The sequence below is a fragment of the Pogona vitticeps genome, chromosome 4, assembly GCF_051106095.1.
Source record: "Pogona vitticeps strain Pit_001003342236 chromosome 4, PviZW2.1, whole genome shotgun sequence".
Taxonomy (NCBI): Eukaryota; Metazoa; Chordata; class Lepidosauria; order Squamata; family Agamidae; genus Pogona; species Pogona vitticeps.
The window spans coordinates 52,674,156-53,174,617 of NC_135786.1; the positions used below are offsets into that span (position 1 = coordinate 52,674,156).

Sequence of the window (500,462 nt, forward strand, 5' to 3'; positions counted from 1 at the left end):
AATAACTGTAACAGATTACTTTCTGAAAACTTTCAGTGTGCCGTCTCCCATACATACACCTGGTGTTCACAAGAGGAGGAATGATATCACAGGGAGCACTGGGAACTTTCCTCCCACTGTAAATAGCAGTTATGCAGGTGATTTGGGGCTCTAATTCTGATTGGGACTCTGGATGGGAAAAAGAATTAAACCCCTCTCCCTGCACATCATGGTCCTGCTGCAGGCCAGGTCCTCTGTTGCATCAGGTATTGGTGAAAGTAAAAGCATCAGTGCTAGGGGAAATGTGTGGAAATCACAATACAGTATCCGGTTTGGTCCTCATTCTTAGGGGACTACAGTGCTACTTATGCATGTGATAGAAAGCTCCTATCTCTTCAACTTCTTTTTTCATGTATGTTTCAATTTTTCAGGTGGTTGTTGGTCACATTTACTAATAACTCTGTAAGTTTACAGCAAGTATAATTAGTGCCTGCATGAGACACCTCCTTAACATCAGTATGTACTGCTGGACCATTTAGCATTTTAATTTCTATGCTGCTTCTGCTTCTCTTTAGTTTGAAGTGGACTACCATGATGGCAGGATTATGATCTGAATTTGTCACCTCCAGTATAAGTTTTCACTATACTAACACCATTCCTGTACATATCATTAATTAATAAGGAAGTAATCTATTTGGTTCCTAGCCATGGTGTTAACGCTGCCTTGTGGAGATTTCTAGGTACATATACAGGCTTCTTGGTAGTAATTTGAATATGACATTGATGAGTACAAGTTCTTTGCAATGTTGTACCATTCATTCTCCACACTCTTGTCTCTGTGCTTTTCAACAAAGGCTCTGTGGGCACCTTCCTCTATCCTGGCATTAAAATCTCCCTTTAGGAAATTTCTACATTGCTTTTTCATATTTCATTACAGTTTTGTGGTTTTCATAGAATTGTGCTTAATCAGAAGTTGAGCATATACCTATATGGTGTTGACATCTATGAGATTTCCCTTTATTTAGATAAAAATTACCTGTTTTGAATATAGAACAAAATTTCTAACATCTCATCACTATCATTAAACATAATTAGCATCAATATAGATCACTGGTCCAGATGAAAAAAAACCTCACTTAGTCCAATGTTTTGAATGTTCATCCTTTGTATTTCCTTTACTCTATTGTAGATTTTACTTGCCATAATATTCTGCACATTGTAAGGTCTCCGATCTACGTAAGTTTCAGCCTGGAGATATTTAGCACCCTCTGGCCATTTCATGCCTGTCAGAAAGACTTTTTATGTTTCTGTCTTGGTATAACAAGTATATTTGGAAGATAAATGTGATGGCTTCCACTACTTCCTAAAGCTACAGCCAGTTGCAAGAGTGACCATTCATGCCCTCAGCATTTTTTATCTTTGACCTTCTGTTGGCACAGACATTACTGCTGCCCAACATCATGTGAGATATAGAGATAATTTAGCTCCTCAAAGATCCACAGGCCTGGTCAAGTTCCTCTCCCCAAAGAGGTTGGCTTTTCCAGGATTCAGGTTAATTTGTTTAATAGTTAATTTGCCACTTAATAAAGGTAACATGGGGTTAATTTCATATGCCAAGCTCCCTCGTTATCTTTCCTCTACTGTTGATTAAGCTGGGGAGTCCCAGCCATTGCTAAAATGTTTCTTGTTAGTCTCTAAAAGGCCCTACAGAGACCTCTTTTTTTAGTTCCACCTGGTGTGATTTCCTGGGCACCTAAAATGCCCAGCAATTAAATGGCAAGAGTCCTGTGGGTGGAGTGAAGGACTTGATGTTCTGATAACAATTGAATGAAGACTATTGCATGGATCACAATAATGGATCAGTGCTAAGGCCTCTAGGTATAATTTGACATCCCATAATTTGACTGTATGACAGTCACTTAAGTACTGAAAAGGCAAGGATATATTAAATAAAAAGGTATCTGGCTGCAGAGCCACAAGTTGGGCCTTTGATTCCCCACTGTGGCTCCCTGACAGGGGCTGGACTCAATGATCCACAAGGTCCCTTCCAGCTCTGCAGCTGTAAGATGATGATAATGATGATGATGACTGCTGTTAGTAAAAGGAGAGCAAGTCCCCATAAGAAGTTAGGTACGTAATGTCAGACAACTTCCTGGCTCCCCCTTAAGGCAGGTAAGGGGCAGATATCGGGGGGGGGGGAGAGAACAAGGCAGAGGAAACTCTTTCCCCATCATATTTACTGAATGGTGCTGAGTTATGACTGGAGGCCAAGATCTGGCTTCAGGCGATTGCCTAAATCATTTAGGAGTTGACAAGGTAGGGAGGGGAAAGAATGTTCTTGTAATTCTTCAGTCCGAGGTACATTAAGGAGCCATAAGCCATGTCGAGAGCTTGAATTACATTAGAGAGATTATCCTGTTACAGTTCATAATCCTGGATAATATACCATCCTGCAGCACACCTGCCAATGATAAATCTTGCCCTGTAATGGGGCAGTCATGACCCTCCTGGTCCTCAGGACCCTCCTGGCACAGTAATACTGGGCAGACAGAGTCAGCACAGAAAGAATGTAGGAATAACAGCCTGGCACTCCTTTTTACACAGAAGCAAAATTCATACTCTCCCAGCTCTTAAATATTTTCAACACAGTGCAATTTATAATGCTTGCTCATGAGAATGTCTTCAGTTCTCGGTGGCTGTAATGAAAATTATGTTACCTCCCAAAATGATGGCAAAAAGACACAATTCTCTTGGACCAGCCTTTTCCTACCTGCTTCCTCCCGGATGTATTAGACACATCCCCACAGGGCAGCAAGTTCATGGGGATGATGGGAGTTGTATACCAACACATGTATAATGTACCCTTTCGGGTGATCACTAATTTCCTTCTTTCTCTCTGGATCACTCCTCTTTAAATATCCTCACTCTTTCACTTATTCACCCTCCCTCCATGTTAGATTGCTTCAGCTATGAGAAACAAAATCCTAAAGTGTCCTAGTTCCAAATGACCCTTCTTGGTGCTTTGAAGGGAGGAAGGATCTCAGTTCTGCATGATTGATTCAGAAGGCTCAAGGCAGCCAAATTAAACTCATGGTCCAACAGAAGAAAAGGGGGAGAAGGTTATTTGCTTGCTATACATATTACCAGTCCCCCCCTTTTTTATAGCTTCGTGTCCTGAAAGTAAAAGAAGCAACAGTGCAGTGTGCCATATTTCCAAAAGAGGTATGAGAAAGCCTCTCCTCCATCTCCCCAGTCATATTGCTGTCCCATTTCCTCCCTCTTCTTCACATGATGCTAAAATGAAAGCCAAGGTGATTTGAGATTGCAACTGTAGACATACTTTCATGGAGGTAAGAACATGGGGCTTACTTCTGCATAAACAGGTACAGCATTTAGTTTGAAGTTGCTCAAGAAAACTCACTGCAAGGCTTTGGGGTTGGTAAAAAGCCTTTTGCCTCATTTTTCCTCCTTGTTCTTCCAGTCCCTCAGAAATGTGCGCACACGCGCACGCACAGAGATGCAGTTTCAGATCCACCTATTTATTTTCACAACATAGCATCAGATAGGTAGTTAAGCTGGAAGCTCAATGTGCTCAATATTCTTTCTAGGATTTTTCTTTGCCTCCTCTACCCAGTATAGAATCTTTTCACAGAAGAAGTCAAGTATAGGCAGCTCACTGTTTTTTGACTCACCACACCCCAGTCTAGTCTCCAACCTGATCCTGCACAGTGTACACTTAATTTTGGAATCTGTCAAAATCTCCCCCCCCCCAACACAACTAAAAGTACCCAGTTTGAGCTATGGAGCTAGTATCTGAAATTAAAGCCTGGTGCTGGAGGAGGCTCTTGAGAGTCCCCTGGACTGCAAGGAGGACAAACCTATCAAATCTTAAGGAAATCAACTCTGAGTGCTCACTGGAAGGACAGATCCTGAAGCTGAGGCTCCAGTACTTTGGCCATCTCATGAGAAGAGAAGACTCCCTGGAAAAGACCTTGATGTTAGGAAAGTGTGATGGCAAGAGGAGAAGGGGACGACAGAGGATGAGATGGCTGGACAGTGTCATTGAAGCAACCAACATGAATTTGACACAACTACGGGAAGCAGTGGAGGATAGGAGGGCCTGGCGTGGTCTGGTCCATGGGGTCACGAAGAGTCGGACACGACTAAACGACTAAACGACGACGTAGTTTTCTTAGTTGTGACACAGTTGCTTGGAGAGTAGTGTTTGGGACACTATCTGGGTCAGACTACCTTTCACAATGTCCCACAGTAAAATGGAATCATCAGAACTACAGGTTGATATTGAAAAACATGTATTTGGTACAATTAAAAAACAAAAGAAGTGAAATTAATAACCCCTTTTTAAAGGCTATGTTAAACGTGTGGTACAAGTATAAAAAGAATTTATGTCCATCTAACTCCATTAGGATTAGTGACCAAAATGGAGAATTTTCCTGCCAATATGAAAGTTTATTTAGGATTATTTAAAGAAAAAAGTGACTGGTTGGATAAAATGAGATCGAAAGATCAAATGAAACAAATCCTTCAACATAAGAATATATCATAGTTGAATTATGTGCAATTAGGAAGATGGACTAAAGATTGGGTAAAGAAGTACAACAAAGGTAGAGAATATTGAAGTATGAACAATTTCTATTATCATATGAAGATATTCAGATGACTGAATCAGTGAAGGGTGTAGTGAGAAAAATTTACACATTCCTGCTAGATCTAGAAGAGACTGAAAATGAGGGATTGAAGTTAGTGTGGGAACAAGACTTAGAAAAAAGAATAAATGGTGAAGAATGGATGAAGAGGTGGAAAATGAGTGTTTTACGATTTATATCATGAGAATAAAAGAAACATTTTTTAAATTGGGCTTAAGATGGTAGTTGACACCTATAAAATTGAATAAAATTAACGCTAGTTATTTGAATATCTGTTGGAAATGTGAGAAAGAAATTGGTACAGTACATACTTTCATATGTGGTGGGAATGTGAAAAAGTACAAAGATTCTGGGAACCAATCTTTAAATAATTAAATGACATAAGTGAAGAAATATAGAATTTAATCCTGAGATAGCTCTGTTATCAATATTTGAGAATGTGGAATACTATATGATAACTAGAGAGTTGATTACCAATTTATTAACAGCAGCTAGATTAATAATAGCTAGGAATTGGAAATCAAAATTGGAATTTGAAATGGAAGAATGGTATAATAAAATATGGAACATTGCTATAAATGATAAGTTAACTTGTAATTTAAACGTTAGGAGAGATAAAAAACAATAAATTTTATGATATATGAGGCAGATTTCTTGAATATGTGCTAACAAGAGAAAAAGCTCCAAATCAGGAATCAATGCAGTTCTGGAGAAGAGGACAATAAAGGAAGAAGAAGAAGAAAGATAAAGGAAGAAGAGATTATTGCAAGAGGTCTCGTTTATGGTGGTGGGGAACACAGTAAATTTGTATTTTGATTTATGTATTTTATGTTTATGTTGTAGTTCATATAATAATAATAATAATAATAATAATAATAATAATAATAATAATAATAATAATAATAATAATAATAATAATAATAATAATAATAATAATAATAATAATAATAATAATTTGAAAAAAATCAAAAGTCCTACAGTATTTTGCTACAAGACATAGAGCATCAAAGAGTATCTACCTCCATTCAGGTGAAGTACATAATAATACAATCAGACAAACCTTTCTAGCAAAAGAGATCAATAAAACTAATAACAAAGCAAATAATTAATCATACAGCCAGTGTGGTATGAAGAACAGAGAATAATACTACGACTCAGTGGGCCAATGTTCAAATCCTCAATTGGTCATGGAAACTCAGGTTGGCAGAAAACAACCAATAACTAACAAGGTAAATAGTTAGCCATTATTGTGAAATTAAAAAATACAATAATAGCCAAATTAATTAACTAAAAAAAATACACCTTCCACTCTGATGCCTGTGGTGGCCATCTCACACTGCCTAATGGACCAGCTTTGCACATGCCCTAAAAATAATGGAAGTCCTAAATGTTAACCCTTTAAAACTGAAAGACTCATCAATTAGTATAGGTCTACAGGAGAATGGGGAGGCAGCAATGCATGGGCAATTCAGGTTTAAGAAAGGAGATTTTATTTTACTAGAAACTTGGTCTTAATAGTACACTATTGGTATTATCATTACCAGTAATAATGATAATATTGTGCTTTTTCAGCAATCTGTTGCAACTAGCAAGAGCTTAGCATTTTATTGCCCTGGGCACAGAACAAAAATAGTTGTTGCACAGAAGAGCTTGCTGTTAAGATAAAAGACAAGATAGGACAACAAACGGATACAGATACAGATAGGGAACAAGGAAACAAAAAAAGTAATAACTGGCTTTGAACTGTCTCTTTGGCTTTCTGCTGCACATCTGCAGCTCACTTAACAATGCCCATTGACTCCTGCCCTCAAGAGTCTGTTATTGCTAAGTGGCTCGTGTGAATTAGAAGCTCACAGCCAAGGTGAAGCAGAGCCAGTGATGGCTTGCCACAGCCTGTCTGACCCTACAGCAGCCTGCTCTGTTTCCACCAATTGCTCAGTATAAAGAAAGTGCCTTTATATATTGTGTCAAGGATTTGCGGTTTCCCCCAATGGCCATGGCTGATACTTGACAGAATCTCCTCTCTTGGCTGGCCCTTGTAGGTTTTGTTTAAGTGTTTCTAGATAAAGCCCTTTTATCACTTTTAAGAGCACTGTTGCCCTGGTTTCCTACCCTGGCCTGAAGGCCATTCTTTCCTTCCTTCTCATCTTCGACCTCAGGTTCAAGAGTGCCAGACCTCCCTGGTTTCAAGGGGGCTGTGGCAGCAAGCGCTCCTGTGAGTGTGGGAAAGGCCAAGGAAGAAGCAGTTTCTACACTGGGTCTCACCAGAAAATGGTAAATCACAAGCAGCAGAAAGGTGGTGATTTAAAAGACAGATAACTCATCAATAGCCCTCTGCTTTGCTGTCTGTCTGCGATGGATAAAAAAATTATAATCATTCTAATAATGTTGCTGTGATATTTTGAATCCTGTCATTATTCCAATAAGCTAAATGTATCCAGCTTGAAATGCACAAGAGCATTAGGTTTCTTCTAGTATTTGGTTTTGTAAATAACAAAACAAAATCCTCTCTTGTATAAATAATCTGGGGAATAGAAAAACATCTGGTGATAAGGAAAATGCAAAAGGGGCACTGAGCATCTTCTGCAAATTCTTCCCCATTTTTTTTTAAACCGAGAACATTGAATTCTGTCACTAGGAAACTGTTGGCAGGTAAAGTGGAAACAGAAGTACCATTCCGTCCAGACTGTGAGGCAGAATTCCAGGGCCCCTCTCAGCAGAAATGAGCAAAAAAAGGAAGTCGTGCACAGCAGGACTGGCACACCACATTTTAAAATCTGTCAGAAAGTGAAATGAGACATACTATCAGTAAAAGATGCCTCCTCACTTTAAGACCATGATGTCCAGCATCTGAAATTACCTAACTTTGCCACTGAGTGGAAAGGCACAGGGAATCCTTTTCAGGTGTCCTGGCTGCAGCCTGCAAATTCTTCCCGTCCTGACTTCTCTCTGGCTGTCTACCTTTCCCACTCGTTCCTTCTTTCTCATCCTACTTTGGCCTTCCCTCTCCTCCTCCCTTTCTTTCTTCCTTCCTTTCTTTCTCCCCTTGCGGCTTGCCAACTGCCAGCGGATGACATCTCCTTTCATGTTTGGGGCTGAGCAGAGGCTCTGAATGTTCGTTTGATTCCGTTAAGATAATAGCTGGTTCACTGTCAGATGCAGACTGATCAGTTAAAACCTTAATCACTGCCTGTCTACTCACATGGCACTTATTTTTTTAAGAGATTAATCCCCTAAGCACCGCGCCAGCATACATTCAGGGTAGGAAAGGGGGGAAAAGTGTGGTTTGTATTATTATTTGATGCTGTTTCTTTTCCTCTTTTCTTTCTTTCTTCTTTTTTTAAAACTTAGCTTTCCCCCTTTCCTTTAAAACTGTTTTCCTTTTTAATCCAAATGTTGTGAAGTGTTTGACCTTTCCACTTTAGAACACCTCTCCCTTCTTATGTGTGCATCATGAGGAGAATGGTCTGGGTCCCAAGTGAAGAAAAAGGCACCAGTTACAACCGGACTGACAACTGGAAAAGAGAAAGATATTGATTGATTGATTGCATTTCTATGCCGCCTTTCTCCTAGCAGCAGAGATGGAGATTTAAGAAGAAAATCTGAGCATACCACCGCAACTTGCATGTTTTTTCCTTGTCTCTTGATACTTACTGTATCTTGCTTTTAGAACTGAGGGCTCACTTTGGGCTATGGAGAAATGACCATGATCATGAGAGATTTCCGGAAGTCCAGTGTATTTATTATTCTTAGAAGTTTGTCAACCACCCTGAGCATATATTTTAGTGGAAAGGCAGGGTATAAATGTAACAAACAAACACATGTGGGTGGTTTTTCGAGCAGAATGGTGGGGTGCCTCAACCCAAAATTTTAGAGGGATGTTGCCTTTCCAAGCTAAGAGGTGTCTATGATTAAACTACAGGCCTGATTACACCGATGGAATAAACCGGGAGCTAATATAGACTTATATAAATCAAATTAACCTCACATGGTTTTTTTTTCTTCTGGAATGTGCATCCTCATCATTAACAATGGCTGCAGCAACATCAAGGGCAAGCAGCAAGAAGGGTCAGTCAAGCTGTCACCACTTTTGCCTCAAAAAGTGGAGTAGGAGTAGACTAAATGGACAGTTTGGCCATTTAGTTGCATCCTTACTTGTATGTAGTAATTAGAGTGAATGTGAACCTGTAAAAAGCTTTCAGAGAGCAAAAGTGATAAGAGGAGGAGAAATTACTGGAGATGTTTGACCTTTAACCATCCCTCTCCACATCCCCACTCCTTGCTTTCTGGCTCCATAGAAATGGTTCTAGGGGACAGAACTACATTTTGAATCCCATCACTATCACCAACATGCAATGTGCTGTTTGTCCTGGGACAGCAGCCATTTGTCACTATTTTCCAAAATCTCCTCCCCTGTCCTCCTGGGAGTAAGTGGCATCATAAAAGGGCATGCTTTTCTACCCACATCAACTTTCTCTCTCTCAAATTAATAGCCTCCCAAGAGGATCATATTGTACATTTTAAAAAGCAGGTTTGCAAAAACTCCATCCAATTACCCAGATTTTATACTGAAAACAACTGGGCTGTAGACAGACAGACAAAGAAACATACATACTTCCCATTAGCTTTCTGGAAATGGGTGCTCAGATGGGAATGACACTACTGAATTCCCTGCCAACTGGAAAAATTTGGCTTCTGGCAAGATAACCTGGCATGATGCTGTTTCAGAAGGAAATTAGATTTATTTGTGAAATAATTTATATTCCACCCTTAAGTATTAAAATAGCTATCAATAAAAATATAGCACAATAAAATAATAAAACAATGTTGATTCAAACAGCAAATAAAATCAATTTCCGCTAATAAAATAAATAAAATTGATCTTGGCCTCCAAAAAAGGAGTGGAGCAGTCTTGACCAGATGTTGAAATTCTGGGGTGCCCAGCCATTTCCAACCAGCTGCAGGGTGCATGGACTCATTGTGAGCATGTCTCTGTCACTGCAAATTATGTTGCAGACCCAATTGCATGCATCTGCTGGCTTTCTTCCCAGATCCTCACTTTGGCTCCCAATATTTTGGTGTGGTTATTTACAGGGAGGGGAGTCTGTTCCCACCACCACCATGCCATTGAAGCGAGAGGGAGAGTGAAGCACCAGTGTCTTAAGCCATCTCTTTCCATAAACTCCAGTGGCAACAACTCAGAAGCTTTGCAAGAAACCACCCCTTTCAACCTTCGCTTGGCCCATCTCCATGACATAAGAGATGCTATCGCATGATCTTACAAGGATCTGCCCCCAGCACTCAGGTTTTGATCCTGAAATCTCAAGGGATGGGGTGCTGTTGATCTGGCTAGTCTAGAAAATACCCAGGACCCAAGCCATTTAGGGTTTTAAAGATAAACATCAGCACTTAGAAATACATCTGGAAAGAGATTGGTAGCCAGTATTATGCCTCAGTAATACCAAAATCAGATTGATTATATTCTCTGCAGCCAAAGATGGAGAAGCTCTGCACAGTCAGCAAAAACAAGACCTGGAGCTGATTGTGGCTCTGATAATCAGTTTCTTATAGCAAAACTCGAGGCTTAAAGTGAAAAAAGTAGGAAAAACCACTGGGCTAGTCAGGTATAATCTAAACCAAATCCATTATGATTACGCAGTGGAAGTGAAGAACAGATTTAACGAACTAGATTTGGTGGACAGAGTGCCTGAAGAACTACGGATGAAGGCTCGTAACATTGTACAGGAGGCAGCAACAAAAGCCATCCCAAAGAAAAGGAAATGCAAGAAATAAAAGTGGCTGTCCAATGAGGCCTTACAAATAGCAGAGAAGAGAAGGGAAACCAAATACAAGGGAGATAGGGAAAGTTACAGGGATTGGTTCAAGAAAAATGGAGATATTAAAGGAACATTTTGTGCAAAGATGATATGATAAAGGACAAAAACGGTAGGGACCTCACAGAAGCAGAAGACATCAAGAAGAGGTGGCAAGAATACATGGATGATTTATACCAGAAAGATCTGGATGTCCCGGACAACCCAGATAGTGTGGTTGCTGACTTGAGCCAGACATCCTGGAGAGTGAAATCAAGTGGGCCTTAGAAGGCATGGCTAACAACAAGGCCAGTGGAGGTGATGGCATTCCAGTTGAATTACTATTTAAAATCTTAAAAGATGGTGCTGTTGTGCTACACTCAATATGACAGCAAATTTGGAAAACTCAGCAGTGGCCAGAGGATTGGAAAAGATCAGTCTACATCTCAATCACAAAGAAGGTCAATGCCAAAGAATGCTCCAACTACCGTACAATTGCACTCATTTCACACGCTAGCAAGGTTATGCTCAAAATCCTAGAAGGTAGGCTTCAGCAGTATGTGAATCAAGAACTCTGAGAAGTACAAGTTGGATTTCGAAGAGGCAGAGGAACTGTCAACAACCTCAGATATGCAGATGATACCACTCTGATGGCAGAAAGTGAGGAGGAATTAAAGAACCCCTTAATGAGGGTGAAAGAGGAGAGCGCAAAAATGGTCTGAAGCTCAATATCAAGAAAACGAAGATCATGGCCACTGGTCCCATCTCCTCCTGGCAATTGAAGGGGAAGATATGGAGGCAGTGACAGATTTTACTTTCTTGGGCTTCATGATTACTGCAGGTGGTGACAGCAGCCACGAAATTAAAAGACATCTGCCTCTTGGGAGGAAAGCGATGACAAACCTAGACAGTATCTTAAAAAGCAGAGATATCACCTTGCCGACAAAAGTCCGACTAGTCAAAGCTATGGTATTTCCAGTAGTGATGTATGGAAGTGAGAGCTGGACCATAAAGAAGGCTGACCACCGAAGAATTGATACTTTTGAATAGTGGTGTTGGAGGAGACTCTTGAGAGTCCCCTGGACTGCAAGGAGATCAAACCTATCCATTCTGAAGGAAATCACCCTGAGTGCTTACTGGAAGGACAGATCCTGAAGCTGAGGCTTCAATATTTTGGCCAACTCATGAAAAGAGAAATCTCTCTGGAAAAGACTCTGATGCTGGGAAAGAGTGAATGCTAGAGCAAAAGGGGATGACAGAGGACGAGATGGTTGGACAGTGTCATCAAAGCTACCAACATGGATTTGACCCAACTCCAGGAGGCAGTGGAAGACAGGAGGGCCTGGCATGCTCTGGTCTATGGCGTCACAAAGAGTCGGGCACAACTTAACGACTAAACAACAATTATGCCTCAGCTCTGGCAAGATGAGGCTTCTGTAATCAGTACCAGCAACAGTGTTCTGAACTAATTAATTTGTTTGCAAAATCCATACAGTTAGCCTGTTATATATCACACTAATTCAGTTGGATTTACACTTCTCAGTTTTCCACAATATCAAGACTTTTATAGATATTTATAATTGTAAGAATTGTGCATCAAGTTCATGACTACAGTCACCACCCCTGCCTTCAAAATATCAATGGTTCATGTTCAGCGGATTTAACCTGTTTAGATTACTATGTTAAACATCATACATTCAAACCTAAACTCCTTATTAAGCCAAGGATTTTAGGTTGAATGCACTTGTGTAAACTAACATTACAAAAGAAGAAGTGCCTAATATGAGGCAGAATTCCTTTGAATATTCCTTGGGTACTTTTTCTTATTTTACTTTTTATTTCAGGAGAGCAGATAAATTCCTGGAAAACACCTAAAGGAGTATTAGAGATAAAATTGGGAAGATGTGTTTTTAATGTAATTCAGGTGTGCCGATTTTTAATTAAAACAAACATGTTTCCTAAGCTTTAGCTAGAATTGTTAAACTACCTAATTAGTCAAAATGAGCTTTTACGGTCTTATTTGTAAATTTTATGATAATCACATAATGTTCAACAGATCTCAGATTTTCATTTCAATGAAGGCAAGCCTAAATATCTACTTCTGCTTCATTGACTATGCAAAAGCCTTTCACTGTGTGGACCACAGCAAACTATGGCAAGTCCTTAAAGAAATGGGAGTGCCTGACCACCTGGTCTATCTCCTGAGAAACCTATATGTGGGACAGGAAGCAACAGTTAGAACTGGATATGGAACAACTGATTGGTTCAAAATTGGGAAAGGAGTACGACAAGGCTGTATATTGTCCCCCGGCTTATTTAACTTATATGCAGAATACATCATGCGGAAGGCTGGACTGGAGGAATCCCAAACCGGAATTAAGATTGCCGGAAGAAATATCAACAACCTCCAATATGCAGATGATACCACTCTGATGGCAGAAAGTGAGGAGGAATTAAAGAACCTTGTAATGAGGGTGAAAGAGGAGAGTGCAAAAAACGGCCTGAAACTCAACATCAAAAAAACTAAGATCATGGCCACTGGTCCCATCACCTCCTGGGAAATTGAAGGGGAAGATACGGAGGCAGTGACAGATTTTACTTTCTTGGGCTTGATCACTACAGATGGAGACAGCAGCCACGAAATTAAAAGATGCCTGCTTCTTGGGAGGAAAGCGATGGCAAAACTAGACAGCATCTTAAAGAGCAGAGACATCACCTTGCCAACAAAAGTCCGAATAGTCAAAGCTATGGTTTTTCCTGTCGTGACGTATGGAAGTGAGAGCTGGACCATAAAGAAAGCAGACTGCCGAAGAATTCATGCCTTTGAATTGTGGTGCTGGAGGAGGCTCTTGAGAGTCCCCTGGACTGCAAGGAGAACAAACCTATCAATTCTAAAGGAAATCAATCCTGAGTGCTCACTGGAAGGACAGATCCTGAAGCTGAGGCTCCAATACTTTGGCCATCTCATGAGAAGAGAGGACACCCTGGAAAAGACCTTAATGTTGGGAAAGTGTGAAGGCAAGAGGAGAAGGGGACGACAGAGGATGAGATGGCTGGACAGTTTCACCGAAGCAACCAACATGAATTTGACCCAACTACGGGAGGCAGTGGAGGATAGGAGGGCCTTGCGTGCTCCGGTTCATGGGGTCACGAAGAGTCGGACACGACTAAACGATGACGACACTGCCCAATTGATCTACATTACCAACAAGGTGGTAGAATCTCCTCATGTCACATAATCTGTCACTGTTTAACGTCTGACAACATATTAATCCAGCAACACTAATGTCTCTTCAAAACATCCTGTGAAGTAAAGGAACACTGGTTGTCACATTGAAAGAAAGAAGGAACAACTAAGAGACGAAGCAATTGATTCAGTTTGACACATAGTGTTGGCCTAATAGATGATGCAGTTGTTGTGTTTGTTTGTATCTATAGTATGTTAATTCACAATTTGAGACACCTATCTGCAAGGATCATCACATAACTTTAGACACAGATACTTAATTATACAGAACAACCTTTGGAAATGCACAACCCCAGTGCGTTAGAAGAACCTGAATGGAACCTGGATATGTTTAGCCTATATAGTTAAATTGTAAACTTATGGAACAGTACATAAGCAGCACACTGATTTTTCTTCTTCTTTTAAATACTTAGACTCCCCATTAACAAAACTTAAAATTTAACTACAAAATGTTACTTATTAGCAAAAACAGTCACTGCATTATCATTCATTATGTAAATGTAACTTCAGAATGCTCTCATTGCCAAAGAAAAAAGATAACTCAAAAAGATAACAGAGTTACCTGTAAATTATTACTTCCAACCTCTATGGTACATAGTAAGATAGCTTAGAGCACATCAGGCCATTTGTTGATTTAAGGCTGTTCCAGGTGGAGCATTAGTTCTGTTTCAAGTATTGAGAGATGTTATGATGTTTTGGGAATTTTTCCTGCCACTTTTTCGACCTTAGACTTGTCTTGCTTAGTACAGTACACTTTTCAATGACTTGTCACTCCTTTTCATCCCCCTTGAAAGTATTATTTATTTTTAGTATAGTTTTGTCCTGGAGTTCAGAAGGTAGTGCTATGGCACTTCTCAGTTGCACGTGATGTCTGTAATGAAAGCCTCCCAACAGAAAGCTTTCAAATACAATTTTAGCGATGGGTCCTGCAGAGAAATAGACATCTTAAAGATTTCTTAAAGCAAAGTGACTTTCTTAAAGAAAAGGGAAGCTGATTTCAAAAGAAATGTTTGGATGCAAATCTCATGTTCTTTTAGCATTAAGCAACAGACAGAAGGAATGGAACAAGTACTCTGGAAGAGCTCTACGTCCCATATTATCTATGCCAATTGGAAGTGGCTCTCTGAAGTGTCAGGAAGAAGTGTTTTGCATCACCTGTTACCTGATTCTTTTGAACATGGGACCATCTGCATCCCAGTCATGTGCTGTATTACAGAACCTCCCTTCAATGCATGTTGGATCACACAGTCACTGAGAGGGGAGGAAAGAGTTTGGCAATCTTTCTTTGTTTGAGTTGTTTGATGGTTCAGGATTATAATAGTGGCACTTCTGGAACAAATACATAGTATGCACAATGCTTGATTTTCCCTTTTATTTAAAATAAGATGGGTATCAAAATCCATTTAATTTGTTTGCTTGTTTATTTAATCAGTTTCTAAGATACCTGTCAGTAAAAGAGCACCCCAAAATACAGTAATTGGGTTTAGGTCTGTTTGGTTTGAATAGACAGTCTGTGACTAGCTAATGGCCTCATCTGGGTGTGTGTGTTATACATTGTACTCTTAGGCAGGGCCATTTCCAAGCTGTTTAGCTGCCTGGGGAAAGAGGCAAGATGGCGCCTCTTGTTCCTCATTCTACATACAGAAACAACCCTGACTGGTAGCTAAATTTTACATCAACATAGATAACAGTCCAATGTGGGGTGAACACTCTATGCTGAGGATAGGGGCAAATGTCACAATTAATCTGTGCACCACTTTTGCTAGTTAATGTGCAAATGAAGGGCTTCCTATGGCTGAAGACATTCCGTTATGCTTAGTATCAACCTCAAGTCCAAAAGATTTGGCAATATAGTTCATATTTTTCCTCCACGTAGAGCAAAGCAGCTGAGCAGGAGGTTGGAATGAACAAATGGGCCTGGCCTTTGCCATTCTTCCACTTTAACTTGTTCTTAAGCCAGACAAAATTTACATGTGGGAATTACAGCTACCAGAATCCTCCAAACAGGTGTAAATTTTCAAAGTCTTCTGTCGATCCTTCCAAACATACTTCTTTAAAAAAGAAAGAAAAGAAACACAACATAACATGCATGTTTTGGCAGTGACTATCAAATGAAGATGCTTTATCTGGCATCTGTAACACTGCAAACATATTTATCTGGGCCACATCGTACATAGATTGTTCTCAGCAGCAGGTCTGTACAATGCTTGCCATCAGGAGAATCTAAATTTTATTTTTCAAAATAAAATTTGCTGTTGTTCAGATAATTCAGAGCTGAACCCTGTATTTGTTCAGCCCCAATCTAACCAGCAAGTCCTACACCCAAATGGACACATAAAGAGGAAGATTTTTTCCCACCATGTCTTGTAGAAGCTTTGCTGAAAAACACAATGAGAACAGTTAGCTTCCCAATGGAAAATATATAGCATCTCACTCTGTGCTTGTAGCAAGGGGATAAATTTTAAGAAGACCCTTTTCCTCTAAGGGGATAAATCCTTCAGGATGAATCATTCAGGAGAACCAGGGAACAACCAGAAACCTATTGACCCTTTCCTCAACCAGCAGAAATCCTGAAGTGAACAAGTGGTCATCTGAAGGTCAAAGGCCAGTGTGGGGCCAGGGAGAGCCACCCCCCCCCAAGACCCATCTGCCCATGTACAGATAACAGCCACCCTAAAAGGTGCAGTATTGATCGAGCTGCGGGCCTTGAATGCATCTTCCCCCAGACAGTAGCAATTATCATAATCAAGCAGTTGACTCCAATTACGCCTTCCTCTCATTAAAGCCAAGGGGATGGCCACAGCCACCACAGCAAAGGGAAAGTTCGCAGCCATGTCGCCTTTGCATATCTTAATCTAAAATGACAGGGTGTGACATAGAGGGCAGGTGACCCTGCCAGCCTTCAGCTGTTGTGTGGCAACAATTTCCAACACCAAATTGCTCCCAGAAAGCCCTTGATTGGAAGTTCAAGACAGTCAGCGAGAGGGAGGGAGGGAAAAGGCATTTAGGAGATTCAAGCGTTCTTGGCTCACTTATTCAATATGAACAATTTAAATTCAAGACCCTACTCTTTGTACCTCATTAAATGAATCTTGTACCTTGTATTTTCTGTTTCTAATATTTCATGTAGGGAGAGATGTATGCAGTTATTTTCTAGCAAAGTGAAAATGACAGAATAAAAACCTTGATTCCATTAATATCTATGGGAGTAATTCCTACCCTCCCTGTGTCACCCAAGAATTCACTTTAAACTAATGCTGCTATACATGGGGTAGATTGGGTTCTGCACCCTCCCAAATTCAAATCGAAATGACAAACCTGCCCCAGGAGGGCTGGATATATCAAAGGAACAAACTAATGTGTGGATTGCAGGACAGTTTCAGACCATATGCAGAGTTCCTTGTGGCCAAAGTGGCTAATGAGTTGTTACTCAGAAGACATGAAGAACAGATAAAGAGAAAGACTGACATGGAAATTGGGGTTCTGGACAAGTTCATGGATACTGACCGTTGTTTTGTTTGATAACAGAGTACCCTTTATATTTGAGGTCAATGATCTTTACATTTCAAAAGAGCAAAATTGTTGGAACCAGATAAGAGCTTAGGTTTTGGATACATTTTGGAAAACAAAAAGTAATTCAGTTTACAGGGAGGGTACTATTTACTCTATTTCCAGATTATGTATACGTATGCACATCTCCATATTAGCTGTTACAAATACAGTAGTTACATTCTCATATAGTTCAGTGAATGTATATGAGAATGTAACTATTTGTAACAGCTAATATGTAGATGTACATGTGTATACATAATCTGGAAATAGAGTAACTACTATGCATTAAATAGAAGTACAATACCCCTCTCCTCTTATGTGACTCTTTTCTAAAATCATTTGGAACTAGACTGCTTTCAAATGGCTGATGCCTTCAAAGAACGCAGAATCCTCTAACAGCCCTTCAGACTGAGATTGCTGTCTGCAAAGTGAGTCACACAGCCATCCAAGGATACCTGAAACATGTACCAGTATGCCTAATTAATTACCTCTAAGGGGAGATTGGGCAGGACTTAGTTTATAACAAGACTTAATTTGTAGCAGATTCATCTCGAGATTGCCAGCAAACCACTGTGATTGGGATAGGGAAAGACCATGTATAGAGTACCTACCCATCCTCCTTCATCATATTGGAGCAGTGGAGGCAAGAAGGACAGTTTTTCTAATAGGAAGTGATAGCACCTTTTCTTTAAAGAGTTGCATAAATTGTAGAGATCTGGCAAACTGAAGGAAAGAAAGGACAACTGGAGAAATGAGGGACATTTGTAATTTTTAAAACACTACCCCACATGGCAACATTTTCCATCTCTGGACAACTGGACAGGATAGTTAATGGGAGAAGGAGTTTACTGAACCAGCAAAAGGCATTTGTAGCAGTGGAGGAATGGAAGAAGGCATCATGTCCAGGACACACTTTCCATGAGCAAGGAACAGAGGCAAACAAGACTGACAACAGCATGGCATCATCACTACAAGCGGATCTTGGGCTGATTCATATGCAGTGGAGGGGAAGGCTTACCAGCCCATTAATGAAATGAAATGAATGAATGAAGTTATTTTGTGAATTATCTGGCCAATGGTGGGTCTTCAGCAGTGCAGCATGGAGCCAGATTGCCTCTGGAGCACCTGGCTATCTAAGGTTATCCTGAAATCTATCAGGGTGTTAGAACAGTGCTCATTTCTGGAGCACCTGGCTAGTTGCAAGACCCAGCAGTCTGGCAGGTACAAGTCTAGCCTCAGGACACCTGGCCAGACAGCTGCTGGCAGTGCAAGGTGGAGCTAGAGCATCTGGGGAAGATGGGGAGATCCCTGCTGTTCTGGTGTAGCTTCTCTGTCACAGCAAGGATTCAGACAAGAGGCAGGCAGGCATGCATGTTTGTTTTATTGTCACCCTGATCTGATATTTGAGACAAGAGGCTTGCCACGCCTCACAGCAGGGACAGACCTTAATGGGCCTTACTCCTAATAAAATGTGAAAGGAATTTTGTTTTCATCCCGGTGGGGGAGACGAGAAATTTTATACTTGCCAGTATGTAGACTTGCACATGCACACACAGATTCTTCAGCTTTTCTCCAATTGCTGAACAAATCAGAACGCTTGGAGAGATCAAATGCAGGTTTCTTTTCATACATGGCATGAACAATGGCCCTTCCCTTTTCCATGCAAAACTTTACATGTTTTATTCATTCTCCTGCCCAAGTAGAGTGATGTGCATGCCCAGGAAAACTCAGAAGGAAGCCCTGTTGAGTAAACTACAGTGCATAAGATTCTAGCATGAATCTTCCACTAGCTCTTGTTCTTTTCCCCTTCTTCTAAAGGTACTCACTGCGTTACTCAGTACCTTCAGGCAGCTTGCTCTGGTTGCAAAAGTATGTTATTAATATGTTGCAGCACACTTATAAATATACAGTAATACTCTGTAGTTCCCTCTCGTGGCCAATCCTGATATTGAACCTTGAGCACAAAAACTAAACCAATAAACAGAAATATTTTGTTTGCCATTTGGGGTTGATAAAAGAATGATATAAAACTTGAAAACCCAATGAAAAGGTCCTAAATGCCCTTTTAAAGTAATTTTTGAAATTAATTAGAAAATGTTACTCATAATACTAAAAAAGTAACCTTATATCTACTAATAGTTACTTTTGATATATAGCTTCGTTGCACCTTAATTACCAAAAAACTAGCCAGTTACATGTAACAATATTGCACCCTGGTTGCCTAGCAGTGGTTAAACCACTACTGTATACTGCAGCCGAAACTGTACTCACGACCTGGGGTTCAATCACAGGTAGCCGGCTCAAGGTTGACTCAGCCTTCTATCCTTCTGAGGTTGGTAAAATGAGTACCCAGCTCGCTGGGAGGGGGGGGGCAATGTGTAGCCTGCATAATTAACTTGTAAACGGCCCAGAGAGTGCTTGAAGCACTATGGGGTGGTATAGAAGCAGCACGCTTTGCTTACTTTGCTTTGCTTAAATAAGTACATAGGTTGCACATTACAAGGGATTACATGAATTTTAACTAGTTACTTTGGAGCTCTGTCCTTTATCTTCCCAAGCTCCTGTTAGAACTGAGTTCTGTAGTTTCTACCACAGCCTCGACTCTTCTGAACATCAGTGGCTTTAATGAAATGGGTATTGAAACTGAAGTGTGCACATGTGGCTTTAAAGAAAGATGAAGTCAGTAAATGTCACTCACTCGGCCATGCAGGCATGAATTAGCAGGCAGGCTATATGTTCTAATTAAATTGGGAACAGCAAATATATATTTCAGATTGTCCTGCTTAATTTGGGACAGTTGTCAGGTAAGCTAATTGTGGCCATTCCAGGTGCATCAGGAGATAGTGCTGCATTTTACTCATTCCAACCTAGAAATTTCCTACTCTCTGGTCTTGCTCACTTAAAAAGAAAAAAGAAGTAAAAGCTGAAGCACAGAAGAATGTGGAGGGGTTGAAAGCCCTTGGAGGGCAGGTAGAGCCATCTGTATAAGGGCTCTACCTCCTCCAAGCACTGGAGGGAAAGGGGAGGGCATGGAAGATCAGTTTACATAAGTGCTTTACCATATGAACAAATAATTTAGTGGTATTAATAGAGGTTAAAGTTTCCCAGGAATCCAAAACAGGCCCCTCAGGCACAGGTGGGTTGTTTCATTCACAGGGAGGGAGGGAGCAACCTGACACCAGCCAGAGGAGATGACAGGAGGCAGAAACCCAGCCAGAATTTACACTGTGCAAATAGGGTGTGGTGGGTCTGCCTGCATCCCAGCTGATTTATTAGGAGGCTTCCAAACAAAGGGTTCGGTGGGGAATGTGGTGCCCAGGGTGCCTCTTCCTCTGCATCTATCGCCAGCAGAATTTATTTATTTATGCAAGGAGGAAGACTAAGTGGGGCAAATATATATACAAATGTGGCATCTCAAACTGACTCTCCATCCCAGACATATGTGGCACACACATCTCCACTGCGCTGAGATAGAACAATTTGACTTTACCTCCAAAGGATAGCTAGGCACTCACAATCTACAAATAAACACATAACAGAACATGTTGTTGCATACACAGGCCATGCACAAAACATACTGGTACACTCTGTATCAACGTGTTCAACAAAACAGATGTATGTGTCCAGCTATGTTTTGGAGGTAAAGTCAAGCAGCCCACCGAGCACTCTCATATGCCCAATAAAAAAAAAAAAAACCCGAAAAAACCCTATTGCTCAGAAAGTTCTCTTGTACCTCCAAGCGTTATGGGGGCAATTTATCCATGTTTTGAGGGACCTCCTTCATTCCTGGGATCCCCTCACTCTCCAATTGTTTTTTTAATGGCTACTAGGGGGAGTGAAGAGACTTTTCAGTTAACCCCCTTCTTTTTATGTGAAACCATTTTTCACTGAACAAATACAATAATAAAATAAGCAGATGGACTAGAAACCCTCTAGAGCAGTGGTTCTTAACCTTTTTGAAAGAAACGCCCCCTTGAGCCATTGAGGAAGTTATCATCGCCCCCCTCCCCGCGGTGATGATATCTTATTTATTTATTTATTTATTTATTTATTTATTTATTTATTTATTTATTTATTTATTTATTTATTTATTTATTTAATTTTTTAAAGATACTTAAATCCAATGACCCGTGAAAACACAATTAAATTCCAAGAAAATGAAATGCCCCCCAAAAAGTAACATTTAATGATTTAGTTGCAAGTGAATTTTAAGACGCAAAAAGAAATATAAAAAGGGCATAAAAACAAATGCAGGAACTAAAAATTTCAAGACAAAAAGTCTGAAACGAAATTAAAATTGGAAGAAAATATATATTCATGCACACTGTAAAAAGGCTGCAGCCATCTTCATAGGTTTGACTTGCTCCAGCGCCCCCCTACCGCCCCCCTTCTGCTCCAGCGCCCCCACGCCGCCCCTTTTCATTCTACTGCCCCCCTGAAAAATGAAATCGCCCCCTGGGGGGCATTATCACCCACGTGAAGAACCACTGCTCTAGAGCAGGATTTTAGACAGTGCTGAAGACTGGGAACAGGGGACAATAAGTTCAATAATGGCATCTACTAGTGCAGCACTGAATTTAGGCTGCAGGTATGAATGCATATCAAGGACTCATACATGTATCTCTTAATACAAAATTGGCTGAATTGTGCAGACTCTGCCTGCACAATAGGAATGATGTCAGCAGCAGCAAATTGCCACTGTTCAAAGGCTTAAAGCTGATTAAAACTGCTAGTGAAAGTTCAGGTTTGATTTTATCTACAGTACACTTATTTCTCTTTCTAACAGTTGATGTTAGTCATACAGTTCTTCTCCAACACCACATTTTGAATTATTATTTTCCTATCAGCTTTCTTCATTGTATAGGTTTCACATCTATATATAGGAATTAGGAATGCCATAATATGGATGATATTGGCTTTAGTCAAGCGCACATCCTTACACTTCAGAAGCTTTTCTAGCTCCATCATAGCTGCCGTTCCAAGTCTCAGTTTTTCTTTCTTTCTTTCTTTCTTTCTTTCTTTCTTTCTTTCTTTCTTTCTTTCTTTCTTTCTTTCTTTCTTTCTTTCTTTCTTAAATTTGTATACTGCTCCCCATTAGTGCCAAGCACTACTCTAGGTGGTTTACAACAGGAGTCTCCAAACCTTGGTCTGTGGACTGGTCCCAGTCCATGGCCTTGACAGGACTGGGCCACAGAGACAAATCTTCTCCCCCCCCCACAAGCACAGACGCATGCACAGCCCCTCCCATGGATGCATGGCCCCTCCACACACACACACACACACACACACACACACACACAGATGCCCCATCCCCCACATACTAAACCGGTCCGTGGATGCAAAACAGTTGGGGACCACTGGTTTACAATAACAAACAAATCAAGAGAAAACTAAAACTATTTTAAACCAGTATAGCAGTTAACCAAAATTAACCAGATGGTGCTGAAGCAACAGAACAAAAATGTGGTGGACAAAAGGCAGTCAGCTAGGGTTGGTGTGGAAAGCCTCCCTGAAAATCTATGCCTTCAGTTGCCTCCTGAATGTCAATGGGCAGGGGACCAGGCAAAGTTCCTCTGGAAGCTGGTTTCACAAGGTTGGGGCCACTATGAAGAAGGCCCTACTTCTAGTAAGATGACTTATGAGCCTGCCTCAGGGTGGCCACCCAAAGGAGCCTCACCTGTGATGATCTAGTGGGTCGGGCAGATGACATCTAAATCTCCATTCAGATTTATAATAAAAGCAAGGTATTAAAAAAGCTGAATCTGAATCTTTTCCTTTTGTGGTCACTATTAACATTCAGCTGTAATCCTCTTTAATCTGCATTGCTAGTCATTTCAAATTGTTGCTTTTTTCTGCCAGTACCATCTGCACCTCATAAATTACTACTGTTTCTTTGAACAATTTCTTCCTCAATTGGAATCCAATCCCATTTTAAAATTTATTTGGTACATAGCTGAAACGGATAGGAATATAACATATACCTCTGTAGGGGCAGGGAGCACCCCAAGCGAGCAACTTCCCAACCCCCAAGCCATGTAGAATCACATCTTAAAACAGAATTAAGTGGATAAAATGAAGACCACAGTTCTATTTGATGCAACAGAAGAGTGTTGGCACAGAGTGGATCCCATCATTGGGTGACTGGCATCCGATGACCATCTCCCAGCTTTCCTGCTGGGTACCATGGGCTGACAGCTAATGCCTGGGGAGTCTCCCAAATGTAAAACCACCAGTGCAACTCACAACGAATTGCTGCAGCCCTCTGGAGCTGGGCCTGCCATTGTTAGTCTCCTCTTGAAGATCCTGTGAAAGAATCCCCAACCACACCACAAATAGAGGCCCAGCATCTCCTACCCTCACCAGCTTAGATCTTTTCCTCTGCACAAATCTGCCAGTCTCGTGAGATGCTTCCAGTGAAATGAAGAAAATGGCAGGCACTATCTCAAAGCTGCAATGCCACAGACAGAACCTGTTAAGATCACGATCTATACAGTCAAAGAGTTTATAATTCTAAAAATTGATTCCCCCCCCCCTGAAATTCTTTGGTCTGTCCCAAATACAGCTGAGGCACATTTGTAATGTGATTTGTGGTGCCTGCTTCTTCTCCAACTCTCACTCCTTATATGGTAGAGGTTGTAAAATCTTGACATTAGTTTGCTTGCATGGGAAATTAATGCAATGGTTCGAAAGTAAATGTAGTCTTTAATGTCTTCTTTCTTTGAGTTTCGAATACATATTAAACATCTCCAGTCTGTGGGCCACTGTTTGGTTTTAGTATTTGATGACATATTTTTGTTTGGATTCTGACAGCTTTAGTCTCTTGAGGATGAACTAGTACTATTGGTATTCCATCTACTCCTGATGATTTATTTCTTCCAAGTGTGTTGAGAACAGCTTTTATTTCACTTCCTAAAGTTCCAAATTCTTCCTCAAAGGATTCTTCTTTGAAGAAATCTGTCACCCTTGCATCTCTTTTGTGTAATTCTTTATTTGTTTGCAAGTAAAGTCAATTTCAAAGTTATATCTGCAGAAGGCAAATGATATAATTCACAGTAGTTTCTTGAAACTAATTAATAAGACCAGACTTGGATTTTTGGGCATGTACAAGCCCAGTGGGTTAATGCATGCCTGATAACCAAGTGGGGACTTCTCAACTGTGAGTGAGAAGTTGCTGCAAGTTGAACCATTTGTCTTCTACAGGTGTAACTACACAATAGGATTGTGGCCAGTATGTTGTTTTATTTATTTTCTCCTACACAGTTAATATATTTCCTTTTATAATCTTTCAGCAATCTTGGCTTAAATTTCTCTTTGGTGTCTTGGATCTTACAGAAGAGATATGATGTTGCTGCTGTTTTCTTTTTGGTGGTTCTCTCCTATGTATTTGCAATGATAAGCATAATACCCTTTGTCCCCACATGGAAGTTGCTGGAAATACGCATTTAGATTTTGACCCTGCTTCTGTCACGTTTTATTTTTGTTTCTCATCTGCTATTAACAGCTTTAAGAGTCCCATTACTCATCCATGTAGGCTTTTCTTTTCTTATTACTAGAAGACATTTCTTTACTGTGCTTCTTCATCTTTACTCTAACCTTTGATATTAACAGTTCAGTGTCAGTGCCACAGTCCACACCTGGTCTTGAATTTCCAGAAAGAATAGAGCTTCTCTGTCTTGTGTTTCCAATTACATACTCAATTTTGATATTAACAATCCAGCTGATGTACTTATGTACAATTTTCTGTTCAATTGCCTGAAGCATGCATTTACAATAAGCAAATTGTTGGCTTCACTGAAATCTGGGTTGGGGGGCGGTCAGACTCTCTGCATGTTATATCTGTTGCTGAAACTCTGCTCCAGATGTCCCCAGTTTCTGAAATGCACAGGGAATGCTACTAGGATGGAGTTAACAGAACAGCATATACTTTGGACCCCCTACTTAGTCATATTTTAGGTGAACATTTTTATTTGTTTAAGATTTATATGGCACACAATTAGTTATTTGTGTTAACAAGCTTTCGGTTGATGATTGGCTCATGTTTTGTGTCTTATTTTGTGTTTTATTCTTCTGCTGCTTTTATTATAATGGACTGTTTCAACTTCTGTTGTAAGTTTCAGAGAGTTATGTTTGTGGAATATAAATGTTTTCAATAAATCAAAGTTAGTGTGGTTAAAAAAAATGATTACCTTTCATCAGTCAAAATATATTGGCAAACAAATTTCCCAAACAGTGACAATCTGGTTTTATTTATTTTTAAATGGTGGTGAAGCTTACGCTGTAAAATCTGGACTTGAGCCCTGTATCTAGCGGTTGCCTGATTAGTAATATCCAAAATCAAAGACAGAGTGTCTTTGATTGCCTAAAATAAGGAACGCCCATTATGTTTCACAGAAGTACAAAGTAAGGAATATCAATTCAGTTGTGATCAGGCTGTGACGTTTAGTCATATGAGGCAGCACTGGTTGAAATAAAACACATATGTGTAATGATTGCACAAGATTGTAACTTAAACTAGAATGCAACCCAAGCTTCATTTGTTTGCAAGTGAAGTCAAAAGATGGAGCTCAAAGGAAAGATTCGCCTTGGCAATGAATGTGGCATTCTTATTTTACTTCGCACAGATTGGTCTCTAGACAAGGACTGTGCTTCACTGCTGGAATCAAAGATTCTTCTAATACCCTCTCTGATACATTTAAACATCAGTTTGTCTGGGGCATGAACTCTACACGCTACAGTTCCTACAAAACACTTCGCTCTTCTCCCTTGTTTTAATCTCCCCCCCCCCGCTTCCTTTATCTGCTTGCCTTTTCTCTTTCTTTGCCATTGCCTCGGCTTCCTCACCCACTCCTCTCCTCCAAAAAAACAAACAAACAAAAAACGCAAACTCATCCTAGAAGTAATGGTGTGTTTTTGAGTCCAGGTATGAAACAATTCTTCTGCCGTGGCTTGCGATGTGGCAGATAATATAAGGAGAATGTAAATCCTCTCAGCAAGTGCAGCGGCCATAAAAGGCTAAAATGGATTCCTGTGGATTAGAAATAAAACACAGAAAGGGCCCTGTTCTCTCGCTTTCCCCACCCTTTTACTTCCCCTCCTTTAAAAAAAAAACCTGTTGGAAATGCAAAGGGCTTTTCAAAAAAAAAAAATCACAGACTTAAAAGAAAAATAAAATACATTCCAGGAAAAGGACTGCTGCTACGAAAACTAAAACCAGAAAATGTTTAAAGATGTTTTAATGACTTAAACACAGAGCCGGGATTGTGTCTAAAAGTTTCCACGTTTGCAAAAGAAAAAGAAAGAAAAGAAAGGGGGGAAAAAAAGAAAGGGGAAAAAGCAAATTCAGTATTAAATATCCCCCTGCCACCAGTACTACCGCTGTATTTTCCCCTTCTAACCATCTTATTTAAGTTTTGTATTATTAACACAGCAGACATGGCTTTAGTAACAATTTATATTTATGTTCCCATTTTAAAAAGAAGTCCAGCTGCAGTTCCTTCTACAATTGACCAAGGGTCCAAGGAACTGTTAACAAGCAGCTGACAGGTTTTTACACTAGGAATTAGCCCTCATTTAGAAAGGGATTAGCTGGGATCTCCCCTCTAATTGCAGAACAAGCCCAGCTCATGCAATCACCGAGATCCTGCTTCGCTCCCTTTGGGTGACTGTACAAAGAGACGGAAAAGCTTCCATCCTGCCAGAAAGAGGTCTGGTTCTCGTCCAGTGTTCACAGGCCCTGAGGTGAGTGAAGCTGCATCAGTCCTTAGCTCACTCTCTGTGACTCACCATCTGTCCCTCTCTCTCTTTCCCCCCCCCACCCCGTGCAATTTTCCCAGCTGGTAGTTTGTGTTGCACAGTTACTCTGCTGCTGTCTTTACTTCAAAGTATGGATTGAAGCTTTTTATGGCAGAGAAGAGACATGACACAGTCAGCGGGTCAGAGAGGAAATTAGGGGAAGACAGGGCAGGACAACTGTCTACACAACACATGGCCTCTGGGACGTTCACAACAAGGTGTGCAGAGGTAAAAGCTTTATTCCAGAGGAATTATACACTACTATGTATCTTAGACAAGGTTGCTATTTAAAACCATGACTAATGTATACAAAATATGTATATATTCATTTTAACATGGAAAAGTCTGTAACAAAAATACAAAACTATTAGATTAGGTATCCTTCAGTCTTGAGAAACTATGGTAATGTGCTCTGTATGGAAGACTTGGAACAGCGTCTAGTGTGGTTGAGAAGGCCAATTCGAGAGTGACAATCCCTTCCACACTGAAGGCCAATACAATCTGTCCCCTGTCCAGCTCCCTGATTTTGCTGGTTTTGGGACTGCCTCTTTGCCTCAGCCTGCTGGACAAGTGTCTCTTCAAATTGGGAGAGGCCATGATGCACTGCCTACCTCCAGGCTGAATGCTCAGATGTCAATGTTTCCCATCTGTTGAGGTCCATTCCTAATGCCTTCAGATCCCACTTGCAGATATCCTTGTATTGCAGCTGTGGTCTCCCTCTGGGGCAATTTCCCTGCACTAATTCTCCATACAGGAAATCTTTCGGAATCTGACCATCAGCCATTCTCACGACATGCCCAAGCCAATGTAGATGTCATTGTTTCAGTAATGTATACATGCTAAAAATTCCAGCTCACTCTAGGACTACTCTATTTGGAACTTTGTCCTGACAAATGATACAAAAAATGTGTCAGAGAAACGCATATGGAACATGTTCAGCTTCCTCTCTTGCTGTGCAGAAAGGGTCCAGGACCACTGCAGTACAGGAGTGTGCTCAGGACACAGGCTCTATAGACCTGGAACTTGATATATGCCATCAGAATCTTATTAAGCCATAGTCTCTTTGTGAATCTAGAGAACATGGTAGCTGCTTTTCTAAAACTATACTGTGTCTGAAAATGACATCACAAATCTGAACTATTGTTTTCCAGAAATAGGTAGCTACGAGAAAAATTGCATACTCTAATGTAAAGTAACAGTTTTGGAATCTGATTTCCAAGTTTCTCACACCACCCCTTCAGGTCATAATCACTAAATTCAATGGGACATTGACAAGTATAAGATTTCACTCCCAAAATTGCTTAATGATAGTCATATAAAAGGCAGTTTCACTGTGATTCTATGACAATGACCCCAAAGCAAAGAAAAAGCACACAATGAAGACATATTTGTTGTTACATCCCATCAAGTCACTTTTGGCTTATGATAGTTTAATAATGTTTTCAATAAACCCACTCCACAATGAGTTTCTATAGCGAAGCACAGGGGTCTCCAAACTACTGCTTGTGGGCCACATCTGGCCCATTTGCCTTTTTATCCAGCCCAGTGTGCAGTTGGTCAGGCGTGCAGGCGTGGTCAGTGGGGTGTGTGCATGTGTGGGTGTACATGTGGGAGTGTGGGTGTGCAGGAGTACGGGAGGGCAGGTGAGAGTGTGGGACCACATATGCACATGCATGCGTGCATCTTCCTTTGGCCCTAAAAATTTTGGAGCATTTATGATGTGGCCCTCCCACTAAAAAGTTTGGAGACCCCTGTCGAAGCAAGCAGTTGAATCCATGTCTCCTGACTAAGTCTTAATCAGGCAGTCTATTCATTACAGTACACATGATACAGTCAGCTTTTATGGCCAACAACGTTTAGGCAAAAGGCACAAAAATGAACATGAATAAATGAATGATGTATGAACACAAATGATTTTTAAAAGATTTTAATGTTTTAAAAATTGTTTTACATCTTGCTTTTAATATTGACAAATGTTTAGTTGTTTTTAAATATAGTTTTAAAACAGTTTTTTAAATGGTATCATTGTATAGTTTTAATTGTTGTGAGCTGCCTTGGGTCATCTATGGGGAGAAAGACAGGACAAAAATAGTGATATTTATTTATGTGTATTATTTATATCACCTCTTCCTGGCCCAGGATGGAGAGGAAACAAGGACATGCTAGCCTCATTTCAATACTGCTTGTATTATGCTTTGTAATGCTGTAATTCTTATAAGATGGAGTTCCTTGCATCTCTGTAAATTAGGCTGTATTCCTATACCCATTTACCTAAGAATTAGGTACCTTTGGATTTATTGGGACTATATGCCTTTACCAGTAGAAGTGAATAGGACTGTAATGTCATTACCATTGTGTTCAATGGGACTTGTTCTCAGCTATATGATTCAGCCTTAATGGCATTTTCTTGATATTTATTTCAAGCAATGTACCCTATGAATGAGAGATCTCCAACATGTCCTCTCCTCAACAGTCCTGCTCATATCCTGCTAACTCAAGCCTGTGGCATCCTTTAGGGAGTCTCATATTTGGTCGTCGTCTTCTCAACATTATTGTCTTTTTCAGAAAATCTTGTCTTCTCATGATGTGTCTAAAGTAGGACAGCCTCAGCTTCATTATTTTTGCCTCCAGAGATTTGATCTAGGACTCACTTGTTAATCTTTCTGGCAATCCAGGGTATCCATAAAGCTCTCCTTCAATACCAAACAATTTTCAAACAAATCAACATTTTCCTGTCAGCTTTCTTCACCATCCAGTTTTCACTTCCGTAGATGGTGGTCAGGAATACGAGAGTGGGGATAATCTTGATCTTAGTCTCCATTGTCACATCCGTACATTTGGTGATATTTTTCGATTCCTTTGTTGCTGCCCATCCAAGTATCTGTCTTCTGATTTCTTGGCTGCAGTCCTCATTTTGATTAACTAAACCGAGGTATGCAAAATCTTTCACTATTGCAATTTCTTCATTGTCCAAGAATGCGTGATTCTTCTATAGTCATGATTTTGGTCTTCTTAATGTTCAACTTCAGTCTTGCTTTGGCACTTCTGTCTTTCACTTTCTATGCAATAATATTTAATATTCCTTGACATTATTTCAAACCCAAATTTCAGTCCCAAAGCATGTGGCTAACTTCCTCAGACCATAAGAACACATGGACTATTCTCTTTGGAACTGCCTTTTTCCAGTTTCATTATTCTAGATTAACTTTTCAAACTTTTCAACCATGAATATAAAGGTAAAGAGAGACGTTTCTCCTACATATTTCTCCAAGTTAATAAACTGCCCAATAACCTAATTGGGTATGTATATGGAAGGGAGTTAGTGAAGACCTTTAATCCCAGCTTTTAATAAATAGAAGACATTCTAGTCATAATAAAATGTGTTTTACACTCAAAAGGGGAGTCAGGGGTGGCAGTTGGCTGGGTATTGCTGGCTTCTGAGCCCAAACAATGAGGTTAAGCAACATAACTGTAATGCATTAGTAAATTGACAATGAAATTGCAGTTACTTCACTAGCTCTTTATTAAATAAACACAGCCTGAAATGGACCTGTCTGCCCTGGAGGTATTTGTATAGGGTTCATATTACTAACTCAACACTGCTGCTAACACACACTCTTTAGCACAGCATACCCTGGCATGCAAATGCATTCCAGAACAGACCCTGCAAGGTGGAGCAGACCTCACTTTCCCCCCTTGTCACTTTTTCCTTTACATTTCAACCTCAAATTTTACAGCCGTTGGCTGCAACTTCAACATCTTCTCTCCCCCCCCCCAATTTCAGCTTCTCCAGAGACTAATAGAGAGGAGACTATGCCGAGTCACATATGCCAACAGCACCTTCCAAGACCACACCACTAGTCAAACAACATATACCCATGCTACTCTATTCACAACAAAAGGAAAATGCCTTCCTTCCCCACAACCTCTTTTCTTGGCTTTTGAACAATGGTAGCCAAGCCATGCCATTGCCAGGCTTGACCTTGCCACACAAGAAGATTTTACAGAGCATGGCCGTGTTGTCCTCCTTTACAGAAGATTGTCCTCAATTAGAAGGGCTGTCCAGAACAAGTTTGATTTAAAGGAAATCAAAAGCCTTGTGGTTGCCTTTTCAGTTCATATCTGGAGAGCCAGTGCAGCCATAGGCCTACAGGTTGCCTAGTTAGTCTTCCCTAGTTGTCTGAAATACACAGCTATTCTGTTTAAATTACAGAAACATTTTCTGTTTATGCATCTATAGAATACACAGTTTTATGCAAGTTGGGATCCTCTATTTTACTAATGCAGACCTCCTGCTGCTGCTGCTTCTGTTTACACAAGCAAAGGCACCCAACTGCCATTCATGTTCCTTTTTATTGATCACAGAGAACTATCAGAGTCCACACATTTTAAGGGAGGAGTAAGGACTAAAGTGAAATAATTAGTCACCCAGTACTATCTACCAACAATCATCTGTTCCCATAACTGTTTTTATTTTGTTTCTACTTGTTTTTGTTTTGTTCCTAATATATTTTTTGTATATTTCTGTATTTTTTAAATGTTAGTGATCTTGAATGATCAGCCTGGAGGCAGGCGGTGCAGCATGGCCTCTCCCAATTTGAAGAGACACTTGTCCAGCAGGCTGAGGCAAAGAGGAAGTCCCAAAACCAGCAAAATCAGGGAGTTGGACAGGGGACAGATTGTATTTGTCTTTAGTGTGGAAGGGATTGTCACTCTTGAATTGGTCTTCTCAGCCACACTAGATGCTGTTCCAAGTCCTCCATACAGAGCATGTTACCATAGTCTCTCGAGACTGAAGGATGCCTAATCTAATCTAAGTGATCTTGATCTATTTATGCATGTATTTATTTGCTGGCAAGCTGAGGTACAAATGCATGTTTTTAAAAACCTGATACACAAATACCAACTTCTAAGCTTAGCCGTGAAAACAAGCCACCACTTCATTAAAAATCAGCCACTTCATTCTGAAGACAGCCAACAAATGGCACACCTGGGCTTGGGTAGCTGTTAAAGACAGGAGTTCCCAAATTGTGAGTGCTCAAAGTTTCCTGCCATTGTGAAAAATTTCAGAGGGTTAACTTTTTCCTCAACCATCACCTGTTTTGTTGCTAATGGCATATTTGCTTGGGACAGAAATGCAGAAGCATTATTCTGTCAGCAGGTACTTGGAGAGACATGTCTCAGCATGAGGATGGACGTGTACATTTGCTTTATTGACTTAGAGAAAACCATCAGCAAAGTCTAACAGTTTAATGTGGTTGCTGGTAACAAAGATCTTGATTCAGAATATATTAATATAATTGGCAATCTATACTAGCAACAAAAACTTGCAGTGGCAAAGAGCAGATGAATGGACATAGAGATATTAAGAATATGGCAAATATGTATATTCTTGCCACTTCTTTCACTTTGTATTCTGAGATCTCTTCAGAGAATCACTTGCTGATTCAAATTATGCATAATTGTGAATGGGAAAATAATCAAGGAAATGTAGTACAGAGATAATACACTATCAGAAGATGTCAGTTTAGTTTCCAAAGAGTACTTTGTAAAGTCAATGAAGTAAGAGCTTCTGTAGAAGTACCTGGTTCGTTGCAGATGGTTTTGATCTTTTTTTTTCTTTTGCCATCCTGGCAACAAAAGGCTTGAACCCACATAATGTGCCTTTCCTTTGCTTCCCTACTTTTTTTGCTCTTGCTGAAACAAATGTTGTGTTCAAGGATTTGTTCTGATGTGATGATGTTTAGTGCTATAGTGTTTCTAGTGGAGACTTCATTTCTGTGTTGGAGCCTTCACATTGGACTTGTATAACTAGCATACAGTTTTAGCATTTTATGAAAGGAAAGAACAAAGTTCCAGCAAGATTTCAAATACCTGATGAATAAAAGTGGTTTCAAGAGGCACAGCCTTTTAAAAATCAGTGAGGACATGAATCCTACTAAGTCCCATGACCAACTGCAAGAAATTAGAAGCAAGGGGGTAAACTTTTGCCCCTTCTGGACAAGCAATGAACATGGTCTCAAATAGAATGTTAAGAAAACGAAGATTCTGTAGAAAGTAAGCAACTCTGACAATGTTGTTGAACATCCAACATGAAACTATAGGCTGTGTTCACAAATGTAAGTATCTTGAAATTTAAAAGCTGAACATGAAGGGCATAGTCATGCAATAAGAATCAGAATAGTGATGGCCTGGAGCAGCTTTCTTGAGGTAAAGAATGCAATACAAAATAAAAACTTAAAACTATTGTTGAGAATGTGTATTATATTTTGCTACTGTAATGTGACACAGTGGTTAACCTGGAGCACTACAGTCTCACAGAAGAGCCTCATGGCACCGTGGTTAAACAGCAGTATACTGCAGCCAAGACTCTGCTCATGGAGCTTAGTTTGAACATGACAGGCTCAGGTAGCCAGTTTGAGGTTGACTCAGTCTTCCATCCTTCCATGGCTGGTCGGGGGGGGGGGGGGGCGGAAGGCAATGTGTAACCTGCATAATTAAAGTGTAAAACCACCCAGAAAGTGTTTTAAGTACTATAGGGCCGTATACAAGCAGCACACTTGCTTTGCTTTGCTTTATTCTTGATTCTACTGTATGAAATGGAATTTAACACAGGCAGGTGTTGGTTGATTGAAAGAAAAGAAAAGAAAAGAAAAGAAAAGAAAAGAAAAGAAAAGAAAAGAAAAGGGGTTTTGACAATGATTTTCAAAAATTCATGTAGTTGTTTCTTTTTCTCGAAAGCTTAAAATATAGTCAAGGTGGAAAAGTAAACTAAAATTGCAAAAAAATCACTTTGTTTCAGGACTAGTAAGCTTTTTAGTTTAAGGACATGAATTTAAATACTAATTAAATTTAAATATATGTAACAAAATCCTCTTTTATCATAAATGTAATTCAACTATTTAAAAAAATTGTCAACAATTAACTTAACATGTAGCAATTTTCCCTAATTTGCCGATATACTTCCGAATAATACAATTAGGATTAGAAGGAAGTTTGGCAAATAATCTGAGAAAGCACAGATAAATTCAACACATTTGTCAGTCACATCCACTATTTTGTTTAGTTATAGCAAAGGTATTTTATACATGTAATTGTAAAAAAAGTAAATAAACCCCAGTTTCCATGCAGCAAGGCCAGGCAAGATGAAATATATCCAGTTATTAAAAGTGGGACAACAGTAGTATCTGTGCAAAATTTCGTTTTTCTAGCTGTTACCATTTGGGAGATGTTTCAGGATAAACAAACTTTCTGCTATAGTGGAGCATCACAAGAGCCCATTTTGTGAAACAGTAGAAAAAACAACCATATAGCAGGAATGATTTAAAATCCTGTTCAGATGACATTTAGAATGAGAAGAACATTAATCTGACACAACATGTCAGTTCTGATATTCTTTAGTAGCTATCCACAGGAATAAGGGAGAAGGACTGTGTCCCCATTAAGAAAAACTTGCAAGTATATCCTTAAGCCAAGAGTGGGCTAAAGGTAGATGGCAATTTACTGCAATATCTAGGGGAGAATTGCAGTTCACCAGCAAGGATTTTTGACTCCCATTGTTTCAACAACAAAACCAAAATCTTTATCCCTTCTGAATTAATGATTGTGCACCATCAATTCCAACTTAACAATGATTCTTCTCAGGATTTTCCAGGTATAAAGTACTAAAAAATTATTTATTATTCTCTTCTTCTAAGGGAGCACTCTGGAGTTGTGTAACCACACAGCGTGCCTCTTCTCCTCTGAGGCACACTGGGGAACAAAACTCCAGACCCCGGGTTCCCGATGCTCCAGCTCAGTGAGCTAAAAGGCTGAGAAAAAACTGGATGAAATCTCTGTGAGAGAAGATTTGTGTGTAAGCTCTGGATATGGGGATGACCAACAATTCTTACACTTAACATGTGCCAGGTATCACCTTGTCCCTTTGTTTTTCTGGTTTCCATGAAGTGTAATAATGTGTAGTGTTCTACATCATTTTCCTAAGACATGATTTTGTACCACCTGGATCCAGTTAGAACTGGGAGTTCTAGCAAAAATACAAGAATAGATCCCACACAAGCCCGAAATCTGCCCACACTTGTCTTAAGCCAGTATAAGCACTGGGAGACTAGCTTATGACAGGACTTTTAAAAGTGCAGTTACGATTACATAAACTTGCAAGCTGATGTTTTCTGTTTTTCTGCCATCTCCCATTTCTTTGGCATTTGTTTGACATCTGATAGAAAAGACTGTGGGCAATTCAGGGATTAAACTCCACCCATTGTCTCATTTTCGTGTTTCCCCAGTGGTCTCATAAGGGAAGCTGTGGGTGTAAAAGTTACAGTATGTCACAGTACAACTTGTTGATTCACTTCCCTCTCCACGTACCTTTTATTTATAACATGCTGTTTATAATTGAGATCTTTCCATAGCTATGCCCATGCTATACATTATTATGCTTTATTGAAATCAGAAAAACAAAAGCCCTACATACTACCTCTTTCAGTGTGTGTACACACAGTGTGTGGTGATATATACATTTCCTCATCCATGATCATCATCATCACACATTGTACGTTTAAGATAGCATAGCCATCCAGCCTCTTCATTTTATTTTTATTTCATTTTAGCTTTTTGAAAAGTAAAATCGAAGCACAAAAAAAACATATTGTGGTTTCTTAGCTGTCAGCAGATGAGAAAAACAATGTGTGTGTTTTTTCTTTTAGGCCAGTTGTCGTAAAAGCAGGTGGTAGGAACAGCTCTGCCAGCACTCTTCTCCCCTTCCCCTCCCCATCTTAGAGGGTCAAACAACTTTTGTGCTTTGCTCCTTCAAGGATGAACCACAGTATCCTGGTTCCACTCCAGATCTATTCTAAGCACCATGTAAGATCCAAACCTTGAGGCAGGTTCCTGGAAGGAACCAAACAGGAGAGGAATATATCCAAGGCAAGAGATGAAGCCATTCGTTTCATCCATTCTTGAGAATGATATCCATTTACAATGCAATCCTATACAGTTTAACTCAGAAAGAAGCCCCTATTTGTTCAATGGGGCATTTCTCCCAGGTATTAGAGTGCAATCCTATGCAGTTTTACCCAGAAGGAAAGCCCTATAGATTTCACTGGGCTTCCTTTCAGATACATATGTGTAAAATTGCAGTCATTAGGTGGTAGCTCAAAAGTATTCTAAAGAGATTATGTAGCAATATGAAAATTTTCCCTGCAGAAAATTTGAAAAGGGTAGGGAAAATAATACAGTAATAGGCATGAGAAGTCTCATGTACTGTACTTTGAACTGTTTCTCTGCCATGGAGAAATATAACCAAAGTGCCTATAGACTTAAAGCCTGGTTTCCCTTTCAGACATGGCACTAAAGGTACATTTGCTGAAAGTCCCTTTCCATCCTCTCTGTATATCCATCCCCTCCACCCCGGTTTGCAAATTGAAAAGCCATCCAACCTGCCTCAACTCAACTCAGTCAGAGCCATAGACACTCTCTCTCTCTCTCTCTCTCTCTCTCTCTCTCTCTCTCTCTCTCTCTCTCTCTCTCTCTCTCTCTCTCTCTCACACACACACACACACACACACACACACACACACACACACACACACACACACACACACACACACACACACACACACACCATTTCTGCTAGTATAACAGGTTCCTGAGGGACAATGAAGGAAAATCTGAGCTGCTTTTATATATTTTTTTCACTATTATTAATATTTTTTTCAGACAGACGCAAGGCAGACATTGCTTGCTACTGATCCCACTTGCCTGCTCTAATTGTTGTGCTGTGGTTGCTTGGCCCCTATGAGGTGATGGAAAACATTTTCATCAGCATCAGGTGCCGCTGTCGAGGCCAGCCGTACTCTAGTTACACTATCAGCAAATGCTATAAACACAGAGGCACATTCCAAATATTTATTCCACATGAAATATCCCATCTGCTATTGAAAGAAAGTGGTGGGGGAGGGAGAAGGGAGGGAGGCAAAGACTAAGGAGAAAGAGAAAGAGAGAGAGAGATTTGTCCAGGGTAACTACATTAAAGATAAACTTGATATGAGACTAGGATCTGGAGAAAACAAGCACGTTGTGAGAGAATATGAAGCATGTGTACTTTCTGTGAAAGCTGCCCTAAACACCTTTCTTTCTAGAGGTGTACACTCTCCCCATTGCTCTCACCCTCCTTAAATTCTAACTAAAATACTTTAAAGTAGTTGCAGTTTCATCATCCTAAAAAATAATATTGGTTATTACAGTTTTATTGTAGTAATGAAACAATAAAAATATTGAAAATGGGACTTTCTTATCTAACACTATAGGAAGCCTGCGTGAATTGAAGGGGGACAAAAGGCTGATAAGAAGGAAGCATTCCTAAAACTACATTTTGTTTTAGGAATGCTAAAGTAGGTCTTTAGCATTCTTAAAACAAAGTAGGAAACAAACAAACAAATAAAACAAACAAACTGTAAAAACCTACAAAGTTAAAGTAGGTTTTTACAGTATGACTGAAGTGGAACCATCTCACAAAATGGGCTTGATTGCTGCTTTGACTAAGGATATGAAAGGATGTCTTCAGAATAGGTGGGGCCCATGTGTTATTTTTAGCTCAGCGTAAATATCAGAGCAGATGGATTTTTATCCACCCACCCCACCCCCTCTACATGGTGAAGCTCCAATTCAAATGTGTAGCCATTTTCAAGCCAAAAGTTAATGTTGTGGGCCGCCCAGAGTAGACGATGTCTAGATGGGCGGCATATAAATGCAATAAATAAATAAATAAATAAAATAAAAGCTGGAGTAAACTTAATTATGCTTAATATTCAAAGGACATTAATTTACACTGGCTCCATCTTTAAGAGAGAAAGCATAGAAGGCTATCGCTCGAATCTGTCAAAACTAAGTTAACTCATTTTAATCACGGGAGAGTGTCTTCCTTAAGACGCTCTTACTCTCTCCTTCCTTCAATAGACAGTGTGAGGACATGCAAGTCTTTCTAACTTCAAGGAATACCTTCAAGTGTCCCTCAGCTCCATGCTACTGCAAAAGCAACTATGCAAGCTGTCAGCATCAACGTATTTCTTGATTGCCATAAAATGACTAATTATCCAACAGGAAGTCATAAGTGAGTCTTAAATTAGTGAAAAACATACTAAATAAAAATTAACAATTGACATATGTCCAAGAGATAGAACCACAGCAGGTCACTTTGATAGCGTGTATAAAACAAGTAAAGCAAAGTGACAGGTTGTGGGATATAGTCTGACTTCAGGAACGTTTTTAACAAAGTATCCCATTATATTCTGATTAGAATAATATAATATATTCTGATGGGCTGGATAGAACACCTGTCAGGTGGATACACAGTTGGTTATAGAATCATACTCAGCGTGTGCTTATTTACAGCTCTTTCTCAAACTGGAAAAAGGTAACAGTCCTTGGCCTTCAACATTTTTATTAATGATTTGGGTAAGGGTGTATGCAGGGAATGCTTTTCAAATTTGCAGATGGCACAAAATTGGATGGAATGGCTAATCCCCTGAAAGATATAAAATTCAAAAAAGATCTTGATGGGCTTGAGAACTAAGCTGAAAACAATATGATGAAATTTAACAGGAATAAGTGCAAAGTTCTATAGCTAGGGAACAAAACAAAGACACACAGTGACGGGATGGTGGATGCTTGACTCAGCAATAGTACAAGTGAGAAAGATCTTGGAATTTTTGTAGATCACAAGCTGAATATGAGCCAACAGTCCAATGTGGCTGCAAAAAGGCAAATGCTACTTGATGCTTCTGGTGCTGGAGGAGACTCTTGAGAGTCTCCTGGACTGCAAGGAGATCAAACCTATCCATTATGAAAGAAATCAACCCTGAGTGCTCACTGGAAGGACAGATACTGAAGCTGAGGCTTCAATACTTTGGCCATTTCATGAGAAGAGAAATCTCCCTGGAAAAGACCCTGATGTTCAGAAAGAGTGAAGGCAAGAGGAGAAGGGGATGACAGAGGACAGGATGGTTGGACAGTGTCATCGAAGCTACCAACATGAATTTGACCAAACTCCGGGAGGCAGTGGAAGACAGGAGGGCCTGGCGTGCTCTGGTCTATGGGGTCATGAAGAGTCGGACACAACTTAACGACTAAACAATAACAACTTGATGCTGTATTAACATAGGTATAGTCTCCAAATCCCCATAAGTATTAATTCCCCTCTATTCAACACTGCTTAGGCTTAATCTTGAGTACAGTACTCAGTGCTGGAACTATACAAAAGGAAGTCGACAAAGTGGAACAGATTCAGAGGAGGGCAACGAGGATGATCAGAGGAGAGTAGTGAGGGTGATCAAGGGATTTGGAAACCAAGCCCTAGGAGGAAAGACTGAAAGAACTGGGCATGTTTAGCCTTGAGAAAAGAAGACTCAGAGGATACTGTATGATAGCACTTTTCGAATACTTGAAAGGCATGTTACAGAGGAGGGGCAGGGTCTGTTCTCAAGTATCTCAGAGTGCAGGACTCTGTTACAGGAAGTTAGATTTCTGTTGAATATCAGGAAAAACTTCCTAGCTGTTAGATCAGTACAAGAATAGTACAATTACCTCAAGAGGTGGTGAGTGCTCCAATGCTGGAAATATTGAAGGTAAAATTAGGCAACCATCTGTCAGATATACTTTGACTTGGATTCCTGCATAGAGCAGGGGTTGGACTTGATGGCCTTATAGGCCCCTTCTAATTCCATGATTCTGTCATGAACAGAACCTGGAGATATTCATCACAGACGCCAATCACCAGAATCATCTAATCAGCATGAGTTGGCATTCCAGAGGAGGAATTATGGGAGATTTGATCCAAAGCACAATTCTTCCAAGCACTGGGGGATAATTTTCTCTTTTTAAACAGGGGCCGCTTAGCTAGACCCTCCAACCCAGAATAACTGATAGGCTGCTTCCAGTGAGGATTAAGATACTCCCACCTCCACTTGGGAACATTATTAACTCTCTTATCAAGTCCTTCCTCACAGAAGGGGAAGAATAAAAGGCAACTTCTCCTTTTTTTTGTCCAAAGGCCAGAAACACAAATCTTGATAGAACTTTCCAGGTACTCAACAGTAATTCCAAGAATTTTTTTTTAAGCATTTTAACACATTTGGAAGGTATCAGTTCAGGAAAGCTAACATTCTGACACATTTTACTGATAACTCATATACAGCCAGCTCTGAACATTGTTCACCAGCATTTACAACACATTAATAGAATGAAATTTAGTGTGTAGAATTTTGATTTCACGGTGAGGCTAGAATTGAAGTAGAAGTGCCTAGTCTGAAATGAAATCAGAGCACTTGCTTTACAAACAAACCTCACTCTGGATATAAGTCATGAGATTTTCTTTCCTTTTCCCCTTCTGTTGCCTTCAGCTCAGGAATACTGAGTTCAGACCAGAAAGGCTTTAACAAATCCTGTCACCAGCAGTATAATTAGGCAAATTTAGATATAATTGTCTTGTGGGGTATAGAGGTGCTCATTAAAGAGCAGTCTGTGTTACTTTGCTCTCAGTTGTGATAAGCCCGCCCTGTTGTGTTTTAAAATCTTCCTCTTTATTCTGCTAAACATAGCTTCGTATTTTTTTCAGACTAAAAGTTCCAGAATCCTCTAACCCAGACCTGGGCAAAGTGCAGCCTGAGGGCCACATACGGCCCGCAAGCCACTCCTGTCCGGCCCGCGGACAGTTTTGAACATCAAAACCTTTTATAGCTTTTTGTCTAAAGTTGATCAGTTGCTTATCTTTGACATAACACAAAAAACCTCTTTAGTATTTGTGAAGATTAACAAGTTTAAAATAAAAACAATCATAACATCACTGTTTCATTTTATTTTTAAGTAAAGTTGGTTTGGCCACTGAACACAGTTCAGATTTTTCATGTGGCCCCCCATAGAAATTAATTGCCCACTCCTGCTCTAACCAGACAGGCCACTTTAATTGCCTGTGAAAGGGGGAAATGCAGCACCAGCAACGGGCAAACATGGTAGAGTTACACCTGGAAAAAAAATTATGTTTGGACACTACATAACATTCCAAGATCAAAGAAAAATATTCAAGTCAAGTTCACATTGTAGTGCCAGTATTATTATTGTAAATCCTGATTAATTAGAATGGATACAAGCAGTATGACTCTACTGTGCAACTGTGTTTATATTCTGGCACAGAAGAAGGAATAAAAGGTGTAAAAAAGGTGAGGAGTGAAAGAAGACAGGGAGAAGTTTTGGCTTTTTTAGGTGGAAAGTCCTTCATCCTTGGCCCCAATGTTCTTTCCAGTAGCTTTTTTATTAAGCAGATTCTGAAGTTACTTAGCCATTTCCCCTTCTACCATTTGTCCAGTCAAAACCCCGTTCCCCCCACCAGTTTTACTAACCACAAAGGAAACAACATGGGGTCCCCATGTCTTTTGCTTTGTAGAAAGAAACGGCAGCTTAGGGAGAAATGGTGCAACAGAGAAATGGCTCCTTTCACTCTGCCCCTGATCTCTTCTTTGCTGCTGCTCCTGACCACCAGAGAGAACTGTGGGCAGAATGCCTTCTGGTGGGTCTCCTCATGTAATGATGGGTCTTGGTGGGCTAATACATAGCTTGGAAACATTACTTTTCTGGACTAGAAATTTTCAGCCAGCATAAGTAGTGGACATTCTGACAGGGCATTCCTTGAGATGTGATCCCAAAACATAAGTTTTCCAAGATCTGGATTAACAAGGGTCTTTTAGGAGGAAACATACACAAGCAGAAACAAATACATTCATTCTTCCTGTTCACTCTCCTCATCCTACAGCAGAGAATCATTCTTTGTAGCTTACTTTAGGGTGCAATTACACAGCAGGGGAAATGAGATCCGTTCTGAAGGAAGATTTCCCCAGGTTGCTTCAGCCAACCATGCAGGAGTCAGAAGAGAGGTGAAAGACACTGGAATTCAGTCTTGTTTGCAGCTTTTTAAGGTATCTCTTTTCTGGTTCTTCAGATCTAGAGGAGGCACAGTTACAGCAGAGCTAGTATAACAAGCTGCAAACAAGGTGGATTGATAACACCCTCCTGTCTCAGATGATTTTTTGCTCTCTCTTTTTTTCTTTTGGTTGTCTAGCCACCCTCATGTTAGGGCTCCAAGCCTTTTAAGGGGAAAAATGGAACAGGAAAGGAAGAAGAAAACAAGCAGATCCAGAGGAGGAGATTCAAGAAGAGGCAGCTAATTTCCCTGCTACCCTGCTTCTCACACTGGTGTTGTAGCCTAGTGGAATGGCTTCAAACAGAACGGCTACAACCCCCTCCACGCTGGCTCAGGTGGTCACACCATCTGAATTAATGCAAATGCATGTGATTCCAAAAAAAAAAAAGAAAAGAAAAAGAAAAGCCAAAACTCCAGTGGTGGAGAGGGGAAAAATCAGATTTTGTTTTTGAAGAAAAAGTCCAGGCTGATGCACATAGACCTGGTACATGATGTAATTAATGGAAAATAATGAAATTCTGATGGACCATCCTGAGCATTTCCTGCATTTATGGTCAAGGTAATTAGCCCTTTAGAGTTTTCTGAGTTTTGACCTCTAGATGTAAGTTACACTCATACAGATGAAAATATAGGATTATAGTTAAACATATACAGTATATATATATAATTTTATATCTTTAAAGATGGATTGCATTATATAAGAAATGTCAATCCATAAATGTGACTCTATCTTAGGAAGCAGAATTCATGTTTTAACAGTGCTTAGGACATAAGATTTGATGAAATGAATGTCAGTCCACAAGAGTGCATGCCAAATAAAACTTGTTACATTTTAAGCTGCCAAAAGACTTCTTTGGAGTTTTTGCAACTATCTCTCCTGGAAACATCTCATTTGAAATAATTTAGCTCAGCAGATAAAGTTATGGCTAGAGATGGGGGTATTCGTATTCAAATATGAATATCCCTGCACAGGTGGAAATAACGAGGGTCTGCTGGCCCATTGGGGCCAGACTGACCACTCATGATTTCGCTGCTGCTGCCAGCTCCACGGAGGCTTTCTATCGCGCTATTCTCCACAATGGAATAGCAACTCTCCAACCTAGCAGAGAGGCTTGTCATCCCGTCTCCTGCCAGGACTGGGCAATCGATCGTGGGCAACGGTACGATAGGAAGGTCCAAAAAGCTCGTGTCAGCAATGAAATCATCAGTGGACAGACCAGCCCCATTCATATACGAATACCCCCATCTCTAGTTATGGCACATGGTCAGTCCTTGCCTTACTTGTGATGCTGGTTGCACAATGTAATCAAAACATTCATAGTCTGAACCTCAGTCATCTGTCCAATGTTAGTTATTCAGTGTTATTGTACATGTCCTTGCTTTCTGTAGCTCCAAGAAAGTACAACCATAAAAATGGTGCTTCTGTGTACTCAGAATTCTTCCAGGCCATTCAGATGAGCCAGACTATGTTTGTTTTTCACACTCTGGAGATTTCACAGATGAAAGCTAAGATTCTACTATTCTTGTCATCTATACAGAGGGAAGGGGCAAAGAGGGTATTTTGATAGAGATAATTATAACAGTAGATTTTATGCAGGGATGGGAAAAGTTATTCTTTTTGGATTATAACTCCCAGCATGCTAGTTCTGTGCTGGCTAATTTTATGATAACCTTATCTACTAATTCCCTTCAATGAAGAATAAGAGTTTATAATGGCAATATTTATACATATTGCAGTAAGCTCCATACAGACGTAAATGTCCTATATGTCTTTTGAACAGATGCAAAATCTTCCTAATATAAGTAAGCTAAGGAATAACTGCTACTTCCTACTTCTAGAAGAAACGGGTTGCACAGAGTGTTGAGTGGCTGGCATGCTTGTGGCAATCACAAAAAAGCCACCTCACTTATACCTCCCATTGCCCAGAAAAGTGTGTGTCCAGAATAAACATGCAGAGCAGGAAGAATAATTTATTAAAGTGAGCAAGTACATGCAGTGGAAGAAGCAAAAAAGAATAATGAAGAGAAAATAACTACTTGGCAGGAGTACTACAGGAGAAAACATGAACTTTACAATTCTTTATCCCTTTTGGACAAAAGATCCAGTTTTGATCTCACCCTTTCATGTAGAACCTACTTTTCATTTGTTCCCTCTCTGAGCTAATAGACTATATTCCTCTCTTAACAGATGTATAATAGCTGAAGTCAGTGCACCTACCCATGGGGCACATGCTCCTCCCACCCAAGATTCCACTCCTAAAATTTGTCTGCCAGATAGGAGAATCATTTAATAGAATCTGTGATGGACAGAGGGGAGGATGGGTGGGATGTGTGAATTCCCAGAGGTCCACTAGAAGAACTATGGTTACAGGTAAGTAACCTCTTTTTCTTCTTCGTGGCCTCTGTGAATGCACGCAAATGGATGACTAGCAAGCTTCACTTACCAGATGGTGGGACATCATGGTAGGAAAGATTCCAAAACAGCTCTGTCAATAGTGCCTAACAAAAGTCAATGGAGTAGACCATGTTGCAGCACAACAGATGTTAGGTAATGGAATGTGCAGACAGATGATCAGGAGGTTGCTTGCCTGACAGTTCATATGCCAAAGAAATGGTTTGTACAATCCATCTAGCAACTGATTGAGAAGAGGCTGGACCTCCCTTATGAGGACCATGAAAACATAGGAAAAGTCTGTTGGTTTTCCTGAAAACCTTGGTTATGTCAGTGTAAATGGCAAGAGAATGTCTTACGTCAAGCATGTGGAGGATGTGCTCTAAAGGAATTGAAGGTGATGAAATTCTAATACAATTTTAAGTAAAAAAAGAGACATCAAAATACAAAGTCACTTTATCTGGGTGGAATTGGATAAAAGGTGGCTCAGAACGAAGAGAGGCAAGCTCACTGGCTCTTTTAGCAGATGTTACAGCTACTAAAAAGGATGTCTTCAAAAAAAGTAATTGAAGATTTGAAGAGGCCATTGGTTCGAATGGTGGGCGAATGAGAGCATTCAGGACAGTTTGTAGCGGCCATTGTGGTATAATATGTTGGCGTGGTGGACAAATGTTATTGAATACCTAGAGGAATTTTTTAACTGTAGGGTGAGATAGAAGTTTTGCTGATTTCGAATTATCTGGCTGATGAGCAATGATGGCTGAAATGTAGACCTTTAAAGTGGAATAATAAAGTTCAAATTCAAAGATACGTAATAAGAAGGTAAGTAGTATTTTCAACGAAACAGGGATTGCAGCTAAGTTATTTGATTCAGTGTAATTAAGAAAGGCTTTCCATTTATTAGCATACAGGAGTTGAGTTGAAGGCTTTCGAGCTTGATCCAGACTCGCTTCAAGGTGAGAGTATCCTCCACGCTGTCAAGCTCAGCGATGGGAGATCTGGATGGTAGACCATCCTGTCACTCTGTGTCAACAGGTCAGGAACCAGAGGGAGTTGAAAATGAGTCCGTCGACATCGATCTGAGGTGAGTGAAACACAGCTGCCTGGGCCACCAGGGAGCTAGGGGGATCATGTTTGAAGTGCCAAATTCAAATGATTATTTGTTGAATGAGTGGTATCGGTGGGAATAGATAAAGTAATCCCTTGTTCCAATTCATCATTAACACGTCCCTGATGGAGTTCTTGTCTGCTCCGGCTCAACAACAGTAGACCTTGCACTTGTTATTCGCACTTGAAGCAAAGACATTGAAGGTTGGTGTTCCCCATAGGTGGCAAAGTTGATCGAAGATGGTACCGTTGAGAGACCACTTGTGAGTTCTCAATGTCATACGGCTGAGGTGATCTGCTATGTAATTCTCGTCCATGGAAATGTGCACTGCTATGGGAAGGATATGATGGCAACACCATTCCCATAGGTCGATGGCTAGGTATAGGAGGGATAGAGAATGTGTGCCTCCCTATTTGTTTACATAATAAAGCGCAGTTGTAATGTCCATTGCCAGTTGCACAACCCGAGCCTCGATGATTGGGAGGAAAGCATGGAAAGCTCTGATTATCGCTAAGAGCGATTGTTCTTGTTTCGTCCATAGTCCATGAATTTTGTGATGGAGGCAATGAGCTCCCCACACAGACGGGCTGGCATCGGTGGTGACTTGCACCATCAGCTGGAGAAACAGAAGGGTCATCCGACCAGGAGGTTCGGCATTGATGTCCACCAGGTGAGTTTCCTGGCTAGCTCTGGTGTCACTGTTAACCTCATGGATGGGTGGTCTAACATTGGGTTGAATAGTGCTAGATATCATGACTGGAACAATCTCATTTTGAGTCTCACATGCTGGATCACCGATGTTGTAGAAGCCATGAGCCTGAGGAGGTGTTGGACTTGATGGGCTGGTATGGATGCTCAAGATCAAAAGGGTCGAATTGCTTTCTTTAGCTTCGTAATTTGTTCTGAAAGTCCTGGCTTGGAGTCAAAGCGAGCTCCAATGTAAGTGACTGTCTGTGAGGTGGCGAGATTTTGTATAATGCACCTTGAGTCCAAGGCTTTGAAGTGTGTCGAGCTTGATGGCTGTAGCTCTCATGGCGTTGTGGTACAATGTCGCAACTACTGGCTGGTCGGCTATGTAGGGATAGATTTTATACCCTGCAGATGAAGATATGCTGTGACTAGTGGCATGCACTTCGTAAAAGTCCTTGGTGCCATAGAAAGGCCAAATGGTAGGGAGCCAAATTGGTATACTACATCGTTGAATTGGAATCTGAGAAATCTTAGATGAAATGGATGGATTGAAATATGGAAATAGGCATCCTGCAAATCGATGACAACAAACCAGTCTCCTTGTGAAAGTAGAGGGATAATAATGTCGAGGGTTAATATTCTAAATTTTCGGGGTTAAATAAACTTGTTGAGGTGTCTAAGGTCAAGGATGGGACAGAGTCCTCCATCTTTCTTGGGCACAGTAAAGTATTTTGAATAGAAACCATTGTACAGATCAGATGATGGTACTTTGATAATAGCATGTTTTTCAAGAAGGGATGAGACTTCTTCTTGAAGAGTCAATGAATATGGGGGTAGATCTGATTATTCTTATAGGTGGGAGGGAATCAGACTCAATGAACAAGCCAAATTTAATAATAGAAAGGACCCATTGGTCATTAGTAATATTTTGCCAAAAACGGAAAAATGGTTTCAAACTGGCTTGGTAATGAAAAGAGTTTAATGGTATATGAAGTTTAAGGGTACTGCTGATATTGCTTACTATTCTTCTGAGGTTTGTGAAATGGTTGGCCTTGGTTCCGAAAGGATGATGTCGATGAAGGAGGACCTTCGTAAGACTTGTCTGCTGGTTGTGGCCTGAGTTGTCGATATGGATGAAATCTTTGGTAAGGTTGCTGTTGGAATGGTTGTGAACAGAACTGTTTCTGCCTGTATTGTTGTCTTTGCTATCGAGGGGGCTGTTGATAAGTGTATGATCTTGCAGTTTTTTGAATTTTATGTACGTTTTTCATGGTTTCATCAGTTTTCTGGTTAAAGTGGCCCGTGCCGTCAAAAGGAAGGTCTTCAATCCTTGACTTTGCATCATCTGATAGTCTGGTGGATCTAAGCCAGATGTGTCTGCATAGTGCAGTCGAGGATGCCAATGTTTTTGATGCTGCATCCACCACATGTCTAGCCATAATTCTTTGTTATTTTGCTACTGTGGTGGCTTTGGTATGGGCATTGATCACTTCTGTCTTAATTGATTCTGGTGCTGTTTCAAGGATTGGGAGAATCTTATTCCAAAGCTGGCATTGGTAAGCCCCCAACGCAGCTTGATAGTTGGCTACTCTGAGCAGGAAGGACTGGAGAGAGTAAATCCTGCTGCCCAGAATGTCAGTTTTTCGTCCCTCCTTATTTGTTGGGGACACAGACAATTTATTCCCTGCCCTGTACTGGTTGGATTCAATGATTATAGAATTTGGAGCAGTTTTGTCAAAAATTCAGTATCTGGACCATGAGTCTTATAAAGATTTTCCATTCATCTTGAGATTTGTATTGTGGATGGTGGTTTGTCCCATACTCCTTTAATTAATTTTAACATTGATTTGATGAAAGTTAAGGTGTTCTCTTTTGGCTGGTGTCATCGAAGATGAAATTGGTCTCGGGTGATGGAGGCTCTTCGATGTGGAGTTGTAGAGTCTTGGCCATCCTGGATATGAACTGAAGGACTTCAGATGGGGATGGGGGGGTGATTATCGTGGACATCTGAAGGAGGGGTAGGGAGTTTGGGGGGCGATTCCTGTGATGAATCTGAATCTATATCTTCAGCAGAGGATGAGGAGGATGTTGGGGACGGGTCTTTGGTGCTTGGTATTGGAGGAAGAATGGATGATATTTGGGCTCGATGAGAGGATTGGTATGGTAATGTTTTCGATTCTGTAGGTGAGTGAGGACTTGAATATGTTGTCATAGACTGGATTAGCTGTTGATATTTAGAAGAATGGCTAGATTTCTTGGAGTGTTCAGTATGGGATGTAGAACTGGAACGCTTCAGAGTTGATTTAGACGATGCAGAAGGAGCTGTCACTGATTTTTGAGACCAATGTTGGTGTTGCAATGATGAAGGCAGTGATGGCATGTATTCATGTTGATATGGAAAGGCATACCAAACACGTTTCGGCTCGTCATAGTAAGGGCGATCATAGTCCGCCTGCATCAGATAGGGATCACCATATTGGAATCTTTCGTCAATGTGATGGTGATGGTATGACGGATACATCTGGTAATGGAAAAAATCTCCATATGGAGGCATATGCTGCGGAGGTGAAATATGTTTCCGCTTCTCCCGATGCTTTTGTGCAGAGTGGTGTGACGATTCTGAACCAAATAGCTGAATCTCGACTGCCTCCCTGATGCGGGGCTAGAATGGGCTGAGGCCTGGCTGGATGGTGTCTCAGCCATTGAAAGGTCAACTTGAGGAGATAGACTCCCTTTCGAGATCGGAGCCTGAGTCACTGTTGGTTGTGACTCCTCTCTCGCCAAAGTGGAGCCATGAGCCTCTCTCGATGATTCCTCTAATATTGGCAAAGGTAGAGTCGCCCGAGAAAGCTCAATATGAATTGGTTTGGCTCACTTCGTCTTTTTCGTGACCAATTTTTCCTTCTTTTCCTTAGCCAGATCATGGGCTCGAGATGACGTTTTTGGCATCGATGCCAACTTTTGCTTGGCTGCTGATTTGGTTTTCTCAGCAGTCTCCTTAGGCTGTGGAGATGGAGTTGCTGGGTCAGGAGCTGGCCGAGTTTGAATATGCTGCTCTACCAACAAGTCTGGGGACCTCGTCGTCTCCACAGAAGCTACAGGAGGATTCAGAGCTGTCTGCCAAAGGTAGCCTTTGGAGCCTGAGTTTCAGCACCAGTTTAGTCAGTTTTTTACAAACAATGCACAAGTGAGTGAGGTGTTGTTCACCCAAGCAAAATAAGCAACATTCATGGCCATCAGAGAGTGGTGTAGAACAGCTAACACAACACTTAAATGGGGCTGGTGAGGCCATAAAGAGAGGGAAACCAGAGGGAAATGTGGTTGGAGAAGGGGGGGGCGGAAAGCCAAAAGGCGGGAAAGGCAAAATGGAACAAATTTACAGGGGAACATCGATTAGTTGATTGAAAATAAGATATCAATTTAGTTGTAAATCAGAAGAGGAAGTATTGAATAATCACTAGAAATTAGCTCAGAAATCACTCTATTCTTCCGTAAGTCCAATCAGCTCAGCGGAAAAAAGGAACTAGGGGGAATCTTGGATGGGAGGAGCATGTGCCCCACGGGGGAACGTCCCACTAATTTGTTACTTTTAGCTCTAGAATCTTTCGAGACGTTCAGCACAGGAACAGAACAAACCCATTTGTGTGCCATCACAGAGGCCACAAAGAAGAACCAATCCTTCACCTATATGCCTTGTGCCAAATTACTAATTCAGCAAATTGCTACAGTCAGTGCTCTGAATCTTGTACTGTATACAGCTGGCATATAGAGGAGATCCTGGGTTGAAATGTATCATATTTAGAGCTTGGAAAAGTTTTTAGACTACAGCTCCCAGAATACCCCTAAATGTGCAACCTGGCTAAAACAGAACTTTTCATAGCTCTGTACAAACACTGAACTTAGTGTTATGTACATGTCTACTATGTACATAACACTATGTACATGGGAAAGGAAGAGAAAGAAGTATTACAGTATGCACTTTGTGCATCAGCGTCTTCCTTCAAAGTAAGAGGTTCTTCTTCATTGTCCAAAGCAGATCCATAGGGATCTAGAATGGAGAGCTGCCATGCTGCTGGCCAGAGTATACTCTGTATGGAAAAGCCTGTTGGAGGCACTCCCCACAGTGGCAGAAATATAATCTAAAATGGACACTTTACTGCAAAGAATTGAATCTCAAAAATCTCTCCCCTTTCACCTGAAGCAGGCCTACCACTTTAGTTGAAGACTTTCTACACTGTAGTACAAGATCCAGGATCCTTAAGGGCGTCATAAGTCCATCAGACTATTCAAGAAGCCTATTCATGTTTAGGATGAACGAGTAGTTAAGTGTTCAGGTCTTAGATAAATTGACCTACGTTGGCCATTATTTTCAGTAATCTGAACCTTTTTTTATTTCTTCTTGTACATTCCCCTTTCAGGTGTCACCCTTACAAAGCACACATTTAATCTGCAATGTGTATTTATTTTAATTGTGTGGATTTTCCTTTTTACCATCACCCCAGGTTATCTTGGCTTTGCTTTAATAATGTCTTAGGTTGGCAAAAACTGAAACAGAAAGCCAGGGGTGTGAGAAAATAAGCACAATATGGGAAAGAAGAGGATTTAAAAAAAGTTTGACAGCAAAAAATTACAAAATAACAAGCTTTTATGGACAAAATCTCACCTGATGCTGACTGGTGTTTTAAAAAGTCTTGTACTCTGAAAACTTCACCATTCTACAATTATATGGGTAACATTTCAGGGTTTGGGATTTGTTTTTTGTTGGGTTTCTTATTTGCACCATGAAAATACCAAATTAAAACAAAATTTTAAAAATAGATGCAATAGAACATTTATTATAAAGTAAATCTTATAAAAATTCAATTGCAAAGTAGTTAACATATTTGAATTTTTTTAAAATAGGGAAGAATCCCAAGAAAGAAAGTATTTGATGGCTAATAATCTCATTTCAATATAATAGGACCTTTCTTTTGCAAAGAGCAAGACAGGTTAAAAGATATAATTATGACTTTGCAAACTCTCCCAAGTGCTGGAAGATCATCTGACAGTTCTGATCCCAGGCTCAGCTCTCAAAGGGGAAAAAGTCTTTGTCTAGTTACAGAGTTAAAGAGACAGGATCCCCATTCCACTCTCTGCCTACATTGCAATTTAACTGTCAAAAAAATCCAAGCTGCAAAATTGTCTTATTCCAACATAGCATAAGAAAAAGAGAGAGAGAGGGAGAGGAAAAGAAAGAGAGGGGGGGGGGAGAGAATTGAAACTGACCTGTCAAATGCACCCTGTTTAAAAATGTATAATATATTTTAATTTTTTTTCAGGAGGTACTTAAAGGTTAAAGATGTGCCAGAGAAATAGGACAATTTCTTCCCCTCTTATGAAAGCATTTTAAAACAATTAAAAAAGAGAGAAAGTCATTTCAGAATTAGGGATCATCAATGTACAATCCCCCAAAGATCAAAAAGAAGTACATTAGAATCACATTAATTCCACTCTTTTAAATATATATATAATAAAAACCCCTTTTCAATGGAAGAAGAACTCTAAGGACACTGAGTAATGTTTTCGTTGTCAGAATTTACAACAAGGTGGAGCTGAGTGTCAGGAAGAGAACAATCCTCAGAAGCAAAGAATGGGATGGAGATGAGAGCTCTGACAACTCTACTATGGCATGTGAGGCGGTTTCAAACTCGTTGTTTTCCCCAGCCTTTTTTTCCTTTCTTTCAAAAAAAGAAAATATTTCAAATCGTACAAGAGAAGAAAGAGAATGATACATTCGCTGCCAAGCCAGTATATTAAAAAAAAGAAGGCTATCACATTCTTTTTTGATATTTTGGAGCTCTCAAGCCTGCATGAGAAAGACAGGTGGATGGGGTGGAACCAAAAATCACCTCAGGAATCCTGAAGACAAAGAGAGCGAACATACAACAACAACAACAACAACAACAACAACAACAACAACAACAACAACAACAACAACAACAACAACAACAACGAGAGTGCCCTCTGAAAGCTGATCAGTGGTAAAACCAAAGAACACTGAAAAGATAGTGCCAAGAATAACAATACACCTGTCCATCCTAATGTTAAGAGAATTCCCAGGCCTAGCAAAATCTCTCCTTCTCAGCACCTGACTCAGGAATAGAAGGCTGTGGATTTCCCAGGATAGGGATGATTTTATGAAAGTGCTAGTATTTAATTTGTTGTTATATACAGTATCTTCCACTCAAAATAGGTAGCATAAAGACATGATCCATAGGGTCCCTTCCAGCTCTGCAGTTCAAAGGTTGTTGTTATATAAAGAAATGGCCCAATCAGATCAGTCAATCCATCAAGCCAAATGCTCCTGGAGCTCCTTACTTTTAGTTGATACCCTTTTTTCGTCCTTCTGTGGGCTACATGTCATGTGTATTCAAGGACCACCCTGGGACAAATTCAGGCAACCTGTGTCAATCTTTCTGCCTTGTCTCATGGCATGCCATGGCATCAGTGTTTATAATGGCCAATTCATGTGGCTGGATTGATTCACCACCACACACACACATTGATTCTATAGAGAAGGGGCACCATGAGAATTGTACCCCAAGTCTTATCTTATTTGGGCAATGCCTTAAGTTATTAAAATTCTCAACTCCACTAATACAGAAATGCAAAGACTGTGACTGGAATAAATGCAAATTGACCACATATGCATGATGTTCTTTGGCATGTATAACTTATTCCAGTTGCATGGGGGTAGACAGGAAGGATACTCCATTTCTGTTGCAGAATGTTTTCCTCATACATTCTGGCAAGATTCTTCATCTAACACTAATTTTTCTACACTGCCCTGTACCTGATCCTGTCATTTGGGGAAGAAAGGTGTGCCAAATTTTATTTTTCTTAAAAAGAAATTAAATGCAAAGTTTATCTAGAATTGTTCTGAAAAGATGGTTCATTTCTTAATTTGTATTAGAACATTGCACAGTTTTTAAAAATTATGTATGTGCAGTATATACAATACAAACAAAATTCAAACACATTAAAATAATAAACATTTAGACTGTTTTTTACCAAATGTAAACTACTTTGATATAATTATCTTGGCCATTTACTAGATCTTCTTTTGAACATGTAGTAGGACATAAATTGCATGCACATAAATGCTGCACTGATTGAATTTCACCACAGTCATAGAAATATTTATTGATGAATATTATAGACAAATCGTGATTCTCTGTATCAGTTGAACTGATATTTTCTGGACTGACCGCCTCTAAGGTCTAGATTTATGATCCAGAAAAAAAAGTTTAGATCTGAAAATACTGGGTTTCATGTTCCCTACTTGTCTGCCCTCCCCAGTAATCAACATTTGGTGACCAAATAGGATGCTCTGGATTAAAAAAACAAAAACAAACCAGAGGCTTTTTGCCTGAAAGCCATACACTCCAGATATGCTGTTACTTCTGTCCATTTCTTCTGCAAATTTGTTAATTTACCCTTACAACAGCTGAAAGTGTCTATCTTTGAAAAACTGTAAACTGAGCTCAGCAAGAAGCAGAGAAAGTGAATTGGTGGAGGGATGGTGGAAACCAGAAGCCAGTGCAGCTGGCTTCTTTTTCAAGGCAGAGTCCAGGAAAAGACCATGGCCTAGTGTTGGGATAGCACATGTTTGATTAGCAGAGGCTTTCTGGTGGGCTAAGAGTCTCTCCGAGATATCAGAAGGGCCTGCACCTTTGCAGGATCAGGCCTCTTCCAGAGGTAAAAGCTGGTCACATAGCATCCCAGGGAGAAGATGAAACACAAGCTAGCAGGGGAAGTTGAGGTCAATTCTAGAAAGGCCACCTGAGCAGAGGAAATAACTGAAGAGAGACAACAGTTAACAGAAGGACAGATGACTGCACAGAGCCAGGGAGACTTACAGTGTCCAAGGGCAAGAGGCAAGAACAAAGGAACAACGCTGGTCATAGAACACTGCTAAGTGTGTCAAGCCCAAAGCCACTTCAGGATGTTATGCAAGAGCTAAATGGATCAGAGGACAGGGGAATTGTGTTGCGTCAGCAGGTTCCCCTTCTTCTGATGGACAGCAATATGAAGGTGCATTAGACCTGTGCACATGGAGTTGAGGCCTTCAGAAATGCTGAATTAGAATTCCCTTCTCTGTCAGCCCCCATGGCCATTAGCCAAGTGACTCGTGTGCCTATTACCTGATGCTGACTGTTGATGGGCAACTTCCAAGTCCTACTGTCCCTTTTCCTAGTCCTTTATTGCTGAACTATACTTAGAAAAGGCAGGCCTTTAAACAGCAGATGCCTTGAAACAGAGGACTGTCACTTTGTGCTGTAAAATATGATACATTCCCACTTATTGCTTGGGCCCAAAGAGATCTATGGGTTTTCATGGGAGAATGCAGTGACTTAAGGAATTATGGGCTCCAGCCTGTATCCTCAAGACCTGCAGGTCTCAGATCTCAGTGACCTCAACACCATGGGTTGAATCCAGAAATCATCAGAACATGCTCACTGAAATCAATGGAACTTAAAATTCATCATGACTAACTAAAGCTGCAATTACTTCAATGGGTCTACTGAAAGTATGACTAATTGTGGATCCAGCCCTATTCCTTTGATGAGCTTACAAGTAACTGACCTTTGGAAAAAAATTTAAAAAGTAACTTTATGTTAATAATAGTGGTTTTGCATAGCTAAACATACTTATGGTGGGCATACACTGATTAATCTTCAGTGGATAGTTATACTTTGTTTTATTATTCCAATCAAGCAATGTATAAATTTATTACTGCTCATTAGTGGTTCAAATAAAACCTTGGCCTTATATTTGGCAATGGCACATGGCAAACAGTTTAGTGTAAAACTCTGACACGTGGGACTGCGTTATTGAGGACAATGTTCCTCAGAGAGTCAAGAGAAGGGGAAGGTGGATTTGCAATGTTTTGGGGAAAGTATTGGAACACATTTCTCACGGTGTCTCCAAATCTGAAAACATAAACACATCCACAGACTTCCTTGTCCACAGACATTAAGCTGCATATCTAAGATTGTTTCAGAGCCAAAAGTAATCTGTAAGAACCTTTCCTGCAGCACAGGGCTTGGAAAGGTTACCCTTTTGCCATTCTGGCCAAGGAATTTCGGGAACTGTAGTTTTAAGAAATGAACATTTCCAAACTCTGCAACCACACAAGGCTAACTGAATTAGTCTGCATCAGCTAATGCAATATTGAACAGGTCTGCCTGGTTTCAGTAAAAATGGGATCTAATGCAGGATCTGTGTGCATATTTAACACCCAAACCAAACACACAAGAGCCCAGGGGTAAGGACATGAGAATACAATCTATGGCTATTTATAATGAAATAAGAAGCCAATCAAAATATGTGGATACAACTGAAAAAATTCCACAGCCTCACATTGTTTGTGGTTCTCTCTGGGACCTCTAGCCTTCTGGTTTTGCACATGCACATCACATATCACATTTCACCTAAATCAATCATGAACAGAGTCAGACAGGACAAACATTGGGCAGTGTTAAACATGCAAGAGTTTCAGCGTGGTTCACTATTGCCACATATGTCTACCATTGGCAATGTATCATCTATTATACTGAAGGAGATGTATGAAATGACCCTGAAAAGCTAACTGATGAAATACTCAATATTCAGCTGAGAGACACTTTGTAAATTGAAGGAAAATGGCTTCTTACATTTAGAAGGAAGGAAGGAAGGAAGGAAGGAAGGAAGGAAGGAAGGAAGGAAGGAAGAGTACACAGGTAATACTTCACAATACTCTAGGAACAGCCAGTGTAATGCAATGGAGAGTGTCAGGCTAGGACTTGGAGCCTGCTCAGTCAAGGAAATTAATTTTGGGGTAACAATAGTAAAACCACTCCTTAAATATTTCACATGCCTTGGAAACCCTATTAGGATCTCTACAAATCAAAATCACTTGATGGCACATAACACAGTACAGTATACAGGAGCACAAAACCTTTGCAATTCCTGATGCTCATTACACGGTTCCAGAGACAAAAAATGCCCTTCAGATATGAGGAAATAAAATTCTGGGTCAACTTGTGAGGGAACCATTATGAGCTATCTTGAACATAGCCTAGCGTGAGCAACCGGTTTGAAATCCTAGCCTAGGCAAAGGTGAATGCGTTCTTAATTCAATGTCGGCACTCTAGTTAACCTTTTTGAGACAAAGGCAGACTTCTGGGCTACAGATATAGAGCACTTGCCCCATAAAACCTAAACAATAGTTTACAGAACCATCCTACGACATTTTGCTGACTGAGGCAGAGCAGCAAATGGCAGTTCCCACAGACACACACACACTCAGGCAAGGCACAGAGTACCTAGCACCTATTTAGAAAGGGACAACTCTGTGCAACATCCAACTGGAGTCCTCCCCTGTCCCATTCTTTCAAATGGGTCCTAGTTCATAGAGTGCTGGTTCAAGTTCACAGCAGTGCATCACGAGTGCAGAATCAGAAAATGGAAGCTACTTTGCTTAAACTAAGGGCATGGTCCTACTGCTGGGAAGATTATGTGGACTTTAGCTTGGATCCAAAACTTTTGGGATGGTGTATGCATCCTCACTGCCACACCACTGCCTCGTCCTCCCCTTCTCTGATACTGCCACCTTGTCCTCCCCTCTGCTGTGGCCCCACCACTGCCACCTCAGCCTCCCCAGGTGGTGCAGCACCTGCTCAGTTCCAGTGAGCCTGCCTCACGACCACCAAGAAGCCAGCTGAGAGCAGCCACAGCAGCAAAGCCAGGTGGCTGCCTCTGAGACAGCGATGCACCGCCAAGCTGACTGCCAGGCAGCAAAGCCCTGTGCTGAGTCCCAAGAGTGAGTGGGGAGAGCCGGACGACCAAACATGCAGGTGGGAGATGAAGGGGACAAGTGAGCAATTGGGAGGTTGGGGGGAGCAGGTGAGTAAGTGGGGTGAGTAAGTGGGGGGTTGAGCAGTTGGGCAGCAGTGGGGCAAGTGCACAATCAGGCAAATGAAGGGGCAAACTAGTGATTGTGCAACAGCAGGGCAATCGGGGGGTGGGGGAGCAAGCAAGCAGGGGGTGAGCAAGGCAAGTGGACTGCTATGCTTTTATGTATTTATTTATTTTATTCCTGCTACCTGGTATGCGCTGTACCAGACAATAATATTTTTTTAAAAAAAGCAGTTGGGGTGTCCACATTTGCAGAATCAGCTCCAATGAAAAACTGTCTCCCCTGGTATAGTATTCCGCACATGAACATACTTTGTATGTATGCTAAAATTTAAATATTTTTTTAAAAAGCAGAACCTGGTACAACAGCGGGTTTTATTGTCAGTGGAATTGAGCTCTAACACAGAATAATTCAAGGAATATAGATGTGGCATCAAGGCTGATGCAGGGATATGAGCGTTGGGTCGCGAAGAGCAAAGTGTGCTACGAATACAGTAGACACTGAGCAGAGCTGTGAAAAGTTCCTGTGCTGGATTGAGTTGTAATCCAAAATGTAACTTTTCACAGCTCAGGCACTCGCGCTTTGCCGGTGTGCCTTTCCTATATGATTCATGTCTGTGAGGGAATGTCCAGTCTCTACAAGGTGGGGGTTGAGGACCTAGTGTGACGAAGCAAGTTTACTGGAGGATGTGTAAGTGGTAAGTGCGCTCGCTCGGGTGAGTACATCGTGCTGGCACATGTCAGGAAAAGGACAGGAGGGCCCAGACAGGGTCAGGGGCTAAGGTGCACTCAGAGGCCAGGCAGCTCAGCTGCTCCAAAGCGAAGGAGATCAGGTTTCAAGAAAGACATGGGGGAGAAGCCAGGGCTGCAGGGGGACAGGAGGTGGGCTCTGCTGGGCTGTTTGCATTTCCCTGGCAGGCAACAGAAAGTCAGGTTTAAATGAATATCCTTCCATTTAGGAGTTTGTTTATTGTTCTTAACTCAGCAGCTCAGACAGGCAGCCCTGCCAGACTCACAGCCACATGGACTTCCCAGGGAGGGGATCAGAGGCAAGGCAGCTTTCCAAGATGGGGGCACAAAGGGATTTCTGTTATGACTGTACCTGGGGAGGGGGTAACGCTTCCACAAAACTCTTCCCAGAGAGGTGGAAGAAAAGCAGTCAGGCACCCCAGAAGGGAAAAAAGCAAAAATGCTACCTTTATGTCCCCTGTATTAAATATATATATATATGTATGAGAAAGTGTAAATTATGAGAAAGGATAAATCTACTCACTCTGAAGTGTTCTCTTCACACATTTTTGATTAAACCCTGATCAAATTCCCTCATGGTTATTCTGCTCCTCTGTGCGCGAGGGTGGAGGGTGGGGGTGGGATTTCATCCGAAACTCGGAAGTAGACAGGCTTTGAACCTGACTGCCACTGCGCAGTGCCAGTGGAGCTCTGCGCACCCACGTACCTTAGAGGAAGCATTGCTTGTGGGCATCCATACATTACTGGACTGCAACTCCCATCAATGCTAGCCAACACCACCAATAGTTGGGACTTCATGGGAGTTATAATCCAACAGCATCTGGACAGATAAATGTTATTCATCCCTTACATACAACAATAATAAATACAATGACCCTTATTTCTTATTTTCAGCTCTGCTCCTAAATCCATTTATTAGGGATTTACAAAGCAATCCTGTACATGACTCCTAGAAGGAAACCTCACTGAGTTACACTGCCAGGTAGGAAAGCATAGATTTGGCATTTCAGTTTCATACTAAACGCACTGGGTTTTATTTCTGCATATAAATATGCTTAGGGTTGCATGTTATCTCAGTAATCCTTACAACAAGCCTCTAAAGTAGATTAGTATTACTATCCCCATATTGCTGTCAGAAGGTCAAAGTTGAGAAATGAAAGCATTCCTAAGGCCACCAATAAGATCAGAAGCATTCGTAGCTCAAGTTTAGAGAGTTTAGTCTCTTGGCCACACAATCAAACCTATTGCAATATACGTGACTCACTTGTTCCCCAGAGATGCGAGATGGTGTTTTTGATTTGTTTTTTGAATACACAAGGCAGCATAACCAGTAGATAGAATATTCTGGGAGTTATCATCCAAAAAAGTAAATGTTCCCATCTCTGCTGCTGCTCCACTACTATAAACTTTGATTGCACATTCCTGTTTTTCTGATTTCCTTGGATTGGGAGGGGGGGGAAGTTCAATAAAACATCTGATTTGCTGCATGAGAGGACTGTGCGTGGATTTTCTCCCTCAGATTAAGCAGCCACCATTTGAAGGCACTGTAGTCAATCCAGGAAAAAACCCTCCTAGCATATGTAAAGGGGGTGGGCTGTGTGTGTGTAGAAAGAGGAAAAGAAAGAGAAATCAAGAAAGCACTGCACATAAGGACTTTTTTTAAAAAAATACAAATCCCAGAATCCCCTTACCAAGCATGGCTAATGCTGGCTGGGGGTTTGGGGAGTCGTAGTCGACCCAAGGAACATTTCCACAGCTCTGGAGTTGGTGCCTGTGTGCCTGTTTATGTTCTCATCATAGCTATACATATGCACTCTTGCTGTCATGAAAACAGGGTCAAGAAAGGTCACTCCTTCCTGTGACATAAATCAAGCTGTGGGAGAGAACTGTCGGGGAGAACAGACCTCTGGAGGTCTCACTCAGTGGGTAGGCAAAGAAGGGTGGGATGTCAGGGGGAAGCAGGGCTTATAACGAGATAGAAATAGCCTCGTGAAGGCAAAAAAGAAAAAAAAAAGACAGAGAAAATAACTTTAAATGAAACCAGCCAGATCGCTGAAGCCAAAACAGGAGACAGGAAACGCTAGCTTTTCAGATTATTTATTCTAAACTCTAACCTATGGGCTACACGCTGGCTCCCTTACCCGGCAAAGAACTGCTCCACACCCTTCAAACTCAGCCTGCTACAGAGAAACTTGCCTTCCATTGATTAGAGCACAACAGTTCTCACTTCTGTTAGCAATTTGTTTCCGGGAACAAACCTCCTTTGCTGGGTGTGGACCAGCAGGAAGAGAAGAGCCTCCTTGATTCCTGCAGGCAGGGCGCTCCCATTTGGTGACCTGGCTCATAACACAATGGAGCTGCTCACCCCTCCTCTCACCACCTTGACTTCCCTTGTTCTCTCCCTTTCTCACTCTCTTTCCTTCATCCGTTGCCCACCCCACTCCTTCGCTGGTTATCCATCCCTTCTCTCCATTTTTCCCTTCTCCTTTTTCCTTTTCTTAACCATTGTTTGTTAGAGAAGATGTTTGTTTCCTTTCACATGACCATACAATACATGTCAGGATAAAAGTGGCCCAGAATTGGGTTCTTTTTTAAGATGAAGAAGGAAGTACGTAACAAAAGATTAAAATTGGTTTTGCAAATGCACATTGTTTGGTGCTGTGCATTCTCAGTTCTAGTGTACAGCATGACTTATGGAAGATAGAAACATTTAGAATGGTTTGTATCACGTGTGTCTTATGTGCCATGAATTTGGAGCCAACTTCAAGCAACCCTAATGGGGCTTTCAAAGTACTGTAAGTGAAATATACAAAAAGTGGTTTTACCAGTTCCACTGTCCCAGTGAGTTTCAATGGCAGAACAGGGATTTGAACTCAGTTCTCTTGAATCCTAGTACATTGATCCACATACCGTGTTTCCATGAAAATAAGACAGGGTCTTATGTTAATTTTTGCTCCAAAAATGCACTAGGGCTTATTTTCAGGGGATTTTTTTCATGTACAACATTTATTCAAATACAGTCACGTCATCTTCTGGTTGTTGCAAAATGGTGGAGGGCAGGGTTTCACTTAAATAGGGCTTATTTTGGGGGTAAGGCTTATATTACGGGCATCCTGAAAAATCATACTAGGGATTATTTTCAGGTTAGGTCTTATTTGCAGGGAAACAGGGTATTGCACCACAGTGGGTGTAGGACAGTAAACATCTATTGGATCAAAAAAGCAATCAATGAAGAAGTACTAAATTAAATTAATAAAGAGCAAGAAATTATAAACCACAAAATGTAGAAAACTCAAAACCTTTGGTCACAGGGCAAGTAATAAAACACATAGATTGTTACAGCTAATCATTGAACGTAAAACTACTTAGGGAGAAAAGTTCAGGAATGATGGGTTCACCTAATGGGTGAAGAATATTGGGTGTGGCAGTACAAGATCACTGTTTAGAACTGCTGCCTCCTAATTTAGAATAGCCATGAAGACAGGAAAGACTTCTGTCCACCATCACCCCCTGCTCCTAAATCTCTGTGGCTATGATTTCAGGCACTCTTCCGTGGAACTAAATTCCCAAATCCATAGTGGGGTAATTCCCTTTATTAGGCCAAAACACTAAAAGATGATTGTGGACTTCTCTCATGTGGTTTGGGCTCCACAGGCAAAGGCTGCTCATGTGGGCTAGAAACTGAAAGAGAAATCAAATGTACAAAGATTCAGTATTGATTTTAAATCACATTACAGATCATTTTAAGGAAATGCCGATGTAAACCTCAGGCTGTGTGAATCCATCCTTACTCTCCACTTAAAATGGCAACTGGAATGTAAACCAACTGAATTTGCAATCCCTCCCTCATACAACACAGGGAATTGGGTCTCAGGACATGCCTTTTAAACACAGTTCTGAGATTTTAGGGCTCTGTTGGGTAAACATCTCCCCCTCTTCGGTTAGAAGACTCTTTCTTTCTTCCCTCCCTCCCAATCTCCTAATATTTTCCATATGAAGAAACCTTCCTGAAGTTACACACTGCCCTGTTGGTGAGTCTTAGGCGGGTTAGAGACGAACCTGGGAGCCTTTAATCCCCTCTTTCTCTTTCATCCTCAGCCACAGCTGGACACCCCATTGATGTGGAACAGACCAAACACCAGGCTTCTCACTAAGCTGCTGCTGTTGCTGCTGCTGCCGCCGCCGGCCAATGTGGGGCCTCTCTCGATTTACAATGCAGCCAAGAGCACTACCCACATCTCCAGACATGTTCACTTAGCACAACCTACTCCATAGCACCCGCGGACATATATCAAGCCTCTCCTGCAGCCATCTGTAGCTGCAGCCCATCAGTATGCACTGCCAGTTCTCTCTGCTCAATTGAGGCCAGTGGGGTCTAAATATTTTCACCCTCTAAATGATCCCTTGGGGTAACAAAGAGTGGTCACTTAGATGTCCTCAAAAAGCAGAACCCAAGTGTTTTGAATTTTGAAATCAGAAACTAGTTTTAGAATTTAAACAGGAGGACAACAGCATTTCTCACTCAAACAGGGAAGACATGGACTAAGTGATGCTTGCTGTGTCCACCATATATGTGAACTTCAAGACCTCTCCACTCTTTCTTATGGCTTATTATGCTTGAAATGTCCATGCACTAGAACCAGTGGTTCTTAACCTTTGTTATTCAGGTGTTTTTGAACTGCAACTCCCAGAAACCTCAGCCAGCAGAGCTGATGGTGACGGCTTCTGGGAATTGCAGTCCAAAAACATCTGAGCAACAAAGGTTAAGAACCAATGCACTAGACAACCCTTCATACGAGGGACACTTTCAAAAGGAGGAGGAGGAGGGCTGTCCCTCTTCAGCAACGAAAACATGGGGCTGCCCTACTATGCAGGAACCTCTTCTCCTGCATCTTTGTCCTTAAGATTGCCTTTCTTGACTTCCTTTCCTTTGCCTGGTTCCCAAGGAGAGAGCAATGCATGCCTTGCTCATTCCCTTTGGCCCCAAATCAACTCTTGAATCATTCATCAACATCAACTACTAAAGGAGGCTTTTAAAATGTATGTCTGTGTTTTAATTATTTTTAATCCAGTTGTGTTTTAACAGTTTATTTAACTGTACTAATGTCATCATTCTTGATATTTTTTGAGCTCATCTTGTTGTGAGCCACTTTGAGTGTCAGTCTGGAAAGAAAAGCAGGATATAAAGCAAATAAATAAACATCCAGCTAGTAAATGCCTTGCAGAGAAGGAAAAAAATGAAAGAAAAAAGAGAGCACTAGAATGAGGACCTATCCAAGATATTTTGCTGAGATTCTAGGGTTCCTGTGGATAAACCCTTCCCACTTTTTGGGTAGAAGCAACCCCCTCTCTAAAAAAAGCAAACCAAAACAAAACTTCATAAAGGTGCATAGCACCACAAGTTGGCTGTTTATTTTGGCCCAGGAAGCAAAAATCACTCAGGAATCTTTCCTCATTGGTAGTAAAAATACAGCAATCAAAATTAAATCAATGGTTGCCCTTTCATTGCACCCAAGTTACCTGATGCCACAAACTCACCTTCCCCAAGGATAGGGCCTGCCCTGACACAAAACAGGACCTGAGATAGCAAACATTGTTGATTACAATTCCCTGTTGCCCGCTACAATGCTGGCTGGGGTATTCTGGGAGTTGTAGGCCAAAAAAGAAACTTTTCTGATCTCTGAGTATGATACTGAGTACGTATATGCCAGAAGCTGATCAGGTGCCTTGGTCCAGCCAAAGCCCTTGTTCAGTTTAGTGTCACTGAACGATACTCTCCTAGAAGCATCCCAGTTTTTGAAAAGAGGGTTTCCCCTTTCCCTTTGGGTTTTTTCCCCTAAAATAGAATAACTCCATGGTAGGGATGTTGCCTTATGTGTGTGGAGTTTCAGACAATTTGTCCAACTAGCTCAGTATAGTGGTACCTCGACTTAAGAACGTCCCTAGTTGCAAACGATTCAAGTTACGAATGGCTCTGTTTGCAAACGTAGCTTCGACCTGCGAACAGAGCCTCGACTGAAAAAAAGGGGGGGAAAACACCTTTCCTGTCCTTTTTTTGACCTAAGTTCACCTTAGGTCAAAAGAAGAAAAAAATAAAAAAATTTCACCCCCTAGTGGTAGAGTACGGATTAACCAGCTTTGCATTAGTTCCTATGGGAACTAAGGCCCCTACCTATGAATAGTGCCTCAACCTACGAACGGAAAAAATAGCAATTACGGATTAAATGGTTTTTAATGCATTCCAATGGGAAAGTTTGACTCGACTTGCAACCTTTTTGACGTATGAACTTAATTCCAATACGGATTAAGTTTGTAAGTCAAGGTACCACTGTATATCCCACTCCCCGGGGAATCAGGCCTTTCACACCAGCTGACCTATTTTTCATGTGAGATTTCCTCTGATCCAGCCTAGTTCCTCTTTAATTGTGTAGCTTCTCTATATTGCTTGGAAACACATACACACACACACACACTTAAAACAAAGCAGAGGGAAATACATTGTGGCACCTTAAAGACCAACTGCTATATTTTAATGTAAGCTTTCATGGAACATGCCCACTTCATCAGACATATGAGTTAGAATGCAAAGACTAAAACATTCATGCAAGGCCCAAAAATAAAGGGGAAAGGGGTGTCTCACTAGGTTCTTTCCTTGGAAAACTGTTCTGACCAGATTCTTAGTTCATTCTTCCTGTCCAAAACTGCATTATCTTCATGGAAGGTTTTAGGTGTACATGTCAACTTTTAATATTTTCTAGTCTTTGGTTGGGCTATGGGAGAGGAACGAGGCACTGGGAAATCAGTTTTGAACCATCTGTGTTCTGAATATGCCCACTCATACAAGGTGGGGGCTTCTTCTACTTCCCATAAATCAGCAAGATTAATTTACGGGGGCAAAACAGTTCAGTTGGCAGGTGCGAGTCTGGGTTCTCAATAAAAAGAAGAAAATTAAAATAATGGGAGAGATTGTTAGAAGAGTGGGAGTAGAGTACCATCTAGAGGTCATTGCCTGTATTGCAGCCTTCTTGCTCTTATGGAAAAATGCCGTTAACATTCCCACCTCGCACATGCAAAGTACAAATCCCACCACCTCCTATACAACCTTTGTGATTCTGAGTAATTCTTGTTAATGAACATAAAGGATTGTTCTCAGAATTCAAAACAAACAACTTGTGGCATAACAAAAAAAAAGCCAGAGAAGTAGAAGAGGGTCTCACTGCCCACAGCACCCAGGCTGTATAATGCCATCCCCTCAGAGGCCTGAGGGGCTACTGACGTTAGCCTCATTTCAGAGATTACTTTCCCAGATTTTTGAAACTCAACAATCCACACTTGTGGGGTTTTTTTGGGGGGGTGAGTGGATGTGGGTCCTATATATATATAGGTAATTATTTTAATTCTGAAGGAAATTAACCTTTCTGAAGGAAATCAACCCTGAGTTCTCACTGGAAGGACAGATCCTGAAACCAAGGCTCCAATCCTTTGGCCATCTCATGAGAAGAGAAGACTCCCTGGAAAAGACCCTGATGTTGAGAAAGTGTGAAGGCAAGAGGAAAAGCTGACGACAGAGGACGAGATGGAGGGACAGTGTCATCGAAGCTACCAACATGAGGCAGTGGAAGACAGGAGGGCCTGGCGTGCTCTGGTCCATGGGGTCATGAAGAGTCAGACATGACTTAATGACTAAACAACAACAACAAAATTTATTTTAAGCAGTTTGTTTTGAATCTGTTTTTATTGCCCTCAAATTATCAGTACAAGGTAGGATGGAATTACCTCGGTTTGCAAAATGGATCAGTTCTACACGATGTTATGTAGTACAGAAGTTTTGCAAACCGAAACGGCAATTGCGCTAAGAAAGGGACAGTGCTATAGGTACAATGCGCCCTGGGAAAACCCCTTCGTAGTGCAAAAAAGGAAAGAAAACAACGTAAACCAGGGCTTTATTTCTTATGGATTTGGGTTCATAAACTGAAAATTACGTGAACTGAGGCGTTTGCAAACCGAAGTACTACTGTATTTGAATAAATAAAATAAAAGACAGATTAAGATTGAATTGTCATCAACACTTACCATATCTCCTTGGGACTTTGTAAAACGTAACTGCCAATTACGTTTTTTCCTGATCTTTGTATGCCCTCTAGAGGCTGGAAAAACATTATCACTGGCTTCAGGAGGACAACGTTTATCCTTTTTGTTTTCCCAAACCGACCTCTTTGTTCCCAGTGCAATCTCCCTCCTCACACCAGCTCCAAGAAATGCTCCTGATAAATCTCAGATAATGGAGTGGAAGCGATTCTCTGGATTACAACTCCCAGTGATAGAACATAATTATTATTAATACCAGACTAATGAAAGCAGTAGTTCTCCTATTGCCAACTTTGTTGTCTCTGTGTTAGAAGTAATGCAATATGTAGTGGATCTTTCAAAGCAGGACAAATTTTGACACCACCACCTGGAGGAGGAAATGAGGAGGTGACTCCCACCTCCATTTCATGCTGTTTTCAATCATCTTATGTTGTTCTGTTTCTCTCTTATGGTATCTGTAGAGGCTTGTCCTTACTCAAGTATCATAAAACTTATGTTGTAGAAAAACCTGAATGGACTTTTCAGCAAAGGAGCTGAGTTCTTGATTTTCAAAAATAGCTTCTGAAGCAGACATACAGTTTTCTTTTCCTAAACCATATAATCTGGTAAACGTCTACTCAAAGGCATATCTACTGATTTCCCTAAAGTTACTCAAACTTTAAGATTGCAACATAAGATACTTTTTGATAGGAAGTGAGGCTTCTTCAAAAGAGGCAGATGTCAATTTTCAGATTCAGTGGTTTTTTGCTTTGATTTCCTCCGTCCCTCTCCGAGTGGCTTCTTCCCGACTCTCTTTTTCCCGTTTTGTTTCCAAATGGAAGACTATCATCCGGTGGTGATCCAAGCCAGACAAGCCATGCAGCACATCACAATGGCTTTCCTAAATGTGAAAACGAGAATTGGCAAGTGGGATGCATATGGAGCACAGGACCATCAAATCCACAGGAATGGGAAGCTTATGTTTTAGAACTAGACCAGGATTCACTAAAATACTAAGAGCAGGGAACGTGTACAGTACTGACTATTAACAATTATGCTGAAACAGCAAAGTAAAGGATCTGGATGTTTTCATCCCATTTACAAGGCCATATATGTTCCGTTCACTGACCTTCTGGATCTCCTCATGTGCTGTCTTTTTTTGGTTGGTTAAACAATATCAATATTAAATGCAGAGATTACACTGAAAACTAGACCTTCTGGAAGAATCTGAAACCCTTCCAAGACAGTGGTTGGCTAATGCACTCCTAAGAAAGAGGAAGCCTTAAACAAATAGTTATTAAAGGCATGGAAACAAGCCTCCTCACTGCTTCTCTTCCCCCATTCTCCTCCACTTTCTCTCTCAGACTCTCCCTTAGAATCTGCCACTGCTGGAGGCTGCTATCTCCTAGCTAACAAGTGAGCATGCCAAAAAGAATACATGCCCTACCACTATGCCAGAAAGGTGAATGGCAGCTCTTAAATGGGAAAAATGGATTGTAATCTGTACCATGCCTTCAGCAATCCATATGCCATATCTACGTATATGTCAATGTCGGCAGGCCCTAATTTAGACCAGGCCAGGAGTGACCATCATTATAAGCCAGAATTAGTGTACATCTAAGTCACATTTAAAGCTTCAGCAGGGATGAACAAGCTTTGGAGGTCAATTTTGCACAACACCTGGCCCTCTAGATGCTGATAAGCTTCCAGCCCCATAATTCCTCACCACTGGATAAACTGGCAAAGCTGATGAGATTTATGGGTAATGGCACATGGAGGAGCACATACTCTGCTCTTTCAGAATTGCATTGATGAGAGTGTTCTATTTGGTAAGCCTCCATATCACTGTATGTAGTGTGGAAAGTGTTACGTGCCACAGCTGTTTGATGTATTTAAGGCACAGGGACCATTTTATAATTTCTAATAGTTTTTTGTTGTTGTTTATTTTGTATTTCATACTTGAATTATTTTATTTCAGCATTTTCTGACATGTTGACTTGACTGCTCCTTTGAAGTGACTCTTTTTGTGTTTTTAGCTGAAGAAAACTCTTGTGAATTGACTTTTTTATAGTGTTAGAAACTGAAAACTAAAACAAAGTAACATAAACTGATTCTCCTGGATGCTGTTCATTTTAATTATTTTTTCTTTTCTTGTTCTTTTTCTGTTTGTATGAATTTTAGACCCATATTTGTGAATTACCATATTGTTGAATTCATTTTGCTATTTGGGGCTTTCGAGGGGTTTCAGGTTTTGACTTGTAAATCACCCAGAGTAGTACTTTCACTAATGGTGTATCAATCAATCAATCAATCAAATAAACAAAGTGCTGTTATGCAATCTAGGGTTACATAGAACAAACACAACATATGGACATTACAGGATACTGGGGTGATCCATCTGGTCCCTCCAAGTACTGTAGCAATATCCTTAAAAAATATGGGAGATGGAACCAGTTAGAGGATATCACAGTTGAGAAATCAGCATAAACTGTAGACTACTGCCATGAAGTGTGAGGGCATTAAAACTTTCCATTGAGCACACCCACACATAACAGCAATGAGAGGCAACAGCCAAGATGTAGTGATAGGAAGGCAAAAAATATTTGCAGATCCAAGCAGACAGGAGGAATTGCTAAACTAAGCAAACCGAGGGCAAGGAACAGAGGCTGTGGGAAGAAGAGGAACTGAAAGTACCGTCTGCTCACCAAGGGTGGGTGTCAAGATCAGGTGGCGGGCAAAAATACCCACAGGAAGTGGCTGTTGGCATGGCCTGGGCAAATGGAGTGATATGGAATATTATATCCTGGGTAGTGAAAATTATTTGTGCTTTTTCTGAAAGAGCTGGATTGCTGAAATGAATCTACCTAGTCAAATCTACCCATTTTGCAGACTGCCTGAGCTAGCTGGGTTCATTTAGTCCCCTTCCCCAAATGATGCTCCACCCAACTCCCCAAAAAGCACCTATATAACAATGAAGTGCCAGATTGTTGCTACTCACTTTTCCTAGGGCAGCAAAACTAAAGAAAGTACTCTAGCACCAATCTGGTTTTTACCTATGTAGGGGTAGCCATGCATATCTGCATTGCAACAAAAAATAGCATGGAGTCTTTTGACACCCTAAAAGCTATCAAATGAGGTGATGAAGTGCACAAATTTATCATAACAGTCCCCATAGCCAAAGGAGAATTCAAAAATTGCAGACCACTGTCATGAACCACTGTATCAGAAAACCAAGTCTAATAGATTCAACTTCTCCTGGTGCTAGTCTTTTTACATACTTTATGGTTTAGTCATTAAGTCATGTCCGACTCTTCCCAGAGCATGCCAAGCCTTCCTGTCTTCCACTGCCTCCCGGAGTTGGGTCAAATTCATGTTGGTAGCTTCTATGACACTGTCCAACCATCTTGTCCTCTGTCGTCCCCTTCGCCTCTTGTGCTCACACTTTCCCAACATCAAGGTCTTTTCCAAGGAGTCTTCTCTTCTCATGAGATGGCCAAAGTATTGAAGCCTTGGTTTCTGGATCTGTCCTTCCAGCGAGCACAGAAGGTTGATTTCCTTCAGAATTGATAGGTTTGTTCTCTTTGCAGTGCAGGGGGCTCTCAAGAGTCTCCTCCAGCACCACAATTCAAAAGCATCAATTCTTTGGCGGTCTGCCTTCTTTATGGTCCAGCTCTCACTTCCATACATCGCTACTGGAAAAGTCATAGCTTGACTATGCAGACCTTTGTCAGCAAGGTGATGTCTCTGCTTTTTAAGATGCTGTCTAGGTTTGTCATCGCTTTCCTCCCAAGAAGCAGGTGTCTTTTAATTTCATGACTGCTGTCACCATCTGAAGTGATCATGGAACCCAAGAAGGTAAAATCTGTCACTGCCTCCATATCTTCCCCTTCTGTTTGCCAGGAGCTGATGGGACCAGTGGCCATGATCTTAGTTTTTTGGATGTTGAACTTCAGACTATTTTTTGTGCTCTCTTCTTTCACCCTCATTAAGAGGTTCCTTAATTCCTCCTCACTTTCTGCCATCAGAGTGGTATCATCTGCATATCGGAGGTTGTTGATATTTCTTCTGGCAATCTTAATTCCAGTTTGGGATTCATCCAGTCCTGCTTTTCACATGATGAAATTTGCATATAAGTTAAATAAGCAGAGAGACAATATACAGCCTTCTCGTACTCCTTTCCCAATTTTGAACTAATCAGTTGTTCTATATCCAGTTCTGACTGTTGCTTCCTGTCCCACATATAGATTTCTCAGGAAGTAGATAAGGTGGTCAGGCACTCCCATTTCTTTAAGGACTTGCCATAGTTTGCTGTGGTCCACATAAAGACTTTTGCGTAGTCAATGAAGTAGAAGTTTTTTTTGGGGGGAACTTTCTGGCTTTCTCCATAATCCAGCACATGTTAGTAATTTGGTCTCTAGTTCCTCTGCCCCTTCAAAATCCAGCTTGTATTTCTGGGAGTTCTCGGTCCACATACTGCTGAAGCCTATCTTGTAGGATTTTGAGCATAATCTTGCTAGCATGTGAAATGAGTGCAATTGTACGGTAGTTGGAGTATTCTTTGGCACTGCCCTTCTTTGGGATTGGGATGTAGACTGATCTTTTCCAATCCTCTGGCCACTGCTGAGTTTTCCAAACTTGCTGGCATATTGAGTGTAGCATCTTAACAGCACCATCTCTTAAGATTTTAAATAGTTCAACTGGAATGCCATCACCTCCTCTGGCCTTGATGTTAGACATGCTTTCTAAGGCCCGCTTGACTTGCTCTCCAGGATATCTGGTCAAGGTCAGCAACCACACTATCTGGGTTGTCTGGGATATCCAAATCTTTCTGGTATAATTCCTCTGTGTATTCTTGCCACCTCTTCTTGATGTCTTCTGCTTCTGTAAGATCCCTACCATTTTTGTCCTTTATCATGTCCACCTTTGCACAAAAGGTTCCTTTAATATCTCCAATTTTCTTGAACAGATCTCTGGTTTTTCCCTTTCTATTATTTTCCCTGCAGGACAGCAGCTACGCTCAGAGAGGAAGCCTTAGGGTGGTGGGATATGACATCATCCTCCCTGCTAATTAGTGTCAGCACTTCATCTCCACAAGCCCGACTACACTGCTGCTACAGCAAATGTATTATCATGGCATAAGCTTTGATAGACTACATTCCACTTCACTGGATGCATGAAGTGTTATACTTAATTGCAGGTATATATAGTTTGGATGGTTATTGCAGGTATATATTGCTGAGGATGGAGTGCACATTTGAACTCTGAAATCAGACAGAAGTTAAATGTGTAATAGGCAGTGAAGGTTAAACAGGGACCTAAATAAATGGAATGCAATCAATCTGATTGGCTGTGAAAGGTAGGGTATCGTGCCAGCCTCCCGTATTGTATGATGTAGCTCCATATGAGGATCTCTTGTTTGAAACATTCTCTGCCTTTTGTTTCTTCTCTAATCCTTTGATTTTTGTACCATCTACCTAGCCTGATGAAGAGTTCAAGAGAACTTGAAAACTTGTGCATTCTTCAGTGGTGTTTTGCAGCACATATTGGCGACTTCATGCTTCATGAGTCGTCAACTTTTGATGACTCACAAAGCGGGATGACTTGCCAAAATGGTGAGTTGTCCCCATCTCTAGTTGCCATATGAAAGATGAAGAGTTCTTGTTTTTTAGGGTGAGAAGTCACAAGAAAGGAGATTTCAACAAAACATTAGAAAGAACTAACAGTGAGAACCATTCAGCAATGGGAAGTGATTGCCTCAGAGGCTGGCGGACTGTGCTTACTGGTGATTTTAAAACAGAGGTTGGATGGCCAACTGTCAAGAATGCTTTAAGATATGGAATTTTATTTTTATTGTTTTGCCTTGGGAGGAAGCTGGACTCGATAACCATTTGGTTACCTTCCAGCTTTACAATTCTATGATTACCAGCACATGAGAGGCTATTGGCTGGCGTATTGCTTAATCCAGAATAGGGAGCAGTGGCAGTTCCTCTTCTTCATTCCTTGTAAGACAAAAAACCTACCCTTGTGCAAGATCTTCTGTTCATCTTCAGCTGGGAGCTTTTCTCCCTTGATCTGCGAAAGAGAGAGATGGAGAGATTTGTGCGTCTCATCTTCTTGGTCTCTTTGTCAGGTATGAAATAACTAGAATCCTTCTGTGTTGGCTGTGAGGAAATTATTAACTCTGGGAACAAATTATTGTCTGACACACAGTATGAGTGGTTCAAATAAGGCCACGACTAATATGTCTGCATGATACTAAAGATAGGACACAGCTGACTCTGCTAAACAAAAATATCTGGATTAATTTTTTAACACTAAAACTGTCCTTTCTTTGCTAAGCACCTCTCGCTTGCCTCTCCAGTCTCCTTATGGCACTTTCTAGTCTGCATCAACTATAATAATCTCCTTGAGATATTATGTGTGAAAAATTAGTACAGGGTGCTGAACTTAATAACCTTAATGGTCCCCTCCAACCAGATAGATGTAAAATTCTGCAGTTCTGTATTCACTGAAGGATAAAAGACTGTGAAAACTCAAATCCTAAAAGTGGAGATGATGCACTGATATTTTGGGGGGTTCTGTACAGCTCTTGCTGTTCTTATGAATTTGATTATGTGTTGTATTATCTAGAGCACTGGCTCCCAACTTTGGGTAACCCAGGCGTTCTCAGACTGCAATTCCCAGAAGCCCCAGCCAATACAGCTAGTGGTGAAGACTTCTGGGTATTGCAGTTCAAAAACACCTGGGTTACCCAAGGTTGGGAACCACTGATCTAGAGAGCCTCTTGGTGCAGTGGTTAAACTGCAGTACTGCAACAAAACTCTGCTCATTATCCAGGTAGTCAGCTTAGGCTTCCATCCTTCCGATGTCAGTAAGCTAAGTACTCAGCTTGCTGGAAACAGGGGGATATATAGCCTGCATAATTAAATTGTAAACCACACAGAGAGTGCTTTAAGCACTATAGGGTGGAATATAAACAACACACTTTCCCCCCACTACTCCACTATCTCAACAATTCCACTCCCTCCCTCAAATTTTAATACTATTGGCCACCAGGTATTTCATAACCTAACTAAACCAAACAGATTGAGGTATAAAAAAGACTGACTAAAACAAAGGAAAGGTTTTAAGCATACATTCTATTTTTAAAGATGGAGAATGGTCTATTTATTTGTTTAAATTATTAAACTGTACTATGTCACAAATAAGCAGTGCAAAAAAAAAAAAAAAGAAGCCGGCTAGAGGAAAATGTTTTTGGAGCCTGTCACTTGTTTAATTTTCTATTTGTTAAAGAGGTGCAAAGGAGTGTACTAGGCAGCGGTGTGGGGGGGCTAAGTTCTAAGTGTAATGGTATTTTTTTGGGGTGAAACTCCTGTCCGAGGGCAAAAATACTCTTTTGGGTAAAACACCCAGAACCCTTCCACTGAAAAGTCTGCATGTACATGAAAGCTCGTGCTATAAGGAAGTGTTAAAGCAGCACTGATGGAAATGCAGCACAAAAAACAAGGACAGTTTAAATAGAAATACAATAATTTTCTCCATAGTGGGAAGGCTATGGTCAGCTCATCTGTGTCCTTGCTCAGTCTCCTGTAGAAGTATTGACTGTTGATAGGACAATTCAAGGCCTCCTTTTGGTTCTTCATCTTTAAACTAGGCCAGAACAAGACAGCTCTTCAAAGAGAGGACTGTCCTCTGTAAAGGAGGACACTTGGTGACTGTAGTCATGGGGGCCACACAGGGCTGTAGATCTCAGTGGTGTAGATCGAAATATCATAATTTGATCACTTCTCAATACAAAGATGGGGTGCTACACCATAACCACTCTCTCCTTTCCAGAAGCGTATACGACTGAGGATGTTACCATAGTGTATGGTGTCGAAGGGGAGCCCATCTCCATCAACTGCACCTACAGCCCAAAAGAAAACCAGTGGCGAGAAAAGAGCTGGTGCAAGCACGTCAGTGAGATGGAGTGCCAGCACGTTGTCAGTGCCCGGCGCTTTTGGATGCCATTCCTCAAAAGAAGGAATGGCACTACTGCCATTGCCGACAACATCAATAAGGGGATCCTCACAGTGACCATCAACCCACTCAGAAAGGAAGATGCTGGTTTGTATCAATGCAAGACAGACTTCTTGGGGATTGTGAATACCCTTCAGAAAGTGAGGGTGAATGTTCTGACAGGTAGGTTTCTTCTAGCTGGAAACCATTTCCCAAAATTGTCTTTGAAGGTTTCTGAGATATTGCTATGGTCTTGCTTAAGATTTTAACTCCACTCTTTATGGTGGAGCCATTGCCATGAACAACTTTGATGAAATTAAGAGGCTAAGGAGGAGCATTTTCTCCTTCTAGTGTATCAGGGATGGGCTATTTTGATCCTCCATATATATATATATATTTGCCTATACATGCCATCAGCCCTTTTTCAGTGATGAACAATTATTGAAGCTGCAGTTCAAAAAGTATTAGAGGCCCACAGTTGTTCCTGTCTGTGATATATAGGCCCAACTTTTTCCATGAAAACAAACATTTCTAGGCCATAGGTTGGTGCATTTAAAGTTGAAATTCTATGTACACGTCCCTCTACAAACACTAGGCCTTTTTTTCTACATCAGCAAATATAGGTCTGCACAATTAGTCCTAGACCTACAAATATCCTTCATCTGTGCATTAGAAACTGTGACAATACCCTGTTCTTTATCATTGCCTTAATTTGATAATTTTTACAAGCTAAATTGCTATGCTTCTGTCACTAGGGATTCTGGAAACTGAAGCATCAGAAATGCCCAGAGCTGTACACAGCATCTCCAGGTAAGCCTATCCATTTATTTTTAGTTAGTACTCTGTCCCATTATAAAAGCCTGGGGTATAAGGGATGTATTTGGATATTGTTACCTTGCCTCACTGTGACAGTCAGATTTAAGGCATCTAAAAGTGCACTGGTTTTCTTGCTTGGTGGTCTTTCTATGTCTCCATCCCTGTGCTTATTAACTTTTTTCCTCTGCTCTCTTCAAATCTTACCTAGAAGCAGGACTTTACCCCTATCTTCAAAATCTTTGGAGGCCCTGGAGAGAGAAGACACATATGGATCTGGCAAAGGAAATTAATTTTCCCAGCACTGCCCTCAAATTTCTCTCTGGGTTAGGGAAGGATGAGAGAATCTGCCATATATTGCCTAAAGGTAGTACTGCATGCTACAGATAGATTTTAATTAGCCAAAATGAACAAATCAATTTAAAATAGAAAATAACCATCAGATGCATGCTCCTAGGATTCTCTATCTGTCTAAGTATTCTAGTCTTGGAGCTGTGATAGAGAACGTGTAAGGGGCATGCTTTCTCTTTTAGTATTACAGACAAAAATAACTAAAATATTGCAATGATGTTGTAATGATGCTGAGTAGTGTAGTGCAGGGGTCCTTAACCCCTGGGACACGGAGACAGATCTCCCCCCTGCACACACTCCCCCCATGGATGCCCACACACACACACAGCCCACCCATCCGCATGCATGGGTGCCCTTCCCCACCCGCCTATGTGCACGAGCACACTCCACCTTCCCATGAGCACACCCCACCCACTTGCGCATGCATGCAAGCGCACTCCGCCCATCCACTCATGTGCATGAGCACACCCTGCCCACCTACAAGCACCCCACCCACCCACAAGCTCCCCACTGCCCACCTGTGCATGTGCATGAACACACCTTGCCCACCTGTGAACATGACCCACCCATCCATGAGCATGGGGCTGCCCTGCCACTGCCCCCTGTGTATGGACCCCACATCCCCAACCGGTCCACAGTTCAGAAAAGGTTGGGGACCACTGATGCAGTGGACAGACTATTGGACTAGGTCTCAAGACACTTGGGTTCAAATCCCCACTTGGCCGTGGAAACACACTTGGAGATAGCAATGGTAAACCTCTCCTTGAGCATTTTACATGTCTTGGAAATTTTATTGGATCACTGTAACTCAAAATTGATTCAATGATACATAGTTGTAGGCATCCTTCAGTCTTGAGAGACTATGATAACGTCTTCTGAATAGAGGTTTTGGAACAGCGTCTAGTGTGGCTGAGAAGGCCGATTCGAGAGTGACAATCCCTTCCACACTGAAGACAAATACAGTCCGTCCCCTGTCCAGCTCCCTGATTTTGCTGTTTTTGGGACTGCCTCTTTGCCTCAGCCTGCTGGACAAGGGTCTCTTCAAAATGGGAGAGGCCGTGATGCACCGCCTGCCTCCAGGCTGAACGCTCAGATGTCAAGGTTTCCCATCTGTTGAGGTCCATTCCTAAGGCCTTCAGATCCCACTTGCAGATGTCCTTGTATCGCAACCTCTGGGGTGATTTTTCTGCACTAATTCTCCATACAGGAGATCTTTTGGAATCCGACCATCAGCCATTCTCACGACATGCCCAAGCCAATGTAGACGTTGCTGTTTCAGTCCCAGAATGACCCACAATCTGATGGATCTGGGAATTCTGAGCCCAGTGATAAACTTCTGAACCCTAAGACTAGACCAGGCCAGGCCAGCAATGTCTTGTAGCACTAAGAGTGTCAGAAACATCCCAAGCAAAGGCAAGAACATCCCCCGACACACACACAAGCACCCACACCCCAAATGGAAACAAGCCACAATGTGCTTGCGCCAGTCTTGTCCAAGGTGTAGACTGACAAAAAGAGAGATGGACCAAGCAGACAGACAGCAGAGAACTGGAAGTCATATGTACTCTCAATCTTTGAATTTATTTGTCAGTTATTTAATACATTCAGAATTCCTTTCTGTGTCCTATTGGTGCTCAAGGCAATATATAAATCAAGTGGGACAAGAACAGGATATAAAACATCATCAAATTACAAGAGCAAAGAATGATAACCCTTCAGCACCATAAAATTAATATGAAGAACAGGATGTAGTAGTAGAATTAGAGATGCATGCATCTCATTTGAAACAAAGTAATGAGGGGGCCAAGCTAACCTGCCCATAATCTGAACGCTGCTATGGAACAGCCTCTGGATGTTCCTGGATGTTGTCTAATCCTTTCCTCAGTCCTTGAACAACAGAAAAGAATTCTAGAGCTGAATTCTAGAGCCTGTGGTATCTTGCGTTCCTTTGGAGACATTCTGATTCCACACATCCTCCCTACTTCTTAACATCTCACTAGGGAAACACAGGCTTAACCCGACACAGAAATTACCAGTTCTTATTACAGCTCCCATATTTGCTATCAAGTTACATAGGGTGGGGACAAATACAAAAGCTGCAATATATTTTTTAATCAATTGTTTTAAGTGTAACCCACTAGAGCTTTTCAGCGGACATCTCAGGGTCAATGCGACTGTCATTTACTATATTTTAGGCAGTTATTATTCGCTATATTTGGGTCAAGGTTTGGATCATCCTACCATCTTTATAAGCCAGTGGCATGATTCACAACAGGCTGTGCTGAATCCCTATGAAACAAGGCAGTGGAACCGATTTAAAGCAAAACCAAAGTGAAATGTGTCCAAAAGAAGATAGATGGCAAAGATGATGAGGGGCCTAGAGGCTAGGTCCTGGGATGGATGACTGAAGGAGCTGGGTATATTTAGCCTAGAGAAGAGACATGTAAGAGGCAATATTACAGAGGCAATATTCAAGCATTTAAAGGACTTTCTTGTAGTGGAACAGATTTGTTTGATATTGCTGGCACGGATAAGACCCAGATCACTGGGTTCAAACTGCAAAAAATGGGAGGTTTTTTTTTACTAAAGATTAGGAAGAGTTTCTTGACCACAGGAGCTGTTTAGCAGGAGTGCAGAGATATGTCAGTTAGTGGGGAATGGTCATATGTCGAGCTAATAATTGATAAGCTTTAAAATCTAAATGCATTGCCAGAATGAACATGAAAAATCTCATCTCTGATTTTATTCCTCCCTTCCTCTTTGCTACTGCTTTGAATTTTGGAGAGAAAGATAGAGCTGCAAGAACTACAGAAGCCCCCACTGCTCATCTATCAAACGAAAAACCCTTCTCTTGTTTCTCTTTCTCCCTCCCTTACAATCTTGACTCCTTACCATTACCTTTTCTATTAAAAAAATAGCAACTGTGGGCAATTCTGACTTACAAAGATCCTTTTCAAGACTTTTTCTGGTAGAGAGTACACGGAAGTGATTTACCATTTTACCTTCTCCTGGAGGTTTCCTGGGACTGTACAGCTTGCCCAAGGCCACACAAGCTGGTTCCCCTTGCAGGAGGCACAGTGGGGGACTGAAGTCCTAGTCAATACTGAAACCACAGCTTCACTTTTTCTATAGTTTCCTTTAACACTTTTCCTCAGGCTGGCCAATGCAGACCTTGGAGTAGGAGGAAAAACAGAAAAGTAAAGAAAAATCCTAGCTAGATGTTGAAGTGTAAGCATCTAAAGTAAAACTAAAGTTCCAGGATGAAAAGTGCAAATTTAAAAAAAAAAAATCTGAAGTAATAACGTCAGTATTTACCTCAGGGGATATGGAGTAAATTATCTCTCTTTCTGTCTCTATAGACAAAGGACTGGCAACCCCTGAAAAGCAGCAAGGAGTCTCCAGTGTCTTTTTGCTTCTGTGGTGGCTGGAAACAGAAGCACATAAAAACATGGCAATCTCTATATGAGACAAACCACAAATCAGCTTTATCCTATATTTATTAGATCCTCTAGTTTCAATATTTAACAAGGATGACTAGGATTATTCTGTCCTACTCCCCCAAGATTTGCAGTGTCCAGACCTAGTCCTGGTAGTATTCTCCTTTAAAAGGTTGCATTTTAAATTTTAATTCTATTTTAGCTATTTTGTTTTCATGACTAGAAGGTCAAGCTGGACGACAGGGATTGGCCAAAGGTCATCCAGTGACCCAGTCAGCCATGGCCCTTTGGGGACATGAACCTGGTGCTTCCAAGCCTCATTCCAATACCCTGCCTTAACTCATGCCTATCTTCCACACTAGTTTTCACAGAGGCATTCCCATATCAAACCTTGAGTTTTCAATATGCATCCACATTTTAGTCACTTAATTTGAACTTGGATATAGTTTTAATAACCTGGAACATTTGGGGGAGTGTACATTTCAGACAATACATGTTGGTACAGTAGAGGAGAAAGTCCTCTCTGTTTTGGTCTTTATATCAGATTGATTTTGGGTGTCTCTACAAGTTTTTCTCCACTGGTGGGGTTGCATACATCCCATCTCTGTGTGCCCCACTCTCTCTGCCTCCACCTCCCTAAACCTGGTGCAGCCAAACTGGAGTGCAAAGGGCAGGTGTCTATCTGCTTTTAGCTGGTGATTGGCTGCTTTTTCACCCCTTCCACTGCAACACCCACGTTGCCTCTGATTCTTTATCCACCTCTGCTACCTGCTCTTTCTAGCTGTACTTAACCCATCCTCCTTTCCTTTCTCCCAAATGCTGGCTTTGCACAAACTTGCCACTTCAGGATACTGGAAATAGGGTTGCTTGAGGTCAATATGCCATTTGGACATGAGGATCACATCACTCCTCCCTGTCAACCAACCCTATTTAGACCACATCAGCATTCACCAAAAGCGCCAGTCTGGACATGCCTTGAGACTCAGGAGAACAGCCATAGCCTTGAGTTTGCAAAACCAGAGTGCAACTATTAATGACAACACTCTTTGGAGGTCATTAACTCACTGGGTGACCATCAGCTGGAACCGATTTTGACACATGACCATGAAAATTGATTGTACTATGTTAATGCCATTCTTTGCACACTACCTCAGAAAGTGATAAATACTCCGTCATTACAGATGTTTAAAAGAAAAACTAGATGGCCACACACTAAGGCTGTGATCACACTAGAGAAACACCCTCCTGTTTTCTCATGTCTTTTGCTTCCTTAGAATCGCCTGTTGAAGTCACACAACATAAATCTCATGATAGTACTTCGAATGTTTTTAACCATTCCACATTTTTTAGTTAAATTAGATGTAGTACATTTGTCTACAGCCCTGCTGCAGGCATATCCCTTCCTCTTTTTGTGTGTTTCTCTGCCCCACTTCTCCCTCTTTTAAAAAAATTGTGCAGGTACATCAGTGTGTCAACAAAATGACCTTGCAGGCCATGTGCTGATCTGGGGCATTTTTTCCTGTTTCCACGCTGCATTACCCTCAGTGACAGTGAACCCGCGGCCCTTTTGACAGAAGCATACCAATGTGCCGACATTCCATTACATTATTTAAAAAGAAAATCCTTTTTAAAAGAAAATTATTTTGATAGAAACGCTGAGCGAAAGCCGGTGGTGGTGGTGGTGGGACTGCACACCAGATGTAGAGGAAATGAATTGGTTCTATATAGTGCACATTCTATGGAATGTTGTTGTACTACACAATGAAATGCAGAATAAAAATAGTAGTAGCCTCACAGAGGAGGCTGAATTTGATGCTGAGATAGCACAGAGGGGAAACAAAAGAATTGGTAATGGCCTGTGTGTTGTCTGGACCTTTAAAAAGGGGTAGAAACCAACAAGGAGTAACTCGGAAATATTTTGCTGGTGTGACCGCAGCCTAAGATTCCTTCCAATACTGATTTTTTTTAATTCTCAGCATACTGTACACAAATGAGGGGAGGGGAGGAAGCTGATCCACATTCCTTGTCTGAGCTTTCCTGTTCAAAGTGCATTTTCAAAGCAATTTGGCAGAAACTTACTCCAGACCCTTGAGTCTGATGGCATAATGTCTCTCTGGCCAATAGAGGGTGGAGCATTTTTCAGACTCTCAAACAGGAAGATTTTCCATTCTCTATTAAGATTTCATGTGGAATGCAAACTCTTGGCAGTGAAGACCATTTTGCCCTTGCCAAAAGGAATGTTAAACAAATACAGTTTTAATAGGAGAAACATTTTCAAAACACAGTGAACTGTGAAGGGAAGGGAAAACACCTCATTAATCCAAAATCTTAACGCCAAAAGTGAAATCCTTAGCTTTCCTTCTCCAAATAATTCAGAGACCCTCAGCCCTATATTCCTGTTCTACAGGGAGCTTGACAGGGATGGGGACTCACGTCACGTGACTTGCTATCAAGTTGGACTTAAATTGCACCAGTGACTCAAGTCAGGAATTGACTCAGTTTTTTTTTAAATGACCCAGACTCAACTCGCAACTCAGAATCCAGCTCACCTTTTTTTTGGGGGGGGGGGGGTGGACTTGTGTTTTTAATAGGGACTTGGGCTTGAGACTTGGGACTTGGTACTAAAGACAGACTTGGACTTGGGAACTGGTACCAAGAGCCTCGTGGCGCAGTGGTTAAACCGCTGTACTGCAGCCAAAACTGGGCTCATGACCTGGGGTTCAATCCCAGGTAGCCGGCTCAAGATTGACTCAGCCTTCTATCCTTCGGTAAAATGAGTACCCAGCTCGCTGGGGGGGAGGGGCAATGTGTAGCCTGCATAATTAACTTGCAAACCGCCCAGAGAGTGCTTGAAGCACAATATATAAGCAGTACGCTTAGCTTTTTTTGTTTGTTTGTTTTGCAAAGACTCAGACTTGGGACTCAGGCCCAAAGACTTGCTAACATCCCTGGAGTTTGTGGTTTCCAAACAGTGTCCCATATTCAATCATACTCAGATCAGCTTAGCTTCCGCAAAGTTGATACATCTCCACTTTCAGACACTTTTGATTAAAAAGCAAAACAAATAGCCAGTTTGGGGGATCAATACAGCCAAAAGATATGCAAAGTAGGATCGAGGAGTATCCTCAGCTGTATAATTGCTCATACTGGAGGTTAGTATGAACACATCAAAGGCATGGCAGCCCCTAACTCAACACCTCAAGTGATCCACAGCAGCTTCATCTTGCCAAGTTTTTTGTCCCTTTTTAAAAAGGTGGAGTAAGGCAAATGCCAACTGATACACTTGTACAGCTTCAAATTTAGAAATAAATACTAAAATGTCAATAGAAATATAATGAATGCAACATAGTGGAGAAGATTTAGAGCAAGTAAACTACATACAAGTTCAGTCTGAAATTGCCCATCAACTGTTAGCCCCTGCTCTGTTTTCTTCTTATTTTTTAATCATAACTTGGGGAGGCCAAGAATGGCTCCTCAGACATTCTTGGACTCCATTTAACTCTGGCCAGCCTAGTCAGTTGTGAAGCACGCTGGGAGCTACTGTCCAAAGACGCCTAGAGAGCTGCACTTCACTCATCCATTCGTTAAACCTCACTTAGGCTTGGACATGAATTTCAAATAGAGGATTATAAAATAAGACACAAGCCCTCTTCTCCTAGGAGGAATCATGCAAAATCAACATTCCACAGCAAGGTACTTCAACTCATTGAGCTAAAGACACTGTAAAAAGAGCAGCAGCCATGTTAAGCAAACTGATGATCGTCATTAGGGGCTTAGCTAAAAGTTCTGTCTCCACTCCAATGGACTGTAATAAATATTTTCCTATCAAATCACTGACTCCATGGCATTGCATTTTTGCTTTCTTAAAGGAGCCTGTCAAATCCTGAAATCAAGGTTCATTTCCTTGTTGCTGGATTCCTGGTTTTCAAATTCCTAGTTGCTGTAGCCATCTTTCTTATTGCCTGGGTCAAGAAGAACAATATAACAAGGGATGGGAACAGAGGACAAACCGAACATCAGCTCTTCCCTCTCACAGGTGATGTCATTACATTATGTTATAGGAATACTGTATTAGAATGGGAGAAGAACCCTGCAGGACCATCAGAGCAAATGCCTATCTTAGCTTTCCTCAACAGGTACATTGTAGACGATTTGAGCATCAACTTCCTTGATCTCTTACCACGGGCCGTGTTAGTAGGGACAAATGAGAATGTTAGTTCAAAAACCTGGTGGACATCAGGTTGGGAAAGCTGGCCTAGCAACCCATTTTTCAAAGAGACCATCCTGATACTTAGGAGGAGTCTACGAGCAGGACAGGATTGGAGGGGTGCTCCCTAGCAGCTGCAGTTCAAAAGACATATGGATACAGTACTGGAGATTGTGAATACACCTTTGACTATTAGCTGTCAGAATTTGTCTGATCAGCTTTTATAGCTGTCCAAGTTAGCAATCTTCACTACATTTTATGCTAGCAAATGAAGAGTTTGGAAAGGTTACCTTCTGAGCTACAACTACCAGAATCTTCCAGTCACTGTGCCCAGTGTCCATGCCCACTCTTCCAACACATTTAATGCCCTTGATTTATGTTTTTCTGAGCAGCCACCTAGTCTATCTGTATGACTGGGCTGGTCCTAAACCTGTACATACATAATACTGCCCAGAACTTCTAAGACATCACAAAAGTCTTATTGAGAAGTTGATCACTCTGAAAACAGTAAAGGATCTCAAGGCTCAAGTAGACCACTGGTTCTTAACCTTTGTTACTCAGATGTTTTTGGACTGCAACTCCCAGAAACCTTCACCATCAGCTGTGCTGGCTGGGGTTTCTGGGAGTTGCAGTTCAAAAACATTTGAGTAACAAAGGTTAAGAACCACTGAAGTAGACAATGTATTACGTAAATATACAAAGCATGTAGCTCAGTCTCTTTCTCACTTTTTTTACTTACAAGTAGACATACAGTATCCTAATTCAGCACCACCAAAGACTTTTTCCTCCCATTTTTAACCTATTTAGAGGGGAGGGGAATAAATTTAAGGTATTTCTACCTTTGAGGAAAAATTTAAACCTCTCCTAGGGTCATGGCACATATTTAATATATTATGCAGCCCAGCCTTCATACAGAATGACTAACACTCCTTGAATTGTCTCTTCACACATATTAAGACTGCTTCTGAGACAGCAGTGATGGCAGATGCATTCACAATTCAAATTTATGGCTCTCCCTGATAAATCCTAGTAACCAGATTTCTGTAAAAGTGCTGGGGAATTACATTTCAGAACCACACAGTCTGTAATAATGAGGCTCAATTGTGATTTCCAGATAAGACTCCTGTCATTGTTTTCACAAATATTTTAACAGCAAATTGGGACTTTAAAGTTATGCAATCAGTTTGCAAATCACATTTTTTCAAATGGTATACATGCTGGAAGTGTTATATTTTATTCCTGGAATTTTAGAATACATTGTTATGATTTTTTCAACAACTTTGCCATATTCATAAAGTAAAAACCTGTTTTAAAAGCCCCCACCGCCCACTAGAATGGGTATCTTGTTCAACCTGGAAACCCCCCTAATGTGGCAGTGGTGGTCATGGGTTTTGTTTCCTTGTTTCATATCATTTTATGACATTCACTTCTATTCTTGTTTCCAACATAACAGGAGATGGTTGGCATAACTGAATATAATAGAAGAAAGGAGGAAAAAAACAAAGATTTACAAGAGAGGGGCACAGAAGTGACTCCAACAGATGAGAGGAGAAGGACTGGCTTGCTTTATCCTGCACTCTGCAAAGACTGCTGTGGGTTTATTTGCAAAACCAAATTTTGCCAGCAAATCAGACAAACAGAACTTTGCTTCTTTGTCCCTTAAATTTCTGGTATGTGCCATTACTAACTAAGTTTCTAATATCCATCCTGAGCCTGAGTCTGAAACTGGTTGCGTAGTCATGGCACCACCTCTCAAGGGGTCAAAGCTCCAGTAGTCTCCTGCAGCCAGGGTTAGGGAGGGGGGGCCTCCCTATTGGCTCTATCAAGTAACCCCCTCCATCCCTTCCCATCAGGTAACTCATGTCTCTTCAGACTGGCCCATTCTTCAAAACCACTCTCATTTTGTCTCTCATAGGGCTGTATATTGCCCCAGTCTTTGTCTCTGAGTGAAAGTAAGGGCAAGGTGTCAACTAAAATCCAGAAACGGAGCCATCCTGCAAACTAATATGAACTGCAGACCTCATGGCCGAACAGTCAGCCTATGTTTTGGACTATACTGATTCTTCTCCCATTCCCAGCACTTGGTACCACCCAGCATGATGAAGAACTTTGGAAAACCTGAACATTTGCACTTTTGTTTTTATTGTTGTCTCAATGTTCTCAGCTATGCTTTTGGTTGCAGGCAGGCTCTTGACTGGACCTTTAAAAGAAAAGCAAGCTATTTGTCTTTTCTTTTTTTTAAATGGTGCGGTGAATATTCACTGGCCTAATACATACTTAAACTTTTTTCCCCATTTCCTTGGTTTCTCCATGGAGTCGAGAAGGTGATTCATTTGCCAAAGGCTGCAGATCAAGGATTGCTTGGGGTCCTTTATGCCATTTGGATGCAAGGATTGCACCTGTTTAGCCTGATCCTTTAACACCATGTAGACAAGCCCAAAGTTAACTAGATCTGCCGTCAAGCATTAAGAGTGCTGTAAAGTCATTACAAATGAGAAAGGTCTATTTTCTAGTTGTACAATCAGAGGGCTACCCAGCTTCTATTCTTTGTTGTGGTTTATACTTCCTCCATTCTTCACAGTATCATTACTAACTTTTGACTCTTACTCATCAAAAGCTCTGGTGAGAAAGTATGTTTATTTCCTCTGGAGATAAAAGTTGATTTCTTCTTGCTACACACTTAACATTTTGGCTGTATGTTTTCTCTTGATATGCAAAATAACACGAGGAAAGATATCTGGGAACTCTGTGTTGTAGACCACTATGCATTGTTAAAACTTGATTATGATTTGCACTCAGCACAGCTAAAGGTGTCTTTTTGATACCTGAATGACAAGCCACTTCAACCATCCAAATTAACATATTGGCAATCTCATTCATATTAATAAACATGGATGGTGAAAATCTAGTTTGGTAAAAAGTTACTTTTTGGACTATAATTCGAAGTACACCGCAGTTAGTATGGGCAGTGGTCATAGAAATAGACTCCAAAAGGTAACCTTTTCAGTTTTCAGGCATTTATAATGCCCACCAATAAAAATGCTTCAAAAACCATTGTTGCTGACCTCAAAAAGCCGGTCAAGTGATAGAAGAAAATGTCAACAATCAACATAACTTCCAACACCTCAAATTCTTACAATGAGGGGAGAAAGACCAATCCTACTCTGAGTTTTTAGGTGCATCACCAAGGAATTTGGGGCATATCATCAGTTTACCCACTTTTAACATGATGGCTGCTATGCCATGGAAAGGAATATCTCTGTGTCAGTGACAGGCATAAGGTAAATCAGGATCTATAGATAGATATCTGCGTGATCTGCAGCTAACTGGGCAGGATTTTTGACTCCTCACTGTTTCATAAATGGCAACAATAAAGAACTAAATTATACTACTGACGTATATATATGAAACTACAAGTGTATTTTTGATGGACATACAGTATGCTCTGTACTTGAAACAGATTATTGCATTCAGATTTCTGTAGTTCCAAATGTGTGTGTTTTATATACTTAACTCTGGCTACCATTGGTGTTATAATTAAAACAAAATAGATCCCAGAAGTGTGAGAATCACCTGAACTTATCCTAAACTCTATCCCTACAACTCTTATGCCCAAACATCATCCATGCACATACTGTATATACAATACACAAGAGTACACACAGCCACTGTGCAGTCAGATCATATTCAGTGGGAAGAACTGGCCTTATCAGCTCAATACAGTATTTTGTCAACTCTAGTGGGCAATTTGTCAACATTAATATGTGCTGATCCACAGCAGTAAGTGAGAGACAATGACAAAGGGAATTTGCTTCCTTCCTGTAAAAGGACAACTGATCCATGTATTATTTTCCTGTCTAAACTATGCACAGCTACAAGATGGAGAGGTTCTCACATCTGCTGCTAACGATGTTCATAACAACAGGTAGGAAAAAAGAGTTGTTCCCTCTCATGGTTATTAGTATAGAACATGTAGCATGGTGATGATTTAAATGAGATTAGCCCACAAACGTGCAGCAGGTTTTTTTTCTTTTTCTTTTCTTTTTCTCTCTCCTGGGGAGAAAAGAGCAAGGTTCCTTGGCCAGAATCCTGTTGGGAAAAAGGTGCACTCAAGCAATTCAAGCAAAAATCCAAGCACTCAAGCAATTCTCCCCTACCCTCAGACTCACTTCAGTTGCAAACTCTCCTTTGCATGCTTGATTTCTCAACCAGGACACAACTAGTCATACAAAAGACAGTCATTGAAGGGGAGAAACCATTTCTGCAATTGCCCTTCCACTTCATTTTTCTTCAATTGAATCCTGACCCTTATTATTTACAGAGCAATCCTATACATTCTTACAAGAAAGCAATAATAGAGCATGACCCAGAATTCAGAGCTTCCTGCCATTAGACTGACTGAGGTAGCTGCTCCAGACAACAATTCTGTAGTAGGCAGAAAACTGTTGAGTATTTATTGTTGTTGCATTTTTACTGTCAGGCAGATGGATAGAAGTATGGGATATTTTATTCCATTCCATTTCATTTTAGTTCTATGCCATCCTTCTCCCTGTAGATGGTCACAAAGAGGGCTTTGTTGTTGTTATGGGCCATAAAGTCATCTTTGAATTATGGTGACCCTATGAATAACAGATCTCCATGTTGTCATATCCCCAACAACCCTGCTCAACTCATGTAAACTCAAGCTTGTGGTTTCCTTTAGGGAGTCAAACCATCTTGTATTTGATCTTCTTCTCCTGATGACTTCAACCTTTCCCATATTGACTTTTTCAGAGAAACTTGTCTTCTCATGATGTGCCCAAAGTAGGACAGCCTCAGTTTCATCATTTTTGCCTCCAGAGAGAATTCAGGCTTGATCTGATCTAGGGCCCACTTATTCATCTTTTTGGCACCACAGTGGGTACACACTGAAGCTGAAATCCATGTAATTTTCCTTGACTAGAAAGCAACAAATGGTGCATCTTCACATCCACTGATTTTAGTCAAACCAGTTTGTATATCATGGCTTTCCTCCAAGAATCCTGAGAATTTTAGTTTCTTGAGGCTGCTAGTTATCTGTTTGAAATTATCTTTCTCTCTACCAAGCAGAACAACAGTTGCCAGAGCTCCAGGGAAATTACTATTAAAATACCTTTCATCTGTGGTAGTGATGTGTCCATAGTATTTTGCTAAGAAAATAATCAGCCTGCGGGCAATACTGACAGACTAGTGCAAGAATGTCCAACCTTTTCGGCTCTGAAGGCTTTATGAAGGGCTGCGATATGGGGAAGCGGGGATCAGGAATATAAACACCAGCCCATATCTCAGTCTGTAAGGACTGCAAGGCTTAAACCTCTCTTCCCCACCTGTTAGATCTAGGGGTGGCTGGTATCGCTTGGTAAACCAAACCTCTCACACCCCACCTGCCAGCAATCTCAGCATCTAGGTCAGGCAAGTGCACCCATGTTCACATACAGTCAGTTTAGATGAACCATAGTATAACATAATGCTTTAGTTCACCTTATGCAGTTATATTTATATTTTTATGAATCAGAATAGCTTTAAAAGTACAAATTAATAACCCTCAAACTTTCTGGGATTTTCTGCTTGCTATACTCCACTATGTAGCAAACATCTGAGGGTCAGTCTATGATTCTGGGTCAGGTCAGCAATTTCACATTATCACTATTAAGATTACTATTATTGTATTTGCGAAGGCTTTCGCGGCCAGGATCTAATGGTTGTTGTGGGTTTTTCGGGCTCTTTGGCCAAGTTCTGAAGGATGTTCTTCCTGACGTTTCGCCAGTCTCTGTGGCCGGCATCTTCATAATTCAATATTATACATAATTTACTGGTGTATTTTCCTAGGTCTTTTTGTGCCATGCAACACTTTTCCATCTCCAGCATCTCCTATAGTGCCTCATAAAACCTTCCTACCTCCAGTATCTATGATTTCATCCTTTGAAAGGCCTCGTGAGGCAGAGATGAGACTGCTACCACTGACAAAAATTCAAGGAGAGTCCCTCAGTGTAAAAGGAGTTTGTTCCCCTCCATATATACAAGCAAAAAAAATCTGGTGCAAAGGAGATCTCCTGAGAGAATGTAACCCTGGGGAGCCTTTCAGTCTCTCAAGACCAGGATGGCGGTATCTTGCTACTGATTCTGACCAAAGGATTGCACTAAGGGAATCAGAAAATGGCTGTCTTGACTTTTTCATATCAGTTCTTCAGACAGAGGATTCAGGGATTTACTGGATTGGGATTCTGGAGGACCTGCATATTATTCCTTTACGAAAAATCGAAGTGATAGTCCAAAGTCAGCCTAGCCCTGATGCTGTCCAGCCTCCAGTAGGAAAGAAAGAAGTTCAAAAAGGTAAGTGCTTACAGATAGTTGGGTGGATGCCTTACACATACAATGGGGAGTTCTTGGAGGAATTCAGGGTGAATCTACACATAGTGAAAAAGTAATGCCTTCCTGTCTTCCTGGGGATGCACTACTTTAGCCTGCAGGTAGCTACACATTTAGAGAAAGAAAAATGAGAATATGCATGCTAGAAATAAATGTCTAGCACAGACTTTCCCATTATATTGCCATATTTAAAAATTGTCCAAGTATTTTTAATCTCCTTTGTATTCAAGGATTGAATTGTTGTTGCCTTCCCAACAACAGTGTCAAGCTACATGAAGTCCCAGGACAGCTTGGTTTATCCTTCTACATAGACAGAAGCTCATGCCCTCAATGTGAGCTTTCCAAAAACAGTTTCAAAAGTGCCACCAAGGAACTCATATTGCTGGAACAGGGAGGTCCTTTTCATAAAAGGAGAGTAAAGAACATTCCAAGAATCTGCTTTGAGACCAATGTTGTTCACGTAATCCATAATGTAAGAGAACAAAGTAATGAAGTTCATTAGATCCAAAAACATTTGTAAAGAATGACAAAGCCAAGAATCTTATTCTACTTTATTATATAATTTGATTTTCAGGACTGCAAAATGATGATACTGAGTCAACAACCAGGAAAGATGGTCAAAGGTACTGACTTATTTGTGTCTGAAGAAATAGATGATACATCTGAAATGCTCACACTGAAATTAATTTGTTAGTCATAAGACACTGCAACACTTTTCATGTTTCAGGCTAGTACACTTAACTCCCTGGAAACTGCAACCTTGCACTTCTAATCAAAGATCATCAGGATTAGAGATTTGAGTTCATTGCAGGAGCTGCTTGATCCACCAACACTCACCTTGATACAAATTAAATAAGCAAAAGCGCATCTTTAGAGTCTGATTTTCACTCGCAGAAGACTTAACAATTTCAATGTCATTCAATTTCAATGTCAGTCCCTGAGAGGACTAACGTTTTAATAGGGTGGTGTGCCTGATACATTGTTTGTTGCACTGTTAGCCTTTCCCAAGCAAATTGCATGCTTCCAGCACCCTCTCAAATCAAGATAAAGCTTAATTATGTACTGGAGGTATAAAAGGTATCCTGCTAAATTTATCAGACACCTGTTTGTGCAAGGCAAAGTTTAATTAATGTATTGTGGATTGTTTCAGAATTTATCAACTTATCTTGGTTCTGGGTTCCATTGTGGTTGGCATAACAATTATTGCCATCTTCACATTAGTAGTCACATTGCTCGCCAAGAGGAAAATAAGAGGTACGTTTCAGTATCTTCTGTTTTATTTTTAATTCAGCACTTAATACTTTATTTGAATAACACTTGAAGAAGCATTGGTGGATAGGAGCATATTGGTTTGGTTTATTTTTAAAAAATGACAGCAGCAGGACTGAACTCCAAAGTGAAATTAAGTAGTCTATGAGGTTTCAATAAGCTCAGTGAAGGGGTGTACATGTAGAAAGTAGAGGGAGAGAATAAGAAATAGGTTGTTGTGGGTTTTTTGGGAATAAGAAATACTTTCTTTTAACTGAACCTCCTCCTCCTTCATGAAATATTTCAGGTAAAACGTTTAGTATATGTATTAATGATCTCCCTCTACTTCCAATGCATCTTCTCTGTTATATCTCCTCCCTCTCATCCTTTAAGAGGTTGCTCAAATCAGTGTTTTTAAAGAGGCTTTTAATGGCATCTCAGTTGTGCTGTCTTACTATTGCTTGACTCTCTTGGTGGGTTTATTTCATGTCATTTAATGATTTTTGTCTTTATTATTTTATCTCTTTTTTGTTTATGTTTGTTATATATTGTATTTGCCTTATTAGTTTTGTTAACTGCCCAGAGTAGTGCCTTGCACTAATTGGGCAGAATAAAAGTTAAACAAACAATTACCCTTAAGTAACTCTTTGTAAAGGGACGTGGTGGCGCTGCAGGTTAAACCGCAGAAGCCTCTGTGCTGCAAGGTCAGAAGACCAGCAGTCGTATGATCAAATCCACGCAATGGAGCGAGCTCCTGTCGTTTGTCCCAGCTCCTGCCAACCTAGCAGTTAGAAAGCATGTAAATATGCCAGTAGATAAATAGGTACCACCTCAGTGGGAAGGTAATGGCGTTCCGTGTCTAGTCGCGCTGGCCATGTGACCACGGAAACTGTCTTCGGACAAACAATCTATGACTTGGAAACGGGGATGAGCACTGTGCCCTAGAGTCAGACACAACTGGACTAAATGTCAAGGGGAACCTTTACCTTTACCTAACTCTTTGTAAGAGTTGTAACTATTTGTAATGAACCAGAAAGGAGACCAACACACTGAGATGGGTTTCATTTCTTTATCTTCTTAGTGAGCAACACATGAGCACACTGGATGCAGATACACATTCTGATACAATTCTTAATGTGAAACATCTAATATCTCACATTCATGGCACAGCGGATATAGGGATGCCTGTCTTGCAAAACATGCAGTTGCACTTATCCATCCTGTCTCAGGCCACCATTACTGTTCCACATTTTATTGCATGTGACTATCTCAGGGTCAGGTCCATGTATTTTATATTTATAGCCACCTCTTACTTAAAAAAGAAGACGATAGCTTTCAGAATACCATCTGAACATCTTCAAGGTCCTAAGAAAACCAGTATAGTGGCCCAAATCCTATTACTTAGCATAGTTAATTGCACTAGAGTAGATCCACTGAATAAACGATTTTGAGAGTCACCTGCTCTGTAAGTTCAGTTGATCCAAATAGGCCTACTCTAGTTGTGACTTGCATTAGCATAATAAGTTTCAGTTAGGTAGACCCATTTGAATCAATGGAACCTGTGGAGGAGTAGACTTACCAAATCCCCAGTGATCCAGTGGGTCTACTCTAGTGCTGTTTAGTGTGCTAAACAACATGATCTGGCAGTTAAATACATGCCCATTTTGTGTCATTCAATCTAAGCAATCAATAAAGGAAAAATTTATTATTTTATGTACAGGCAAATGCAATTTGGTCAATGGTTCTATGAAGAGCTGCAACTAATCACAGATGCCTAACAAACAAATCCATAAGATACACTGCATGTGATCAACACAAATACATTTTGGGGGATACATTTGGTTTTTAGGTGTTCAACATAAAACAGAATATGTGAGATGGCATAGACAGATACATTGACATACTAAAAGAAAACTCTCTTTTTCATAGCAGCACATGACCCGAATGTTGATGATAACCCAAAACAGACAATAATAACATTACAGGTAAAATCTCCTTTCAAAAATTTGGAGAAATCAGGACTTAGTTACGTGAGTATTATCAATTTGCACAGACACATACATATTTAACTAAGCATTGCTTTCTTAGGTCATCTCTGTCAACATAGATTCTGTATCTGGTTCTGCCTCTGGCAAGGGAAGTAGAATTCTATTTTTATCCCCCAGTTGTCTTTAATGTTTTCTTATATGAACAATGTCCCATTGCCCTGCATTAAGTTGCAGACTGGCATCATTTTTACCACTAAAGCTTAAAGTGGTAATGTAGAACACGTGATTCATTCTGAGTAGACAGGAACTCAACATGGACTACAGGAAGTGCACAACCACTAATGATATCACTAGGTTTTGGGTGTGTGTGAAATGGGACTTAATTTAAGAAATGATTATTTAAACAAAGAAACGAGCAACTAAAATACCACCCTTCTCTTATCTTTATTTTCAGATACATGAAATATATCCTGACAAAAATCTTTCAGGCAAGGAAGTGAATGCACTATATGCCATACCGAAGAAGCCCAAATCAAAAGGAGAAGAAGATGCTACATATGTCAACAGCAAGTTTCCACTGGGATCAAGTATTATCAGACATCCCAATGAACCTGCTGTGCTTTCATCTCTAGGATCTGTGGAGTATGCAAACATAGCATTTGGATCCCAACATATCAGGGACTAAAAAAACAGTCTTAGTTAGCTTCACTTTTACAAATTGTACATTTCAGGTTCTGAAATATGAGAGGTAAGAGGGCAGTTTGTTTTAAAATTGAAAGGCATGCTCCAAATTTCACTTCTGAGCAGTGTTGGCCTGGTTATTATTTTAACAGCTTACAGGTAATATATAGATCTAGAGGTCTACTATTTGGAACCAGGGCATGGGCCAAATCATACAGTCCAGTGATACACATAGCCCTTTAAAAGCCAAACCAGCCCTTATTATAAGAGTGAAACAACCATCTCAGGCTGGTAGGGGTGTGTGTGTGTTGGGGGGCAGCACTGGCAGTTCACCAGGCATTCCCATCCATTAGAGCAGGTGTCACCAACCCCCAGTCCGTGGCCCAGGACTGGGCCACAGAGACAGATCTCCTCCCCCCCCAGACACCCCCATACATGCATGGACACATGCACACCCCTCCACATGCACACACGGATGCCCCTATGCCCCCATGCACATTTCATCCTGTCCCCCACCCCATGCTAACCCGGTCCGTGGTGCCAAAAAGGTTGGGGACCACTGCATTAGAGGAAAGGTCTGCCTATGCCCATCATCTGTTGTGAAGTATAAGTCAACTGCCAATCCAAGTAGTTTCTGTCCATGTGATGGCACATCAGCCTGACCTTTGCTCATGAAAGCAAAATATCCCAGAACAGCCACAGTGAGAATAATCATGGCTCTGTAATCACAGGGGGAATATTTGAAGCAAGCTACCCATTCTTGTGTCCAAATAGAGACCACGGTGTAGTAAACATGCTGAAGGACATTTGCTTTCTTTTCTTTTTTATAACACCCAAGTCCATTTCTCATTAGTCATATTAATGCTTTAAACATTATAATCATCTTGGAAATCTGTTGCTTAGAATTAATTGTATAATTGCATTTTATATGCTATTTTAACGTGTTTTAACTTATGTTAGCCGCCCCGAATAGACGTTGTCTAGAGGGTTGGGGTAAAAATTGAATAAATAAAATGAAATAAAAATAAACATATTTAAATGTAAATGTAATTCAAGCATAGTACATAATGTGTACAAGGATGAAGTGCTCTTAAGATTTGTTAAAAATAATGCCAGAGAATTGCTGGATGGAAACTGGCTTCCTTGGATAAGAGTCTGGGAAGGAACACAAGATATTGTACTTTTACTGTTGCATTACTATTACATTTATGTTGTACATAATTAAGGCAAAACATAACATGCAGGCATTAAAAATTGAAATCTCCCAGTGAGGATGGTGGTGGGGAGAAGAGTAGGCGGGTCCAAATTTAACAGCAAAAACGGTTTTCAGGTAGAGATTGCTGGATCTTTCTGTCTACTGTCCATCCTCGCCACATACACAGCATATTTCCTTGCACATTTTTCTTAATGGAGCTCCAACACCCAGGATGTCTATGGACCCTTAAAAACCACTTGGCAAGAGCTGTGAGGAGGCCTGCAGCAGGCATAGCGAAGCATCTACTGTACCACCCAAATATTTCTATTCACAGTTAAGATCAGATCTTACCACCCTTTGGAAGTGACTGGGTCAAAAGTGCCTCCTACTGCATCTTGCTTAGGTCTTAATTCTAAGAAATATCTGTAGAGCAAGCTTACAGAAAGCAATTTAGTCTTTATTTGAAATGCATGTAGTAGTGCTTGATGATAATGGAATTAAATGAGGACATATATAAATGTCATAAGGCTCTCAGGCACTCTTTTCTACTCCAGAATATGTGTTCATTCTTGAATTCATGACTCATTGTTTCCTAGACTGGTGTCTACTTAAAAAGGGGAAGTGTTTAGATGATTCCATTTCTGACTTGAGAAATTCAGAGAAACTGTGGGGCTTTTTCTACAAAGTATTCTGAAACAGCCCTTGATTCAACAGAGCTTGATTTTAAGAGGAATGATACCCAATGTACACTTCAGTTCTCACATGCATTTAAATTAGTATAGTGCAAAAGAGAGAGCAGCTGTTTAGCAACACAAAATTATACCATGCACAAAATTATACCATGTACCAACTCTGCAAGATAAATGGTCAAACTAGGTTTTACATATTGTTAAATGCACACATATGTCAAAAGAAATTTTGGTTGAAGAGAGGTAGCTGTTCATACAAGACATTGAACTAAAGGCATCTTTAGTCCATAGAGTGGCAAAAATTCTCCCTCTTCCCTCGGTTGAAGATGGCACTTCCTTAACACTAGAATGCAGCAAAGATGCAAAATGCACCATATTGGCACAGAGCTTGTGGTTAATGGCTGAGAAAGCTGTTTATCTCCTGCTCTCATACACCCTACCAATGGCAGGTCTAATGTGACTAAATTAGAACTAACTCTTCATCTATAAAACCAAACCAGAAACAGTTGTTTATCGAGTACATGTGAAAGAAATGCATAATGTCTTTATACTCCCTCTACTGGGCAGTAAAAATCATTTTATTTTAATGAGCAATCCTTCAAATGTTTCACAAGAACAGCTGTGCCGGTCAGCTGCAGTAAAAACAAGCAAATTACTCCAGCCACACCAAAGGCTAGTAGTCTAATTGCCAAGGACATTTGTGGGCTTCACATAAAAAACAACCAGTGGCTGAAATCCAGTTGCTTACTGTAGTAAGTTGCAACTAGAATAGGCCCACTGATGTTCCACTGATTCAGTGAGCCTATTTTAGTTCTGATTTGCTATGCTAAGCAACAGGATTCTGGCCAATGTACACCAATTTTCATTTAAGAACAAGATCACAGATTCCTTTGCAATCTCACATCAGTTAAGCAGCATCAGGGTATGATGCCAATCAGTCTACTGAAATAGATAGGATAGGATGGGAATTCAACGGAGTAACATAGTTCTGAAATCCAGCTTCACTTCTAGCAATCCCAATTTTAGAACTATGAGATTGCTAATTCTGCATCTCTTCTAGTTATTAACAGTATTTATAATGCATTCCTTCAAAGATATGGGAAACTGGTTGCAGAGACCAAAAATGAAGCAAAGGTGGGTGTCTTGAATATTTGGATCAGAGAGGTATAGATAGGCAGGAGGCTAAAGCAGATAACATTCAGAAATCATAGTTAGTTAAAAACAAATACGTACTGTGATTTTTGATATTTGTACAGAAGCTGGGGTTTCCCCATAGTATTCCTGATATGTAAAGTGCACACCTTTGGCCAGTTCTTCTTGCACAATAATGAAAATGGACAACAAATTGATGTTGTGATCCAGCTAATTTCCTGCCATTTTCTAGCTGCAGTAATATTCTAGATGATTTTCCTAGCTGCAATATTGTAACACAGGGGCATGCAGAAATTCTTTTAACAGGTCTTATCGTTACCATAAGTTTTTGGTGTTAATTTTGTTTGCTGTTTTTAGTGTGGCATTTGATTTTTTAAAAAATATTAGTATATGTGCTGTTTTAGCTTTTAGATATAATCTTTTAATAATGTAAGCTGCCTTGGGGTCTTTTTTAAGGAGAAAGGATATAGTACAAATGAAAGAAAGAAAGAAAGAAAGAAAGAAAGAAAGAAAGAAAGAAAGAAAGAAAGAAAGAAAGAAAGAAAGAAAGAAAGAAAGAAAGAAAGAAAGAAAGGAGGAAAGAAAGAAAGAAAGAAAGAAAGAAAGAAAGAAAGAAAGAAAGAAAGAAAGAAAGAAAGAAAGAAAGAAAGAAAGAAAGAAAGAAAGAAAGCTCATTTTTAGAAAATTCATTGTTCTGTATTTGCTTCAAGGACTATGGCACAGTGCATTTTGTAGAAAGGTAGTTTTACTTGCAGCCTTCATAACGCAGATTGTCATTCTTATTCTCCAGCTATTCTTGGCACAAGAATTACACCGTAACTACAGTATCAGGCCCAGTTAAAATCATCCTTGCATGTGGCTTTGTTTTGAACTAAAAACAACTTGCTTTTGTGAGGAGAGACCAGATGTGAACTCTGGATAAAGTGATTCTAAGCCAGACTACACTTTTTAAAAGGAGAGAAAATGTGACCCAGTGCCTTCTTTCATGAATCTTAAAAGCAGTTTGGTTGCCAGATGCCTGTTTCAAGGAATTATACTTAGCCTGTGCAAGAAGTTAATCACCCGGTAATAATCCATCCTACACGTACATTCAAAGAATCATTCAGGCAGCAGTGTTGATGGGGAGAAAGGAACGTATCCTAACCCTTTTTTTTCTGTCAGTTTTCTATTTTCCCATAGCTCAAATCTGGTAGAAGGGGTAAGTTTCGTCATAAATAGCCTTTACTCCCCACGATGACCAAAAATGTTGAGGAAAGGAAGTCAGTTTAGGGGTGGAAGACCAGTAGAGACTGAAGGCCTAAAGTTGCCTTCTCTGCTCATTTAACTAGGGGAAAGCTACACTAAATAGAGTAGCAGTTACTTCTGAATAAACATACAGAATTACACTGTAATACAGGGTGCCTAGGCTTTACTGAGAGCAATATAAGAATAACAGAAGGACTTTCCTGTCTCTGTCCTCCACTCAGCTTTGCAATACCGAGGGTGATGAAGAGTCCTACAGAGCTCAAAAACTCACCAACATATAACATTTTAGCAGTTTTCAAAGAGATAACCATTGTTCTTTAAGACAGAATGTTAACAAAGCAATATGGAATTTACTGATTTGGTGCAAACCAACGTTTTCAGTTTACAGTGGGGTCTTGACTTAAGAACGGCTTGAGTTAAGAACATTTTGACTTAAGAACCACTCTCATAGGAAAATATTGACTTGACTTACATACTTAGATTTGAGTTAAGAACTGAAAAAAACCACGTGGGAGGCAGGGAAAGTGCAAAATTTGAACTTTCATTTAACTGTTGGCCAGTGAAAAGGGTGCCTGTCTGCTTCCTCACTCCTCCCAGCATTTAGAGAGTGGATTGGGAGACAGTCTTCAGACTGCCTGGTACTGCCTGGACTGTATTTTCCCTGCCTTCCCTGAACCTTTCTTGACCTAAGAAAAAAAAAGAAACAAAATATCCCCCTCTAGTGGTCGAAGGCAGAATAGCAGCTTCCCATTAGTTTCTATGGACGGAAAAGAGCAGATACGGATCAAATGGTTTTCAATGCATTCCTGTGGGAAATGCAGATTTGACTTGAGAACTTTTTGACTTGAGAACCGCCTTCCAATACGGATTAAGTTCTCAAGTCAAGACCCCACTGTATAGCCTCTGCTCTCTCTGTAGACAAAAAGCCTACTGAAAACCCTTATACAGTACAGTAAATTTGGTCCATTGCCTTGAGCAAGGCCCAGGAGCTGCTTGTGTTGGGTTAGAACAGGAAAAGAGGGGGAAACTTGCTGTGTTTCATGAGAAACCCTGGGAAATTGAAATGCATATGGTTGCATTAGGTTAAACTCAGTTAAAACTAGTTTGGTAATCATATCAAGTGGCAGGCTTAAATTCACTACTCCTTAATCCCAGACCATCCCTTTTATTCTGGAGACAGAAACAGTCAAGAGTGTATTTAGAACAGTTCTTTACTACTGCCATTGCTCCACAATTCAACTCAAATATGGAAAACATATTCCAGAACCATGGGAAGAATTGTCATCTCATATTGAAGCTAATGTAATGTATAAGGGAACAAAAGGAACATTTCAAAAATATTTGTGTGTCGAAAATTGGCATTCTTTTTGCTTATAATATTGTGTATGTGCCATGATCACTGTTTGGTGCTATAGAAATAACAGTAATTGCTAACAGCACATGTGATTTTGATTCAAAAATTAGCTATGAATTGCTTCTATTATTTACAAATAGTCAAGTAAAACATTATTCTACAATATTATTGTAATTAACTTGAAAGTGACTGAAATGTCTTACAAAAAGGCCACAAAGTAGTTTCCACTCAATGACTTCAACTTTCATCTTTCACTTATTTAAACTATTTTTTCAAAAATGTATTTTTTCTGACATAGCAATTATTTTTAACTAAATGGCTTGAAGTTGCTGTAGTTTAAATTTATACTCAAGCATGAAGTTCAGTGGATGCTGCTTAACTCCTTACCCATTCTAACTTATCTCACACAAAAGGTTCAAGAAGAGGAAGCTATGTACATTCCTTTGCCAAGATACATAGGATGGGGTTGAAGGGAGTGGAATTATGGATACAATAAAGAACAGTAGCTTATTCTTTTCTCTCAGACTTATAGAACTCTGGTGAGAAACATGATCAGATTAGCATTGTTTACTGGCAACAATGTAGAAAACCTCATTAAAAACAGAAGCATTAGTACAGTACTTTAGGAAAAAGGAGCAGGGCTGTTGAATACAAGATATTTTGGAGATTGCTCATAGAGCTGCCAGAGGGTCTTTATCTTCCAGGTGAATACCGCTTTCTGATGCAAGTTCTGTAACAACATAACTGCTTGTACACAAAAAAGTAGAAGTGGCTCTACAAGGAATAGAAGCAAAGGTGATACCAACATACACTGGAAGAAGACTAGGACTCAGAAGGGCAGCAATGAAGGAATTGGAAAAGATAATCAAGTTTAAGGATCTGTCATTTGGACCAAAGAGCAAGATCATCCACACTCTAATCACCATGCATGGCTATGAAAGCTGGACAGTCAAGAAAGATAAAAGAAAAAAAATGGTTTGTTTGAAATATGGTGCTCAAGGAGAGATACCGTGGACTTCCATAAAGACGAACAAGCGGATCCTAGAGCAAGTCATAGGATCGCCGCAAGTCGGAGGCAACTTGACAGCATGTAATAACAACATCTTGTTTCTTAGTAGTTACAAAATTATGCCAGCAAACTTAAGGTACTCCAAGTAACAGTATTCACCAGTTTACAAATGAAGCTTCAGCCCATAAGATCCTGTTTTCTTAGGCACATGCCTCTCTAGATGTTTCACTCCACACCACTGACTTAGTCATCTAGTCCTTCTTCAGTCTCGCTCCTATTAAGAAGTGTGTGGGTGGTTTCCTCCCATTTTTTTCTTGCTGTGTTATTGGCCTGCATGTCTTCCTGCCATGTAAATCACTACTTCTTTCACATTTCATATAGTGTACCTTCTCCATATTCGGCAGACACTGTACACCCTTCTCTCAGAAAGCATGTGTCACCAACAACAATTAAGGGAAGCAATGAGGAGCCTCAATTCTCCATTGTGATTGAACTTCTTTCCCCATAATACTGCACCAGTGACCAGCCTGGCTAGAGCTGATGGAATCTAAAAACAGTGGGAGAGCCACAGATTCCCCAACTCCGTATCAGTGTGTACCATGAAGTGAGTCAAACATACCTGTTGGCTCCAGCAATGGTATCCCAAGGAAGCTGCTAAACCCCCCCCCCCAATATTCTGTTTGCTTATATTTTAACAAATGAAAAGTATAACTTATAAAAATGAAGCCCTAAAATATATAAACAAGTCTAATCCTAACCTGTGGCAATCCAAGACACATCTAATCTGAACCATGGCAACCGTTCTTCCAGCAAACATTTTTGTTAAATCATATAGGTTGATAAAGACAAGCAAAATAGATGAGAATTCAAAAGACAAAGGCCACATTTAATTGCTCAGTCTTGAAAGGTCTCCTTAGTCGTGTCCATCTCATAAAGAACACGGTTGTCTTCTTGAATCCTGTATACTAGTAAAATATTCAAATTTTCATCTGGAGTATTATTTATTTGGACATCACTCGCTTTAGTGCAAGCTGGAGAGACTTCTTTAAGATGGTGTTGTTGACGTTCAGAGCACAAGATAAGTGCTGCTGATGGGCCAATGTAATCTGAAGATGAAAAGATAATGTAATCTACCTAGTGTTTGCCAGTGCAAATACATAACCTTTCACTACAGTTACTCAAACTGATGCAGCCACTATTCCTCACTCCATTCCTCTAGAAAATGTACAGCAAAAATGAGCAACGTCTGACTACAACTTCCATCAGCAGTAGCTAGCACAACCAATGGTAGGGATGAATCACGTTGCAGCCTGGAAACATTTAAATGGCCAGAAGTTGTCAATCCCTGGCTTACAGTAGGCACACAAGCTTCAAAATATTTATTTAGACTTGTATTTGTAGAACTAGATTACACTTTTCTCTCTAGCTGACATTATTCGATCACTTTTAGCTATATTGTTTCTAAGATTAGGTCATTAGAACTGCTAAAATGTTATGGCAAGTATGCTAACAGACAATCTTTTCCTCACCTTTACAAATTCATACTAATTAACTATGCACAAAAACACAGGCACTGCTGCAAGGTTCATCACCCACAATCTTGTTACTTATGCCTGCCAGTGTAACATAACTGCCATAAAATTGGGACGGTAGGCTTTCTGTTCATTAGCCCCTATATGGGGTGCCTCTCAAAACTGCCCTAGTGCTTTGCTGTTCTCATGGAGCTTAGAGGTCTCCACCCACGTCCATGCTTTATGGGCCCATCAGCAAAGAGAGCCTTGGCAAGGAATAGGTGAGGATCCTGAAACTCCCTTGAGGACTTGGGATTTTTTGACCAAAACCACTAAAATTCTATCAGGGAGGGATTCCTGCTGAATTCTGGTAATAAAAAAAATCCCTTGCCTGTTAGTATACAGCAAATTGGAAAGTAGGAAGTCTGGATGCCCACTCTATCATACACCTACCACCACAACCATATAAGCAAAATATGATCAGAAATTTCACAGTGAGAGCCATATGATAAATTGTTTTTTTAACTGAAAAGGCAAAAGTATCTTCCAATCGCCAGCAAGCCCACCTCCAAGACTGCTGTTTTCCCACTTCCACTACTAATAGTCTGAATGCATTTACACACATGTATGGCTGCTGCCCTCACCTCCTATGCAGCCCTTAAGATTAATGATTTGTGCTCTCCTAAAGCCAATGAAGGAAGCATCACTGTATTTACTAAAAGCAGAACAATTTGACTAAGGCGATAAAATGCACCAACAAAAGTATGCAACAAAGTAAACTGCTATTTTCTGTATCTTCAGAGCTCCCAACTGTAATAACTTACATTATTTTGGTATTTGGTCAGCACAGTCAGAACCAGTTTTGCATACTGCATTGATTTGGCAAATTCTTGAGACATCTGGCAAAGATTTATGACCAAAACATTGAAGAACTCAGTGGACAACTCTACCTGGGGTGGAAAAAAAAGAAGAAGGTGTGGAGTTTTGTATTACTGAACCAGAACTGCCCCATATGGTAATAAGTCAAATGAGCACCATGTCAGCAAAACGTTGCCCAGCCAGAGATGCTATTAGACAATAAAGAACTTTATATGCCTTAACTATTTTGCACTCGAAATTGAGATTCTAGTCAAGACATGTTTCACAAGGCACATAACTACGCTGTCCAGAAAAGCCATGAAACTGCCGTCACTAGAGCACTGGCAACACACCAGTTTGGGATTACAAGCATTGCTCCCCACAACCATCCAACAGACACTGAGGAAGACCTTTCCAAATATCAGTGAAGACTTAACTGTGTGCAGGTACCTGTCTTTCCAGCAAAGAATGCACAATTGTGAGGAGATCTTCAGACCATGGCACTTCTATAATATGGCTGCAAAGGAAATCAGGAGATGGAGTAGAAGAACAGAAGATCAACATTACAGATCAACTTTGCTTCAATTACTGAAATTACTCCTTGGACAATGAAGACATTAACAGCTATAAATGGTTAATAACACCAACCATGCCCACGTGTAGCAATAAGCCAAAATCCTGGGTTAATAAACTAGAATATGCACAGTTTATGGGGCTAATTTAATCTCAATGTGTTTACGACTGAAAGCCAAATATTCCTTGCTGCAGCATCGATATTCAGTTTCTTGTTGCATGAAAAGAAGTTTACCTGAATATGAGCTGCATGTACTCAGGTTCCAAACACTCCTCAATTAGTTTGCACACCAATTTTATCTGCTCACGGCCTGCAAAAGGAAAGATAGAAGACTTTAGGTGTGCACATTACATAGTTCAAGGACTTTGCTGCTGGAAAGGCAGTGATTTAGATAGGTTGGAGAACTTCTTACTTAATCATTTCTTTAACTAAACCTCAGTCTGAGGATACACAATTACTAGCCCTTTGTTACCGCTAATTTGTTTCTTTAAAAGATTGTTATAGTGCCAGCCAGTCTAATGGTGCCTGCTAAGTGTGTGTGTGTGTTTCTGATGATTTGGAAGATATTTTGATGATTTGGAGGAATATGTTTTATTCAAACGATCAGAGGCATTCTGTATAATGTTACACATTGTTGAGTATTAGTTGTGGCAAAACGTTTTAGGGTTGAAACAATGAAGTCAAATACAACAAAACTATGCTAGGCCTCAAACAACAGCTTTGTCACAAACACATTGTATGGTCTGGGACAAGTATTTATGAGAATGACAGGGAAAAGTATCAGAGACTGCCATAATCTTGTTTAGCTCAGAGCTAGAAACAAAGTTGGGAGGCATGGATTTGTTTATAAAACATATGAAGGCATACAAAATATTGCAGCACATCCTTATCTCTATTGATCTGCCTATTCTAGGCCAGCTGAACCCCTATATTCAGCACACAACAAATGAACTGTGGTAGAAGAACATTGATGCTGGCAATGAGAATGCAAGGTAATGTGTAAGTAATCCAGTAGTTTCTGCCGAAGGAGGGATGGCTAGTGTGAAACTTAGCCTTGGAAAAGAAAGGATAAGAAGATACGTAGGTGAAGGACTCATAACATATCTCATTTTGTTTTGAGAAAATGCTGATAATAAAACATGTTGATGCAACCCAAGAAGCCAAAGTCCTAGACAAGCAAAGGGAGGTCGACTTTTAGGAAATCCAGCTGCTTTACAGGTTGCTGGCAGGAGCAGCGGGGTATCGTTACATCACCCGCCAGGAGGAGGATGCTGGGGATGCTGGTGGAGAAGCAAGAAAGTCTTTTCCTCACTACTAAAGCCAGGCCAGGAGAGATGTGGCTGTGGTCCCAAAGATGCTGCAATTGTCAGCAACCCTTGAAGCAGCTGCATCGCTGTAGCCTTTTTGTCTTCCTGTGATTTTGCTTGCAGGAAAAAAAAGGAAGAGCTGCTGGTGGCGGTGGCAATCATGCCCTGGGAAGAAGAGGGAACAGTCACTGTCCCCTGCTGCTCCCTCTTCTTTGAATGGGCAACCCACATTGCCTGGATCATAATATCATTGCTAGAGCTCTCCATCTCTGCATAAATGCTGCTCTTGGTGTGAGATCATATATGCTGGCCAGCCTGTAAGGCTTATCCTGTGTCCTAAGACATCCTGCCTACCTTGAAGGCAAAGAACTTTCTGCCCCTCACTGTGGCAGTGTCAGCCCAGGCTGTTCTCTACAGGGGGAAGGAAAGTAAAGGGCCTGGCGAAGGCTGGTTTGGTACACTCACAAGAGACATATACAGGGCTACAGTACTTTATATCCATCTGTTCTGGCAATGGTGCAAGGCCAGCAGGTAGCAGTGCAAGAAAAAAAGGGGGCAAAGAGAAAGACAAAATCTAGCATATTAATTCTGATCTAGCCACTCAAAGGAAATACAAGAGGAACACACACACTCATCCATAGATGCACATAAAATTCAAATAAATAAACGAGTTATCAAACTACATAATTATCAAGGAACTTTGTAACTAGATTAGACAGAAGGAGCCAGAAGGGGCTAGAAATATATAAGTTGCTTCCTTCATTAGTTTATGCCTTTTCAAGCATACCATTTAATATTTATTTATTTAAATCAGACATTTCTTTTCAAATTATTATTCCTGTGCATTATCTTCAGTTTCAATTATCATTGATGTATTTATTGTGAATTTACAATTCTATTCTATTCATACTATATATTTTTGATGTTTCTGTGTTGAATATTTTCTGTTAATTATCTGTTCAGTTCTAATCCTCTGTTGGTAATCCTTACCATTAGTTCTTCTCCTGACACAACAGGTTGAAGAAATGCTAATTCTGACCCATGGTCATCATCTATTTTTATTTATTTATTTATTTATTTATTTATTTATTTATTTATTTATTTATTTATTTATTTATTTATTTATTTATTTATTTATTTATATTATTATTATTATTATTATTATTATTATTATTATTATTATTATTATTATTATTATTATTATTATTATTATTATTATTAAAATCCCATTGCATTCCTCCTGTTCAGGACACTAGCCAGGCAGTTCTCCCCTGCCTGAGTATAGTATAATCATTAGCAAGTTTCATATGCAACTCCCTTTCCTTTTTCTCCAAATTTCCCATTTCTGTTTTCCAACTGGCTTCCTTTTTAAAGGCTTTTCTTACAATTTACAAAGCATATTCACCCTCCATCAGAATGGTTTGTGTTGTTTGAGTTTTGTTGCTGCTGTGCCCTTTCTGGTTTTCTGAGGATTCTGTACTTCTTGATACCTCGGAGCTCATCAAAGTGTGCTGACACATCCCCATTTCCTCCCTCTGTGGCCCCATTTGGCTGCAGCCCTGTCAACAGTCAATCACCTGAGTATGTTGTTAGTAACAATTGAAAACAAGTTAAGCTTGACCCAACATACTATTGCTTGTTATCATTGGGAGACCTGATAAGCTCACCTTTCTCTGGAGCCTGCACAATTGAAGAAATCAAGGTGCAACAGATTGGACGAGAATACTTGGAAGAGAACATCATCAGGGCAGTTGTGAGAGGCCAGGAGGCTGGCTCAGTCAGCGAGAGAACCTTACAGTCAGCAAGAGAAACAGCATGAGAAAGACAGGACAGCCTCATACATTGTCAACAAACAAATTTTCATACCAAGACAGGACCAAGGACATAAATATACAACCTCAGGAATACCAAGGCAGTTGTAGTTTGCTCTAAATTAAGATTATGAGAAAGGCTGAAAGGAAAATCAGAGGTCTGCCAGATACTTTGCATTGATACTGGAAGCAATATTAAAATGGAATTACCAGACGGTGCCCCAAATCCTATTATGTAAATATGTGTGTGCAAATTGAGTTTGCGCTTGTGGGAGTTGCACGAGCACCGGGGGCACACGTTTTATCTCTCAAGTACGTCCGCTGCCACACTCCACTATTGCAGAGTGCAATTCCTTGTTGCCAGGTGTAACATTTGCACTAGCATAACATAATGTTACACTGGTATGAAAAGAATGCTGGCCAATGATAGGTATGCCATCATCTTTAGCTCACACTCAGTAACACTAATAATGAAAGGAATTTGAAATATTCAAAGCACTGGGCCTGGAATAATTAAATCAACAGCTCTTAAAGTATTCTGGAGTACCAGCATATCAGGGTGGTTTATGGACTGACACAAATTAAACAATCCATATGTAATTATATTAATGTTTTGTGCTATTGCAGTTTATTGCCAAATCAATAAATGTATTTACTTACTTGTTAGGTAACTGCTCTTCCTCTAACATAGACTTTGGCAGAGTAAAGATTTAGTTACACATTTAACGGGCTTTACCATCATCTGAGAAAACTATCATGCTAAGGATTGTTCCCATCCATCATTGGCTACTGGGCCTTGTTTGTATGTTTTTAATCCTGACCTTTGATGTGTTTAAAACCATTTCCATAAAGTTTCATCATTTGCTCCTGACTCCCAGCATTTCTTTTCTACACAATTTCTTTCCTGGATCATATATCTTTTCCCCCCATCCCAACTTAATTTATCTTAAGCTCTTGTAGTAATTGGTAACTTTATTTATCTAGATAAGAACACCAATGTTTAGATTAAAGCTAATATGAATATTTATAACAAGTCTTCAGAGAGTGGGGACATGCAATGGGAATGCAATGACCTTTAATATCAAACTAGGCATTATACAGGAGACAGAGAAGTAGCTATAAAAACTGCAATCAGGAATCAAGGAAGAACAATCACAAATGATTTCTTTGCCTCAGATGTTTTCTCATTCAAAATCCTCCTCAGATGTTTTTCATTCTCCAGTGGAGAAAATATTTTCTCCCCTAACACAGAAGTGAGGACAATTTTGAGTACAGCTGTATTTGGAGAAAAAAGATCAACAGCCTCTTCTTCCTACCACCTTATCCCTTCATTAACAAGCCTAGCCTTCCACAGTTGCTCTTCTTTTTTCTCTTCCTTTTTTTCAGCTGAGAGACTATAAAAGATGCCTTTTCCATATAACATCTAGTTTGGCACTCAGTCAAAATATCCAAGTAATTTCTTACTGGTGTATCTTAGCACGGTATAAGCAAAATTGACAGCCCTTACTAAACCAGGTCAAACCCATGAACAAGGACTTCTTTTTAGTAAAGGCAGAGTTTGCAAGTAACATATTACAGGTAACTTTTACCTATACTGTGCTATCATTTGAGAAAACAAAGAAAAAACGTAATGACTGGTAACATTTGTAAAAAGATTATTATAATCTTTTAATAATAATAATAATAAGAATAAGAATAAGAATAAGAATAAGAAGAAGAAGAAGAAGAAGAAGAAGAAGAAGAAGAAGAAGGACAACGACAACGACAACGACAACAACAACAACAACAACAACCACCTCCAGAAAGTTGTTTCTGAGAGGGGCATTGTTCTGGGGAACTTTTGATCATTTTAGCATTTTTTTTAAAAAATGTGCTTAAAAATAACATGCAAATGAAAAGTAATATAACAATACAGTGGTGCCCCGCATGATGACGATAATCCATTCCATAGAAATCACTGTTTAGCGAAAACATCTTGCAAAAACAGTTCCCCCACTGGAATGCATTGAAACCCGTTTAATGTGTTCCAATGGGGAAAATTGTTGTCATTTTGCAAAGATTGCATTTCCCATAGGGAAGCCATTTTGCAAAGTGCCGATCAGCTGTTAAAATGGCTGCCCTGCGAAGCATCGGTCCAGAAAACACCCGTTTTGCGAAGCGCCGATCAGTGGCAAAATCGAAGTCTTGCGAAAATCGGTTTGTGAAGCAGGGACCCAAACATCGTCCAGCGAAAATCACCCATTGGAATCACTGTTTTGCGAATTGCTAGTGATCACAAAAGCTCATCGTCATGCGGATTCGTCGTTTTGCAAGGTCGTCATCTAGCAAGGTACCACTGTAATATTTTTCTTCTTATGTAGAATGTACTGATCTGCATTTTTAAAACCAATCTTCCATGTTCTGTAGAAAGGGTAGTGGGCCTAGAAACACATCTCTCAAAAAGCTAGAAAAAAACCTCTGCCATCCATAAGACAGCATTACATGAATCAGTGAAGCACTAAACTTTCTGATAGAGGAGAAAAAATTGTCCTCGTCTAGTTCAGATTCATCATACATACCCGAGGTAGAAAAAGCTTTGCAGCAAATATTGCTGCATTACTGTACCCAAGATCAGGTGAAAGTGCCATCAACCATGTGCAGAAGTGCAGAAGTTCATTGTCTGGGCACTCTGAGAGCTGCAGTAATGAGCACAAGCCCTCTAACTGTAGGAAAAGAAAGAGGACACAAACATTAACAAGAAGAATCTGTTTTGCAAATATCCCTAATACCTAGGCCAGCAACAAATAAGATACCACTGAAACCAACTAACAAAACCTGGATCCCAAGATCTGTGAATACACTCCTACTTTCCTTCAACAGAATATGCTTACAGTTTTTCCCCAAGCAGCACAGTGTTAGTCTTTTGCAGCAAAAACAACAAATAGTCCTAGCAAAGCTAAAGCTACCCTTATTTGACAAAAGCTTTCATGAAATGCAGTCTACTTCAACAGATGCACAGAAACATACTGGCCACAATTCTGTTACATAGTTACACCAGCTGAAGGGAAACGGTGTAACTCACAGTAGCAAATGATCACTTGTATTCTTGATTGCACGAAAAGTCACTCAGTTGGTGTGCAATGAAGAATCAAAGCAGTGACTTGTTAACTAGAGCCAGCTACGAGTTATACTATTTCCTGTTGACTGGTGTAATGACACAACAGGATTTTGGCCAATATAATAAATTTGTTAGTCCTTAAGCTTCAGAGTGATATAGTTATTTTGTAGGAGAATGAATAAAATGACACGCTGAATCCGTCCACAATTGCACAGTGATAGGATGATGCTATGAGCATAATACCACTGAGGAGTATGGATGACTTTAATATATTGTGAAATTCCTTCATTTTAAAACTAACTGTAGGAAACCACAATACACAGGATTTACGATGTTGAGCTGTTCATCGCCTATAAATATATATATTTAAACATTCTTTTCATCCTGCTAACCTGTCTTGGAGTACAATCATTGAGGATCTGCAGCTCAGGAGGGGCAATCCCATCAGAATGCTAAAAGTAAAAAGAGAAACACAGAACTTTAAAACTATAAGAACAGAGGATGTGATCACAAAACAATGACAACTGAGGGTTCTGTGGGAGTACTACGTTACTGTTAATGCTGCAAACTATTTGGCAGAGGGGGGAGTCTTGTAGGATGGGAAACAAACATGCCTACCTGTAAAAATCATCTCAACTCCATGGACATTTCTTCTGTAGGTGTGTGAACAAAGCTACAAGGCATCTGTCACAAGTAGAAATGCAATAACGAATACTTACGTCTAACTGCATCTCCAACTGTTCTTTAAGTTTTGGTACGTGTGCCTAAAATACAGAGATAAACATAAGTTGAATCACTTTGAAACCTAAGACCTATATTCTTTAAACTGCTCTAAAATAAACAATCTAAAGTAAAATAGTTAATAAAGTAGAAGTCAAATATCAAGCCTTTTAGACAGATGCTGTTATGAACTCTCATGTTTCCAGAACAAGAAGCAGGAAGAGAGAGAGAGCAATCATAAAAACTTGCGATTCCCATATTACATCTGTATGATTACATCAGATGCCTTAGAGCACACGAATTTTGTCTTAAATTCAGACTGGCCATCATAATGTGCAGGTAAGAAAGGCATGACAGCTGAGCAACTGTCAAGGCTTGTGAGGCACTCAGTCACATGAAGAGTCTAAGATAGTTTGGGTTGCTCTTTTTCTTCTTCCTGTTATGTTCTTCCTTTCTCATGGGAAGCTCCTTCCAACAACTTGCCTTAGCCAAAAATAAAAAATAAAAAAAAATTAATTGTGGGGAAGGGATGGCTATTTATGTGACTGAAGTAAAGCTTTACCTTTTTTTCAGAAGACAACAACCCCTTGTGATTTAATTGCCTGAACATTTAAGCATGTGAGGAGCCCCAAATAATATGGCATAGAGAAATGAGTTAATACAAGCATGCAGATTTGCTGTCACATTTGCTTACATTATGTCTGTTTTCATTTTGCAGTCTTTAGTTTGGGCTTCCTAATTGCGTTTATGATGGAAAAGAAACTTATCAAACCACTTGTAAATAATTATTGAAGAGTTAAAAATAAACAGATATGTCAACCAATAATGTTACTTATTCATCAAACGCCGAAAATATAAACAGTTGATGTCTTTTTCACTTTTTTCCCTACTCTAACTGTGCCACCTTCTCTTTCTCTCACACAGACGTTTTGCCAACAAATAAAACAGAACCAACTTTATCTGACATCCCAACATTAACTCTAGTTACCTTGCTTTTTTATTGTAAATCTGAGAGTGGGAAAAATAAATGCTATAGAAATAAACAATCCTTTCACCACAGGTAACTCCTTATAAAAGTTATGAATTCCTCTGGGCATGACACAGCTGTAGGCTAGGTTATCAGAATGCCTGTCATCTTCCCAGATTTCAACATTTTTGAATACTTGGACAGAAAGATCTGTTGCTCACTTGCCTAAAATCATTAACTATTTTTCAAACCTTGTTACCTACTTTGTAAGTTAAACTAAGTCAAAAAGATGCCTTGACTCCACAATCTATACTTCTTACCACTTCCACCAAAGCCTAAAGAGCCCATTCTGCAGATGCAGAACATGCTCCAGCACTTCGCTGGATTAGTTTATGGCCAAGAAGCTACTATTACTTAGTGAGCAGTAACAAAGGAGAAAGAAAGAGCTCTTCCATTACATCTACATGGTTAATTTCAAAGCTGTAAGATGATCCAAGATTTTTTTTTCATACCTTGATATGATCAGGAACTTCCGCTGCAATATCTTTTTCAGGACTCAGATTGGTACCTCTCTTTTCTGTTACAGTTTCCTCCAGGGACGTCTGATAGACATTGTTGCTTAGGCTCTCAACATATTCATTCCCAGAAACCTCCATCATGAGCTCATTTCCTGTGGCAGCCCAGTTAAATCCCTCTAGCGCAGCATGTCCCTCAAGATGTTGCACATCCAATTCTGCATCTATTCGGGACCTCTTTCTCGCTCTCTCTCCTTCTTCAGGACCCAGATGTTCCTGAGTAACCTTCTTGCTTTTTCTAACCTGAGATCCAGAGACAGGAGTATCTCCAGATGGCACTAAGCAGGGATCTGATGGTTTAATATACCAACTTAGTTTTCTTTCTGAATTAGCATTGCTGCAACGAGGGGCCATAACCTTCTGGCACAGATCTTTCAGCTCCTGCTGACATGCATCTGATAGTAGGACTGGTGTCACGGAGGTTTTCTCTTGCAGCCCCACTTCTAGGAAATCTCTCAGTCTTTGCACCCAAGGATCTGGGCAGGGATCCTGTCTAGAGACCTGAACCAGACGGCTGAGGCAGCCTTTTGGCACAACAGATTGTAGTGTGAGCAGCAGGGAAAAGAGGTTTCTTTGGCACAACACTGGAAGCAGAAGTAGTAATGGTTTTCTGAAATGGCAAAATGGAAGAGAAGCAGGCATAATCTTACTAGAGCCCCACCAAGGTGATGTCAACATCCCAACAAACACAGGTGATGAAACTCATTGTACAATCACAGCTCAGGAACTGCACACCACGGGAGACACAGGAATACTTCCCAAACCTAATACTTGCATTGAGCAGCCCCTCTCCAAAATGTGGTAACTTTCTGCCACCATTGGATATTGTTCCACCATATATCATTTGCTTGGAAATGTCATTTTTTGGACTACAGTCCCAGAACTCTCCAGTCAACACTGCCACTGGCCAACTTAGTTGAGAGAGTTTGTGTGGGAGTTCAAAAAACAAAACAAAACAGAAGTTCTGCTTATCTGGACATCTTGGAAACTGAATATAGGGTCTTCTGTGTGGCAGTATTTACCACAGTAGATAGACTTTACTCTAGTACTGAGCTATGACATATAACACAAGAAAAGGCAAATAAGAACCTGATTTGGCAATGTTGTTTCCACCTCCAGTTCTGCATCTCCTGTAATATGTGATTTTATATTCAAAGGCCATCTGTAGGGCTGTTCTATATGAAGGGCGAAGAGGGATACAGGTTCTAATAAACCTAGCTATAATTTTGTCTGAAAGGCCACACCACAGAATTTATAATTGTTTGTGGTTCAGATTGTCACTGAGTCTCAAATTCAGCTTTGAAGTTAGGCTACTGAGAATAATTAATCCGAGAATGAAAATTCAGTATTATTTATTGATTTCTATACCGTTTCATTAGTGCAAGCATTAAACTGAGCAGTTTACAATTTTAAAATAACCCCGAAATGCCAATAATAAAAGTTATTATTTTAACATATTATTGACTATTAACACTGAAAAAAGAATACTTGTTGTCTTATATCTGCTGACAGATTTCTATCTCGCCAGGAGTTTCCCTTCTCCTCCTCCACAGTACCTGCACTTTGAGGAGATTTTGGTTATGTATCAGCAGCAGCAGGGGGAGGAGAAATTGGATCCACTAATGAAGACACAATTGGATACGACCATATTTTGACTACAAAAGCCAAATTTACATTCAGTTCCACCACTTTCCATAACCGAAATTGCCTACTTAGTCTAACCTCTGTAGGAAAAGACTACATACAGTGTTTTCCTGAAAACAGGGTCTTATATTAACGTTTGCACCAAAAATCGCATTAAGGCTTATTTTTTCAGGGGATTTTTTTTTCATGTACAGCGATCTACATTTATTCATATACAGTTATGTCATCTTTTTTTGGTTGCTGCACTATGGTGGAGGACAGGGCTTTACTTAACTGGGGCTAATTTCTGGGGTAGGGGTTATATTATGAGCATCCTGAAAAATCATACTAGGTCTTATTTTCAGGTTAGGTCTTATTTTCAGGGAAATGATATCACACAATAATCTTTCCTGTGGCTGAACAGCACCTACAGCCCACTACAATGTCATTGAAGCATATTGTACATTGACATTCAAATTGCTTGAAAACAATTCTTGCATCTGAAAATGATGCTGTCCCAAACTGATTAATATGACAAATCTAAGCAACTTACAAGATGAGGGTCTTCTTGGGTCCTTCCAGCACAGGTTCTTGAGAACACAAATTCTGTGTAAAGATCTGCCAGTTGAAGCCCTGCCTTGCTTCCTCCCCAGATTGAGAGCGCTGGAGTGCTCGGAAGGCAGACAAGGCCCCCCAATGCCCAGACATCAATGTACAGAGTAGAAGACGAGACTGTTTATCAAGTCGCTGTGACCAAGGAGCAGTGAGGCTTTCCATGTTGCAAGCACTACTGATCAAATTCAAAGGCACAAAAGAATAATGGAAGTATAAGTCAAATGTAGAGGCGGGCTGTATTACAAAGATCATTTAATTTAGGTTTTGCTCCAGAAAGTCAGCCCAGTTACCATTTTTTGCCTGTCTTTTAATTTCTATACACCACCCAGGAAATGTCAAGTGCTCTATCAGCGATAAAAAGAATAAAATTCTCACCATCAAAATAAGTTATAAGTAGCAGGTGGAAATGAGAAGTGCTACAACAGAGCAACAAAGCGGCAAATACTTCTGTTTTGCCATATTCTTGATTTTATCTCTGCTTGGGACAAATTGTAGTGGAAAATATCCCATCAGCCCTTTAATTGTAGCTCCTACACACAAGAGTTGTGCTGGCACAGCAATGCAGAAAAACTCTACATATCCTCAAAAGCGTTTTGTGTTTTATATATTCTAGAGTTAAGTGCAGTGACTGCAAAGTAGTTCAATGAATTCCTAGTTACTACGGTACATGGCCTTTTCCTACATCTTTAGGAATTTGTCAAATGTTTAGTAAATTCTGCTTTCTCAAGACAGGACAAGCTGAAGCCCCTTTTGCCATTAACTATCACCCTGCAGCTGCCAATTTGTCAGCCAATCTGTTTTTTCAACTGAAGGTAGGGAATGTCTTATTATTGATCTTCATGAATTCCTCTGTAAACCTTTTCAATGGTTGAAATACTTGGTATAAATTAACAGATGATATCTTGGAAGTGTGATAATTTCCTTAATCTTTCCAACAATCATGGGAGCTTACTCACGGGAGCCTGCAGAGTAATTAATTGTGTATGTCTGTGTGAGAGAGTGTGTGTGCTGTCAAGTCTATTCTGACTTATGGAGACTCTTTTCAGGGTTTTCCAGGAAGATAATATTCAGAAGTGCTTTAGCATTTCCTTCTTCTGGGGGGGGAGGAGTGCAGCTTGCCCAAGGCCACACTGGCTGGCTCTTCTGGGATGTAGTGGGGAACTAAACTCCCAACCTCTGGCTCTGCAGCAAGGTACTTAAATCCAGCCAGCTAGTCATTAATTAACCCCCTAAAATTGTTGTTTCAGCATGATGTCTTAAGATAGCAAGAACCATTGTCCTGAAATTATCATTACGTATTTCCTTTTCTTGTCCAGTCTGAGAGACAATAATAATGAAAAACCAGATTAGTCATCTAGCATGATATGTATACACTTTAGCTTCTGTTGTCACGAAGAACCACATAATAGAGGAGTCTCCTTCAGTCAGCATCAAGCAGATACAGGATTTTATCCCAGCAGCATTGAATGGAAAGGTAAAACCAGCATTAGTGCATTAATATGAGAGGGTATGTACAGACTCCTGGAAGTAAGGCCAATTGACACACCCAGAAATTCTAGGTAAACACACATAGGATTGTACTGTATAGTTTCAGTCTTGCACATTTACCTGGACCAAGTCCTGTTGAATTTAGAGGGACTTCATGATAGATACATATAGATGGAATTTCAATTCCCCATTATGAATCCAAGTAGAAGGGCCAGCTTCTGTGACCTTGAGCAAGTTACACACTCTCAGGACACCCTCAGAAGAGAATGACAAACCACTTCTGTGTACTGTATTCTCTATCTAGCAAACCCTGGAAAGGGTTGGCATAAGACAGAATTAACTTGACAGCATGCAATTATTATTATTCAAAAATACCAGCACAATCAAAATTATAAAAACACTGACTAGTATTATATAACAGATACAGGTTTTAATGAAAAACCTAATTATGTTAAATATTGGCACAGTATGTATGCTGTTCCCTTTATTTCCATTTTTTTGTAGCCCTGATGGTGTTATTTCTGAGATCTGCAACTCCTTATAATACTGTGTGAAATTTCTCGATATTGTTCCCAAAGCCCCAATGACCACAGGGACCACTGAAGTATTTATTATTATTAGTAGCAGCAGCAGCATGTTCTCACAAATCAGCAAAGGTGGCATTTGTCTGACAAAACTGTAGAAGTTACCTTATCGTATCAAGGCGTATGTAGATGATGAAAAAGCTAGAACGGCAATGAACTAATCAAAACCAAGACTTGCTTTTTAAAGGAATTACAACTATTGCCATAGTAAGACAACATAAACTCTTAGGACAGCTTTACTCGGATTTTGCGTTCCTTGTTTTGTTTGTTTTTTTTTTTTTTTTGTGGGAAAGCAAAACACGGGCAGTTTAATCTATCTACAGTATTTCAGTGCCAGCCTTCGTGGATCGAATTTAGTTTTCGATATTATTTAGAAGGGCAGAAAACCTAAAAGCAACCCAAGCCTCGGTCCACAAAATGAACCACCGCTGTCGTTAATCTATCTGGACGAGCGAAGTCCTTTGCGGAAACAGGTCCCTCACTCATCACTCACCTCTTCCTCCGTAGCTCTTCTGCAGCCAGCCCCGGCCTCCCCTCGCCCATCCTCGCCGTCCTCTTTCCCGCGCTCGGGAACTTCCAATCAGGCAAAGGGGAGGGCGGCGCTAGCAAGCCCCGCCTGTAACAATAGAGATAGACAGGGACGGAACCGCTCACCCGGCCGGACGTGGAGGTCGTGTTTTTCGCTTCTTCCTGGGTTTTCTCCTTTCCCCGAAGTCGGCCCGTAGAAAGGAAGGAAATGCTCTCACCCTTCAAAGAAGGGCGGCAGCAAAAAAAAAAAAAAAAAAAAAAAAGAACCACTTGGCCTGCTTCTTACTCAGGATTCACTCTATAAGCAAAAACAGAATGTGTTTGTTGGTTTTTTTCATGGCACATGTCAGAGAAGCAAGCCCACTGCAACACCCGAGACTGTAACTCCAAACCCTGAGGAAATGCGGGCCGCGAATGTCATCTCTTTCCTCACGCAATGCAATGCAATGGCGGGGGAGAGATTGCAGGAAGGGGGGAAGGGTTTCATAGACATCGCATTATATGGCAGATCCCGGGGATAGTTTAAGACTCCCTTCCGGTTTTCGGGTAACTTTTGCAAGAAGAGTAAATCCAGAGATGCCCGCAGAAACCGATGAAGAAAGAGGGTTTGGCCGAGCTTGGATGGGTCAATAGCGCGTCTGCTGACCCTGGAGAAGACTTTTCTAACCCGGGTCTTGTTCCAGCGGGTTCAAAGCCACTTTTGCTTTAAAGCACGAGGCTTACCATGCAGCGAAACACTGATGTAATCTTGGAAGGGACGGCTTAATTAAACTAACTATCCATCAGCCTTGGGGGAGCAGGTTGTATGCGAGATAACGCTGCTTCTTCGTTTCCTACCAGAAGCTGGGCATGAGCAAGGCTTATTGTAAGTTTGGATGCGACTGCAGCCTTGAACGACCATGTAGTCATGCGTGCAAACAGGCCCCTGAGATTTTTTTCCCAGTCCAGACGCTCTCTTTTTCTGTCCGTTTCCCCCTGTTAATTTTTACCTTTAGTACCTCATATGTACTTTTCGTTTCTCACTACGTGTCCAAAATATCCTAGCTTTCTGCATTGTATGTTTTATGACCTGGCCCTTGATTCCTTTAACTTAAAATTAACTTTATTGGTCATCCTCTCAAACCAGGAAATTTACTATCCTGTAAACACAAAAAAATCAACATCTCAGATGCTCATAACAAGCAGACAGAAATCCACAATTCCATGCCTTGCAGTAGGAACAGGAACATAACCTTTAATTAAAATCTTTTTATCTCCTATTTCTCCATAAAAGCCGCCAAAGTGGCTTGCATCATACCATGTACTCTTCAGAGCCAATTTTGTGTTCTTGTTACATATTACATTATTCAACACAAAGAAATTGCTCCAGGCCATCACTATTGTGACTTTTATTGAATGGCTAGGATTCCACAGTTGAAACACATTTCCAAATACATTGGACACTCGACTTACAGACTTTTCGAGTTACAGACTTCCCTGGCCGCAAAATTTAGGTTCGACTTGCAGCCAGAGAATCTACCTACAGACCATAAAAAAATCAAAATGGAACAAAAACGGCCGGTTATGGATTAATTGGTTTTTAATGCATTGTACATCAATGGAGACTGAACCTACAGACTTTTCAACCTGCAGCCACCGTTCCAATATGGATTAATTCCATAATTAGAGGGTCCACTGTAGATAATAGCTGCAATTTCTGAAAACAGTTGTTTCATTTGCTGAAAAGCCCTTTTCTACTATTGATACTGCAGGAATCCTGATAATTTCATAGGTGGATCAAAATTACTATGCCCAAATTTCCTTATAAAGATACAGCATCTACAGGGGTACTTAATCCATTTTGGAACAGCGTTCATATGTCGAAAAGTTTGTAAGTTGAAGTACCATTTTCCATTGAAATGCCTGGGAACGGAATTAATCCATTCCAGCATTTCAAAAAATTACCAAAATAAAAATAAACAGAGCTAGTCCCACACAGTACAGTATCTCTAAATATGAATTGTGTTCTGTAGCTTCGTTCTTTGTACATTTTGTGTTGAATAGGGGTTGAACTAGATTAGTTTCAGGGTCCCTTTCAATGCAGATTTTATGGAAGAACCCAAGCTTTGAATTTCAGAGTTGCCCACTCTTACACATGAACCCAATGAACTGTACAGAGTTCCTTATTACAAGGATCAAAGTGCAGAGTAGCTATTCATTGCAGCCTGTTTACAATAACAAATAAGCTATACCTAGTCACTCTCTAGTAGGTGTGCCTCCACTTTGTACTTGAATTCAGTGGGACTTACATCTGTGAGCACACAAAGAATTGTGTTGCACTGCAGAAAACTGACTATACCAGGTGACCTTGTTTGTTCCTTTAACAATGAATTATTTTTTACACTTTGGGGTTAATAGCTTTCAGTCTACAGACTAAGAATTACAGGCTTCCTCTCTGCATCACAACATAAGCTGTGCCAGAGCTGGAAAATGTGTGCCTGAACAATGCCAAACTCCATTCCCCATCAGCCTTTTTCATCCTGGCCAGTGGCAAAGTGACAGTTCACAAAGAGCTGAAGGTTTCCCTGTTCTGATCTAGAGCCAGAGATAGTTTTGAGGTAGGAGAGCACACTGGTTTGATGAAGGAAATTTAGTTGATCACAAAACATCCATAGAAACTACCATCAAGTCCTCCAGTAGAAAGATGAGATATAGAAGTTCTATTTTTAATGTATTCTTGTAAGGCTGTTTTTAGTATTCTAGTGAAGGCTCAAGTTATTTTCATAAAATAATGGGAGTTGGAAGGGGCCTAAAAAGCCATCAAATACAGTCTCATTCAATGCAGGAACCCAAATCAAAGGACTTCAGGTAGATGGTTGTCCAATTTTCTCTTGAATGTCTCCAGCACTGGAGCACTCCTTACCTCCCAAGGTAATTGGTTCCACTGCCATACTGGTACTGCTCTTAAAGTTTAGGATTTCTTTCCCAATATTCAACCAAATCCGGGCTCCTGTAACTTCAGAGAATTGTGTCCTGCCCTTCTCTGGATGACAATCTTTCAAGTATTTGTTAGCATCCTTCTTAAAGTATGGTATCCAGAACTAGACACAGTACCCAAGAAGAGGCATAACCAGTGCTGAATAGAAGGGGATTAATATTTCATGGGAGTGAGAGACTATACTTCTGTTCATGCAGCCTAAAATAGCATTTGCCTTTTCTGAAGCCACATCATACAGCTGGCTCATATTCAGCTTGTGATTTACAATTCCAATATCTTCATTGCTCATGCTATTTTCCTGCCATGATGTACCAACACAAAGCCATACTTATTCAGATGTTTACTTCAGTGTCGCTAACGAATTTACATGCTGAAGAATGTTGTAGAGACTGCACTACTCCTGTGTTGCTTTCTCTGTTGGACAGTGACAGCTCTCTGCCTAGCACTATTATTCCCCTTCTGCCTGCTATATCCATTCACAGGGCACGCTTCAGTGCTAAGATGACCTTCACCTCTCAGTTAAAGCAAAGAAATTATTTCTGATTGTCTTTGTGTCCATGTTTCTATTTGAATCTACTGCTGTTATCTCTCAGTACAAGAAAGAAAAGGCAATTTTGCATAACTACATTTTTAAAGCTCATTTTATTTCATATTCTCCACATTCTTCTAGAATTAAAAATACAATATAGGGGCTTACCGATCCTTGATTCTAAGGATTTAATTATGAGATCTAAGCCTATGACACTAATTGATCACTGGATCAATAAAAATTCAAGGTTTAGCTTATACCATATCCCCACAGCCTCCTATACAGACACAAAAAAACAGGACTGCTATACAATTGTAAGATGCAGGTTATGCTAGCTCTAGAAGAGAGCACTGTTTAGGCAAACTTGCCTTCCTGAGGAAAATGTGCAGCAGGATGAATATATCCAATCACTTGGCCTCTCCAGAATACACAGAGATTGTCTGAGCCCCAGAAAATCCAGAGACCTTTCTAGAAGAGAGACAACTGGGAGATTTCATGCTGAGAATTTCAAGATATGATTTAATTATAAGGGCATGGAGGGAAGAAATGTGAATATGTAGGTAAGCAAAAGATAGAAAGATTGCAGTGCAATTTGTGAGACATAAAATATCACATGGTGACAACGCTGAAAGCACTATCTTTCCCTTTGGATCAGGAGGCTTCCCCCACTCCCTCAAAACAGAATGAACCCTGCATTATCTACTCTCAGTTAATTGATTCCAGTCAAAATACTGTAAGACCTGCCAAACATGTAAGGCCCACTAAGTTGATCAAGAGTCAGGAAGTCTCTCATCATACACTTTTCCTCCTAGACACAGTTTCATACAACTGTTCTCTGAACCAGAAAAACACAGCCTTCAGTGAAGGTCTATTCATCTAGTCCGAAGAATCACTCGAATCCCAGAGAAAATCTGACAGATCAAGATCTGAATCTCTGTGTAACAGCGCAAAGGTAAGGGCCCACTGCACAAGGTACATGTCGTCGTCATCATCATCATCTGAGCTTTCAGATGGAGACAGGGTGAAGACCTGCAGATGGGGACACAGAGAAAAATAAGAGCTGAAATCACACCATTAATCAGTAAGCAAATAGCTCTGTTGCAAGAATAGGTTTTATCAGACATAAGCAAGGTTATATACCCAATATGGATAATCAGAAGAGTCTGCTGTTTGTTATCTACAATATTTGGAAAAATACAGCTTTATAAATAGGTATGACTAATGCTAGCCTAACCACAGTCAGAAAGGCAATATTACATATTAATGAATGTGCATTTTGACACTGCATTCTAATACCAGGAGTGGACATTTGTGTGAAAGAACTATAAAGAACACCAACACCAAAAAACAAATTATTGATCTGAGGCCTGTTGCTCATAGGCTCCCTGTTCTTAATTCCACTTCGTGTACATCTGCTGTGAGACAGTATTCTGCATTTGCACTCCAATTAGCAGAGCCTCCAAATTACACACCATAAACCTGAAGCCTGCCAAGAGCCAAAGATACACTGACGAGGATTTTGAAGGTTTGTAATATAAAACAATGTTGAAGTGCTTTGGAGGTTGTTCATGACTTTGTGTACCTTGGCTCAACGATCTCTGACACCCTCTCCCTAGATGTCGAGCTGGAGAAATGCACTGGCAAAGCAGCTGCCATGTTCTCTAGAGTCTAGACTCACAAATTTATTTATTTATTTAATTTCTATCCCGCCTATCTGGTCATACTAGACCACTCTAGGCGTGGTATGGCTTAATAAGAAGCTGACAGCATATACCAAGATCCAGGTCTATAGAGCCTGTGATACAAGGATATCTGCAAGAAGGATCTGAAGGCCTTAGGAATGGACCTAAACAGATGGGAAAGCTTGACATCTGAGCATTCAGCCTAGAGGCAGGCGATGCAACATGGCCTCTCCCATTTTGAAGAGACCCTTGTCCAGCAGGCCGAGGCAAAGAGGGAGTCCTGAAACCAGCAAAATCAGGGGGCTGGAGAGGGGACAGATTGTATCTGTCATCAGTGTGCAAAGAATTGTCACTCTTGAACTGGCCTTCTCAGCCACACTAGACACTGTTCCAAGTCCTCCATACAGAGCACATTACCATAGTCTCTCGAGACTGAAGGATGCCTAATAAAACAGGAGCATTCTCAAGCTCTGAATCTGCCCATCTGTTCTTGGACTGCAATTCCCAGAAACCTTCACCACCAGCTATGCTGGCTGAGGTTTCTTGGAGTTGCAGTCCAATAACACCTAGTTTACCCAAGGTTGAGAACCACTACCCTACAGGTTTCTTGGGATCCTGGTGTATATGGGTTTCAGAGTGCAGAATGTCTTGGGGCAGCCCATGGAAGTTCATTTTAATATACAGTGACCAGCTTCCATGGCTCATTTTTATCTTAAGTGTATTAAGGAAGTAATACTTACAACAGGTTGCCGCCTCCGCCGGTCAGATCTCTGTCGTGGCCTTGCAGCAGGGAGATGGCCTGCAGGAAGCTCATGGAGGTAGATGCATTCTGATTTGAAGGGGCAATGACCATTGCCTCTCACAAAGAATTTGCATCTTATTTTGCTACAGAGAAAATAATGATTGGAACACAATGTAAGCAAAATACATAAGTTGCTCGCGCAAGAATATCATGCAAGACTGTCAATGTAATCCTTAGCACTAATTCTTCCAACAATAGGACTTTTCAATTAGAGGAATAAAGGGAGGAACATTCAAATTTTATGACATAATGGTAGCTAGGCCAAATTGCACCGTGCACATGGAAACAATCTAAAGGAAGCAGAAAGCCAACAATGGTTGCAAATGTGAATAAAGCCTATGGACTGCCCGGGGTGTGTGTAGCCCTCCAAATGTTTTTCAACTGCAACAGCATTCACACTTAACCACACCATATTCGTGAGGGCTGATCGGATATGCAATTCAACATGTAGAAACCACATGGTCCCCACCCCTTCTGAAAATTAATACTGTTAGGCAGAACAAAATTTGCTTTGCCACAATGCCAAGACACTGTGACAAAACAAGTTCAACTGTGAACGGACTGTCACAATGACGTCCTCATTCAACAAGCACTAATGGGAATCTGCAGCTAATCCTTAAGCAAGTCTAGACAAACATCCTTCAAGTCTTAAAGTATTTAACCACACAGGACACACTCCACTTCAAGAAGCTTACAGCTGGCTCCATCTTCCTCCAGCTTTTGCACTGGCAAATATAAGATTGTAATCTTTACCTTTCCCAACCTAATGGATAACACCCTAGCTGGGGGTAATGGGGGCTGTAGTTCAAATCATCTACAAAGCAGGAGGTTGGAGAAGCTTTATCCCAATATTTTAGCAGCACTAGTAATGGATAATTTTTGCTGAGAAGGCAGCCACTTACCTGGTCCGTGCCTTGAAAGATTCAATCAGTTTTTCCTTCTCTTCTGACTCAAAAACCCAGTACTTATTGGGAATAAAGTATGTTGAAGTGACTCTGCACTCTGGGCAGCCCCTGTACAATGAACATACATTCATAATTCATTGAACTCTTCAGTCCAGTAGGTCCCTTCTCATTACCAACAGCCTCTGGAAATCAAATCAAGGCCAGATGCCTCCACACATTTCCATCTTGAAATGAGATAAATTTGTGATAAGGACATAACCAGAGACTCAAAACTGTTTCACACATACTAATTTACAAGAATTTCAACAGACTCTTTGCTTTCCCCACACAACTGCATGGAGTGATTTATGAATGTCATGTTTTTGTCCTAAGGAAAGTGATGCTAACCTGTCACTTAAATCTGTCAGACAACTGATTCAGACACCAAGCATGACCCTGCAGAGTTTTTGGTCCATCTACAGAAAGAGCTCAGTCAACATGTATGTCACTTCATGTACAGTACATTATTTTCACTTACTCAGTCTACCTCATACAGTTGCAGTACACAAAGACCCTTTATAGTACATTTTATATTTGTTCAGCTTGCCAGATTTATTTTATTTCAGAGAATACTACTTTCAAGGCAGACGTTTCAGTTACAATTTATGAACTACTGTATCTTCTATGATCTTATGCAAAAGGGTGAGTTCTAAATAGGTGGAGAACTCAATCTACAGGTGCTTCTTTTTCCAGAAGCTTTTCCATGCCCACTTCACATTAATGTATAGCTTCCAAAACAATGTGGCTTTTGTGTATGAGTTAAGAGTACTGCAATGGGGAAAATCAAGTTTTTAAGTGCCAGGAAGCCATGAAGCTCAATAGATAACCTAGGTCAATGACACTCTTTCACCACTTGAAGTGAAGAGCCATGAATGGAGCCCTTTGATCATTGGAAGAAAGAATATAAATGCAATTACATAGAGTATATAAAAAGAATCATAATCCCATTGAAAATATCACCTCATAGGTGTAGCTGACTACCACTCTCCCAACAGAATGGAAAAGACCTGACCCAATCAGTTCCCCATAATGTTGTGGCGTTCACAACCACAGAATGTGGAAGTAAGTTGCTCACAAGTGATTGCAGGGATGTGAGTGTGCTACTATTTTATTCTCTCTCACCAACAGCTTCGTCTGGGTCACAAAGACTACACAGGAGGAAGCCAACACAAAAAATTTTAGATATTCTTGATGGCAACCTGCCAGATAGGTTAGTTTACGCAAGCATAGAATGCTTACTTTATCACCGCACTGTGAAAGTCCCGACTCTTCCGCCACTTCCGAATACAGCCAACACAATAAGCATGAGTACAGTTAGGAAGAATGCCAAAGAGACGTTCCTCAGGTAAGGTCTTCTGAGAAACTTTGTCCATGCAGATGCCACATACCACATCCTCACTCTGTGCCACTGCAGCTGCAACAGCTGCTGCAGATGATCCAGAACCACCATCTGCCTGCAAAAGATCATCACAGCTGGTTAGTATGTTGTAAAACTGCCCTGACTACTTCAGCCTCTGAAGACTAGTTCATTCACCTATGGTCTGTGCTTGCTCCATTTATTAATGAATACCTCCAAACTTGGCTTTCTTTCTGTTCACCATTCAGTAGTTTATATCTGTTAAGGCTGAGTTTGATTATGCAGCCTATGTATTAAGAGACTCAAACCGAGGAATACAAATTATAGAAATACAAGTAATATCCTGTTATCCTTCCTAGTCTCAAATGCAGTTTCCATTCTCTTTCACTACTCCCATGTGCCTTTCAAAATACACGTCTCTGTCCTGTCCAAACTTTGCTAAAGTAAACCAGAAAAAAGGAGAGCCAGATGCTACAAACATGCGAACTGCATTAAACTACTCTGATAACTTATTTACACTTTTGGGCAAAGGTATGGTTAAAGTGCTCAGAGATTTAGCACCAAATATTTAGCACTAGTTTTCAGGAGAGTTTGCAGGTCAAACATTTAAAAAGCCACTTTACAAATCTATTCCAGAAACTGAAATACAAAGCACTAGTTCCTAAACTAAAATCCCAAACCGGAATTAAGATTGCCGGATGAAATATCAACAACCTCCGATATGCAGATGATACCACTCTGATGGCAGAAAGTGAGGAGGAATTAAAGAACTTTTTAATGAGGGTGAAAGAGGAGACAGCAAAAAATGGTCTGAAGCTCAACATAAAAAAAAAAAAACAAGATCATGGCCACTGGTCCCATCACTTCCTGGCAAATAGAAGGGGAAGATATGGAAGCAGTGACAGATTTTACCTTCTTAGGATCCATGATCACTGCAGATGGCAACAGCAGCCATGAAATTAAAAGACACTTTCCTCCCTTCTTGGGAGGAAAGTGATGACAAACCTAGACAGCATCTTAAAAACCAGAGACATCACCTTGCCAACAAAGGTCTACATAGTCAAAGCTATGGTTTTTCCTGTTGTGGTGTATAGAAGTGAGAACTGGACCATAAAGAAAGCTGATCGCCGAAGAAGTGATGCTTTTGAATTGTGGTGCTGGAAGAGACTCTTGAGAGTCCCCTGGACTGCAAAGAGAACAAACCTATCAATTCTGAAGGAAATCAACTCTGTGTGCTCACTGGAAGGACAGATCCTGGAGCTGAGGCTCCAATGCTTTGGCCATCTCATGAGAAGACAAGACTCTCTGGAAAAGACCCTGATGTTGGGAAAGTGTGAAGGCAAGAGGAGAAGGGGACGACAGAGGCCGAGATGGACAGTGTCATCAAAGCTACCAACATGAATTTGACCCAACTCTGGGAGGCAGTGGAAGACAGGAGGGCCTGGCGTGCTCTGGTCCATGGGGTCATGAAGAGTTGGACACGACTTAACAAGTAAACAACAAGAAGCTCCTAAACAGAATCTATTTTAGAAGCTACAATTACTTTTCTAAAAGCTGAATCTTAAAACAATGATCTAAAGCAGGAGAAAAATAAACAAGAATCATTTGAACAATAATTCAGCTTATTTAACTTTCAGTTTCTTTCTGCATATTAGTTCAGTTCCTTTTTTTGCCTCCTGGCTATTATTTATCCATTCCTCTGGTCCTTTCAATTTCTTTTCCTTCTCCTGTCCTCTGCTCCTTCATATTTATTCCTTCTCCTCCCTGCTTCAGCCTTCTACCCTCCTCAATGATCTCTTCCTTCTCCCATTCCACAGCTTCCTCCTCCAAGACTGGATGATCCAGTTTGTACTGAGAATGCAAGTACACCCTGTCAGTTTGTTTTACAAACAGCTGTGGGTGATAGTAAAACAGAAGTAGGGCACAGTACACTGCATTATTAAGGGAAAAGAACATATGCGCATAGCGGTGTGGGGGGCACATACAGCATTTCTCTGAAAGATTTACTAACATCTTCATATTCACCTAGCTCCACCATACACAAATTGCACTGTTCACTTAAAACAGTCTGTTCTATCCCACATTTCACACTGTGGGTATATTTCACTATTTTAAAGCACAGTTCAGGGGAGTTAACACCAGGTCAGTGCAACACTAATGGAACAGTCTACAAATTCCACTTTGCAACCATAATCTTGTTGCAAAAACTGATGGATGGCCTCCTTGCATTCTGTATTTCCAACAGGATTCTGAGCCGAATCTCATGAGGCCAGTAACACCAGCATTTAGAATAAAAGCAATATCTTAAGATAATACTTGTGGCATTCCAGATGTTTGTCCTACAATTCCCATCAGTGCTACTCAGCATAGCCAATGATGAAGGACTATGGGAGTTGCAGTCCAAAAAACAAACACCACTTGGACAGCCACAGTTGCCCATTACTGTTCTAAGGCAACAGGTTCATTAAAGTATTTTATATAATCACTTCAATTCTTCAGACACTACACCTACCTTCGGTTCCTCTGGGACCAGAGAAGCTGGAGCACACTCTTTGATAGATACTTCTTCTGGCATCAAAGACATGGTGTTAGGTTTCTCTTCCTGAGATCTAGAATCTAATCAACAGGGGCACAGTTAGTCAAGAGTTTATTTTGATACCAGTCCGACCAGTAATGCATTATGTTTACAGGAGTGTCTAAAAATGTTAAATGCTGTTCCAAAAACCCATATCAAAATCAGAGACCTTGCTCCCACACTAATCATTAAAACGAAGTAACACACAATAGAGCAGGCAGGAAAGAAAGTTTGAGCAATGGAAGAAAAGCCAGAATGAAGAGCTGTCAAAACATGCTAGTGAAGTCTCTGGCCCTTTTTATTCTAAGCAGAGTTTCTGCTACTGACAGGGAGAGGGAATGTGTCCAGATGGCAACCCAATTCTGCAAGTTGACATAAAGAGGATTGCTCTTTGCTCTTTCCCCAGTGCTTTCCTCCATGCCAGCAGAGGTCTTTTCATTCTAATTGTATAGAATCCACTTGTCCAGTTTCAGTAATGAGAAAGTGCAGCCCAACCACCCATGTGGAGGGCCTGTACCCATCCCTGATTTACATGGGATGTAAATCACACACTGCAGAAGTGTGTGAGAGGGGAAAAAACAGCCTGCAGGTGAACTGAAGCTAATGGAAGTCCAAAACATGCTACTTCTAATGCAGTGGTACACATTTTTGTCCTCCAGCTATTTTAGACTACAGTTCCCACAACCCCTTGCCACCCATTATTTAGAGTGATGCTTCCATGAGCTACAGGTAAAACAACTGAAGAGCCAGGTGTATCACTCTTCCCATCAGTCTGAATTCCCAGTGCTCTGAAATTTACTGCCTTGTCTTTTGGAACTATAAGCAAGGCTCCTTGAATTATCTCTACATTAACCCTGCCAGAAGCTTACCAGAAGTGGCCTCCCTGGGGACAAATTCTTTACTAAGAGCCCAATTAGGGGGATGCCACTGAGTGACAGGTTTTTCCACATCTTCATCTTCTTCATCAAATGATACACTCATATTTCCGAAGTTTGTCTGTAGCTGGGCCATGCTCGAGAAAGCTGGTTCAGAGTCACGTCGAGCTCCTCCCCAGCTCCTTATTGATGCTTCTGGCAAGATGGCTGGCTCTGAGCCCCGGCGGTTCAGAGACAATGCGCTTCCCTGCAATCCATGATATGCCAACTCTGAGTTACATCTGCTCAAGGTTGGTGCTTCTGAGATATGCTGGTAGCTGAGAGATTGAAGAGTGACAACATTTAATTCAGGACATGCCATAGCAATAAAGTGTACTTTGCCATCCAGGAAAAAAAGGCTATTCTCACTGCTTGAGATGTCAGACAAGGAAGGATTGTTTGAGAAGCGACTCTTGAAATGCAAGAACAGATCCTTCTAGACATAAGAGATGCACATTCAAAAGCAGTTAAGAACGACCACTAGAACTGTACAGGAAGGATGCAGGTTATACCCAACGCCAAGAGAGGCCTGGTGGGGAAAAAAAACAAATCAGTGGCCCCTCGCCTTTGGAACAACTTACCTTTTGAAATCTGCCTGGCTCCCTCGCCGAGAGCCTTCAAGACTAACTTGAAGACATGGCTATACAGGCAGCCTTCCCTACAGCCATTACCTAGCCCATCTCCCCCTTTTTTTCTTTTTCTTTTCTCTCCTTTTCCCTTCCCATCTTGGATTAATCTGGATTTTATCTTAGTTTATTTTTATATTATATGCAAACCGCCCAGAGTAGAAACGTTCTAGATGGGCGGTTTTTAAATCTAATAAATAAAATTAGTGCTTATTTGAAGTTCACCTTGCTCTGGAAGAAGAGGGTGGAGAGTTTATCTTTGCCATTCCTCCTTCTACTTCCTGAACTGCAGCTTTCAAGGATTAGGGGACCCTCCAAAGCAACAGGAGATTAATGCAAACCTTCTACAGAAATATCACCTATCAACTCCTCTGCCAGCCTCTGTTGGATCCAAGCTTTCATATTTTGGTAAATGGCTTGAACTAGTTCAGTTCCTCTAGCCTGAACTAGCAAACAGCTACTGGGAAGGACATAGTGCTGGGATCAAAAACACTGGAAGCCCACCTGCTGGATGAAGGGACTTAGTATTTTTTTAGAAGTACCATTAACAACAGGCGGTCTTTACAGAAGACTAAAACTATATTTGTGGATTACGACATTTGGCTATAACATCCACACTGGAAGAGAAGTATAATGTAGTGCCTCTCAGTTAGTTGTGATTTTGAAAAAGATCTAGCTCCCTCCCAAAATAAATGCGGGAAGCACAGAAGTGATGAATGTTACTTCTAACACCAGAAGCTGCCTGGCCCTGCTATACACAGCTCACACTTCTATTTTGTTCTGTAGAAATACCACACTTAGTCCCTCTACTTGTTATACAGCAGGTACTACAACACAAGACCGTCAACCTGGCTAATAAACTTAGACATATTTACTACAGATATGGATTCCATTGCTGTCTGGAACACTCAATAGTGGCCTAGTTGACCAGCTCAATTATTTACCTAGATTATAACCTTCTAAGAGAAGCATGAATGTGATCACCATCTCACCAGGGTAATTAGTATCTGGTCAGGTTATACTACTTTGCAACACTGGGTTTTATCAGATTAATGGATATCACTGAGAGATCCTCAAAGGGTTAAGTCCGTTTTTACCAAAATGTCTTTGTTGCATGCAGCCAAAAAGAGACAGTTGGATGCAAGACAGGGCCAGTGTTGAGGGAATATAGGTTTTACCATTTTCCTTCCCATTTTACATTTTTGTATAACCCACAGTTTATTAGATTTTTCCAGAAACCCAACTATTCTTGAAGAACTTTAAGAATGGGACAGCTAGCATGAAAAACCTCTGAAACAATATATCCCTGTGAGCAGCAGATATTTTGGGGCAGCAGCAAAGGGTTGATATTTAAGAGTCTTTACCTGCAACGGTCTCCATAGCCACAGAATCCATTCTGGAAATACCTGCAGATCTGGGTCACCTTTCTGTCATGGGAGAATCGACAGTTCTGACCCCATCTGCAGGCTCCACGGGCAAAATTCCTGAAAACAAAGTAAAAGTTGAATGTAAGCAGTAGCCAAAACACCATTACCCACAGTGGTTGCTGGATGGGAAAGTAAAATCAGCATGAGAAATAGAACATGAAAACAGAAATCTGGGACTTGGATGACAAAAAAAAAAGTATATGAGAACTGCCAGTTATCAATATCTGGGTGATGCAGAGTGACCACTATCCTAGTACTATGGGAGAGACCACAGTCATTATTCACCTGATGACAATGGGCACTATGTATCTTTACTAGGCCTATGCAAGGAGCAAATTTACTTTCCCTGATACATGGCATATTTACTCATAAATAGGGAATGCAAGCCAAGCTCTTTCAGACACTTGCCCCAGCCCATACTGTACAGCACTTTCTACTTTTGGTTAGCTCAAAGCCTAGAGTCAAATTCAAGTGGTATCAACAGCATGGGAGGCAGACCCTTTCATCCCCTTTGGGTCATACGAATCCCATCCAGGCCAAATTTCCAAATTATTGTATTTTATTAAAGAACTGATTAATAAGTGAAACAGAAGGATGACATGATCTAAGCAAGAGTTCTGAGGACCTCAAAAGTTTGCAACACTCTTTGGGAAATTAAGATATTCCTGTTGAAAGTATTGTCTATCTGCGGATTTTAATTTGTTTGAACAGACTAAACTAACTACCTTTGTCTTGCACTTAAGCACTGTTTCTCCCCGGTCAATTCAAGAGCCAGAAAACATCCTTAGATCTCATCTGGAGACAAAAATAATTAAGGGAAATGTCTGGTTTTAAACATTGTTGATTCAGGAGATAGGCTCCCATTTACTTCAACAAAAACAGGCACTCATGTTACTAACCCTTTGCACACAATCGAGAAAGCAGTCTTCTCACCTCTTGGAAATTGGAAAAGAAGCCAGGAAGGTGTTAATTAAAATGAGATGGCAATATTTGTGGCCTTACCAGAGGAAAGTTGTTTCTGTGCCACTTTCTAAAAATAGCAGAAAATACAAGCTTCAGTCTCTCTATCAGAAGAATGGTTAAATAGGTTGCATTTTTAAAGCAATCTGGCACCAGGACTGGCAGGCTTTTATTAATTAATTTAAAAAACACCCCATCTTTTTTTCTTAAAAAGAGCCTAAGGCAACTTACATAATTAAAAAGACAATATTCAAATCTAAAAACAATAAGTATACAAATACTAAAAAAGATCAAGCAAGCACTACACTTAAAATGATCAACAAAAGCAACACCAAAAACATGTTCAAAGCATTGAGGGATTTTAGTTGTTTAGTCGTTAAGTTGTGTCAGAATCTTTGTGATTCCATGGACCAGAGCACTCCAGGCCCTCCTGTCCTCCACTGCCTCCCGGACAATCCATTAAAAAACATTCATATTAATCAGATATCAGGCAAGCATCATCATGAGAATGTCTACTGTGCTAGACTTCCACTAAAACTTACAAAGTGCTTCAGTCTTTGAATTTTAGAGTCTACTGTCAGCTTCAAAAACTAAAGATATAAGCAGTATTCAGGAAGTTAGCTTATTGTCATTCTCAAAAAAATAGTTCAGTGTTTTAGGAGGGATAGAAAGCAGCAACTAGCCACAAACTATGCCGTACTATGTCACTAAGTTAAATGTTCTACTTAAAAGTCTGTGACAGCCACATAAAAAGACCACGGGGATATTAGAGTGAGGAATAGAAGGCACACAGGGACATTCTCAACATATCTGAAGCAAGCCCAAACAAGAAGAGGATCAGCAACATTCTTCCTCCAAAAATATCATATACTGTAATGCCCTCAGAGGATAAAGAAATAAATAAGGGTAAAGTAAAACAATTAGGTAGCTATGGTCTGGACTACCAGAACCCAAATGTTTGGAGAAAAACCTGAAATAATGTGCAGCTAAATGATAAAAGTCCAAAACCAAGACAAATTTAATACATGCCGCTTTAATACTTCTGGTGTGCACATGCAGGAAAAAGAAACAGAAAATTGTTCTAACAAGCTAATGGCTTTGCAAGAGAGAATCTTACAGCTATCTCAAACCTCCACCTTTTGGCATCATCTTTGTGAATACAGCTTGCTGAAATTCATCTGTCAGCCAGTATTTTTCTACAGAGTTTTACACATTTGGAAACAGTATTCTTTCCTTGTTGTACAAGAGTCAGCTAGATCCCTATAACAAGCCCAATCTTTCTTCTTTGCCATGATAATCTATGGCATGGCTACATTAATACTTCTGGTTGTTGCCTTGATTGCTCTCTGTCCTTCTTTGGCATCTAGTGAAACCGAGAAGGCCAGGAAAATACTTAAAACAATTTTAACCTCATGGTTTGGCTTTCCTTTGACTTTATGAACACTTTCACTGACGACAGGTGGGTTGCAGCGTAGCTTTATGCTACAGAAGATGATGAAGCAAATGTAGTGGGACGGGCAAGAGATGCAAAACTAAGTAGGGCGAGAGCCCTTTTCAGGTTTCAGTTTTACTCCAGCAAACTCTGTTATTCCACAACAATGCAAAGCCAACGGAAATAGAAAGTACAACTGCCCAGTTTCTGCATTTCAGGTTCTTCATAAATTTTAGCTTCCTCTCTTTATCTAAATAGCTTGTGCTTGTATTTACTTATTTAGCTAATTTCATTCCTATCCTGCCTTCTCTCCTCTCAGCTCAACTGGGCATAGACTCCTCCTCCTCCTCTTTCTTTCAGCATCAGCCTCACCACAATTTTGTGAGGTTTGCCAGCATGTCACTTACCCTAATAAAGATCAGGACCCTAGATCTCCCAAATCCATGTCCAATACTCTTGCCACTGTATCTCACTGTTAAAGTACACACTGGAGAAAACCCATATGAGGCAAAAGCCCTCAAGTTTGTTAAGGTGCCTCACTTGTTTTAACTGCAACACATTAACAGGGCCACCATTCTGAATACAATCATCACGAATATTCTGTAGGGTACTTCTCACCTTCCTGCGTTGCCTCAGGCATCAACGCTGGAAAGGGGGGGGGGGGCTTACTTGCACAGTTGGCAGTTTTCCCCTTCAACCCAAAGCACAGCCGAGACGCTCTCCCTCGACCGGGTTTCCTTTAAAAGTGAGCGCGACGCATCCCCGCGTTCCCTTCCCCACAACACACCCATCCAGTCACGTACACAAGGAGCGCGGAGGGAGACCGCCAAAGTCTTTTGGGTTTAGGGAAGCAAAGGCGTGACCTTTGTGGGCACTTCTTTTTTCTCTCTCCACCCCCCCCCCCAGCTAGGCCACCATTAACCACACACGCCACGCCCTGAAGCTGCTGTAATTACAAGCGAGGATACGTGAGGCGGCGACAACGCGTGTGCACTTTTTCAGCTTTCCCACAACTTCTTGCGCTCTCCCTTTAGACGAGGTTGAATTGCTGTCTCTGGAAGCCGCAACGCATGAGGTCTCCCTAAGTTTCAGGGAAGCGTCCCACAGGGCCGAATGGAAGAACAACAGCAACTCCTCCTCTGAGCGGGATGTGATGTCAGCAGAAGCGAGGTCACAAAAGTTTGCCCCCCGCTTAGGAAGGAACCGCAGGGGCAAAACAATGTTGCTGCTGCTGAATCACTTTCCCAGATTTCCCGCTCTTCTTCCACCCAGTTCCTAAACCACCACCACCCCAACAACCCCCCCCCCGCAAGCCAGCCCACAAGGCGAAAATCTCGGTTCGCAAGTTGCGCGGCCGTCAGCGAGCACATGGGTCTGATGTAACCTCTTTTAGGTGTTCTCGAGCGAGTGAAAGACACTTTTTGGGCGATTCAGACGACCCCACCCCACCTCCGCTGCAACGACATCATACCTGCACGGGATTCTGCTGGATCCGGGCGCTTTAGTGGCCTGGCGTGCAGCCGCGGCGCCGCCTCCTACCGACCACCGGGGCTCCATCTCGCGCCCAGCGAGACGCGAAAGAATTCTCAAAATGTACTTGGTCTTCCCTCCCTCCAGAAATATTTATAATAGAGGGAGGGGCTTAGGAGAAAGGAGCTGATTGGAGAACGGAAGACGGTGACGCCCGGCGTCTTATGAGGCTGCCGAATGAGCGTGCTCGAATTTTAACAGGGCTGCCCCAGGGAGGCTATCTTCCCATTTTCAGGCAACTCGGGAAGAGGGAACGCTCGTCCGCCGGACAGAGCGGGAGTGGGGGGTGGCAATCACTTGCCCCCGTTTCCGGCAGCTTCGACTCCTCCTCTCGCGTTTTGTTAGGAAAGCTTAGTTATGTCTCTTTGTTGTTCAGCCTTTCTTCCAATGAGGTCAAGGGGGCTTAGATTAAACTTTTTAGAAGCTCCTTTATGCTTTTAAGAACCTTACCGGGTAAGTCGGGCAAAAAGTGATTGGCTTGGAAAAAGTTGGAAAAAAATTGAAAATCCATTGTCCCAAAACTTGGGGAGAAAAAACTAAAAATTCAGATATGTGTAATCTCTTTTATTTGGCCAGTTGAAAGGTCGCAAACTTACCTTTCAAACTTTCATATTATTCCCACCCCTTCATTGGGTTAGGCAGTATTAAAACAAAACAGGGTGGAAAAAACCCAGGTGGTTTTTTTTTTGCCAGATGTTGTTTGCAGCCAAGAGGCCTATCATTAAACCCATTTCCAAGATAAGAGATTTCAGACTCCATGAGTGGCTTGTAGTTGTTCCTGTGTCAGATTACACCACCTTGTAGTGCTTCCTGGGGTGTAGAAAAAAAATGCTGGATATCTGTGGGACCCATTCAAGGACTTCTGGAAAGCAGAAACACAATATTTGGCTACCATTTTTGAAAATATAAAACCCAGCAACTACTCAAAACTCTTCATCCTGATGCAAAAGGCATGGATTACTTGATAGTAGCAACAAATTTAGGGAGAAGCAACAATTGAAAGTTGCATCTTGGAAAATAAAAGGGAGCAATTAATTCTAAAGTACACACTTCAGGATGAGCTATGACACTTGGACAATCAACTTCAACAAGGTATTTCCCACTCATTGTAATTTTAAATCCAGCCACCTTGGTCAATGAAAGGAATTCAGTGCAAATCCTTTTGTTTGTCTCTTCCAGGTTCTCAGTAAACAAATATCAACATAATGTTATTTGCTATACAGAAAAGACAGTGAGTACAGTATATAAATGATGTTGCTTATTGGCAGGGCAGAAGACCCAGATTAAATTAATAATCCTTCATCAAAGGGATTCAGCTGGTGTTGGCAGGTCAGAGTGCCCCCAAAAGGTTGAAAATAAGCAAAAAGCACAGCATCCTACCACTTAAAAGTTTTCTTTCCATTTCCAAGATTGTTAAAAAAGGAGAGGGTAAATGGAGGAGGAAAGAAGTGAAGATTACTGTGGAAGTCCTAGTATACTGTCCTGGATCCATAATGAAGGACAGAGTAATTGTAAAACAAATTCCTCAAAGAGAAGTTACAGCTGAAGCTATATCCGCAAAGCAAGTAAATTCAGAGTACAGACCAAATGCCCCCAGACGTCCTCATTTATAAGATGGGTATATGTTTCCAGAACATGTGCATCTTGACACATCCTTTTTGTAGCTTAACTTCCACCCCACGTAAACACAGTTTCACTAGCTTCTCAATTCTTTATTTAATGTGTCAGTCATGGTGTGAAGTAGCTGAAATGAAGCACAGATTTTAATAGTATCAACATCTACAAATAAATACTGTATTTTAAAATAGCCGTGTGATTCAATCACAGAGACAAAGTCTAAGGTTGGGCAAACTTATTGGATCACTAAAAATTACCAATAAGATGTGCATTTGAGTTCTTCAGAACTTTTAATCAGGCAAATATAGCATAAAACTTTGGGTTGAGAAAAATATTTTTGAAATCTGGTCATTCCTGTTCACTTTAAATTTGTGTTTTAAATCATCTATGCCTCATGAGAAGTTCAAGAGGACCCAAAACCTCATTTGTAACATCTACAAAACAGCAAATTTGCTGCATAGTTACATAATTGTTATTTATCTAATTCATCCATATGCGAGGGAAATAAATCTTGTGTCTAACAGACTTTGTCCCAGATCTTGTAATTCAGAAAAGTTAATTCTTGAATACATTAGACTTAAAGGTACTGCAAGACTTTATTTTCCTGGGGGTTTTGTTGCTGTTGTGCTGAAACACAGTAACGGTTGTTATTGTTTCCCATATTTGCCAGGGAGTGGAGGGGGAAACTTTGGGGATTGGCACTGCCAAGTCTTTTGTTTATTTGACCTTTGCCTAGGAATGTGACAGTGCTTCTCCCTCTCTCAAGTTGGCATGAGTTCATGCTGTACAGGAAACTGAGGGGAGACTTCTTTTTTTCAGCAGCCCCTTTGTTGAAAACATATTTGCCCTTTTGATGTGAGCTTCCCCAGAAACTGGAATGACATTATGGTAACTAGTATAGTCAGCATACCTTTGGACCTACTGGGGCCACATGCTATATCATTGGTATCAAGCTTCATGCACATAAGTAGAGGAGGGATCCTTTCATGGTAAGTTTCTTGTAGCATAAGGGTAACTGGGTCTTACCACTTTTAAACCCTCCTTTTAATTGCAGTGTCCAGATAAAGCAAAGCAAAAAGCGTGCTGCATATATACCGCCCCATAGCGCTTCAAGCACTCTCTGGGCTGTTTACAAGTTAATTATGCTGGCTATACATTGCCCACCCCCCAGTGAGCTGGGTACTCATTTTACCGACCTCGGAAGGATAGAAGGCTGAGTCAACCTTGACCCGGCTACCTGGGATTGAACCCCGGGCCGTGAACACAGTTTTGGCTGCAGTACAGCGGTTTAACCACTGTGCCATATAAATGAAGTGATATATAATGGCATCATTTGGGATGGTAATATTGTGCATGTTTGGGCCTCCTTGCCCAAATGGCCACAGATTGAAAACATGCAATATACATTCCAATTCTCAAGAAAGGAGATGCCAAGGAATGCGGTAACTATAGAACCATTGCTCTAATTTCCCATGTGAGCAAAGTGATGCTCAAAGTGTTGCAAAAAAGGCTTTTACTTTATATGGATTGAGGAATGCCTGATTTTTAAGCTGAATTCCAAAAAGGAAGAAACACTTAAGATCATATTATGACTATCAACTGAGTACTGGAGAGCACCAAAGAATTTCAAAAGATCAGTCTGTGCTTCATAAACTATAGCAAGGTCTTGACTGTGTGGATCGTACTCAGAGGCTGATGATTAATGGCCCCTTCTCAAACTGGGAAAAGGTAACCAGTGGGGTACCCCAAGGCTCAGTCCTGGGCCCTGTGCTGTTCAAAATTTTTATTAATGATCTAGATCAGGGGTGCAGGGAATGCTAATCAAATTTGCAGATGAAACAAAATAGGGTGGAATCACAAATACCCTGGAAGACAGAAACAAAATTCAAAATGATCTGGATAAGCTTGAGCACTGGACTGAACAGAATGAAATTTAACAGAGATAAATACAAAGTACTGCATCTAGCAAAAAGAAACCAAATACGAAGTTACAACATGGGGTATACCTGACTCAGCAATGCTACAAAGCGAGAAGGATCTTTTCTAGATCACAAGCTAGAAATGAGCCAACAATGTGATGTGGCTACAAAAAAGGCAAATGCTATTTTAGGCTGCAATAACAAAATTATATATAGTCTCCAAATCCCATAAAGTACTCATTCTCCTCTATTCAGCACTGGTTAGGCCTTATCTTGAGTTCTGTGTCCAGTTGTGGACACTGCACTTCAAGGAGGATGCCAGCGAATTGGAACAAGGAGGACAACAAGGATGATTAGGGGGCTGGAAACCAAGCCTTATGAGGAAAAACTGAAAGAATTTGGCATGTTTAGCCTTGAGAAAAGAAGACAAAGGGATGACATGATAGCACTTTTCAAATACAGTACTTGAAAGGCTGTCATTCAGAGGAGGGGGCAGGATCTGTTCTCAATAATCACAGAATGCGGGGCATGCAACAATGGGCTCAAGTTACAAGAAGCCGAATTTCGGTTGATTATCAGGAAAAAAAACTTCCTAACTATTAGAGCAGTATGGCAATGGAATCAATTTGAAAGCTGGTGAGTGTTTCAACACTGGAGGCATTCAAGAGACACTTAGACAACAACCTGGCAGATCGGCATTGATTTTTATTTGTGCACTGAGTAGGGGAGTTGGGCTTGATGGCCTTCCAACTTGATTATTCTGTGATCATGAGAAACTATAGAAATGAGCCAACAGTGTTCTGAAATAAATGGGTGTGGCACAGAACTTGATTGTCCTGATGTGTAACCTGTATTGTGGACAGGAAGCTACCATTAGGACAGAATACAGAGACAGAATGGCTTTCTATAGGACCTAGGTAAATGTGTCAGACAAGGGTGCATTTTATCCCCTTCTCTATTCAATCTGTATGAACATATCATATGGAAAGCCAGACTGGATTCAGATGGAGGAGGGAAAATAGGTAGAAGAAATATCAATAGTTTAAGATATGCAAATGTCAACATACTATTTAATGTGTTTGCAAGTAAATATCATGGATTCTCAAAGGGAAATACATTGCTTAATGACATATGCAATCATCAGTCATTTAGGCATCTGTCCGTGGAGCCAGAAGTTAGGTGTTCAATTCCCCACTGTGCCTCCTTGGCAGGGGCTGGGCACTGATCCAGAGGATCCCTCCCAGCTCTGCAGTTGTAAGATAAGAGAAGATTTCAACCTGTTTTGATTTCAGGTGTCTCCAGACAAAGAGTTCCTAGTACTAACAAACAAAATATCTTGTACAACTATTTCATATTTGCCTCCTCACTAGATTTTCAGGTAGAAATAAGGAAGTTAGAAGAAGCAGTAGAAAGACACAGGTGAATTCTAAGAAAATGACATTGTTTGGACTGACTGTAAAATTCCCTAAATGGGATGCATAGTGAACTGCATAGTGAAAGCTTAGTGTGTGGAAGAGACAATACATGTCTTTCTTTCTCATGACTTCCACATGATTTTCCTTTGAAAATCATTACTGTTTAATTGCAAACACATTAAATAGTATTTATTTGTTAAACACCTATATACGTTGCTTTTTGAGGCAAACTCTATATAAGGTGCATCAGACGAAGTGGCCTCTAGTCCAGAAATGCTTGTGAATTTGTTAATTTTTATATAGTCATTGGATTCTGTGTTGCTTTTGCTACAAACAAGTAACATCTTATCTCTCCTAGATGTTAACATGTTTGTTGCTGCTCTTTGATGAAATGTTTGATGAAAATTGGAGTTTTGTCAAACTATATGAAAAGCATAAGATGGTCCATCAACTTGTGCCCTTATATCTAACCACATCTATGCTTAAGCCAGGAAAACACATATCTGTCAATAGTGAGGCCACAATCATACTGTTGGGTAAAATAGTTCACGCCAAGCCAGTTTATTGAAGTGAGACACAGCAGATTAAATATCTTTATATGCATGAAGATCCACTTTCCCTTTTTCAAAGCCTCCTGATTGGACCAAACCTGGGATTAAAAAACAACGCCGGACAAAAACTTGCAGTGTCCCTCTGGGGGTCATACTGAACCACCATACAGTGCAATCTTCTGCATGCTTTCTTGGGACTACATCTTACATTCCATGGGGCTTACTCCCTAATGAGTTTGTTCAGGATTATAGTCTTGAGTGTGCCAAACAATGTGTCAATGTTGGGCAGTTGTTCTCAAGTCTTCTGTAGGCATCCTACCAACACCACACTTCTCTAGCATTTTGGCTGCAAAGAGGACTCAGTTCCTGAAGTTTAATTGAACAGCTGGCTTCAGCTTTGAATTGCTGCAGATTGTGCAGTGTATGTGACCCACTTAACTAACTGATCACAAGTAGACGTTAGGGGCACTTATATCAGAGATTACCTAGTTCCTCCTATGTTTATAAATTGGCCACTGCTTGTGAATAGCTTGCTTGGGTAGCTCAATGGGAATATTACAAGTGTGCTGTGACTTTTGTACTGGTTTTAAAGCTGGAAATTGCATAAGGCCTTGCCATTTTGACTGGAAAGAAAGATTGGCCTATTTGTAGCAGCTATCACTAAACTGTGTTTATTTTCTACAATGTTCGGAGTTTAAAATATCTTCAAAAAGATATTCTACAAAATCATTGAACATTTTCTACGCAGGATCATAACCATTCATAAATAATACACTCAAAAAATCAAATTAGGTTAAGCTGCACTGTTTTTAAAATCAATTTTTCATAAAGACAAACTCCTATTCAACATGTATAAAAAGCACCAACATATTTATTCAAAGATGTGGGGTTTGCATCTGATCCTGGACTGCATCTATTGTGGTTTGGAGTTGTAAGTACAACAGAGGTATGAACAAATCAAAACTGAATGCATGAGGAAGAAACAATCATGGTTATTAGGTTTTGTTGCCTGGAAGAAGGATATATGTCAGTAATAGTGTCAGTTTCTCCCATGCCACAGAGGCTTATCTACCCATACAGACTGAACTCTGCAACACAATATGAGATCGGAACCAACCATATCTCTCGATAGCATCTGCACATAATGAAACAAACAAATGGATCCTTGTTTACACTTGTGACTTTCCATTTGTATAAAAGGCAACAGGTTACCACATTCTAGGTTAAGTCTGATTTTGTATTTTTCAAAGAGACTGTTTTTGTGTCCCAGCATGCTTCTGGATAACCTAAGCACTTTTGCCTGAGGCACTGTTCAATTGTACTTCATTTGTAAAATCCTCCTTTATTATCAAGATGGAAAGAAAATGTAGACAGAGGCCTGTAAAATACTTTCACTAAGAAATATCTTTGCCCTTAATTTTCAATATCTGAATATTGTAATACTTCTATAATTGATTTTCAATGGTAGTTAATCCTGTTTCCATGAATTTTATAAATGATTGGCAAAAAGGAGACTCATAAATAACATAAAATGCATGAAAGAAGTGCTACATTGTTATAGTTTCTTAAATATTTCCAATTTATTTAAAGTCATCAGTTACTATTTATATTGTGAAAAACACTTGGAGTTTGAACTTATAGCAAAAATATACATTTCAATTCGAGGATCACTACAACGCCTCATCCACTCCCCAAAAGATAATATGCACACCCCTGAAGTGCTGAAAACGTATGTCCAGCATCTCTTGAGGGATAACAAAGAGACCTCCAAAATGTATTAGATTAAGATGAAGGCCAAAGGCAGGTGCTCTAACATTTTATTTTCAGTGATTAATGGATCTCTGGCTCCTGCTACATGAATACTCCAAATTGCTTTACTAAGACACATTCTACCTGCCTTACGTGATTCTAGCAAGGTAGAGGTGAAACATCCCAGTTATTCAAACATGGAAACAGAGGCACAACAATGTCAAGTACAAAATAGTTATCCAGTGCAGAACTGGAAGACAACTGCAAGGATTAACCCTTTTGCTTCCCCTAGCAGGGGAGAAAAACATTCCAGCTAATTTCATGTTGTAGCTATCATGTTTAGGTAGTGAATGGAGCTATCCTCCAATCAAAAACAACAAAGATTCCATGATGGACCTGGGAATGCAGGAAAAAAAAACAATATGTAATAGAATTTGTTGCTAAAGCACCAGTGGTCCTATGGCAGGAACTGTTAATAAAACACATTTTTCAGATTTTCTACCAGTAGTAACCCCAGGGATTAGACAGGTGCTAGATTCCAAGAACAGCAGGTCTTTATTTTGTATTGAAGACATAAGAACTAAAATGATTCTGATGAGAGCACACCAACAGCACTGTTTGCTAGACTTTTAGCCCATTATTTAGCCCAGGGGTCCCCAAACACCTTCAGCCCACCTTGCTGTTTTATCCAGCCCATTCCCTTCAGCTTGTGTGGGGGGGGCGTGAGTGTGCGTGCAAGGGTGTGCGGGGGGCAGGGGACGTGCATGCATTTGTGTATGCGGTCAAGTGTACATGCACGCACATTCCTGTGCGTTCAGCCCTCAAAAATGTTGAAAATATCCGGTGTTGCCCTCACAGTCAAAAGTTTGGAGACCCCTGATTTAGCCTACAGGAAAATTATGAGTCAAGTCATGCACTGCTGCTACTGCGATTTTGTTCTGTGGGAAGGAGATCCCATGTTGCTTGCTGAGGTTACAAATGGGCCCCAGTCCACAATTATGCAATAAAATAGCACTATTCTTCAATCTTGTATCAAATGACTAGGCATTGTTTAAGTGATGCAGAAAACCAAGTTGGAGATAATGTCGGCACCTGGGTGTAATTCCATCCCCACTTAACTTGCATATGCATAGCTGTATATAGACAACCTTGTAAATAAGTCTATAGAAATTATTAGCCTTAATTTTGATTTATTCAGCAAATCTGCTAAGAGCTTAAGAACCTGCATTTCTGGAGTAGTCATGGAGGAGTGGAAATTCCCTCTCTAGAGCTAGTATGGGAGTGCATGCTGCGTCTTCTGGCAGGCCAACGTAAAAATAGCTTCCCCTCTACTGAGGAAGCACAGAAAGCAAGCAGGGGGATGAAAAATGGAGCAGTCTTGTTGTCTCTACTACCATTTCACTATATATGCCGCATGGATCTTCTTGTCATTTGTGGCTATCAGACAAGTTGCAAAATAGAAGGGATATATATGGGGATTGTGCTCTTAGAAATGGCAGCAAATTAGTCAGGTTATGATCAAACATCCAATCAAAATATCAATATTAATAATGCTTTAATTTTTTGCAAACTTAGTTTTCCCTTTATTAAGGAGATTTACATTATGAGTTATAACAACTTAATAGAGCTGGACTGGGGGGGTTCAGAGAGTTGTAGCTTCCCTTCTCAGCCAATACATGCACAGATGGCATATTGCAACCTCAGAGAGAAAAACTAGTGCCATAATTATTTCCCTTATTTTCATATGGCCAAGGAAATTCTAAATTAAAATGTGTGGTGAAATATGCAATACAAAAAGAATGTGAAGCTACCCCATATTGGGACATACTATTTGTCTAGTCAACCCAGCATCATCATCTCTATCTGGCAATAGTAATCTTGTTTCTCAGACAGAAGCTTTCAAAACGCCTTCTATATGATCTGTTTAACAGGAGATACCAGACATTGAACTTCCTGCTTAGAATATTAGTTGTACTTTGAAAAGGAAAAACTGTAAAAATATAGTTTCTAATGTCATGAGGTAAGATACTGAAAGCTTCTTAATGTTCTTTAACATCAAGATCGAGCCTGGAAGCTAGACTGTCAATGTTGGCATTTGGTGGATCCCAGAGAACAAGCAGAAAAAAATACATATTTCAATCTGAAATGGTAGGACAATCTATGAACTAAAGTAATGTTTGCATCATCTGAAAGTGTACCTCTGCACACTTGTGAGGATATTATATTCTATCTGCTATTTCATGGTTCTTTTGACAGTAATTTCTGACTCCCACTCCCCACAAGTTTATAATCTCTTTGATACAAACTGACACAAGCAAGTTTGCCTAAGGCTTCATAACGAGAGAATGGTACTAGAATTAAAATCTCAATGCCAAGGTATTTAGGCCACTCTCCAACATCATGCCAATTTAATTTGATATTATTGCTGAGAAAATATATATAGAAGCCAAAGGTGAAAGCAACCTAACTGTACATTAACTATGGCTAAACAAAATGGTCTCACATGAGCCATGGATTCCTGTGAAAATAACCTTCCTTTGGCTAGAAAATCATTTATTCCAACTACAACCAATGTGGCAAAAAGTGCCTGTTGAGATCCCCATGGACTGTAAGGAAGGTAAGAGGAGCTGATTATCTCTTAGAGTTTCCTCCAAGCAGTTGGAAAATATAAAATAAATTGTTATGGAGATCTTGGGAAGAAATGTTGGAGGGGAGAGAATGAAATGCTATTTCTTTCTATAGTGGTTGCTTGTGACACTTTTATTACAAAGGCAGGGATAACCATGGGCAAATGCAGCACATTGTCCCATAAGCGCTTTTGGAAAGGCACAGATACAATTCACATATCAGGAGCCATCTTCAGATCTCCTAGGCAGTTCTGGGAAGACCAGGATAAAGAGGAGCAGAGTGATCATCACTGTCTTCACTAATACCCTCAAATCACCTTGATCTCACAGTGGTCTGAGGGTTGCCCTTTGAGGAAGAGGACCTGCACTATATTCTCCTAGACAAGAAGATTTATGATTATTCTTTTCTCTACTCTAAGGAGTGTCAAGTCTACTTTGAATCAGATAAAGGAACCAGTTTGATTTTTGGCAGCTACCATCCAAGAACAAAATCTCATCCTCATCCTCTTTAGGCCCAACTCTATTATTTGGCAAGTCCTGGAGCACACTACAAGGAACAGAAGAAGCCCACGTCTCTTCGTTTCGTTAGCAAGTGTTATACCTGTCTATAAAATAGAACAAACTGCAGTGTAGAATGACCCAAAGAGAAGGGAGAGAAAATAACATGGAGTATAGAAGATATGGCCTTTCGTGCAAAAGGCATATGTGTTCTTGTGCACTAAGAAGAATACCAAAGGCCATTCCTCTCAAGGAGTCTCCAAAAGGAGTGTTCGTACCCTTCATCAAACACTTTGAGGTCTCTTTGGGAAGTTTAGACACAGACATACATGCCCTTTTTGTTGTTGATTTTTTGTAATATCTTGCAACTTACGGCTTAGGGCCAAGCTAGAATTCAGAGTGCAATATAAAAACAATATTCAACAGATATATGATATAAGTGCTGTTCCTGTACCTGCTAGACAAGCTACTGCTTGCTTTAATTGTCCAATGGTACAATCCAATTCACAGTTCAAGCATATTTTGCAAGGTGTGTGTAAACACATCAGCTGCTCTGGAACAATGTCTCAGCTGTACTATAACGACAGATATTTAGCTTATGATGTCGTTGTGTGTAGTGTATGTTAACGGAAGCCCTGACCTACCATTCTATGGTAAATGCCAAGTCTTTTGCTGTACACCCAATTAACAGAATGCAGCAATCATACAGGAAAGCACTTCCAGTGGAAGGAACTGAAGACACAGGCGATTTCTTCGCTGTATAAAGTGTTTGCTGGATTCCATGGCTTTCACCTATTTAATAAATATAGGCTCCTCAGTACATATCCTTATAGATTTCCTGCAAGAGAGGGTGCAGAGAAGTCTCTGCTTCTGTCTTTTTGATCTTCTGCACCAACTGTGCATGCTCAGTAACTAACTGTCGCAAGTCAGCCATTTTCTGCAGCAGCTTAGGGAAGAGGTATTGAGTGTCTGGATGATTGGTCTGCAGATGGAACTCCAGGGCCTGGAGGATATTGTCTTGAATTGCCTCAACTTGTTTAACATTCATCAAACCAGGGCGGTCTAAAGGGGGAAAAAAAGAAATCAAATTACTTGCCAAACATCTGCCTTGACAGCATAATTCTTATGAGGAAGAATATTTCTGCCCTTTCAATGGGCTGCTGTTTATCTTTTAAGTTACTTAGATTCACTAATACTCATATGAATTGCCGAAGTATTAAGATAAACTGCAGAAAGTCATCTCAGTCCTTTTCACATACGATTTCACATTTATGGAACTTGATTTTTTGATCAGGCCCTCCCTATTGTTTCTCAGACAGGTCATAAAAATTATTTTGAAGGCACAGTACAGAAGGGAGCCACATGTGCCTCCTACACCCATTTTACAGCCCCCAATTCCAAAAATGTTTTAAAAACATTTAGGGGGAAAAATTGCTCTTGCACAGAAATTCCTGTTATAATGGACATCGGGGTAATTTTATCATGTTTTAAGTGGAACCAGCACACAAGGGATTCCCATATAGCAAATAATAATAATAATAATAATAATAATAATAATAATGATGATGATGATGATGATGATGATGATGATGATGATGATGATGATGATGATGATAATAATAATAATAATAATAATAATAATAATAATAATAATAATAATAATAATAATAATAATAATAATTTTAAAAGTTTGGCCACTATAAGGCACAAGTTAAACCCCCATTATTTTAGTTAAACCTGTTTTTCTGTTAACAAAAGACTCAATGGCCAGAATCCTTACAGTGCCGGTGTATGGTTTGCATAACTTGCTGTGGCTAATTGTGACTAATAGATGAGGTGCCAGGTAATATGCCTGGTCATTCACCTGACCACACAACTGAGATGTGCTCCAGCAGCTGGCCAATTAATCACATTTAATACAGTACATTATGTGAAACTTACATGGACATCAATAGTATTCTGACCATGGAAGCAATCTTTACATTGCATAGCTACTGCATAAAAAATTAAATTGATAAATATGCAAATCAACCTCTTTGGCCACACCTTCCTGTTAGCCCCTTCTCCTTGCGAGTGTAGCCCTCGGTCTGCTGGCGTATATATAAGAAACAGCCCCCAGCCCACTGAAACCTCACAGCATATTGCCCATTTATTTTTTCTCAGTGGTTCTTGCATGAAGTCTGAACTAGCAAAAATGGAATAAATTAGTATGAAAAGACAGACAAAACATTTCAAGAGCAAGGAGGTTGGTTTGATGTCACTATCAATATAGCAAGTGTGTGGTTCTTGTCTTTCTGTAGATTCTAATCAAACCAGTTCTACAGGTTTTTGCCACACTTAAGAACATAAGAAGAGCCCTGTTGCATCATGCCAAGGGCCCACCTAGTCCAGCTTCCTGTATCTCTCAGTGGCCCCACCAGATGCCTCTGAGAGCACACAAGACAACTAGATACCTGTCTCCTGATACCCCTCTCCTGCATCTGACATTTTGAGGTACCAACCTTTTAAGCCTGGAGATTATACATCCCCATCATAGCTTTTAATCTGTGATTGACTTTTCTTCCAGAAATCTGTCCAATCCCCTTTTAAAGGCCTCTAGGCTAGATGCCATCACCATATCCTGTGGCAAGGCAGTCCACAGACTAACAACATGCTGGGTAAAGAATTTTTTTGTTTGTTCTCCCTCTCCCCACACTCAATTGGAGTGGATGTCTCTGGTTCTGGTATTGACCAGAGAGGGAAAATAGCTTCCCTCTATCCACTTTATCCATCCCCTGTTTAATTTTATATGTCTCAATCATTCCCCCCCGGCACCTTTTCTCTAGACTAAAGAGCCCCAAATGCTGTAGCCTCTCTTTGTAAGGGAGGTACCCCAGCCCAGTAACCATTTTAATCACTCTCTTCTGCACCTTTTCCAGTTCCACTATGTCGTTTTTGAAATCCGGCAACCAGAACTGTACACAATTCTCCAGGTGCAGCCTTACCATCATTTTGTACAATGGCATTATAATGCTAGCAGTTTTATTTTAAATCCTCTTTTTAATGATGCCTAGCATGGAATTGGCCTTCTTCACTGCCGCCACACATTGGGTTGACACTTCAACTGCAGGGAGAAGCCTTCTTTGTCAAAAGGTTGAAAGACATAGTAATAAATGTGTGGTTACTGCTGCATGACATCACTCTGTGCTCTCTTGTTCTCTCACACATGTGTGTATACATGAAAGTGTATGCAGCTTTTTAAAAAAAAAAGATAGCACAAGGCTAACCATTTCCCTCCTATTTAAAAATATTTTAAAGGCTACTTACTGAGCAGAGTTGATTCTACCTTTGTAACACAGAGAGCACTGACATTTATCATAGAAATAATAGAAGAGTGAAGTTGGAAGAGGCCTACAATGCCATTATGTCCAATCCCCTGATCAATACAGGAATACACTCAAAGCATTTACACACCTACCCACATCCAAAATCATACTTTTACCAGAGCAACTGAAGAAGGCAGAAACCAAAACATTTTGCTTAACCATTTCTATTTGAAAATCACATGTATAGAAGTGTGATTTCTCAAACATATCCAGAAAAACCTTTACTGAACTGCTATTTATATTTCATTATGTTTGTTCAGTTAACTAGCTGCAGAAGATAAACTGGGGCTAAAAAGAAGGAGAAGAAATTATTTCGTATAATAATATGTTACTTTTGTATGTACCACAGTGATCAAACTCAAGGTTATGGGAAAAACAAGAGGATCCAAAACCAAGTACCTCAGGCCTAGAGCTTGGAAAAGCCTCAGTTTCATATTATAACATCCAGGATCCTTCATCTTGCAAGGCCAACTCGTGCAGTGTTATGATCCAATAGCAGCCAATTTGATGCCCATGGAAAGCCCAGAAGCAAGACAAAGGGTGATTTTACTAACTCTCCTCAAACTATTCTATTCTTTTCCATAACAGTATTCCCACTATTTCAACAAATGTGGGGATGGGATAACATGTTTGACAAAATACCATCATACTTTGAAAAAGAAAAAGCCCTGTAGATGCAGAAGAAATACCCAGGAGGCAAAGAATGGATGGTACCATGAGTCTTCAGATGTTTTTGATTACCACTTGCAAAATCCCTTAACCTTGCTCATGTTTCCTGGAGCTCCTGGGAAGTCCACAACAGCTGGAGTACCAAAGATTCCTGTCTAGTACCATTGCATCAAATGGCCAGAGACAGATCTAAATAGTTTCTGGCAAGTACAGAGGACTAAGACCTAAAAAGCTGAGAACAGTGAAAGGCTGGAAGAGAGGTAAGGTGCACAGGAAACAAAAAAGATGAAGTGACAAAAGATTTTTTCAAAAAAAAATTTAAAAGGAGAAAGTAGCAACTATACTGAATGAGAAAGGAACAAGAATAATTTTCAGTTAATAGGGCAGTTAGTCCTATTGAAGGAGGAAAAAATCTAAATTATCCTTGGGGAAATGCGGGCAATGAAGGTATGCTTTAGTGTTGGGTTGACAACCCAGGGACGAATGGAAGATAAAAGGATGTAAAGCATAATCATAGGAATATTTCCTTTAGAGATAACCGCATTGGGCCCTCTAGTGCAGTGGTTCTTAACCTTTGTTACTCGGATGCTTTTGAACTGCAACTCCCAGTCAGGACAGCTGGTGGTGAAGACTTCTGGGAGTTGCAGTCCAAAACTCCTGAGTAACCCAAGGTTAAGAACCAGTGCTCTAGTGCTTCTAGGTGCATGCATGGACTGCAAATAAAACAAGTTAGATGATTTAGACTCCCAGCCTCAGACCATAATTAATTACCCATAATGAGGCAATGCATTCTATATTACTATGGTCCAGCCCCCATCCGCAAAGTTTTAGAATGGCTATAATGTTGTCAGCAATTCTCCTTCCCACCACCTCCAAGACTCCCCAGTCTCACCTCCACATAAGATGATGGCAGCTACAAAAAGAGACAAGTCACTGTCATCCAGCTCCAAGGCATTGAATTTCACAGCAAACTCAAATTTGGGCTCCATGATTTCACTGAATGGCTTGCGCAAGCTGCGCAGGAACTCACGTGTCACAAAGCCATTCCCGTTGGCCACCAAGAGTCCATCCTTGTTCATGATGGAGGCAAGCATGGCAAAGATGGCCTCATGCACCCCATATTTCAGTAGAGTCACTTGGTCATTAAGATAAAGACTAATGAAGCTAGGGATGCTCTTGGCAAATTCTGTGAGTTCCCGTACTGTTTCCACTGTTGTGCACTGGCAGCGATAAAAAACATGAACACCTATTTCCTTGTATGATGGTATCCCATTGACCAGCTGTTTCCACACCAGACCCTTTTCTGCTTGCCACAGGGTATCCATGTCATGAATCACAAAAGGCTACAAAGAACAAGCATATGTTAAAATTCTGTAGTGCTGAATCCAGCTATAGGCTATACAAATAAAAAAATATATAATATATAACAAGAGCTTTTAGAAACAATGCAGCACTGTTTCTTCACTATCTAATTCTAAATGTCTTTATCCATGCTATCTAACCATAAAAAAATACAAAACAAAGTATAGTAAGCTCAAACATGTTATCATTTATGCAGTGGAAGTGTTTTCACATAGAAGGCTGTGAGTTCTTAGGTCTGCACATCTGATAATCCTATCTTAATATGGGGAATCTGTCATCATAAATGTTTGTTTCTACTTTAAGCAGCAAATACAGCACAGAGTTAACTCTGCTAGACCAAACCATACTACCTGACACCTCTTTGAACCTTTCTCAAATCTCCATTTATATATATAAATATATATATATTCAGAATTATGTTGTGGATATTAAATGGTATTGTGTGTGTTTTCTTCAAGTATATTTTTTCTTTTATAATCTTTTAATGTGCCTAATTACCTTATATTTATACAATATATAATGATTTTTAAAAATTGTGGATAACTTTGCTTTATAGTATTTTGTGTGTTGTCAGTGTAAAATGTTTTTGTTACAGTGCAATGTGTTTGATCATGCACAACTAACCCTTTCAATGTTTTTAACTGTATACAAAATGTTGCTTTGTAATAATTTTTTTAAAATTAAAAAGTCCTATAATTCAACATGAATGTTATAGTTACTAGATGAAGCTGCCATTTGGGCTTGGCCCCAACGAAGCAGCAAGAGTACTGGATGTACTGCCATTGAAATACAGTGGTGCCTCGCTTAACGGGCGCGCCGTTTAGCGATGAAGCCGCATAGCGATGAAGATTTTGCGATCGCAATAGCGATCGCATTGCGATGTTTTTAATGGGTTTTTCCGCTTTGCGATGATCGGTTCCCTGTTTCACTTACCGATCATCGCAAAGCGATGGTTTTTTAACAGCTGATCGGCGGTTCCAAAATGGCCGCTGGGTCAAAAAAGGGCCGCCCGCTGTGTTTTCTCACGGATTCCTCGCTTAAGAGGCAGCGAAAATGGCCGCCGTATGGAGGATCTTCGCTTTAAGGTCAGTTTGAAGCCCATAGGAACGCATTAAACACGTTTTAATGTGTTTCTATGGGCTTTTTAAAATCGCATAGCGACAAAATCGCTTAGCAGTGGTTTTTGCTGCACGGATTAACGTTGCTATGTGAGGCACCACTGTATTGTGGAACCTAAGGTTAAAATGTATTGCAAATGAATAACAATAATGGCAAGATTAAAAATGACAGGACAGATATTGCTGCTGGAGCCTCTAATGTCTATAAGAGTTAAAGAAAGAGTAAGAACAGAAAAATCTGCTTCTAAAAGGGTAAAAATGAGGCTGGTAGCTACATAATAGAAAGTGAAAAGTATGTGTAGGATGCATCTCTCTAAATGTGGAGAACCAACTAGATATGCAAAAACCCAGAGAAAAACATGGTATCAACTTTAATTCAACTGCTCAGGCCCAAAATTGTAACATTGAGAAGTACAGGTATGGGAAAAATGTAAAAAAGATGTGAGGAAGTTGTGAAATATTCTTAGAAGTAATGTTTGAAAATATTTTTGTTGCATAACCAATTCATACAGCTATCAAACTTTTTGATCCAAGTCTGAAAAATAATGATAGCAATGATATAACATTACTACTTCATTTAACTTGATTACTAACTAAGCATTGCTCTTGGGGCTTGATGTTTGCAATGTACTTTCAAATCTTGCCAGATACAGAACACCTTGAGTTAACTGATGCAGAAGTGGAATCTAGATGTCTACCAAGCATATATAACACAATGGTGAGGCACAACAGAGCCTCAGATTGCTTTTAATTTCTCATTTCCCTCATATTTCTTCATATTTCTTGATTTTCTGCCTATCACAGAAACTACTGGGAATATTTTCAAAATAGTTGCAAACACAGACACAAAATCAATCCCCATCAGAATCTGAGCTGCTGTATTATAAAATAATTATAAATTACTTCATATTTCCAGGACATCACTAAGGGCAGAACCATGTATAATATTTTGCAATAGTCTAAATAAGTTACTACAGCATGGGTGAAAATTTCCTGAAGAAATCAGAGCCGGCACATTAGCCTAAACTGGTAGAAAATGCTGCAGGCCACTGAGGTCACTTGGGCCCCTATTAAAAAACCGAGCATCAAAGAGGAACCTAAGCTATATGTACAATATTTCCAAAATTTAACTCATACATCCCATCCCACAGGTGAACAAAACTGTTCTCTGAACTCTTTCACTCCTTCTGTCAAAATGAGCGTTTGAAGCCAGTGCAATTAGCACATGGGACATTTTTGTTTGAATGAAAAAGGAGTATTTGTATTTGAGAAATACTTCCTCGTGGAAGACAATGGAGTTTTAAGAAGTTTATTTGTTTTTTGTGGGGGGGAGGAGTTTGACATTCTAAACTTAACCCAATTCAAAAATTGATCCTAGTTACAAATTAGTGCAAGTGATCTGAGTTCAGCAATACCTGACTTCACAATTTTTCAAAGATTTCTGGTGAAATAATCCCACCCTTAGATCATACCAGTTTTGTTATGACTGAGACCAACTTATTGACTGAAATTCTTCTAAGTAGGTGGATTTGTTTAGGCAGCTTCTGCACAGCACTAAATCTCCTTGACTGCAAATAACTTACTTGGCTTCATGTCTAGGCCTCAGGGACTGAGATACTCACTGGAGTGCTGCTGGCTTTCCCAGTCAGGATGCCCCGTGCTTTCTTTTTGGTCATGTTGAAATTCTTCAGATAGGCATTGTAGATGTGCTTGGAAAAAACTTTTAAGTCAGCCACCTGTTGGTTCTGGCAGCTGATCTCAGTTGCAGTCAATCCTGCCACTAGCTTCCTTTTTTCAGCTTCTGGCATGCGTCCAAAACGAATGGCTGGAGAAGTACAACAAAGCAGTGACAGTTAGAGGCTGTAGACTAGAGAAGCTGGGAATGGTTCCATTTGCACTTGCCGCAATATCTCTTCCTGGTTATGGATTTATTGAACATTTTTTTCCATGGGATACAATTACAAATGTAAAAAGGAAAATAGGAATTAAAAAAAAGTATTTATATCCAACTTATCCACATGAATGCTGGCTGGATAGCTCAGTAGTTTAGGTATCTGGCAGTGTAGCTAGATGTTGGAAGTTCAATTCCCTGCCTCCAGCGATAAAAGTCAACATGTGTAGCCGTGAGCATGCCTCACAACTCTAGGGTGACCCCAGAAAAAGGGAACAGTAAACCACTTTTGTGTGTACAGTGGTGCCCCGTATAGCGAGGTTAATCCGTTCCGGATTAACCTTCGCTATACGAAAACATCGCTGTGCGGGCAAGGAAAGCCTATTGGAACGCATTAAACTTAGTTTAATGCGTTCCAATAAGCGTCCAAACTTACCCCTCCAGCTATGTTTTCGCGTCCGGCGGCCATTTTGGAGCCGCCGATCAGCTGATCGGCGGCTCCAAAATGGCCGCCGGATGACCCGAAATGGCCCCCTATCAGTGTTTTCACGCTGTAAGCAAGGGGAGGGCGCGAAAACACTGATAGGGGGCCATTTCGGGTCATCCGGCGGCCATTTTGGAGCCGCCGATCAGCTGTTCGGCGGCTCCAAAATGGCCGCCGGACGCTCCAATCGTCGCAAACAAGTCCAAGAAAGTGGAGGGGGAAAGAAAGGGGAAGGGGGAAAACAGAAATCATCTAAGCGCTTCGATTCCTCCTTTCCCCCTCCACTTTCTTGCGTGGAAACTGGAAAGGGGAAAGCACTTTCTTCACAATAAAGAGAAGGGGAAAAGCAGGAATTATCAAAGCACTTTGATCCCTGCCTTCCCCTTCCACTTTCTTGCAAAGAAAGACATTTTGGTTTAGAAAAGGGGGGGCGTTGGTCTTATACACAGAAAAATAGAGTCGAGTACATAATTTCTCTTATACAAATATAGATCAGCTACAGGACTCTGGCCTATAAACAGAAAATGCTGGTGCAAACCATTAAAAAATTGAGGAGGTGCATCAAAACGTTTTAAACAAAATAAGATGTTCTTGTTAGACTGGAAAAAACTAGGAATCTTTATCCCATACCAAGTCAGACTAAATATTTTCCCTACAGTAAACATACAGTTCTATTTATTCCTTGTCCTTTGCTCTATCTAGAGCAGGGGTCTCAAACTCAGTTTACCTGGGGGCCGCTGGAGGCAGAGTCTGGGTGAGGCTGGGCCGCATCAGATTTTCTGCCAAGTGGAGCAAGAGCCCGAGGAAGCCGCCCAGGAGTTTCCTTAGCCCGGGTGAGGCTCCGAGGAGGAGGAGGAGAAGGAAGCACCACTGGGTGCTGAGGCGGCCATTGGCCAAGCTGGTGCTGGGGGTGCCGAGAGAGAAAGAGAGCCAGAGAGCCACTTCCCTGGAAGAGGTGGTGGCAGCGGCGACTGCTGTTGGTGGCACTGTTGGAGGCGCTCTCCACTCTCAGGCATCACTTGGCAGTGGCTCAGGCACTCAGGGAAAAGGTCTGGCTCTCCCCCAAGACAGCGCCTCTTGCATCCTCCATCTGGAACTGCAGCCTGCCAGCTAGCGGGCCAGCTGGTAGGCTGCATTTCCAGTTGGAGGGTGCAAGGGGTGCTGTCTTGGGAGAGAACCGGCGAGTGAGGCTAGGCTTTTTTTGATTCTTGACAGCAGGGGATGTATGGGCGCTCTGGGGGGGCAGGCAAGGCGGGGGCTGCAAACTATCATTCGGCAGGCTGCAAATAGCCCCCGGGCCGCATGTTTGAGACCCCTGATCTAGAGTTATAGGAGGGTGACCTCACCATTATGTGACATGCCTAGAGAGAGGCATTTCTGAAAGCGGCAGTACTGGCATTTGTTTCTGTTCTTTTTCTGAATCTTGCAGTTCCGCTCACACTTCTCATACTCCAGTTTCATACGGATTGTTCGACGAAAGAAGCCCTGTTAGTGAATGGCACAGAAGTCAGGCAAATGTTGGAATGAAACAGGAAAAAGATTTATTCTGACAATAACAGTTCTTTTAGGTTGCCACAGTTACTGCCAACTTGAATATCAGGACAGTATAACATTTTCAGAAAGAAGCAGTGAGGCCTGAAAACAGACTGTAAGCAAAACTACCACACAGGATAAATATACACAAATAGAGAGGAATGCTACAAGGAGTCAAGAATCGTGAACGGGTTTGTCCTTTATAAGAAACGTGAGAAACAGATTTGTAATATCCTGAGTCACCAGCAGAGGGATGTATGAATAAACAAAGCCTCACCCTTTCAAAATTCTTGCTCTCTCCTCTTTACAGCATAGTGTATTTTAAGTATTTTTGTGACCTTGCAAAGTTAAATGCTGAGTATCCATAATTCATCAGCACCTGCATGTGGAGAATGGTTTTTTATGATTACTAAGCTGGCCAAGCAATCAGGAGCAGAATATTTTCAGTTCTTCAAAAATCCTCAGGTTTATGAATGCAAGATATTGTGCTTTGGTATCCACAATTCAAAACACCAGGAAATGACCTGATACTGCTGCACAATATTGTGTCCACAGAAAAAAGGATGCCCAGCTTTATACAGCAAATGGCAGCCTGAATGTCGACAACAACAATGGAAGCAGGCAGTAATGTCTACAGGATACCCTTTTTGGCTCACATTCATTCACAAAGTGACACTAAGCAAGGGAAAATTCCAGGAGCTGACTTCCTTTTCCATTAGCTAACCACTTCTCACTCAAACACAAAGCAATTGTCAGGGCTGTTTTTCAAAAAGTATGAATGGTAGTAAACACGAGAGGGTATCTGGTAGACCAGTGGTCTCCAACCTTGGGCCTCCAGATGTTCTTGGACTTCAACTCCCAGAAATCCTGGCCAGCAGAGGTAGTGGTGAAGGCTTCTGGGTGTTGCAGTCCAAGAACATCTGGAGGCCCAAGGTTGGGGACCACTGCGGTAGACCATCTTGACTGCTGCCATTGGTGTTGTCAACATTTAGAATGCCCTTTGCTATATTAAGCCTGGCATCCTTTTTCCTGCTGGCAATGCAAGCATGATATTGTGCCACAATATCAGGCCATTTCCTAGCATTTTGAATTATGGGTACAGAAGCACAATATCCCACATTGACAAACTGGAGGGTTTTTTTTTTGTTTTGTTTTTTTTAAAGAACTGAATTTCCAGGCTTCTTAAAATGGAAGTTTAAGTATGCACACGCTACAGAAAAATTCCAACAGAAACTTTCCTCCTGTACCACCCAGTGCTAGAGGATCCTAGAAGAGGAGCATGATTGTTGGGAGAAGACAGAAGCAAGCAGCTGGGATGTGGCAAAGTATGTTGAAGGGCTGTTTTGGATTTAATGAAATGGTGAAGCAAAGGTGTAACTGCAACACATACAATGGAGAAACATATATGCCATTTAAGCTCTTAGGTAAACTAATTTTGCCATGCCTGCTCCACAGAACGTATATTATAATAGCTATGTTCAAATTTCCAAATCCTTTCCTTGGGATAGGAAGAAAAGTGATATTGGACCAAAAGCTCTACAAACATATTGTTTGCATGTTTTCCAAAAATAAAAATAAAAATAAATAAAGAAAGAAAGAGCTGGGAATTAGCAAAGATTGGCACTGGGAACCAAGGTCAAAATCATCCACTCTATGTGGAGGAAAGTCGGTGAAGAAAGACAAACAAAAATCAACTCATCTGAAATGTGCTGCTGGAGGAAAGCCTTACAAATACCACAGTCAGCCAGAAAGGCAGAAAAGTGGGTGCTCAATCAAGTCAAACCAGAACTCTCACTGCAGCAAAATGAGTAAATGGGGGCTGTTCTACCATGCACATATAATGAAAATACAGAACTGACTAGAAAAGACAATGTCACTGGAAAAAGGGGGAGGAGCAGTAGGAAGAGAGAAAGGTCTAACTTTAGGCAGATTGTCATAATAATAGCCACAGATATTAGTGTTCAAGACCTGAGCAGAACTTGAGCAGAAAATACAATATTTCTAGGAAGGAAAGTAGGAAGAGAGAACAATCTAGCATGAGATGATGTTGGTTTGCAAGATCTGAACAGAGCTGTTAATGATAGGACATCTTGGAGGTCATTAACTCATATAGTCACCACACTTCAGAAGTAATTTGATGGCATATAACATCTTTGGATGTTTTTTCTTAATGACTAGATAATTGTATAATGGCGATGAGTAGAATGGCTGAAACTGTGACAAGATAAAGGCACCAAAGCTCTGTTAATATCAAGTAAGACCATCCGCAGCCACAAAGCAAAAAAATAAAAAATAAAAATAAAAAAAAATTTAAAAAAAGTAATTTCACAGCTTAAACAAGTGAACTTCTGAACATTTGTTATATTTTACAATGTTTTTACAGACACGGGATCTCTTTGCCAGCACGAATTCCTGTTTGACCAAAATGGAGTTTAAAAGTTTCCTCTTGAGAGACAGATAATTAGGTCCTGACTGACAGGGTCAAAAGTTCAGATTGGCCCAGATCTGGAGCTGATTTCCTCTTTGTAGACTTTTGTCAGAAGCCTGTTCTCAGAAATCTTGATGTTTACTGGAAGCACTCAGGGTTGGGACAAACAAAACTGTTGTGTGATTTTGTAATGCACAAATGCTTTTAATATGCCTTACAAAACTGTATGCTAATTTCCTGGGGATACATGGCAAAATGTCTCTTTCTGGAGGAATGTCACCTCATTACTTTCTTTGAAGAAAACCTGTTACAACTCTTCAAAGAAAACCTGTCTTTTCACTGTTTTTGTGACCTTTCATTGCCTTCCAAACATCTCCCTTCCAGGCCCATTAAGCTGCTACATTACTTTGTAATGCTCTTGCTGCTAAGCCTGTTCCATGCATGCTGAGTCTTATAACAAAGTGGCTGTTTTTACCTTTTGAAAGGCCTTTTTAAAGGATCAGTATTTCAGCCTTTGCAGCCTGGAATCTTTCCAAATTACAAAAGAGTAGGTGGGACAAACCATTCTCTTTCAGCAAAAGCAAGATTGGTCTTTTCAATTTTTATGAGCTATTTTAAATTGGGGATGTTTAGGGTTGCTTGTTTCTGCATGGGGGAGAGAACAGTTTTTTTGAAAACCCTGCTACATCTGCCAAATTGGTGCTGATCCAAACTCAAATTCCAAAGTTACAATTTTTTGTTCAGGCTGCACCCATTTTCAGAATTGCCTTATAGAATGTTGATATGCTCTGTTGCACTATAACATAGCTGCAATTCCATGCAGCTATAAATCACAGGTGCCCTGTGGAATATGTCAGGCAAAGAGAGCATCTAAAAGCATACTCGGTATTCTCAGAGAGACCAGAAATTCACGGAGAATAGTGAAAAGATTACAGAAGATGTGCAGCTGGAGAATACTTTAAGCTGTGCAAAACTCTGGCACATGTTTATGTGACAAATTCCAGAGGATTAGCTATGTAGGTTTGTGCAGCTCAGGAATCTCACTATTTGCCTATTTAAGGGAGTAGCACTATCTCATCTTTTTGGAGCACATGCCTAGATAATATCACTTATTTGTACAGTGGTACTTATGTTCTGCACTACTAAAATAAACATATTTATTAGCCCCTGTTCTGGTTGTGACAGAAACACACTTATCCTATGAAGGATGGCTTCTGGTTAGCCTCTGCTGTTTACTCACTGAAGCCCAGCAGTCTCCCTCCTGAAACTTCAGGTTGTACACAGCCTTTTATGTTGCATGCAACCCATACCTTGCAACCTTCACAGGCATGTACTCCATAGTGAAATCCTGATGCTTTGTCACCACAGACTCTGCACTCTACATTTAGACTTCCTGAGGTTGCTTCTTCACAGCCCATCTGGAGTTGGTCTGACAGAGAAGGAGAACTCTGGGAAAGATCTAATAGGAAAACAAAACAGAAACCCATTACAATGTTATTCTGCAACTACTTACAGCCAGACACATAGTAACTCTACATCTTACTTCAGTTTCACATTCTTCAGACATCACTCAATAGCTGGTGCTTGCCACTGCTCTGTTTTAGAAGCAGTGCCAGCTGCAATTTTTTTAAACTACAGGAACTGCCTATCAGCATTATCCCTGAGAGTACTTCTGGTTTCTACCCACAATTCATCCAGTTCACAGTTCGTTGAGTTTAGTAATGCAAAGCTGTTTCTTTATATGGACCTTAAGTTCACCAGAAACATTATTTAAATTATATTTTGGCACTATGATTCTTTTAATGTTCAATACTCTCTGTGTAGCTGAATTCAAACATTTAACATACAATTATGCAAATACAAAAATGATATTCAAAACAGAATTTTTCGATGTTGAAACCAAACTAATGTCTCCTCTCAAGCTTTTATCATTCCTTTCATCCTACTGGCAGACTAAATCCGTTTTTTTTTTTCTTCAACAGAATCCTTAAATATTTAGCAACATTGGCTGTCAATGCATTAGCTGACAATTTTTTTACAATACTCAATTCGCATGCAAGTGTCTCTATAGATTGCTCTTAACACTACATAGTTCTGCTGTATAAACTGCCAAAAACAGCAACAGACAGGAAAGGCAACAGATAATCTAGTTATGAATTCCTGTTCAGGCTGAGCAAATAATTTTGTCCTCTTATCAAAGCTTTAAAATGGATGACAATCATTGGGAAAGAAAAAAATTATCTAAGTGGAGGTGTTCTGAAATGCTGCAAAGACTAACAAGCATAGAGCTGCTACAGTCGTTTGAAGCCAGCATCCAACTGCTTGTCCCAGCTAAAGTAAACCCTCTGAATTTTCAAACCAAGAGCAGTCCAAAAGATGATCTTCAAACTTACTCAATACCACAAACAGTTTCAGTGAAAAACTATTTTTATTGTTTCAAATTTCTAACATTCTTGAATAGGCAGAATGAAACCTCTATTATATAAATAAGCTAAATCCAATAGGTAAAGGTAAAGGTTCCCCTTGACATTTAGTCCAGTCGTGTCCAACTCTAGGGCGTGGTGCTCATCCCCATCTCCAAGCCGTAGAGCCAGTGTTTGTTCGTAGACAGTTTCTGTGGTCACATGGCCAGTGTGACTAGACACAGAGTGCTGTTACCTTCCCATTGAGGTGGTACCTATTTATCTACTTGCATTTACATGCTTTCGAACTGCTAGGTTGGCAGGAGCTGGGACAAGCAACAGGAGCTCACTCCGTCGTGTGGATTCGATCTTACGACTGCTGGTCTTCTGACCTTGCAGCACAGAGGCTTCTGCGCCACCACATCCCACAATATCCAATAGATATCGGTTAAAAATTAGTACACTTTTATTAAATGTAGCGAAGTACTTGAACAGTGGTATTGTAAGAGGAGTAGGAGAACGACTACAGCCAAGTAATGATGTCATGAAATTGAATATTATGTCAAGGATATACGGTTTTCACAATGAAAAACTTAAGAAAAATGAATGAGTGGATGGAAAAAAATGGAAATTCTATTTTTCTACATATCTAGATTGAGACATCAGAAGAATATTCACAAGGAAGTATTAATGAGAATTTAAAACTTGGGATTTATTTTATTTTATTATTCGACTTTTACCCCGCCCCCCTAGACAAAGTCTACTCGGGGCGGATTTGACATAGATTGATTTGTAATGCCCCGCAATGAAAGGCAGGTAACTTGAAAAAGCCTATTCTCACCTACCACCACCACCCTTATTTAAATGGCTCCATACATCCTCTGTGGATATAGGGGCAATACTACCACACGTCTCACCTGTTTTAGGCTGGGGTAGCTTTTTTTCAAAGTTTTTTTTTTCCTTGTAGGGGAAAGACTCACCTTTCTCCTACATGAAGTTAAAAGGTGCCTGTTAGAGAGGGAACCTTTTTGGTGGTGACGTTGTAGTTGCTGAGTATCTTCAGAGGTTCTTTTGGTGCAAGGCTGAGAGCATTTTATTCTTCCAAACCTATTAATTAATTCACAATTTGGCTGTCTCATTAATATGTGTTTTGGTCATAATAATTTTTACTATTCTATGTTTATTTAATATCTCTGTTTGCTGAGCCACATAAAGAATTTCTGCTAAGGAGTGGCTGTACATGCAATTAATAAAGAAAGGTAGTTTAAGATTCACCCTGTGCAATTGAATCTGAAGCAGAGAGTACCGTTGGGAGTACAAAAAAGTTGTTCTGCAAAAGAAAAGTAAGATGCTACATTCTGAGCCATCAGAATAACTACGGGAAGAAGAAGAATTGAAGGGAAAGAGAGATTAAAAGGTAGAGGTCGAATAGCAGACAGAAGAGAAAAAAGTGCTGTGGAAGCCAAGCCAGAGCTAAGTAGGGCAGAATTAGTAACTGGCAGTAAGGATGAAAATAAAAGAAGAAGAGCTATCTAGATAACAAACTTGATTGTGAGGAATCACTATTAAAGCATACATATACTGTATTAGATTTGCCACTTCCGTGAATAAGGTGATTGCCATTCTCTTGAGGACAAATCACTTGGAAATCTATTCTACAAACAAAAACCAATTTCTTCTTAAATTGAGTTCGATGCGTGACTCTACTTCTCCAACCTACCTGTGTAACTGATAGAAGGTGCAGAATTTTCTGGTCCTTCATTTGAGTTTGCACCACCTCCTATAGTTGTCATTGTCTCTTCCTCTTCCTCCTCCTCTTCCCTGACCTCAGGTACTTCCTCCTTTGGCTGTTCCATAACTGATCACCACCCTTCAGTGCCAAGACTGCAGTCCCTGTCATAGCTCTGGCATCATCCACGTCTGTCTGGATATGGGCCCCTACCTGGCTGCTTCTTTTAGCCTTCAAAGAAAAGAAGGAAAATGTTGAAGGGCATCGGCAATGAAAACTGGTTGTGGCTAATTAGACCAATGCACGGACTAGAATCTACATAGGTGCTGAAAGGGCAACTCCAGACTTTGCTCTCAATGCAAACAGGACAAACCTTTAATTAAAGTGTATGTGTGCTTGCCCATGATATTGTGGCAGAAGCAGGTATCAAATTCAAAGAAAGAGAAGGAACATGGGCTATCTTGGGTGGTATAATATGACTTACAAGAAGCTATGAAAGACACAGATGTTTTGCCCCTGATTGGTATATGATTTCTTTAATCCGGGTAAGCAAGCTCTGATTTTGTTATCTTGAAAAACCTTTCTTCATATAAATTGGAAAGTCCCTGACCAGAGGAAGAAAGGCTATCATCCACAGCTAATTTTAAGACACTTTTTCTATCTATCTCATGAAAATGGTGAGCATTTGCCAAAATATTTCCTATTCAATCTATTTTTCACAGTATTTATTATATACATGTACATGTGAACAGTTCCTCACTGTGGGAACTGATTGAAAAATATAGCTGCCAGCCATATCCCTACATTCCCAGTTCATTTATTATATTTGTCCATGTCAGTGTTTATCTAGGAACAGACTGTAAGGGTACATACATGAAAGGTACTGTGTGATCTGGCCCTCAAAGAGCTCCAGTCCCTTTTATTGTACTGTGGGGATCTTATACAATGAAGCTGCTGAGGCTGCAATCTGAAGCTAAAGACTGGTGCATATTTCTTAACCCTTTCCCCTCAGTTCATTTCTATGCTGAAAGTCCTCCTTACCCCTTCCTGCAAAGCAGCTGGGTAATGATGTTGAGCAGTAAAACAACCAGAAAGGAACAATTTAAGATGCTTTGTGAACTCTACACCCCTAAGCCACCTTCCATTTCAAACTGCAACTACTGGGATCAAGAAGTAACAAAACACAATATATCCCTACAAAATAAAGTGCCTGGATTCTACAAAACATAAGTAAACACTAATGTTTACTGCATGAAAAAATTGTAGTATAAAAAGGTCTTAACATCCAAACAATGTGAAATTTACTTAACCTTAAGAGTATCAGCTTTGCCAACTTAGTCCATAGATGCACTAAAAATGTGGAATCACTTTTATTTGTAGGCAGGAGATTACCTCAGAAAAGGTCTGGTACACACTAGCATCATTTAAAAAGTCATTTTGCTTCCAAAGCAACTTCAAATCAAAGTGCCTGCAATGTCATCAAAATGCAAGCCTATGATCAACGGTATGTCTCATCTGTTGCAAACTTGAGGACTGGGTTTTCTTTATAGAATCAATCCATCTTATTTTGGCTTTCCTCTTTTCTGTCTACCTTCAGTTCTTCCTAGCATTATTATATTTTCCAGAGAGTCTTGTCTTCTCTGAGTTCAGACCTGATTTAATCTAGGGCTCACTTTTCTTTCTGGTGGTCCAGGGTATCTGCAAAGCTCCAGCACTGTATTTCATATCAATTGATCTTTTTCTGGTCAGCTTTCTTCACTATCCTCCTTTCACATTCATACATAATAATCATGAACTTGGCCTTGGTTTCCAGTGACACATGCTTACACTTGATGTTATTCTCTAGTTTCTTCATAGCTGCCTTTCCAAATCTCAGTTTCCTGGCATCTCAGCTGCAGTCTCCATTTGGTTTGATAGTACAGTTGTTGTCCCCCACATGCCCATATCTGTGGGTGATCCAGTCCAGAATCAATCATGGATACCTGAAACTATGGATACAATGTATCCCATTAAAGAGAATGAGTGAGAGCAAGAGGAGAGGGAAGGGCAAGAAGAGGAGCTAATTGTGCATGCACATTGCAGGCTGTTGCAACTGAAGCAACAGATACTGATTTCTGCAGATATGGGGGGCCTACTCTACATAACATCTTTAACAATTTGAATCTCTTCCTTGTCAATATTAAATTATATAGTTATTTTATAATCATGATTTTGGTCTTAATGTTCAACTACAGGCCTCATTTCTTATTTCACCCACTACAGGAATCATTTCAAATCACTGCTGTTGTATGCCAGTAACATAGCACTATTTGCAGATCTTAACTTATTGATATAGTATTTGTTGTACCAATGTTCACTCCACCTTCATCTGAAGCTTTTCCAACTTTCCATATGAAATGTTTTGTGTATAGACTGAACAGACAGATTAAATGCACCCTTGTCTGACACCTTTGCCTATGTTTCTCCATATTTTTGCACTGATCATTATAATAGATCTCTTTGTCTTTATAGTAGTCACTGAAAATGTGCATTTAGGATTCTGAGCCTATTTCCAGCACCCTTTACTTTTCCTTCTTGTCTGTCTCTAATAATCTTAAGTGTTTAAGTGTTTCTTAAATCTGGGTTTTTATTTTCTTTTTACTACAGCAATAATTTTTTTTGCATTCTTTCTTTATAATATCTCTGGTTTCAATTCACAGTTCTTTCGGTTTATGATCTGAGTTTAGTAATGCAAATCTATTTCTTCTGGTTCATGGTTCACAGTTCATAGTTCAATTCAGAGTTCTTCTAGTTCATGTTTCATTACTGAGTTTAGTAATGCAAATCTATTCTTTATGCGGAGTTAAATTAATCAGAAATGTTATTTAAAATATATTTTGCCACTAGAATTCTTTTAGTCTTCTTTTTCAGGTTCATTTTAATTTTTAATATTAAGAGTGGTGGTTGGTACGAAAATCTATTCCTGGTCTTTTTTTGGCAGAGAAAACACAGCATCTTCATCTACTACTTCCAATAGTCTGTTTAATATCTATAATGGTTATCTGATAATGCCCATATGTACTCTCATCTGTTTGCCTGAAGTATGAACTTTCAATATACAGGTTGCTCACTTCCCAGAATTCTATGAGTTGTTCTCTTGCTTCATATTCACCAATAATATTTAGTTCTTCTTTTCCTATTTCCAGAGTAAAACATCTTGTAATTGTCTGGCTGAAAATATCATATTCCTGTCCCTTTTAGTTTTGTCACATTGAGTACTGCAATGTTTAGATGCTCCATTTCTTGCTTTACAGTTTTCAATTCACCTTCCACTTTCCAATTCTGTTTGTCATGCAGCACAGACTTTCTTTTCACCTGTGTGCACATCAGCCAATAGGTGTCCTTTCAACTTCGATTCAGTTACTTCAATAGTGATGGCACTATTTGTACTTGTCCTTTGCTCTTCCCTAGTAGCTCACTTAGTTTCTTCTGACTGGGAGTTTCCTCTTCTAGCATTATCTCTTATTCCATTTTGGATTGTCTCATCATAGGATTTTCAAACCAAGAAATATGCAGAAAAGGTTTACCATTGCTTTTGTCTTTGCAGTGCTAACAAGAATTAGCTTGAGTGCCACTTCCATTCTTTGTGAAATATCCTCTGGCAGTGTTACCTTCCATTGCTGTTGCCCAGTAACTGCCCTCCAGACTATTTCACTACCTGTATCACCATTGGAGCTATCTATTATCTTCTGTTGATGTGACCCTTAATCCTACATAGGATGGATGCATCACAGTCTGATGTCTCAGCTTTGACCATTCTGCGTTTGGTGACCCTGCTAGGAGTCCAGAATAGCAGTGGAGTCTAGTCTTCTGACAGCATTGCTCTCAGTGTCCATGAGACATTCAAAGTTCCTCACCACATTAAAATAAGCATTCAAGAGAGGGCTGTAAGAGGATGTTATTATGTTATGTGCCGTCAAGTCAGAACTGACTTAGCAACTATAAAAGGCTTTACAAGGTAAATGAAATATTTAAGGAGTGGTTTTACCAGTTCCACACCCCCAGTGAGTTTCCTGGCTGAGCAGGGATTTGAAACCAGGGCTCCTGAATTCTAATCCATCACTCTATCCATTATACCACACTGGATAAGAGGATAGGCCTCCCAAAAAAACACCTGTGTTACTGCCACCCATACACTCTTCATTTTCTTCATAAGAGTTAATGAAACCAATACAAAATGCATAAATACAGTGGTGCCCCGCAGGACGATGATAATCCGTCCCATTGAAAACGCTGTTTAGCGAAATCGTTGTCGTGCAAAATCCGTTTCCCCATTGGAATGCATTGAAACCCATTTAATGCATTCCAATGGGGAAAATACCTCGTCGTCCAGCAAAGATCGCCCATAGGGAAGCCATTTTGCAAGCGCCGATCAGCTGTAAAAATGGCTGTCTTGCAAAGCATGGGTCTGGAAAACACAGGACAGCCATTTTGCGAAGCCGACGATTAGCTGTAAAAACCGTCATCTTGCAAAGCACGGACCAAATCATCATCAAGCGAAAATCCCCCATTGGAATGACTGTTTTGAGAATCGCTACAGCGATCGGAAAAAGTCATCGTTATGCGGATTCATCATTTAGCAGGGTCATTGTCTTGCGAGGTACCACTGTATGGAGTACATTATGACTCAAACATACCTGACAGAAAACAAAGAGTAGTTGTTAAACTCAAATCTTATGGAGGTTTGGCAAGAAGTAGCTACTAGGACTGATGATTTGCTGGAACAACAAACTCTCCAAACGCAGCTGAGATCACACCACTTTCTATTTTAGTCTGAGACACCAAGAATTTTTAGTGTTCTGTGTTTATTTTTATTTAAGATGTTATAACCACTCCTCTTTTTTGCTGCCAAAGCTCATTCATTTTTTGTTACATTTTACAATCATGAGCAGTTGTTGGGGCTTATCTGACTCCAGGATGAACAGCAAGCAGATCTAGTGTGCATCCTGTTACTGTCTTCATTTGTGCTACTATATGATTAGCAAATCTTACCTTCCCTTTTCCTACTTCTGCATCCTTCATTCTCTGTGCAGAGCATAGAGAGTCAATTGTTATTATACACAAAAGCAAGCACAAACTAAACTAGGAAATTAAAAGTAGTATGCCTTTGAATTGTGGTGCTGGAGGAGACTCTTGAGAGTCCCCTGGACTGCAAGGAGAACAAACCTATCCATTTTGAAGGAAATCAACCCTGAGTGCTCACTGGAAGGACAGATCCTGAAGCTTAGGCTCCAATACTTTGGCCATCTCATGAGAAGAGAAGACTCTCTGGTGTTGGGAAAATGTGAAGGCAAGAGGAGAAGGGGACGATAGAGGATGAGATGGTTGGACAGTCACCGAAGCTACCAACACAAATTTGACCAAACTCCGGGAAGCAGTGGAAGACAGGAGGGCCTGGTGCGCTCTGGTCCATGAGGTCACAAAGAGTCGGACATGACTTAACGACTAAACAACAAATGCTTTTTAAAAATTGCAAGGCAACACAAAAATTATCTTTACATAAAATTAAAATGAAAACAGTTTTGTATGCTACTTTATGGCCCAATATATCTTTCATATGTAAATCTGATTACACCACTTGTTACCCTCTGCTTTGGACAGGAAATAAAAGCCAGCCTACATTAGGGATTGCCAATCGCTGTCATTATTTACAGAACAATGCTTGCTGGGAAGAGAACTGAATGTCAACAGGGTTCGTAATAGTCATTGCCCCGTGTGAAATACCGCAATATCAACAACTTTTGACCAGGAAACAAACAGTCTCTTTGTTTTGGGGTCATGTAAAAATGTATAGATATTTGCCATGTAATCCCAGTCTTATGTTTGAGAAAGTGAACTTGTCCATGAAAACTCACATTAAAATATAGCTGTCCGTCATTAAGGTGCCACAATATTTTTGTCTTCTTTATCTTTTATTTAGGAAAAATAGCTGGAAGATATAGCAGATACAACACACTTATTGCAGTGTTTTACATGTAATAGTGGCCTAAGAAACTGGTGAACATTGAGTCCATTGAGATAGGTTTTTAACACACATACACATATATATTATTTCAGTTCTCTATCTCTAGATTCTTGTCCTGTAATTTTTCATCTCCAGAATGGCAACCATAGTTTTCAACTGAATTGCAGAAATATAGAGGTTTCTCACTTAATAACACAAAGCACAGAAACTTGCATCATTTATTAGGAACTCTGCTGCTTGTACACATCCCATTTACTATCATGCCTGACTAGAGAACAATACTTAATGCCTTTTTATTTTGGAAATGTTAACTCAAACTACAAGTGCCTTAGTACCTGGAACCAGCCAAAATAAACATGTGTCCAAATTATCTCTATAAAAGAAACTGAAATTCCTATAAAAACTTGTCAGATGGGATTAGAGGGTTTTAAAAATTCCATTTATTGTTCATAAAGGGGGAGGGATGCTGTAAATTGACCCTGTAGAAGAAATTTCAGTAGTGGCCATTCCACTCTGGAACTCTCTTCCTGTGGAGGTGCGACTGGCCCCCACCCTCTTGAGCTTTTGCAAACAAATTAAAATCTGCCTTCCCCCCCCCCCGACCTTCCCAAAGACCACCCTTTTGTAAAATTATGCTGGCCCATTGTGTGCCATCCTGTGTCCTAGATTGGTGATTTTATGGGGCGGAGGATAGGGTTTTGTTTGTTTTATTTTAATATATTTTATTTAGCTGTATGTTTTATAATATTTTGTAAGCCACCCAGAGTAGTGACATGCCCCCTAAAGGGGTGTGGAATGAATGAATGAATGAATGAATGAATGAATGAATGAATGAATGAATGAATGAATGAATGAACAAATTTCCATTTCTTCCTTCTTCCCTCCCCTAGTGCTTCTGTATTTATGTGAAATCAGAGGATATTTCTTGTGTAAGGAATTAGGGTAAAAGAGAGAAACAAAAATGAGGTACACCATTGATGGATAAACACAGGCTCTTTTGGCAGTAGCCTTTGGCTTTAAGGCTGGGCGTTGCCTATCATTTCCATGTAGCCACTTCAGAGTTACTTGCAGATGGGCACCTGAACCCAAAGAGATTTTGAAATCTAACACTGAGACTGGTAAAAGAAAGCAAACAGATATAGGTAAAACTTTCTGTTTGGATGCCTTGTAAGACTTGGAAAAAATGGAATACTATTGCTTTTGACATGTGAACGTTCAATTATTTTTATTTGGTTGCATCATGGTATTACATTTTTCCAAAAATTCATAATTATAAATAGCAAATAGTTAATGGAAAAATTCTAGAACATTATCAACTAAGGAAACTGCTAAATGGTAGCAGCAAACAACCCAGTGATTCCAAAAAGCCTGAATGAGAATAATATTTGGGAACTTTGAACAGAACTCAAAGTATTCTAGTAATTCTACATAAACATGTATACACATGGACATATAGTTTTAGTTCTCTCATTTCTCAGAGCTGTAGCTTTAGAGTTCAGAGATGAGATTATGTCCCCAAGTATCAACTCAAGCTCAAATCACCATCATTTTCATTTTAGTGAAGTGGTGTGAAAGGAAGAAAAACACTATAGTGTGATTTTGAATAAGGGAAAAGAACTTCCCTTTAGTGTGTCATAACTGAGAACCCATTCACACTTTCTGCTTGAACCTTTTTCAGACCACGGACCGGTTGGGGGTGTGTGGGCTCTGTGCGCGGGGAGGGCACCCCCGCGCTCTCGGGTGGGCGTGCCACACTTTTAGGCGCGACACCCCTACCCATGAGCATGACATACCCCTCTGCAGGCACAACACGCTCCCTGCATGTGTGGGGGTGGCACGGAGATCCATGTCCGTGGCCCAGTTCAAGGAAGCCCACAGACCAGCAACGGGCCGCGGACGGGGGTTGAGGACCCCTCCGCTATAGAATATACTACCCTGACATTTAGCTGTAGTTAGCAGTATATCATATAAAAATCAGAAGGAAAACATTAATCAGAAGTGTGATTGAATATTATCTTTAGATATCTCAGGTCAGGGTGCACATTCTTGGTATAGTTGTCATTGTATTGTAACAAATCAAATACTTTATTGAGACCAGTGAAAAATTCACATTCATATAAATCTTTTTCTTGCAACACCTCTACATTCCTATGATGGTGGTGGAGGGAAGTTTCCTGTGAAATTAGTATTTGCTTAAAAGCCTCACCCATTTTAGTGGATGAAAGAAAGACCAGCTTTTACCCTAAGTAAAGCAAGCACAGCAAGTAGAAAACCAGCTGTTAACAGTAGTAAGTAATCAAAACAAAGTGAAGGAAGCAGAGAGCAGCACAAACACAAAGGAACATTGTGCCATAAGGCAGTTTCCTGACTGGCTCCAAGGACAAAACATGAAACAGGTTTTTCAATTGACAATAAAATGAGTGGGGAAAGGAAGTTTTCTGCTACTGTCAGGTAACACACTAAAAGCAATAGCTAAAATGCTATGGGGACACTCATTTAGATTTCCAGCAGACTGCGCTCACACCAACATCATGATTAGAGAATAAAATTTAATGTAAAAGCACTACTTGTTAAAACATCCTTCTCTTCATTCTGTCCAGAATCTTAGCCTCCTGCCTGCCTTTCCTCTGCTCCATGTCTTTGGAGATAGGAAACTGAACCAGTGAGAAACAGTGTTGAAAGAACAGAGGAGGCCTGTCCACCTGTGCCAATAGTGAGAAGTAAATAAAAATAAACTGCAGATGTGCTCATGTTAAATGAATTTTTTCCCTGGTGTGTTTTGTCTGATTTCAACATCTGTACGAAGCCAAGCTAAGGAACTCTTACATATGTTGTTTTGAGTTATCTTCTGATCACTATTATCTATTACATGAATCTAATTCAGCATTTGTTGTGCATGCTCAGCTGTTGTACTGAATGAGCACGGTATATGATCTTTAATAACAAGATGAGATCTAGGAAGTGACAGTGAGCATCTGGCACAAATTCTTACATCCCCCTTCCTCTCTCTCCCCATTTCTAGATAAGCAAAGAACGTGAAATTATGAAATGTAAGCTTTTGTACCACATACTCCAGTGCTGGATTCCCAGCTTCCAAGAATCCTAGTCAGTATGGCTGATCATTTAAGAACTGACAACTTTCAGAACTAGAATCCAACAACATCTGGAAGCCACAGGTTATCTATTCCTGTTGTGCACAACCCTGGCCCCCTCCACACTATACACTGTCTGCTGCTAATTCTAAACTGACTGTTTTCCAGGCATCAGATTGCAGCACTCATGTCCTGACATACTTCCTCCTGCCTCTCCTGCACTAATAGGTCCACATTTGCTTCTGAGAATAAGCTTCTTGGAAAGAAAGTTCAGCAAAGAAAGAGAAAAGAAGCCAAGAATCTCCAAAACTTAAGGTGCAGGGGAAGGAGGCTATTGATGACCAAATGAAGATAAGTGCTTTTCTAAAATAAGTGCAACTGATTTTCTGATCAGGGATTTAAAGAACCTTCTAGTAACAGGTTTGTGTAACAACTGACAACAGAGTTGCAGCCAAAATTGGTCTACAACGAAACAAGAGAGAGGTATGACCATATTTGAGGGAAACCTGAGGATTGCATGCCTCTCTCTCTCTCTCCTAAGATTCTACCTCCCCAAATTAAGACCAAGTCTAATGAGGAAAAATGTGTGTAATAATGTCAGCTTTTTGCTGATACAGAAAAAAAATAGAAATGGTGAGGAGAGGGGGGAGAGGTACTATGGAAAAGGTACTTTGTGACTGCAACCCTGTACAGGAACAGTCCTGTAAGGCAGGGGTCCCCTGCCTTACCACGGTGCTGGTCCGTGGGCTTCCTTGAACTGGGCTGTGGACACGGATCTCTGGCACCCTGCATGCACAGTGGACATGTTGCACTTGCAGGTCGGCGTGTCGCGCTCATGGGTGGGCGTGTCACGCTCAGGGTTTTCTAGGTAAACAGTACTCAGGTTTAGCATTCTCTTCTCCTGGGAGACTGTGCACAGCTTGCCAAAGACTACATAGTGCTGTCAAGCTAATGATGATTTATCTAGGGTTTCTTTTAGAAACAAAATACAGTGGTGCCTCGACTTATGAACATCCTGATATACAACCATTTTGAGTTATGACCAACTCAGTTTGCTTCAAGTTACAATCAAAAAAGGGCAAGGAAAAAAGGCGGGGAATTCAAATTGCTAACCGTTGGTGGCGAAGAGGCTGCTTCTTTGTAGCTCTTTCGCCCCAGCAGTTAGAGAGTGTGCAACTGGAGGAGGCTTTGGACTGCCTGGTAAGGTAAAGTGATGCTTTCTGCTTTTAAAAAACTGTTCTGGGTGGGTTTTGCAGTGTGATTTTGGCCTGGGGGGGCTATGTTTCTGTGCTGTGATGCAATCTTTGTTCATTTTGGGATGTTTTTCACATTTCTGATGGGTTTTGCAGGGTTTGTTTGCTTTTTGCTTTGCTTTTTTGCATTTCTGATGAGTTTTGCAGGGTTTGTTTGCTTTTTGCTTCGCTTTTTTGCATTTCTGAAGGGTCTTGCGGCGTTTGTTTGCTTTTTGCTTTGCTTTTTTGCATTTCTGAAGAGTCTTGCAGTATCTGTTTGCTTTTCTTTTCTTCCCCCCCCCCTTCAGCCGGAATGGATTAATCACGTTTCAATGCATTCCTATGGAAATGGTGCTTCAACTTACGACCATTTCGAGTTACAACCAGAGTTCTGGAACCAATTAGGTTCAAGGCACCACTGTACTCAGAATTGGTTTGGTATTACTTTCTTCTGGGGATGCTCTAGAACAGTGGTTCTTAACCTTGGGTTACTCAGGTGTTTTTGAACTACAGCTCCCAGAAACCCCAGCCAGCACAGCTGGTGGTGAAGGCTTCTAGGAGTTGCAGTCCAAAAACACCTGAGTAACCCAAGGTTAAGAACCACTTCTCTAGAAGGCACTCTGAGCTATCAAGCCAGCTGGCAGATGTGTGTCTGTGCTGTGCTGTCAAATTGGAAGCAACTTCTAGTGACCATAAAAGGCTATTTAAGCTGTGGTTTTACCAGCTCCACACACTAGTGAGCTTCCATGGCTAAGTAGAAAACAAACCTCGGACTTCAGAATCCTAGTCCATCACTCTATACACTACACCAGGGGTCCCCAAACCCTGGTCTGCAGCCTGGTACCAGTCCGTGGGCTTTGCAGGACCAAGATGTGGAGACAGATCTTCTGTCCACACTGCACACATGTATGGTGGGAGTGGAGCATTTGCATGCATACATGCATGGGTGAGCAGGCGCGTTTGTGGACGGGCGTGGTGCGCTCGCTTGTATGCGTGCCCCTCTGTGAGCAAGCCATGCCCATCGCACCAATCCACGAGCATGCCCCGCTCACCACACGTGCGTGCACCACACCCTCCCGTGACTGTGCCACGCTCACTCGCAAGCGTGGTATTGCCCCTGGCCCCCACACGCACGGACCCTGCCCCCCAACCAGTCTGCAGTTCCGAAAAGGTTGGGGACCACTGCACTACATCACACTGGGAATCCAGATACAGCATACTAAAAATTGTGCTGTAGTTAGGCCTCTAGATTCCTACATAAAACTTTTATGCAAGTGTGCAATTTTAATCAACATCCAAACAGGCATATTTTATTTACACAGTAATATATTAGAGTCTTCCTTATTTCGGTTTCAGGAGGTGGTACACTTTTGGGGGCAAAAAATCAAAACTTTATCAGCAAATGGGTTCTGAGCTGTCCGTGACAGATCAGGAAAGAGATCTTGGTGTGCTGGTGGACAGCTTGATGAAAGTGTCAACCCAGTGTGCAGTGGCAATGAAGAAGGCCAATTCCATGCTAGGTATTAAAAGGGGGATTGAAAAGAAAACAGCCAACATTATAATATCATTGTACTAAACAATGGTAAGGCCGCACCTGGAGTACTCCATACAGTTGTGGTCTCCACACCTCAAAAAAGACATAGTGGAACTGGAAAAGGTGCAGAAGAAAGCAACTAAAATGATGATTGGGCTGGGGCACTTCCCTTATGACGAAAGGCTACAGCGTTTGGGGCTCTTTGTCTAGAGAAAAGGCACCTGAAGGGGGACATGACTGAGATTTTTAAAATTATGCAGGGAATGGATAAAGTGGATAGAGGGAAGCTATTTTCCTTCTCGTGCAATACTAGAACATCCACTCAAAATGACTGTTGGGAGACTGAGAAAAGTCAAAAGAAAATATTTCTTTACCCAGCATGTTGTTAATCTGTGGAATTCCTTGCCACAGGATGTGGTGATAGCATCTGGCCTAGATGCCTTTAAAAGGGGATTATACAAATTCCTTGAGGAAAAGTCCATCGCAGGTTACAAGCCATGATGGGGTTATATAATCTTCAGGCTTAAAAGGATGGTACCTAAAAATGCCAGATGCAGGGGAGGCAGGTATCTAGTTGTCTCATGTGCTCCTAGAGGCATCTGGTGGGGCCACTGTGAGATAAAGGAAGCTGGATTCGATGGGCTCTTGGCCTGATCCAGCGGGGATCTTATGTTCTCCAGAGAGCCATCTCTCATATGAAATGCTAAACAAGTCTTTCATTATCTCTTTGCCTCTCCCATTAGCTTCTCTGCACTTTCCCATGTGCTCTCGCTGTCCTTATCCACTAGTGGCAGCCCGTTTTTTCCTGGTCCCTCTTGCACTACACATAGTGGGGCACAATCATGTCCCTTTATTTCCAACTGCTGCTATCCCTGCAACAGAACTCCCTTCTTTGTCATTAAATTCACACCCTTTATGCAAGTATTTGGTATGCAATCAGTGTAGTGGGAGTGCAACTCTGTTGGGGAAAGAAAGGAAAATTGGTCTTTTGCACTGCTCTCCCCAACACAACTGTATCCCTGAAAGATCACCAGCCAGCAGGCTAATGGGAGGGCAATTTAAATGGAAAAGACATGCATAGGGACAGTTGTCCTGCACATCATCCTTTCATTTAAATTACACATCTCCTACAGCTGAATGGCATTAGGAAAGGGGGAGGGCATGCTGACATCTCAGAATACAGTGGGGGGCATTCAGCTCTTCCCAACTCCTGTGTACTCAGAGGAAGAGAAGTGTATATCTATGCACAAGTGTGAGAGAAAAGAAAGAAAAATGTGAGTGTGAATATTAGAATGCAGATAATAAATGAATTGGTGGGTGTACTAGTCTGTCCTTCTACCACCATCACTTTCTTCTGTGGGAGGACAGTTCTCTTCCCTGAACAGACTATTCATCTTGGACTACAGTCTGTTAAAGGGTAACTGCTATTGTCAATTTATTAATTCATACAGCTTCAGTATCCACTGCAGGACATGTTACTGAAGGTTACATAAACAAAACCCAAAGCAAGTAGAGAAGAGGCTTCAATAAGTTATACTGGGCAGAGGAGCTCCAGTATTGACCTCTTGGTTTGAGAAACCCAAGGGTACCAGTACTAAAGGACTTCCTTATTTTCCTGTGTGTAATGCTACAGCATATTCATTACCAAGCTCAAGATATTAAATTTTATAAATATTTTTAATACACTGATTGCATATACATTCTGTCTTTACTCAACAGAATTCAAGACACTGTACAGAGGAATCCCAAGGGGAATTATGTTTAGATATTGACCTGATCTAATTTTGTTTGGCTTCAGTGCAGTTGCTCCATCGTATGCCTATCTACCATTACACACCCCAACAAAATCAATGAAACTCATTGCTACCAGTATATTCTGAAGCACAGTTAAATCTGTAGGACAGTGCCTTACATTGCTATAAAGTGGAATAGAAAGGCATGCCTTCTCAATAGAATATTCTATACAGATCTTGGTTTCCTATTTCATTCTTATGATCTGTTTTGTTTTCTGATACAATAGTAGGTGGTAGGAGTGCTCTTCAATTGATACATGATGCATCATGTGTTTTATACAATTAACTGCGATACAACTTATTATTAAATTTTGGTTTTACAATTTCATTCAATTATCTGAGCATCTAGAATGAATTTATATCCTGGAATTTTTCTTATTGTTCAAAATTAGCACATAAACGTTTCTCACATGCTGCATGCACTTCTTGGGATAAAAACTTATCATTCTTCTTACTTCCTTTAGCTCTTTAATCCATGGATACTGTATCTTCTGTCAATACGTTTAGTACCACATTTTTAATAAGGCAGCCTACCAAGTCAATACGTCTAATTCAAGGATCTGCTCTAACGTAATCTGGATGTGATTTCCACTTCTTTCTAAAGATCTGTAAATTTTTGTTAGAGCACTTGTTCCAATTAACAGAACATTTTTAATATAATATATTCCATATATATAGTGCATATGAAGCATTCAAAGCATCCCATGTATGTCATCTCAGGACTCATATGTACATTATCTCAAAACTCTATTCAACAGCCTTGTATCTATATATTGTGGATGGTGGGATAGAGCATGACAGAAAAGATTTCCTACAGTGCAGGTGATATTTCAGTTGTGGACTTATCATAATTTGTTCACTTAGCCATAACACTGAAGTATGATGCATCATTCTTTTATTTTGAAAAATCATTTGTATTCGGATTGCTTTCTACAACTACAAAGGCAGGTGAGAAAAGGATATGGAAGCAATACACATACAACCTCTATGCATTAAAGGTCTAGAAACCCAAGTTATTTTCAGAGATTCCAGAATAAAATACAACATTTGAGCAGATCAAACATTTCTATTTCCTCAAACTGACTTAAAAGTACAGACACAAAACAGTATTTTAGCATGTTGTACCTACTTTATGTACAAAGATATATGGCACAGCAGCCTATCTCTAGAACTGACTCTATGAAAGAAATATTACCAGAGAATATACGTGTGTATTGCTGATATATGCATTAAATTAGTTTTCATTTTGCAGGAAAAGTACTCCTATTTTTGTATTTTTCCCAATGCAATCTGTTCAGATGTTTGTATTACACCGTATTCTTTAGGTACTGTCCTAGACCATCTCAGATGGAAAGGCATATCTTAGCGGCAGAGAACTCATCATCTATTGGCTGAACAGGCTGTAAAACAGGAGGAGCTGCTAAGTGCATGATAATGCAGGAGACAGCCAGAATGTCTGGAAAGCCTCCCAAGGACATTAGACCATAAAACTACATCTCAAGGCAACAGGCAAGTCCCTGTGTTATGGAATCTCAATTCCCTATGAATAAACCTTCTCTATCACATGTAGTTCAGCACTGCACCCACTACAACAGGTTCTAATTAGGCTCTAAAGACAGTTTATGTAACACGGCAAATCCAATTTTGCAGGACCAATGAGAGGTAATTTCTTAAACAAAGTGTCACTGGATTACTGAAGTGAGGAGAATTGTGTGCCCACACAAGTTAAAATATAAACTAAATTACCTGAAACTAATATATAGTTAATGTTTAAAAGGACACAGCTGTCAACTTTCCAAATATTACAGATGACATGTCTTCTCTTATGCTATTATTTGGGCTTAGACAGTCAAGATCCACCCTGTAGTATGTATTCCTTCAGGGAGCAGATAAATAATGGTCTATTTATAGAGAGACTACTGTTTTCCACAGAAATATTAAAATGCATGTATTGCCACCTAATACTCCTACTTCTATGCTATATATGATCAGACATTTTGCCTGCATGATATACCTGAAATATTTAACAACTGGAGTACAGTAATTTTTGGCATCCTAGAAGGTAATATGTACCAGTTTCTGTTTGGTGCTTTTATAAATTCACCATCAAGCTCTGTATTCTAACCAAATGTTTGTAATCTGTTTTTCAACTAAACTCCAAGGCAGCCAATAAACTTAGATAAAAACAGTAAAAACAAACAGACATACTGTATAGAGAATATCTAAAGCATCTTACATTATAGGGATGGCGAACTATGACCCTCCAGATGTTCTTAGGCTTCTACTGATCAGCCCCAGCTAGCATGAGCAGTGGTCATGGATAATGGGCACTGTAGTCCAACCACATATGGAAGAAAATAGGCCTTCTCAGCCATGATATAAAAACCAATTAGCAACAAAATTGATTGGCACAGTTGAAAAAGATATATGTAATCATAGAGCCCCCATCATTCTCTGAAATAAAGCTATATTAGTCTGGTAGCCAATACACAATGCAAAAAGTGTGCTGCTTATATACCGCATAAAGCACTATTTGGGCAGTTTACAAGTCAATCATGCAGGCTACACATTTCTGCCCCCCCCCCCCACCTGGGTACTCATTTTACCAACCTCGGAAGGATAGAAGGCTGAGTCAATATTCTACCTCAGAACCCCAGGTCGTGAGCATACTTTTGGCTGCAGTACAGCAGTTTAACCACTGCACTGCAAGGCAATCTAAACTCAAAGAAATGCTGGCTGTAATGGGTTTAAAATAGAAGCCCCTTGTGAAGGCACAATTCTCCTTGTATCAGTTGATCTCAGATCTGTCAGCATAACAGGCTTTGCTGGCTGAGATTAGCCAGTAAAAAGGCCAACAAGGGAGGAAATAGGGGAGCAGCTGAATAATGCCGGATCCAAGCTCCTCTCAGCCCAAACTCTCTGCCACTATGGCAGCACAAAACTAGACCAGGGTCAGGATAGCTCAAAGTAATTTCCAAAATTCCTAAACTGAATCTGAATTCAGAGCAGCCTAATTTGACCTAGTGTCAGCTTAGTCAGCCTTCACCAATTTGGCTAGTTAGGATTGCACCCTAAACCTTATATATGCATGTTGCGTTATTACATCTAGTAGTTCTCATTTAATTTCTGTCCAATCATCTCCAGGACTATTAATGAAGATTTCCATGGGAATATAAAAAAATATAGTAAAAGATGTAGAAAACAAAAAGATTGTGAAAATGATAATGAGATTCATTGCGCTTACTTGTGATACATGTACCTGCAAATATCTGAAAGTTATTTACTGGCCCACAAAATAAGCCACAGATAACTAAAGAAAATTAGTCGGGAGCTAAGGGAACCTCTTATTTCTGTGTCCTTTAGATCAGTGGTTCTTAACCTTGGGTTACTCAGGTGTTTTTGGACTGCAACTCCCAGAAGCCTTCACCACCAGCTGTGCTGGCTGGGGTTTCTGGGAGTTGCAGTTCAAAAACACCTGAGTAACCCAAGGTTAAGAACCACTGCTTTAGATCTATGGTTAACAGAGGACAAGCTGCAGTCTGTCCAGTAGAACTGGCCCAGAAACTGTAAGATTTCAATTAACAGGATGAATATGCGGGTGATTTGGGAATATTTAATATGGATAATTAAATTATTCTGTAAGTTCTCAGGAGGTAAATACAGCTAAGGCTTTGGCACCTTATCAGAGAATTAAGAAAATTATAATCACATTACTGAAGATTATTTCAGAAAGAAGGGAGGAAAAGTAGGGGAAGCTTCAGTGAGTGAGTACAAGCCTGTGTCATGGTATCTAAGAAAGAGAAAAGTAGCAAGGATTGGAGATGGGATAGCAGGCAAAAGAGCAATAGAGTTTGCTTCTCCTTAAGCCTGTGAGATGCAGAGGACAAGGGCATGAGGGAAGCTCAGTGGCAGAGTGAGAAATGAGTGCTCTCAAGCTTCCAGGCAGTGGTAGAGTATCTACTAGGATAAGAAAATTAGGATTCAGTAGCATTTGCATTCCTAGGCCACAACAAGGAATCTATCTGACAAAAATATACACAGATAACATACAAATTAAGGCATTCAGCAAGAAACAGGAGATAAAGGCAGCCCACATGAAAACTAGTTATTCACTCACAAGAAGCTCACTAGAAAAGTTTTTCCAGGAAAACAAAAAGAGTGAACTACCGTAGTTTATGAAAAGAAGAACATTACATGATAGATGGATTTATGTGATACCAGCTGTAATGTCCCAAAAGAAAGTAGGGAACTGGTGTTTTCAATTAATGAGCAACAGGATACAGGTATTGTCCTGATTGCCTTGGTGTATAAAGGATCTGGGATTTTTTGTGCAATCCAGATATAAAAATACATGAGGGCTTTGCAGGTTATCATGGTCCCTTTTTCATGCCAATAGAGGGTAACAGCCAGTCCTGGCAGTACAGATGCTACACATAAGTGGACACATAAGATGGAGCTGGTATGGGAAGTTCTCCAGTAGTTGGACACTTCCTCTGGCAAATATCCTCATCACAACCTTTCTCTGGTGGCACGTATCTGGTCCTCTAGATCACAAAGTTTGTGTTTTTGCCGTTTCATCCATCCAACCAATAACAACAAGCCAATCACCAATACCACCTGAAAGATTAAAATCACCACAATGGGATGGAGGGCAATATTCAGAACACCATTTGAGCTTGGTGACCATCCAAGAAGCACCTCCCACCAGGCATGGTTTCCAGCTGATTTAACAGTAGCCACAATTTTAGCAATCTCTTGATTACTGTGCTGAATCTCCAAGGCCGCATTTTCACCCATGTCTTTAAGTTTCAACAACTCCTGCTTGAGGGATGGGTGAGAAAGCAGATTTTTCAGAGTAGGAAGGCCAAGGCCAAGAGAAATAGGAGAGATTTCTCTATACAAAGAGGGATAAGTCTTCATATGTTGCACAGTCCAAACAGGCACACGAAATTGAAAATCACATCCTACAATCACACTAATATTGCAAAAGCAACGATTAATATAAGGCAGCATAGGTTGAATTACTAGACCATTAATAATTACAAACTCACATGGCGTTCTTACACAAATGCATCCCTTCCCTGTATATACAACAGTAGAAGTATCTTCTTGAATGACATCAAAAGAGCAATGAGAATTATTTACAAGCTGGGGAGAAAAACATTCATGGTGCTCTTCCAAACTGTTATCATCACATACAAAACCCAAGTTTTCCCTTTTTACACAACCCTGAATGTTAACTGTTTGCCAGGCACCATCTGTCAAATGTGCCCATCTATTGGAGTCTCTGGAATACATGACCAAATCCTTTTCAATTTGGAATCCCAGGGGGACAACAGGGTAGATTGAAATAATTTGGGTGGCTTCAACAGTTATTATGAATAGTCGCAGCATGTTCTGACAGGAATCATAAGATGCATTTAGCAACCTCCACCAAGCCTCTAAAGCTATTTCACCAGGAGTGAGTTCTGGCCGAATTAAATTGTTTACCTCCATGGGAATTTTTCCTGCCTTAGCTTCTCGAATCATTGCCATGACTATATTTTGTGTAACTGCTTGGGCCTGTTCACACGCTAAAGCCAAAGAAACATTATTTTGGAGGGATTGGATTCCAGAGACTATCAAAGTGCTGTCATTTTCTATAATCGCCTCCCAGACTGGAAGCACTTTACTAATAGCTCGTGGTTGTTCTGTGAGCTGTAACAGAGATTTGGTTAATGGGGCAGTCAATTTCCCTATCTGTTTGGTGGAATATGAAAGTTTATTAGCTAACACTTCTATGTTAGCAGCATCTATTACTGAAACCCCAGCACCTAGGGCTCCCAGCCAATCTTTTAATTCTCTTTTAACCCTTTCTCCATGATGTGTTCCTTCCCACATTTTAACCCATTCCATCCAACCTCTGTGACTGACTTCAAGAAATGGAGCACATTCAGGTATTCTTTGTGACACATTCAAGCCCTGAAAGTGAATCTGCACCTCCTTAAGGGAAGTCTGAGGATTCATGATTATTTGCTCAACCTGATCCAGTTTCAACACATGGGACCCAACAATGGGATTTCTCATCTGGTAGAGGGTGAGAAGGTCTGTGATCAGTGGGTTAAAAGTAAGTATTGTTTTGTTTTGAGAGTACAGTTCTACCCGGTACAAGCCTTGTTCACTTATTTCTTCTGTGATAGCTATATGTCCATAGAATTTAAACCTAATAGAAGATGTTTTCTGGTCACAGTGTGTTCCCTCTATTGGTATCACCCAATCAGGAGGGCCCTGTCTAAATAAGTCAGTTCCTTTTAACTCCCACTCTTGCAATTTCCAGTCAACAATTAGGCGGGTGATGTTATTTCCAGATGGTGAAATTAAAGACAACTGCAACTGATCTTCAGGAACCTTCACATTCTGGGTCCCAACGATGGCTCTTAGGTGCAGTGGTGCACCAGGTTTCCATAAAGCAGCAGAAATAAGGGCAACATTACATAAACCATTGTGGGTGATGCTTCTGTCTGAATGAGAGTCCACATTTGTATGCAAAGGTCGGCAAGAAACAGGAATTTGAAAACTTGAACTGTCTGCCTGCATGCCATAACAAAAACGTCCAACTTCACCACTGGCCTTGAGGGTACAATTGGCTAAATCTCTCCAGTGGCAGCTGGAAGAATCTGAGGCAGCATGAAACATGTACTGACTCTGGAACACTCCAGAGTTGGATCTGTTGGCATACAATCCATGCATGTGGCACAGCAACTTTGCTTCAACTCCTGCTTTTGGTGAACAGGCCCACAACTTGATAGGGATGACAGACTCCTTGTGTGTAGCAGAAACAATCACCCATCCATTCCAGATGAACAATAGCAGAGCCAACATCTTGGAACACATCTGAGAGGGGAAAAACAACAGAAAAACAGTCTCCAAAATCCAGTTGCTCCTTTGAACTTTATATCAGAGGACCAATTTTCTGCCATTGCTTCCACTCTATGTGAGACTTTGGAAATCAGTAACTGCAAGTTATTGAATTCACTCTTACTACAACACCATATAGAACAGAATAGAATATAGAATTCTAAGTTCTGTAGCATCAGTCGAGAACTCTAAGTACTGTACCCTGCTTCCTAATTCTCTAGTGGAATGAAGAAAACTGTACTGACTTCATCAGAATGCTAGAGATTTTTGCTTTTGTGGATGCAAGGAGTTCAACAACTTAAGGTACTTCAAGCTTTTTTGTGTCAACAGAGGATGGCAGCCAGTCCCAATAATCAATTATCCTGGTTGGTAGCCTCTAGAGCAGGGGTGTCCAACCTTTCACCTTCCCTGGGCCACATTAGAAGATGAAAATTTGGTTTGGGCTGCACATACATTTGGTTTGGGCCGCATGGGGGGGGGCAGCCCTAGCCGTCCTCCGCAGCCCCACTCCAAGCGCGCTTACCGGCAGCTGCGATCTCAGACAGCAGAGGCTGCCAGCTTCGACTCCGGCAGTTTTATGGGGCCGGGAGGGGGTACACCTATTGACAGGGATGGCGCAATGCAGTCACGCAGCCCCCCTGTCCCCTCCCCTCCCACTCCTTCCTTCCTTCCCTCTCTCCCCCTCTACTGTTGTGACATGCCCCGGCCACATTCCGGCCACAAGCGCCGGCAGTGTAACTTGAAACTTTGGAATTTCTTTTTTTAAAAAAAATTGCACTGGGCCGCATTACAAGCTGACCTGGGCCGCATGCGTCCCTCGGGACGCAGGTTGGACAAGCCTGCTCTAGAGACCTTGCCAGCTTAGCAACTCTAAATATGCAAGACGAAACTGAGAGGCAAAGGGGGAATTATTTGGAAAGATTTAACATATAAAATCCTGCTTCTAACATCCTGTAATCTATGTCAGCTGAGATTATTAATAAAAAGTAAAACTACAAAGGTGGTTCTATACTGGTCTTTTACCATGGCCAAAGAATACACAATTCACTGAAGTTTGCTGGGGATCTAGGTATATAGCTGGGGAATCTAGAAACTTATGGGGGATCTTAAATTTGTAGACTCACATATTTTCCCTGTGTCTCTCCTATTCTTTTTAAACAGAGAAAAATAACTTTTAAAAAAAGAGAGAATAGCTTCAGAATGCCTTTTAATTGTGGGCTGTAGATGCTCTCTAAATATCTCAATACTTTTTCCATTCAGATTTTTTATTAATGCTTCCAAAGAACTTGCACTAACAAAACCCAAAGATCAGGCAATTAACGAAATTTACACCAAGAATAGGCTGATAAAAGTATGTGTTCTGGCACAATGATACAAAACAGAGACCTACCAACAATCATTTGTGCAGAGTTAGAAGGAACTGCAAAAAGTGGTACTGTATCACATACTGATGATTTTAGATCCTATTGCATTTTAAGCAATAACATTTTTCAGATTTGGTTGTTCTCTTTGCCCTCAATCCCTCAATCATTTTAACTGCTACTGGATCAATTGACTATCATTTTGGGAATGTGACCCCTGACTGCTATTGCCTCCATACCCCACAAACCACTTCTTTAGTAGACACCAAAACCTAACTATTTGAGCATCTAATTTGCTAAGCCCTGTCAGATTTCCACAGAAGCAGCCAAATAAGGTTAGTGGAATCAAACTTATTTTAAAACAGTTTAAATATAGATCCTGAACAAAGTACTTTTTCAGACCTTTGGGTTTCTTATAGATGGTACTTGCCCAGTACTAGCTTCTGTGTCTTTGTTTTTTTTAAGGCAGAAAGAAAGTAATATGCCACTTATGATGGAAAGAATGGGGTGAGCCAAGCTAGCTACCATCTGTAAAATAGTGCTCATTGGGGGATCAGAACAACTAGAGCAAGTGTATTCGATGTCATAACGAAGTATGTTGAAGATTATACCCCAACAAGTGTACATATTCTGCTCTTCAGGAAATAGAATAAAACAAGGAGCTATAACCCAGCTGGAATTGTCTTCTTCTTTCATCAGCTGTTTTAATCAAAACTGGACACAAACGTAGTCCATGAAAATACAAATCCCACTGGAATATTTTTAGAGCCCCATATCTCTGAAAATAGAGAGCTTTCAAAATTATTCTGTTTGACATTTAACATGGAAATTTTTGGCTATGACACTTAACAGTGAAAGAACTGCAAAGCAAATTCTATTTTAATTATGGCACTTTAAAACTTTTCACTCTTTGTCGCATGGAAACTTCAGTTCTGTATATCTGCAAAATTATGACTGCTATAACAGTCTTTAAAATTTTCATTCCTTCCTTCCTCTTAAATGACAGGGTCATCAGAATATAATCAAGGCAGGGTGAATTCAAGCTAAAAGCTATAAAAGCTAAAAGCTTGAATATAGAAAATGAAAGATTATATAAACATCCTGGAGCTGGACAGTATGTGAGATTATAAAATTATAAAAAATAAATATTCAGATTACTTATATAAATGCAAACATATAATTATTCTCTATATAATAGCTCTGTCAATATCTTTTCCTTATTTTTTAAAATAATTGCTAATAAAAACCTTAATAGCATAGTCAGCAAATTAAATGTTTTTATTACTGTGAAACATCATCTATTACCTTGTATGCCATTTATCCCAGATTTATTTCTTTGTCCAAGTGGTCAGCCTTTTGCAATCTGAATTCTAATCTGAATTTTTGTATCATATGAATTCGGTTTCCTACATAATTTTAGCCAGATGTTGTACGATTCTCCTCTCTTCTTTCTGTCTACTCTTCCAGGTGCAGAGAAACAGCTAGCTACACCAATGGTTCAGCTTTGCACTTGTAGCATTTTACTCTACACTCTCCCACATTTGTTGATAAACGTAATCATTTTTTGCCACCTGCACAAATGGCTCGGGACTGCTCAGCAAGTATCAGGGACAATTATATTTACATAGCAGCAGTTTCCCACCACATTTACCACTCATCTCAACAACAATTTTCTGGCTGGTACATAAACATATTTTCAGAGTGTTAGATAAAAACAGCTTGTGAACAATGCTGCAGTATTATGTCTATACATTACTATGCCTATGAGATCTGTTGGAAAAGGAGCACACAAACATCTTGTCTGAAATGAGTATTTAAAAAATTCCAGGCCATTTCACTGCACCTGAATAACAGCACCATGATAACAAAATCCATTATAGCATACATGCTGCCAAATACAATATCTTCTGTAGTGGTCAGCACTAAGGGCAAATGGACGACACAGGTAACAGGAAGATAATGGGAGGTCCTGTGATCAATATGAAAGGTTATGAACCTGAGAACAATTTATATATAATAAAATCAAATTAACTTTTTACTAAAATCCTTGTCTCCATGGTGATTAAAAGCCAGCCCAAATAAGATTTCCCAAGACTTCTGGAAAAAAGTTGAAGCATTGATGAGCTTCAAAAGAAAAGAATTCCCAGTCTGATGTGGCTATCAAGAATAAAATACAATATTTATTGGAATATGTATGAAATAACCACCATTCTCCACTGATCATTCTCACTGCATGATAACAAAGAGAGGATACATAAGCTATCACTGGTCTACTTGTTACAAGATGATGTAAGGGTAGAATCCTGAAAATAAATAGCTGAAGGTATTTCAAACAATACTAAACATTCCGTAGTTGATAATGTGCATTCCTGTATATTGCCACTAGGATTGATTCCTAGGTAAGTACAGGTATGTATGCGACTGCAACCTTAGTAGCCTTTGCTAATCAATAAAAATAAAATAAAATAGGATTAAGACTGAGATTTAATTTCAGAATACAGTTGCCAGAACCCCTTTGTATTTAAACCTAAAAGACAGAACAAAATAATGCCATACGAACAAAGCAAAATTAAATCACAATTAACCAGAAAACTATGTATATTGTCCAGGTTCCCTCTAAGGTGTGTGCCTACATGACTCTGCCCCCTTCCGCACACGGCTCCCCTCACACCCACTGGGATTGTTTTCAGCCCTTTTAGTTCCAGTTGTGATGGAACCCCATGCAGGGGGAGTTGAGTTGTGTGTGCAAAGGACAGAGCCCTGCCCAGCAGGTCTGAAAATTAGAGGCAATGTTGTGTATTGTACAAACATATGTACAAGTACTAATCTACTAAATACATTAATAATGTTGGAATTTTATTTAAAACCTCACATGCTGTCTGTAAGTGGCACACTTTTTATTTGAGTGACTGGAGGGGACTTTTCTGAGCTGGGATGATTGTCTAACCAATCCTTCCTTCCAACTTTTGAATTCAGAGAGCCTTGCCTCTCTGCTGAGTGTTCTGTTTGTCTCTTTCATCAGTTAGTGGCAGTTGTTTGTTGCCACTGACCTGCTTGGTTGGTTCCTAGTATGTGTGCAGTAAAGAAAGCAGTGTACACAAGACTGTAATTTCAAGCAACTGTAAGTAAAGAAATATTTTAATTCTTTCTTCTACAAATGTCAGAGTGAGTTATTATATGCCAGTTAATAAAGGTGTGGACTCTGGGGAACTTGTAACTATTCTCCTCTGTGGATCTCTACTTCTTTGTGGTAAAAAGAGAATTTTACCAGAAATTCAAAATTCTGCAACAAATAAATCATGAAGACAAAATACACAAGCAAGATCAAAGGCTTTTTATGGAAACTTAAAGAATTCTACTAGAAATCTTACTAACACTTTCATGTATGGGGAATAATATTCATAATGATTGTCGTTTTTAAAATGTTATATAAATTAGTTTCAGTACCAACTATCCAAATAAACTGTTGTGCCTTTTGATAAAACTAATTTTAATGAGTTCTGTGTGTTGAAATGAGAGGGGCAGATCAAATGCAGCTCTCATGTACAGAAAGCATTTTAACAAGGTTGTGCCCCTGATCACAACATGGATGCCCAGCCACACTCATCATCTGCATGTTCATCAGCCTTGTAAATGAATTATATACAGTATACATGTAAAATACATAGCAAACTACACAGACAGTAGAGTGCATGATGGTGCATAAAAAGGTAGTGAGGAAAGCTATCAAGACTATGCAACATGCTCACAAATACAATGTAAGAAGGGGTTCATATGATTGTTCATATGATCTGAAGCACAGCAAGATTATAAGAGAGGCTCAAATCTCCTCTACCCAGGTGAGTCTATAAATCTTATCTCTTCACAAGTCAATCACATTAGATAACATTATGTAAAATCTTGTGACTACTGTGAATTACAAATTTAACAACAATGACAGACAATTCTGTTAATGATTTAACAGAGGTTTAGTAAGGCATGAGTAACTTTCCAGCATTCATGAGAATGCATTTTTCCCTCCATATAGAAACACATTCACAAACAAGCTACAGTATATACTGTTTTCTATTTTAAAACAATATATATAGGCCACAAGCACTATATTTAGTTTTTTGTTTCAAAATAGTGTGTATGCGTGTGGAGATGCATTAGACATAACCAAAGAGGCAATCCCGAAACCAGCAAAATCAGGGAGCTGGACGGGACAGATTGTATTTGTCTTTGGTGTGGAAGAGATTGTCACTCTCGAATTGGCCTTCTCAGCCACACTAGATGCTGTTCCAAGACCTCTGTTCAGAGAATGTTACCATAGTCTCTTGAGACTGAAGGGTGCCTACTATTAGAGATGCTGAGCTGCAAAAGTTTTAATGCTATGTAACATTACTCATCATAAGCAAACAGAAGGGAGTAGGGTGGGAAAAATAACAAAATTTCACTATGTTTTAGAAATTTTCTGAGATGTCCCAACCATAGTTTATAAGACAAACACAACATTTGTACCATTGCATCACACTGTAATATAGCTAACATCACTCAACCAGAAAGCAGTGTAATACAAAGTTGGAAGGTGGGAAGGTACAGGGCAAAGGGGAGATATCTAAGGCTTTCTTTCTACTATGATTCAAAACCAGTAGCTCAACCATGAATTTGTCCAAATATGATAGCAGCACCTGTTATGATAAAAACAGAATGACTACTACTGAAAGCTAATGCCTCAGTCCCTTTTTAAAGGAACACAAAAGGCCTGTGAGAAAGTATCTCAGAATTTTCAGCTATGTACTACATAAGGCATTACTGTACAATTCTCACTCCACAAGCACGAAGACTACACTAGAGGAAAAGACTGAAACTGTTACTATCAGTTAGCTGCTCATCTGAGATAGTAGTCACATACTAAACACAATAATGAAAACCAAGTCTGAGCAGATTACTGCATAACATGGGGGCTTACTGTAGTAAGATTTAACACAGCAAACTAATATTGATTCGTTGTATTCTATGATCCCAATTCTCCAAAAATCTAGATCTATACACTGGGCATTCTGATAGTAATACAGTGGAACCTCTACTTACGAACTTAATCCGTCCCAGACGATGTTCGTTAGTTGAAACGTTCATAAGTAGAAGCTCCATTTCCCATAGAAATGCACTGAAAACCGATTAATCCGTTCCGGCTGAAGAAAAAAAGACACCCCCCCAAAAAATAAAAATAAAACACTGCAAGCCCCTGGGGATGCAAAAAACAAAACAAATCCAAAAATAAACATAAACATAACCTCACCAGCCCAATCCCACCCTGCAAAAGACAAAAAAAAGTTTTTAAAAAGCAAAAAGCAGCACTTACCTCCATTGCTGCAACCGCTGCTTCCAGGAGGCCGCCCAGGCTCCAGCCACTGCTGCTGGGCCAGGACTTCGCTGCCGCCGACGCAGGCTTTCAGGCCTGGTCTACCCCGAGAAAGCCTACATCGGTGGCATGAAAATCCTGGCCTGGCAGCGGATGGCAGTGGAGAAAGATGGCACTTGTGGCGAGCCCCAGGAAAGCCTCCCATGGTGGCAGAGAAGCCGCGCAGCGGGGGGAAAAGGCGGCGCTTGTGGCGAACCCCAGGAAAGCCTGCAGCGGCAGCGCTGGAAGCCCACCAGGATGGTCCTGTGGCTCGCCTCCCGGCGGCAGTAGCAGCAGCAGTGGAAGCCCAGGAAGCTGAGCCTCCCTTTTCCTAACCATTGGGGCAAAAGAGCTACAAAGAAGCAGACTCTTCACCACCAACGGTTAGCAAATTTAAATTTCCCACTCTTTTCCCCTGCCTTTTTTCATTCGTATGTTGAAGATCCGTTTGCAAGTAGAAGCAAAATTTTGCAAACAGAGCTGGTCGTAAGTTGGATTGTTCGTAGGTAGGGACATTCGTAAGTAGAGGTTCCACTGTATTACTTTGAGTGATAAATTATTCAGAAGGGCCTTCCAAAGCCATTTCCATAACCAATAAGATTTTCCCTCAGACAGTAACATTTAAACCTTGATTATAAGGCATATTCTCCTTCATGGATCATTGCATTGTTGTGGTGAAGGGGCTTGAGTAACTCAGATAAGCTATGGGCTATACTGTGCAGGACCACCCAAGATGGATGCTGAGCTGCAGACGTGCCTGAAAGTGAAAGGAAAGTCCAATGTTGCAAAGAAAAATACTGCAAAGCAACCTGCAATGTTAGATCTATGAACCTTGGTAAGATGGATGTGGTCAAACATGAGATGGCAAAAATAAACATTGACATCCTGGGCGTCAGTGAACTAAAATGGAAGGGACTGGGCGAATTCAATTCAGACGATTATAATATCTTCTACTGTGGGCAAGAATCCCGTAGAAGAAATGGAGTAGCCCTCATTAGTCAACAAAAGAGGAAAAAAGCTGCACTGGGATACAATTTCAAAAATGATAAAATGATTTCAATATGAATCCAAGGCAGACCTTTCAACATCACAGTAATCCAAGTTTATGCACCAACCACCGATGCTGAAGAGGCTGAAATTCACCAATTCTATGAAGACTTACAACACCTTCTAGAACTGACACCAAAGAAAGATGTTCTTGTCATTATAGGGGACTGAAATGCTAAAATAGGGAGTCAAGAGATAAAAGGAACAACAGACAAGTTTGGCCTTGGAATTCAAAACGAAGCAGGGCAAAGGCTAATAGAGTTTTATCAAGAGAACAAGCTGTTCATCACAAACACTCTTTTCCAACAACACAAGAGGTGACTCTACACATGGACATCACCAGATGGGCAATACCAAAATCAGTAAAAACAAGACCAGGAGCTGATTGTGGCTTTGTTCATCAGCTTCTTATAGCAAAATTCAAGCTTAAACTGAAAAAAGTAGGAAATACAACTGGGCCAGTCAGGTACAATCTAAACCCAATCCCTTATGAATACACATTGTAAGTGAAGAACAGATTTAAGGGACTAGATTTGGTGGACAGAGTGCCTGAAGAACTTTGAATAGAGGCTCATGACATTGTACAAGAGGCAGCAAGAAAAACCATCCCAAAGAAAAGGAAATGCAAGAAAGCAAAGTGGCTGTCCAACGAGGCCTTACAAATAGCAGAGGAGAGAAGGGAAACAAAATGCAAGGGAGACAGGGAAAGTTACAGAAAACTGAATGCAGACTTCCAAAGAATAGCAAGGAGAGACAAGAGGGCCTTCTTAAATGAACAGTGCAAAGAAATAGAAGAAAATAATAGAAAGGGAGAAACCAGAGATCCGTTCAAGAAAACTGGAGATATTAAAGGAACATTTTGTGCAAAAATGGACATGATAAAGGAGAAAAATGGTAGGGACCTAACAGAAGCAGAAGACATCAAGAAGAGGTGGCAAAAATACACAGAGGAATTATACCAGAAAGATCTGGATGTCACAGATAACCCAGATAGTGTGGTTGCTAACATTGAGCCAGACATTCTGGAGAGTGAAGTCAAGTGGGCCTTAGAAAGCACTGCTAACAACAAGACCAGTGGATGTGATGGTATTCCAGTGGAACTATTTAAAATATTAAAAGATGACACTGTTAAGGTGCTACACTCAATATGCCAGCAAGTTTGGAAAACTCAGCAGTGGCCAGAGAATTGGAGAAGATCAGCCTACATCCCAATCCCAAAGAAGGGCAATGCCAAAGAATGCTCCAGCTACTGTACAATTGCACTCATTTCACACGCTAATAAGGTTATGCTCAAAGTCCTACAAGGCAGGCTTCAGCAGTATGTGGACCAAGAACTCCCAGAAGTACAAGCTGGATTTCAAAGGGGCAGAGGAACTAGAGACCAAATTGCTAACATGCGCTGGATTATGGAGAAAGCCAGAGAGTTCCAGCAAAACATCTGCTTCATTGACTACACAAAAGCCTTTTACTGTGTGGACCACAGCAAACTATGGCATGTTCTTAAAGAAATGGGAGTGCCTGACCACCTTATCTATCTCCTGAGAAATCTATATTTGGGACAGGAAGCAACAGTTAGAACTGGATATGAAACAACTGATTGGTTCAAAATTGGGAAAGGAGTACGACAAGGCTGTATATTGTCTCCCTGCTTATTTAACTTATAAGCAGAATACATCGTGCAAAAGGCAGGACTGGATGAATCCCAAACTGGGATTAAGACTGCCGGAAGAAATATAAAAACCTGAGATATGCAGATGATACCACTCTGATGGCAGAAAGTGAGGAGGAATTAAAGAGCATCTTAATGAGGGTGAAAGAGGAGAGCGCAAAAAATGGTCTGAAGCTCAACATCAAAAAAACTAAGATCATGGCCCCTGGTCCCATCACCTCTTGGCAAATAGAAGGGGAAGATGTAGAGGCAGTGACAGATTTTATTTTCTTGGGCTCCATGATCACTGCAGATGGGGACAGCAGCCACGAAATTAAAAGACGCCTGCTTCGTGTGAGGAAAGCATTGACAAACCTCGACAGCATCTTAAAAAGCAGAGACATCACTTTGGTGACAAAGATCCACATAGTCAAAGCTATGGTTTTTCCTGTAGTGATGTATGGAAGTGAGAGCTGGTCCATAAAGAAAGCTGACCACCAAAGAATTGATGCTTTTGAATTGTGGTGCTGGAGGAGACTCTTGAGAGTCCCCTGGACTGCAAGAAGAACAAACCTATCAATTCTGAAGGAAATAAACTCTAAGTGTTGACTGGAAGGACAGATCCTGAAGCTGAGGCTCCAATACTTTTGCCATCTCATGAGAAGAGAAAACTCCCTGGAAAAGATCCTGATGTTGAGAAAGTATGAAGGCAAGAGGAGAATGGGATGACAGAGGACGAGATGGTTGGACAGTGTCATTGAAGCTACCAACATGAATTTGACCCAACTCCGGGAGGCAGTGGAAGACAGGAGGGCCTGGCATGTTCTGGTCCATGGGGTCATGAAGAGTCGGGCATGACTTAATGACTAAACAGCAACAACATAAGGCATATTATAAAGATCTCTCCTCTTTTGGCCTGCCATACTGAGGAACTCTCAACTTGATGGTAATTCCTCAAACAAGTTAAGTGCAAGAGTCAAGTACATGATACAACTATTTCTATACTTTGCAAGTTCTTGAAGTCCCACAGCCTGCCATGGAGGATTTTTGCTATCAGAAAGTTAAACCTGTCCAGGCCAAGCAGAATACATTTATTAGTGTTTAAGGTGTCCACAGGTACCCAGTGTGGTGTAGTGGATAGAGTGATGGGCCAGAACTCTGGAGACCAGGGTCTGAATCCCCACTTGGCCATGGAAACTCACTGGGGGAATAGAATGGGTAAAATCACTCATTAAATATCTCACTTATATTGAAAGCCCGATTAGGCTCACTATACTGTAACTCAGTTCTGACTTGGTGGCACGGAATTTACTATAAGGTGCCACAGGACACCTTTGTTTCATTCCTAAGGAAACTATTCCAAAGAGCACTGTTTCATTGTACAAATTGTTTTAATGCAAGGACCTGTTCATTTGTGACAAGACAAGGCCTTTCTTCACCCTGTGACGGCACAAAAGGAAATGAGTGGCTGAAGCACTCACTCATTCCTCTCTACCATTGTTTTCTATGGCAACCAACACTAAAAGTGTTAGTCAAGGGTACGTGTGTGTTGTGTCACATTTCATACAGCTTTGAAACAATCAGCCATAAAGCAGAATAAAAGCAACTCCCATATATGGACCAGCATAGAAAGATCCTTTAAAAATCAATTCCAGGTAAATAGAACTTTCTTTTACAGTTATATCCCATGTGTTTCTACAAATTGTTTAAAGCAGTATATAGGAACAGATGTGTTGTTTTAACTTAAACCTATGAAATCTAGACTATTTCACTATGTACTCTGTGCACTCTGCTAATTTTCTATGTAACTAACTGCTGTCTCTATGGTACCAAGTTTCCAGAAACAGCCTGATTTGGATATGCTTGATGCACTGACTCCATAGCACTTTCCACAACAATGGCTTTCATTGGCTGAAATCCTGTTCATGCAGCTATACTATGTATGGTTGCAATTGCTGTCACTTTTTTTGGAAAAAAATAATAATTCTGATCATCCTGCACCAAAGGTTCCCTTGAAATCCCTTTAATCATTGGCAAGACAGTGGGAGTCACATGATGTGGGGAGGTCTAATTTCTGTAAATAGCTGCAGCCAAGATAACTTTACCACTGGCAGCAGTTTTAGGAAATGAAGGAGTACCCCCTGCCAATCCTGTGGGCCCTGACAGCTTCCTCACAATAAAGAGGATCCCATGGGATCCTCAGGCTCTTTAAAAAGGTTCCCCTTGACAATTTTTGTCCAGTCGTGTCTGACTCTAGGGGGCGGCACTCATCCCGCTCTGAAAAATAAAACAGTTTAACACCTGGCAACTGGATTTCCAACCACTGTTTTAAGGCAATAATTATTACTATTTTAATTGTGACTTTAAAGAACTTCGATTTTAAATACATTTTAATTGCATAAGTTAATTTAATTCTACAGTATTGTAATGTATGTGATTTTATTGTATTTCAATCTTCTATTGTTTTAAGCTGTTCTAAAACCCGCCTTGGGTTCCATTTCTAGAAGAAAGGGGCCATAGAAATTAAATGAAATAAATATATAAATAAAACAATGGCAACACATTTAACTAGCACAACCAACATTCTGCTAGCATGCTCACTTTAGCAGCTTACATATGTTTGGCTTGTGCATTTGTGGGAACAATAAACTCCTACAGAATTTGTGAGAAATAACTTCTTGTTATGTGCTATCAAGTTCCATCTGGTTTATGGTGACCCTAATAAGAGTTTTCAAGATACCTGAGTAATTTCTACCATTGAGATTCCATAGCCAAGTAGGAATCTGAATCCAGAGCCCAGATGGGAAACCTTGACGTCTAAGCGTTCAGCCTGGAGTCAGGCAGTGCATCACGGCCTTTCCCAATTTGAAGAGACACTTGTCCAGCAGGCCGAGGCAAAGAGGAAGTCCCGAAACAAGCAAAACCAGAGAGCTGGACAGGGGACAGATTGTATTTGTCTTCAGTGTGGAAGAGATTGTCACTCTCAAATTGACCTTCTCAGCCACACTAGACGCTGTTCCAAGTCCTCCATACAGAGCATGATACCATAGTCTCTCGAGACTGAAGGATGCCTACACCATGGTCCAGCACTTAACTCACTATACTGGGGTATATTACTTAATCTATAAAGGAACAAGATTGTACAAACACATTCCTGCCTCTAAAATCACTCAATTTCTTTCATATTGAAAATGTGTCACCAGTGTATTAAAAGGAAACATGTTAAAGCTTCACTTTAAGAAATTACCAAGTGCTTAAGCGTTATTTGCCAAGTAATTGTTAAAACAACAACAATTTCCTTTCACAAGCACTAACAAGATCAGGGCAGGACTCCACTGTTTGGTTTGCTTTATTCCAGACAAAAATTGTGATTGATTGATTGTCATTGATTGTGCCTCTGTGGTCTCCTTTTTTTAAAACAACTGCAGAAACAAAGCATACTGCAAACATCCTTCTAAATACAACAGAAACTTTATTTCTGCATCAAGTGGGAAACAGAAATTTGGAAATCAATTGAGAAAGGAGAAGAGCAGATTTTGCGGCAACCCTTTGGAACCTAAAACCAGCAAGGTACTAGTTAGTCAAGTCTTCCAAGAACAAGAAACACTTAACAAAACTACATTTAAGAATCTGGCTTGCTTTAAAGTTGCACTGCATTTACCACACAGAATTTACAAGATACTACAGTACTAACCTATTAGTCCATGAAAGACAATAAAAATCATACTCAACATTTTAATAAACCTAATTTGACCTTTAAATATTCTATTTTTAAACACAAAGCCATGCAGTAATAAGGAATAAAATGAATAATCCTATTTTGTGATAATGTTTTATCAGTCTTCTATATACAGCTTTAAGTTACACTTCTAATATAAAACACCCAGTATTACTCTAAAACATAAATCAGAACTGAAAGTTGATCTTCATTCTGTGAAACCCACTGCATTTTATGGTTAAATTTTCACAGAGAAATGAGATTTATCCAGCCTATAAGGTTCTGTTATACACCATTCATGCAAATGCACATTTTGCCTGCAATAACCTACTGCTTGTTTATTCAGATCTTCCAGAGAACCACTGCGTATATTTACAAAGATACGTACAAGACTCAAGTTGAGGTTTTAAAAGATTACATGCTACATTATTTTTAGAAAAATAGTACTGTTACCTCTTTGAAGCAGCTGTCTCTGTTCACCTGTTGGTGATAGCCATTCTGTAGTTACCATGTCACTATGATGAGAGTCTCAAGCGAAACAGAACTGCAAGAGAGCAAAACACATTTCCACTCCAATTGTAACAATACCAGAGAAATTGGAATAAATCCAAGACTGCTGTCCAAAGTATACTGACCAGAAAGTAACCTGCACAGTTTCCTTAGGACACAAGCAATGCTATCATTAATTAATCCAAAATCCACAGTTATGAGGAACAATACTGGCGCAAGATGTTGTGAAAATATTTAAGTTCTCCAGAACACATTATCAGCTAAGAGGATGGAGATTAGAAAAGTCCAAAAATCAGGGCTGTTGTGACCATGAGCTTTGCAGTTTAGTCCTTGTGACTGAATGAAACATCATTAACATATTTTACAGGTATTGGATTAGAGCTAAAATTATGGAACAAAGCAATAATGGCTGACCCATATTTCTGAAAACAAAAGAGAGAAAACAAAAGCAACTTTGTTTCTTGTCTTGAACTAAACAGAATGCTTTCTAGTCTGCCACAGGTAGAAACAGAAAGTAGTTTCAAATAATTATTTCCTCTGATTTAAATACATGCACAACAATGTAACTGTAAAAATTCTAAGACCATTTGTTTGTATTTTAAGAGACACATCAAAACTAATGGCTCAAATACTGTTGTGACTCATGCAAAAGGCAAACAGTGTAATATTTAGTTGCTTCTAACTGATCATGGCCACTGGCCCCATCACCTCTTGGCAAATAGAAGGGGAAGATATGGAGACAGTGATAGATTTTACTTCCTTGGCCTCCATGATCACTGCAGATGGTGACAGCAGCCACGAAATTAAAAGATGCCTGCTTCTTGGGAGGAAAGTGATGACAAACCTCGACAGCATCTTAAAAAGCAGAGACATCACCTTGCCAACAAAAGTCCGCATAGTCAAAGCTATGGTTTTTCCTGTAGTGATGTATGGAAGTGAGAGCTGGACTATAAAGAAAGCTGACTGCCGAAGAATTGATGCTTTTGAATTGTGGTGCTAGAGGAGGCTCTTGAGAGTCCTCTGGACTGCAAGGAGAACAAACCTATCCATTCTAAAGGAAATCAAGCCTGAGTGCTCGCTGGAAGGACAGATCCTGAAGCTGAAGCTCCAATACTTTGGCCATCTCATAAGAAGAGAAAACTCCCTGGAAAAGACCCTGATGTTAGGAAAGTGTGAAGGTAAGAGGAAAAGGGGACAACAGAGGACAAGATGGTTGGACAGTGTAATCAAATCACATCCTGTGCTAATTGGACAAACTCAAGTATAACAGCAGCTTATGTAGTATTTACAGCGGTACCTCAATTTAAGAACTTAATCCGTATTGGGACTGCGTTCTTAAATTGAAACATTCTTAAGTCGAAGCACCATTTCCCATAGGAATGCATTGAAAACCATTTAATCCATATCTGCTGTTTTTCGTTTTTAAGTCGAGGTGCTGTTCTTAAATCGAAGCATTAGTTCCCATAGGAACTAATGCAAAGCTGGTTAATCCGTATCTACCACTAGGGGGTGATTTTTTCTTCTTCTTTTGACCCAAGGTGAACTTAGGCCAAAAAAAGAGAGTTTTTTTTCTTTTTCTTTTTTTGGTTCTTAAGTCGAGGCTCCATTCTCAAGTCGAAGCAACTTTTTTGCGAACAAAGCCGTTCTTAACTTGAATCGCTCTTATGTAGGGACATTCGCAAGTCGAGGTACCACTGTATCAGGACAAGCCTTGCCTCAGTTATCCATGCACTACTGACATATAGGCTGCTGTAATGCAGCCTATGTGGGGCTGCCATTAAATATACTATCAAAAGTTCCACTGGTGCAGAATATGTCCACTCAATTACAAGCATATATTAGTAAGCCCAACTGAGCTAAAAGAGGATCATCATCCCCCAGCAAAAAGATACTGACTGCTACTTTAACCGTGGAATCCCCCAAACATCTACTCAGAAATCTGAGTTTAAAAGTGCTTATTGACAGCTAAACAGTATAAGACTGCAACCTAAGTGCTATATCCAGATTCAAAAGTTAGTTTGCAAAAATTACTAGCACTTTACTCAAGAAGTGTTACGAAACTCCAGCCTTCTGCATAAGTATGAGCAATTGTGGCACATAAATAGCCAAATACAAGAGAAGCATTTTCCTCATTTTTCAATAATATTTTCCCAGTTCAAATATATGATGTAATAACAATGAAGGGACTGCTTAAAGGAGACTGGTCTGTTTTTTTAAAAAAATAAAATTGTTAACAAATATTGAGAATTAAAGCATAGTGACAGTACTCATTGTATCCTGAATTTCTCAGTCCCACTGAATACCACAAGAATCATAAATAAAGCAAGCAAGCAAACATCTGGTATGTTCTAAGTTATCAGACAGAAAAGCAGCAAGTAGTCTATTTTGAGACACCTCTGAATACATTCCAGTGGGGTAGTTTAAAATGTTGGGAATTCCACTGTACTGAATTCAGTATGCAGCACTGGCCTGGCTTTCCAAGTTCATCCTACTTCAAAGCAAAGAAACACACAAGCTGTTGCCTCTTCCAAACATATACTGTACTCAGAACTGATCAGAAAATAAATTGTGAGAAACGAGCAGACTGACACACAACCTAAATGTTTGGTAGAAATGGAAAACCATCTTTAATTCTCTAATTGTTGATGCTTTAGCATTTCTGATAAAAGACTTATATAGTTTATGTTGCAAAAGTAGTAGAAATTGTATGCCAACAAAATGAGTAGTATTGACTTTCTCCATCTATATAGGTATGAGACATCAACTTAGAGAATGTCATCAAACATTCCTATTCATGGTGAGGAAATGACACAAAAGCCAAAATAAAGTAATATCTTTATTAGGGCAAACGAAAACATCACACCCAATAAGCAAGTTTTCAAGTTCTCCATAACTCTCTACACTGGAAGGTAAACAAAACAACAGCAAGGGTGGGCTGGGGGTGGCAGGCAGCTGGCTCTGATGGAAAGGTCCCAGAAACCTGTAGTTCATAAAGCAGAGTAGTACAAAGACTTAAGACTATTAGGCCACGCTGGCAGGAAAACATAAAATCAGGCTATACCAAGGGTGGTCCCGCACTATTTGATAAGGAACATTTCTTGTTACTGTTTTTTTTAATCTTCTCCATTCCTAATGATTTTTCCCATAGTCAGTGGTAGTGGGCACACTTCTTCCTATTTATTAATTTTTTTAATTCTGTCTTCTCATTCCATGGCTAGTTAGCCACACACCTTGCCACTTGGAAAATATGACATCGTCTATTTAGAATTTTTTTACAAGCAAAGCAGGGGGCCATCCCAACTGAACACATCAAGGGACATGAACTGAGAGATATGACATCAGTCCTACTCAGGAACTTACACAATGGTATTTGCCCCAGTGTGACTGCCCACATATAGTGTAAGTGCTAGATGAAAGTGTGTCATGAAGTTCCAGTGAAGGAAAGCATTTCAACAGGAGCGGAAGGTCCTCCATATTCTTTAATTAAGACAATTTAGAGCTTCCTATGTGAGCAACTTTCTGTAAGATCATCTACCGATGCCACCAGATGTTCCTAAGCAATGTTCCTATGAGCGATTAAAGGAGTAGGGCAGGAAAGCATCTACTTGATGCCGGACCTTCTAGTCTGTGGCTCCAACATTTTGGAACCAGCTCCTGGTCCAGATGCACCTGGCCCCCTCCCTGTTCATTTTTAAGAGGTTGCAGAAGACCCAGTTCTTTATTTATTTATTTATTTATTTATTTATTTATTTATTTATTTATTTATTTATTTATTTATTCATTCATTCATTCATTCATTCATTCATTCATTCATTCATTTATTTATTTAATTTATATGCCGCCCACACTACCCAAAGGTCTCTGGGCAGCTTACAACATTTAAAATATAATAAAAATTCAGAACAATTAAAATACAATTAAAATATATATAAAAATTGCCATCGGACCCACAGCTAATATTATTTCAATTAAAAGCCTTGTGGAACAGGAAGGTTTTGACCTGGTGCCGAATTGTCATCAGCGTCGGCGCCAGACGAATCTCATTCGGGAGGGCATTCCATAGTATGGGGGCAGCTGCCGAAAAGGCCCTTTGTCTACAAGCCGTCCCTCTTACCTCCTTAAGAGACGGCTCTTTCAAAAGGGCCCCCTGGCTAGATCTTAACTGCCAGGTAGGTTCATATGGAAGGAGGCGGTCCTTCAGGTTTCCAGGGCCCAAGCCGTTTAGGGCTTTATATGTCAAAACATAGAGAGGCTTGTGGTAACAATCTTGGATGAAGTTCTTACACTGTGCACCCACTGTCTCATTATGTATATATGCTGTGCTGCTTGAGACTTATGACAGTTGTTCCGTTTTTATCTGTGTTTATGACTTTTACTGTTGCTTTCTGTGTAATTGTTGTTGGTTTTAAAAATATAATCACAACAGAAGTTATCCCCACCATCTAGTCTTTTGTACCTAGGTATCTGTAATAGCAGAGGGATACAATGTCCCCCTAGAACAAATTCTCAGAAGGTCTTGACTCTGAGAATAGTTCACCAATGTCTGAGTTTACTTAAAGGAATCTATAAAATGCATTTTAGGGGCAACGTCTTAGTCTACATTGTGATTCATAAAAGACACTGCAATTATTATGTTAGTCTCAGCAACCTAAAACAAAAATGGGTAAAGCACGGTCCTCCTGATATTGCTGGGCTATAACTCCCAGCAATTCTAAGCACTGCTGCCAACAGTGAATACTGCTAGGAGTTGCAGTCCCACAAAATTAAGAAGTTTGCATTTTAACTACCCCATCCAAGAATCTACCATCCTAGCAATCTACCACCTCAAAGTCCGAAACTGCCAGTAATAAATGCAAAATGTATTATCTTTGTCCTAAGCAAAAATATGAAGCACTAGATTACTTAGTTTTGGGTTAGAGACTAAAAATGCTGCACTGATAACACTGTCATCATTCATGCTATACAAATAAGAATCCATTTCCAATAAGCTAACCTGCTATACTACGAATGCAATAACTGCTGATACTCTCAGTGTTAATTCAAGTCACAGCCTTGTTGTACACACACTGTAACAGCTCAAGCTTAGTCAACAAACCATAAAAGATTTAGGACTGAAAAGTACAATCAAATCACCGAATCACTTTTTTTATAGTTTCAGCTAAGGATCAGGACACAGGACAACAAAAGGCAATGCTTGCACCAACATGACAGAACAAGAATAAAGTCATGAAAGATATCTGAAAATTCTCACCACAATCTTTTTCAGGAGGAAAATATACTGTATAAATGTCTACGAAACAATGTATGATGTCCCATTAGAAACTGTTTCATTCTGTGATAATTAGTAGGAAAGGATTAAAAAAAAACAGGCCTGAGAAATTGATTTTCTTCTTTACTGTCCTTTAAAAAAAACAATTTGTCTTTTACAGATCTCTGCAAAGCCAAAAAGCCCATGTGAGCAACAAAGTGCTTTACCTATAACGTAAAGGTAAAGGTTCCCCTTGACAATTTTTGTCCAGTCGTGTTCGACTCTAGGGGGCGATGCTCATCCCCGTTACCTATAAGCATATCTGTAAAGTCAATTTCCACAAATTTTCTCCCTTTTCCAACTGCAACTCTGTTCCGTTCCCACACTGTACACTTCTTAAATGGTTGCATTAATGCAGGGGTCTCAAACATGTGGCCCGGGACCATTTGCGGCCCACTGGATGATAGTTTGTGGCCCCCGCCTTGTCTGCCCCATGTGTCCTCTGCTGTCAAGAGTCAAAAAAAGCCTCACCTCGCTTGCTGGCTGTCTCCCAAGACAGCGCCTCTTGCACCCTCCATCCGGAACTGCAGCCTGCCAGCCAGCCTGCCTGAGTGTGCCTTTTTTTGAGGGGGCCCCTCAGAGGAAGGTTGCTGGATCTCAGTGTGTAGAGGAAGGTTGCTGGATCTCAGTGTGTGTGTGCGCGTGCATGTGCACCTATGGGGTCCCAACCATGTTCTGTTTAATTTCATGGGTACTGATGGGGGCTTTTCTCCTTTGGCAACGCAATTCTGTGAGGCTTTAAAAAAAAAATTTATGTTGTGCCCTCCCCCCCCCCCGCTAGGCGGTCGCCAGTGCTCGCTGCCTTCTCTGCTTCTTCTCCCTGCTGCTGCTGTTGGTGGTAGTGAAGAAGGAGCCGGAGGGGGTCGTGGCCAGTGACAAGGGCTCACGCACCCCTCCTCCTCCTCGGAGCCCCAGCCGGGCTAAGGAAACTCCTCGGCGGCTTCCTCAGGCTCTTGCTCCGCTTGACGGAAAATCTGATGCGGCCCAGCCTCACCCAGACTCTGCCTCCAGCGGCCCCCAGGCTTGAGCCAACTACATCAGAGTACAGAGTGCTGTCCTCTGAAGATGCCAGCCACAGAGACTGGCGAAACGTTAGGAAGAACAACCTTCAGAACATGGCCAAAGAGCCCAAAAAACCCACAACAACCAATGTACGTATACATATTAAAAACAGTTCTCCCTAAAATCTTGTGTACAGACCAGAACTGTCCCCACAGCCAGACATTGACCTAGGATCTCACCCTAATAAACATCACAATATTTATAGGGTGATAAATTGTGGGCAGAGTAGGAGCTTATTCAGGAAAAATGAAACATAAAAGTGATTGAAGTATAAAGCATGTTTTTATGGTTCCTTTCTCATCACAGACATTATTTAGAAATCAAACCTATACTGAGGTGATCTCCATTTGGCAATTGTCCTTGAGGTCAGCAGGTTTGCTGTCAAACTTAGAATGTGGTTACACACAGAAAAAAAATGTTTTTGCATCAGGTTTAGCATGTTTGAAATTGATTTTTAAAAGGCAATTGCATGACACACATGGATTTATTTTATTTCTTATTTTTTGCCTGGGAAGCATGTTTTTTGTTTGGAAGCAAGGTATTTCACTTGGCTGTGAGAGAATCATTTATTTTAAATTACTTGTAAAATTGATTTATTTTGCATTGTTTTGGTATATCCGAATACATCTATCAGTGTAAATTGTCTCTGTGAGGTTTGCTACTCACTGGTGTGCCTTCCCTGTTCCTTCTCCTCAAAAGCGTAGAAGTACAAAACTCGCCAATGTCTCAGCTCAGTTTCAGCCTCAACTCTCTTGCTCCCTCTCATTCTCCACTCCTCTCTGTGTGTGTCTGTACCCCCCTACCCCCCCCTGCCTGTGTCAGACTGCAGGCAGCCAATGTGACAATGGGAGGGTACAGGACAAAACCTCAAACACAACTATTCTAAAAGCCCTTGTAGCCCTGTTAACCAATATACAACACAGTTTTAAAATGGATTAAAAGTTTTCCCAAGAGGATGCACACACCTATCCAAAATACACGTGATTACCATGTGACTTTAAACTGACTTTAAAAACTCCCCCCCTCTCCTGATTGTCAGTCAGTCAGTCAGAAACCTTTATTGGCATACTGAGTACAGTAAAACAGACAAATACAATAACATACAACTAAAATGTTCACTGGGTAACGGGTAGGAAGGGCCAGCCAAGAGCATATTTAGGGCTCTTCATTCTGCGAGACCGTGCTACGACGTCTCTGCATGATGGCATATACGTATCTGGCAGTTGACAGGGTAAGTTCCTTAATATTGCCACTTAGAAGATGCTGCATTTTCCTCATATCATCCCATCCGGAATGGGAGGAGAGAAAAGCGCACAGATGGGACAGGCGAATATCCTTGTACAGAGTACAATAAAATAGCATGTGCTGCAGGGATTCAACCACTCCCTGACCACTCTCCTGATTCCCTCTCCTGATTTCAACTGTGCCTTTAGACAAGAAAAAAACTTCAGATGCTTTTCACCTACTATACTGGACAAAACAATTAATGGGCAAAATCCTGTTGTACTGTATAACTTTACTTCCGGTGCAACTTGTATCAGGCACATTTAACATACACTGATTTAACATTTCCTAGCCCCCTGTTTTAGTTTCCCTCAGGCTCCCTTTTGCCCTGGGGAAGGCTTAAGGAGCCTTGGGATCAGGTGCGTGTGGGGGGGGCCTTTCACACTTAAAAACTCTTGCTGGATCATCGCCACCAATGTTTCCCATCTGATACCAAGGATATGAGCTAAACACTCATATATCTAATTGGTGGGACAATCAAGGTGACCCATCTTTTAAGAAGCTACCCAGCTCAGGACCTCAGTCACTTTCTCCCATTCAAGGAGAAACATGGCCACCTCCCCCATTTACTTGCTTATTTCTATTGGCTAGTGTTTAAGCAAGCCTTCCTCAACCGGGTACCCACCTAATGTGTTGAAATAAAATTTCCATGATAGCCAGCAAAAATGTTAATTTTCTGGAAAGGATGGGGGTTGCAATACAAAGCATAAGGAAAACAAGTTGTGTATTGCTTGCCTAAGCTCACAGACAAAGTGAATGCTGACAGCATTATAAGGGAAAATTCTTTCCATCTAATATTGATATTGTAGAAGAAATAGTTTAAAAAACCCTTTGGCTCTCTCCAGTGACTCAGTCCCTCATGACCCAAGTCACAGAGAGTGATGTGGTATTTTATTGCTCAATTGATTCCTGTTAAAAATTAGTTACAGGCTATGGTAGTTTCCACCACTCAAAATGAGCAGATGACCTTTTCTCTAGACTTTTGCGTAACTACAGCAGTTACAGTATAGTATACTAGAGCTAAAGGCAGTAGTTCAATGACATTTGATGGCTGGTGGCGACTTCCAGCTGCTGCAATCTTAACATCCCACTCATCCTATCCTGAGAAGGATGTGACAAGACTTGAGGTAAACATTTCAATAGTTCAGCTATTTTTTAAACAATTGAGTTTTTGTACCTGACTTGCAAGAAAAAGTACTAGAGATTTGTTGTTACTTTCACAGATTGGTACCGTGCTAGGCAAATGCTGTTCCACTGTCTACCCACCTGCTTGCTCACCATCCCCATTCCCTGCTCAGTTTATATACAGTATATATATCTATATAAGGGTCTTAAAGAGTAAGCATTTAGGTTTTTTTTATCTATATAAGGGTCATAAAGAGTAAGCATTTAGTTTTTTATCTTCAAAAGTAGATTAATAATATTGTATGCAATGAAGTCCAGCGATCTCATCCTTTCCAGGGGCCACCAAGTCCTCCACTTTCCATTTCCTACTTTTGTACCTTTCCACAAAAGAAAAAAAAATCATCCTCTTGTTCTAGCTTCCAATTTTTTCAGAAATCAGTACTGGAACACTGCATTCCTAGCTCACAGGAACATCTCTCATAGCACAGATGTATGCATTACTGAAGAATGATTCTTCTTCATGATGTTCTTCAAACATGAATTCCTCTATCTCTACAAACTGGGTAGGGAGAAAGTGACCAGAGGGTAACTGTCCTTGTGTTAATCCTCTTGTCATGGTTGGCTCACCATCTGAGAAAATGCAGTCTCTCAGCGGCACACAAACCCCAGGGAGCAGGGACCTATTAAGATGGTCCATCCCGCAGGCTATTGGATCCAGTTGGCTTCCAAGATCCAATGCAGGGAATACTGGCATATCTGGTTGGCACTCCTGTCGAAGCTCAGGTGAATGGATGGTACACCACCGCTACCAGGGCCACTGATACCATCGCACCCAAACATCTTCTCCACTGCTAACCCTGCCAAGTCTCTCAGTACAATCAACAACTATAGGCAATGAAGGAGAATAGTAGGAGGCTGGAGTCGTACCTCTCATGCTAATGCAGGCTAGCTACTCCCACAAAATGCTTAGTCTAAAATCAAACCAATTCCCTTGGATCTAGAAGCTAACTAGAGCTTTGGAACATCCTATGTCTATCACAGCCAGTGTGACTACTTCATACTAAAATGTGCCTTCCAGGTAATTCTGACTTAGGACAAGCCCTTCCAGGATTCCCTATATATAAAGTACTCAGGAGTAGTTTGCCATCTCTTTTTCTGAGGCACTATGGGACCCTGTAGCTTGCCCTAGGTTGCAAAGGTTGGTTCTTCTCTCAGGATGCAAGATCACCAGGAAACAGGTACCATCAAAGGCAATAGTGTTTTCATGAAAATATTTTGATTCTACAGCCTGAGTATTAAGAGAAGTCTTTTAGAAGAATACACCCTAAAACAAATAAATCACACTGGATAATGGTAACTAATGTAACTTAAAATGTATTATGGAACACTATCATGAAGGGTTGTTTACGACTACAGGCCAAAATAAAAAATGCTGGTTCATTTAGCAGTGGAGCCTGCTAAATGAACCAGCTAATAACCTGCTAATAACAACCTGCTAATAACAAAGTGCCTTCAAAAATTCAAGTTAGGAGCATCATTCAAGGAGATATGAAAGCAGTAAAATACAATCTAAGGAATGAAACAGCAACAAATTAGTTACCTGGAACTTTTTTTCATATTATATCACTTTTGCCAGCAGACACTGTACTTTAGGTGTGCTTTCCCCCCTTATACAAGCCAAATGGTGTTTTGTCAGCACATGTTCTCTTCCAATTTCACTCAATTTGAAATATTTTAAAGTTGCTTTAAATTTAAATTTACTTTTTTGTGTTGTTGTTTTTCTAACAGCAATTATACATTAAAATATAAAGTGTTTCCACACACCCATATGCTCTTGGGCATGAGGGCAAGTCGGTCGAGGCCTGCAAAATCTTTCTCCCTCCTCTGTCCTGTAACGCTGTCCTGACAACTGCAGTGCCGGAACCAAAGAGGTTTTAAAAAAGCACACGCCCAAAGGCGACAAGCTATTCTTCAAAAAGAGTCTACTGCCTTCTTCAATTAAAGCCCCCTCTCTCCTCATCCTGCCGCCCAAAAAGGGACGGAGATGGGAAGACGGCGTTGCGGACACTTTTTCATTTCAATCCTCCCTGAGTTGGGTAGCAGAGTCTCAGCTCCCTGTCCCCGTGGGAAGAGACAGGAGGCTATCGCCCAGAGAGAGGGGCAATTACCAGAGGCAGCATCCATTGCCTCGCACAAACTGCCCTCCAAGACTAATAAGAGGAAGCAGCAGACCCTAAGGCCGGCCTGAGACATTTTCCTGCCTGAAGTGAAAAAGCCCACCCCCACCTCCGTCCAAAGCCAAGCAAGTAGTTTTGGCACATAAGGCAGAAAATCCCAGTCGCCTCGCTTATCTCCGGCACGAAGGATACAGTACCTACGTAAACATGACCCGCAATCTGCTACCCTTGCAGAGCATCTAAAATATGTTGCCTGACACACCCGCCTCAGGAGAGGGGTCGGCCCTCCGTGAGGGGTCGTGTGCCCCGTTAGTGCCCACCACTGGGACACGGACTTCTCCAAGGAGGCGATCCTTCAGGAACTGCCGTCCCTTGCGAACTTCTGAAGCCCCGAGGCCTCGGAGGCTGCCCAAAGCTCACACCGGCTCCTCACTCGACCCCCCCCCCGCCACCCCGTCCCATCAGGGAAGCCGAGCGTCCGTCGTCGTCGTCGTCGTCGTCCCCCCTCTGGCGGGCTTCCGCCCACAGCCGCCCCTGGCCCAAGCTGGTTCGCCCTTAGCAACGCCGAGCGCGCCCCTGTCATCACCTCACCTGCTGGCGGCGACGAAGCTCGCGCGCTGCCCCCACCACGCTCCGCGACAGAAGTTTTGCTCATTAAAAACCCCGACCGACCCAACAGCCGCAGCCGCCACTCTTTCCCTCCCCCTACGTCACTCGTGCTGAGCTTGACGCCACCGCGTACTTCCGCCCCACTGGCCGGGAAGCGCCGTGAGGGAGGTATTACCATATCGCCACGACGACGGCCCAAGCCCGTCCCCGCCCCCCAAGAGGAGGGGGGAAGGTCGGTGTCTCTCGTCTGCTGGCGAGGGACGGGTTTCCGCCCCGCCGTGCTCCATAGACGCAGGGGTTTTGTTTTTTTTAGCAAAAGAGAGTGAGTGAGTGAGTGAGTGAGTGAGTGAGTGAGTGAGAGTGTGTGTGTGTTTTATACAGCTACCTGAGGACCGAGAGGTTGCTCAAGTTAAGGTGAGGGATGCTTTGCCTGGGTGTAGTCGGCCTGAAAACAAGATGACAGCGGTAGACGAAAACAAATGCAGGTGGTGGGTGAGCAAGCACGTTTATTTTATTTATATTACTGGCATCTAAAAGAGTGTAGCAGCCTAAGAATGTAGGTTGGGTCACCTGTTTATAGAATACTCTTCCCCTGGACAACACCCATCTCTTTTCGGCACAAAGAATCCCCTACACACACTTCTTAAAATGCAAATAGAATTTGATTTTTTAAAAAAAAAAATTATGTGCATTGAGTGAGTTATACTATTGCTACTTATTATTGCCGTATTTTGTTTTAAGTATCTTTGTAGACACTTGTATACCCAACCTATAAGATAGCATATAGTTGTGCCTTACAAACAGTTCAATTTAACAATATGTGTTAAGGGACATTTGAACAATGGGGGCTGGAGAGTGCACTTCTGGTCATTACCCAGGCCTTATTGTTTCTAGGTTATGATAATCCACTGTAATTTTGCTTCTGCCCCAATAATACATATGTTTTTCCCCAGCACTCCTGAGTGACTTCATTTCTTGTGTACTGGCATTCTGGGCTAATTATTGGGAAGCAGACAACCAACAATCTACCCAGGAGAGACCTTCCAGAGCACAGGAAGGCAGATCCAAGGCTACAAGAAGGAGGAGTGTGTACTTCTCTCATATACTGTATACAGTACTACACTGATACCACACACACACATAAATAATCTTATAACATTTTGAACACCAACAGATTCCTTGTGGGACATGTTTCTCTGAAGCCATAAAGAACTTATTAAACTGGTATGGCTGTTGCCCCGATAATCTCCTGCTACAATAAATGAATTTTACACATTTTTACCTTTTGTCACCTGTGTCTTTTTTTTTTTTTTTTTTTTTTTTTTTTTTTTTTTTTTTTTGCTTTGTTGGCAGTTTAGCTTCATGACCCACATCTAGGCCAGTTTTTAAAACATTTGCCTTAATCCCAAGTTTTATACTATCATGCCTGAGGAAGAATTCTGGAAAAGTAGAAAGTTCATCTTATTTATAACTTTTTAATGATCCAATAAAGGCAATGCCCAGCTTTGAATGTTGATGCTATGAAAGAGGCACACTGCCATTTTTTGTATATGCTGCAGAAATACTTGAGATTTTTAAAAATGTTTTATTTAAAATAATTTTTAAGCTTTTGTGTTATTTTTAATGACTTATTTTATTAAAAGGGGATTGGATGATGATAGAGGATAGGTGGGGAGGCACATAGGTACGTATCTAAAAAATCAAAAGGGATCTAATACCAAAGGCTTGGTAACTTCTGCTGTAATGATTTGATATCACACCTCCTTTCCCTAAAGCTTTGCTCCATTTGGCAAACCTTTCACCTTTAACATTTCTCCCTGAAAAGTATATTTAATTTAGAGAAATGTATGTTTCTCTCTTCTCTAACACTGAATCACATATTGAGAAAGCTAGCAGAGGGCTCAGTCAGACTAGTATTTGTCCCAGTTTGGTGCACTGCACGGACCTGTTGGCACACTCTTTTACAACAATCGAACAATGTAATTATCAGAGCAAACCAATCTGCTTCCAGAGAACCCCTACCTGCACCTTTCGTAGCTTCTGGCAGGGGCTTCTTTACTGGTGCATGTAGGATCACTCTACTTTGGTCCATTTCCAGCATGTGCTGTAATTGAGAATGGACCAAGAAGCGAGCCTTAAGATGTAAAGGTTCCTTCTGTTGTAAATTTATAGTATCGTGAAGTAGCTTAATACGCAAGCCACCTCCAGATAATGGCAAATTGGCCACTTTCTCAATTTGATAACTGGAGCTTTGGTTGCAAGCAGTTTCTTAATCAGCACTTCAGACAAGGCAAAGAAACTATTTAAAAATAATAATTGAGTGATGCAGCACAACAGCAATGCTCTACCAGAGGTAAAAAATAATAATTTCACTTCTGCAAAACAGCAGTGTGTGCATTCACTGGCCAATATGATAGCTTAAGTAGTATGCTGTATTAATAAAGCATAGAAGCCACTATGCATATAAAAGATGACAAATTCCATCTTTGGCAGTGTCTGTAAAAAAGATTTGGTAGCAAAGAAATCAGGAAGTTCTGTCCTTAAGACCTTAGAGAGCCACTAAATGCCATTGCAGAAGATACTGTGCAAAACAGAAAAATAGTCTGACCCAGATCTCACAAACTGTTCATTTACAGGATGGTAGTTTAATCTGCAAGCACCTACTGTATTGGGAAAAGCAGAGAACGGCTTTAAATCCTTCCCCCTACCAGCAACTAAACATACTTTTCCATCCAGCAGTTACTCAGAACTGTCCAGAGATGGCCCTATCATTGGGCAAAGTGAGGCAATATCTTGGCAGCAGTACAGAGGGAATCACCAACTTGCTGTTCCCTTCTGTTGGAGGAAAGAGCTATGCAAGACTTCAGGTAGCCTGCTGGCTTCAAGTGAAGTGGAGCATACCATCCATTATCAACACTGAAGTGAGGTTGAACTGTCTTCTCTAGGTGGGCAGTAGTGAAAGAGGATTTGCTTTGCTTTCAGCCTGCTTCTAGATATGGGTAACTAGATTAGGACTAGCATGTATTTTACATTGGAAACAATCTATATAATATTGTTATGTGTTTATGGTCATGTTCAAACAACTAGCTGAGAAACGAGAAGGCTAGCAGAGAAAGGGTTAGGCTAGATCCCTTCTCTCCATTACTGAAATTTAAACATTTACCATTTCATTTTTGTGCAAACTAAACTGGTGATCTTCATGGTTATTAGACAAATATCTTGCCCTTACATTAAAGGACACTTATTTTGGGAGTGTAGACTGTTATCAGAGAGTTAAAGGTGGTATGTCAGAGCCATCATTGCTACAGACTACCACATCCCTGGCCAAGCAGGTTTACATGCTAATATCTGATGATGACCATAGTAGGATAAAAGAAGTGAGTGTACATGCCACATGTACACTATACCACCTTCAGCTCTACAGAAAAGAAAAATATTACTCTCCAGACTTCTTAGCTGTTTTCCTAAAAGCTTCTATGGAATGATAAAAAGGCATTATGTACTGTTAGTCCAGACTTCTCTCTAAAATTTCATGAGTGAGTGGGAGTAACCAACTTGATAAAAGTCTTGTCTGGAAGTCCTCTAAGATGTAATGTTAAGCTTAATAGGGAATAAACTCTGTTATTCAGTGAGACTTATTCCAGATTAAATGTACAGTGGTGCCTCGCTTAACGATGATAATTGGTTCCCAAAAAATCGCTGTTAAGCGATTTCATCGCTAAGCGAAACATCATTCCCCAATTGAAATGCATTGAAACCTATTCAATGCATCTCAATGGGGGAAAAATTACAACAAATTTAAAAAGAGTCGGAACAAAATCAAATTAGTTTAACAAAGGGTTTATTAAGTGCACTTATGATTTCAAGCATTCTAAACATTTTTAAACATTTTTAAACATTTTTAAACATTTAAAAAACAGCCAACATGAGGCTGTCAAAACCATCATTAAGTGAAACAAGGGGACCCAAACTGTCATCGCTATGCGAAGCATGGTCCCAAATATCGCTATGCGAAAATCGCCCATAGGAACCATCGTTAAACGGAGTGCAAGATCGCTCCGAAAAAGTCATCGCTAAGCGATTTCATCATTAAATGAAGCAATCGCTAAGTGAGGCATCACTGTAATTAGGTTCATATTGTTAAGTCATATAACAATGCAAAGTTGCAGCATAAAAATCCCTTAAGATTCTTGCTATATAATTTAATAGTGGAGATCTAGAAGTTTTTAAAAACGACTAAGGTGGTAGTCACAACTTTGCACTGTTGCAGGGAATCATTTTTCCCTTCACTCATCTTCCCCTGTCCTCCTAGATGTCTTCATTCTCCTTGGTCTCTGTGTTGTTCTAATTTCCCTTCTGATATTGTCCACTAGGAGGTTCTATTTACATTAGAGTTTGTGTCCTTAGTATTAGGGACGTGGTGGCGCTGCAGGCTAAACCTCAGAAGCCTGTGCTGCAGGGTCAGAAGACCAAGCAGTCGTAAGATCGAATCCACGCGATGGAGTGAGCGCCCGTCGCTTGTCCCAGCTCCCGCCAACCTAGGGGTACGAAAGCATGCAAATGCAAGTAGATCAATAGGGACCACCTCGGTGGGAAGGTAACAGCGTTCTGTGTCTAAGTCGCACTGGCCATGTGACCACAGAAGATTGTCTTTGGACAAAACGCTGGCTCTATGGCTTGGAAATGGGGATGAACACTGCCCCCTAGAGTCAAACACGACTGGACAAAAATTGTCAAGGGGAACCTTTAACTTTACCTTTTTTGTGTCCTTAGAGCACCATTCGACATAGTGACAGCACTCATAGCCCCTCTCTGACAACTTCCATGCCCTACCTCCTCTTTAAATAGTTCTTAATTGGTTCCTTTATAAATGTGTGTTTTTTAACAATGTGAGCATAGCTTCCTCAAAGCTTTCTAGTGAGAAATAAAACTCTTGAACTAGAGACTTGTATTAAATGTTACCCAGCAATCTATTGAAGCCAATCGTTATGTTTAAGTTCTTTTGAATTAGGTCTCAAATATTCTTTTAAGAACAGAACATTTTCAGAATTCAGGCACATTACTCTAGCTGTTTCAGTTCAGCAGTCTCATTTGCTTAACAATAAAAGATTACTAAAGGGCCCAATGCAGAAAATGAGCAATATTGCCTTCAAAGTCTTTTAACGTGGTTTTCCAAATAGTGCAAAATGTATAGTTACCATTAAAAAGGGGTTTAAAAGACAGACAGATGTCTTGGCATAGTGCTTACCAACATCACAAAAATTCCTCATGCCAGTAATAATACTGTATGATAAGTCAGTGCGACCAGGATTTTTTCTCCATCTGCTGAGGCCAAACAGAATATACCATAGGAGAGCTGTAAAACCAGAAGACCGTGCCTCTGTATTTGAGTAAAGATGCTTCCGTTTTGTCCATAATATATACATCAGGTGCAGCTTTAGTGCACTAGGAAAGTTGTCAATGTAACCCAGTGGAAAGGAATCATTACCATACTTTCTTATACAGTCTATACATCTGTCCAGTATTCATATGTATATACACTATAGTTATTTTTAAGTTGTCATGATGTTTCTTGGTTCCTAAATTTCAGCAAATGTTTCTTCTCTCATCTGTGGCTAATTAGATGTTTTCTGAACTGGTATTCTCCTCATACATCTGCACCTGCTTTTCTCCATTTATATCTTCTTTGCTGTCATCCTTCATGGCATCAGATTGCTTTTTTTCCAGATTTTGTTTCAATTTGAGGGAGGAATCTCTCCTGGACAGAAGTGCAGGGCTGAAGCCAGAGAACCCTCCACTTATCACTATACGTTTTTCTAAAAATGGATAAATAAGAGCAGTTAAATGTTTTAAGCAAAATATTTTAAGAAACACTATCATGCATATGTTCTTTAGTATCTCTTCAGTGAGGCAACTGTGCATTTGTGTGTGTTTTATAAATTACATGATATGTCCTCTGAATTAGAATGTAGCTGTGATGGTAAAAAAAATAGCACACAATAATGTTTTCTCTAAGAACATTATTCTTAGAGAGTGCCTGCTGCTGCATCGGGTGTGCGCAGCCAAGCAAGTTTATCTGTTCATTTGCTTCCATTTGTGGCTGGAACTCCATGTACAAGGGGCAGATCTCGTCACAGAGCTCCAGAGAATTAAAGATTCTCTGGAGCTCTGTGAGGAGCTCACAAGATAGAAATAAGCTGAAATGTTCTAAGAACTGGAATTCAACAAGGACATATGTAATTGTATAAGAGAACAAAGGAGTGTTAAAACAATAGAACTCATAAATCCTGGAGGGATCTGACCTCTATGTATACTTAAGGAAGAAGATCAAAAAGAATCATCACTATCAGTTTCTGTAACAAGATTATTCCCTGGTAAACAAGCAGCTAGCAGATATAACTGTGTGCTTAGCCTGGAAGTTCAAATCAACAAGTCAACTTGCTGCATCATAACATATGTAGGTGGGTATTTGTACCAAATTTCTCTTACCTCCTGGTGCAATTGGGTGCATCAGCCGATTCATCTGGACATTCCAATGCTTTACATTGGTACTGGCTTGCTGGAGCTTCCGTTGTGCTAGCTGCAGTGGAACAGGAAAAAAAGAATATTGTACAATTCAATGACAGTACTACTAACAACTATCACCAAGAATGATAGTAGCCTGCCTAACAAGCATGTGGGAGTAGGCTTTCTCCTGTGCAGTTCCTAGTCTATGGAATAAACTACCTTCCAAGTTGCAAAATGTTTCCACTCTGACTGATTTTCAGAAGAGAGTAGAAGCACATATTTTTAGACCAGTGTATGATATCTAGCCTGCCCTTTTGTGTTGTTTTAATCTTTTGTTGAGTTTAATGGCCTTCAAACTGTTTATTTAACTTTAATGGGTTTTTTTACAGTTGGATTGGTTTATATTTGTCAGGATTCCACGTGGCCCCTGATCGTTTCGCCAAACAAAGGGCTCATGCTACGTGCCCCTCAGTTGCCACCAGTTGATTTCATCAACAATACCGATTATTAATAATCGAGGACCAGGCTATATGTCATTTTAAAAAAACCAAATAGAAATTGTTTGTTGATACAGGTGTTGACAGAACAAGCAATGTTGTTAACTCTTAAACATTCTTCTTTATCCACTCTCAACCACCACTTTCCCGGCCAAACTCCAAAACTCTCTCAATCTCTTCAACTTCCTAACTAACTAATTCTCCATCTCAAAACTCTGTGAGGTGTGATTCAAGGCTTTTCCATTATATCTTATGGAGTTCCTGCTTACCTCATTTTTTCCTTTCATAGTCTGGCATTCATGAAACAAGCAATGTGTTTTCTATCTGCAAGACCTCATAGTAATCTGAGGTGTTCTCAAAACTAAACTCAGTGACAAAATTAAAACTGTGTAACTCTTCCCTAGGTGTACTGAACTACAACCCCCAAAGTTTGTGGGCCAGAAATGCCACTGGACAAACACAAGGTAGGGAAAGATTGCTGGAAGCATTTCATAGGTATGGTCAGTTGCATTGTGTAGTTCCATTTTTCAGTTTTTCATCATGCAAATGTTATAACCATATTACTGTCTAAAGCATGCTGTTAAATAATCTTGAGCAGCATATGGGATAGTGGGATAGAAAGTGGATATACAGAATAATTGCATGTTTCTGTGGTGACAATGGTCCTTATTGTGAGTAAATTTCTCGAAGAGACAAATTGAAGCAGAGACACTCTTTTACTCACCATAACATCCTGGTCCATCCTCTCCCTGTTAAACCTCACTTCTTCCAGCTGCTGCTGGGCTTCCTCCAAAAATTTGCTCTTGTTTTCCATCTCTTGCTTGAGGGCCAACTTCTCATGCTGGGCCTTGATGATATAGTCCTCTTGCTCTTCCTTTAGCTTCATCAGCTGCTTTAGTTTTTCCTCCTCCTCAGACAGCAGCCTAACAATAGCATAGGAGTCATTATCACTTTGCCCTGAGACAGTCTATTGTTTAAGTCTTCAGTACACTCCAGGACTCACAGCAAGGACCTTGTCACTCTGAAGGGGAATAACATGCTCTACTCTACTGCCTCAACTCTTGGAATCCTTACTTATAGCATGGGATGGCGGCAAGGGAGATAATTGTTGGAAAATACTTTGTCCTGGCTTTAATCTCTGCAAAACGTTTTATTTTGCCCTCTCATTCTCTTTTGCTCCCAATATTGAGTGTACAGTGGTACCTCGATTTACGAACTTAATCCGTATTGGAATAGCGTTCATACATCAAAAATTTCATAAGTCGAGGCAAAATTTCCCATAGGAATGCATTGAAAACCATTTAATCCGTTCTGGCTGTTTTTCGTTCTTATGTCGAGGTGCTGTTCACAAGTAGAGGCATTAGTTCCCATAGGAACTAATGTAAAGCCAGTTAATCTGTATTCTACCATTAGGAGGAGATTTGTAAAATATTTTTTCTTCTTTTGACCTAAGATAAACTTAGGTCAAAAAAAGGGCAGGAAATTTTTTTTTTCATTCATAACTCGAAACGTTCGCAAGTGGCGACGTTCATAAGTCGAGGTACCACTGTATGGCCAAGTCTTGCTAACCTTTCCCTGTATGACACTGCAAAATATGGCTCTTCTTCATCTATTGTACATTATGCTCCATTCATCTTTTACCTTGACAACTATAATAACCTCTTCTTTGGTTTTCAATTTTTCTTATTTTGACTACCTTCATCTCTCTCTAGAAATGTGTTGTCAAAACCATTTACTGTCTTGCCACTCTAAACCATATGATGCCTTTAAATCCATACAGTGTCCTCCTGTTTGCTCCAGATTCAACATGGAAGATCTTTCAATATTTTCCACCTTACTTCTCTCCTGATATCTACATGACCTTTTAATATCCAGCATCACTTGTCCAAAGGTCTTCTTCAAATGGCTCAGGCCTTTCTTTCTTGCCAGTCTTCATCCTTTCAATAGCCTTTCAGAAGTCCTGTGTGATTCCACCTCCCTTACCTCCTTCAAACCCTCTAAACTTATGAAATCTTTGAATCTATGAGATAGTCCTTACATAATCTTTTCGCACTATAATGTGTAACCAAAATAAATACTCATATTCTCTTGCAGTCAGTCCCTACCTTCATTTTTTTCCTGTCTTCTGTTGCCTCCCCCCAATGTCTGAATTTAGATTGCGGGTTCTGTGGTTGAAGACTGGGAAGACTGATGGGAAAATATGACAGTACTTTTCAAATATTTGAAAGATTGTCATCCAGAGGAGGGACAGGGCCTGTTCTCAATAATCCCAGAGTGCAGGACACATAATAATGGGATCCAGTTACAGCCAGATTTTGGCTAAGTATCAGGAAAACTTGCTTAATTGTTAGAGCAGTACGGCAATGGAACCAATTTACTTTGGGAGGTATTGAGTGTTCCAACAGTGGAGGTACTAAAGAGAAAGTGGGACAATCATCTGTCAGATCTCCTTTGATTGGAATCCTGCACCGAGCAGGGGTTGGACTCAATGGCATTATAGGTCCCTTACAACTCAATTATTCTATGATCCTATGATTAATAACCTGTTCTCCTAAACCATCTCAAGTGCACAATGGTAAAGAAAATGAGACAAACTAGAGACGACAGCTACAAGTAGAAGGTGGATATTTATGTTGGATCTGGCAAAAATAAATTATTTCAGTTCTCCCCCCCCCCCCCCAAAAAAAAAGGTGGTACATAAGGTACAAAGAAGGCTCAGCTGTACCTGGACAAATATCACACAGAAATAATTGTATGCCCAGCATTTTGTTTACTGTGAATTCAGCAAAAGACAGAGGTGTGACCTCTGACTTTGCTACTGTCCCCATTGATTTCAACTGGGTTTATGCTTGTACAGCAAGGTACCAGACAGGCTCTGGAAAAATTCCCCTCACATGCACAGGGGAGCAAGGTGCATATGGAATGGGCCAAGAGAATTCTGTCCCATGTATTTATTATGCTGTTAGCCGCCTAGAGTGGTCTTAACCGACCAGATAGGCAGGATATAAAATAAATAAATAAATAAATAAATAAAATAAATTACTGCCATGGAGAATCAGAGTTATTTAGTTAATTGAGACAGAAGTGTTTCAAGGAGCCTTGGATATGGATTGATCATAGCATTTCCAGTAACACAGATGCCGGGAAGCCGTATCTATGAAGGAAATGACTATTATCTCAGTCTAACTTCTTTCAAGTGCCGAGGGTGCTGTAAAACATTATTTCCAGATCAGAAGAAAGCTGGGCATTCACAAGCTGTACCTGGCCTGTGCGTATCTAACAGCCTCTTCATCCCGACGAGCTTTAATCTCCTGCTGTAATGCATCTTGGAGTCGCTGCTGCATCTCCTCCAATTCTGTGATGCGCTTGCGTTGCCGTTCTGCCTCTGCCTCTTTCAGAACCATCTCAGCTTGCATGGAAGCACGAGCCTACAGTCATGTAAAGAAAATGCAGTTAGCATGTGGAGTACACAGCAATAAACTGCAGGCGGCAGCATCAACCACCTTAAATTACAGCTCGTACCCCAGCAGCTGGTACAGACTGTCGTGAGTTTTGCCTTGGCTGTTAATAAATGTATTGACATCTTCTATATAAACCAGTTGATCACTATGTTTGCAAACGAAGATGTACATTGTCTAGTTCCCAGACCTAGAACTCCTTGTGTGAAAAAACAAAGGAATTGTATAGGCTTAGGGCCTCCAGTCTACAGCTGTAAGAGTTCTGTGTTTTCTTGGTGGGTAAAACATGCTGTCATTCTGAATTGGATGGTGTGTGCCCTTGGAATATGGATGTTGTTCTGGAACTGAGTGAAGATTGCCCAGGACTCTATTTGAAACACTACAAATATTTTTCTATTTCTTTTGTTGCAGAGAGACAGAACAGTATTTCATGTTAATTCATTCCTTTTTTCAGCTTGTTTGCATTACATATGTCATTCAGGCCACAGATAATAAGGAATAATCAAACTATGACAGGGTCCTGTTTGCATCAAGCTTATTATTGAAAGTATGTTCTTTGTCTTCACGTTGCTACACTATTAAGGAGAATAATAACTGGGAATTTGGCAGTACTTGCAGCAGGATCTCCCTACAGTACAGGAGGGTGTATCCTCCTGGACTGTACAGCCCTGCTGTATAGACTGCAGGATAGAAAAATCATTTCTGTTCCTGAAGAGAAAGGAAAGAAAGAATAAAAAGAAAGCTGACACAATTCTGGTAGCTATGGCCATATGATGGCCATAGCAGCAAGGACAGTGTGGTCCACAAAACAAATGTGTCACCCACAAAAGTTTTTATGTTTCAGAAAGAATTCTTCTAGCTCACCAAGTATATCTAGTCTGACATCTCTCAGATTTCTTGCACTGGAAAAGTGCAGGCCAGAGGACGGAACCTTCGCCCACCAACCCCATGACATTCCAATGCTATTTGTTCCAAGGATTGATATGGTATGTGCCTAGTTAAGGTTCTGGACATTCTCTCAGCCTTTGCCTTGCCTGCACATACCTGTTCTGCTTCTCGGAGTTGTATCTCTAGTGTCCTCTGCATTTCCTCATGCTGTTGCTTGCGCTGCTGCTCTTCTTCATGGAGCAGAAGCTCAGCTTGCCGCTGAGCCTCCTTCAGCAGCTCCAGTTCCTGTAATTTGCGCTCCTTTTCTTCCTGGAGCAGCTTCAAGCGCTGCATCTCTTCTTCCTTGGCTGCCTTCTTTTGCTCTCGCTGCTCTCGTTGTTCCCGCCTCTTCTGCTTTAAATCCTTGTGCAGTGACTTCTTGCCCTCAGCCTGGAGGCGGATTGCCATTTGGATGGCTGCCAAGGGAGGAGGGGGCAGAGATGTCAGCAAGGAGCATCATTTCTTCTGTCAGGGTCAGAGACCTTAAGATGTGCTCATTTCTTTAGGTCACCTGCCAAAGCCCAATTGCACCCCTTTTTCAGGAGTGAGGGGGTGGCAACAAGGAGGAAGGCATTTTCAACTGTGGCCCCCACTGCTGTGCAGCAGTCTCTCCAAGAAACCTTCAGCTTTCTTTCAGAGGACAGGCAAAAAGCATTATTTGCCCAAGCTTTTTAAATTGCTAAATGATTGTTTTTAGCTGTTGGAGAAATTAATTATTTTTATTGTTCTCACATACTGCATTTTTAAAGTTCTGATGACATATAAAAATGTTTTAAACATATTAAAAGTAATTAAGTATTTCAACATGCATTTTGCCAAAATGTTTGATTCTTATGACTATGGCTATTGCAATACCAAAACTTTCCTGAGGTAACAGCCAGGCATCCTAGATAGACTGCAAAGATCATGAGTTTTTGTGGTGTACAAATGGAGAACAGCAGTGCCATCTGATCACCTATCCTGTCTGTCGTAATCACTAACCTTTAGCTTCTGATAAAAGATCCCTGATTTTTCTATGAGACAATATTAAAATAATCTCACCCAGATAGTTGCACAACTGACATTACATCAAGTGTTTTTTCTCTTTTTAAAATAATGTTGGCAGTTTTAGTTGCTTTAGCTAGACTATTCCAGTATTGTTGCGAGATGGCCAATACGTTAATGAAGACAAATGAAAGGGAAGAGACACCTTCTGGTGCATTTGCTACTTGTAATTTAATCTCTTCATTTCAGGAGCTTTCCAAAGCAAGAAAAAACAGTTCTGTTTTCAGAACAGCTCAGAAACAATAGCCAATGACATTGTGTACCATAATACTCACCAAGTGTCCACTCTTGCCTTTGTTTGGTATCTGAGGCACTCATTTCATAGGTTCTTGATGCCGTTTTTACACAGAACATACACCGTTTTCCATCTCTGTCAGGCAAGATCTTTCAATTTGGAAAGTAAAAAAGTTATAGTTTGCCCCACATTTATAACCTAACTTTGAACAGAACAAGACACAAGATGCACCACTCATAGCCTAAGATTACAATGAACCTCTTTTCCATGGCACTCCCTTAGCCTGCCAATTAGGAACCTGTAAATGACAAAGGATCACATTTATCACCTGATAACTGAAATGATTATATGGTGACATGGTCATGAGGAAGGGCTCTCGCAAATGCAGCTTTGTTAAAATATTAATACAATATGTAAAAGAACCTAATAGAACCAATGTCTTAAAATAGCTACAGCATGACTGATTCAACAGACTCCAAATATCTCAATGAACTTTCCTCCTCCCTTCCCTTCCATACACAATGCACCCAACAATCCTTCACCTTTACTACATGGGGCCCAGAGGCACCAATTGGTATATACAGCAACTCCCTCTTAGTATGCAAATATCAGGAGGAAAATGCAACATGCAGGTAGGCTTCATGGCCTCCTTTATATGTGGAACTACCACTCCAGAGTTAAAGACAGGGACCAGTAAGTGCTTTCTAGACTCTCTTCAACTGCCTGCTGCTTTTACATTTGCACTCCTCTCCTTTCACTTCCAGTAGTGCAAATTAGTTCATGTCTATAATCCATTGAATGATCTGATTATTTTTGTTCAAAGAGCACCTGCTGTAGAGCTTACATGTAACCCCCATGGATTTTACACTTCATGATTAAAGAAAGTCATTGCACTGACAGGGAAGTGAACTGGTACATTGACAGCAACCAAACCAGTGAAAATCTACCATCTTTTCCCAAAAATAAGACAGGGTCTTATATTAAGTTTTGCTCCAAAAAAAAGCAGTGGGGCTTATTTTCAGGGGCTGGTTTATACAGTCATGTCATCTTCTGATTGCTGTACAATGGTGGAGGGTGGGCTTTCACTTAACTAGGGCTTATTACGAGCATCCTGAAAAATCATACTAGGGCTTATTTTCAAGTTAGGTCTTATTTTCAGGGAAACAGGGTACATCGGGGCTATATCCTGGTTCTAACATATGGCACCCACTGGGCTGAGAATTTCTAAAGAATTCTTCATTCCTCACCTTGCCTCAGAGGTAAAGAAAAGAATGTTTCTGCTCAGGGAATGCATACACTGGGAGCATATAACTTGCTTGAAAAATGCCCTCTTCAAAATATGGTGAACTATTTTTATATCTTTTACGATATATTGTGGGTAAACCAAGTTTTTCTTGTTCCCTTGTACCACAATAAGCCCAATTACCTCTACACATGAATTTCTGTCCAAAGATATGCTCCCCTTTTTCTCCTTTCGTTCTTCACTCATATAGTAAGAGAGATCACTGGGCTTTAGGGTGAACCATCGCTCTGACCAGTTCCTCCTCAGATTACCTTTCTTCCACAGGTAGCCCTATTCTCAAAAAGCATGGGGATGGGGGAGAGAAGCAGACACATTGTAAAGGACAAACTATACAAAAGATCTTCAAACTGGACAAAGATTTATGTCACAGGGAGCCAAATTTCATTTCTGAGTTGGCAAATTCAAGCTGTGCTTTGACTGGACCTAGTGTTGACATCATGGACCAAGCGGCAGCGCCACCCACATTTCCTAGTGCTTGTTTTGCCCACACATTAGGATCAGGATCATGCAGTCTTGAGGCTGTAGGCTGCATTGTGCTGAACTGCAGGTGAACAATTCCATTTTAGAACATTTCCCTATCCAAAAACCTCTACATAATGGAAAATCAATACAGCTGGCAATGAGCCTAGCCCATAACCACCATCCTAAACCATACTGCTTTTCGGTTTGCTAGTAGGGGTTTAAATAAACAAACAAACAAAAAGACATAATATCATTAAGGTGGAATATCTCTCACTTGCAATTGAAAGTCAATTCTAAGATCTCAGTCTGCTATAAACTTAAAACCGCATTGTCACCATTTGACACACTTCTGGAAGCTTTGCCACAGTGCATTAAGTGGAGTTAACACAGTGCACGGAGAATCACTTTGCCATAAGCTTAAATCAGCATGAATCTCCTCAACCACCATTCTCAATAGGGAAATATACAGTTGCATAACTATTTCATTTCACATAAATTGCTATGTGCACTTTCTATATATTTCAGTGACACCGACAGTTTAGACAGCAAGCATGATATACAGCTGCACCCAGAGTGGGAATTTCCCTCATGGCCAATTTAGTTCAGAAGTGCTAAAGGATGGGCGGTGTTGTGGAGCCGGGAAAGTATGACCAACTAGGATAGAGTTTTTGCTCCTGTCTTCCCTTCTGAATGTTCCACATAGTGATACTGGTACTCCAGGTGAGGAGAACCTTTGCTCCATCTGATATTTTGCACTACTACCCCTACAACCCCTTCTAGAGGCCACAGTACTGAGAGGGATGAGAGTTGTTGGCCCAAAATATCTGGAGAGGCAAGGATTCTTCACCTTGTGGATTAGAATGTATCAGTCACCCCATACTCATGTGACTTGTGGGTATCAGAGATGCTGACATATTTTCCTTCCTCTTTGTGCAGTGGACTTAGGCTGTTCTGCTATTTCCTCATTGACGTTTCCTCCACATTACTGCTGTGAAGTTCTGAGTGCTTCCAGAAGGCACACATTTCAGGTTCTTGATCATGCCAATTCAGAATATTTGCAAGCCACAAGGCTATAGTAATTTCTGTTAGTTCAGTGGTAGACTGAAGGGAAATTTGACATCGTTAGCAATTACTGTACTAATAATAATTTAAGCTGATATGTAATCCCTCTTTGGAAACTGCTGAATCATCGTCATCAATGCTTTACCATAATGATTTCCTTGTTATTATTTTATTTGTTTGTTTGACTGATTTCTATCTTCTCTCAAATCTGTTCAACAGATATATATACTTCTGTTGCCCCTGAGCCTTGAACGGTGAGCTAGGGTCAGACTTAAAGTGAATGTCCCAAGGTCCTCAAATGAGTTTCGTGGCTCAGCAGAGACTAGAGCATAGATCTCAGAAATCACAACGCAACAATGCAACCACTAATAACACAGTGGTAATTGTCGCAGGGAGTGAGCAGCCTTCCTCAAGTTAAATACAAGTAATGAGAAGTATCTTCATTCAGGCCCTCCCATGTCAAACAGAATTTACCAATTCAGAGGCTTTAAACAGAATATTTTAATGCTCTATTGTTCTTCACCTCCTCCCCCAACGTACCTCTCAAAATATTCTTTTTTTAAAATCTCCAACCATATTTTATCCCTTTCCTCTTGTACACACAACATACCCCTCACATTGGCAATTTCCTTTGTTCCTTCTGCTAAAATACCAGGTAGGCTACAGCACTGAACACTTCTGGAAAGTAAGTTGCACATTCCTGACCCACTGTTTAACAAACACTGTTCACAAAAGTTCACAAGGCCTATCAAAGCATTGTTCCCATTACTAAACAAGGGAAGGCTCTTTACCTGTTTCAGCACATCCCCAATAATTTCCTGATAGACTTCTTCAATGGCCATGCTGATGGCCTCATGCTCTATTCCCCGCAGGAACCGGCCTGAATTTACTAAGTCAAGAAACTGCCACACAGTCAAGCCATTCTGCTGCTGGGTCTCTTGGGAAAGATAATCATCTAGTTCTCCACTGCTGAGCTCAATACTCATGGATGTGCAGATCTTCTTTAGGAGATACTCCACCTGAAATAAGCAGAGCAAGTCAGCTAAGAAGGAACAGATAATACTTCTCAAATCTAGGAATCTTTTGAACAACACATATTTCTTTTTTTCTCATGAGCATCATCCATTTCACTGCCAAGAGCCTTCTAATTCAAGTTATCCTGCCACTTGGAAAAGTTACGAGCTTTATGAGCTATAGCTTCCATAATTCAGAGCCAAAACAGCTACTGGCCACACTGTCTGGGGGATTCTAGGGTTTGTGACTCAAAGAGATAACTTTTCTGAGCTCTGAGTTATTCTAATGCCTAGTGCCAAACATTGTTTCTGGAAAACACACTATTCCACCACACACAAAACTTTCTTTTGGGCTTGTTCTTACTTCCATTTCAAATTCCTCCCCCCCCCCAACCACTGGTATTTATCTGCTCAAGAACTCCTGACAATTTTAGGATACACAAGCAATGTGGCCTCAGGTGTGATTCTACAGTGTGCTATATGAATACAATCAAGCTGGTCCAGCATCTGAAGGGGAAAGGGACAAAAGTGCTGGGTGTGATTTACAGGAGAAAATGTGCCCCCCCCTTTTTAAAAAAAGCTAAACACCAATTATTTTTCAGATTTGTTGGGTATGCCACCTATGGAAACAGATATATTGTAGCAAACAGGCCTTGGGCCTGCTCTTTTTTTTTGTCACAGCAACCTGCTTGTTCTTACTCTGTCTAGCCCATACAGTTATAGCCTTCCAATACCCAAATCCTCTTGTTCTTGTCCAAATAATGACAGAGGTGAGAAAGAAGATCAATAAATGCCATTGTCTTTTGGCTGTGTGGCTCTGTGCCTGGCAAACAAGTGGGTGGTATGAGAAGATTGACTTGCCATTGGAAGATGCCCACAGAGAGCTATCATGTTCAAGGACCCTCAAAAACCTGTCAGGATTGAATCCAGATGCAATTGTTCTGGGGCATAGTTTGGACGCAAAAAATAATGGCATCTGATAATATCATTTTCTTGTTCTTTTTCTTTCACTAAAGGCTGCATGCCATCATGGTTAAATAAAATTTGCTAGTTTGTAAGGTGTCACAAGACACTTTTGCTAATTTTGCTGCAAATTCCCCCTTAAAATATATAAGTAGATATGTTACACAGCTGTACTGTTGATCTCCTAGAATGTATTATTTATTCATTTTAAATGTTTAAAATGGACTTGGTGCTATGGACTTGTTAGGCAGCTGCCAACAACAGTTCAAAAAAAGTGTAACTTTGTAATCCTTCATTGTGGAATATTACTTTCCAAACTGCTAAACATACATGGGATGGTCAAGCAAATGTCAGAATCCTGAATTATTTAACACTGGGACGATAGCAACTGCATAACCACCAGCAGTTGAGTACAGAGAGAAAACGAGCATGCCAAACAAAATGGAGAGAGTGAGGGAGGGACTGAGAGAACCAGGAACAGGAGTGGGAACCGAAGAGAAATTGGACCTGGTGCCAGGTAGGTAGCTGTAAAAGGAAGGGAAGATGATAGAAGAAGAGGTTGCCTGGGGTCTGTTTCAATCTGGAGCTCCTCCTGTGGCCAAATAATACAAAATGGCATACAATTCATCACTCTGACTAGGGCCTGCAGTCTCAAGTTATTAAAAGCTTTGTAGTCCCATTCCTATGTTAAGAGCACTGTCACTTTATTGCCTGCATTTTTACCTCACTGCCATGGAGATACGTATTAATACAGAGGACACATATTTGTACTTCTTGTGTCTGAACAAGTGGATTTTAATCCATGAAAAGCTCATACTGTAATAAATCTGGATAGTCTTTAAAGTGTCACAATACTTTGTTTTTTCTTCCATCTTTTTTACTTTTACTTTTCCCCTTTAATTTTGCCAAACAAAATGCTATTTTATATTGAATTCCAAATATTAGGGGCTTCATCAGAAAGACTGCTCTGTGTTTTCAATACCTGAAGAGCCAGAAACATATTAGTGGGAAACAGGAAATGCAGTTACTATTTGATTATATGTGCCTTTTTCAATTGCACTTTGGACCAGAAGATGGGTGGAAATAGACCAAGCCAGCACACTGCAGCTTAGGAAGAACAGAAGTATCTCCATGCGTCCTAAAGTCATCTGATACATTATGGGTGTTGGGATGTGTGCAACAGAATTTACAAGATGCGCTTATTGCAACCTAGGCCTCTAATGGCTTTTGGGCCAATTTGAATGGGGTTCAGTACCCACTCTCAAGATTTACAGTCCACCTGATTAAGATTTTGCCTCTATGCTAAGAAACAAAAATCTCTCTCCTTCCAAAATACCTTGTGGAATTACGAGAGTATTACTGTAACTAGCAGCTTTGCTCGACTAAATAGCATTCCATTTATTGTGATTAACATTTTGGGTGGAGTTGCTATGTTTCAAATTTGTATGTCAACATGTTCCAGGCTAGGCCAATTTTTTTTTACTGCATAGCAGAATACTAGGCAAAAAAAAAAAATTCCCTTGCCTCCTCACTGTCCTCATCAACTGGGTTCCTCCACTCACCTGCATTAAAATCAAGGCAGGAAAACCCTTCTTTCTGCAAAGGGTCACACTCCCTGGGACACGTTTGTGGGGGATGCATGCTGGTGGTGGCAGGGCAAATTTCTCCTCCTCTTTCTCTCTGATAATGCCTTCTCTCCCACCAGCACCTACTGCACTGCTGGAGAAACTCCTGCAGATATCTGCAGAGGGCTTTTGAAATGGGTCTGGAGTTGCAGGTTGTCCTAACCTTGTACTAAAGTATGCACTGCGTTTAACAGAAGCATGTGCTTATGATTAGCTTAGATCAGTGGTTCTCAACCTTGCATCCCCATATGTTCTTGGATTACAATTCTCAGAAATCCTGGACAGCCCAGCTAGTGGTGAAGGCATCTGGGAATTTAAATTTTAAGAACATCTGGGGGCCCAAGGTTTGGAACCTTTGGCTAGATGGACGTCTCTTCCTTCCCGTATCCTCTCCCTTCAAGCTGGCCTGTTTGTTTGCTTTATTGATGGTGAATCTGTACTGCACTCCATGTAACTCAATTCATGTAAGCATGTTGTGCATTTGTCTGCTAACCTGTTTCAGAAAAACTTAAACATGAATACACTGTAATTCCAAGATCCAGCTACTGATATACTGGCCATGATATAAAAAAATTAAAATCACAGGGCAGCAGCACAGCAGTCATGGTGGCTGCCTTCCCTGGGGACCGAGGAAGGGAAAAGAATCAACAGGAATGTCTTTATATGCTATACTGGCAAGGAATGAATTGATACATCATTGGTACAATTTAAAACAACCCCCTCAGTGAGGAGAAAATAACCAGGGAATAAACCGCTGGCCAGGAAAATGAGTCAATCTTAGCTGTGCACTAAGAAATTCATGAAACGATCTAAAAAAACGGCCAAATCAGTATAACTTGGGTTCTTTTGCCAGGTGTGATCGAGCCCTAACATGTATCAGGGCTTCAACATATGATGGCAAGAACAGCTCTGAAACTACACAATACGTATCTGTAGGCTTCAGGAAAAAATTTGAACTGTAGTTACTACAAGTGGCGAATAGTGGCAAGCTGTGTTGAAATATAGGAAAGGGTTTTCTAGCTGTAGTCATTCAGCACTTGAATACTTGGATATTGGAATACAGGGTGCAGTTTTCAGCAGTGGAACCAGATTATGTGAAAGGCTGTATCGTATGGATCTGCCAGTCTGTGTACAGAAAGCTGGGACTGCCAGCCACAGATGCTTATCATGCTCATATAATTAGGCTTCACACAGTTATTACAGTCACATATTTAAGCCAATAACTATATAAAACATGCCAGATATGACTCATCCCTTATTGAAAAATGCATTACAACAGGAATTAAAATGATTTAAAAGCAATCATACCTCATCTGGCACCATAATAAGAGGGTACTTGTCTTCAGATAAGAAATTAAAGAGACACCAAAGCTTGAAGGCATCATCATGGGATATAACACTGTTCCCATTCCGGTCTGGCTTGTAATTCTTCTTTGCAGTCAGCGTCCAGCAAAGCTCATCAAAACTCTCTTTCACAAAAGCACCTTCTTCTACCTGCAAACAAAGCAGCGTGGATTATTCTCATTACCCTGTTTCCTCCCTGCTGCTGCAACACTGGGATTGTTACATAGACAATGCTGTATAAATAACCAGGCACAGACATTGGTTGCAAAAAGTTCCATCATTAACAGAGCTGCTTGAAGTATTGTTCATGTTAGGTGGTGCAGCCATGCATTTCAGAGCAAACAATGAGAGTTTTATCAAGAGGGTGGGGCTAATATGAATATACTTCAGAACATCTGCCTATGAAATACCTCAGTCAGCTTGTAAACAGATTGTTGAAGTGCAGAATCTTGCTTCATCATTCTGAGCCACAAAAGAATTTACCAGAAAAACTATCAGAAAAGGAAAATACTGTATCAGTTATATTTCAGATGAAGTTTTTGTGCATCAAAATTCACTTGTTCTGATGTAGAAAAGAAAATACATGTCTCCTGTATTTATTTCATGGTGGTGAGATTTATGTCCAGGTAAGGATAGAGATAAAAAGTGACGATGGTTTGTGATTTCCATGTTTCAAAGCACCTCAAATATGTTATTTAATAGCAATCCATCTTTGTAAGTAAAATCTGTATTATGGACTTCTCCCATATTTTGGGGGGAGTAACACTGAGATAGTATACTAAAGAACTTTACAGAAGGGCTGCGAGAATGAAGAGGAATCCCGTCAACCTACTTTAAGCAAAAGAACCTGGCCTCAACCTCTGACCATAATGATTTGGAGATTTTTCTGTTTTTTCCCCCCAGTGGAATTTGAGAAAGTGAAGTCAGACTGGTCCTGAAGTGCTTGGACCAGGAATACATGCAGTATTGACAGAAGTGTTTCACACGATAGAGACTGAATCTGTCAAAATTATACAGTAACAAAAATATGCCAACAAATAGGGAAAACAATGGCTCACAGACTGGAAAAAGTTGAATATGCATTCCAGTTTCTAATAAAGATGACACCATGGATTGCTGTAACTTTAAAACCATTGCATTAAATTCCAATGTGTTGCAACAAAGAATGTTATCCTATATGGAGTGAGAAATGTGTGATGTTCAGCCTTGATTCAAAAAATGAAAAGGCACTAGAGAGCATATTGTAACTATATGTTTGTGCATATGAAAGAATGTCATAAGAAGGTCAATTTATGCTTTATAAACTAAAGCAAAGCCTTTGATCGTATACATTATGGAAAAGCTACAGACTGTTATTTAAAAATGGATATGCCTCAACATTTGATTATCCGGATGCAAAGCCTATACTCTGGACACGAAGCTACTGCTAGAACAGAATATGAGAGAAAAGAGGAAAAGATGTGAGAGAAAGGTGAAAGGGTACATTTTATCTCCCTATCAGTTCAGTCTGTAAACAAAATATATCATGCAGAAACTTGGTTTTGATGCAGGTGAAAGAGGAGTAAAAATGGAGAAACATCACTAATTTATGATATGCACATGATATCATATTATTGGCAGAAAACGACGAGATGGAATTACTCCTTGGTGAAAGTGAAAAAGCAGGACTGCAGCTGAACATTAAGAAGACCAGAAGCAAAAATGATTACATTGAGGCTGTTGCATTTTGGGCCCTGTAAAGAGGGAGACAGGAAGGCTGATGCCCTTGGCATGCTGTCTCCCCTTCCTTCAGAACCAGGTGGAGTTCAAATCTCCCTTTTCCCAGTAGATACAGGCTGGTGTAATATGGCTCCACAGTGAGAGAACAGGCAGTTTGCCTAACTCCATTGACCGAAAATATCTTTGAAGTGAGATTTGAATGAATGTTTGAGATAGCAGTTATGCTGCAGCAGCTTGTTTGTTCCCCAAGTGCAATAGCAACAAAACGGGAAAAGTACTTTGCAGCTAGGAAAATGGAACCAAATAGTCTTCTGGATCTTTAAACAGGGGCAGGTTTGGTTGGTTTTTTCATTCTTAGGACTTCCTGTTGTAGCAGCTGTTATCTACATACCATTTCATGATTTCATTATGAAACAGGAAGCAACAAAAACTATTATAATGGTTAGGAAAAGACCATTGTGCCACCAACACACTGGACAGATATGTCAATTCTGCAACTGGCTCACAGAGACAATAAGAATCATCAAACTGCCATCTTCATCCTTGTGGACAGAATCTGGGCACTGCTTACATCATTGTCTGCATGTAATTGGCATTCAGATCATTTGGAGTGGGAAGGAACTGGCAGCTAGCCAGGAACCAAGCACATGCCCCATGACTCAGGCCACTGTTTCAAAGCATCGAAATATTTAAAGTTCCCTGCACAGCGCTTAGCTGGAACATACCATGTTCTGGAGGTGAAGGACTGCATGTCTCCCCTCAAGCCTCAAGTTCCTTGTGCCCACAGTAAACTTGCATCATATATTAGGTCTTGCCTATATCTGTGCTGGTCTCTGACTGTAGTAAATTTTACTTACATCTTAAAAGTCTTATGTAGCAAGTCTTTTACTTGGAAAGATTGTAAGGATACACCAAAGCTTTCTAAAACCTCAAACAAACCTGCACTACAAGAAACATCCCTAGCCAAGGCAGACATCTTTCCACTGAAGATGCAAATCTGATATTTAGTGGAAGTCTACCTACCAAGCAAAACACCATCCATGTTGACTCTTCTGTGTTCTCTGTTCACCATCTAGCAAATGGGGACTGAAAACTCCTGAAAGTATTGATTACAGACAATGGGATGCACAACATAAACACACGTAATTCAGAGCCTGGAGAATTATTTTTTAAAATAATTTATTGTTAAAATATTTGAAAAGTAATGTGTTTTAATTGATTTTATAATATTGGTCCTTAATCATAACATTACTTTTGAAATGTGATGTAGTTGCTATATTTTATATACAGTGGTGCCCCGCATGATAATGATAATCCGTTCCACTGAAATCGCTGTTTAGCGAAATCATCGTCTTGCGAAAACCGTTTCCCCATTGGAATGCATTGAAACCTGTTTAATGCATTCCAATGGGGAAAATACCTTGTCATCCAGTGAAAATCCCCCATAGGAAAGCCGCTTTGTGAACCGCAGATGAGCTGTTTAAATTGCTGTCTTGTGAAGCTTCTGTCCGGAAAACACCTGTTTTGTGAAGATCGCCCATAGGGAAGCCATTTTGCAGAGCCGCCGATCATCTGTAAAAATCGTCATCTTGCAAATAAACGGTCCGTGAAGCACGGACCAAATCATCATCCAGCGAAAATCGCCCATTGGAATCACTGTTTTGCAAATCGCTATAGCGATCACAAAACCTCATCGTTATGCGGATTTGTCATCTAGCGAGGTCATCATCTAGCGAGGTACCACTGTAATTCATTGGCTGAAATCCTGTTGCTTTGCAATCCACAATCTGTGAACAGTCACAGAGAAGACCCTCTCTCATGTCCCCATCAAACACACCTGTGATGGAAATAAGACCAAGAAAAGAGCCTCCTCCAAAGATCTTAAATGCCAGTAAGACTTATATTAGGAGATACAGTGGTGCCCCGCTTGACGATGATAATGTGTTCCAGCAAAATCGCTGTTAAGCAAAATCGTCGTCAAACAAAAAAAATCCCCATTGAAATGCATTGAAAACCGGTCAATGCGTTCCAATGGTGGAAATACCTCATCGTCCAGTGAAGATTGCCCATAGAGAACCGCCGATCAGCTGTTAAAAATCACTGTCATGCGAAGCTTCCGTCCGGAAAGCAGCCATTTTGAGAAGGGAGGGAAGCCATTTTGCGGAGGGAAGCCATTTTGCGGAACCAGAAACCAGCCATTTTGAGAAGGGAGGGAAAGCCATTTTGCAGAGCTGGAAAAACAGGCTCCTAATCAACATAATGTGGATTTCCCCCATTGGAACCATCGTTTTGCGATCACAATAACGATTGCAAAAATGTCATCATCAAGCGATTTCGAGGTCATGTGGGGTGTCTAGCGGGGCACCACTGTACAGTCTTTCAGATATCCTTGACTAAAACCTTAAGGGCTTTATAGGGCATAACCGGCACTTTGTATTGTGCCCGGAAATGAACTGGTAGCCAGTGTATTTTAGGAAAGGAGTTATATGCTTCTTGTAACTGGTCCTAGGCAGCAGTCTGGCAGCTGCATTTTGAACCAGCTGAAGTTTCCAAACATCTTCCCCATGTAGAGCACATGTTATGGCACCTTAAATACTAATTCAGTGGTCATTATTGACTATTAAAGGCTTCTCTCTCTGTGCCCTGCCCCAAGGCTCCCAAAGGCTTCACACAAGCAAAAGGGAACCCCAGGGAGCCTCAGAATCTGAAAGGGAGGAATAGGAAGCTTTCAATTAGTTTAAAGTAATTATTTCTGATGTTGGATCCACTTTATGCTAGGGTAACTTTATGCTGCTAATATTTATGCTAATACCTTATGCTAGTACCTGTGCACTAGAGGATTGTGGGAGGAACACCTAGCACCTGATGGGGGGTCCTGCGGGACACCCCAAAACACTGAGGCACTCTCTTGGCCTCTGGTGGGACTGGGGCTGTGCAGCCCTGTTCTGAGTGGGAGGTGCAGCCAGGAGATCACCATGCCTTGGGGGGGGCAGGGCACAAAAGGGGGCAGGAGGTGCAGGATCCACTCCAACTCATACCTTGCAGGGGAAAGATCATGCTCATGAAAGTGGTTTTCCCAGGGTGAGGCTCATCCGTTGCACTTCCGATGTGCTGATCCCTGTGATTTCCCCAAATGTGGGGAACTCAATTGCATAATTTGTGGTAGTGGGGGATTGTATTTGTGTTTTCCCTGGTCTTTCTAGAATCCTTTTGATCTCTTTTTCCTTCATCAGGACCTATTGCAAAGGCAGCAAGTCCTGTTGATGCCTTGTATTGCATTCTCCCTCTTTTTCTTCCCAGTGGCAAAGGATCAGGGCAAAAGGAGTCACCATGATCAGGAGCCAGGGGGCTGCTTTGACTCCTTTCACCCTCTTCCTTTGCTGCTGGAGAGGGAACGAGGGGGAAGGCCATCTGAGACCCACTGCATTTCCAAAGGCAATGCAGGTGAGGGGATTGCTTTCCCCCAATACAGTAGATTACAATGCATTCCTATGGGGAACCGTGTTTCGCAAGATGTTTTCTATCGACAATTTTTGCAAGACAGCTTTTCCCCCCATTGGAATGCATTAAATAGATTTCAGGGCATTCCTATGGGGAACTGCATTTCGCAAAATGATGTTCTCGCAAGGCAGCGATTTCCGCGGAACGAATTAAAATCGTCTTGCGAGGCACCACTTGTATTTTTCTCTCCAACAGTCACTTGTAGTTCATTTGTAAAACGTCCAGGGAGATTTAAATGTTCTGAAACAGTTTTTGTGTGTGTTGGCATTTCTGATATCAGATATATGTCTATTAATTTTGTTACAGAGAGATTGTTCTTTTTGTCCTATGCAGAGTACAGAATGGCCTTGCTGCCACAGGAGGACACAGATCATGTTAACAGCTGAACCAAGTAAATGAGCCCCTTGTGTGGTGGGTTACATTGTTGGGGTATGTAATGTTCTGCCAGAGCAGATTTTGATTTTTTAAAAGTTTTTTAAATTTTATCTGAAACAAAACAAATAGTGGCTAAAATAGGGATATAGTAGGTCTAAACACAAAATTATCATATTACAAAAGCAAAGAGGCCATCTACACTGGCTGATGGTTAATCTCCAAGTAGTAGGTATATAGTTTAAAAGCACATAAGCATCAATAAAGATCAAAAATTGGTCCAGTACAAAATTAATGTGAATAATAACTCCTCTCCAAAATGAGCTTACAGCTGGGCATGACCATACCATATCACTATGAGATGCAACAAGAGATTCACCGCACCAATATTTAGATGATTTGCTCAGACGGTTTCTTATTTTATTTTTATTAAATAAACATCAAACATAGACAACATAAACCTAACACTACAATAGAATACAATTACATAATACACCAGTGCTACCTTCACTCTCAGGGCTAGTATTAATAATATTTTAATATTTCATTCAATCAATTTTCTCTCCAAAAATTGTTTCTTCCCCCAGTGTATACCCCTTCCCTCTCCAAAATACATATTCTAGAAATACATTCCATGTTTTCTTAAAATCATTATTTTTGATAAACTTATTTTCATATAACATGTCAGTTTATCATTAATTGCCATATCCCATAATTCTCTATACCATTCCTCTAAATTAATCATTTTTTTCCAATTTCTTGCAAATATCAACCTTGCTGCTGTAACCATTATTACAATTAAATTCTTATTTTCTTTCAGTAATTGATCCTCCTTGACCATATTTAATAAGGCCATTAACTGGGACATTTGAATATTTAATCCATTTATTTCCCTTATTTCATTAAAAAATTGCTCCCATTCTTTCTTATTTCACGTAACCACCACATATGTAAATATGTCCCCTTCTCTTTTTTACACCTCCAAAATAATGATGATAAAATTTTATTTCTTGTATTCAGTTTTGCCAGTGTTAAATACTACCTCCATATTACCTTATAGCAATTTTCCTTTATTACAGACATATTCTTCATAATTATTTTATCCTACTCTTCTCCTATTGCTTCTTTATCCAAATCATGTTTCCACTGTGCTTTTAATCCTTGTGTATCCTGTTCGGCCTGAATTAGTAATTTAGTAATATAATTTATACGTTGATCGAGATTGTTTTTATTTTTGCTTTTGTAGAACGGATGTGGCTGTATTGGTTTGTAGTGTCGGTTTTTAACCAAACTGTTTTAATTGATGTTGGAAGCCACTTGGAGACTCTTGCAGAATGCAGACGGCATAGGAGTCAAATAAGTAAATAAATAAGTAAATAAGTAAATAAGTAAATAAGTAAGTAAGTAAGTAAGTAAGTAAGTAAGTAAGTAAGTAAGTAAGTAAGTAAGTAAGTAAATAAATAAATAAATAAATAAATAAATAAATAAATAGACTTACAGTTCCCTTTCTTTTGGTCTTTTCCTCTAATTTCAGTCTTTTTTCAATAATCTCTTCAAATTTTGTCATTTTTCTACTTTTCCCTTCCTTACTTTTCCATTCCCTTGTCCACCTTTCTATTTGGAGCATGTCAAACCATGAAATCTCCTCTCCTCCCAAAATCTCTTTTACATTTCATTTATCTTTCAACTTCTCCATCCAGTCTTTTGTCCTATTTATACCTTTATCTGTTAATATATTTTTAAAATTGTAAAAAAAAAAAATTTCTGGAAAGTTCTTTAAATCCAAAACTTGGGATAAGGGAGAAATCGGTGGGCTCAATATACCCCTAAACTTTTTCAGCTTTCTAACATGTTTTTAAGGAAAGGGTTTTAATTTTTTAAATCTCTTTTCCAATATTTTCCTTAAACAATATACTTTCAATTTTTTCTTCCTTACCCTGCATTTCTATTTCTGTCCGAATTAAATTTTTAATACTTTTAATAATATCTGGGATATGTCTGAGCTGATTTGCTGTGTAATATAATTTTAAATTGGGTAATCCAAGACCTCTATTTTTTGTGTTACATACCATAATTTTTATTGATCCTCACTTGTTTATATCCACTACAATAACAATTTATCATTGTCTGCCATTCTTTCAGTTGTTTTTCTGTAATCTTTATAGGAAGCATCCAAAATATAAAATTTAATTTAGAAATAATTTTCATTTTTACATAGTGCTACTTCACCAAACCAGGAAATGTTTAATTTCTTATATTCTCTTATCCATCCAGTTATCTCCTTTTTCAATCTATCCAAACTTATTTTAATTATATCTTGTAAATTCCAGATAATATTAATCCCTAAATATTTAATAACATTTCCCAATTTTCCTTCAAATATTATTTTCATTCTTCTTTTCTCCTCATCCAAGTGATTAGACGCTTCCTGAGAAGATGTTGTGGTGCCCAGTATATTCAAAACATCCTCTTTTGTTGGATAAGTTGTAGCTTAAGATCTAGAAATATCTCAAGTACACTGGCGAGTGCCATCTACCATTGATTAGGTAAATTAACATGATTCATTTTCCTGTATCATTCATCTCTGAGACCTTCTGTATCATATTTATTAACTGACAGCATAAGAATATAAGAACATAAGAAGAGCCCTGCTGGATCAGGCTAAGGACCCATCTATTCCAGCTTCCTGTATCTCACAGTGGCCTCACCAGATGCCTCTGGGAGCACGTGAGACAACTAGATATCTGTCTCTTGATAACATTTCCCCTGCATCTGGCATTTTGAAGTACCTTCCTTTTAAGCCTGGAGATTATACATCCCCATCATGGCTTGTAACCTCCAATGGACTTTTCCTCCAGGTATCTGTCCAATCCCCTTTTAAGGGCATCTAGGCCAGATGCCCTCAGCACATCCTGTGGCAAGGAGTTCCACAGACTAACCACACGTTGGGTAAATAAATATTTTCTTTTGTCTGTTTTCTCACTCTCCCAACACTCAGAGTGGATGTCCCCTGGTTCTGATATTATAACAGCAAATAGTTATAAAGAAACAATGTAAGTTTCTTTCCTTGGACTGATGCAATAAGCATTTCCAAATGTACTGAAGACTCTGAAGCACAGAATGCTGCCTGACCGTATTCAGCTAAATAGATGCTGTAACTCTGCTTATTGCCATTCAACTGAAACTGGACGATCATACCAACTTCTCAAGTAGGAAAATCTGCTAAAGTAGGAAGAGTTGGCACCTAGGTTTGTAGCTCGGTCTAGTCTCAGTCTCTGCAACCATGCTACGCAGTCTGCTGTGTGTCAATAGTTGTTTGAAATTAGACGGTTGGTCTAATTAGTCTGGCTAATCAAGGCTTTGGGGAGTTTAGTATTGTTGTTCAAAATGGGTTGTAGATTATTCATTATGTGTTTGAGTGGTTTCAGTTGTAAGCTGAAGGTGACAATTAATGGTGTCACCCACCTGTTCAGTTACATAAAATTATGGAACATATTTTTAAAAGTGGAAGTTAATAATGGATGGGAATTACTGGGAAAACGTAAGAAGCAGCAAGAGCAAAAAGTCAGTACCAGGGATTGAACCTGGGTAAATTCTGCATGTTAGTTTTTCCCTCAGTTGTGGACTTTCCCTAAAAGAGACTATGACCCACATTGCTAAAGCTTTCTTCAAAACTGAAAGCTAAAAATAGGCTTATTTTGGAAAAAGATAAAAAGCTCTTTGTATTTCAAGATCGGAAATCCCGTGGTTCAGGAAGGTAATATATCACCTTAGTGATATATTACTAAACTAATTTTCTTGAACTGGCAGTTACAGCGCAAGCCATATCTGCTACTTGGCCGTGAACTGAGGACCTCTTAGAATTCAAGCACTGCTGGATTTCTTTTACAAGGAATACTTTTCTGCTCCAGTAGCTTTAGGAAATAAAGTTGCATACTGTATATCAAATGTTTTCACACTCTGCTATTTTGGGGCATAAAAATAAACGCCACACACAACTTATATTCTCAGTATAAATGGAATGGCTGAAGCTCTCATAGACGTTTTCTAAAAGGTTGGATAAACCAGCCCCCTAGCATTCCACTGTAAGGGAACAGGGATCCCTTTGAAACACTGAAAACCAGAAAGAAAACCAGGGTCTATGAATCTATTTTTTAATGTTTGTATATCTTCTTTTCCTGACAAATATCCCAACAGGTTTTAAAAAGGAAAACTGGCAAACCACAGACTTCCAATAGTTCATGCCAAATTTTTTTTAGACATTATGAGAGATTTGCACTGCACATTCCACAGCCGCTTGCTAGCGGAAAGCAAGCCTGCTACTCTGGCTGCCCCATTTTCTCGACACTAAGTAGGATTTAATGGAATACTCTGAAATGCCTAAATCCAGATATCCTATTTATTTACTGCCTCACATTCACTCTGCAGTAAACACTGGGGGGAAATTTGAGCTAGGGGACTAAAAATCCTAGAATCCCCCAACACACATGGCAGACAATTCTAGGAGTTACAGCATCTCTAAAAGAACTTTCCCATGCTCTGCTTTACACATACAGACATGTGTGGAAATAAGAGGTGAAACAGCTCTATATTCCCAACTGCTTTAAAGAGAAAGTCTGTGAAGCGCTATACTGTACTTGATCAGCAAACCTCTGGGTTAACACAGCTCTGACCGTGCTGAACAGAGATGAAACAGGGAATTTTTACAATCTGGACCTAATGGTTTCATTGGCCATAGAGAAGACTGTAAATAATTATGTGTATTATTACTTCAGTTGTCAAGCACACAAGTGAATCTCTTATATCCATCCCTCTGCAACCACTGTCATTCCATGTTTTAAACAACTTCTGCATTTCTTCTGTGAGAAAGAATAGAGCACCAACAACAACCCACAAACAGTAGGCCACAATGTTCTCTTTAAAAACCTGTTACACCTGTTTCACATTCCACCAAAAACTGAATGTTTAGTTGATATCAAGTGTCTAATATAAGGGTAAGAAACATGCAGCCCTCACAGTGTTACTGGATTACAACTTCCATGATCTCTCATGATCACATATGCTGACTAAAACTGATGGAACTGTAGTTCAGGAAATTCTGGACGGCCAATAGTTTGGCCACCCTTGATCTAATAGGAGGGAGCTTCAGGCAGTGGACAGTTTGTAATTCATTATATAACTAATAACTTTTAAAAGCAGCTTTCCAAGTGCTGGAAAATAAGCTTACCTTGTCCAAGATATATTTATTGAGATATGGCATGTACCCCTGACTTGATACTGGACCATCATCATCATCTTTAAAATGTTCCTCCAGTGCCACAGGATCATGGGGGATACCAAGCACAGTGTATAGGTTGTGAGAGAGGACCTGGGAGAGTAAAAGAGAATCCAGTTTTGAGAACATCATAGGACCAAACAGGAAATAACAAGGGCAGCTATGTTTTCTGTCACATATTTGCTATGTTTGCCAAAGCAGAGAGTCAGGTGAGGAAAAGTTCAGCCGAACTGGAGTAGATTGGGAGATACAGTACGAGTGTTAACGGTACCTTAGTTCATTTAAATCATGAAGAAATCAAACATGCAAATAAAAAGCTTGACTGCCAATAACTACAGTATTTGATAAAAGATGTCTGGCTTTTCATAACACATAACATTTTGCTGTGCCTTTACATATAGTGTACTATGTGACATGCTTAAATAATACAATATTTCAGCAAAAAGAGAGTATCATATATTTTAGTGGAATTGCAGAATACAGACTTCTTAACTCATACACCTTAACAGAAAGCCCGAAACTCTTGTAAATATATATACAGTATAAACTTTTTTTTTACTCAAACCAAAACCAGAAAAGGATTTACTCAGAAGTGCAGGCACTGCCATCAAGTTAACTAATATGTTTCAGACTACTGTACAGACTTTTTGGTCAGTGTGCTTGATTCAGGAGTGCTTTAATGCCTTTGATTTCCAAGAAAAAAGATGACTGGAGGTGCCGCTTTATTTAGCAGTTCTGCAGCTGTGCATCACCAGGTGTATGGTTTTTTCCCCCTCCAACATGGCTCCTGTGCTTTTAACAGCCATCTTACAAGCAAGAGATTCAACATTCACTAGATCTGTTATAGAAAGTATATGCTACTAAATGCTAGCTGTCATGCAGCCATTTTGGCATAGGAGTTTTTCAGGAAGAAAAATATGGTAATTCAATGAAAGGGAATTTAGTTGCTAATAATTTACCTTTAAATGTACGGTAAATATGAGAAGTAGGGGAAGCCTATTACACTGAATGTCTTAGTTCCGCTTCTCCATCCCTATCACTAGATATACCCACACAAAACAAACAAGTGCCCAAAATACTACTGCAAAATACCATTTTCATGATGGCATAGTTTTCATGACTTGTGGGTGAGTCCACTGGGCAACCAGTTGAAAGCTCCATTGCACAACTAGAGGACTATGAAGTGTGTGAAGAATTGCTGGCAAATTGTCCCGTTACTTATTTGATTGATGTTAACATAGTCATGTAATTTAGTAGGATTTTGGCCATAACTTCCCCTTATGTAATTAACCAACATCATCTGAAACTCGCTCTGTTCGTCTTTCACGTCTCAACCAGAACAATGTAGTTATTGAGTGCTCAGCTGTTGGAGGGCAAATAATTTTTAACAATATAGAATTCTCTCCTTTGTCTACTAAAGAGCATTTCTAGAACTGATGTGCCATGTCGCAGACATTTTTTCTGCAATAGATCGGTAAACTGTTTGCCACAGGTGACCCCAGCTTGATTTGGTACAACTGGGGGAAACTGTTTGCAGAAAGGCAAGTTGGATATTCTGAATAACCAAGATGATTAGGTGGTTAAATTTAGATAGAAGGAAGATTCCCTAGGAATGCATTCATGTTTGATGGAAAATTACTGCCATCCAGGGCCTTAATTTTTCACATGAGAATCAAGACAAATGTGAAGTACAGGTGGAGGGGACAGGATTGCAGCTGGAGATTGATGAACAAACAGTTAAGGAATACCTTATTACCTTGAATAAATTCAGATCTCCAGGACTGGATGAACAAGACTATTGAAGGAACTGACTGAAGAATTCTCAGAAGCCCTGTTTATTATTTTCTTGAAATAATAATGGGTGAGGTGCCAGACAATTGAAAGAGGGCTAATGTTGTCCCTATCTACAAAAAATATGAAAAAAGGAACCTGGAACTACAGAACAGTTAGCCTGACATCAATCCTAATAAAAAGTCTAGAACAGATTATAAAGCAGTCACTATGCAAACACCCAGAAAACAAAGCAGTAATAACTAGAAGCCAACTTGGATTTGTCAAGAACAAATCCTGCCAGACTAATCTGCTCTCAATGCTTGATGGGGTAGCCTCCCTGATAGACATAGGGAATGCTGTAGACATTGTCTATCTTGACTTCAGCAAAGCTTTTGACAAAGTGTCCCATGATAATTCTGATTAGCAATTTAATTAGGTGTGGGCAGGATACAACAACTGTCAGGTTGTTGGCTACAGAATCAACCCTTTTCAAACTGGGAGTAGGTAACAAGTGGGGTGCCCCTAGGCCCACTTCACGAAGGATGCCAACAAATTGGAACAAGTTTAGAGGAGGGCAACAAGACCGATGAGACAGCTGGAAACCAAGCCTTATGAGGAAAGGCTGAAAAAATTGGGCATGTTTAGCATTGAGAAAAGAAGACTGATGGGAGATATGATAGCACTTTTCAAATACTTGAAAGGCTGCCATATAGAGGTAGGGCAGGATCTCTTTTCAGTCATCCCAGAGTGCACGATATGCAACAATGATCTCAAGTTACAGGAAGCCAGATTTCAGTTGGCTATCAGGAAAACGTCCTAACAGAGCAGTACTGTATGGCAATGGAACCATTGAGAGGTGGTGAGTGGTCCAACACTGGAGGCATTCAAGATAAATTTAGACAAACACCTGGCAGATATCCTTTGATATACTACTGCAGTGTATTCCTACACTGTGGTAAGAAAGAGCAACAGAGGCCTCCAAATTAGCTGGAAGCCACAGAACTCAAAGAGGGCCATAATTCATGATGAATTAATACCATGATTGGGTTTATGGTGAAAAAATCAAAGTAGCTAATATATAAATTTTAAAAAAATCACAAAATATTAAATTTACTGCAATAAATCAAAGCTCCAATCCAAAAAAAGCAACAACCCAATATTAACAGCAAATGGCATGACATACACATATTTTTCCATGTATAAGATGCCCCCTTTTAAACCCAAAATTAAGAAATCAATATTTTAAACATAAAACAGAACAAACAGAACACATTTTTATTTAGTAATTAGGTAAAATTTACATACCAGTACTGTCATATTATACATCACACTTTATTCAGCCTCTAGGCTCAGAATGCTTCTGAGCACTGTCTACATGTCCCCAAGTTATACAAATGACCAGTAACTGGCAATAATTCTGGAGAAAAATATCGGACAACTTTAGGTGATTCCAAACCTCTTCCATGACAGCCATGTGTCTACATATGAAATACATACACCAAAATCCTATTGTCATTTTACACTGATGTAACACAAATGGCATAACTTATGGCAGCAAGCTGCTGCAAGAAGTCAGCATAGACATTGCTGTGCTCTGGGCCAAGCTATTCAGCACATAGAGATAAAGGCTACACTAACTTAACTTGGGAGAGTTCACTGCCAAAAGTTATACTGTTTGCATTACGCTTGTGGGTATAATTAATATGATTTTGCTTTTGTGTCACAACTAATGGCAGCACTACAGAAAATGCCCCACTTTTCTCAAATATGGGACAGCAAGTGGGAGGGAGGAGCATAGTACTTGAACCCTTTCCTATTGTTCTGTTTCTTTGACCGAAATGCCTTCTTAGATCAGTTTGACACAGAGCAGGAAAAGGGACAGTTAATGTCCCTGGACAAGGAGGGAAGGAATACTACAGTGGTACCTCGACTTACAAACATCTCTACTTACAAACATTTTGAGTTACGGATGGCTCCATTCGCAAAATTTTGCTTCGGCTTGCGAGTGGAGCTTCAACTTACGAATGGAAAAAAAACTTTCCTGCCCTTTTTTTTTTACCTAAGTTCATCTTAGGTCAAAAGAAAAATGTAAAAAATTCTCCCCCTACCATTCCCCCTAGTGGTAGAGTACAGATTAACCGGCTTTGCATTAGTTCTTATGGGAACTAATGCCGGTACTTGCGAACAGCGCCTTGACATAATAATGAAAAACAGCCGTAACGGATTAAATGGTTTTCAATGCATTCTCATGGGAAATTTTGCCTCGACTTACTAATATTTCGATGTACGAATGCCATTCCAATACGGATTAAATTCGTAAGTCGAGGCACCACTGCATGTTATTTTTTGACCAATGTTAAATATGTATTCATATATTTGTAGGAGGTGAAAAACCTTGGATCAAGTTTTGAGGAAGATTTTATCTCATTTTGAACTTACATATGAAGTGGATGCCTGTCTTTCCATACTCCTTTCCTTCAAGATCTGACCGGTTGCATGCATGTGGTGTGTGTATAGAATGCACAGCTATTTCTAGCCTCCAACATTATTTTCTTCCATCTTCTTCCTGTCAATTCTAGGCTAATTCACACATATATTCCTTTATTTTTATTTCACTTATTAAAAGGATTGTTAACCAGCTGATAACCAGAATTCTCTAAGCATCATCCAAGATAATGAGAACATAAAATACTAACCATAAGAGACTGCATGCCATAGAGGACCAGCAGCAAAAGCCCTTCCTGGTGCCAGCCACAGTGTGAAGCTCTCCCAAGGCTACTTATTTCTTTCCCACTTTCTTGGCTCTGTGGGCCTTCCAAATCCTGTCTTTCCATTCTTCTTCTTGAAGAATACATCACCTGCTTCCCAGCTAAGCCTATATTCCACCCCCTGGATGCCTTTGCTTTAATGGACAAAGTTTAATCTGTCCCCCCCCCCCTTTTTTTTTCCTCCAGTGATTGGAATGTTTGCAAATATTTAGGGTGAAGACAGACATAACATTTTTAGGGCAGCAAGCCTGCTCTGGAAATAATCTTGGTATGTTCAATGAAAGCATACATTTTTGCTCCAGGCCCTGCATTCTGTGATACTTTATTAAAAAAAAAAAAACCAAAAAACCCAGCCTCCTAATTTTACAGTGGTTTGAAGCAAAAGCCAGGTGTGCAGGATACTGACACCCTAGTCTTTTGAGATGTCACCAAGAAACACATCTCTCCTTTAATTCCCAGAACAAACGGCACTTTAGAAACAGTTACAGTAGAAACATGTTGCATGAGGAAGGGAAAAGGGAGAAAACTGCCTAAGCTAGCATTTGTTTTACTGGTATGAAAACAAAACACAGAAAAACAATACTCACATTTTCTCGCTGGAGAAATCTCTGTTTTTACACTGGATTTAGACTAGATTTGTTTATTAATTTCACTTTCTGTGATATCACAGCAGGTAAACCAAAGATTGTCAGCTTGGGAGGAGAGAGAGGTCTGATAAGCAATCAACAACCAGTTATTAGCTTAGAGAAGTTCTTACGATGTTAAACAGAATGAGTCTTTTGATGGTATTAAGAATCTCAAGAAAAAACTGCAAATTCAGTCAGACAAGCTGTATCTCTCCACACCCAGTCTGTACTTATCATGTACCAAAGGTCAGCTGCCCTCTCCATTGCCACTAAAGGGGGAGGGGAAATGCAGGGAGCACAAAACTTTTTTTAAAAGGAAATTATACATTACACAGTGGGAGGGAGGGAGGGCCTGAGAGCAGTTTCAGACAAGAAATTTATCTTGCCCTCACCATGGTTTCACACATGTTCTTTGCACACAAGCCACCCTTGTTTCTCCACAAATCCCGTTGTCCTTTTCCTTATTGCAGAACATCCCATAAGGTGAAAAAGACAGCATTGCTGCAAAGTGCCTTCCAACTGCTTCTTTCAGAAGCTCTCTACCAGGAAATGCTCCAAGGTCATGTTACTGGGAGAGCAGATATGATGCATCTTTGTGTCCCACTCATTCCAAGGAATATCTTTCAATGCTTTTCTTTGCTGTTAGCCCTTTCCTCTTTCCTGGACATGCTTAAGTTTCCATTTCCACTTGAATATACACTGGCTGAAATCCTGTTACTTAGTGTAAGCCACATGTAGAACAGGGCCATTGACTCAGTGGGGATTTAGTAAGTCAACCCCTCATAAGTTCCATAGATTCAAATGGGCCTACTCTAGTTGTGACTTACTACACTAAGCAACTTAAAATTTCAGCCACTGCTGCGGGAAGCGTAGGTACATCCTCTCATTAAGCACCTAGGCTCAAACCACTTTTTGTCTTGTTTTATCTGGAGCAGGAACTTCATGCTGAGGCTTGAGTGCCTAGAGCAAATCAAACTGAAGTTTCCTGCTGGCATGTCCCAGAGAGCAACCTCCATTTCCAATTCAGCTAGCATAGGACCTCCGTAAGTCATAAACTCCCCAACCTCTTCCATGCCTAATGTAATCAAGCCTCACTGTACACTGATTGAATTGGCCATTCATTGCTCTTAGAACTAAAAGACACTGTACACAAAGTACTGTACCAACTGTAAACATTCAGAGGAAAAAGCCTGCCATCCTTCGTTAATCAAGTCCAGGATAATTGTCCTTTTGTTTATGCCTGGGAAGCACCCTTCCAGGATGACCCTTATGTATTCTGAGTTTATTTTCATCTGTGCTTATAAATACTCTAGCATCCCATAACTTTTAGTTCAATGCTGTCTCTGTTAATTGTTCCCTCTTCATTCCTTTTCTCCTATTGCAAATTCTTGGCTGAGGGCCCTCTGAACTATCACTCTATTCTGTGCTAAGCAGGAGGATAGGTGATAACCACCCTCTTTCCCCTATTTAAATTTATTCCCTAATATTCTCCTAGCCTCAGTGCATCTTTTTCTTTTTTTTTCTCGCTTTCTTCTGAAACCATAGCCTTGCTGTGCAGTGCCATCACCAAACACCACAATTCCTTCCCATTTTTTACCTCCTGAGAAATTCCGGGGAAGGGAAATACGGGGAAGTAATTTCTGCTAGCACATCTGTGCTAAATTCCCAAACATCCATGTTCAGATCTATTCCCACTATAAACAACTCTTTCTTGGTTGGTCAGTTGAGAGTGATTGCAGCTCCCCTGTAAACCTTGGGAAGAAAGGAATCTACAGCAGCAAAGCCAGTTGTTTGTATATGGACTAAGTAGTGATGGAGGTCACAGAAGGGCAGGAATTTCCAAGGGAAAAGTATTCCAATTGTCGCCAACTCTTTGTTGCTCTTGCATATATCTCAGAAGACACCCGCAGAAAAGAAGTGAACCTAACGCGCTGATCCCTAAAGAACTATAATATCTCCATAGGAAAATGGTGGTTGGTGGTGTTGTTGCTTTCTTTGAGCTTTCATCAATCTGAACTTCTGTATTACCTAAGCCAGTGGTTCTTAACCTTGGGTTACCCAGGTGTTTTTGGACTGCAACTCCCAGAAGCCTTCACCATCAGTTGTGCTGGCTGGGGTTTCTGGGAGTTGCGATTCAAAAACACTGAGTAACCCAAGGTTAAGAACCACTGACCTAAACAACAGAATGCTGGAAGGTGGCTTTGTGTACTATGTTGATGCTGCCACACCAGGTCAGTATTACAGTAGGAAAGATCACTTACTGACACAAAGCTGGCATAATTGAGGACAGGTCAACATATTACTTTAGAAATAATCAAGCAACAGTGATAAAATTGTCTCTAGGCTGCAGCACTACAGCTCATATGATGAATGGGTTCCTTATTCAAGAAAAACCTTCCTATGTTGGAAATTAAACATCAAATTTAAAGTTTTAGCCTATGATTTTCTCTGACATGTTAGTTTTCTGTACAGAGGTGTGGGTATGATTTGAGGTGGAAAAGTCAGCTCCACAGACATCTAGGCTACAGCTTCAAATTAATACTTATGAATGCAAGGTAAAGGCTAGAACACCAAAATCAATCACAACTGCAGTACTGGCGCATGTGTTCTAGCATATATTTATGTCAAGGTGGGAAACATTGGGTCATATAAAGTACTTAAAGCACTCATGAAATATATTCCTTTCGTATTTCACACAGATGGTCTTCCAGCTGCACTGTTACTCCTTTCTTGTACACCAGAGGCAGGCAAAATATGATTCGCCAAATGTTGTTGGACTGCAACTTTGATCAGCTCTAACCAGAACAACTAGCAATGCAGGCAGTTACAGTCAAACAACATTTGGAGAGTCACAGTTCACCATTTATGTTTTACACTAATAATGAATGGATTCTCTTAATGCAGATCCTCATGCAGGTAAAATAGCACCCTTAACGCACACAAGATGGGAAACATAAGAGAAGTCATGCCGGGCCAGACTAAAGGCCTGTCTAGTCCAGCATTCTGTTCATACAGGGGCCAATCAATTGCCTATGGAGAGCCTGGCAGCAGGACATGACTGCAGCTTCACCCTCTGTCTTATATTCTTCAGCAGCTAGTAGGCAGAAGCATGCTCCTTTGATATTAGAGATCATATATAGCAATCCTAACCTCCATTAATTTATTTCATCTCCCTTTAGGAGGTGGTATCAGCAGCAGAGGGCCAAAAATCAGTAAGGGCTGCAGAAGGGAGTGTGCTGCAAAGGACGATGGGTGACTGACTGGGATCATAAACAAGAGCATTTCAGACTGCTTTTTTTTTTTTGGTTTTTGTTTTAGTTGCACATATTATTGCCAAGAATACGATATTCCAGTAATAATGCAGTTCATAATAAGGCCTATTGGCAGGCTAAAACATTTAAACAACTCAGAACAAGTACAAACATAAAAATACTATTTAGTATTATACACTTATAATTATTATTATCTTTGAACTGCAGAGCTGGAAGGGATCCTATGGATCATAAAGTCTAGCCCCTGTCAAAGAGGCACAGTGGGGAATCAAGCTGCCAACATCTGCCGATGCCTAAACTTTGGAGCTATCCAGCAGTTCTAGGACTAAATTTGACAGAAGAGGGGATTAAGAGTCTTGCAGCATTTTCAAAATTTATTTATTGGGGCAGAAATGTTCCCATACCTATGCCCTAATATACTTCTTAGTCTTTAAACTACTCTAACAGACTAGTAGCCTCTGTAGCTTTAAATTGTTAGGGTAAGTCCTGAGAACCTAGAAAGCTGAAATCTGGAACAAAGACAGCCTCAAACATCTTAGTCAGTTGACAAGCAAGAGAACAAAGGAAGGTTACAACAGAAAAAAGGGGGGAAATGATTAAGTCAGAGTTAGATTAAGTTTACTTTTGAAGGTGAGAAGATAAGTAACATTCACTTCTGTGGTTAATATTTGGCCCTACCAAATCAATCTGCAGTGTCAAGTTAGGCATCAAATTAGAGTTCTATATTCATTCATTCCTTCATTCTTGAACAGCAGTGGGAGTTATTAGTAACTTGAGCCATAGAAGAGGAGTTTTACTCTTTACCCAAGCATCTGAGGCCCAATCCAGATCATCCCCTGAAAATGTTACTAACTGGAAAGGTAAAAACTTTATGAGTTTTAGAAGCAGTGGGAATCTTCTACAGCCCCAGCATTGTTTCAGGTGTTGGTGGGTTAACAGGAAGTTACTCACAAAAACTGTGGTGGGAAAAAGGCTCTTAGCTTCACTCCATCCCAGTAATACTAGTAATATGAACAATCCTTATTCACATTTCTATTCTGCATTTCTAGTAAAAAAAAAACAAAGCTCAAGTCAGCTGAGAAAAATTATTATGTCATTAAAAACATAATTACAAACTGATTTAAAATAGATAAGGTAATAAAACCATTACAATAGAAATAATGAATTAAAATCGCAACAATTGTTTTTTTAAAAAGATTATAAGGCAGACACTGCAAATCACAAGATTTTAGTGTCCCATCACTGCAGTATTAAGAGGAATCACAGACATGGGAGCAAAGCTAAAGCCTCCACCACTACCTTTGCCACACCAGCAAATTTCACCAGGATCACTGACGGTGGGGAACAGAATTTAATTCTGCCATTCTTCGTGCTGGAAAAGAGAGCCCAAAGGGTCCTTATGTGTCCCTTTCCTCAGCATTTCAGGTTATTTTAGAAACAAGACAAAGAGTCCATTGTTTCTGGGCACCTTGTTTTCCAGCAGAATCAGGCTCCCATTGGCTACCTGAATGGCTCTTGGTAGGCTAGTGAGAGTCCAGTTTGGCTGGGAAACTTAGGGAGTGGGTGGGAGGAGGACTCTCTTTGTACACCCTGTATGGCAGCAGTGGCAGAGCTGTGGCACCAATTTGCTGGCTCTCCATGGGGGCATATATGGTCTGAAACCTATGTATTGTTGTGAGGGTTCGAGTTTTGGCTCCAAATTCAATTCCAAGAAATCAGTAGATCTTTGTTGTTTCAAAACAGGTGTGGGATTTATTGGTGCATTAAACAATAAACAAGTGTCTGGAACATGATTACGAGTCCTTTCTCCTTCTGCCAACGAGTCGGAAGGGGCTTCCATTCATTAAACAGGAACGAGTTTCTATGATTGTTCTCCCATGGTCCCGGGAGATCAGCAGGAACCCAGTCCTTTATGGTCTGCCTCGTCGTGCCTTCCAGCAGGGGCACGGTCTCCTCATCCAGGTCGTCATCCCACGGGATCCATCCATTGGAGTCTCGGTTCTCCCAGGGTCCTCCCTGTATCTTCTTCTCTTCATCTCCCTTACTCTCCATTCCAATCTTTTTCTCTCTACCTGTTCCTTTTCCTCTCTCAATCTCCTTCTCCACTCCCTCGCCTCTGCTTCTCCCCAATAAGAGAGTCTAGGGGGAATCTCCACTCTTCTCCTATAATATGCCTCTTCTTTTAGCACTCTTAATCTCTCCCATAATCCAGTCCAAGGATCCTGCATCCACACCCATTCCCAACGGAGTGGTAACTGGTCTTTTCTCCTCTCTACCTCCCCCGTCCCTGCTTCAAACTCCACCTTCCTTTTTTTTTCTCTCTCTCTTCCCACCTTTTCTCCCTGAACCTCCCCTGTCATCACTTTCTGTATGTCTTCTGTCAGCTCCTCTATCACTGTCTCCTGCTGAGGTTCTACTGTAGGTTCTGGTGCGGGTTTGGGGTCCACTTCCTTAGTTTTGTTGAGGAGGGATGGCTCTCCAGTGAGTGGGGTATCCCTCTCATCCTCTGTCTCAGAATTGTTCACATGGGTTGAAGAGAATACAGGATTGTAGCCCTTTGTTCTGCACTCTACAAACCTTGCTCGGTTTAACTGGAAACTACTAAAACAGAGCATATCCTGTATGTTTTCTTTAATGCTCATTCTTAAAAGGCAGGCTGAAATGAGCATGACAGTACTAATTTTAAAGCTCAAGTAAATATTGTTCTTTTTACAGTAGTTTGGATACTTCCTATGGAGCAGCTGTTAATTCTATATTATTAGACTTATCTTACTAATTTATTTTATAGTTTGCCAGCTGCTCTGCTAATATGGTCCCCCCAAGTCAGCTTAGAGTTTTTTAAAAAAACTCTAAAACAATAAAATTAATATTAAGAGTATATGTGCTTAGGTAGTTTATTTGAAACAAAAGCAAATGTGAGAACTGCATACTATTTTTCACAATGTCCCTTTTTATTCTTTATCTTTTTATGTGTCATTCCCCCCTACTTTCTACCCCTACAAAAGTATTTTTTTATAATTATTATTACAACTTTTGAGTAAATATTTATTTTATGGTACATTTATTTGGCTGATTTATGACAACCTTTACTATTATTGATGTTATTGGAAGAGCTAAATAAAATACTACTTCTTAAATTATGAAGAACAAAATACTCTTGTGGCATTTTAAAAAGACAAAGAAATCAATGGTGCTGTAAGCTTTTATGAGCCAGAGTCTTTTTAGCTAGATAAAGCTTATTCTACAATAAATTTGTTAAATCCTTTAAAAGCTGCAAGATTCTATGTTGGTTTGGCTGCAACAGGCTAATATGATTGCTGCTCTTGAGGTGCAGAAAGGAGACAAATAGTGAAACTTACCAGTTTCATTTGTTCATCCACTCATCCACTTCATATGTAGAATAAACCAGTGGTTCTCAGCCTTGGGTCCTCTGATGTTTTTGGACTACAACTCCTAGAAGCTTTCACCACTAGCTATACTGGTAAGGATTTATGGCAGTTGCAGTCCAAGGAGACCCAAGGTTCACTGAGTTAATACCATATTTTTCCATGTATAGGATGATCCTTCTGTCTAAAATTTTTAGACTAAAAATTGAGAGTTGTCATATACGGAAGTAAGCTGGGGAGAGAACAAACAGCACATACCTTTCCTCTGCAAACAGGCTTCCTTCAGTCACGAGGCTTAGTTTCCTACAGTCAGGAGACTTAGCTTCCTTTATTCTTATTATTTATTATTTATTAAATTTATATCCCGCCTATCTGGTCGGGTCAGGACCACTCTAGGTGGCTTTAATCATGAGCCTTATGAACTGATGTCCGCTGATGCTATACAAACCAATTGGAACACACCTTGTTGGAGGTGTAGCCTGTAGGCAGTGCTCAGATTCAACAGGGACTCATAATGTCTGAGCATTCTGAGCCCAGAGGTAGAATACTCAAAGCTAAGTTTTCTTAATTTTGGGTTATGAAAGGGGGGGGGAATCTTATACACGAAGGTGTCTTATAGATGGAAAAATACGGTAATTCAACATGCATGTAAATCTCATGGACTCAGTGGGACTATTCTAATTGTAAAAAGCAGTTGGATTCAGGGCATGATTTACATGCTTTAACATAAATCATATGACTAGGACCTTATGACTCTGTAATCTTGCTGGTACAATATTCATGCTAATTTTAAAAACCACATACATAAGATGTAGGTCATGGTGGGTTAATCAACAACTTCTTCATGGATATGGAAGGAGGATTCAGTTAATGCAAAAAGATGGAATGGGATTACACTGATGGCCATGCATGAGACATAGCTGTGAGCCTTATAAACATACAACTTTCATCATAAACCCAACTCTGTGCACAAACAAAAACTTGACACAGCACAGAAAGAACCAGCTATGTTGGTGATAGGATACCAAGCCTGGGGACCATCTGTCAAGAACCCTTATACCCAGAAACCCCCATGCTCGGGCTCCTGGGCACATGTCACCTGAGCCAGATTACTTTGATGAACTGTCCCCTAAAGCAGTGGTCCCCAACTTTGGGCTTCCAGATGTTCTTGGACTTCAACTCCCAGAAATCCTGGCCAGCAGAGGTGGTGGTGAAGGCTTCTGGGAGCTCCAGTCCAAGAACATCTGGAGGCCCAAGGTTGGGACCTCACACTCTCACAGTGCCTGCTCACTGAATTCACAGAGTTCTGAGGCTAAATCCAGTGTTGCTGCTACTTAGAATAGACCCACTAAAACGAATTAGATTTGCTAGTTACAGCTGATGTAACTCCAATTTATTTCAAAGAGCTTACTCTAGATAGGACAAATACTGGATTTAGTCCTTAGGCTCTAGGCCAGAGGACTCCTCCTCTAAGCTCTCATTCGCCATCAAGGAAACAGGGCCTGCATGTGGGTAACCCAGCCCAAGGAAGGTGGAAGGACTGAGCATATTTCCAGGGCAAAATGAACAACAAAGCATGGTTTTAGTTCCTAAGAGTAGTGCTGAGACACCAAGGGGAGTGGGATACAAACTGAATAAATAAATAAATAAATAAATTGAGGAGTGCTGCTTGTTTTGATTGCTGGAAATTGCCTGGCTTTTGTTTGGTGACCAATCATTGAGAAATATTTGATTTTTGACTCCTGGACATCACCAGAGAAAATATTCTGCTTGGAGCTCTCCAAGGTCTCCCAACTTCAGACTGACTCCTACCTGCCACCTGCATGACCCAAGCCTCCCTCATATCTCGCACATGCCCCATAGGGATCTGCTCATGGCCAAGGATCAGTGTTGCTCATCAAGGTTTGTGATTGCTTGGAGGAACTGATTGACAGGCAGACAAACCTTTATTGGCATAAAAGAGAATAAAACGTAACCAAACTAGTTCATTTAGTGCCCCATGCATACAAAATCCAGGAGGGAGGAAAGCAGAAGACCACTCCCCCCAAAACATTTAATTGAAAGCAAGACTTTGCTTTCTTACAATTGAGCTGATGAAATCTGCAATTCTTTCCAGAATATCAGGCACCTCCACAGATAACATAAAATTGACTTTGTCCACATCAGATTTCCCCTCCAATTTTAACAGGATTGGTGCCACAAATTTGGAACGATCACTCTGGTGGAGTGGACAGTGCAGAAACATGTGGGCAAGAGTTTCCAATGCACCCTGCTCGCATGAGCAATGTCTTTCGAGGTACGGGATTCCTTTGAACCTACCATATAGTAAGGCTGCAGGCATGACATTGCATCTGGCTAGGGTGAATGCCCTGTGTTTTTGTGGTCACTTGAGCAGAGAAAGGAAGGCAGCTGGTTTTCTGATCTTAAAGGGAATGTGGGAAAACAATGGTGAGCAGGTCTTAATGGCTGTGTGAGGAACTTATTGTACTGATCTCTGTGCCCATACGGCCTCCTTTATGTGAATGCCCACTGCATGGTCACCAGAGGGTGAGGTCAAAAGGCACAGTCCTGCTTCCTGAATGGTCCATTTAAATGTGTGCATATTACAATTAAGCACAAGAATCTAGTCTGTGAAGTACAATCCCCACATTGAAACTGTAGAGGAGACTGTATGCATATATATGTCTGTATGTTTTCTCCATATATTTACTTAACTCAGACAACAACAAAGCTGGAGCCTGTCTTTCCCTCTTATGCTAATAATTTAGAGCAGCAGTCTAGAATATCACAAAGAAAACCATGTGGGGAAAGAGACAGGCATACATAGGATGGGGTTGCACTTCCCCTGAAAACTCAAGTCCGCAGCTTGGGTGTACTCCTGAATTCATCCCTAAGTGCTGGTCATTACCTATAAAGCCCTATAAAGCTTGGGTCCAGGCTACCTGAAGGACCGTACAGTATCTCCCTATATGCGCCTTCTCTGCGATTAAGATCAGCAGAGGCGGCCCTCCTCTCGGTCCGACTGCCAGCAGAAGCACAGCTGATGGGGACACGGCAGAGGGCCTTCTCTGTCACAGCTCCCAGGCTATGGAACGCTCTCCCTCGGATGATCAGGATGGCCCCTTCCCTTTTATTCTTCTGAAAAAAGCTAAAGACCCATCTATTCAGGCAGGCTTTTAACAATGACAACTGAATCCCTGAACCCTATTTTAGCAGATAATTTTAATCTTTTTCATGTTTTGCAATCTTTTAATTTTATTTGAAATCATAAATTGTTTAATTTGTCTTTTAATAATTAACAATGTGTTTTTAATTGTGTTAATTTTAACGTTGTAAGCTGCTTTGGGTCCCTTGTTGGGAGAAATGCAGCATATAAATAAAACTACTACTACACTCTTCAGTTATAACCTTCAGTCCAAGCCACCTACACACCGGATCAGTATGAGGTACAGTATAATATCTCATGTTTCTGGTTTTGAATAACTCATTGTAACATGGTGCTCTATCAGGTGTCCCCAACCCAGTGCTTTCAAAATGTTTTGTTCTTTAAATTTGATTATCCCTAGTCAACTTGGCCAATGACCATGTATGCATGAAGCTGTGATACAAAACATGTGAAAAATGAATGCAAAATGCAAGGCTGTGAAAAATATTTGTTACGTGATAAGAACACTCATCACCTTGAGCCTATCTGGGGTGTATTTCATGCCAGTCAATAGATTATTTCCTGTTTTATGTCTTCCATATGTTTACCCTCCTTTTAATGTTAAGTCCATATCCAAGTCTGTACGGCTAGGCCAGGGGTCTCCCAAGGGGTGTAGATAAGTTGATTCCAACTCTGAATTATATGCTCACTGCCAAGTTCAGAAAAGTAACCCTTCCCCAGACTCTTCTGGCATTCTTAGTCTGCAAACTATGATCTGGGCTGTGACAGCATCTCTGTATGAGATCATTTGAGATGTTGGAGTGAATAGTGCTCTTTGCTACAGTTCATAGCAACAGCTGTACTAGTCCAATGTCTCTTGAGTAATCAAGAGACTTGTTGATTACTGTCCCAGATTTGTAATGAGACACATCCCAATATTCATTTCTCTGTTGTTGTTCCACCAGTCATACGTTTGCCCTAAAAACAAGATCTGTTATCCATTTTTGATTGGGCTCTTGAGGTTCCTGTTTGGTACAGGTGAGTACATGGACTAGATCAATGAAATACAATCCCATTTGCCTGTGTCTGCTGTGGGTTTCACTGACATTCACACTAGCATGCATGTTATCTTGAGCACACAGCCAGCTTAACATTGAGACACTTGCTAATTTATAGCAATTTAGCTTACATTTTAAAGCTCTAGGAAGAATGTAAACATACCATAGAAGTCTCAATACGCCTTTTCCTTTATCTGTATCATTTGCCCAGGAAAAAGCAACCAAAAGCTATCTAAAATAACTCCCCACCTGCAGTCTAAGAAAAGTTCCTTTTTTGGACTAAAATATCCTGAATGTCCCAACCAACAGAGCAACAAGCCAGTATGAGTTGTTGGCCAAAATCTCCTAACTTTTCCAAGCTATGGTTTAGAGCAGTGGTTCTTAACCTTTGTTACTCGGATGCTTTTGAACTGCAACTCCCAGAAACCCCAGTCAGGACAGCTGATGGTGAAGGCTTCTGGGAGTTGCAGTCCAAAACTCCTGAGTAACCCAAGGTTAAGAATCAGTGGTTTAGAGCAGTAGTTGCCAACCTTGTGTCCCCAGTTTTTCTTGGACTAAAATTCCCAGACGCTTTTACCACTAGCTTTGCTGATCAGGATTTCTGGGAGTCTTAAGAACATCTGGAAACCCAAAGTTGGGAATCACCGGTTTAGAAGACAGTTCAAATGAAGGACTGACAACAAATGCCATTTAAACTTTCCCTCTCTGACCACTTTCCCATTGCCCTTCTGCCAATCGCTGGGTCCATGTCAATCAGCATTCTCTACACTGCAGTGCTTGGAAAAGTTGGTCATGTTGGCTGAGGGATTCTGGGAGCTGTAATCTAAAAAGTAACATTTGCCAAGCTCTGTCCAGGATGCTGTCTTGGATGTAACTATCTAACACACCAGCAGGAGCCAAGATTGGAGGATGGTGTCATCTACTTTTCATTATAACAAGAGGGTGGATACATGCCAAAAATGCAACAGACACAAGACAAGACTGAACTAATAAAACTGCAAAGAAAAATGGAGAAAGGCAGACAACTCTGAGCTGTTTACACCAAGCCAGGCCATGGTATTATTTTGTACTGAGATTTACAGTGGTTCTCCAAGGTTTCAGGGCGAGTGGTCTTTCCCACCCTCCTAATACCCAAGGGCCACAGTCCATGTAGCATAAACCATATATTTAATACTTGAACACAGATTTTCCTTTCCTAGCTAATTAACACATGGAAGAGGAATCTAGACTGAACTCTTTTTGTGAGAGGGAGTTGGCTCTCCCTTTGCTGAAGTCACACTGAGATGAGGTATGCCTGCTATTTGCTTGGAGGGAGAAGTTCCCATCAAAGCTGATCTGCCTTTGGATTCTAGAAGGAGGCACAAAGGGTCATAGTCTCACAACAGTATGCCAAGATCCCAATTTGGTTTGCCATCCCCTTATACTGTGTTTTGTTTTGTTTGTAGTGGAGAAGGGTAGAATCCTGCACTCAAGGGTAGCACTGGCTCTGAAATATGGAGATGGGGGAGACTTGGGCACAGTACCCTCTACTATAGCCCTGTAACATAGAAGAGACAAGCCACACTCACTGAGAATTTTCACAGGTTTCATCTGATCTTACATATTCTCTAGAATGCATTGGAGGTGGCACTGTTATGTCAGTGGGGGCTTGGTAAATGGCCTGCCCTAAAGCAAAACCACATTATCAATATAAAATGATAACTGTAATAAGTTAGTGATACCCAGGAAATCACTAAAATAAGAATTCTCCTATATACAGTATATGATGAGGGGAATGTCAAGTATGTGTATGCATCTGTATTTATTTCTCTCTGTGAATCTATGTGAACTGTGGCACTTTCAAAAGCGCTAGTGATGGATCAGAGACCCCTATAACATTTAGCTGGGAGTTCCTGTCTCCTTTAATCTGTCCCTGAAAAACTCTAGTTTCACTGCTTCAGGCAGGTGGCAGATATGTATTCTGGTGCCATGTCTCTTATCTTTAGCACACTGGTCTTATTTCTGAAAGCTGAATGTGGAACTATAATCGGCTTTTGTGTAGCACAGAACCGTGCTCTGCAACAGGCGCCAGCATGAGTCAGGGGTGGAATGTGTAATGCAAGAGGAGAATGACAGCTCTCTGTTCTTCTCACTGGCTGGAATACTTTGCGACCATCACTGGAGTCTGGAACGATCCTTCTGGCCTCAGATGAGGAGGTTGTTTAGAATGTTAAAAGGTGACAAAAGGCTGCTTTTGTGGTAGAACCAGAGGTGGGAGACCAAAGCTTTTAAGTCTGAGTGTTGGTACAATGGTTAGAGTTACATGACAGGCCACAGAACTGTTTCCAAAAATGCTGTGTTACAAGGCCAATTTACGTCACTGCAAAGAAAGATTTCAGTTTCCTGAGGTAAGAGTGAAGAAAGAATCCAAAATCCCTCAGACAGACAGACACAGGGGGAGGGGGGGGATGAGCCTCACATGGAGTTAACCTGTTTCACCCATGTAGCAGTTACATGGACTGAATTCTTCCTATGTTTTCCTCCCCATCTTTTTAATCTTCATTATAAAATTGCACCCAAGTGTGGTATAACAGATAGAGTGAAAGAGTTCAAATCCTCACCTGACCATGGAAACTCACTGAGGGAGGCTGAACTGGTGAAACTACTCTTTAAGTATCTCACTTACCTTGAAAGCCCTATTAGGGCTTGATGGCACAGAACACACACACATACACACAAACCTATTGTTTCCATTTCACAGATGGGGAATGGAAGTGCGTTTCCCAAGACCACACAAGGAGTCTGTGGCAAAAATAACTACAGATATTTCCAGTTCCCATATGTTAAGATGGCAGACTAAGGAGCACAAGAGTGTTTATTTTCTGGACATATCCCAGCTGGGTGTGTTCTCTCTACCACAGACTTCTCATGTAGTCTCTCATTCACTTAACCTCAGCTCCCCATCTGTAAAATGAAAAGAACAGTAACTAGTGTTACAGGTTTACAGGGAAGATCAAAACAAAGAAAACATGGTAAGAACTCCGCTCACACAATTGTGCAGGGATAAAACAGGTTCACTCCATTTTGCTATGGGGTTAATGAAAGAAGGAAGGATATAGTTGAAAACCTGAATAACTGTAAAACGGCTATAGCTTAGTGTCAAAAGTACATGCTGGAGGAGCCAGGTTTGGTTCCTGGCATCTCCTGTTAAAAGGTTCAAGCAGTGGTCTATGTCAGTGGTAGCCAACCTTGGGTAACCCAAATGTTCTTGGACTGCAACTTCCAGAACCCCCAGCCAGTACAGCAGTTGATGAAGGCTTCTGGGAGTAGCAGTCCAAGAACATCTGGGTTACCCAAGTTTGGGAACCACTGGTCTAGATGGACAAACAGCTGGCTTGGAAAAAAAATCAAACCTCTTATTCTCATAATAAACTCAGTGGTAATAGAAGGTGCCTAATAAAAAGTTCAGATTTATGCATGGCGTACTAGGGACTGAGAATTAAACATATTTCTGTCTGGACTCAGCCTGAAGGTCTGCTAGAAGGGAGAATCCGCAACTCCTTCAGTAAATGTTTTTAGCATCCAAACAATGACATTTCAAGACATTTTGCCTAATGCTCAGTAGCAATCTATGTTCTTATAACTTACACTGAATTGATTTAGAACTGTAAGGAAAAAGTCTGTCTTTAATTTGTGCCCTTCAATTGTCTGAAAGCTGCTATCTCTGATATAGCTTGGGAAAGTTACTATTTTTGGCTGCAACTCTGCAGAATTCCACAGCAAGCATGACCGTCAGATTCTGGGAACAGCATTAAAAAAAGTAGCCTTATTTCCTCTCAGCCTTCTCTTCTTAAAGTAAATGCACCTAAGTTCTTTTAGGATGTGATTTTCTTACAATGACCATTTTTACAGCCCTCCTCTAACCCACTCTCCATCACTCTCCATCATCATTCTTAATTGTGGCACCCAGAAATTAACACCCTGCTCCATTTGACTACTATGCCACAAAGAATGCTTATTTACACAAATTTTCCATCCAACTCCTAAACAAGAATCAGCTCTATGCAATTAAGAAATTTTCCAGTCAAATTCTTTGAATCTTGTTTTCTAGTAACATCACACAGGTTTTTTTCCCCATCTGTCACAGATCTTCTCTCACTTCCAGCAAATGCTCCTGCACTGGTTAGAGGCAGAAAACTGAAATGGCCAGGACAAGTTTGTGATAAAAACAGACATGATAATCTTCACTGTAGAAGAAACCAAAAATGGCAAACTCCCTACCAAAAGTTCTGAGGTCAGCAAGATTTATTAAATGGGCCCTGTGTGTTCCACAACACTCACAGGCACTTCATTACAGATCATTTAGAACAGTGGTCCCCAACCTTTTCCAAACTGCGGACTGGCTGGGGGGGGCAGGGTTCGTGTGTGAGTGGAGCACCCACACGTGAGAGAGACTGGGTGGGGCACCCACACGTTCATGCACGGTGGGCAGGACATGCACATGGGCAGGCAGGGTGCACATGCAAGTGGGCGGGGTGCCTGTGTGTATATGTGCAGTTGGGTGGGGCACCTGTGCGTGCATGGGGGCGTGCGTACAGGGGGGTGTACATGGGGGGCAGGAGATCTGTCTCTGCAGCCCAGTCCTGCCAAGGCCATAGCCTGGTACCAGGTTGCGGACCAGGGGTTGGGGTCCCCGGATTTAGAACATAGCAAAATCTCCCTCAAGATGTACTCACAGGACAGATTTATCAAGGAGTAAGCACCAGTGACTACAGTGAGATTTAGTTCTGAGCAGACATACACAGGCTTCCCAGGACACTCCAAGACACATCATTACAGATCCGTTAAGGACAGTATTTCCCAATCTTCGGGTCATGACTCCCAAGGGGGTCATAAAGAGTTTTTTTGGGAAGGTGTCACGGGTCACTTTTTATGTGTTGTAATCCTTGTTAAAAATTTCTGCCTTGCCTTTTTTGGAGCTGGATATTAAAGTTAGGGTGTATGTATGAGTAACAGGCCATTTAGGCAAGAAAGAAGCCTCTACTTTAACAGAAAGGATTACTTTACCCTCTTAAAAATGCTTTTTATATAAATATGGCAGGGAGGGGCCAAAGGTTACTTGGCTTTTATAAAAAGGGGTCACAACTTGAAAGAGGTTGGGAACCACTGATTTAAAACACAACAAAATCTCCCTCATGGTTAATTCACAGGACAGATTTATCAAGGTGTAAGTGTCATTGAAAGGGATGTGTGGCGCTACGGGTTAAACCACAGAAGCCTCTGTGGAAGACCAGCAGTAGTAAGATCAAATCCACACGATGGAGTGAGCTCCCGTTGCTTCTCCCAGCTCCTGCCAACCTAGCAGTTCGAAAGCATGCAAATGCAAGTAGATAAATAGGTACCACCACAGTGGTAAGGTAACGGCGTTCCGTGTCTAGTTGCACTGGCCACGTGACCACGGAAACTGTCTTCAGACAAACGCTGGCTCTACGGCTTGGAAACGGGGATAAGCACTGCCCCCTAGAGTCAGACATGACTGGACAAATTGTCAAGGGAAACCTTTACCTAAGCGTCATTAAACACATTAGCATTTACTTCTGAATAGACATGCACAGGCTTGCACTACCTGTCACAGTTCTCATTATATTATCTTTGAATCTACTGTTTGTTTTTGGAGCTTTGCTAGAAAACATATTTATTTTTAAGTTTACTTCAGATATTTGTAGCATCTAGAGCATGCTGTTTCAATATCCTTCACATCTTTGAAACCATACTGTTCCCACTTACAGTTCTAATGGTAGTTTCTCTCATGACATTTCACCTAAGAAATGTGCAGGATTCTCAGTGGTGGGACATCAGCAGCAAATCACATGTCAAGTGGCAATGAGGGATGGCAACAAGGAAGATTTTCTACTGAACCTCCTTTTGCTAGTAAAAGACAGTGTCAGCCATTCTCCTGTAAAGGGCCAATGACTCACAACAAAAACCCCTGGAAATTATAGCTGGTGGTAGAGCAAAAGACAAAAATGACCAAGGTTTGCAGCCCTCCATCTACACACACACACACACAGACACACAGACACACAGACACAGACACAGACACACACACACACACACACACACACACAGAGAGAGAGAGAGAGACACACACACACACACACACACACACACACACACACACACACACAGAGAGAGAGAGTTCTTCACAGAATTGCAGAAAATAATCAAGGGTCTTTTATAATGTAGGAGTGCATAAAATCTTCCACTCTCAACAGCACACAATGAGCTTGATTCCAATCTCTTCTCATGCTAAGGATGGGTCTGATAGTTTCCCTCACTTGATAAACTCTGGATCAGTTCCAAAGCCCACACAATGTGAGAGCTCTTCCCCAATCCCCTACAGTTTCAAGCACACAGAGAGGATTTAAGGGAAGGAAAGTAGCAGTGGCAAGCAGAGATAATGGCTGCCTACTGAGCAAAGCCAGAATCTGCAGACCCCTTCATCCAACAATGCCTAATACTAATGAGAGTCTTTAAAAAGTAGGAAGAATGACCCACCCAAAATAATGCTCCTTCTATCATCTTACTTTGTTTTTTACTTTGTAATTAGTAACTGCATTTGACAATATGAGAGAGAGAGAGAGAGAGAGAGAGAGAGAGAGAGAGAGAGAATAATAATTTGTGATCAACAAGAAGGAGCATGGCCTGAGGTTAAAGAATATAACTTGAAAGGTTAGAGAAAGCAGCTTTCCTTCTGCCACCAGCTCAGGTAGGTCTGAACAAGTTGTTTTGACTCCTACCTCTGTGAAGAAGCCACAAAACAAATTTACAGGCAGATTTAATTAGGCTGATGAAAATTATAGTATGCTCAGGTTTCTACTTGACAAGCCAGTTTCCATCTATTTTGTTAGAATCTCTACATTCAACTCAATAATCTGATGGCCTGAACTTGTTAAGTCTATAGTAATCTATAACCTATTGGTCAACCTACAAAAATCTATATGTCATATGATACCGTATATAACCTGTATATCCGATAATCCTCTTGCTTAACTACACAGGCATAACTCAATGTTACACCTGCAGTAGCTATAAAGGCACGAAGTCAGAAGTGCTATCCATGAAGCACTTCCTCTAGCATATTGTGCATTGGTGGCAACAGGAATTGTGCAACTCAATCACATGGTTTCTGACACATTTACGTGGCTGCAAGTTTATGTTATGCTTGCATGAACAGGATTTTGCCCACAGTATAAGCAGCATCAGAGACACAGTGGCTTACAGGATCTCTTTAAGTAGAAACTAAGCATCCGCCAGCATTTGAGACCAGAGGCAAGACACAAACTAGCTTTATTGCAGGCAAGGGATAACAATCCTCCCTTCTCTCATCCCCACAGGCAAGGATAAGGAATTGCAAAATTATTCCTCTTGCCCCACAAGAGGGAGAACTACACTTTTGCACTCTTCATGAGCAAAGAGAACAAAAATAAAAATGTTTTGGGTTGTTTTGTTTTTACAAATTGAGCAAAACTGCAAAATAACATTTTAGCACAAATAATGCTCTACACAAATAACAAAACTTTCATAAAATGATGGTGGTTGCTACTCTGTTGCATGTAATTTTATTGATTACACAAGCCTCAAAAGGATTGTTTCCATCTTTTTAAAATCATTCTGTGTTTGCTACATGCTTGTGTCCTTTGTTTTTCAAAGGAACATTAGCTCTGCATAGACAGTTTGCACAAGGTACAGAGATTTTGGCAAAGTTTTTCAAAGTGCTCTTTTTGGTTGGTGTGGGTTTTTCGGGCTCTTTGGCCATGTTCTGAAGGTTGTTCTTCCTAACGTTTCACCAGTCTCTGTGGCCGGCATCTTCAGAGGACAGCATGCCAAAGAGCCCAAAAACCCCACAACAACCATTAGATCCCGGCTGTGAAAGCCTTCGCGAATACAGTGCTCCTTTTCTCAGTCTTGCCAAGTCTTGGCAAGGAATCTTGTAAGGCTTGAAAATTCCCCATCAAGATGTCCTCTTAATACAGCCGACATCAGGGAGAATTAAGAATTGAGTAGTAGAGAAACAGTGTTCCTGCAGCTACCACCATTCTGCTACTACAGCTCCTGGTAAATAGTTTCTCGCATCTCTTGCTGCTCAGAATGCATAAGAAATTGAAGTATGGCCCCAAACAAGATTGACAAGGGTGGCCTGCTTCCTGCAGTGAAGAAAAACACTGACTCTGACTCTCCCCCACCACCTCTCTCTCTTTCTCTCTCTCTCTCTCTCTCTCTCTCTCTCACACACACACACACACACACACACACACACACACACACACTTCTGCATACAGAGGCTGACCAGACAGGCAGCTAAATCTTCCTTCATCACTGAACAGTGTAACACCATTACACCTGAGGGCAGCACAACAGCTTAGTGAGTACAAAGCAAACTACGCAAGGCATAAAGTTCTATCTTCCCACAGAAGAGAGTGGCTCAGGAGGAATGAACAGAGGGACTGCCACTCTCCTCCATCCACTGCTTGAGGCAGTCACCTCACTCTGTCTAATGGTAGGATGGGCTCTGAGATACTGTATTATAGTCTAAAAGAGCTAGGTGCTTACTCCGGTTAACAGCAAACTTGCAGTGTTAAGTTTGTAAAGCATTGATAGAATTTATTTTTATATGGCAATTGAGTACAAGCTTACAGACAGCAAGCAGATCTCTGAAAAGGTGTTCCCCTCCATGAGAGTGAGAAAAATGAGAATGCTTTCCCCCCCAAGGTGACAATATTTTAGAAGCATATGGTGCACTCTGCAAAGAGAGCAAGCCTTTTAGAATTGTTAGTAGAACCTTCAGAACTGCCGTGTTCTTGCACATGCAGTTACAATGAATAAGCTACAGCTATAATTCTTGCAGCCAAACCAACTAAAATCTTTCTTTCAACCATGTGTTAGTACCAGTTAAGAACACATAAAAGCATGTATAAGCAGACCAGGATTGTTTGGAGTCCAAATCCATTTGGTTTTTCCACTATAATTTTGCCACAGGGTAAGATGTTGACATGTTGCAAAAATGGATTTTTTTAAAAAAAGAGAAATAATAAATCAGGTAAGAATTGTCTTGCTGTGACAAGCAAAGCAGAAGGAGAACAAGCAGCAGCAGCATGTTCTATGCTTGCAAAAATCCCCCTTACTAAACAGCACAGGAAGCCACAAACACCACTGCATGCAGTTTCTTTGGTGTATAGTGTACTATCACATCAGCTTTAAAGGCTTTGAATTTCTCAGTGAGCTAGGTATAAGAACTAAGGCTTGGAGATAAGAAGACTAGGGAGATTTAAACAAGCAAGAATTTGTAAGAATTAAAGCATTTGGTACTTAAACCTGCCTGGAAGCTATGGTCTTCACCCTGGAAGCCCTGATGAAAAATACCAGGTTAAAGAAAGCCGTGTATGTGTGTGTGTGTATGTGTGTGTGCGTGCGCAAGTGCCATGCGTCCACTCAAACAGACACACATGTCTACACACATAGGCCCATTCTTATGCATACATTACAGATTAGTTTATATCTAGAAATGAGAAAAGGCTCTCAAGTTAACTCTGCTGACAAACCATTGGCATACAGGGCATGCTGAAAAGGCAATGCCCTCAGTCAGGTTTTCTTTTCGGGAGATGGGATTGGGTTGCGTTGCGTTGCGTTGGGTGGGAGAACATAAAGACATCTTAGTTTACTGACAACACAGAAGTTTCTACATGCAGAAGAGCATTTTGTTCTAGATTTTCTTGGATTATAACTCCAGGACATTCTAGGCAATTGGTCAGGGCTTCTGGGAGCTGCAGTCCAAGAACATTTGGGGCCCTAGGTTTGGGAACTTCAAAGTTAGACAGACAGATAATTTGATCTGACATCATCAGTCACAATTGGACTACATTGAAGCCATACATTTATGATCGACAGATTTACGCAATTACAAGTTAGTTTGAGGGTCTGGTTTGGCAGTAAAAGAAAGAAAGAAAATCCTTTGTTTAAAAAAAGTTGCAGTATTCAGTTTACAATCAGTATTCAGCTTGAACAAGACCTCTGGAACAATCCTGATGGGTGCAGGTAGCCAGCTCAAGGTTGACTCAGCCTTCCATCTTTCCAAGGTCAGTAAAATGAGTACCCAGCTGACTGCGGGGCAAAGTGTTCCTTGTGTAATTATGTTGTAAATCACCTAGAGAATGCTCCAAACACTATGGGGTGATAGATAGGTCCAAACAATAAACAAATAAACCATACCAGGAAATGCCTTTTTAAACTAGCATTCATAATCTTACTTTGTGACAATATAAATTGGGTAGTTTGTATCCAGCTTTAGAGCTAGAGTTCAGGAATTTGATTCCGGCTCTGCTTCCAGGAGGAAAAGCCAGTCTGTGTAGCCTTGGGCAAGCTACAGAGTGACCTCAGAAGAAGCAAATAATAAACCAGTTCTGACTACTCTATATCTAGAAAACTCTGGAAAGGATTACCAGAACTTGGAATGGACTTTACAGCACACTATTGTTATTGTTACCAGGCTGCCAATATTCTGTCACATCCAAAGGGCTGCTTGCATTTTAACATTACAATCCACTCTTCCCAGCATTGTAGCTATCAGTCTTACAGGAATCAGATGCAGGAAATTTTTGCCACCAACTCTGAGTTTACTTCACATGGGCCATGCTCATGCTCGGATCCAAAGTCCATTTGCCAAGTTGTAAAAGCCTTTACAATCAGACGCTTGCTTTAAAACCATGTGGTTCCATAGATATATGACCCTAAGAGCATACATTGCTAGAGAAGCAAGGACTGTGCACAACTAAACAAAGAAAAAAATCTTACTTCTGCATACCCACAGGAAGAATATCTGTGAGCCAAACAGCACAGTTTTATCACCCTAGATTAGAACGAACACACCACAAAGGCCCAACAGATGTGGTTGAATACTTGAAATAAGCACCTTTTCCTTCTCAGCAGGCTCCTATGCTTTTAGCAACTGCATGGCAGGCGAACCAGTGAGGTTCGCCTCCACTGTACCTCAGAATGGTGGGGAAACTGTCACTTACTGCATTTCTGCCTATTGCATAGAAAATATGTGAATCATCAAGGAATGAAGTAAGATGGAAAATTCACAAATCCTACTGGTAGTGGTAGACACAACTTTCCCCCTCTAAATATGATTATAGTTAGAGAACCAGCAGAATCATTTTTTTCCAGGGTGAGGCGAAATATTCCCATACATCAGTAGGGCCACAGAACAGATCTGTTATTTCTGGTAGACTTGGCTGCAGATAGTTGGTGAGGCCTAGGCATGAGGCCTATGCACTTGAGAAATTGATGTAGCTGGGCTACCCTGTTGTTCTGCTGTCCATAAGTGAGTAGGCACAGTACATGACAAATGCTTCCACCTGCACCTGAAACCATAATTCTTGTCTCCTTTCTAACTCTCCCGCCCATAATTGCACTGTCACTATACTGAATCTACATTTCAACCCAAGTAAAGTGCAGGAGGAGATGTGAGAAGAACATATGGCCACTCTGCTGGATTTCCATACACTACTCTGCCACTTTGCACCAGCAAAATGAATTTACTCTGCAGGGTAGATTTCCCCCCTTGTTTTTATAGCCATGGCCATGCCCCTTCTAGAATTTCAGGAAGAATAACTAAGGGCTTTATCTGCACTGGCAGAGCAGTTTTACTCAGAGGCACAAAAAATAACAAAAAGAATCACATATTTTGGTACAAAGCAAGATCTGAGCTTGCAATTTTTTTTCCTTTGCTGCCTAATCATAGCTACATCAAAAACTTGCATGTTTGGATTGTTTTCTGGGAGGCAAGAATCACATCTACACTGGGGCATAGATTCCTACTCAGTGGTTTACAAATGAACCTGGAAGATATTAGTGTCTGGGCCAATCTCTGTTTGCACCTTCATTCACTCACTAAACATAGTGAAAAGCAAGGGGAAGCTAATTCCTCACAAAAAGCAAGTGGTACAGTGTCTACACACTTGGCTGACCTTGAGTTTTACCAGAACTACAGATTTGTTTTTAAATAAAATGAGAGCTGGCAATCTGGGCTTTACCCAGGAGACACAAAGGTAACTTTGATTATGTCCCTGCAGTCATCCATAGTTAAATACATGATGCTTATCTGTTAATCATAGATCTGTTGTGTCATTTATTTTATTAAAATTGCTATTCCTTATTTAAATAATTATTCCTTTAATAAATATCCCTTATTTTAAATAATATGACTCCAAAAAGATTCTTAGTCTGATTACTGCTCCAATGGCCACAAACATGCAAGCTCAGATGCGAAGAAATTAAAGCACAGTTAAAGCTATTAACAACTTGAGCACACCTGTTTACTTGCTAGATGTCACATACAGCACTGATGGTACCTGTCTGTCATGGGTTTGGAGGGAAAGTTCCATCCTATGGGAGTAGAAGGCGGGACATCAGGGGGGAGGAGCTGTACTGTATATATATTTGGAGCTTGTGTGGAGAAGTAGAGTGGGAGTCTGTGTGTCAGACTGGGTACAACTGTTTGTCAGTTAGTACATACCTGATAGGTTCAGGTTTCTTTCTAGGTAGCCAGAACTGATAGGTTCAGGGTCTGTGCGTTACCTTAAAGGGTTCTGTGGGAACCAAGCTGTTGTATGTGTGTGATTGGGACTATGCCACGTTACAGTATCCTATTTACCTGATTCTTTTATTTACCCTGTTTGTTGTTTCAATAAACCTTGTTCTTTTATTTATTAAAATCCATTCCTGGTCTGTGTGACTCCTTACAGGGAATGGTTGGTGGCAGCATAATTACATGGTGGGATACTCCAGTAGGTCTGGGGTTGCCACACTAGAAAATATAAAGACGTTCTCCTGGGGGGGAAAAAGAGGAGATTATCAATTGTGGACGCTTTATAGTTACCTAGTTGGACTGGAATTGCATCATCTATGTATGGTACAGATCAGTTCTATGAAATGAAGAAAAAGAAAGAAAGAAAGCAGCAGAAAAATTTCAAGCCCATGTGAATCAGCCATACAGACAATTAAATGGTCCTTTGTATTACAAACTGAAAGCAGAAAGCCCAATGCTTAGGAAGAAATGCAAAAGCACTATTATAATCCCACATAAAAAAGAAACGGCAATCACTGCTCAATGCATAGCTCTCAGGCTATGTGAGGCAGCCTCCTAAACTTAGGTTTAGGTCTGGCCAGTATCTGGCTGGAAGACCATTTTGTATTTTCCTGCATAGACCCCCTTGAGTTTCATGGTGAAAGACAGGCAAATCTACTTCTGTTTACTTGTAGATATTGTAGTTTTTTACTCAAAGTTTATAAAATAAATGCACTGGTTTTGGGAAGATTATATTATTTCTGCAAGTGAAAGTAAGGTATGTCCAAAAGTAGGCCTTCAAGACTCTCCCCTTCTGAAAGCTGAAATGTCTCTCTTACTTTAATAGTATTTGAGACTGAGGAATGGAGAGTGCCAATACAAGCATAGAGAAACTTTGCTCTCTTTGCTGTCAGCAAGATTCCATGAAGAAACAGTGATGTAATGGCTATGTGATGGCTCAATTCTGTTTGTTTTGCTCTCCACCCTCTCTACACACAGCCATGCTTTTGCAAGGCTAGCACAGCGAGTTGGGCCCTCATTTAAAAACAACAACAACCTTTTCATGCCAATTATTTTAAACTATGTTTCTCACAAGTCTGAAAAAAAAACAATATCTGCATACCTAAACCAAGTGCAGCCTGGTGCTGCTAGAAACAAACTCAGACGTTCTGTTGCTGGACCCACTAAACAACTGCAGTCTGAGAACACAAAAAAATTATAAATTGCTCTTGGAGAAAGACAGAGTAACCTTTTTGGGACTGAAGTGCTATTTAATCTCAATATTTAATGCAAGACAAAAAAGAAAAGGAACTTCTTCTAAGCTTCCTGTAAAATAAGACCTAACCTCAAAATAAGCCCTAGGATGATTTTTCAGGATGCTCGTAATATAAGCCCTACCCCGAAAATAAGCCCCAGTTAAGCAAAGGCCTGCCCTCCACCATTGTGCAGCAGCCAGAAGAAGGTGACATGACTGTATTTGAATAAATGTAGATGGTTGTACATGAAAAAAATCCCCTGAAAATAAGCCCTAATGCGTTTTGGAGCAAAAATTAATATAAGACCCTGTCTTATTTTCGGGAAAACACGGTAGAAGATACATAAGATATTAGCATGAGGAAAAGCACAGGTGACACACCATGTCACTAGGTGTAATAACTTGCCTAACCTTCCAAAACCCAAGAAAAGCAACACTGGGGGATTTCTCCAGTTTGGGATTGCCATGGGCTGCTTCTCCTTACTTTTTATTCTACATTGTCCAAACACTGGATGGTGATCCAGGGGGACCTAACCAAACTTTTCTTGATTGATTCAGTACCTTATGTAAGAATAGTGAAGAAGACAACAGTAGGCTTGTATCACTTACACGTATCTGCTTGTCTTTTTGCAAGATGTCATCATTATTTGCATCAAATGTTAACCGCATCTTTTCTGCCCCATTTTTCTTGCGTACACCTACAGATTATACTTTTCCCCCTCCCATCCTGCCAGAAAAAAAAGCCACAAAACCTCTTGCATTTAAACAAGTCCCAGCAACTAAATATATTCTAATCAAAGCATTACTTTGCTGCTATTTAAAAGTTAAGGTGTAGTGGATGGTTTCTTTCTCCTTTTTTTCAAATCTCTCTTCACCTAAGAAAGAGAATCTTGTTAAATGCTCAGCCTAATCCTCCATGCTCACCCAACACATTACTGCGGAAGGAAGGAAGATGAAAAAAAAAGCCGTTTTTTTCAACGCATACAACGACCAACGTTTTGCACAAGGTCTGAACAGTTTTTAAAGATACGCGAGGCACCGATTAAAACCAGCAACACTTATTTTGGACAGAAACAGTCCAATATTCGCAACCAATTGCTTCCCCGCTACACACACTCTTGCTCCTGCTGCTTCTTTTAAAAAGCCAATTCTTTAAAAGTGGCAAAGGAAACAAAACAGGAAGGAGGTACAACTTTCTTAATTGGCCCACTTGATCCCCACCGGGATATTAAAACGCGACTACAGATAACATAGGAGGCGATCATCACAAAATCAGGAAAGTACAGTATGCACTTCACAAAGTATCGCCTTTGTAAAGAGGAGCCACCCACAAGAGCGACTGTCCCAAATTCTACGAGATCAGGAGAGCTTTGATCCCCGGTTTTTCACTCCCGCCGTCCCAAACTGCGCGCCCGGTGCCAGGATCACTCCGGGGAGTCCTCCTCCTCCTCCTCCTCCTCGGAGCAAACGGGCAGGAATCAAAGCACGCCGCCGGCTTCTTAATCTAGACCCGCTTCCCACTCGAGGGCGGGCTGTTCCGTGTCCCTCCCCCCGCACCTTTTCTCCCCCTTACTTTTAGTTGAGATTTCGACACTTTCCCGCTTTTCTCCGCGTCCAAGGCCGTGAAGGCGTACCAGATAGACTTCAGAAGCTCTGCTCTCAGCTCCATGATTCGAGGAGCTGGCGCGGCTGTCAGAAGCACCTCAGCCCGCGAACAGGCTCCGCGCCCGCGCCCGCACCCGCACCCGCGCGCGCCCACGACGTCGTCTCAGGAAACTTGCCGCTCAGGGGCGGCAAGCGGGCAGAGAGAGAAACCCCGAAACCGCAGTGCCTCCTATCGGTCCGAAGCTGAACAGCTTATATAAGAAGAGCCCTGCTAGATCAGGCCAAGGGCCCATCTAGTCCCGCTTCCTCTGTCTCACGGTGGCCCCACCAGATGCCCCTGGGAGCAGTCTCCTGATACCCCTCCCCTGCATCTGGCATCTTCCTTTTAAACCTGGAGATTATACATCCCCATCATGCCTTGTAACCTGTGATGGATAGGTGTGTGTGTCTCTCCCCTTCGCCCTCCCTGTGTTCTTTTTCATTCAATGGTCCGAGTAACTGAGGGATACGGAGCTGCTATAACTTAATAGGTTGAAAAGCCTGGGGGGGATCAAGCTTTTGAACCCCCACTTTGAATTCTTGAGGTGTGTGTGTGTGGGAAGGACAGAAAAGATCACCTAGAGGGTTTTTATAATCTACCACCTGCACAGCCCTGGGCAAGTTGAAGGGCCTGGCCTTCCACTAGAAGAGATTGGTAACCGGATTCTGAGTGCTTTGCACATGGAGAAGTCTGGGAGGATCATGATCACTTTTGGAATTGACTTTACAGCATATAATTATTATTCGGTCCTTCAAAAAGCCTCTAGTTTAGGAATAAAGCATCTTGAATCTGTTGCAGAGTTTTGAATTTCTACTTAAAAGCCCTTTTTGCTATGCGGTAGAAGTACTGAGACTTGCAGAAGAGAATAACTACAAGTTCCCCATACAGTCCACCCCTTTCTCATTAACTGGCATTTGCACTCTCAATAACTCTGTTCACAATTGTAAGCAATGAAACATTTATTCTACTATTACCCTGTTTCCCCTAAAATAAGACCTAACTTGAAAATAAGCTCTTGTATCATTTTTTCAGGATGCTTGTAATATAAGTCCTAACCCCCAAAATAAGCCCTAGTTAAATGAAACCCCACCCTCCACCATTGTGCAGCAACCAGAAGATGACATGACTGCATTTGTACACGGCAAAAATAAAACATCCCCTGAAAATAAGCCCTAATGCGGTTTTTTGGAGCAAATATTAATATAAGACCCTGTCTTATTTTCAGGGAAACAGGGTAGTAGTAGAATAAATGTTTCATTGCTTACAATTGTGAACAGACCAACAGCAAACAAAACAACTCTGCTTCCAACAGACTAAAGAGAGGGTGGGGAGAACACATAGCAGAGTGGTGGGGCTTTCTTTAGGTTCAGAGGAAGAATGAACAATTGATTAGTGCTGGACAGTTTGATAGTCATCCAAGCTCAGAAAGGTCCCTCCCAGTCACTCAAACCACAAGCAGTATGTGAGGATGTAAAAACTCCCAACAGATTCTGTATCTACTGTTCTAACCTCCAGAAAACAGCCTGGTGTCTTGCCCATGTTACTAGCAGGAAAAAGGAGGCCAAGCTTTACACAACAAAGGCTGTCTGAATGTTGATATCCATGTCAGCAGTCAAGATGGTCTACGCCGGATCCCTCTTGATTCACAAACATATCCCAAACAAGGGATAGTCCAAGAAGTTTATTCCCTTATTTTTTTTAATCAGTTAGCCAATTCTTACCCAAACAAAGAGCAATTGTTATGGATGGTTGTTTTTTTTTACAAGCTCTCTAACTAAATGCTGAAAAGAAATTCCTATGTACAAGTAGAGCCATCAGAGTTCTCTTTTTCTATCTCTGCCTTCTCTCTCCCTGCCATTTCACAGTTCCTGTCCTTGTTTCACTCTTTTGCTTTCTATCTCTTCCTCTCTCTGGCTCCTCTTTCTGTGTATATGTCTACTCTCTCTGTGTAGCTTCTCTCCCTCTGTGGCTTGTCTGTTCGTTCAATAACATCAATTTCTCCGGAAAGTTAAAAGTCATAATCTACTATCTTGCTCAGAAGTAAGACTTATTCTCTTCCGTGAGACTTTTTACACTTCCTGGAGTACTGGCAAGTTTGGCAATTGCCTCCGAATACTTCAGTTGCAGCCAGAGTTTTTGAAGTATTTTCTGTGCAAATAAGCATCTTTAAAGCCATGCATCTTATAAACAACAGGATGGAGCAACTTAAAATTAAATAAGCACATAGCAAGAATTATTTTCTTTTCAAGAAGTAATGGAATGCAAATAAATAAAAAATGACTTTGCTACCAGCTGCAAAAAATGGCAGCAAAATATCATGGAATGGGAAATATTTTTTAAAAATTAAAACCTGATTTTTAAAAAATATTTGTCTCCAATTCTCCAAATCTGACAGAGCAAGGTCATAATGTCTACTACCACTCTTCTAAATATGATTCTAAGTGAAGTAGCCATTCTCAAGTTGTCAGCCTTTGTTTGGTTTGCACCCTCATGTTGGTAATGGCTTACGGAATGATGTGTTGATTGATCAGACAGTACCAGAAAAGTACTCTGTGCATCTCTATTAAATTGAGACCTAATGGAGTCCAATCAAGGACAGGAGGTAAAAGCAGCAAAATACAATTTGCCTTCAAATTAGTGAAACAGATCCAGTTTCTAATATATCTTCTCCATTTTATAGATTTGACTCATCTCCCTCAGAATTCAAACCTATATATGCTTACTCAGGAGTAATCCTTACTTTGCAACAAGTGTACATTGGTTTGCAACTACATATGGAAATAAATGTTGTTAAATGTAATGGGCATCCATAGAATGGGAGTTATTTATGCAGTTACATACTTAATTGTTCCTTTTTCATGCTCAGAATTTTCTTCCTAATTAACCAAAATGGCATTACGCATGCACAAGTGAGGTATTAGTAGATCCTTGAAACATTCCTAAAGATTTACAGAAGTACAAAAATGCTTGAGGAACAAAACTAATAGGGGGAAGAGGAACAGCCCAATATAGCCCAAGAAGACTGAACATGGTCGGTAGCCACACAGTGCTGTTAGGAAAGATGAGAGCAGCACACCACGCCACAGTACTTGTTACCAGTCTAATTTGTGGGGATTTGTGCTTCTTTACTGAGCAGTAACATTATTTATTTAAAACCTTTCATCTATTTCTGTCGAATGTTCATGGCAGACCATTAAAATATCAATACTTAAATTTTCAGTTTCAGTTTCAAACAATACTTCCCAAAGTCACTAAGATTCTGTGAACAGATATTCCCCAGTGCTTTTAATTTTAACAATCTTAGATTGTGTTTTATGTCATTAATGACATATGCAAATATTTTTTGTAGTGGGATGCTTTGCAGTCCCAAGCCCATGCTAGCTCAGAAACAAGCACTGCTGCATTTCTCAAGGAAGTCTGCCCAAGGTCCTAGCCAAACAGATCAAACCCATGGAGTTAACATACAAAGCATATTAAAGCAAGTTTAGTCCATTACTTAAACTCTGCATAGGGCTGCAACTTTATGTATTAGCTCCCTACATCAATCAAGACTTTCTACCAATGACCTCAAGAAATATCAGCATTATCTGATACCTTGTTAAATGCTTTACTTAACATCATTACAAATGGTAAGAGTACAGTATAAAAAGCAGCCCGGGAAATGGACTGAACAATGATTTGTGTGTAGAATGAGTGTGTTACAGCATGCCAAGTTGTGAGGGTTCGATGTTCGGCTCCAAACCAGCCCCAAATAAATCACCAGACTTCCTCGGCTTTGAAATAGGGGTAACATTTATTGCATGGTTTAACAAAAATCCTGTGTCAAATGTATTCCAACCTTTCTCCCCATCAGACAACAGGTCTACCGGGGGGTTCCATTCTGAACATTCCAGGGTTCCGGCCATTCAGGTGGTGTACCCGGATTTAATAATAATCCCTTCTCCGCCTCCATAAGGGGATGGTGTCTTCATCTCAATAGTCCACCCAGTCACACTCCCTGGAAGGTTCCCCCGTCTGCCAGGGTCCTCCCTTGTTCCCATCCATTGCATCTCCCACATCCTCCATTCTAATCTCTCCCTTTGTTCTCTTTCCACCTTTTCCTTCTCGTATCTTAATTTCTTCCACCACTCCTTGGTCTCTCTCTCTCACCCCAGTATGATGGTTTAGGGGTGGTTTCTCTCTTCCGTCTGGCATCTGCTTCTTTCTTCAAGACCCTCAGTTTCTCTACCTTTCCCGTCCAGGGGTCTCCAACCCATATCCACTCCCAGCCCACAGGTAGCTCTCATCCCACTCCCTTTATACCTACCAGTCCCGTCTCCACTACTTCCCGCACTTTTTCTCCCCGTCCTGCCAATACAGTCCTGGTCTCCTTGACTGTTAGTTCGTTCAACTCCTTCTCTAGCCTCTCCGGGTCTGGTCCAGGTGGTCTTCTCTTCCTGGGTGGGAGAACTGGCGGGGTCTGGCTCTCTTTCTCAGCAGTAGGCAGGAGGGACGGTACTCCCATGAGAGGAATCTTGCTCTCACCCTCGGTCTTACACAAGTGTAGTGCTTTCTGTGATATCCCCAGGAAAGTTAAAAAAATGTTTAAAATGTATTAAAACGAAGGAACAAAATTGACATAGAAGAAACATTCTTTTCAGCTCCAGGAAATCTCTGATAATAAAGCAAGCACCCTTTGAAATTAAAATGTTACTTCACATAACTGTACTAATTTCCTTAAAACGCAAGATCCTCTACCAAATAACCTGGTCTACATTAACCTTAAAAAACACGTTTTATTTCTTTGCCCTCACTGACAGTTCAATACACAACTTTTAGGTATGTGTAGTTTTTTTGTCTTCATACCAGAATGTTTTTTAACCTTGCCTCACACCAGTATATTGCAACTGACTGTACACAAGCTACACTTTGCTGACAGAGCTGCCTTTCTCTTGCTTTAGGTTTTAGCTTTGCATCTCCATTTCCTTTTAGTATGGCAGCTGGGCCCAGTCATCCAAGTCTGTTCGCCCACTCCAAAGCGGCCAGGTGCTGTCTTCTTTTCAAAGTCATACAAGCTATGTGGGTGATTTTAAAAGGAATGTGCTTCTCTGGGACTGTGATCTGGCAAAACTAGGTGATCTGTCTCTTAAAAAGACATAGGAGCAAAGTCAGCTTAAAAAAAACCCATTGCAACCTATTTGTGACCACAAGGCAGGAAATCTTTAGCCACTTCCTTTCAGCAGAAAAAAAGGAAGCTCAGGAGATGGGAGAGATGAAGAGAGGAAAACAAGGAAAAGTGTGCATTTTTGAGTGATGGTTTTCCCTCTGAAAATCAGGAATTTAAAGCTAGCCATAGTGAAAATATGCAAGGAATTATGAGAGGGCAGAATGTATAAAAGGGTCAATGAACTGTTTAAAAGTGTTCTTGAGAAAAACACATTGAAACCTTCCTGTATTTCAACAAGTGAACATAACAAATGCACTATAATGAAATTCTTTTTTAATTTCCTTTCAGAGTATATTTCCATGGTTAGCCTACTTCAGTTTATTTCACTATTGATGATGCTTTGAATATTCATTGAAGGTGAAAATGAATAAAGCAGAGCCATCACAGAAATATTTACTCTCTCCCAGTGCTATGCATTATGGAATGACCACTGATGATTTCTTTATTACTTCTGTGCTCATACTCAATAGCTGAAATCGTGTTGGATTATATAATCATGTTGTGCAGTCCTTGTTGCCAATGCGGAATACCCAGCACATTTATAATGACATATAATGAGGCCTGATGAGCAGGATTTCAACCCATATGTCCTAGTGCAAGGAAATTAGATAGCACCCAGCCAGCTGCAATCCTTCTTAAGGCATTTAGCTAAAAACAGCTTTACCTACTAGAAGGTATGAAATGGTAACAGTCCCTGCTGCTGAAGTGCAGTGCAAAACTATCATCTTTTGAAAGCGTTTCAGTTCACAAAATGGACAGTTTAATTTAAGTGCTTAATCCATTAACATTCAGTGGAAACTGGAAGGGTGAGTTCAAAATAATGGGACAGGTGTTCCTCCAGAAATTTATTAAAGTGTCCATGAAATACACTGTAGTGCTTGCAGGTGTTGGAATATGCAAATCAATGGTGTCCCAGTATGCAGTGGGTGATTCTGCCAATCACTCAGTTCTACTACCCTGCTATTGAGATGCTATTGCCCATTGGTTACTTCCTGCCCCTCCTCTCTGTTGTGTGCCTTCTTCCTTGAAGAAGGGCCTGAGCACATGCTATCTGATTCCTCTCTCTCCATCCACACTTGCATCAATGCCATCCAGCTTTAGGGGCTGGTTTACCTAATTTAGAAACGTTCTTCAAAGCTAAAGAAACATGCCTGGAATATGTAAGACAAACAACCTTCTTTCTTTTTTCACTCAAATGCTATTATTTTGACCTTTGCTACTGAAATACTAACATCTGTAGTTAATAAGCCTTTTTTTCTAAAGTTATTACAAGTTAACTCCATGTTTTTGACTTTGTACTTAGTTTAGCTCATTGAAGATAATTCTGTCAGCATACACGATGATATTCAACAGTAGGAAGGTCATTTAATCAAAAAGGTATAATCCAAAAAAATCCATTGATTGTGCTGGTCAGTTATCTATCATTCATTTTGCATACATGACACCAATTAATAACTGCCCTGTCAAAGTCTTGATGGCTGGTTACCCAGCATTTAGATTTTGAACTGGCAGTTGTGAAAGCTCCGCTTGTCTACCCAGCTGTGGTTCCTTCAGTAGAGCACTCCTCTCCCCGTCTCCTAGTTTCTGCGAGATATCAGCATTCATTGTTTGATGCGGCTGCTTCAAGAGCTGCAGACTCCTGCTAAATTGTTGCAGTTGCCATATTGATGGTATCTTTGATGTTCTGTTGTGCTTTTAGATGGACAGAGAAAAAGAAAGAACATCATTTGCAAGATAGTTGGAACCGTATAGCTTTGGAAGGGATCGTCGTTGTGAAAATGGTTAAATAAAGATGAGGCTTCTTGGACCAAATTCTGGTTTTTGTTAGTTTAGGGCAGTGGTGGCGAAACTTTTTGGGCTCGCATGCCCAAACGGGGGTGGTGGTGTGTCGCGGCAGAACCGGAGGTGGCAGCAGCAGAACCGGAAGTGGCAACCCAGAAGGGGGAATCCTGGCACAGAGGTACCTTGAGACCCCAATCCAGATCCACTGCCAGCTGCCCTGGATCCACCTGCCAAAGCACCAGCACTGCGGCTGCAGGCGCCTTCTCAGGTTTGGCTGCGCAGGGGGGGAGTAGTGATCTGGTGACTTATGGCTCGCGTGCCAGCGGAAAGGGCTCCACGTGCCAGCTGTGGCAGGCGTGCAATAGGTTCGACATCGCTGGTTTAGGGTGTTTTTGCAACAAAAGGCATCAGCAGGAAGTAGTCTGACTCTTCCTTGAATCTTCCCAGAACTACTGTAGCATATTTTTTCACATCGCCTTCAGCTGCTCTGAAAAACATCTGGTGACTTGTTCATAAAACTTTGATGACCCTGATAAGGCCTAGCAATATATATCAGAATTATTACATTTAAAAAGATAAGAAAATATGTTCCCAAACTAAGTTGTTCCAAAGCATGTTTGTATTCAGTGCTTTTGTTTGAAGCTCTTTTGCTTGAAGTCAAAATTAGTGTCATTCTTCTGTGCAAGCTGTTTAAAACCACAAGAACGACTGTCTAATATGGTTATTATTTGGAAGACTAGAAGCAGAAGTGCTCGGCCAGAATATGAATGAATGCAACATAGTAAGGTATATGGAGATGAAATAACTGCATTCTAAGAAAAGAAAACAGGTAGTGGTTAGAAGGACACACTTAAGCAAAACGTATAACTTCTAGTGTGAAACACAGTCTTAATAAAATGTATATGTGCTTTTTGAGAACAACTTCTTATTTTCCCCTGTGCAGACATTCACACATTCTTTGAGAACCTTAGATCATGATGGGAAAAAGTACTGTCCTCATAGTTGTTACAATTTAAATAATGTTACAACAAAAGCAATTCTTTTTCAATCTAGTTGATAAGAAAAAGGCTGAGTTCCAGATGGAATAAAAGCAAATTAGTAGCATTTAAGCTGCTGAACCTCTCCTTCTTTGCCTCTCATAGGCTGTCTGTTTTATTTTGAGAGCTGGCATTATTCTTCACTCAAATATTTGTTAGTTCTTAACTTTTTAAATGTAACACTTGTGATTGAAATATGGTGCGAATCTGGCAGTACAAAGTTCACATAAAGCACCTGAACTGCCATGTGAGTGCTATTTGCTACTACTAGCAATACCAGCTGCTCCTTGTGGCTGGATGGTATGGGTGAATCATCAGTTACCCTTGTCTCAGAAGTGACACCTGTAACATGAAAAAAGCCACACCAATAAAACAACATTCACATACAGCACTTCCTCCAATCATGTCCAAAGGAGATATTTTCAAGAAATTTGTACCAGATGAACTACAGTCCCATGGTTATTGACCAAATTCACAGGATTTGAAACAATCCTTGAAACCGTTTTCTTGGGCAGTAGTATTGTTGTGACAGTCTTTTCTGCCATTGCAATATTGCTGCTAAATATCCGCAAGTCTTCATGAGGCAGAACAGCCTACAAAAGGGCACAAGAGAAGACAGACAGGAGAAAATACAAGCTGCATGATATTAGCTATCCTATTAAATTAATGTCAGTTCACGGATTAGGAACATGTTTCAGCTTTGAACATGGCAAATGAAAACAGTCATGTAACAAATAACTTTTAACCAGACAGGTTATTTGTGAGTGTATGAATGAATTAACAACACAGATACAGCTTTTGCAAATCCCCCCCCCCCATTTGAAATGCAATGCTTTTCTCAACAGAGGTTCACCTTCAGATGCCAACCTGTATTGCAGGAGTATGGTTTGCAATGTGTGTGACCACATGGTGTTTATAGAGGCTAGAATATTCTGTGAAGCATTTTCCACAGCCTGGTACAGGGCACACATATGGCTTTTCCCCTGAAAAAGAATGAAATGCATGCAGAAAAAGGTGTTTTTCACTTAATGGCATAAAGTTAGACTGAAGCCTTGGAACATGTTTGATAGAGAGTAAGCCTAATTGAATACAATAAGGATCACTTCCAAGTTAACATGCCTAAGTCATGTTTATTTCATCATCTTACAGATGGAAAATAGACCAGCTAAGCAATACCAGTGTAGGTTTTTTTTCTTCATATTGTTTCCCAGAGATAATATCACTGGGTCACTGCAGAGCTGACCACCCAAGTAGAGTCAAATAACACCATCACCACAAACTGCAAAAAAGAAACATGCCTCTATTCACCTGTGTGGATGCTTATGTGGTTCTTGTAGTTGGTAGTACTTGTGAACCCTTTCTCACATTTGGGCTCTGAGCACATGGATGGTCGGTCACTCACCAAGATGTGTCCAAATATGGACTTTGTGTATATTAGAGGTGGTGAAAGAGCAACCACAGCCTTCAAAAGCATATCCAAGGGCCACTCACTTTAATGGAAGAAAAAGAAAGACTACTTCCTTAATGAATTGGAAATGCAGTAGGATTAAAATTAATGAGAGGTTTAATACCTTTGTTCATGTGTCCAAAACTGCATTAAATTGTAGGAACGCCAGTAGCTATAATCTGTTACAGCTTCTCTAGTGAGCTGCAGTGGTGGCTATGGAACCATGTGGGGGCCAGGACATACCTTCTCATTCAAGAATATACATACTTATACCTAACCTTGCTGGTACAGTCACCTAAGTGATTTTGTTGTTGTTCAGTCGTTAAGTTGCATCCGACTCTTCATGACCCCATAGACCAGAGCACTCCAGGCCCTCCTGTCTTCCACTGCCTCCCGGAGTTTGGTCAAATTCATGTTGGTAGTTTCGATGACACTGTCCAACCATCTTGTCCTCTGTCATCCCCCTCTCCTCTTGCCTTCACACTTTCCCAACATCAGGGTATTTTCCAGGGAGTCTTCTTTTCTCATCAGATGGCCAAAGTATTGGATCCTCAGTTTCAGGATCTGTCCTTCCAGTGAGCACTCAGAGCTGATTTCCTTCAGAATTGATAGGTTCTTCTTGCAGTCCAGGGGACTCTCAAGAGCCTCCGCCAGAACCACAATTCAAAAGCATCAATTCTTCGGCCCAAAAATAAGACAGGGGTCTTATATTATTTTTTTGCCCCAAAAACCACACCAGCGCTTATTTTCAGGGGATGATTTTTTTTCCATGTATGACAATCTACATTTATTCAAATGCAGTCATGTCATCTTCTAGTTGCTACACAATGGTGTAGGGCGGGGTTTCACTTAACTAGGGCTTATTTTTGGGGTAGAGCATATATTACTAGCATTCTGAAAAATCATACTAGGGTTATTTTCAAGTTAGGTCTTATTTTTGGGGAAACAGGGTATGTCCAACCATTCACACATACAGTTCAGAATGAGTTCTTAGCCAAAGCAAGGTTACTTATAGAGGCAGCAATCTGCAAGCCTGGCATCTTTTCATAAACTGGTATTTACCAAACAAGGCACTGAATAATAAAGATTGTGCACTAGAAAATTTTGTTAAAACCATCATAATGTCAATGAAGTTTAGATTCTCTGTTATGCCACTGCTGTCTACACCACTGGTTCTTAACCTTGGGTTACTCAGGAGTTTTGGACTGCAACTCCCAGAAGCCTTCACCACCAGCTGTCCTGACTGGGGTTTCTGGGAGTTGCAATTCAAAAGCATCCGAGTAACAAAGTTTAAGAACTACTGGTCTACACCACATCCCTCCTACTTTTTAAATCTCTTAAAGAGGCACAAAGAAGCATTCTTATTTGAATCATGATGTGGTTTAAAAGCCCCACATGGAAGACACACGACATCTTCACCTTGTTGGCACAATCGTTGAAGGCAGTAATGGCATTAAGATCAAAGGTATTATTTTTCTCCCCAACAACCAATTCCTCCAGCCTCACATCTGCTTCCATTGCCAGGATGGGGCCACCTGACATGAAACAGGATGGTATATGAAAGCTGTGGATCCTTCTTCTAGCTGAATTGCTTCTAGGGTGTTGGGGTCATAACCCTCTGGAGTGGCCACAAACACTGTAGTAGCACATATCCGCTTTAAGTGCTACTTATTTGCCTCTTGATCATTTAAAGCTGGCAAAAGATGAAGAGTTAAGAACATCAATGGTAAAATCTTAGCTGCAGTTGAATTTTCAGTATTTGTGCACCAAAAGCCCTCCAACTCTGTTTATGACTAAAGATTGCAACATGAAACATGTACCACAATCAAAAGACAGGTAGAATCAGCAGCTGAAATCCAACAGTAAGTCACAACTAGAGTTGACACATTGAATCAGTGTGGATTTCTTAAGTCAACTCCTCCATAAGTTCCACTGATTCAAAGGGCCTACTCTAGCTGCAACTTACTACTGGATTTCAACCATTTATAGGAATATTTCAAAACAGAAAGCCACACAGTGATTTCACATCCCTTGCTTGTTTCAAAAAACAAGGAGAAAATTGGCAGTTTGATTTTCGTTTGCACTTAAAGAGTAGCAAATTCAGAGAGCACAGGGCAGCACAAAAGACAGAACACTGACAAAAACCCCTCTCCCAAGCCTTCATATCATGGCTTAGAGAATCAACAGTGAGTGACAAGCTCAAGTGCTTCCTTTCTAATATGTTACTGGAAATCTTTCAATATCCCAGTTTATATCCAAATAAGCAAACACTGGTTGTCAGTGATGTCTCCAAATATGGATTTATCTAGAGATAGGGGATGGAGAAGCACTCAAGCTTGTTGCTCATTTCTAGTCATCCAGTTAATGATCTGGCTGTCATAGGCAGTGGTACACCTTTCTCTTTCCAATACTGGTTTGGGTTTTCCACTTTATTTTTGATTTGCGTGTTTCCCAGAGTATAGAAGAGGTGAGATAAAATGAGCAAAAACACTCATTTTCATATATATTTTTTCTCCCAAATTCTTTTAAACATGTACATAAAATGTATTGTTAAATGTCCAAATAAACCAAATATGTGGGCAAGGAACAACACAATACCAAGGGGATACTGAACATAGATAGTTGAAGGCATATAGGAATGGATACAATTATAGGGCAGCCAAAGCTAACCAAGTTTGTACAGTTAGTGCATCAAGTCCGGAAACACAATTGAATGGAATACCTTTATTCCTGATTTAACCACTCAGGTCATTCAGTGTCAACTAGCACTGTAAACAGAAGTATGTACATCTATGAAGTGCTGTCTTAAAAGCATAATGCTAACAAGTTTTTTTTTAATGACAGACAGAATAAGAAGTGTAACTAGTACTCCATTTATATTGGAGATGCTGGAGCGCAGGGCTTTTACTAGAGCAGAACAAAGGTTATGAGGCACTCCACAAAGGTTATTGGGTGCCTACAGCTGCAAGTTAAACCACAGAAGCCTCTGTGCTGCAAGGTCAGAAGACCAGCAGTTGTAAGAGTGAATCCATGTGACTTGTTCCAGCTCCTGCCAACCTAGCAGTTTGAAAGCATGTAAAAATGCGAGTAGATAAATAGGTACCACCTCGGTGGGAAGGTACCGGGGTTCCGTGTCTAGTCGCGCTGGTCACGTGACCACGGAAACTGTCTTCAGACAAACCCAGCATCTACGGCTTGGAAACGGGGATGAGCACCGTGCCCTAGAGTCGGACACGACTGGACTAAATTTCAAGGGGAACCTTTACCTTAACTTACAGCTGCTTTCACAGCAGGGTGACTCCCTGAAAGACCGTTACCCTACATTATATTTGTTTGTAATGCACGGATTACCTACGCAGGAGTCCTGGCAGGAAAACGCTGGGAACCCTGAGAGGAAACTGTATTTTTCCGACCCCTCAGACGCAGGTGCCGCTCCCCACCACTGCCGGGTAGTTTTACTCGAACGCCTGCCGGTGGTTCAAAGCCCGTCCGGAGCCACAAGAGCCCAACCTCTCGAGCAGGGAACGGGAAGGTCAAGAAAGAAACCGAGAGCCGATCCAAGGCAGGTCGCGCCAGGGAGACGGGGCGCGGAGGCAGACGAAGAAGGGCCAGGGGGCTGCTCCTGAGGGAGAGGAGCTGGGAGCAGCCGCCCTTCTGCCCTGCTAGGGCTGCAAAAAAGCGCGGAGTGGCTCGGCGCAGAAGGAGCAAAGCTCCCTTCCCTTAGGAGCCGGGGCGAAGCCCTCGCCCTTCTTCCCCGCCTCCCTCCTGGCACCGACCTGTGGAGGGCTCAGGGCCAGCTCCGCCGCTTGGCCGCCCCGCCTCGGGCCTTTCCTCGCAGCCACTCGCGCCCGCAGACCGGGTGAGGTGGCTTTGATTCAAGCTGTGTGTCTTGAGCCGCCCGGACGAGGAGTGGCCTCCTCTGGGGGCGGGTAGTTCGCAACACCGCTGAGGAGCAATTTGTAAACTGCGAGGGTTTTCTTCTAGTCTTCTTTCATTTATTTCTCTTTCCATATGCGTTTATTTGTTTGTTTATAACATTTTTGCTCCCGAAATGACACTAAAGATACATACAGCCTCGTGTGAAGTCTGTGTGGCTGTCGTTGGGCTTGTCCACACACTGGAGTTATCTCCGGTTGTTCTGTCATTTTTTTTTCTGGCTGATTTGAGATACCATCCTTGTGTTTGTATCAACACATGGAGAGGGTGCTTGTGGCAGAATGCTCTGGGCTGCATTGCATCCTGCCGGTGTTTCCTGGTCCACACCTCCTGGATTGCTCCCTAATGTCTCATTCTCTGTACAGATCGCCTCCCCCTTTGCCTATTTTCTCTGCCCCCTCCCTGCCCACTTAACTTTCTTTCCCTCTTCCTTGTTTTAGCTATCCAGGAGGTTCAGAGGAGCGATGATCGACCATCAGGAAAACACCTATAAAGAAATGCCATCAAATGATACCTACCCACAAACTGCATGGACAGGGCCGGACTGGGACCAAAAATCGGCCCTGGCATTTAGAGCACACAGGCCCACCGGCTGTGGGGACACAGGCCCACCTGTTGTGGGCTCCATTCACGATATTGTGGCGCGCTGAAAGGGCGTTGCTGGTATAGTGGTATTGGTACATGCTTACGAGTTCTCCCTATCCCAATCATTGCCCTGGTTGTATAAATAACAAGGAGCATCAGGAAATCTAAACCTATAAAATCATCACGTTTAACAAAAAGTGTAATTAGAGCCAGCGTTTGTGCAAAGACAATCTTCTGTGGTCACATGGCCAGTGCGACTTAGACACGGAACGCTGTTACCTTCCCACTGAGGTGGTCCCTATTGATCTACTTGCATTTTTACATGCTTTCAAACTGCTATGTTGGCAGGAACTGGGGCAAGCGACGGGCACTCACACTGTCGCATGGATTCGATCTTATGACTGCTGGTTTTCTGACCCTGCAGCACAGGCTTCTGCAGTTTAGCCCACAGCACCACCACATCCCTCAAACAAAGTAATAACCACAACTAAATTTTTTAGATGTTTCTATTTTTCCAAAGTCTTGCATGGGTCTGTGAGACTTGTTGTAAACCTGCCATTTCTTGTGACTCTTTAATCTGAAGATCTGCAGCACTTTCACTACCCCAGTCTTGCAAAAGAAGCAGCATTTCAAGGTCAACAGAGGCACAGACCTCCAGAGCATGACAAAAAGCTCACAGACTCCCTCCACTGGTGCTTTAAAGTGGGGTAGAGAACCTAATGTATGACTTTCAATAAGGCTTGACTGTCTGGTAACATGATGTGAAGACCTTTGAGAAATGCAACATCCAATTTTTAGAGAAAGATCAGAGAGGAAAATATATATATAATTTTTAAAATATATATTTTGTGCTGAGAATTTTCCCAATCTAATATTACAGAAAAGGCCAGCTTTCATTTTATGTTGGAATCAGTATTGGAACAAAAATATTATCAGTCTTTTGTATTTATGTCATACTCTATTTGTAACACAAGGTGTTTAAAAAAAGCTTTTTTGCTCTTAATAACTACATGACAGGAAGAAATTCAACAAGTAAATGTTTCCCTGTCTTGAAATGCAGTAATAGGGGGCTTTGAGGAAGGGGGGCTTCAGATTGCTTTATTTATAACTGCCAAGCATCTATTAAAATGCCTTTGTTTAAGATAAGCTAACCACCCTTGATTTCTGATTTCATTGTCTTCAACCACTATCATGCTCTTATATTCCAACACACATTTAAAGCAACCATGCAAGGAGTCATCCCTTGCACGCTGATAAGGACAGCCTTGTTTCCAGCAACTTGAAGCTTAAAATCAAAATGTTTTCAGTGATGCCCCAGTTCCTGTTTAGACATTTTAGCATGTCTTGACCTATAAATGATTGACATCCATACAGAATAGATACGCTTCTTCCCTATTTCCTAACTAGAAAGGGTAGCTGTTTTTCTGTTGTGTGTGAAGTTTGTGGTATCTTGAATTTGTCTCTTGAGCCTCATCCTTTGCTTAACCCTAGCATGGATCAAGCTACTGAAAGTGGAGCTTAGCTGTGAATGGTATTTGTTGGTAGCTTTATTGTGTAGTAGGGACGTGGTGGCACTGCGGGTTAAACTGCAGAAGCCTCTGTGCTGCAAAGTCAGAAGACCAGCAGTAGTAAGATCGAATCCACGTGATGGAGTGAGCTCCCATCACTTGCCCCAGCTCCTGCCAACCTAGCAGTTCGAAAGCATGTAAATACAAGTAGATAAATAGGTACCACCACGGTGGGAAGGTAACGGCTTTCTGTGTCTAGTCACGCTGGCCACGTGACTATGGAAACTGTCTACAGACAAACACTGGTTCTATGGTTTGGAGACGGGGATGAGCACCGCGCCCTAGAGTCAGACACGACTGGTCAAATTGTCAAGGGTAACCTTTACCTTATTGTGTGGTGCTTTTTTCAGCTTGCATTATCAGTGTAATAATGTTTCTATGCCACATTGAGTTATTTAGGAAAAATAGCATATATTTGAGCCATAATCCTATTGTAGAATACTGTAGTGATTTCCACAAATTTTTGGCTCTCTGTTGTTTGTCCAGGGGTGCAACTAAGTGAATGGTCTGGATATGTGCTGATGGAGTAACCACACACACCAAGTATGCACATTGCACATGGCTACATAGGATGGGAGAACATAAATTAAGACAGGCTAGAGCTTAGTAGCAGCATACGTGCTGGTCCCAGGTTCAAAGCTTCCCGGTCTGGGAAACTTTCTGATCTGTAATCCTAAAGGCAATGTAGACTGGGGGTGGCGGGGGGGGGAGCATCATTGGCCCTCCAGATATTTTGGAAGTCATATTACAAAGGCCTCAGCCAGCATGACCAATGATGAGGGATTGTGGGAGTTATCATCCAAAGCAACTGGAGAGACATTAAGGTTGCTGACTTCTGGTATAGACAATCAATGCTAGACGGTCCAGTGGTTATTGTTTTCTCTATATCTGACTTAAGAACTAAGTAGATACCCTGACTTTTCTATGTTCGGAAATGAATTTTTATTCTGTGGGGCTTGCTTCATGATAATAAAAGATGTGTTACCTTGGGCTTGCAAGACATGTTAAGAAGAAGAATGAAGAATGCCTGAGAGGAGAGAGGTTCAGACCTCCATTGCCATTCCAGTCTATCCCGGATATGTGTGAAGGTACCTTCCTAGCTGTACCTTTGGGAGTGGCTGCTCATGGTCTGAACTGGAGGAAGGGCAGAAACTCCTCATCCCAGACTGGCATGATGTGTCTGTCCCTCATGCTCACATCGCGGCCCACCTGTGACTTTTGGGAAGAAGCAGGACTTTGAAACGCAACCCATTTTCAGCAAGTACTGTATCTCACAAAACAGGAGGAAGGAACAGATCTGGGGTGCCTTGGAAAGATAGCTACTCCATATCCAAATAACTCGGCCGGCTTTGGGTTCTAATTTACTTGGACCTGAGTGGAAGTGGGGTTGCCAATTAGCTGCTCTGCCTCAGACATCAAATGTCTTGGGCTGACCCTGAGATCAGCCATTGATCCTGATTTTTAATGTCAGATCAATCCTGGAATCTATGATGGCTGTATCTAAAGCCGCCTCATCCTACTGACAGAACACCAAGGTTGACCATATTTTTGCTCTGTCTTAACAACTGGATTCCTTCCCCTCTGCCCAAGCTTCTGTGATGAGACATGTCAGAACAGACAAGAAACCTTTCAGAATAATGTTGATTACTTTACATTATACTCTTAAGCATACCTGATTAAGGGGGAGGGGGGAATCAAACCTGAGCCAACAGAGTGTTTGTGAAATAACTATGTGCAGACAGTGGAGAGCCTGCAAATTGGTACCTTTCTCACTCACCCATGTGGAATCTAAAACTGTTTTGCTTTCCTGGCAGTCTGGTTTCATGGGCTGTGGGCATCAACTCTGGCCCAATTTTTAAGATACCGTATTTGCCTTAACTAAATTTTATAGCATCTTTGTGTGATGAAGAGTTCTGGAGAGCTCAAAATCTCATCTGACCAGCAAGCCAAAAAAAAAAAAAAAAAGTGCCCAGTCCAGAGACAATATTCTATGAATAGATCACACATATGTATACGGTACTTTTTGTATTATACTCTGGCCTGCAGTTTTAGTGATACTGAAGGAAAAATGTCCAAGTGAACAAAATACAGCTTGCATTCTCGAAGGCTTTCATGGCCAGGATCCAATGGTTGCTGTGGGTTTTTCAGGGTTGCTTGTCCATGTTCTGGAGGTTTTTCTTCCTAATGTTTTGCCAGCCTCTGTGGCCGGCATCTTCAGAGGACAGGAGTCACAGACAGCCACTTCTGTCCTCTGAGGATGCCGGTCACAGAGTCTGGTGAAACGTTAGGAAGAAAAACCTCCAGAACACAGCCAAACAGCCTGAAAAAAAACAACAACCAAAATAGAGCTTACTTCTGAGTAACCAGGCATAGCCTGTGGACCAAGATGCTCCTCTCAAAACCTTATGAGGGGAAGGGAGGTCATGCCAATCACTGCTCTGTCATAAATGTGCTCCTGGAGGAAATCTTTGCAGATACCCCGTGGGTCCTAGATCAAATCAAGCTTGATCTATCTCTGGAGGCAAAAAGGAAGAAAACGGAGACTGTCTTACTTTAGGCACATCATGAGAAGGTGGGATTCTGTGGAAAAGACAATCGTCCTGGGAAAGGCGGAAGGCAGCAAGAAAAGAGGAAAAGCAAATATGAAATGGACTGACTCCCGACAGGCTTAAGTTTACAAGAGCTCAGCAGGGCAGCTGAAGGCGGGGCATTTTTGAGGTCGCTCCTTCATAGCCGATACAGTATTCCTCATTTCAGGCGGTCTGCCCACCGCTATTCTCCCGCCACCCCTCAGCAAGCCCCGCACCTCCAAGGTGAACAGGGGCGGCAGGTTGAAAGCGAGGCGGCATCGGCGTCTACACACACACACACACACACACACACACACAAACACAGCTCCCCCCGTCTGTGCAGCTCGCGCGCCCGCGCGCGCCACACGGCTCCGCCAAGAGGGCCGCGCGGGGAACCAGGAGACGCCGCGGAGTTGCTCGGCTGCCCGCCGCCGCGGCCGCCGCCGCTGCTTTTTTCCCGCCTCCCTCCATTGGCTGCAAAAGGGAGCCAAGGCGGCGCCCGCCCGGCTTTTGTAAAGCTGCGGCAACGAGAGGAGAGCGGAGAGGAGCGGAGCAGAAGGGGAGGCAGTGGCCGTTGCCACCGCCGCGGGGCTCGCCTTCTCTGCTGACGGTAGCGAGGGCGGCGGGCGGCCAGGGCAGAGCAGAGCAGGCGGCGCAGGCCTGCCGGGGCTCCGCTGCCCCATGTCTCCGAAGGGGCTCCCGTGAAGTCAGTCGTCCTGTTCCCGCCAAGGAAGAGAAGGAGGACGAGGAGGAGGAGGAGGAGGGATGGGGCCAGTTGGCGGCGGCGGGGGGGGGGGGAATGGCTGGCAGGAACCGGCCTTCTGACCATCGGCCCTTCTGGCATTTGCCAGAATTTCCAGATGACCAGTCCGGCCCTGTGCATGGATCAGCATAGAACAACACAGCAGATGCTACTGTGGAGCAGATTAGAAGAGAAGTACATCTGGCAATAGTGTAGAAGCCCCCAGAAAACACTTTTTAAAAATTGTCCTGCTTTGACTCTGTTGACAGTACTTTCAGCCCTGCATTGTGTGGATGCTGGGTGACAGTGTGGGTGTTGTGGTGCAAGGAGAGTTGAACAAATAGTGTGGATGTGGTCTTCTTAGGCATAGATTTATGGGTACATCTCGTAGAATCATAGCCTATAAGGCCATCGAGTCCAATCGCCTACTCTGTGCAGGAATCCAAATCAAAACAGATCTGGCAGAAGGTTGTCCAATTTTCTCTTGAATGCCTGCAGTGTTGGAGCACTCACCTGAGGTAAGCGGTTATGCTGTTCTACTGCTCTAACACTTCAGATCCCCCCCCCCCGATATTTAGCATAGAGCTACAATTTGGATTTTTCAATGTGGATTTTTTAATCCCTTCTTGCTGAGTACACAGGCTCATTAGTTAGAGAAAAACAGGTCACCAGGCTTTCTTTATCACTCAGTCCTTGAGATAATTTTAGGTGGTGATTAGATTAGGAAGCAACATGTCCTTGTTGGTCAGTGGCCAATAAATTGCTGGTGTAGATCTTGCATTGAGAATATAAAACTGCCAAGTGACTTGCTGTTTTCTACTGCCATCATATTTGGATTATTGTAATAGACTGTCTGGGACTGCCTGCCTTGAAAACTCCAAACTTTGTGGAAACCTCAACTGGTCCAAAACGTTCCAGCCAAACTGTGGACAGGGCAAACTTACAGGGGACATTGGAGACTCTTGTTACAACTGCTTAATTGGCTTCCCCCCTCCCCCCTGACATAATTCAAAGTGCTGTGCAACCTGCATTCACCTTCATAGGGAAACAAAGTTGGATAAATGTAAATAAAGTTTGAAAATCTGCCTGTTCAATTTGTAGCCATAGGTGTCAGATTTAGGGGGAGGTGACCGACCAGTCTATTTTTAACTGGTTTAATTCTTCTTGGATTATTGCCCATTCCAAGGAGTTTTAGGTTGATTGTGTGTGCGTGTGTGTGTAAAAATGTTGTTCAATATCGTGTTTGCATATTTGTTTATTGATTTTACTGGAATGTGCTCTGATGTACAGTGCAATATAGATATTATTATTATTATTATTATTATTATTATTATTATTATTATTATTATTATTATTATTATTATTATTATTACTACTACTACTACTACTACTACTACTACTACTACTACTACTACTACTACTACTACTACTACTACATTTATTTGGAAATCAATCTCATTGAACTGCATGTAGTTTATATCTCAGTAAAGATACACAGGATTTCTGTACAGGTCCCTTACTGTCCAGTGGGATTTATTTCTGTAACTGAATAAATAAATAAGTTCTGTACAACCTGCATTCAGACTAGAAGTGGGAAATGTGAGGGAGTTTTGGACTACAGAAGCTGCTTGGTGAATTCTGGGGAGTTGTAGTTCAAAAACACAACTCTATGCACCTCTAACTCAGACAGTTTCAAGGATTATTTTCTCATATAAATCTGCTTGAGTTTAGGGAACCTTGCAGTTATCTTAGTCTCCACCCTCAGAAGCACATTTGGTGAGGATATAAGAATGACTTTCTAGGCCACCAAGAGATCCCAGATTCTGAAACTCCTTATCAAGGAGAATTAGACTGCTCCCCTTTCTGTTGTCATTCTCCTGACCAGGAGAAAAATACATTTTTTATTAAAAGAAAATTCAGTCAAACCTTTGGCAGCTGAGTGGCTACTTGGATGTTAAAAGTCAAATGCTGTACTCTATTGATAATACTTCTCTATAGCTTTTCATTCAACTAGGTTTTTAACATGATTAATTTCAATATTACAACTTCGTGCTTTTTTATCTGCATCTTTTCAAAAAGTCAGGTTTGTTGCGAACCTCCTTGAGACTGTTTTGAGAAGAAGATAGAATATAAATTGTAATGGGTCCAGAACACAGCAGCTAGACTAGTGGCTGACATGTGCAGGTTTGACCACATCTCCCCAATCTTGGCTCATCTGCACTGGTTACATGTTGCATCTCAGATCAGATTCAAGGTTTTGATGATCACTTATAAAGTCCTTCACTGTTTCAGACTGCATTACCTGTCAGAGTGCCTCCTCCAACGGTCATCCACCTGACTCACTAGGTCCTCCCAGGTCATGATCCTCTGGGTTGCCACTCCAAGAGAGGCCAAGAAATCCTCTACTAGAAGTAGGGTTTTCTTTGCAATAGCTCCACTGCGATAGCTCCAAGAGCCTCGTGGCGCAGTGGTTAAAACGCTGTACTGCAGCTAAAACTGTGCTCACGACCTGGGGTTCAAATCCCAGGTAGCCGGCTCAAGGTTGACTCAGCCTTCCATCCTTCCGAAGTCGGTAAAATGAGTACCCAGCTTGCTGGGGGGGCAATGTGTAGCCTGTATAATTAAAAAATTGTAAACTGCCCAGAGAGTGCTTGTAGCGCTATGGGGCGGTATATAAGTCCAATAAATAAATAAATAAATGCTATGGAACCAACTGCTGGCGGAACTGTACCTAGCCCCCTCCCTCCCATCCTTCAAAAGATATTTGACACATTGCTTTATGTACAGAGAGGCCTTTTCTGGCAACCCTGCATGATCTGTTCCTTGCTGTTCTATATGGTTATATCCCATGCAGTATTTAATTTTCTATTTCCACTACTTGATGTGTTGACTGTTACTTTGTTGTTTTTTTTATTTATAGTTATTGTTTTAGTTGATTGCAAACCACCCAGAGTAGTGCACTTGAATTAATAGGGTATATTGATTGCTGCTTTCCAGTCCTTGCCTCCAGTCTAGGCTTCTGCTGTTGGGCAGATTCAAAACCCATAGGGCTAACATGACGGTTCCACAACACCCTTCCATTTTCCACCTTCCATATCTTTAGTTCCTGCCTGATTGTTTGCAGTCTTGTGCATATAACTGGAACTGCAGAGATAGGCAAATGGCTTTTGCTTTTACAAAGCACTTCCTCCTCTTGTGCAGATGCAGAGTCTAGCACACCCTTTTCCATATGGATGACAGCAGCACAGCAGGCAGGCATAGACAGCCAGCCCCCATTATGTCTTTACTTGTTTGCTATTGTTGTTGATGATACTGGTTCTCTGACAGGTACTAGTAGAGCACTGAAGCAGTGTAGTGGTTTAGTGCTAGACAGCTGGGATGGTGAATCTCGTCATCTCCTGTCACCAAGCAACAATAAACACTACCAACAACAAAGCGACATGGAACAAGATAGAGGAAATGCAGTTTCTAAAACACATGTAGGTCTTTGCATCTCTAAGCTGTATACTGACAGGATGAGTCAGTTTCTAAAGAGGAACAAGAAAGAGAGAGATGGGGGGGCAGTGGGCAGCTGGAAATGAACAAAATTCCAAGTTGTAAATGCATTACAAGTTTACAAAAAGAGAGTAGAAACCAAATCTTAAAGATAACACAACACCAAGAAATTTCATTTAATAATTAAAAAAAAAGACAATATGAAATGCAAACTTTTCTTTTTACAAGTTCAGATACAATTTCTTTTATCAAGTGCAAATAACGTTATGGACTATACCTTTTTGATCACTAAATCATTATTCTGCAGGAATGAACAGACTGTGGCATACTGCACAATGCAGTTATAAATATTTCAGCTCTGTTTAAATTTAGTATGTTTCCTATGCTGAGATTAATTTTTAAATTTCCAAATCTTTCGATTTTCTACATTTGAATTAGGAAAAAACAGAAATAAGATAGGAGATCTAAGCCAAATTCTACACACAAGTTTTGTCTTCAGAGCTTATTTTTTCTTTTGTTTTATGTTCCTCCACAGCATACACTATTTTGGCATCCCCCCACTTCACTGATAAACAAATGCTTTTAATGTGGTAGAAAATAGCTGCATCTGATAAGATTAGTGCTGAATACTAAGTCCTAACTACTAAATATTATGAGAATATCTGGCCAAAGTTGTGTCAACCTCAAGACAATTCCATGTTATTGCTGAAATAATCCCACTGAATTTGAGGAAACTAGTTTTTTTTAGAGATTAGGTTAAAAGGAAGAAATAGCAAACTATTAACACCCCATTAGAAAAGCATTAGTACCAGTACAGCAAATGGAGATGATCTTACCCATGCAAGAGTTGTTTAGATAACAATTCTGATTGTTAGTTTCACATCATGGCTCAGAAAAGGCAACAATTATACCACTATAAATTAGGGTCTGACCACTAGTATTTGCACTTGAATATGGATCAATAATAGATCACTTGTAGGGAAATTCTGAATTGACGCATATGACATACTGGTTAGGTTTAATATCAGCCACCACTCACCACAGCTAACCCCAAAACCTTTGTCCAGTGTTGGGTTCTACCATGGGATGTGAGAAAACACGAGAGCCTTTGAGCACAAGGAATCTGCAGTTACTACAATTAGAAGAAAAGGCTTTCAGGTGGGCGAGGTGGCCTCTCAGGAGACCTGAGTCCCAGTGTCTCTTGTTTTAGAAATCAGAGCCTAGCGTAAAACATTCACAAAGGGAATTATTGCACTTCAGTACACAAATGGAGGGTCTCTGGACAGAATATATAAATATCTCCTTTTCTGGCAAAGCTAACTTCTCTGAAATGTTGAAGGTTAGGCATTGCACGTGTAGGAGAATTTAACATGGGGATGGACTCCAGTACGTGGTCCCTTGTGTAAATTCTGAAGTTGCCTTTGCCAATATTTGAATTGACGCGCCTCTGAAGAGTTGCTTGTGGCTAAAAAGTAATTTCCAGAAAGTTTATATCTTCATCAGTTACAGGGTAACCAAGCTCACTCTTCTGGATTTACTTTGGAATTTACTGTGGTGAGGAAAACAAAAGATTCCAAGAACTGAAAACTTAAGTCACATTTAGTCATAATTTTGCCAACTCCTTGTTTGTTTGTTTTTTCTGTTTCATTTTCTTAACACATGCACACACACACATACATTCTCTTTTCTCAGGCAGGTATAAATATTGTAGTTTCTAGTAGAAAAAATTTCCCTCTAAATAATATAAAGACAACTCAAAATGATTGCACTTAATAATATGAAAAAGGTAGAAAGGAGAACATCCTAGTGCACAAACATTCACTCCTGCCCTTCACACTGCTTGCTTTTTTTTGACATCGAGTTACTCTTTGGCAGAGCTTATAAGAAGTATGATCTCACAGCACAAATGTCCATGGGGGAGGAAACACATTGGAAAGTCACACTTTCCACCAGGTTTTCCCCCACCTTTTTCCACACATCATTCCACACCAGAACGTGGCTAGGCCATGCTTTCTTCAAATGCAAAAGTCAGACTCAGTCATGAAATAATGCTGTTCTAATCACCAAACTTGCCATCACATAAAACATGGGCCATTTTCTTTCACACTTCTGTGATACATCATCGTCTTTTATACGATCTTATTCCTGACCATTATTATTTTTTTGTCCGATGCTTTCTGCAAGACTGTGCTTTATTTATTTATTTTTCTTTAAAAGCACAACAGTCTGATAAATAAGGCATAACCTTCTGCATTCCAGTTGTCCTCTCCCTCCCCCCCCAGTTGTTCTTTACAAAAAAAGTTCACCTGGACCAATTTTGTTGCTTAGCAGCAGCTCAACATCTCCCATTTCACCTGTGTCCCAGAAGTAGAGGCATGATAGGTAGCCGGGATGTTACTTTCTAGAAGCTGACAGTCATGTGGAGAAATGTACCCAGTAATTTCTTTGGTAACTGACCTGCAGCACAAAGGACTGCACTTAACGGGCATATATGAGAGAAGGATGAAACTGCCCTGGAGAGACAAGTCCCAGTAGAGGCCACTTGCAAAGAGTGCGCCACTTACTGGAATATGTAATCTCCTTAGGCTAAGACTCTAGTACAGAAAGCACATAGGATGGGTTTTATGTTCCTCATGGCTGCCAGATTCCTTCCACAGATAAAGTCATAGGAGAATTTAGTCTGAAGAAAAGCCAAAGAAAGACCAATGGTTAGAGTCATCTGCATAACGAGTAGTGGGAGGGGGGGGGCTGTATTTGTAGAAAAAGTCATTGGGAAAAATAAGAATAAGTGTAGGAAGAAGTTTTCTTGGCTGTCCAGTAGCCCAAAAGGCTGGTGAGAGTTTCATGAGGCTATTTGTAAGGTCTGAGAAAGCTGGAAACTTTGGAGCGGAGGAGTTTGATGAAGGAGCGTGGCAGCATCTCCTTATGCTTCTCTGTGTATTTGAAATAGTTCTGTGGGTGAGCCAGCACATCAAAGAATGCTTTGATCAGCTTCTTGTCCTGCACAGAAAGCAAACAAAATGGCTGCATTAGTTTTAGGATGAGACGGGGGAATATGTGGCTGTCCACATATTATTGACCTGCCTCTTCCATCAGCTCCAGATAACATAGCCCTCAGTGAGGGATAATATGAGTTGTAGTCCCATGACTTCTAGAAAGCCACACATTCTTCACTCTTGTAATATTCACTTTTACCTTCTTGTCAGTGTGCAGGGTCAAATGAAGAAGTCCAAAAGGTTTACCTTGACAGTCAGATGACCACCCTGGAAGTCAATGCCACCTTTGCTGTATAAGTGGCAAGGCTGAGAAGAGGATCAGCATATACTGATTCAATAACTTATCTTGTGCAGTTTAAGCCATTTTGAACACAGCAAGAAATTTTCCAGCGAAATACCAGAAAGAGGAGACAATACAGTCTGTCTAGACCCAGACTGCATGTTATGGAGAGATTTATCAGCACCAATAGTATTCCCCAGTCATTGATGGGGCATTGATATAACATTCTCATGTTATTGTTTCTTTGTTACATCCACCTTGCTGCCCTCAAATCCACATGGGTAGTTAGAGAAGAGGACAGGAGAAACATTAAAGTGACAATATCGTGTCATGTATTTTTTTTCAGGGACTCTTTAGTGGGAAGTCATGGAAGGAAAGATCTATAGCACACATATTTTCCTGTAATTCACAGATGTGGCTTAAGTGTACTAAGAGTAAGATTCCAATTGGAGTCATTCTCATTACCATGTTGATGTGGGAAGGCTACTACAAAAGGACCTGATTTGTCACAGCTTTTCTGATTATTCAACTTTGTTAAACCTGTTTGGAAAGTAAACCTATTGGAAGAGAGTTACAGAAAGATATGATGGCATGAGAGCATCAATCCACATCCCTCTCTTATCCTCCTCCCTCCTCCCCCCCCCCCCGGTAATATGCAGCAGTGAAAGGTGGGAGCATGACTTAGGGCTAAGTTTAAATTATGTTAAGCATATGTGTGACGTTCCACCCAGTGTTCCTGGTTTGTTTCCCCCAAACCAAGGTTCACTCTCTGGATATGTTTTGTCTTTCTTCCACTGCCACCACAGTGAATATCTCTCACCCACACTGCCCCATATATGCATCAGACATGTGCTGCCAATATATTTTTGGTATTTAAATCACAGATGTTCTTTTATCATTGTGTAAGATCACTCACTAAAACTTCTTATATTTGCTTACACATTTGCTTATTCATGTGTTGTATTTATTTATTCACATTAACCAACTCATTAATAATATCTGACTATCTCTTTATCTTGACTAATCAATTTATCTCTTTCACAACTCTCCTCATTCTCTCTCCACTCTCCACCCCTTCTCTTCTCTTCTCTAACTCTCCATCAGCTCCCTATTCTTTTTTTCCCTCTCTCTAACTGCCTCCCTCTGTCTAACTGTCCTAATGACTCCGCCACTCCTGTCTTCTCATAGGCTCCTGCACTTGAGTTTCAGCTATGATAGACAGGGGTGATGTGGGCCTTCCGCCACAATATGATTCAAAAGGATACCATGATTTGGACAATCCTTTTATTTTCTCTCTAATCTTGATAGGGACTTCCCCATCTGCAACAAAGAACTTTCTAAGGTCTCAAGCCTAGGAATCCTACGTATACTGTATGTTCTACAGGTTTATGAGCTAAGAAAGTAGTCTCACCTTCAATATTTCTTGATGATTTTCAGATGCATACAATCTGCCATCCCGTACAATGTCCTCCACCAGCTGTTCATAATCCTCTGCATTGATGAGAGGGAAAAATCAAAGAGACAGCAAGGAAAGAAAGACAGTCAATGAACATAAGGTACTTCAGCAACAGAAAAATGACTATTTTATTCTGCATACTTGCATTGATGACCTTTTTGTTTGGTAACAGCATATTCTTTGTTTGGTAACAATGTATTCTGTTTGGTAACAGTATATTCATAGCTGCCTAGAGTGGTCTTTTAGACCAGATGGGCGGGGTATAAATCAAATCAAATCAAATCAAATCAAATCAAATCAAATCAAATCAAATCAAATAAATAAATAAATAAATAAATAAATAAATAAATAAATAAATAAATAAATAAATAAATAAATCTTTATTTCCCCCTAATGTCTATGAGAGCACAGATTTCCACTTTTGAAATAGCTAAAGATGTTGTAAGGGAGTGCAGCCAGATACCAGTTCAAGGGCTGTACCTGCTTACTGGACAATTAAAAGAAGACATTCAAGTTAGGGACTTTTTTCTTCCCTCTCTCTTTACACTGACAGCTAAGTCTAATGCAAGTCAGAAAGAAAAAGAGATGGTCATGGCAACAGCAGGCATGAGTTATGAGTCCAGTGGCAAAGAATTCAAAGGACAAGGGGTCAGTCAAGTGAGAGGAGGAAAGATCCTGACATTGGGAGAATGGCATGAGGAGGGAGGGGTTGTAGCTTCCAACTGTACTATGATTTGGGCATATGAAGTTCTTTAAGCAGTTTATTAAGCAGCAACCTAGCTCTATAGCAATGTCCCCCAACCTGATACCCCCCCCCCCGATTTCTGGATTACAATTACCAGTAGCCATGCTTGCTGAATATGATGAGAGTGAGACCACATTTACAGAATATTAGACAATCCAGAATCCATATTAAATCAGAGGAAGAGGAATGAAGATCTATGTAAATCTAGTGAGCACCATGAAAGGGCATGGACTATTAAAGCTAGAACAGTGAACCAAAGAGCAAATGATAGATTTCTGTACTCCTTAATTAAACTTTCTACTGTTTTAATAGCTGCTTTTCAATCTTAATTGCTGAGCCTTGCAGTTTACTTATGCAGGCCTCTTATTAGAACAGAAATGGTCTGTACAGCTGTTTACAGAACTGCATTAAGTCATATTCTGAATGCAGAGGGAGTTTTTCCATTCTAAATTATGCTTGGATCTTCCATGCTAGGACGTACTATGCAAAACATACAGTGACCCTAATAGAACTTTCAATGTAAGTAAGTGGTTTTACCATTTGAGGAGTGGTTTTACCACATTCACACCCTAAGTGAGTTTCCATGACTGAGCAGGGATTTAAACTCAAGCTTTCTAAGTCCTAGTCCATCATTCTACACACTACAGCACACCAGGTATCTCAGTCCATGTGTATCCATAGACATCCCATAGACAACAAAAGCAGATCAAGAATGGATGGCAATATAATGATAAAAACCAGGAGGTGCAGTAATCTTCCAGATGTTTTTACCTTGCACTGAGGGGTCTCTACTGGGAGCAAGTTGTACACTCGCCTGTAGTCTTCCTCCTACTTACCATCATAAGTGACATAGGGGATCTGGAAACCTCTGGCACTGTTTGCTTCACTGGTTTTAAAGTTGATCCACAGCTTCCGGGACCTAGCTGTGAAGGCTATGGGCCTCTCATATGTCTGACATGTTTCATAAGTTGTGATGGATGAAGGAGAAGCTGTAGAAAAGATAAGAACAGAAGCAAGCCATGTATTGGCCACAATAATATATTGCCCACACCTACAAGTAGATTGCATTAAAACATCTGAGGTGGCAGACCAAAGAGGAATCTCTTTAAGCAATTTAGGCAGGATTCTTTTTGTTTCCTTTCTTCTGGCTTTGCTGAGGACAATAGACCACTGAGATCAAAGTGACAGTGTGACCACATACAGGAAAAATGTGAATGGATCTGCTGTGAAGCTGCACCAGGGAAGTCGGATTTCCCTGAATGAATTTGCTTCAGCTAAACATACGGGAATCAGCAAAGAGGGGAGGAGGACTGGCAGTTTGCCCTGTTTGCTGCTTCTTAAGGTAGTTCTGGTCATCACAAACACTCTTTTCCAACAACACAAGAGGCGACTCTATACATGGAAATCACCAGATGGGCAATATCGAAATCAGATTGATTATATTCTCTGCAGCCAAAGATGGAGAACCTCTATACAGTCAGCAAAAACAAGACCTGGAGCTGACTGCGGCTCTGATCATCAGCTTCTCATAGCAAAATTCAAGCTTAAACTGAAGAGAGTAGGAAAAACCACTGGGCTACTCAGGTATAATCTAAACCAAATCCCTTATGAATACAAGTGGAAGTAAAGAACAGATTTAAGGAACTAGATTTGGTGGACAGAGTGCCTGAAGAACTTTGGATAGAGGCTCGTAACATTGTCCAGGAGGCAGCAACAAAAACCATCCCAAAGAAAAGGAAATGCAAGAAAGCAAAGTGGCTGTCCAACGAGGCCTTAGAAATAGCAGAGAGAAGAAGGGAAACAAAATGCAAGGGAGATAGGGAACGTTACAGAAAATTGAATGCAGACTTCCAAAGAATAGCAAGGAAAGACAAGAGGGCCTTCTTAAATGAACAATGCAAAGAAATAGAGGAAAATAACAGAAAAGGAAAAATCAGAAATCTGTTCAGGAAAATTGGAGATATTAGAGGAACATTTTGTGCAAAGATGAACATGATAAAGGACAAAAATGGGAGGGACCTAACAGAAGCAGAAGACATCAAGAAGAGGTGGCAAGAATACACAGAGGAATTATATCAGAAAGATTTGGATATCCCGGACAACCCAGATAATGTAGTTGCTGACAATGAGCCAGACATCCTGGAGAGTGAAGTCAAGTGGGCCTTAGAAAGCTTGTCTAACAACAAGGCCAGTGGAGGTGATGGCATCCCAGTGGAACTATTTAAAATCTTAAAAGATGATGCTGTTAAGGTGCTACATTCAATATGCAAGCAAGTTTGGAAAACTCAGCGGTGGTCAGAGGATTGGAAAAGATCAGTCTACATCCCAATCCCAAAGAAAGGCAGTGTCAAAGAATGCTCCAACCACCGTACAATTGCACTCATTTCACACACTAGCAAGGTTATGCTCAAAATCCTACAAGGTAGGCTTCAGCAGTATGTGGACCGAGAACTCCCAGAAGTACAAGCTGGATTCTGAAGGGGCAGAGGAACTAGAGACCAAATTGCTAACATGTGCTGGATTATGGAGAAAGCCAGAGAGTTCCCGAAAAACATCTATTTCTGCTTCATTGACTATGCAAAACCCTTTGACTGTGTGGACCACAGCAAACTATGGCAAGTCCTTAAAGAAATGGGAATGCCTGACCACCTATGTGGGACAGGAAGCAACAGTTAGAACTGGGTATGGAACAACTGTTTGGTTCAAAATTGAGAAAGGAATACGACAAGGCTGTATATTGTCTCCCTGCTTATTTAACTTATATGCAGAATACATCATGCGGAAGCCTGGACTGGAGGAATCTCAAACTGGAATTAAGATTGCCGGAAGAAATATCAACAACCTCCGATATACAGATGATACCACTCTGATGGCAGAAAGTGAGGAGGAATTAAAGAACCTTGTAATGAAGGTGAAAGAGGAGAGTGCAAAAAAGGTCTGAAGCTCAACATCAAAAAACTAAGATCATGACCACTGGTCCCATCACCTGGGAAATTGAAGGGGAAGATATGGAGGCAGTGACAGATTTTACTTTCTTGGGCTCCATGATCACTGCAGATGGAGACAGCAGCTACGAAATTAAAAGACGCCTAGGAAGAACCACCTTCAGAACACGGCCAAGAAGCCCGAAAAACCCACAACAACCATTAAAAGACGCCTGTTTCTTCGGAGGAAAGCGATGACAAACCTTGACAGCATCTTTAAAAGCAGAGACATCACCTTGCCAACAAACGTCCGACTAGTCAAAGCTATGGTTTTTCCTGTCATGATGTATGGAAGTGAGAGCTGGACCATAAAGAAAGCAGACCGCCAAAGAATTGATGCCTTTGAATTGTGGTGCTGGAGGAGGCTCTTGAGAGTCCCCTGGACTGCAAGGAGAACAAACCTATCAAATCTTAAGGAAATCAACCCTGAGTGCTCACTGGAAGGACACATCCTGAAGCTGAGGCTCCAGTACTTTGGCCATCTCATGAGAAGAGAAGACTCCTTGGAAAAAACTTTGATGTTAGGAAAGTGTGACGGCAAGAGGAGAAGGGGACGACAGAGGATGAGATGGCTGGACAGTGTCTGTGAAGCAACCAACATGAAATTGACACAACTACGGGAAGCAGTGGAAGATAGGAGGGCCTGGCGTGCTCTGGTCCAAGGGGTCACGAAGAGTCGGACACGACTAAACGACGACAAAGGTAGTTCTGCTGTGACTATCCAGATTTGCAGGCAGCATGGTTACATCAGAGTTACCTTAAAAACAGCAAACAAGGGGTGATTCGTAATTTCCTTCTTTCTCTCTGTTGATTCCTTGCCCTAGTGTTAGGGTTTCCTCAGAGCCCTAGCACTAGGAACAGAATGGGAAGTGAAGAGGAAAACAAGCAGATTCAGTCACCAGGTTTAAGGAGGGCAGGATTCAAATGGCCCTCACTTTCCCTGTTGCCCCACCTCTCTCACTTATGCTCTAGCTGGATGGAATGGCTTCAAATAAAACAGCTACAAACTCTTCCGCATCACTCAAGTGATCACAGCTTCTGAACTGATGCAAATGCATTAAATTCCTATTCACTTTCAATCATGCCAAACTTGACGAATAAATAGGAGTATTACAATGTGTTGTTGAGCCCTTAGTTGAAGCCCTTTTTAATTCACAAAATTATTTTTTATTTAAATAAAAAAGAAAAATGCAAGCAAACAAAAAACACCTTTAAAAAAAAAGACTTTATATACATTTTTAAAAAACCTTATCCACATTATGTATTTATTCCTAGTCTATATTTTTATAGCTACCCCAGTATCCCATAAGATAGTATGTCAACATTAGGTGTGTCAGTCTAGAGAAACTAGCACAGAACGTCCAAAAGTTACTCTTCAAGACTACAGCTCCCAACCAGTGCCCATGCTGGTTAAGGGATTGTGGGAGTTTTAGTCCGATACTACTACCACTGCTAGGGCTGTGGGTGGCGCTGCAGGTTAAACCACAAAGCCTCTGGGCTGCAAGGGCAAAAGATCAGCAGTTTGAATCCATGCAGCGGAGTGAGCTCCCATCGCTTGTCCCAGCTCCTGCCAACCTAGCAGTTCGAAAGCATGTAAAAATGTGAGTAGATAAATAGGTGGGAAGGTAACCCTGGCCACGTGACCATGGAAACTGCCTACAGACAAATGCTGGCTCTACGGCTTGGAAACGGGGAGGAGTACCACCCCCTAGAGTCGGACCCAACTGGACATTTGTCAAGGGGAACTCTACCTTTACCTTACTACCGCTACTACTACTAATTTTATTCTGTAAACCACCCAGAGTAGTTGGTTTTCACTAATGGAGTGGTATAAAAACCAAACCAAACTAAATAAAATAAATAATCAATTCCACACACCCTGCTGCCCCCAAGAACTGTTCTGGCAGCATATGCCAGATCCTTTATTCTTCACACATGACAATGGCTTGCTGCAGGAAGGTGCTTCTGGTTTGCAAGAGCACCATGGCAGATGGGCTGGGGATAAATTGCATTGCTGCCAGTTCAACAAGGATCATGTGACAGCAGGTCCCACAAAACGAATAATTCTATGGCTTGGTCCTCAGTCATTCAGGCATACAATGAATCAGCATTGCTCCCTCCCATCTCCTTGACAAACCACTTTGGCATGAGCACTTATTGGTGCTGACAAGGTGCCAGGTTCTTTGCTGCTTTCTAGGTTTCCACTCCCCAGAAACTCTGGAAGAGAGAATCTAGGGTGGTTCCCACTACCCCATTACTCTGCACACCACCAGCACAGCATTTGGTTACCTACAATTTTTCCGCATAACCAAGACATCGCCACATTCATCCTCAGATGGCAGGAAGATTTCAGGCACCACTATGAGAATCTTGCGCTTTGGAGGAGGGTTGATGTTCCAAGTGCACTCCACATTTGCAGGATAGTTTCCAGGGTAGTTGGGAGACTCAATATAACCAGTGTACTCACCCAACTCCCCTCCACACTGTCGATCTACAAGGAAACATGCAGGGATTACTACAAAATTTCTTTCTTTATGTATTTATTTATTAGATTTCTATCCCAGCCATCTAGACCAAGGGTCTACTCTGGGCAGTTACATCAGTAAGAAACCAAAACTAATTGGTTGGCAAGGGCAATTTGAGACATGGCCTTGGCACTGCGAGGTGACAGAACTATACAAACCCCTCCACATCACTCAATATGCCTTATAATGCATATATATGCATGTACGTGTTGTGAGTCAACAGAGAGAGAGAGAGAGAGACAGAAGGATTTGTTCATGAACAAATCTACTGGCATAATGAAAAGCAACAGGAGGTCAAGAAAACAGACTCCAAGGATATGAAAGTAATTATAATGAGTAACTTCTCTACATAGCAATATCAAGTCCACATTCCTCTCTCCCTCTGAATTCGACACAAGCTATAGATAGTGAAGCATACTTTTGCACTGTGATACGGAGGTTGACCCATCAAAGTCTGTGGTGGTATTCCCTGGGCATGTGATGCAGTAGTTCTGACGAAAGTCTGGCTGATATGTGCCTACAGCACAGCGGATGCAGCGATGGACACTGGTGTTATAATAATGGCCTGGGGAGCATTGAACTATATATTGAACAGAAGAAAAAAGTGTTAGAGACCAGCAATCCAGCTACTCAACCATTTGTTGAAGATCAGTAAATATTACTATAACAGAAAAGTCATTTTTAGCATTTTGGTAGTGGCATCTCTTTTATTAGGAAGGCAGTACTGGGCATTAATTCTGTAAGTATAATGAGATGCCTGTTAAACATGATTATAAAATAGGCTCTCAGTCTAGAAGTTAATTATTTCTGTACATTGATTCCAATAATATCATTGTTCTCATCCAACATACAAGATGAATATTTTGCAAAAACCCAACATTTACAATGCATGTGTCCTATTTATTAATTTATCCATCATCATCCATTTGCATAGCTCTTTCAAATGTTTCCCGTGCATTATTGATTATAACATTTCAAACAACCATTTAAGGTTAGGGGTTGAGGAAGAATGGTTTGCCTAAAGGCATCTACTATGTTCATGATTGATGCAAAATTCAAACCAGGGACATCATGGTTCATAGTTCAGTTTCTTAGCTACTAGGCTGCCCTCCAGCCTTTCCATCTCCAGCCACACTATTCTGGCAGGCTGACCATCTGAAGTGCTAACAGCTGTTGGAGAATACAGACATACTGAACATCTAAAGTGCTAGCAGGATTCACAACTGGAAGAGATGAGGGTGATGAATCCACTAAAGACAAAATGAACAGAGGGGAATGGCCTGCCTGTGCTCTTTCCCTCCCCTAGGTACTCAGCACAGGAACCAAGTGTATTCTCAGGTCTCTGCTCACAGCCCACAATATACCTTTAGTATCACAGTCCTGGAAGGAAATGGCTCCATCATGCTTGGTGTTCAGTCCTCCGCCACATTGGAAACACAAAGCTCGGCCAGCTTCAGGTTGGTAGGTGCCACGTGGACATGGTTGGCAGGGTCTGAAACCATCTACAGAGTAGTGGCCAGGGGGACACTGACCTATGGGCCATTCAGGAGGAAAAAATGGTACTCATACTCATTAACTAGATGAAAACCCCACATGTTTCAATTCTAATATATCAGCCACATGCAACATGCAGTATATAATAAATGGAGCCATGGGAGAGCACCATGGGAGCCATCCACCATCCCAGAAATTGCCTAGGGGCAACTTTTGTACTGGAATGCAATCATGCCATGGGATGGAGGAGAAAAGCCACCATCACAGCCATTTATCCAAGTCCTGGAGGTGGAGCAGATTTGGATAAAATGGGTAATGAAGCCACACGATTCAGTGCTTACAGCATCTCAAAACTGAATCTTTTATTTTACTCATTGCTGCATTACAGAAGAGTTTGTAATTCCAGAAGAGTTGTCAGAGAGCATACTTTCTTGCCTGTCTTTGTCACCCATACTGCCCTACTTCTGACTGCAATTAAACACAACAGTTATACCCCTCTCGGTTTCCAAAAATTCACAAATAGTTTGAAATATATGTATAGCTATGGCCTCTTGTGAATCAGAGGCCCTTTTCTGGAGGGCACCTACAGATACTACTGTAGAAAATTCAATGCTTACATAGTACTACTGGACGCTACTACAGAGGGGTCTCCACTTAAGAACTTAATCTGTATTGGAAGGTGGTTCTCAAGTTGAAAAGTTCTTATGTTGAATCTGCATTTCCCATAGGAATGCATTGAAAACCATTTAATCCGTATCTGCTCTTTTCCGTCCATAGAAACTACAGTGGAACCTCTACTTAAGAACTTAATCGGTTTTGGAATGGCGTTCTTAAGTTGAAACGTTCTTAAGTTGAAGCAAAATTTCCCATAGGAATGGACTGAAAACCAATTAATCCGTTCTGGCTGTTTTTTTGTTATGTAGAGGTGCGTTCGTACATTGAAGCATTAGTTCCCATAGGAACTAATGCAAAGCTGGTTAATACGTACTCTACCACTAGGGGGAGAATTTTTTTTTTAACCTAAGATGACCTAAGGTTTAAAAAAGAGCAGGAAAGGTTTTTTTCCTGTTCTTATCTTGGATTTCTGTTCTCAAGTAGAAGCAAAATTTAGCAAATGGAGCTGTTCTTAAGTTGGATTGTTCTTAAGTAGGGACATTCTTAAGTAGAGACCCCACTGTACTACTTACATGTTTACATACTAGCTACTACTGTATAATGCCAGGTACTTGCACCTCTTGTGTCTTTTTTTGGCATGGAAGGGGAACAATGAAGTCATTTTTGAGGATGCACATTCCCTTTGCTAGGGTCACTAATGGGTCCACATTCCTAGTGCTACAGTTGCCAGTTCAGGGTGGGTTTTTAAGTATACTAGAACACTGAACCTCAGCTACAGGCTTAGGTTATCCCTGTACCTGCACAGGCGCTTATATTGGTTGCTCCAGCTGGCCCATAAGCATCACTTCCAGGGCAAAGGTCACAGGAAAGCTGGCCTTCTTTCTCCTGGTACGTCCCTGGAGGGCAAGGGACACACTGCTCCATCTGGCCATGGTAATACGTTCCTTGCAGGCAGCTAACTAAGAGAGAGGCAAATGTGCTAGTGACACAGGAAAAAGACAACACCCATGAGAATACTTGTCTTTCTCGTAGGACAGAGACCCTAGGATGCCCACCTGCCCAAGTTCCAGTGAAAAAGTTCAGGTCCTCAAACAAATGAGCATGGTAACTGTATTATCCATAAGCACATGCGGCTAATATACATGCTAGAGTTGGCAACAAGGAAGTCAGAGCAGCGGTGTGGCACTATAGGCTTGCAGTTAATTGGCAAATGGCTCTTTCAACTCTTCCTTTCCTCATTCCCAAAGGGATTCAGTTTTTTTCCTTACCACACTTTGATCCCAGTCTCTGTTGTCCTGGCCCACAGTTCTCCTGCCTCTCAGGAGTCATGCTCAGCTTCCGTGCCACCTCATATTCCATTCCTGAAAAGCGGATCAAGAATCGTTCCTGGTTTATGGATTTTTTCAAAGCTTTGATAGCAGACTTCAGTTTTTTCTCCACCTTCTGACGCACACAGTTCAGATTGCAGCTGGCTGGAGAGGAAAGGAGACTGCTGAAACCATGCTCCAAAACGAAGAAAGTCATTTCCAGCAGTTTAAAAGAACATAGGAAGCTATCTTAGACTGGGTCAGATCATCGGTCCATCTGGCACTCTTATCTCTGATTGGGAATGGCTATCCAAGATTTCAGGTGGGATCAATTTCTAGCCCTGATGTCTGGTAGTTTCCCATGTAAGTACTTGATCCTATTGAAACCAGACAAGATTTGTATCTTCATAGTGGATCTGAACTATGCCCCTTTAATTCAACACTGTCTGATCTAGTCTGATTCTAGAGAAAAGGGCCACAGCTCTGTGGAAAAGTATACATTTTATATTCCAGCTTTGCCATTCTAAGATTAGTATTATCTATTTCATTATTCAGAAGGTCCAGATGCAATTACTGGAATCTCCGGTTAAGAGGATCTCAGGTAGCACAACCTTTATCTGAGACCTTAAAGAGCCACATCCAGTCAGAGTGGACAGTATTTGGCAGTTTTAGAATTTGGAAATGATACTTCTTTAGACTATAGTTCTTATAATCCCTCAGTCATCATAGGTACTGTCCATGCTCACTTTGGGATTTGAAGGACTGTGGTGAAGAAAGGCCATCTTTATGGCCTGGAAAATGAATTTTCCAAGCTCTTGAAACCTTCATTCCTTCACTGTCCCAGTTCCATTAATTTAAGCAACATTTGCAGACTCCATGGGGTTCACTAAGATATACAGTGGCGCCTCGCTTAATGATTACCTCATTAAATGACAAATCCGCTCGACAATGAGGTTTTTGCGATCGCAAAACAATGTTTTAATGAGCAAAATTCACTTCCCGACGATTGGTTCCCTACTTCGGGAACCGATTTTTCGCATTACAACAATCAAAACAGCTGATCGTCGGGTTTCAAAATGGCCACCCGCTGTGTAAAATGGCTCCCTGCTGTGCTTTAGGACAGATTTTTCACTGCACAGGCATCGGAAAATGGCCACCCTATGGAGGATCTTCACTGGACGCTGAAGTATTTAGCCCATTGGAACGCATTGAGTGGTTTTCGATGCGTTTCAATGGGCTTTTTTATTTCGCTTGATGAGGATTTCGCTCTACAGCGATTTCGCTGAAATGGATTATCCTTGTCAAGCGAGGCACCACTGTAAATCCAATCCATTTGCTCCTTGCCTGTCATGTGCTTCTTGGTGAATATCAGAATATCTGCAGCACAATCTAAGCTCATAACTGTGTTTATTTTTTTTAACTACAATTTCCAGAGCTGACCTGCCACAGTTCCTCATCACTTGGCTACTACAGTACATGTTCAATTTAGATCGTGTAGGTATTCTCCAATGTACATACAATAAACTTAAAGTTATTCATTTGCTGTGTGAAGAATGAGCTCTCCATGGAGATCAGTGGCCACCAGCCTTTTTGGTAACTGTGCACATTGTCAATTATGAATTCTAGGTCACATACAGCACTTGAATTGTTTTGGCCTTGGCTGCTTCCAGACAGATGGCTCCTAGAAGTATCCAATAATTCTTCCTCTGTTGTGAGGTCTAAGTGGAACTGCAAATGACTTCCTACATTAATGGGCTTATTGTGCTTCTTCTGCAATTTTCTATACATACCACAAGGTGTGACATGGATAGATGCATCCATGTGCATGAATGGGAGCCTTTAAAACTCAGAACACACTAATTATAACTCTTGTGATGGGTACAATTTTATGATCCTTGATTAAAATGCTAATCTGATAATGGTTGAAATTCTATTCAAGCAGTTACATTGCAGAAGGTTGATGATGTTCACCCAGGTTAAATTAACTCTATTAATGTGTTAATTAGCCAGTGTAGAGTGGTCGTTTGACCAGATAGGCGGGGTAAAAATACAATAAAATAAATAATGTTCAGAAATGAACACTTCCTACTTCTGTCCCATAGTGCCCACAGCTCCGGTGTAATCCCTTTCATCATTTGGAAACCATGGAAACTGCAGGATGGGAAGAGGAAGCCTTTAATTACTGAAAATCACCAATGCTGAGATGACATTACCATGGGTGGCAATTTTGGATGATTAAAGACTCCTTCCTCCTGTCCATTTTATTCTGTGGGTTTGTTGTTTTGTTTTAGATTTTGCATTGTTCATTGTATTTATGTGTTTTATGATTTTAACTTTAATTTTGTGAACCAGCAGAGAACTTAGGCTATGGGGCAGTACAGAAATACAGTAAAAGGCTCATGAACCATAAAGTTGGTGTCATATGGATGCCTCATAAAAAGCAGGTGAACAATGTATGACAATTTCACAGAAAACACCTAGTGTGGAAACACCCCCATCCATTTTGGGGGAGCCAAGCCTTCTTCATCACCTTCCCCACCTGTGACCTCTTCAGCTTTGATTTCGGCTTCAAATTCCAGCGTGATGCGTGTCACCTCCTTGTTGGGAGAGTTGCGAGCCCGGCGACCCTTGCCTTTCTTTGATGAGTCACATTTTAAGTTTACAAAAGTCACCTGGCAGTCTGAGCAAGGGGCTGGACCACCTAAAAGATATGACAAGGTGACATAATCCTTCCAAGAAGCAAAAACTCTTCAAAATTCTACCAACCATCCCTTGCTGTTAAAAAGAGGAGAGCTGTTCTCCCTTATTCCATATCTCCAGATTACCACCTATGTCCCACAGCAGCTAAGACAGGTCCTTGAGCAGGACTACACACTGATACATTCTCCTAGCAGTTATCTGCAGAGCTCTTGTGGCTATCACCCCAACTGAATAACATTATCTACTGTGCAAAGTATCCCTGTCTCACATTTGGGGCTTATCTTACTTTAACGCTTCTACTCTCTGTTCTTTCCTTCTCAGCCTCAACTCTGAAGAGGGCACAAAACCATAGTTTAGAACTAACATGTTGATTTAATGTGCTAGTTTTAAAATAATTACTTGTGTGTTAAACAGGAAAATGCATCTAAATTTGAGAGATAAAGCTTTGGAAGTAACATGCAGAGTTTAGAATGTGATGTTTAAAAATTAACTAGTTGAAGTTAAATATTAGAAACTGGGAAGATAATTAATGTTCAAACCTGAAAACATTCAATTTGTTAAATTAGCTCTATGAATGTGCTAATTAAATATCTGGCTTCCCATTTTGAGCAGAGAGAACACATGTTGGTCACACTTTCCTCACCACAAGGGAAAGGGGTCTATATTTGCTTTCAAAAACAAAACAAAACAAAAAAACACCTAAATTTATATTAGATGGCCTGAGCAGGACCCTTTACACATACAGTGGTGCCTCGCTTAGCGATGTTAATTGTTGCAGCAAAAATCGTTGCTAAGCGATTTCATCGCTAAGTGATTTTAAAAAGCCCATAGAAATGCATTAAAACGCATTTAATGTGTTCCTATGGGCTTCAAAACTAACCTTAAGCAAAAATCCTCCATTGCAGTGGCCATTTTCGGTGCCTCTAAAGCGAGGCAAAACAGCGGGCGGCCATTTTGTTTACCTGGTGGCCATTTTGGAACCGCCGATCAGCTGGCTGAAAATGAGGGCTTTGCGATGATTGCTTCCCTGCAATCATCGCAAAGCGAAATTTCCCCATAGGGGCCACTGCAAAGCGATTGCTCTTGCGATGGCAAAAAGTCCATTGCAAAGCGATTTCATCACTATACGGAGCGATTGCTATGCGAGGCACCACTGTACTTGGATCTAACCTAGAATCCCTTGTTAATGCAGCCAAGACACTATGGCATTTCTCCAGGCTTCTGGAAGTTGTGGTACCCAGTGTGGTGTAGTGGATAGATTGATGGTCTAGGATTCTGGAGACCAGAGTTTGAATCTCTTTTTGGCCATGGAAAGTCACTGGAGGAGTAGAACTATTAAAATTACTCTTATATATATCACTTGTCTTGAAGGCCCTATTGAGACTGCTATAAATTTGTCCCAGCATAACTAACTGGAACAAACTGGAGTCATAATCCAAAGCTATCAAGGTCTAAAACCATTACTCTATAAAGAACTAATTAGACACTCTTAGCCCCACTCCTTTAATACAGCACTTTAGAAAACTTCACCTGAAACTATGCTTCTGAGTCTTATAAACCAAGTTCACTTATCCCTCCAACTAGTACAAATCTTTTTGTAAAGGGAACTATAGTTTCATTACCTTTTGGAGATGCAGAATGTGGACTGATATTTCACTCATTACAGAGGGGCATACACACTCATTTTTTTTTAATAAATAAAACTCTCATTAATGTTATTTTTAAAACATTATTTTGAAACATTAGATTTCAAGAGTTTTATCTGGCAGTGGTAAGAAAAAGCAATGAGTGTAACATTAACATATTAATCTTAACATTGTATTTCCAATATTTGGCAATGTGTTATTGTTAACATCATTAGTTCAAAAATGTAACTCTTTAGATACATTATTTGGTTTGTCCTCCTGCTTGACGTTAAAGTAACACATTAAATCAATGTACTATTTCCAAGTTCTAGTCTTAGCACTCCCACCAAGCCCTATAATCACTGACCTGAAGTGCCTTTCATTTAAATAGTGAGTGAAGGAAAACTGCACCTCAGGTTTCAAGCTCTTACTTTCTAGAAGCCATGCCTGTCTTTTAGTGGGAGAATCATATAGCCTGAATTTGTAGTGTTAACATAGTTCAGTGATCATGATACCACTAAAGGGAGAGCATTCATGAAGACTACTGGCCATGAATTGTAGTCATGTGTATCTAGCAGTACCTTAAACTGTTTGGTTGTTGTAAGATCTTGTGGAATGTAAGGCCCTCTCATCAAATGCTTGATCAGCCCTCTGCACCTGATTAAGTGGTATCATAGACTGATGACGTCCACAAAAAGTTTAGCCCCAGTAGAACGTGCTAGTCTTTTAAGATGCCACAGATCTTTTGTGATAGTTTTTCACAAGCACTATGCATCATGCTCAGTAAGCTGTTTCCAGGATTCCTAGGACTTGAGGCTGGAAATGCTCCTGGTAGAAGACTGTGAGAAGATAGACAAAAGAGAGAGTACCTCACCTAGTGCACCATTCCTGCTTGCCTCATCTTGCTTGCTTTTCATGCGTGGGTGCAGGTGGCATTTAGCGTCCTTGATTTTGAAGGAAGCCTTTTGTTTGATTGGAGCAGTGGCAGTCTCTAAAAGAAAAAGCAGGTGCTAAGCATCAAGAGAGCAAGCCTGGTTTAGGGAGGAGGGCTGAGGGCAAACAAGACTAAGCTCACCAACACAGGGATAGCTATTATTGCTAGACTTTGGTGGAGGTCCCTGCCTCAGGATTGGTGTCCCACAGCTGACTGTGTAGCTGTTGTCGGATTCTGTGAAGAGAAAAAAAGCAAATGAGGATCCAGAGAGGTATGCAGCCATATATTTCTAAATACATGCCTGCATGGGCCTGTATTTGCAAGCCCAGCCCAACCCAATCACCAACTGTATTTTTGAAAGATTAGCCCAAGCCTGGTCCTGCCCAGAAGTGATAATGGATGGAAACAGTCCTGTTTTGTCCAGAACCCATTACTATGCTGTTTGCATGATTTGTGTTTGGAGAAATCCCAGTGCAATAAAAGCACATCAAAAGAATGTAGTTGATGCCAAAGTGTGAATAACCTGAAATAACTCCCACAGCCTTGGAAGAGATTGGCATTCATGAGGAGAAGGTAGAACTAAATCTATGAAGACCAATTAAGACAGTCCCTTCAGCAGCACATGCCTCTGGAAAGCTATTAAGAAGAGCAACATTGAATGCCTGGAATGGCACTCTTAATAAGTACTTAGGGATTGAGGTTAGTGATAAATATAGTTTTGGAAAGCTCTTTTTTGGACTACAGGTCTCTGAATCCCTCAGCCATTGTGCCCCTGATGCTTGGATGATTTATAGAACTGCAGTTCAAAAAAGTATACAGTCGTGCCCCACTTAACGATTACCCCGTATAACGACGAATCCACTTCACAATGATGTTTTTGTGATCGCAATTGCAATCACAAAACAATGTTTTAATGGGTTTTTTTGCTTTGTGATGATTGCTTCCCTGCTTCGGGAACCAATTCTTCGCATTACGATGATGAAGACAGCTGATCGTCCGGTTTTCAAAATGGCCGCCGGCTGCTCAAAATGGCCCCCCGCTGTTTTCTAGGACTGATTCCTTGCTTTACAGGCACCAAAAATGGCCACCGTATGGAGGATCTTTGCTGGACGAGCAGGTATTCAGCCCACTGGAACGCATTGAACGGTTTTCAATGCATTTCAATGGGCTTTTTTATTTCGCTTGACAATGTTTTCACTCTACAGCAATTTCGCTGGAATGAATTAACATCGTCAAGTGAGGCACCACTGTAAAATCCATGAGGGTTTCCTTTTGTGATAAGCTGAGTTAGACTGGGGAAGATAGGTACTGTTTCCTCCTGGCTGTGCCATATAAAGTGTGTTTAAATACTCACAGGATTCAAGTGAGTATTACATAGAAAGATGACTTGCAAGGTTTGCAGGGGCTTTTGACAAAGTGCCATCTGGTGGACTTCATCTGCAAACCTACCTGATGGCTGTGATAAGCATAGGTAGCTAGTTTCAATAGTAGTAGCGTCGCAATCTGCCTTGGGTATCAATGAACCACCATTTTTAATGTTCTGCTGTAGGAAATAGCATTGCTGTAGGATGTTGTCAAAGACTGAAATGCTAGAACACAGTCATTCTCTGCTGCCTGCAGAACTGATGTCAGCATCAAGTTCAGTGGGGACATTGGCTGCTGCCAAAGTATGATGAGCACTGGTGCAGGACCTATGCATGGGTTAAGCTCAGTACTAGCACAACATTATCATCCACAGTTCATAACACAGTCATGCTACTACAGGCCTGGTACCAAAATCAAAGCACAGATTCTCTAAGAAAGCTTTCTCCCTATGTAGTGTTCTCCAGATATTTGGAATTTCAAAGCCCCAGACAGCATAGTCATGGTCAAGAATGTTGGGACTTTTAGTTCAAATCATCTGAAAGAGAAGAGGTGAAGAAAAGCTGCTCTAGGAACGCATGGGGGAGTAAGTGCCTATCCCTAGATACAAGCAAAGGGAACAGATAGCAGGACTCGGAAGCAGGACTGAACGAGTTCTCAAGTGCAAAGGAACAATGAGGTCAAAGGTGACAGAATTTGAAAAAGTTATCTTTTGGGATTACAGCTGCCAGGATTCCCTAGCAGAATGCTGCATTGGCTGCCCATCCGATTCCGCATCGACTTCAAAGTGTTGATGCTCACGTACAAAGCCCTAAACGGTTTAGGGCCTCGATACTTGGCGGAACGCCTACTCCCACCAAGATCTACCTGTGTCACTCGTGTGAGCCAGGAGGTGAGGCTGAGGAGCCTAACGCCGAGGGAGGCCCGGAAGAAAAAGACAAGAAATCGGGCCTTCTCGGCGGTGGCTCCTCACCTCTGGAACAACCTACCTCCTGAGATTCGCGTGGCCCCCCCGCTGGGTATTTTCAAGAATCAATTAAAAACATGGATGTTCCGGCAGGCCCTCCCATCAGATAATTCCTGATGCCCTTTTCTCCCTCTCCTATAGTTCCCCCATTCTGTTTAATATTTCTGTTATATAAAATTGTCTTATATGTATATTTATTGTATTATTTTATGTTGTTAGCTGCCTAGAGTGGTCCTGACCCGACCAGATAGGTGGGATATAATAATAATAATAATAATAATAATAATAATAATAATAATAATAATAATAATAATAATAATAATAATAATAATAATAATAATAATAATAATAATAATAATAATAATAATAATAATAATAATAATAATAATAATAATAATAATAATCCCCAAATTGGCTGGAGAATTCTAGGAGACAATGGACTAAAAGGATAAATTTTTCTATCTCTGTTTAATGTGAAAATAATTTAAAAGCAGTTGATGAGACAGACAATAAGAGAGCTCAATAATGAGTCAATACCCAGGAATCTGCCAGATCTTGGAACTTCATGCCTTTGAAATTAACAAACAGGGGAGAGAAGGGGACAGATCTGTGATCCTACCTGGCAGAAAGCGAGCTTTGGAGGAGCAGGTGAGGGAGCAGCTGTCCTTCTTGCCATTCTTATTGCAGGTAAGTGTGGCTCGTGGAGATATGGCGCCAGCCATACATACCACCATCTCTGAAGAAGAAGCATTCACTGATAGCAATGTGCACAATCACTACTGAGCCACAATTTGTATCATCTTCCAAAAATTCAAAACAGCTTAATTTAACAAAGTGCTTACTTTGACATATAAAGCCCTAAATGGCTTAGGACCTGGTTACCTAAAGGACTGCCTTCTTCCATACGAGCCTGCCCGTCCTCTAAGATCAGACCAGGAGGCCCTTCTGAAGGTGCCATCCCTGAAATAGGTGAGGGGGATGGCATGTCAACATTGGGCCTTCTCGGCTGTTGCCACCCAACTTTGGAATGCCCTCCCTATAGAGATCCGCCTGGCTCCAGCACTTTTGGCTTTTTGGCGCCAGGCAAAGACCATTCTGTTTAGCCAGCATTTTAATTAAATAGTAGCTATCCATATGAGCTGCAGGATTTATTAATATTAATGTTTTAATGACTGTTTTTAACATAGGATATTATTATAATATTATCTATTTTTAATGGTTTTAAAGTTTTTAAAGTTTTAATATTGTTGTACACTGCTCAGAGGCCACTGTTAATGGTGCAGCTAAAAATACAGTAAATAAATAAATTTTCAAGTGCAGATTTTGTGATGTAGCTTCTTAAGAATCTCACCTTTCATTTAAAAAAAGGACATAGCTCTAGTTCTTCCATTGTGCACTAGCGAAAAAAATTGGAAAAAAATCCATTTCCGCAAGACTCAAAACTGGATTTTTGAGTGAGCAAATTGTGGAAGTTCCCTGTTCTGTCCTCTCATTTTTATGTGAAATCCTGTAACCCAAATCATGGCTAATGGAAAGTGTCAGGGAACTTCAGTGTGTCCAAAACACAGCAGCCAGATTGCTGACTGGGGCTGGACACAGGGCTTGCATACCCCCCCCCCCCCCCGTTATAGCAGCTCCACTGGCTGCCAATTTATTTCTGGGCACAATTCAAAGTGATGTTCTAACCTATAAAGTCTTAAATGGCTGGGGTCCAAGCTGTCTCAAAGACCGTGTCTCCCATTATGAGCTGGCTCAGCTAAGCTTTTCTCTAAGTCCCACCACCTTCATAGGTGCATTTGGTGGGGATACAGGAGAGGGTCTTCTCTGTTGTGACTCCCAGACTTTGGAACTCCCTCCCACAGGAAGCCAGATTGGCTCCATCTTTGCTGTCCTTCCACAAGCAGGCAAATACTTTTCTCTTCAGGCAGGCATTCCGTCAGTGACTGTCTGCCTGAGTGGGTTTTTAAAATTTATTGTTCTGCATTACTGCTTTAAATCTGTTTTTAGTATTGGTTTTGTTTACCATTTTTCAGAGTGGCATTGTTTAAACCTTTTTGATATTTGTATATTCATTGTTTTTAACTTTAAATATAGTCTTTTAATGATGTAAATTGTCTTGGGTCGTTTTCAAAGAGAAAGGTGGGGTAAAAATAAATAAATAAATAAATGTGAAGCTCTGCATTATTAGAAATCGCACAGCACCAGTGTGAGACTGATATATGGAATGCCTTTTCCCACATCAATATAGCAAATAATTTAAAATGATGACAGCAATGCCATGCAATGAAGACGACATCTTTCTGCTCCTGATCATAAATACACCTTCTAAACATTCATCCATGATGGGCACAGGAGCAATAGATGTCACTCACATGAAACTTCCATCTCCTTAATTTCTTATCAAGAGTTTCAATAATTTTGACCCCAGCTACAACTTTGCTAGGATAGCTATATAGCACAGTGGCTTAGGTATAGATATTGAGAATTCAATTCTCTGCTCAGGAGAAAAGGCAGTTTGTGCAACCTTGGGTAAGTTGGACAATCCCAGGGCACCCAGAAGAAGAGAATGGTAAACCACATCTGAGTGTTATATATCTAGAAAACTCTGGAAAGGGTCACAATCAACAGCATGCCATTACTATTACTAAAATGTTACTTGCTCAGATGCATTTTGCCTCAAGGGGGCAGCATGATCTCAGCCCTTTTCACACTCACCTATACAGTCTTTTTTATTCCAATGAAGTTTGCACCCAGCAGGGCAGGTACACTCATAGCTGCCAGGCGTGTTTACACAGCCAAACTTGCAGCCTCCTCGGTTGATGCTACATTCATCAATATCTGCAGAGATACAAAAAGATGTAATTCACAAACAAATAGCTGCAATGCATTGCTTAGATCAGAGTCTCAGATCTGTAATCTGGACTAGAAACTGCCAGAGAGAGAATTTGTATTTAAGAAAGAAAGAAAATAAAAGAATGGGCAATATTAACACCTCTGTTAAGTCTTGTTTTTCCTCTGCCATCACTACTCATGGCACTTTATAGCCTAAGCAAAACAGGTAAGGCTCTGCTCCAAGATGTAACACATTTTTCAACACAGAGTATGAAATACTGTATGTAGAGAGAGAAGGCTATCAAGGCAGGAATGTGAACAAACTGCAGCAATAAAAGGTGCTAATAGTGGGTTGATAGTTAGAGATATTTGCTGAGAAGTTTATTTATTTATTATTTATTACTTAAATGTATATACCACTCCCCAATCTCCTTCATGGATTGCTGCCTTGTTGTGGCGAAGGGGCTTGAGTAACTCAGAGAAGCTATGGGCTATGCTGTGCAGGGACACCCAAGACAGATAGGTCATAGTGGAGAGTTCCGACTAAACGCGATCCACCTGGAGTAGGAACTGGCAATGCCATTCCAGTATCTTTGCCAAGAATACCCCACGAACAGAAACAAAAGGCTAAAAGATATGACGCTGGAAGATGGGCCCCTCAGGTCGAAAGGTGTCCAACATGCTACTGAGGAAGACCGGAGGATAAGTACAAGTAGCTCCAGAGCTAATGAAGTGCTTGGGCCAAAGCTGAAAGGACGCTCAGCTGTGGACGTGCCTGGAAGTGAAAGGAAAGTCCAATGCTGCAAAGAAAAATACTACATAGGAACCTGGAATGTAAGATCTATGAACCCTGGGAAGCTGGATGTGGTCAAACAGGAGATGGCAAGAATAAACATTGACATCCTGGGCATCAGTGAACTAAAATGGACAGGAATGGGTGAATTCAACTGAGATGATTATCATATCTACTATTGTGGGCAAGAATCCCGTAGAAGGAATGGAGTAGCCCTCATAGTCAACAAAAGAGTGAGAAAAGCTGTAATGGGATATAATCTCAAAAATGATAGAATGATTTCAATACGAATCCAAGGCAGACCTTTCAACATCACAATAATCCAGGTTTATGCACCAACCACCATTGCTGAGGAGACTGAAATTGAACAATTTTATGAAGATTTACAACACCTTCTAGAAGTGACACCAAAGAAAGTTGTTCTTCTCATTCTAGGGGACTGGAATGCTAAAGTAGGGAGTCAAGAGATAAAAGGAACAACAGGGAAGTTTGGCCTTAGAGTTCAGAATGGAGCAGGGCAAAGGCTAATAGAGTTTTGTCAAGAGAACAAGCTGGTCATCGCAAACACTCTTTTCCAACAACACAAGAGGCGACTCTATACATGGAAATCACCAGATGGGCAATATCGAAATCAGATTGATTATATTCTCTGCAGCCCAAGATGGAGAAGCTCTATACAGTCAGCAAAAACAAGACCTGGAGCTGACTGCGGCTCTGATCATCAGCTTCTCATAGCAAAATTCAAGCTTAAACTGAAGAGTGTAGGAAAAACCACTGGGCTACTCAGGTATAATCTAAACCAAATCCCTTATGAATACACAGTGGAAATAAAGAACAGATTTAAGGAACTCGATTTGGAGGACAGAGTTCCTGAAGAACTTTGGATAGAGACTCGTAAAATTCTACAGGAGGCAGCAACAAAAACCATCCCAAAGAAAAGGAAATGCAAGAAAGCAAAGTGGCTGTCCAGCGAGGCCTTACAAATAGCAGAGAAGAGAAGGGAAACAAAATGCAAGGGAGGTAGGGAAAGCTACAGAAAATTGAATGCAGACTTCCAAAGAATAGCAAGGAGAGACAAGAGGGCCTTCTTAAATGAACAATGCAAAGAAATAGAGGAAAATAACAGAAAAGGAAAAATCAGAAATCTGTTCAGGAAAACTGGAGATATTAAAGGAACATTTTGTGCAAAGATGAACATGATAAAGGACAAAAATGGGAGGGACCTAACAGAAGCAGAAGACACCAAGAAGAGGTGGCAAGAATACACAGAGGAATTATATCAGAAAGATTTGGATATCCCAGACAACCCAGACAATGTAGTTGCTGACCTTGAGCCAGACATCCTGGAGAATGAAGTCAAGTGGGCCTTAGAAAGCCTGGCTAACAACAAGGCCAGTGGAGGTGATGGCATCCCAGTGGAACTATTTAAAATCTTAAAAGATGATGCTGTTAAGGTGCTGCATTCAATATGCCAGCAAGTTTGGAAAACTCAACAGTGGTCAGAGAACTGGAAAAGATCAGTCTATATCCCAATCCTAAAGAAGGGCAGTGCCAAAGAATGCTCCAACTACCAGATTCCGAAGGGGCAGAGGAACTAGAGACCAAATTGCTAACATGCGCTGGATTATGGAGAAAGCCAGAGAGTTCCCGAAAAACATCTATTTCTGCTTCATTGACTATGCAAAAGCCTTTGACTGTGTCAACTACAACAAACTATGGCAAGTCCTTAAAGAAATGGGAATACCTGACCACGTTGTCTATCTCCTGAGAAACCTATATGTGGGACAGGAAGCAACAGTTAGAACTGGAACAACTGATTGGTTCAAAATTGGGAAAGGAGTACGACAAGGCTGTATATTGTCTCCCTGCTTATTTAATTTATATGCAGAGTGCATCATGCGGAAGGCTGGACTGGAGGAATCCCAAACTGGAATTAAGATTGCCGGAAGAAATATCAACAACCTCCGATATGCAGATGATACCACTCTGATGGCAGAAAGTGAGGAGGAATTAAAGAACCTCGCAATGAGGGTGAAAGAGGAGAGTGCAAAAAATGGTCTGAAGTTCAAGATCAAAAAAACTAAGATCATGGCCACTGGTCCCATCACCTCCTGGGAAATTGAAGGGGAAGATATGGAGGCAGTGACAGATTTTACTTTCTTGGGCTCTATGATCACTGCAGATGGAGACTGCAGCCACGAAATTAAAAGACGCCTGCTTCTTGGGAGGAAAGCAATGACAAACCTTGACAGCATCTTAAAAAGCAGAGACATCACCTTGCCAACAAAAGTCCCAATAGTCAAAGCTATGATTTTTCCTGCAGTGATGTATGGAAGTGAGATCTGGACCATAAAGAAAGCTGACTGCCGAAGAATTGATGCCTTTGAATTGTGGTGCTGGAGGAGGCTCTTGAGAGTCCCCTGGAGTGCAAGGAGAACAAACCTATCAATTCTAAAGGGGTCTTTGTGGGGTTCTCCATCAATTATGTTAATTTATTGTGCAGCAGTTAAACATCACTCTCTTCTTCTTTTGGCAAACTTTTCATGTACATGTAGTGTGGGCAGCTCGTGGTCTTTTAGATATTGTTGTATTGCAATTGTTATCAATCCTAGCCAACATAACCAAGGGTGAGGGAGAATATTAATTGTAGTCCAAAAGTTTCAAAAGGTCTACAAGTTACTTTCTCCAATGTACAGGATTATGCTTAATAATGCTGTTCTATTCCATGCTAATCTTCCTCTTTCCTCCTTCTCTGAAACTCACAATGTATCTATCTGGTTCCTTCCAACTTTACAAGTAATATCATGAGTAAATCAAATACTTGCACAACTACCAGCATTCCTTTTCACCATTATATTTTAGCCGGATTTCCAAAATATTTTGTAAGGTATCACATACCCTCAGGTGATGATATTTCAATTAGAAGGTGAAATAAAGTGATGCCTGAGCATACCCTAAAACACAGGTGTCAAAAACAAGGCCCGCGGGCCAAATCCGGCCCGCCAGACCTCGACTGATGGCCCACCGAGCCGCCGCCAGCCCTGCAGCCTCCCCCCCCCTTTTTTTTCAATGAATTTACTCAGTGCCTGCACGGAGTAAATTCATTGAAAAAATGGCTCAAGTTAACAAGGCTATGTCCTCCTTCCGATTGGCTATGGCGCTATCACTCCTTTCCTCTCCCTCCGCCCCCCGCTCCCCCTCCCTCCCGTGCCTGTTCCTCGCTCGCTCTCGGCCTGAGGCGAGAGCCGTTCCCAAGGCCGTGCGAGGAGAGGGCTCCGCGCCGCCTCTGTCGCCCCGAGGGGAAGGGAAGGGAAGGGGAGCGGTGGGAGTTCCTGGCCGGGCTCCGAGGCGGAGGGAGGAGATGCTGGGGGGACGCGGGAGGCAGCGGCCAGCACGGCCCTGAGGAGAGGGAGAGAAGAGGGAACGCGGAGCGATGCGCCAGCCCGGTTGGGTAACGTCGGAGGCGGCCGTTCGACCCAGCCGCGGAGAGAAGGGAGGGAGGGCGGGAGGGCTGGCTGGTTGCTCGCTTCCCTTCCCTTCCCTTCCCTTCCCTGATGTTCCGTTCTCTCTCTTGCTCGATTGGAATGCCTGAGGATTTGAAAGGACCGAAGAATGCGTTTTTTTGCAAGATCCAAGCAGAGTTGCATATACTAAATAACACTCTCTCTCTCTCTCTCTCTCTCTCTCTCTCTCTCTCTCTCACACACACACACACACACACACACACACACACACACAGACCCCGGCATTTTCCCTTCCTTCACACACACATACGCATTCTCTTCCTTCCTGTAACTCTCTCTGTCTCTCTCTCTTTCTCTCTCTCACACACAGAACCCGGCACTTTCTCTTCCTTCACACACACACACACACACACACACATACACACACACACACACACACACACACACACACACACACACACGTTCTCTTCCTGTATCTCTCTTTCTCACACACACACACACACACACACACACAGGCACTTTCTCTTCCTTCACACACACACACACACACACACACACACACACACACACACACACACACACACACACACACACACACACACACACACACACACACACACACACGCTTTCTCTTCCTTCCTTTTCCCACCAAGCCGGATGGGGTCCTTGCAAGGCCATCAGTACAGATACAACCGGCCCTTTGATGGGGACCAAACTGCTGATGCGGCCCCCGATGAATTTGAGTTTGACACCCCTGCCCTAAAACATCTACAGAACTTTATAGATCTCCAGGGAAAAATCTGAAGCCTGTGTTCATCACAGCTGGCATTTTATTCCATGTAGGGTTAACTCCAGAATGTAGCCAAATAATCATTGACAATCATATCAAAATTCATCTGAGTATCAAAGTATACGTTTTTTCATTCTTGCAATGATTCCAGTAAACATTACCTCGTCTAATTGTGCAAGTTTTATTTTTACATTGCTTCTATGTTCCATAAACACAAAATACTTCAAAAATTAACAAGTCAAATTGTATTGAAAATATTCTTATAGTTATGAGAAAAACTGTAGGCACAAATACTGAAAAAGATATAAAAACTTAACTGAGGCAAACACCTAACTCAGAATTCAATCCAAAATATAGTAAAATATCATTTAAGAGTAGAAAGAACAATGAGAATGTTTCAACTACATTCTAAAAATGCAAAAATGTCTTATAATAAAGCACATTTAAACAACAGAAAGCCTTGCTCTGTTGACGGGTTGGAATGCCTTTTGCCTATATTGCCTTATCTCCTTATATTTAAAACTCATTCAGTTGTTTACCTTTATCTTCTAACTATAGACAATATTTTTCTGCAAGGATTGGAGATCCAAAAGCTTAGAGATTCAAGAAAAATTTTAAATGGGAAATTGTATTCCTCCACGCCTGCTGAAAATCTCTTATGCACAATCATTAAATGCATAGGAGGCCTTTCCTTTTTCGCACTTGGCTAAGGGAGGAGTAGGCACATTCTGAACACATTTCTGCCCTCCTTAAACATGTTCATCTACAGCAGTGTTTTACGACTACTGAGAAACCATCAGAAACTTAAACTCCTTATATACGTAGTAGTTACTAAAATTGAAAAAATGTCACAATCATCATTGTATAGGATGGCTTCAAACTGCATTATCCCATCTTTACCTACAAATAAAAACAGGGACCCCCTGATAAGAGCAGAAACTCACCAGACACCCTTTTAGAAGGGCATTTCAGAAATCAAGAGTAGAACAAAGAAAAAGGGCAAGGCTTGGTAGCTGAAGTTCAGAAAGCAGCTGTATCAGTGAGCCTGCCAATTCTGCTTCTTTTCAACATCCCCCCAATTTTATGGTACAATAGAACCATAACCATGGAAATCAGTGCTAAAGGTCTGGCTTCAAACAAACAAACAATGACAGAAGAAGATTCAAAACAACCCGTGAATGCAGAGCTTTGTTGCAAAACCTCCACTTGGAATCGCATCAGGCTTCTTCCAAGCTTTGCCAAAGCACACTCCTACATAAAGGGGCACACTAAGGTCAGAGCTTTGCTCCCAGCTCCGTGAAGTATGTTGGGTGCTGACTCATATGGCATTGCCAAAGCATTCTTGGCCTTGGTTCCATCCCATCTTGTTCCTTTATGTAAGTTTCTCTTGTTGTAAGGAAGCCCTGTTAAGAGTTGACATATTCTCCTTGAGAATTAGTGCTTGTTCTCTTGAGTTCTTTGAAGACAACAGATGTTTTCAGAGGAACTAATGTGTTCCTTGCAGAATTATGTTGTAAACCACCCAGAGACTGCTCTAATACTATGGGGTGGTATATAAGTCAAAACGGCATCTTCTCTGAAGATGGCAGCATCAGACACTGGCGAAACGTTGGGGGAAAAAACCTCCAGGACACGGCCAAACAGCCCAAAAAACCCATAACAACCAACAACATTTGTTGTTTTCCATCCTTTTGGTAGTTGTGGAACATATTTTCTGAATGCCAACTTTAGCATTCATGGACAGGTTGAGTGCAATGTGACAGGAAAGGGGAGAGATGACACAAATTCGTAAAGACCTGAGAAATGTTATTGTGGGTTAGAGTAGGGTCAGGCCAATTATGAGTCTCCAGATGTTGTTAGATTGCAGCTGCCATAAGCCCAAGACAGCACAGCTAAGATGAGGAATACTGGGAGTTGGAGTCCAACAATAACTGGAGGGCAGACTTTACCTAGCCCTGGATTAAACAAAAGGTCCATGTAGTTTAGCACTCAGTTTCCAGTCGTGATCATCTAAACATTATCTGGAAAGTTTGTAGAGGAAGTCACAGTCATGGTAGTTACCCAAGTTGTTGCTGTCCATGTCTTTCTAGTTACCACTTACAGAAAATTTGTGATGGATAGTTATATGCCTTCTAAAAAGCTATCTCAAGAATTCAGTCTATCACTACATCTTGTGGCAATAAAACCCATGAAGGCAGATGCCCTGTATTTACTGGTTGTCAAGACTAGCTGAAGATATTTTGCTACTTCATGCAGAGCGGAAAATGTAATCACTCCCATCTCCCACAGCAAGGAACACAGAGACAAAAGCTAGCTAAATTATAAGAGGCAAAAATTCCTGCAAGTGTTATATTTGGCAGTAAAAATACAGAGATAAAAAAGTAAGTAACAACATGCTGCCCTTTTATGATACCCCAAACTGCTGCCTAATTTTGAAGCTGCTCCTCTATGCCTAATGTTAAGCTTGGCCGTTTGCTTGCTAATAACCAGTATTCGGAATTGCTCGCTCTTTAAACATGGAGTATCCACCAAGCTAATAGTGACTGATATTAGCTTCATTCAGGGCCAGTTGTACCATTAGTCAGAGTGAGGGAGTAGACATTGTCTAGAGGGGTAAAAATCTAATAAAATAAATAAATAAATTTTTACTATTAGGGAAATAAGAATGTACTTGTGAGATGAGGTCTCCAGCACCAAAAAATAACTTGACTGGCCTTGAACACTATGCATTTCTGCTGGGCATGGAATGGCATTTGCTGCTCTGCCTCAGGCAGCAAAACTGACTAGTAGGCCAGCTGTGGCTTGTCTCTATTAATTTTATAACCCATTTCCAAACTATCTAAGCAAGCATCTGTTACTATATTCTATGACAATATCAATAGCTCTTTCCTTTCAGCTTTTTCTTCTTCACATATGTCAGCTAGATGGGCATGAATTGCTGATTTGGGGGTTTGTGCTGGTTTGTCCTTCAGACGGACAAGTGTTCTTGGCCTTCCTCAGCCCCACCTCCTCCCGAGGACACCCAGAGGAAGTGGCAGGGAAGCTGCAACACTGCCTCTGAGTGGGCACTCACCGGAGGAGACGGGGCTCGAAAACACCAAACAAGGACAAACTGGCATGAACCGCCGAACCAGCCATTTGTATTCATATCTTAATATTCACTCCATGTTTGCTTTATTCCAAAGTCCAAATTCAACTGAAGACCACTCAGCTGATTTTTAATAAAGCATGTGGGAGGTATTTGTGCCAAAATAAAATGTATATGCATGTTATTAATTTGCATAATACATACTGACCAGAGTCTTTGGTGTAAACTGGAGTTAACATTGTGTGTCCAGAACATAATTACCAAAGATCGAACACAGAATGATACGTTTTGATTTTATGTCAAATTTCATAAAAATATTATTATAATACTACTGGACTCCTAATTATATCATATGAAAAGCTTGGATTCTCCCCAAAATCTAAAAATGAGATTGGTTGGTATACCTCCAATCCTAAAAGGACCCCTCTGACACTTTCACATGAATTTTTACTCTGGCGCTCTCCCCTTACTAATCCAACTCACTGGGGAAACAAAATACTCATGGTACATAAGCACAGAAGGACAACTTGACTGCTTGATGTGGTATTTGATATGATTCCTTTGCTGCTTTGAGTGTGGATCAGAGAACTCCACAAAAATGGATAACGAACTAAATGTCTGGTTCATTTAGGGTTAATTTAATTAAGACCTATACTAACTGGGAAGATGACTAATATAATCTGTCTAGTACCAGTGTCTGCCAGGTTTTCAGACTTAATTGATTTAAATTCTTTAGAGTCAGTATTTATATACACATGTACTAAAACTACCAGGTGCCTCTTAAGTCATCTACCCTTAGCTGCTCATCTCTCACAATATGTTCCCAAGAAGTGATAAAATGCTGAAAATCAGTACAGTTGTAAGAAAGCTGGAAGGATCAGGTTAAATATATACAGGGTTTAGGGACTTGGGGGGCTCCTACTGCAGGTAGGTTATGGAACCACAGTGTCAGGCAAAGTAGTTAAGGGTGAAGAGATATTGAGAAAGTGTGTGGGTCAAGCTACACACCAGGCCTTGGATTTAGAGACATCATCTGCTGTAGGGGCTCAGAGATTACAAGGAAGTGTAGAACATTGAGGAAGAAAGAAGATGGGAAAGTCCCAGACTGGGCTTTGGTATAGTATGTTCCAGTGGAATGAGGTGGTCAGAATAACTCAGTCAACGAAGCCGGATTAACATAAGGGCAACACCATCCAACCTTGGAACAATAAGTATTGTTGTAAAAAGGGGTGTGTAAAGGCAAGATGGGCAGCAATTCACCCTTCCCCCAAAAGAACTGGGCAGAACAGATCTTTGGCTGCAAATGTCTAGTATATCATTGAAATTCTTAATGGCTCCTCTGAGTCAAAGAAAGCCAAATATAGATAAGCCGTAAGTATGCCACTCTCCTTCAAATCTGTCTTACATGTTGTAAAACTGAGCGCTGCTTTTTATTGTTTTAAACTGTTTTCTGTTCAATAATATCTTTCTTAAAAGCCCTATGCACATTTAGCAAGTTACTGCAGCTGATGTCCAGCCATCATCAAACAAACAATAGCTTTCTTGAGTTACACACATAGTTCATGTTGATCAAACTCTAAAAATTACACCTGCCTTGTATTCGCAAAGGCTTTCACGGACGGGATCTAATGGTTGTTGCGGGTTTTTCGGGCTCTTTGGCCGTGTTCTGAAGGTTGTTCTTCCTAACGTTTCACCAGTCTCTGTGGCCGGCATCTTCAGAGGACTGGAGTAGGAACTCTCTTTTTATTAGCATCCTCTTTTATTCATTTTTTCATATGCAATCCAGTGTACTCTAGATCAGCTTTTTGCTATGCTGGAATTTAGCCTGCTTTCTCCCTCACCTTCCATACTTATTTGTTACATTTATTGCTTCATGAGCTAATGGGGGTAAAGGACCTGTGCCATGAGCCTAGAACGTCTCTGTCCATGTAATGAATTTGCTTAGTGGCTTAAGGCAGCTGTGCTCTTTTTTTCATTCTATCAAACTTGGAAATGTTTTGGAGGAGCCAGGTATAGCTCCAGACTGTTCTGCTCAACTTCAAGTGCACTGTGGGATATAAAATGAATCTGGGCATGCAGAGAAAGGTCTCATCCAGGGAATCAGCAGACAATTGATAAAAATCAACCAGGAGTAGATCATCAAAGATTTTTTTACTTATACTGTAGTTTCTTAACAAGAACAGCAATAAAATGACTATCTGCCCTAAATGATAATTAAGAAATTTTGGGGAACAAGGAATGGGTTTTTGTCTGAAAGGAAGTGTGAGCTCTGTTCACTTCTCATGCTCCAAATTCTTGTTAAAAATTAGAATCCCATGGCTTGTTTTCTTTTTGGCAACACTATGAATGAGAGATCTCCAAAATATCTTGTCCTCAACTGCTCTGCTCAGCTCTTGCAAACTCAAGGCTGGGGATTCCTTTAGGGTGTTAGTCCATCTTATATTTGATCTTCCTCTTTTCCTGCTGCCTTCTACCTTTCCCAGCATTACTCTCTTTCCCAGATAATCCTGCCTTTTCGTGATGTACCCAAAGCAGGACAGCCTCAGTTTCAACATTTTCGCCTCCAGATATAGATCAGGCTTGATTTGATCTGGGACCCACTTGTTCATCTTTCTAGCAGTCCAGAGTATCCACAAAGCTATCCTTCAGCACCATTTTTCAAACAAATCAATTCTTTTCTTGTCAACTTTCTGAACTGTCCAACTTTTACAACCAAACACGTTGATCAGAAAGACAAGAATGTGGATGATCTTGGTCATGGTCTCCAATGACATATCCTTAAACTTGATAATATTTTCTAATTCCTTCATTGCTGCCCTTCCTAGTCTCAGTCTCCTTCTGATTTCTTGGCTATAGTCTCCATTTGGATTGATGATTGAACCAAGGTACACAAAATGTCTATTTCATTTTGTATCTATAACCCTGATTTTACAGAAATGCTTCTTATTTTTCTAGATTTAAAAACACTGAGCAAGAAGCACATGTACATTCCAAGTCTATGGCAAAGAAATTCTTTCTTTTCAAGATGGCAATTCAATATAAAAATGGGTCACTAATGGTATAATTAAAAAGTGATCCCCTTTCCTCAGAATATGTACAAATTGTAGAATATACCACAACTCTTGTGAAGACGAGGCAATCCATCTAGAGTTTTATCTCTGTAATATGATTTCGGGGTCAAAACCTGTGATCCCTAAGTGGGCTGTGCCTGTTAACATATGAAATAGTGAAGAACATTGGTTGCACAAGGAGCTAAAGCTTCATTTTAAAAGGACAGAGGGAATCTGTACTTGGGAGATGTAGCACTTTAGCGTACTTTCGACAAACATCAAATAAAGGTCTATGCAATATTTGTTTATAAAGCTCTCTCTCTCTCTGTGTGTCAACACTAGCATATGAGCAGTATGTTATTTCAGATTACTGTATATTTAAAAACACTATGTCTACAAATCTGCATCTATTCAATAGGGATGGCAAATTTAGACTACTGGGGGAATTTGCATTTGCTGTTCTGTGTGCATGGTTGTATGTGTGTAAGTCCTGCAGTCTGTTTATGTATCTGCCTTAATCTGTGATACCTAGGCCAGCCGTTCTCAACAGGAGTCATTTGGCCCCCTGGGGGCCCCAGGCACATTTGAAGGGGGACACAGACTAAAAGATTTTCAACTGTATTCAGTTGTGTAGCACGGGTTGCCAGCACCTGGGGTAAGGCAAGTGTGGGCAGGGTGGGGCACAGGTAGCGGGATGGGAGAAGCCCACAGGGTACTGTGATGAATTGGCTGCAAAACTACTCAAGGCACACTCTCATGGGGGCAGTGGGCCTGACACACCCCTGGAAGCTTGGACTCAGATTGCTGGGAGAGGGAAGAGGAGTGGTTGCAGCAGTGTGCCGGGCGGGGTGGTCTGCTTACCCCTAAGAATTTTGCGCTCAGAGAGACTGCCCCTTAGGGACGACCCCCTCCCCCCAATGCTATGCCACTGATTGTAGTTTTCTGTTCATCTGTTCATGTTGTATCCTTGTTTGATACTGGGCCATGGAACCTAAGAAGGGCTCTAAAAGGCCCATGGCCAAAAAAGGTTGAGAATGGCTAATCTAGGCCATCTTGAGAGACATCATGCTCTTCTAGATTTACCATGGCAAGTCACACTGCTGTAACAACACACTTAAACAAGCCCTTCTATGCCTTCCATCTGTCTTTCTCTTTTGATTCTTGGCACAACCTCAACCTCTCCTTCCTTCTCCATTGAGGAAGTGCTAAACCTTCTGAAGTTCCTTTCGTCCAATCTGAAATTCTGTGCCAAAAGTCACTGAGGATTTCCCCTTTCTCATTTAACTGAACAAGACGCACATCACTCTTGTCGCCTTGTTTATAGCTGTAGAGACAAATGTCTGGCTGCTACTCTCTACAAACAGCAGCAAGATTTTTTTTAAAGAAACACCATTAGTTAAATATTAGCTAACTGGACAAATGCGGTGGACACTAGAAAGAACTCTGTATACTCAGTGCTTTTGTATGAACTATGATAGTTCCTTACACTTCAAAAAAGGAAAAAGGGAATCCATAAAACCCAGAAAATATGCAGTGTTATGTGTTATCTCCTAAAGCCTGTGTGGCTAGAGCTGCTAAAATCAAAGCTTGGAAGGTTTCTTTTTTAAATAAAAAAACATGGTCAATGGCTGCATTAAGTGGGGAATTCTGAGAGATTGTTGTCCAATAAGTAACTCTACTAAGCACCAAGGAGGAGGACTGAATGGCATAAAACATGCCTTGCAAGTGCAAGGTCTCATGTTCCATTTCCAGTATTTCAGTCCAAAGGATCTCTGCACTGTTTCATGATGGTTTTGGGTCCAAACTAGCTGAAAGTTCTAAGAATGTGGTACTGGGAAACCACTCCTCAGTTCCTTGGCCGCTGGGTTCCTTGAGTCTCCATTCTGTTCCCTACATTTTTTAATCCTTACATAACATTACTGGACGCATCACAGTGATGTGATTCTCAAGAATGCCAAGGATACAGGATCCAAGCCCTGGATGCAGTGATGGATTAAAAACATAAGCTAATAAACCCTCTGTCCACATATGAAACAGCTACTGTTGGGCAAGAAAATGAGTAAACCGAGGATTGGGGTACAGTTTGCTCTAGACCAGGCTTGTCCAACCTGTGGCCCGAGGGCCGCAGGCGGCCCAGGTCAGCTCGTAATGCGGCCCAGTGCAATTTTTTATTTTTCAAGAAATTCCAAAGTTTCAAGTTACACTTCTGGCGCTTGCGGCCGGAATATGGCCGGGGCATGTCACAACTGTAGAGGGGGAGAGAGGGAAGGAAGGAAGGAGTGGGAGGGGAGGGGACAGGAGGGCTGCGTGACTGCACTGCGCCATCCATGTCAATAGGTGGACCCCCTCCCGGCCCCATAAAGCCACCAGTCGAAGCTGGCAGCTTCTGCTGTCTGAGATTGCAGCTGCCGGTAAGCGCGCTTGGAGCAGGGCTATGAAGGATGGCTAGGGCTGCCCCCCCATGCGGCCCAAACCAAATGTATGTGCGGCCCAAACCAAATTTTCATCTTCTAATGTGGCCCAGGGAAGGTGAAAGGTTGGACACCTCTGCTCTAGACAGAGTTGCACTAACTTTGAAGGATCATGTTTGCAGCTTGTGGGAGGGATACGTGAAGACCTCACATTATTCTTGAAAGGCCAGAGGTCATCTATGGCCAGGAATGCTTCTGGTGCTACAATTGCTCCCCTTCCTGGAGGGGATAGGTTAGGATACAGTGATCCATGTCTTATAACATCCTGTTTTGATTTTTGCTACAAGCCTTATGGAGTACTTAGCTTGAAGAATTGCACCAGTATAAAAGGAAGTAACTAGATTGCTTTCTGATATGTGCATTACTGACCATACTACAATAGCCTTATTTCAGCTAAACTAGCTAGTTTTTGTTGTGGTCCCAATTCAAAACTCTGATTTCTTAGTTATAAAGCCCTGAATAATATAGGAGAAACAAATGTGAAAGATTGCCTCCTTCCTTAGGAACAATGTCTGCAGTAAATTATCTGGCTGGGAAAATCTGATTTATGTCCCACTATCAAGAATGATTACTAGGAAGATATGCTGTTTCTGTGACAGCACCTGGTCTCTAGAAATCACTCCATAAATATTTTAGACTATTTCATCTTCACTGTTAAAACTAGGGATGTGCACTAGCACCAACATTCAGATTTGTACTACAGAATTACAGCCTTTCACATATGGAATTTTAAAAATTCAGTTTTTCCAGATATCCAGAATTCTGTTACAATAAATATGAATACTACATAGTCATTATCTTCCCTGTAAAAAACACAAACTGGCAAAAAAAAGACTTTACAAGGATTTTCCTGTGTCCTCTGACACCTTCCCAGTGATCATGCCAAACAAAAAGAGTGCACACCAACAGCCAGCACTGCCTGGGTATTAGGAAATGACTGTAATGGGCAAAGCAATTGAACCCTGAACAGTGGGAATGCCAGCAAGAAATGCCAACCAGTCAAGAGTGTTCCCTATCCAATGGGAATCAGAAACATTGTGCTACAACCTGGAGCAGAAAGAGGACAGTGTTGTATGAGGAAAGTAGGATAAAAAGTCAGGAAGGAAGAAACACCAAATAGACAAACTTCACATTCCCAGGAATTACACTGATACCTCCACAGTGGGTGAGTCCATACAGCGTATAGCCTTTGTGACACAGACATTGGAAACTCCCTGGTGTGTTCACACAAATGTGGTCACAGGTTCTGTCAAAGGAGCATTCATCGATATCTGGGGACAGGAAAAGAGAATGTAAGATACAATCCAACAAATAAGGCAGTAGCTTCCTAACACCTGGACTATCTTATCCTTTACTTAGCAAAAATTCAGAAATTAAGAAACTGTACTCATTGTCTGGGCACAGAAGAATATTGTCGATGTCATTTTAACAGACTGACTGACCATCAGTTACCTCTTCACAATCCTTAACAATCATATCACAGTCAAAACCAGGGAGGCTGACAAAGAGTGAAAGTCCAGTCCAAGTCCAAATCTCCAATGTAGATGTGACTCAGTCACTGGGTGACTTTGGATTACTCATGCACGCATATACAGTATACTTTCAGCCTAACCAACATCACAGGACTGGTGTGATGATAAAAAGAAAGAAATGCATCTGTTTCTATAAGTTTCTTGGATGAAGAGTGGGACAAAAAAATGGAATGAATGCATTAATGAGTAAAGGCCTCTATTTCCTCCCTCCATTCAAGGCACAATGAGTGAAATAAATACTGTACTCCAAACTGTGTTGGTGACTGCACCACAGGCCTGATGAGATGCTCAGATGTAGCCTCACTAACACCACCAGTAGAATGCACACATTTTCAGTAGATTTTTTGTCAAGGGAGATCACTCCAGTCATCTTACACGTCTTTACTGGGAATTTCATTAGGATTAGAAGCCACATTCTGTTGGCCATAGCCAGACAAATGGCTATTTGTTTTTCTCATTAGGTTTGTTAAATTAATTGCTACACTCTAAAAGAACAGTTATGAAGCTGGATAAAGATGAAAGAGGTTATCATCTACGTTTTCTGCAACTCTCCCTGTCTCCACCCACATTATGGTGCACCAGCTTCCCTAGGGCTGGGCCTTATGAAGTCAGAAGAAAACATTTACAGTAGATCACATGTTATCTGCCTCATCCAACAGGGAGGAGAGAAAATGCAGCTGCTGGTTTAGAGAGGGAAGAAGAACCTATGGCTGAGCACAGCTTCATACCCAAGCTACTTATCTTTAAATAAAAACAAACAAACTAACTAACAAGCTAACAAGCTAACAAGCTAACAAGCTAACAAGCTAACAAGCTAACAAACAAACAAACAAACAAACAAACAAACAAACAAACAAACAAACAAACAAACAAATAAATAAATAAATAAATAAATAAATAAAAGGTTTGGTTTGTGACCCTGTATCATGGCAGTGAAATTTATGTGGATAAGCTAGCAGTATACCCAAAGTACTAAGAAAAATGAGGAAAAGACAACATGGTCATCAAAACAATACAAATGCAGGAATAGGTGATACCTTTATTTGACCATTAAGAATATAAATCAAACAAGAAACTGTTCAGATTTTGATATGAAAATGTATTTAAAAAGTAACGTATAGTTAAATGTAAAATGTACTGATTGTATTCAGGTGTGGTATCAAGGATTAAGACTTCATGTTGTACATCTGTGTACATGATGAAACTTTGTATAACAGATAATTAAGTACAGTGGTGCCTCGCTTAACGATTGTTTCGTTAAACGACGAAACCGCTATACGATGACTGTTTTGTGATCACTTTTGCGATCACAAAATGATGTTTTAATAGGCAAAATCCATTTTGCGACTATCAGCTCCCTGCTTTGGAAACCGATTCTTTGCATTATGATGATTTTAAAACAGCTGATCGGCGGCTTCAAAATGGCCACCGCTGTGTAAAATGGCTCCCCGCTGTGTTTTTGAACGGATTCCTTGCTATACAGGCAACGAAAATGGCCGCCCCTATGGAGGATCTTCGCTGGACTGTGAGTTTTCAGCCCATTGGAACTCATTGAACGGGTTTTGAATGCATTTCAATGGTTTTTTTATTTTCGCTTAACAAGGATTTCGCTCTACAGCAATTTCGCTGGAACGGATTATCCTCGTTAAGCGAGGCATCACTGTAATTTATTTTCTGATTGGTTACAGAACTGTACATAAGTCACATGTAAAATGAATGTCTGTATCTGCTGTAAGTTAGATCACTTTTTCCTATGCTGTGTGTTGCTTCATGTCATGTTATGCTGCCAGAGGAATGTCTATTCTCTATGTATATGTGTAAATAGACTAAGTTGTTGATTTTACTCGGTGTCATAATGTCATAAGTATCTCTGCTAACCAATATCTCCTTACTCTGCTGATGCTATGAGAATACACATTATAATCAAAATTCTCAACAGAAACAAACAATGATAATTTTCAAGGCAGTGCACCAAGGGCAAAGTACTAAGGGATTTGCAGAGGAAGAGAAATGTTAATGCTTTGTTTCTACTGGACAGGTGAAGACAAATTATAGGAAGATGCAATTGGATTCTTGGTGGTAGTATTGGATGGTAATTGGGATTTGCAGGAAAACCCTCCCTTTTCCCACCAGGCCTTAGGTGGTCTTTGAATTTATTGGATTCTGTGCTACAGTTAATTAATTTTATACTTTTTATGAGGTTGTCTTTAATTGTTTTTCTGTGAGATACCTTGAGGGCCTTTGCAGTGAAAAGCAAGCATCTAAATTTAAATCAATCAAATAGACTGGCTGTGTTACAGCCTGGAAGAACTGGTTTATCACACCTTCCCTATTAAAATTAAAATATAATTTTGATATATAATGCCCCTTCATGAATTGCTGCCTTGTCATGGTGAAGGGGCTTGAGTAATTCAGAGAAGCTATGGGCTATGCTGTGCAGGGACACCTAAGATGGACAGGTCATAATGGAGAGTTCTGACTGAACATGATCCACCTGGAGCAGGAAATGGCAAGCCACTCCAGCATCTTTGCCAAGAATACCCCATGAACAGAAACAAAAGGCTAAAAGATATGACGCTGGAAGATGAGCCCTTCAGGGTGGAAGGTGTCCAACATGCTACTGAGGAAGAGCGGAGGACAGGTACAAGAAGCTCCAGAGCTAATGAAGTGGATGGGCCAAAGCCGAAAGGACGCTCAGCTGTGGACACGCCTGGAAGTGAAAGGATGCAAAGAAAATACTGCATAGGAACCTGGATTGTAAGATCTATGAACCTTGGGAAGCTGGATGTGGTCAAACAGGAGATGGCAAGAATAAACATTGACATCCTGGGCGTCAGTGAACTAAAATGGACAGGAATGGGTGAATTCAAATCAGATGATTATCATATCTACTACTGTGGGCAAGAATTCCATAGAAGAAATGGAGTAGCCCTCATAGTCAACAAAAGAGTGAGAAAAGCTGCAATGGGATATAATCTCAAAAATGATAGAATGATGTCAATACAAATCCAAGGAAGACCTTTCAAAATCCCAGTAATCCAGGTTTATGCACCAACCACCAATGCTGAGGAGACTGAAATTGACCAGTTCTATGAAGATTTACAACACCTTCTAGAACTGACACCAAAGAAAGATGTTCTTCTTATTATTATAGGGGACTCGAATGCTAAAGTAGGAAGTCAAGAAATAAAAGGAACAAGAGGTGAGTTTGGCCTTGGAGTTCAGAACGAAGCAGGGTAAAGGCTAATACAGTTTTGTCAAGAGAACAAGCTGGTCATCACAAACACTCTTTTCCAACAACACAAGAGGCGACTTTATACATGGAAATCACCAGATGGGCAATATCGAAATCAGATTGATTATATTCTCTGCAGCCAAAGATGGAGAAGCTCTATACAGTCAGCAAAAACAAGACCTGGAGCTGACTGCGGCTCTGAACATCAGCTTCTCATAGCAAAATTCAAGCTTAAACTGAAGAGTGTAGGAAAAACCACTGGGCTACTCAGGTATAATCTAAACTAAATCCCTTATGAATACACAGTGGAAATAAAGAACAGATTTAAGGAACTCGATTTGGAGGACAGAGTGCCTGAAGAACTTTGGATAGAGGCTCATAACATTCTACAGGAGGCAGCAACAAAAACCATCCCAAAGAAAAGGAAATGCAAGAAAGCAAAGTGGCTGTCCAACGAGGCCTTACAAATAGCAGAGAAGAGAAGGAAAACAAAACGCAAGGGAGATAGGGAAAGCTACAGAAAATTAAATGCAGACTTCCAAAGAATAGCAAGGAGAGACAAGAGGGCCTTCTTAAATGAACAATGCAAAGAAATAGAGGAAAATAACAGAAGACGAAAAAGCAGAGATCTGTTCAGGAAAACTGGAGATATTAGAGGAACATTTTGTGCAAAGATGAACATGATAAAGGACAAAAATGGGAGGGACCTAACAGAAACAGAAGACATCAAGAAGATGTGGCAAGAATACACAGAGGAATTATATCAGAAAGATTTGGATATCCCAGACAACCCAGACAATGTAGTTGCTGACCTTGAGCCAGACATTCTGGAGAGTGAATGCCTGGCTAACAACAAGACCAGTGGAGGTGATGGCATTCCAGTTGAACTATTTAAAATCTTAAAAGATGATGTTGTTAAGGTGCTGCATTCAATATACCAGCAAGTCTGGAAAACTCAGCAGTGGTCAGAGGATTGGAAAAGATCAGTCTACATCCCAGTCCCAAATAAGGGCAGTGCCAAAGAATGCTCCAACTACCGTACAGTTGCACTCATTTCGCACGCTAGCAGGGTCATGCTCAAAATCCTGCAAGGTAGACATCAGCAGTTTGTGGACCGAGAACTCCCAGAAGTACAAGCTGGATTTCAAAGGGGAAGTAAAGACCAAATTGCTAACATGCGCTGGATTATGGAGAAAGCCAGAGAGTTCCCGAAAAACATCTATTTCTGCTTCATTGACTATGCAAAAGCCTTTGACTGTGTCAACTACAACAAACTATGGCAAGTCCTTAAAGAAATGGGAATACCTGACCACCTTGTCTATCTCCTGAGAAACCTATATGTGGGACAGGAAGCAACAGTTAGAACTGGAACAACTGATTGGTTCAAAATGGGGAAAGGAGTACGACAAGGCTGTATATTGTCCCCCAGCTTATTTAATTTATATGCAGAATACATCATGCAGAAGGCTGGACTGGAGGAATCCCAAACCGGAATTAAGATTGCTGGAAGAAATATCAACAACCACCGATATGTAGATGATACCACTCTGATGGCCGAAAGTGAGGAGGAATTAAAGAACCTCATAATGAGGGTGAAAGAGGAGAGTGCAAAAAACGGCCTGAAACTCAACATCAAAAAAAACCTAAGATCATGGCCACTGGTCCCATCACCTCCTGGAAAATAGAAGGGGAAGATATGGAGGCAGTGACAGATTTTACTTTCTTGGGCTCCATGATCACTGCAGATGGAGACAGCAGCCATGAAATTAAAAGACGCCTGTTTCTTGGGAGGAAAGCAATGACAAACCTAGACAGCATCTTAAAAAGCAGAGACATCACCTTGCCAACAAAAGTCCGAATAGTCAAAGCTATGGTTTTTCCTGTCGTGACGTATGGAAGTGAGAGCTGTACCATAAAGAAAGCAGACTGCCGAATAATTGATGCCTTTGAATTGTGGTGCTGGAGGAGGCTCTTGAGAGTCCCCTGGACTGCAAAGAGAACAAACCTATCCGTTCTAAAGGAAATCAACTCTGAGTGCTCACTGGAAGAACAGATCCTGAAGCTGAGGCTCCAATACTTTGGCCATCTCATGAGAAGAGAAGACTCCCTGGAAAAGACCCTGATTCTGTGAAAGTGTGAAGGCGAGAGGGGGATGACAGAGGACGAGATGGTTGGACAGTGTCACTGAAGCTACCAACATGAATTTGACCAAACTCTGGGAGGCAGTGGAAGACAGGAGGGCCTGGCATGCTGTGGTCCATGGGGTCATGACGAGTCAGACATGACTTAACGACTAAACAATAACAAAAATAATTTTGAAGATGGTCTTTTTTGCTAAAACAGACAGTGTTCTTGGAAAGAAAAATGAATGTTTGCACTCCACTACTGGGGTCTCATACTATTGTGCCTCAGGAACATTATCTACTGATAATTTTGAGGACTCGGTAGTTTATATCTCCAGTATCTATGGCCCATCTTCGATCTGAGCGAGAATCTGAATTTTAACAATAGCAATGGAATTTATTAACCAGGATTCTCTTCCTGCCCTAAAGATTTTTTTAAAAAAACTTTATGGAAGTAGATTTGTTTCCACTTTAACACTGAAACTATGTTGACAGTTTGGTGTTTTCCTTTGCTTTTTAACATTACTCGTGGTGGACTTTTCTTCTTGTTTATACACTGGAATATCTGAGTGACCACAGATTGTCTCTCCTCTTTTTACTTGCTAAGTATAGCAAATCTCTCTCTCTCAATTTTTAGTTTAGGACACGTCCTTCATTTTAATTCTCTGCATTCTTTCTATTTATATTATGTTTAGTCCTACATGGACTACACATTATGAGGCAAACACATTGCTTCTGAACTTAATGCACAGTGCCTGAGTGGGAGAGAGGCAAACATTTTCATGGTACTGAATACTTAATCTTTCTCTTACTAAATACTTCTCCCAAATTCACCTCCCACTTTTCCTGGCTCCTCCACTAGGCTCTAAGATGTAAAATTAGCCCTCCTGAAAGGGGGAGAACAAGAGAAACACATGAAAAATGCTTACAAGGGGAAAGGAGAGGGTGGATTCAGCACCCCCTCCCAAATGTCTTTCACCCTTTTTAGCAAATGGTCGCTGTTAAAATGGTACTTCCAGCAAAAGGTCAAAGTTAAAAATGTATTTGCTGACACAACACTAATCCCTGAACTTTGTTTTAAAGCTAGGCAATTGACATTTTTAAAGTTTTCAAAACTATGAATTAAGTAGCAACTCTATTTACGGTATTTATTTATTCTTAAGTAAAGTACACTATGCAAACATTACTCCCCAATAAAAATTATGGAAAAATTTAATGTAAGAAGGCAATTTCAGTCAGGAAAGTAGCTTGAGGACATGCAGGGTGTAAATTAACCGCCACATAGACATTTCATTTTATTACTCTTTGCTACCAGATTGCAGCAGGGTGTTAATAGGAGCAGACCAATGTAAGCAGGTCTATCTGCCATCAGGTCTCTATTTTACCCAGAAGCAGCATTTTCGAAAACTTTCCTTCCTGCCTTGGTGAATATCTGAATCCTTGCTTAGTTGGCATATTTTCTCCTATGAACGTTGAACAGTCAAGTTAAATCTTCCAAAGCAACTCAACCCACACCCCATCTTAAAGGAGCATAAGAAAAGCATAGGATCAGCTCACATTCTGTTCACTCAGTGGGCAATCACTTTCCTCTGGGAAACCCACTGTGGCGTTCACCTTGATTATGTTAAACAAGTCATGCATTATTCATGTTTTATGCTGATATGGTTGAGAGGTGGGGCCACTAGAGATGTTAAAAGGCGGAGCCAGAGAGGAGGAGTTTAGTTTACAGTAGAGTTCAGTTAGAAAGAGAGAGTTAGTTTGGGAATCTGAGAAGTGATTAGTAACCTGTAAGATAAAATAGAAAATTGTTATTGATGCTTGAAGAACCTGAAGAAAATACTTATGAATTATTATAGAAACATCTGTAATCAATAAACCTGTTTTATTCAAAAGACAGTGATGTATGGACCTTCATCTTTCTTAAGTAAAGTACGTTGATTTAGGGATCAGCTGGTGGCAGTGTGTGAAAAGGTGTGTTTATTTTGTTTGCCTTCGTGAGCTCTCTATTTTGGGGAGACAAACAGGGGCCACAAAGGGGCAAACGTCACATCCACCACCAAAACATGAGTACAAAAGCACCCTCGTTTGTCCTCCCTAGCAACTGATCTGCAGTGACACGTGCTGCATTTGTAACCAGACGATATGTAAATTCATCATTTTCAGTAGCCACTGACAGACCCATCCCCCAGAAACCTGACCCATTCTTAAATGGTGGAAGATTTAGGACAAATAACAAGAAATTTCTTCACACAGTTAAACCACAAAAAGCTGCAATTGCTGCTACTTCTTGCTGTTTCACTATGCGCTGTGTAATGAAGTAGTTATTTAATTTTTCCTGAATCTTCCACGATTCAGCTTCCATAGGTAAAGGTTCCCCTTGACAAATTGTCCAGTTGTGTCTGACTAGAGGGCAGTGCTTATCCCCATTTCCAAGCCGTAGAGCCAGCATTTGTCCAAAGACAGTTTCCGTGGTCATGTGGCCAGCGCAACTAGACATGGAACGCCATTACCTTCCCACCGTGGTGGTACCTATTTATCTACTCGCATTTGCATGCTTTCAAACTGCTAGGTTGGCAGGAGCTGGGACAAGTAATGGGAGCTCACTCCATTGTGTGGATTCAATCTTACAGCTGCTGGTCTTTTGACCTTGCAGCACAGAGGCTTTTGTGGTTTAACCCACAGCACCACCATGTCAGCTTCCATAGATTGGTTGTAATTAGATATGGGGACGAATATAAAAACGAATTAGCATATTCATTAAATATCCCTGATTTGTCAGATATTCATTGCTTCGTATTCTTGGGGTCCAGACACACCACCGAATACAAAGCAACAAATATAACACTTTTATATTCATCCCTTCATTCCCTATCTGCTTCTGCCCCCACGGATCAGCTGTTCTTCAGGGGCATAAGCAGAGAGGGGTTTTCCCTTTGGGCAGCTTGCTATGAGTAAATCCTGCTCAAATGGAATCTGACCTCTGGGGCTGGGAGATGGCTTGGTTCCCCTTTTCTCCTCTTTGTATGCCCCCGCGGCATAAGAAGAGGGATCAAAATGATCCCCCCAGCTGCTGGGGGATCGCTTTGATCCCTGCTTTCCCTCCTCTTTCTATGCCTCAGGGCATAGCAAGAGGAAGAAAAGGGGGGAAATTACCTGATGAATGATGAATTGATTCATTGTTCACTTCTTCATTTGTCATGAAGCATTCTAATATTAGAAAAGGAGGGCCCCCTCACTTTTCTATGCCTATATAGTTATATATACCTCTGTCTCATTCTTTACCAGTCTTTTCCCAGGTTGAACAGCTCCTTACATTCAACATTTCCTCATAAGGGAGTTGCTTGAAATCCTTCCTAATTTCGATTGCTTTTTTCTGCATTTTTAAAATAGCAGCTACAGGTTGGGTTCAAATGTTCACTGAGCAACATGCCAGAATCAAATATCTCCTTTTTGGCATAATGTGTGCATATATTTAAGTGAGTTCAGAATTTAAAAGATTAGCTAGATAAAATCAAAAGCAATCATATGATCAAGTTACAAAACACACTGAAAACTCAAGCTTCGTAAAAGGATCTGTCTATTGTTCCTTGTTACAGGTGTAAGGAGGAGACTGAAATTGAACAATTCTATGAAGATTTACAACACCTTCTAGAACTGACACCAAAGAAAGATGTTCTTCTCATTCTAGGGGACTGGAATGCTAAAGTAGGGAGCCAAGAGATAAAAGGAACAACAGGGAAGTTTGGCCTTGGAGTTCAGAACGAAGCAGGACAAAGGCTAATAGAGTTTTGTCAAGAGAATAAGCTGGTCATCACAAACACTCTTTTCCAACAACACAAGAGGCGACTCTATACATGGAAATCACCAGATGGGCAATATCGAAATCAGATTGATTATATTCTCTGCAGCCAAAGATGGAGAAGCTCTATACAGTCAGCAAAAACAAGACCTGGAGCTGACTGCGGTTCTGATCATCAGCTTCTCATAGCAAAATTCAAGCTTAGACTGAAGAGATTAGGAAAAACCACTGGGCCACTCAGGTATAATCTAAACCAAATCCCTTATGAATACACAGTGGAAGTAAAGAACAGATTTAAGGAACTAGATTTGGTGGACAGAGTGCCTGAAGAACTTTGGATAGAGGCTCGTAACATTGTCCAGGAGGCAGCAACGAAAACCATCCCAAAGAAAAGGAAATGCAAGAAAGCAAAGTGGCTGTCCAACGAGGCCTTAGAAATAGCAGAGAGGAGAAGGGAAGCAAAATGCAAGGGAGATAGGGAAAGTTACAGAAACTTGAATTCAGACTTCCAAAGAATAGCAAGGAGAGACAAGAGGGCCTTCTTAAATGAACAATGCAAAGAAATAGAGGAAGATAACAGAAAAGGAAAGACCAGAGATCTGTTCAGGAAAATTGGACATATTAGAGGAACATTTTGCGCAAAGATGAACATGATAAAAGACAAAAATGGGAGGGACCTAACAGAAGCAGAAGACGTCAAGAAGAGGTGGCAAGAATACACAAAGGAATTATATCAGAAAGATGTGGATATCCCGGACAACCCAGACAATGTAGTTGCTGACCTTGAGCCAGACATCCTGGAGAGCGAAGTCAAGTGGGCCTTAGAAAGCCTGGCTAACAACAAGGCCAGTGGAGGTGATGGCATTCCAGTTGAACTATTTAAAATCTTAAAAGATGATGCTGTTAAGGTGCTACATTCAATATGCCAGCAAGTTTGGAAAACTCAACAGTGGCCAGAGGATTGGAAAAGATCAGTCTACATCCCAATCCCAAAGAAAGGCAGTGCCAAAGAATGCTCCAACTACCGTACAATTGCACTCATTTCGCACGCTAGCAAGGTTATGCTCAAAATCCTACAAGGTAGGCTTCAGCAGTATGTGGACCGAGAACTCCCAGAAGTACAAGCTGGATTCCGAAGAGGCAGAGGAACTCGAGACCAAATTGCTAACTTGCGCTGGATTATGGAGAAAGCCAGAGAGTTCCAGAAAAATATCTACTTCTGCTTCATTGACTATGCGAAAGCCTTTGACTGTGTGGACCACAGCAAACTATGGCAAGTTCTTAAAGAAATGGGAGTGCCTGACCACTTTATCTGTCTCCTGAGAAACCTATATGTGGGACAGGAAGCAACAGTTAGAACTGGTCATGGAACAACTGAGTGGTTCAAAATTGGGAAAGGAGTACGGCAAGGCTGTATATTGTCCCCCAGCTTATTTAACTTATATGCAGAATACATCATGCGGAAGGCTGGACTGGAAGAAACCCAAGCCGGAATTAAGATTGCCGGAAGAAATATCAACAACCTCCGATATGCAGATGATACCACTCTGATGGCAGAAAGTGAGGAGGAATTAAAGAACCTTGTAATGAGAGTGAAAGAGGAGAGTGCAAAAAACGGTCTGAAACTCAACATCAAAAAAACTAAGATCATGGCCACTGGTCCCATCACCTCCTGGGAAATAGAAGGGGAAGATATGGAGGCAGTGTCAAATTTTATCTTCCTGGGCTCCATGATCACTGCAGATGGAGACAGTAGCCCTGAAATTAAAAGGCGCCTTCTTCTTGGGAGGAAAGCGATGACAAATCTGGACAGCATCTTGAAAAGCAGAGACATCACCTTGCCAACAAAAGTCCGAATAGTCAAAGCTATGGTTTTTCCTGTCGTGATGTATGGAAGTGAGAGCTGGACCATAAAGAAAGCAGACCGCCGAAGAATTGATGCCTTTGAACTGTGGTGCTGGAGGAGGCTCTTGAGAATCCCCTGGACTGCAAGGAGAACAAACCTATCAGTTATAAAGGAAATCAACCCTGAGTGCTCACTGGAAGGACAGATCCTGAAGCTGAGGCTCCAGTACTTTGGCCATCTAATGAGAAGAAAAGACTCCCTGGAAAAGACCCTGATGTTGGGAAAATGTGATGGCAAGAGGAGAAGGGGACGACCGAGGATGAGATGGCTGGACAGTGTCTGCGAAGCAACCAACATGAACCTGACACAACTCCGGGAGGCAGTAGAAGACAGGAGGGCCTGGCGTGCTCTGGTCCATGGGGTCACGAAGAGTCGGACACGACTAAACGACTAAACACACACACACAGGTGTAAGGTACATGAGAAGTCACCACATTTCAGGAAGCAGAACCTGAGTTGCTGGCAACAACAGTGTTAATTTCCTCATTTAATTCACCAGTTGTTGCTTTTAATCATTTTGTTGAAACTTAAAAACATCAAACAGGGACCAATCCATCAAAACATGAAAAGTAAAATAACATAAAATGCCTGTCACAGCCATCAGAATGCCATGAAGGGAGTTAAGGAAGGCTTAGTCACAATAAGAGAGAGGAAAAAAGAGAGTCTGTGGAGTCAGGGAGATGATATTTTATTTCGATTGTGTGTATGGTGAAATTGATATTGAATTCAAGGAAAGGTTCAAGAAAATAGAACTGTAACAGCAGAACTGAATGTTGTCTGTCAAATAGATTAGTATGCTTTGTGTTGTAGTGTTGTAAATAAAGTGTTATATTACTCTTTTAACCACTGACTGAGCCTACTTGGATAGGAGAAGGTAGAATCCAGCCTATACCTATAAAGTCGAGAAAACACAAAATATTATTTGGTGGAGCTCTTTAGTCTATTTTGAAGCCTGTTTTGGTTCTCATAGATAAAATAAGTGAGTTCGTTTTTTAAAAAATAACGAATGAGGAACAAGTTATTTTTAAATCAGTTAATTAAATAATCAATTAAAACTAGTTAAAAGCTCCCTTTGTATCTGGCTGTAGAATCAGAGACTGGGAGTTCGATTCCTCACTGTTCATCTCAGAAGAGTCAGCTTGTGTGGACGTGGGCAAGCTGCATAGGATGCCCCCAGAAGAAGGGAATAATAAATGGCTCTCTATGTTGGTTTTAGTCTTTGGTTTAATTTTTACTGATTGAGTGGTGCTGGATTTGGTGGGTTGGTTTTCTTATTCATTGTTAACCACCCAGATTAATGTTTGTCACTAGGTTGGGTGGTAAATAAATATTTAAAATAAATAGATATCATCGCTTCTCGGCCTTTTGGCTAAGATCAAGTGTAGTATCTCTTCTTATCAGCTTAATATCTGATATGTCCTCTATTTGAGGACTATATATTAGCTCAAAGGAATTGATGTCTAATTTTATGATGAGTGCTAGAATATTAATAGCTAGATTCTGGAAAGATAAAATGATATTAAATTAGAAGATTGGTATAATGAAGTATGGGACATTGCATTGAATGATAAATTGACTCCTGAACTTAAGATGAAAAGAGGGGAAATAAGTTTAAATATTTTTATGCTATATGGGGTAAATTTATTGAATTTGTATTAGGGAAAGGAAAGGGGAAAGCTTCTAAGCAACAATCAATACAATTTTGGAAAGGAGGTTCATAATAAAAGTATTGCTCCAAAGGGTCCTGTGGGTATGGGGGTGCACTGTGTTTTAGACTGTATTAGTAAGTATTTTGTATTCTTGTATTTGTTTTGGAAATTAAAAAAAATAAAAAAAAATAAATAAATATCTATAAAATCTTGAGAAAGACTGCAGTAATTCAGAATTCACTTGATGGCATACAATGATTATGATGTCCCTGTTTTGGGTTCTGAGGCTCGTTAGGGCTCCTTTAGCCATGGGGAAGCCTTACAGTGACTTGGAATGAGGAGAGGGAGTCTTTTAAAGTTAAAAATTACCACCAGATTATTAGAGGCAGGATTGTTGTATATCATCAGCTTCTCCCACATAACTTTACACAAACAAGATTTTGGCCCTGAATCTTATGAGTTCACTGTATCTTCACACTCAACAATAATTACATCACCTTTTCCATCAAGACACTGAGAAGGCTTTACCTTGGCAAGTTCTTTCATTAATCAGGAGCTTATATCCTTTCTTACAACTGCACTCAAAACTTCCCACAGTGTTTCTACAGATATGGTCACAGCCTCCGTTGTTCAACCGACATTCGTCAATATCTATGACAGGGAAGAAAAAAACACACAAGGCAAAACATACTTAGCTAAGATAACCATGAGGGTGGTGGTAATAGTTGAGCAAGTGTCCATACATTCATTAAAAGATAAATTGTTTAGGAAGAAGGGGAACTGTGGATGGGACATTTATTTCACTTTCAGTTACATAGAGATTTTGACAAAAACTAATCCCAGACAAGACCTTTATCAGGGAATCACCTTGACATGTTCACAGGATTTTAAAGGGTGGTCCAATATTGTCTTCCATGTATAACCCTCCTGTATTTTTCCATCATCTCACCTATCTCTTTGCCAAATATATTAATAAAGAGAAGATGGATTAGCTGAATAATGCATTTTGATTGATAATGCTGGAATAGTCTGTCCAGAAGAATCCTCGATTTGTTAATGTGTATAATCACAGAGATTGTACGTAAATAATATATTTGGCTAAAAGAGCGTGAATTGTATCTTCATCAAGGTTCCCTTTAAAGTGCGTGCCTCTGTGCGCATGACTCTGCCCCCTTTTGTGCAGCGTTCCTCTTCCTCCACGCACCCAAAGCGATAGTTTTCTGTACCTTTGGTTCCAGTTGTGATAGAACCATGCAGAGTTGTGTGTGTTCAGGGGCAGGGCCCTGCCCAGTGGGGCTAAAAATTAGAGGGAACATTGATCTTTACTATTTTGTCAACTCACCTGACAATGTATACTTTGAAGGTGGTCCCACAAAGTGCATATGTTTGCATTCCCTCCAACACTGACTTTCCATTGCCGCCCAGATGGGCAGGGTATAAATCGAATAAATAAATAAACGCAACACCACAACCAAACCACTTAAAAATAAACACAGAAATATAATATTCCATTGATGGCTTATATGGAAATATGCAAGACATACACATTTGCGGTATAACAATTAAGCATATAGAAGAGAAGAAAAGGTATCCATTGGTACATTGGGGATAGGGATGAGTAAACAGAAGGCTTTAAGAAATATATTTGAGGCATAATGAGTTTTTAAAACACACATCTTGTTAACCTTTGCTTATTCCACCTTTTTTTCATAAGGCCCTGAAAGTGACTTAGAATAAGCAAATATAAAATTACTCTAAAATCAATCCTGCAATACAGTTATTAAATTAGAAGAATTAAAGGCACCCCCAATATATTAAAATGAGCAGACTCTACTCTCACAAAAAAAAATTTTGACAAGAATGAAAAGCTTTCATTTGTTGAATGCAGTCATTAAATGTTATTAAGCATGGCTTTCCATAGCATCAGTACCACAACTAAAAAGACTCTGCCTCAAACAGCCAACCTTCTCCCAGCTAAGAGTATTGCAACCTGAGTAAGCACTTCTACAAATGGTCTTTAATCTGAGAAGAGGAATGCTATACCAGTAGGAGAGATGTGTTCACTGAAATATCCTGGATATAAGATTAAACCACCACTTTGCGTTTGGCCATAAAAGAAGCTAGAAACCCATGAAGATAAGAAAGAATAACTATTGTATGTGCCTAAAAATTCACTCCAGACAAGAATCAAATTGGCATATTCCAAACTATGTGAAATTTTGGATGGTCTCCAAGGGCAACACCATGTATACAGCTCATTATTAAAATCAAAGAAGTTTTCAGAGTATTCAAAGAAGTGACTGAATCATTTGCTTCAGTTTGGCTACTAAATAATCTATGGAACCAAAACATGGATCAAAACTATTGCAGAGGAAGACTACGGACTGCACACACTCAGATATCTTGCAACTATTAGCAAGGTTAGTTCAATCACGCAGCATTTAGGAAATTCCCAGTTCAGGGAATAACTCTGATGTGCAATTTAGGGACAGCAGCTTTGTGCAAAATATGTAATCCATTGACTGAGTCTAGTAATAAGTCACAAGTAGAGTAGTCCCATTAAATCAGTTGAACTTATTGAGAAATTGAAACAACAAACCCCCATTGTTACAATGTATCCATTTTTCTTTTTCATCCGCTGTGATTTCTGTATGATTGGTTTGCGCCAGCTGCCTTTAACGGTGGTTTGCTAATTGTTTTTAGTGTTTTTATCTCAGTTTCTAGTTTTATACCGTTTCCCTGAAAATAAGACCTAACCTGAAAATAAACCCTACTATGATTTTTCAGGATGCTTGTAATATAAACCCTACCCCCAAAATAAGCCCCAGTTAAGTGAAACCCCACCCTCCACCATTGTGCAGCAAGAAGAAGATGACATGACTGCTGTACATGAAAAAAATAAAAATAAAACATCCCCTGAAAATAAGTCCTAATGCGTTTTTTGGACCAAACATTAATATAAGAAGCTGTTTTATTTTCAGGGAAACACTGTATTATATTTATTGTAAACTGCCCAGGGTAGTGCTTTGGCACTAATGGAAGCTGTATATAAACTGGACAAACAAACAAATAAAACTTTAATACTTTAATGATGATTTGCTACTAGATTTCAGCCACTGACTATGGGAGAGATAAAAAGAAGCCACAATGGGAAGGGGAAACAAGGATGTCACAAGCAGTTGTTAGAATCACTGCCTTGCTTCTTCACATTCAAGTATAAATACTCCTCTTTAAAAGCAAATACACTACTCAAACTTCATCCTCACTCCTAGGCTGATTGTAGCTATGTAAACTGTATGACAGCCTGTTTTATACAATACTGCTCTAAAGAATAAAGTAAAGGGGCAGAAAGCCGCCAATCACTGAGAAATAAGAGATACAGGTGACCACCCTTCCTTCATAACTATCAGCTTCCAGGTGCTGGTGAGAATGTGGAGGGTAGCTTAGTATTTTAATTGTGTGAAGATCAGATGAGGATTCTCAAAATCACAATAACCAGTATCTGCATAAAATGGCTTAAGTGGCTTGAACACTTAAACAAGGAGGAAGAAGACACTGGGAAAGGAAATTATCTTTAGAGTATAGCAGTGCTGAAAATAAGCATGGACTTTTAAAATTCAAAGTTGGCTGTTCTGAAAAACCCAAAATCTTGCCCCATAATAGTTCTGTAAATTGATATATAAAAAAAGAGTTCTTACTACCTGTTAAAGGATATTTTTACTTACAAGTTAGCAAATTTATTGCTAGGAAATGGCCTGTAAAATAGAGTGAGCCAAGGTTGATAAACCCCAGAGAGGGAGAGAGCACACTTGGGCAGACCTCATCCAAGGTTTCTCCCTTGCCTCTCTCTCCTATCCCATCAGCTCTAGCAAGAACTATGAAGCTGGAGCTTTTGCTATAATTATAATTATTATTGTTACTGCTATTATTGTGAGTGAAGTGAGCTAGCAGTAAAACAGTTCCAAACTGTAATAAAATTCCAGACACAGGGGATATGGGTTTGGGTTATTATGCTTTCCTGGAACTCTAGCATCTTAGAGGCGGTGAGCTCTGAAAAATAATATTGAAGGAAATGGGGTCTGGAATCAGTAAGGCGGTTAGACAGCTTTCAGCAGAAGGGCATTTCTTTCCTTTCAACTAGAGTCACGTTCCCTAGAGCTGCCAGAGACAGAACACAGACGCCCTCCATTTGTGGAGCCTCACCTTTTCCCCTGCAAGCCTTTCCAGATGATTTTTTTTAAGAACAAGCCCACACACTTCTCTTACTGCAAAACTCACACTCTCATGCCATCCAGCTCCTAGACGTGTGACATACTATCTTGATGTAATAGAGTAGGAGGAATTGAAGCCACATTCCTGTTTTTCACTTTTCAAAATAATAATAATTAAAAGGAAGGAGGGAGACATAGTCTGGGGCATCCTGTGAGGAGTTAATAACCTTTTTTTTAAAAGCATTCCCTCAAGTGATTAGGCATTAAGGTTATAGCAAAGGAGTTGTCTTGTGTATGTATGTATGCTTCATTTTGCCTTTTTTTAAAAGTTAACGGAGCTGCACAAGCACAGAAGAGTTGGACAGCAGGGAGTTATTTGACCTCTAAAGTAGCAGAAAGGCCACTCATACTTTTCAAATAAGACAGGTATATTGGGCAATTATGCTGTTTGTCAGGAACGGATTCTTTTGACAATCTCCAATAAATGCAGTGACACTCATACCCACGAACTTATAATCTAAACCAAAAATATATAGTAACACAAACTCCATGTGAAAAACTTTGTCCTTTCTTGGAGCATAATAAAAGTTGATCAATCCAAGAGAAAGAGACCAAATTAACCCAAAAAACAATTTAGCTTCTAAGTAAAAACTTTAATAAAACAGTAAAAGTTCAAGCTTTCAACAGGAAAACACATCCTGTCATGTTTAGGATACAAATAGCATACTGCTTAGCCTGCTGTTTGTATCCTAAAGACAATAGGATGTGTTTTTCTGACTGGGGCTGGTCAATTTTTATAAAATCTAAGTGTCTACATTATCTTATGTTTTTTCTATCTTTTTCACCAGGTGTGCTTTTGACTGTATATTGTCTCCTTGATTATTTAACTTATATGCAGAATACATCATGCGAAAGGCTGGACTAGAGGAATCCCAAACCGGAATTAAGATTGCCAGAAGAAATACCAATAACCTCAGATATGCAGGCAATACCACTCTGATGGCAGAAAGTGAGGAGGAATTAAAGAACTTCTTAATGAGGGTGAAAGAGGAGAGCACAAAAAATGGTCTAAAGCTCAACCTCAAAAAAACAAAAACAAAAACAAAAAAACCCTAAGATCATGGCCACTGGTCCCATCACCTCCTGCCAAATAGAAGGGGAAGATATGGAGGTAGTGACAGATTTTACTTTCCTGAACTCTATAATCACTGCATATGGTGACAGCAGCCATGAAATTAAAAGACGCCTGCTTCTTGGGAGGAAAGCGATGATAAACATAGACAGTATCTTAAAAAGCAGAGACATCACCTTGCCGACAAAGGTCCGCATAGTCAAAGCTATGGTTTTTCCAGTAGCGATGTATGGAAGTGAGAGCTGAACCATAAAGAAGGCTGACTGCCGAAGAATTGATGTTTTTGAATTGTGGTGCTGGAGGAGACTCTTGAGAGGCCCCTGGACTGCAGGGAGAACAAACCTACCTGTTCTGAAGGAAATGAACCCTGTGTGCTCACTGGAAGGACAGATCCTGAAGCTGAGGTTCCAATACTTTGGCCATCTCATGAGAAGAGAAGACTCACTGGAAAAGACCCTGATGTTGGGAAAGTGTGAAGGAAAGAGGAGAGGGGGACGACAGAGGACAAGATGGTTGGACAGTGTCATTGAAGCTACCAACATGAATTTGACCAAACTCTGGGAGGCAGTGGAAGACAGGAGGGCCTGGCATGCTGTGGTCCATGGGGTCATGAAGAGTTGGATATGACTTAACGACTAAACAACAAGCTGAGTCGATCAGTCATACCAGTGCCTTAGCACACTTTAATGTTTCCACTGTTGACCTTTTAGCAGTTTTTAAACATTCAACTTTTAATCTGTGTTTTCCAGCTTTTTTAGAATATGAAAATATTTCCTCAACAGGTGGTATTTTAGTGCAAATTTGCAAAACTGTAAGGTGAGGTTATGGTATGTTCAAGCATATCTTTTCTCTGTACATATAGCTAAAATTTACATTCAAGAAAAATTTTAGTGTAATATTTGCTTCTTTTCTTTATTTGTATATGTACTGTTTTTAGTTTTTAAATATTGTATTTTTAATTATAGAAGCCATCTTGGGTCCTCTTAAAAGAGAAAGATGGAGTAAAAATATTTTAAATAAATAAATGAGAACACAGACACATTTCACACACTAAATATCACAAATATCTAAGTGCACAGATTATAAACGTTTACTATAGAATAAAATAGATATAAACAAGTAGCAGTCAAAGTAAGCACCTATTAGTCCCAAAAAGCTTGTACAAATAGATTTTTTAAAAAAATGGTATGTGAAAGAAAAATAATTACTTTATAACTAGCATTCAAAAATATCTGAAAGTATGGCTATCTCTGAGAAAATGAACTTCTATAATCGTGCTATCACCACTGAGGAAGTTTATTCATTGATTTGATTTATTTTATTTAAAATGTTTATACCTTGCCTCTCAAAAGTTTACTAAATTACCTAAAGTGTTGCACTGATTCAGACAGAGGCAGAATAAGATGGCAAGAATCTCAACCTCCTGTATGGCCACCTGTGTATCTCAGTCTTTATGTAGTACAGTACAGTATCTGCAACACAAAACTCGGGGTTTGTTTAAACATACAGACTACATGGAAGATGGCCTCTGTACCTGCATCTTTCATAAGGGAGGCAACACCCAAGGCATTTGTAACTGCCAGCTCTACAATGATCAACTGAACTGTGATGCTGTCTTTCCTCCAAATAATTCCTCTTTTATATTCGCGAAGGCTTTCACTGCTGGGATCTAATGGTTGTTGTGAGTTTTTCGGGCTCTTTGGCCGTGTTGTGAAGGTTGTACTTCCTAACTTTTGAAAAAACACAACCTACAAACAGTATTCAAGCCCACCACAAAAATACAACAAATGTTACGGTCAGCAAAGGACAGAAGGGACCCCCTCACCACTGCAGGAGTATACAGGACACCTTGCAGTGGTGACCAGGTATATACTGGAACCACAAAATGAAGCATCCACACCAGAATCAAAGAACATGAGAGACACTGCAGAGTAAAACAACCAGAAAAATCTGCAGTAGCTGAACATGCCCTGAAACAAACTGGACATAAAATTCTATTCCAAAATACCGAAATACTGGACAACACCAGCAACCATTACGTCAGACTGCACAGGGAAGCCATTGAAATCCACAAGCACCAGCAAAACCTCAACAGAAAAGAGGAAAGTGTGAAGGTCAACAAAACTTGGCTCCGAGCTCTCAAAAATACAGCGTGCAAAAGGTTGACGAACTCTACCCAGCCACAAGGACAGGGAATCACTACACACAAAAGACCAGCTAATGACACCCATCAACCACAGGAACAGATAATCTCTTCTCCTTAGCACAACAATGCACACTAATCACCCATCTACAGAAAAAGACAAAGGCCTATCTCACAGCCATAAATACTGCACTCCCAAAGCCAACTACACCAGAGCACAGAGTGCTGTCCTCTGAAGATGCCGGCCACAGAGACTGGCGAAATGTTAGGAAGTACAACCTTCACAACACGGCCAAAGAGCCCGAAAAACTCACAACAACCAACTCCTCTTTTGTACAAGATATCAACGGAGCTAGTTCCCGCTTTCTTGATACTCTGAAAATTACTATGGGAACCACAGATCTTTTGTGTCATATGGACAGAATTAGAAAGAGCATTTCCTGTCAGTATGACACAATAAGGGTCAGCTATAAATGCAATAGTTACATTTATATCTAATCTTTCCACTGGGGAACTCAAAATGGCTTAAATAGTCTCTCTCTCTACTTTTGTCTTCCCAATAGCCCTGCAGGATTCTATCAGGATGAGAGAAAGTGCACAGCCTAAGGTTTCATGGCACCGTGTGTGCTTGAACCCAACTATTCCAAGCCCCAGTCCAGTACTCAAACCATTATAGCACCATGATGAGTTACAAAATTTAACCTGCACACAAATAAATCACCAACAGGATTCTAGCCTGTGCATAAATAAAGTATTGTAATTAACAATATTAAAAGAGCAGAGACAAGTTCAGCAGACAGAACAGAGACATTGGCAACAAGGATATCAACCTGCAAAAACAAAAAGCCAGCTAGAAAAAGTAGTTTTGTCATGTCATCATCAATCATCATCATCGCTGGAAAGGAACCCTATGAAACACAGTCAGAGGTTATTGAGCCTTGCAGGGAAATAATGTCATAATTTGGATGTGACCAGGGAGAAATGTATTTTCCTTTCAACATCAACCAGCCCTACAGCATGATGTGAAACAGAAATACCTCTCCCTCAGATCCGAAAGTTTGGGCAAACTGGTATGAGAGGAGGAGATCCCTAAGGTACCATGGACATGATTTATAAATATAATCAACAGTACCTTGAATTGTGCCTGGAAACCAGTGGCTTGTTGGAAGATAGCTACAGTGTGATTTATGAATGAAAATCCACTAACAGTTTCTACTACATTGTAGATCTACTAGAGTTTTTAAACATTCTTGAGAAGCAGCTCTAGAAAACTAATATAATGTTGATATAGATTACTCCACCTCTATGGAATTTTATAAGGACTTTATTTATGCACAGATTTTATAGGCAAAATATTGTAAGATACTCTTGATTGTATGGGTTTTTTAATTTGATAACTACATTGCAAAATTTAGAAAAATAGAAAAACGAAAAGAAAGTTCAAATGTTAGTTTGGAAACTGAATTATATCAGTTCATACTAAAATGTGAGGCAAATGAATTTCTTCACCACCCCTACTCATACCACAAAATTACAGCATCTCACTTAGGCAAAGGACTGTTTAACAAGTATAAATGTATGCAAGAACTCAACAATATCCAGTTTTGTATAGAAAATGCCCTCGCAGACACTGGACATATATATGGTTGCTACCTACCTTTGCATGTTTTTCTGTCAGGTTGAAGCATGAATCCCATTGGACAACTGCAGTGTACACCAGTGATTGCATCATGGCATTTGCTATCGCAGCCTCCATTGTTGACAGCACAGGTCTCTGAAAGAAGAAAAATAATTAAGAACACTTTCAAGGTTTGCCTAAATTCAAGACATATGTAGTAGTTCTTGAAGTCTGTCCAAAGAAGGATAATAAAAATATTAATGCCATCTTCAACCTATTGAGAAAAGTCTGAACACTGACCAAGTAATGTCTAGTCCGAGAAGAGTTAAAGGTAGATTTATAGAAATAGTGGACCTAATTCTAGATTTACAAACATTTGGCTGAGATACCAAGTTTGAATAAAGTATTAAAATTTAAACATCTGAAGTTTAAATTTTGGTTTAGTGTAAATTCACATATCCTGAAAAGATGATTATCCACACATGAACATTCATAACACTATAAACTGCAAACATTCACAACAATTCTAATTTGCACTGTTTTGCTTATAATAAAACCAGATTTCAAGTTTTGTCTATACATAATCAAAAGAAATGGTCTCTTACACTTACTATCAAATACTATTTGCTGTGAGTTAGCTAAACTAATATCTAGTAACTTTTAATCCCTGTTCTTCATGTCTTGATTTTGCTCATATACTGGGAGATGGAGATGATAATTCATTTCCTACTGTAGAATGAACAGAAGTAAGAGAGAAACCTCCTCCCCCTCCTGCTTCTGCTGTGATCACTGTATATATGTATTTTCAAATATCTCAGTAGAATGCAGTATCATGTTATAGATAATTATTATATTCACATCTTTTTGTGACCCCTCCCCAGGTTGGATAGTATGGTATAAAAGTGTAATGAATGAACGAACGAACGAACGAACGAACAAACAAACAAACAAACAAACAAACAAATCTTTCTCAAAGAGGTCAGGAAGGCTGGTATGTGTGTGCTTATTCTGTCACATCAGTCATGTTGAAAGTGTGATTTAGGAGTGTCAGAGAGTAAGATAGGCAGTCAAGAACTTTCAGGAAAGGTGGTGGCTGAGAGGAAGAGTGCTTATCTGTTTATCTCTCTGTTGATTCTTCTGTTGATGCTTCTGTGCAAATGTTAACACCTACTGTTTTTAGAAGTAGTTTATATATATTAATTTCTTTTGCCCACCTGAATTCAGAAATAGGAAGTGAACCTCTCCTGAGAAAAAGGTTGGGGGCAGAAAGGGACATATTTGAAGGCGACGTCTGGCAAATACAAATACAGGAAGAGTCAAGCACTTACAATTTCCCCTCACAATCCAGCATTGCACACCTTGCCTCCTTCAACCCTATTTCAAATAATATGTCTGTCTCTGCCTTTTCCCTCCTTTTTTTACAGGGGAGATTAAAATGCATTTGAAGATTCATTTACCACACTTTACACTCTGGAATGTCTAACAAGGTTCATGTGACAGTGGCAGACCCTTTTGTTAAGGCCTGCATCTCCCGTAGATAATCAGGTATGTGTTGCACATTAGCATGCCTGTACTGTAGGAACCCCAGCAATATCCTGATGATATAATAGCAAACATGATGAAATGCATGGGATGGGGCGTCTCTCTTACTTTTCCTTCTTTATTTTATTGCTGTCGTTGTTTGATTATTATGTATTTGCCTATGTTTTTATTATCTGATTTTATATTGAAGCCGCCTAGAGTGGCCCGGTGGGCCAGATAGGCGGGGTGTAAATCAAATAAATAAATAAATAAATAAATAAATAAATAAATAAATAAATTGATTGATTGATTGATTGATTGATTGATTGTGTCTTTTTAAAATAAAAAGGGTTGGGCTTTTTTTGTCTTTCTAAAAGAAAAGGCAATAAAAACAGAACAGTTCTTCAGTTGTGTCAACTGATGAGCCTGAGATAACACGTTAGCATAGAAGTGAACTCATTTCTGTGCTAACAAGTTAAAGCCTTGTCTAAAACCAGCAGAGGCACTGCCTAGTCGCACTGAAACAATGGGAACAGAGCTTGAAAGTGACATGTTCGAATTACGTCTCCCAGAATCTAGCCAGCACAGTTAGTGACTCTGGAAAATGTGTATCCTTTACAAAGACGCAAGTAACATGTATGACAAAATATAAATTTATAAAATTTCACTTTTAAAACATATAATAATTATCTATAACATGATAATCCAAAAAAGAGTTGGCCCAAGAGATCTTGGCTGAGATAATTCCCCTCCTGCTTATGCCTTGACATAAAGGCAGCATGCATCTTTCATAAACGTTGAGCCCTCAATGTGCTCATCCTCTCAGGCCATCTGTTCCACAGAGTTATATTTTGTCAGTTAAACATATTGCAAAGATAGTAGTAGAAAGGTAAAGAGGAACATGCTAATAGAAAGGTAAAGCATATGCAAGAGTAAAAGCATTAGTGCCTAGGAATACCCATGAAATCACCTCAGATATGTAGGGGACTGTTCTTATGCTTTAAACTATTAACATTTTATTTTGCATCTTGCTGTCCCTATCAAATTATAACATGATCCTTTTGCAGACTTTTAATTTGTATTGGATTTAATTGCAGTGAGTAACTTTGTATTGCTCACATATGTCACCAGTTCACATTAATGAAGTATATTAAGTAACAGCATATCCTACTGCTAATCCTCTTGTGAGATGAACTAATGAGCCACACAGGATAAGAAAACATTTGCAAATAACTAAAACAAGTAATTATATTCATTCAGAGGTAGGACTTAAGATGAATCACACATTTGATAAGTGGGCTGTTGCCTACAAAAGCATATATCTCGGCAATACCAATAATTTTGAAGGAGCAGTTTTTTAAAATAAATCATCACACAGCTATAGACTCTGAGAGCAACTCTTTCAAAATCACGAGATGGCAGATTGTAAGATAGTTTCTATTGTTCTATGGTGATATCCTCTGTGAATGGTTGAGGGAAATGTGGTTTTCCAGGCTTAAATGAATAAACATGAGTCACTGAACCACACACAGTGTCCGCGACTGTTGGTGTTGACTCACAGGATGGGAAAAGCAAAGCACCCTTGCTTCCTGGTTGCCACACAACAGCTGCTTTGGGCTGCTATAATCACAGGCTGCTAATAAACAAAAAGATCCACTTGTAGTGAAACAATCTTTCATCTGTTCCTACTCTATGGGAATCTGGAAAACCATTAATTATGGCCTGGTTCTCAATGAGGTGGCAATCTTGCATTTCTCCTATACTACTTCAGAGACTGGGGGTTGGAGGAAGAGATAGGAAAAAACGTTTCTCACACTGAAAACACAGTGGCTGAAATCCAGCATTAAGTCAAAACTAGAGTAGCCTAACTGATAAGTCAACTCCTTCATGAGGTCCACTGATATTATTGGCTACTGTAGTTGTGATATAATACTGGATTTCAGCCTCTGTGTCAGTGTGAGATATAAGCTATGTTGTCTATGTGTAAGTATTTTTATTTATTCATTCATTTCTTACTAGCATGGAAGAATATTGAGTAAACTCCTTATCTAGTCAGAAGTGGCACAAGCACAAATTTATCATATCAGTAGGAAACAGACCTATGATCTAACTTTCAGTCTATTCTATCTCCAAATCATGACTTCAGCACTAGGATATGTAAGTGTTTGATATTCCTGTTGCACTCTAGCTGTGTTATAAAGGAGGTCTTTTTATTAACAGTCATTACAGCTCAAATTGTAAACATTTTGCCAATTTTCAGATCAGATGAAGAGAAACCACTGCAATCAGTAGACAGAAAGCTCATTCACTATTGAAAGGCAATGGTTTCCAGGATGAAACATGGGGGTTGTTTAACAGAGTCTACTAGACAGCTCCAGACTGAAAACAAATGAGTTTCTACAGAATGAACAGAACTGTCAAGCTAAACGTCCAAGATGAGAAGCATCAGACAAGATGACGTCTGATGCAGACTGACAGAGTCCACTGAACTGCGTAGCAGCTGAAGTGTGAACTACCATGGAACTTAGAGAATACCATGGAACTGTTGAATTGAACAGCATTTTCCATTTGCAAGTGTAACTGAAAATTAAAAAGAGGGAAACTCAAGTGTGTGTTTGTGGTTGAAAAATGTCTATGCAGCAGTTACATCCCAATGTGTGCAAGGAAGCCTCGAAGCTTGTTAGTTTTTATTCAAAATTCCCGAGGAAGCAATTTGATCTCAAGGAGGAATACAACCTTGTAGGCCAGAAATGAAGATAAATGTCATCCAAACCTCTTGAGGACACCAAGCTGGGGAACCCTAGCAAAGTGATTCACTTTCATGGTCAGAAACAGAAGGATGTCAAATCAAGGAAATGAGCAGTTTTCTGTGTAGGGTTCTGGAGTTTTTTTGTTTGTTTGTTTGTTTTTTGTTTTAACAAAAAGGTGGGGAGGAAAACATTTTGAGTGTTCTTGACCAGTAGTGATGGGGAGATGAAGTTGAGGAGAAATATTATATGCTGGTGTACATTAGTTACTGTTTTATTATTTTTTGTTTCATATTTCATGCCAATAAAATTGGGTTCTTTTTTAGCATATGAATTTTTAAAACTAATAAAATATGGTGCTTTTAGGAAGAAACAAAATTCCAGTAAAAGAAAATTGTAGCATATTTCCTGAGTATTTCTTGAGATCCAGAGACCTACTATGCTTATGGAGAATCATTTAGTACACAACAGCATTTTAAACATTCACATACTTCTTGATTGTATACGATTTAAAAAAATTCTGCATCCTCCACATCTTGGCAATATGTATGTCATCTTGTTTTACATAAGATGGCCATTCCTTGATAAATTGAGCACATTTTGAGTCATGTTCTTCCCACCTTAAATCAACAGCTTCATGTCACATTTTGTTATCCTTGATGGATCTCATATAGTCTAATGACTATAGTGAAGTTTCATCAAACAGATCCTAGCCTAGCTACTTTCCATATTACTTCCAAAAAAGTAGCATCAAAACCAGAATCAATCTATAATTGTATTTCTTGGCCCCGTAAGGGGAGCAGGAAGATCTGTGACAGATGCAGATTATTAAATTTGGACCATTTTTCAGGAAATGCAGAATGCTTTCTCTGAATGATTCAAGTAGAATAGTGTGTGGATGCATGAAATTTCATCAGTTGTCAGAACTCTTGTAATACAAAAGAAAGGGGTATGTTAGTGCAGCCAGCAATATGAGGGAGTATACAATCACACTATTTATGAGCCTTCCAGTGCACACTAATGTTGGCATAACAGAAGCAAAATAACTAAAGCTTACTACAGTTCAAATACTGGGCTACATATGAATAGCAGAAAACACTGGGTAGCAAAGATTAATCAGGGGATTCCTATCACCAAGAAGAATCCTTAAAAGAATATGTAATACTGTATTTTAGAAAGATGGCTGTTATTCAGCAATAGGGAACCAGTATTTTTCAGTGATTTGCATGGGGGGGGACCCTTTGAGGCCCTTTAGTGTCTCCAGATGTTATTGTTACCACCTTGGACAGACCAACTTTGACTCAGGCTGCTTCAAATTCAAGCCTGGTGCTTGACTCTTACTTCAAATCCCCAGTGCAAAATAAAGCAGTGCAGCAGAAAGCAGCCTTTTTTGGCATGACTCCTTCAAATCATAGTTTTCTTCTCATGTGCATTCCATGGAAGAAAAGAGGAATTACTCACTTACATTTGAGCCATATGCTTCTGCCTAGACTTCAGGGCCACACACAACAAAGTGCATTAGAAAAACTCAACCTTCACTAAGTCAAAACTAGCACAGAGTCTGGATGGGATAAAATGTGTCCCACACAGTTCTTCATTGTCACCTGCAAGTACGTCAGGTTTAATGTGGATACAACATCCACAGTGGTTACTGGTGTGAAAAGTATAGTACCCCATCTTTACTGAAGGTCCTTTAGCTTGCTGTTTCCAGTTATTCAGAATTCTTCCATAAGACAGAACAAATGTCAGAATTTGTTGTGTTGTGCAGTTGTAACAGAAAACCTGAGAGCAAGTTTACTAATTGGAGTACATACATGCTCCACATTTGACTCTGCCACAAATTCTTAATGCTTATACTGTACAAGTCAATACATCCTTTGTTGACTCCCCACCCTTCTTTTAACAATGCTACCCTTATAGGCATTAATGACAGTAGAACTTCTATACTGGCATGAAGAAATACAGGTAAGTACCCGAAAGAGACAGAGAAACTTCTGCAATAGTCCTGGCTAGAAGTACTGCTTAAGAGATACTACAATATAGAAACAAATATCAGAAGACATACTGCCCCTTATCCACAAATGTGGGTGGCTGTAATTTCTAGCAAAAGAACAGGCCACAAGCAAAAGCAAAGCAGGCAGCCACTTGAAGCCCCAAGTACAGTTGCTTGCATCGGCCTTCTCTATTTCCCACTCTTCCCTGACAGCCATGCAGATTACAATGACTAAAAGGAGATTTAGAAATGACAGTCGTGCCTCTGGCTGGGTAGTTAGTAAGCCCCAATGTCTTTTTTAATTGCCCTTCCGCCATATTCTGTAAGGCACAAGGTGAGGCATGCAGTTAGTAAAACAGCTCAGGCCCCTGTACTGAGTTATGTATTATATTTCAAAAGACAAAATGCGGCTACAGTTAAAATGCCTCATAGAGATAGAGAACAAAAATATTTACCATTAGAAAACGTCTGGGGGGTAACGTGCTGCTGGAGGTGCCTCTCCCCTGTTTAACATTATAAAAAATGTGGTTTAGAAACAGTATCCAGCAAGGAGTTTGGTTTTTTTAAAGATGTAAATATTCCCAATGCAAAGATGAGTCACAAATGTTCAGTGATCCCCTCCCTTCTCCCCCCACAATTCTGGCTAAAATCAAACTACCCAATCACTTAGCCAAAACATCAATCTCCTAATGATCTCCTACACGTTCATCAAATCACATATTACCTCTCTATCCAGTAGCACAGATGTGGCTTCACTAAGATTATGTAGTGGGCTTTTCAAGCTAACAATTAAAAGGGATAGAATAAAGAGAGGAAAAACATTAGTATTTAACTGTTAGTATGTAAACAGTCTTCTCAAGCCAGATGTAGATCCAGCTCTGGAAGACCTCCTTTACCAGAGAGTATAGTCTTCATTGAACAAAAGAGGTGCCAGTAAGAAAGCTCACATGCATGTAAAGTAAACTTGGCTATTCACAGCAGCAAAGACAGACCAGTGTAAAGTCTTAGCTAACACAGAGCAAGCCATCAATCAGCCTATATTTCAAGGGATGCTCAGAAGGCAGTGCATAGGTGCCTAAACTTTTAGAGTATATTGCCTCTTTGTGAGTTTTTACCTGGAAACCAAATCATTTCCAGAAGGGCAGCTATGTTAGTCTGCAGCAGCAAAAGCAATAAAGAATCCACTCAAGCCTTAAAGCAGATCTGGGCAAAGTGCGGCCCGCGAGCCGCTCCTGTCTGGCCCACCAGTTGTCGCTCCAGTCCGGTGTTCAAGCACTTGTTCAAGCCCAAGACAGACTGGATTCCTCTCACTGAACAAGTTGAACATCAAAACCATTTACTGTATAGCTTTTTGTCTTAAGTTGATCAGTTGCTTATCTTTAACATACCGCAAAAAAACTCTTTAGTATTTGTGAAGATTAACATGTTTAAAATAAAAACAATCATAACATCACTGTTTTGTTTTATTTTTAAGTGAAGTTGTTTCGCCCCCAAACACAGTTCAGATTTTTCATGTGGCCCCCTATAGAAATTAATTGCCCACCCTTGCCTTAAAGGATGACATGTGTAACACTAACACAGATTTGTGAACTGTTACCCAGAATTTCAAAATACATATTATACTGGGTGAGCAGGTGGGTGATCAGAAAATAGTGAGGTAACAGAAGAATTAAATGTAAAAAGTACCGACAATGACCACTGTTAAAACTGGTCATTCACTAAACTGGTATTGATGGCACAAATATCACACGGCCAGGTAAACCAATGAGCACCTGGAGTGTGATTTTAAAAAAATCATTATATTGATTCAAATTTCTGTGAGATTTTCAAATGCTTAGAAAGTTCCATTGTGTCACTAGAGGTCTGAAGCAGGATAACTGCTTGTTTTGATATTACAAGTATAAATTTGCATATCATGTGCCAATACACCATTAGAAACCATTTGGTGTATGGAGAATGTTTCTAGTGTAATTGACATTTTCAGGACTTTCTGCATTCACTTTCCTTCTGACCTCACTGTCTATGAAACAGAAACCAGTTTCCTGGTCTGGTCTGAAGAGCTGTTGCTGTGAAAACACAACAAACTAAAGAAAGGCACCATACAGATCTATATATTTATAGGTAAGAAGACAAACAAATAGTTGCAGAAACCAAAACCTTTCAATCTAAAAAAATAAAATAAGAATTAATGTCCAGCCTGGATTTATGGCAAATTCTAGATTCACTCAACCCTTCTAAGAAATGAACCTGTCTAGGCCTTCATTTCTGTATCCTTTATGTAGAAAAGTGCAGTTTGCAGCAACAAGAGGATAACTTTGTGAAAAAGATCAGTACAGTAATTCATGGGACATCTCAGAGCTGACTGACATTAATGTTTTACACTTGCAAGAACACAGGGAAACAGCTAATTTAGACAAGCCAAAAGCAAAGCTCAACAAGCTGGCAACACAAGAGAGCATATAAGCATGTGGAATAAATTATCCCAAAGGGAGAAAGAGAGAATCATAGTGTCTTGAGTGCTGTTTTACTAGACCTAATGAGAACCACATCACAAAGTGAAGCAAGAATGCCGTGAAAAGATGTGCCCTGAAAATGGAAGAGAATTAACGGACTTTGATACTCCCCACTGGTCTTTATGTTGAACCCATCATTCCTGGCATTTTGTTAAAAAGAGTAACTTGAATACACTTGAGAAACAGGACTTTTGGTTTTTTTTTAGAAATCAGACAGTTTGGGAAAGATCAGTTTTTCCCTTCCTATAAGATGAAAGCTAGTGGGATGTTTTTCTTCTCTCGGCAACAGAGAGAATATAATATTTTATATATGATCAGTGCTGAAAACATTATTTTGTGTGTGTGTTTCATGGATGTACATCAAATTCAAATGTCTACCTGTTGTGCTACTCATGTATTTTCCACTAGTATTGTTATGGTTCACTAAGTAACATTGCTTGACGGTGCCATATACTTGCTGAATATTAGCTCTCATACTTCCTACCACACATTTGGACTATTTGAATGTTTTTACTTCATTTATTTATTTATTCATTCATTCATTTGTATCAACAATTTCTATGTTGGCATTAAGCAGTCTAAGAAATGCATCCAAAGGGAAGCTAGCGGAAGAAAATACAAAGTTCAAAGGCTTAAGAAAATGTCCAACAAACAGGTGATCAGAGGCAAAGGGACTGGGGTAAGATCCAAGTAAACTCAGTTGGGCCAGGGTGGCCTAAATGTTTTTACAGGCCTGCTAGGTCAGGGAAAACCAAAGGGTCCATAAATCTAGCTCTAGTTTAAGAGAAGACATCATAGCTCAAGGAACACTTCATTCTGAACCTCTAGCTGGTTCAGCACAACATAATTGCAAAGGTTCCCAAATCTAGCTCCAGTCACGTTTTATTGTGAACAGTCCTGTGTTAAAAGCGACACTTTTGCTACAGGTTTCAGCAACACAGAGAGATACACAACAAATCAGCTAACTGTCTCTACAATGTGGCCATAAACTAGTAAGTTGCTCTTTAATATTTTCCTCTGGCGCAAGGCCTGAGGTTCCAAGACCACTCTACACTTAACAGTCACCCAAAGGATTTCCTTGGCAAATATACTTAACATGAATAAAATTACTGTTTGTTTCAAAGAACATGAAATAAAATATTACAGAGACACAAGTCTACTACATACAGCACTTTCTAGGCCAATCAGAAGGCACAAACTGTCAGAATGTTCTGATTAGGCATGTCCTGCACCTAGATACCAAAGATTATTCTCAGAATCTTTCCAACTAAATTCTAGTAGAGTATGGGAAGAACAGCTCACATAGAGGAATGGGGGTTCGGTACCTATCCCCAGAATTTTTTGGGGGGGGGAAGGCAACCTCCACTCCAGTCATGAGCTACCCTTTCCATGCACAATTAGAAGCTGGTTTTCTTATCTCCTGACATATTATTGATATTTTAGGCCACCAATAGCAGATCAACCACTTTAATTATAATATTTTAAATAAATTATGCAGATGAAGCAAATCTGCATACATCTGCATTCTTCTCCTCTTATCTCTTAGGAAGGGAAACAAGATGCTATGGAACGCAAGACATCACTTCTACTGAACATATGGAGATACAAAGCTTGGACATGTTACCTTTTTGGACTATAAATCCAAAATCCAGATTTATTGCCTCCAAAGTAATTTTTCTTAGCTTTAGGAGATTATTTCCCTTATCTAGCAAGGTATTATCTACTTTTACCAGTAGCTCCCTGGTATATCTGGCAGAGAGGTCTTTCCCGTGATCTGATACTTCATCTTTTCAGAGGAAAGTAATAAGGATTGAAACTAGGAACTTCTGCCTGCAAAGCACATGCTCTACCACTGAGTGACATATTCTTCACAATCATTTTCAAACTTGCTTCTGCAGCCGGATGGCCAAAAACTTGATTTTATTTCTGTCTTTTAAAATGAAGATTTAACCATTCTCAGAATACTGAGTGCATAAGACACCAAATCCTGCTTTTTTCAAGGTGCTATCACCATCTGTGTACACAAATACATGTTACATACATTATTTTCATTCCGTTGCCATGTTTGTGAAGCTAGTCTTCTACAAAACCATTTTATTCACTAATATGTTTTTTTATAGAAGATAAATCTCTGATACATCAACCTCAACTGATCTCTCTAGTCTACCCTTTGATCCCAGGCACAAGGCAACCTTCATTAGAACTGACTTGGTTGTATAAAAGGAATGTTATTCATTATCTACATTTTCAAAAGCAACATTAAAATGCAGAGTGGGGAGGGGATGAAAAACACTGACCATGGCTTAATGAAACTGTCATTCAAGCAAACTGATTGCACTTCCTGCCATGGTGTGATCTGAAGGGTGCTTGTACTAGGTGACCCCGTTTGGAGCAGCCCTTCAAACACACTGCATTCAATTTCAAAGTGCTTGGCCAAAGGAGTGGGTTTGCATTTGCCTTGCTGGAAACTTTATGCCTTGTGAAATGATGAAATATTTCAGCAGAAATGGAGGATGAGAAGAGGGTGGGTGAGGATGTTTGTTTGCTATGGCCCAGCAAAGGAAGGAAGGAAGGAAGGAAGGAAGGAAAGTTACAAATATCCAAGCCAGTATCATGCCCTCTCACTTCAGCAATAAATCTGTCCCTTGAACTTGCCCACTAGAAGAGTGGGATTAGATGCCTGGTAAAAACCCTTGACTGTACAATCCTACAGTGTTTCAGAAGAAGAGCAGCTGAGCAGAGAATATGCTGTAATGTATATGAATGGGATGCTTCAGTCTTCATCACTTCTCTCTGCAATTCACACAGCTGGCAGGGAGAAACAGAGGACAAGCTCCAACTATGTGCTCTGCAATAAGCACCTTCCTATTTTCAGTGCTAGGTGTCCCAGCTAGCCACTTTGGCTGGGAGATCTGGTAGCTATAGTCCAAAAAGGTAACATCCCAAGTTTTGGTCACAGGGACAAGTTTCTTATGTGTTCAGTGGCTTGATCTTGTTACACAATTCAGAACAGATTCTTGAACAAAAACAGAACTCATGAACAACATTGATGATTCCCCCTCTGTTCCGAGGCACAAATATCTATACTTGTTGTTTTTCAAAACCATCTATCCTGGATAGAGAGCTCAGTCAACAGTTACACTTGACCTGAGCTACTGATCTTGTTTGATGTGTGAGAGGAGAAGAGGATGTGCATGTGCCCAGGAATTGCAGTTGCTCGTTCACATAGCAGGAAGCTGTGATTTTCTTTTGCAGTTGAACAGGGCTAGAAAAATATTTTCAAAGTCTTCTGTCAGTGGAACCTTGGGGACTGTTTAAAACAAGTCTATTCCTGTTTTTCACCTTCCCCACTATAGGCAGTATTACCCACAAGAGTGTTCTATGAGAATTTCAAGAAGTGAAGACATCTGCATCAAAGGTGAAAGGATGAAGCCATGTTTATGGCAGAGGCAAGATTTGAACAGAGTTCCTGCTTCCTTATTCAGTCCCCTTAGCATGTTGACTAAAGAAAAGGGGGGGGGCATTATAGCACTTTAAAGAGTAACAGATTTATTTCAGCACATCTGTCAGTCTTTAAAGTGCTACAATATTTTGACTTTCTTTTTTCTTTTTCCCCCCAGCATGTTGAGATAGATGAATATGGCTATTGGTCTAGAAGTTCCTCTTGGCATGTCTATTAACTGAAAGCATGTGGGATTGAAAAGAAAGTTGTGTCACTCATCAGTGATAAAATTTCATAAATTATTCCAGCTAGAGCTTCCGGGTTAGCAGTCTCCTAGTCCCCAGGATTTCCAGGCCAAAAGCTGAAAGAAGTGGTGGATCCTTGTACAACATATAGAAAATAATGTATGCATGAGAGACAAGACAGAAAATGTTGATTTTTCTGTACTATCTCTTAAATTTGTGTATAATATAGATTAAAACACTTGGACTGAGCCAGGGAGCCTTGCATCTATTAGGATGGGGGGAATTGGAGCCCAAGCATTAAAATTACCTCACCTGCAAAGAGCAAATGTTCTCTTTTCCAATTGCTCTGAGATTGGTCTCCTTGTCTGAAGAACCAGACAGACTTCAGCCTGTACCTAACTTGAACTGGTTCACATAACCGGAGAACACACACTAAGAGAGTTAATAAAGTTAGATAATTTTTTATGAAAATGGTTTAAATTGGATTTTGTTTATTTCTTTAAATATTCAATTATAGAAAGCATCCCTTTTTGTAAATAATCTAGTTCCAAAGGAAATCCAAGTGTAATACAAACAAATATGTTGAAGCTTACATTTATGAATTCATAAAGCTGAATTACAACCATCTGTTAGATATAGAGATAAAGACTGGTTTTCTGACTAAGAGAAAGAATTATCATGGGGTTAAGCATTACAGATGACACAGTAATCTGGACAGTCATGCACTACACTTTTTACTGGATACAAGGTCTAAAATATTATTAAAGATGCTAGAATCTAGGATATAAAAGCCAAAATTTTGTTGTTCAATTATGCTGGCAGAAGAAAAATGGTTTTCACTCACAATGGCAATTTGCTGCTAATTAACAATTCCCCTCTGATTCCTCTTTGCACACCAGGTTGGTAGTTTGCTGTGTGATCAAACATCCAAGTATGGACTCATTAATCAGTGCCATTTCTCTCTTACTCATATAAATGCCATGTTCCCCTGAAAATAAGACATGGTCTTATATTAATTTTTGCTCCAAGAAAAGCATTAATGCTTTTTTTCAGGGGATTTTTTTTTTCATGTTCAACTATTTACATTTATTGAAATGCAGCCATGTCATCTTCTTCTGGTTGCTGCACAATGGTGGAGGGCGGGGTTTAACTTAACTGGGGCATATTTTTGGGGTAGGGTTTATATTACAAGTATCCTGAAAAATCATTTAGTTTAGTCATTCAGTCATGTCCGACTCTTCATGACCCCAAGGACCAGAGCACGCAAGGCCCTCTTGTCTTCCACTGCCTCCTGGAGGTGGGTCAAATTCATGGTGGTCACTTTGGTGACACTGTCCAACCATCGCATCCCCTGTCGTCCCCTTCTTCTCTTGCCTTCACATTTTCCTAACATCAAGGTCTTTTCCAGGGAGTCTTCTCTTCTCATGAGATGGCCAAAGTATTGGAGCCTCAACTTCAGGATCTGTCCTTCCAGTGAGCACTCAGGGTTGATTTCCTTCAGAATTGATAGGTTTGTTCTCCTTGCAGTCCAGGGGACTCTCAAGAGCCTCCTCCAGCACCACAATTCAAAAGCATCAATTCTTTGGTGGTCAGCTTTCTTTAAGGCCGAGCTCTCACTTCCATACATCACTACAGGAAAAACCATAGCTTTGCATACTTTTCTTGGCAAGGTGATGTCTGCTTTTTAAGATGCTGTCGAGGTTTGTCATTGTTTTCCTCCCAAGAAGCAGGCGTCTTTTAATTCCATGGCTGCTGGTCACCATCTGCAGTCATCATGGAGGGCAAGAAAGTAAAATCTGTCACTGCCTCCATATCTTCTCCTTCTATTTGCCAGGAGGTGATCCAACCAGTGGCCATGATCTTAGTTTTTTTTTAATGTTGAGCTTTAGATCATTTTTTGCGCTCTCCTCTTTCACCCTCATTAAGGGGTTCTTTAATTCCTCCTCACTTTCTACCATCAGAGTGGTATCATCTGCATATCTGAGACTGTTGATACGTCTTCCGGCAATCTTAATTCCGGTTTGGGATTCCTCCTGTCCGACCTTTCGCATGATGTATTCTGCAAATAAGTTAAATAAGCCGGGGGACAATATACAGACTTGTCGTACTCCTTTCCCAATTTTGCACCAATCAGATGTTCCATATCCAGTTCTAACTGTTGCTTCCTGTCCCACATATAGGCTTCTCAGTAGATAGATAAGGTGGTCAGGCACTCCCATTTCTTTAAGGACTTGCCATAGTTTGCTGTGGTCCACACAGTTAAAGGGTTTTGCATAATCACTGAAGCAGAAGTAGATATTTTTCTGGAACTCTCCGGCTTTCTCCATAATCCAGCACATGTTAGCAACTAGTTCCTCTGCCCCTTTGAAATCCAGCTTGTACTTCTGGGAGTTCTCAGTCCACATACTGCTGAAGCCTGCCTTGCAGGATTTTGAGCATAATCTTGCTAGCGTGTGAAATGAGTGCAGTTGTACGGTAGTTGGAGCATTATTTGGCACTGCCCTCCTTTGGGACTGGGATGTAAACTAAAGTTTTCCAGTCCTATGGCCACTGTTGAGTTTCCAAACTTGCTGGCATATTGAATGTAGCACCTTAATAGAATCATCTTTTAAGATGTTAAATAGTTCAACTGGAATACCATCACCTCCACTGGCCTTGTTGTTAGCCGAGCTTTCTAAGGCCCACTTCACTTCGCTCTCCAAGATGTCTGGCTCAAGGTCAGCAACTACATTATCTGGGTTGTCTCTCCTTGCTATTCTTTCTAAGTCTGCATTCAATTTTCTGTAACTTTCCCTAGCTCCCTTGCATTTTGTTTCCCTTCTCTGCTATTTGAAAGGCCTCATTGGACAGACACTTTGCTTTCTTGCATTTCCTTTTCTTTGGGATGGTTTTTGTTGCTGCCTCCTGTACAATGTTATAAGCCTCCATCCATAGTTCTTCAGGCACTCTGTTCACCAGATCTAGTTCCTTAAATCTGTTCTTCACTTCCACTGTGTATTCATAAGGGATTTGGTTTAGATTATATCTGACTAGCCCAGTCGTTTTTCCTACTTTCTTCAGTTTAAGCTTGAGTTTTGCTATAAGAAGCTGATGATCAGAGCCACAATCAGCTCCAGGTCTTGTTTTTGCTGACTGTACAGAGCTTCTCCATCTTTGGCTGCAGACAATATAATCAATCTGATTTCGGTATTGCCCGTCTGGTGACATCCATGTGTAGAGTTGCATCTTGTGTTGTCGGAAAAGAGTGTTTGTGATGACCAGCTTGTTCTCTTGACAAAACTCTATTAGCCTTTGCCCTGCTTCATTCTGAACTCTAAGGCCAAACTTCCCTGTTGTTCCTTTTATCTCTTGACTCCCTACTTTAGCATTCCAGTCCCCTATAATAATAAGAAGAACATCTTTCTTTGGTGTCAGTTCTAGAAGGTGTTGTAAATCTTCATAGAACTGGTCAATTTCAATCTCCTCAGCATTGGTGGTTGGTGCATAAACTTGGATTACTGGGATATTGAAAGGTCTGCCTTGGATTCGTATTGAAATCATTGTATCATTTTTGAGATTATATCCTATTACAGCTTTTCCCACTCTTTTGTTGACTAAGACGAGTGAACAGGACTGTAAACTAGTGATCCTGTTTAGGAATTCGCAAGTATATAGAATGAGACTTAAAGAAAAGTGTGTCTTCATTTGAAACAGCCATTTCCGAAGTACCAAAGACGTGTAGAGTGCATACAGAAGTTTACGATTACATTCTGCTGGATTAACAGGAGTGAGTGAGTGATGCCCTTTACATGTTTTTGGAGGCTAATAATTACTCTCTGTGATCTAACAGCTCTATTCAGTTGCAAAGTGAAACATTTTAATTGTTTCAGACACTAATTTATATGTATAATTCAGGAACTATCTTCAATTTCATGATAGTAAATTACATGGGAATTGGATTTTTTTTCTTGGTGATTTAAATACCCTCCTAACAAGAATTGCAAAAAAATGAGAGAGAAACTTTAATAAATTGTATTGTTTTACACCCCTCAATTTAAATCAATGCACTCTTGTTCACAGAACTAAGAGCAAGAAAAGAAAAGAAAATCCAAATCCAGAATATACTGCCTTTAAGTTTTTAGAAAAATTTGACATCCTTAAACTAAATACTGTATTCAGAGGTAGAGGGAGTCTGAGTTTCCTAAAACAAATGATACATTTCTAACATAAAAAGTTGACTGAATAGAAAGACCCTCTGCGACTGAAAGGTAGTCAGAGCCAGAACATAACTGGCCCACTAAAAATAATAGTACATCTCCTGAAATAAGAATGCATAGATGGATCAACTAGGCAGCATAGATACAAACCAACTAAAGCACATGCACAAAGAAAGCCCAAGAGGATTCTAAACACAGAATAAAAAGAGACTCAGTTTGAGATGTTTTTCTTTCCATGTCTGAAGTGGTACAGGAAAAAACATTTAGCCACAATGTTACATGGCAAAAAGGGAAGAGGTGGCTCATGGGAGATGTACAAAGGAGGCGTACAAAAGGAGATGTAAGAACTACAGTTTAGAATTCCACTTGGGGAAATAAAACGGCTGATCATAATTCCATATGAGCAAAATTAAAGATGAGGCTTGGCTGCTTCACATTATTAAGCTTTCAGACTGTGTTCTTGAGCACATTACTTGGAAATTCAGCTAAAATCAGTAAGACTTATTTCCAAGTTTATTTGCTTAGAATCCAGGCGCCAGAGCTTCTGGACCACAATTCTCCATATATAACATAAAATAATAGTACCAAACGGATAATTTGGGAATACAAACTGGTTGTAAGATACTAATTTACTGCCACAATTGATGGCATATTTGCACCTTACTACTATGATACTAAGAAGGTGGAGAGAAGAAGTAAACTTTGGAATGGCTATTAGCTGGGGAAGGAGTATCATCTCATGGGATATTCAATCAAAGAAGCCTTAGAAATCCTCAAGAGCAGGAGCTAAACTAGTTCACCTCTCAGCAGTTTCCAGCAAGAAATTGCCTTATTAAAAATATGGGTAGTTTCTGACAACCTCAGTGGATGCATTCAAATCAAATATCTGAGCTGCTTTTAATTATTTAAATACATAACAGGAAACAATGACTTATAGCAGTTTGTGCCTGATTACTTCCTACACGCAATTTCTTACAATTAATCTGCTGTCAAGCTGTGCAGGCATCTGCACACACAAACCACATACTCTGATTTCCCTCCTCCATTTTGACAACTGCTGTCAGGCTTAAACTACATGATTTCAAATTGTATATTAGAAAAAGCTGCTATGGTCTAATATTAACCTCTCCAACTCAACCCTGAGAAATCAGGGAATAACATGACAAGGTAGCTTCCATTTTTGTGCATGCATCTAATTCTTTCATTCAATACATTTAAAGATCTGTGACTCCCCTGCTGCAAGTATAAATGACAGAATGCAAGTCAGTGAGAAAGTGAATCTGAAAATGCAATTGAGTATGCATAGGTATGTACATATCTTAAAAGAAACGGAGATGGGCAAACATGAGTATGACAACCTTCCAACAATTTTCACTGACAAACATGTTTATGTTGAAATTTTAAACACGCCTATTTTTTAAAAATAATCTTTTAATTTTTGATACATACCTCTCCACTAATACTTAAGTAACTGATGCCATAGTTTTCAGAAAGGGAAATACATTCTTGCATTGCTTAAGCATAGAAACAGATATTAAAGTTAACACGTGAGTGTGGTGGAATGCCCAAGTCATGCCTGTCCATCATATGGAGCTCTAGGGCAGGAGCCTATGGCAGGACAGGAGGGGCGGAGTCAAGAGAACAGTTGGAGACTGAGGGAGTGAGAGGAGTTTTTGAAGGGTTAGGACAGAGATTGGAAAGTTGGTTTGTGTTAGAGAATAGATAAGAGATAAAAGTAATAGGAAATAGATAGACAGTCATAATGTTACAGTGGTTAATGGGAATGAATACAAACAAGCAAATGTGTAATCCTATCCAAGTTTAATGATTGAACAATAAAAGAACATCTATGACTTTACTTCTGTGACTTACCAATGAAACAATAAATAAAACTGTTATATTTGGCAGCCCAGGTCTAAGAACATTATTTAGTACAATGTGGATAAAGATCTCCTTGTGGCAGCGTATAAATGGAGAAACTAGTACATCATGTCCGAAGGTGGAGGGAAAACATACAGGGGAAACTGGGGGAACACGACAAAGTGGTGGCAAAGCGGTGGGATGTGAAGCGAATAAACTCCAGTGAGCCAAAGAAAAAAGAAATTGTCTGAGTCTGAGGGACCTGTTAGTCGAGGGCTGAGGAGAAGGAGTGGGAAACCCTAGAGCTCTTAGTGAATAGCTTGGAAGGGACTCAGTTGGAGACTGAAGGAGTGAGAGAGGAGTTTTTGAAGGGTTAAGACAGAGATTGGAAAGTTGGTGTGTGTTAGAGAATAGATAAGAGATAAAAGTAATAGGAAATAGATAGATAGTCATAAGATATTGTTACAGTGGTTAATGGGAATGAATACAAACAAGCAAACGTATAATCCTATCCAAGTTTAATGACTGAACAATAAAAGAACATCTATGACTTTTCTTCTGTGACTTACCAATCAAATAGTAAATAAACCTGTTATATTTGGCGCTTTACAAGGAGTAGAGGACAGAAGTCCTTAAATGTTGAAAACACACATAGCTGGAACTTTTCTCACCCCATATCATTTGCATTAGCTTGTTTTGTCCCGTGAGCAGTCTTCAGTATTTCTTTGAAGTCTTTCTCAATCTCATATTTCCAGCACCAATGTGCTTTCTGTGACAGCTGCTTCTCCCCTCAGTTCCAGCAATTTACAGTTGATCTCTTTGTAAATTACTGAGCAATCCACAGTAGGATTTGGGGAGAGGCTATGGCTGAGTGACAAACACATGCTTTGCCTGGAGAAGGTTCCAAGCTCAGTCCTTAGCATGTCCAAATAGGACAAGGAACCATTCCTGCCTAAAACCCCGGAGAGCTGTTCCCACTCAGTGTTGACAATACTAGGCTAGATGAACTCAATCTAAGACAGCTCCCTATGTTACTAAATAATTTTCAGGGAGTTTAATATCCCTTTCTTTTCTCCTTCTCTAGTAAGCATTGATTCAATAAAGGAAACCATGGCCTCTAGTTTGTAAGACCTGAGGGCTGCTAATGATGGAGCCTTTTGGAGGATACTAATTTGCAGGGTCACCGTAAGCCAGGAGGCACTGAAAAGCCCATAACAACAAAACATAACAGCAAGAAGCCCAGCTTTGCATTAAAACATGCATGGGTAGAGGAACATGCACTAGTAGAGAAACTGTAAATATCTCCATTTTCATTTTTGGGGTGCAGGCTCACAAAGGATTGCAGGACTAGAAGATCATTAATTTGACAAGCAGAGCTTGCCCCCAAAGTCAGCATTTTATTCTACATGCTATCTCAGCAATACGCAATGTGCTGGCTGCTTCAATCAGAAACTACCCCAACTGACCTGTTATATATTCAGCATGTTACATTGTGTTTACTTGTTATAAACCTTTGGTCAATTGAATTGAATCTTTTTGTGCTCAATAACCTGTCAACACTGGAAAGTATTACTCAAATCTCCCTCTCCCCCAAACATACCTCCTTCTGCCAGTATCAGAATCTAAGCAAGTTCAAGTAGCTGGACCACTGGGTGCAATGTAAACATCCTCAGATGTGGATATTGTTTCAAATCCAAAGGGTGAATGATAGCAGAAATTACAGTGGTGCCTCACAAGACGATTACCTCGCAAAACGATTAATCCGCAAGACGATTAGTTTTTGCGATCGCTGTTGCACTTCGCAAGACAATGGTTTCCTATGGACGATTTTCGCAAGATGACGATTTTTCCCCATTGGAACGCATTAAATCGATTTCAGTGCATTCCAATGGGGAACCGCATTTCACAAGACGATGTTTCCTATGGACGATTTTTGCAAGATGACGATTTTTCCATTGGAATGCATTAAATGGATTTCAATGCATTCCAATGGGGAACCGCATTTCGCAAGACAATGTTTTCGCAAGACAGCGTTTTTTGTGGAACGAATTTACATCGTCTTGCGAGGCACCACTGTAGCTGTTTGGCCCAAACCGCAGCTTTACTGTTTATGTCTAGTATTCTGAACATTTTTGAAAATCTATTAGAACCCCCTTACCCCATTCTGCCTGCACAGTTGGTTTGTAGGGAGAAGAGCAACTGAGTATACAGTGGACCCTCTACTTACAGAATTAATCTGTATCAGAACGGTGGCTGCAGGTCGAAAAGTATGTAGGTCGAGTCTCCAATGACCTACAATGCATTGAAAACCAATTAATCCCATAACCGGCCGTTTTTGTTCCATTTTTGTTTTTTTCTGGTCTGTAGGTCGCTTCTCAGGCTGCAAGTCGAACCTAAATTTTGCGGCCAGAGAAGTCTGTAAATCGAGCTGTCTGTAAGTCGAGGGTCCACTGTATATTTTTTAGATATATACCGTACTCAATATATTTTTAGATCTTGACTGTAAAGTTGCAGCTTGTATTACAAGGAGGTGGCAAAAAAACAACCCAAGTTCTCTTTAAGTTATAGAAGTAGAAACCTTATATATAGAACATTTTATAAATACCGTACACTGTTCCCCATTAACAAAATGTGTACATACATACATACATACATACATACATACATACATACATACATACATACATACATACATACATACATACATACATACATACATACATACATACATACATACATACATACATAAAGATTGCACTAAACTTTCACCTACCTATGCATGTCTTCCCATCAGAATGTAGCACAAACTTCACATGACAACCACACTTTGGTCCTTGATCTGTATCATCACACGTATGCTGGCACCCTCCATTGCCATAGTTGCAGGTCACTGTAAGGAGCATGAAAACAGGCAATCAGTAAATGGCAGCTCTCAGATATTATATAATAATGTCAGTTCTGTAGAGACAGAGATCAGACTATCAGGATACTGGAAATGTCAATCAAGTCCAACCTAAATGATTTATGCAATTTGAAACCACTTACACAACCATCCACAAGATGCTCAATCTTGCGCTCTAAATGCCATTGGACCTCAACTCTAAGAACCCTAGCTCTCAAATGCAATGGTGTGGAATTCCAAGAGCTGTAATTCAGAAAGTGAGAACTTTGAGATTGGAAACTATTGTGTAGCAGTGTTCGTCTGATACAGCAAAAGTAGCAGAGAATCTTGTAACATTCTAAATAGTGATAAATGTATTATGACAGAGGCTTTGCTGCATTACATATCTTAAGACTACAACAGTCTAATACCATCAAGGTGTGCTGGAGCACACCTCTGATTATCTTCAGGCAAAGGCTATTACTACAAGTGGTTTTAAACTTACCACATTACTCCCATATTCCCCATCATTATAGGGAAATGCATTTGCCGCTTATCAGATGCAGGAACAAATTGAAAAAAACTTGTCCTGACATTTAAAACTCTACAGTTTTCTTGCCCTAATTATTTAGGAGAGCTGGTGGCATGGCATATTTCTCTTAAGAGGACTTGGTCTGTAGATACCAGAGTTTTGTTGATCCCTTGGACTAATGTGGCAAATTCTAAGCTTTGGCCATTTTCCCAATTGGCTCCAAAGCTGTAGCATTGTCTCCACAAGCACCTTCACATGGAAGGTGGACAAATTTAGATGAGGTTTGAAAACTTATCTGTTCAACTTGGAGCCATACAACTTTATAATTGAGTACCAAAGCAGTTACTTACACTTGCAGTCTCGTTGATTCTTGGTGAGCTCAAATCCAGGTCGGCATTCACAGGCAATGCCACCTTTTGGTGTCTCCCGACAGATGTGGGCACAACCATGATTCTTGTTCATGCAGTTCATTCCTTCTAAAAGAGAAACAAAACAACATAAAAGATACCCATAAGACACAAAGAACACAAGGAAGAAATTCAGGTATATGCACCATAATTGTAAAAAAAACACACGTATAGATGAAATCAGATGGGTGCTATAAGGTGTAACTTGGAGCCTGGGATGTGTTGTTCAGAATGGCAAGTATATCTGCTTATTGTCTGTAAGAAGTGCAGATTCTACAGCCCGCATTAGTCACAGGCACTACACCAAAGTGGACAATCTTTACCTTGTCAGATATTTTGGACTTTTAATTCCCCAAAGCCCCATTAAGCATGGCCAGTTGTAACAGCGTGTGTGAACCAAAGGTTCTATACCTCTGTAGTGGGTACTACTTCCATGTCTGATCACTGACTGACAATGACAGCAAGTTGACGTGCACTATACAAGTCAAACCAGATATTCAGTCAGTACTTCCAAGAGCATACAGAACAATGTAGTTAGGCTCAGCTGACTATGCAGAGGCCCTAAATGAATGTTTGTCACTTCTCTACCATTGGAGAAAGAGCAAAGCAACTTTCCTGGGTCAGCTAGAGAAGCTCCAGTCTGCGCTTTGGCCAGAGACCCATGATCAAGTCTGTGAATTTTATATGGCCCATGGCAGTTGGGCAGTTGAAAGAAATCTGGGGTCCTTCTTCCAGGTGGTCCTCCATTCCTGTCTTAAATGAAGATTTATGAACTTACCACCACCACCAATAACAACAGCCTTGTATGGACAGAAACAGTTGTACCTTCTGTACAAAAGAAACAGCACAACACATTTTGTTCACACCTTTCTACAATAAAACCTAGGAGGCAATGTATGTATTATAGTGCTGCTTCTTACTTACCAATGCATTGCCTGTGTATTTCACACCACTTTCCCCCATTGGAACAGAAAACTTTCTCTTCAATTAGATCCCCCCCCCACCCGTATTAGCCAACTATTCTCTTCATCTTTTCAGTACCCCAATACTCAATTATCATTTTACATTCTTGGCTTTGTTCTACAACAGTTCTTGTGGCAGACAACTCAAGGCACTAGTGCTGTTTCATGGGGGAGTGGGGATGTCAGATGTCTCTCAGACTATGTGCGGTAAATCTGCAAAGGACAGCATTAGCTACAAACACTGTTGTCTGACACATCCCTGCTACAAGGAAAACAGGGTGTTGCTGAGTCATGCCCCTGGATTGTTTGTGCTCTGTTCTGGCACAAAGGACAATGAGTTCTGAGCCTCAGCATCCATGCTTCCATGCTGGCTGCTCAAGAAAAGAAGCTGCCAGATCCAAGATGGCCATGCCCTTTGCACCTCGGCCAAAGAAGGCTGCAGCAGACAAGGAGATTGGATGTCTCTCCTGTTACACAAGGAGGATGTTACAGTTTGAATGGGACAAACTACCTAATCCAAACCTATCATAGAACACTGAAGAGCCTTTTAAGGCTGTATTGTTAATACAGTTATATGGGAGGAACTCCCACTGAACACATTTTTCAATGAATATATAGCCATGTTCTGTAGCAACAAGTGCACTGAAGAGTCCTCTGGTACCAAAAAGACTCATAATATTCTTGTAGCCTGAGCTTTTTATGGTTATAGCACACATAATAAGATGAATAAAAAGCAGTGTACATGGTTGCTATTTTTCCTGAACAAAGGTGCAAAGTGGTAGTCTACTCAAACATAGATCTGAATTATCAGACATTATCAAAAATGCAGTAAAATAATATGATGCAAGGAACCATACAATCATGAAATGAGAGGTCAGAAGACAGCAAATTGACAGAACATCAAAAGGTAATATGTAGTATGTCAGTGAGTGCCATGTGTCTCTGGCTGTTAAGGTATCACATCTCTCCATCCCAAACTGTGTTTATTTTTGTAAACTGTCCCATATCATTGCCATATATTAGGTTGAGAAGCAGCATAAAGACCATAATAAATAGGGTGGGGTCAGTAAAATGATTAAGCTCAGCCAGTAACCAACAAAGGTCATCATTTGCCGAAATTAGATGGAGCCCTCTTTCTGTATTTCGCTAAATAAAGCAGCAATTGAAGAGTCAGAGTAGTCTTAGGTTCTGTATATAAACAAGCTTCCCATTATGAGATATCAACCTGAACAGAAAATGCAGGTAGATTGAACAGCATCTATCACAGATTCCTCCTGCCTCCAGTGTTGTTTCTTATATGCACTGAAACAAGACCTAAACACAATTCAGCTTCTCCAGTATCCATCTAACATCTCTATATACCCAGTTTAACAGCACTGAAGTATATGTAGAAATACTCATTCTCATGTGTCCTAGTCTGGTAAGAAAGCTTCTGTTTGAAAGTTACAGCTGGCTAGTGATTTGTATACTTTATAGTAACCATTCTGATGTTCACATGTCCAGCCTATCACTTTCAATGTGTATGCTGCTAAAACATCCCCAAGAAAGTTACTAATTCCCCTGTCCTTCAACTTGATCTCTGAATGCAAGGTAAAGATTACACACACATACCCAATAAATCTAACATTAGAAAGTTGAAAGGGAGAGGAGGGTGGAAAAGAAGGCAGGTGCTCAAAATCATACATGTGTGTCAGACTTGTACATTATGCCAGCTTCACAATATTTCTCTTTCTTTTCTTTCTGTTTAGTCCTTCTCAGATCCTCTCCTGTGATGAGGGTGAGGATGATGAAGATTGCCACATTATCACAATCTCCCCATCATTCCTTGATAGGGGCTTATACTGAATTAATTTATCAGGGATGAGAGCTGTCAGTTTAAATTCCTTTCTGTGTACTGTTGAACTATAGCAGTTGATGCAACAGCTGAACAAATCTCATTACTTCTTCATTCCATGTAACAACATGGCCCAGGTATACCTCACAAATAGACATGTTTCAAGTAGAGAGGTGCAACACTACCCACCACATCAATTTCTGGCGATGTCTGCAACAATCTAGACCTCTTTCATTCCTCACCATCACTATTATTCTTGGCAGATTAATGCATATCCTTGGAGGAGAGGGTACAATTCTGTTTCCAGCCCCTACTTACTGAAGAATTGCTGAGAGAAGCAGACTAAGAAGCCCTATAATAGAACACATCATGTCATAGCCACAGGCAACATAGGCACAGCTTGGATTTAGAACTAGAACATTTTTATTACTCATCTTAAAGAAGATGAAGCTCTTCTCCTTTTGAAGACAGAAAAGACTCACTGTACTAACTAAAGCAGGAGATGGGGGTTGGTGGGCAATAAAACAGAGGCCGCAGAGGACACCTAATCAAATCAAAATATCCCTGGGTATTTACTAATTGGTTATATTTATAGCTAAATTCTACAATAAACAAAAGTTCTTATGACATGGCTGTCTTCCCCCTCACTGTTATTTTCACAACAAATGCTATAAGGTAATTCAGGCTGAGAAAGTGTGACTAGCATGAAGTCATCAAAAGAGCTTCATGGCCAAATGTCAATCTAAACCCTGATCACCAGAGTCCAGCATTTTAACCACCACAGCATAAAGGCAAAAAGTTTATTTAAAAGAGTTGTAGTATATAGTGTGATATCTTCAGGACATGGGGTGCCTTGTGATATATCCTACAAAAGAAGACCAGGACCAGGATTGTCGTTTTGGCAACAGTTTCATGTTTCTTGCAAGGTTTCGTGCTATCCTGACACATTCTTGAAACTGGTTTAGAAGAGTTCGGAACAATGATTTGTGCAAATATAGTGGGAATAATGATTTGCCCATTGTGTTGCCTCTCTATAATTTTTTGCTTGAAATAATAACTTCTGATGTATTTTTGGAAAGTGCCTTTAAAGGCCAAGACCCAGTACTGTAGGCATGCAGCCATGACTCTCCAGCATTTGTGGTAAAAGCCTTGCATAAACAAATCTCTGCACTGCAGAATACTGTCAGTGAAGTTCAGTCAGTAAAGTTCAGATTAGTTTCTGAACTCCAAGTGATGTAAAGCTTGTCTCATCCTGCACCCTCCAAACATCTCCCATATGATGGGAAAAATATCTCCCAATTTTTTATGGTGCAAGAATCTGGCAATCAAAAGTTCAATGGGATGTTTTGATGGCTATTTCTTAGTGTGTAGTTACAACATTGCTTTCTTTTGCCTATAGGACTAGGTTTGGGCATGTCTCCTTTTGTATGGTAATGTGCACAATGATGTGAGTATGGGCATCTCTTTTTCCTGACCCCTCCCTCTTAATTACACTGCTGGTGCATGGCTTCTTGGTGGTTATTCAGGGAACATTTCTGCAGTTGCAGGACTAAAGCTGTATAGCATTAGATCCCTTCACTCTTGTTTTCAGCTGCACAAGAATATGTCCTACTTGAAGGCAGCAAGAAAGTCCATGGGCAATCAGTCAGTGCACAGGGAAAATGTCACAAGGGTTCAGGAATGAGGGAGTTGATAATCCCAGTCCAAAACCAGAATCAATCCATAAGCCAGTGACATACCAAGTCAAATATTCAGAGAGCAGCCAGGAGCAGGGTTCATGAACAGTCCAGGTCAGATTGGCAGGAGATTAATCAGACAGGGTGAAGATGAGGAGCAGACAAGAGGTGGGAGGAGTAAAAATCTTGGTTTCAGCACATTTGTCAGGATTTGTTTTCTGTACAGTATTTATCTGGTTGTGGCATGCAGCTGCAGCTACTCAAACATTTGACACAGCTTGGCCAACTTTGATGAAGATTTTCCCCCCCCTCGATTGTAATCCACAGTAAGTCAGCATTCTTTAGGGTTTCAAAACTGTCCCACTTCAGAGTCTTCTGTGCTATCTGGAGGAAATGGCCTAGAAGACCCAGGCTCTGCCTTAATCTTCTGTGTCTCTTGGGAAGGTCTGTCAGCGGAGTCCTTGAACTTTCTTTAGTTGAGTCATGTAAACTTGCCTTCATCATCCAAAGGAGATTGTCAGTAAGAGCATAACAAATAAAACCACTTCTTCTCAGCAATTGCTCTATTAAGTTAATCTTTCTTTTGGCTGGACATCTCTGCAGTGGAGGCAGAGTGGGAGTTAATACAGTACTTTAACATGGAAGATATCACAACACACATTATGCATTACCATGGATTGCTCTTTTTAAAAATAGATGCTGTTTGCCATGTGCTACCATGCTGTATGGTTTTAGCTATGTACTGGAATCTTAAGTTTTAAGATCCTCCAGAATTAAGAGGGTCATATGAATGATGGCTCTCCTTCATCCTATGAGTGTGTCTGTGTTTCCACTGTCATTTCCAACCCTTCCCCACTCCCCATTCCCCTTCTGTCTCATACAAGCAACACACTGAGGAAGTATACATCAGGACTAGACAGGGGAGGTTGGGTGAGGGTTCCAAGAGGGTCAAGATAGGAGGTTGCAAGTGGCCATGCTGTGTAGGAAAAAAGGATGATGAAACGTAGTGTAGATCACTGGTAGAAGTAATTTGCATAGGGACATATATAAATGCTCAGGGAAGCTGGTTTAACTGAAGCTGTTGAAATGAAACACATTAATCCAACCTGATTGGAGACACTCCTCATTTCCTCTGCACTTAAAACAAGGGTCATGTTGCCATGGAGCAGGGAGACAGTGGTTGGAAAACAGCACCAAAAAGGTGTCTTACTGTTTATCTGTACTCTGAAAGGCCAATGGGATTTGGCTTCACGAATATCCTGAAGATATGGGTGATAAAATGCTTACTGTCCATGATCAGCAACAGAAAACTAAGCAAACACCTATGAAAACCCTGTGGGAAAACAATTTGTATTATGTCAGCTGCTTCTCTGTGTTCAGCACATTTGTTTCTCCAATGCTTCGTCTTTCCTCATATATTTACACTACTTTCCTCCCCAGTTTTATGCTAAAACCCTGTTATAATCAATGCCTTGCTGGCCATTTCTCTTTCCTCCCCTTGGCTCTGTATCAAATGGAAAACTGAGGATCTGATGACGGCTACAACTTGGCTACCCCATTCTCATAAGAAATGAGAAAAGGTCACCTACAACCTCTGCTGTAAAAGCTGGATTCTGTGGGTACTGAATAGAGCATTGAACAGATTTTATATAACATTCAACAAAATCCACAGGCAGACAGGGGAGGGGGGATGGAGACAGCTAATGTGGTCATTCACAGCTTGATTCCAGTAAGAGATTGCATGCTGAATGCTCTGGACTGTTTTGTCTCATTTTAAGCACAAGTATCCTGCAAGCAGCAGTTGATTTGCTCCCTCTGAAAAGACCACATTGGAAGCCCAGGGTTTCTTATGTTGGTTTTTACAGTGTGGAGAGAACCAAACCAATCACAACAACTGTCTGATCATTTTACGGTCCATACAGGGTATAATCTCAAGCTTGCTTGGAGGTGCTGTCAGCACAGTGCCAAAACTTAATTGAAAGACGACCTGGTGCTGAGCAGGCCAGCTACAAAAACAACACAGGGTCCTGTTGGAATTGCATGAGGACAGGGTGGAGAGCCAAGAACAAGCTTTCTTTGATAAACAAGGTACATTCACTATGGCTGGAGAGATGTTCACAATCAGATCTTGTCTCCACAAAAGCTATTCAAGGAGATAAAATGTGCTAAATTCAACTTCTTCTTTTTTGCATTACATTTTCTCTACACTTTGAAAGCATGGGGAACCTTCTGAATGTTCTGTGAAGAAAAAAAGCACTTTATAATAATGCCCTTTTATTGGAAAAAAGGGCAACCCACTTTTTCACACAGCCTGTGGATTTTTATATAGGTAGGAGTGTTTTGCTCTTTCATAAGTTGGTTCCATATTCCCATTCCAGAAGGAAAAAAACACTCCTGTGATATCTTGGCTGGTGTCAAACTGGAGCTCCTGCTCTCATTCTTACTGCCTAATTCATCTAATTTTCTTTCCTTGGGTCTCATACCATACAGTGAAGAAAGAACACAGACTTTTATCATGCTTTCACAATGAATATTCTGAGACAGCAGGTAGTAGAACAATTAGGTATGGAAGCTAGCTTCAGTCATGCCCAAACTCAAAAGAATGGTCTCAAATCTTATCCAACACCATCCCTAATTCTACTCAGGTGGCCACTGCACACTGACTCTCTGTATTATGAGAGTTTTAGCATAATAATAAACATAAAAGTGCTACTGGAGGAGAAAGCAGGAACACTTTCTGTAGTGGTGACTCTGCAATAAGGCCATGTAGCAGTTAAAGTAGACTGTAAAAGTTATATTGATCTGGCTTGCAACTTGTTTGCATAGCAAAAGATGAGGTCACAGATGGAAGCCAACAAAATACTCAGGGGGATTCAGGATATCTTCATTATCTTATTTATGGGTGGATTTTATGTTGTACTTCAATTTTTCTCAGTGTGGGCCATATGTCCCCTGCCCCCCCCGGCACATTTGAAGGGGGCACAGGGTGGAAATATTTCTTTACACACCACCCTATAAGGTTTGTTATGTGACTTATACAATCCTGATTTGGCCTATATTTCTTTTTTATTGTCTTTATGGCTGCCGCCAAAAAAAGGTTGAGAATGGCTGCTTAACCTCATTTATTTCCAAGATCCAGATGGTGTTTAATTATCTTGCACTTCTGCTATTAATTTCCACTACATTTAATACCTAAAATGTGTTGGGTCCCCCCCCCATGATGATATGCCACAGCAATGCGGTCATCATGTGCAACTATATGTGTTCAGCTCTCATTCCTCCTCTCATGGCCCCATTTTCAAAACACTTTCAAAAGTTGTATGGTGATGTGAAGGAATGGACTCTAATGCTAAAACATCTTTCTGGGTAGACAGATTTTACTAGGACTTATGAAGTATATCACACAGCAGAAGTGACATTGACAGAAAAACTAATTTTGGCATACCCTTAAAGTAACAGCAGCAGTTTGCAGTGTGTCGAGAGCAATAGTCTTATAGCTGTCAGGTTAGGATTATAATATCAAATAGTTAACGTATAAAATAACAACTGAGACCAGAAATAACTGTTAAAAACAGACTGTAATTATACATGAAAGAACACTAATGTTGCAGGGAAGTGACTGAGGCAGTATTTTCCCATTTGTAAAATCAAAGGGCTTCAAATGAATCTCATGCTTAAGTCCTGAAGACCAACCACCAAAGAAAGGACGCTAATACGCATAATCCTAGAGATGAGACAAACTCATGCTGTGACACATAGGTGTTCACATTAATTAATGATTTCTCTCTTCTAGTCATGGCCTATATCTGATGTCTGTTTCTAGCCTGAAATGAAAGCCTGGTGCATCCCTGGTTTGGCAGACAAGGTTTGAGAGTTCAGGACTACAAAACTTTGTGTCTGCTTATGTCCTAGATTGCAGAACAGAGTTTAAAAAGGAGGTAAAGGTGAAAGTCAGAGCCAAGTACTTGAAAAGGATTGAAGGTATGGAAAAGGAATGGAAAAGGAAGATATCATTATTAGTTCGTTTTCGTTTATTCGTTTAGTCGTGTCCGACTCTTCGTGACCCCATGGACCAGAGCACGCCAGGCCCTCCTATCTTCTACTGCCTCCCGGAGTTGTGTCAAATTCATGTTGGTTGCTTCGCAGACACTGTCCAGCCATCTCATCCTCGGTCGTCCCCTTCTCCTCTTGCCATCACACTTTCCCAACATCAGGGTCTTTTCCAGGGAGTCTTTTCTTCTCATTAGATGGCCAAAGTACTGGAGCCTCAGCTTCAGGATCTGTCCTTCCAGTGAGCACTCAGGGTTGATTTCCTTTAGAATTGATAGGTTTGTTCTCCTTGCAGTCCAGGGGATTCTCAAGAGTCTCCTCCAGCACCACAATTCAAAGGCATCAATTCTTCAGCGGTCTGCTTTCTTTATAGTCCAGCTCTCATTTCCATACATCACGACAGGAAAAACCATAGCTTTGACTATTCGGACTTTTGTTGGCAAAGTGATGTCTCTGCTTTTTAAGATGCTGTCAAGATTTGTCATTGCTCATTATTAGTAGCAATCTCCATTTTGTAAATATTCCCCAGAAGAAAAGACTGTGGCACTTGACCATGGGCACAACATTTAATATTGATCCTCATAAAGCAAGAGAGAGTAGTGAAAAAGTATATACAAAAAAACACCCCTTCTGGAAGATTCATGAGAATGGCTCACAGTAGGGTACAGTTCTTTCACAAAACTACAGTTGAGACCATGTTTTGATCTGATGCTGTAGCTTGCCTGAGTTCTTCCTAGTCACAATTGCCATCATGCACACTGGTTGGGGAAGCATGAACAAACATTTATTTCCCATTCCCTGTGTTGTCTCTCTCTCATCAGGTTAAACATTTCCCACATGTTGTGAAGGCAAACATCAGCAGTGGGAAGAGTTGATGCCCCATACTCATTAGAAGGTTACAAATGGGATGGAAAGCCTTTGTAAGTACAAAAAGCTCCCTGATACAAAAGTTTACTTAGCCAATATATAGAGGGCAACATTGAGAGACATGATGATGTAACAGAGAAGCTGGGGCTAGTGTACTCACACTTTCTCTCCCACCACCATCACTAAAAGAGGGTGGAATTTCTGAAGATGGTCTGTGTTCCATGGCCATCTTTCTTGGAAGAAGAGTGGCCAAGTAATAATTGGTTCTTCAATTCTAAGTTACTGGTCTGAATCCAATCATCATCATTAAAAGCATGCCTATTTCCATCTCATAGCTATCCAGCTATAAGCATTAAATGAGTTTTGGAACAGCGTGCTTCAGTTTCTGAGAAATAACAATTTATGATTGGTTTACTTCATAAAAAATGGCTGCAATTGCAGACCTTAGCTGACCCTTCCCCAAGTTCTGGCAGACTGTCTCAGTTACAAAGCAGAGGAATGAATTAGAACATACACTGACCCTCACAGCAGGACTGAAGGGAGAATGGTAAAATATCAATGAGAGAGGCCTATTTATGAATGATCATACAGATAGAAGAACCAGGTATTCAGTTACAAAGAGATTATTTCCATTCACAAGTTCATGCAATATATGAACAGCAGACAAAAGCTTGTCAATCTCAAACTGCGTAAAGCTGACGCAAGCAGGATGGCTTCTTGGAACAAGAGATTACACTAATGAGTCTACTGGTTGAATCTTGTGGGTATTAGTCAGATTTCTGGGGAATCATTCAAACAAGATCATGAATGGTTCCAGCACAGGTGAGCAATAAATTTGGCAGTTTGAAAGCCATTCCAAATGATATCCATGTAGGTCCACAGAGTTCAACAGAAGTATGTTGAATCCAGCTATCTAAACAGAGTTGAAACAACAAAACAGTTGTGCAGCAATGATAAACAAGAATCTAACAGTATGAACTGGGGTGTGTAACCTACAGTATGACAATTCAAAGATTGTTGGATTGCAACTCTCATGAAGCCTTGCCTGCATAGCTAATGGTGAAGGATGATGGGAGTTGCAATCCAACCCCTACTGAAGGATCACTGGTTATGCACCCCAAATATATTGTTGGCTGGCCTAATCTTTCCTTGTCCTGAATGCAGAAAAGCCAAAATCTGTCAGCACTCAGCATCTCCTGTGATTGATTACAACACTATATGACAAGCTGACTGTCAGCTAGTTACAGAAGAAGCAATCTTTCGGCAGTAATTGGGCAATCAACAGTTGACTGAGCAACAGTTGTTATTATATTTTTATTTCACTAGAGGCTAGTGTTGAGGATTGAGGCTATTATATTTTGTTCGTATCACAAGAACAGAAGATTCACTGGAAAAGATAAGTGTAAAAAAAAAGTCAAAAGGAATAAATGAAGACCAAATATGAGATAGATGGACTCAACAAAGGAAGCCAAAACCTTGAGTTTGTAAGATATAATCAAGGCTTAAAACAGAAATTATCACAGACAATTGTGAAATAACTTCTGCAACTGGAAAGGGTCATAATAAACCAAAATCAACTTGCTGGCATATTGTTATTTACTGTTAATGTCACAAAAGGATGGGTATGTCACTTCTTTATTCTTGAACAGCCTCTGTGCTGGTATGATAGGGGCGCAAAAGATACAACTTGACCTGTTATTGTACTTATCTTGCAAGCACCAATTCAAAAGCATTTAGGTCCAGCAAAAACAAAAAGTTGGCAGTCCTACATAGATGAACATTGCTGGTACAGTAGATCTTGTTGTTGTCTGCACAGAACTGGAAACCTCCCGGCCACTGCACCACTCTGACGGCAGTCTAGTTGCCTGTAGAGATATAAGTAAAATATGGAGTGATACATAAAGTGTAGCAGCTATAAAAGATTATGATGTGGTGGGTATTTTTAAAATGAGTAATTGAGTAAGGATGCTATCACCTTGGTTTTTTGCCATTCCTCATGGCTTAGCCAGACCTTCAACACCTGCATGGAGTGTGCAATCACCTAGCATATTTCCATGAGTCCTCTGTTGAGGGAAGGTCATCCCATTGTTACTGGGATAATACTTCCCTATTTAGTACAGGCAGGTACAGAGGAACTCTTCCCTTGAAGTACTGTGTATCCTGCTGCCATGCATTGTCCCTCTGGTCCTGCAAAGAAGGAGAATTTGACTAGCACTAGCAAAAAGTGGAATGGGCTGTTGATCAATAAAGTTGGTGGCGCTTCCCATGACCTTCCCCCGTGCATAGTTAGGCTCACACACATTTGAGGATTTGTGCTCAGCATGTATTTATTTGATATAAAATGTATACTTACCTTTCATGGTATTATTATGGGTGGCAGGAGAGGTTCATCAAATATAATGCCCTCCCTTTCTCACTGATACAGTAAGACAGGAACAAATACAATAATGTTTTACTGCCTTTAGTTAATTCTTAAAGGAATTTTTGTTTGTTTTAGAAGAATTTTCCTCCATCCAGTTGTGGGACGTTAGTCCTACTTTTGTGTGAATAATCCTCTCAGGTCACACTCAACCCTAGAAGAAGAAAGTTTTCTAATGTCTGATCAGGGAACTAATGACTAATAGTCGATTTCTGGGAGTTTTGGGTTGTATTTTAGTCTTGTGAAACAATGAAGATGCACATGCCCTGTATAACTCCAGGTAACTTGGAAATGATTGTTTAGTATCCTCTGCATCAGGCTGAGTCAACTTCTGGGATGGCTCACAGATACCTAGCAACCATTTTTGTCAGAACACGCAGAAACAGGCTGCCTTTGAAAGAAGCAGAGCCAAGGAGGAAAGAGGGAATTGTATTAAACCATGATGATTAGTTATAACCTGCTGAGTAATGAAGAACTATTAAATAATGCACAGTTTCTTCATGTTCCAAGGAGATAGTTTGTGATCATGGTGCTTGAGCGCTCTGCGCACCTTGGGATAGGAGAGCCTGGGCTTGAAGGACAAAAGATGCTCAGGACTCATATTCCATGGTACCAATTTACCCTCTCTGAAAGTAATTTTACTGACCTGTGTCTGAGTGTCTTGCCCTTGCAGCTGCAGGTCCAATAGTAAAGTTTAGATTCTTCATGCGTATTTTGTGTCTGATGTTCTGATGAAGATGACTTGAAGGGAATCTGAAAACACAAGTGCTATTTGTCTGTTCTTCCTATGCTGGAGTAGGCCAAAGCAGTTTGTTATTCATGCAAAATGTGTTTCCACCAAGATTCTCCATCACAAAGTTGCCACCTCTCTGCTCTTATTTTTGTTACTGTTCAGGAAGATGGAGGTAACCTCACAACACATAAATTTGTCTGGGAGCTCTGTTCCTTTGAACCTCTGTCCCATTGTGACTGGCTACATAATCAGCAACAGGAAAATCTCTGGTCAACATGCAGCTCTTCAGACCTCCACATGTACAATGTAGATGTCTCAACTGGAGCCTCTCCATAGAACTAGCTGAAATTATATCCTCTAAGGTGGCTATGAAGCAGAGTGAAAACTATTGTTTGCAGCTTTGAGACACAAAGCATAGAAAAATTACCCTTCTGGATGATCACTTCCAGAACATTACAGGATTCTGGGAGCTATAATTTAAAAAAACAACCACTCTGTTTTTATTAAGTGTATACTCTAAAACAGGGGTTCCCAACCTTTTTCACCCCGCGGACTGGCTGGGGAAGATGGGGCACCTTGTGCACATGTGTGAACAAGGCACACTCTTGTGTGAATGAGTGTGAGCACACACGCACAAAGAGCAGTGTGGTGCTTGTGCAGGCGTGCACTCACATGCAAATGGTGGCACAGGGCTCGCATGGGCGTGTTGGACTGCATGCGCATACACAAATCTGCTGTGTGTGGGTGACTGCATGCGGGGAGTGCGTCGGGAGGTCTGTCTCCATGGCCTGGTCTGGCTTAGGCCATGGACTGGCACTGGGCTGCGGACCAGGGGTTGGGGACCTCTTCTCTAAAACACATGAGACAAAAGTAAAGAAAATGCAGAGACATGGGAAACTTCTCACTTGGTGGGCAAGAAAATAAAAAGAGGTACAAGAGGTAAAATTAGAACTATCCCACAGTTAACCTAGGTATTAAGAATTCTTTTTTAAAAACTAGATTAAAATAAACACAAGAAAAATATTTTTAAAAACTAATTTCTTAAAGCAGAATAAAGAAGTCAGCTAAATATCCAAAGGAAAGAGTTTTATATGTGAAAAAGAAAGTACACCTTATTTGAATTCTAGGGTTTTCTGTATCAGGACATAATAAAAATTAGCCGGTCCTTAGCAGGTTTGAAAATTAAGTAAATACAACCTCAAATGAACAACAACACATGACATATTACACCGTATAATTTGCTTCATCATCAACAATAATAAAAAAGGGATTGGATGACAATGAGCAAGTTTTATAGTATACAAAATGCAATTAAAAATTACAGAGAAAGTATTTTAAAACCTTAATAACAGCAGTGCTGTGGAAGAAAAGACAACAAAGTATTAGACAGTACACCCAAAAAAGACAAGTATGACGACAAAACTGATGTTTATAACTGAGAAAGAGAAAACAGAATTGAAAGAATTATTAGCATAATATAGCAGCACAGCAACTTGTATTACATGTAGGTGCTCACAAAGCTCTCTTGCATCTTCCTTGCTGTAAGAGATCTTATGTTATAAGAGAGCCATAACCCTCAGGAGGAATAACAAAAGTTTTTGTTTTGGAAAATCAGCCAAAATTGACAAATATTGAGAGAGAAATATTTGTCTGTAGGTATTGTACAATGGGCCTTTAAAAGATAGTTAAGGAGTTCCTCCATTTGTTCAGTCCTGCATATGCATGCCTTCTGGGCCACAGGGATCACAGATCTCACACAAGCACCTTCAGTAGAAGAACAAAGAGGTTGGAAACTAAAGGAGATACTGTTAAGAGACAAATAATTCACGAAGTTCGGAGTTGAAAAGTGAGCAAAGTCAGCAGCATGTGCAAGTAGTGTCACACTTGACCAGATGGGAATCTAAATCACTTAATAGTAGAACGTGTTTTTGGATCTAGAGACCAAAGACTTCACCATATAGATGACTTGCTCAGAGTAGTGTCTCGGGTCTTCCACAAATAAAAAAATGTTTGAGGTATTTCTTATCAGCATGCTTAAGATTGAATCCTAAGAATAATTTCAGATAATACCTGCAAAAGCTCAGTTGTTCCAATACAGACATGTATCACAGAGAACCATGAGCAATTGTACTACACTATGCTTTATATCCTAAAAGGGACGTGGTGGCGCTGTGGGCTAAACCGCAGAAGCCTCTGTGCTGTAAGGTCTGTAGATCTTCAGCTGTAAGATCGAATCCACGCAACGGAGTGAGCACCCATCGCTTGTCCCAGCTCCCGCCAACCTAGCGGTTCGAAAGCATGCAAATGCAAGTAGATAAATAGGGACCACCTCGGTGGGAAGGTAACAGCATTCTGTGTCTAAGTCGCACAGGCCATGTGATCACGGAAGATTGTCTTCGGACAAAACGCTGGCTCTGTGGCTTGGAAACGGGTATGAGCACTGCCCCTAGAGTTGAACACGACTGGACAAAAATTGTCAAGGGGAACCTTTACCTTTACCTATACTTTATATCCAGCTACCTGTCTTTAACCAGTATACCCAAGTATCTGCAAAAAAAAAAAACAACAACCTACTATTATGCTCACTAAAATCAATGAGACAGCAGATTTTATTCTGCCACTAAATGCATATGGCGTAAGGTCATTTTACTATATAGAAACATATTCCATAAATAAGATTCTCATCCTTCTAGCTCTTGTTCTTCCATCTTTTCCCCTCCAATGAGGAAAATTTATTTTACTACAGCTCCCTATACAGTTGGGATTAATGCATCTCTTTTGACAGAAATTCCTCTCTCAAATTACCAGTTTGCTCCGGAATTGGCACCAATGAGTTCAAAGGATTTTTCTGTGAGGTCAATGCAAATGAGCCCATCCTTTTTAAAATTTCAGTCCAGACCTTTTTTTCCCTGCCATTACTTTTTCTAACTACAACAATTTAAATGGTGTTTGCCTGTGGGATCATTTGTTTCATTCTACAAAATTACCAAGGCATGTGACTCTGGGTGGTTTTTCTGGAGACATAATAAGTTTGAGTGTGATGTTTTGAGGCATGCTAAAATTTACCCCTAGCTTCTCTAAGTATTTTTTAAACTATTGAATCTAGTTCTAGATCACCTTATCACTGCATCGCAACATTAATTTAGTGCTAGATCACATAGGCACAAACAAAAAAGACAAACATTAGTATAATATTGAAACCAACAAACTCCAGCAAATTACAATGTTTCCATGATATGTGTGCATGTTTGTAAATGAATGGAGAACTATGGAAAAGTGTCCGTTTTCCCTACCACTGTGCAAGCCTTTAAACAGTCCCAGTGGCTTGAAGGCAGACCATAAGAGGAGAGCTGGGGATTAGCAGGAGGGTGGTATCAAAGGAATTGGGTCTGTAGGCAAAGATCAAACCTCATCTGATTAAGGGGCTGATGTGGACACTGGCACTGAAACAAACTAGGATCTTTGTGTGGTTACCTAAACTGAATGCAGTCACAAAAGAGACTGAAAACTGAGCCAGTGCAAAGCCAAATCACTTTGATTCGGCTTGCCAACATACTTGCATCCTAAGAACCAAAAGATAACAAAGATGCTCAAAGGAGGCAAAAATACAATTAAAGTTAGACAGTATTTGGTGGCCTAGTATTAAGATTAATATTAATAACTGCATGCCATCAAGTCATTTCTTATTTCTGGTCACTCTTCCTAGGGATTAGAAAATATCTATACATGAAATCAGTGTCATGTGAGCTGAGGCATTCTCACTGCCCCTTTGCATGCAAAAGAGTAAAGACTTGTCAGCGGTTATCAAGGAAGTCAAAATGACTGAAAAACAAAGTCACTCTCTAATCAACAGGTAGTAAGTGTTGGGTCTGTGACTGGCCTGCAGGAGATCAATCAATTCAAGTTTCTTTGAACTGTACAGGGAGCCAGGTGTATGGATGAATTTCACATAGGAATTCAAAAGAATACAGTTACCACAATATCATAGCGAAGCCCATGACTTGAGCTGTGGGTGTGGAGAAAACAAATCAAAACAGGTTTCTGTGTCAGCTGCAAACAGCATAATTTAGTGCCCAAAACAAAACTTCTTTATTTATTGACTTTCCAGCTTTTCTTAGAAGTTATTCTAAGTAACAGAAAGTGAACACCAAGAATGAGGTGGTAAAACCAAAACAATACAAGAAATGACAAGAAAAGGCGGGTTCTGTCAGTTGTTCTGCTAAGATTGTACACCACACTATTTCACTAACTTCTACTCCAGTAAATCACTGGGGTTAGCTGCCTCTACTTGGCATGAGTGCTTCAGATGCTCTTGAAAAAGATTTGCAAAGTCTTTGATGCTTTGATCAGAAAACTCATCTGATTCTGTTGCAGCTTCTCTAAATGACATCATCATTTCCAACAAAACTCTAAGCAGCTTGTCAACATCAAACACAAATGTGCCTCTTCCTAACAAAGCTGGTTTTCTGTCCTTCTTGCATGGAGTTTATACAGCACATACAGTATTAGACCAAGCGACATATCAGGGAGTTGGATGTCACAGAACTCCCATAACTAAAGTCAGGGATTTTTGACTCAACGGTCAGCCCCTCCATGTAGAGACAATAAAAATTATCATCCTGGCAGAGAATTGTTCTCAGAGTCTAAACTAGTCTCACCCACACTGGCTGGAAGGGGGCCTTCCTAGACAGAGAGGATTATAAGGACTTCCTTAAGGTGGGCCCTTGTATGAGCATCAGTATCCTTTGCTCTGGTATTTCACTTCAGATCCTTCAGCTCTGACCTGTGGACTTATTACTTGGCTCTGATTTCCTTGTTCAAATCCTGGTTCACCTTTGGCAGCTGTCAACCTTGACACATGGTTTGAATTTCATCTGTGCCATTTGATGATTAGGTGGCTATAGATAAGTCATTGTTTTCTTCTCTTTAGCTTCACCATCTGTAATAGGGGGATTGTAATAATACTGATTTTTATGTCCCAATGTTTTGAAAGGATATAAGATATTATCTGTTCAAATACCAAGTGCTATCATGATTAAAATATATCTATTAGCTCTAGTAATCATTGTAATTTACTAATTCACCCAACTTACCTTTTTCTACATGGAAACACACTGAGTCATAACCACCCCCTACAAAGCCTAGTCAGAGGAGATGGCACTATTTAGATACCACAATGTTGAATATAGTAAAAAGTTTGATTTACACTGCTCACCTGGCATGTTGATCATGTGGGCTGAACAGACTTGTGTAGACTCTAGCACTTGAAGAATAACAGCTCTACAATTATCTCCTCCTGTCCTTAGCCTATATTCACCACTGTACTTTCACTGAACATGAGTGGGTGAGAGCATGGTACACTGATGTTGAATGAAGAGCCCGAAAGGTGTTTATTTAGTAATTTATTAAAACATTTATATTCCACATTTCTGTTAACAACATTCTAAGGTACTTGGTTATAAAATCTTAATATGCTAAGACTCTGATTCCTAATGTCATTCTTTGATCAAGTAACCTCCCTGATAGATGGAGGGAATGCTGTAGACACTGTAGATCTAGACTTCAGCAAAGCTTTTGACAAAGTTCCCCATGATATTCTGATTAGCAAGTTAACTAGGTGTGGGCTGGATAGAACAACTGTCAGGTGGATACATAGTTGGCGACGGAATCATAGAGGGTGATGATTAAAGACTTCTCCCCAAACTGGGAGGAGGTAATGTGGGGTACCCTAGGACTCAGTCCTGGGCCCAGTGCTATTCAATATTTTTATTAATGACCTGGATCAGGGTATACAGGGAATGCTAATCAGATTTGCGGATGACACAGAATTGGGTGGAATAGCTAACATCCTGGAAGACAGAAACAAAATTCAAAATCATCTAGATAGGCTTGAGCACTGGGCTGAAAACAACAGAATGAAATTTAACGGGGATAAATGCAAAGTACTGCATCTAGGAAAAGAAACCAAACACACAGTTACAAGATGGGGGATACCTGGTTCAGCAATACTACAAGCGAGAAGGATCTTTGAGTTATTGTAGATCACAAGCTGGATATGAGCTAACAGTGTGATGTGGCTGCAAAACAGACAAATGCTATTTTAGGCTGCATTAACAGAAACATAGACTCTAAATCCAATGAGGTACTTGTTCTCCTCCATTCAGCACTGGTTAGGTCTCATCTTGAGTACCATGTCCAATTCCGGACACTGTGTTTCAAGAAGGATGCCAGCAAATTGGAACAAGTTCAGATGAGTACAACAGGGATGATCAGGGGACTGGAAACCAAAGCTTATAAGGAAAGATGGAAAGAATTTGGCATGTTTAGTGTTGAGAAAAGAAAACTGAGGCGAGATATGATAGCACTTTTCAAATACTTGAAAGGTTGTCATACAGAGGAGGGGTTGGATCTGTTTTCGATCATCCCAGGGTGTAGGACATACAACAAGGGGTTCAAGCTACAGGAAGCTAGATTTCGGTTGAGTATCAGGAAAAACATCCTAACTGGTAGAGCAGTATGGCAATGGAACCAATTACTTCAAGAGGGGATGAGTGATCCAAGACTGGAGGCATTCACGAGAAATTTAGACAACCACTTGGCAGATATCCTTTGATTTGTATTCCTTCACTGAGCAGGGGGTTGGACTCGATGACCTTATAGGCCCCTTCCAACTTCAGGATTCTATAATTCTATGATGTCTCAGATAAAGGAGTGAACACTGTTCACATTAAAAGCCCTGAAATGTTTTGCTGTCAGTTAACAGATTATTAACATTAGTGTATAAATTGGGCTATAACTGTATTAGGTCTAACAAGCACATCAGTAGCTAAGAGACAATAAACAACAGATGGGATATTAACTGCAAAACGCCTCCAGACCTCTGTAGCTCCAGCTACAGAGCCAGATGCTGTGGAAATTCCAGAAAAAGAGCTTTGTAGATGAGGTATCCACTGAATAGATCTGCTGAAACCTGTACTCAGGAGTGGGACCGGCTCATGTCCACATGGATCACCATTAATCCAAACAGATGAATAAAATCATCCTACCCCATCCCATCCCATTCCACACATATTTGATTTGTAACTGGAGCTATTTTACCTTTGACTTATACAGTACTCTGATGCCTATGGATTCTTTCAATGTATCCACTCATATAATGCCATTCAGCTATTTATCTATCTTTTTTTTAAAAATTAAATTATAGTCCAGCAGAGACAGAGAACGACAAGGCTTTGATGCTAACAATGAAGAAATTGAAATAGTGAAAGATTTTGTACATGTTTTCTCAATAATCAATCCAAAAGGAGACTGCAGTCAAGAAAACTGAAGAAGATTGAGATTCAGAAGGGCAGCAATGAAAATGAATTAGAAAAGATCATCAAGTGTAAGGATGTGTCACTGGAGACCCAAGTTCAAGATAATCCATGCTCTTGTATGATCACCATGTATGGGTGTGGACAGTAAAGAAAGCTGACAGGGAAAAATATATTAATTTGAAATGTGGTGCTGGAGGAGAGTTTTCTGGATACTCTGGACTATGAGAAAGACAAACAAATGTGGTCCAGATCAAATCAAGCCTGAACTATCTCTGCAGGCAAAAATGATGAAACTAATGCTGTCCTACTTTAGGCACATTATGAGAAGGCAAGATTCTTTGGAAAATACAACAATGCTTGGAAAGGTTAAAGGCAGCAGGAAAAGAAGAAGGCCAAATACGAGTTGGATTGACTCCCTAAAGGAAACACAGGCTTGAATTCAGAAGAGATGAGCTGGGCTGTTGAGGACAAGACATTTTGGAAATCTCTTTTTCACAGGGTCACTGTGGTGGAACCCCCATGTCATGCCTGTCCATCATGGGGAGCTCAAGGGCCTATGAGAGGAAAGGAGGGGCGGAACCTAAAGGACAGTTAGAAAGTTGGATAGACAGAGAGGAGAGTTGGAGAAAAGAGGTTTTGAGATAGGGAATTGAAGAGAGAGAGAGTTAGGAGATTGAACTGAGAAAGTTAGGATAGAAATTGGAAAGTTGGAATGCTAGGGAGAATAGGAAAGAGTTCAAAAGTATAGAGAATAAATAGATAGTCAAAGAAAACTGTAGCAGTGAATAAATAAACATACAAACCAATGTGAAAGCAAATGATATTTAATGAACACTCCTAAACATCTGTGATTTTCATCTGTGATGTAAATAAATCTGTCGTATTGGCAGCACATGTCTAAGATCTATCTATTTGGTATTGAAGGAATAATACCTGATGGCAGCATGAAGTGAGGAAACGCATCCAGAGGGTGGGCTTGTGTTTAAGGGGAAATAAACAAAGGACACTGGGTGGACATGACAGTCACCATAAGTCAAAGGTGACTTGACAGCACACAACAACAACAGCAGAGATAGAGAGATCCTCTCCATGGTTTACAAAAGATTTGTGAACAATTAAGCAATTATGAAGACAGCTACAGAGCGGACGGAGGAAAGCTCCCATGGAGTGTAACTTGGCTGCAGTCAGGGGAATGTTTTGCAAATTTTGTAATCTATTTCAGGCTACAAAAAAGAGGCTATAATACCAAATTTATGTGACTTTGAATCAACAGGAGGAACTCTTACAAGTTGTTCACAGCCTTACAAATTCTGGGACAGATGCAAACATAACAGTCTAGAGCACTGGTTCTTAACCTTGGGTTACTCAGGAGTTTTGGACTGCAACTCCCAGAAGCCTTCACCACCAGCTGTCCTGACTGGGGTTTCTGGGAGTTGCAGTTCAAAAGCATCCGAGTAACAAAGGTTAAGAACCACTGGTCTAGAGATCTGCAACTGACTGGCAGCCTATTTTAGATCCAAGGTTGAATAGATCCATTAAGACCTTGACTCCTTATTTTTCCTAGTAGATCAGACTGAGATGTCCAATACACTGTCTAAATAAAGTTTTATAGGATCAGTTTCAGTTAGTAAGACCTGAGAATGTAGGCACCTGTATGCTGTAAAGCTACTACCTCTTATTTGGATCCTTGCCCATCATGGGCAGCACTTTTTTTTGCCCATGCTGGCTATTAAAATCCACCAATGATACATCAATCAATGCTTCTCTCCAGGAAGGCACTGTGCCCTTCTATTTAAAAGAAACTAAATTAAGGCCCATTCTTAAGAAAACTAATTTGGCAACTGGTGATCTGAATTACTACAGACTCGTCTCAAATATTCCATTCCTTAATCAAGAGGGTGGTAGCTGACCAGTTGCAGGTGTTCCTGGAAGAAACTTTTGGTTTGGATCCATTTCAATCAGGGTTTGGGCTGCAACATGGTACTGAAACGGTATTTATTACCCCGCAATCTCATTAGGGAGACAACAGGAGGAATGTAACCTTGCTGGCCCTCATGGATCTTTCTGAAGCCTTTGATACCATCAACCACAGAATCCTTTTGGGATGACTACTGAGTTTAGGAACGGGGGCCTCTGCTTGGTTCCAGTCCTTTCTCAATGATCAATCCCAGATATTACAGCTTGAGGATGCCATATCCACCCCCTTGGGACTCCTGTTATGGGGTCCCACAAGAGTCCAACATCCTCCCAATGTTTTTTGACATCTATGTGAAGCTGCTGGAAGAAGTCATATGGAGATTTGAGGTTTGCTATTAGTATGCTGATGACATGCAACCCTATGTAATCCCAGAAATCAGCTATCCGTTTCATCTACTACTCTTAATCCACGCTGTTAGAAGTGACCACACCAAGTCAAAAAGGTAAATACAAGGAATTTTGCTTTTTCAATTGTAGTCCCTAGTCTCTGGAACAAAGTGACAACAGAGATATGTCAGGCTCCTTCCCTACTTATCTTTAGAGAAAGATGGAATTAAAGCAGACTTTAATAATGGAATTTTCTGATGGCATCATTTTTGTTCTTCACCAGTCCTAGATTTTGACAGTTACTTATAATTATGATTGCATTATTCTCTGTGTACTGCTGTATTGTTTTGAATGCCTTTTTTTGGGGGGGGGGAGTTTTAAGCTTTGATCTTGTAAACTACCCAGAGTAGCGCCTGCACTAATGGGGCTATATATAATTCAAATCAATCAATAATGGAGAGCAGGAAATATAAGCCTTAAAGACCAACCTTCTGGCCGCTGGATACAGGTGTGCTGGTTATCACTTAAGAAAAAGCCCTCACGGCAATGACACTCGTAGCTCCCCATCATGTTGACACAGGTCTGCTGGCAGCCACCATTCCCTTCTGCACATTCATCCACATCTGTTTCAGGAACCAAAGGAGAGAATGAGGAAAAACAGACACTTCATGCCTATTAGTGTTAACAGTATTTATAAACTGTTCTGCCAATGTAGCCCATCAAAACAATTTACAGTTCAAAGACAACAGTACCACACTACAGAATACGAGCACCGTCAGTTTAACAGAGGGTGTTAAGAGTCAGAGGAAACTGGCTCATACAGGAAGACATGGCATGTTTCAAAATGGCTCCCATGGCTTTTCCCATGCTGCTCCTTGTGTCACAGGCAAGATGAAACCTCCCAGTGAATAGTTGTGTCCACAGTCTAGTCAGTGCCTAGAGAGAGGCATCCAAGGGGGACATTGCCAAGCTTCAACTGGATGGAGGTCTCTTCTCAGGTCTTACATCCTGAGCTGTTTGCTCTCCAGTTCCTGGGGATTTCCATGGAGGGATATTATGGAGAGATTTATTCATAAACATTTGGTTGTGTGTTTTTTTTGAGGGAGAGGAAGGAGGGATCCAACTTTTGTGCAAGAAATGCTGAGTGTATAGAAGCACCTTCAGTTTATTTGGTGATGCTAAGTACAGATAAATAAATCCCTTCTCTATAAGGTGCTGCAGCCTCCAATATCTGGTCTAATGTACTATCGCTGCTTTGATCTGTTACCTAGACTAGGCTTGTGAGTTAATGACACCTTCTAGGAAACAGGAAGCCTGAATTCTGACGTCATCTCACAAGCCAAAGGAGAGATAACAGACTCTAAAAAGTCTTTCCATGCAAATTATTTTCTCTGACAAACATACTTATCCACAATAAGAAGCAGGATAGACTCCCTGCTTCAATTTGCCAGTTTATTCCAGTTTACAATCACTAGCCTAGAAATATCTCTAGCCCTCAATTCTTGGTTGCCTGGTCTAACTTTGTCTCTTGCCAATGTTTTTTAAAGGGGCCTTTACCCTTTAAACAAGAGATAGGCAACTTGTGGCCTTCCCAGTGATATTATACTGCAACTTCCATGAACGGTATTCAGTTCCAGTTAGGACTAATGGAAAGAAACTGTATTCCAAAAACACAACTATCCCCAACATTTAAAATCATAACTTCAAAACATTGTTCCGAAATTGGGCAGCACAGCAAGTTTGGTGATTACTTAGTCTACATATTGCACACATTCTTTCATTAAAATGTAACAAAGAATATCATCCTTGCTTTTTATTTGATGGAAATACATTCACTCAGACATAGGCAGGAGACAATTTTGAGATGGAGGGGTGATGAAGCTCATTTAGTTTAATGTGAAGAGACAATGTACATGAATAGAGTCTCTCTTTCTGTCACTTCTGCTGATTAATTTCAGTTGAGCCAGCCAAACATATTGTGATCTGCCAGAAAGTTTAAAAAGGCATTTGTATTGAATCAGATAATACTGAACAGTAGGAAGCAAGGGTGCCAAGTATAATAGCAGTTAGGCTGTTTTCAAGTAAAAGTTGCAACTTCTCTCAATGGGAAGTGAGACAGATGATCTGTAGTAATATTCACAAGTGTTAATTGCTAAGCTCCAGTCAAATGGATTTGGCAGCTTTTGCTCTGTACAAGGTGCTAAGGTGAGTAAGAATCACTGGGTTGGAACTGAAAGACACAAACCAGCACTAAAAAGGAATAGCGACAATTCTGTAATTCTAGTTGGAATGAAAAGACGTTGGGATTTCTTTAAGGAACAGTTAGCTTTTGATTGTGGGGTTATTTCTTTAGAGAGAGAATGAGCAAACCCTAAGTGAGACAGCTTTTAAAATCTCGGTCAGAGAAACTTTCCAGTTCTTTCTGGCATCTTTAAGATTCAACTGATGGTTTGTTATTTGCTGCAGAAAAGCCTCTACTCAAAATTAATCAATCACATTGTCAGTTCAAACCCTCACCCGCCCTTAGAAGCTCTTGGCTTCTTCTCTGTTTTGGTCTCAAATGCAAATTAAAATAAAAAAAAAACATAAGCAAAACTTTATACAAGTAAGGCTTGTTAGCCTGAATGTACGACACAGAGAAATGCTAGCTCATGTCAAGTATTTTAGGCAGACACGACTCACCAAGGATACAGACCTGCATTGGGAACTTCCAAAGGATTAGTGCACACGTACCTAGCATTTGTGGACTAGCATTTTTGGACCTTGAGCACTCCAGATATATTTTTGAGTAAGAAAAGACATCATGGATTTTTTACAGGAATGTGGAAATAATTTTGTGATATTTCCACTTGGCTTTTTTGAGATTTGGGGCATGTTTTTTCTTTCTTTCTTCAAAACTGGAAGTGTCTTCAAGTTTGAAACAAAAATGCTTCCCTGGGCCTAGAACTGGCTGAGGAGAACATGACAAAATTACCCCATGCCCCTTAGAAGGCATGAGTGGCCTTTTCACCACGTCATCATTTTGAGTTTTTTTTTTTTTTTTTTTTTTTTTTTTTTTTTTTTTTTTTTGGGAAGGACATACAGAGTCTTGTGGTGTTAGGCAACCATACATGGCCTGAACTCTGTCACCAGTAGAGAGTTTTCAGTAGGGAGATAAACTCAGGTCCATAGAGAGGTAACTCGGGGCTCAAAACACAGCTGTCTTTGGGTCTTCTTCTTACAATCTCCTCTCCATGGTATATCAATAGATAATACAACATACGTATTGAAAAACTTGTGCTAGCACTCTGCAAACCAGCAAATAGAGGCTCTTATAAGAACTGTTCTTAAACCACCAGTCAGCAATCTTGAAAGATACCCTTTGATTCCAAATGTTGCATTACTTACATGTTCTCAAGGAGACAGTCCCTTTTTCTAACACTGTGATTGGCAGGATGTACTATATTGAACAAAACACAATCTGTAGTCCTACAACATATTTTATTTCGTTGAGTGCAGGTGACTGCACTATGCAAGCAAAACAATAACAGACCTGTGTACAAGATTCAGAAATCATACTGATCAAAAAGTTGGAACTAGACCCTAACTCTGGACAAGGGCTTTGTCTTTGGTTGGAACTGTTGAAATGTTTGCAATCTCACATGCCACCTTTAGTAAATTTGGCTGGGTAGGACTTTTCTGGACTGGGACAACTGTCAGTCAATCCAGCACTAACCAATTGTTCCTTCCCTGCCTGGGAATTCAAAAAGAGCATGTGCTCTGTGTCTCTTTCCCTCTCCTAACACTGGTGAAGTTTGTTAAAGTTATATTTGTCAGTTTGCTGTTTGATCTGTTCAACTATAAGTAATAAAAATATTAATTCTTTCTTCTATTAATGTCTCAGACTGAGCTATTGAGTCTGTAAGTGCCAGTTAATGAGAAAACGGGATGATCTGCTCTGGGGAACTTATTTATTTATTCATTCATTAAATTTATACCCCGCCCATCTAGACCGAAGTCTGGGTGGCTATTCTGCTCTGTGAATTCCTGCACTTCTGCTGCACAGCTAGAAGAATTTAACCAAAAATGCAAAACTCTACAACAGGAACAGAGACACCATCAAATCCATAGACATTAGAAAAAAGAGAAAATGTTTGGATTTGCAGATTGGCTACCTTAATACCTCAAGGCCTGAACCTAAAAGACAACATAATTCATCTGCTGTGGATACCCCCATCTTCTAGGTTCTACAACTGCCACTTTGGAAGCAGCATACTTTTACCAAAGCAACTGAGGAAGAAATAATTTGCTGAAATACTTCTGTTTGTTAATTACTCTTGGAAGTATAGTTTATGATATAATAAATAAGGCAGATACTTTCACTAATAATAATTCAAACTCCATTATAGTGTAATATTTTCACCAAGCTATGAAAAAACAAAGAAACAAAAACAATGCAAACATGTTTGCAAGATGGTGGTATCCCTTCATCAAGCCAACACATCACTCTCTCATCATCTCAACCTCTCTCTCTCTCTCTTCTTGGCCTGTAGTTGACCTTGAATCATTTATCAGTTTCAGTTAAAGTATTGTCATTAGATGCGTTTGAGCATGTTGTTTGATTACACAATACATGTATTTTCTGCTTTTCCATCTTATTTTTCCTAACCCAAGAAATTTTAAAGTGTTCCTCCTTCTTTCCATTCAGAACTGCTGCTTGTCCTAGTGTATAGTCAGCAGTCAAAAAAAAAAAAAAAAAAAAAAAAAAAAAAAAAAACTCATCACATGATTCCCGCCTGTCTGCAAGGAAAAGGAGGGTGGATGGAGTTCCTATTTTATTCTATAACCCTATTACTTTGAAAGTCTGTGGTAAATATATGTCATATACATGCTATTTTATATGTGAGAATAGCAACACAGACCAGATTCTTTTCAGTTTTATGACAATTCAGGATGGAAAATTATGGAAAGAGAGGTAAAGGAACATTTAAGAATGGCCTCTGCTTTAAGTTGCCACAATATTCCTTAACAGTTTTGCTGCAACAAACAGGGCTACACTCACCCACAATTCCCTCATTCTTTATGGTTCTTAATAACACTAATTCAGCAGTGGGAAACAGAAACAGTCAGAGTCTGGCAGACCTCCCCTCAGGGGCTCTAGCCAATTGGATCAGACATCCTTTGGATTTTGGGTAGCTTGTTCAACTATTACCACAACCATCTGGGATCACCCCCAAAAAATCTGTGCCAGTTTTGTAATTGTTTTTTGTAGAGTTCTGCAGCACAAACCCTGCATTTGGTAGCAATCTGGTATACTGACATTTCAAACTGGGCTTCTTAATTAATATCCCCAAATCCAAATCATTGTCCTTGTCATTAAAAATGGACCTGAAGTTTTGTATTATTTTCAAGGGCAAATCCTGACTTCTGCACACAAACCCAAGTATATTGAACTGATATGCACTGTTCACCTAAAAGTCAAACTTATTATTTCCACTCAGAACCTGTAGCACAGTTTTGCAAATGTGTTGATTGATTTTGTACTGTAAACTTCATGATTGACAGCATCACTCAAAAAGATGTAACTGTACCTGATGTAGGCTTCTAGTGGCCATCTGAACAATTTTTTAAAAATCAAATTAATATTAATTATATATATTTTTTCATTTACAGAGGTAAGAAATGCTTTACAAGCTTTGGCTGTGAAATTGCTCCAATTGTGAAACTGCTCAAACTCCCACGAACTGGCAATTCCATTACTATTCATTGGAATCTGAAGGGCACTCCTGCAAATTACTTTAAGGTTATATTTCAGGATTTATTCATAAACATTTGGTTGTGTGTTTTTTTTTTTTTGAGGGAGAGGAAGGAGGGATCCAACTTTTGTGCAAGATATATTTTTCCTAAATATAAGGTTGTTTCTGCTAAATTGATTAATTGATTGATCGATCGATAAATTGATTGATCGATCGATCTTATGCAGGAATGAAAAATCTAACAACAGCTTAGCACACTTGAAATAAGTATTAAAATATGTTTACATGACATACAGTTGAGTGCACATTTTTTTAGTTTGGAAGCATGTGGTTTTTGTTTGGAAAGCAAGGTATTTTAATAAGCCTCAAGAGTTTTTAAAATTTTAACTCAATTGTAGATGTAATTTGTTTTGAATCATTTTGGCATGTGTGCTTGTTGCCTATGTCAGAGTAAATTGTGTCTGCGAAGTTTGTCAAATAATGGATGTCAGGATAATGGGTTTTCAGCACACGACAAAGCCTCAAACGAACCAAGGTTGCAACACCAACCTACCCTTGCACTGGCTGCCTCTCACAGCCACTTACTGCAACCACCAGTGTTATTATTTTTAATATTTGATTTTTTAAAAAAAAATTAAACTGGGATAGTGCTAGTTTAGTATTACAGATAAATAAATAACAGATTGGACAGCAAGGTTTCCCTGACATCCATTACTTGACAACCTCCACACAATACAGCACCCATGCCAGCGCAAGGGCGGGCTAGTGCAGGACAAAGCAACCATTTTAAAAGCCTGTGTAGACCCTTGAGCAATAAACAAAACAGCTTAAAAACAGATTAAAAGTTCCCCCAAGAGGACACGCACACTAATCCCAAATTTACAGATTGTTACAGCTCATAATTCAAGGCAAGTAAATGCGAAAAGAAGTGCAGAAGGTGAACAACCCATTGGTTCAAGAACATTACAGGCTGGTTTGAATGTGGTACAATATTGTTATTTAGAGCCAATATGCAAGGTCAGCGCTACACCTAACTTAATTAAGACCTGCTCCTAACAGGAGAGAAAAAAGAAGGAACAACAGCTATTCTAACTCCAGTGTCCATCTCATGAGCAACAGCCACTAAACTAAATATTTTGGGCATCCCAGTGAAAGCATACAAATCTGAAAACCAGGCTAGTAGTTCAGCCAACTGGGCAAGACCATCCAGTGTCCCACTAGCATTTTACACCTGATCTCTTAGAATACTAATGGCTAGAAATATTACCTTGTTTCAGTTTCTATGGGCCAGCCTAGTAGAGGGAGTACTGAGGCAATGCCTTGAATGGGGGAATGTTGCAATTTCTTCCTTTCAGAATCTGTAATGTCCTCCATCAGAGAAGAGAAGATAAATGCGACCAACCTATTTTCTCAGCACACAGAGAGAAGTTATGAGGCCCAATGCCAAAGAAAACCTCCTGTGAACTCAAGCATTGCAAGCCCAACAGCTAAGTGGAAAGCTGAGCCCCTTGGACATCAGTGGTGAGGCCGTGAAGCAGACTCCGGAAAAGCCAGAATAGCAGGTCGATGACAACATGCAGGGAAAAAGAATTCCAGATCAGGCCTGAATACCTGAGCAAACGTTTAAGGGGCTAATTAAAACACACACATATGGGCTCATATGCACAGAGAAACATAGTATATGGCATGACCGCTTGCAGACAGACACCACCACTGGCAGCTATTAAAATTTTATTTCCAAACACAACCCTTGCAGTTCTAAAGCTTTCAGACAGCAACTTCGAGGTTTTATGATTTCAAAAAATGATTTGAAGATATGACTACATGTGAGAACAGAAGAAACTGCTTGTTTATTTGTCAAACAGAAAAATCCTGAAACCGCATCAGACTATTTTGGAGCTTCATTTCATGGTCTTCTAGATGTTGATTCATTAAAAAAAATGTGAATGAAGAATCTGGCATATATCAAAGGGTGGGGCACAGAAAACATGATAGATGTGCATAGCTTATAAAGGGATGGGTGATGTTGCTTTTAACTATCTGCATAGTGAAGTATTTGATACTTTAGGACAGGATGGGGAATATATGGCCCTGCAGTTGGTGATGGGGCAAAACTTCCATTATGCATCATTGCTCTCTATACTGGCTCAACCTGAGAAGAGCTGCAGCCCAAGCAGATCTGGAGGCTCAAATATTCTCCACTCCTTCTGTAGGGCTAGAAAGACTCAAAGAATGAGTTGAGATTGTGTTGGAGGCTGCTGCAATATGAAGGAGAAAATTGTAGACCTGTATGCTTCTGTTGAGCACTGAAAGCCATGATGCCGCAGGAGAGCCATTTGTTCTGCTGGGACATGGAAGGGGTACAAAGGCTTCCAGGTCTGTTTGGAACTTAGCTGGAGCATCAACATTATCTAGAGAGTGTGGTTTTTATTCCTTGCTCAATGGCTTCTTAAGACCCAACAATGACAAATGTTTCTGACCATGGAGAGAGACCATACACCCTTCTAGTTTGCAGAGACTGCAATACAGAATGTTTCTATCTGCATTATACAATTATAGCAATCTTAATACCTCTTTAAATGTAAACTCCATCCTACAGAGTCTTGGGATTTGTAACTTAGCAAACCACATAGAACTCTGTGTTGTAGTTCAAAGGAGTATACTAGAGACCTCTAGCACAGTGGTCCCCAACCTAGGGCCTCCTTATGTTCTTGGACTTCAACTTCCAGAAATTCTGGCCAGCAGAGGTGGTGGTGAAGGCTTCCGGGAATTGTAGTCCAAGAACATCTGGAGGCCCTAGGTTGGGGACCACTGCTCTAGCAGGGAACACCAATTGCAAATGCCAGGATTCAGAGGGCAGTGTCACAGCAGTTAAAATAGTATCCACCTAGAGTGGTCGTAATGACCAGATAGGTGGGGTATGTATAAATAAATGAATGAATGAATGAATGAATGAATGAATGAATGAATGAATGAATGAATGAATGAATGATAGACAGACAGACAGACAGACAGACAGACAGACAGACAGACAGACAGACAGACAGACAGACAGACAGACAGATAGATAGATAGATAGATAGATAGATAGATAGATAGATAGATAGATAGATAGATAGATAGATAGATAGATAGATAGATAGATAGATAGATAGATAGAATCAGTTTGTTACAACTGTGTAGTGTAGATGCCCTTATAGTCAGCAGAGGACAGAATTGGCAAGTGACAGCATGGATGGAAAGTGACAGCATGGGTGGGGCCAAAAGAAAATATTCAATTGTTCTCCTTCACTTGAAATAATGAGAGGAATAGCTGGAAAAAGTTTCTTTTCTGATCTATTCTCTGGATCAGAATTGAGCAGCAGTGAGGCTAGTACAAAGGCAACTGGTCCAGCAGACAGGTAAACAAAATTAGATCCAAAGACCTAAATTCAGGTCGTCTAATTATAGTAAAATAATCTGTAATCTGTATGTACATGTATTGTTTATGTATATGCATGCATATTTGTACGTGTGATGTGCAATCAAGTTGGAACTGACTTGTAGCTACTCTAAAAGGGCTTTGAAGGTAAATGAGATATTAAAGGAGGGGGGTACCAGTGCTACCCTCCCCACTCCAGTGTGTTTCCATGGATATGTTCTACATCACACTGACTATGCGAGTAGACATATTCACACACCAAATGCCAACAGGAAGCATTCCGGTCCAATTTCTGTCATGAACATTAGTAAGGCCTCGGGTAAGAGCCTATTCCTAAAACTGAAATAACAACAACTATGCCTGACAGTGTTGTTGTATATGTACAAATAATTAGCAATAACACAGGGAAATGTGTTGCTTGTGCGCACCTCTATATTTGTAGCTGGGTGACAGGTCCTCTCACCACTCAGACTGGATTTAGAAAAGGTTGTCCTAAGCATGCAGTTTTCAGCTTGGGCTCTGAAATGAAGTCTGTCTAATCCCAGTATCAGGGCACAGTGGAGAATTCTATCCTAAATTGTCCTTGAGACACTAAAGGAAGACAGTACAAGGGGAGAACAGTTTGAGCTTGAAAAGGATAAAAATCAAAGACAAATATGAAGTTTTGTTCTTAGGAATTTTCCTCTGTCCTTGGTGTTCCATGCATGTATCTCATTCCAGATTAAGTTGTAGCTAGATGACGTCAAATGACTTCAATAAAGCAAGAACACATTGCGTACATGGGATCATATATGTGTGTTTTGTTAATACCGGTAACATGATTTTTGTCTTACGCAAGTGAAACCTTTTGAGTGCCAGTAGCTCTCAGTAAAAATTTTCATTGATAAAGAAACAATCACTTCTTAACTTAAAACCAGTTAAAACCAGTTATCTACAGTGAGACTATAGACATAATGCCTATTTTATTAAAGGCAACAAGGACAAGCAGAAGACTAAAGACCCTGTTCTTTGATTTGGACGACAGCTCAAATTCCTGTCTTGGTTCAAAAGGTCATTTACAATCTTATTAGACATACAATGTGGGATGATAGTTGAATTTATTCTAGCAATAACTAAGTTCCAAACAAACACATGAAAGTTGTAGAAGTTAATATCCTGCTCTGTCATCATCCACACTTTCTGCCTCCCACATTACAAAGTATAAAGAGACCAGGCAAGAGACAGACCGTTAGGTGAATTCTTTCTATTCTGGGGCATTTTGCACTGCTGAGGCATAGCTCTTTCATAATCATCTGGAAGCAGAATTTAAACACTAATTCCCTTATTGTCTTCTCTCACGCTCTCTACAGCAGGTTTATGGAAGATTCAAACTGGTTTCTTTTAGAGAGCTTTTGAAACTAGGCCACAGGCCCAATGGAATTTAGATTTCATATTCCCATTTTATGCTACGTGTCTCTCATTTTCTTTGTGTTCCCTTATGGGCTTCACATCTTCAAGTATCTGAACTTGGGAAAATTAGAATTTAAAATCCTGCATGGCTGCAGCCCCAATCAATCCACTGCCACCATGGCATTTTCCTTTCCAGGGCAGGATGCAGAAAAAGATCCACCACAATTACAAGCTTTTTTAAAAATACAGTGGTGCCCCACATGATGATGATAATCCATTTCATAGAAATCGCTGTCTTGTGAAAACATCGTCTTGCGAAAACCGGTTCCCCATTGGAATGCATTGAAACCCATTTAATGCGTTCCAACTGGGAAAAATCATTGTCATTTTGCGAAGATTGCCCATAGGAAAGTCATTTTGCGACACACTGATCAGCTGTTAAAATGGCTGTCCTGCGATGCATCGGTCCCGAAAACACTCGTTTTGCGAAGTGCCAATCAGTGCCAAAATCGTCTTGCGAGAAACTATTTGCAAGGCACGGACCCAAACATCATCCAGTAAAAACAGCCCATTGGAAACACTGTTTTGTGAATCGCTATAGCAATCGCAAAACCTCACTGTCATGCGGATTCGTCGTTTTGCAAGGTCGTCATCTAGCTGGGCACCACTGTAATTAAAAGCGGGGCAGACAAGGAGAAATTCATGAAGACCTTGGAAAAGAGCTTGTTAGGGGCTGTTCACAACCAAGGCACAAAGCTTGTCAAGTCTTGGGCTTTGGTCCTTAAATCTCAGAGAATAGGACTGCTGAGGAACTGTAACCTTACATTTTGGATCTCCTTCTGTGGGCCATCATTAAGATAGACAGGATGACAGAACCCTGAGCTGAAGAATTTCTGGAACTGAACGGAGTCCATAGGCCTTCCACACAAAAACATACTCCTATTTATCTCCCAAAGTGTTCTTCAAAGGACATTTAGGTCAGGAAGATGCTGCTGTCTGTCTGTCCCTGGACTGCAAGGAGAACAAACCTATCCATCTTGCAAGAACTCAACCCTGAGTGCTCACTGGAAGGACAGATCCTGAAGCTGAGGCTCCAGTACTTTGGCCATCGCATGAGAAGAGTCCCTGGAAAAGACCCTGATGTTGGGAAACTGTGAGGGCAAGAGGAGAAGGGGATGACAGAGGACAAGATGGCTGGACAGTGTCACCGAAGTGACCAACATGAATTTGACCCAACTCCGGGAGGCACTGGAAGACAGGAGGGCCTGGCGTGCTTTGGTCCATGCGGTCACGAAAAGTCGGACATGACTAAACGACTAAACAACAACATAGCATAGGCATTCTTCCATCTCAAGAGACTATGGTAACATGCTCTGAATTGAGGAGTGTCCCCCCCAGAGCATGAAGCCTGGGTAAAGTAATATGGAGGATAGGCTGTTACCCAAGCAGCAGATCCCCCCTCTCCATGTTGCTGTATGTATGTTATCCTTACCCCACCTTTCCACTAAAAGATAGTGTTCACCGCACCTTACAAACTTTTTAAAAGAATAAAAACAAATAAAAATCATATTTGGATTAAAAAAAAATTAAAATCATATAGATGTGCCTTCTCCTTAAAAGCCATTATTAACTATTGCTAACCAGAGTGCTGATTAAGAAAGTTGACTTTTTGAAACCAAGGCCATTTAATTGATTAAGGACATAATCTGAGGCTACTCTACAAGAATAGCCAACTTTGCAAGAGGCTAATAGGAAATGGTCCACTCTGTCATCAGAAAATAATGCCAACCCATAACCAGTACAGTAGTCTTCAGTTACAGTTCTAAATGATGTATAAAGTATTTGTGAAACATTTGAAAAGAGAAAAGCATTCAATGTGGCAAAGGGCTCAAAGTCAAAGAGACCAGACCAGCAAAGAGGCCTGTTAAAGCAACTACAGTACGTCTACAGAAATATAAGGATTCTGAGGCATCTTTATTTTGAAGAATCTTCGTTTTGTGAGCAAAGACAATGGTACATGAAGTACGGAATGAGAACATGGCATATCTAAAGGAACAGACTAGTGGAACTAAGGATATCCTTCCTCTGCTCATCATTATCCTTTTGTTGTGCACACCCTTTATGAAGTATGGAAATTTCCCTAAATATTTGTGCAGGTAATTTGGGAAACTCTGCTCCAGAATCCAAACAGAGGGATAAAAAATTCCACAGGGCCTCTCACATGAAAACCCCCTTTTCCCTCCAAACCAAGATAGATATCAGGAACCTATATGGAAAGACATCAGGCCCTGCTAAGATAAAGTGTACAGTGGGCCTAGCTATCATCAGGGCACATTTGTACGTGAGGTGGATAAGGAAGCATGGAGTGATGTGCATGTCAACACATGGGATACTGAGGCATGTCACTTTGCAAGGAAATGTGTGTGTTGTTTCCATGGTCCTTATATAAAAGATGATGTGAGGGAGAGGGATTACAGAGAACACATTTTGCAGAACGTCCTGGGTTCAAGGTAGTACAAGACAACCCATGTTCCTATGCAAAGAGAGAATGAATGAATCTCTTTCATATTTTCCCTCTGTCTGTACAAGATGATGCTGATCTCCAGAGAGAGGCTACCCAATAATCTCATTTAATCTTCCTCTCATGTTTAGCTGGAAAAATACATGTTCTGTGAAGCTAAAGATCAAGAAAAGGCAGCATATATTAATATTTATCTGACTTGCAGTGTTATCAGCTCCATTTCTCCTTCTATTAAATCTATCTTCCGCATGGATCAAACTTAGTATTAGCTAGTAGTCTTCAATACAGCCTCTCTTCCACTATGTATCTTCCCTTTCTTCTCTTAGATTTAGCATACCATGAAAAAGCAAGGCAGGATAGCTCTACTCCTTGGCAACTTCCAGCTATATAAATTGTAGTGTTTAAGGCTGAGTAATATTTGATGGACAAAATTATGTGTGAATAATCCTTTCATAATACGCTCACTAATGATTCCTCTGCATCCACTAATTGAAATTAAATCTACCCTGCCCATTCCCCACTTCAAAAAGATTTGAAGATTGGTCCTTAATTGCCTTTCCCTGTTTGATTCTCTTCCAAACTTACAATGTTAAGCAACTCTCAGGAATTAAAGAAGGAGGGAGAGAAGACTTTATGCTTGGAAAGACAGTGCCATGTATTTTGTTTTTGACCTTGAAATTCAGTTCAGAAGTCTGTTTTCATTAGCGGAGTCTATCAACGAAACAGTTAAATATGGTATCCAGTGGTACCATTAGGCAGGACTTCGAGGCAGAGAAACATTCAGGGGACCATTTAGCACAATGAGCAAGCAGCATGTCTTCCCACAACAGGGCTCACTTACTACAATGTGAATCACTTACTACACATCATCCTCAAACAGGAGGCTCCACAGAAGACCACTAAGAAAGAGTCTTAGATAAGCGTGGGTAATTGTATCCTATGCGCCATCAACTCAGAAACAATTTATAAGGACCCTATTAGGAATGTCAAGGTAAGTGAGATATTTCAAGAGGCATTTTATCAATGCTATCCACACCCCATGACTCTCCATGGTCAAGCAGAGATTCAGATCTAGGTCTCCTGAGTTCTAGTCTGTTACTCTATCCACTACACCACACCGGATAGTAATTGTAGCCCTCCAAATATTTTTTTTCCCAGCAATTCACATCAGTTCTGCTTGCTCACATAGCCAGTGGTGAGGAGTTACAGGATTCGCAGTTCAAAAACATCTGGAGAGAAACAGCTGACTACTACTGTTCTAATATTACCACTGTTGGCATTTTCTACCAAAAGAAACAAGTTCCTTATCTTTTTAGCACACTTGTACAGACACAATTATTTCCCATTCTACACTATAAATCAACAAACCTGTGATAAACTACAAAAAAACAGGCCTGCTCTCAATGGATAATGCACATTTGTCTGTTACACTGATGGGGCCAAGTTGCTTTTACAGCTAGATCAAATGAAAGGATGGTTTGAATTTCAGTTTCTCCCTGGTATCATGGTGACCCTATTTTTATTAGAAGAAAGTTTCGTTGGAAAAATACAGCAGCTATCTCCCTAGCCATGCATCTGGATTAGCAGGAGTGAAGAAGGCTAGTGTGACCATGGGCAGATTTCAAAACAAGTTGGAGCAACTTTATTGTTAAAATCAATGCCAACAGGGTAGCTCATACATACAATCAGATGGAAGTACTCCAAAGGGCATGCAGCTCTCTAAAGAGAGACTGACGGTTTGCTTTGGCCTTCTATTTATTTTCACATTTCCCCCATGAATTATGATTGTCACCATATTTGCTATTAACTCATTTGTTTGAGCAGATGTGGGACTCACCCCTGTGTCAGCATAGCAGGAACCTGGAGCTTCTGCTCCTGGAAGCAGGCCAGTTTTCTTTTTTCTCTTTCTTTGCCATTCATACAACAAGGCCAGTAAGGAAAAAAGAACTGAGTTTTTACTCATTAGAAAGGCCAAATAGACAAGCAACTGATGTCTGCAATTTCGACTAAATATGTTAAATTATCCTCCTGGGAAGTTTTTTTTTTAGTCCATATTATTACTTTGCCTTTAAAGCTTTTGGGACTTTCAATGCTTGACTCTCCTAAATGGGGAAACAGAAAGAGGTCTGATCATTGTTCCTACCTAGGGGGAACAAGTGGTTATGCCCCAAATCAATTTCATTCATCTTTTTCAAAAACACTCCTTACTTTCTAAAGACCCTCCTTTCTATTCACATGGTAATCTAAGCAATGACCTCTTAAAAGAAAAGAGGCTTATTGTGCATTTCCCAAGAAGCTAGATTGCCTACTCATTCTTGTTCTTCTGTCATCAGACAAAAAAACTACCTTTTCATGCAGGCTGTTAAGTAAGAGTGGGGGGTTTAGGAATTCTTCGTCTATTTTTAAAGAATGTTTTTGAAAACTGTATTTAACTGTGTTTTTTTAAGTAATGTTTAAAAATTACATATCTAATTTTTTTAGTGTGTTCCCTGTAGAGATTTTAATAGAAATTACTGCATTGTTTTAGTTAGGTGTATGCTGCCTTCAGTCCCCTATGACAAGAAAGGCAGAATATAAAACAAAACAAAATTGTGTCTAAAATTCTACTTGTTTGTTTGTTTAGTCGTTTAGTCGTGTCCGACTCTTCGTGACCCCATGGACCAGAGCACGCCAGGCCCTCCTGTCTTCTACTGCCTCCCGGAGTTGTGTCAGGTTCATGTTGGTTGCTTCGCAGACACTGTCCAGCCATCTCATCCTCGGTCGTCCCCTTCTCCTCTTGCCATCACACCTTCCTAACATCAAGGTTTTTTCCAAGGACTCTTTTCTTCTCATGAGATGGCCAAAGTACTGGAGCCTCAGCTTCAGGATCTGTCCTTCAAGTGAGCATTCAGGGTTGATTTCCTTTAGAACTGATAGGTTTGTTCTCCTTGCAGTCCAGGGGATTCTCAAGAGCCTCCTCCAGCACCACAATTCAAAGGCATCAATTCTTCGGCGGTCTGCTTTCTTTATGGTCCAGCTCTCACTTCCATACATCACGACAGGAAAAACCATAGCTTTGACTATTCGGACTTTTGTTGGCAAGGTGATGTCTCTGCTTTTCAAGATGCTGTCAAGATTTGTCATCGCTTTCCTCCCAAGAAGAAGGCGCCTTTTAATTTCAGGGCTGCTGTCTCCATCTGAAGTAATCATGGAGCCCAGGAAGATAAAATTTGACACTGCCTCCATATCTTCCCCTTCTATTTCCCAGGAGGTGATGGGACCAGTGGCCCCATTCTACTTAGCAATTGACAAAGATGGAGAAGATTATATTTTTAGACTACACTTCCCAGAATTCCCCAGCCAGCACAGCTATTGGATGACTATCTTGGCAGGAGCAATCTGACAGTGGTAGTCCTAAAGAATAACTCCTCACCCTCATAATTGTCCCAGCAAAAACAACAGAACATTAAAAAGCAATATAGCAGAATCAGCATAGCTACATTGACAACAAAGCACTAACAAGTGGTCACATATTATACAATCAACGGAGGAAAGGAAGTCAAGGCTATTCAGCATGCCACTCTGATGTCTAGTCCTTCCTGCCTAGTCGACGATTTCCCCTACGTAATCAATGCCCTTTCATTCTTCTGTCCCAAATTTGCTACCCATATGTCTCAGAAACCAACATGTTTCATGTCACTTTGGAATGGACTACCTTGGAGAACTGTTGGCTCTCCTTTGCTGGAGGTTGCTAAAAGTTGGTCATCTGTCAGGGACACTTTACCCATGAACTTCCTGCTGCATTAGTTTACCCTCGGGATCACTTTCACCTCTACAATGCTGTGAATCTGTTTTTAGAAATACACAACAGAATAAAGATGACTATAGTTTCAGTTCTAGGAGAAGAGAAAAAAAGGAAGTTGACATTGCATCCACTAATGTCCCGATATCATGTGTCCATAGCTGCCCCATCCCACATCATTCAGGGGGCACATCTAGCCCTCCAGAGAAGCTTTCTATAGAGCCACAAGAAATTTTCCTTCTGTGGACTTCCTTTCAATCACTTATTTTAGGACCCAAGCCTTCTCTTCTGTTTGTCAAAAATCTGATCTGAGTAGCAGAGTGGGACGGGTGGGTTCTTTCTTGGTTAGTTGCAGTAAGTCTGCAACCCATCAAGAAACTTACTTCCAAGTAACCATATATAGGATTGGGCTGTAAATGAGTTAAAAGAAAATGATGGCTGTTAGTCATCACTCCAACCCCATTATGAGTTCTCCCAAGTGCAAAAGAGAGTCATTGGTGCAGAGAGAGACAAAAGTGAGTCCTAGGTCAAATATGGATGAAAGGAAAATATTTAATGTATCCTGATGGCCAAGATTTATTTATTTATTTAATTTATACCCTGCCCATCTGGTCTTCCGACCACTCTTTAGATTAAATTCCTCAACATGTATCAAGATGGGTAAAGCAAGCAAGCCAGTTATACCCTACTTGTTCAACAAGAGGCCAACAAATTACTTAACTAGAGATGACATCCTCCACCAAAAGAATTTGAACACAGTACCAGGCCTCCCACAGTAAGGTGAAACTGCCCTTCTTTAACAAAGTCACAGACTCTACTAGCGCAACACTTTACACTTTCTGCTGTGGCAACCCCTCTGGCAGACCTCAGCCAGTCTATTCATTGAAAGTCTCTATTTACAAATCTCATTATTGTATCTTCACATTTCAAGGGAACTCCTGAGGAAAGCCCCTATAGTCTTGCCAAGAAGGACTGCCTTTCCTTGAAAAAGTCACAAATACTAGTGATGCAACACTTCACATCAGCTGTCTCTACTCCCTTTAACAGACTTCACTTAGAGTATTCACTGAAAGTTCACCTGTTGGAATATTTCACCTGTTTCAAAGATAGTCAAAGATGGATCTCCTTGCCACACTGCATAAACCGCTACAACTGATAAGGGAGGAAATAGATTTTCCTGGTTGCCTTACTGGGACAGAGTTATTGGAAGCTTGATTTCTACCAGCTTTGCATTCAGAGATCTGTTCCATGCAGAGCCAGCTGCCTCCCCTGCCAGCAATTTCTCCTAAAAATGTGTTTGAAATGTATAATTTGGAGATTGCAATCTTTCAGCACGAGACCCTGGGGCAGTAAGAGTGGGAGAGGCAGCATTTCACTTATGAGATGTCAGTGTTTAAATAACTCTGAAGAATCCCAGCTGTTACTGCTGTTTTCACTTAAGCTTGTCTGTCCAGACACAACAAAAGATAGTTATTTGACTATCTTTTCCCAACATGCAGCTTGCCATAGGGCCGTAGCTGCAAAGCTCTACAAAACAGTGGGCTGCAGAAGATGATAGGAAGTGAGGAAAGAGGTATTTGATGAGAAGACTGGGGTGCTGCAAAATATGTCCACAGCTTGCACAAATAAACTAAGATTTGTCTGACAAGATAACAGAGTGCTTGAAAAGAGATGGGGAAATGTATGAAGAATAAGTGCTTCACACAAAAAAAGATGCCACCAAACATAAGAACAGCCATTTTGAATCAGAGCAATGACCTGTTTATCTAGTCCAACATGCTGTTTGCACAGTGGCCAAGCAATTGCCTATGAATCCCTAAAAATAGAATGTGACAGTGACTGGACCCTCCTACTTGTGTTTCCGGGCAACTGATATGAAAAGGCTTACTGCCTCTGACAATGGTGATGCTCTTTGGCCATCCTGTTTAGTAGCCACTGACGTCCCTATGCTCTACAATTTCATCTCAATTCCCTTTTGTTGTTTCAACCATGGTGATCATATCAATCCTCATTAAAATTACAAACAACATAGGTAAAAATATACACACCAACTCTAAAAAAACAAAATATTTAAATCTCCGTGTATTTATCTAACTTCTTTTAAGGCTGTCCTCATTGGCAGCCATCACTATGGCAAAGAATTCCACAGTTTTATGTTCTGTGCACAGAAGACACTGCAGAAACCCCTAAAGGTGTAGTTTCATCAGTTAGTTATGTGCTGTCATGATGGAAACAACTTATAGCAACCCTAATAGGGCTTTAAAGGAAAGTTATATATTTAAGTAGTGCTTTTATCAGTTCCACACCTCCAGTGAGTTTCAGTGGCTAAATAGGGATATGAACCCTGGTTTCTACAGTCCTATCTATCACTCTATCCACTTGTACCAAAATGTGTGGCAAGCTGTTCTTTTCTTGCACACACACCCCTCCTCATATTCATGATGTCTCTCCAGAGCGCATTGGGAAGCATACAAGAGTTTCTTACCCCATCTTCATATTCCTTTTAACTTTCCTGCAGCTACCAGATGGGACAATTCTATTGTGAGGTTTATGCTTGTAGGGTTTCATTTAAAAAATGAAGATTCAACCATTAAACTGGAAAAACATTAGCTCATCCCTAACTCTCAGCAACAGAGCCTACACCTTGCACCTGAAAAATGCCAGTTCTTGTTCTCAGCTGAGGAGTGACTATTGGCTGGATTAGCATGACTGTGAGAGAGGAGGGGCAGAGCTCTGGGTACCTGTGCAGATGCAGAAGTGCTCATATTTGTGAATCACAGAGACCATGAAGAAAAAACACGGTTACACAATATTTTTAGTTTTAAGGGTTGATATATGCATTAGTATGCATATGCACACACTTGCACCCTTCCATATGTTTTGATTCTCCACCCCCTCCCTGTGAAAACCTCACAATACGTGACACAGAAAATCTCAAATGAAAAAGTTTCTCTGCTCCTACTAGACCAATTATACAGCCAAGTGTAAGGCAACTTCATATATTCCTCATGTGCTTCCCCAACATTTTAAAATATAGGTTTCTGATTTCACTAGCTTTAAAATTGAAGTGGCACATAAGCAATGCAAGTACAGAAATCAAAAGGGAGAAGAAAATACCTTCTTTATAGCCCCTAATTAAGCCTTTCTCCTCATTTCTGGCTACATGTCTAATGGTTTTGTTCATCCCTGTGCAAGTGACTCAGAGTCGCCCTGGCAGCCAAGCAGGCAATCCCTTTGCCAGCTGGCTTTATCCACAAACTTGCCAGGACTTGCTGCTGACAGGCAAAGTTTCTAGGAATGCCGTCTCAGAATGTATTCAGGGAAACCTGCAGCAAAGGTTGCACTGCTTGCTTGCTGGAACAAGAGCTAAAGATGGGGAGTGTCTGAATTAGGGGTGTACCAGTTTTCATTCTTTGCTCCCAAAGGGCACAAGCATTTGTAAGTGTTCAAAGTGAACAGCTACTAAGGCTAGAAGGCTCTCCAGGCATTCAGTGCTTGCCAATGCCTGCAGATGCTCAAGGGCACTTGCACAAGACTCACCTTTCCCTTCATTCTGGTTGACATTTACCTTGGAGCAGAGGAAGATAGCAAAAGAACTAGCAGGCAATTCCAAATATCAAGGTGGATCTTTTCTCACTGAAGTCTATCCTTCTCTATTGTTCCTATACAGTTTTTTTCCAGAGGTGGTCATGTCCCACTGATTTTCCTAATTCCCCACAATCCTGCTACATTCACTATAAAATATTTTCATTCAGGCCCAGAGGTTTCCAGCACTGGAAGAAACAGTGCCCTCTCCCCATCTCCCTAGTGTGTGCCATTTTCTGCATATGTTCTTCAAACTCTCCTGGACCAGTCATATGGGTTACTCCTGTCAATGGGATTAATGATTGCCCTCACTCTGAATGGCTGAATATGTTGTTCTATCATCTCACAAGCATCAAAACAAATGCCAAAGCAAAGTGCACTTTTTACCATAGTTAATTGTGTGCATGAAGCAAACTCTCAATTCAATTCTGGCTTAAAGTACTATAGTTAAAGAATACTGGCTAACCCAAGTTTTATTTTACTTTATCAGCTGAAGAGTTTTGGAAATAAGAAGCTCCAAAACTGAAATCTGGCATTTGATTTTGCTAACATTCTCATCTCTCAAGGGCTGATAGGAAAGAAGTGACAGTATACATATAGCTGCAGTAGTGCTGGAACAATCTTAGAATCTAGGTCAGAAATATACGTTGGAGATAGCCTATCATGCTGGACTTGCATAAAGTGGCTGCTGACCATAAAGATCCCCATATGTGTGATTTCCTGGAGACTCACTACCTAGATGAGATGGAGAAGTTGATCAAGAAACCAAGAGCTCATATACCCAACGAGAAGTGCATATATGCCCTTGGCAAATACTTCTTTGACTGTCCGATCCCAAAGATAGATTGATTGATGCAGTGTTTCTACATTTTATGAAATTAGACTTCAATGGAACCCCACTGAGAGCAAAGACCAAAGTTCAGCTGAAATGCATGCGGGACTTCCTCTTCGCCAATGATGCAGCCATTGTTGCCCACTCTGCCGAAGACCTCCAACAACTCATGAATCGTTTTAGAAAGGCCTGCCAAGACTTTCGACTAACAATCAGCCTGAAGAAAACACAAGTCATGGGCCAGGGCGTGGACTCACCTCCCTCTATTAACATCTCCACGCAAGAATTGGAGGTTGTCCATGAATTTGTGTACCTTGGCTCAACAATCTCTGACACTCTCTCCCTAGATGTTGAACTGGATAAATGAATTGGCAAAGCAGCTACCAAGACTCACAAAAAGAGCCATAGCTCAATAAGAAGCTGACAGCATACACCAAGATCCAGGTCTAGAGAGCCTGTGTCCTGAGCACACTCCTGCAGTGAGTCCTGGACTCTTCATGCACAGCAGGAGAGAAAGCTGAACATGTTCCATATGCGTTGCCTCCAATGCATTTTTGCTATCACCTGGCAGGACAAAGTTCAAAATAGAGTAGTCCTAGATCGAGCTGGAATTTGTAGCATGTATACATTACTGAAACAGCGACATCTACATTGGCTCGGGCATGTTGTAAGAATGGCTAATGGTCAGATTCCAAAGGATCTCCTGTATGGAGAATTAGTGCAGGGAAATCGCCCCAGAGGGAGAGCACAGCTGCGATACAAGGATATCTGCAAGCAGGATCTGAGGGCCTTGGTCAACAGATGGGAAACTGTGACATTGGAGCGCTCAGCCTGGAGGCATGCGGTGCATCATGGCCTCTCCCAATTTGAAAATACCCTTGTCCAGCAGGCTGAGGCAAAGAGGCAGTCACAAAAGCAGCAAAATCAGGGAGCTAGACAGGGTACAGATTGTATTTGTCCTCAGTGTGGAAGGGATTGTCACTCTCAAATTGGCCTTTTCAGCCACACTAGATGCTGTTCCAAGTCCTCCATGCAAAGCACGTTACCATAGTCTCTCGAGACTGAAGGATGCCTATGATGATGAGCTCCAAATAGTGTGACAACACTGTTGAATTAAATTGGGAGTTGCTTCAAGTTTCTAGAAATTGATTTAATGTTACATGATTTTTATGTTGGTGTATGAATCCAGAGATAACAACTTTTAGTCTGACGGTAAACTTATGGGGTACATTGGCACTTTGGTGTTCTGGGTCCACATTTTCCTGGTTTTTGCTCTGTATCATGAGAACCTTTGTTTTGCTTAGTCCAAATACTGTATTACTGACAGTGCAACTGATAGAACTGGTAGAGGTTTTCTTAGCAGATTTAGTGTTTGAAGAAGTAAGATATTTTGGCTGAATCTACAATACAGACATATATTCTGAAAAACCCTGATAATTTTTCCCTTCCTTATTTACCACCTTTCTTCCTATCAGAAGGGAAGATTTACAGTCAACAGATTAACTTGATTAAAAACAGATTTGAAAATTTACATTTTTAAAAAAAATGGATTGGAAACATAGGGCTTGTCTACAGAGGCTCAGCTGCCTAGAGTGGTCGAAATGACTAGATAGGCGGGGTATAAATAAATAAATAAATAAATAAATAAATAAATAAATAAATAAATAAATAAATAAATAAATAAATAAATAAATAAATAAATAAATAAATAAATAAAAGAGTGCGCTGGTGCAGGCTAAAGAGGGTCACTTGGGGTCAAGTAGAGGTGTGGTATGCCATTTGGTGCGTTCCTTGCATCCAAATGGCATACCTCAATTTGGTCTGTCTCCTTTAAGAAGGTAAAGAAAAGAAAAGAAACCCCCCTCCATCCTTGACCCTGTGGGAAACTTCTGCTTAAAGGTGGTAGCTGCATTCTGTTCCAGTGCGTTCATACACTCCTGGCAGGAAGTGGCAGCTGCCAGCAGGCGGGGTAACCCCTTATTCTGCTGTTTGGCTTAGAGATAGAGCATAAGATCAAAGAGTTATTTCAGCCAATCCTAGTGACGATTAGGTAACTAGTATCCTATCTAAATTCTAACAATATACTATGTTACTCATGCTAAGTCAATAAAAAGAGCTCTCAGGGCGTTGCCTGCAGGGCTGCGCTGGTTCGGACATCTGTGTTATCAACTCCTTTGTTCTAAGGCAATTAGACTTCCTTTGTTCTGTGATCACCCACATGCTCCCTCCTTTCTTCCCCTGCTTCTGGGACAAAGTTAATTTTTCTTGTATTTCTCCAGTATTTTTCCAAAGTAATACAGTGCATCAATGTTATCATAATAGTTTTTTAAAAAATTTCTTACTTTCTCTGCCCCTCCATGGAGCAGTGCAGGTTTTTAATATCATAATATCATGAAGTGGCTAAACTGTTCTTAAACCACTAGACAATATTGGCAGATTGATAGTGGATCGCAAACTGACAGCCGTGAGCTTGTTTTGGTTCATTTCCAGCAATTGCATATGCTGGAAACAAACAAATATGGAACGATTTGACTCACACTAAAAAAGTAAAAGCTTCTGATTGCAAAAGAAAAAAAAAAGGCAGAAAGCAAAGCCTGCTGCTTAGATACCTCCCCACAGTGCTTAAAGCACTCTCTGGAAGGTTTACAATTTAATTATGCAGACTACACAATGCCCCCCTGCAGCAGTCTGGGTGTTCAGGTTAGTGACTTTGGAAGGATGGAAGGCTGAGTGAACCCTGAGCCATCTACCTGAGATTGAACCCAGATTGCGAGCCTTGAGAAAAGCAATGATAAGAATAAATACAAGAAGAACCAGGGAAGAGAGGAGGGTCTCCCGCTTTTAACAACTGCAATTAAATCAGAAAAAATGCACTCAACAAACCAGTGGAAGAAATCAGTATTAGAATTCAGAACACAAATGTACACTTTACTGCCTCTGCTTTAGGTTCCTTCAGAATTATGAAGTCCACATAGTGTAACTTCTGCAGTTATTTGTTCTAAATATCACATTTTCAAAATCAAAAACAGCAGCAGTAGCAACATCGCTAATCTTTTGTGAAGGCCTTACCAAGGCAGTTATGACCATCATGTGCCAGACGAAAGCCATCATAGCAGGTACATCGGTAATTTCCTGGAATATTGACACATTCATGGACACAGCCAGCATTGTCATCACGCTCGCATTCATCAACATCTGCATGTAAAAGAGAGAGAGGATCAGAGATACGAGAGAACTCCAAAACCAAAGATTATCAATTTCACTCCAATCCCATGCCTAACATTTCCCAGAGGACTTTAGCTGAACTGACACATATATTGCACCAGAAATGTATGTAATTTCAGATATACTTTATTTATATCATATATTTTATATAATATCTTAACATTACATACTTTATTGATACAATCATTTATACAACATACTTCATTTAAAATTCAAAGAAGGTTGCAACAAGTAACTGAGAAATACATTTGATATAGTCTATAAGGTAATCCACACTCTTATAGTTACCATTTGGCAAGCATTTTTCCCATAAAGTCACCATAACCAAGTCCATACCCAAAAAGTCACCCTCAAATGCATGGTACATGTACCATCATGCTACTCCAAAAAACAAGCAAACAAAAAACCCCACAGAAATTCAGTCACTTTTTTCTGTTCTCCTCTTTACACTATCAGATCAAGAATGTGTGTATACAGTGTTGTCAAATTCTAGATGATGTCATGTACCAAGTCTATAACATGTGATATGAAGTCCTACCCTTACAATTCTATTTCAAGATGGCCTTGATACAATTCATTGGAGAAACCAGTTCAGAGGCAACTGGAGTAACTGGAAGAGCAACAGAAACATTTCAACAGCCGATTGTTTTTGCCATACCTAATCCCATTTACAGAATAACTCATCCCTTACTTTGATTCAAGATTTCAGCAGGAAAGGATCTATCAAGGAACTATCAAATCAAATGACACAATTAACAAAAAATACCCATAATAATGGATTGTGTGTCTACTGTAGTACATCACTAGAAATGTAGGAATTGTTTCAGCAAAAATATAATAGTTCCCTCTCAGCACATTCCTGCAATGAGCACCTGCAGTTGGCCATACTGAATATACTGACCACCATGATCTCATGGAAGCTTCTTTCAACCCTTTGACCAATGATGACCAATTCATCCTAACTGTGGAGACAGGAAGTAGATAAGGAATGCTGAACCTTAAACTTCAATCTTCTGGGGCCCAGAATGATCTGAAGGCTGAAGGCACACAGAGAAAGCTATAGAAAGCATAATTAAGCTAAGCAATATCTTATGTCTTATTCCTGAGGAAGTGGATTTGTCCACAGAAGCTCACACTAAAATCTAGGAGCTACTTTTTAGGGTGCCACAATGTTGTTGTTTTTTGCCTGATAAGCTAAGCATAGTTAAAACTCTGCCCACTCAATGCCAAGAGAGTCTGCCCTGGAATTTTAAGCCAGATGTTGAGCTTCCAAAAGAACAGAGTGAAACCTGTCAAATACTGTAAATAAGAAAATTTATTCAGTGAAACAAATAAAACAAAAATCTATATGGGGGGGGGACTTTTATTGTGACCACATACTGTAGATTGTGATTGCAACTCATTTTAACACTCATTTTAATGAGTCAAATAAGAAATTTAACTGCAACCAACACTCAGCTTTTTTAAAAAAAATTAAAATACAATGTGCTTTTGTTCAATTTAGCAACATAAATGCTGATAGAGACATGTCATCTATGTTTCTATGGATTCAGCAACCCTCCCTACCTTTGCAGTGTTTTCCATCCCCAGTGTAGCCCGACTTGCAGATACATTTGTATGATTTGGGAGTGTTCTGGCAGATGGCATCAATGTGACAATTATCAGTCCCATCAACACATTCGTCAATATCTACAAAAGAAAATGAGAAAGTCACAGCATAAAATCCAGTTGTCTAAAACCTAATTAAATACACCATCCAACTTCTATCCTGGGAAGCTGAATTTGTAATAGCAAGCACAGCTAACACAGTATGTTGTTTGTATACTAACTTTGTGCATTAAGCAGGACTATTACATACATTCAAAGGATTTGTACGGATTTACTGACAACGCAGTTGTTGAATTTCCAAACTGTGTTATTGTTTGTAACACAAATGTTATGAAATTATCATTTTTTGAATCACATCAAAAGCATTCCCTTTGTGGAGACTGACTTGACACCGCGATGAGACAGCAGCAGGAGGACAGAGCTCTGTCCCCTGGGCTGAATTCTGACCTGTTTGGGACACCCCAGGGTGTCAAAACCACCCCAAAGAGATGGTGAACTGGGAGGGAAGCCTGTTGATCATAGGGGGGGACGGCAGTCATCCCTGTTTGATCCAGGACACTCCCTAATCAGCCAACGGGCAGAAACAAGCAGTTTTTTGCTTGCAAGTCGTTGGCAGCTGGCAATAAGAGAAGCAACAATCAGCTATTCAACATCTGTGTTACTATTGGGTGAGATATATTTTTACAACTAATTGCTTTTGATTACCCCTGGAGAATTCCTATATACAGAAAAAAGAACCTTCTATCAATCTCATCAATCATAGAGCAGCAGAAAATCTGGAGAGAGGGATAGTTGATGCAAAGAAAATAATTTAAAGATTTATGGGACATTAACTACTCATTTAAATACATTTAAAATATACTTTAAGAATGTTATAATTTGGCGTTATAAATCTTAAGAAATTTTCTCATAAGTTATTACTAGTTAAGTCTGGATTTATCTTTTGTTTTGACTACTTGAATTTTTTTGGCATAATGCCCAGATCAGTGACCTTGAGTACTCTACTGCTGTTTAAAGCTTGGAAACCTGATTTTTATTTCTTTTTGATTTTTTTGTGCCTGGCTGGAACATAGACAAATTAACCCTAAAGTGGATCTTTTTAAACTGTACTTTGGGAATTAGTATATTGGGCCAAAGTGAACTTTTTGGTACCACCTCCAGGGACTTGGAATTTCAGTTTTGGATGATGCAGAAATGCGGCAACAAGGCTACCAGGACATGGTTACAAACACTGAATTGGACTGTGATATTTGGGGGTTTTGAACCTCGGTTCGGGCCTAGTTGGCCAAAATAGATCCTTTGAAACTGCCCCGGGAGCTGGAAGTGTTCGTGTTTGACTAGCTGGTGTAAACCTGTGGGAATTATGCCATCAGGCCACAGATACAACCATTGCATTGTACCTTGGTACTTTGGGGGTTTAAATTTTGGTTCAGGCCTATTTAGCTAAAGCGGACTCTTTGAACTGACTCTGGAGACTTGGAATATCTGTTTAGCTGGCATCAATTTGCCAGGGATCAATTAGGACACAGATACAATAATCGAACTGGACTGTGAGACTTGGGGGCATCGAATCTTGGCTGACGCTCTGGGAACAGAATGGCACAACAAGGACAATTTTGGGATGAAACAAAATCTACCCTTCAAACAATACTAGAAATAGTGAGATCCCACTACCAAGAGACAAAATTATTCAATGAACATCTGAAGAATTATAGTCAACAAGAGACAGGGAATAATGAAGAAGGAAATGAGAGTGTGCCAGATTACGTATGCCAATCAAAAGAGGAGCTGGAGGGAAGTAATGGGGAAAACCTAAGAGAAACAACTTCAATCTTGGATCCGAGGAGAGTATTAAGGGAAGACAAGGGGAGAAAATCAGCAAAATTAATTTTTAAAAGCCTGGAAGATCCATTGAAGATAGACCAAGTGCATAAAGAGCTAGTGGAGATAAATCAGATGCACAAAATGGTTTCAGAGGGCATGAAAGATGGCAGAATGCTTAGAGAGAAACAAAAAGTGAAAAAAGAGAAATAAGAGAGGGAGTTACTTAGAAAGGTGAAAAAGGGAAAAATGGGAAGGGGGCCCTTCATGTTGAAAAACATGTATATATTTAACTTCGGGAACTGTAAAGGAGCATATCCTTTATATTAAAAAGGAGAATTAAATTGAAATAAGGGAGCTCTAACCAGGATAAAGATGTAATATGGTGGGTTTTCATTTTAGGTAAATTAAACTAGATATAAGGTTGGGGCATGGATCTGGAACTAGTTTTATTAAGAATGTTATTAGAAGATCTTGAGAATATTGTACACTATGAAAGTAATATTATGATAGTAGCCATATTATATACTAAAATAAGTACATGAATGGTTTGAATGTTTGAAAGATGTCTGGAATTTGGGGGGACAACTGGGAAGACACTGAGGTGTAAAAATCAAATAATTGTAAGCAAATCATGTAACACAATGTTTGACAAGAACAAATCAAATGTAGATAGAGTGAAAAACTAATAAAATGTTTTTTAAAGCATTTCCTTTGTAACAATGTAGTGCTTTTAAAGAGCTACATTAATGTGAAAGGTCAGTTTTGAGGTTTTTCAGCAATCCGTGATGCAATGTCTAAGACTGATAACAGGCACAATGATTTAGATGGGCAGCAGCTTAATTTACCCGCTAATTAACAGTCCTTAGATTGTGGTGAAAATGTCATCTGGCCTAACTGTTATGTGCAGGATTTGATTATCATTGGCAAGCCCTCTTCTGTTTGTCAAAGTCTGAAAGGAGCTGAATCCTGTATGTAGCTCTTGATGCACACAGCAAGGTAACTATGATCTGGAAGCCACTGTGTGCAGTACATGCTCAATGTCTCAATACATCTGTGAAAAAAATTGTTTGTCTATATGAAAGCCACCATTTTTATATATAAGGCAAACAAGTTCTATTTCGCAATTCAGATTGACTGTAAATGTAATGTATAAATATGTGGTTTTTACTGCTTAGGATGCTACAGCTACTAAACAAAGAGGGGACCTGAGTAATGTGTGTTCCAGAAACTGTTCCATATGCATGCATCATGTGAATTTCGTTGTATGGTATACTGTGTATATACTTACAATGACAATAAATTATATTATTATTATTATTATTATTATCAGAAGCAGAGACAGGGAAATCTCAACTAATCAATGGCAGTGGCAAATAAATTCAGAAATTGGGCTCCAAAGGGGGAGGGTCTTTTTTAACCAGAATACACAGCCATATTCCATATTTGCTAAGCAACGCAGCTCATAGTATGTCTGTCTGAATTGGTGGTTCCCAACCTTGGTTAACCCAGGTGTTCTGGAATTGCAGTCCAAGAACATCTGGGTTACCCAAGATTGCAAACCAAAAATGAATGGATATACAGTAGTCCAACTAGATATGCCTTGGTCTTCTCTATGAAAATATAGTAGTGATTTTAAACCATCATAATTCCAGTGAGGAATGGTAAATGATACACCTACTCCAAACATTTTGGTAAGCATTGCAAAAACAACTGAAATGTGTGTACTCTTGCCTTAGTAGAGCCAGGGTTAAGGTGCTACTGCTGACTGTTGTCCGTCAGCATGTGTATTATTGCCTTTGACCATGACAGTTTCATTCTACTGCATAGTTAATAACAACTAATAGGTCTTTCTTTCATGCATCTAATTCCTTTTAAAACAATACAAGCTAATAAGCTTCCACTGGATCCATAGATGAATTGTCTATTGAATAAAGCAGTATTTTCTTATGTTCTCTGCTATTTGTGGTGTCAGTTTCTTTGGGAAAATCTTAAATTCTACTGGTATGAAACAGAAGACAAGCTTTGAAAGGCTGGAGTGTAACTTGAAGAATCCCCAATGGCCATTTTCAAGCTCTGGAGAAAAACCTCTCTTTATATCCAATCTCATAATTTTATATATTTCCATCATGTCCAATCATCCCCCACACCACTCGTACACCAATCTTTATATTCCACCCTTGATTGACTTGAGTTATATAATCACACATTTCATGCCGTTCAAAACATACAACTATTTCAAATGCAAAATATTAGTGTTCATTAAGAAGAGTGGGGGAACAAACAAATATTGGAGAGCCACCAGCTCCACAGGATTTGGCAGAAACAGTGTTATGCTGGCAAGACAGCAGATACGAAACTGTTATGAATGATACGCTGGTGCATATTCTACCCAGAACTTGGATAAGTTTCTTTTTTAGACCAGAATACACAAGTCAGAAAGGCCACTGTGAGTGTATGAGCTCTGTGGAAAAAAAGGGGGGGGAATCAGTCTCTCCACTAGAGCAGGCAAGAGAAATTTCTCTCCTGTCAATTTCATACATTTTAAAGTCATCCTTGCCTCAATAAATATCCATGCCCACATCTCCATAATACAGCACAAAGCGTATTGTGATTCAGCACTCAGAAACACAACATAACCATCTGAATATACACATTCCTCATTTTGAAGACCACAAGTCGGATGACGTTCCATAACTATATCTCTCTGGCCTCATCTCCTGCAGACTCTGAACTCATAAGGGGGAATCCAGTAATAGCAAATAGGGGAGCACAAACAGAGAAGGAACTCAGCCCTACATGGGAGAAAGTTCCCCCATTCACAAAGGCCAGGCACTGCATTAAAAGCATAACATTTTTGCTTATACAGTAAGACTATAGCCCAGATGAATGGAGACAAACAACCTGTTTCTTTTATTGAAGTTTTTTTTTTCAAATTGTGTTTAAAATACTTACACTTTTCTTCATTTTATGTATTTGTACTGCTTGATACTAAGCCACCTTACAATATAAATTTAACTTAAATAATTATATAAATAAAAACACAGCCAGAATTAAGCACACTGAAACCTAGTGAGACGAATTGGTTCCCCCATAAGCAAAAATAGGCAATTTCCAAAGGCCTGGAGGCAGCATGGTCTCCTCCACACCATGGAAGATGACAGTGTACCCCTTAAAACTTTCTAATACACTTTTCAGGATGTGGGGATGGTCTGTTGTTTCTGTTGTTGTTGAAAGTCTCCTCATGCCTTCTAGGGGGCAATTTCACTATAGATTCTCTATAGGTAATTTTAGATGAACATATTTGGCGTATGGCAAAAAGAGAATTTTTAAAAACATCCATGAGGGGGTTGTTTATTTTTAATGAACTCTAACTGGTTTTTTTTTTTAAATCATTCTGACATGTGTGCTCAATTGTGTCAGAGTAAATTGTGTCCATGGGGTTTGTCAAGGGGTTTTAGGCTGCAAGGTATTCTGCAATCAGAACTGGTATCCCCCCCCCACTTCTATAACATTGATCTAGCACTATGCCACTTTAAAATACTTTTAAAAAAAAATTAAGTAAAATTAAGAAAAAGAAAATTTATAAGAGGGGCAAACAATCGTCTACAAAAGAACAACAACAAAAAAACCCACCACAGCAGAAGAAAATGGATTCTTGACATGTTGAAGGACCCAGAAAAATTGGAAACTGGAAACCTGAGGTGCAACTTTGCTCAAACATTAAATGATTTTAAAGCCTGTGTAGCCCCCCCTTGATCGATATACAACACAGCTTACAAGTAGAATAAAAATTGTCCCAAGATGATGTATACATCACACACACACACACACAAACACAATGTGACTTTAAACTGATTCAAAAACCCTGATCCAGCTCCTGATTTGTTACAACAGTGTAGCCACATCCTTAACTGATGTTAACTGATTCAATGGACCTCCTCTATTGCAGCTTACTCTACTAAGCAACGGAATTTCAATTATTATCAAGAACATTTTTAAAAACAATGACAAAAACCCAGAATAAAAGTGTATCTTTTGGCTTCAAGTTTTGAGATATACACCTTGTGCTACATTTACCTCTGGAATGGTTCTCTGTGGTTCTTCCTGCTCTGTAGTACACTGTAATTTCCACGATATAAAAAAAAGTCTATTGTTTTAAGAATGATTTCTTCTTGCTTAATTGCATAGAGATGGGCTAGATACGCATTTCTCAATCATTGGTATTTTAGGCCCCATTAATCACTCTACCAAAGACTGACTTCCACCAAAAAAGAAACAAAGTCCAATCTTTTTCAGAGAAGGATACTTACATACAGTATTTGCAGGTATTCTGTTATGATAGTCATTATTGACAGTACATTGGGCAGCAGCAGAAACAGGATTAGATGAAACCGTGAGTATCCAAAGTAATTAGAAGTATGTGAGAAGGTTATAAATAGATAATCTGTAGCAGGTAGGTCTGTACATTATGACACATCATACTTACAGGAGAACACAACGATTGAAGGAGAGTTGGCTTCTTAATAATTGCTGTAAAAATCCTTCTGTGTAGCAAACACTGCAATTAGAACCACTAGATTGGATGATCTTTGTGTCTCTCTTTTAGCACTGGTTCTGTCATTCTATAAAAGCCAACGGGGGACAAACATGGTGATGACTATAAATGACAGTACAGCGGACCCTCGACTTACAGACGGCTCGACTTACAGACTTTTCAAGTTACAGACTTCTCTGGCCCCAAAATCGACTTACAGACCAGAAAAACACCAAAATGGAACAAAAATGGAACAAAAACGGCTGGTTATGGATTAATCAGTTTTCAATGCATTGTAGGTCAATGGAGACTAGACCTACAGACTTTTCGACCTGCAGCCACCATTCCAATACGGATTAATTCCGTAAGTAGAGGGTCCACTGTAGTTTCTTCTAACTGGGTAACTCCTGACTTCCTTTTGTTGGATTCTTCCTTTTTAATTAACATTATTCTCTTAGCTTCAACAGTATAATGACTAATTTTTGCTCTCAGTTCTTTCAGGAAATAACAGAATTTATCACAATAATTGGCTTTGCTCAGGATCTAGTTTGCTTACTATCAGATTCACATCATGCCTGGATCATTGATACAGCTTCTAAGTGATAGTTTCGGCAGCATCCCCCACCCCACCTCCCGCTGGTTGCAGTCTGTGTGCTATTTACATTTTTGGACCACAACAGAATCTTAAACCTTACTTCCCAGCGATGGAGAATGACTCCTTTCTACAATCAGCAATCACAGACCAAAAACTACAGACAGATTTCAGTCCAGTGAGGGACACTGGATCTCTTCTATTTCAGAAGAGATCAAAGTAGCTCACGAATAGGTTCCCTGCAATATTTAGCTGAGCAAGATCAGAACTGCTTAGCACTTTGATCTTTAAATTCTGGTTCTGTGAAGCTTGTTTTGTTGAGCATGCAAGAAAAGTGTCTTCTAACTTTGAATTATAAGCAGCATTTTGTAAAGTTTATTTTGTGTGTGTGTGTGTGTAAGAGAAGTGATTTCTAATTTTTCTCCTTCCAGCTCTCAACTTCAGCTCATATATTCAGGAAATATTATTTTAATATGTATTTATTTATTCAAAATATTTTTACCCCATCTTTCTCCTTTAAAAGGACTCAAGCCAGTTTACATCAGTAGAATACAATATTTAAAAGCTAAAAACAGTAAGTGTACAAATATTACAAAAGAATCAAACATCATGCTGAAATGGTGAACAAAATTAGCACCACAAACACATAAAAAGCAACAAGGCACAATACCACTAATAGCCACTAAGAAACCTCAAGGAAGAAAAAAAACTAAAAGAGAAAAAGCGAAAAAAATGGGAGAAGAGATGTCAAAGTGGATTGGTGAAATTAGGGATTAGCCCTAAAGACAGGGTTCTGTTCTTCAAAGTAGAAAAGAATATGTAAGCCATATTCCTCATAATCCTCAAGGAATAGTACCAAAAAAGTGTCAGTGACAAGAATAAAATTTCAAAAGAAAGAAAGCTGAGGTTTTAGAAGCTATGTTACAATTGCCCAGATCTACCTAAACTACTTACATTGGAGAGTGTTTTCACAGTAATAGCTTTAAAAACCACAGATCTTGGGTTTAGGGATATGCTCCGTCCCATTGTCTGTTTATTCAGCAACCCCTAATTGTATAGGTTCGGTTTCATGCCTTTCTGTACTAAGCAATATAACCTCCAAACTATAATGGCCTGTTTAGCCATAAAATTGACTTGGTTTTGTCCAGTATGCTGCCATTCTCTTTTCCTCCATTAGTAGAATCCTATGCTTTTAAAAACTACCAGTCAGCATAAATTCAAGGGATGAACCACTGGACTGATGTGCTTAGGAATCTAACCCTTGCTAAGTTTCTGGTTCTTATACAGAGATTGCAAGACAATCTTACTGTGCAACATGAGGGATCTCTAGCACACTTTTAAACTTGGCAGCTCTTCACTAAAAAGAACAGTAAAATAGCCTCCATAAATGAAACAGATAAATGTATGAAGAAGTCTATATAACAGGCAAGATAAACCTCTAAACATTAATAAAGCATCCCTTCTAGTAGTCTTCTCATATTTCCAGTTATTTAACTAGGAAGCTTTAATCTGTATCAGCAAAGTAGTTGCACATCTGCACTGTATAAACATTTACACAATGTATTTGTGTTTGTTATTTTACATTGACCACAGTCCAGGGTAACCACCGCATCCCTGAGTTATCAATCAAGAATTACTATTTGACCTAAACCACTAGAGACATAAAAGGATTTATGATAGGGAAAGAAAAATAAAAATCAACTTTTTGTTGAAAGACTCACTTCCTGATCTGGCGGTAAAGTAGCATTGTGCAATGGTAATTTTGCCTGATAATTGGATGAGATTGCCCAACTGGCACATGGTGACACTTTACACTGCCAAGAGTAACAATTGCCTATATTGTAGCCAAAATGAATTGCTAGGTGAAAATCTCAGCATCTATATCATGAACCACCAAAAAAAAAAAAAAAAAAAAAAAAAAAAAAAAAAAAAAAAACCTTTCACAAACGCTTTTGAGGAACACTTTTCTACCCCTAGCTGAATTCCAATGCATCTTGTGACAGTAAAATGGCTTAAAACAAATAAGGGCATCGCAAAAGTTTTAAATCTGTGTCCCTAGAACACTTTTTGTTTGAGAGATTAAAAAAACTTAGGCTGTATAATTACATTGGCTTAAAAGTTCAGTTGTCAAGACAAAAAGAGATGTTTCTAGAGTCAAAGGCATAATTAATTCTTATAAACCCTCTCCCTTGTGCAATGATTTCAAACCCAAGAATATTCAGAATAGAGATAAATATATATTTCCAAGTAAATAGCTCTTAATTTCTAAGACTTTGTCTGGTCTGACAAGGATTTTTTCTCAAAAGCTCACAAAAGGTCTGGGGGAATTAAACAGAGATGCAGTGCATCATCATCATTATTATCATCATCAGACACAGTCAATCAAAATTATAAAAACTGGTATTATATAACAGATAAAAAATGTAACCAAAAATCTAAGTATCTGTTAAATACTGGAACAGTATGCATGCTGTTCCTAATACTGCCATTTTTAAAATTTTTCTGATAGTGTTATTTCTGAGATCTGCATCTACTTATAATACTGTACGTTGTGAAATTTCTTGACATTGTTCCCAAAGCCCTGATGACAATGGGGACAACTGAAGTGTGTTTCATCCACAAGCAAGATGTTTCAATATGAAAGGAAAGTGAGTTTTTCTGCTCCATTTATTTGGAGTGGCTTTGGAATCATTCCTGCATATGTGAACACCCCCACTGCTTTTTAAAAATATCCTGCTATCTGATATAGTACTACACCAGATAGCAATTTTTTAAAAAAATTTAAAGCATCCCAGTCCACTTGCTGGAAAAGCTGGTGCCATGTCAAACACCTCACTTTAAGCCCAGTCTCCCCTCCATCCCCTTTAAAACCCCTTTCCTCCCCTCCTACCCCTCCCTCAACAAACCTCTTCTTCTTGACCCCCTGCCCTCCAAATCCTTCCCACCTTCTATTCCCTCTGGCCTTTCCCACCATCACCTGCTTCCCCTTTCCACCCCTTTCCAACTTATCATCTTCCCCCACTAGCATTCTCCCCACTGCCCCCTGTGAAGCCACCTGATTGGTCCAGCGGTGGCAACGGAGGTGACAAAGGCAGCAATGGAGACAGCAGTGATGACACAGGTGGTGGTGGTGGTGGAGGCAATGACAGAAGCAAGAGAGAGAAAGCCCAGAGGGGGAGGAGGACAGCCTGGCTTCCTCTAGGTCTACTCTTCAGAGGTTACCATGGAAACTGCCAAGCACCTGGCCTCACTGTTCCTGCCTTAGTTGCCTCCATCGGTGGCAGCATAGATGACATATGTGACAAAAGCAGCAGCAGTGGCAGTGAGCATGCACAGAATGACCCAAAAGTCATGTGAATTCCATGACTTTTACACTGAATGTGAATGTAACAATTCCTCGCCTGTTGTTAAAATGAGACCAGGCCATGTAATGGGTTTTCTTTCACTCTTCGCAAGTATGAACTTTTTATAAACTCAGAAATGTAAGCCAAAATGCTTTGGACTTGAACAAGGCATGTACATTGTTGTGTATAAACAAAGCACATGAATCTGGTTTTCTAAAAGTTTCCCATTATCTAAAACAAGCAAACATCCTGTAAAAACCTTTAGAAGGCACAAATATATGCCACAACAATATATAACATACGTACATGAAATTATAGAGCTATTGGAAAATCTAATATCATGGAGTTGCCCTTAAGGTCTCACACAGAATCCAAGACCGCTGTCTGAGAGCTTTAAGCTCATGAGTATAGCTTCCATCTTGGCCTCTTCAGTGAGGGCTGAGAAGGGCTCCAATCTGACTCCTTGAAGAGCACTGCTTGCTGTTAAAGGCAACAGCAATGTAAATGGACAAACTAATTGTTATGACAGAAAGCCGGTCTCCTGGGCTCATAATAAACATTTTGGGACAACTGCAAAGCTTAAAATTTCTTTAGACTAGAGGATAACAAGACACTAAGGAGGACTTCTGACAATGAACCAGCTTTTTCTCTATGTAAGTTCCAACAGTACTTGCAAAGTACTTGCAAGATTTAGACACTTCAGAGACCTGGCAAAAAGATTCATTATCTTTTGCCAATATTGAGAAACTGGGCTACAGAACAACAGAGAAAACCTGCATCTAAAACTTCCTCACAGTCACCTGATCAGGGGGAGGTGACTGTCATAGTTTTTGTATAAAATATATGGTTAAGGGTATAAGAATTGTAACCCTGGAAATGTGAAATGTAATTACAACACTGAAGTATGAAAAATAATGAACTGCTTGATAAAAGTTACTACAGGACAAAGAGATGTAACCTTGAAAATAAGAGGGGAAAAAAGTATCTTTTAAAATAGCGATATAGGTACTGAATGTCCATCAGAGGCCATTGCAGAGCAATTACAAACCTCTCATTCATTTCCATGTAAATCTGTGTGAATAGCACAGCCTAAAGAATAACTATTAAATCTGCAACTGTAACTATTCCCATAGAAAATGCATAGTATTTGCTACCAAAGCACAGTGAGTTAGATTTTGCATTGACTCTACTAGCTTAAGACAAAACATAGATAAGAAATATGGTTATTGTTTCATCTTATTAGAGGAAGACTCCTGACCTACAAGAGTCCTGGCTGAGGAGAACAGTGGAGGAAAGGGGAGGGTTATCTCCCTTCCCTCTCTTCAACCTTCACTCCAACATTTCCGACTCACACTAGTAACTGCTTGCCCTCCTGCCACAGTCCTCTCTGTTGCTGCCTCCTTACTTGTGAGTAAACTGGACGAGTGACGAGTAAACTGAATACACTTACACACAAATAAACAGGTAATCAAAACACTTATGTGGACGCTTGTCACAGGAGAAGAAACATCTCCAGTGAAAACAGAAACATCCCTCAAGTGAGAGATTGCACTGAAGATAAGAACCTTTTAAGCATGAATTGGACTGCTCCAAATTCTCCTGTCTGAACAGGTCCTCCTTGTCTCTTCAATCTGTCCTTTATCCTTCCTGGAGCAGATCAAATTGTTCCATTGGCAGGGGACTGCCATGCCATATGCTCCACCACTTTTGAAACTGCATTTGAAGGCTGATCTTAAATTGTCTTACTGCTTAAGTCTCACACTTCCAACTATGGAAATGTACCATCATTTTTTTCTTTTTTAAAAAGCCAAGAAAGCCAAGTTTCTCAAGTAAAGAGGACTTCTGACACAGTAGTGCTAAAGGTTTCAAAAGGCCAAGCCATGCCAATTATGAAGGGGGCACATGTACACCAAATACAGCTTTCCCTTTAGCTCTCATCTACATGGGTAAGAAGCCCTATTGCATTGTGTGAGTTCTGGGAAATTTTCTGATTCAATGAATATAAAGTTAGGGACAGTGAAAGGCATAATTCCAAGGCTCCCACAATAAGACTTACCTACTGGGAATCAGAATACATAATTTCAACTTCTTGACATCATGTCTTGCTGAAAAGAAGCACAAGACTTCTTTGTCCCAAGACGTTATATAGTTCTTCAGTGTCAAAAAGAAAAACAAAATTCCCACAGACCAATCCAGATTTGTTAAAATAAAAATTGTACGTGGCAAATGATAGGACTCTAAGTGGCATTAGTTACAGGTCTTCGGGAGACAATGTCATAAAGTAATTATACTTTATATACTAATAGAGCTAGTTCTGCAAGAGTTTTGCATCAAAAATGACTCTGGGTGATAAAAATGCCCCATCTGAGTAAGTGGGAGTTAAAATATACATAGACTAAAATAAGAAAAGACTGGACACCCAAGTCAATTGTGCTTTCTAAAGGAATAGTCCCACACTAATACTGCAAACAGTTGCAGGGGGCAGCTAGTGAGGACTATTGCAAAAGCAGAACAGATCAAATCTGTTTCCATTTATTGTGTTTTTTGGCCTGAACGGCAACCCTCAAGGGGGTTACTAATTCAATTGGGGGAAGGGAAGTCACATAATTTCAAACTACATATGTAACATAACATAGTCAGCTGGGAAACATACCATATTTTTGCATGCATAAGACGATACTTTTGTTAAAAATCTTTAGACTAAAAACTGAGGGTTGTCTTATACCCAGGGGTAAGTTGAGGAGAAAACAAAAACAAGTGGAGGGGGAAAGGAATCAAAGCAATCCCATGGGGCTTAGCAACTGGAGGAGGAAAGCAGGGATCAAAGAAATAGGCTCAAAGCAAACGTGCAGCTGCAGGATTGCTTTGATCCCTTTCCCCCTTCTTTTGCTAAGCCCTGCAGGGCGTAGCAGAAATAGAGAAAGGAGGGATCAAAGCGATCCTGCAGCACTTTGATTCCTTTCCCCCTCCACTTGCTAATTTTGGGTTAGAAAGGGGGGGGATCTTGTACATGCAGGTGTCTTATACATGAAAAAATTTGGTATGTGGCTTCAGAGGAAAGCTTCAAACAGCCCTCTTCTGCAGGTGAAGTCTCTACCACAGTATCAACAAAGGAGAGGGCTTTTGGTGGATTTTCCACTGCTATACCAAATGGAGAAATAAGGGTGATGGGATATAGGATCTCCCATTCTTTAGCGTGCAGCTTTTACAATTTTGGAGACTATGAAAGGCTTTTTCCAGCTATGACCACAATAAACAAATATCCTGTTTCCTCAAAAATAAGACCTAACCTGAAAATAAGCCCTAGTATGATTTTTCAGGAAGCTCGTAATATAAGTCCTACCCCAAAAATAAGCCCCACCATTGTGCAGCAACCAGAAGAATATGACATGACTGTATTTGAATAAATGTAGATTGTTGTACATGAAAAAAAATAAAACATCCCCTGAAAATAAGCCCTAATGCGTTTTTGGAGCAAAAATTAATATAAGACCCTATCTTATTTTTGGGGAAACACGGTATGTAACAAGAAGTGAGTCACTTGCTGAAAGTTATACACATTAGGGTTTAGATAATCCAATTTGCTTGAGAACCTAATATGCTGCCCATTTGTAGGAATCTTGGGACAGAAACAAACATTATCGTCTGGATTCAGGCTGTAGTGGGGCACTCAGATGGCAATGGTTGTGCTTCAGGATGATTTTCTAAGGGAGGACAATGGGGGGGGGAATGTACCCTGTTCATTCACCTTGTTCTCACAGCGGTTTTCGATACTGTTGACCACGGTATCCTCCTGGACAGGCTCTTAGAGACTGGGATTTGGGGCCTAGCATTGCACTGGTTCCGATCCATCCTCAAGGACTGGGTCCAGAGAGGGCACTTTGGAGATGATGTGTCACCCCCTTGGACTCTCATTTGTGGGGTTCCTCATGGGTTGTCATTATGGCAATGCTGTTCAACATCTACGTGAAGACACTGGGAGAGGTCATCAGGAGATCTGAATTGAGGTGCCATCAGTATGCTGATGACACCCAGCTCTATCTCTCCTTTACCACCCCTGTAGTGGATGCCATCCAGACACTCAAGCGTTGCCTGGCTTCAATACTGGAATTCACAAGGGTAAACAAACTGAACCTGAACCCAGATGTTGTGTTCCAGGGGGGAGGGTCTGTTGAAAAGTTGGAGGTGGTCTTTAGACTGGATGGCATCACCCTTCTGCTTCGGGACTAAGTTTGGAATTTGGGTGTGCTTTTGGACATGGCTCTTTCTTGGGGTGTCCAGATTGCAGCCATGTCCAGATCAGAAGTTTAGGCTGATCGCCTCTACCTGGATGATGGCTTCCCTCAGGACCATGGTGCAGATGTTGGTCATTTCCTGGATTGACTACTACACTGCTCTATGTGGGGCTTCCCTTGAGACTGGTCCAGAGAGTCCAGTGGGTCCAGAATGCAGCAGCCAGATTGGCAGTCGGGGCAAGCAGATATGATTACATCACACCAGTTCTAGCTCGCTTTCACTGGTTACCTAGATCAGGTTCAAGGTCTTGACTCTCACATACAAAGTCCTCCAAAGTTTGGAGTCATGCCACTTGTTAGAGCATCTTACCCCAATGTCAGCTGCCTGACACACCAGGTCACTGCAGATTAGGCTCATCCTGGGAGTCACCCCAAGGGGGGCCCATAAATCTTCTACAAGAGGAAGGGCCTTCTTCGCAGTGGCTCCATCTCTGTGGAACCAGTTCCTGGAGGAGCTTTGCCGGGCTTCCTCCCTGGCAACATTTAAGAGGCAATTAAAGACATGGCTTTTTAGGAATGCCTTCTACTCTGACCCTCATTGCTCCAAGATACTTCTACATCTCTGTTCAGTTATTTGCTCTCTGCATCTTTGCTATTTTTTCTGTTTTTATACAGTTTGTTTATTTAAGCCCGAAAACCCCACAACAACCATTAGATCCCGGCCGTGAAAGCCTTCGCGAATACATTGTTTATTTATTGTTTGTTTGTTTGTTGTTTGTTTGTTTGCTTGTTTGCTTGTTTAGCTAATATGCCGCCCACACTACCCAAAGGTCTCTGGGCAGCTTACAACAATTTAAATACAGTAAAAAGATAAAACAGTTAAAATACAATTAAAATATAATTAATACAATAATTAAATACAATTAAAATATAATTAAAATAGACTCTAAAAATTGCCATCAGGACCCACAGTTGATATTATTTCAATTAAAAGCCTTCTGGAACAGGAAGGTTTTGACCTGGTGCCAAAATGTCATCAGCATTGGTGCCAGACGAACCTCAGTTGCTATGGCGTTCCATATTCTGGGGGCAGCTGCTGAAAAGACCTTTTGTCTACAAGCCATCCCTCTTACCTCCTTGAAGGATGACTCTTTCAAAAGAGCTCCCTGCCGGGTAGGTACATATGGAAGGATGGTCCTTCAGGTACCCAGGGCCCAAGCCGTTTAGGGCTTTATGTTTCAAAACAAGCACTTTGAATTGAACCTGGGCAGCAACTGGTAGCCAATGTAATTTAAACAGAATCAGCTTGATGTGTCCCCTAGCGGCCTCACTACTCACTAGCTGCACAGCTCGATTCTTGACCAGTTGCAGTTGCTGGACCATCTTCAAAAGCAGCCCCACATAGAGCGCATTGTGGTAATCTATACGAGATGTTACCAGTGCATGTGTAACTGTCATGAGACTCTGCTTGTCCAGGTAGAGCCATAGCGGGTATAATTTCTGCAGCTGAAGGAAGGTGCCCCTAGCTACTGAGTCCACCTGGGCTTCTAGAGTTAAACTGGGGTCCAGGAGCACTCCCAGGCTGTGGACCCTGTTCCTTAGGGGGAGTGCAACCCCATTCAGGGCAAGGAAATGGCCCTCCAGTCTGTCCAGCAAAGCACCCAGTGTGATGTTGACCCTCATGCCCCCTTGCTTGACTGTCAAGACTCAGAGCACTCGAAGGCAAACAATCCCCTCTTTAACACTGCTGCCACCAGGTGATCACTAAATCACCATTACTTCAGGAAGATGAAGATTCAGGTCCACACTTCAAAGTCTTTTAAATATAACTGGTTCATTGAATACAAAAATTGATAGTGATTCATGAATATCTTCTTTAAGTAATTTTTTTTATTAACAACAATATTCTTTTTGATAATACACTGCTAACTCTAATCACTCCTCAGATTTCCCTAAACTCCACACTCTATCCCCTTCTCCACTCTCTCATGCTACTCATATTCTCTCTGACTGACTCCCTCTCAGGCTCTGCCTCTTATCACATCTCTCTCGGCTCCACCTCTCAGCAACATGAATATGCATGAACAATTAACATAACAAGCATGAACCATTGATGTAATAAAGGGGAATGCTACACCCAGTGACAGCACTTCCATCTTGTATGGATTGAGTTTCAATTTATTAGCCCTCATCCAGTCCATTATGAGGTCCAGACACGAGTTCAGCACAGAAACAGATTGGTGGAAAACAAAAGGCAGAGCCGAGTGTCATCAGCATATTGCTGACTCTTCAGCCCAAACCTCCTGATGACCTCTCCTAGTGGTTCCGTGTAGATGTTAAACCGCATGGGGGACAGTACTGAGCCCTGAAGAACTCCATGACATAAACGCCATGAGGCAGAGCAACTGTCCCCCAGCACCACTCTCTGGACACAGTCAGCCAGGAAGGAGTGGAACCACTGTAAAGCAGTGCCCCCAACTCCCAACCCAGCCTGCCTATCCAGAAGGACACCATGCTCGATGGTGTTGAAAGCTGCTGACAGGTCCAGGAGTATCAACAGGGTCACACTCCCCCTTTCTCTCTCCTGGGAAAGGTCATATAGTACAGGGTGACCAAGGCAGTCTCCGTACCAAGACCCGGCCTGAAACCCGATTGAAATGGATCCAAAAAATCCATTTCATCCAGCAGCGCCTGGAGTTGCCCAGCCACAACCTGCTCCAACACCTTGCCCAAATAAGGGAGGTTCACCACTGTTCGGTAGTTAACCACCAGCCTTCCAGGTTAGACTTTTTTAGGAGTTGCCGAATTACCGCCTCTTTCAAGGTGGTAGGGACCACTCCCTCTCTCAAAGAGGCGTTCACAGCCTCCTGGACCAGGTGCGAACCCCCTGGCAGATCTTCCAATTAGCCAAGATGGGCAAGGGTCGAGTGGAGTGGTGGTAGAACGGACAGATCCAAGCACCCTGTCTACATCCTCAGGTCTCAACAATTAAAACTTATCCATTAATACTTGACCTAAGCACGGCACACTGGATACATCCTCTGATTCTGCAGTAATGGTGGAGTCCAACCTACTGTGAATCTGAGCGATTTCCCCCTCAAAATGAATGGCAAACATCCCAGTGAGCTGAGATTTCCCAGTTGAAGATGATTCTGGACCACCCGAAACAGCCCTGCTGGGTGACATTCTGAGGAAGCAATACGGCTGGAGAAATATTGCCGTTTTGCCAGTCGTATTGCCAGAAAATAAGCCCAATAATGGGCTCTAAGTCGTGTTCGATCAGACTTCCAGCCTTCTCCCCTCTCGCTTCATCGCCTGCAGTTCAGATATATACCAAGGAGCTGTCTGGACTCTGCATGGAGGGAGGATGCTTAGGCACAATCGTGTCAACCATCTGGGTCATCTCCATATTCCATAGGGTGACCTGAGCTTCGAGAGGAACGCCAACAATATCAGACGGATAATCCCCCAGAGCATTCAGGAAACCATCTGGATCCATTAGTCTCCGGGGGCGGATCATCTTAATCGATCCCCCACCCTTGCAGAGGGAAGAAGAAGCTAATAGACTGAATTTGACCAGGAAGTGGTCTGACCATGACAATGGGGTCACAACCAGCCCTTCCACATCCAAACCACCATTTTCCAGTCCCGTTGAGAAGACCAGGTCCAAGGTATGGCCCTTCTCATGTGTTGGGCCAATGACACATTGAGACAGCCCCATGGTTGTCATGGCAGCCATGAAGTCCTGAGCCGCCCCAGTCAAGGCAGCCTCGACATGGATGTTGAGGTCCACCAGCACTAACAGCCTGGGAGTCCTTAACACCAGGTCCGAGATGACTTCTGTCAGCTCTAGCAGGGAGACTGTTGGTACGCAGCAGGGTTGGCGGTACACCAGCAGAATCCCCAGTCTGTCTCTTGCGCCCAACACACAATACAGTCCCTCAAGACCTCCTCTCAAAGGGATAGGAAGCCTGGTCAAGGAGATAGAATTCCTATATGTGATAGCCACTCCCACTCCCCGACCCTCCGAGCGACATTGGTGCGGACCGAGTACCCAGGTGGACACAGCATAGTCCCATGCTGGAGAATATGGAGATACCCTGATCCGAATTTCAACGGAAGGACCTGGCTCCTTAAGAGGCTGGGCGCTTTTGCTTTCAGTTTTGTTTTTGCTGGAGACATTCAAAAGAAAGGCATTCAAAACACAAGCTTCATGACCCCACAGGCACACAGGTAATAAAGCAACCCTAGTCTGAGGGTATATTTATTTTGGGTTTGTACTCATTGTTATGTAGAAAGTGCCTAGTTTAAATTTAAATTTAAGTTTAAACATAAATTGCAAGGCTATAGTCTGGTCATGCTGACTGGTGACATTTTTGACTGGTGAGACATTCTAAAATTTTTCAAGCCCTGCTCATTTTTTTCCTGGTGTCCAGAATTTAAATGTGGGATTCCTTTAAAGTCTTATTTCTTGAACACTTAAGTCTGCCTAATTGACATATCTTCAATACTAATTTGCTTGCAGCTCTGATTGCAGTCTATCTATGGTGTCTGTTTTTGTCCCTGAAATCTGGTAATTCCAACTTCATTTTAGCGAGAGAAAAGGACAATCTTTCCCTCTGGGGCATTTTTTTTATACTTGTATAAGAAGCTTGTCCACACACAGTGCCACATATATCCAAAACCAATGCATGTGTATATATACCCAACACACCTGCACTGACATAATCTTTCACATTTAAAATGTGTGTAAATAAAACAGATGGGGGGGGAATGGCAACTTCCTGCAAGAAAGTAAATTCTACTTTGAGTCATATTTTCTTACCTTGGGGAATAGAACTGGGCCTTCCAAACAAGACCATACAGAAAACTCTGTGACCACATTTTTCTACATGAGACGACGAGTTCATAAAGAGCCTTCCACTAAATGGGAGCGGCTCCAGACCCTTGGAGATATTAGGCCAGTAACCCACGAACGAGGCTGTGGTTGAAGGTTCATAAGTTAAATACTAAATGCTCACAGCAGGATATGCAGCACCCGTAACCTCTTCCTTCCGCTTCAAAGAGTTTGCAGCTGCCCACATGTGGCCACAGGCTCCAATTTCTGGCCCAAGACATATTGAGGGCTTCTGGAGACTTTGGCAAAGGCCTTAATAAGGACAATAGCATCTTGTACCCCAAGAAAATCAATCACCATTGGCACTGAGCATATCTGAACTGCAGGTATCACAGTCCTGGGAAGGAATAATTCTGGTGGAAGAGTGTGCCTTGCCAGGAGATGGAAGCCCACAGATGGAAGGATCGGCATTTCAAGGAAGCATCTAAACTGCTTCCTTTTCAAAGGACAACTCAAGAAAAACATAAGTTTTGCAGTTATCAGGATTCACTTACAGTATCTTCCCATTTGCAACATTAGTATTTACTTTCAGGAAACTCTTTCCATATCTTTTAAGGGACTACTGTATTAAGTGTATTGAACCTTATTACTGCCTGCAATTTCAAACAGCTACAGAGTGCCAAATATTTTGGCATGTTTGCCTCATCCTTTGAGAATATACTTTTACACAAATGACTTTTAAACCTAAATTATAATCTTCTTCTGCCATCTTTCCTACCAAGGATTGGATGTCATCACAGATATCTGATACCTCACCTTAAGACAATTGTGAACAATTATGTTGTGTTGCATGCAAACAAGTTCCCCACAGTTCTTTTCCCAACAAATTCTCCTTCCTGCACTTCTTTTTTTATTTACTATACCTTGAACAGTCATTTGTAACCATCTTCTTTCTATTTCTTATTACACGATCAAATTATTACAGCTTTCTTCATTTTATGTACTCTGATTCTTTGATCTTTGTTCATTCACGTTATTACTTTTTTGTTCATCACACTGTCAATCCAAAAAATTCCTAGCATCTTGCAATAAATAACATATCAAATGTGTCAATCTTTTAACAGTAGCCTGTTCATTATTACATGCCATATAGCAGAACAAAGAATAAATAATACAACAAAATTCACATTGCAGTATTAAAACCATTTTAAAGAATTGTTCTTTATTACTTTCTTCATCTTAAAGTAATTACTCTGGGCCAATCCTATTTTTATTTTTTATTGCACAGATACAATCATTCATCCAATTCCAAGGACTAAGGTACTTTAAGACACTAATAAGGAGAGATGATAATCAACCCATATATCTACTTTTACATCCATATTTGCAGGAATGTATGTAAGTGCATCTATGTATATATTGATAAAAGTGAGAGAGATGTGGTTTTATTCTCCCATCTCCATTGGCAGTTTAGAATGCACTCTGTATCCTGATCCATAACACATCTAAAAGTAAAAATCCATGAAGTTATGGCTTAACGTTTATTTCAACAGCAGTGATACTACAAGTTCATATTTGCAATAAAAAGAGACAAAACTCTGACACTTGTCTTCACGGTAATCAAAGGCAGAATAGAATCTGGAGTTGTCCAACAGCACTGATAAGAGTTTAAATGGAAAATATTAAATATACCTTTCTTTTTTTTAAAACAAGCAGATAGCAATCTTCCTACTTTTAAGCATTGCCCAAAGGGAAAAAAAAAAGGAAAAAGTGGGCATAGCATAATTACTTTTACTCATTTACTTTGAAACTGTTTTTTCAGAAAAGATTAGGAGGCATTTTTTAATCAGTGTCTTTTGAAAATCAATTTTAAATTTGATTATTTACAAATTATCAGTTAGCAGTTTGCTGGTAACACTTAGCATTACTTGATAGTCAAACAACCAAGAAAACACAGTTTAAAAAGTAATGCTGATGCTAGTAACACCAGCTCTCTCTAGTAATATTTCCAAACTTTTGTGCTAAGAGGAAAACACTATCAGTTCCATGTCTGAAGGAAAATCTCCAAGTCTGGCCAGGCCCTGGGCAAATTGTTCCCTTGTGGACTACCTGCAGTTTGGTTAGTTCCCTGGAACCTCCAGGGTAGTGACAATGGCAGTACTGTAGAGCAGGGCAATGGGACTGGTGGGCCCTGCCAGCCCATTGGAGCTTTGGCAACTGCCGTACAATTCCAGGCATTGCCACCAGGCCTGGCAGAGCCATCTGGAGATAGCAACGCTTCTTCAATGGGGACCTTTATCTTTCACAACACACTGGGCTACCATGCAAATAAAAGCCCAAAAGAGGATAAATGTAGATAATACCTGCCTAGAGAGCCATCTGCTCCATATGAGTGTAATGTTCATTTCTGGAGTAAGTGAGCTAAGTGGAAGAAATGCTCTGTCTCCCACTTGAGCCTACTTTGGCTGTCTTTGGAAAATCAAACTCTTTTGAACAGAGACTCTCTAGAACTCTGTGTACTTTAAACATACAACCGCCTCAATATGAATAGAACCTGGAATTTAAAAACTAGGAAAACAAGTGTAACACCAAGTAAATAAAATTACAGTACAGCAAGCAGCATTGGCATATATACCTTCATGTCTGTGGAATTCCCTTTTTGAAAGGAATGGAAGACACTAAATTTAGGATATTTTACCCTTCTCTAATAAGGCTGTAGTATGCTAGGTAGTATTTGAGCTGAGCCTTGGTAAGATGGATTAATAAAATCATATAAACTGTGTGTGTGTGGGGGAAAGACATCAAACATTCTTTCCTTGTTCCCACACTACAGCCACAACTCCTGCATGTAGTCACAAAATATATCAAGTACACTCACACTCTAAGTCTCTTGAGTGATGTGGTTCCCCACACAATAGTGGTGATTTCAACTGTGCAGTGGCAACTCTGGGCAAAGGAAACCATGTTTCAGCTGAAGTATTGTCAGAAAGAGCTAAAGCAAGAAGAAAATAGGTAAGTATATTCACACACATATGGATGCCTGCCAGGAACATGAGAACAGCTATGCTGGATCAGACCAACAGCCTATACAGCATAGCATTCTCTCCCACAGTGGCAAACCAGATGCCTATGGAGTTCCCTCCTCTTCATGCCCCTCAACAACTCTTATTCCAGATTTAAACATGTAAGATAGCAGCTTTTCAGATGGAAGCAGAGTTCTTTAAGAAGTAAAGTATATTTATTTATCCTCCAAGAGGGTTTCAAAATTCCACAAACTGGAAATTACATTTCTTTTGTTTGGCGATTGGTGGAGACAAACAAACTGATTTTGAGAATGAGCCTATAGAAGGATAATGTTTTATTATCCTCTAATAACTAAGTTGCTGTCTTGTCTAGTTTGGCATTTAAAGGCATTTTGTCTCCGATTCTAGAGAAAACATATATCCACCCACCTTACACAGCTTCCCTCCCCACTACCCACTCACTACAGCTATCATGCCCCATCTTCCTCCATTCAGGAGTTGGCAACTTACACTACAGGAAAAATATGTCATAATATGTATACGCCTATGAACAAACAAAACATTCTGTAGCTAAATAAATTAACTAATTTTCCCTCTCTAGAGTGACTTTTCCAATGGACAAATCTGTGATGAACCTAAAGAATCCCGGCTTGTGCCCTCCATGACTATATGCTAGCTCCAACTTATTTAGAACACAGGTATTACTGGTATTAGTAATACAGGGCAGAAATGTTCCTACCACCCATGCCTGCCACCTTTTAAAAATGAGGGTGGAATACTTCAAATCTGTACAGAGGGAGGCTACTGTCTCCTCCAGTAGTTAAACTCTTATGCTCAAACTTGAAGCTTAACTCAATTGGCATGAAACTGGAAGAATGGGAACTAGGAAGCTAATAAAATATGCATAACTGAACAAAACCAACTCATAATTTTCTTTAGTCCCAAAGAACTACACAAGTTTTTAGAAGTTTTATTTTTAATTTAATATTATGTCCATTAACAAGTTTTTTTTTAAAAAAAACAGTGAATCTATATATGTGTAGCTATTGGCATTCTTGCAGAGTTTCCACAAGAGTTATTGCCAAATTAAAGCTTTATAACTTCTGCAGCACCCCATGTCTTTTTTTAACCAGTGAACTAATAACCACCTCAAACACTGTGCTATAGTTTGTTTGGATCGGAGCACTGCAAGGATGAAGAGAAAGGAGCCTACTAAAGCAATTGCACTTCAGCAATCTGCTCATGAAACAACACTTAGCTTTATCTAGAAGGGGTGGGTGACATTTAGAGATGCTTGGAATACATAAGGAAAGGGGACCAGCTTGTCTTCACAGTATGACATTAGAGACTATTTATGCATATAATGGCTAGTCCCCAACAAAATGATCAAGAAACTGAGCCTAGATCAAGAAAATGCAGAGAGAAACTGGCTTGGCATTTAATAGTGCCACTTGACATCTGTGGAACAAAGTGAATAATTTACTTGCAGGACAGCTGAGGACCTTGAGTAATCACCTGTTAACTCTTGATCCTCCTTGATCATCAAAACACATCAGTGCCAGATCTACTTGACAGATACATGGGAGATATTTTTCTTCTCTGTTGCTCCCAGGTTGTGAAATACATTCCCCTGACAACTGTGATCAGTTCCTACACTCACTTCTTGCAGGAAAGAAACATCTCTTCAAATCAGCCTTTAAACTATTTTGATGACTTTAATGGTTTTATTGCCTAATTTTTAATATGTTTTAAAGTGTTTTAATGGTTATATTAGGTTTTAATATTTTAGCACTATTTTAATGAATTAATTGAGTATTAATACATAATAATGTAAATAAGAATTACAGATGTAATAATGACAGTAATAGTAGCAGTAATAGTGATAATGATAAGAATCACAGATGGGATGTATTATTTCAAGTAAATACTTGTTAACAGTTGTGTAGGCATCATTCAGTCTCGACAGACTATGGTAACGTGCTCTGAATAGAAGTCTGGGAACAACGTCTGGTGTGGCTGAGAAGGCCAATTCGAGAGTAACAATCCCTTCCACACCGAAGACAAATACAATATGTCCCCTGTCCAGCTCCCTGATTTTGCTGGTTTCAGGACTGCCTCTTAACAGTTAACAGTTATGGCAACACAAACCTACACATGTATATGTAGGCTGCCTGATTATATTTTGATATGATTTAATTGAATCATTCCCTTATGTAAGCTGAGCCTTACAAAGTTAAAACAGAACAATCCCACACAAGGAAGAGGCATGAAGAATCCTTTGAAAAGGTGAAAAGGCCCCTGGAAAAATAAACCTGTGTAACACCCAGTAGACACAAAGTGTCTGCAACACCTTGGGTAAGCTTTTAAAAATTAATTCATAAAAAGTGATACATTATAATTATTAATTACAGCACTGCGAAAATAACTCAGTGTGTTACTTGCTGTGCAACTCACACTTTCCTGCCTACCTTATACTAGAAAATGTTACTTGTTATGCAAATAGAGTAGCTGAGTAGTTCCCAACCTTGGGTCCTCAGATGTTCTTGGACTACAAATCCCAGAAGTCTTCACCACTAGCTGTGCTGGCCAGGATTTCTGGGACATGTAGTCCAAGAACATTTGAGGACCCAAGATTAGGAACACTAGAGTAGCTTCATTCCTGCTTACAGTTAATTCTGAACATTCTGATCTCCCAGGCCATCATGTGGATATGGGACAGCACTCAAGTAAGACTGGAGCTAGTATAAATAATGGCTGAAACAATAAGTGACCCAATAATCTCAGAGACTAAAGAGAGATCAGTGTGCTTGCCTAGACTTCATGCACATTCCTGATGCACTGAAACATCACACATCATAACCCCATTTACATGACAGTCAGTCATCTGAGCAGATGTCAAATGCTGGGTTGCACCTCACAAGGACTGGGGAGAGTGTGTTTGGTCAGAGCATGAAGAACTTCATCAGGAGGGCTTTACATTGAATTAGAAGTAGGAGGGAGACACAATCTTAAAGGTAAAGATAGATAAATAGTTATACAAAATAAGAGGAACAGACTGAGCACCTCTAATGGGACCTAATAATCATCTTCATAAAAATATATGAATGGAAGGAGGCCACAAATCACACAATCTCCAGTGTCTATATATGAATGCTAAGAAATGGAAATCTTAGGGTAAATATGACTTGATTGGAATAACTGAAACTTGGTAAATGATCCCGATGACGGGAATACAGCAAATGAAGGATTAAATTGTTCAAAAAGAACAAAGAATAGAAAGGGAAGTGGAGTCACAGTATATGTCAAAAACACATATTTCTGCCCAAAAATAGAGGTTTGCCCCATTGAAAGCATATGGATTAATATAATGGGGGCAAAAACCAAAAGGGATGTGGTAGTTGGAGTCTACTACCAATCCCGTAAGATTTTTAAAGAGATACAATGTAGTAATAACAGGAGATTTCAATTATTCTGATTTCTGTTGGGAGGCAAAAAAAAAAAATCACACATGTAGGAAGTGGAAGAAAAGCCAGGCCATGAAGTAAGAGTCTAAATAGAGATGGGCACAAACCAGCAGTTTGGCAGTTTATGCTGGTTCATCCTCCAGTGGGTGCCCACTCAGAGGCAGTGCCCAGAGGAGGCAGGGCAGGGAAGCCGGAATACTGCTTCTGAGTGGGTGCCCAGGAGATAAGTTAGGGTTGAGAACCACTGAATACCTGCTCATTTAAAGTCCGAACTGCCAAACCAGCACTTCGCAGCAAAGAACTGCAGGGATAACATTAGGAATGCAAAAGAGTAGACCGGTCTAGATGGGTGGGGTACAAAATTGAATGAATGAATGAATGAATGAATGAATAAATAAATAAATAAATAAATAAATAAATAAATAAATAAATAAATAAATAGATAGATAGATAGATAGATAGATAGATAGATAGATAGATAGATAGATAGATAGATAGATAGATAGATAGATAGATAGATAAATAAATAAATAAATAAATAAATAAATAAATAAATAAATAAATAAATAAATAAAAGCTGAGAATGAGCTGAGGTTAGCAAAAGATACTAAAAGCATCAAAAAAAGCATAGCTCAGGTATGCACATAGCTAAAGAAAGAGAAAAGAAGTAGCAGCTCAGCTACTCAGTGGGGATGGAAAAATTGTAGCAGATGACAAAGAAAATACAGCAGTGCTCAGTTCTTATATTAGCTTAGGTCCTTCCCCAAAAGAAGCTATGATCCTCTAGGCAAATGTGAAGTACAGGTGGGGGGGGGGGGAAGAAGACTGCAGCTTGAAATTGATAAACAAATAGTCAAGGAATACCTTATTACTTTAAATGAGTTCAGATCTCCAGGCACCAATAAATTGCATCCAAGCATATTGAAGGAACTTGCTGAATAATTTTCAGAACTACTGTCTATTATTTACTTGAAATCATGAAAGTTGGGTGAAGTGCCTGATGACTGGAGAAGGGCTAATGTTGTTCCTACGTTTAAAAAAGACAAAAAGGAGGAACTTGTAAACTACAGACCGGTCAGACTGACATCAATCTCAAGAAGAAAGCAGCTTGGAAATAATGCAGTAATAACTTGAAGCTAACATGAATTTGTCAAAAACAAATCCTGCCAGAGAAATCTGATCTTGTTTTTTTTGATCAGGTAACTCCCTGGTACATGGTGCAATACTGCAGAAGTAATATACATTGACTTCATCAAAGCTTTTGACATAATGCCCCATGATATTCTGATTAGCAGGCTAACTAGATGTGGGCTGGCTAGAGCAACTATCAGGTGGATACAGTTGGTTATAGAATCGTACTCATAGAATGCTTCTCACACTGGGAGGAAGTAACAAGTGGAGTATCACAAGGCTCAGGCCTGAGGCCTGCAGTCCAACATTTTTATTAGTGGCTTGGATAAAGGAAATGCTTATCAAATCTGTGGATTACACAAAATTTGGTGGAATATCTATTACCATGGAAGACAGAAACAAAATTCAAAAATATCTTGATAGTCTCAAGCACTGGGCTGAAAAACAACAGAACAAAATTTAACAAGGGATAAGTCGCAAGTTTTACACCGGGTGCGGGGCGAGAAATGTAAAATGTAAAAATGCATACAAAATGACTGATATATTTGGCTCTAATACCACATGTGAGAAGAACATTGGAATTGTTGCAGGCCACAAGATGAATATGAGCAATGCAGCTGCAAAAAAGGCCAATGCTATTTTAAGCTGCGCTAAGAGAAGCACTCTTTCCAAATCCCGTAAAATAATAGCTCCCCTCTATTTGGCACTAGTCAGACCTCCTCTTGAGTGCTGTGTCCAGTTCTGGTTGCTGCATTTCAAAAAGGATGCTGACAAACTAGGGCAAGTTCAGAACAGGGCAACAAGGATGATTAGGGGACTGGAAATCAAAACCTGTGAGGAAAGATTAAAAGAACTAGACATGTTTACCCTTGAGAAAAGAAGACTGAGGGGAGATAACACTTTTCAAATACTTGAAGGATAGTCATACGGAGGATGGGCAGGACTTATTCTCAATCATTCCAGACAGCAGGATATATAATAATGAGCTCAAGTTACAGGAATCCGGATTTTGGTTGAATGTCAGGAAATACTTCTTAACGGTTATAGCAATATGTCAATGGAACCAATTCCATGGAAAGTGGTGAGCACTCCAACACTGGACACATTCAAGAGAAAATTAGACAACTATCTGTCAGATTATTGAACTAAGGTATACAAAATCTCTAATTATGTCAATTTTTTCACGGTTAAAGTTGTTTAGTTCTTCTGCAGACATGATTTTTGTCTTCTTAACATTCAGCTGCAGTCCTACTTTAACACTTTCTTCTTTCACTTTCCCTAACAGCAGTTTCCAAATGGAGACTGCAGCCAAAAAAATCAAAAGAAGGCTGGGATTAGGAAGGGCAGCAATGAAGGAATTAAAAAATTATAAGGATGAGTCACTGGAGACCATGACCAAGATCATCCTCATCCTTGTATTTCTGATCACCATGTATGGGTGTGAAAGCAGGACAGTTAAGAAAGCTGACAGGAAAAAAAAACCTGATACGTTTTAAATATGTTGCTGGAGGAGAACTTTGTGGATACCTTTGATTGCCAGAAAAACAAACAAGTGGGTCCTAGATCAAATCAAGCTGGAACTATCTCTAGAAGCAAAAATGCTGGAACGGAGGCTGTCCTGAGTTGGGCACATTGTGAAAAGACAGGATTCCCTGGAAAAGACAATAATGCTGGGAAAGGTGGTAGGAATCAGTAAAAGAGGAAGAAGACCAAATAGACCTAAAAGAGGCCACAGGCTTGAGTCAGCAAGAGCTAAGTAGGGTGGCTGAGGACAGGACATTTTGGAGATCACTCACTGATAGGGTCACCATGAGGCGGAGGCTACTTGATGGCACATGGTCATAACATCTGTCAGATGCTTGGATTCCTGCATTGAGCAAGGGGTTGGACTCAATGGCTTTATGGGCCTCTTTCAACTCAATGAATCTAATGCTGAACTAACTTAATTTTCTGATGCTAGTGGAGATGGTACCAGTTAGTGTTATTACTAATATTTGCAATTACAACTTGTAGAATAATTATTTAGAATAAAACAAAAGTAATTCAAGATTCTTTCCTCTGCTCAGAGCTTACTCATATGGCTTGTGTTCTCCTCTCCTTCCAACTCCCCAAAACAAAATTTCTTTGTGTTTTATTACATCTCTTCTTAAGAGGGCAAACCCACAGGCACATTCTGCCTGTTCCTTTTTAATATCTGGAAATTGTTTATTCGAATTTCAGGATTTCCCATTTGTAACAGATATTACAGGTAAAAGATAGTCAGGAAGGTGTAACAGCCACACACAGAATTTTAGGACACTAAGACTAACAGAATTGTTCTCTAAGCATTGCCCTATTTGTTGACTAGAGCCTCATCTGCAGAAATGGAATTTAATGACTGTCCCCAAAGCATTTCTTAAAACACTGAACATGTGCACTCATACACTCACAAAATTGATTATGTGCAGATAGGACTAGGCATCCTTCAGTCTCGAGAGACTATTGTATCGTGCTCTGTATGGAGGACTTGGAAGAGTGTCTAGTGTGGCTGAGAAGGCCAATTCGAGAGTGACAATCCCTTCCACACAAGACAAATACAATCTGTTCCCTGTCTAGCTCCCTGATTTTGCTGCTTTTGTGACTGTCTTTTTGCCTCGGCCTGCTGGACAATTGTCTCTTCAAACTGGGAGAGGCCATGATTCAACGCCTGCCTCCAGGCTGAACACTCGGATGTCAGGATTTCCCATCTGTTGAGGTCCATTCCTAAGGCCTTCAGATCCCGCTTGCAGGTGTCCTTGTATCGCAGCTGTGGTCTCCCTCTGGGGGGATTTCACTGCACTAATTCTCCATATAGGAGATCCTTTGGAATCCGACCATCAGCTATTCTCACGACATGCCCAAGCCAACGTGGATGTCACTGTTTCAGTAATGTATACATGCTAAAAATTCCAGCTCGTTCTAGGACTACTCTATTTGGAACTTTGTCCTGCCAGGTGATACCAAAAATGCATCGGAGACAACACATATGGAAGGTGTTCAACTTCCTCTCCTGCCGTGCACAAAGGGTCCAGGACTCACTGCAATACAGGAGTGTTCTCAGGACACAGGCTCTGTAGACCTGGATCTTGGTATATGCCATCAGCTTCTTATTAAGCCATACTCTCTTTGTGAGTCTAGAGAACGTGGTAGCTGCTTTGCCAATGCATTTATCCAGCTCAACATATAGGCAGTGTGTGTCAGAGATCATTGAACCAAGGTATAAAAAGTCATGAACAACCTCCAATTCTTGCGTGGAGACGGTAATAGAGGGAGGTTAGTCCACGCCCTGGCTGATTGTTAGTCCAAAGTCTTGGCATGCCTTGCTAAAATTATTCATGAGTTGTTGGAGGTCTTCAGCAGAATGGGCAACAATGGCTGCATCATCAGCGAAGAGGAAATCCCGCATGCATTTCAGCTGGACTTAGGTCTTTGCTCTCAATCTAGAGAGATTTAAAGAGCTTTCCATCTGATCTAGTCCGGAGATAGACACCTTCTGTTGCAGTTCCAAAGGCATACTTCAGCATGACAGCAAAAAAAATCCCAAAAAGTGTTGGTGCGAGGACACAGCCCTGTTTCATACCACTTCGGATGTCAAAGGGGTCTGATATTGAGCCATCAAAAACTACAGTGCCCTTCATTCCCTCATGAAATGACTTGATGATGTTAAGGAGTCGAGGTGGACATCCAATCTTGGGAAGCATTTTAAAAAGGCCATCCCTGCTAACCAAATCAAAGGCCTTTGTGAGATCTATGAAGGCCACAAAGAGTGGCTGTTGTTGTTCCCTACATTTCTCGTGCAACTGTCTGAGGAAGAATACCATGTCAGTGGTGGATCTATTAGCTGAAAATCCACACTGGGATTCTGGATAGACTCTGTCTGCAAGCACCTGGAGTCTCTTCAGCACAACACTGGCAAGCAGCTTCCCTACAACACTGAGAAGAGAGATGCCACGGTAGTTATTGCAGTCACCCCTGTCTCCTTTGTTCTTATACAATGTGACGATGTTTGCATCCTTTATGTCCTGTGGCACTCCACCTTCGCTCCAGCAAAGACGAAAGACTTCATACAGTTTGGTGGTGATGATCTCTTTACATCACTTCAGCACTTCAAAAGGGATGTTATCCTTTCCAGATGCCTTGCTGGAGGCTGCTTTTATTTCTGCTAAACTTGGTTCACTGTCTAACTCTTCCAAGATAGGCAGGCACTCAATATTATTTAATGCTTCTTCGGTTACTACATTCTCTCTGGAATATAGCTCAGAGTAGTGCTGCACCCAGCGGTCCATCTGCTGTGCTCGGTCCTGAATGATCATGCCTGTAGCAGACTTCAAGGGAGCAGATTTCTTCTATATTGAACCTAAAGCCTGCTTGATACTGTCATACATTCCCTTGATGTTACCTGTGTCCGCTGCTATCTGTATCTGAGAGCAGAACTGAAGCCAATAATCATTGGAACATCTCATGGCAGCCTGTTGGACTTGGCTACGAGCAGTTCAAAGAGCTTGCAAATTGTACTCACTAGGACAGGCTTTGTATGCTGCTAGAGCTCTCCTCTTATCCCCAATGGCTGGCATCAACTCCTCCGAATGGGCTTCAAATCAGTCTGCCGTCTTTTTGGTCGTCTTGCCAAATGTGGACAAGGCGGTGTTCTTGAAATGTTCCTATCATTCAGGTGCATTTGCTTCAGCCGGGCCTGGAAGGGTTTTCTCAAGCGCTTAGGCTAATTCCTCCACTTTTCTTTGATCGCGAGTCTTGCTGATGTCAATACGTGGTCTTCCTTCCTTTTTCATGTGACACAATCTCTTTGTTCGCAATTTGACTCTACTACACACCAGGGAGTGATCTGTATCACAATCAGCAGCCTGGTAACTGTGCATGATTGTAATACTAGGAAGGCTAGAATGTCTAGTGGGGATCAAATCGAGCTGATGCCAATGCTTGGATCTTGGATGTCTCCAGGAAACTCTGTGTTGATGTGCAAATAATGTCTAATGTAAACCAACAAACAATGGTTCAAGGTAGCTCTCCAAACCTGGTCTGAAAAGCTCAAACTACTCTTTAGACATAAACGCAACATATGGTTTGAGCAGACTGGAAAGTGCTACGTACACAAAAAAGAGAACACAGCACTTAAGCTCATGCGTTTTTTCCCCATATGCCCCAAACCAGGACTTGGTAGACTGTTGCAACATACACTTTAGTTAGCAGTGCCTACTAGTGGTTGTTCCATTTTTTCAAAAATGTTGAGATCAGAGGTCCTAGATTGCACAACTATTAACACAGGATCATTTTCAGATGCCACAATTCATGTCCAGAATATAACAAAATGATCCACATAATTCCCTGGAAAAAGATTCTCTCCTGTTCAATCTACATTCATATATTGTGTATTTTGTTAAGTAAGAAATTTATTCTCAGTATATTGTGTTGGGACATGCCTTGCTCCTTTTTAAACATATTACATAAGGGAAAATAATTACATTGTATGATTACACTGAGATAGCAGACACTGTATACATAAATCATGAGATAGCATTATATAATTGGTAGATCTTTGAAGTCATTAAAATTGATGTGCTGTATAGTTTTCTCCTCTTAAAAGGCTCAGTGAGCTAATGCCATTCTCTATTCCTGTGAATACACATCAAATAAACACACATCTTCACTCATTCTACTTGCATTGACCAACATTTGACCAAATGAAAGGGGTCTGGACACCCCACAAAATATACAGGTTCAGACAGGCATATAATCTCTTCAGGTAACCTGTAACCAATCACTGTATCAGGAATGAAACATTTAGCAGAGTGTTTTGCCATGAAAGACGACGGCCATCTCTGTGTTTCCTGTTCCAATCAGACCGCCGCCTATGTCAGGGGGCTGAACCATGTCAAATGTCATGCTGCAGTGTACATTTATTTTCTAGAATTCTTCACATTATTTTGATTTTTCCCCAAATTGTTTTTCACTATATATGGTTTACAGAGAAGAAAAAAAGGCTTTGTTTTTATTCTCCTGCATTCTGGTTTTATATTAATAGAGATACAGATTATATTCCTGTCCTACATTTTGTTTTTAAGCAATGGATTTGTTAAATTAGAATCAAAGTCTTGAATCATTAAGTAGACCTCTACATAAATTAAAGGCGTATTAATTATAAAGGTTATGCTTCCTTTTTGTTTGTAGAGATAAGACTTTTTATTTCCCTAGGTGTTGTTTCTGACTAATTAAAACCATCTTAGAGTATTTACATTCTGTTGAAGAAAGCAAGAGTTTCATGAGTCTTATAGTTGTTTGCTACATAGGCTGGGGACCAGCCAGCACACTGAGGCCAGTTTAAGATTGTGAAGACAGAGTACACTTTATTTACCATCATCGTAAGCTTCTCTGAAGCCTCTCTGGGGACTTATAACTTTGAAAATGAAGGTTAAAGTTATTCTGGAATATTTTCCTATGCAGATTACACTCCGGTGTGACTGGAGTGTAAAAACACTGTGACCTTTTACACTTTGGAGACATTAATGCTGCTCAGAAAAGGATGATTCACTAATGCTGCTCAGAAAAGGATGTGCCCTGAACATTTACTTTGCCTCACTGTTACAAAAAGTATTTCTGTCCTTTCTCCCCACCCCTTCAAATCTAAGTACAGGCATGTTCGATGTTTTCAGTCCAAGTTCTCCTTTGAAGTGCTAGATGTTGAAATGTTTACAGTTTTATATTTCATATTTCAAGAGGAACAGAAGACAATCATCCTCTGTAATTTTTTCCCTGTGATTAAGTAGAAGGAAGAGATAAAGGAGGTGGAAGGGAGAGGTTACACTAAGAGGCGGAGAGAAGGGAGGGGTGAAAAATATCATCATGTATATGTGATCAAATGAATTACACACCTTCTGTGGTGTTAGGCCTCACAGGTGCATTCTGACTTAAAAGAATTTATGTCATTATCTCCCCAACCCATCAGTGCTGTACATCTTCCTTCTCATAATCATGCTCTCCACCACTGCCTCTGGGGAAATATAGATTGTAATGTGAGGCTCACTACTTTTAATTCCACTGAAACAAGATCTACCAAAGTGTTATAATTTTAGCATAGCCAGACCAGGATGCAATTGTGTGTCAGTAATCTGGGAATAAGTCTCAATGAACTCAGTAGGACTTGGCTTCCAGGAGTCATTTACAGGATTGCACAATTAACTGAGAGCTGACAGATGTCCGAGTTATTCACTCTGTCCATATTTTCTACTGTCTAGATCTTCTAAACTCTCATTTTGCATTTGGCACAGGATCTACATCAGGGCAATTTATACACTAACCAGTGCATTTAACAAATTAGCAAAATATTTTCCTTCTCAATTCGGGGTCAAAATGTAAATCCAGTGTACTATTAGCTATTTCTGAACACACAAGGTTTCTTGGTGTGAGGAAGATTTAGAAAAGAAGTGATTTTCTCTTAACTGAGAAAATAAACACAATTGAATGTTACTGTTTTCTTAACCGTACATATTTTCATAAAAACAAATCAGGATCCAGGCTAACTCAAAGAAGGAGACAAATGCTGAATAAATGGGATGCAGATATCAATTATCCCCTCTGCACAGACACACGTAGACCAACCTAACACCATAGCTAGTAAATAAACATGATACTAAGCAAGTTGAGAAAATACATATGTTTAACAATAAGAGTTATAGACAGTGTCTCAGAGAATCTTCTACCTGGATTGTAACACTTTATTTCAACTCTGCCTGGGGATAACCTAGTTCACAAGTACACAGCTTTGTCTGTGGTTTATAAAGCAGTTTATTATTGAGATAAATGATGAATTAATACATCCACACTTGGATTTTAAAAAAAACAACAAGCTTCCTTCTATCTGAATTTGCCATTATCAAATAACAGGTTAACACAATGAGTAGCATGGATAATCTGAAATGGTGGGGTAAACCGTCTAATCTGCAAGCCTCTGAGTTAACACCTGTATATCACAGAAAGCTAGCAAGAGTGTCACAAGTCTGCCACTACATTGGATAGTGCTGTGAAATTATTAGCTCAAGCAGTAAAGGTGTTTCACTTTCAGATAAGGTTAGGAACTTCCCAAACAAAGGCAACACTAATTTGGTAGCCTTCGCTGTTAAAGAGCAGACATCATTGTTATCTTCTTTTTTCCCCCCTTCCTCTCCATGTTTGCCAAAGCATCTTGGTTCCCATGTTTCTACAGAATTGTAGCTGCACCCACCTTCAGATGAGGCTTCATTTCAAAAAGGTCAAATCCAAAGTCTTCAAGCCATTTAACTCTGGAGAAATTAAGATGAGTTCAATGCGACAGCTTTGCTTTGAGTGTAATCTAATCAAATTGCCAAAGTTCACATGCAAAGGATGTGACAAAGCCTGAAACATAACTCAGGTTTTTCTGGAGAATGAGTTGTGGAAGTTCCTTAACTTTACGCAGCCCTTCTTTCTTTGCATATCCAAGCAAATCCTGCCTTCTGAGCACTTGGCCTCCAAGTTTATGAAAGGAAACAGAATGTACTGGCAATTCAACCCTTATAATTCTTTGTTTGTTAGCATCTCCTGTTGTCTGTTTATAAATTCCAAACTATTTGGATTTATGTTATTAATTCTGCCTACCATCCCCAAAATGACCCAACTAGTTTAGCTGAGGCCTTACTATTCTTGTATCCCTTGGCTTCTTGAGCATGATTGAAACAAAATTGTTTCTTTCAGACTAAACTTTCAGTGGGTGATTCATAACGTTATTAGGAATGTCAGCAAAGAGCAGTTCATTATTTCAAGTAAGTCAGCAAACTGTACAAATACAGGAACTATTTCTTAAAACAAAGGCACACACCATAACATTTAGCTGTGATGCCTTCAACATTACTGCTGTTGAGCAAAGCAGTGTGGTGTGGCAGTATGTGTTGGACTTGGAGTAAGCCATGAAGCTCATGGGGTGTTCTTGGGCCACCAAGAGGTTCTGGACATAAATATTGTCATCAATCAGCCTAGCCTACCTCATAGTGTCACTGAAAGCAGAATATTTGGGGTAATCTTGTATACCACACTGAGCTCCATCATGAAAGCCAGGATACAAATGTAAGAAGTTAATTACTTTAAAAGCCTCCTGAGCAACTGAGGTTCTTTTGAGGGCCAATCTGAGAATGGATTTTCTGTCATCTGTCCCTAAAACAGACAGGCAGCTGTCAGATTTCATGTCCAGAACCTCTACTCCTTTCATGCACTTCTTTCTTATTCTAAACTGACAATGGGAAAGAGAGGGCAACTGAGCCCAGATATGGCCTTGGGCATTCAGATTCTGGTCTTTAAAAGTACTCTACAAATGCAGTTGAAGGGTCACATGCCACATTAACCCATGCTTTCGGAGAGCAGATCTTATTGACATTGGGTGGGGGTGTAAGACTGTTTTAATATTATTTTCTTGTGTATTCTGGTGCTACCTTCTTTGTTAACATTCTCCTCTTTTTACTCTGAATTAAACATTGGCCAGAATTCTACTGGGATTTTAATCCATAATAAGTGCACCTTGTGACAATTTGCCACTTCAGACAACACAATATTATTTACTCCAGAATAAAATCCCAATAGGATTTAAGGCCAAAGAAAATGTACAAATCAAGGCTTCAGTGCAAAGTTTTTCGTCTTCAGTGGGCTGTCCGTTATGTGCACAATTTTGCTACCAATGAATATGGACCTGCCAATGATGATGATGATGATGATGATGATGATGATGGAAGTAGAAGAGTCAAAGGAAAGAATCTTTCTTCCTTCTATCCTATCTCATTACCCCCCTCAATTCTTTAATCTATTCATATGCAGATTATCAGAAGCTAAATCAGTTGTAGACATGTAGATTACTCGTACTGCATTTATGAAGAGACACACTTAATGCATATCTAAGCTGAAAGCAATGCCCTGAAGACAGACTACATAAACACCGCATAGACATTTGATTTATCCCCAGTTTGTAATTCAGCAGTGCATACTTGCACAGAAGCCTGTTTCAGCATGCAAACCTTTAAGCAAAGGAATGGGATGCCATGGAGCTGGCTCTGGGGATGACCACTGGATTCTCTCTCATTGAGAGAGAATCCAGTGGTCACAATGTTCGGCTCCAGAGTGATAAGAACAAGCAGTCTGGTTCCTTCAGCTAACTTCTGCATCCACCAGCAGTATCCTACTCTGTATTGCTAAAATATGGACAAAGTGTGAAGGCAGAACTTACTTTGAGATCTCCTGCTTTTAAGGGTTTGAGAATGTAGAACAATATGCTCTCATAGCAAAATGTCCCTACCCTACCGTACTGTACTGAACTTAAGCATTCATTCATTGTTATGTGATCACTTGCCCATTAAGTAAACAAATAAATATTGGGAATAAACTTCCATGGGCTTTAGCCCATTTCCTCAGAGTCATCTTCAGAACTGCACTACAGTCCATGAAAGTTTACATGAAATAAAACTTGATAGTTCTATAATTTTCAGTGAGAAATTCTTTTACTGATTCTTCCCCAACTCTGGGTCTTTCAAATGTAACATACCATGCCAACAGGGGACATGGGAGTGGTAGTCCAACACATCTAGAGGCCACCAGGCTGGGAAGAGATGTGTCAGTTACCTCTATAGTCTCTCAAGCTCAAGACTGTTCCTATAGACTCAACAAAGTTCTATGGTACATGGGGCACTCTACATATAGTGTTAATTCATCCACTAGCAGTTGCCAGCAGAACAGAAAGAATGAAGAACTCAAGGTCAAACTTTTAATGTGTATGGCTATCACTCACCCTTCTCCCTCAACTTTTAAGATGTATTTCCACAATCACTTCCATAGCATTCTGATCAACAGAATTAATGCACAGTCACCCACTATGATGGACCATCATTTCAGGTATTTAGAAACAAAATTAATCATAATAAAGCAAGACATCCTTCTAACATGAATGAGGATTTTAAAAGATTTCCAGGATGTCCAACTGATGTAAACCATCATGGGTTTTTCTTAAAAGTCCTTTTTATTCTCTTGTACTGAAAGCATGTATAAATGAAGAAGCCATTTTACCTGCTAATTTTCATTAACCAAGAAACTAGCCTGTACCCCCAGGAGCTCCCTCCCCTTCCTTCCCTGAAAGTATCCATCAAGTCTCTACAAGATGGAATTTTGCTTTGCTATTTTAGCATATATCTGGCCAGGACTTCAATGGAATTTGAAACCAAAGGGCTTAATAGATAAATATTATGATAAGAATATGAAAGCAAGAAGATAATTGGAAGGGGGAGAAAAGCCTGAGCATTCCTGTGTAAGCTAATATCCAAAATCTTTATATGAAGGTAGGTCTTCTCTTTATGAAGCCTGAAGAAGAGGAAAAACACAAAAGAAAACACTCTCATATTCCATCATTTTAATACAAAAACAGACTTTTAAGGAGCAAACACTCTCTAACAGAGAGATTCCCTCCAGCTATACAGGGAAAGGAAAGGAAAGATACACGCCACATGGTTAAAATATATTACTTGATACTTAATAAAACATAACCTGCACACTTTTCCTATGCCTAACACATGCGAGTCCTTTAACTCCAGTGACAAGCTGCTACTACTGTTAAAACAAAAGTGCAGCTATCAAATAGATCGCGAGCGTGTAAGCATGTTTTCAAATGGGCAGTGATTACAAGATAACCCAGAGATTTGCAGGTAGACGTAGGGACAAAGTGCCTCTTTGGTTTAATAAACAATGTTGTGTTTACATTCTAAGTCCCACTGCCATGCGTACATAGGCATCACAGCCAACCAAGATAATCACACACGTGTATGTCCCATTACTATTTTCAAAATAATTTTTCTCAAGGTGTTATTATTCTTCTACAGATAAATGAAGGGGCGAAGGGACTACAGACAGCGATGTTCTTTCTTGTGGCTGGACAAGGGGACTTTTCTCCATACCCACCCACCTAACTCCCTAGTCTTCGAGGGCCTGAATATAATTTTTAACGCCTACCTAAGAAACACCAGTCGGAAAAGCTGCAAGGATGGCAAGAGAAAAACATTCAGCAGTTAGATTCGGCATTTGGCTGGTCCATGCTAAACTCACAGGCTGACGGGAGGGTTGAAAACCGGAGGAATGGGTCGTACATGCGGGGAAAAAGACGGGCACGAAAAGGAGGTTTCCTCTTACCTTGACTCGCTTTAGCCACGGTGCTGCCAGAGTAGAGAAGAAAGGAGAGCAGCCACAGTCCGACAATCTCGAGGGCTCCCATTACAAACGCCTTGTGTGCAGAAGGTGGATGGGGTATGTGTCTGCTCTTCTCCAACGTCTCAAAACAACGCACCAGGGTCATGCAAACTTTCACGACGCACACACGGACGCACCGCGATCGGTTCTCTCTCTCTCTCTCTCTCTCTCTCTCTCTCTCTTCCTCCCTCTGTGGCGGTGTGTGACAGAAGGGATGACCAAATTTGCTCAAGGGTCAGTTTCCTTCTTTTCTGATGGTACAAAAAAAAAGGGGGGGGGACGAGGCAGACCCGCACTATCTTTTTCAGAGGACCTGACCTTCCTCCTTTCCGCTGCTACCTTTTCCAAAAAGGAATTCCCGGCAACTTCCAATTTTGTCAGAGAGCAGTAGATTTTTTTTTGTTGTAAGAGGGAGGGACGGAGGGAGCGAGCGAGCGAGAGGGAGCCTTGGTCTAGGACTGGGGACCTGTGAAAGGTCCCTCCAAGCAACGCCCTTTTCCCTTTCTCTCTTTCTTTCTATTTGCCTTTGCCTGCTCCTTCTTTACTCCCTCCCACCCGCGCCCGGGCTCTGCTCAGATCTGCCTGCAGGAATTTACAGTCTGCCACTGGGGGAGTAGGGCCAGTAGCCATGGAGACCGCTTCCCTGGGAGCAAGAAGGTCAGGCAAGAGACCATGTGCAATCAATGGATCAATGCAAACTCCCGTGCGAGCTCCAGACCCAACACAAGTCCTTTGCAAGTCGTTCTCGCGCTACACACACACACACATACACACACACACGGAAGAGGGGAGGGGCATGAGAAAGGGGATTGTGTTCTGAAAAGAGAATTAAGAAGGAAAGGAGAGGCGGAGCGCTGGCGTTGGGGGGGGGGAATAGAGTAACCAGCTTGCGGATGCCATGACCTGTAACACTTTTTTTTCTTTCTAAAAACTTTTTGGTGCCTGGTCTGGAGGCGAAGAGACATGCTCTGTGGCTCAATGCAATCTTCCAGATCAAAGCGCCTTCTCTGTGCCTTGGGCTGGGCAGAGGGGGATGGGTGGGACTGAGAAGAGGCAGAATGAAAGAAATCGGTTTCTGCAAATTGTCTGCGTTTTAAACTAATCTCCTCTAAATGAGTCCTGGGGATTTTTTTAAAAAATCAACTTCTCTCTGAAATGAGCCCATCCATCGAATTCCTGGGGCACAATTAACTGACATCACCTGATGGATCCAAACTATTTTTATGTTCGTTTTGCAGAACAATCTTTGTGGACAAATAAATCATAAATCTTGGCTAGACGAACTGCATCCAAGAATGCTAAAGAAATTTACAGATTTAATCTCAGAACCTCTGTTCATCATCTCTGAGAATTCTTGGAGAACAGGTGAAGTTCCTGAAAATTGGAGACTAGCAAAGCTATCCCAATTTTCAAGTGAGGGAGAATCTAAATAACAAACAACAGGTTAATTTGACATGGAAACTAGGAAATGTTCTAGAAGACATCATTGAACTGTTGGTCTCTAAGCAATGTGCTGATTACTGAGAGCCAGTAAGAGTTTTTCATAGCAAATTATGTTGCACTATATATTTTACAGTGATAGTGTTGGTAGATCATGGGAATATTGGGAATTTGGGTTTCCTTTTATCCCATGGTAATCTTGAGGACAAACTGGTAATGCAGGCTAAATAATGCTCCTTTTAGGTGAATTTGTTGCTGATTGATGGGTTGTAAACAATGTTCACCAATATTCTTCATCCTGGAGAGAACTGAGAAATGGGATGCCATAGGGTTCCATCCTAGGTAGCTGGACTCAGTGCTATTCAATAACCTTTGTAAATAAGCTGGATGAAAGAGTAAAGGCAATAGTCATCAGATCTGCAGATGACATGACACTGATAAGAATAGCTAATATTTCACAACACAATCTAGATTCATATTGATCTGAATAAATTGGAGAACTGCACCAAATAATGAAATTGAGGGGGACTACATAGCGGGAAACATACAAATTGATGTGCTGTGAATTCACATCTGGGAAGTTTGTTTTCCTCAAGTGAATTTGCTTTAGCTGACCAGAGAAAAGTCAGCAGACAGAAGAAAATAAATTGGCAACCAGCACTTGTTTGCAGCTTGTTAAGGCAACCTCTGCTGTAGCCATCCAGATTTGCGGGAGGCATGGCTATAACAGAGCTACTTTAACAAGCTGCAAACAAGTGCTGATAAGGAATTTCTCTCTCTCTTGGTCTCTTAAGCATGCAACTTTGTTGTGGCACTGGCACCAAGCCTTGAAAATAAATAAATAAAAAGAAAGAAATGACATTATTAGCATGTTTAACAAAGATCCAAAGTCTCCTTGGTTGTCTCTTCAGACATTTACAGCACAACCCATCTTGTCACCAGTAGACCTAGAAGGCAGAAATAACAGATTGCCTTGCAGTTTGGCTCTCTTAAAGGGTGCATGTTAGAGGGGAACTGATCCCTATGAGTGCCTGTTTGCTTCCTTTCTCCCCAACTCACTAACTACCAACAATCACACCATGCTTTTCTCCATTGGCACACCTTCTTAAACATCTATTTGAAAAGTTATCACATGGCAGATAGAGGAAGCTTGTTTTTTGTGGCTCCAGAGGGTAGGACCAAAACCAATGTATTTAAATTGTAAGAAAGCAGATTTTGGCTAAACGTTAAGAAGAACTTTTGTGGTGATAAAAGCTGTTCACAAGTGGAATGGATGGCCTTGGAGGGTGATAGGGCTCTTCTTTGTTGGAGGTTTTTAAATACAGTAGAGCTTGGATGTCCTTTTAGTGGATATGTTGTAACTGTGGATTTCTTGCATTGGCAGGATGTTAGACTTGATGATCCTTGGGTTCATTTCCAACACAATGGTTCTAAGATTAGTTAATTCTATAAAATTCTTGAAAGTGCTCCTTGTTAGGGAGTTTAATGTGGGCTAATATCTAGTCCCTTTTCTAGCAGGGTGCAGTCTTGTGAATATGTAAGGAGGAAAAGTAGCATCTAAGCTTCTACAGGATGTTTTGTCTCAACAGTGATGGATAAATAAGGGTACTGGAGCCCCACATGTTTAGGATTAGGAAAACATATTTTAGGAAGATATGGGACTCTCGTGAGCCCCATTGAATGAGGACACCCCATTATGTATCCTTCATTCTTTTGGTATCAATCCTTGCCACATCAGATCTCCACAACAGATCTGAGATGTGCCTCCATATTCCCTGTCAGAATGGAAGAAACATTCTCCCTCTTTGTGTCTCAGCATAATGTTGGTTACACCATTGGTCGTATGGTTTGTGAGTGTGTTTATTTTAAACAGCTCCTGAAATCAGATCCATTTAGTACTAGGCTGATATATTGGTGCTTGTAATGTGTGGATTTGCAAAGAGTGTGTAGAGGCGAAGAGATGTTTCTGTGAATAGCCATTTTCTAGGCCTTCCTCATGCTTGTGAGAACCACCTCTTCTCTGTTGCTTTACAAAGAAACACAAAGCGGGAAAGAGTTGTTTCAGGATATCTTCCCAATGTAGGTAGATAGGTTGATGAAAGACCACAAGAAATTAAAAAGACTCCTCATTTGTGGTGGGTGATACATCAAAATGATGCAGAAATGAAGCCCAAGGACTATATAATCTGCATTTAGGCATCTCTTGCGTCCTAATCACACAACTGATAACATCATTTCAGAGTTAGGAAGCCAATACCCAACAGGCTGGTTTTGTGAAGGCATGGGATGCTGCTTCTATACTTAGCAATTTAGGTGTAGGAAAGGTTGCTTCTGTGGTTCGCAGGACAAACCAAAGGCTGTGTATGTGTTTGGAAAATCTGTTAAATTTCTACTGTATTTGGGCATCTAACTTTGAAGAACTAAATAGGAGAGGGGAAATCTAACTTAAAACATTTTAAATGCCTAATTTTGATGGAATTGATGTTTTAGTGCAGAAATCAGAGAGTTTTACTATCAAGACATTCTCTGTGTACAATCAAGAAAAGCAACTTTTAAAATCTAAAAATTCAAATATTTAAAAAATAATTTATAGCACGTTTGAAACAATTCAGACAAGACAAAAGGCAGCAACTTGAAAGTTTTGAAATCAATCTGTAATCTCACTGTGTGTCAAATACTTGGATGAACAGTCAGATTTGAACTTAGTGCAGAAAAAAGGCAATGTTAGTGTCAGTTAAGCCTCCAAGGGAGGGGCATTCCACACCTGGGTCACACAAACAAGAAACTTCCCTCCTACGTCTCCACATAGTGCACTGCTGCATAATGCACTCCTGCCAGTGGTAGAATTTGGCATTTGGTTTTCTAGAGCATCAAAATCTGTCACTACTGCTGTAACAAATGCCAGTAAATATGTCAGAATCCATGGTAAAATGAAAACAACAGAATTAAAAAAGATTAGTATCCTATCAGGGCTGGCTCTATTATTAGGAAGAAACAGCTGTGTGAGTAACATGGTTACAGTATTTTCACTCCTGATGACAGAAACCGGTGGAATTTTCTGCCTTAGGTGCCAAAATAACTTGGCCAGTCTTGTGTACTAGGGGAGGGTTGCCCTTTACTGCTCCACCTCAGGCAGCAAAATATCTTGGACTGATCCTGTCTATACTTGCCCAGTGTCATGTATTTCAGGCCCTGCTATCTAATAGAGAAGCCATTTGAAAAGACTTATTATGTTCTAATCTTCCTCAGGGTTCATCCATTGTCAGCTTCTTGTCCTACAAACAAGCAAGAATGTAGGAAAATACTGTGGGAAAACTGGTATATTTTCCACTGAGATGCTAGAGTTGTTTTCTCACTAAAGTTATAGACCTTTAACTGTACAACTTCAGACAACCAGTTAGCTCATAGCTAATCAAGGCTTGCTGGACAGTCCTCCAAAAAGACAAAGCAAAACAACCTTCCGTGTAGAAAATTAGCATGCCAGGGAGAAGACCAGGATTCCACCCTTTCCCCTGATAATCTAATTGCTTTGCAAAAAGAAATGTTTTCCAATGAAGATCATGTGAGAACTCCCCTTGCGGTCTGAAGTACTTCACCACTGAGTGAGAACCACGGCCTCTGTCAACTGTTCAGTCTTTGAAACCTCTTCTGATTTCTGTACAGTATATGATCTACAAGAAACAAACCTGGACACTAAGCCACTGGATGGTTACAGATATGCAGAAAACATGGTGCTGGTCCTCAAAATTAAAGCCATGTCAATACTCTCAATTTTCCTTTGAAAATTGAGGAATTTTCAAAGGACTTATCAATTATTTGATTTATCAGTCTGGTAGCTGTGTTATTCTGTTGTAGCACAAGAGAAACCAGAAATATTGTAGCACCTTTGAGATTAACTAGTTGCTACTTTTCATAAGCTTTTGTGTGCCTGAGCATGTTTCTTCAGATAAATGGAGTGGCTGTCCTCTGAGGGGAGTTTAAAACTGTTGGCAAGGAGGGTGTGTCAGGGGAGGAGCCCTAACCAGATATCTTCTGTCTCTTACCTAAAATCCACAAACCAGGAAATCTAGGCTGCCCTATTGTCTCAGGAGTTGATATCATCACAGTGGGGTTTTCTAGGTGTATGGATTTAATACAGTACTTAGACCATATGTGTCTCACTGCTACATTAGAGATACCACATATTTCCTGAAGGAACTATAATTCCTAGGCAGGCTACCAGAAAATATAATCCTGGCAACCATGGACATTAAGGCTCTGCATATGAACATCTCCCACAAAGATGGGCTGCAAGCAGTAAAGAACACCATCCTCAAGGAGACCATGGCACATCTGGCCATTAAACTTTGTGACTTTGTTCTCATTCATAACCATTTAATTGTTGGTGAGAACATCCATATACCTGCAAACCAATAGGACAGCCATGGTCACTTGCATGGCCCACCAATAGGCCAACACCTTCATAATAGACTTGGAATAGCATTTTCTCAGCTCCTACTCCCAGAAGCCTCAGTTCTTCCTCAGGTTGCTCAATGACATCTTCATTATTTGAACTCATGATTAAAACACACCAGTATGGTTTAATTAGAACTTTAATAATTTCCACCACAATTTAATCCTTGCATAGACCATTCCAATGTACGATTCAGCTTACTGGATACCACAAGCAACAGTTTATACAAAAAAACGAAACAAAAAAAAAAAAAAACACCGCTCATATTTTCATGTGTTTCATCCCAAACACATGAAAAACTCCATCTTGCACAGCCAAGCATTAGCATCTACTCAGAGGCATCTGAAAGAGATTCCATACTGGAAAAGCTGAAGGACACATTCTTCAGACTTAAATACTCATCTGACACAGTAACACAACAGAGCAACAGGGCCAAATGTATTATCAGAAGTGACCTTTTACAAAATAAACTCAATCCAGACATCAAAAGGACACCACTGGTAATGACATGTATACACATAGTCACCCAGTCTAAAGAGAATTCTAATTGTCAACAGACTATCCACCAGAGACACCAACACATGAACCAGACATTCTGGCAAGCCCAGATGTGAACTCTGCCCATGAATTTAAACAAGAAACAGTGTCAGAGAATGAATCCACAGGAGCTCCTGCACTTATCCTGTAATCATGTGACAGTAGTATAAGGGATACCTTATACTACTTGTGATATATGCCATCTTCTGTCAGTGATGCCCCACTGCATTTTATATTGACCAAACACTATGTAAGAGAGTATCTTATAGACAGAGATCAGAATTAGAAATCCTCAGAAACTAGTAGGCAAACACTTCACCTTTCCTGGACACTCTTACTCTGATCTCAGAGTTGCAGTTTTGGAACAAGGAAACTTCAAGGACAGCTTTATTTATTTATTTATTTATTTATTTATTTATTTATTTATTTATTTATTTATTTATTTATACCCCACCTATCTGGTCCGAGAGGACCACTCTAGGCGGCTAACAACCATAAAAACAATACAAGACAATGTAAATAGACAACTCTAAGAGATAAAAACACTACATTAAATCACATAATACGTAAGACAAACAAAAAGAAAGAGAAGAGGGGAGTCAAGAGGTGTATGATGGAAAGGCCTGCCGGAACAACCATGTCTTTAATTGCTTCTTGAAGATACCCAGCGAGGGAGACCCGCGAATCACAGGAGGTAAGTTGTTCCAGAGGTGAGGAGCCACCGCCAAGAAGGCCCGATTTCTTGTCTTTTCCTTCCGGGCCTCCCTCGGCGTTAGGCTCCTCAGCCTCACCTCCTGACTCGCGCGAGTGACATGTGTAGATCTTGGTGGGAGTAGGCGTTCTGCCAAGTATCGAGGCCCTAAACCGTTTAGGGCTTTATACATGAGCATCAACACTTTGAAGGCGATGCGGAAACGGATGGGCAGCCAATGCAAAGTGGCCAGAGTGGGTGAAATATGTTGGTATTTTTTCACACCACTGATTAATCTGGCCGCCGCATTCTGCACCACCTGTAGTTTCCGCAGCAACCTCAGAGGTAGCCCCACATAGAGCGCATTACAGTGGTCTAATCTCAAGATTACAAGCGCATGTACCAAGGTAGTGAGCGCCCCCACATCAAGGTAGGGCCGCAGCTGGGCTATCCGCCTCAGGTGAAAAAAGGCGGTATGGACCACCGACGTCACCTGGGATTCCATAGTGAGCGCCGGGTCCAGGTGGATCCCCAAGCTGCGAACCACATCCCTGGCGGGCAGGGTCACCCCCCCCAAAAGAGAGGGAATTTCCCAGATCCCGAGCTGCGGGGGCACCCACCCTCAGCACCTCCGTCTTGTCCGGGTTCAGCCTGAGCCTGTTCTCCTGCATCCATTGCAGTACAGCCTCCAGGCAGCACCGAAGGATTTCAACAGAAGGCCACTCTTGTGTTATTATATATATTAATCCAATCATTTGGGCCACTGTCATCCAGTCAGACCGTAATCACCCCCACCATGATAGAATTAATCACTGCCTGTTGTCTTAAAGATCTTCTTCATCTAGAACCAACACACACTATTGTCCTACTATGATGCAACACACACACACACACACACACACACACACACACACACACACACACACACACACACACACACACACACACACACACACACACACACACACACACACACAGACTTGCCAGTACTTTCCCCAGAGAACAACCACTTCATTCATCTGAAGAAATGTGCTTGGGCAGATGAATATGAAAAACAAAAACTAATTAGTCTTAAATATGCTGTAAGACTTCGAATTTCTCCTTTGATTGATAGCACCCTTTCTATAACAGCATCACAAACTACCAGTCTGTTTGTAGGCACAACTCAACTTGCTGGTAGTAACCCATAAAGCCCTATACGACTTGTGCCCAGGTTACCTAAAAGACCAGCTTCTCCCATAGAAGCCCACCCAAGCTTTCAGATCTGCTGGAGAGGCTCTTGTCATAGGCCCAGTGCCTTCAGAGTCTTGTTTGGTGGGGACTTGAGAGCAGGCCTTCTCTGTGGCCACTCCCTGGCTCTAGAACCGTTTGTCAAGAGAGGCTGTGGTTGCTCCTTCTGTATTTCCAGCAGGAGGCAAAAGCCTTTTTATGCAGGCAGGCCTTTGGCAATTAAAAGTCTCAGATCACAGGATCTTAGGAATTTTACAAAGAGCAGCCACAAGGTGCATTTGGCAGCAGGATCACAGGTTGTGCACTTCTGATTTAAAGAGTGGCAAAATGGCTGGATAACTCAGGGAATTAGGCAGCTGGTTGTGCAATCAGAGGTCAGGAGTTTGATTGCCTGCTATGCCTCATAGGAAAAGAGCCAGTCTGGATAGCCTTGGGCAAGCTTCAGAGTTCTACGGTACCCCCAGAAACAGGGAGTGGTAAGTCATTTCTAAGTACTTTGTATCTAGGAAACTGTGGCAAGAATCACTATAAGTCAGAATCAACTTGACTGCACATAGCTATCATCATTATTCAAGTTATCCTGTACTAAATACTAATGTGAAAGTCAGCTGGTTTATTCCTCAGTTATTGAATGTCATTCCACAGCTGGGTTTGCATGCAAGCTTGTTGGCTCAAACTTGCTGAGCCCATGGGGCTACAACAACACGCCTGAATGTTCCAGATAGGAAACCATTCATTGTGCAAATATAACATTTTTGACAACTGTTGCCACAAATCTTTTGGATCAAAATACTCATTCTTCTTTCACAGATACATGACACTGCAATGACTGACATTGCTGCTGAAACTCAGAACAGTATATAAATCTTTCCCTGCACCACAACCAGAGGAAAACAGCAATTTTTTTTAAAAAAGTTTTTTTTCTAAATCTGGAAACAGACCTCAAGGCACGAGGGACAAGATTATGTTGATTTATATACTGAAGTTATAAATTACACATTTACACACTAATGTAAATACTCATAAACAAGGCTTATATCTACAATATTACATGAAACCAAAAGGCAAGGCACCAGACAGTTACATGCATGACATTGAACAGGAAGACACATGGTGTTAGTAATGCATAAGCCACTCGAATTCTTAATCAATAGCTATATCGGCAGAATTAGCTGTCTCTGTCCAATGAAATCTATATAATTATAAATACTGATCTAAATAAGATGGGCATCCTGAATCCATAATCCTCTTAATTGTCTATGATATAAACTGAAAGCAATGGAACTACACTGCAACTGATTTTGGTACTCTGTATTTTATGACACATTTTTCACAAGAAAGTGCCATGCATCTGCACAATCTGCACATTTTGTTTTTCTATTGATTCTGGATATTTAGGTGTAAAAGCCATGGTTCAGTATGATGGAGCGTATCATTTACAAGCAGAGGTTCAATTCCTGATTATTATTAATGTTGTTGTTCTTACCTGATATTCTAGCATAGGCTAACATGGTTACCTCTTCTAAAACAGAATGCTAATTTGCTTACACTGGAGGAACAACTAGTATTAAGCATTAACGGCAAGATTGCTGACTCCAAGTGTCAAAAAATTTGCATGGGGGAGACAAGTCTATAAATATGAAATGTTTAAAGGGTTGTTTGATTTACAGTTTCTGAATTTGTAGGGTTTATCTTCTCAGGCAGGAAGGTTCATATGTGGAATCATAAACACCATGAGATTTACTAAAGGGTATGTTTAAGACTGTGGCCTTTCTTTATTTTAAAAACTGAAATTTTGTGACTTACTGTAAGAAATAGCTAGGTCCTAAAGAGAAAATCATAGGAGTTAGTCATGCTGTAATTTCACAAACCAAAAATTACGTTTAATCAGATAGAATAGGCAATACATACAAAAAGCAAATAGCACACCTCTAATTGCAAGCTTCCCTGATTTACTTTAATAGTATATGTCATATTGACCAATATTTTAAACTTTACTTCTGACCTCAATATGACCTGGAAAAGCCTGGCCTTTCTTACACAGTAAACACAAACTTACTAACAAGTTCACCTTGTAATAATGTTACTTAATGTTTTCTCTGATACTTAAGTGTCTGTTAGACAAATATCAATGTATTTTGTAAAAGATAAACTCAACACATAAGCCTTCTTAAGCACAACTTCAGTTTGAAGTCCTTATGCCTCAAATCACATTGTTATAGGATCTGTTGATTCTAGACAAGATATTCAGAGCACCACAAATTTGTCTCTAAAAGACTCAGAACATCAGATATTACACTAGAGATTAACATTGATTTGGAGTAATTCCCAGTGATAGGGCTTTACTGGGGGTCTTGAGATGCTAATCCAAAAGTTTGTTCCAAGTTTCATTCAGGTCACAAGTGACTCAGTGAACTTCCAGAAATGAAATTAATGACTTTGTTACATGATTGAGCCTCTCAAGTACCAATATACAGGCTTCCCAGGGTTGGCTGGATAGGGTTAAACAGGATTGCTAGACATCAAGTTGAGGTCTGGTATGCAATTTGGTGCAATTCTCACATCCAATGCTGTGTGCATCTCAAGTGACTCTACTTGGCATGAAAGAGGCTGAAATTGACCACTTCTATGAAGACTTACACCTTCTAGAACTGACACCAAAGAAAGATGTTCTTCTCAATATAGGGGATTGGAATGCTAAAGTAGGGAGTCAAGAGATAAAAGAAACAACAGGAAAGTTTGTCCTTGGAGTTCAAAACAAAGCAGGCCAAACGCTAATAGAGTTTTGTCAAGAGAACAAGCTGGTCATCACAAACACTCTTTTCCAACAACACAAGAGACTACTCTGTACATGGAAATCACCAGATGGGCAATACCGTAATCGGATTGATTATATTCAGCCAAAGATGGAGAAGATCTATACAGTCAGCAAAAACAAGACCTGGAGCTGATTGTGGCTCTGATCATCAGCTTCTTATAGCAAAATTCAAGTATAAACTGAAGAAAGTAGGAAAAACCACTGGGCTAGTCAGGTATAATCTAAACCAAATCCCTTATGAATACACAGTGGAAGTGAAGAACAGAGTTAAGGAACTGTATTTGGTGGACAGAGTGCCTGAAGAACTATGGATGGAGGCTCGCAACATTGTACAGGAGGCAGCAATAAAAACCATCCCAAAGAAAAGGAAATGCAAGAAAGCAAAGTGGCTGTCCAACGAGGCCTTACAAATAGCAGAGAAGAGAAGGGAAACAAAATGCAAGGGAGATAGAGAAAGTTACAGAAAATTGAATGCTGACTTCAAAGAATAGCAAGGAGAGACAAGAGGGCCTTCTTAAATGAACAGTGCAAAGAAATAGAGGGAAATAATAGAAAGGGAAAAACCAGAGATCTGTTCAGGAAAATTGGAGCTATTAAAGAAACATTTTGTGCAAAGATGGACATGAGAAAGGACAAAAATGGGACCTAACAGAAGCAGAAGACATCATTTAAAAAAAAAAAACAAAAAAACTAAGATCATGGCCACTGGTCCCATCACCTCATGGCAAATAGAAGGGGAAGATATGAAGGCAGTGACAGATTTTACTTTCTTGGCCTCCATGATCACTGCAGATGGTGACAGCAGCCACAAAATTAAGACACCTGCTTCTTGGGAGGAAAGCAATGACAAACCTAGACAGCATCTTAATAAGCAGAGACATCACCTTGCCAACAAAAGTCCACATAGTCAAAGCTATGGTTTTTCCAGTCATGATGTATGGAAGCGAGAACTGGACCATAAAGAAACCTGACCGCCGAAGAATTGATGCTTTTGAATTGTGGTGCTGGAGGAGGCTCTTGAGATTCCCCTGAACTGCAAGGAGAACAAACCTATCCATTCTGAAGGAAATCAACCCTGAGTGCTCACTGGAAGGACAGATCCTGAAGCTGAGGCTCCAATACTTTGTCTGTCTCATGAGAAGACAAGGCTCCCTGGAAAAGACTCTGGTGCTGGGAATGTGTGAGAGCAAGAGGAGAAGGGGATGACAGAGGATGAAATGGTTGGACAGTGTCATCGAAGCTACCAGCATGAATTTGACCCAACTCCGGGAGGCAGTGGAGGACAGTAGGGCCTGGTGTGCTCTTGTCCATGGGGTCACAAGAGTCGGACAAGACTAAATGGCTAAACAACAACAACTTTCTCTTTAAATTTCCCATTTTGTGAAGTAACATAAGAAGACAACCACTTCATGATACTGGGAAATAAAATACTACCTCTGCCCCTCCAGAGGAAGTAGATTGTTTTACACTCTATTAGGGCATTAGTGTTGTGCTGTGTCACATTAAAAAAGAAAAGAAAAATAAAACATTTGCCTGCTGCCTTATGCACATCTGAGTACTTGCCAGCTGGAGGTAATCTGGGAGTAAGTTTTCAAATTTTATTTAATTTTTTAGAAGAGACAGAGTGCATCAATGAGGGGCAGAAGAAGTGCTTAATTTCACTCAGAAGTATTTAATATCTCAATATCATTAAAGAGGATGGCAAATGGACAACAAAGGCTTGCTTTGGTTCATATCCTGTGATTGCAGATGCTGGAAATGAACCAAATTGAAACAATCTTACCCACCCATATATTAAAAAAAATTAGAAGCCTTTGACAGGGACCAAGAAAGGTGCAGGTAGAAACACATGAAGGGCAGGGAACAGGCTTGTTGGCTCTAACAATGACTTTGTCTGATCACTGGCTTTAGGAGTGAACCAGCCGCAGACCAACAGCTGGCTAAATGCCTGTATAGTCATTCTCTCAGTTTCTTAATAGAGTGAGTGAAGCTAACACAACATAACTCCAAACAAGAGGAAAAACTGCAGCCTAGACTAATCCAAACTTTGCTTGTTCTGATCAGACCAGGCACCACACCAAACTACAGCTAACTGGCAAGGCAGAACTCCCATTCTTTGTAGCTCTTCTGAGCCTCCGATAGGTCAATTGACACTGACTGGGCATGCATATCTTTCTTTCCCAACAGTCTCACCCCCCACTATTTCTTTTTTGAACAGAGATATCTCTGGCCCCAACAAGATATCCTGTACCTTTAAGGGGGGGGGAGGTTCTTTGTTTCTGTGAATTTTTGTTAGAGGACTTGCCTTCTGAATTCTCAAAGAAAAGACTGAGAGATTCAGGAAAGATGGAGCTAACAGGCAGTGCCATGTCGTGATAGTAATAAATGAGGAAGCAAACAAGAATGGACTGGTTGGAGGACAGACCAAGCCTGAAGAATGGACAATGTATTACTTTACTTAATGGACCAGCCTTCACTGGAGCTCCTATAGTATCGAATATAACAACAGTTCATAGGATCTAACATAAAAGTAATGGGGTGACTATATAAGAACTTAAGAAGAAACAATATATTAGAATAAAAGCTCACCTACTATAGTATTTTGGTTCCACAATGACTAAATGGAATGCCTCCTCCCACCTAGATCTATCCGTACCACTCAATCCAGTCAGGAGGGGCAACTGAGGAGCCTTAACGCCGAGGGAGGTCCGGAAAGAAAAAACAAAACACTGGGCCTTCTCGGCAGTGGCTCCTTCCCTTTGGAACAAACTCCCTTCCAAGATCTGTTTGGCCCCCTCACTGGGCATTTTTAAAAACCAACTTAAGACCTGGTTATTCAAACAGGCATTCCCTCCAAGCACTACTTAAATTTCTTCTTCCCATCTTGAACTATTGTTTTCATTGTATAATGCTGTAAAACTATTATATATTACTGTTTTTATCTTGTCTGTTGTGAGCCGCCCAGAGGAGACAATGTCTAGATGGGCGGCATATAAATGCAATAAATAAATAAATAAATCAGATGTCTGTGGGGAATTCTTACGCATGCTATCTGGCAAGAGATAACGAGGAAAATATTATCTTTGATACTGAAGCCAGCTAGTATATAACAAACATAATTAAGAGCTATTGACAGCCTGATTGTTTATGAAATTATCTACTCTTTTAAAGCCATCTGAGCTGGTGGCTATCGCTATAACTTGTGGCACAGAATTCCATACTTGGCCTTATGCTGTGTGAATAAGTCCCGTTTTTGAGCTGACTCTTTCACCATTTATCTCCATTGGATGACATTGGGTTTTAGTATTCCAAGACAGGGTGAAGAAAGTTATCATCTTCCACTTTCTTCATAACTATACATACATTCATAGAACTCTAAGCTCTGCTATCCTTTTTCCCCCCTAAGCGAACAAAACTAAGCATTGTCAGCTTTTCTCATCAGGTGGATTGCTCTAGTCTCTTGACAACTTGGATTTCTCTTTTTGGCACTTTTTTCACTCCTGTAATACACATTCCCACTTAATCACATCACATAGAAGTAATAAAAAAAACCAGAAACAAAAACATAATTAGTGTTATGACTAACAGATTTATTTCACTGTGAGCTTTGGTCTATTACAGTCCACTTCCTCAAACACATAGAGTACAATATTTAGGTGACAAGTTTATAGCTTTCTTGGTTGTAAGGGTTGGGAACCAGTGAAATGGGATACAGATGCAGGTAATTAACTTGTAAAATATTGCTGTCATGAAAATCCAGGCAATCACTGCAGAAATCGGTTAATGTAAATTGTCCGCCACCTTATATACAATGATCAGGCTGTGCTCTTTGAAACTTTTGCTTCCAAGAAGGATCTGGTTGTGCAAAGATCAGAGTGTTGCCAAAGAAAATAACTGTTAGGCTGTATATGACTATAGATAAACCTGTGGATATATGTAGTGCATGTTTGTATATGTATGTACATGTACACATACATAGACATAGATGTATAGATGCACCCGCTACGTATATCCACAGAGCTGCTCTGCCTTCTTGGCTGCTTTCCATGGGGGGAGGGAGAGAAAGGGAGATTCAGAGTCAGTCCCAGTCTCTACGTATTACTGTACATGCACACTGGAATTTATGGATATAACCCACTTCACTTGTCTGTCAAACAACTCTCCCTTTGTAATTCCTTTTTTCTAAAATAGCCATGTTGAGAACATTGACAGATGTTATAGGAGACTGAAATATTCTGACAGTGGCTTTTTTGTGTCACCATTTCTGAAGTTAAGATTTGTATCCAGTTTTTCTCCTGAGCAGAGATTATCTTGTCTGCCATTTGTAGGATGCAGAGAGGCATTGCTTGGCAGAGGATGGCATATCTCACATTAGAATATGAACAAGCAAAAAAGCCTTTAATTTGTGGGCAGAATTATTGTGCTGCTGAACTAGATGGGGTGGGGGGACAGAGTTGACATCTAGTTTGGTTCCAGTAGGTAGCTTTCTAAGTACAGTGGACCCCCGACTTACAGACGGCTCGACTTACAGACTTTTCGAGTTACAGACTTCTCTGGCTGCAAAATTTAGATTCGACTTGCAGCTGAAGAATCGACTTACAGACCAGAAAAAAACCAAAATGGAACAAAAATAGAATAAAAACTGCCAGTTATGGGATTAATCAGTTTTCAATGCATTGTAGGTCAATGGAGATTCAACCTACAGACTTTTCGACTTGCAGCCACCGTTCCAATACGGATTAATTCCTTAAGTAGAGGGTCCACTGTATCTCAGCTTTCACTCAGGGAGGTAAATAAGCCTCTTCCTCTTAGGGGTTGTGAAGAAGGATAAACAGATGATACAAAGGACAGAGTGCATTTACTTCAGAGCCTGGAAATAATTTCTGATTATTTGCTACCCCTCTGAATGTGTTTCAGAGTTTTCAGCAATGACTACAGTTTATTTTAATTGTAAATGCAAATGATTTTATCTTTGAATGATTTATGTTTATTGTTGCTTTAATTTGTTAGTGATCTTTTTGCAGCAGTTTCAGATGTCTAAATTATATTTTTCTTAATTTAACAGTTTTAACAAATTAATAAATTAATTAAATTGTATGGAAGTTTTGCCATCATTTTCACATCAATGAATTAACTGTCTTTAACATTAACAGTACTGTAATGCTATTTAGCCTGAATAATGTATACTGAAAAGACAGAATTTTAGGCTACTCAGCCGAAATTCACTCTTGTGCAGGGAATTTTAGGCTACATCAGCTGAAACTCCTTCCCCAGATAATTAAGCCATATTTTCATTAAAAAAAATGATTCAGCAACAATTGTCTCATATTGGGATGCTACTTCTATATACTTCACTTTTCTGATGGCTAGCAGAAGCAGAAGAAATGCTGCAAACTAAAACAAACAATGCATAGCACAAGACACATACATTGCTTGCAAAAATTATTTTGCCCTAGTGCAAGCAGGTAATGCTAGGGGATCATGAGTTCTTTTAATTATTATAGGCAAAATCCAAAGAAACAAGACACACACACAAAAAAGACAAAAACATGTGGCATCTTAAAGACTATTTGTGGGTGATCATGGAACAAAGAGGAGAAATTAGCCTTAGATAAAATACCAAGAAGCCAACAAGCAGATGTCCGAGCCAGCGGAGCCTCAAGGCAACGCCCTGAGAACTCTTTTTATTAATTTAGCATGATTACATAGCATGTTGTGAGAACTCAGATAGGATACTAGTTACCTAATTGTCACTAGGACTGGCTGAGGAAACTATTTGATCTAATTCTCTACCTTTAAGCGAAAGGGCAGAATGAGGAGTTACCCTACCCACTGGCAGCTGCTACTCCTGCCAGGAGTGTGTGCATGTCACTGGAACAGAATGCAAGCTACAACCTCTAGGCAGAAGTTTCCCACAACTATTACATTTTAATGTAAGCTTTCATGGATATGTCCACTTTGTCAGACATAAAGAAACAGAATGAAATGTCGATGAAATATCAATTTAATGTAAGCTTTCATGGATATGTCCACTTTGTCAGACATAAAGAAACAGAATGAAATGTTGATGAAATATCAATTTCGCATTCTAAATGTTCATTGGCTGCACACAGTAATTAGGCCCATGTTTGTTTTAGGGATATGAATGCACAGACTAACACAGCTACCTCTTTCTTCTAAAACTACTTTCACTATGACAGTTCATATGCTTTTAACAGCTGCTTTCTTAGCAGAAATTCATTAGACCTTAATGTGACTAATGCAACAAGAAAAGAAAAAAGGATCATGACTGTACTACAGCTGCCTTTTCCAAAGTGGCAATAAGACGTTAGCTGAGAGAAGACAGGAGCTGTGCCCTATCACATCTAGACTGGAGAGTATCAAGTTAGAATAGGGAAAGCAGTGGATAGGAAAGGATAAGAATTATGCTTTGCTAATATAAAAATCAGGACATGTAACAGAGTAGTATTAAAACAGTGGGCATTATTTTTTGGGAGTAAATAACACTTTTTTCCTTTTTTAAAAGTATATTTTTAAGAGATTACCTGAGTGCTCAGGGAGAACAGATGTATTACACCTCTCTAATACTTCTATCAATTCAGAAATAATTGCAAAGAATAGTGAAGACTTACAGGAAGAAAAACTCAGTTTGTTATTATGTGCAGTCAAGTTTCCTCTGACTCCTGGCACCCATCGGAAAGAAGGACCTCCAAAGTGTCCTATCTTCAATAGCCCTTGCTCAGCTCTTTTAAACTCAAGGCTGTGGTCAATCCACCTCATATTTGGTTTTCCTCTTTTACTGCTTTCTTCAACTTTTCCTAGCATTGTTGTCTTTTCCATCAAATCTTGCCATCTCATGATGTGCTAAGATATGACAGCCCCAGTTTCATGAGTTATACCTTAGTATTTCTCCAGATATAGTTCAGGCTTGATTTGCTCTACGAACCACTTGTTTGTCTTGCTAGAAATCCTGGGTATCCATGAAGCTCTCCTTAAACATCATCTTTCAAATGAATCATTGTTTTCTGTCTTTCACACCAGTACACAGTAATCAGGAATACCATAGTATGGATGATCTTAGCCTTGGTCTCCAGTGACACATCCTTATATTCAATTATATTTTCTTTTATTGCTGCCTTCTGATTTCTTGGCTGTTGTCTCCATTTGCACTGATGACTGACCTAAGGTACACATACTTTTTAACTTTTTCAATTTCTTAATTGTCAACATCAAAGTTCTGTAGCCATGATTTTTGTCTTCTGAATGTTCAACTGCAGCCCTCCTTTGGCGCTTTCTTCTTTTACTTTCACTAAAAGTCATTCCAAGTCATTGCTGCTATCTGCCAGTAAGATGATATCATCTACGCGCATATCTTAAATTGTTGGTGGATTAAGTGGCACTAAGGGGAGTGACCAAGTTATACTAGAGTTATTGATTTCAAAGGAAGCAAAAGCAGAGTGTAGCCTCATGTGTGCACTGGATTTGAAAATAAACTCAGATCAATAATAGGTAAGGTCTCATTGTAGGAGATCCTAACAAGAAAAGGAGTACAAGGTGGATGGGAATCTCCTGAAAAAGGAAATTTTCAAGCACAACTACAGACAATTCCAACAAGAAAAAAGGGGGAAAGACAGCAAAAAAGACCAATGTGGCTTCACAAAAAACTCAAAGAAGACCTGAAAATGAGAAGAAGAAAAAAGAAATGTAAAGTAAGAGGAAGGAAGGCCAGGCCAAAAAGGACAGGTACAGATACGTAGCAAAGTATTGCAGGGATGGCATGAGGAAAGCAAAACCTGAGAATGAGCTGAGGTTAGCAAGAGATGCAACACATTTTTCAGGTATGTGTGTAGCAAAAGACATTTAAAAAAAAGAAAAAGTAGCTCTGCTACGTAGTGGGGGATAAAAATGGGTCATTGTTTTGTTTTCCACATTTGTTGGCATATTCTTGTTATAAGTTTGACAGATTCAGTCTCTGTGGCTTCTGTGCTTTCTCCCAGATATTTCCCATCACCACATCTGCTTCTTCAGTCAAACATCTTATAAAAGAATAGTCTCTGAAACCTCTTACATTAAAACAGAAGTTCTCTGAAGGGATAGTTTGCTATGTGGAGATGAATGCATTATTCCATAGTAGCACATAGTCATGTGAGCAAATGCATGCATGCATAGATGCGCGCGCGCACACACACACACACACACACACACACACACACACACACACACACACACACACACACACACACACACACACACACACACACTTCATAGGTTTGTGTCTGTGAAGATTCTCAGTCATCCAGGTGAGGTTATCTGAAAGTTGAGTCATGGCACCCAGACTTCTTTCTTATTAGGCTGAAACATTTCGCTACTCATCCAAGTAGCTTCTTCAGTCTGGGGAGAGTTGGTAGGAGACCCCTGAGATATCCTCCATGTTGGTTTCATTTCTGCCCTGGTCAGAATAGACTCATAAAATGGACAAAGGACTTTCATAGGTTCTATTGCAAGAATTCCCACTTAGTTACTGAGAAAAAGTTAGGCTTTCAAGAGTTTTTCTCTTGCAAGCCCTGTTGAAAGTGGCAAAAAAACTAGTGAGGAAAATTAATATATCCAGTATAACCATTGAGAGCTCTCCAGTAATCTTCTGAATTCAGAAATTGTTCAAAAGAATAGTGAGGACTTAGAGAAGGAAACCCCAGTGCATCTCTCCCAAATATTTTCCATCACCCCATCTGCTCATTCAATCATATCCTATACAAGAATAATTTTTGTCAGCTCATTGCTCCTGCAAACGACTTTTTCAGACATGTTCTCTGTGTGAAGTCTTTCAAAATGTAAATTGCAGGCTGGTCACAACATTGGAAAAATGTCTTGATATTTGTGTGTTTTAAAGTCATGCATCTCTGTCCTTTTTTCTGGCCCGTCTTTACATGCGATATATTATGATGTAGGAAAAAGAAACATGGGAAGTAGCTCTTAGACATCCTGGAAGATATGGCCCATGTGATTCCATTCAGGACTGACTCTGAATCCCAAAGTGATCTATTAATTCCTGAGTTTTCTCACCCTGTAGAAATCTGTGGTTTTATTTGCACATGTTGTGTAATATGTCAAGACATTTTCCCTTTGCATTTTCCTCTCCCACCTCTATACTGTATAACAAGACATCTGTTTATTTCCAGAAGCCTTGGACAGGACTAAAGCCAACTGCGTAAATATTTTGTCACTTTCACAAATGCCACCACTAGATTCAACATTCAGAATGGTGTTATTAGAAGTTGGGGTTTTATTTCCAAACAGCATTTCTTCATGATGATGTATGTAGAGCCATTAGAAAAACAGTTACAATAAAATGCTTTCAACTCCACTTCCCTAATCATTGAAACAGCACTTAAAAAGAAAAAAAAAATGCTACCTGAGGGCATTGACCTGCCCTAAAGTATTTTTAAATAAAATAATGTCTGTGTAATAGTGCAGAAAGGTGAACTGATCAAGAATCAGAGTATATACATTATACTCATAATTAGAAAAGGGAATTCCTTAAATGCTGAAGTAATCTCATTTTCACAGCAGGAACTTTTGCATACCTCCTGGTATTTGCTTGCTTTTTAAAACGACTGATATTCTGCGTATAAACAAGACTTTGAAAACAAATTTGATTTATCATATATTAAGTTCTGCTGGAACCGTATCTCTGAAACATTAACCTTATTTCACCCAAAATGACTGTGACCAGCCCTTACTTGGCTAATCACCTTTTAATCTGCCCTTTACGTTTGCTGGGTTTACCTTAAACCCAAATCATAAGAGCCCGAACAGTTTTTAAATTGAAACCAAAAAAATATTTACTGAAATATCACAATGGTTAAACTGTCTTAAGTCTAAGGTTACATGAATCGTAAGTATTAACTTTCCCAAGCCAAAACTAGCTCTCCCTGATACAAAATAATTATCCTTAGATACAATTTAACTCTCTTCCCCCCCCCCCTTCTCTTCAACTCTTCTTTTTATATTTCCTGCTCTCTCCTCTGGATTGGATTGTCTTATGACTTCTTCCAGCCAATCACTTTCTTTCTGTTGTTGCTGGGTAATCTAGGTGAGGTTTCAGTCACAATGGCATATTATTGATAGAAGAGTTTGCCACTGAATGCCTCCAGACTAATGCTAAGTGCTACCAAATACATCATGCTGTTGTTCAAATCAGAGATCTGTAGAAGGTTGATAGGGATCTATTGGTAGATATTTCCGCGACTACTATAGAAGATTGGAAAGAATTTCCAACTTGCAGCAACAACAAAAAGTGATGAGTCATCCTCCCATTAATTTGCTGAAATAAAGAATGTCAGGAAGAAAACCAAGAGTGTATTTGTGTGTAAAGAACGTAAGGTGGGTTACTGAAAACATAGCAGCCTTAATTCCAAGAGTATTGAACACCCCCCCTGCCCCATATCAATATTGTGCACCTGTCTCTGATTAATGGACTTTTGAGTTTTTCAAATCTGAAGTCTACCTGTCTCTGCTCTATATCTCAAGATTTGAGTGTGTATCAGTGTGCTGAATCTGTGTGTTTGAATGTGGCAGTCCACGGGGGACTATAGAGGTCCCCATTAAAATCATAGCTAGTTCCACTGCTACATTCATGCTAGATAGTAACTGATCCTGCAAAATCATTCTCTTTCCCTCCCTTCTGGGAGGTAAATACTCACTCAGCACTTTGCTCCTCCTCCAAAGTATATGCATCATAAAATAAAACAGAAGCTTGGACTTTCCAAAGGAAGGCAATTAGATGACTGTCCTCTTTAAAGTCACTCTAGACTAAAGTGACTGCACTTTTTGAGGTCACAGCAACAGATACTGGAGAATGCAAATACATGCAATATGTAAGTTATAGCTTTCTAACAAGATACAGTATATGACAATTACTGTTGCACACTGATCTTGCCCCCAAGTACCTGTGTTTAGCATACAGAACTAAGCCTCTGCCATTTTGGCAGTGGTTGTTTGCTCATCTGTGCTGGTTGGCTATCTCACTAAGTTGCCTTACCTTACCATGCCACAGAGAAGCACCTTCAGGAAAGGCTTTGGAGCAGTTAGGGATAGAAGTAGCTAGCCTAGGCAACAAACTCTCTCAAGTATTGTCAATGTGTAGACATTACCCTGCTCTAGGGGTAGCCCAATATATTTTTCTGCCTAAGGTAAAAAAATAAGATGACACCTCTTTCTTTCTATATGAAGAAGTCAATCAGTTTGGCAGTTTGATTTTACTTCAACACTGACAATAGACAGCATCCTACACAATAATTGAGAGCTGCAGGGTACTTTGTCAGACACTAAAGAGTTTGTGTGACATACAGCTCTGTCCCCCAAGATTTGTCTGCTCTCTCCCTTCTATTCCCGTCTTCTCATTCTGACTAGTAAGTGAGGCCACCTCTACTGACTCCCACCCAGTGGAATTATGGCAATCAACAAAGAAAATGAACATATTTTGCTACTTGGAAGTCTGCCAAAAATAGTGTTGGGTTTTGGGCTGCAAGTGGTTAGTTGGGGCATCTCTTCTGGACCTGTTAAAACAGAAACCTATTGCACTCATTTCCACAATCTGCTGACCCAGAAGCACCTACAGCTATCCTCCAGACTCTTACCCACCTCTCTTCTATGATACCACAAAGTCCTACATCCATGATTTGACAAAGTTCCACCTGGATCTCAGATTTTAGCCCTGAGAAGTCAGGGGATGGGACCACATTCTGAGATTTTATACTCTAATTTCTCCTCAACAGAAACATTCATGAGCAGCCATACAAACATGCAGATAAAGGCAAACATTTTCTTCAAATCTTCCTGTTCATCCCAAGTCTGATTTATGACCTCATAGAAAAAAATTGTCTGTTGCTCTCATAGTTAGCATCTATCTATTCTCCCCAAGGAAGATGCACACTCACTATTCCTCTGTCATGCGGCAGAGGAACAATCACATTTGTTCTGAACTCATGAGTGGATTTTAATGTAGGACATGTAATAAGCAAAACAAGTTTCCCACAATTTAGTGCTATTAAGTAATTATACCATAGCAGGGGAAAGGGGTTAGCATGACTCAGGCTTACTCTGTAAACAAACTTAGCATAACAGGCCAAATAGGAGACACACTGTTTGTTCAAAGTATGAGAGAACTTATATTTGGGTTTCCTGCCTCACTAGAGATGCACAAAACGGTTGTACAGAAGGGGGAATGATGGACAGTACAGCTTATCATGATATAATGCTGTAGGATGAGAAATTCCCTCTTCTACAACGGATGGCTGCTTAAATCTAACCTTAAAAATAAAAAGGAAGAAATGCATGCATCAAAAATATAAGAAATTAAACATAAATATAGTATATCTCACCACAGTGTAGAAGACAAGATGAACTGTGTGTGAGTGAGCTCAGTTTCTGTACAGGTGCTGTTGGTGGGCAGCTTCAAGGCCCCTCTTCTGCCTTCTGATGTTTGTTTTTCAGCCAGATATGAGCTGGGCTGCTCTTCAGTACAGAACAGTGGTTCCCAGCCTTGGGTTGCTGGATGTTCTTGGACTCCCAGAAGCCTTCACCACTAGCTGTGTGTGGAGGCACTTCAGAGAAAATTAGACAGCCATCTGTCAGGATAAGTTTTGATTTGGATTACTGCATTGAGCAGGGATTTGGACTCAATGGCCTTATAGGTCTCTTCGAACACCATTATTTTATGATTCTGTATACTGTGGCTACAATATCTAGCCAAAGTACTTTTGGACTTTCCTGCTTCTTCCCTACTTCAAGCTCTGCAGTGCCCAAATTGGTGTCCTTGATGAGATTAGAAAGCTCTCCTTTCTGAGATAACATTAGTAGTCCAATAAAGGTATCACTCAATCCTTATTCTGAATCTCTCTCTCTCTCATAATAGCAATACTGTTACTGTACAAATACCTGTTAAAGACATTAGGAATTAGGTTGCCATGTTTGAATCTTCATCATGTTGGATGCTGCAGAGCTAGGGGTAGTGTCAAAAAAGCATTAAACATCCAAAAAATCATGGACAAATGTGTGGGCCACTCAAACTGGTTTAAAGAAAGTTTCAAAATGGGAGCCGCAGACTCAGACTGGAGGTGGAAGGTTTCAGATTTAAACTCTCTTGGAGTGAATTAGAATGTCTTTTCCAATCTTGTTAGACAAAGAGTTGCCAGTCAGGGGCACAGTCCCCTCCCCTTTTCCCACAGCAGCCTCTTGTCTAACAAGACTGGATAAACAAACTATTTTGGATTATCTGGGACTGAATTTAGTTACACACACTTATATAAAGTATACGTAACTGTAGGTCCTTTACAAGTTTTGTGTCCCAGATTAATCACATTTGTTGGCCTTATCACTAACCAAGGGCCATATTGAATTGCCACTTAGATGAATAATCATTGTGGTTAACTATGGCCCTACAAGTGTTAATTGCTTAACACTTGCAGGCCCAAAAGATACATACAGTATTTTTATAGTTTGTATTGGTTGATTTGATTGTTGTGCGTAGAATATGTATTGCTTTGACAGATAACTTCCAAGGCCCTGTACTGACATGGGGGTGTGGCTGGGTCCTCTCCTCTCTCAGGAAGTACATTACTCCAGAGAGAAGCTCATCATAGCCCTTACATCTGTCTTGCATGATGGGATGTAGCATATTCAGATATGCTTGCCCTTTTGTAAACAGATACAGAATTTTCCTTGGCCACAGCTGCTATTCACAGTCCTGTGGATTGTTCCCTGTAAGCATTCAGGCCCTTGTCATTTGGATAAGGATATAGCAGGAAGTTTGCTTTTCTCTGTCTCAGTCTGTGTGGCCAGTGACTAATTTCAGCTGTAGGTTTGTAGCTTTTAAATAGGGACTTTCACATTAGTCTGCCTCTAAACAGTACAGCAGTCTGTAATGTGTCCCCATATTAGTTTGGGATGATAGTAGTTGTTCACATATCTTAAAGGCATAGACTGTATAAGGCTGTTCTAAGATCTTTTGAAATAAATAGCTTTATTACTACATCTTTTCTAAACTACATAAATAATCTAAACTAAATTTAAATGGAAGCATTTTTCTGTATTATTTTTTATATCCAATTTTCATATTTCACATTTAAAAACTCTAGTCATCACAGAGGCCCTTATAGATAACTCCTGAAACTCTTTTTCTACTGCTGTAAAGAATATCCCGTGCTTAGGAAGTTACATTTAAAAAGTAAATAGTTACACTTATACTTCCAAGCACCCTCCCTGCTACTTAAACAAGAAGCTAGTTACTTTTGATGTTATAACTATAGTAGTTACATTTAACAGTTTGATTTCTCAAAAGTAACTAAGATGGTTACTTCTTGAATTCGTTAAAACAAATTTGATGGCTACAATCTGCTGGACTATGAAATCCTCTGCCTATAATGCATTTTCTTTTCTACCTCACTGTTGCTTTCATACCCATAATGCAGTAAAGGAAGGAAGGAAGGAAGAACTTGGTGCAACATGAGCCAATGCTCGGAGTAAGCCATACAGCTCCTATACTATTTAAGGAGTCACATACTAGTAACTAAAAGTAACTAACTGTTAGAGTTATCTGCAAAAGAACTATCCATCATCAAGTTAAAATCATAATGTAACCGCTATACCATTTGAAAAAGGAATTAATTACAAACAACTGCTTATTTTTAATATATTGAACAAAATCATATTAGTTATGCCTGCAAGCATAATGCAAATAGGGTAACTTGTGGAAGCAATTTGCCTTTGGTTAAACCAGTGTGGACAATATCTGTTGTCCACCAAGTTGTGTGACTCAAAACACAACAGGTGATGTCTTATGCTGACCGGAATTTGAGGCAATTTGTCTCCCAAAGGAAGGAAGGAAGGAAGGAAGGAAGGATTTGATAGCATGCTCTTGGAAGCATGAATGAAAGTGCCTTAATTACTGTATTCTCTTAAACCAAGACGTTAGATTCAAACAGTAATAATAATATAACCAAATGAGAAGGAACTTACTGGTCTGGTGGCTGAAAGAAAGTAATCTAGTATTGCATACATTTAGCATTCAACCACCAACACTCTAGAAAATGTAATACAAGAAAGGGGGGAGGATAATTAGTTGTTGCACCCATTGAATGGGTATTTTTAAAAATCTTTTCGAAAAGCCAATACTGGTTAAATGTTTATAGGGGAAAATAGCTGTCAGTAAGCACTTCCTTTGTTAACTGATTAATGCATGTCATTTCTAAGGGCCTTTTTTATATTGAGCAGCTCATGAGTAGTTTTTAAAGATGCAGCTATAAGCACAATAAGGCACAACACTACAAAACAATTAAAAATGAAATAATATTTTTATTATTTTATTTTTAAAGTCTTAAAAAGCACACCATAAAAATATTACATACAGCACCCCCAATAAGGCTTTTCCCCCTGTCTAATATTTATTGTTAAAAGCCTGCCTAAAAGGGGATACTGTATCTTTACCTGTCCCTGGAAGTACAGCAGGGATGGGGACAACTTGGCCTCCTAATGGAAGGTATTATACTGTTTGGAAGCTGACAGTGAGAAGGTCCTCTCTTACATCCAGAACTAATGTCCCTGTCTGGGTAGTGGAACTGAGAGAAGAGCCTCTCCTAAAAGTTTAGAAAACTGGAGAGGCTCATAGGAGGAGTTACAGAATGGTCCTTCAGATAATCTGGACTCAGGTCATGTATAGCTTTATAGGTCATAACCATCACTCTGAATTGGACCAAAAATTAACCAGCACCAGAAGAATTTTTGGAAGAGAGGAGCTGCCCTGGTCAGCAGTCTAGCAGAAGCATTTTGGATCAGAGGACATTTCCAAATACTCTTCATAGAGTTCAGAGATAACAGCAGAGTGTTAAAGAGATAATATCACTTACGTAAACATAAGCACAAGATAGAACAACTCCTATTAGTTTTCTACAGCCATTTCTCCACTTTATCATTTACAAACAAGGCTGAGAGAGAGGAGGGAGATAGGGATTTACTATGTTGTACGAGTAACACATTTGTGCTTTTAAAGGTGTGTTTTCACTTGAGAATTTTATTGTGCAATTGCCTTGCACCATTTATTTATTTATTTATTATTTGAATTTATCTCTGGCACCATCTGGCAACTAAGCCACTCTGGGCAGCTAACAACAATATAAGGAATAATATTAAAAACATGATAAAAAATAAATTAATACCCTGTTTCCCTGAAAATAAGCCTTAACCTGAAAATAAGCCCTATTCAGGATGCTCGAAATATAAGCCCTACCCCAAAAATAGATCCTCGTTAAGTGAAACCCCACCCTCCACCATTGTGCAGCATTGTGCAGCAATCAGAAGTTGACATGACTGTAAAATAAACCATCCCCTGAAAATAAGCCCTAATGCGTTTTTGGAGCAAAAGACCCTGTCTTATTTTCGGGGGAAACATGGTACATAACATTTAGGGAAATTAAAACAGATGGCAATAAAGGTGGTAAAAAGGGTGATGGAGAGGATGGCAAAAAAAGAATGGTAAAAAGGGTGATGGAGAGGATGGCAAAAAAGAATGGTAAAAAGGGAGATCCTAGTGCTCTGGGAAAGCCTGGCAGAAGAGGTCTTCAGTGCTCTTTTGAACCTATCCAGTGAGGGTGCTAGGTGGCTCTCAATAGGCAGAGGGCAATCACCGAGAAGGTCCAGTTTCTTGTTCTTTCCCTCCGGGCCTCCTTCGGGGTCAAGGCCCTCAACCACCCTGCCTGTGAAAAATGGGTATTACGGACAGATCTGGCTAGGGGTAGGCGTTCTGATAGGTACCTAGGTCCTAAACCATTTAGGGCTTTGAATGGCATCATCATAACCTTGAACTTGATGTGGAAATGAACCGGTAGCCAATGAAGGGTGTCCAGAGTGGGGGAGATGTGTTGGAATTTCTTCACCCCAGTTATTAATCTGGCTGCTGAATTGATGCTGAGACCAGTTGAAGTCTCTGTGTCAGCCTCAAGGATAGCCCCATGTAGAGAGCATTGCAGTCTGTTCTTGAGATTGCAAGGACATGAATCAATTAGATAGGGACGCAGCTGGGCAATCCTCCGAAGATGGAAATGGGCTGCCCGGACCACATATGCCACCTGGGTGTCCATGGTGAGATCCGGGTCCAGGCAGATGCCCAAGTTGCGAACCTCATTCTTCGTGGGAAAAGTCCATTATGAAATGGTACAGGGATTCAGATGTTCTATTTTTTTCATTTATGGCTCTCATGTGTTTATCCATAATTTCTTGCATCTTCTCTCTTTATCTATAAAGAAAATGTTAATGTTAGATAGACAATGTATTTTGACCAAGGTCTGAAGTTTATATTGCAAAATAAATCAGTCACTAGAAGAGGGAATTTCTCAATTGACCTGTGTGTCTGTTTGTCATAACAGGAGTTCTTCTCACCTCCTGTAATTTGCAAATTTTCACACCATGTTTTAGAGAGGGTGTAGATTTCTTTTGCAAGTCTGACTTCTCAGACATGAAAGACACTTGAATCACATATCTTGGACACTAATGTGATTTCAGCTTTAAATAAGTTTTTCTATAGCATATAGTTCGGCCATAGAAGTGATGGAAATTGTTCTGAAAGCCCAGACTTTCAACACCAAAAAAGGTCTGTCACATGCACAATAAACTACCATGTCTTTCCAGATGCCTATATCAAGATTTGCCTTTCTCTGCAAATGGACTTTCAGCAGTCCACAAAAAAAAAAAACAAACTGAATAATGGAAATGACAGTTCTCTTTTAGAAGTAAAATTAACATCTATGCTAATTAGCCAGACAATTAAATCCTATTCAATAAGATTAAAGTGTGTTGGATTAGGCTAGTGAGATGGGGCTCCTACTGGGTAACCCTAAACCAATCACTACGTATCAGTCACCCTAAAATATTTTACAGGCTTGTGAAAACAGAAAGAGGAAACAGACTCCTTGGACGAAGAATTAAGTACATTAAATAAGGTCTCAAAAATAAGAATTAAGTGGCAGACAATATCTCTTCTGACTCACTGCAAAAGGCCATAATTTTGTTTTTTCTAAAGCCCATGGGTACTTAATACCTCACCGAACAGACAAGCAGGGGCATTGCGGAGAAGCCTGATGGCCAAGCAGTAAACAAAAGATCTAGCGTAAATTATAGTTTCATATTGAAAGCTGCAAGGTACTTAAGATAAAATATCTGAGTCAGCTGAGTGAACCAGTTGAGGAGGGGAAAATGAAATTAACTGCATCAGTGAGACCAACTGAGCTCATTAAAACAGTATATAAACCATTGTGCTCACAGTTCTCCTGGGATGTCTTCCTTTATTGCACCTTAAAGTCACTGATGTCTATAGAAGAATTAGATTTCCTTTTGAACAACCTGCAGGAAGCACATTAAAAACTAGCACACACATTTGGCCAGTTGGAACTCCTAATGTCGCCAGTCACAGCAGGAGGGAAAGGATGTGGTGCAAATATATATACATTCATAAAAGCAGTCATGTCCTTTGGGATATGGGCCTGGAGGATTTATAGACTGAGAGGTCTGGGCTCTGAAGCACAGGGGACCAGAGCTCAGAAGTTAAACTGGAGGGGCGAGGGGGGGAAGCTGCCAGAGTAAGATTTTTTCCAAAATTTGTCTCTAGGTTAACATTAACATTAACCTGTCCTCCTACATTCAAACAAGGCTCACAAACATGCATATATTTTAATGTCATGGATATGAAAGAGCTCTGGAATTGAGCGATAGGGTTAATTCAAGTGAGCACTTGTCAAAAACAGTCCAGAAGCAGGTTTGTCTCCTGAAAGGTTAACCTGAATGCAAAGTATCAGATCAGCAATGTGCTAAAGGCCAAAAGTTTCAATACAAATACAATACAGTGAGTTGGCTGAGGATGCAGCAATACAAAAACTGGATTGCCAATATCCTTTCCCCTGTTACTGCCTATGGATGGTGAAGTAGAAAGGCCCACAGAAAACAGTTGCCAAAAGTGACTGGGGAGTAGTAGTCATCAAGGTGGGAGAGCACTACCTTTCCATGGGGTAACATAGTGTTCTGAAGGAAATGGGTGTGCCTCAGCACTTGATTGTCCTGATGTGTAACTTTATTGTGCACAAGAAGCTACCATTAGGACAAAATATGGAGAGGCAGAATGGTTTCCTACAGACAAAGGTATCAGACAATGGTGCATTTTATCTCCTTACCTGTTAAATCTGTAAGAAGAACATACAATGTGGAAGGTTGGATTAGGTTCAGATGGAGGAGGTGTGAAAACTGGTGGAAAAACACCAGTAACTTAGGATATGCAGATGACATCATCTTGCTGGCAGAAATCAGCAATGACTTGAAACGAATTTTGATGAAAGTGAAAGAAGAAAGTGCCAAAGCAGGACTGCAGTTGAATGTTAAGAAGACAAAAATCATGACTACAGAAGAACTACACAACTTTAGCACTGACAATTAAGAAATTGAAATAATGAAAGATTTTGTATATATTGATTCAATCATCAATTCAAATGGAGATTTTATATTGGTTCAATCATCAATGATTCAATATATAAAGTTTCAATATATATATATATATAAAGTTTCAATATATATATATATTGATTATATATTGGTTCAATCATCAATCCAAATGGAGATTGTATCAGAAGAAGACTGATACTAGGAAGGGCAGTAATGAAGGAATTAGGAAAAAAATCAGCAGTTGTAGAGATGTGTCACTGGAGACTAAAGCCAACATCTTCCACATTCTTGCACTTCCAATGATCCTGTATAGGTGTAAAAGCTGGACAGAAAAGAAGGCTGATGGGGGCGGGGGAATGATTCATTTGAAATGTAGTGCTTGAGGAGAACTTTGCAGATATCCCAGGCAGCCAGAAAAAGAAACAAGTGAGCTCCAGGTCAAATTAAGCCTGAACTATCTCTGGAGGCAAAGGTTGAAAATTTGGGCACATCATATGAAGGTGGGATTCTCTGGAAAAGACACTAATACAATAAAGGTTGAAGGTAGCAGGAAAAGAAAAGACCAAATACAAGATGAACTGATTCCCTAAAGGAAGCCATGGGCTTGAGTTTATAAGAGCTGAGCAGGGCAGTTGAGGACAAGACATTTTGGAGATTGCACATCCATAGGATCACCTATGGATGAACAACGTGATGGCACATAACAACAACAACAGTGTTGAGAGTTTAATGACATTCTGGGGTTTTATGACAAACCCAAGGAAATTATCTTTCCACAAGCACACACTATAACTTTATATTCCAAACAGTCAAGATCAATGGATCTCAATTTACTGATATCTCCTGGAATAATTGTTGTATTAATTCTATGAAAATCAAGGAAACATTTTGCTCTAGTCTTGGAGTTAGGGATATAACAATTTGTAGAGTTATAAGAAAATCAGCAAGTACCTTAAGCTAGCTAACTAGAAATCATGCTTTCTTTATCTCCTTCTCCTCCTGCTGGGATCCTTTTTTGGTGGTTTTGTGGTTCCCCTCTCCACCAACCACTTTGACCCATAGCATCAACACTACACTCTGTGTAAAATAGCAAAAGTAACTGCGTCAGCTAAAAGGAGGGGAAATCCAAATTGATTATTAGCATAATACCTGTATTTTGCAAGGTGGCATTAAGAAGTGAAAGTTCTTATTGACCGTTTCAAAAGTATCGCCATAGTTATAATTATAAAAACTGGGATTATGAAAATTGGGATTTACTGAGTACTACCCAACCTGGCAGCCACTCAGATTTAATAAGTGGCATCGCTGGCCATGGCTATAATTATGAAAAGTGGGATTGACAAAGAGTTTCCAGATGGTGACTCAAGGAACGCTATGAGGAGCTGATCCTGAGAAAAAGCAGAAGTTGAAAGCTACCTATTATTAGTATCCTTATCTTATTCTGAGCCACAAAATTCTGGTGATTATAGTTATCTTAGGCTTCTCCAGTTATAGCCTAAATTACCTCACAAACCTTGTTCACATCAACTTTCTGACTGCGACTAAATGTTGAATGCCAGTGAATAAAAACGAACAAACAAGATTAGATTAAATGAGAGATATAGTATAGCATATTATCAGTAGTTTAACAGCATATCACACCATACCATTGTACAATCTTAGAGGTCTTGGAAAAATTATGACTAACATTTCATTAAAACCTGGTATTTCCCAGCCAAGACTGATCAGAAGCACTTGAGAACACCCATAAGATCCTGGAGACATGTCACAATGCAGTGAAGTGCATACATATTATTATGTATTTATTTATTATATTTCTGTCACAGTCTTCCTCTGAGGAACTCAAAGCAATATGCATCCATCACACTCAGCCCTGCAGCAACTCCATGGAGATGCTTAAGGTGAATGAGGATTTGAATCTACCTCTTCCCACCCCAGTCAAAATTTATGACTATACCACACAAGAACATGTCTGTAGACACAAAGAAATATATAAAGAATTTTTATTCAGGTCCCATCTAGAGTCATTCAGTGTGTCTTGTTCTGGCCTGCCCACACAACTCAGGAAAAGGGGATTGAAATCTCTTACACACCAGGTGTCTTAGGGCCAGTCACATACATGTTATGAGGATGGCAAGAGAAACGCCACATATACAACCTTGAGCATTTTGGACATACAGACGTATGTAACTGTAGGTAATAATTTATTTATTTATTTATTTACAAGATTTTTTTTAGCTGCGCCATTACAATGGTCTCTGAGCGGCATACAACAATATTAAAACTTTAGAAAAACATTAAAACCATTAAAAATAGGCAATATTATAATAATACCCTATCTTAAAACAGTCAATTTATCATCAATAAATCCTGTTTCTCATACGGCCAGCTAAAGTATACTAGCTAATTAAAATTCTGGCTAAACAGAAAGGTCTTTGCCTGGTGCCAAAAGTGTTGGGGGGCAACAGCTGAGAAGGTCCTATTTCAACACACCATCCTCCTCATTATTAATTATTAAACATTATTAATAAAGTTAATAATAATCCAGCTTCATTTAATGAACAAGATTTTTCTTTTTTATCCTATTCTCTCAGATTGGCATATTTTAATCAGTAGCCTAGCTCGGAAAATGAATCCGCAAATAAATATTGTAGACAGAGAGATGCTCAAGAACCTACCAGCACATGGTTTCATGTGAGGAAGATGAATGCTCAATCTACTTTAACTTCAAAGAAAAACATCAATAAAACAGAGGGCAGGGCCATTGCCTCCTCCATGGTCTTCGTAGTATTCAAGATTTCTATTCATTCTGAGAGATCTAGGGTTAATACCTCTGCAGTTGACAGGCATTAAGCTGGGGCCTTGCACGGGCTTTAGATGTAAAAACAATCAGCCATCTACTGATGCCATTACTCCCCCAGTCTATAGAGTGCGCAGAAATTCCTGCCATTCCACAGAGGGTGAGGGGACTTGGACAGGGTGACCTCCTTTTGTTCAGCTCCAATTCTGTTCAACCAAGGAATAGCTTCCAAATGATTTGTGAGTTCCATCTATGAAGTGCATTGTAAAGAACTGAGGAGAGAGACTTGGGAGTGTCAGCAAATTGCTGAGTTATGTCTTTTTTTCAAAGGAAAATTATATACCACATAGAGAAGAAAGAGGGAGAAATTAAAGGAGTAGAACCAGATTTTCAACTATGTGATTAGCATTTCTTTTGATGCCTTTATGCTCCTGCACAATTGTAATGGGGCCAGTTCAAAACCTAATTAGATTATTAGATTAGAAGAAAAACTAGGCATATAGATAAACCTTTAGATCTGCTTTCAACTTCCTGGTGTAGTGTAGGAAGGAAAATTCTGGCTTATAAAATGAAAGAAAGAATAGCAGTAGCAAATGAGTTTATGGAAAAATCTAGGAAATCTTCTCCAGTCCCATCAGGCTCTAGACATTTTGAACTACATACAGTCCTCAGTATTTCTAGCCATTATAGCTGATTCGTGGTAGCTGAGAATGATGGAAGCTATAGCATAATACTTCCAGTGGGGAGGGCATCTATTTGGGGAAAGCTGCTCTAAGTCACCACCCCTGCATTCAGGAAGTTTGAATCTACCCCACTATAGCATTCTTGGCATATTAACTTTATAATAGAAGACTATAGCCTATGATCAAGGCAAATTATAGTATGCCATAAGGAGGCAGTAGGAGGAATCAAGGTGTGTGAATGCCAGAGGTCTTTTTAAGGTGGGAAGTAAATTTAGTATGAGAATGTCAGCTTACTCAAAGAAAGAAGCCACATTATACAATGCTAAATGAGCTAAGTACTTTTTAGGAGTACTGTACAGTTTTTGGACTGAAGTTGGTTCTTTCCTGTGGCAAACCCTCTGCATTTCAAACAGTTTTTTTTATACAGTATGCTTTTGTATATTGAAAAGGTTGCCGCCATCTGGTGGCATACAGAAAAATAATTCTAAAGATTTAAACTATGCTGTACTAGCCAAAATACATAACTGCTATAGAACTCCAATTGCCTCTGATGAGCTCAGTTAAAAAGAAAAAAGAAAAGGGAAAAAGAGACATAATAGGCAATGTGGCAGTACACAGGCACCTTCCCATATATATCACAGTCCCATCACGTTTAATTCCATGAGTCATGAAACAAGTTTCAATTTTAATTTTGCATCTTCTAATATTAATAATTAGCACTTCTATGACATTTCACATTTTCTCTGCAACCTACATTTGAACTCATAAGCAAATTCAAACATATTTACAAGTAAAGTGGCCTTTCTCAACATATGTTCAACATGTTCAAACTTACCCATATACAAAATTATATTAAATTCCATGTCATCAGTGTGAATAGCAGAGCCTGTCAAAAATCAATTGGGTCTGCAACTGTAGCATCTCCCATAGAGAATGCATGGTGTTTGCTACCAAAGCAGATTCTATGATAAAATGCATTAACACTGCTAGTTTAGGACAGAGAGAATATAAGAAGGAATGTTATTGTTTCCTCTTCTCAGAGAATGTTTGTTTGGGTAGCAGTCTATGAAATTTTGCATTAAGCTAGTAGGATCTTCAAGCTTGGCAAGGAAACATAAACAAATAGATAATTTAAACATCCATGCTTATAAAAGGGCTGGTGTAATAGCAAGCTGCCAACCAGGACAGAGTCAGAGAGTCTAGCGGAGCTGCAACGGAACCAAGCCAAGGTGAGCCGAGAAGCCAAAGGGAGAAAAAGATAATAGCAAGGTTGCAGAGATGGTAAGACAGAGAAATAATGGATTTTCTCCATAGATTTTAACTGGCAGATGTCTTGGTGAGCATTTAAAAATCTTAGTATTTTTCTTGCATGTGTTCCAATATATTAAAAGGCTAAAAAAAAAAAACTATTGCTACTTTTATAGATCTTGATTTTTTTTAACAATATGTGCTTTTTAAGGCTAAAAACTCTTGCATTTTTGTATTGAACTAAGATCTAAGTTGTTTTTAATTTTTTTCCTAAAAGCTTATAACTGAAATATATTGTCTGACTTAAGTATTTTCCTACAACTTAAGTTCAATATTCATATATTTTAAGCATTGATACCTACAGCTTTGCTCATAGCTGTAAAAACTATATTTAGAGATATCGAAATACACCTAAAGTGGTGGGATAATACTCCTCTTGTTATTTGTTTTATTTCTCTGATTATTTTATTTATAATTTCATTGTTCTTGTGATGTTCTATATTATCATGCTGTAAACCACCCAGAATAGTGCATTGCAGTAATGGGATGGTAGACAAATTAAATGAATAAATTAATTAAATAACTAGAGGCCCCAATATTTTGGATTTTTCAGAAAGTTGTATGTCTTCAATAACGTCAATATTTTATGCATGTAAGAAATATGGATGGATAAAACTTGTAGAATTAGACAAGCTACTGTAACCTGAACCAATTTTTCCTCTTTTAACTTAACCATGAGTGAAATAAATGGTTTAGTCTCTTCCTCTGAAGAGGGATGGAAGAAATTTTGAAGTTACATTCTTTGCAAGCTAGCCAGAAGACCAGACTGATTAATTACTGCACCTTGACATTTCTGGTGAATCAGGCAGGGGCAAGTAAATGACATATACCTTGATACCCAGATGAACTTTTATATTATTGTTTTGATTATATGATTCACATGGGTATTTAACCCTTTCCAGAATAAATGTTACCTCTAATGGACCACCGCAGACTCAAACTAGAAAAGAATTTTAAAAATGTATATACTGCTCTGAGAGAATTATTGTTTTGAGTGTCATACTTTGTCAATATGGTATTTGAGGGGATCTTTTACGGACACCGTAGTGTAAGCAAGGAGGCAAGATGGAGACACCTCTTGCCGGAGTGCCATCCATTCCAACGGAAAAAGGGGAAAGGAACAGAGGTGCAGAGATGCTGTGCCCAGAGAAACAGTCCCTATAGGTACCTATAAAGGGGTCATGAAAGAGGAAACTGATCAGGACCTGAGAAAAGTTGAAAAGCTGGGAGAACAGTTTAAAAAGGCAGAAACAGAGAAGGGGAATTTAGC

At 40.4% G+C, this 500,462-nt stretch overlaps 8 protein-coding genes, 4 long non-coding RNA genes, 1 other non-coding gene and 1 pseudogene across 31 annotated transcripts; 8 read left to right on the plus strand and 6 right to left on the minus strand.

Moving 5' to 3' along the window:
• The first annotated feature begins 21,702 nt into the window (after window positions 1-21,702).
• On the plus strand, window positions 21,703-47,907 carry LOC144588989 (uncharacterized). The gene is made up of 2 exons (XR_013544793.1): window positions 21,703-26,996; window positions 42,160-47,907. It is a non-coding gene; the product is annotated as an uncharacterized LOC144588989 (long non-coding RNA).
• A 22,435-nt stretch (window positions 47,908-70,342) lies between these two features.
• On the plus strand, window positions 70,343-84,895 carry LOC110080458 (triggering receptor expressed on myeloid cells 2). Its single transcript, XM_072997388.2, is given in 6 exon segments — window positions 70,343-72,045; window positions 72,048-72,096; window positions 73,803-74,147; window positions 74,720-74,774; window positions 82,435-82,601; window positions 84,226-84,895. Coding segments are annotated over 6 exon segments (786 nt in total). The 5' UTR covers window positions 70,343-71,895; the 3' UTR covers window positions 84,246-84,895.
• Window positions 71,912-116,235, minus strand: FANCE (FA complementation group E). Of its 3 annotated transcripts, XM_072997382.2 has the most exons (12): window positions 115,944-116,102; window positions 113,317-113,553; window positions 111,078-111,750; window positions 109,598-109,642; window positions 109,271-109,330; window positions 108,340-108,483; window positions 105,638-105,761; window positions 102,898-102,973; window positions 102,540-102,606; window positions 102,056-102,181; window positions 78,444-78,552; window positions 71,912-72,038 (listed from the first exon to the last, which is right to left on the minus strand). In XM_072997382.2, exons 1-11 carry the CDS (start codon window positions 115,991-115,993, stop codon window positions 78,445-78,447), a joined length of 1,710 nt encoding a protein of 569 aa, XP_072853483.2. In that variant the 5' UTR covers window positions 115,994-116,102; the 3' UTR covers window positions 71,912-72,038; window position 78,444. The 3 variants fall into 3 exon arrangements, with proteins under 3 accessions (XP_072853483.2, XP_078248827.1, XP_072853484.2); XM_078392701.1 differs by lacking the exons at window positions 71,912-72,038; window positions 78,444-78,552 and adding an exon at window positions 100,586-100,826 and having other exon boundaries at window positions 113,317-113,550; window positions 115,944-116,235; XM_072997383.2 differs by lacking the exons at window positions 71,912-72,038; window positions 78,444-78,552 and adding an exon at window positions 100,586-100,826.
• LOC110080448 (uncharacterized) lies at window positions 86,638-93,205 on the plus strand. 2 transcript variants are annotated; one of them, XM_020796364.3, is made up of 6 exons: window positions 86,638-86,697; window positions 88,620-89,123; window positions 89,734-89,782; window positions 90,310-90,413; window positions 92,337-92,392; window positions 92,850-93,205. In XM_020796364.3, exons 1-6 carry the CDS (start codon window positions 86,652-86,654, stop codon window positions 93,078-93,080), a joined length of 990 nt encoding a protein of 329 aa, XP_020652023.3. In that variant the 5' UTR covers window positions 86,638-86,651; the 3' UTR covers window positions 93,081-93,205. The 2 variants fall into 2 exon arrangements, with proteins under 2 accessions (XP_020652023.3, XP_020652032.3); XM_020796373.3 differs by having other exon boundaries at window positions 92,340-92,392.
• A 3,343-nt stretch (window positions 116,236-119,578) lies between the features above and the next one.
• Window positions 119,579-133,829, minus strand: LOC110080430 (uncharacterized). The gene is made up of 8 exons (XM_020796342.3): window positions 133,675-133,829; window positions 129,749-129,868; window positions 127,714-128,036; window positions 126,782-126,885; window positions 124,152-124,366; window positions 122,871-122,981; window positions 121,907-122,051; window positions 119,579-120,513 (listed from the first exon to the last, which is right to left on the minus strand). The coding sequence occupies exons 1-8, from the start codon at window positions 133,758-133,760 to the stop codon at window positions 120,361-120,363; spliced, it is 1,257 nt and encodes a 418-aa protein (XP_020652001.2). The 5' UTR covers window positions 133,761-133,829; the 3' UTR covers window positions 119,579-120,360.
• An 8,693-nt stretch (window positions 133,830-142,522) lies between these two features.
• On the minus strand, window positions 142,523-207,089 carry PPARD (peroxisome proliferator activated receptor delta). 9 transcript variants are annotated; one of them, XM_072997389.2, is made up of 8 exons: window positions 206,857-206,981; window positions 195,253-195,343; window positions 161,082-161,321; window positions 158,270-158,418; window positions 154,345-154,483; window positions 152,246-152,448; window positions 149,036-149,486; window positions 142,523-145,171 (listed from the first exon to the last, which is right to left on the minus strand). In XM_072997389.2, the coding sequence occupies exons 3-8, from the start codon at window positions 161,215-161,217 to the stop codon at window positions 144,924-144,926; spliced, it is 1,326 nt and encodes a 441-aa protein (XP_072853490.2). In that variant the 5' UTR covers window positions 161,218-161,321; window positions 195,253-195,343; window positions 206,857-206,981; the 3' UTR covers window positions 142,523-144,923. The 9 variants fall into 9 exon arrangements, 8 of the variants coding, with proteins under 8 accessions (XP_072853490.2, XP_072853493.2, XP_020651935.3 ...); XM_072997392.2 differs by having other exon boundaries at window positions 149,174-149,486; window positions 206,857-206,970; XM_020796276.3 differs by lacking the exon at window positions 195,253-195,343 and having other exon boundaries at window positions 206,857-206,985.
• LOC140706590 (uncharacterized) lies at window positions 207,073-208,155 on the plus strand. Its single transcript, XR_012086317.2, has 2 exons — window positions 207,073-207,366; window positions 207,828-208,155. It is a non-coding gene; the product is annotated as an uncharacterized LOC140706590 (long non-coding RNA).
• A 12-nt stretch (window positions 208,156-208,167) lies between these two features.
• On the plus strand, window positions 208,168-401,560 carry LOC144588991 (uncharacterized). The gene is made up of 2 exons (XR_013544799.1): window positions 208,168-208,214; window positions 401,436-401,560. It is a non-coding gene; the product is annotated as an uncharacterized LOC144588991 (long non-coding RNA).
• DEF6 (DEF6 guanine nucleotide exchange factor) lies at window positions 210,699-269,820 on the minus strand. Of its 2 annotated transcripts, XM_078392702.1 has the most exons (12): window positions 269,645-269,802; window positions 238,134-238,274; window positions 227,725-227,805; window positions 227,279-227,464; window positions 223,161-223,388; window positions 220,969-221,115; window positions 219,583-219,691; window positions 218,381-218,679; window positions 217,140-217,306; window positions 214,603-214,801; window positions 213,364-213,454; window positions 210,699-212,690 (listed from the first exon to the last, which is right to left on the minus strand). In XM_078392702.1, exons 3-12 carry the CDS (start codon window positions 227,773-227,775, stop codon window positions 212,494-212,496), a joined length of 1,674 nt encoding a protein of 557 aa, XP_078248828.1. In that variant the 5' UTR covers window positions 227,776-227,805; window positions 238,134-238,274; window positions 269,645-269,802; the 3' UTR covers window positions 210,699-212,493. The 2 variants fall into 2 exon arrangements, with proteins under 2 accessions (XP_078248828.1, XP_020651956.3); XM_020796297.3 differs by lacking the exon at window positions 227,725-227,805 and having other exon boundaries at window positions 269,645-269,820.
• LOC140707257 (U1 spliceosomal RNA) lies at window positions 232,064-232,227 on the plus strand. Its single transcript, XR_012087177.2, has one exon. It is a non-coding gene; the product is annotated as a U1 spliceosomal RNA (small nuclear RNA).
• On the minus strand, window positions 275,339-283,304 carry LOC110080366 (uncharacterized). Of its 4 annotated transcripts, XM_078392704.1 has the most exons (4): window positions 282,965-283,304; window positions 278,609-278,724; window positions 278,179-278,334; window positions 275,339-276,614 (listed from the first exon to the last, which is right to left on the minus strand). In XM_078392704.1, exons 1-4 carry the CDS (start codon window positions 283,197-283,199, stop codon window positions 276,405-276,407), a joined length of 717 nt encoding a protein of 238 aa, XP_078248830.1. In that variant the 5' UTR covers window positions 283,200-283,304; the 3' UTR covers window positions 275,339-276,404. The 4 variants fall into 4 exon arrangements, 1 of the variants encoding a protein (XP_078248830.1); XR_013544796.1 differs by lacking the exon at window positions 278,179-278,334 and having other exon boundaries at window positions 276,485-276,614; window positions 282,965-283,079; XR_013544797.1 differs by lacking the exons at window positions 278,179-278,334; window positions 282,965-283,304 and adding an exon at window positions 282,544-282,675 and having other exon boundaries at window positions 276,485-276,614.
• On the plus strand, window positions 288,738-308,748 carry LOC110080385 (uncharacterized). Its single transcript, XR_012086322.2, has 3 exons — window positions 288,738-289,107; window positions 296,798-296,916; window positions 308,589-308,748. It is a non-coding gene; the product is annotated as an uncharacterized LOC110080385 (long non-coding RNA).
• SCUBE3 (signal peptide, CUB domain and EGF like domain containing 3) lies at window positions 293,360-464,497 on the minus strand. Of its 4 annotated transcripts, none has more exons than XM_072997394.2 (23): window positions 463,694-464,497; window positions 424,464-424,586; window positions 422,742-422,867; window positions 398,897-399,031; window positions 376,191-376,313; window positions 375,201-375,317; window positions 360,627-360,674; window positions 353,950-354,066; window positions 345,335-345,457; window positions 331,717-331,833; window positions 316,790-316,912; window positions 314,694-314,810; window positions 311,887-311,979; window positions 311,686-311,802; window positions 309,026-309,187; window positions 306,448-306,651; window positions 305,977-306,138; window positions 304,435-304,602; window positions 303,489-303,650; window positions 302,839-303,036; window positions 298,398-298,550; window positions 296,772-296,851; window positions 293,360-295,084 (listed from the first exon to the last, which is right to left on the minus strand). In XM_072997394.2, the coding sequence occupies exons 1-23, from the start codon at window positions 463,854-463,856 to the stop codon at window positions 294,935-294,937; spliced, it is 3,081 nt and encodes a 1,026-aa protein (XP_072853495.1). In that variant the 5' UTR covers window positions 463,857-464,497; the 3' UTR covers window positions 293,360-294,934. The 4 variants fall into 4 exon arrangements, with proteins under 4 accessions (XP_072853495.1, XP_020651839.1, XP_072853497.1 ...); XM_020796180.3 differs by having other exon boundaries at window positions 376,191-376,316; XM_072997396.2 differs by lacking the exon at window positions 360,627-360,674.
• LOC144589368 (U2 spliceosomal RNA) lies at window positions 344,507-344,626 on the plus strand (annotated as a pseudogene).
• Window positions 464,498-500,462: the final 35,965 nt, after the last annotated feature.

What these genes read in the sequence shown, in the direction of transcription:
- FANCE (XM_072997382.2), bottom strand. Translation starts at nt 115,993, where the DNA reads ATGGGCGAGGGGAGGCCGGGGCTGGCTGCAGAAGAGCTACGGAGGAAG. An exon ending in CCCAAGAAGACCCTCATCTT is followed by an intron (nt 111,751 to 113,316) that starts GTAAGTTGCTTA and finishes TTGCCATTTCAG; the next exon opens with AAAACCATTACTACTTCTGC. An exon ending in TACATGCAGCTCATATTCAG is followed by an intron (nt 102,607 to 102,897) that starts GTAAACTTCTTT and finishes TTTCCTTTGCAG; the next exon opens with CCATATTATAGAAGTGCCAT.
- PPARD (XM_020796260.3), bottom strand. Translation starts at nt 181,618, where the DNA reads ATGTGTTCCAAGATGTTGGCTCTGCTATTGTTCATCTGGAATGGATGG.
- LOC110080430 (XM_020796342.3), bottom strand. Translation starts at nt 133,760, where the DNA reads ATGGAGCCCCGGTGGTCGGTAGGAGGCGGCGCCGCGGCTGCACGCCAG. An exon ending in TCTTTCAAGGCACGGACCAG is followed by an intron (nt 122,052 to 122,870) that starts GTAAGTGGCTGC and finishes TTTTCTCTGTAG; the next exon opens with CAAAATAAGATGCAAATTCT. An exon ending in GGCGGAGGCGGCAACCTGTT is followed by an intron (nt 120,514 to 121,906) that starts GTAAGTATTACT and finishes CCCCATCTGCAG; the next exon opens with GTCTTCACCCTGTCTCCATC.
- DEF6 (XM_020796297.3), bottom strand. Translation starts at nt 269,740, where the DNA reads ATGGAGCTGAGAGCAGAGCTTCTGAAGTCTATCTGGTACGCCTTCACG. An exon ending in AACTCCGAGAAGCAGAACAG is followed by an intron (nt 217,307 to 218,380) that starts GTATGTGCAGGC and finishes ACATGACTGTAG; the next exon opens with GCTCGTGCTTCCATGCAAGC. An exon ending in GTTAGATACGCACAGGCCAG is followed by an intron (nt 214,802 to 217,139) that starts GTACAGCTTGTG and finishes TGCTATTGTTAG; the next exon opens with GCTGCTGTCTGAGGAGGAGG.
- SCUBE3 (XM_020796180.3), bottom strand. Translation starts at nt 463,856, where the DNA reads ATGACCCTGGTGCGTTGTTTTGAGACGTTGGAGAAGAGCAGACACATA. An exon ending in GAATCAACGAGACTGCAAGT is followed by an intron (nt 375,318 to 376,190) that starts GTAAGTAACTGC and finishes TGCTCCTTACAG; the next exon opens with TGACCTGCAACTATGGCAAT. An exon ending in CAAAGCTCGCTTTCTGCCAG is followed by an intron (nt 311,980 to 314,693) that starts GTAGGATCACAG and finishes TTCTCTTCACAG; the next exon opens with AATCCGACAACAGCTACACA.
- LOC110080366 (XM_078392704.1), bottom strand. Translation starts at nt 283,199, where the DNA reads ATGGAAAGAGAAATAAATGAAAGAAGACTAGAAGAAAACCCTCGCAGT. An exon ending in TGGCCCTGAGCCCTCCACAG is followed by an intron (nt 278,725 to 282,964) that starts GTCGGTGCCAGG and finishes ATTCTTTTTCAG; the next exon opens with GGGAAAAGCCATATGTGTGC. An exon ending in ACCATACTCCTGCAATACAG is followed by an intron (nt 278,335 to 278,608) that starts GTTGGCATCTGA and finishes GCCCTTTTGTAG; the next exon opens with GCTGTTCTGCCTCATGAAGA.
- LOC110080448 (XM_020796364.3), top strand. Translation starts at nt 86,652, where the DNA reads ATGGAGAGGTTCTCACATCTGCTGCTAACGATGTTCATAACAACAG. An exon ending in AACGATGTTCATAACAACAG is followed by an intron (nt 86,698 to 88,619) that starts GTAGGAAAAAAG and finishes GTATTTTCCTAG; the next exon opens with GTCTTTTTGTGCCATGCAAC. An exon ending in CGCCAAGAGGAAAATAAGAG is followed by an intron (nt 90,414 to 92,336) that starts GTACGTTTCAGT and finishes TCTTTTTCATAG; the next exon opens with CAGCACATGACCCGAATGTT.